Raw genomic sequence first — 488,903 nt, 5'->3', positions numbered from 1 at the left:
GTGGTTCAGTTGGTTGGGCAACTGCCTTCACCTCAGATCATGATCCCAGAGTCCTGGGATCAAGTCCTGCATCGGGCTTCCTGCTCCTCAAAAGCCTGCTTCTCCCTCTCTCTTTGCCTGCTATTCCTGCTTGTGCTCTTTCTCTCTGTGTCAAATAAATAAAATCTTTGAGAAAAAAGGGAAAAAAATTAAATAGACTTTTTAAAAAATTCTCCTTTTCCGTAAGTTCTTTGAAAAGATTAAGAAGGGAACTAGGGTCTCATGTCTGGAATGAGACATTTCCTTGGTCCCTGTTAGGACCAAGGGAATAGATTAGGGAAAGCACCCTGCTGAGGCTGTGATGGCCCTAACTTCCCATCACTTGAATTCAATCTGCTGGCTACCAGCTTATGCATTATTCCCTAAGAAAAGATGTACCTATGCCAAGGCTAACCTACCCATTCCATAAGTTCTAGTTTATGAGGCTAGGGTTTCTTTTGTCACCCTTCTTAGTTATGAAATATCTATGGAAAAGGATTCTGCTCCCCTCTATTCTCAACCACCAGTAAAATTTTGGCACGAGTCATACTAAACACCAAAGTTTAAAGGCTGATTGGAAAACCAGGTAACAGGACATGAAGGAAGCTACCGCGAGCCAGAAGCCTGGATTTCCACTCCTTTAGGAAGTCCATTAGCCTTTATACAGAATCCTTAAAAGCTCTGTAAATCAAAAGGAAATAAGGATTTGTCCCAAAGTTATTCAGAAGTTGAATTGAGCAATTTAACAAAATTCAGTTTTTAAACTTCTTTTACACCCTGATAGGTGTAAAAGAATGTATCTTGAATTTTTTCCTCCTTCTGGAAGAGGATATAGGAGCATCTATGTTTCTAATAGCTTGTCTATTAGGAGCACAAAAAGTAAAAGTACTTAAACAATTTCACTCAGAAAACGTAACAATTTGGTCTTCACGTTGTCTATTTCGGTTAGATGCTGCTAACTGCTAATGACTTCCTAGTCAGCAAATACTCCATTTGGCTCATTTAACACTTGACTCAGCTAACGAAAGCATGTGGCCCAAATTTCCTCTGGGTGTATCCTGCATAGTTGTGCCCAACAGTGACAGCAGCATGCAGTGTAATTGCTGAGCACTGAGAAGTACCTTGATGGCTTCTCCACTGGAGAGCAATTTTCTTTACAAAGTGACCCTGTAACACTCATCAAAGAGATTCTAGTCCCTTGTACAATCGGGCCATACAACATTTAAAACAATTTACAAACAGTCCTATTTGTGTTTTTAAGGCAGTCTACTAACCCACTGGGTCTCATGCCCCAAATCAGACTAGTGTGGTCTTGGAAACATCTATTTATTGACTATCACAGCAAAAGCCCATCTCTGAGGTTAATACATCTTCTTAATTAAAAAAGCTGAACCACAAACGGATTGGTCATTGATCACAGCTAAGCTTATTGGAATGTTCTTTCATTCTGTTTTCTTTCCCACATAGATAAGAAGCAATATACCATATAGATATTTGGAAAGGAATAATAGCTGGCTCCCTACTATTCTAACATTCCAATTCTTAATTTAAGCAAATATGATATTTCTGATTCCTGATAGTTGTTAGAGAAAAAGATCGTGATTGTAATCAGCTTTTCTTTACAGTGAGTTTGTAAATAGTGTAATTTCCCATGGGCTCAAAGTGCTTTGGATATCTAAAAAGTTACAGAAGTATGTCCAGTCTTTGCTAAGAGCAACACAATGTTTTTCTGTCAAGATGGATAACCTAAAAAACAGGACTCTGTTTACCAGACAGAAAAATATCTGTAATCAGAACAATACTCAAATATCTACAAGTTAAATCCCCGTATTATAAGAACCCAGGAGGAGAACAGGTCACAGACATTGCATTATTCATACGGCAGTGTATTCACATTAGAAGTATAGATAAGAACAGATGTTTGGTATCAGGTAATGACATTAGATACTGATGGAAACCTCAGATTTCATTTTAAATTTAATCCTGTTTCATGTTTAGAAACGAAGTAATACTGGAAGTTTCTCTTCAAAACGTACAATGGAAAAGGAAGTCTACCTAAAATAGGCCATGACAACCATCATTACTTTATACTAAAAATGGTGGCCCAAACCAGGGCAGATCCACCTTAGAAAATCAAGAAACTACTTTTTTAAAACTCAGGGACTTGTCTACCTGACAGTAAGTCAAAATGTTACCTTATGAAATACAATATATAATGGCAGTTCTCTAACTTCAGGGAGGCTCAGGAACCATCTGGATGCTTAGAGAAAACTATGTGACCTGTCTGCAAAAATAGGCATACAAAACTTCAAATATATTAAGAGGTTCATACTTCCCTGAAAGTAAAGAAATCCAAGCTAGAAGGATATTACCTGGTTACACAGTAACACTGTGTACAAGTCGGGTAAAGTTTTAAATTCTTCAACAAACATTCTGGGTTACTTTATATAAACTACGTTTAGTGATGGACATAATTATATGAATATCCCATAAGAATTAGTTGGCATCTATAAAATCTTTGGAAAGGTCAGGCTCAGCAAGAATAACTATGTATCCCAAAATGCTCTTTTCCTTATTCAAAAAAAGCTCTAGTCATCACCAAGACTAAAGTTCCTAACATACAAAGAGATAGAAGAGTCCTAGGCCCATGAGACAATTGAGATAGGGATGTTCTTAAATGCAAAGAGGCTTCCCACAGACTCTCAGTTACATTAGGAATTACTTAAATTTTAACATTAAATATCACATTATAAAGCATATATTATACACGCTATCAGGGTACGAACAGAACATCTTGTGAAAACTGAAATAAATAAATCTTTAAGAAGTTAGACTAACCAATTTACCTGACCTACCTGTTTTAGCAATCTCAGTAACTCAAGTTTATATAGAATTTGCTAACTGGATTTTGTAGACTCTCATTAAGACTTTATCTAGCACTGTGCTGTATTATTACTTCCCCATCAAAAATGAGCTAGACAGAAATTCAGACTCTTCAGTATGTTTTAACAAGTAGTTTTATAATAAAACTTGACAAAAGTTCAAGTTACTAAATATGTTAAGATTTTTTTAAACTCTGAAGTAGATATGACATTACATAGTGGGGAAAAAACTCCTCCAAAGCCCCTGTCCAGGAAGAACAAGAAGGACATCAAGATGTTCTAAGCAATTTCCTGAACAGCAGGAAATGAAAGACTGGAGATGCCGAGTGTCTGATCAGTTTATGTTTTTGTCTAAACAGGCTTACTCATTATTAACTGATGAAAGATAACACACACATGATATTAAAAAACTAAAATCTAATGGTTCGACTGTCGTGATTGTCAGATTCCTACTCAAGTAAGAAAAAAGTTTATTTGGTTCCCCAGTTTTCTGGAGGAAAAAAAAAAAAATCTGTCTCCTGGACCATTTCAGAACTGTGTAACTTTTATTTTATATTATTAACATCAATTGTAGGAAGCTGCTTTCCCAAGTCAGACAATTATATCCTGCAAGACAACACTATGCCCAAGCCCATGGTGATGAAAATTTGCTTTTAGTTGTAAAAGGGTCGTGTTTCTTTCTCATGTCCATAACTCATTCCAGTGATTGTTTCAACCATATAAAAATAGAAAATGTGCTGGGGACCATCTTGGATTTTTTTCTTCCAATGAAGAACTATCAGACTACTTCTAAGTATAATTTAACTGAAAACACTATTTTAACTTCAAATTTATTTTAATGATATGTACAGGAGTTAACAAATTACAATTAAAACGGAATCAGTTATGTTAATTCCACATAACTTAAAATCATGCAACACTGCATGGTAAAAACAGCTTCATTCATATACAAAAAAGTATTATTTTGAGACTCGTGATAGTATACTGAAATTTCTGACATAAGCTTTTTGCAAAGAGCATTTTATAAAAATTTAAAGACCTGATTAATCAGTTAATGCATTATTAGGAAAGATAATAAACACATTATTAGTAAAGTGAGGATTACAAGCAATTAATTTTAAAATTACACCAGATACCAGGGTTGAATGTAGTCCCATGAAATAAATGTTTGGTTAAGAAAATAGTTTTGAAAAAGATCTCATACTGAAGCTATGCCTTACTTTTGTCAAATCAGGTTATACAAATCAATAGTCAAGTTTATTCAGTTAACGAAAATATGCCTATCCTTTCTTATACTCATAAATAAGTACTTATATAGTTTTTATATACAAGTGAAGAAAACGTCAATGTAAAAAATATACTGCCAATCCACTTATTATGGTTGAAATAGCTCTCTTTATCTACACATTAAATTGCATTGATGAAAATATCCAATTTAAATCACATTCAACCAGCATAAATATTTAAGCTGAGTATTGTTGTAAACAATAGAGAAAAACAAATTCTTTTATCTTATCACTTGGGTAACACAATCTACATCTCAGCTTAGAATGCTATAGAAAGGCCCAACATTTAATTTAATCAAATCCAAAACCCACTAAACTTAGAGTAAACAAAGTGAATGTTTTTCAAAGTGCATAATTTCCAACTCATCCACTTGTAATATTTATCCAATTCCAGTTCATCAGCAAGAAAATAAAATGTACTTGGCTATAAAAATACTAAGGAATGTTATTGAAAAGGAAAGGCTATTTGGTAGAAGTAACTACAAAAATAATTAGTTTAAATCTTTGTAAAGCTTTAATGCAAGAACATCAGTACACTTTCTTTCCACAAACCTTAAAGCATGATCAATACCAAGATTTTAAATTTCCACCTTTCAAGTACTTGAAAAAGGTTGCAACAAAATGTCTCTTCGAAAACTAAGCAAGAAGAATGATCATGCAGGTGTTAATCTGCTAACATTTGGGGACACTGATGTCTGTGTTGGGTTGTCATCTCTGGCTCCACTGGTAGCAAGTACAGGCAAGGAGTCACTCTGAAATGTAGATGTAGGACTATTCATGCCAACATTTTCATCTTCACCAGTGTCTGAATCTGGTGTTGTAACTTCACTGTCCTGAAGTCCCAGGATCTCAGAAACTGCTTGTGGTAATTCCTGAATATGCAAAATGAAACACAACACCATCCTTCACTATTGAGGAAAAGTAATCACAAAATAACACTTCTCCTTAAGACTACACTGGTTCCAGAGTCTGAACATTTATTCTAAGAGTATGATTGTTATATATCTTCTTACAACTTCCTTCTCCACTCCAAATGCAATCCTAACCCCTTCATTCATAAGCAGTTCTGTGATCTTTCCCAAGTCAGTCACTCTCCACCCCACCCTACCACTCCCACAAACATAGGTGTTCTAATATTCAGCATTTATTTCATTTTCATTTCATGAAAATAAATTTAGCATTTATTTCATTTAATTTTCCCTGTTATTATAGAATCTTAGCTATTAAACGAGATCTTATTTACACCATCTTTTTCCCTTAATGCACAAGGTTCCTTAAAGAAATGTGTCTCACTGACCTATTTTGAATAGAATAATTATCAAATAAATGTTTGTAGAAGTGAACCAAAATAATAAGTATTTGGAACCATGAACAAATGACACAGACCAAATAGGAAAGCTCATAAAAATGCAAAAGCCAAAATACATCAGAAGAATGATTTGGTTTGAATTCAGATCATAATATACCAAATTTGCCTTGTTTTTAGAAAGTACTAAGAGCCTGACTGATACAGTTGTAAAGACACAGATTAAATACTATTCATTTAATTATTTCTGATTAGCATCTCTCTTTACTGGGGATATCACATTTAATATTAAGGTCCTAGTCTGTATCCAGACTGGATAATACATCATCAATACTTAAATTCTACAGCCTCTTTAGCTGTTGCAGAAATGTTTTCATTATTTTTGCCATTTTGCTGTACTGTGTTTCTTATCTAGCATAATTAATCGACTGTTTTCAATTAAGTGTGATAAATTCATAATGGTAGAATCCTAGCTAATGCTTGATGCCTTGCTAAAACTGCCATTTATCTTACTTCTACAAAGAAAAATTCTTTCTTGATTTCAGCCCACCAAAAGCATACAAATAAAAAACCTTACAATTATTGAAAACACTGCATACCTTGCATTTTACCATCTGTAGAGAAATTGCTTCTGCCTTGCATAGTACATCTTCCACATCAATTTTCATGGACAATTCATTGATATGCTAAAATGAATCCATAAAATAAAATGATAATTGAAACTAAAAGCACTATTATATTCTACTATTTAAATAATTTATTACCAGTTATATTTCACTGCAGATAAAAAAACGTTAAAATAAAAGTATTCACATACTACAAATAAGCAGCAAATTCAAGACATATTTCAGTTTTAAAGTTAAAGAATAGCTAATAAGCATATGGAACATTAAAACCAGCTGCTGTCCCAAGTCTGTTATCTTAAAGTTATAAGCAAAAGACTTTTTTTTTTTTTTTTTAAGAAAACTAAACTACATAAAAGAGCATTTGCTGAATTTCCTTTTCTTCCTAGTTAGCCAGGTAAAAATAACTGGCCAGTATGTATTCAGTGAACTGCCATTCTCAGAGTCAGTTTCATATTAAGTGTTATTGATATAATTTAAGTTTTACTCAAAGGATTCAATAAAGCTCCAGGGAAATGTTTTGTATACTGGTACCACCAAACAAAGGAAAGTACCAAAATATTAAAATCTAAATTAAAGTAGTAACTACCTTTAGTATTTCATTAAAGCCATAATGCTTTTCCATTATTTGCTGCTTTTCTGATTCCAGAATAGCACAGCAGAGAAGAAGATGAAAATTTTTACATGGCAGGTCGGTCCACATTACCTATAAAAAAAATAGAACTATTTAGTAAACTATCAATTCTAAAATATTTTCCTCACAGAAACAATGCTGAACTCTGAATGACTTCTATGCAAAGCAGAAGTTGCATAGAGAGGAGAGACCACTGTTTTTCTAGTTAGGAAATGAGGAGTGGAGAAGTCTTACCTTCACCTACATAGTAACATCAGGTTTAACATTATTTGAATATGATGAATTCCAAATGTGGCCCTTTAGGTAACTATAATAAGCATATCACTGAGCCTAATTTATATGACAAATGATATTAATTAAGAAGCTACATCCACAAATATAAGTCTAAGGTATAAGGTAGAAGCCTCTTCAGTACTTTTCTGACCCTTTAAGTTTCTCACTTATAAATCACCTTCGATCTCTGGAGGGTAAAAAAGAAAAAGCTAAATCATGGATATAAAAGAAAAAAAATTCAGTGAAATAGTGCATGGGATCAAAACCTCCCAGAGACAGCTCTACACTATATTACATAACACAGAGTATCTCTGATTGTGACAAAAACCGAATCAACTAGCCAACATTTATACCAAATGTGTAAAACATTTGCTCAATAGCCATACTTCTTAAATACAGATAATGCCCTCAAACTTAAAGCCTTAATTTCCTATTAATATACATGACAATATCTTATCTGGAAAGTGAAAAAGACCACACAAATAATAGTACTAAAGCATACCTAAAATGTTTTTACTTATTTCATCAAGAATAAATCAAACTGAATAATTTGCAGACGAAATCCCATTTTTAGAAGTTTGATTTACAATGCAATTAACCTCAAAATTTTCATTAAAGGTTCAATTTATTTGATAAACAGAGGATTATTCTATCTATACAGTAATAATATTCTCAGGTCATCCTTTAAAAAAGAAGTTGAGATACTTATTTAACCAAACTGATAACTTTAAACTGTAATTCCATACAGAGAACAAACTAGTAGTTGTCAAAGGGAGAAGGGGAGCAGGAAGGTAGGAAAACTGAAAGGGATTAAAAGGTACAAAATGCCAGTTGTAAAATAAAGAAGTCATGGGGATGTAAAATACAACATAGGGAAAATGGTCAATAGTATTGTCATTAACTTTGCATGGTGACAGATGGTAATTACATATAAAGGGAGAGCATCTCATGATGTATATAAATGTTAGATCACTATGTTGTATATCAAACTCATAATACTGTATGTCAACTATACTCCAGTTTATAAATAAATAAACTTTTAAAAAAAATATGTTGTCAGCAACATATTTACTGGAAAATTAGGATGTGATAATTATTGTGGTTTTTTGCTTAATTATCAAACCACTGAGATTAAATTCCATAATGACCCTCAAAAATAATTATATTAAATTAAATATGATTCCAGCTCAAGAACATGTAAGTTTTACTTCTAATTTCAAACAGAATAAGTCATCCCACACAAAGCAATGATCCTTTCAATTAGCACATCCCCTTCTCTAATGGTAGCATGGTGGCCAAAAGTATGGGGACCAATTTCCAGCTATAAAAGCCTTAGAGGACACAGGGGTTCCACTATATATACACACCTATTTATTATCCCAATGGATTATTTCCCCCATCCCTTCCTTGGGAGAATTTCTGTAATCCCTTGCCTTTATAAGGATAAGGGAGCAATTAGTCATTACATGAACATTCTATTTTAAAAATATACTGATCTGTTAATAATTAACATACCTTAAAAGAAAATAATAATTTTATTTTTCAAGTTACCCTGGGTCCAAAATGAATAAAAGGATATACACTCATCAATACGGTCTAGAGTCGGGGGCGGGGAAATGGGACTTGGGGTGGAGATTAAAGAAAATATTACTTATATCTTTAGTTCTTTTTCTTGGAGAAAAAGAGAAAAACTAGAACTAAATATGGCAAGATGTTTACATATGTTAAATATGGATGGTGGGAGGTTTTTTAATCCACCATTACATCCCACCTTCTCAACCTCAAGTAATTAGCTAAGGTAATTAGGTCAGAGTTCAAGCTGACTGCGAGTGATTAAATGTGGTGGCCTTTCCTACCTTTGGTTGCCCATTCTGAAAAATAATCATCTTTCACCTCTTCTTGAGAGTAATTTGGCAAAATCTATCAACAGCCTTAAAAACTGACTAGGTTTTTGATTCAGAGGTATCCAGAAATTTATTCTAAGGATATATTCAGAGGTACACATGAAAATTTGAATATTAAGATATGTGCCCTAGTGTTAAATATGATGTTCGTTGCAACACTATTGGTGCAATCAAGCAAAATATCTATCAGGTAGAAACTAAGTAAATGGTTGTATATTCACAAGATGTTTGCTGTACTATTCTTAGTATTTTTCTTTACCTTAAAGTTCTTTAAAAAAGCAAAACACAGATCGGCTCCCTCCCAATACTTCAGACTACAAAGTGCCATCTCAACTGCCTGCCTGTCAAAACTTCCCTGAACTCTACACAAATCTATACCAGAATGTGGAAGAGCCTCATATAAAGTCAAGCCTCTCAAGGAAAGAACACAATTACCAACAGTCTAGAAAAGTGTTTCTAGGAAATCTAATGGCCCCAAATCTCATGAGGATTGTGATTTATTAAAAATGCTCCAAAGACCAGGTATTCAATTCAAGATCATTACGGAAAGACCACAAAAACTATCAGAATTTCGTAAGATACATGCTTTAGAACTTTCAGTTAGGCTATTATAATCCATTTATACTCTACAGAATAAAGTGTTTCCTTCCATAATAATATTACACTTGTATAATTACACTTGTATAATTATTTAAGAACTTACCTCCCATAATCGAAGAATATCTAGAAAGCTAAATTCCCTTTTAAATCTGATTAAAAGCCATCTGAAGCAAAAATAAAGGTATCCAGAGTCCTGAGATTCTATACAGAAAGAAAAAAAAATATACATATATGGCTTACTCTTATGCTAATTATCTCACAATACAGTAACCTATTCCAACCTCAAATTTTACTATGCAGCGTAGACTATTAGAAGTCCTAAAATTTAATTGCCTTCTACTAATTCAAGGAAACAGTTCAAATTTGTTTAAAAGAAAACCATAAAATAACAACAAATAATTCATTTTATGAATAAACTGTTTTAAGGCATAATTATACAAAGAAAGTTTGGTCCCACACTTTTACTTGTCAAAGGAACTCAGGCAACAGTGACAGGGTATAAGTATCTTTAAGCAGTTTTTACTTTTTTTCCTCTCTGTATATTACTCTACAGTTTGCTGGGTATGTATTTTGATTTACTAAGCTTACCTAAGTAACTGCAAAATCCACTGTCCAACAATCGAAGTAAGGTACTTAGTTGAATTAGCTGGGTCTTCATGCCTTGCATCTGTTCTTCAAAATTCTGATGCTTTAAAGGGAAATAAATGTCACCACATAAATAATACTTAATAAATATGTCACAAAATCACTGATAACTAAACCATGAGTTTAAGGACAAATGCTGGACTTATACCACACTGGTTATATCTTTAAAAATCACAACAAATTAAAAAATTAACACATTAAAAAGGAGGGAAAGAGACACTTTGGTCTCAAACTAAGGATTATTTCTTTTCCTCTATTCATTTCACTTAGATAAAGAAAAATGCAGAGCTATAGACTGATACACCAATTTCTTACATCAAATAAGAAACTTGGTGAAACAGGGTGCCTGGGTGGCTCAGTGGGTTAAGCCACTGCCTTCAGGTCAGCTCATGATCCCAGAGTTCTGGGATCAAGTTCCATATCGGGCTTCCCCTGCTCTGCAGGGAGCCTGCTTCTCGCTCTCCCTCTGCCTCTTCCCTTGCTCTCTCTCTATGTCAAATCAATAAATAAAATCTTTAAGAAAAAAGAAAGAAAGAAAGAAAGAAACTTGGTTAAAGAAACACACACCTGGGCAATAAACTTTTATCAAATCACTTGATTGTTAAATATTTCTTCAAACTGTCATATAAAATAAATTTTAGCTGTAACATATATCTTATTTTGAAGAACTAATCATTTTAATTGTTTCTTAAATTTGATGACATTAGGTAATCTGTGAAGTCAAAACCATTTTCATGACAATTCTAAAATCCTACGTGCATTTTGGATTTTAAATTCTCCCACAAGGTTAAAGGCTATACGAGGAGTGATATTGCAGTAGACTGAATACAGGATCAGATATGAAAATTCAGATGTCTTCCATTAAACTAGACATCAAAGAAAATGGAAAACAATCCGTCTTCTCAGTAAATTGTTCTGGAAAAGTTACTTTTCATTAAAAAATAGTATTATGGGGCGCCTGGGTGGCTCAGTGGGTTAAGCTGCTGCCTTTGGCTCAGGTCATGATCTCAGAGTCCTGGGATCGAGTCCCGCATCGGGCTCTCTGCTCAGCAGAGAGCCTGCTTCCCTCTCTCTCTCTCTGCCTGCCTCTCCATCTACTTGTGATTTCTCTCTGTCAAATAAATAAATAAAATCTTAAAAAAGAAAATAGTATTATGTTGGTAAAGTATAAAAGGTTTATTGTTTTTTAAACAACTAATAAATATACACTTCTCAGTATTGATTTTTCATATAGGTAAACATTAAGAGATATAACCTACATAAACAAATGCTCTCAGAATCCTCAATAGTATCTAAGATTGTGAAGGGTTCCTAAGATCATGAAGTATGAGAATTGCTATGGTTTATGTAATTTTAAACACTCTGCAAAGTTGAGTAACACTCCCCACCAAAACTTCAGTCAAGGTTTGGAAGCTGGGAAGGGAGACCAAAATAACTGGAAGTCTCCTTAGATCATTCCAATCTCTTTTATCCATGTGTCCCAATCCTTCTATGGTGACCTATTGTCCTAATGCTTAGAAAAAGCCTAAAGACAACTTCTCTTCCCTCAAAGTTCTATTTAAGTTTTGGGGACAAAGCATCATTCTTGGTAAAGATAAAGTAAAATTTTAAAGCTATTGATTCTCAAAAAAACCTGATTTCCTGGGGCACCTAGGAGGCTTAGTCGGTTAAGCACCTGACTCTTGATTTCGGTTTAGGTCATGGTCTTAGGGTCATGGGATCGAGCCCAGCACAGAAGGGAATATGCTTGAGATTTGCTCTCCCTCTCCCTGTGCCCCTCCCCCTGCACACACACTTGCTCTAAAATAAATAAATCTTTCTAAAAAAACTGATTTCTCCTTTATGCTTAAAGAACTAGTTTATTAGACTGACACAAGCCTTTGGGATATTATTTCTTCACATTTACCACACGGACCTGTAAGGGAAAGACAGAATCAACTCTTTGATTAACAGCATCATTTTTATTATGACAGCCAAAGGCCAGAGTTGGTCTGGTAGTACCAACATGGCAAATCTGCTATAAAAAAAGACCACTCCCAAAATGACAGCTACTTTGGAAAAGTAGCTACTCTGGCAGAAAAGAAAATGAGATCAACAATGGATATACAAATGGCTTCAACTGAATCTGTAAAATATGTACATGTGTGCATACAAATACGTATGTATGTGTGTACATACATATGTATGTATATCTGTTTATCTATATATCTTTATATTTATCTGTGTATCTATACATATATGTACACATGTGGGTATACATGTGTATACATATGCCTATATATACACACACATATATATGGGGAGGGAGGTAAGGAGAAGGGAAGAACTAAACTGTACGGCAAAATGAACAGTGGGTATAAGAAAGTTCATTAGATTATTTTGCTAATCTTTCCATAGTATTTCTATAACAGACACATAGCCTACGCCTACACCTACATTAGATATGAGTAAATATAATAAATCTATGGACATTAGGTTCAGCCATCACAAAAGAAATAAAAACTTACATGAAATAAAGCTGTAAAACAAAAAGAAGGAGTCAAATGGCGGTATGAATTTAAGGACATCAAACCAATAGCAATGCAGTAAAAAATAGTCATGCAGATTATTTTGATTGCAAAATATTACCCTTTTATTCAAATCAAAAAACAAATGTTAGTAGATAATATATTAAGAGATTTTTTTTAGAATAAAGACTAGAAAAATCCCCAGACCATCCTCAATGAAAAGGCAAACACAGAAAACATTCACTATGAAAAAGAAGAAAGAATTTGAACCTTCATACACAAAAATGACAGAGTGTAAAGTATGTATTACAGATGCTCAGAAAAGCCTTTACATTTGAGACCTAGATACATGCATGTATATACATACATATGCATGTATGTGTATATACATATATATATATATATATGTGGCATCATAAACCAATTTTTTAACCTGTCAATACTGTATCAATTTTATCAACATTATTACAGTAAAAATCTAAATACAGTATGTTCATGTTAATACTTTTGGAATACTTAATATAAGGTCTAAACTAAGCACTGGGGAAATATTCATGTGTTTATTCTACAAAAACCTCATGTTGGCATTAGGAAAATTCTGGAAGCATACTGGAAAACTAGTTAAAGACATGACCCTTTTATCAAGGAACATACTAGCTCTAGCAAAAAGAGGATAAACAACAAAAACACAAGAAAGGCAGACAACAGTTTTTATACAATTAGTATCAGTTGTACAGACCTTTATAACAAATGCCTCAGGTTTCTAGAGCACTTGGGAGTAATTGGAACTAAGAAGGCAGGTAAAATCAATCAATCAAAAAGGTAAGGAAGACAAACTATGATATTAGCAGATTACTGCAATTAAAAATCTTTCCAAATAATCCAAAACATTAATTCATGTTCATGACTAGATACTCTTGAGTACTTATTAATTTAAGAGTAAAAAGTTATTTTTAAAACTATCGAATCTTATCAAATATGCATTTGAAAAGAAGTAAGAGAAGTGAGGATGAGATGGAACCATGGATATAAGAGACTTGAGGAAATAGATACAAATGGGAGAAACTGGAAGGGGAAAGAAAAATTGGCAAGCAAGAGGGGAAGAACAGAAGTATGGAAAAAAGAGAAGGGTACTTCTAAACTCCACGTTTGTATCCCAGAAAATGAATTAAACCTTATATTATAGGGAAACACTGTATATGACTACATATTCAAAATCTTTATCCCCTTGCAAGCAAGCCATTTGAATACCCAACATCAAAGTCCAGCATCAAGTATATTAGTTTTTCTCTGAAACACTACAGTGACCTTTGTAGTCAGGTCTTTGGATTTCATATGCCTTTATCTCCTCTTAGCTCTCTGCTGTTTTTTCTAATAGATTACTTGAGAGGCCTATTTTGTTTCCCTATTAATATTCTCTGTGCTATTGTCCCAGAATTCTGTCTCCAAGCTATTATCAATAGATACAATATTCTTTGTAGTAGTATGTATATATAAACACAGTTCAACTCTAATATTCACGAGCTTCTGAGAAAATAATGAATCACTATAAAAGTGTCACTGTTACAAATAGTTCAAACAGATCTAGAAGAAAAATCAGATACTGTAATAACAAAATCCAAAATGTTCACAAAAAGTAAGGATATTACTAGGCATGACTAAGCTTTATCTCCAAAGCAGATAATATGAAAGTTCAATTACTTCACAAGCACTGAATTCATTTATTCCATCAATATTCTATGACTCATAGCTCTTCTGCAGAACATAAGCATTTACTGATACTAAACCCGATTGTTCCTATGCTATAGGCATTTACTATCTACTTTTTGTATTAAAAGCAATGTTCATATTTTCAAGTCCCTTGGAAAGGCTATTTAAAAAAGAAACAAATAACAAGGAGTAATTCTTTTAAGTTCCACCATAATTTCTAAATATAAACATCAATCTTACATAATAAGATTATACAACTAAAACTTTCAAAATTAGTTTGGTTAAAGTAAGGAGCCCCTATTCTTACCATCTGGTCCATATAGGAGGCAAAGCACCAAAAGGCATCCACTTCATTTTCCATCACATATAAAAGAGGGGAAAGTAAGTCACTCATTCCCTGAACATACCCTAAGAATAGAGAAAAAAAAAATCATGTCTCTGAAAAACCTAAGCTTTATGTATCCTTCTGTGCATATCACCATGACTTCACTTAAAATTTCACCTGTTCTTTGCTTTCAGAAACTGGTAGATAATAGCATTTACCAAGAAAAGAAAATAAACAAGGCGGAAGTCTAGCAATGAGTAAGAAAAATGAGTTTAGACTGAGATGTCAAGTAGACAGATAGCTACTATTATATGTCTTGGTGTAGATATCATTATCAAGAGAGGATAATGTTATTAAAAAAATGTGCAAAATTATTATGACAAAGAGGAGGGGTGAAGAGAAAACCCAGAAGAACATCAAAGGTAAAAGAGTATATATTCAAAGGACATTTGAGAAGGAGTAGTCAGAAGTAAAGAGGAAGGGAAAAAAGTCAAGGGAGGAAGTGTTATAAAAGTCAATGGGAGGGGCGCCTGGGTGGCTGAGTGGGTTAAGCCACTGCCTTCGGCTCAGGTCATGATCTCAGGGTCCTGGGATCGAGTCCCGTATGGGGCTCTCTGCTCAGCGGGGAGCCTGCTTCCCTCTCTCTCTCTCTGCCTGCCTCTCCATCTACTTGTGGTTTCTCTCTGTCAAATAAATAAATAAAATCTTTAAAAAAAAAATTAAAAAAAAAAAAAAAGTCAATGGGAAAAAAATTTCAGGACCTAAGCAGCCAACAGCACTAACTGCCATGAACAAACTAAACAAGAATGAAAAGAGTGGCTGAACTGCTTTAGCCACCAGGTCATTGGTAATCTAAACCAAAAGAAGTCATAACAAAATTATGTACTTTCTTTTAAGTACTCATATCTATGTTCTTGTTTTTCTTTTCTTGTTACTCTATGGATAACTAATGCTAACACCTGGGTTTAATCTGATTAATACTCTGTACCTGAAACCATCACAAGAGAAAGGTGACCTTTCTCTTGACACTGTTGTAATTTCTCAGTCATGACAATTATAGGCCATGATTAAAAGGAAAAACTCGAAAGTTAAAGAATCAGGCCCTTCACTTAAACAAAAAGTCTTGGTTTTGCTTTCCATCTGAACATGTCAAGCTTCTTCTTCTTCTTCTTCTTTTTTTAAAAAAATTTTATTTATTTGACAGTGAGAGAGGGAATAAATGCAGGGGGAGTGGGAGAGGGAGAAGCAGGCCTCCCGCTGAACAGGGAGCCTGCCTGATGCGGGTGATCCCACTGGAATTGAGACCTGAGCCAAAGGCAGATGCTTAACACTCCTGTAATTTTTAGTTCCACCTTATAAAACTCTCAATTCCTTCAACTATTTAACAATTGATTTCAGATTTAAGACAAACATTCTTGAACCAACAAAGGGGCAGAAGTTCATAGTATGCCATTTTACACACAAATTATTATTCAACTTTGGTAACTATTATACATGCGTTAAAGTTACAGAGAGATTTTTTTTTAATTCCAAGGCAGCTTGAAGTCACAGAAAATACAGTCTTTCATGTGTAAGTCTAAAGCTTACATTCTTCTTTCATGAAAATTGATGTGCACTGAAGCCATTAAAAGAGTATATATTTTAAAGGGGAAGAGGATATTTCTGCGAGAAATGCTACACAATTCTACATCTCTCTTCCTATTTTGGCATGAAGTGTTAACAAACGACCTCAGGAAGCATGCAGGCCAGTTTCTTGAGAAACCTCAGATTAGAGGTATAACACAGAGACAATTCAGATCACCTCAGGAACTCCCTACAAATGAATTTCTCTCTATCTGTTCTGAGCTTCCCAACATCTACTGCTATGTTCCTATCAACCTATGTCTATAGGATAGGACACCCTGCGAAAAAGTATGGCTCTACTCACATTAGCATGAAAAAACACTTGGGTTGCCATGGTGGGTATCCAATTATTACAGAACCAGGAATAACATTTGAAGACAATGCCAGAAAAAAGTGGCGTATGACACAATAGCTAAATGTAAGTATTTCTATAAATTTATCACAGACTTTTTAAAAAGTCATGCACGCTTGTGATGATTAGATTTGTCAACTTGAGAAGGCCTCAGGATGCTCAGAAGCCTGATTAAGCATTACTTCTATGAGAGTCCTGAAGGTGTTTCTAGACAAGATTAGTATTTGAATGATGAAATGATGAAAGCAGATGGCCCTCCCGGATATGGTGGGCACCACACAGTCCATGGAAGCCCTGAACAGAATAAAAAGATGGAGGAAGGGTGAATGCGCTCTGCCCGGCTTTCTGCGCTGGGGCACTGATCTTCTGCCACGGTTCTCATGCCTACAGACCTGAACCGGCATCTACACCACTGGCTCTCCTGCTCTTGGGTTTTCCTGGGTCTCCAATTTGCAGATAACAGTTTGTGAGACTTCTCAGTCTCCAAAATCGTGTGAGCCAACACCTTAAAAGCACCTTTTTCTTTCTCTGTGTATATATGTCAAAAGATATAATAAATATATGCAAACAGAAATGAAAATATATAAACAGATATAACCTTAATGGTTCTGTTCCCCAGGAAAACTGTAATTATAAAAAAAAAAAAACAAAACACTTTGAAGAAAAGAATAGGGGCGCCTGAGAGGCTCAGTTGGTTGAGCAATCTGCCTTAGGTTCAGGTCACGATCCTAGGGTCCTGGGATGGAGCCCTACGTTCCTTCTCTGCTTTTCTCTCTCCCTCTGTGATAGCTCTCTCTCTCTCTCTCTCAAATATATAAATAAAACCCTTTAAAAAAAGAATAAATAGTTGGAAGGAAGACTAAATTGTTATCAGCACTTTTCTACATGGCAATGACACAGAGAAAGCAAAGACATATAAAGCCTAAACCAATTAAAGCATGAGAGAAACATGATCTGAATTCAACAGAGTGCAAAGGAGTACTACTTTACTGGGTCTGACTGCATACATTCTATAATAAAAGTATTTCAAAGTGTGCTATTCAAAAGATTTACAAAGCATCTTTCATCTGGGAATAAAAGTGCTTTATTATAAAGTTATAATGAATAAAAATTTCTAAGAAGCTAATTTAATCATTTAAGTCTTCAGCTTTCATATGGGATCACTACCATATTTCTTATACAAGTCTTAGGTGAAGCAAGTAGTCAAATTAATCTTCATACTCTAGTTGCTTTTAATCTATTTTATTTTACACATGATGTTCTTTGGGGTATGTCATGAGTTGCGGGGGTGGAATTAATGTACAAATTCCTTTTAATTAAAGAAAGATTAAAGCTGTTTAAATTAGCATTCGGTGACACTAAGATCCTGCAGCAGTGCTGACTGATGCACATCTTAACCAGCACTACTACAATTTCTCAAGGAGTTCCCTAAAATTATTTTCAGAGCAAATTTGTTTCAGCAGGGAGGTATGAGAAATGAACTTCTTATCATCCTAGTGGACACTTTCTTCCACTGAAAAGAAAAATTTCACACATATAGGTCAATTTTCAGGTTAACTGAAGCTTAGTCCTTAGAGTATCAAATAAAAAATAGTAATCTTAGGAGCTGGAAATAATTTTTTTTTAATTAGACACTCTGCCTTCTTACATACAGTATTTTGACTAAAATTTAATGTTTTAGTGGTTTTTTAGGATCATCATTATGTACATACACCATTTAAAAAGATTACCTCCCATAGAAACATCCTAAGCGTAAAGTCTTTGCATTAACTAAAAATTATTCTTCCTTGAGTTCTTCCATCTGCTTTTGGTAATTTTTGTCTCCTTCCTCACTATTAATGAGATTGTATTCAGTGTAAATACACCTATACCTCATTTAGTTGGTCTATGAAGCCAAACAACTCAATATGATAGAACTACCTACGAGAGTAAATTTACAGTCAAGGTTACTTTGCCACGGTAAAAGATGAGAAATTTGGTGCACTGCTTTATGAAAACTACCTTGGCACCTCACAAAGCCAGAGTTCTTAACAGGAACCTTGGCTATGTTTCGGATAACTTAAGTATTTGACTAGAAAGAATGAGGGATTGATACCGAAAAATGAAGACAGCAAACTACCCAGTTAGCTGGTCTGGGACTACACCCTGAAAAAACTGAGTATTCAGGAACTCCTAAGAAAACGCACGAATTCCTATTTCAAAATTATCACCTGAGAGTATAAGACAATGCCTCCTGTTCCCTAAGACAACAGTCCTAGTCCCTATAGTAAAATGGCAATGGGTCAGCGTGGTAGATGAGTAGAGGTAAAAATGCCAGCCTGAAATAAAGACCTGGGTCTCTACCCCCAGCCCAATATTTACAACTTCTGCAACCTTGAGTCACTCTCTCAAACAATAAAGCCTGACTCATATTATTGGGATTATTTCCCTACTTCTTCAAAAGGCTGCTATTGGTAAGGAGTCAAAACCAAGTATGACAACACTTTAACCTGAAAAGCACTCTACCAATATGTTTTCCATGATCCAATACGAGGTGTGATAGATAGCACTGGCTAAATTTTACGTTTTAAAGAGAAATCTGTGGGGACGCCTGGGTGGCTCAGTTGGTTAGGCGGTTGCCTTCAGCTCAGGTCATGATCCCAGAGTCCTGGGATCAAGTCCCACATCAAGCTCCTTGCTCGGCAGGGAGCCTGCTTCTCCCTCTGCCTCTGCCTGCCATTCTGTCTGCCTGTGCTCACTCTCTCTGACAAATAAATAAATAAAATCTTCAAAAAAAAAAAAAAAAAGAGCGAGAGAAATCTGTGATTTTCAACTTACTGTCACCAAAGAGGCTAATGCCTCAAGATCCACAAAAGAGTTTACATCCTCCCCTAACATATAAAAGAAGAGGAATTCACATAAGGTGAGGAAAATGTACCATAATTCAAGGTTCATTTAGGTTTAATATGCTAAATATCCAATTACCTTCTCCAAAAGCTATATCAAGCTCTATTAAAATAATCTGGAAGGGGCGCCTGGGTGGCTCAGTGGGTTAAAGCCTCTGCCTTTGGCAGGTCATGATCCCAGGATACTGAGATCGAGCCCCACATCAGGCTCTCTGCTCAGCAGGGAGCCTGCTTCCCCTCCTCTCTCTCTGCCTGCTTCTCTGCTTGCTTGTACTCTCTCTATCTGTCAAATAAATAAATAAAATCTTAAAAAAAAATCTGGAAAACATCTACTTCCATTATTCTCCACTTGGGAATCACTCATACGGTAGATAACTCAGAGACTTTACCATTACTTATACTTACCTAAAGGTCAATTTTTAAAGAAACAGCTCAAGTTCGTACTCCTTAAAATATTAATTCCTTGTATTTTCTTCCCCCTTAACCCTTCCTCATACAATCCGCTACTACCCCTACCAGCCCATCTTGCTAACCCATTTTCATAGGAATCACACCTACCAAGAAAACAGAGTAAAGTTCTACATGGCCTGGAGAATTTTATCTGCCTGGCTTGTCCAAAAAGGTATCATCACACCAGTATTTTCCTTCATAAGGGAGGAAAGCATTTCATACAAAATTTACCAAACTTTCTCAGTTCAGATGCCATAATGTTTTAGTAATTTTTTTCCAAGGCACACCTAGGTTCAAAGAAGTAACTAACATTTCAAGTATTTAGATCCAAACAACTTAATAACTATTTATGTCCTATGAACTTAGCACCTGTTGGGCACTGTAATACTTCTCAAATCTTGGAATCCAACTGGATGCCACCATCCTCATTTCCTGCCCTTCATCTGTTTTCACACAATACTTGCTTAACACAACAAGGCCAAAAGCCCTGCTTTGCAAAACTATAACTTCATTAGAAGGAATGTGGAAATCAAATTTTGAAACTCTGAACTACATCAGCGAGGACTCAGAGCAGTATCGTTACAGATGTCACTATCCTCCTCAAAAATTTAAAATATCCCATATTGCCCCATAAGTATGCTGTGCAAACTCAGTGCTCTTCGTGCACAATCTGGGAATCACTGCCTTCCAGTCCAATAGAACAATCCCTTTAGAAACTAGCACACAGAGCTGTTGCATATGCCAACAGGCATAACTTCACTGCCTTCCAGTCCAATAGAACAATCCCTTTAGAAACTAGCACACGGAGCTGTTGCATATGTCTAGCAGCCATAACTTTAAATTCTAAAATAAGCATATATAAATCTTTTAAAATTAGAATATTAGAAGAGAACTTACCTAAATCAAAATCATACATACAGTAGGTCATCAAAATGTCATGAAGCAAAATCAACCCTGGATTATCTTGGCCTTCATAAAACTTGTTTGTTCGATCTGTTCTGTTAACATCTTTTTCTGCGGATGAAAATCATCATATATTTGAAAACTTTTCAAAAAACAGATTTTTATAAAGCTTATTATCTTATAAGAACAAAATTATTTTTCTTGCTATAAATTTCACTCTCTTGCTGACCTTTTACTTAATGAAAAAATTCATCAAATTCCATTTCAGACATGCAATAAAGTAAGATTCTAGAATATTTTCCAAAAATCAGTCCACTTCCTCATGGGTATATTTTCAAATATTTCTCAATTCTTATCCAAACACAGAAATTTTTCAATAGCAGAAAACAATTTTAATTAATTAAAAGTAACACCAATAATTCATATTAGTTAGCAATAAAAATGCCAGTCATGGATGCAGGTGATAGGCAGGGTTACTTGAAAATAGTAATTTAAAAAGCTACTATGCAATCAACTATAGTCAAAGAGATTTGTTTCATTCATATTTGCTTCATTAATTATCAACTTCTTTATCAAGTTCCACAAACATCTTCAGGACAAATTATTTCTCATATATACATTATTCAGTTTACATATTAGTATAAATAATTTATTTTTATTTTGAGAAAATGAAAACCTACATTGTGCTAGCAATGATTTCATGACATTAAAAACAGATTTGGAAACATCACCATGAGTGTATCCCCAAGTTGTACTGACAATTCAATTCACAAACACTGATAACTATTAAATGCAGCTTATTGTGGAAGACTTTACAACTAAAAGGTATTTCCCAAACGAATCCCTTAGTAAATTAGGAAGAAATAATTTACAGAAATGCAGTGTTTAATTAACTACTCTATAATCAATTCTGTTTAAAAATTATAATATGACTTTTATGACCTCCCCTCTACCCCCTTAAAATGAATAAATTGAAAACATTCTCAATATAGGTACTCCTGCTGTTTTTCAAAAGTCTGCATTACACCACTTCACTTTTACAAAAGATCTACATTAGCACCTGTTTTCACTAACCAAAAGAAATTCAAAGATTTTTACTTTTATGAAAAAATAACGAAAAGTGAAAAAAACTTTCAGGATTTGTTTTGCAGAAAACTGGTTACTGAGGCAGCACTTGCCCTGGGTAGCAAGAGTGGCCCCAGCACACTTCTTTCCCAGGACCTACACTCAACATCTTAGCATCATGCTACCACAGCTCTGAACTGTGTCTGTGGGCATCTGTGCTGTATCTTGATTGATTTTGTGCATCTGTTAGCAAAGAGCCTAAAAGAGGTTATTTTTTTGGTCTGGGAATGCTTAAAAAATCTTCCATGTAAGTTAATAGTAATTATTTCTCTGCTTTATACCATTCAGACTTATGAAAGTTCTCACAGGAACACTCTACTTTCAGATAGCAGGGTAAATCTACACTTGTGAGGAAATAGGGAGGTATTTTACAACAGAGTAGAATCTAACAATAGAAGATGACGTGAGTTTAGATTCTATAAGGGCATTTTAAGAAAATAGGAGACAAATATCATAGCTTTCTATTAAAATACACTATATTAGATTTAATAAAAGCAAGTACATATGTATAGAATTGTGGATACATTTTTCAAAGAAAAGCAATACCAAAAAAAAGCATAATGAATGTAAAATTTCATTTAAAAACATCAAAATGGCAGCATCTGGGCGGCTCAGTCAGTTAAACATCTGCCTTCTGGCTCAGGTCATGATCTCAGGGTCCTAGGATAAGGCTGGTGTTGGGCTCCCTGCTCAATGAGGAGTTGGCTTCTCCCCCTCCCCCCCGTGCTTCCCCCCCACTCGTTCTCGCTCTCAAATAAGATCTTTAAAAAATAAAAATAAAAATCATCAAATTGTTTCACTCTCAAATCAGTGTTGATAAATGGGTACATAAGTTTATGTTTTATTAACTCAAGCACAATTTACACAGTCATGACAATACAGAGTATTTGCCTTAACAGGGGTTCTTAAACATGGTAAAAATTATTTGTACCCTCATGAACTATCTGCATTTCTTTCCTCTTGTATATTTAGAAGTGACATGCCAGGCAGAAAACAAAAAGGGATCAAAATGATATATAAAAATATTTTATAAAGAAAGTACTTCTAGAAACTATTTCTAGAAAGAAAATTAGTACTTAAATTTAGAAAAAAAAAAAAAAGAGCCCTCATTAAATCCAACTGTCCCCCTAAATTGATATAGCTAAAGAAGACTGAAGAAAACACAACCGTATCAACATCCCCATTTTACAATCGCCATCACTAATCTGAAGTGGGCCCCTAATGCTGCCTGGCAACATGCTTTATTTCATTCATCCATTCCTTGTCCCCATTCACATAACTATTTCGTATCTTCTTTGTCCTCAAGCCTCCAACATGTTATCCCCTCCCAACTCAAGCTGTCAGATGAGGCCCTTGCTTCCTATTTCTGAGAAAACGGAAGTTATCCAAAGAGAACATCCACAGAATCCTGCTATTTTAACCACATAACTGCATTTGTATTCAGACTCCTCTCCTATCACTCTAAAGGAGCTTCCAGGATGGTGGTTAAGTCCAACCCCTCCTCTACTGCATGAAATCCACCCTCTAGTGGCTACCCAAAGATAATGCCCTAGTTAATTCTTGTCTCCCTCTCTAGTTTGTTTTTCTTCCTACCTGGTCCATTCTCACCTAGCTTTTAACCATACTGTTATTTCTCTCATCTTCATCAAAGCCTTACTTAACCTCACTTTCCCCTCTAATGACAGCCCATTTTGTCTCCATCTGTTTAGAGCAAAACTTTTATTTTTTTTAAGATTTTATTTATTTATTTGACAGAGAGATGACAAGGAGACAGAGAAGCAGGCTGAGAGAGAGGGGGAAACAGGCTCCCCTCTGAGCAGAGAGCTCCATGCAGGGCTCGATCCCAGGACCCTGAGAACATGACCTGAGCCGAAGGCAGAGGCTTAACCCACTGAGCCACTCAGGTGCCCCTAGAGCAAAACTTCTTAAAAGAGCTGTATTGTGTCCAAGTCCACTCCTCCTGTTCTCTCCTGAACTCACTCCAATCAGGTTGTCACTCCCACCACTCCACCAAAACTCCCTCTAATCAAAATCTCCAGTGATCTCCTTACTATCTTCTACAACAGTGAATCCAAGTCTTCAGCTCACTTGACATTCTACTCATTCTGCCCTGAAATACTTTCTTCACTTGATTTCCAGGACAAACTCTCAGAATTTCTTCTTTTCTCTGGCTCTCTTTTGAGTCTCTTTTGTAGATTTCTCCTAATTGTCCCTACTTATCAGTTAAAGTATCTCAGTGCTCAGTTCTTGGACCCCTACATTTTTAAATATATCACTTCTCTGGCAATGTCATCTGGTCCCCCACCATCTAAATGTTTAAGACCTCTAAATTTCTATCTCCAGTGAATTTCAGCCCTATCTACCTTCTACTGTACAAATTAATATAGGAACATCTACGAGACATTCTCACACTTAAACATGTCCAAAACTAAGTTCCAAATATGCCCTTCCAAACTTGCTTCTCTCATAGTTTTCTGTGTCTTAATAAAACACCCAAACCTCCATTCCTCTAGTTACTCACCTTAAAAATTCTGGGGGATCACTCTTGACTCTTTGTTCTTCTTGCCCAACATTTACACACACAGACACACACATATTAAACTTTGAAAATACGTATAGAAACCAACACTGAACTCTCCCAACTACTCACTCCATGCCACCCCTCCCAAAGCCAAACTAATTCTAGCCACACCAGTCTCCTCCTTGTTCTTCTTCAAACATATGGAGGCCCTGAGGCAGAAACAAGGCTAGACCATGTGGTCCCCCTGTGTTCAGAATGCCCTTCGTCCAGATAGTTGCACGGCATACATTGTTTCTTCAAGTCTCTATTCAAATCTCATTCACTCAATTGCTAGGCCTTCGTATCAAGCAACCATCATCATCTCTCGCCTGAATTATAGGAATAGCCTCACATGATCTTTTTATCTCCTCCCTTGCCCCCACCAGGTATTCTCCAGACAAGAGCCAGAGAGTGATTTGTTCAAAAGTCAGATCATATCACTCTCCTGCTGAAAATCCTCTAGCGGCTTCCCCTCACACTCAGAAGAAAAGCTCAAGTCTTTACAATGAACTATAAGGTCCTCTGTGATTTGTACCTATTCCTCCACTATTTCTCTGATCTCATTAGTTTCTATATCCTATGCCACCTTGCTCTAACCACATTTACCTCTCTGTTTTACTTCAAACATGCAGAGAGCCTGGGGTGAAAAATAAGTCTAACATCTGTTGTTCTTTTCTACTTGGAATGCCCTTCACTTAGATATTGGCATCTCACCCTTCCCCCTTTAAGTTTCTACTCAAATATCACCTTTTCAGTAAAAGCATTCTCAGGTCACCCAAGTTATAAGTGCAATATCACACATAAACTTCCCAACCATTTTGGCTGCCTCATTTTCTATTTAGCACTTATCACTAACGTACCACATATGTTACTTATCTTGTTTACTGTCTGTTCTTCCCCACAAGAATAGAAGGTCCTCGAAGGTAAGTATTTTATCTGTTTTGTTCACTAATAAATCCCCAGAGCCTAGGGGAGAGCTATATAAAAGCCACATAAGAGGCATTAAGTAAATATTTACTGAATCAATGTACTAATGTTTAAAATAAAACGTGATTTTCAAAAAATTCTTGGTGATTCTAGCATACAGTCAAAGTTAGGGATAAAGACTAGGATTCCCAGGCCTTCTTATCTGCCTCTTTTTCTCCCCCAGGTGACATTATCTATTTCCATGGATACTTATACTGATAATACCCAAATTTATATCTCCTAACTAGATTACTCCAGATTATTCAACTAGCCACTTGACTTTACATTTCTATGTCTCACCTTAAGCAATATGTAAGTAACACTTAATTCAATTTCACCATACCCCTATCTCTTCATCTCCATTAGTGGAACACCAAATGCCCAATTTCTCAAGTCGAGAAATATAGTTCAATTCTAAATTCTCTCTTTCCTCTTCATATCCTACATTCAATACATCAGAAAGTCTTATCAATTTTATCACCAAAATATAAGCTGAATGCATTTATTTCTCTACATCTCCATTACTAGGACCTATTGCTTATAGTTGTTCCCACTTAATTGGTCTCCTTGTTCCTATTCTTACCTTTATTCAACCCACTTTCCAAACAGCAGAAATACTGATTTTAAAATATAAATAAAATGGTCTTGCTTAAAATGCTCCAATAGTTTCTCTTCACAGTCAAAGTAAAATCCACCTTCCTGGCACTAACCGCAAAATCTGCAGTTTACCTGTGTATTTTCTAATAAAGCAAATTTATACCAAAGAAAACAAACAGAAAAAACGCTTTTGGTAATCTTTCCTAAAAAATACTTTTGAGAAAAACTACTCTAGTAGTTTTTAAAAAAAAATTTTATTATTATTTTTACTAACATATATAATGTATTATGTGCCCCAGGGGTACAGGTCTGTGACTCATCAGGCTTACACACTTCACAGCACTCACCATAGCACATACCCTCCCTATGTCCATAACCTAACCACCCTCTCCATACTGCCTCTTCCCCCAGCAACCCTTAGTTTGTTTTGTGAGGTTAAGAGTCTCAAACAGTTTGTCTCCCTCCCGATCCCATCTTGTTTCATTTTAGAAAAAGAATGCTTTAAAACCAACTTATTATATACACTTCTACTGGTAGAAAAGCATGGTACAGTTGAAAGGCTACTGAATTAGGAATTAGACCTGATTATGAATGAGTCTAGGCAATGAAACTAACTCCACAGATGACAATTTACTAACCTTTTCTGGGCTTTTGTTATCTGCTAAAAATGAAAGAATTGGACTAAAGTATGGCCCAATTTAAATTATACTATGGGGATTTAAAACATCTACATTTTTCTTCCAAGTTCCTGTAAAAGTGAGAATAAGACACAAGACAGATAGAGAATATCAGAGCCTTTAACACTGTGGCCTGATAAAAAAGGGAAGATGATATGACATGTGGGAAGAAAAGGCTTGAGGGGTGCCTGGCTGGCTCACAGTCAGCAGAAGCATGCAACTCTTGATCTCTGGGTCATGAGTTCGAGCCCCCTGCTGGGTGTAGAGATTACTTAAATGAATAATTAAAACTTTAAAAAAGGAAAAAGAAAAGGCTTAAAATATTGAATTATTTAATCTGTAAGATCACTTCCAGCTCAAATATTTTATGTTCAAACAGTAAAAAACAGTTCATTACCATTTTCCCTACTAAAAGTGAAAATAGCAGGAGACTTCAACTGAAAACCTCATATAGTCCCATGCCTCAAGACTCCCAACCTTTTGCCTTAACCCGAGGAAAGACGCAGTTTATTCTGGTATAATTTATTTTTTAGAAAGATAAAGTTCTTTTACAATCAAAAGTACTGGGGCAGTTAGCAGGCTCAGTAAGAGGATCATCCAACTCTTGATCTCAAGGTTATGAGTTCAAGCCTCACACTGGGTGTAGAGATTACTTATACGAATAAAACTTTACATTCAAAAGTACTATCACCAAAAAGATCTCACTAGGAGGGGGAAAAAAACAAGACATCAGAAAGGGAGACAAACCATCAGAGACTCTTAATCACAGGACACAAACTGAGGGTTGCTGGAGGGGAGGGACGCAGAGGGATGGGTAACTGGCTGATGGGCATTAAGGAGGGCAAGTGATATAATGAGCACTGGGTGTTATAAAGACAGATGAATCATTGAATTCTACCTCTGAAAATAATATACTGTATGTTAATTAATTGAATTTAAATTAAAAAAAACTCATCATTTGTCTTTATGTCTACAAATGAAACCAAATTGGGGTGCCTGGATGGCTCAGTCAATTAAGCAGCTGACTCTTGATTTTGGCTTAGGTCATGATCTCAGCATCCTGGGAAAGCCCCACAATGGCCCTGAGCTCAGCAGGGAATCTGCTTCAGGATTCTCTCTCTCCCCCTGCCCTTCCTCTCACCTGTTCACATTCTCTCTAAAATAATCATTTTTAAAAGGGGGTGTGTGTGCCTGCGTGGCTCAATCAGTTAAGTGTCTACCTTCAGCTCAGGTTATGATCCCAGGGTCCTGGGACTGAGCTCATCATTGGGCTCCCTGCTCAGTGGGGAGTCTGCTTCTCCCTCTGCCTCCTCCCCCATCCCCCCAACTTTGTAATAAATAATTTTTTTTAAGATTTTATTTATTTGACAAAGAAAGAGTGAGAGAGGGAAGAGAGAGAGAACACAAGTTGGGGGAGAGGGAGAAGCAGGTTCCCCGTTGAGCAGGAAGCCTGATACGGGCTCAACCACAGGACTCTGGGATCATGACCTAAGCTAAAGGCAGATGCCTAATGACTGAGCTATCCAGGTGTCCCTAAGTAAAATCTTTAAAAAACAGGGGAAAAAAGCTACCAAACTGGTTATGTTGCACTTTCTAACCATAATTCAGAGATTTTTCTTCTTCCATGGGAAGGTAGTATTGACCATGGTGGTAAAAACATCCCCCATTTTTATTTATGAAGCTATAAATAAATCCAAAAGCAATTATCAGAATTTTAAAAATAAGTTCCGCTACTATCCAAAGTTATGCTAAAACTATATAGAGGCTACTAGCTAACAAGATAGTTAAGAGTATTAAAATTGGGTACTGCCACTATGTGATCCTGAACAAGTCATTTATGCTTTCAATGGTTCAGTTTTCTTTTGTAAAATGGAGATTATCAACAAAAACTTAGAGACATGTACAGCAGTAAATATGCATTCTCTAAATAACTTATACCAACCTGGCTTTTATCATAATAGCTAGGTAACCCAGTACTCACTCTTTGGAAATAAGTCTAATTCTTTCAATGTAAAATTCTGTCAAGCATCTCTTTTTTATTAAATAGTTACTCCCATATAATAGTTATACAATTCTCAAACACTAACAAAAATTTGTTATCTGAAGTCATTTATTAAAAAAATGAAATATATGCATATATTTAGAGATGGTTTGGAGGGATATAAACCAATGTCTATTAACTATAGTTATCTCTGGATGACAGAAACAAAACTAAACTTTATTTTCTTCTTTTTGCTGGTCTATAGTTCCTAATTTTTCAATCAATAAACATAAACTTACTGTAATAAGAGAGATAATAATGTTTGAATTAAATTAATTCCATAAGCAAATAAACCTTTTTTAAATTCACATTTGGAACTGGAAACGAAATATATCCACACTTACACTGACCAACTTCATATTCCTATTGGAAAATGAACAACCAAGAACATCCAACACACATTCTAATGTACTCTCCAATGGCAATATCTCTTTTGAGCCCTAGCTCACATATATCTTCACTTCTTAAATCTTAACAAGACTTCATTATAAACCCCCCTCAGGCATTTCCAAAAGTATGAAAAAATTACCGATAAGACTTCTATAATCTCTTAACCTCGAATTTCTCTTCTCTTGTTCTTCGCTGACAGATTTCCACTGTAGTTTCATCCTGAAGTATTCATCACTACCGAAAACAATTTTATACCAAAAAAAGCTATGAACATGGTATTTTGAAAAATTGTGACTGGGTTTTCCTATTAACAATGTATCAAAGCATTTATGATGCTAGTGAGCTGTGAGGTTATAAATATGATAGTGAAATGTTTAAAGTTACAATATGTATGTGAAAACAAAGGAAAAATTAAATAACATTATACATACTATAAACTTTGCTTAAACTACCAGAATAATTTATTTGGATCTGATTTTAAGAAAACATTTACCTCAGTCCTTAAAATGATTCCTAAAATTATTCTAGTTATTAAGTATTTTAATGACTAAAGTTTCTGAATAATTACAAATACAAATCTACAAATTGCTGGGGGTTTTTAATATGCCATAAGATTTCCATTTTCTAGCCAGTTTATTCACAAGCTTGTTAATATGAAATGTCTTAGAACTGGCAATTGGGGCAACTGGGTGGCTCAGTCAATTAAGTGTCTGCCTTCAGCTCAGATCACGGTCCCAGGGTCCTGGGATCAAGGCCAGCTCCCTGCTCAGTGGGGAGTCTGCTTCTCCCTCTGTCTCCCCGCCCTGGTCGGTGCTCTCTCTCTCTCTCTCACTCTCTTTCTCTCATATAAATAAAATAAAAAAGAACTGGCAAATGTGCTGAAAGAGAAAGGATTGTCTGAAAGTTTAAATATGCACATAATAATTCAGGGTGTGCTTTAAATCATAGGCTAGACTAATGAACTGGGAATTAAAACCTGGGAAGTTTGTCCAAGTTTCAAGTCTGAGGAATTACGTAAAAATAGAAAAGTCTTCAAAAAAAACCCCGAAAGACTAGTTTATGCTACAAGAGTACCAGGAAAATAATTTAAAGCTAATTAACCTAAATAGTAAACATACTTCTTATGGAACATTTTTATAATTTCATAATAAATTATAAAAATAAGTATGAATGACATTTAAAAATCCCTATCTAATTATTTTTCAAGTATGCAAAAATGTTTTCACAAGGGAAATGGAATTTTTTTTACCATCTTTCCATGTATTCACCAACACAACTGCAGTGAGTGTTTGAAATGACTAGATTGAGTAAGTACAGAGCTCATGATTTTTCAAATAAATAGATGAAAATAAAATTATTTTCCCATACCTTCATCTGTTTAAAATAATCATCTAGAAGCTCTATACTAATTTGTATGGGTGAGTTATCTGAATTTCTTTGATCAACACACAGAAGATCTTACTTACGTTTTTTGTTTTTGTAATTGAATTCTTTCCTCCTTGGTACTGTCCCAAGGAAAATAACCCAAAAGAAATTTCCATGCTTGCTTTCTCAACGCATGACTCAGTCCCTAAAGAAAACATGCATATTAAGCACATGTGTAAAAAAGAACGCAATACTTTAAGTTCATAAAACTTGCATATAAATATATAGGGAGACTAATATTTGAGAGAGCATTTTACAAATAAAATAGCTCATTTCAGTGAATACTAACCTGTTTTTCATCTCTAGATGCTGAAGATGTAAGCAGCTGCCAGAAAGCTTTGCAGAGTATACAGATTATACAGAAGGCAGCAGGACTGATTAGTCTTTCTAAATTTGATACTTATTAGATAAGGCAATGACCACTGGGTATACATTCCTTCTTCGTCTTACCCACAGAACTTCAAGTAAGGAAGACTCTTCCTCCCTAAGGTTTAATGGTATCTCGTCCTCAACTCCCACCCAACCTTTAAGGGGCATCACAAGGATCTCACACTGTCCTAAGGGATTTTAAGGCATCATTCATCAAAAAGGAGTTCATTCCCGAAAAAGGGAGTTCATTCCTTGACTACCTCCACACTTCCCATAAAAAAAGAAAAATTAAATATAAGCAGTTTCAAATATCCTCATTAAGGTACTTACTCCTCTGAATATCATCTGCTTCATATTATCTACATTTAAAATTCTTCCTTCAGAATCAATGTTCTGGGACCATTCTTCCAGTGATACTGGCTCTCTCCTTTGAACAACAGGTCGTTCTCCCAAATCAATCTAATAGAAGATAAGCAATATGGAGTACAGTTTTAAACAGTGAAATTATATCAAGGTACATGGAAACCATAACTAAAATACTATTTATTACTCAGGCATAAGTTCTAACATTCTAGTATCTTCCCTTATTTTCCAATGTCTAGTTTAAGAACTTTAATAGCATCTCATACATTTTCCTTCCTACAAAACATACAAATAACAGGGTTATAAATTCAGAGACCAGAATACATTTGCTATTTTGAGTTTTAATTATTTAAGTACAAAACATTCAACATGTAAATTCCATAAGAGACCCTTCAAATTAAATGCTATGCTGTATTATTTAAAAAGACAGTATTATTCCACTCTTAATATTCTAAAATTAGCTTTTCTTCCAAACTAAAATTTGTAGCTCTCAGAACTGAGTTATGGTCCATTAGCTCCATTTGGTATTTTCTACAGTTTTTTTAATTCAATTAATAGATGTTGGTAATTTAAAATGCCATTTGCAAGATAAGCCTTTAAATATTACAATTTAGATATTTATAATGTTCTAACTATGTAGAGCCTAGAATTATAGCAAATAAAAAAGTTTTGTTGAGCATATAAAGGTTTGCCATAATTCAGGGCCAAGATCCATCTTACTTAAAAAAAGAAAAGATTCACCTAAGCATAAAAGCCCTAGAATAGAGTTCTATCTGTTGCTGATCCCTACTGAGAAAACATAAATTAGGAACAGAACTAGGAACAATATGTAATGCTCACTATTCACTCACTGCTATGCACTCAATGAAACAATCTGCTCACTATTATCAAAAAGTAATCAAAGAAAAGAGATCCAACTTAACAAACAGAAAGTATAAGCAGTAATAGATGAACAACCCAAGAATTTGGTGGCAGAACAAGTGTTAAGTGTTAGATATATCAGTTAGCAAAAAAGTTATAAGGATTATAAGAGGCAGATATAACCAAAATTGAGTTTTCTATTCTTATCACATTCAGTACATGTTTAAAATCTCCTGTTAAAAATCTAAGAGTTATAATAATATATTAATAAAAATCTTCACTCACTCTCGTGATGACTTCAAATCCTGGTTCTTCTTGTTGATTTATCTTTAAACCTGGAATAGCATCACTAAGAAAATCTGCCATTTCTGAAGGCGGTCGTTGATGTGTAGAGGGATCACTGCCTCTCAAACTATCAAAAATGTAGTTTGTGACTTTGGAAAATCCTACCATAGTTGCTGTATAAGGATCCTTTTTAATTTTCTATGTAGTAAGAAGAAAAATATTAGCACCATTAATTCAAATGAATAAAAATATCTTACAGTAGGCAAAAGGCCACATTTTTTTAAAGGGGGGAAATCAGAACTAAAATAGAGCGTTCTAGGATTATTTAAAAAAATTTTTTTTTCTGGGAAGAATTTATATTTTCTAAGCCAATCTTCTCATTTGGTTAAAACAGAGTATTACACAGCAAGGTAATGCTACTGATCGAATTGCAGATGAACAAATGATTTGCAGGCTTTATTCAATCTGCATACATCACAAATATGCAGTGCTTACTTTCCATTGATGAATGGCCCACAACAGCTTTCTTCTGTCTAGTAGTCCTGCCTTTACAAAAAAAATATTTCTTAAAGTGTGCAGAACCACACTAGTCCACCAGAAAATAATCGACAGCTAAGTTTTAAAGTTCACAATATTTAAATATTAGCTGACATTTTAATCTAATGATATGACTAATAAATCATGCCAATGAGTGTAATCTGCTCTGGACAGTGCTGCCCTGGAAAACAGCAAAAGATTTTTCTGTTGCTAAGGTTCCTTCTAAATCCCAAACTGCCTATTTATTCATATTTATCAAAAACAGCTACTTTTTAAAGGTCTTTTAATGATTATTTTCACAACAAAAACTGTTCCCTAATTTTTTACTTTAATCAGTGTTTATCTATCTTGTTCTCCTTCCTCAGAAGTTCCCCTTTTATCCTGTTATCTTCAGAAGCAAGAAGATACCTGGGACAGAGTAAGCACTCATTGTTGAGTGAATAAATAAACAACCATTTCATTAGTTTATATAAAAATTTGAGTGAAAAACAAATTAACTTTATTTCTCTCTGTGTTAAGTGCATATTTTTAGCCAAATGTAAGAATATACTCAAATACTTAAGGGGCAATTAGTTTATCATTACCCCAAATGAACCTATTTAAATTTGAAAATATAAATTCAAACCATATTTTTTACCAAGTTTATCATTAATGAATTCAAACTGGCTTACCAAGTGACAGTGCACCTAGTCAGTAAAAGCTATGATAATAAAAATCTACTAATGTCCAATTTCAGTATTACAATAAGGAGGGAAATTGCCTTAAGCGTAACTAAGAACCAAGGAAGTTCCTGAGTCTTATAAATAATATGAAGCGTATTATTTCTATAAAAATTAGAGAATATTTCCATAAATGTTACACACAGAGACACTCGCGTTGTTCTGTATAAACAACGAAGTATAAACAAGAAAGTGAGAGGTAGGAGGTATATGAAATGTCAGATTAACAGATAAATACAAAACAGATTAAGAAACATACTTGTATTAAACCATATGCAGGTTCATCAAGAAGATTTTCAAAAGACTGTGAAAGACTTTTACTCTGACAATTCACAAGAAGTGTTCTTTTATCCTGTGGAGATCTGTAATAAAAGAAGGGATTTGTAGAAAATACTAGCACACTGCATTAATTACTACCTGAAGAATTATTAACGCCTAGTTACTTTTCCTTAACAACAAAAATCCCAAAACTCAAATGTCCAATTCTAGAACTGTTTCCCATTAATACAATATTAGCAAGTACTTAGTAACTACCTTAAAGAGGCTCTAAAACTACATGAAACATGAAATATTAAATTAACAAATATAAAAGAGTTGAAGTGTAATTTTATTCTGGGTAAAGCCAAGAGGACTAAATTGTAATGAACCCAAGTTTTTGTTTATACTTATAGTAGGAAACCTTACAATCATTATGTCTTTATTATCGTAAAAATTAGAGAAAGTTAAAGCCCACTTTAATGTCCTATTTTGAAAGGGTTTCCAACTTCATTCCACAGCTTGATAGTACTGCAACATAACATATTTTAAAACCACAAGATAAAACAGATATTTTTTTAAAGATCATTAGTTATGCTAACCATAATTATAAACACACACACACGAACATATTTAACAAGGTTATAAATTATAAATGTTGTTAAGGTAACTATGTTTTTATTTCTTGCTTATTAAGCTCTAGAAGCAAGTTTTTCTTCACATTTCTTAATAACTGCAGAATAAATGTTTTCTAAATAGACAGTGAATTTCAAGTAATCAGATTAATTATCCAGTCTTTTTTCTATTCAATAAGTTTTATAACTTAGTAAGTTCACACAACTTTTCTGTGTTTAAAATAGAGCTTAAATGTGTTATGTTGTGGCTATCTACTTCTAGTTTATTATAAATGTTTGAGATAAGAACTTTAATAACAGTTATCTCTTCTCAATTCTAGCATAACAGGAAGCAACAGCAATGCTGGAGGGGATATGAACGCCAAAGCAGGATCTTACTCTTACACATTCACAACAACGCTTGATCTTCAGAGACAACGGTAACTTAATAAGCCCCTTGGCTTTTTAAAAGGAGATGAGGTTGAGTCATTTGAGGTAAGAAAAAAATAATGACTTTTAAAATGTTCAATTTTCATCAAATGTCATTTTTCTGAACACTGAATACTGGGGTTGTGCTTAATATGAAGACTTATATAGTTCCACAAGGCATTTTTTAATAAATCCTTTAAATATAGCACCAGAAAAAGTAACTAATATAGCAAGATACATTTTCCTAGCACAGTACAGCTGGAACTATGGTTATTATTTTATTTCCAACAATAAATTAAGTCAAATTATTTATTTAAAATCCAAATAAAAATTGGTCATCAAAATCAAAACACTGGCTATGCATAGAGAAGGGGAACAAATGGGATGACTGGGTGGCTCAGTCAGTTAAGCACCTGCCTTTAGCTCAGGTCATGATCCCAGGGACCTGGGATCGAGCCCCACATCAGGCTTCCTGCTCTGTGGGAGCCTGCTTCTCTCTCTCCCTGCCACTCCCCCTGCTTGTACTCTCTGTGAAATAAATAAAATCTTTAGAAAGAAAGAAAGAAAAGGAAAGGAAAGGGGAAAAAAAAAGGAAGGGAACAAATATGCAATCTTCAGCAATCTGGGCTCAGATAGTTATTATGGCTCCAGATTTAAAACTGTACTCATTAAACAAACTAGCAACCACAGATACTTTTTTTTTTTTTAATAAAAGTTTTAAATTCCATCTGGTTAACAGTGTTATATTAGTTTCAAGTGTACAAGATAGTATTTCCTTTTTTTTTTTTAAGATTTTATTTATTTATTTGACAGACAGAGATCACAAGCGGGCAGAGAGGTAGGCAGAAAGAGAGACAAAGGGAAGCAGGCTTCCTGCTGAGCAGAGAGCCAGATGTGGGGCTAGATTCCAGGATGCTGGGATCATGACCTAAGCTGAAGGGAGAACTTTAACCCACTGAGCCACCCAGGTGCCCCCACAAGATAGTATTTCAACAGTTCCATACATTTCACTGTTTTGATTTTTATTTCCCTGATGCTGAATGATGTTCAGCATTTTTTTCATGTGTCTGTTGGCCATTTGTATGTCTTCTTTGGAGAAATGTTTGTTCATGTCTCCTCTCCATTTTTTGACTGGATTGTTTTTTGGATGTTGAGTTTAATACATTCTTTATGGATCTTGAATACTGGCCCTTTATCTGATCTGTCATCTGCAAATATCTTCTCCCATTCCATGTGTTGCTTTTTAGGTTTTTTTTTTTTTTTTATAATTAACATATAATGTATTATTAGCCCCAGGGGTACAGGTCTGTGAATCATCAGGCTTACACACTTCACAGCACTCACCATAGCACATATCCTCCCCAGTGTACATAACCCAACCTACTCCCCCCGACACCAGTAACCTTCAGTTTGTTTTGTGAAATTAAGAGTCTCTGGGACGCCTGGGTGGCTCAGTTGGTTGGACAACTGCCTTCAACTCAGGTCATGATCCCGGAGTCCCAGGATCGAGTCCCGCATCGGGCTCCCAGCTCCACGGGGAGTCTGCTTCTCCCTCTAACCTTCTCCTCGCTCATGCTCTCTCTCACTGTTTCTCTCTCAAATAAATAAATAAAAATCTTACAAAAAAAAAAAAAAGGGTCTCCTATGGTTTGTCTCCCTCTCAATCCCATCTTGTTTCATTTTTTCCTTCCCTACTCCCCAAACTCCCCACTTTGCCTCTCAAATTTCTCATATTAGGGAGATCTTAGGATAATTATCTTTCTCTGTTTGACTTATTTCGCTCAGCATAATACCCTCTAGTTCTATCCACACTGTTGCAAATGTCAAGATTTCATTTCTTTTGATGGCTGCATAGTATTCCATTGTATATGTATATATACTACATCTTCTCACAGATACTCTTTTAAGAAGAAAGTATTTAGGGATCCCTGGGTGGCTCATCTGATTAAGTGTCCAACTTCAGCTCAGGTCATGATCTTGGGATCCTGGGATCAAGCCCCGCATTGGGCTCTGCACTTAGCAGGGAATCTGCTTGTCCTTCTCCTCCTTTTCCTTCTGCCCCTCCCCCTGCTCGTGCTATCTCTCAAATAAATAAAAGGAAAATTTTTTAAAAAATTAAAAATTAATAAAAAGAAAGTATTTCACTTTTTATATCCAATGCTCTTTAATGAGGGGCTGGGAAAGCTCTAGGAGAAAAAGATATAAGAAATTTAAGACTTAGTTGCCCTTAGCTTAGGAAGTCAACAAAAACATTTTTAAAAAGTACATGAGTCGGGGCGCCTGGGTGGCTCAGTGGGTTAGGCCTATGCCTTCAGCTCGGGTCATAGTCTCAGGGTCCTGGGATCGAGCTCCGCATCCGGTTCCCTGTGCAGCAGGTAGCCTGCTTCCCTTCCTCTCTCTCTGCTTGCCTCTCTGCCTACTTGTGATCGCTCTCTGTCAAATAAATAAATAAAATCTTAAAAAAAAAAAAAAGTACATGAGTCAAAGGACAAGCTGTATATTGCTAGGCAATTGCACAGCTCATCAAAAGGAGGGGTGCCGTATTCCAGAATATTGTTATGTTTCCACCTGCCAGGGTATCACACTGATTTAATTTGGAAAGATCACAAATATTATGGATTTGTATGTACATATTCTGGAAATATAATGGATTCTGGAAGTTGATATCTTATGACATTATTCAAGACTTTCAAACTCATCGCAGCAGCAAGACAGAACTTTTAATGATGTTAACATCAGTAATTCTATTAGAGCCTACTAAAGAGCTTAAAGAAAACCATTGTCTAATATCACAACTATAGAAATATATCCACTGAAAACTGAGAAGTATTTCCCAGACTCTGGAGTGAGCCTCTCTCAAAGACCTCAGAATAAATTCAGGAATGATAACAGTTAAAGAATATTTTGTGTGCTGAGATGTAGTGGTTAACTATTTTCCATTGCTACTGAGAATGACCAATATGGAAAACTAAAGAAATAAAAATATCACTGCAAAGGCTATTATCAATCAAAAAAGATGATAAAATTAAAAAATACAGAATATTCACAACAAAACTATATATATATATATTCTTACTCATTTTATCCATATAATCCAAAGGGAATAAATGAGGTTTATAACCTAATCTTATAAATGGTGTTACAACCAATCTGGCTTTTTAGGAAATATCCTACTGCTTATACATTAACGTAAAAATAGCCCAATATATAAAGTAATTTTAATGGAACCTTCATATCACAACCTTCATTCATATCCTAGCAACCAACTTGGTTCCAGAAAGGTTAACATAAATTTATGATTCATTCTTTACCCAAGTATCATATTTTAAATGGCGATAAATCAAAGAACACTAACAAACATGAATAAAAAGGACAACATGTTTTTCCCAGGAGATAAAAGAACCATTTGAGAAATAACAGGTCTCAAGAAGCTAGCTTATTTTGCACTCCCTGATCCAGCTGATGAGAATGAAAGAAGGAACTATGGGTGCACAGCTGGCCCAGCCTCATTCTCTCTCTTATAAGGCTGCACATCCCTAGGACTTCATGACTTCATTAATCTGTATGCTAAGGCCCTTAATTCGTTAGGGCAGTATTAGGAAGAGAAGATGGTCACAAATGCAAACGCATTATGCAATCTAAGTTAACCAGAGACAAACGAGAATATGGTCTGACTCTCTCTGTTGGTTCTGAATTAAAAAGAAGACAAGAAGGGTGACCCTGGCTTAGACTGCTTGGCACCCCAGTCAGGCTGCAGAAACCAAGGTTTTCTGGCACTATTCTTCTTCCTTCTAGTCTCTACAACAATCTCTGGCCTCAGGAATGTGACTCTGGAAACATGATTTTGCTTGAAATAACTGCTCTGGGAACAGGAAATGAGATTGCCGTGGCTAACATCTAATAGAGTGAAAAACCAAGAATACTTGGGAATTTTCATTTCTTTGGAGTTCAACTTAATTGAGAATTCCATTTATTTAGATCACAACTAAGGAAATAAAGAATAAGGATCTTTAATATTTCCCTAAGATTTTGACAGAGATGGCTTACACAAATATGGAATTTTCTTAATGTCAATGACAATTTATTTGGAGTATCTATATTCTACCACTTAGGCTCAACATATGATCTCTGGTGAGTTCTATCGTGCAATATAATTGGGTATAGTTTATGATGGGAAAGAGAAGAGGAAGAGTTTATTTTCAGCTTAGGATACAGAGGGGCCTTGGAGATAAAATATCTGATAAATTATTTTTATATATTTCAGACCATCTAGGGGACAAAGAATAAATTAGCCCCCAGTATCAAAGAAAAATACACAGTGGAAAAGTGGCTGGTATTAGCAGTGGTTTTTGAAGAACTCACTTTAGGCCATCTCTCTCTACCACCACCCCGACAACCACCCCACCCCACCCCCGCCCACCAAGAATGGCTATAACCCTGGTTGACCATAAATTGAACAACAAAGCTCAAAAGGAAAAGACAAAAGAACAAGTATGGGGGGGGGGGGGGTTTTCATTCTCCTTTGTTAGTTCTTCTCTTTGACCAGGTCATTAAAGGTTGCAGTTAATCACTGATGCGGACATCATGTCCCATTTTATCCTCCCCTTAATTTCATTCTCTCTCAGAGTTCAATTACTACTGACACACAAAACAACTTTAAAAATATCCTATTCTATGCTGTTACAGTTCTACACATCTCTTATTTGGAGTATTTATTGCAGCTAAAATGCTAAATTTATTTGCATAAGTAATGTCTGTTTCTCCCACAATAGTACAGACTTCATGAAGGCAGAGTCCATATTTTTTTTTATTGCTTTTTCCAGCAAGTTAGCATAGAGTGTCTAGAACGTAAGAGGTCCTCAAAAATAAACCTGTTGAATAAAAAATTAAATGTATATATGTAATATTTATATATATATGGAGGAACACCATTCCCATGGCTTCCTGTATTTAAATGGAAAGATGAACTTCTATTAAACTCTCCTTTTTGCTAGGATATATCTGATACTGAGATCAGCAGAGAGTTAGGTGCATGCTTGGCATAAATTATCCTTTCCAGGTGCGCACGCATCTCTCTCTCTCTCTCTCTCTCTCTCTCTCTCTCGGATTTGCCTACCAACATAGAAGGGGCTTTCCAGTCTGCTTTCATTCACATCTATCAGTCTATCCTCAATAGGAAGACCTGTAGTTGTTCAAAAATGATAACCAAGTGACTTCAAAATTACATTGGAGTGAATTATTATGACGCTGCACATCTAAACCTCACCAATAATGATATTTTTACCATCATCTGATTCCTATATTTGCTCCTTACTTTTGTTTCCTTTTCTGCATTTGTAAAGAAGTTTCATTTACAACCCTCATTAAAACACCACCAACACACATTCAAGGTACACATACTCTCAAAAGCACCTAAGTGATTGCTGAGTCTATCACTGAACCCATCCAGGATACAAAACTCTCTAATCCCTGAGCTACAACCTGTTTCTTCTAATTGCTCTTTGGAGTCATACAAAACAAATCCATGGTATAGTTCTTATAACAACTCTTTCAAAATTATTTGTAGAACTGGTTAAGTACTATGCCATTTATTCATTCCACTAAAATTTATTGTGCAGATATTATGTGCCAGGTATTGTGGCTAGGAACCTAATGTAAACAAAACAGATGTAATCTCTGCTTTTGTGGGCATACATTCTAGAGTAGAATACTTAAAAAGTAAAGAGTTAACATTATTCTATTAAGAATTATGATGCAAACAAGGAAATGAGACAATGAAAAAGAAATTGGGGTGGGAACCTACATTACATGGGAGGGGTATCCAGATAAGCCTCTCTGAGGAAGTGACATTAAACTGAGATCAGGATCAGAAAGGGAGAAAAATAGTCCAGGCAACAAATAAAACAAACAAACAAAAAGAACACAGCCTACATACAGGACCCTAACTCAAGAGTCTGGTATGTTTCAGGAACGGAAAGAAAGTATGTGGCTAGAATATAAAAGAGAACAGCATGAGGTGAGACTTAAGAGATAAACAGAGTTAATAAGGCAGTGCAGGACTCCATCAACCCTAGTAAGTTTGGATTTTATTTAATGTTGCACCAAAACTCCTCCTCTGTAAGTAAAATCTCCACATCCTTCTAATGTTCTTCATACCTCTCTGATCCCTCTCAATACACACTGGTCATCTTTTCTATACAGTATAGTCTAGTACATTTAACACCAACCCTGGCTCTCCAAGGTAAACACCAGTAAAGGGTAGAGAGGAACTACCATTTCATCCTCAACATTATGCTTTCATCAATGGTCTCAAATTGAATGAACTCTATTCTGACAGTTACAACACAACACTGACCGATACAGAACTTGCTATAGTACTAAACCCCCCAAGCCTTTAACACCTGCTATTCAACAACCAAACCTTTTGCTCTAATCATGCCCCTCTTAAAATCTACTTAAACCCCCTACCACCACCCCCAGGTGGTAACCTATTCAAAGCTTCCCACTTCAAGATTCAAGACCCACATGCTGCCAACCAGGCCTAACTTTCTTACGGATATTGGTACTAATCTACACCTAGTGCCAGCCAGAGATGTTCAAGATGGCAGGAGGGAGAATTTCATATCAGAAAACACAGCCAATATTTTCCAACTTTTGGATGACCACTATATTTATATAATCTAAATTTAGATATATTACACTATTATAAAGTGACATTATTAATAAGGTTAACACTCATCCCTACAGTTCCCCAAGCTAAAAACCTCAACTTCTCCCTTCTTCTCACGTTCACATACCACTCAATCACAAAATCAAACCCTAAATATTTTTCTCCAATACATCTATCTTTCCTGTCACTCCCCTAATTCATGCTACTATAATCTCACCTAGATGACTGGAACAAACAGCTAAAATGATTTACAAGATCCTCATGCTCTGACATTTACTCAGCTCTCCAGCTTCATCTTTAAATTTGGTACCCTCTGTCTCCCAGTATGCAGACCTGTTATTCAACTACTCTGTTCTGATTACATCATGTTTTATATTCTTCCCTCTATCTAAAACATCTCTTCCTCTAAATTAATTTCCTTCTCTTTTGTGCTAACATTTACTCATTTGTCAGGTCTAACACAGATACTACTTCCTCCAGAAAGTCTTCCCTGAATCCCACCCAAACCCTAGTCTGAATGAGGGACCTTCTTCACTTCCTAGGATCTCGCAAAGCACCTTGTACTTCATCTTGAGTTTTATTGCCATTTACTGGTTGGCATCCTTCACAAAACCATAAACTCTGAGATATCCAGGAACAGCCTGTTATGTTCACTACTAACTATAAAGCAACTAGCACAGTGCTCAGAGCTTTGATACTCAATATATATTTGTAGGAAGTGAAATCAAGAAAGAATATGAGAATATAAATGCACACAGGTGAATGAATGAATGAATGAATGAATAAAATATATAAATAAATATATATGTATACACACATACACACACAAAAATATATATAAAATATATATAAATATATTCCAGATTTTTGGAAAGTGAGAAAGCCCTATCTTCTACACCTATAAAAATTTTATAAAGGCCTTAGACTTGCTGTATTTAAATATACAACATTACAAATAAAATTCTATCTTTAACAGACAATATGTAATAAAAGGTTAATTGCCTAAATATATAATCCATAAGTTACTGATGCATCATCATTCATTTAAATGTGTATAAAAAATATGGGACCACTCTTTTCTTTAGAACAGTAATAAGGTGATAAGTTGCAGATCCAAAGCACCAAAATGGCAAAATTTTATTCAACCACTCATCCAAAGAAGTCAATATCCAAGAAAGAACAATGCTGCTTGTGCCCTTGTCTGCACACAGGTCACTGATGCCCAATGACAAGTAAAAACTGTCTGTCTTGGGACCAATACAACAATCCAGTTTCAATAAGTAGAAAATAATTTGATACTTACTCACACAATACCACATATTTTTCAAGAGAGTCAATCAGTAGTTTGCTATCTCCTTGATGAAAGTGCAGAGCAGGGAGAACGACGTCATCCTTTAGACAGAATACCAAATACGACCAGCCCATACCCTCTTTGTTTTGCTTGATTGATTTCAGGTCTGTCAAACTGAACAGGAATGACCATTTGCTTTTCCCATTTCTATGACTTGGAGCATCTTAAAAACAAGAAAGTGGGGCAAAATATTTTTGTTCACCCTTTCAAAAGGTACTGACAGCGCTCTTCATGACTGCCTAACAGATAATAGTTGAACCTAGAGAATGACTATAGCATTCACGTTACTATGGCTTCTACCTGTATTAGAAATGGGAACATACATTTTCTTAAAAGAATAGTTCTGAAAATAATCATCTTACTGCAATACAAAGTGAATAAAACATTATCTCTATTTCAAGTAAAAGCTTGTCCAAAAATGACTATGGCTTTGGAAGTATGCGGGCTGGATTCAAATTATAGCACCACCATCTTACTAACTGAATGATCTGGAGCAAATAAGTGAAAATCTCTGAGCCTTGGTTTCTTCATCTGTAAAAATGGAGATAATTATACTTACCTCCCAATGTTACTCTAAGAATTAAAAGAGATCATACCTTTCACTAATTAGTATAGTGCCAATTATATAGCAAATACTCAATAAATGTTACTCTTTTCCACAGCCCACTCCCCCCATCCCCTGCCAAATACAAATGGCATGATGCTCCTGGAGAGTCATTAAAAATAAAACAAAAACCCTTTACTTCCTCACTTCCTTTTACAATTATTTTTACTAGACTACACTGAGTGAAGGTAAATACACTGGTATAAAAAAATAACACCGGAGGGTGCCTGGGTGGCTCAATGGGTTAAAGCCTCTGCCTTCAGCTTAGGTCATGGTCCCAGGGTCCTGGGATCGAGCCTCACATCAGGCTCTCTGCTCAGCAGGGAGTCTGCTTCCTCCTCTCTCTCTGCCTGCCTCTCTGTCTATTTTTGATCTCTGTCTGTCAAATGAATAAATAAAATCTTCAAAAAAAATAATAACAGTGGAGTAAATATACCAACAGACATTTTATTTGCAAAAACCCAAAGAGCAGTGGGGAGTTGAGGATGAAAATATAACTAAGTTGTGAGTGCTTCAAAGAGAATGAATACAGTGCTTGCTTCAGCAGCACATATATAAAATTGGAACGATACAGAGAAGATTAGCATGGCTCCTATGCAAGGATGACACGTGAATTTGTGAAGCATTCCATATTTTTAAGAAAAAAGAATGAATATATTTAATCTTCCACAAATTCAATCTACTAAAGTAAGACCTCAGTTCAATCCAAACTATAGTAACATAAATTATTTCCTGAGTTTGAGGGCTAGTTACAGAAGATTTAAAAAACTTAGGTTTGTGAACAATAGTATACCTGATAACAAGCAGCTTAAAAAATACATAAATAAATAAAACTTAGGGGAAAAATGTTACTTTCCCACTACTACTTATAATTTCTATCCAAAAATGCCATTTTTACCTATTTTAACTTGGACATAAGCATATCGTATCTCCGAAATTTTAAAAATCCATTTCTCTAATGTTATTTCCTAAGAACAGTTACACTATCCTGTTATTCAAGATCTTAACTCAACTCCACACTATCAGCTCCACAAACATAAACTGCATAGAAGATACGTGCTTACAGAATTTAATAAAAGGGTAGATCAGTGTTGACCTGCATATATGTCACCTTCCTATAATAGTCAGGAAGACCATAGCTCCATCAGCTCCAACAAACAGATCTCCTAATATGACACAAAGAAATCTACAGCGTACAGAAACTCTACCTACAAAAAATACATGCATTATCACTATTTCATGGACACTTAAGTATCATTTGAAAGAAGTCCAGAAAGACTATGAAATGATTTATCTCTACAGTATCCTGCCTAGGTTCCATACCAGTTCAGATGATGCACTCACACCTAAGTCTGATACTAGATTAAGTGCCACGTGCCCACTTGACTACATCATATTTCACTGGAATTTATATCAGAGCTCTTAACACCACTACAAGCTAATATCAAAGTGAAAATTCTAGAATTCCAATGTCTTCCTGAATCATTTACATGTGAGTGTATTTAGGACTACTAGATTATTTGCAAAGACTAAAAATACTTTCAAAGCAAATGAAAAACTAGATATAGACAATTTTTAAAATTAAGTTCTTAAATTACATAGAAAGACTATAAATTAATGCAAGAAAATCATATGAAAAATATAAATACATGCAAGCTATATGAATTATCAGGAGTTTGTGCATATTCAAAAGTAAAACTTTTACACATATTTTTCCCATGTTAATGGAAGAAACACATCACATATGAAATAGAAAATGCCTTATACATTTCCTCACTTGAAGCTCTGATAAACAATGAAAGAAACATTACACATCAATTCTGGAAGCCCCTTTAGTACTTGAACATAATAAGCTTCATGAGAATAAGAACTTTAATTTGTTCATAATTATATTCTCAATGCCTAGAAGAGTAACTAGCACATAGTAGGTACTCAAAGATGCAATGAATAAATGAATAATCTAGTACCAAAGTCAACATAAAAGAAACCTGCAATTTAGTCTACCACCAATAGCTAACCGAAAATAGGGTTACAAAAAGAAAACTAACAAATTCGAGTTAACTCAAAATTTCCCTTTCTCTCTTAAATAGGTAAATAAAACTAATTAGTTCTGTGGCACCTGGGTGGCTCAGTTGGTTAAGCACCTGCCTTTGGTCATGCTTCTGATCCTGGAGTCCTGGGATCAAGTCCCACATCAGGCTCCCTGCTCAGCAGGGAGTCTGCTTCTCCCTCCCATACATGTGCCTGAATGCATACTCTCTCTCTCAAATTAATAAAAATCTTTAAAAAAATGAATTATTTTGATGAATGATGTTGCCAAATACATGTAAGAAGTATCGCCAACACAATGACATGGGACAACTAGCCATAACAGAAGAAGAGTAAAACTAAAACAGTTCAGTAAGTCCCTATATGTCTTGAACAGAATTAACACCAAGGACATGACATTTTATTTGGATGGGTGTACAGAATATGATGGGAGTCTGTTGTTCTGGGAAGAAACATTTTTAAAACATTTAATCTGGTATATGAAAACAAAGAATTTGTAATAGAAACTCTTAAAAAATATAAAGAAAGTTAAATTTTTAATAGTCAATTTTTTAAGTTTTGTCCCAATTTCCTTTGTCACACAAAAAAGTAAAAAGTATAAAATAGGAAAACTATACAATGATGAATAAAATTAGAAAAAATGCTTTTTAAACATATTAAAATGTTTCATAATGGCATAAATTTGAACTCTGAAACATCAAGTTCAGAAAGTATCTCCTTTAGGAAGAACTTTTTATGAGATAGAATTGGATGAGATAGTCTGGGGGAAGAACGGATGGCATGGGATAGAATGTACTATACTTCATAACTCCTGACAAATACGTGCCATGTATGCATACTGGGCCATATTATGTTCAATACCATTTTCTACTACTGTATACACTCATAAATTTTTTTCAACACTAAGAAAAGAAAATGTCTCCTTAACTTTTATAATAATTGATAAATAAAGGCTCTTTATAAGTCACAGTGCATGGCCAAGCCATATAAGCAGTATTTACATCTGTGGTTTTTTTGCTAAACTACACAGTTACACACAGGTTCTCAGTTCTGCACATTAAAATCAACAGGACAGCATTTAAAAAAAATACAAATGCCCAGTTTCCATCCCAAGAGTCTGATTTAATTCATTGGGATGAAACACAGGCATTAGTACTTTTTAAAAAATATCAACCTCCCCAGGTTATTTCAATGTGCAGCCAAAGCTGAAAACTGCTAATCTAAAAAGATGTTTATTGTCAGATTATGCTCTTCTCATACACGTAATGCTTCTTTCTTTTATGGAATTCTGAAAACTCACTCCCTTGCTCTTTCCAATTGCCTGACATTTTCATTTTCAAGAAATCAACAATATTAGGCAACAACAAAGAAAAAAGGAACAATTCATATAACTTAATCCTGAAAATCTAATGTAGAGCAGTTAAAAATCACTTCACATGCTAAATATACTAAAACTCTGTGGTCTTATCTTAACACTTAGTATTGTTTCGGTAAGAACCTTCCCTTTCAATAGAAAAAGAATGCCAAAAAGGAAAAAAACAAAAACCAAAGCAACACACCGGAATGACCTGATTTTAATTCACCAAAAGCTTATGAGTTACTATTAACTTCTTAATTGCCACTGTTTCCAAGAAATGATATAGTACAAAGTTTAACTATTGTATATGAGAATGATTCCCCAGGCCATACATGAAAATCAGATTCACTGGGTAACAATGATGTATAAATGTAGCATTACACATTCTAGCCAATTTTGGCCAGGTTTTCTGAATTGGGAAATGTGGATAAATCATAAACTCAGACTAAAGTCAGCAAGAGATTAAATGTCCTTTTAGTTATAAAACACAAATTAATCAATAAGGAAAAAAACCATTTTAACTCTGTATGAGTATTTACTATTTTTAAAGGAATCACAAATAGATGTGACTACATCATTAAATGGGCTATCTAAATCATATTTGGTGTAGTATATATGTTCTATCAGGCTGTTAGCTTGGCTCTTTTTTGTTATCTACATGTAAATTATCACCACAAAGCAACACAGATTTAAATATACACATGTAATACATAAAGGAAAAAAGTCACTGGACATATATAAATGGGAGACTATAATGAGCTGTCAAGGTCTCAGTAAGAACTGAAGTTAGAACAGTATGATTTAGTGGTATACTCCATCTCCCCCTGGTGCTTTAGGATGAAATAACATGATTTTTTTTTTTTTTAAGGCTAGAAAAATGTGCATGAGAGAAATTTAAAGCAATTTTTTAAAGTGTTTCTATTTTCTGCCATGAATAACTACAAAACAGAATATGTATTTTTAAGGACTTTTTTTTTTTTTTTACAAAGTTACAACCAACAAAAAGATATGAAGAGGGAATATAACTAAAATAGGAGTTCAATGTATTAAAGCACCAAATCATCCTTGTGATAGAGAAACATTAAAGAATTTTGTCTGCACTTTTATTTTTATTATATTGTAGCAGATCAGTTTAAGATTTCAAAAGATTTACTTCATACCTCCAGTGGTATGTGGTTTCTTTTTAGATGGAACTGTATTGACCATGTCCCACTCCGCTTCATAACTGTTCAGATGTTCCGACCCCCGATGACCTCTTTCCTTTGGGGCCTGCGTCCACTCTACAACTGAACTGGAATCCTAAAAAAAAAAAAAAAAATACATATAAAATATTTAGGGACTAAAACTAGAATTTAATTTCATTTAACAACATATTCTCAACTTCTCCATAAAGTCTGGAGATTATGACAGACATCACTGGTGGGAGGACCAACCACTATTTCCTATCCTTTTCTATCTTCACCTACCCACTCCATCCCACCACTTCTCCCCCCCTCTCCCCACGCCATACCATGTGGTCATCCCCCCCACCCATGTCCCGCCCCCCCCAAGAAAGAAAAGCTTGCCCATGCAGTTAGTGTTGCCAATGAAATAAAAGCAGAGGTCAACTGCAGGGCTTTTGGAAATGCTTTTGCTTTCCCAATAAAAAAGCCTCAACCCTATTCCACTTTCCCCTACTTTGAATGTAGCTATGATGCCTAAAAATACGGCAGCCATGTTATGACTGCAAGAGAAAAAACAGGAGAATCATTCTAAACCAGTAGATCTGTAGTTATTTGAGAAAAATAACCAAGGTAGCAATTTTATTTAAGCCACCACTGGTTGCATATTTCTCAGTCAAAATTTGCTAAGAGCTACAAATAACATATCCACATGTATAGTTCTACAGAACTTAACATTTTAAAAGAGAATAAAACCAAAAGTCTAAAATTCAATATTAATAATTTAAATAAAAATATTTAATTCCAGGGTGCCTGGGTGGCTCAGTGGGTTAAAGCCTCTGCTTCAGCTCAGGTCATGATCCCAGGGTCCTGGGATGGAGCCCCACATTGGGCTCCCTGCTCAGCCGGGAGCCTGCTTCTCCCTCTCCCACTACCCCCCTCCCGCCCCGCTTCTGTTCCCTCTTCCGCAGTTTCTCTCTCTCTGGCAAATAAATAAATAAAATCTTCAAAAAAATAAAAGAAAGAAAGAAAAAGAAAAAGAAGTAGCTTGGCTTGTTGTGTCTGACTCTTGGTTTCAGCTCAGGTCAGGATCTCAGGACCTGAGATTGAGCTGCACATTGGGCTCACACTCGGCGTGGAGTCTGCTCAAGATTCTCTCTCTCCTAGTCCCTCTCCTTCCTCCTCCACCCCTCCCCCTGCACATACACACTCTCTCTCACAAATAAATAAAATCTTAAAAAACAAAACAAACAAACAAACAACAAAAAAAACTAAAGAAACTTGTGATGCCTGTGTGGCTCAGTCGGTTAAGTGTCTGCCTTGACTCAGGTGGAAGCCCTCAAGCCCTGCCAAGAGGCTCTCTCCTTGCCAGGGAGTCTGCTTCTCCTTCTCCCTCCACCCCTTCCCCTGCTTGTTCTCAAAATTTCTCTCTCAAATAAATAAAATCTTTAAAAGAAAAAAAAAACAAACAGAAAAGCAAGTTAAGATGAATTTCAATTTTTTGTCCCATTTAAGTAAAAAATAAAAATATGAAAGACAGTGTAAAGACATAGGAAAAAAAAAAAAAAACTAGGTCTCAACAGACCAATAATGAAATGTGTACAGATGAAAGTCTGGCAAGATACACTAAACAGGGACAGATAAAGAACAGGATTCTAGTAAAGCAGGACTTCGATTTCTATTGTTTGTATTACTTGAATATTTTTACAAGAATGTACTCATGTATTGCTACTGTAATTTTTCAAAAAGGAAAATCTGTAGGAACAGAAAGATACTATAAAGGCACAACAAAATGAAGAAGTAGACTGAAAAAACAGAGAGGAAAACTGAATAAATGAAATCAATGGGGAGACTTAAGAAGCATCTACAGAGCCCCATCAGCACAAAGGCTTGGAACTGGTCGATTAAGTACTTCTGGAAATTAGGATAGAGTTCAAGCTAAAAAGAGTACTAACAAAAGTCCAAAAGGCTGGAGGTTACTTGTTAAAGAAAATAAAACAGATTATCTCTGGATTAGGAGAAACCAAGCACACTGAGCAAAGGGATAACACACTGAAAACAAGAATTAATTAAAAGCCCATCTATATAATGAATAAGTGAGATTCCAGCTCTTTCTCCACTCAGTTCCCAGAACACTGGCATCCAGGTATACGCTCTCCAGGAAGGAATCTGCAGGAATCTCAGGCAAATGACTAGCCCAAGAGAAAAGATCTAATTTTAACATTAGGGATTCCCCCAAGGGATTACCAAGCCTACCCATACCTACCTATACCTACAGAGGATAGTCGATCACTTTTTTTGTGTCTGCTGTTAAATAATAAGCACCACACCACAAAGATCACCAAACATCAAAGGCAAGAGTCTACACAAAAAAAAGTCCAAATGAAACACGGAGAAAAAAGTCAATTAGAAGAAATAGATTATATAGAGATAAAAACATCTTAAAACTACCTTTAAACTCTTTAGAAATACGGAAAGATATATCCATAAAGATCAGGATGCTATTTTTAAAAAGGACTGGAAAAGGGACACTTATAATAAAATGTCTTAGAAATTTAAAATATAGCAAAAATGAAAAAGGCAACAGAAGAACTGAAAAATAAAATTAAAGAAACTTAAGGGATTCCTGGGTGGCTCAGTCAGTTAAGTGCTAAGTGAGTTAAGTTAAGTGAGACTTCAGCTCAGGTCATGATCCCAGGGTCCTGGGATCCAGTCCCACATCGGGCTCCCTGTTCAGTAGGGAGTCTACTTCTCCCTCTGCCTGCCACTCCCCCTTCCTGTGCTCTCTCTCCTTCACGAATAAATAAATAAAATCTTAAAAAAAAAAAAAAAAAAAACTGAAGAAACTTGGGATGTTTGGGTGGCTCAGTTGGTTAAAAATCATCTGCCTCTGGCTCAGGTCCTGATTCCAGGGTTCTGGGATTGAGTCCCATTTCAGGCTCCTTGCTCAGCAGGGAGACTGCTTCTCCCTCTACCTGCTACTCCCCCTGCTTATACACTCTTTAACAAACAAATAACATCTTAAAAAAAAAAAAAAATGTACCACCTCACACAAGTCAGAATGGCTAAAATTAACAAGTCAGGAAATGACAGATGCTGGCGAGGATGTGGAGAAAGGGGAACCCTCCTACACCATTGGTGGGAATGCAAGCTGGTGCAGCCACTCTGGAACACAGCATGGAGGTTCCTCAAAGGTTGAAAATAGAGCTACCCTACGACCTGGCAATCGCAATACTGGGTATTTACCCTAAAGATACAAACATTGTGATCCGAAGGGGCACATGCACCCGAATGTTTATAGCAGCAATATTCACAACAGCCAAACTATGAAAAGAATCTAGATATCCATCAACAGATGAATGGATTAAGAAGATGTGGTATACACACACACACACACACACACACACACGTGTGTGTGTGTGTATGATGGAATACTATGCAACAATCAAAAGAAATGAAATCTTGCCATTTGCAACAATGTGGATGGAACTAGAGGGTATTATGCTGAGTTAAATAAGTCAATCAGAGAAAGACAACTGTCATATGCTCTCCCTGATATGAGGAATTTGAGAGGCAAAGTGGGGAGCTGGGGGATAGGGAAAGAAAAAATGAAACAAGAAGGGATCGGGAGAGAAACAAACTGTAAGAGACACTTTTTTTTTCCCCCATGAGAGACTCTTAATCTCACAAAACAAACTGGAGGGTTGCCAGGGGTAGGGAGTAGGGAGAGGGTGGTTGGGTTATGGACATTGGGGAGGATATGTGCTATGGTGAGTGCTGTGAAGTGTGCAAGCCTGACAATTCACAGACCTCTACCCCTGGGGCTAAAAATACATTATATGTTAACAGAAAAAAGATAGTTAAAAAAAAAAAAAGAAAGAAAGAAAGAAAGAAAGAAAGAAAGAAAATGAGGAATGATTTGAAAAAAATGGAAGGAACTTCCTAGAAAAAATACACACACATATACACACACACAGAATTAAAAACAGGAAAGAAAGGATTAAAAAAGTAGAGGACCAATCCAGGTCTAAAGAGTGCAAGAAAGAAAGAAAATAGAAAATGGAGCAGAAGAAAAAATCATCACAGAAATAATTCGACATTTCTTACTAACTAAAAAACACAAGTTTCCATATTAAAAGAGCCCATCAAGTGCCCAGAACAATGGATTAAAAGGACCACAAAGGCTACTATGAGGACATCTAGAATACAAGAAACAAAGAGACAATCATGAAAGCTTCTAAAGTGAAAAAAAAAAAACCATACAATGGATCAGGAGTTAGAATGTATTAGACTTAATATTAATAAAGGAAATTAGACAAATGTAGAGCAATAATGTTAAAAAATACGTGGGAAAATTTCTTTTCAACTGTAATTCTATGTGAGCCAAACTATCAATTCAGAATTAGGATAGAAAGTCTAAAGAAAGTAATTTCTTTGCTCCCATACATCCTTTTTCTCAGAAGCACCAGAGCTGCATGAAAACAAAGGAGTATACCAAAATAAAAAACAGCACAGGATATAAGAAATGGGGATAAAAATATGAGGAAGAGGCAAAAAGAATCTTCAAGACAACTGCCACACAGCAAACCGAAAGGGCAGCCAGTTCAGAACAAGCTTGTAAGGTGGTTCAGGAAGAAATGTCTCTAGAAGGTGAAAACTGGAGGCACCTGGGTGGCTCAGCTGGCTGAGCAACCAGCTCTTGATTTGGGTTCAGGTCATGGATCTCAGGGCCAGTCAGGCTCTGTACTCAGCAGGGAGTCTGCTTGGGATTCTCTTTCTCCCCCTCTCCGTCTGTGACCATCTCTCCCAACTCATGTGAATGGCTCTCTTCCTCTCTCTCAAATAAATAAATTAATCCTTAAAAAAAAAAAAATGAAATCCAAAGATCATATACATGTTGAAGTATTTTGAGAAGAGGGTTGTCTGGGTGGCTCAGCCAGCCAAGCATCTGCCTTCGGCTCAGGTCATGATCTAGGGTCCTGGGATCAGAGTCCTGCATGGGACTCCTTGCTCAGCAGGGAGCCTGCTTCTCCCTCTGCCTGGGAATCCCCCTGCCTGTCCTCTCTCTTTTCCTTTCTCACAAATAAATAAATAAAATCTTTTAAAAATAATAAAATAGATATTTTTGAGAAGATATGCAGAGAACTGAGACTGAGTTTCAGGGTGAATTAGAGATAAAACAGAAATCTCTACATTCCACAGTAAGTCAATATACAATACAAATGGCAAACTCACTGCTGTCATATAACCCGACAATTCCACTGCTAGGTTTTTAAGAGAAAAATATATGTCCCCACAGAAACTTGTATGTGAATGTTCATGTCAGCATTATTTAAACTAAAAAAAAAAACACCAAAATTCCATCAACTGATGAATGAACAAAATGTGGTATAGTAGTCCTTTCCACCACATATCCATGGTTTCTCTCTTCCACAAAGAGTTACCTGTGGTCAGAAAGGTCCAACTAGAAGCAGATGATCTACCTTCTGACAGTATGTACATATATTTAATAGCCTAACACCACATCACAATGTCTATGTCATTTGCCTAACTTATAAACTTTATTATAGGTATGCACAGGAAAAAAGACAGTATGTATAGAGTTCAATACTATCTGTGGTTTCAGGCATCTAATGCAGGGGGTGTCTTAGAATGCAACCCCCATGGATAAGGGGAGACTACTGTATTTCCATAATTGCAATGCTGTTCAGCAGGTGGGCAAGAAAGCAAGAAAGAAAGAGAGTGAAAGAGAAAGAGAAAGAAAGGAAAGAAAGGAAAAAGAAAAAGGAAAAGGAAAAGAATGAACTGAGATATGCTATAACATGGATAAACCCTGAAAACAATAGGCTAAGAGAAAGAAGCCAGTCATGAAAGATCACATATTGTATGATTCCATTTACATGAAATGTCCACAACAGACAAATTCTCAGAAGCAAAAAGTAGATTACTGGTTGCAAGAGGCTGGAGTTAAGTGGGAATGAGGGGTATACTACTAAAAGGTAGAGTTTCTTTTTTAAGGAGGAACGGAAGTGTTCTAAAATTAGATACTGGTAATGGTTACACAACTCCATATGTATTAATACCAGTGATTTACACACTTTAAAAGAGAAATACTATGGCATAAGAATTACAGTTCAAAAGAGTTATTTTATTTATTTTTTTTTAAAGATTTTATTTATTTATTGGACAGAGAGAGATCACAAGTAGGCAGAGAGGCAGGCAGAGAGAGAGAGAGGAGGAAGCAGGCTCCCTGCTGAGCAGAGCCCAATGCGGGACTCGATCCCAGGACCCTGAGATCATGACCTGAGCCGAAGGCAGCGGCTTAACCCACTGAGCCACCCAGGCTCCCTCAAAAAAGTTATTTTAAAAATGGCATTCCTGGGACGCATGGGTGGCTCAGTGGTTTAGGCCTCTGCCTTCGGCTCAGGTCATGATCTCAGGGTCCTGGGATCGAGCCCCACATCGGGCTCTCTGCTCAGCAGGGAGCCTGCTTCCCCCTCTCTCTCTGCCTGTCTCTCTGCCTACTTGTGATCTCTGTCTATCAAATAAATAAATAAAAATGTTTAAAAAAAAAATTGGCATTCCTGGGGTGCCTGGGTGGCTCAGTGGGTTGAGCCTCTGCCTTCGGCTCAGGTCATGGTCACAGGACCCTGGGATCAAGACCCGCATTGGGCTCTCTGCTCAGCAGGGAGCCTGCTTCCCCCTTTCTCTCTGCCTGCTACTCTGCCTACTTGTGATTTCTGTCAAATAAATAAATAAAATATTTTAAAAAAATAAAAAAATAAAAAAAATAAAAATAAAAATAAAAATAAAAATGGCATTCCTTACACTGGAATGAATAAATGAATACGTGAATGATGAATAAACACATAAACAAAAAAATAAAAATAAAAGTGGTACTTCCTTTAGCCACTCCCTTTAAGTACCTTTCCAGCATAGAGAATACTAGAAGAATCTAAAGCATCATCCAATGGTCTCCAGTCCACTATTACTTCAGCATCCTGGAAAAAGAAATTAGGGACTATATTTACTATTCAGCAGCATCTTACATTCTCAGTTACCTATTTTTAATTCCCTGAACCCAAAATGAAATTATTAAACCCTTAAATATTAGCATTTTAAATATGCAATATCATAACTAAACCACTATTTGACAATAAATGTTATGTATATTTTTAAATTCTGCTTATTTTTCATGACAAAAAATTTATAATACTGAAACTTTTATATAAGTTTTTAATATTCCATGCCACTTTATGGGTCTATTGGAAATATTTTTTTCCTTGGGTGCCTGGCTGGCTCAGTCAGTGAAGTACAAGACTCTTGATAAGAGGCTTGTGAGTTCAAGCCCCACACTGATTGTAGAAATTACTTAAAAATAAAACCTTAAAAAAATTTTTTTTAATAAAGCACCTTTTAACATCATTTCCAAGTTAACATCATTTTCATTTTAACAAACATTTTCACGTTTCATTTTCATGGCTGTTCAATTACAAAACTTACCTTACACATAAAATTCAAACTTATTGATAATGCCCCGAAGATAAACCACTGCCATAAACAATTATTAAATAAAATAATTTACTAAAAGCATACCTTTTCTAACACACGTAATATTCCTGAGATCAAGCTGTCTTGGTCATTGGTTTTTCCACAAGATGAATGAATATAGACCCCTTCCTGTTCATATATAATCTGGAACAACAACAACAAAAAAATCACACCATTATTATACAGTAATATTTTGACATTTGTTTAAAAAAAATTAGATGTTTTCATACAAAGCCACATTCTGATTATTTCATATACAAACGTATTATTTTAAAAATACCACTCAGGCTTAAGAGCACTTCAAACTAAGATAAATTGGAAGGAAGTTTGCCGTATGGAAGTTTGCTTGTTTTAGCGATAAGCACAATCTTGATCCTCTCCATAAACAAAGATGTCACATTAATTAATACATGTCTCAAGTGAACTCCACTTAAAATATATTCTTAACGTTAAGCAAGATACTGGTTTCAAACTGAAAAAGGCCATGAAAATATTCAAAAATAAGAACAGATGAAATACAATAAGGAATCAATGCTTTCTAACCATTCCTAGAACAGCACATGTTTTACACTAAGATCATTTCAGTGAGTTTTGTAGCACAGTAGCATAGAACTCAGGGAATAATATGGGAGTTTTCAAGAGTAATGATGAGGGGCGCCTGGGTGGCTCAGTGGGTTGAGCCTCTGCCTACAGCTCAGGTCATGATCTCAGGGTCCTGGGATCGAGTTCCACATCAGGCTCTCTGCTCGGCAGGGAGCCTGCTTCCTCCTCTCTCTCTGCTTGTCTCTCTGCCTACCTGTGATCTCTGTCAAATAAATAAATAAAATCTTTAAAAAAAAACAAAACAAAAACTCAAGATAGCCTTCAATGAAATAGTTGTTAAGCACACAGACCAGCATTAAGCAGAAGGCAAAAACTGGGGATGGTATGGTATGAGTTGGGAAGCAGTGAGAGACAATTCTGTACTGTTTGCATAAAAATAAAAAACCTTTAAAGTACACAGATTTACTCACAAATGTGCATAAAGATATGCTAGAGACAATTCACAATACTATCATTTATAGCATCAGGCTGGATGAGGGAGGGAGGAAAAAAGGAAAGTGAGGGATCTAAAAACCCACACAGAGTGAAATGATGAAATACAGCCTGGGACAGTCATTCTATGGGGAATACTATTTGGAAATTAATAAAGGAAACGATAGATCAAATGATCAAACATGGAAAAAAACTGCCAGTTATATATAGTATGATGACATTTTTATTTTTTTTTAAAGCTTCTCTAAATCACTGTAAAATACCCAGAACAAGTTCTGGAAGGACACACTTTAAGATGTTAACAGATTACTTGTAAAAGAGAATGGGATACTTAAAGACTGAAAGAAAAACTGTAATTGTCTACGTTAATGCCTCTAACCTACTTGACTATTTCGAAGTTAAAATACAGTTACACATTGCTTAGTAATAAAAAACAATTTTAGGGGCGCCTGGGTGGCTCAGTTGGTTAAGTGACTGCCTTCGGCTCAGGTCATGATCCTGGAGTCCTGGGATCGAGTCCCACATAGGACTCCCTGCTTGGCTCGGAGTCTGCTTCTCCCGCCAACCTCACTCCTCCCATGCTCTCTCTCTCTCTCAAATAAATAAAATCATTAAAAATTTTTGAAAAAAAAATATTTTTAATAAGTAAAAAAGGAAATTGCAGCAGTATAAACTATAACCTTTGCAGACTTCACTTTATCAATTTCTAAAACAAGAGGTTAAACTAGATAATTATATCTGGGACCACAATATGGAAGTATGGAAAAGTTAAGGGAAAGAAATCCATTAAAATTTCAAGCTTGAAACAGAAACAGATCAAAGACATATCTGGAAAGCACAGGTTAGCATACTTTCACCTAAGTCTCAGCTAAAACAGTAGTTAAAAGCTTCACAGTTTTCAGGTCTCCTGAGTGGCTCAATTGGTTAAGCCACCATTCTTGGTTTCAGCTGAGATTATGATCTCATGGGTCATGTAATCAAGCCCCACATCATGCTCCCCGCTCAGTGGGGAGTCTACTTGAAATTCTCTCCCTCTACCCCTTCCCCCAACACACACACACTCTCTCAAATAAAAAAAATAAATGTTTAAAAAAAAAAAAAAAAAAAAGGAGCTTCAAAGTTCTCATAGCAGAAGGAAGGAGACTCATTAGACCAGAAAAGCTTGGTATCATTAACAATGCAACCTAAGATTCTATGATACTATTAACACTAAACAGACTAACAGACTCTGGAACTTTAATACAGTTAGTGAATACTAAAAGACCAAATAAAACACTTTACCTAACTGAGGCAAATTAAAGAACTTTCTTTCCCATGCATATATTGGTCAAGTGTTACTTACTCTTCTTCATTTAAGAAAAAGTTGAGTTTCCTAAGTAATTCAGCTGAGAAAATATTTAAAAGCATTTAAGTACCAGGCATCTCACAAAAAAATCCAAGCTGCACTCATTCTGGGTTCTGTGTTCCTTAACTCTTTAGCACAAATTACATGCCTAAAAATCCACCACTCCAAACCCAGACTTAGGTACTGTCTTTAGAAAGCAGTCATGTTCAGCTTTCTCATTTGAAGGGTGTGATGTTAACCAATACAAATTACTAATTCTGACAAAAATAGAATGAAATTAATAAACTTACCTTCCTGAGCTCCTAAACCTTATGAAGTCTTATGAGATTTAAAGGAACCAAACTAGTTACATCAGTACAAAATTTATTTCAAATAGGAAACAACTGAATAACAGTTTTAACTATTTATTGTTTTCAAAGCATTTTCATCTCATTTAATCCTCAAAGATTTAATCCTCAAAAAATTGAATGTGTCAGAAATAGACCTTATTTCCATCTCTATCTTACAGAAGAATAAACTGTGACACAAAGCTGTTCAGTGACTTTACTCAAGACCATATGCATACCAAAGGAAGGAGTGGAGATTTCCCAATGCCTTTATCCATTAAATTTCAACTGTTACTGCCTCAAGAACCTACTAAAAAAAATTCCACGTGGCTTCCCTAGAGGAAAGCAGTTTCTGAAATTAGACACAGATGTAGAAAATAATGCTGCTTAGGACTAAAAACAATTTCTAAATGTCTTTAATTTATAAACCAATGCAGCAGCTAACTATTTAATAATATGATCTTCAAACAAAAATCTTTTGTTTTCTCCCATCTGTACTTCTAAATATTAAACATAAAAAGCTTAGTACTCCCCTTTATATCATCTTGGTTTGAATCACTGATTTTAATATAGTACTTCACTCTACTTTTGCAAGAGTGATTTTACTTTTTTTTTTTTTTTACAGCCTATATCTGCTCATCACTCCAACTTCTGGGTACATGTGCCTAATAAAACACTACTCTACAGATATCAACTACCTTCAATAGCTCAAAACACAAAAACAGAAGGCCAACTAAAATTCTGATCTTACACAATATAAAAAACAGTATTTCTTCTTCCTTAGACTCTATAAGTGAATTGATTCCTGAGGAGTATCTCTGCCATAGGACATTCTGCTTCCTATCTCCATCAATAGTAATAATTAGAATTTGAAAAGCTATCTCCAAGCTTGTTTGATATGAAAAATTATTTTCTTACAGGGGATAATTATGATATCAGGCATTTCATCTGAAGCAATACATTTAGTAAAACAGGCTTCCAATTTCTTTCCTCGGGTTTTCTTCATAATCTCTAGTGCCAAATAAAAAGAAAAGTTAAAATTCTATTATCAGCACATAATGTTTCCATTAAGCATTACTTTACACAGCATTTGTATATTATCACATTTGATGTTGTAACACAGTTAGATATGTGTTACCATCCCCACTTTGTAACTGAGAAAAAAAATGCAAGGGACGTTAAGTGATTTGATCAAGGTTCTTATACTAGTCTGGGGCTGAGATCCAAAGATCTGCTGTGACAAGTTTTATTTGATCAAAGGATATACAATAACAAGCCAATCAGCATAAGGTGCATAATATAAAGACACTGACAAAATTATTCTAGTATACTATATGCTCATACTCCAATCTGAAGAAGTCAGCAATTCCAATACTGTGAACATGAGTAGGTCCTCTGTGCTACAGAAAGTAAAGAAAGGACACCAGCAATGCAATGCCTCTCTTTCTACTACTTAAATTTGAAAGAGAAAGAATTTCTACACTTTATAGGAAAACAAACTTAATTAAGTCAGAAAGAAAAACAAGAAAAAAATCATATTCCAATGAAGTAAAAGGCAATGAAAACTAACATCAGGAAGTTGGCAAATGGTATTTGTGCTGCCAAAGCAAGCCATGGGAAGCTGGCAAATGGAAAGCCAGGAGAAGAAAAAGACTGAGACAAAAGTCTGTGCTACTAGATATGCACAGCATGTTTAAGACTCCTTTCAAAGAGAAACTCTCAGTTACCTGCACCAAGCATCCCTAATAGGAACACAATGCACAAAGACATCCCATGATTGCTACCCTAGGGACACAGACACTGAATGTAAAAATATAACAGCCTAATCATTTCTCTAGCACACATATCTGAGATACTATAAAAAGTCTGTATCAGAGTCTCCAAGCCTAATAACTTACTAATTTATGATATTCTACAATAGAACATATTATATGGCAAAAACATATCTGCAATACATCTCTAGTGAAGATATAAAGGGTGTTTTCACTTCATCTTCCAATTTATTTGGCAGGGAAAATGAAGTATGAAAACTGTATGCAACAGGATATATAGTTGTCAAAATGAGGATTTGGGTGGTTTGAGGTTTTGGTTTTAGGACCATGATTCCTGTGTGGTTCAATTTCTCGAAATCAAATACTGTGTTTGCTGAGGAATTTAAAATGAAACAGGAGAATAAACAAAATACCTAAAGAAAATAAGTATCAAATACCATAAAAGATAAAAAGTGCAAGACTAAGACAAAAAAAAACTGAAAGAAGTATCCAGTAATACTAAGTAGGGGACAGAAAAGAAGAATTTAAATACAAGCAAAAAAAGACAAGACAGCAGTGTTTTAAAAATACTAGTACCAATTACAAAATGCAAGAAAATAAGTACTATAAAAGTTACGACAGTGGTTAACCTGGGGGAAAATGGTACATGGAAGGTCTCCTTGAGGGGCTGTTAAGGTCTATTTCTTGACTGAAGCAGTGGTTACAAAGAAGTTTGCTGTATAAAGTTATAGACGTGCCATTTTTCTGTACGTACATTTTGTTTTACAACCAAAATGCTAAAAATCATTGGTAATAAAAGCAAAATGTGTAGTTTTAAAAACAATTTAAGCCAAATCTCACAGGCAGTGAAGGAATACTGTCAGATGGAAATCATGACATGAATTCAACAATGACAGGACATACACTGAGAAACTAAACCAAAGGATACGTCTAGCAGATTTGAGGGAACGGCACCACCTATCACTAAGCATACCAGCAAAATAAAAGCAGAGTAGGGGAAAGAATGTTTTCATTACAGAGATGATACACAAACTACCAATGAAATGGGGAAAAAACATACTTTAATATAAATCACAAACTGGCATAACCCACTCTATAGAGGTGATGATGACCTTCAACCACCCAAATATCTACTGACATTCTCTAAATACTTAGCACCTGATAAAATTCTTAAATGTATTGTTGACAACATCACCTCTTAGAAAACACAGAGCAGAAGAAAACCAGTACAGAATAACAAGAATGAAATGGCTATTATAAAAACTCTGGAAGAGGGGTGCCTGGGTAGCAGTCAGTTAAGAGTCTGCCTTCATCCAGGTCATGATCTCAGGTCCTGGAATAGAGCCCAATGACTGGCTCCCTGCTCAGAAAGGAGTCTGCTTCTCCCTCTTCCTCTGCCCCTCCCCGCAGGTCATGTGTGTGCCCTCCCGAACTCTCTCTCTCGAATAAATAAATCTCTAAAAACAAAAAACAAACAAACAAACAAACAAAAACCTCTGGAAGAAAAAGATCATCTCAGAGTTCCTAACAATCAATGAAACAAATTTGGAACACAGTCAAATACTCACCCTGAGATTGAGAAAAAAAAAAACATGGATAGCAGAAGTAGGAATTAATCCCACCAAAAAAAGAGGGGGAAAAAAAACCCTATAATATACATGCCGCCAAGATAGAGTAAAAGAGACTGGATTTACCCTCTCACCAGAAAACAAAAACAAAAACAAAAAAGGAAGCAAACCAGCCAAACCTATGAAACAATGTTTTTTTAATCAGGTAATAAAAGACAATGACTGCTCAAAGAAACAAATGAGGTGAGCCATGCCACTGTCAGAGCTTACTATCTTAAGAGTTTCTAGCTGGCAAATACAGAGAAAACCCAACAGATACCTAGCAGTCTCCTGGAACTGAGGACACAGAGCTGGGAAGTTCAGGAGAAGAGATATGGAAGCATATTATTCTAAGTTCTTATACTTTACACCAAGTAGTAGAACTCTTAAAAATAAATGTTAAAGATGTAAAAATTAAGGTAAGTTAAAGTAAAAGATATATACTATAAACCCTAAAGCAATCACTAAGAGATATAGCTAATAAGTCAACAAAGTTAACAAAAATTATTTTTTAACACAATAATTAAAACTACTTTGTTAACCACAAAGAAGGCAGAAATAGAAAATGAAACAAATATGGGACAAAAAGAAACAAATAGCAAAATGACAGATTTAAACCTAACCACATCAGTAACTTCATTAAATGTAAATCATCTAAAGACTCCAACCAAAAAGAGGTTGTGAGACTGGACAGAAAATAAGCCCAAACTCTATCCTACCTAAAAGTATTTTAAATATAGAGACAAACAGGCTTTTAAAAAAGGTAGAAAGATATATCATATGAACACAATGAAAAGAAAGCTAGAATGGCTTTATTAATATCAGACAAAAGTAAATTTCACAGCAAAAGAAATACTAGCAGGTACAAAGATAATTTCACAATGATAAAGTAGTCAATAACATCTAGGTTAGATTATCTTGATCTCAAGACAATCTAACAAACCTAAATGTTTATGCACCTAATAACAGAATTTCAAAAATTTTAAACATAAACTGATAGAATTGCACAAATAAACATTCCACAATTAGAGTCAGATTTCAACACACCTCTTTCAGTAACTCCTAAAACAGTTAAGAAACCAGTCTCAATGCAAGACTTGAATAACAATATCAAACAACTTGACCTGACTGGCACTTACAAAACACTCTACCCAACAACAGAATACACATTCTTTTCAAGTGTATACAAAACACTTACCAAAAAAATCATACTTTGGGCCATCTCGGTAAATTTAAGAGTTCAAGTATATTATGTGACAATAACAGAATTAAATTATAAATCAGTGATTAAAATATCTTCAGAACATTCCCTCATATCTAGAAATTAATAACCTGCTTCTAAATAATCCAAGGACCAAAGAAAAATTCAAAAGGAAAATTAGGAAATACTTGAACTGAATGAAAATGCAAACACAGGGGCACATGGGTGGCTCAGCTGGTTTCCTGGGATGGAGCCCCAACTCAGGCTCCCCTGCTCAGTGGGGAGCCTGCTTCTCCCTCTCCTTCTGGGCCTCCCACCCCTTGTACTCTCTCTGGCTCTCTATCTCAAAAAAATAAGTAAAATCTTAAAAAAAAAAAAAAAGAAAATGCAAACACATATCAAAATTTATGCAATGTCACTAAGCAGTGCTTAGTGAGTGGGAAATATATAGCACTACATGCCATTATTAGAAAAGAAAAAAAGGCCTCAAATTAATAACCTCAGCTTCTACCTTAAGACACTAGAAAAAGAATTGTAAATTAAACCCAAAGTAAGCAGAATGAAACAATAATCAGAGTAGAAATCAATAAAAATAGAAAAAAAGAAAAATGGTGGGAGGGAAATATCAATGAAACCAAAAACGAGTTAAGAATAAATTTGGTAGGGCTGCCTGGGTGGCTCAGTGGGTTAGGCTGCTGCCTTTGGCTCAGGTCATGATCTCAGGGGCCCCACATCGGGCTCTCTGCTCAGCAGGGAGTCTGCTTCCCTCTTTATCTCTCTGCCTGCATCTCTGCCTACTTGTGATCTCTGCCAATAAATAAATAAAATCTTAAAAAAAAAAAAAAAAAGAATAAATTTGGTAAAACTCTAGCCAGACTGGTAAGGAAAAAAAAAAACAAAAGACACAAATTAACCAATATTAAGAATTAGAGCATTAACATAAATACAGATTTACACATAGAAGAAAGACACTAAGGGGAAAAGATACTAAGAAATTTCTTAAACAACTTAGACTAATACATTAGACAACTCAGACAAAACAGATAAATTTCTAAGAAACATAGCTGTCAAAGCTCACTCAAGATGAAATAGGTAACCTGAGTAGCTCAGTATCAATGAAAGAAATTGAATTTGTAGTTAAAAACCTTCAAAGAAAATTCCAGGCCCAGATACTTCTACTGATGAGTCTTGCCAAATATTTAAGAAGTATATACCAATCCTACACAAACTCTTCCAGAAAAACGAAGAGTAACTTGTCAACTCATTCTATGAGGCCAGCATTACCCTGACACCAAAATTACACTAAAACATCACAAAAATATAAAACTATAGACCATATAACCATATAGACTATAGACCAATGTATCTCATGAACTTAGATGCAAAAAATTCTAAACAAAATTTAGCAAACTGAATCCAACAATATGTAAAAAGGAAAATACTTCATGACCAGATGGGGTTTACACCCTACTTGAGGTTGGTTTTATATTCAAAAGTCAATCCCTGTAAAATCTTCATAGTGAAAAAAAATTTTAAAGAAAAACCATACAATCATCTCAAAAAGTGCAGGAAAAGCATTCAAGAAAATCCAACATCCATCTCTAACAAACTCTCAGCAAATAAAGAACAGAAGGAACCCTTCTCAGTCCGATAAGGGGCATCTATAAAACACTACAGCTGATACTAAATACTGTATAAAGACTGAATGCTTTTTTCCTAAGATCAAGAACAAGGTAAGGATGTCCAACCTTACTACTATATTCAACATTGTACTTAAGGTTTTAGATATCACAATAAAGAAAAAATAAATTAAAGGCATCTAGACTAGGGCGCCTGGGTGGCTCAGTGGGTTAAGCCGCTGCCTTCGGCTCAGGTCATGATCTCAGGGTCCTGGGATCGAGTCCCACATCGGGCTCTCTGCTCGGCAGGGAGCCTGTTTCCTCCTCCTCTCTCTCTCTGCCTGCCTTTCTACCTACTTGTGATCTCTCTCTGTCAAATAAATAAATAAAATCTTTAAAAAAAAAAAAAATAAATAAAGGCATCTAGACTAGGACGAAGAAGTAAAACAACTTATTTGTAAATGATATGATTGTCCTTGTAGAAAATCCAGTAGACTACATAAAAGCTATTAAAACTAAGCGAATTTATTTACAAAGACCCAGGACTCAAGATCAATATACAAAAATCTATTATATATTTTATTTATATAAAAATAGATACTAAATACAGCATTTACAACAACATCAAAAAATATCAAATACTCAGGTATAAATCCTTTTTGATTTAAATGCAATTAGTCGGGCGCCTGGGTGACTCAGTGGGTTAAGCCGCTGCCTTCGGCTCAGGTCATGATCTCAGGGTCCTGGGATCGAGTCCCGCATCAGGCTCTCTGCTCAGCAGGGAGCCTACTTCCCTCTCTCTCTCTGCCTGCCTCTCTGTCTACTTGTGATCTCTGTCAAATAAATAAATAAAATTTTAAAATAAAATTTAAAAAAAATAAATGCAATTAGTCAACATATAGTACATTAGTTTCAGATGATAGTACATTAGTTTCAGATGTGTAGTATTCAATAACTTACCAGTTTCATATAACACCCAGTGCTCATCAAATCACATGCCCTCCTTAATACCCATCACCCAATTACCCCATCCCCCACCCATCTCCCCTCCAGCAACCTTGTTTGTTTCCTACAGTTAGGAGCCTCTCAGGGTTTGTCTTCCTCTCTGATTTCTTTCTTTTTTTTTTTTTTTTTAAGATTTTTTCTTTATTTATCTGACAGAGATCACAAGTAGGCAGAGAGGCAGGCAACTCTCTCATTTCTTTCCATTTTCCCTCCCCTCTCCTATGATCCTCTACGCTGTTTCTTCTACTCCACATATGAATGAGACCATATAATTGTCTTTCTCTGCTCAGGTATAAATTTAAAGGAAAATGTGCAAGACCTCTAAACTAAAGATTATAAAAGTATTTGAGAGAAATGAAAGAAGACCTAAATTAAATACAAAATACTGTTAAGATGTCCATTCTTCCTGAAAATGACCCCTATATGGATTGCAATGCCTATCAAATTCCCCACAGGATCTTCTGGAGATATTAACAAGCTGATTCTAAATTTGGTGGAAAGTCAAATATCCCAGAATAATCAAATCAGCCTTGAAAGAGAATAATGGTGGAGCACAGACATATCTCACTATAAGATTCAATATAAATTCACAGTAAACAAGAAAATGTAATATTGATGTAAAGAGAAATAAATAGACCAACAGTACAGAATAAAGAGTTCCAAAATCAACATAAGCGCGCGCGCGCGCACGCACACACACACACACACACACACGGTAAATTTATTTTTGATGGAAGTACAAAAGCAGGGGCGCCTGGGTGGCTCAGTGGGTTAAAGCCTCTGCCTTCGGCTCAGGTCATAATCCAAGAGTCCTGGGATAGAGCCCCACAACAGGCTCTCTGCTCAGCGGGGAGCCTGCTTCCCTTCCTTTCTCTCTGCCTACTTAATCTCTCTCCCTCTGTCAAATAAATAAAATCTTAAAAAAAAGGAGTATCAAAGCAATTCAGCAATAGTCTTTTCAACAAACAGCACTTGAAAAACTGCATACCAGTGTGCAAAATATAAATTTCATACACTGTACCATATACACAAATTAAATTGAAACGGATCACAGATTTAAGTGTAAAAGTAAATATACAGGGGCACTTGGGTGGCAGTCAGTTAAGCATATGACTCACGGTTTAGGCTCAGGTTGTGATCTCAGGGTGGTAAGATCAAACCCTATGTTGGGCACCACACTCAGCAGGGAGTCAGCTTGAGATTCTCTCTCTCCCTCTGCCCCTTCCCCTGTGCTTACATGCATGTGTTCTCTCTTTCAAAGAAATAAATCTTAAAAAAAAAAAACCATGAAAACTACAAAACTGAGGAAGAAAAAGATATGGCCCTTGGTTCAGCAAGAATGTTTTAGAAATGACAACAAAAGCATAAAAGAAAAACACTGACACATCAACAAAACTGAACATTTCTGCTCTTTAAAAGACATTATCAAGAAAATGAAAAGCCAAGGTTCAGGCAGGGAAAATACATTTGCAAATCACATCACATATCTAATAAAGGACTTATATCCAGAACATTAAAAACTCTCAAAAAATTCAGGAACAAGAAAACTAATAACATAGTTTAAAATAAAATGAGCAAAAGGTTTGAACAGACACTTCACCAAGAAAAATATAGGACGGCATGTAATCACATGAAAAGATGCTCAACATCATTAATTATTAGGGAAATGCAAACTGAGACCATAATGAAATACAACACATTTATTACAATGGCTATAATTAAAAAGACTAACATGCCCAATTTTAACAGAGATGTGGAACAGTTGGAACTTTCATACAGCACAGTGAGAATGTAAAATGGTACATCTACTTGAGAAAACAGCTTGGAAGTTTCTTAAAATGCTAAGCGTGCAACTAACATTATGACCAGCCGTTCTACCCTTTGGTATTTGCCCAAGAAAAGAGGAAGCATCTGTTCATACAAAGACTATACCAATTTTCACAGAAGCTCTATTTATAACAAATCCAAATCTCTATGAACAGGTTAATGAATGAATAAATCTTGGTATATCCACAATGGGATACTATTTGGCAATTAAAATGAATAAACTAATGATACATGCAACACTAATGAATCTTAAACTAATTATGCTGAATGAAAATCAAAAACAGAGTACAAACTATGTAATTCCATTTATATAAAATTCTAGAAAATGTAAACGAATCTACAGTAACAAAAAGCTCAGTGGTTGCCTATGGACAGGGTAAAGGTAGTGACAGATTACTGACAGTCAAGAGGACACTCTGGCAAAAATATCATCATTTTGATTGTGTTGATGGGTTCACAGTGTATATATACCTCATAAGTTATCAAATTACACAATGTATATGTACAGCTTATTGTCAATTATACCTCAAAACTGCATGAAAAATGAGTTATATGAAAGGTCTGTTGTTTTAAACTCTAAAACTCCATATAAAAGTAAATATGTAAGTCAAGATAGTACTCTTAAAAAAGAAAGAAAGAAAATAAAGGGAAGTTGATCCTGGCCTCAAAAAAATTTTTTAGATTACACCTGTTTTCACTGCAGATTAGGTGTCCATAGGGAGCAAAATACTATCAACAAAAACTTGTGGTATTAAGACTTAGTGGTATTAGGCTAATTATATAAAACTGATTCAAATTGATACTTTTTTAAGGCACTTATTATGTGCCAGACAACATGAAGAACAGAAAAATAAACAAGACAAAGCTCCTTGCATGTACCTGGCAATGTTATAAAAAAGGTAAAATCTTCAGTTAGAATATTCGAAGTGCTACCCACCTTCTTGGGAAGGGTAAAAAAAGAACAATGTATTAAAGTACTAAAAAAAAGGAGAGTCCATTTGGAATAAAACTGCCTCATACCCTCCAGCTGTTATCTATTCTTTAATATCTGCTAAGATGCCTAAGCAGGTAACTATATTTATTAAACTCTCAGTGATGATGGCCTGCTGACGGCAAAATAAACTGCAAATTTTTTCCTTTAGTAAAGGAACTCTTCCAGATATAACTTATTAAAAGAACTCTAGGCCCAGCAAATGTTTTAGAATAAACTTGCTAACCTCTAATTTAGCAAAAGTTAAAAAATAAAAGGCAAAAATGGGGCAAGCAAACAAATAAACTCAATTTTCTAGATAAAGAGAAATGTACTTGGGACCATCCAACTCAAGATCATGCTACTTTCTGACCAAAAAAAAAGCTGAAAAGGCAAGCTGCACAATATAGCAGCAAGTAATTGTTTATAGTGTATCTACACTTGCATGAGATTAGATTTTTATTTGTATTTTGATTATCATAATCTTTATTTTCAAAATTTTACAATTCAACCCAGATATTTTAAATTTACTTTAAGCTTACGGATAAAATTCTTGCCCTAAATATCTGTTCGAATATGTAAATCTAACTCCTACTATGCCTAATATACATTCTTGAACTGCAGTAGCTATGTGAATTTTACAACTTAAATTTAACAAGAAAAGTTTTAAAAATTCAGTTTCTTTAAAACCATTAAGCATATTGAAATTTTAAACTTTGGTTAATGAAGGTATCTCCACAAAATACCAGAATGAACCCAGAAAAATTTTTTTTAAAACAGGTTTTTTTTTTTTTTTTAAGATTTTATTTATTTACTTGACAGAGATCACAAGTAGGCAGAGAGCAGGCAGACAGAGAGGGGGGATGCAGGCTCCCGGCTGAGCAGAAAGCCCAATGCACGGCTCAATCCCAGGACCCTGGGAACATGACCTGAGCCAAAGGCAGAGGCTTTAACCCACTGAGCCACCCAGGTGCCCCTGAACCCAGAAATTCTAATGAATTCCACACCCAAATATCTAAGCATCTCCTTGATATTTTCATCTGAATTACCCAGTCCTCTTAAACTCAGTATGTTTTACCCTAAATCTGCTCTTCTGATATTCCCAGCTCTATCAAAGACATCCCCTCCACTGAGTTGTCCTAACTTTTTCTTCATCATCCCCACCCTGTCTCCTAAATTCCTCAAACCTTCATCTCTGATCTTGACCCCTCATCATTTCTATCCTGAGTTGCTAAAATAACATTTTAGTCTCTCTTCTCCCAATCAAGTCACCTTCCAATAATTTGGTAAAGTGTATAATGTGTAAACACTGTGAAAATTAGTCTTTATAAAATATACATCTGACCATGTCATGCCTGAGCTTAAAAATCCTTCTGACTATATTTTTCTGCAGTTAATCAACACCTGACACTCCCCAATACATACAAACTTCCTGCCTAGGTCCACTCTTAAGTCACCTGTTCCCTCAAAGCCTGTGCCTTTTTATGTGGGCTCTCTGTTCTCTTCATTACACAGTCTCTCTGCAAATAACTTCTTAAATCCTTCAAAAGAGCAACAGCCCGGATGAACTATTCCCACCACCTCCACTCCACCTAATCTGATTTAGAAGTTCTTTACTCATATACACTCAACACATTTATTGAGCTTCAACTAAATGTTGGGAATAAAGAGATTTTGGTGGAAAACCAAACACCAAAAAAAAAGAAGGATCTGCCTAAACTACTCATGTCATGTAAACCAGTAAATAAATGGTCACAGCAGAGTGTGAGGGAACTATGCACAGGCTCCTGAATGAGAGATCATTTTCAGTTACTTCTCCAAAAAAATATATACTGAATGCATACAATGTGCCAGGCACAGCGCATGTTTCTAGTATAAATATGTAAGAGTCAGTCACTGACTTCATAGCACTTACAATCTAAGAAGGATTAGAATAAGAAAACAAATAATTACAATATATGATACAAACATGAATAGGCTACCACAGTAGGACCTAATAAATGATATCTAATCTAGACCTAAGGACTCAGCAAGATGAGAAATCAGAAAGACTTAACTAGAGGAACATATATGCTGAGACCTGAAGAGTGACAATATTAACTAGAAAAGGGTTGATGCTCTTTGCAAAGAGTGTATATTCTATACAGACAACAGTAGTTTAGTGCAGGGCTAGCAACCAGACCAGAGAGTAGAGGTTAAAGAGCTTAGAGGGGCACCTGGGTGGCTCAGTGGGTGAAGCCTCTGCCTTCGGATCAGGTCATGACCCCGGGGTCCTGGGATCGAGCCCCGAGTTGGGCTTTCTGCTCAGTGGGGAGCCTGCTTCCTCCTTTCTCTCTGCCTGTCTCTCTGCCTACTTGTGATCTCTGTCAAATAAATAAATAAATAAATAAATAAATCTTTAAAAAAAAAAAAAAAAAAGAGCTTAGAGACAAGAAGACAAGAATAGAGACCATATGAGATCACAAAGAGTTTTATAAACCATGCTCAAAAATCTGGGAGTCTGGAATTTGTCCTTAAGTTTGGAATTTGCCACTAGAAAGCCAATAAAAAGTTCTAGCAGGGGGATGCCATGGTCAGACTTGCCTTTTCTAAGCACACACACTGGCTGCAGAGCCAAGAATGAACAGCTGCAGTAATCCAGGGAGGAAGAGATTCACAGTGGCAAGAACAGCAGTGGCAGTGGGGATGAAGAAAGGCAGAGGCTCAGAAAAATATTTAGAAGGTCAAAATGATAAGACTTCAGGACTGATTAAGACGTGGGAGAGGAAGAGAAATCAGGGACAAACTGAGTGGATGAGGTTATTCACTGAGATAGGGAATACAGAAGGAAAAAAGTAAACAGTGAGTTTTATTTGGACAAGTCAATCACTAATGACTGCGGAACTAAAGAAATGTAGAACATAAATGGTTTTAAGAGTAACAAGTCACAGAAATTCTGAGAGCGAAGATATAGAGATGTTGAAATATTAAGGATGTTACAAGTCTCAAAGGGCAGGCAGCAGAACTATTATTGCTTCTTTTTTTTTTAAGATTTAATTTATCCATTTGACAGAGAGAAATCACAAGTAGACAGAGAGGCAGGCAGAGAGAAAGAGAGGGAAGCAGGCTCCCTCTGAGCAGAGAGCCCGATGCGGGACTCGATCCCAGGACCCTGAGATCATGACCTGAGCCGAAGGCAGCAGCTTAACCCACTGAGCCACCCAGGCTTCTTAAGGGCAACAGTATGCCAAACAATCTCAGATGAGAGAACAGGAATAATTTAGCTGCCTGTGGAGGTACAAGGAGGAATAAATGAATTACTTCTCTTATAGTAAGGACTACATATACATTTTAGTATTCTACACTGAGACAGTAAATAGATCTCATAAGGATTACCCTCCACCAAAAAAGTAAAAATAAAAAAGCTGGGTCATAATTTTTCATTTAATTCCAGCAGCTATGTCCCACCAAAGACCTAACATTTTAATTCTTTCCCCAATAAAAGCCATGTTTTTATTAATTCATAAACTTGTTAAATTTGCAAACTACTGTACTGTGTCAAAAATAAAGTCTATGCTTATCCACTCAGTATCCAAAGAACAAACAACAGGTACTTAAATGTCTGCTAAAGAATGCCAGAAAAGGGACATCTGGGTGGCTCAGTGGGTTAAATGTCTGCCTTTGGCTCAGGTCATGATTCCAGGGTCCTGCGAGAGACTCCTGCGTCAGGCTTCTTCTTGCTCAGCAGGAAGCCTGCTTGGTCCTCTGCCTGCAGCTGCCCCTATTTGTGCATGTCCTCTCTCTCTGATAAACAAAATCTTTAAAAAAAAAAAAAAAAAAACACATATTCACTTTGTATTTTACACCAGGAATACACTACCATGTTATAAAATCTAGTCTAGGAAAAGAAAAGTTCTCCAGGAAAATCTAGATACTAGAATATCCTTTCCATTTCTTAAGCAGAAGGGTTTCACAGCACTATAAGCATATCTAAAGGGAATCAGAAGGGACTAAATCTAAGTTACAAAATGAATTCCCACTATGAATGTCATCACAACAAACTCTTAAAAAGTAACAGCTGATTTCCTAATTGTTTCATGGTGTTTTTTTTTTTTCAACCGAACTAAATTCTAAAACAATCACTGTAAAAACAGAGTGAAACCCAAGTGTACTAAAATAGGACTTTTTAACTCCAAAACAAGAGCACTTAGTGACTCCATCTCTCCCACTCCAATCCCCACTCATTTTCTCAACCTTCTTGCTCATTCGTACTCACTGAATACATACTATGTGCCAGAATTTTGGCTAGATGCAGGTGAAACATGTCAGGCCCTGCCCTCGTGATGAGTCAACTAGTTTACTGGTCTTCAGAATACAGTCAGGAAAAATAGCACTTACTTCAAGGACTTGAAATTCATTTTGCATTTCTTATTTAGACAAGGCAAAGAAGTGGATGCTACTGAGTATTTTTCCCCTAAAGAACTTAAGTCTTTAAGATAGAACGTAAGGGTTATCTAATATACACCCAAAGCCTACTATGGTGCCTGAAACAAATCAGATGCTTACTAAGTATATGCTGAATAAGTGAATGAAAGTAAACTAACAATCAGGGCAGTGGGTCTAAGGCCAAAACCTACTTCAGGCTATCTCCTTTTTCCTGCCTTTTCTGTGATAAGTAAATTCAACTCATTCTGTTAAATTATCAATGTAATTCGACTCAAATCTGTCCACCAGTTATAGAAAACAAAAGATCGTCCATACAGGCAGTGTCCCTATAACTCCCCACAATATTCACAATAGAATGTCACTTTCTGTTTGGTTGACTGTTAAAACATCGTTCAACAGACAGTTAAAGAAAAAAAAATGCTGAACTTAAGAACTAATCAGGGTTTATAATCAAATTCAAATCTACTTTCAAAAGCTCTGCTAAGAACAGTATTTATGCAAAACTGAATTCACCCACTCATGCTAACAAAAACCTACTCTTCATTAAGTCAAATCATCAGAGAACTGAGGGCATCAAATTGGTATCCTGTATTTACTTTTTTAAAGATTTTGTTTATCAGAGAGAGAGGAACGAACAGCAAAAGGATACAGGGGAACCTAGTGGTGCAGTCGGTTGAGCATCCAACTTCTGGTTTCTGCTCAGGTCATCATCTCAGGGGCCATGGAATGGAGTCCCACATCAGGCTGTGCATTCATCATGGCGTCTGCTTGAGAATCTCTCTCCCTCTGCCCCTCCCTATAACACTCTCACGCTTTCCCCTCTTCCTCAAATAAATAAATCTCTTAAAAAAAAAAAATGCACTATGCCACGTAAGTACATTGTATTATATAGTACAAAGAACCTAGATAAGACTTTATTCTCTGGTCTACCCTAAAGAAACTAGTTTTCTGGAGTTTTGCTTTCGGGTTTTATTTGAGAGTGGGTCCTATAAACCTTATAATGGATCAGGTTACCCTCTTAGGCTGGTAAAAAACTTAGAGCTGAACTAGGGCCCCTTAAAGCATACAGTTTATTTAATAAACGTACTTCCAGTACCATTTACCTTTTTTATCCCTACTTTCCTTTTACCTTTTTTCTAATATATTTTACATAACTATACTGCTTTTATATAGGTGAGCAGCTTAAATCTGTGGAAAATGGCAGCAAAAATAAACATTCAACTACTTCCTAACCAATAATAACCTTATAATGTTTAGGAAGTCTGAAAGATTTTCCTTATTTATAGCAGCAGCTAACATTTACTGGGCACTTAGTTGACACCAGGCACTGTTCTGAATGCTTTGCAAATATTAACTCATTTACAACTTTACATTTACAACTTACATTTACATTTAACTCACTTATAAATCCTCTTTACAATTCCATGAGAAAACTGGGCACAAGGAAGTTAAGAAATGTGCCCCAAAACAGTTAACAAAACCAAAAGACAACTGACAGAATGGGAGAAGATATTTGCAAACGACATATCAGATAAAGGGCTAGTGTCCAAAATCTATAAAGAACTTAGCAAACTCAACACCCAAAGAACAAATAATCCAATCAAGAAATGGGCAGAAGACATAAACAGACATTTCTGCAAAGAAGACATCCAGATGGCCAACAGACACATGAAAAAGTGCTCCACATCACTCGGCATCAGGGAAATACGAATCAAAACCACAATGAGATATCACCTCACACCAGTCAAAATGGCTAAAATTAACAAGTCAGGAAATGACAGATGCTGGCGAGGATGTGGAGAAAGGGGAACCCTCCTACACTGTTGGTGGGAATGCAAGATGGTGCAACCACTCTGGAAAACAGCATGGAGGTTCCTCAAAAAGTTGAAAATAGAACTACCGTACGACCCAGCAATTGCACTACTGGGTATTTACCCTAAAGATAGGAATGTAGTGATCCAAAGGGGCACATGCACCCAAATGTTTATAGCAGCAATGTTTACAATAGCCAAGCTATGGAAAGAACCTAGATGTCCAACAACAGATGAATGGATAAAGAAGATGTGGTATATATATACACAAGGAATACTATGCAGCCATCAAAAGAAATGAAATCTTGCCATTTGCGATGACGTGGATGGAACTAGAGGGTATCATGCTTAGTGAAATAAGTCAATCGGAGAAAGACAACTATCATATGATCTCCCTGATATGAGGAAACAAAGATGCAACATGGGGGGTTAGGGGGGTAGGAAAAGAATAAACGAAACAAGATGGGATCAGGAGGGAGACAAACTATAAGTGACTCTTAATCTCACAAAACAAACTGAGGGTTGCTGCAGCGGGGGGGGGGGGGGGGGGGGGTTATGGACATCGGGGAGGGTATGTGCTATGGTGAATGCTGTGAAGTGTGTAAACCTGGCAATTCACAGACCTGTACCCCTGGGGATAAAAATACATTATATGTTTATTTAAAAAAATTAAAAAAAAAAAAAGAAAGAAAGAAATGTGCCCAAAGTATACAGCCATAAAGCAGTGGAGTCAGAATTTGAACCCATCAAGTTCCATCTCCTTAACCACTGCCCAGCTGTGATGATTTTTCATTCATCAAAACTATGTGATTTCTAAAACAAGGTATTTTTCAATTCCTAAAGTAACAATGAGAATTAGAGCTAGAACTGACTTCAAATGAAGTTTATACCCATACCAAAACCATATGATAGTGACTTGCAGAGAAACTGAGATTATGAGTAACACCTACAGAGCATCTACCACATGCCAGGCTTTGTTCTATTTATTTATTCTCTTCACAATCTCATAAAGTAAGTACTATATCATCCCCATATCACAAATGAGGAGACTGAAGCACAGAAATACTAAGTAATTTGAAGTCACCAGTAAGTGAGAAGTTAATTTTGAAACTGGTTGGGATCCAAAAATCCAAACTCTTTTAACTGTTACCTTACACTGCTTCTCCATATGACAGAGATTAACTCCTCGATTACTTCCTACACTCAAAGTTCAAAGCAAGCAAAACACAATTGTTAGAAAAATTACTCTACATCCTAGATCTCAACACTGATTCTATACACCATCATCTGCATTTTTTTTAAAAGAACCACATGTGGTTCTTGTGAGCCTTGGTTAACATCCACTGCTCTAGGTTTCTAAGCTAGATAGGTCTTAGCTGAACCTTTGGGTGGGAAGGGTGTGGAGACAAAGAAATACACATGCATACAAATACACACTCACTCTCTCACATCTGTATATTTTTCCCTATTCCCCTTTCCCAAAAAAACAAAAATGGAAAGGAAGAGTAAGATAAAGCCAGAAAGGAAACATGGACTTTAATGCCATGTTAAGCAGCCTGTAATATTATTCTTTTTTTTTCTTTTTTTTTATTTATTTAAGATTTTTTTTCTGTAATATTATTCTAATGGTGACAGTAACAAAATAAAGATTTTTTTCTTTAATTTTATTTATTTTGAGAAGGGAGCGAGCATGCACAAGTGGAGAAAGGGCAGGGGAGAAGAAAAAATCGGAAGCAGACTCCATGCTGAGTGCAGAGCCAACGCAGGGCTCTATGACATGATCCTGAGATCACCACCGGAGCCAAAATTAAGAATCTGATACTTAATCAACCAAGCTACCCAGGCACCCCAGATTTTGTTTTTTTTTAAAAGAAGAGACAATCAGATATGTTCATCACCAAAAAAAAAAAAAAACAAAAATCCTCCAGTGGCAGTGAGAGAGGGGACTGTGGGCAAAGAAACTGCAACAAATCAGAAAAAGCAGCTAAGAACGCAACACTAATGACAGCCTAAATGTACTAAACACAGAGAATGAAAAGTATGAAGAAATTTAAGAAAGTTCTTTGAGGTAAACTGGTAGGACTTGGTTGTTCATAAATTTTTATTGAAATGGATGTCTCCAAGTTTGTTTTACACGCAACCACTGAATGATGATACCATTAAACCAGATGTGAACTTACTGAGGGAAGAATAAATGAGTTTTGCAGGTCATGATAGTATTATTTGGGAAAGGGGCAGCTTTTGGCATAGGAAAATAGTTTAGGTGGTATGATGGTAACGGGTGTCAATTTACAATGAGTGGGAAGAAATGAGATGATGAAGCACAGTTATCTAATAAAAGACTAATTTTAAGAAGTCAGATTATGGGGGCTCCTGGGTGGTTCACTCAGCTAAATGTGTAACTCTTGATACTCACTTGGGTCCTGATCTCTGAGTCATGGCATCAAGCCCTGTGTGGGGCTCTATGCACAGCCGGGATCCTGCTTGAGATTCTCTCTCTCCCTCTCGTCCTCCCCCTCCCCCTCGCATGCTACCTTTCTCTAAAATAAATAAATAAATAATAATTTTTTTTTGGATGTCAGATTATGAAAGAGAGTGACTGGAAGGAAAGAGTGAAAAAAGTCTTACATTTCACAACTGAGCTTCATCATCTTAAGGATTCTCTCAAAAACAGCCTACACCTGAAAGAGGGAAGCGTAGCTCAAATGGAAAGGATCCCTCCTTAGAGAGACCTAAATTGGATGGGTCCAGGCAGAAAATCAAGCAGGGTAACTTTCAAATATGTAATGAGTCAAACAGAAAATCAGCATCCATTATGAAGACTTAAAAACTAAGACAATCAAAGAGCATGAATAATCCAAAAAACTATGACCAATCTATCATTTAAGACAGCCAATATGTAGAAGTATGAAAACTTTCTTAATGTTTTAATTATTTCATGTAATCCTAAAAACCCCAATAAAAAAATAATAACTGGCACCACCACTATTCTGGAGAAAAAATTTTATGAAGGACAAGGAAGTCATACTTGCTCAGTTTCCCAAGGTCACCCTTCAAAGTAACAGCAAAACCAAGACCATATGTGTTATTCTGCCGCCAAGTCTAGTGGTCCATACACCAAACCACAATCGTCAAATAATTCAAAGTGCATTAAGGAGGGCAGCATAGAGAAAATGACCAAAATTCGGGGCACAGAGCAAGCTATCAGTGACAAGTAAATATGCAGTCATTAGTTTTCCATGAGTCATCACCAGACCCAACTGTTTACGAAACACTCCCGCACTAGGAAATGCTGCCTGTGGCATGTCATGATAGTCCTAAGCAACACGCATTAAGATGTGCCCTCGGCACGTATACTGGCAATGTACAACGAAATCTCCCCCGCACGTAATCCTAGTTCCTAACGAACTACGAGCAAGTTATGACAGCATCACAGATACTCCCCAAGAAAACATCATAAAAACCTCTAAGAAATAAATACCTTAACTAACGCCTTCTTAGACAAACGTGGGATGGTGTAAATCTCCCGCTCCCTGAGTGGAAACATGCCCTGCTGCTCACAAGCACCAGCCAACTCGGCAGACTGGTAAAATGAATCCAAAACACTCTTTTCTTCTAAGTGCTCAGCTGCACAGCACCTGTTTTCAGCTCCTTCCAAAGAGGGCAAAGATACCTTCACCAGAGTGATGCAGAGAAAGACACGCAAGTTAGATTAACGCCCCAAGGGGAAAGAAAAAAAAAGACGCTGGAGTCAGAGTAGATCTAAAGAACCAAATTCAGGAAAAAGTGAACCACAAAAGGAAAGGAATTAGGCAACCTGTCTCTTAGAAAAAGCAATAAAAAATAAAGACCCCCTACTGCGGGGCAGTGCAGAGCAGAACAGCGCCGAGGCCTAGCTGGTCTTGGGGAAGGAGCCGGTCTTTAATTCCCAGACTGAGCCGGCAATCTCCAGAGAACAGGTGACACGACCAAGTCTTCGTGTCTTACATCCGCCACAAGCTGTTCGTGATCGCGAATGGCCTTCACGTCCCTCCCCGACCGGCCTCCAAGCAACAGAAGTACCCCATCCCAGAGAAAAGCAGGTACGTTCGCCGGGGCCGTTACTTACCTTCCCGCTCACAACACCCGCCGCCGCCATGTTTCCTTCGCGTGCCTGTGATGACGTAGCAGCGCCTCACGTGGCTCTCGGATTCACAACAACATCCGCCAAAACTAGGCTGATATCCGGGCGGAAAAGGGGCGGTGAGCGGCGGGAACTGCGCAGAGCGAAGGGGCGGGTGACAGGAGTAGCCTAACGCATGCGTAGTGGAATGGAACTTAGGGCGCTAGGGAGGCTCTGGTACATACCGCGCATGCGCCAAATTTTTCCGTGGAGGCAAGCTGAATTAAAGTTTTTGCGTTGTGTTTTCCTGGGGACGAGATTTTGAGCCGCTCACGGGCCATTTCTGTTTGGTACGATGGGAAGAACATATATTGGGAGCCAGTAAACATGGTCCTGGCTTTGTAGCTATAGCTTTGTAGTTATATTTGTCACACCTTCTGCCTCTGTTTCTCATCTGAAAATCGGTTTAAGACTATGGAGAAGGTTAAAGGAATCCCAGCCCTCTATTTGAGCACCCACACGGAGACTTTCCCCTTCTGTATGTGAAGTTTCTGAATTTGAGTCTGATCACTGCAACTCACACATGACCTTGAGTAGGTATTTCGATAGGAACTGCGATAATACCACACCTTCGTTGCTCCAGAATCCGAAGCACGTAGCTCACAGCTCCTACACAGTTACTTAATAGCTGCGTGACTTGAAACAAGTTTCTAAATTCATCCAAGCTTTAGGATGTAAAATGAAGATTACCCATGGACTGGTTGTAGAGATCTGCCGGGTGTGTGCTTGTGTGTCAAGATAAGTTATCGAGATACCAAGGTACTGTTTTGTTCTCAAGGCTGTAAAAGAATGCGGGGGGGGCGGGGAGAGGGAGTACAGAGGAGCAGTATGCCAGAGGATGATTGGATACCATCCTGATCCCTGGGACTTTCCTTGCCCCAGGGCAGAATAAATGGCCCCTTTGTGTTAAAACTGCAGTACCCACTGAGGTACTTCGTGGAGAGAGGTTAGAGACTTCTCAGGTTGGTTAAGTGGCTACCAAAGGGAGTAACAGAAAAGGAAGATTGAAAGTTCTGTGAATATCAGGAACCTAATGGGTAAGGGAAGTGGCAAGACCTTCCAAGGGAATAGATTTGTAGTATCCGTAAGGGAGGCCGCTCTCCAGGCATCAGAGATTCCAATCACTGCCAGGACCCCATGTCCAAGTTTGGCACTGAATCAGCAAAGCAGGTCACCCTGAAAGGATAAATGAGCTGGAGAAGTGAGCATATAGTAACCAGCACTGAGTGAAAACTTGAGACCTTTCCCAAAAGTACTGGTTGGCGTAAGACCCCCTAGAACCTTCATACAACCCTAGATGTGGTGTGTAGCTCCTTAATAGTGACCCACATTAAACACTCCACCAGCTCAAAGTAATTGGGTGTGGTTAAAGGAATTTTTTTTTTAAGATTTTACTTATTTATTTGACAGACCGATCACAAGTAGGCAGAGAGGCAGGCAGAGAGAGAGGAGGAAGCAGGCTCCCTGCTGGATCCCAGGACCCTGGGATCATGACCTAGCCAAAGGCAGAGGCTTTAACCCACTGAGCCACCCAGGCGCCCCTGGTTAGAGCTATTTTTAACAGACATTTCTTACACCCTGTGGTTTGGAGAAAAGTTGAAGCCCTTAGTACACTGTCTGGAATAAAATGCTCAGTAAATGGCAGCTATTATTTATATAATATAAAGTCTGGGAATTAACAGTTTCTCACTGAAAACTTGGCATCCTAGTTTCATCTGTTTGTTCCATATTTTAAAGCCTCATCCTCCAGATGCCGCTTAAATGCTGGCACTAACTACCCATAGGCTATTCTTGGGTTTCTTTTACTTTTTTCCAAGCACATTCCTAGACATTATATATTCTGACATCACTACCTACTATGTACTCATGACTGAAATATCTCCAACCCAAGCTTCTCTTTCCTAAAATATAGGGCCTACACCTATTGTCTGCTGTACCTTTTTACTTGAATCAGCCATCACACCCCAAAAAATCCTAAATCTTTGCTCCTCAAAATGTAGTCTGCAGACCAGTAGTATCTGGAAGCTTGTTATAAATGCAGAATCTCACACTGGGGTTAGCAGTGGGTATTCTATAAGACTAATGAATCACAGACCTGTACCCATGAAATAAATAATACATTGTATGTTAATTAATTGAATTTAAATTTTTTTAAAGAGAAAAAAAAAATGCAGAATCTTGAGTCCCAGAACTACTGAATCAAAAGCTGCACTTTAACAAGATCTCCAGGTGATTTTTGTGCACGTTAAACTTTGAGAAGCAGCCTTAAATTTTGCTTTTGTTCTCTGAAATTGACTACTATTTGCTGAATTAGAGATACAGACAGAGCACAATTTCCCCAAAGTGTTGCTATCATGTTACTCAGTTCTGGGTAACTCATGGTGTGAGTCTTCTGGAGAAATGGCAAACATCCCCACTGTGTCTCTCCTTCCTATCCCCACTACCACTCCAGTTGAGGTCTCTGGTTACCCCCGGTTTGGACAACTACTGTGGCATCTTAATTCATTCTCCTCCTTTCTGTTTCAACTTCCCCCTAATAATTCATAAGCCCACCAGATTTGTCTTCTGAAAGCATAAATCTGATCAGGTGAACTCCCTGCTTAAAATCCTTTAATGGCTTTCCATCTCTTCAAGGAAAAAGTCCAAATTCCCCAGCATAACATACAATTCCTTTCATAAACTTTTCTTGCCTATTTTAGCTTTATCTCCCAACCTTACACACTCAGACCCAAGCTGCCCACCATAGCCAAATATCTCTTTTTCCTTGCATATACCATGCCATGTCCCAAGATTCCTTGTAACTGTAACAGATTGGCTTGGGTCACGGGACCGTCCCTTAACTAATCACTGTGACCCAAAATATATAGATGTTCTAATTGGCCAGATTTGACTCATATGCCTACAGCCCCAGTCAAAGTACAGAGAATGATAGGAGAGAGCCACCCAGGCACCCCTGGTTAGAGGGATTTTTAACAGACATTTCTTACACCCTATGGTGTAATTCACTTGGTGTAATTCCAAGTGAAAAATTCATGAACCATTCTAGAAGGAAGGAGTGGTTTCTGGGCAGGACAAAGGAGACATTAATTACAGAGGATCCATCTTTGCACTCCCATGGTATCAGACTGTAAAATAACTGGCTTACTGACCTGCCGTCCTTTCCCTGCTAGGCTGTGAACTAATGGAGGGTAGGAACTATACTTTTAATTGCTATGAATCATCACTCCTGGCACAAATGCCTGACCCACAGAAGATCCTAAATAAAGGTTTAACAAATTAAACCAATTCTCTACAAATGGCACAATTATGCTTTACATTCAAGAAGAAAGAAACCATATTCCATTTATAGTGATATTCTCTATATGCAAAGGGAAGAGACAAGGTCAGGATTTCAGTGTAGTTTGTTTCATGTTTTAGTTTTTTACTATGTTGGAAGAAAAAATCATAGTACACTTACACGAAATAAGTGGACAGGTTTTTAAAAGCAGTATCATGTAAATTTAATGTTAATAAAGTTATGGAGCTCTCTATCACTTAAAATAATTACTGTTTTCATGGGAGTAATTCTATAGTTCCTGAGTTCACTCCCATGAACTATATAGTCATTCACTAATTATAACGTATCACTCAAAAAGCCATCTGATGTAAAAGAATCTTAATAAATCCTAAACCAGGAACTTACAACTCTAGACCTAGGCAGAACTTTAGCATGTCTCCCCATGGTTTTCATTTGAAGAAATTGAGACTCTTAAGAGATTAATGATTTACCAAAGTCACAAGCTGCTTTATTACTGAATTAGACTTCATTACTGATACGTCTTAGTCTGCTGTGCCACACTATCAGCTGAAAGTTTACTCCCCTTGTAAACTACAACATTAATTATCCATTCAGTTTGATTCCCTCTTACTCAGATTCTGACCAAACTATTTGTCTTTCAGGACTCATCCCATGTCACACATCATCTCTTAAGACTTCCCAACTTTGCCACTTGTCATTGACCTCTACATTTTCTGAATTCTTAGGTCAGACTAACGGGTGACTCATCCTGAGTGGCTTGATCCCAGGGTCCTGGGATCAAGCCTCACATCCCACTCTCTGCTCAGCAGCAAGTCTACTTCTCCCTCTCCAGAGCTCTGTGATCTCTCTCGCTTTCACTCTCTCTCAAATAAATAAATAAAATCTTTTTTAAAACTTTTTTAAAAGAACAATCAAACTAAAAACTTCGTTTCTGTGCTTAACTATGCAAAGTAGTAACATGAAGAGAACTGATGGTCAGAAGACTGTAGGATTTCCCTCTGGATAAATTGAGCAGCTGAAGAAATCAGACTGATAGGTACTGATAGTCGGTGATCTCCATTGAAATAACCAACCATATCATCCTACAGTGAAGACCAAAAATCAACAAACCCCACCTGTATACCTAAAACTTCCAATCAGCTTTTGGCTTTAGTTCCTCAAATATGGACAGACAACCATGGATCAGTCCTCATTTGAAGAAAGTCTTTAAGTTGAAAGACAAGAGACCAAAATGAACAACAACAACAACAACAAAAAAAAACTAATTTGATACAAACAGTACAAAGAACAGAAGGAAACATTTTAATTACAATAAATACCACTGAAGGGTGCCTGGGTCGCTCAGTTGGTTAAGCGACTGCCTTCTGCTCAGGTCATGATCCAGGGGTCCTGAGATCAAGTCCCACATAGGGCTCCCCCAGCTCAGTAGGGAGCCTCCTTCTCCCTCTGCCTGCCACTATCCCCCTGCTTGTGCTCTCTGTCAAATAAATATCATCTTTTTTTTAATGTTTTTTAATTTTTTTTTAATTTTTTTATTTTAAATAGCATCTTTAAAAATAAATAAATACCACTGAATTGTACACTTAAAAAGTGGCTGAAATTGTAAATTTTATGTATATTTTACTACAATTTTTAAATAATTGGAAAAATAGAGGAAAATACTCAGAATGTAGGGTTAAGCAGAATTCTGAGACTTGACATCAAAATTCTGATCCATAAAGGAATAGTGGATAAGATTGGACTTTATCAAAATTAAAAACTTTTGCTCTTCAGATGAAAAAAATGAAAAAAAGCTATAGATTAGAGTAAAACATTTGCAAATCACAAACCCAACAAAGGACTAGTACCTAACCTTTATAAGGAACTCTCAAAACTCAGCATTAAAAAAAAAAAATCCAATTAGAAAATGGGTAAAAGAAAGTATATCAATTTTCCATTGCTGCTCTAAAATATTACCAGAAATTTAGTTGCTGGAAAAAAACACATCAGAAATCAAACACAGGTCTTGGGGCGCCTGGGTGGCTCAGTGGGTTAAAGCCTCTGCTTTCAGCTCAGGTCATGATCCCAGGGTCCTGGGATCGAGCCCCATATCGGGCTCTCTGCTCAGCAGGGAGCCTGCTTCCCCCTCTCTCTCTGCCTGCCTCTCTGCCTACTTGTGATCTCTGTCTGTCAAATAAATAAATAAAATCTTTTAAAAAAAAAAAAAAAAGAAAAAGAAATCAAACACAGGTCTTATTGGCCTAAGATCAGAATGTCAACAGGACAGTATTTCTTTCTAGAGGCTTTCAAGGGCATTCTATTTCTTGGCATAAACCTTGACAGTTGGGTTGTTTTTCCTTTTCCCTTTCTTCTTTTTGTAATGCAGGTGCCTGACTTAAGCTTTGACTGCAGAGGCATCCACTGCAAAGAGACATCCTCTTCAATGATGGCTATTTCAAATAAACACATGGCCAGCCACGGTACTAGGTAAAGAGCTAGTTAACTCCCTGTACTAAGCAAGGTTCCTTTGTTTTAGAGATCTTGGTTGATTTAATAACTGACAATTTGGGCCACTTGTTTTTTTCTCTTCCTGCACTTTAAATTCCTACTGTTCTGTTTTAAATTTACTACTAAAAAGTGAGCCTGGAAAACCCTTGACTCTCATCCTTGATACTAGGGATGAACCCCTGGGACTCATGTGCTCTCTCTTGCTAGCATGTGACATGCACTCTCTCCTCCCTCTCTCCTTTCATCCATGATGTGTGGCCCCAGGTGTGCTATGTAATATCTAGATCTTGTAAGTAATAAACCTTTATTCTTTCAAAGTTTCCTGATGGTTATTCCTAAGGGGCATCTTGCAATCATAATAAGAACCACAGGGTCAGTCCAACTACGACACTGATCATTGATAGGCTGAGACCAGCACAAAACAATTTTCTTGACATTTGAGTTTCTAGAGGTCACCTACTTTCCTCAAAGCTAGCAATATTCCATCTCTCTGCAATCTTTGCCTCTGATCTTTATTTCTTAGTCAAATCTCTCCCTGAAAGTTTTTCCACTTAAAGACTCAGGGGATTAGATTGGTTCCACTTGGATAATTCACAACAGTCTCCTCATCTCAAGGTCTGTACCCTTAATCACATCAGTGAAGTATCTTAGCTGTATGAGATAAATATTCTGAGGTTCTGGGGATTATGGCATGGTATCTTTTGTAGGCCATTATTTTGCCTGTCATAGACATAAACAGATATTTCATTAAAGAGGACATAAAGTTGACAAAATAAGCACATAAAAGATGTTCAACATCAGGGGGCCTGGGTGGCTGAGTCGATTGAGCATCTGCCTTCAACTCCGGTCATGGTCCTGGGGTCCAGGGATCAAGCCCCACATTGGGCTCCCTGCTCAGTGGGGATTCTGCTGCTTCCTCTCCCTTTGCTGCTTATGCATTCTCTCTCTCTCTCTGTCAAATAAATAAATAAAATCTCTTTAAAAAAAAAAAGATGTTCAACTTCATTAGTCATTAGGAAAATGCACATTAAATCTACAATGAGTTATCAAAACATACTTACTAGAGTGTCTAAAATAAAAATAGTGGTAACACCAAATCCTTGTAAGGATGTAGAGAAATGGAATCATTAATACATTGCTGGTGGGAATATAAAATTGTGCAGCCACTATGGGAAGAACAGTTTGGCAGTTCCTTAAAACTAAACATGTACTCACCATATGACCCAGCAATTAAGTGTACACTTGAGCATTTACCCAGAGAAATTAAAATTAGGTACACACAGAAACCTTTAAACTAATATTCATAGAAGCATTATTTTTAATAGCCAAAGCTGGAAACAAACCAAATGTCCTTTAACACTGTGGTACATCTATACCATGGAATACTACATAGCAATAAAAAGGAATGAACTATTGATATATGCAACAACTTGGATGGATCTCAAGATGCTGATGCTGAGTGAAAACAATGTCAAATGGTTACATGCTGTGTGATTCCATTCACATAACATGCTCAAGATAGCAAAATTATAGATACAGAGAACAGATTAGTGGTTCCAGGAGTTTGGGACTGGAGAGGAAGGAAAAGGGGTGAGTGTGGAGGTGCTGATAGTGATGAAACAGTTTTATATCTTGATCATAGTGATGGCTACATGAATCCACACATGATAAAGTTGCACACTATATACACCATGTACATAGTTATAAATAAGTGCATATAAAATGTGAAATCTGAGTAGATTCTATGGATTGTACCAATATCAATTTCCTGGTGTGAGACATTACCTTTAGGGAAGAGTGGGTGAAAGGTATATGGACATACCCATACTTCTTTTGCAAATTTCAAGTTTGTATTTGGGGTATTTCTTAATTCAGTTACATATTTTTACATACATGTCAGTTTGGCTGCCTTTGGCTGCAAGAAACAGAACATCCAAATAAAACTGTAATTAGTAGATATTTGTCTTACATAAAAATTCAAGAGATAGGGTAGTTTCAGGACTGATTAATTCACCACTTCAACACAGTCATCAAAGATAAAATTTCTTGCCATATTTCTGCTCTTTCATTTGCAGAATGTTGTCTTTTGTCTTAAAATTGTTCACTCGAGGGGCGCCTGGGTGGCTCAGTGGGTTAAGCCTCTGCCTTCGGCTCAGGTCATGATCCCAGGGTGCTGGGATCGAGCCCCACATCGGGCTCTATGCTCAGCGGGGAGCCTGCTTCCTCCTCTCTCTCTGCCTGCCTCTCTACTTGTGATCTCTCTGTCCAATAAATAAATAAAATATTTTTAAAAAAATTGTTCACTCGGTCTCAGGATGGCTACCGCAGCCCTCTTAATCACATCCTTCTACAAAAATATGCAAAGGCCAGAAGAGAGATATTTGCTTTCGTGGGTTCCTTTGGTAAGACTAATGAAAAGTCCTTAAATTCTTTTTCTCAAATCTTACTGGCCAGAATTGCATCTCATTCTCATTCATAGATTAGTATGGCTCTGGGAATATACTAGGGCCCTGAAGTATATTTGCTTCATATCAGAAAGCAGTTAACAGAGAAGGGAAAGATGCTTATTGGGTCAACAGCCTCTATGTCTGCAACACCATTGTAGAATGGTGGAAAATGGGGTGGAATTGAAAAGTTTGCTTCAACCTTAACGCAATTGAAAAGTAATAGCTTGGGGCGCCTGGGTGGCTCAGTAGTTTAAGCCTCTGCCTTCAGCTCAGGTCATGATCTCAGGGTCCTGGGATCGAGCCCCGCATCAGGCTCTCTGCTCAGCAGGGAGCCTGCTTCCCCCTCTCTCTCTGCCTGCCTCTTTGCCCGCTTGTGATCTCTCTCTGTCAAATCAATAAATAAAAATCTTAAAGAAATAAAAAAGAAAAGTAATAGCTTTAGTTATCCTTATATCTAAGGCCACTGCCATCTCACCCATAATAACTATACCAACCTCCTTGTACTCCCTGCCTAAAGTATTGCTCTCTTATAATCCTTTCTTTACAATGAAACACAGTGATAATATCTTTTTCTTTTTTAAATAACAATGTCATTGGCCCCTTAAAATCATTTGTTAATTTTTCATCCACATCTGATGAGGTGAAAGCCGGCCCCTTCCTTGACTTAACTCCTCAGCCTATTTTCTACCATTCATGACGCCAAACCATTTATGGTTCTCTGAACTCCTATGCTATTTCTTCCTTTGCTTATGAAGCCCTTTTAGCCTGGCATGCCCTTGCTTTCCCCATTTCAAACAGGAAATGGCCCCTCATCCTTTTAAGAATCAGCCTGGATATCAAATCTCTGGAAGTCTTCTCCACAATTCTTCATGATAGCAGTGATACTCAGGAGTCTGTATAGAACTGCAGGAGTGAACTGGAAAAGCAAAGAGCTACTGAAACACCAACAAAAACTCTGAATCTGAGGCATGCCTATATGAAGAGAGTTTCTGAAAAATCATCAATTGTTTGTGACAATTGACTCAGTGACAGCCTGAATATACCATATTTCTTCTCTGGCACTATGATGCTTTGGAAATAAAAGATCTGCAGGCAAATAATAACAAATAGCTTCCCAAACTGCGTATCATTCCATTTATCTCTGAATCATAACAGAGCTAACTATTGAGAAATGTAGTTATTGTTTAAGCCGGAGGAGGTATTCTTGTTTCCTTCTATCAAGGCACATATTACCCACTATCACATATTTCCTTCTCAGCTTCATTGCTTGCCCAGCCACATTTTTCTCTCCTTTAATATGTCATGAAACTTTATGTTAAATGCCTTTTTTTTTTACTGTCTATAAAATGAAGAAAGAAAACAGGAAATTTATAAGCTACTTGGGAAGAAAAGGGATTATCAATGTAACAATCATTTAAAATTATATTAGCATGAATCTACAACATTTCTCTTCCATACTCTGATGAAGCTAATGGAAAATAAAACTAGCAAATTCAAATTTCTACATAAACTGAACACTTGAAAGTAACAGTTGTTGCCATCTAACTACTCCATCCAAAATTTCAAGGTATGTTTATATGTAAAAGCTTTTTAAGAATCGTATGTGAACATTTCCTACATAACAGCATATGCATGCATAGTAAGCATACTTTCTCTTACTTCATGCCCCCAACCTTGAGTCAATATTAAACATTAAAACATATGGTATACATGGGACCTAATTCAGTTAGAAAATAGACTCAAGAATCATATCTTCTAATCCTGTTATTAAAATTTAAGAATATTTTAGAGTGAATGTTTTAAGTGAACTATTGGATTTCCTTATTTATTTTTTTAAAAAGATTTTATTTATTTGACAGACAGAGATCACAAGTAGGCAGAGAGGCAGGCAGAGAGAGAGGGGAGGAAGCAGGCTCCCTGCTGAGCAGAGAGCCCGATGTGGGGCTCAATCCCAGGACTCTGGGATCATGACCCAAGCCGAAGGCAGAGGCTTTAACCCACTGAGCCACCCAGGTGCCCCACGGATTTCCTTATTTATTAAGGGCATAAAGAATACAAGAGAAAAAACAAAAAGCCCTAAGGATCTACAGTATAGATTCTATACCAAATGCCAAAGTGTATGAAGAATTCCATTCTTTACTTTGGGGAGGTTTTATTGTCTGAAATTTTATATTGGTTTTCTTCCCTCTTGCCAGAAAGTTCTTATACTGAAATTGGATTTCCTTTTGGCAGTAGAGGGTGGTAGAGAATATGGTATCTGGAGACAGTCTTGGGTGAATCCTTACCCACAATACAGTGGGGCCCGTGGTTTAATCTTCTGAAATTTATCTCCTCAACCCATCAGTGGTTTAATCTTTAAATGTTATGGCATGCAAGTTCTGAACTTGTGTTCTTTTGCGTCAGAAGTTTTGGCAACTGAACTGGAAAAGTCATCAAGCACCACACAAATGAGCAGGAAGTCCAAACTAGAAATCTGTATGAATTGCTGGAGGCCAGGCATAGACCAGCTGCAGATATGAAGTTCCGGGGGCTATAGCCCTGGGGCTAGGGAGTAGGGGGTGTTCCCACCTTCCCACTGAATTTTCCCTCTGGAAACCCTGCCAGATTCTCATAATGTTCGAGGGTGGGAAGAACCCAGAGAAAGCACCCCCTATCCATAACACTGCCTCTATATTACTTTCAAAATCATCTAATAATCAGAATATATATCTATATATTTTATAATCAGAATATTTTAAAGAGGGTACGGGTGGCTCAGTTGGTTAAGCATCTGCCTATGGCTCAGGTCATGATCCCAGCCAGCATCCTGGGATGGAGCCTGTTATGGGCTCCCTGCTCAGAGAGGAGTCTGCTTCTCCCTCTCCGCCACTCCTCCTGTCCCTCTCCCTGCTAGTGTTCTCTCTCTCAAATAAATAAAATCTTTTTTTTAAAGAATATTTTGAAGACATGCCTGATAATTCTATCTCTTCTTTTATGAGGAAAACTGAGGAATTCAAGCCACAAAACTTCCCTCCATTTATTCTATACAAATAAATATAAATGTTTTACTTGAAGGGTGGGATATCAGTAAGAATTTCTAAATTGAGTTTGTTCTCTTCCTTTAAAATGTAAATATTCAGAATACCGAGATGGCTCAGTCAGTTGTCTGCCTTTGGCTCAGGTCATGATCCCAGGGTCCTAGGCTTGAGTCCTACCTGGGGCTCTCTGCTCAGTGGGGAACCTACTCTCTCTCCCTTGGCCTGACCCTCCCCTTGCTTGTGCTCTCATCTCTCACTCTCTGTCTCTCTAAAAAATAAATAAATCTTTTAAAAAATGTAGATATTCACTAATTCTATGTCCCCCCCCCCAGGATTTTATTTTTATTTCAGAAACAGAATGAGCAAAAGAGAGAGAGCATGAGCAGAGGAAGAGAAGAGGGAGAAGGAGAAGCAGATTTCCTGCTGAGCAGGGAGCCCGATACTGGACTCCAGGATTATGACCTGAGCCAAAGGCAGATGCTTAACCAACAGAGCCACCCAGGCGCCCCTCACTAATTCTACATTTTCTGAGTGCTTACTGTGTCAGTACACTGTGCTAAGAACTATGGGAATCAAGAACACGTGGGAGAAGCCCCCGTGTTTTCTGAGTGCTTACTGTGTGCTTACTGTGTCAGTACTGAGTTAGTACTTGGAGTACTTACTGTGTCAGTACTGAGTTAGTACTTGGAGTACTTACTGTGTCAGTACTGAGTTAGTACTTGGAGTACTTACTGTGTCAGTACACTGTGCCAAGAACTATGGGAATCAAGAACACATGGGAGAAGCCCTGAAGAGGAATATCTAGGAATGGACTCAAGAACGGTGCTACCACTTAACTAGTGTTTAACCGTTGACAAATCAACCAATCTCTAAATTAGAGATTTTAGTAAAATGCAGGGATGGAGGTAAAGGATTTCTCCATCCTTGTGGTAGATTGCCAAAACTTACCTTGGTAAGCCAAACTTACCTTTCCCTTCCATATGCCCACTTCTTCTCAAAGTGACTTTATATTTCCTTAAATCAAAAGGTGAAATATATTTCCTTACCCAGTGGACCTGAGCTATCCCTGTGATGTGGCTTTGGCAAAGAATGAAGAGCACCAGAATTTTTTAATACATAGAGAGAGACTTTTTAAAAAGAAGGAATTAATCCTTTTGAGCTCCCCAAAACATCACTAGCCCTGCTATTAAAGCAAAGCCATTAACCAGAAGTTATTTCAGTAAGAGAGAACACAACTTGGCAGATCTTAGCAATGTATCAGAAAGGAGAATTCAGAAATGGAATACTTACTGAGTTTTGGGTTCTGAGTTCAACTGGTTTAAGATGGGTCTTTCAAGGCAAGGAAATGATTGGGATCAGGCAAATATGTGGTATAATTATTTAAAATTTGGTGACAGAGAGAGAGGACCCTGAAGTGACTTTTGTTGTCACTTGCTGCAAGTACAAATTGTTGTGGATGCCTGCAAGCTAATCGTGGAAGTGAATAGTCTACTATCTCAGATAAATTGATCTGTGGGAATTTTCTAAAGAAGTGAAACTAACTACTGTTTATAGTAACATCCATTTCAGGCAAAATTTCCTTGAACAACCAGCTAAGTCAAGTTGACCTAGGTGGTCTACAGTCTTAAGTCATATTGTCACACATACTCTCAATTTTTAGTGCATTTCAACTTTATGAGCATAAAATTATTGATAATAGTTTTTTTTTAAGATTTTATTTATTTATTTGATAGAGAGAGATTACACATAGGCAGAGAGGCAGGTAGAGAGAAAAAGGAGGAAGCAGGCTCTCCGCAGAGCAGAGAGCCCGACGCAGGGCTCGATCCCAGGACCGTGGGATCATGACCTGAGCTGAAGGCAGAGGCTTTAACCCTCTGAACCACCCAGGCACCCCTGATAATAGTTTCTTGTTATCTTGTACATTTCTAATGTAACTATAGTTATGTTTTCTCTCTCATTCCTGACATTGCTTGGGTGTGCTTTCCTCTTCCTTGAAAAATTTTCCAAAGGTTTTGTATTTTAAGATTTTCGTAGAACCAATTTCGGAACTTATTTTTTCTCATTATATTTCAGCTTTCTCTCTCATTGAATTCTGCTCTTATTATTTCCTTCCTTCTGCCTTCTGTTTTCTTTGGATTTTATTCTTTTGTTCTTTTTCTCATTTTTTTAAAAGATTTTATTTATTTGGCAGAGAGAGATAGCAAGAGAGAGAACACAAACACCGGGGAGCTGGAGAGGGAGAAGCAGGCTTCCCGCTGAGCAGGGAGCCCGATGTGGGCTCTATCCCAGGACCCTGGGATCATGACCTGAGCCAAAGGCAGCTGCTTGATGACTGAGCCATCCAGGCGCCCCCCTTTTCTAATTTCTTAAGTTAACTCTTTATTATTCAGCCTTATTTCTTCTCTAATACAAACTTTAAATCTGTAAAATCCCAGGAGAACCACTTCTTCTGCATCCCACAGTATGTAGCATTTTCACTTGTCATTCAATTCTAAGTATTTTTTAGTTTTCTGTATGATTTCTTCTTTGACCCATAAGCTATTTTATATGTGGTTTTAAATGCTTTATATTCTTGGGGGGGTATTTGTTTTTATTTTTACTTCCTTCTAGTACTACTAACATATAATTGGCATACAACATTGTGTAAGTTTAAGATGTACAACATATTGATTTGGTACAATATATATTCAAAATGATTACCACAGGGGTGCCGGGGTGGCTCTGTGGGTTAAAGCCTCTGCCTTCCGCTCAGGTCATGGTCTCAGGGTCCTGGGATCAAGCCCCACATTGGGCTCTCTGCTCAGTGGAGAGCCTGCTTCCTCCTCTCTCCCTGCCTGCCTCTCTCACTACTTGTGATCTGTCTGTCAAATAAGTAAATAAAAATCTTTTTAAAAAAACGATTACCACAGTAGCATTAGATAACACCTCCATCAACTCACATAATTACCATTTCTATTTGTAGTAAGATCATTCAACATCTATCCTCTTAGCAACCTTTAAGTATGTAACATTGTATTATTAACTACAACTACCATGTTATACGTTAGATTCACAGAACTTATTCATTATAAGTTATAATTGGAAGTTTGTACCCTTTGACCAACAATTCATTTCCCCCAACATCCAGGCCCTGGCGGTTGCCAGGTTGCCATTCTAATGTCTCTAAGAGTTTAGCTATTTTAGATTCCCCATATAAGTGATATCATACAGTATTTGTCTTTCTCTGTTTGACTTATTTCACTTAGCATAATGTCTTCAAGTTCCATCCATGTTATCATAAATGGCAACATTTCCTTCTTCACTGTAGCTGAACAATTTTATATTGTGTGTTACATATATAAATATATACATATACTACATTTTATTTATCCACTAATCTGTAGATGGACACATGGTTTGATTCCATATTTTAGCTATTATGTATAATGCTCCAATGGGAGAGCATGTATCTCTTCAAGGTATTGATTTCCTTTCCTTTGGATATATATGCAGAAGTGAGATTGTTGGATCATATGATAGACCTATGTTTAATTTTTGAGTAACCTCCATACTATTTTCCATAGTAACTGGACGAATTTATATTCTACCAGCAGTGCACAAGAGTTGCCTTTTCTCCACATCCTGACCAACACTTGGTATCTTATCATTTTGATGATAGCCATTCTAACGGTGTGAAGTAATGTCACATTGTGCTTTTGATTTGCATTTCCCTAATGATTAGTGATGTTGAGCATCTTTCATCAGTGATGTTGTATATCTTTTCATGTACCTGTTGGCAATCTATATGTCTTTTTTGGAAAAATGTTTACTCAGTTCCTCAGCCTATCTTTTTTTTCAGCGTTCCAAGATTCATTGTTTATGCACCACATCCAGTGCTCCATGCAATACGTGCCCTCCTTAATACCCACCACCAAGGGACGGACACCTGAGGGGCTCAGTAGGTTAAACCTCTGCCTTTGGCTCAGGTCATGATCTCAGGGTCCTGGGATAAAGCCCTGCACTGGACTCTTCTCTCAACGGGGAGTCTGCTTCCCCCCCCACCTCCCACCTCTGCCTGCCTCTCTGACTACTTGTGATTTCTCTCTGTCAAATGAATAAATAAAATCTTTAAAAAAGTACCGACCACCAGGTCCTCCCAACCCTCACCCCCTCCCCTCCAAAACTTTTAATCAGATTGAGCACCCCCCATACAATTGTATAAGTTTCTCTCTCTTTTGTATATTAACCCTTTACCAGATATATGATTTGCACATTTTTTCTCCCATTCAATAGGTTGGGCATCTTGTTGATTATTTCTTTTGCTGTACAGAAGATTTTTAGTTTGATAAATTCCTTTATTTAGTTTCTTTTGCTACCATATCCTAAAATCCTTGCTGAGACTTACACAAAGAAAATTTGTTCCTATGTTTTCTTCTAGGAGTTTTACAGTTTCAAATCTTACATATAAGTCTTTAATCCATCTCAAGTTAATTTTTGTGAGTGGTATAAGATAGGGGTTCAATGTCATTCTGCATATGATTATTCAGTTTTCTCAATACCATTTATTAAATAGACTGTCTTGGGGCATCTGGGTGGCTCAGTCAGTTAAGCATCTGCCTTGGGCTCAGGTCATGATCCTAGGGTCCTAGGATCGAGCCCCACATTGGGCCCCTTGCTCGGTGGGGAGCTGGCTTCTCTCTCTGCCTCTGCCTACCACTCTGCCTGCTGTGAACACACACTCTCTCTCTCTGACAAATAAATAAATAAGTAAAATCTAAAAAAAAAAAAAAGTAAAATCTTAAAAAAATCAAATAGACTATCTTTTCTCCTATTGAGTATTTTTTTAAAGATTTTATTTATTTATTTGACAGAGAGAGATGACAAGCAGGCAGAGAGGCAGGCAGAGAGAGAGGAGGAAGCAGGCTCCCTGCTGAGCAGAGAGCCCAATGCGGGGCTCGATCCCAGGACCCTGAGATCATGACCTGAGCTTAAGGCAGCGGCTTAACCCACTGAGCCACCCAGGCACCCCCCTATTGAGTATTCTTGACTCCCTTTCAAATAGTAGCTGACTGTATTATGCATGGGTTTATTTCTGGGCTCTCAATTCTGTTCCATTAAGTTATGTATCAGTTTTTATTGCCAGTATCATATTTTGATTATTACAGCTTTGTTGTATAGTTTGAATCAGAAAGTGTGCTTCTAGCTTTTTTCTTTCTAGGATTACTTTAGCTAATTAAGGTCTTCTTTGGTTCCATATAAATTTTAAGATTTCTTTTTTCTATTTCTGTAAAAAATGCCATTGAAATTTTGGTAGGGTTGCATTGAGTCTATAGGTAGCTTTGAATAGTATGGACAGTCTAACAATACTAATTCTTCAAATCTATAAATATAGTATACCTTTCTATTTATTTGTGTCTTGTTCAATTTCTTTCATCAAAATCTTATAGATGAGCAAACTAAGCCCAAAGTTAGCAGAAGGAAGGAAATAAATCAGAACAGAAATATATGAAACAGAAAATAGAAAAAAAATCAACAAAACTGGGAGTTAGTTTTTGGAAAGACTCACAAACTCTTAGAGAGACTAAGAAAAAAAGAAAGAAGACTCAAAATAAAAAGTAAGAGACGTTATAACTGATAGCACAGAAATAAAAATGCTCACCAAAGATAATTATGAACAATTACATGCCAACAAATTGGATAAGCTAGGAGAAATGGATAAATTCATAGAAACATACAACATACCATTTAAATCATGAAGAAATATAAAGTCTAAAGAGACCTATAATTAGTAAGAAGATTGAATTAGTAATCAAAAATTCCTAGAAACATATAACATACCATAATTTAATCATGAAGAAATAGAAAGTCTGAATATACCGATTATTAGTAAGAAGACTGAATCAGTAACCAAGGACCTCTCAAGAAAGAAAAGCCCAGGACCACATGGCTTCACTGGTATATTTTAATAATATTTAAAGAAGAGGGGTGCCTGGGTGGCTCAGTGGGTTAAGCCGCTGCCTTCGGCTCAGGTCATGATCTCGGGGTCCTGGGATCAAGTCCCACATCAGGCTCTCTGCTCGGCAGGGAGCCTGCTTCCTCCTCTCTCTCTCTCTGCCTGCCTCTCTGCCTACTTGTGATTTCTCTCTGTCAAATAAATAAATAAAATCTTTAAAAAATAATAATAATATTTAAAGAAGAATTAATGCCAACTTATCTCAAAAAAATTCCAAAAAGTAGATGAAGAAGCATTTCCAAACTCATTTTACAAGGCACAATTACCTTGATACCAAAGCCAGACAAAGGACCACAAGAAAAGAAAACTACAGGCCAATATCCCTGATGAAAATACATGAAAAAATCCTCAATGAAATACTATCCAACAGAAACTAACAGCACATTAAAAGGATCATATACCATGGTCAAGTGGGATTTATCCCTTGTGTGTAAGGATGGTTCAACATGAAAATCAACTAATGTGATATACCACAATAAACAGAATAAAGAATAAAAGCACATGATTCGCCGAGTAGATGTAGAAAAAAAATTTAACAAAATTCAATACCTTTTCATAACAAAAACTTTCAACAAACTAGGAATAGAAGGAAATTACCTTAACACACTAAAGACCATATATGAAAAGCCACAACTAAATATCATGTTCAGTGGTAAAAAACAAAACAAAATAAAACAAAAAACTGAAAGCTTTTCCTCAAAGATCAGGAACAAGGCAAGGCTGTTCACTTTTATTCAGCATAGTACTAAATCTCCTAGCCAGAGCAATTAGGTAAGAAAAGAAATAAAAAGCACCCACAATGGAAAGAAAGAAAGAAAGAAAATTATCCCTGTTTGCAGACAATATTATCTTATATATAGAAAACCCTAAACACTACATAAGTGGGACTTCATCAAACTAAGAGCTTCTGAACAGCAATAGCAACAACAGAGTGAAAAGGCAATCTACGAAAGAGAAGAAAATATTTGCAAATCATATATATGAAATGGGACTCATCTCCAAAATCTCCAAGGAAGTACTGGAACTCAACAGTAGAAGAACTATTAATTATTAATTAAAAATGCTAAGAACTTGACCACAACTCTATGGCCAATTAGTCTTAGATAAAGCAGGAAAGAATATCCAATGGGAAAAAGATAATCTCTTCAACATATGGTGTTGGGAAAACTGGACAACAAAAGAATGAAACTAGACCACTTTCTTATACCATACACAAAAACAAATTAAAAATGGATTAAAGATCTAAATATGAGACCTAAAATCATAAAAATCTTAGAGGAGAACACAAGCAGTAACCTCTCTGACATCAGCGATAGCAGCTATTTTAGATATGTCCCTTGAGGCAAGGAAAACAAAAACAAAAACAAACTACTGAGACTACATCAAAATAAAAAGCTTCTGCACAGCAAAGGAAATAATCAACAAAACTAAAAGGCAACCTATGGAATGGGAGAAGATATCTGCAAATGACATATTTGATTGCAAATATGAGCTACACTCCCCCAAATGACATATTTGATAAAGGGTTAATAATTCAAAATATATAAAGAACTTATGCAACTCAATACAAAAATAATAATAATAAACCAATTTAAAAAATGGACAAAAGACATGAACAGACATTTCTCCAAAGAAGACATCCAGGAGCCCCTGGGTGCTCAGTGGGTTAAGCCTCTGCTTTCAGCTCAGGCCATGATCCAGGGTCCTGGGACTGAGCCCCACCTGGGGCTCTCTGCCCAGTGGGGAGCCTGCTTCCCCCTCTCTCTCTGCCTGCCTCTCTGCCTACTTGTGATCTCTGTCAAATAAATAAATAAAATCTTAAAAAAAAAAAAAGATGGCCAACAGACATATAAAAAATGTTCATCATTACTTAGACCATCAGGGAAATGCACATCAAAACTACAATGAGGGGACGCCTGGGTGGCTCAGTTGGTTGGACGACTGCCTTCGGCTCAGGTCATGATCCTGGAGTCCCGGGATCGAGTCCTGCATCAGGCTCCCAGCTCCGTGGGGAGTCTGCTTCTCTCTCTGACCTTCTCCTCACTCATGCTCTCTCTCACAGTCTCTCTCTCAAATAAATAAATAAAATCTTAAAAAAAAAAAAAACTACAATGAGATATCACCTCACACCTGTCAGAATGGCTAAAATCAACAACTCAAGAAAAAACAAGAGTTTGGGGTGATGTGGAGAAAAAGGAATCCTTATTTACTGTTGGTGAGAATGCAAACTTGTGCAGCCACTGTAGAAAACACTGTGGAGGTTCCTTAAAAAGTTAAAAAGATCTGTCCTGTGATCTAACAATCACACTGCTAGGTTTTTATCCAAAGAATACAAAAACACTAATTCAAAGGGATACATGGATCCCTGTGTTTATAGCAGCCTTATTTACAGTAGCCAAGATATAAGCAGCCCAAGTATCCACTGAATGATGAATAGATGAAGAAGATGTTATTCATTTACAATGGAATATTATTCAGCCATTAAAAAGAATGAAATATTGCCATTTGCAACAACATGGATGAAGCTAGAGAGGATAATGCTAAGTGAAAAAAGTCAGTCAGAGAAAGACAAATACTGTATGATTTCACTCATATATGGAATTTAAGAAATACTCTATGATTTCACTGATATATGGAATTTAAGAAACAAATCAAAAGAGCAGAGGGAGGGCGCCTGGGTGGCTCAGTGGTTAAAGCCTCTGCCTTCGGCTCAGGTCATGATCCTAGAATCCTGGGATCGAGCCCCGCATCGGGCTCTCTGCTCAGCAGGGAGTCTGCTTCCTCCTCTCTCTCTCTCTCTGCCTGCCTCTCAGCCTACCTGTGATCTCTGTCAAATAAATAAATAAAATCTTTAAAAAAAAAAAAAGAGAGAGCAGAGGGAAAAGAGAGAAAGACAGAAATCCAGAAATGGTTCCTATCATAGAGAACAAACTGATGGTTACCAGAGGGGAGGTGGGTAGAGTAATGGGTAAATAAGTGATAGGGATTAAGAAGTGCACTTGTCATGAAGAGTGGTGTATAGAATTGTTGAATCACTATAATGTACACCTGAAACTAATATAACATTGTATGTTAATTAGTTGGAATAAAAATTAAAACTTAGGAACACCTGGGTAGCTCAGTCCGTTAGGCCGCTGTCTCCTGCTCAGGTCATGATCCCAGGGTTCTGGGAACAAGTTCCGCATCGGGCTCCTTGCTCGGCGGTGAGCCTGCTTCTCTCCCCACCTCTGCCTGCTTGTGCATGCTCTCTCTTTCTGACAGATAAATAAAATTTTGAAAATAAATAAATAAATAAAATAAAAATGTAAAAAGCCAAAAAAAAAAAAAAAAAACCCAAACAAAACAATGGGATAAGAACTTGAATAGACATTTCTCCAAACAAAACATACAAAATGCCAACCAGCATATGAAATGCTCATTGTTACAAATCATCAGGGAAATGCAAATCAAAACTACAATGAGGGGCACCTGGGTGGCTCAGTGGGTTAAGCCACTGCCTTCAGCTTGGGTCATGATCTCAGGGTCCAGGAATCGAGCCCCGCATGGGGCTCTCTGCTCCGCAGGGAGCCTGCTTCCCTCTCTCTCTTTCTCTCTCTCTGCCTGCCTCTCTGCCTACTTGTGATCTCTGTCTGTCAAATAAATAAATAAAATCTTTAAAAAAAAAACTACAATGAGTTATCACCTCATACCTGTCAGGATGGCTATTATCAAAAAGACAAAAACACAAAAAATGTTGGTGAGAATGTGGGGAAACTGAACTCTTACACAGTGTTGGCGGGAATGCAAAACAATGCATGGGAAACTGTATGGAAATTCCTCAAAATATTAAAAAATAGAACTATCATATGATCCAACAACCCTACTCTGGGTATTTATCCAAAGAAATGCAATTAGAATCTTAAGTAGATATTAACACTGTTATGGTCATTGCAGCATTAGTCACAATAACCAAGATGTGGAAACAAGCTAAATGTACAATGATGGATAAATGGATAAAGAATGTGGCATATACTTATAAGAATACTATTCAGCCTTGGGACGCCTGGGTGGCTCAGTTGGTTAAGCAGCTGCCTTCGGCTCAGGTCATGATCCCAGCGTCCTGGGATCAAGTCCCGCATCGGGCTCCTTGCTCGGCAGGGAGCCTGCTTCTCCCTCTGCCTCTGCCTGCCATTCTGTCCGCCTGTACTCGCTCTCTCTCCCTCTCTCTCTAACAAATAAATAAATAAAATCTTTAAAAAAAAAAAAAAGAATACTATTCAGCCTTAAAAAAAGAAGGAAATCTGAAATATGTGACAACATGGGTGAACATTTAAGAACAGAAAAATAAGTGAAGTGAAGCCAAGTGAAATAAGCCAGTCACAGAAAAACAACTACTACATGGTTCTACTTACATGAGCTATCTAAAACAGTCAAACTCACAGAACCAGAGTGAAACAGTGGTTACCAGGGAATGGGAGGAAGGGTAAATGGGGAGATGCTAATCAACATACATAGAGTTTCATCTAAACAAGATGAATGGGCTCTAGAGATCTAGTTGTACAATTATACTTCTAGTCAACAATAATGTATACTTGAAAATTTGGAGTACCTGGTTGCCACAGCCAGTTAAGCACCTGACTCTTGGTTTGGGCTCAGGCAGTGATCTCAGGGTTGTGACATCAAGCCCCAATTAGGCTCTTCACTTAGTGCAAAGTGTACTTAAGATTCTCTCTCCTTCTACTGGGTATTAAATGCAACTGATGAATCACTAAATTCTACCCCTGAAACTGATAATACACTACATGTTAAGTAAATTGAATTTAAATAAAAAACTATTATAAGAGAGAAGGGAAGGGACGCCTGGGTGGCTCAGTTGGTTGGGCGGCTGCCTTCGGCTCAGGTCATGATCCCAGCGTCCTGGGATCGAGTCCCACAGCGGGCTCCTTGCTCAGCAGGGAGCCTGCTTCTCCCTCTGCCTCTGCCTGCCATTCTGTCTGCCTGTGCTCGCTCTCTCCCCCTCTCTCCCTCTGATAAATAAAATCTTTAAAAAAAAAGAGAGAGAGAAGGGAAAAAAGATTCTCTCTCCCTCTTTCTCAACCTCTCCCCAAAATACTCTCTCAAATAATGAATCTTTTTTTTTTTTTAATTGTCAAGAGGGTAGATCTCTTGTTAAGTGTTCTTATCAGAATTTTTTCAAAATTGTATTTATTTATTTACTTACTTATTTACATTAAAGAGAGAGTGTGACTGGGGGAGGGGGCAGAGGGAAGAGGGGAAAGAGGATCTCAGGCTGACTCCCTGCTGAGATGGAGTCTGACAAGGGGCTTGATCTCACAACCCTGCAATTATGACCTTTGGCGAAATCTAGAGTTGGACACTTTACTGACTGAATGACCCAGGGACCCCTTACCAGAATTTTTTTTTAAGTGAAATAGAAGATAGGCATACTCTGCAACCCAGAGATCCCACTACTAAGTATATTCCCTAGTGAATCTTCCCCATGTTATGAGGAGTCCTATATAAGAATGCTCACTGCAGCATTATTTGTAATAGTAAAAACAATGTGAATGATCACCAAGAAAAGAATATTGTATAAGTTGTGGAATACTATACACCAATTCAAATCAATCAACTAGAGCAATCTGTATTAGTATGGGTAGATTTCAAAAATTTTAAAAATATTTTTGTAATGTTTTGTTAAAAATTTTTTTTCAAAACATCTATGGCTCACTTATTTTTTTGCACTGCTAGAAAACTGAAGTAGTTTTGTGTCCTTTTCATCCTTAAATGAATTCTCTTTACTGCCTTACCATCTCCTTCTCTTTTCATTTGTTAAGAAATAATTTTCTAGCTGTTATAATAGGAAGAACAATACTTGTTTCCTGGCTTGTTACAAGATTGTATTTCCATTTGCAAATTCGTCATGGTATATTAAAACACAAATGAGGTAGCTATAATCAATGGCGGTGGAACTCTAAAATACAATTACAGTGCTTCACAATTTGACTGGAAATGACAGATTGTAATTTGGATTACAGCATATTACAATTAATGCTAAATTGCCAATAGCAAATACATTTAACCCTCCTTCACACTTGTAATCAGTCAAGCATGAGATAAAGCATATCAGGGAACACAAATCATTGCAGAATAAAAAGTACTGGCACTTGTGGAAGAAAAAATGCAATATCCATTTCTGCTAAAGTCAACTTATTTAATGCTTTTATTTTGGAATTTAAAAGGCAATTCCCGTGGTAAACCATTTTATCAGATTTGCTCACAAGAACCTGTTAATTTGAAAGGAAAAAAAGTCCAATATATTTTATGAAAATATTCTTTACAAAGAACTGGATTATAATATGTCCTTCTTTATATGGAGAGCTGTTCTATTATTGAAATGTATTTCATAACGAGGATAATAAAGACAAGGCACCTGTGATCAACATTGTGTAAACTTTGATTAATAATACTTATCTACTAATAAATCAAATGTGGTTGTTAGAATGCCTCATGCAGTGTGAGTAGCATATGTTTATCCTGAGTCTATACTGAATCACAGAATATTGGAAATTTCCCTTGGGAATAATAATACTACAACATAAAACTCATATACCTCTTTCTAAGATGTTAAATTTCATTTTATTAATTTGAAATTGCATTCCAAGAGTGAATTTTCCTCTGTATTGGATTGTGCCTGTTATAAAGGTTATCATTCTACATGCAATTATCCAGAATTGTTCAATATGCAAGCTCAAAACAAGGATTAAGTTAGCTGCTTCATGGTGACAAATGAACAACAGAGTACCATTTAATAAGAAGAATTAATCTATGGTAGTACCACAATCTCCTAATAGAATTCAGGCTCCTCTCTCTAATTCACTTTCAGAAAGTAATTTAAGGGTTGAAAGAACTGGTTGATAATTAACCTTTTAGAAAGCTTCAAGGAAGAAGGATGGTTTTTTTGATTTTTTAGCTCTTATTAGTGTCCCATAAAGTAACCATTAAGTACTTACTTAGTTTTGCTCTTATGTCCCTTCGAGTGTCTGGATCCAATTACTAGTGATCCCTATAAAATGCCAGTAACAGGACTGTCTATGGCTCAGTATTACTAAAGAGGACTTTAAGCAGCCACTGGGGACATTTTGTCTCTCTCAACAGACTAACCTACATCTTCCTTTGTTGCCTTGTTCCATTTCTCAAGGATGACCTATTCCAGTGGTTCGTAACCCTGGCTGATAATTAGAATCACCTGAAGAATTTTTAAACTGTCTATGCGCAATCCTTAGCCTTGACTGACACTTCTGGGAATGGGGCCCAGGTATCAGTATGGAAATTCCCCAAGTGATCTGAATGTGCACTGAGAGCTCTATGTCCTCTGTTCCTTCTTTGTACTTCCTTTCTTCCTCTGTTTGTTGTTGTTGTTTTTAGAGAGAGAGAGTGCAGGGGTAGGCACAGAGGGAGCAGGTTCCATGGCCAGCATGAAGCCCAGTGTAAGACTCCATCTTATGACCCTGAGATCATTACTGAGGCAAAAATCAAGAGTTGGAAGCCCAACCAACTGAGCCACCCAGGTGCCCCTCCTTCCTCTGTCTTTGGTTTAAACTTAACATTTTCAAACTTATTTTAGCAGGAGAACTATTTTTTTATTAAGCTTTTATTTTAATTCCAGTGTAGTTAATATACAATGTTATGTTAGCTTCAGATATATAAGATAGCGTATGTTAATTTACTCAACAGTACCATATAATAATACTCAGTGCTCAGATAGTACGTGCACTCTTAATGCCTTTAACTATTTCACCCAATCCTCCCACCAACCTCTCCTCTGGTTACCATCTATTTGTTCTCTATACTGTATGGTTTTTTGTTTGTCTTATCCAGATTGTGAGCCTTCTCAGTTTCCATAATCACATGAGCCAATTTGTCTTAATAAAACTCTAGACAGATGATATATGATAGATAGATAGATAGATAGATAATCTCCTATTGGTCCTGTCTTTCTGGAGACCACTGACCAATGCAGTTTCTTTAGGCAACTTAAATCTCCATTATTTGCAAAATCTTCATACTAGCTCATTAGAGCTGAGGATTGCAGAAAAGAATTTAAAAAACACTTTCTCAGGCCTTGGAGTATCCTCCAGAAGCGTTTGCCAAAAATACTGGAACCATACTGACTCCCCATGAACCCATCATATTCATACTCTCATTTGGGTCAGGCTCTAAGTTAACGGCCAGTAAAGAGATAGGAAGAACACTTCCAGTCTTCAAAGTAGCTCCTGACCTAAAGTAGCAGACAGAAAAATAAATAATCACAATTTAGTGTTCATTCATTCAATGCATATTTAGTGAGTGCCTATGATGCTCCAGCATTATTTTAGGTCTTGCGGATATAACAATAAACAAAGGAGACAAAATTCCTGTTCTCCCTGATTTTACATTCTAACCAGGGAAAACAGATATAAACCAAATAAAGAAGTAAAAATTATACTGTGTTAGAGGGGATATGAACTGTTGAAAAAGTTATAATTTTAAGGTAGTCAGGAGCACTTAGGATACAATGGAAAAACATAGGAGAGGCATTTTGAAAATAGTTGAACTTGGTAAAAGCAATTTTGTGACATTAGGGTCAAGCAGAAGACTGTAGTAGTTTGAGGAATGAAGGGAAAATAGAAGAACATGGAAGTTCCAGTGTGGACTTTTAATAAATTTGATTATAAAATAAAAAAAAGAGATGCTCACAATTAAGGATAGATTTTAAGTGGGAGGTTCTTGATCATGTTTATAATTCTAGAAGAATGGTGAGTAGGGAGAATGTTGTTCAATATGCTGTGGGAAAAATGAGATCATCTATTAAAAGATCACCAGGTGGGAGGAGGTGGGAACGAGTTGGTGGGAAGGATTAGTGACATGACACACTTGGGTGAAATGACACAAGCAAAACCTTTTGCTAATAGTAATAACTGCTAATATTTATTAATAATTTACCATCATGGGGGTGTTCTAAGCACTTTATATGTAATGACTCATTTAACATTCTCAGCATCCGTATGAGGTACATACTATTATTATCTTTATTTTATAAATGAAGAAGCTGGGCAAAGAAAGTTAAGTAAATGGCCCAAGTCTCACCAAGAAATGCAACATATAATGTCAAATCCAGGCATCTGGCCTCAGTCTTCAGTCTCAATCCTTATCCTATACTGATAAATGTGGAAAGAGAGGAGGAGGGAGGGTCAAGCAATTGGAGTAATGACTTAAATTGTTACAGAGATGGAGATGTCTAAGGATGGACAAAGGGTTAGGGGTGTAGAGAATGTTAGACTAAATACATAGCCAGAATTTGGGGGACCATGGAGGTGGTTTACTCTGTTGAAGCCCAGAGGTGCCCACTAGACTAAACTCTATTAGAACAGGGATCATGTCTATGTAACACCTTGCTCTGGACCCGGTGAATAATAGCAGGCACTTATTAAAATTTCTGTTAGCTGAATTAAGATAATGACATTAAATATGTGCCTTGGTTAGGTTGGTACTGGGTTGAATGTTTCAAAATTACCATTTATATTAGTCTTAATTCTTCTGCAAAGCACTTACCTTTTCCTTCCTATTTCTTGTACCAGGCCCCGTGCCCTCCCCACCCCAGCCAAGTCAATTTGTTTGCTAAAACTTGCCACTTCCCATTTTCATGCCATTGCACATATCTTCCTCTTAAAATGTCTACTTCACCCTCTGTTCATGTCGCTCTTTCAAAGTCTGCTGCAAAAATTATTTATCTACTCTCAAGTATTCATAAATGATTAAATCTACATTTGTTAATTTTTAACTTTATGATCCCTTGTGTCACATTCTTAAGATGTTTCTTTGTAAAAAAAAAAAAAAAAGGTCATTTTTTAAGCAAATTCTCTGTTTATACACTTAATTTTTCTTTCTTAAGCTTTATTTATTTTCTGGAATAGACAATATATTTACATGACTCCTACTTTAAAAAAAAATATACCAAAAGGTATCCAGTGAGAAGTATGCTTCTCAGTGGTGCCTGGGTGGCTCAGTCAGTTAAGTACCTCAGAATGGTGAGGTCATGATCCCAGGGTCTAGGGATGGAGCCACGCATCAGGGTCCCTGCTCCCTGTTCTTAACAACAACAAAAAAAAGTATGCTTCTTGTCCCTTTTCCAATCCAACCCTATTTCTCTCTTCAAAGGCAACCAATACATATCTTTTTTGAGATATTCAAGGCCTATGGAGACAAAAATGTGTATGGTTACTCTTTTTATCTTTATTTACATGACAGAGAGAGACAGAGAAAGAAAGCAGAAGCAGGGGGAGCAGCAGAAGCAGACTCCCCACTGAACAGGGAGCCCAATGTGGGGCTCAATCCCAGGATGCCCGGGATCGTGACCTTAGCGAAAGGCAGATGTCTAACCAACTGAGCCACCAAGGTGCCCCTTTTTTTTTCTTTTTCAACAACAAAAAATATCAGGAAGAAGGCAAAGATGTCACTTCTAACCACTTCTATTCAACATTGTACTGGGAGTTATAGCCAGTGCAAGAAGGCAAGAAAAAGGAAAACACATCCAGGGATTCCTGGGTGGCTCAGTGGGTTAAAGCCTCTGCCTTTGGCTCAGGTCATGGTCCCAGGGTCCTGGGATTGAGCCCTGCATCGGGCTTTCCGCGGGGAGCCTGCCTCCCCCTCTCTCTCTGCCTGCCTCTATGCCTACTTGTGATCTCTGTGTGTTAAATAAATAAATTTTTTTTAAAAAAAGAAAAGCACATCCAAATTAGAAAGAAAGAAATCTGTCTTTACTGACTGATGATGTAATAATGTAAAAAAATTTTCATAATCTACAAAGAAGGTATTAGAACTGATAAGTGAGTTCAGCAAAGTTATAGGATGAAAGATCAAGAGAGAAATAATTTGTTTCTATATGCTAGCAATAAATAATTAGAAATTGAAATTAAAAACATCATTTAAAATAACATCAAACACATGAAATATTTAGAAAAACATCTGGCAAAAGACCTGTACACTAAACTAAACTAACTAAACACTGTAAAACACTGCTGAAAGAAGTAAAGAAGACCTAAGTAAATAAACAGCTATATTATTTTTATTGGTTGAAAGATTCAATAGTTTAGTCAACTCTTCCCAAATTGATCTATAGATTCAATGAAATTGCAATCAGCATTCTAGAAAAGTATTTAAAAATTATTTTTATGGACATAACAAGCTGATTCTAAAATTCATATATAAATGAGTCTAAAATAGCCAAAAACAATTTTGGGAAAAAACAGAGGTGAAGGACCAACACATCAACACCAACTATACAAATGCACTAATCAGAACAGTATGGTATTGTATCAAGGTAGACAAATCAATGGAATAGAATGGTGTTCAGAAATAGAAGCACTCATCTGGGGCACCTGGGTGCCTTAGTCAGTTAAGCATCTACCTTTGGCTCAGTCAAGATCTCAGGGTCCTGGGATCAAGCCCCATGCTGTGCTCCCTGCTCAGTGGGGAGCCTGCTTCTCCCTCTTCCTCTGCTCCCCTGCTCCTGCTCTCTCACTCGCTCTCTGTCTCTAATAAACAAGCAAAATATTTTTTAAAAAAGTAGAACCACTCATCTGTAGACAACTGATTTTCAACAAAGAAGCAAACACAAAGCAATAAAGAGAAAATAGTCTTTTAAACAAATGGTGCTACAGCAAAAAGAAAAAAATTAACTTCAATATTTACCTTGTATCATACAAAAAAGTAATTCCAAATGAGTCATGGACCTAAAACTGTAGAATTTTTGGTAGAATACATAGGAGAAAATTGTTGCGACCATAAGCTAAGCAAAGAGTTCTTACAAACAACACCAAAACACAATCCATAAAGGAAAAGCTCTCAGATTTCATCAGAATTTAAAATTTCTTTTTTAAAGATATTAGAGAGCAGAAAGTGAAGTCAGACCAGGAGGAAATATTTCCAAATTGCATATCTGATAAAGAGCCTGTATCCAAAATATATAAAGAAGTCTCAAAACTAAATAACAAAAAAGTCAACAAATATGGACAAATGATTTGAACAGACATGTCACTAAGAAGATATACAGATAAGCACATGAAGATATACAAATAAGCACATGAAAAAATGCTCAATATCACTTATCTTTAGGGAAATACAAATTAAAGCCACAATGATTAAAAATAAACCCACAATGAGGGGCGCCTGGGTGGCTCAGTGGGTTAAGCCTCTGCCTTCAGCTCAGGTCATGATCTCAGGGTCCTGGGATCGAGTCCCGCATCGGGCTCTCTGCTCAGCAGGGAGCCTGCTTCCTCCTCTCTCTCTGCCTGCCTCTCTGCTTACTTGTAATCTGTCAAATAAATAAATCTTAAAAAAAAAAAAAAACACAATGATATATACATCTATTAAGATGGCTGTAACTCTAGGGACGCCTGGGTGGCTCAGTTGGTTGGACGACTGCCTTCGGCTCAGGTCATGATCCTGGAGTCCCGGGATCGAGTCCCACATCGGACTCCCAGCTCCACGGGGAGTCTGCTTCTCTCTCTGACCTTCTCCTCGTTCATGCTCTCTCTCACTGTCGCTCTCTCTCACTGTCTCTCTCTCAAGTAAATAAGTAAAATCCTTAAAAAAAAAAAAAAAAGAAAAGAAAAAAAAAGATGGCTGTAACTTTAAAAAATGCCCATATCAAGAGTTAGCCAGAATGTGGAAGAACTGATACTGGTGGAAATATAAAGTGGTACAACTAGTTTGGAAAACACCTTGGCAGTTTCTTGAAAAGTTAAACATACACCTTACCAAATAGTTCAACCATTTTACTCCTAGGTAGTTACCCAATGGAAGAGAAATAAAAGCATATGTCTTTACAAAAAGTTGTATACAAATGTTCACAAAAGCTTTATTTGTTTTTTGTTTTTAAAGATTTTATTTTTAAGTAATCTCCACACCCAATGTGAGGCCCAAACTCACAATCCCAAGATCAAGAGTTGCACTCTCCACCTACTGAGTCAGCCAGCCACCTCTACAGAAGCTTTATTTGTAATAGCCACAAATGGAAAACAACCCAAATTCCACCAACAAGTGAATGAATAAACAAAAAGAAGTATATCCATACAAAGGGATAGAATAAGGAGTGAGATGTTAATAAACACAACATGGAAGAATCTTAACATAATTATGTAGAATGAAAGAAGCCAGACTCAAAAGTATATACACTGTCTGAGTCCATTTATATAAAATTCTAGATAATTCAAACCACCGTAAAGGAAAGAGGGAATGGGAGGAAGGGATTACAAAGAAGCAACAGAAGACTTTCTGGGGTGAAGAATATATTCACTATTTTGACTGTGATGATAGTTTCATGAGTCAGATTTGTCAAACTGCACACTTTAAATATGAGCTTTATTTTATGTCTATTATACTTCAACAAAGTTAATTAATTTCTTTTAAAACGTATACACTGTTCTGCTCCCTGGCCTCTTTCTTCTTCTTCTTCTTCTTTTTTTTTTTTTTAACTTGATATGCCTTGTTCATTGTTTCTTTTAAATATTTAAAGCTTTCTCATTATTTTTTTTACCTTAGGATTCTATTATATACATGTACTATAATCCATTTTATGATCCCCCTACTGATGTCAGTTTACAATCCATTGAAAAACCTTCTTTACTTTCAGATACAAGCATATCTGTAGAATATAGTCTTATAAGTAAAACTGTGAGGTCAAAAGGAAATACATTTACAGTTCTGATTGCCATTGCCGAATGGATCAGTCAGTTTTCAGTGCAGGAAACAGAAGTCATTCGAGAGATTTTTGAACAGGAAGGCATTTGTCATAGGGACTTTGGTACTTAAAAGGTCATTGAAAGGGCTGAAAGAGCAAAGTTTAGGGATATAGGCTGAACCTCCCAGAATGAATCCCAACGTGATACAGAACTGACTTACTGGGGTCTACTACCTCTGGAGTCGTTGCGAAGCCATGCTGGAAGCCAGAGACTACCATCACCTTCTCCCCACTCCTGGGAAACTAGAGAAAGAAGATCTGCTACCACAATCCAGGGATTAAAATATCATTTTAAGGAGCTGCTGCCACCATCACTGTTTCTCCATATCCAGGAAGTTGGAGGATAGACCTTTGATCACTGTTGCATGGGAACATGTTTCTCAAAATCTTGCAACATTCAAGAACCCCAAAAAGATGGCCTCTGCCTCATGTCTGTTTTCAGATCATGCGGGGAACAAATAATTGGGAAAATCTAATTAGCTTCCAGAACAGTAGCTGTACAAACAAATCTGGGAAATGTATTTTCCAACCCGAATAGGAAGGAAAACTGGTAGGTGAAAGAGTAAATCTTGAATAGATAGCATACCATTTTCAGTGGTTGTTCTAATTATTTACACCTCTGCAAGCAAAAATACTTGTTCTTCAATTCTTATCAATAATATCTAGGATGTAACACAATGTTTTATAAAATTAAAAAAAAATCCTTCCTGATCAAATAGATTAAAAACTTGTATCTCAGGATAGTTTTTATTTTGTACTTAACAGTGAAATTGAATTTTATTTTCAATTTGTGTCATTTATATCCTTTTCTGTGAAAACTGTTTATAGGTTAGGATCTTTTTCCTTTTGGATTGTTGAATTTTTTTTCTTATTAAACTCTAGGACTTCTTTATATATTAAGCAATGCATGATATGATTTGCAAATTTTTTTTCCAAATCTGTAGTTTCTTTTTGCTTATGGTGGTTTTTGAGATGAAGAATTTATTACATATATACACATATATAATTATATTATTATCATTATATATATCATACATTATCATAAATTTTATACTGAAAACTTTTTTATTGTTTCTGGATTCTATAACAAATTTAGAAAAGTCTTCACCATACTAAAATCTTTTAAGATTCTCCCATGATTTCTTCAAGTATTTTAAATATTTCAGTTTTCACATTTAAAACTGGATTTTAGGGATGCCTGGGTGGCTCAGTTGGTTGGGCGGCTGCCTTCGGCTCAGGTCATGATCCCAGGGGCCTAGGATCGAGTCCTACATCAGGCTCCTTGCTTGGCGGGGAGCCTGCTTCTCCCTCTGCCTCTGCCTGCCACTCTGCCTGTGCTCACTCGCTCTCTCTCCCTCTCTCTCTGACAAATAAATAAAAGTAAATCTTAAAAAAACAAAACAAAACTGGATTTTATTTTGGTATGAGGTATGAATCCAACTTTTTTTTTCCTGCAAATAGCTACCCAGGTGTCCTAACACCTTTTACTGAGCAAGCCATATTTTCCTCACTGAATTAAATGTCCTCTTTATCTTGTGCTAGATTCCCATATCTGAGTCTGTTTTAGACCTACTTTATTCCAATGGTATCTCTAGTCATATGCCAGTACCAAACTGTTTTAATTACTGTCATTTTCTATTTTTAGTATTTTATAAGACTAGTCTGTCCTCACTGCTTTTTTCAGAGCTTTCCTAGCTAGTCTTTTTTCTTTTTCATAGGAACTTTACAATCAACATTCTAGTTTTAGAAAATCCTGGTATTTTTATTGAGATTGCATTAAATTTATAGATTAACTTAAAAAGAACTGGCATGTAGATATTGGCAAGTCTTCCTATCCAAGAATATGATGTGCCTCTCTATGTGTTTGTGCTTTCTTTTCAGGAGAAACAAAGCTTTTTTTGGTGATCTTGCATACTGCCTATTCCTACGTATTCTTTTCTCCTTTGCTCTTTATTTTTTTTTAAAAGATCTTATTTATTTATTTTATTTGAGAGAGAGAGAGAGGAGAGAGAGCAAGCAGGGGGAGGGGCGGAGGGAAAGAGAATCTCAAAAGACTCAGTACGGAGCATGGAGCCCCACGCTGGACTTGATCCCATGACCCTGATATCATCAACCTGAGGTGAAACCACTTAACCACCTGAGCCACCCAGGTGCTCCTGCTTTGTTCTTCCTATACTTTAAAAAAAAAAGGATTTTATTTGTTCATTTGTCAGAGAGAGAGAGAGAAAGAGCACAAGCAGGGAGAGCAGCAGAGGGAGAAGCAGACTCCCCGCTGAGCAAGGAGCTCCATATGGGACTCAATCCCAGAATTCTGGGATCATGACCTGAGCCAAAAGAAGCCTCTTAACCAACTCAGCCACCCAGGCATCCCCTTTGTTCTTGCTTTAAAAGGAGCTTTGTCTTCCATTGTGTCTTCTAATTGGCTATTGTTTATATAAATAAAAGCTTTTGATTTGTATGACTAATTTTATACACTGTGACTTTATTAAGATATTTTCGGTTGACTCTTAAGCTTTGCACTATAATTGACTCTTAAGCTTTGCACTATCTTCTACAAGTACTAATTTTACTTCCTCCATCTTTAATGTCTCTTAAGTTCTCTCCCATTTGTTAGTTAATTCTCCCCCAGGTTTTTAAGTTCCTTGAGGACATGAGTTATAGTAGTACATTTGGTTATCTTTCAGAGACCAGTAGGAAAACAGAAACACACAGTGCCTGCTAAATTCTGACTCTATTTATTTATTCATATCCTTTTGTCAGGTCCCCACTCCCAAATGAACCAAAATCTGAAAACATTTTGAAGTGTTTTGCAACAAAGTAGGTCATTTAGCTACAAGGTTTTTTTTTTTTTTTTAATTGGATTTAGGTATGAAATTGCATGCAAAATCTAAAATGTTTAGTCTCAGTTTTGCTTAAACATTATTGGTAAAATTTATACATTGTCTATAGCAGTTTTCCTAAAGCCATGCATAATTTCACTTAAAAATGTCATATATTAGGGGCCCTTGGGCGGCTCAGTTGGTTAAGCATCCCACTCTTGGTTTCCACTGAGATCGTCTCAGGGTGGTGGGATCAAGCCCTGCATAGGCTCCATGCTCTGTGGGAGTTTGCTTGAGATTCTCTCCCTCTTCCTCCTTCCTGGCCCTTCTCCCTACTCCTACTACTCTCTCTGTCTCAAATTAAGAAATAAATAAAATCTTTTTTTAAAAAAAACTACATATATTAGGTGAAATGTGAGGAGGGGTAGCATGGACATTAAGGTTTAAAAGCAAACGCATGAAACAGAAGATTTTATTCTATATACTATACAAGAAAATCAGTCTTCTGGTGCCTGGGTGGCTCAGTCAGTAAAGCAGCTGGCTCTTGGCTTAGGGTCAGGTCATCACCTCAGGGTCCTGGAATCAAGCCCTGCATTAGGCTTTGCACTCAGCAGAGTCTGTTTATCCATCTCCCTCTGCTTCTCCCCGTGGTCTCTGTCTGTCTCTCTCTTGAATAATCTGAAAAAGAAAGAAAGGAAGGAAGAAAGAAAGAAAGAAAGAGAGAGAGAGAGAGAGAGAGAAAGAAAGAAAGGAAGGAAGGAGAAAGAAAGAAAGAAAATTAGTCTTCTTATTTTATAGCTAGGAATCTTGTTAAAATATTTCCAAACTATACTAGTTACTTACATAGAAAGGGTAAAGCGTTCATGTGTGCATCTTAAAAATACTACATCAGAACAGAAGTTCCTGAGGCTCCTGGGTGGCTCAGTTGGTTAAACATCTGACTTTTGATTTTGGCTTAGGTTATGACCTCAGGGTCATGAGATTGAGCCCTGCACTGGTCTCCGACCTCCGACCTCAGCATGGAGTCTGCTCGTCCCTCTCTGCTCCTCACACTGCTCTCTAATAAACAAATAAAATCTTAAAAAATGAAAAGAAAAAGAACAGAAATTCCATTTGATAAAGCAAATGTTTCTTCCCTAGGCCATTTTCAAGTATGGTAAAAATTCAAAGTTCTACATTAAATTTTTATACGGTACAGAAAACAACTGTGTGATACAGTGAATTAAGATGAAAATTCAGGAAAGTACAGATAAATAGCAGCTCTTAAAACTATCTAGCAAAATGGATAAATATTTGTAGATTTTCCTCACAGGGCTATGAGACACTCCCTCAGCCTAACTCTAAAGCTTTTCTCAAACATCATGATGAGGTTCTTTCTCTAGTAACTAAATCTTCCTCATACCTTATATTGGACCTCATATCTCCTGAATCTTTTATTAACTGTATTTGCTGCACCCCAATTTTCAAAAACCGAGGCATAAATTGTGCTAGTTTTTAAGACTACCATCAAAGACCATCAAAGGCAGAGATTAAAGATCTAACCAATGACTGTGTAACACCAGCACGTGAATCCTGACCACAATACTTAAATAAGTGAAATTAGTTTCAATTATTTTTCAGATAAATAAATGTCTACCTACAAGGCTAATCAGTGTGACAACCTGAGATCATGACTCAAGGTTATTTTACGTTTTATCTCTTTTCCTGTCCATTCACTGCTTAGTTCTCACCTGGGGCCCCCCATTAAGGACATGCAGAGGCTCCTTTTAGCATTTCTTAGTGAGTATGTAACTAAAGATGGCATAAAAATTCACGTGACTTAATACGGTAAGTATGATTTACTTTGAATATCCCATTCAATATAGTGAATTAATAAATAACTGGCACATGTAATTTTTCATTGCAAAATAGCCAGAAAGCAAAACAGCCGAAATCATCTTGAAAAACTGAAGCTAAAATCTTAATATATATTTTTTAAAAATTTCTATTAGAGATTAAGAATTTGGGGACAGTAACTTAAATTGTTTTCAACACTAAGCCCCAAATGGTGAACAGCTCAAGCTTTCTAGTTCAAGTTTTAGAAGATAACAGGCAGTGCCCAAGTCAGATTGGGAAAAAAAAGAGCAAAGATGGTAAGGGAATTCAAGAACAGCTTTAGCAAAAATTGTGGCATATGAAAAATTTAGAATTCATCATACAAATGTCAAGTACCTGGAAGATTCTGTGTAATTTACTAAGCACAAAAAAAAGCAGAATTTAGGGTGAGGTTTACAAGCTATTAGTTAACCTTAGTGAATAAAAGTTGTAGAACCTATCTCAATCTTCCCCAGTGATGTTAAAACTGACCTTAAATACTTATGTCATATGTTAAGTACATTCAATTAAAAATAAATAAAATTTAAAAACCTTCCCTTAAAATGTCAGCGTAAGTCATTATTAGGCTAGGGATATCCCCAAGTTTCTCTATAATCATTAAATACATTTTTTGAAAGCAGTGCTTAGCTTAAAGCTTCTCTTTTTCTTTTTCCTTTTGTCCCTCCTTCCTTCCTCACTTCCTTTCCTTCTTCTTTTTAAGCACCACTAAAAATACTGTGACCCTTTGGCAATATGTATTTTCTAGAGTATCTTTTGAAAAGATTTATTTATTTGAGAGATGGTAGAGGCAGAGGGAGAGGGAGGGGGAGAGAATCTCAAGCAGACTCCATGCTGAGTGCAGAGCCTGACCCGTCCTTGATCCCATACCCTGAGATCATGGCCTGAGCCAAAATCAAGAGTCAGATGCTCAAGGCGCCTGGGTGGCTCAGTGGGTTAAGCCGCTGCCTTCGGCTCAGGTCATGATCTCAGAGTCCTGGGATCGAGTCCCGCATCAGGCTCTCTGCTCAGCAGGGAGCCTGCTTCCTCCTCTCTCTCTCTCTCTCTGCCTGCCTCTCTGCCTACTTGTGATCTCTCTGTCAAATAAATAAATAAAATCTTTAAAACAAACAAACAAAACTTCTGCCTTTGGCTCTGGTTATGATCCCAGCGTCCTGGGATCGAGCCCTGCATTGAGATCCACATGGGGCTCCCTGCTCGGCAAGGGGCCTGCTTCCCCCTCTTTCTCTGCCTGCCTCTCTGCCTACTTGTGATCTCTGTCAAATAAATAAAATCTTAAAAAAAAAAAAGTCAGATACTCAACTGACTGAGCCACCCAGACACCCTGACACTCTCATTTTCTCTCTCTACATACATATATATTATTTTTTAAGATTTTATTCATTCACTTGCAAGAGGGCAAGCGAGAGTGAGCAAGCGCACAAGCAGGGGGAGCAGCAGGCAGGGAGAGAAGTAGGCTCCCCACTGACCAAGAAGCTCAATTCCGGACTCAATCCCAGGACTCCGGGATCATGACCTGAGCCGAAGGCAATGGCTTAACCGACTTAGCCACCCAGGAGCCTCCCCGCCGCCTGACAATATATTTTTAAAAGCCTGTTTTTAGATTCTTGGCGCTTAATACTCTGAATCACAAATGTTGCCAATTTTTCTTTCTCTACTTAAAGCCACCCATAGCCCTATGATGCAGTCAATAGAAAGGGACAAATAAGTCACTTACCAGATATAATGAAGCTCTCAATCAACACCACGCTTAAGCTTTAGCTCTTCATTCTGCATTTAAGGAAATTCCTCATTTTTTTAGAATCATATTTTGTCAAACATTCCACAGGTGAAAGTTTCTTATACATGGTGATTATTTGGCATTCTATAACGTTAATAATCTTTTATTATTTATTTATTTATTTTTAAAGATTTTATTTATTTATTTTACAGAGATCACAAGTAGGGAAGAGAGGCAGGCAGAGAGAGGAGGGAGGCAGGCTCCCCGCCGAGCAGAGAGCCCGACTCGGGGCTCGATCCCAGGACCCTGAGATCGTGACCTGAGCCGAGGGCAGAGGCCCAACCCACTGAGCCACCCAGGTGCCCCACGTTAATAATCTTTTAAATGTTTGATTGTTAGAGGCAGCAGGCCGGCCTTAGTTCTGGCAAAGCAGTAGACTAATTTTGGGGAAATTAGGACTGCCAAATGTCAGCCCCAAAGTGACACACCAAAGATAAATAATCAGCGAATTAATAGTACCCTGACCATCCTCAATAAGATTCTGCCAAAATTACATCCTTCTTAAATAAATTCCCTGTGTCACTAATGTTGGCTTTAAAATCTTTGAAGGGGAGAAACCACCCACGTCACTTCCTCATTTGAACTTTTCAGGTTTTTAAAAATACTAATACAGGATTCAGTTGTGGTGGGGGGAGCTACTATTGGATAGCTTTGGACAAGATGAATAATTTTGTAAAAAGTTCTCAAAGTATCCTGTCCTTGCTATATAGTTTTTCTTTCATGGGACTTTACATTTTGAAGAACTGTCACTAGGTCATTAAAATTGTTCACCTTTTGGGACACCTGGGTGGCTCAGTCGGTTAAGCATCTGCCTTCCATTCAGGTCATGATCCTGGGGTCCTGGAAGCGACTCCTGCATCAGAATCCTTGCTCAGCAGGGATCCTGCTTCTCCCTCTGCCTGCCACTCCACTGCGGCTTGTGCTGACAAATGAATAAAAACAAACTTGGAAAAATAAAATAATTCATCTTTTGCAAGTCAGTGCAGATGAATTAATACAGATGAATGTTATTTCTTTTCTTTTATTTATTTGAGAGAGTGTGTGAGAGACCACAAGAGAGGAGAGGGTCAGAGGGAGAAGCATGTTCCCAACTGAGCAGGGAGCCGATGCAGAACTCGATCCCAGGACCCTGGGATCATGACCTGCGCTGAAGGCAGAGGCTTTAACCCACTGAGCCACCCAGGTGTCCCAAGTTACTCTATTTTAATTTGGCTTGAAAATGTATTATTTGCAAAACTCAAAAATCAAACTGTCCAGCTTTACCTCAAATTCACGATCAGCTCCAACTACTATCATTCTAATTACCTCACCTCAAAAACTGATGTGTATATATCTGATCAAATAGAGAATGTGAACACATGTGCTCAGTCAACCTCATATATACAGATAAACTACTTACACCCCCCTTGACTATAGGCAATGGTCATCTGTTCCCTATCTCCAAGTTCTAACTACAGAGGAAGCTGGTTCCCCTACTATATGTTCACTGGGCACAGAACAGGTACTCAATAAATGAGGGAAACTGATAAAAGTCATGATGAGTGGAATGTGTTTTGAATTTTTTAAAAGATCATCCAGAAACAATTAACAAAATCATGTACACTTGTGCTTAATTTCCGCCTCTGAATTATTTTCATTAGAAGTCAAATATGAACAAATTTGTTGTTCTGGGGCATGTACAGCTAACTCTGTGTCAAGACACTCTCATGCTAAGCTATAGCTTGAACAGTGAGAAATACCTGTAAAGTAACTGTGGTGGACAACTGCACGCTCAAGTAAGAGAATATGATGAGAATGGGCCCAACTCAGAATTACACAGGTACTAGCACACTTCTCTTTCCCTACCCTATTTCCACAGGGTACAGAAACCAATGATTTGACTTTCACAGAATGATGGTTACTCTTTAAGCTTAATTTATGATAAAAATAAAACATATTAAGAATCAAGTAGTTAATTTCCAGTTCAAGAACTGTCACCACTGATGTAACCTTTCTTTAAAGAAGTATGATTCTGGTTTGCGCTTGGTAAATTTGTCAGTTGACTGAAGATGGAATTTGACATAGGGCAGAAGTTGATTTCAGGGAACACTAAAAATTCATAAAGGCCAAGTATAAATAAAAATGAGAGACAGAGACACACACTGTTAACCATATCTCTTAAGAAGGATAGGGATGTGGGATGTTGGGGAAGGGAAATCTGAAAAGGGACTTTTCATTTTTTCATTAAAGGCACCAAACAGAAGTTTTAATTTTTGGCCACACAAAGTCCTATGTTATGTAACTACTTGAAAGACTTTAGTTTATCTGTACTCTTTCTCTATCAGCTATTCCTCCCCCTTTTTCTACTTCCCTCAAATAAAAACCTATTCTAAATAAACAACCTGCTAAATTCTTAAATTTTACATGTTAATCAGTCAACAGTAGGCCAAAAGTAATGTACTTCAAATGAATTATAAGCAGATGTCTTTCTAATATCCTGATTCTGTCTAATCACTGGCTTGCACTTAAATTCTGATTCTCATGAAATCCATCTAATTGACAAGATTCCTTTTGGGAAGGTTTCATAGAGAGTCACAAGTTATTTTGAAAGGCAAACACTCCGAACATGTGGGAGAAGATAAAAAGAAAGTCTGCATATACTGACATAACAGTTCCTAGACACGATGGTAAGAGAAAAAGCAAGTTACAAAACATATGCATAGTAAGACAGCATTTATGTAAAAATTTAAAACCCATAAAACTATGTATTTCTCTAGGTAAATATATTTATATAAATGCACAGCAAAAAGGTAATTGAAGAGTATATACTACAGAGCAATTATTTTCCATCTGGGAGGGGAGTACTTTTTATTCTTTTTCCTAGAGTATATTCTCAGATAATTAAATACAAAGTGAAGAACTTTTATATTTCTAGAAGTACTACATATGATGATCTCCTTAAAATAGTTTGCTACTGAAGATACAGTTTAGCAAATACCACTGCTGTCTACATTTCAATATTACCATGCGTTATCCCTGCGGTCCCTCACCTTTCCTCTCATTGCTCTATACAAGCTCAAATTTAAGGAAGTCAATTTTAGCTTTCTCTTGAGTATTTGAGAACTGATACAGTGAAAATAAAGGTAAGCAGTTTCATCTTTTGGCTTTAATGCTATACATTTGGAAGTATGAGCAGGCCTCTGAAGAGGACAAGATGCTTTAAGAGTAAGTTTCTTACTGGGAGTGCCGTGTAACATCAACTTGCTGTGTTCATTTATCTACTGCAGAGAAAAAGTTGTGGTAGCAAAGTTAACATATAAAAGCACACTCAGCTTCTCAGAAAAGAGATGATATATGAATCCCAAAGAGCACAAGCAGTGCTAAAAGTCTATCAAATTAAAGTGGTATTTGTTTAGAAGCAAAAGCATTGTTGCTTGAAATTAGAAACTCTTAAGAGTATTTCTAGATTTTTTTCATTATGTATGATTAATGCTAAAATACTTGCATTTAGGAAATTTGCCCAGAATTCTAATTTGCTTCCTTTGAAAAGGGAAACGCCATCAAAGCCAAACATATGTGTAACATGAATTTTGATCCACAAACACCAAATATATTATTGTTTTTGTTAACTGAAAATCACAGAACAGCAACATACTAGAATCAATACCTATCGTGAAGTCAAGTAAATATATATTCAACTTTTAGTTATTAAAATCTAGGTAATACATTTTGTAATTAAGAAAAAAGATCTACTTAGTCTCTGTATCTCCAGACATTATTGTAAGGCTCCTAATGATTACCACCATCCATACACTTTTCTAGAAGAGCTCAACATCTTCAATGGTCAGAGTATGCATTCCCTCTTTGCCAAACTGCATCTATAAAGACGACTACAATGGCAAACAGAAGTCAAAAGGTGAATTTCAAAAGTTAAAGGCACAGATCTAACCACTTCTGGAGATAATATAGGTGGTAATTTATAAGGGTAAATTCTATTATCAGGAGATAACATCAATGATTTAGACTCCTTATAGCATTTATAATATAGAAAATTGCAAATTATATTAAAAGACATAGTATCACAATTCATTTTTTATATGTTCTAAATATTTGGCACAATGCATAACTTGTCTTTAGAAATAACTAAATAATGACTTGATAATGTATTTTCAAAATGATTATAAAAATGTCAAGTTGTAGAGTTTCATATCCATTATGAATGCCTTCCATTCTCCTCACTACCCTTCTTTCATATTTCCCAAATTCTATTTTTTCTTACTGAAAACCTGTATCATTCTTTTTTACTTTAATGCTAAGTAAAAAGTAATCACTAACAATATATTGCTAATATTAAAAAAAAAAAAAACCCAAAACATCAATTTAGCTGTAACAGCCATAGCTTTAGGGTATTTTTAGGAGATATTCCCAGAACAAAACAAATTCGAACACTCATATTTCATACAATAACGTGATGCTTTTTTTCAAATTGCTGTTTACCCCAAAACTGTTGCAATATACATTTTTAAAAACAGTATTTTCCTCCATAATCACAAAGCAAAACAAAATGCTGAATACCCATCATCATTACAGAAACAATGATTGTATACTTTTAACATAATATTCAGGAATTTTTTAATGACTATCTTATACCAATTTTTAATTACATATACTAAATGTATACACTTACTAAATGAAAAATATATTGGTTCTACCTACCTACTACTTTTAATACACAATACATTAACTTGTGTCTTTTTCCTAAATAGCACAATTTATAAGGACAGGAACACAAAAGATATGTTAGAGGTGAGGAAAGTTATCAGAGAAATTTCCTCAGCCTTAGTTTACCATCCCTCTACCTCTCCTTTATGCACATACTGAAATTTGCTGGTCCTCTTTTATTCCTCTTTCATCCTATTCCTACTTAAAGACCTCTCAGGCCTCAAGGCAAGGACAAGTATTCTGTATTATTTATCATTGCTAATGAATTAGCTTAAATTACAGGTCAAAAAAAGAAGAAACGCTTGAGGTTAAGAAAGATACACAGAAACCAAGGGAGAGTAAAGGAAAAAAAATATGCAGAGTGGTTTTACCCCATCAATTGTTATCTGGGAACTCTGGAGCAGAGATTCCTATCTGGACTTCGTATCATTAATACAGGGTCAAAAATCGAGAGTACAACTCTTTAAGACTCTACTTTTTGGGAAAAAAACCTCAATTTTATCTCTAAAACATTCCACTCCAAAGGAGAAGAGCTTATTTCACATCTGCATGTATACTAGAAGAAATGGCAAGGCTTGATTTACTTTCTGTGGAAGAACCAGGGGACAAAACCAATTTTTCCTGTATTTGTACTCATGATTCCCCTTGTCTCCTCTGCTGCCCTACATAAAGACAAACTTCCCAGGACACTGAGAGATTATACAGAGTACAATCAACTGATTAAAAAAAAAACCAAAAACAATTTTATAGCTTATAAACCTCACTCTTTCCACTCTACCCTCTCTAAACACAAACAAAGATCAGTGTGTTGAGTTTAGCAAGGAGAGTAACTAAAGAAGTTAAAGTGAGGGCTCAAAGAACACTTAATATTTTAAGTTAAAATTCTAACATCATAACATCAAGGTGTCAATTCAACCCATTTGGGAAATTTTAAGCTATTAACTTAAAAATATGATAGTACTTCTTTAGTAACTGTAACCTCTTTATATTCTCTTAATTGCTCATGCTAACAACTTTATTGCATACTACTGCTTCTTATAAGAAGTAAATCCAGGGACCATTCCATTTAATCTTAGACATAACATTTACTAGTTTTCCAAGCATGACAGAAATGGAAAAATATATATATTAGAACAAGAACAATTTATGTTAATCTCCACAATTTGTGATCCTTCTGTGAGCAGTGTCTGATTCTATTAAAATTAACAAATTTAAGTTCAGTCCTATGCTTAAGAAAAAAAAAAAAAAAACCCTAATGAGACTAATTTACAAAGTATACAAGAATATAATTTTATATTAAATCTTTCCAGTGTCTGCTATAACCACATTACATGAAATGTTTCCCTTCACAGAAACTCAGAAGGACAACTCTTATAAAATGGAACAAACTTTTCTGTGTTCATCTCTGGCAAGCAATGAACAAATACAATTTGCTCACAAAGGGTTTAAAAGTGCTGCCCCAGGAGAATAAACTACCCACTGACATGCTGTGTGAATGAGTCTTGGCCAGTGGCAACTCTCTGGGACCTCTTCCTTTCTTCTCACACCAGTGAAACCATCTTACATAAAGTCTAAGAGAAAACTAAAGCCATTGCAGAAGTGAAACTCAGCATGCTCCACTCAAATACTTCTAAGGTAACCACTCTAAAGCAAAATCAGCAGAATTCATCTCTTATATCCAAAAAAGTCCCCCCCCCAATAACAATAACAACAACAACAACAAAAACAAAAAACAAAAAAACCCCAACAAACCAAAAGGCAAATGCTGTTGTTCAATTATCAGAAAGACTTACAGAGGCAAAAAATATGACAACAGCAATAATTCAAGTAAAGTATATGTGAAAATTAAAACACGCCACTTTCAAGTTAAGACAAAAGTGAAGGGGAGCTATGATCTTTATAACAGAGTCAAAAAAAGCTTAGGCATTATCACCAAATGTTAATTCACTTTACAATCATCAATGAGACTATTGTATATATTTTTGCACCTTGCGCTTGTAAAAGCAGATAAAATATTTAATATGTAATTTTACAATGTATTTTACCAGCTCAGCATACAGGTTGTATATAGATTATATCAAAGTAGTAGACAGTTAAGGGGCCTGTGCAAACCCTGCAAAAATAGTACTTCAGGTATCTGCTACTTAAAAAAAAAGAAAACAAAAACAGTTTGCTGTTCAGAAGTGATACAATTCAAACTACCACAAAATACAAAGGGCTGCAAAAATGTATACCATTCCAACAACATATATAAGTTATTAAATAAAGATTTGATTTAAAAGAATATAAATGAAGCCTTTAAGTAGGTCTTTTCTACATGCATATTATTCCTTATTAAAGAAAAAAGTATGTAAAAAGGCCATTGGTAATTGCTTTGTTAACATTTGTAGAAAAATGCCAATTCTCTGGTCACAAACTCCACTAAGTTTAGCACTTAAGGTCTCTGCAGTGTTATAAATGTAATTTAAAATACTGTTAATTCTATAATTCCATTGGTAAAATAATGTGACTTGGAATATGGCAGTCTTCATGTTGAGGGCAATGATCCACAGTTTGTTTAATTTCTTAAGTGTGAACAGTTATCCAGAAGAACAGCACCCTCCACCACCGCTCTGGGCTTGAGGTTCATCATCAATAATCTGTACACCTCGCCTTGCAGATCCTGGTTGACTAGAGCCATTGCCTTTTGCTCTCTCATCCACTTGTGCTGTTTCTATCATCCCTGAGAGAGGGAAGAAACAGAAATTATTTAGGACCACAACCTATGAGTTTCCTCTTTCTGTAATTTCAGTATACCACCATGACAGCCATTTCTGACTTTCAACCAACAAGGAAACTAAATATAATAAACATTTTGTCAGCTCACTAAACAGCCTTTCCTGAAAGTTATAAATAGTTAACAGCAACTATATTTGTCCAGTTGCATAATGGCCACAGTGATATCGATGGAGAGAAAAGTTTCTGCTTTGAACAGATGACTATATACAAGTATAATCCTTAAGATTTTCCAAATATACTTAGCCATCTGTCAAAGAAGTTCAAATTATCCCATGTACAACTAGTAGTTAGGGGAAAAGATTTATTCTTCAACTAATAATATAATACTTTTAAATAGTATTTGAAAGAATGAGAGTTTAAGATGAGGGAGGAAGAAAAAACTGCAGGACCCATGCTATGTGACTTAAAGATATAGCAGAAAGTTACTCCAATAGAGAGTGAGATATTGGGGAAAGGAGAACTCGAAAGATCAATGAAACTAATAATACACTACATGTTAATTAACCAAATTGAAATAAAAAATAAATACAGATCAATTGAACAGAGTCTAGAAATAGACCCCCATTTATATGGTCACTTGATTTTTGATGTATATGCCACGCTTATTCAATGAAGAAAGATTAATCTTTTCAAGAAACAATATTAGAACTGGATATCTATGCTCAATATTAGAACTGGATATGTAAAAAATAAACCCTGATTTATTTTTATCTCTCGCTATATATAAAAATTTAAAAATGAATAATAGACCCAACCAGAAATTTCTAGAAGAAAACATAGGAGGAAATCTCTGTAGGAAAAAAATCTTTGTGACTGTGAATTAGGCAAAGATTTCTCATATAAAATACACAAAAAATGAATTATAAAGAAAAATTGACAAATCAGATCTTATTAAATAAATTTAGAACTTCTGTCCTGGAAGACACAGTTAAAAAAATGAAAAAAGGGAACAAAGATTAGGAGTAAATATTCACAAAATACATATCTGAAAAGATGAAGAAAGAAAAGAGGGAGTCCTTAGAACAATAATTCTTAAACTTGGGTCCAGAGACTGCTCTTGAACAACGGGTTCCAAATTTAGGTGTATAGGAAAATTCAGTAAGATGAAATAAGAAAACACCACAAATGCTAATTCCTACGTATTGTTCCCTAATCTTTTAAAATTTCTATTTTTTTAATGTTTTATAAAAATGTACAAAATATATTAGTATTTGTAGATGTTCTATACATTTTAAATAAACATGGGAAATACTCAAATATTTTTCTATAAAACTGAGATTTGGGGAAAATATTATTTAGGACCACATTAGGGGCATCTGGGTGGCTCAGTCAGTTAAGTGTCCCTTTCTTGATTCTGGCTCAGGTCTTGATCTCAGGGTTCTAAGACTGAGCCCTGTATTGGGCTCCATGCTCAGCACAGAGTCTGCTTAGGATTCTCTCTCTCATTCTCTCTCCGTCTCTCCACCTGCTTGTGTGTTCATGCACACTCTCTCAAATAATAAATAAATAAAATCTTAAGAAAAAAAATATGTGAGATTTATAACATGTCTAAGCTACAGTTCTAGACCCTTGGTACTCCAAGTATGGTCTTAGGATCAGCATTATCACCACACGCGTGCCTGTTAGAAACGAAAAACTGAAGCCCACACCAGACCCACTCCATCAAATATACATTTTTACAAGATCTCCAAGTGATTGATAGGTATGTACAAGCAGTGAAAATAAAAACAAATTCCCAAATTTCAGTGTGCATCACAATTATAAGGAAGGATTGTTAAAACATAGATTCTAGGCACCACCTCCAGAAGTTTTGACTCAGTTGGTTTGGGCAGGGCACAACAATGTGCATTTCTAATACATTCTCAAGTGATGCTGATGCTGCTGATCAGGGGACCCCACTTAGAGAATTAAAGCTCTACAAGAATTATGAATGATCTTCAGGTTTTTGTAAAACTGAAATTTACTCCAAAATTTATGTATATGTACATTTCCCTAGGGATAAAAACCACAGTTTCATCAAATTCTCAGGAAACTATAAGGTCCATAAAGTCAAGGAATATAATTTTACAAAATCATTTCAATCTATTATTCCATAGACTAGGGCTTTCCTAGGTATGGTTGGTATATATGCTATTGGTGGTAAACATTTTCCTCTCTTTTAAAAAACTTTCTACTATGAAAAACTTCAAGTATAAATAAACATAATGAAAATCCATTATGTCCATCACACAATTTCATCTATACTAAGCAAGCATCCCTAGCATTATTGAGAATCAAACAGTAGACACATAATTTTATTCATAATTTTAATATAACCTCTAAAATATATGGACTCTTTTTAAAAAAATAAGACCTTTTATTTATTTATTTATTTTAAAGATTTTATTTATTTATTTGACAGAGAGAGGTCACAAGTAGATGGAGAGGCAGGCAGAGAGAAGGAGAGAGAGGGAAGCAGGCTCCCTGCTGAGCAGAGAGACCAATGTGGGACTCGATCCCAGGACCCTGAGATCATGACCTGAGCCAAAGGCAGCGGCTTAACCCACTGAGCCACCCAGGCGCCCCAAAATAAGACCTTTTAGAAAAAGTTTAACCACAACACCATAATCATACCTTAAAAAGTTTATAATTTTTAAAATAAAGAATAATGCAATTAATTTAAACTAAACAAACAAAAAACATTTCACCTATTTCTCCCACCCCCAAACCCCGCCTCTGGCAACTACCAATGTATTCTCTGTATCTGTGAGATTGGTTTTATTTATTTATTTTTAGATTTCATGTATAAGAGGGACCATATGTTATTTACACTTCTCTGATTTATTTCACTTAGGATAATGCCCTCAAGGTCCACCCATGTTGTCACAAATGGCAAAATCTCATCTGTTTTTTTGGCTGTATCATTAGTTTGATATAGCACACTTGTTTATTTTTGCTTTTATTGCTTTTGCTTTCACCTTCAGATTAAAAAAAATCATTGCTAAGACCCATGTCAAGGGGCTTACTGCCTATATTTTCTTTTAGGCGTTCTATGGTTTTAGGTCTTAGATTCATTTAAGTTCATTTAAGTTAATTTGTAACTTAATCCATTTAAGTTAATCCATTTAATTTTTGTGTACGGTATAAGATAGTGGTCCAGGTTCATTCTTTTGCGTGCGGCTGTCCAAATTCTCCAACACCATTTATTGAAGAGACTGTCCTTTCCCTGTTGTATATTCTTGTCTTTTCTGTCCTAAGTTAAATGGTCATATATGCATGGTTTTATTTCTGGGCTCTGTATTCTGTTCCACAGATCTGTGTGTCTATTTTTATGCCAATACCACAATTTTACTACAGCTCTGTAATACAGTTTGAAATCAGGAAGTGTTGTGATGCTCTGGCTTTGTTCTCCAACTCAAGATTGTTCTGGCTATTCAGAGTCTTTAATGGTTCTATACCAATTTTAGGATTTTGTTCTCTTTCTGTTAAAAATGCTACTGGAATTTTGATAAAGACTATGCTGAATCTGCTTTGGGTAGTATGGACATTTTTTTTTCTTTTCTTTTCTTTTTTTTTTTTAATTTGAGAGAGAGACAGAGAGGGAGGGAACACAAACGGAGGGAGTGGGAGAGGGTGAAGCAGGCTTCCCACTGAGCAGGGAGCCTGATGCGGGGGCTCAATCCCAGGACCCTGGGATCAGGACCTGAGCCAAAGACAGATGCTTAACAACTGAGTCACCTAGGCAACCCTTAAGTTGAAAACATCTTAAGCTTGATCTCATTGTAAAGCTCAACATTATTACTCCCCCACTAAAGTTTTATGGTTTTGTTTTCACATTTTACATCTTTGCATCTTATGTATCCCTCAACTAATTATTGTAATTATGGTTATTTTTACTACTTTTGTCTAACTTTCATATTAGCTTTATAATCAATAATATACTCCCTTTACTAAATATTTGCTTTCCAGTGAGATTTCTTCTCTCAAGCATGTTCTAGTAACTTATTAGTGTCCCCCCACTTTTTTTCCCAGGGAAAAGAAGTTCCTTTAACATATCTTTAGGGAAAGTTTGGTGATGATGAACTTTAGCTTTTGCTTGTCTGGAAAATTCTTTATTTTTCCTTCCCTTCTGAATATAATTTTGCCAAGGTGAGAATTCTTGGTTGCTAGTTTTTTCTTTCAGCACTTTGAATGTATCATATACACCACACCATTCCCTCTGGCCTGGGAAACTGCTGCTGAAAGATCTGCTGATAATCTAATGGGGGTTGGGGTCCCCTTTTATGTAACAAGTTGTTTTTCACTTGCTGCTTTTAATAATCTCTCCTTATCCTTTGCTTTTGACATTTTACTTATAATGTATCTTTTGTATGGATCTTTTAGGTTCCTCTTATTTGGAACTCTCTGGGCTTCCTGGGCTTGGATGTCTGTTTCCTTACTCAGGTTGTTAAGTTTTTAGCCATAATGTCTTCAAATAAGATTCTGCCTCTTTCTCTCTGGCTTCTCCTTCTGGAATCCCTCAGATGCAAATGTTGGGCTGACAGTCCCTTAAACTATCTTCAATTTTTTCATTTTTTTCTTTTTGCTTTATCCCTTTCACGTTTTTCTTCTTGCTCCTGATTGGGTGAGTGTCACTGCCTTGCCTTTGAGTTGAATGATCATTTCTTCTTACTCATCTAGTCTGATATTTAATATCACCACTGTATTTTTCAGTTCATTTGCTGTATGCTTCAGCTCTGTGACTTCTACTTGGTACTTTCTTATATTTTCCATTTCCTGTTGAAGTTCTGTGTTCACCTAGTCTTCTCCCCAATTCAATGTTCAGTGATCATCTTTATAACCATTACCTTGAATTCTTTATCAGGTAAATTACTTATTTGTTTCATTAAGGTTTTTTCCCCGAAGTTTTTATCTTGTTCTTTCATTTGAAATATATCCGTTTCTTCATTTTGTGTGACTCTCCATGTTGCTTTCTATACAGTAAATGGAACAAGCAACCCATCATATTTCTAATAGCTCCCAGTAGTTAAGGATGTCCTAAGACCTATCAGTGTCCCAAAGGGGAGGGCCTCAGCACCTAGATGTAGGGTGACTGGAAGCCCAATCTTTAGGCATCAGCTTTCAGCAATATGCAAATATAGGAATGCCTGGGTGGTTGGTTGAGCCTCCTACTCCGGGTTTCAGCTCAGGTAGTGATCTCAGGATCATGGGATGGAGCCCTGTGTGGGGCTCCATGCTCAGGGGCAAAGTCAGCTTGGGATTCTCTCTCCTTTACCTCTGCCCCTCCCTCTCAAATCTTTAAAAAAAAAATATGACAGGGCGCCTGCGTGGCTCAGTGGGTTAAGCCTCTGCCTTCGGCTCAGGTCATGACCCCAGGGTCCTGGGATCGAGTCCCGCATCAGGCTCTCTGCTCAATGGGGAGCCTGCTTCCCCCTCTTTTTCTTCCTGCCTCTCTGCCTACATGTGATCTCTCTGTCAAGTGAATAAATAAAATCTTAAAACAAAAACAAAAAAACCCAAAAGTATGCAAACATATAGTCCTACAGGACTGCAATCATAAGCCCCACTGGCCACTAAGGCCAGGTGATCTGGATGTATCCCCTGGATAGCAATCACAAAAATTAGGGCTTTTGACAAATGGATAAGCTCTTCCTAGGTGATAGGAGCAAGCTAGAACAAGGTAAAAGAAGAGCACCAAGATGGTGCTCACAGCCTACCGTCCTTGAAAGCAGCCCCACAGGCCACTAAATAGGTCTCAGACTTGAAACTTGGCCCTAAGGCCACAGTCACAATGACTAATTAACAGGCCTCCTTCACAGAATAATTGAGCTTGTGGCTCTGTTGCTTCTTGCTGTGCCCTGTGGGTGCTAGCTGTTTAAGAACTCTTTCTCTGTTGGTTACAGTCCCATGGGATCCATGACCATAAGCCCCACTGGCCATCAGAGACAGCTAATGTAGAGGTGTCCACTGGCAGCAGTCACATAAACTGGGGTACCAGACAGGGGTATGAGCTCCTTTCTGAGTAACATCAATTACAGTCCAATGGGACCAAGAATACAAGCTCCCCTGGTCTCTGGGCCAGGTGATCAAGATGTATTTCCCAGGTGCAGCTGCAACAATTGGGGCACCAGATATGTGTGAAAGCTTCCCTCTGGAAGATAATGGTGCTCTGGAGCACAATAAAGGGTGAATCCAGCAAAGAGAGAGCATGAAGATGGGGCCTGCCAGTCTCTAGCCTAGGACAGTATTCCATCAGCAGGCTCCTGGATGTGTGTGTTAAACTCTCTGCCTTTAATAGAAGCAGTTGGGCCTCCCTCAGTTTAAGTTGGTGTGATCAGCTGCCTCTGAGCTGGGCCCTGAGACAAGTGAGTCCAAGAGCAAGCCCTTCAAGAGCAGTTTTTCAGACTGCATCAATCTTGCAGGTTTGAGGATATAAGCCATGCTGATTTTCAAAGTTAGATGGGGGAATCATCTCTCATTTATGTCTTTAAAGTTGAGATGCCCACTGTAGGGTTCAAACTCTTTACTCCTTAGGGATAAGCTATGGGTTTTGAGTTCCCTTCTAGTTGTGGGTCACCACATCAGGGATGGGGTTTATGGCAAGATTGTGTTACAGCCTCCTTCCCCTCTTAGATGTGGTTTTCTTCTTGTCAGTCCAATATACAGCTGTCACTCAACCAGCCTTTAGCTTTTTTTTTTTTTTTAAGAGGAAGTTGTTCCATATATAGCTTTAGACTCAGTGTGTCTAGAGAAGATAAGCTGAAAACCTTCTGATGTGACCTTCTTGAACTAGTACCTCAATAATTTTTTTTAAAGACTCACTTTACTGTTTTTATTTATTTTATTTATGTTTTCTTTAAGTAAGCTCTATGTTCAATGTGGGCTTGAACTCAAGACCCTGAGATCAAGAGTCACATGCTCTACTGACTGAGCTAGCCAGGTGCCCCTCAATAATTTCTTAATTATCATCAAATATCCAGTGAGTGTTCATATAGCTCACTATCTGACATATGTTCTCTTTCACTAGGTTGTCAAATCAGGATCTAAATAAGATCAATCCATTGAAGCAAGTTGTTACATTTCTTAAATCTGTGTATTCTCCTTCTATCTTTATATTTGATAGTTATTCATTTATTTTAATGTATACTTGGTACATACCATATATAATGATTTCATACCCATTAACTACTGCTTGAAATAGAGCTAAAGTAGGTATTTAAGCTTTAAAAAATGATTTTAAGAAAAAATATTAAGTCAATAATAGTACTGTTAGATGTGAGACATCATTAATGTGGTCATTGAGACTATAAAACATCACTTAAGAAGTATTACCAAAACTTTTAAAAGAACAACTTCTAAATATACAAAATCTGAGTATACCTACTTTTACAAAGGTCAAGAAAGAGTTCCTCAATTCCTTTGTTCTGTTTAGCAGAAGTATGATAATGTTTTGCTCCTACAGATTCTGCATACCTTAAAAAAAAAAGTAACATCAGTGATACAAAAAATTTCATGTTTTTGTCATAACTGCTATTTGAATTTTTTCAAGTAGCAATTTTAGTGACTCATTACTAATTAATCCGCATTTAGTGAAATTAAGATACATTGAACCAAATTTTAAATGAGAACATAAGGATAATAAGACTTGAAATTTTTAAGTTAATTTGGAACCCAAATACTTTAATAAGTTTTTGTAACTCACTATTTGACTATATAGGGTTTTTTTGGTATCACTCTCCACATTTTCTACTGAAATCAAAAAGAGAAGTGAGAATGGAGTATTTTTAGATGCTGTCAAAAGTCCACAAATTACCAACGCTTCATGAATCCAATAGACCATTTTATATTAAGAGGTTTGAGTAATACCTAAATGGTAAAGCACATTGTACAAAGAAAAAGACTTCTACTAGGGAATGACTAGATGGAGGGGGAAAGGGAGAACACTTACGATTCTGCTTCTTGAATGGAAACGTGTCTCTCTTTTTCCAGATCTATTTTATTACCTAGTTTCAAAAAGTAAAAGTGCCAATTCTTAATATTGATTCATTTTTATAACAAAACAACGCCAATTCTAAACACACAATTGCCATTTTAATTACCTGGAAAAAATAATACAAATCCCCATCAGACTTCTACATGTCCTAAAACTACATAAACTCTATGATAGGAGGGTTGATCATTACAGTCACAATATATGCCTAGACCTCCTCAAATGGCTCAATGCATATCCCTCCTGAAGCTGCAGCCTTTGTCAGAGAAAATAACTTTTCCGAAGAGATGGGCACTCTTCTTTGATTTAGGATATAATGGAGACTAAAAATCACTTGGGAACCTAGGAATAAACTATGATTCATAGCCAAATGTAAATGGTCCCCAATCAACATATAGCCAGTCAATAATTAAGCAAGGCTACCTTACTGTTCATGAAATACAATAGGCCAGACTCTTGGACTGTAAGGGTATTTTGGTTTCGTAACTGGTAAGAACTGGTTAAGTAAAGCATTTAGACATATGGCCTTTTAAGCACTTCACTATCACAGGAGAGGAAACAGTACTATTTAACAGCATGAGAGAACTTAATACATGCACATCATGCAAATTTAAAATTACTGAAAATAAGTTTGGTTTTCTTAAAAAATGGGACAAAACTGAGATAATGCTAAAAACCCACCAGAATAAAAGTGAAGAAACTGCAAAATGCAGATTCCTTATTAAATACAAGGTAGAGGTTAAGGTGTGAGTTGGCCGGGCACACAGGATACTAAAGGTAAAGGAAATAACAAATAGAAAAAAGAGAGAATACTCTAAGGAAGAATATTTCAAACAAATATTTTCATTTCTATTGTGATTTATTGGGGGGGGGGGAGAAAACTTTGTAAATAAGGTCATCTTTTCTTGGGACCTTACAGAATCTAGAAGACAATTTCAGACAAGGATTGAAGTAAGCATCCAATGAAAGATCCAATGCTTAGAACTGAGAAGTACAAGCCCAGAGAGTGTATATATGGAGGACCTTAAATAATCTGAGCACCCAAATGTTGGCGGCTACAGTACCCATGTGACAGACACCACAGCCAAAGCATGAGAAGGAAACAGACTATATACTAAAGCTCAGGGATTACCAACAAATTCAGTAATGAATTGTTCCTGCTTTGAAGAGTTATCTGTTTAACTCGGCAAGAAAGACATATCAGGTCTGACTTCCTACATTATATCTGTCAATAAATTTTAAATTTGCTAAATACTACAGCCAATACATCTGACAGTCACCTGAAAAAAAAAAAAAAGCTGTTTATACTATGAAGAATGCAAAAAGCACCACCTAGTGGCCAGTGGTTCCAACAGAGGCACAAGGGGAGATAACAATTAACCAAAACCCTAGGAGTTGTTTTTCTCAATTTCTAAGGCCTCTGCTTTCAAATTCTTCCAGAATTATGAACATCCATTTTTTTTTAAATAAGGACTGAGAATTTGAATAATGTCTTAAATGAATATTTGGGGAAAATTATTCAGACACTGCTTTCCCATCTAATAGCATTCTAAATTTACCCAACTTTAATAAATCTAGTTATCATTAAAATAGCTAATTTTTTGGGTGCCTGGGTGGCTCAGTGGGTTAAGCCGCTGCCTTCAGCTCAGGTCATGATCTCAGGGTCCTGGGATCGAGTCCCACATCAGGCTCTCTGCTCAGCAGGGAGCCTGTTTCCTCTTCTCTCTCTCTCTGCCTGCCTCTCTGCCTACATCTGATCTCTGTCAAATAAATAAATAAAATCTTAAAAATAAATAAATAAAATAACTAATTTTTTAAGTAAGCTAATTATTATTTTAAACAAAATAATTTTACCACTATTTCTTTTGACAATCACTGTCCATAAAGGGATTAAGAACACAGATTAAGTCATAAAAAACTGCATTTTGGAGACTGACATCCTCCCAAACTCAAAACCTTTTTAGTGCCTATAGCTCTTTTAAAAGCAAGACATATAAAGGATTAAAGCTTTGAGGTTCATCTATTTCAATGCTACTACGCAGTTATATAGGGAACTTTCTAATAGGATTGAAACACCTGAAAACAAGGATTACCACCAATAAAGTATAGTACTATGAAGATTAGGGGGGAAAACTGGCTGAAGCTATTGGAGAGGAAAGGGAAAAGCCACTGTGTTACAAACAGTAAAAACTTTATCTTCTTTGTAAATACACATTTGAATTAAAAATATGAAAGGGATATACCCATTGCTAAGGGCAGGTGGCCTAATGGGAATAAAAGGCTAGAACCCTATTCTGGTTAGACTGTACAGTCCGTGTATGGGCTAGTCAAAAGAAGCTTTCAAAGGCTTTCAACCTGATAAAGTGTGTTTATATGGCCTGGATCACTTCATAACTATATAACCTGGGGGGAAATTACTAACCTCTCAGTATCACTCTACACAAATGTAGCTAACAAATTTAGCATGGTTCATATGAAAATATGATAATGTAAAAAAGACCTAGGGTATGGTACATGCTCAATAAAGAGCAGTTATTAATATCAGCTGTATTCACCACAGTGAATGATCAAATGGAAAATCAGTATTATTATGAGAAAATTAAAGCCCACACATTTTACTACCACCTTGCTACTTCATCTAGCTAATTTGGTTAATCCAACACTCTAGGAAGTCCTCTTTAACTTCCCTTCCCCCTAAATTTAGTTAGGTTTGTTTTAGTGCTAAACCTACTAAGTTAGTGCTAAACCTAAATTTAGTTAGGTTTTGTTTTAGTATCAGAACATTCTGTACTTCCCCCTTCATAGCATTTATTGTAATATATAATAGCCTGTTCTTCTCCCTTTCTCTACTCAATAAACTCTGGGAAGACAAGAACTATATCTATTTTGTTCACTTATTCTTATGCTACACTATTCCCAACATTGGTATAGAGTAAGCTATCTATAGTGCTGTTTAAGAATATGGGCTTGAGGGACGCCTGGGTGGCTCAGTTGGTTAAGCAGCTGCCTTCGGCTCAGGTCATGATCCCAGCGTCCTGGGATCGAGTCCCACATCGGGCTCCTTGCTCCGCAGGGAGCCTGCTTCTCCCTCTGCCTGCCATTCTGTCTGCCTGTGCTTGCTCTCTCCCCCTCTCTCCCTCTGATAAATAAATAAAATCTTTAAAAAAAAAAAAAAACTTAAAAAAAAAGAATATGGGCTTGAGGAATGCCTGGGTGGCTCAGTGGGTTAAAGCTTCTGCCTTCGGCTCGGGTCATGACCCCAGGGTCCTGGGATCGAGCCCCACATCGGGCTCTCTGCTCAGCAGAGATCTTGCTTCCTCCTCTCTCTCTCTGCCTGCCTCTCCGCCTACTTGTGATCTCTGTCAAATAAATAAATAAAATCTTAAAAAAAAAAAAAAAAAAAGAATATGGGCTTGATATAGCAGAAAGACCTAAGTTAAAATCCTAGGTCTACCTCTAACTAGCTATGTACTTTGGGAAGTGTCAAGCTCTCAGCCCACTTCTCATGTGTGTTACGGAAATGGCAGCAATACCTTCTTGTAGTGCTGTCAGAAGACTTAATGAAAGCATAAACATATAGTTCTTAGAACAGTACCTAGGACTCAATAAATGAAACCATTATTCATTTATTTATTTATTTATTCTAAAGATTTTATTTATTTATTTGACAGATAGAGATCACAAGTAGGCAGAGAGGCAGGCAGAGAGAGAGGAGGGGAAGCAGGCTCCCTGCTGAGCAGAGAGCCCTATGTGGTCCTGGGCTTGATCACAGGACCCTGGGATTATGACCTGAGCCAAAGGCAGAGGCTTTAACCCACTGAGCCACCCAGGCACCCAGTAACTATTATTTAAAATAGGTATTTAACAAACATACAAATGTTAAGCACAGACTAGAAGCAAAATAACAAAGCAACCACAGCTAAGAGTGCTAATTAATGGACTAACTAAAACTGAGAGGAAAAATCTCTACTAGCAAAGTATGGGGTTCTCCATTATTGGTTAACACATTATAAGTGGTTTAGATAAGGACCTAGAAGGTTAACTATTTAATTTACATGAAGAAGCCATTAAACATAAAGATTCAGGAACATTATATGAGTTGAAATTCCTACACTTAATGAAAAAGATGGGGGGAATGGCTGGGTGGCTCAGTCATTAAGCATCTGCCTTTGGCGAGTCTTGTGACGGGGCTCTCTGCTCTGCAGGAAGCCTGCTTCTCCCTCTCCCAATCCCACTCCCCCTGCTTGTGTTCCCTCTCTAGTCAAATAAATAATAAAATCTTAAAAAAAAAAAAAAAAAAGTGAGGGGTGCCTGGGTGGCTCAGGGGGTTAAGCCTCTGCCTTCAGCTCAGGTCATGGTCTCAGGGTCCTCGGATCAAGCCCCACATCAGGCTCTCTGCTCAGTGGGGGGCCTGCTTCCCTCTTTCTCTCTCTGCCTGCCTCTGCCTAGTTGTGATCTCTCTCTCTGTCAAATAAATAAATAAAATCTTTAAAGAAAAAAAAAGACGAGAAAAGCTTGAAAGAAAAGCAATACTTATAAAAAAGTAATTCAGATTTTTGTTAAGAATAATCTATGTAAAAGAGACACTGTGACATGGCTGCTAAAAAATGTATGCAATCTTGGGCAGTGTTGGTAGAAAGATAATGGGAGAATTTTTAAAAAGAGAGCCATTTAAGGAGACATTGGCTCAACAATGTTTGGATTCTAGTATTCAAGTATAGAAGACATATTTATACACTGACATAAACCTAGGAAAAAATAATCAGGATGGTAAAAATATCTACAAGTAAGACAAATGAAAAACAACCAAAGACTACAGATGTAAGATTTCAGGTGAACCATCCAAATGTTTGAAAGGTTGTCTTATTTAGAGGAAAAGGAACAAATATTTGTCAAATGCCTTCTTTATGCCAAGTGTTTTCCAAGTTATTATTTAACTTTCATTAAATTACATAGAATCCTGGGAAGTAGTGTTATTATTTTGAATTTAGTAATAAAAGAGAAGAATGAATAAACACTGAACTACTATAAAAAATAGGATAATCAGTATGTGAAAAAAATAATGTAAATGCCTATCAATAACAAAAGGATAAATTCTGGGATATTTATAGAATAAACTATTAGAGAGCAAAGAGAATAAAATGAACTACAACTATATACAAAAACATAGAGGAATCCTGCAAACATAAGGTAAAGCCAAAAAAACCCGGATTCAGGAGTTCATACTATACAATTTCATTTATCTATAATTCAAAACAAAACTAATTCATGCAGTAAAATGTCAAGACAGTGTCTGGAGGTGGAAAATGGTGAGGGGAAGGCAGCTAGAATAAAAAAGAAACACAGGTGAGACCTGTAAGTTACTTTGTGAAATTTTCCTTTTGTGGTAAAAGGACTCTCAAAATTCATTCAACAATGAATTACAACTAAAATTCCATGTCACACTTGCCAATAGAAATGAGAACTTTTTAGTCTCTATACCAATCATTAATAAGCATTATACAATATTAAATGAGGATTATCTGACCGTACTTGAGGCAGTAAGCTACCATCAAAATTTCTAACTTTCTTATATGAACACAAAAAATATACAGTTCAAATTATTCATAAGCTTTATTTATCCAGCTATTTTCTTTGAATGTTACTTTGTAACCTGGGTCAAGTAACAAACTCTTGGGCTTTCTTTGACTTTTATTTAGTCACTTCTTTCTCTCTTCTGAGAGATAACCAGAATCCCAAATAATCAAATATTTAGTCATTCACCTACTTCCTATTCCTATTAATACTTTCATTCCTATTAATCCCCAGATACAGACAAAGCCAGGCCAAACTCACTGATTAGCTACAGCTTTGGCTCAAACTCCCATATGGCCCCAGTTTTCCATTCTGAAATACTCCTGCCATCTCACTTAACATCTAGCAACTAAACTAACAAAGTAGGCCAGATAATCTCCTTGGCCTCTTCCCCCAGGCACACACCCTGATCTAGAACTGTAGAGTTTGCCAATCTAATGATGAGACAACAGAAGAAATGTAAACTCTAGTTTAAAAAAAAATAATTCTTGGGGCGCCTGGGTGGCTCAGTGGGTTAAGCCGCTGCCTTCGGCTCAGGTCATGATCTCAGAGTCCTGGGATCGAGTCCCGCATCAGGCTCTCTACTCAGCGGAGAGCCTGCTTCCCTCTCTCTCTCTCTGCCTGCCTCTCCATCTACTTGTGATTTCTCTCTGTCAAATAAATAAATAAAATCTTAAAAAAAGAAAAAAAGAAAAGAAAAATAAAAAAATAATTCTTAAAAGTCAAATGTGCCCACATTGACCATTCCATTCTAGGTCCTCCACTAAAGCTACCCTGATTTCTTCTAGGCCATTGTTATTCTACCAAGTCATGCAGAAAGAGAGAAAACAGCATGAAACTACTCATCATAAGGATTAATAACAAAGCATGGGAATCAGAATGACTTCAATTCCTACCCCATCTCTGATAACTGCTTGATATTGTACAAGTTATCAAGTACCTCCAGGACTGAGCTTCCTCTCATCAAAGCCCTCATCAAATTATGAGGATTACATGAAAAACTGTCTACTAAGAACAAAGCATTGTGTCTGGTATACTCTACTGCTCAATAATTAGTTCTTATATCATATAAATAATAATCTAAAGAAAAAGGAAACCAGAGAGAAATTCCAGAAGTCCAAGAGTGAGTTCTAGAGTTCTTTCACCCTCGTATCATGATTTGCTCATTCTCAAGAGTCAAATTTGTCCTTAATTCAAAAATGTGTATAATTAAATGTTTAAAACAAGAATACTAGCCTAAGTCATTAGTTTTAGTTTTATTTTAAAATAGTTCCTAAACTCTTTTTTTCTCAAGAAAATCTTATGATGAAAAACTAAAGATCAAACTGAAGCAAGTCTGGGAGTTGAAAGTTTACATGGTTAATTTCCCACTTGCTCCCCAAGGTCTTCCCTGAAGTCTGAATCTCCTGAAATAATCAAAAATTATTCTAAATATTCTAAATTATTCTAAATATTCTAAAATATTAAATACTAAAATATCATTCTTCTTCCTTTCTCAGGTAACTTTAAAAATGAGATTTACTTACTTGTTATTCTCTAATATAACATTAAGGAAACAGAACTTTTTTTTTTTCTGGAAACAGAGGACTTAAAAAAAAAAGTAATGATGCTTACCAACTATACATAAACAGATTTCATTTCCCAACATTTTCCGTAATTCTTTGACCCAGTTTTTTACCTGTGTATACAAAAGAGTAAATATCAAATCCTGTTGCAACAACTATCATTACAACTCCCCAAACTCCACATTGTCAAAATACCTCAGAATTTGTCTAACAGCCCATATATTTAGTTACCTGTAGGATCAGTTACTGACAAACTGTACTGACAAACATACAAACATCTAATGGAACAATTTCTTTATCTATATAGCGGTACAGACAGAAACACCTCTAATTATAATTTTTTTTCTAATTACAAATTTTCATAAATCTTCCACAGATCTAAACAAAACTATTAACTAGAGCAAAACTCTAGCCTCAGATAACAGATGCTTGTAGAGTCACTTTGGACTTAAGAACATCTTAAAACTAAAAGTTTTTTGTATTCCAACTGGTTCCAAATTAGAGGGCACAGAAGCTTCTGTGTCACACACTTAAAGGGGGGGGAAATGTATATGGGCACTAAAAAGAGTACCAAAATAAATTTTCATCCTTTAGTGTCTAACAGGTTTTTTCAGCTTCAGCCCTACTGGTATTTTGGCCCAGATTAATGCTGCTGGGAGGGACTGCCCTGTGTAATGTATGCTATTGAGCAGCATCCCCAGCCTCCTACCCACTAGGTATCAGTACCACCCTCCAGCTGTGATAACCAAAGACGTCTCCGAACACTGCTCCCTTCTGGTGGAGAACCACTGGTATACAATGACTCCAGTAACAAACAGATTCTTCACTATGAAGCACAGCAGTAGGCACAGTTGAGTACATTCAAGTTAAGTAAATTAGTCATTTGAACTCCTGATTTTAAATATGCTGATTACAATAAAATAGGATAAGAACAAACTTGAATACCTCCTTCATTTTTTTGTAATGGAATTTAATTTCCATGTAATCAAGTCACACAGAATCTACACATCTTCCTAAAAAAATGCACACACATCTTTAAATTATAAAAGTTACATTAAATAGGTGGTAAGTAAGCACTTACTGTACATCTGGTCCTACAGTACAAATGTAACCATTCCGCATTCCTGTTCTTTGCAGGAATGCAGAGAAACTGTTTTTAATAAACCCCAAAGCTTTATATAAGGAAAAGTAATCAATATCACCACCTTATCTTTCTCAGAGCACTGAACCATAGTTTTCTCAGTACAGCCCCATCTTTTTGTTTCATTCACATGAATGTATAAAGTTTTTAGAGAAGCATTGAACTTCCATCCCTAGCTGATGTCACATAAGAAAAATATGACAACTTGCTATAAAACGTACATTATTATCATTTGAAAGGAAACATGCCAGAATCCAATTACATATTACTGTACTCTCTGTATAGATAGTATCATAACCTACCAAATCTAACCAACTTTTTAAAAAACTGTGTTATTCATCTGCAAATAGATCCCCTTCTGCAGGCATCCTACTCATTACCCCATACATTCTGTGATGAGTTAGAGATGGTTACAGACTTTTTACCAATCCTCTCAACAAGAGTTAAGAGTCTGGTGGGGCGGGGTGGGGGGGCGGTTGTCCCCTGCTCAGCAGGGAGCCTGCCTCTCCCTCTCCCGCTCCCCTTGCTGTGCTCTCTACCTCTCTCTCAAATAAATCATTAAAATCTTTAAAAAAAAAAAAAAAGAGAGAGAGAGAGAGAGTCTATTTCCCTTCCCTCTGAAGCTTGCAACTTGCTCTGGCAAGAGAATGTGCAGAAGTAATGCTATGCCAGTTCCAGACTTAAGCCTTAAGAAGGCCTGGAAAGTACTCTTAGGATCCAGTTGTCATGTAAACAGCTTAGGCTAGAATATGGAATAATGAGGGAGCATGTGGAGAGAGCATCAGACGATGAGACACCAAATGGAGTAAGAGGCCACAGGAGGAGAACAGGCCTTCCTAGATGGTCCTGGCCTCGCCAAACTTGAAGTTCAATGCAGTTGCATGAGTGACTCCATGAAACCACATAACCTGCCCAGTCAACCCACAAAACCATGAGAAATAATACATTGTTTTAAGCCACCAAGTTTTGGGGGTTTGTTACAAAGCAAGAGAGAAATGGTCACTTTTCAACCTAAAAAGACTCAACCTTCTCTTAATCAATAAAACACTCAGACCATTTCCATCTAAGTCAAAAGGCAGGAAGAGACAACAAACAGCAGCCCTAAATAAATTTTGCAAGTATCATTAAACCTGCTAATTACTTCATCATTCCCTTTTTCTACTCCTTGGACTAAATTTTTCCACATGTAGTAACCCGAGGACTAACTTGCATAGTTGCTTCATCAGTTGAATACTGAAAAACAAATGAAAACAAAAACAAAAACAAACAAACAAACAAAAACCACCTAAAACTAAAACTACAAAAGCAAGCAATTTCTATATAAACAAACCTGTAATTTCAATGCAAGTAAAGTTTCTGCCATAGAATTACCCCTTTTAGTTACATACCCTTGACAAATTTATCCCATAAGGGGCTTTCAGAGGAAGGGTGAAATAAGTAATTAATCACCATCCTGACTGTGATGAGAATTCAAAGGTAAGTTTAATGGTAACTTAGTTTGGTTCTGAACAACTTCAAAAATTCTACATTTGGGGTGGATATTTAAAAGCGGTGTGAAAGGCGCCTGGGTGGCTCAGTCTGCTTAGGCTCAGGTCATGATCCAGGGATCCTGGGATGGAGCCTGCTTCAGGCTCTGTGCTCAGCAGCAAGTTGCTTCTCATTCTGTACCCCCACCTTGCTCATGCTCTAATAAATTAATAAAATCTTAAAAAAAAGGGGGGGGTGAAAAATAATAAGAAGGTTTAAAATGAATACTAATTAGACTGTCATTTAAAATTTATATTATATCCTTCAGGACATTTAGTGAGAAGAAAAAGCTTAAACATGATTTAGTTCTTCTCTTCCCTCTTTACAATTGGGGAGTCCATGCAGCCATACGCAGTATTCACATGCCTAGTGTATATGAAATCAAGAAATACATGTGATTTTTCTTTATAGGGAGAAAAAAAGCCCCTGGATTTTTATAAAGTGTTATTTCAAAGTATTTCCCTTTCCTAATATCTGAGAAAGCCATGTAATAAACTTATTAATAACTGTTATTTAAAATATAAACATGAATTAAATACTGCATTAACAAATATGAGTGGTAACCATTTATGCACAACTTTATTTTACTTTTAAAACCAAGGCTAGTCACATTAGTAAACAAAGGCATGTGAATGGAGACTTGAAAAATTAGTGTTGTTATTCTATTTAAGTCATCTACCCATAAGTAAACAGAATACCTTCTGAAAGGAATCTTCATCTGTTATATCATAAACTAAAATAGCTCCATTTGAATCTCTGTAGTAAATTGGACCCAATGCATGGAATCTCTCTTGACCTGCTGTATCCTAAATAAAGCAACAAACACTTATTAGGTCATAAGAAAAAAAATACATTTGCTATTGCAACTACTATAAACTTCTGGTTAACTGGAAAATGGGACATGAAGTTACAGATAAACTCAAAACACTGTTAAAAGAAAAAAAAACAAGTCACAAAAATTTTTTTAGAAATTACAAACAATATTTAATGTTTTACTGTTATATGAAAGTTACTTCCCTCCCAAGCAAAATTCCCACCCCCACTAAACAAAAAACAGTTTAAATGCCAGAGGATCAGAATGCCCAAAATGGCATTATAAGCCAGGAATAGGCCTTGCCCTAAATTTAGGTTCTGCATAGAGGGTGAAGACAAGGAAAGAGAGCATACACCAGAACAATTGGCCAAAAGGTCCTCTGATGCACTACCCTTGCCCTACTCAGTACTAGCGATTCTTCTGGGAAGTGGGAACATGGAAACACAGAGGGGAAAATGCCAGTCAGGCTGTCCATCCACCCTGTTCTTTGTCTGACATGGGATCCCTCTGAGTTTACCCTTCTTCCAGCTCAACGGTTAGGAATAAGCAATATTCATGTATGCAACTGTGTAATTCTTAGCCTGATTTTAGAAAAAAGTGTTTATTTAATAACAGTTTTGGGGGCACCTGGGTGGCTCAGTGGGTTAAAGCCTCTGCCTTCGGCTCGGGTCATGATTCCAGGGTCCTGGGATCGAGCCCCACATCGGGCTCTCTGCTCAGCAAGGAGCCTGCTTTCTCCTCTCCCTCTCTCTGCTTTCCTCTCTGCCTATTTGTGATCTGTATTTGTCAAATAAATAAATAAATAAAATCCTTAAAAAAAAAAGTTTTAGCTAAACTTAAAAAATAATCCAGAAATTTGAACTCCTATTCCTTGAGCCCACTAGTTATTAGAGTATAAAGAATAGCAAGAAGCCTTCACTCACTCAACTGAAAAGGTTAACTTACCCATATAGCAAGGTTTACTCTTTTCCCACCAATATTTAACTTCTTCGTTAAGAATGATGCCTAAGAAAAGAGATATACATTAAACAATATTTCATATAATATAATGTTTCTTATTCTAAGAACTATAGATGAAAGAATAATCTCAATATGAAACTCAAGTTATCTGGGAGAAAAAGTAATCACTGAGTTCTTATTAATAACCAAACATTCACTGAAGACAGAACATTATTTATATTCTAATCTAAAAAAATGGTGTTTTGTTTTATGAACACAAGTTATAAAAAACAGAAAGAAAAACATGGCCCCTGCCTGGCTCAGTTGATAGAGCATGAGACTTTTGATCTTAGGGCCATGAATTTGAGCCCCCTGTTGGGCATGGAGACGACTTAAAATAGAAACAAATAAAAAGATTTTTTTTTTTAATTGTTATTATTTTCTCAGATTTTCCCCATAAAAATTTTTCTTAGAGCATTTAATTTGATGTCACCCTACACACTCATTATAGAAAGAGCTAAGAGATTTCTAAATGACAGAAAAGATATATTTACTGGTAGTTTACTTAATGGTATGAATACCAGTATTATTTGAAATATTCCTCTAATTATTTTATAACTCAATTACTTAACTTATATCTAATAATTATCCCAGGTACCAATGTTACAGAAATGAAAGGAAATGGTCTAGCCTTGAGGGAGTTTATAGTCTATAGTAGAAATAAACATGTAAATAAAAGTACAATATCATGTAACAATTGTTAAAATGGGAGGGTCTTGCCAAGTATACTCTAAAGAGAGTGCTAAGAAAGGAAGTGTAAAGCCGCCCTGGATGAGTTAAAAAAAGTTTCAAAATGAAGGTGATAATCTCCCCTTTAGGAGTAATAGGGGCTTTTCCAACAGATGGGAGAAGGCACTGAAGCCTCAAACATGTAACTCCCTCTCCAGGGAGAACTCCCAACAAGTTAGTAAGGTCAATGCCAGAGACGAGACTACAAAGATAGGCAAATGCTATTCAAATAAAAAAAGTGCTAGGGTTCCATGTCTAGATGTATGGACTTTACTTAGAGGGTTTTAATAAAACCTGTTCCAAGACACATGTATTTTTTTAAATGTATAAACGTATATACTATAGTCAGATTTGGGAAATGCAGCATATTCCTCTGTATTCCCTTTGTACATTCATAATACACAACACAGTAAGATTCTGGCAAAAGAAAAGCTAACTGCATCTATACAACCATTTCCTAAACTTATTTGACCTCTTTTTTACTAGAGAAATGCCCAATTCATCCTAAGAAATAAGTGTTAAGAAGAGTAATACTGTTGGGGCGCCTGGGTGCTTCAGTTGTTAAACTTCAGCTCAGGTCATGATCCCAGGTTCCTGGGATAGAGCCTGTATCAGGCTCCCTGCTCAATGGGAAGTCCGCTTCTCCCTCTCCCCCTCCCTAGGCTTGTGTTCCCTCTCTCGCTGTGTCTCTGTCAAATAAACAAATAAAATCTTTAAAAAAAAAAAAAAAGAAAGAGAAGAATACTGTTGATGATGGAGAATCACTGAAGGATTTTAAAGCAGTGGGCAAGTATAAGATCTAAATTTTAAGAGAATGACTCTGGGACAGGAAGGGAAGTTAGACGGGAAAGGACAGGACTAGACCTGGAGACAGAAGGCCATTATAAAATTGGAGAGGGGTGTCTGGGTGGCTCAGTGGGAAGCCGCTGCTTTCAGCTCGGGTCATGATCCCAGGGTCCTGGGATCAAGCCCCGAATCAGGCTCTCTGCTCAGCGGGGAGCCTGCTTCCTCCTCTCTCTCTGCCTGCCTCTCTGCCTACTTGTGATCTCTATCTGCCAAATAAATAAATAAAATCTTAAAAAAAAAAAAAAATTGGAGAGAAAAACAAAAAGGACCTGAACCAAGGCCACAAACATAGAAAAAAGAGAATCCAGAGTAACTGAAAATGAAATACAATCAGAATCCAGAGTCATTTGACATAGCTAAAAAAAAGAATAAAGAGCCAAGACCAAAGCTATGCAGAGACAGTCACAGTTAGGTGTATCTATATAAAAGAAAATACAGAGAAGTACAGTAAAACAGATAAAAAGCTAGAATGGTGAATCATTACTGAAGGAGAAGGAGTCTAGATCTCAGGAAAGACTTTCTGCATATAAACACAAGGAAATTTAGAATTAAGAAAAAGCGAATGATGGGCGCCTGGGTGGCTCAGTGGGTTAAGCCGCTGCCTTCGGCTCGGGTCATGATCTCAGGGTCCTGGGATCGAGTCCCGCATCGGGCTCTCTGCTCAGCAGGGAGCCTGCTTCCCTCTCTCTCTCTCTGCCTGCCTCTCCATCTACTTGTGATTTCTCTCTGCAAATAAATAAATAAAATCTTTAAAAAAAAAAAAAAAAAGAAAAAGCGAATGAATTTAGTACTTAACTAAGTGGCAGAGCTGAGATCAAATCCAGGAATGCTTTCCTTCAAAACCCAAACTAAACTAAAGATATTTCATTAAATGAAACAGATTACATAGAAAAGGGTATAAAATAAATAACAAAATAAAAATAAAATAAATTAAAAAAATAAAAAAGCATAATAATAAAAGAAAACTTGGAAAATGAGAAGACCAAATACATGTTTTGACAATAAATGTGAACAAAGGACTTCTCCCACTCATTATAGCACAGGAGCTAAGAAAAGGAACTTTGAGGGGTGCCTGGGTGGCTCACTCTGTTGGGCATCCGATTCCTGATTTCAGCTCAGGTCATGATCTCAGGGTTGTGAAGAGGCTTTGAACTCCACACTAGGTGTGGAGATTGCTTGACTCTTTCTCTCTTGGGGCGCCTGGGTGGATCAGTTGTTAAGCCTCTGCCTTCGGCTCAGGTCATGATCCCAGGGTCTTGGGATCAAGCCTCGCATTGGCTCCCAGTTCGGTGGGAAAGGTGCTTCCCCCTCTCCCACTCTCCCTGCTTGTGTTCTCTCTATCACTATGTCTCTATCAAATAAATAAATAAACTTAAAAAAAAAAAGAGTATGAACTTTGAACCAGAACTTTGGATTTGAATCTCAGCTTTGCTACTTATTAGTTGTATAATCTACTTGAATTCAACCACTTTCATGGTTTCAATATCAATGCTATATAAAGAAACTCAAAATCTGAGTCCTATCCAAATATTTAATAGGTAGGTCAACTTAGATGTCTCTTTTCTCTCAAATATATTTAAAATTAAACTGACCTTCCTTCCAAAATTGGCCTTCCATTCCAACTTTAGTATTTTGATAACATTCTCCAAGTCACCAAGGTTTAGAATCTTACAAATATCATCATTGAATATTCTTCCTCCCCTGACATTCCACATTCCAAAAAAAACCTACCAAGGCTTGTCTTCACACTTCCTCTGGAGTTCTCAGATGATCAATCTCATATTATTATACCACCTTTGGTCTCACCTCACACACACTGTAGTCAACATGCCAAATTATCTTTCTAAAGCCTCCATGATTAAGGAAAAAAAATCTTACCATAACTCATTGAAAGATTCTAGTAAAGTATCATTTTTGACAAAATTGCTTGAACTACATTTCTGCTGGTAGCTAATATCTAAATAATCTTTTTGTTATGAGATTTGTGGGGAGTTCTCAGTAGAGAGGAATGAACTAGAGCTGATAAAGCTCCACCATATCCTTTTTTACCATCACCTTGGAAACTTACCACCACCTTCCTGTGTGAGTTTAAGAAACGGTGTTAAGTCTCCCCTGTTGAACCACAGATACACAATCTTATGGAGAGATGCTCATCAGTGTTGATTATAAAGAAAAAAGAAATAACCTAAGTGTTCCTTAATAGGCAATTTTGAAAAGGTACACAAATATAGCCCATTCATATAATTAAACTCTCTACTTCGATTTCAACTACTGTTACTATACTAGTTAACAGTTACTGAATGCTTACCTTCCATCAAGTACCACGCTGAGCACTTTTTACATCATTCACAAGCTTCTCATTTATAAAAGTTAGGGAACCCTCATCTACAAGCAAAAATCTACCTTTGTATTCAAGGACCTAAACAATTGTCCACAACTCTCTTCCTATGATAGCTTCCAGAATCTCTCCACTTACTCTCCAACTTATATGGTTTATACACATACCTCAAATTCTACTTGTTCATAAAATCTCCCTCTAATTTGGATGTATTCTCTTTTCTCTCTTTGAATCTCATCTATCCAAGTTCAGTTCATGACCCATACTCTTCCTCCTCGAATTTTTAGAAGATTTCTCGTACCACTCATACAACCCACACTGACTTGCTCTATCCTGAAGAATGACAGGAAACCCAATCTTTAACAAACAGCATATAGTGCCTTGCTTACATCCTAAGTTTTCTTTTCATGAATGTAAGTCTTCTGTCAAGTAGATTGCATATTTTTATTTAACATGTTCACCATGCTTACAATGAAATGGGCAGTATTCTAAAAAGCTTTCCAATATTAACTCATTAAATTGTCACAGTACACTAAGAAACAACTGTCCAAATATTAAAGATGTGCAAACCTAGACACAGGAAGGGTATCTTGCCTATAGTCACATAGTAAGTTACACAGTGGGATCTGAAATCCAAGCAGTCTGGCTCCAGACACGACTCATAACTACTACGCTATGGTATCTTCCACACTGAGATCTGAAATAATACTTTTCTCATGGAAAAAGCAGGAGGAGCCAGTGCTGACACACAAATATTGTTACTGTAGATATAGGTATATACAATGTGCCTGGGATAATCCGTGCAGGTAAAACTCAATTTATGCAAGGGATGTACTAAAAGTTTCCTTATAAACCAAAATTATTTTAATTCAAATATTTGATATACAAGGATCCCTATCTTTTTTTTTCTCCTTCATAATGAAATACTTAAGTCCCGTGATATGGAAAGATTCCTAGTGTAATATAAACTGTCCCATTTTATATATATTCTATGTCTTTAATATGTTACAGGTATTTTCTTAAAGAACAAATATGTTTTGGGGCACCTGGGTGGCTCAACGGGTTAAGCCTTTGCCTTCAGCTCAAGTCATGATCTCAGGGTCCTGAGATCAAGCCCCACATCAGGCTCTCTACTCAGCAGGGAGCCTGCTTCCCCCTGCCCCCTCGCCTGCTTGTGATCTGTCAAATAAATAAAATCTTAAAAAAAAAAAAAGAACAAATATGTCTTAAAAACAAATACAATTATATGTAAGAATAAAGCTGAAAGATTTTATGTAAAATCAAGATAGGAGTAAATGACCAAAAGGCTGGCATTCATCTTATCTTTTTTTACCACCTCTATGAGGCATACTTAATTTGGATAGACTACCAAGATATCACTTATAGTTATACTAAACCTGAGACAGGGGCTCTTAATTGTTATGTGAGAGTGAGAAGGAGGACACTGACTTCTTTTGAGAATCTAATGAAAGCCATGAACTGATTTACTCGCAAGAAAACTGCTCATATGCACATACCAAAAACAATTCCACACACTTACCCCAGGGATTTATATAAATCCCTGGCAACTCTCAGTGAAGAATTCCCAGTCTATATGGACTCTGAAAAACAATCTGAAGGTTTTGAAGGGGCAGGGGGTGGGAGGTCGGGGTACCAGGTGGTGGGTATTATAGAGGGCACAGACTGCATGGAGCACTGGGTGTGGTACAAAAACAATGAATACTGTTATGCTGAAAAAAAAAAAAAAAAAAAAAAAAAAAAGAATTCCCAGTCTAGAAAGGGGAGGGGAAAGCAGCATTACAGTATCAATTTAAAAGGTTCTAGAAATATAGGAAGAAAAAAAATAGTACATCCTGTGTGCCAAACACTGTGCTAGACTTTCTCTTTTAATCTTTTTAACAACCCTGTGAGGTAGCTAACTAGTCCTGTTTTACAATTGTGAACCTGAGATTTAAAGATATACAGAGACTCACTCAAGGTCAGACAACTCAGGTGTTGCAGGGGGTAGAAGACTGTCTGACTCCACAGTGCTTTTTCTACTGCATAAAGCTTTTTGTTCTAGAACACATTCTTAACATGGCATTCGTCCACATGGACACTAGGTGTTCCTGGAAACCAACTCAACTCCCAAAAATATATTCTCAGGGTAGGGCAATGGCAGATCTCCCACCTTATTCCCCTAAACCCTAAGTTACAGGCCAGTACTTATAATTCCAATGACTTCATCTTCCAAACTTTAGAGGTATTAACAAATCAGTAATCTCATTAGCTGAGGCCAACATCTGTTATCTGCACAAGATGCGTAGTTACCCAACGTCTTACCTAAAAGCATAGTGGTAACTATTTAAAAATCTCTATTAAGAAAAAGAATATAGGAAATAATAAGAAAAAATATATCTGCCAAATGAAAGTCTTTTCATAACTTGTTTAATCAATTTTGTCGTATTTGTTGTTGCTATTAGCCAGATCCACTTGCTGCACTTGCTAACCACTGGCAAAGCAATATACCTAAAGCAGCAAAGTAAATGAGTTGTAGACAAAGACTTTTCTGTTTTTATCTAGTATCTTTTAAGTTCAACAGACTTTCATTAATAAGTGTCTGGGTGTATACATAAAAACTGAACACTGACATTATTTTTGCTATAATCACTAACATTGTTTCAGACTTAAGTATTTAAAGTATCTATTACTACTTTATTAACACATAAAAGGAATCAGGTAATTTATAAATTAGTCTAAACTAAACTGGATTGCTATAGTGGCAATCGTGTCCCAATATACAAATGTAACAAATTTACATATTATATAACTTAAATTTACACAATGTTGTATGTCAAATATATTTCAATAAAAAAAGGAAACTGAGTGCTTAAATACTTCAACATTTCTTGTCCTTAGTTTCCATAAAGTACAAGGATTATAATCAGTTTAGAGTTCAATACTTTGAAAATAAGAGCCAAAAAGTTATTTCAGAGAAGTAACTCAAAACCCAAAGAAGACAATGGCAATCAGACATGGAATACTTATATATAAGAAATTTAAAACAATTCAGAAAACCTCTTTTCTTAAAAAAAAAAAAAATTACCCACCCTTCTATAGCACACATGTATCGAGAAACATACCAAGAAGGGGGGGTGTGGAGATTTTATAAAGATATATATATTTTTTTAATTTTTTATTTTTTTATAAACTATACATTTTTATCCCCTGGGGTACAGGTATGTGAATTGCCAGGTTTACACACTTCACAGCACTCACCATAGCACATATCCTCTAAAGATGTATTTTTATAAAGTGTATTTTATAAAGATGATGTGAATGAATTGACCGTTCAACACTGATATGACTTCCAGAACTATTTGGAAGATATTCCAGACATTCAAAACACTAATCTTACAAATAAGGAAACCAAGATTTCTAGACCAGAGACTAAGATGACAGGTATAAAAAAGCAACTGCTAGACCCTGAATGCCAAGTGCTACTCAGAAGGTTAAGGTACATTGGGGTGGAGGTGGGGGGCAGGAGACTTAGCTTAAGAAAAGATGGTAAACCATTACTATTTGTGGGACCTTGGAAATTTAACACAAATCTTAATTTCCTCATTTGCCAAACTATCAGGATACTATCTGTCCAGCCAATCTTAAAGCACGGCTTTGCTAATCAAATGACAGCTACCTACCCCAGACTACAGAAGGCCGATAGGGGGAACTCCAGCCAGAATTCAAAAAGGGAAAATGACTGAGGTTTTGATTATAAACATTACTTTTTATATAAGAGACTAGTGGAAAATGATAGAAAGCACTTAAATTAGAGTGCATGATCTTAGAATACTTTCATGTAAGGGGGAAAAATGGCATACAACTAAAGAAAATGAAATGATCACTCAAGAGCACAGACATAAACAGACATACCACAGATAAAAAGTGGTTACAATCGAAATGGCAAAAACATTTCAACTGATGGTTAAAGTACCTTACTCATCTTTATATTCCCCAACTATCATAATGTTTGGTGTTTAAGAGGTATGAAATAAACAATCATTGAATTTAATGGCTTAGGTAATCACGTAAGAAAGCATGGGGACTCTACAGAAGATCAAGTTTCCTGCGATAGGTAAAACATCTTGAGTTCTTAGCTCACCTACAAGATAACTTCATAATTATTAGTAACCGAGGAGAAGCTCTGAGAAAAGAGAGCAGTACTAAAACACCAAAGCATGGCCAATGTCACATAATTTCCTGTAATGTCAATCCCAGTCAAAACCCAAAAATGGATAATAAACACATATATATGTATATGTTCAGTAGTAATACATTTATATATACTTGTATACAAATAACACATTTACATATATATGTATAATTATATATAAAATTATAAGCAATTCTAAAATGTAGTGATCCTTTAGAGACAGCATGGGTTCTCAAAATAATTCATGTGAAATTAATCCCATTACCTTTTTGACAGAGTTAACATGAAGGAAACCAATACAGACTAAGCACCATCTATTCCTTCAACAGCAATCATTTGGTAAACAAACGTGCCAGGTACCGTGATAGGAGATTTACCTATGCCGGTTCTCTATTTAACCAATATAAAAATCCAGTAAGTAAAGGGGTACCTCACTGGTTCATTCAATAAGCATGTGATTCTTGATCCCTGGGGTTTTAAGTTTGAGCCTCATGCCAGGTGTACAGATTACTTAAAAATAAAATCTTTAAAAAAAAAATCCTGGGGGCGCCTGGGTGGCTCAGTGGGTTAAAGCCTCTGCCTTCAGCTCAGGTCATGATCCTAGGATCCTGGGATCGAGCCCCATGTCAGGTTCTCTGCTTAGCAGGAAGTCTGCTTCCTCCTCTCTCTCTCTCCACCTGCCTCTCTGCCTGTCAAATAAATAAAATCCTTAAAAAAAAAAATCCTGTAAATAAAATCCTCTCATTTTATAGATCAAGAGCCAACTTACAAACATTAGAATAACCTGCCAAGGGGCGCCTGGGTGGCTCAGTGGGTTAAAGCCTCTGCCTTCAGCTCAGGTCATGATCCCAGCGTCCTGGGATGGAGCCCCACATCGGGCTCTCTGCTCGGCGGGGAGCCTGCTTCCTCCTCTCTCTCTGCTTACTTGTAATCTCTGTCTGTCAAATAAATAAATAAAATCTTTTAAAAAAAAAAAAAAAAAAAAAAAGAATAACCTGCCAAGATCATGATGGCTATGAAGTAGGAGCCAAAATGCAAAACCAAGTCTAACTTCAAAGTCCTGTCTTTTTTTTTTTTACCACATCCTATGCCTCCTATTGCAGAAACACAGTTTATCTTGTCTTCTGCAAGCATCTGACAAAACATCTCATGATATCCCCTGTGGGCAAGACTGATGTAGCTAGGGCAAAAAATCTAGGTTTATAAGGCTGGAATAACCATTTTCATTAAAGGCTTTGTGTCCACTATTTAATAGCCCATAGCAGTCAATTTTAAGCTGTTTTCTGATTTCATTATCATTAATATGTGTAACACTCCACTGTTTCTTACTCAAGAAGACAGACTATGGCCCGTGCATAGTCTGAAAAAGCCCCATGCTAAGATTCTGCACATCTAAAGAAAAATACACTTCGGGTCATGCATCACTAGACAATAATGAGACCTGCTGCAGAGCTTTGTACTTGGCCCACTGTCTCCCTTTTTCAGTCTTTATTAATGCCTGATGAGAACAATGAAGACATTCTTAGCAAATTTTCAGGTGAAAAGTTAAAATGAGTAGCTCATCTGGATATTAAAGAACATACCTTCTTCTTCTTTGCATGCCCAGAACCCAATCAAGGTCACATTTCTTGAATTACAAAATCAAACTTAAAAGGACATCAACAGGCTTTAACCACTGGAGGAAATCTATCAAAGTCAATTTTAATGGGTCAAATATATTAGGGACAAAAAAACGTAACCATAAAATCAGAGAAAAAAGAATTTGAGGGATGGAATGCCTTGGGGGAGGGCGGGGGGAGGAAGCAAGACTAAGACAGCAAGCCCAATATTAATCAATGTAACAGCTGTCAATGTTACAATGTAACAAGCCCATAGAAACTTTCCTATTTCAGTGTTGTAAAAGGATTCTCAATAGGGAAGGTGATAGCCTGTCCTTTGCTCAGTTCAAACCACACTTGTCATCATTTCCACAGCTCAAAGAACCCCATTTTAAGGAAAGAGGACAATGATTAAATAATAAGTGTCTAGAAAAGATATCAAAATAGTGAAATGGGGGCACCTGGGTGGCTCAGTGGGTTAAAGCCTCTGCCTTCGGCTCGGGTCATGATCCCAAGAGTCCTGGGATGGAGCCCCACATCAGGCTCTCTGCTCGGCAGGGAGCCTGCTTCCTCCTTTCTCTCTGTCTGCCTGGCTCTCTGCCTACTTGTGATCTGTCAAGTAAATAAATAAAATCTTAAAAAAAAAAACAAAAAACAGTGAAATGATTTAAAATGATGTCAGAGGAGATTCCTTTAGGAGAACCAGAGCTGTTTCCCAATAGACTAAATCAAGGGGTGTGATAGGGATCTTCAACTACCAGAAGGGATGTCCTGTGTGACCAAGATTCAGAGGACAGAACTCGGAATGGAAACTAAAAGGGAACAAATTTTTGGCTTTATACACAGAAAAATTTACTGGAAATTAAAAATGTCCAAAATGAAGTGGGCCATATCAGGACATTGTGAGTTTTCTACTTTCTAGACCAGTTCACCTACCTCTAAGAGGAGATGAGACAAAAGTGGACAATCACTTGACTGAATTAAACAAAAAAGACTGAAAGAGTGAATCATAAACTACTTTAGGTTCCTCTCGGTATTATAAATCTTTGAAACAAGATTGCAAGAGAATATACTTTGCAAATCATAAAGTATGTTACAAAGATAGGTAAGAGGTAATTTTGTTGACAAAAAAAGAGGGACTCTTCATGTCTTCTGATCTGATCCATCATCTCCTCTCCATTTGGAAATTAGAAGCATACCAGGTTGTTTTATGGGTCACAGTTCTCTAAAAAAATTAAAATGAGATAAACTGATATATAAGAAAAAGTAAATACAATGCTTCCATATAGAGGTATGCAACAAAATCCTCAATTCTGTAATATAAACCAGATAGTTTGTGATGACAATCATGTAAATATTAAAATCAGGACTGCAATGTTTTTGATAACAAAAATCTACCATAACTTCATCCTCTCCAGTGTAGGCTGCAATAGTTTCTAATATTTAAAAATCTTTAGCCTGCTTTTAGCTTCAATGATGTCTTTGAAATGTATAATGAAGGTGTAATTTTCAGGTTGTAGGACTATCTTAAAGAAGGAAGCACAATTACAATGATTTTCTCTTTTATCTTAGATCTCTAGCACAAATGTAACCACTAAAGGGGTGGTTTACCAATATCCAGAGGCAGTGCGGTTTACTTGCTCAAAATATTAAGTCAGATCTACATTCAAATTTCAGCTTGGGCACCATGCAAGACTTGTGGCAATATGACTGCCAGCAAATTACTCAACTTAACCAAGCCTGTTTCCTTGCCTACAAAATAGGGCTAATAAAACTACTGACCTCATAGGCTGTTATAAAAATTAAATGACAGAAGAAAAAATGTTCAGCACAGTAAGAACTTACTAAATGTTAGCTATACTTTACCTAAATGAATTTCTAAGTTCCAAATAATCATAGGTATTTACCCTACAAATTTCCTTGATTTCACTAGCAACACTCAACAATAACAACTAATAAAATTGTAAGTGTTCTTGTTCAAGGATGTAAAAAAAAAAAAAAAAGGAGTTTCCTCATATTCATTTTTTCAGGTATTATGCTTTACATAAGAGAAGTAAAAACAGGAATAAAAATAGAACATGGAATCAGAGCATCTTTGTGAATTCTAGATTCAGTAGTTTAATAATAGCATCAAATATCAAATGTCACAACAATTAAAGGAGATTATGCATTCTATTAAATAGTCAGTAAGATCTACTGTGCAATTTGGACCAGTAATAAAGATGGAGAGCTTCCAATAGACCAGGTCCTAAGTGATTTTATGTATACTTGTCCTGACAAACCCATGAGCTAGAAACTATCATTATGGCCATTTCAACAGATAAAGAAAACCTAGGCACAGACAGGTTAATTAGCTTGCCCAAGATCACGCAGCTAGTTAAAAAGATGGAGATGGATAGAAACCTCAACAGTCAGGCTCAAAAGTCCATTCGACTTTACTACCTCTAACTAAATTGATGAAGTCAGATTAGCTGGATATTTTTCTTCTAACACGTGCAAACTGATTTCTTTGGGAGACGGAGGAGACTACACCTGCCTAAAAGGGCTGCTTTCACTCCCAATCAATGACTACACTTTAACACTTTCCCAGCTAACCATAAGATAACTTCAGAAGAAAGCCGGCCCTGCACTACAACCAAAGAAAGCAAGTAGCAGCAGCAACTAAACTGTTAGTTTGGGGACCAACTGTTGGCTAGTAGTCACATGACGTTTCCATGTGCATGTGGATCGACCGACTTCACATAAGTCAGACTCACGCAGGCAGCAATGAAAATGTGTAACCCATAACCGGCAAGCGGTCATTTCAAAAAATCCTCCACAAATGACTGTTTTGCCAATCAGCATGTTACTTGAAGACAGGACAAAATGGAACTTGCGTAAACACTTAGTCATCAGTAAGCGCTGAAGTTACAAATCACCTAGTTCGCAAAATCAAATCCGCAGCTAAGTTCCTAATTCCGACAGAAAGAAAAAAGGGCTGACAGCCGGTGACGGTAGGGTGAAGGCACCTAGGGCCCAAGCGGAAGTGAATCAAAAGCGAAGATTAGCCAAGCGATATGGGGGACTCCACGATATGCGCAGCCACACGGGGGACTTTTGAGGGACCTTCCACTCCCTTCCCCAAAGCCTGTCCTAATGTCTGTCTACAGGATGCCCGACCCCGCGTTTCCCTAGGGCGAATTCAGAAAGGCAATTCGAAGACGGAGGTGACAGGCCTGAGATCTGTAAGCCGAGATCCAGCGGGCCATGGCAGCGAAGTCCTCACAGCCCCGAAGGGGTAGGGGCCCCAAGGCTCCACCTTCCACTCCCTGGGGCCCGCACCTGCAGAGTGGTGATGTGCTTGTCGTTGAACTTGTTCTCGCAGTAGCGCAGCACCAGCGACGTCTTTCCCACGCAGCCTTCCCCCAGCAGTACCACCTTGAACGAGTAGGCTCTACCCGCCGCCGCCGCCCCGCCGCCGCTGCCGGCCGCAGCCATCCCGTTTCCCGGCCGCCCGAGCCCTAGAGCTGCGCCGAGCACCCCACAGCCGCCGCAGCGCCTTCACAGCCGCGGCCGGCGCAGGCCCCTCCGCACCGACCCGCCAACCCCAGCCGCTGCCTCTACTCCCGCCTCGGGGCGAAGCCTGAGAGGGCAGAGGAAAGTCCGAGAATGAAGGGCCCCCGCCACCACGTCAAACACCCGAGGAAAGGCGAAGAGCGCTCCCTCTCCGCCTCCCTCTAATGGCGTCTCCTTCCTCCTACGTCACACTTCGGGTCACGTGATCGCCGCGGTCGCGGGCGGCCCCTGGGACTCGGCCTAGGAGAACGTGCCTGGACGTGGGTGGGGCTTCTGGGGCCTCTTCCCGGGGTGGAGTTGGCAGTGAGTGCAGTTCCTCCGCGCAGTCTCCGGCAGACCCTGGCCGTCTGCGGGTCACCGCCGCTCTGCAGTTGGTGGAAGCCTGCGCGATTAAGAAATGGATAATTTGAGGTAAACCCAGTTCTGCTGGAATGTGGAAGGGCAGAACGTTACGTGCTTGCCCAGGGAGTGTTCACCAGGCTAATGACCTCTCACAGTGCGGGGTCGCTGTAAGGCAAACCTGCCAGGGTGCACTTCGGTCTCTGGACGTTTTCTGTGAGATCCCAAATCCTAACTCTTGAACTTCCTTCAGTTCCCCAGACCGCCAGGCTTCCTCCTCATCTTTCAGTGTTCAGCTTGAACCAGAAAGGCTTGCCTGACCACGCGTCCATCTTCTCTTTGTCCCTCCCCTCTCTTCCCCTACCCTCAAGTGAAGTATTTCATGACGCTGGCTTACAGACCTTCCTTAGCAGCACCTCACGGAAGTTACTAGACCGAATACAGTCTCTTAGTACGCTATAGGTTTAAGGTTTAAGGACAAGAACTGTGTAAGACTTGCCCGCCTTTGAATTTCTAAGTCCCAAGTTCCAAGCACAGAATAGGCGTTGAATGAATGAAAGAACAGTACACCTTAAGTCACTACGTCTTAGCTACCCTGTTTTTCTCTCTTCTGTGAAGCTTCTGATGTTCCTTGTTGATTCCACCTTGAGAGACCTGGTTTGTTTGATGATTGTTTAGATTTCTTAAAGAGGATTTTTTTTTTTAAGATTTTATTTATTTATTTGACAGAGAGAGATCACAGGTAGGCAGAGAGGCTGGCAGAGAGAGAGGGAGAGAGAGAGACAGGGAAGCAGGCTCCCCGCTGAGCAGAGAACCCGATGCGGGACTCGATCCGAGGACCCTGAGATCATGACCTGAGCCGAAGGCAGCGGCTTAACCCACTGAGCCACCCAGGCGCCCCAATGATTGTTTAGATTTCTTGATCTGCCTCTCCTTCTTTTACGAAATACACTCTTCCCAAAAACCTAGTGGTGTTTCTGAAATTTTACAACTAGAAATCTGGTGTCAGTCAAGCAAACATATTATTTTTCATCAGGCTCCCTTTCCACTTCAAACCTGGTAGTTCATTCATTCACTCAACTAATGTTTGAAAGTGCCCACCAGGTGCCAGGCACGATACTGAACAACCTACAATGTCCCCGTCATCAAGAGTTTACACTTTAGGAGCACTTGGCTGGCTCAGTTGGTAGAGAATGCAAATCTTAATCTTGGGATTGTGGGTTCAAGCCCCATGTTTGGTGTAAAGAGTGCTAAAAAATAAAATCTTAAAAAAAAAAAAAAAAGCTTACATTTTAGCAGGGGAAGACAGTCATTTACACGATGAATGCTTTTATCTTGATAAAGCAGTTCAGAGTATTTTGCAAAGCTGTATTGGGACCCAACTGGTTTTGCATGCCAGGGAAGCTGTTCCAGAGATTGTTGCCTTTGGTTAGGAGTAACCTAGGCCGGAAGGGAGGACAGGTTTGCAAGAAAAGAGAACAGTATGCCCAACAGTCTTGACATAGGAAGGAGCATTGAAGGTTGAGCAACTCAAACTGTGATAAGAATGCAGAGAGGAAGAGAGCTCTAAATGAGACTGGCAAGGAAGACAGGGACCAATAATGAAAGGGCCTTTCAGCAAATGAAGAGTTTTAATTAAGGGGCGGGCACAATCAGATTTAACTTTTAAAGAAAATTACTCTGCCTATAATTTGAAAAACGGATTGGAGGAGGATAACACTGTAATCTGATATGCTCTTCTTTGGGGGCTTGAACTGTGTCTGTCACTTTTTTAAAATCTAGACCTTGGAATGTAATGCCCAACTAACATTTATTAATTACAACAAGTAAACAAATAAAGCTAAACCTATAAAGTACTGAAGTTTGAGAAATCCTCTTGGACATGTGGGACTTCGTTAAATAGAACTATCAAAGCATTTTCCATCTACTAAGACTAATTAGCAATAGAAAGAAAATAGTTATCATCTGTGAGCTTGCTACAAACTAAACCCATTTGTGGGTGCTTGGGTGACTCATTTGGTTAAGCATGGAACTCTTGATCTGGGCTCAGATTATGATCTCAGGGTGGTGAGATTGAGCCCGCTGTTGGGCTCCATGCTCATCTTAAAACACACACACACACTCTAAAGCCATTTGTTCCTTTATTTGCTCATTCAGCAACCTTTGTGGAGTGCCAGGCAAAATGTCTCTCCTTTATGGGGCTTATATTTTAGTGTGAGAGGCAACACAGAAACAATTACAATAATGTGTATTGGCCGTGTTTGATGCCAACTTGGCATCCACACATCCTTCTGCTTTCAACCAGAATCTGGTCCTTGCTAAGGTATCCACTAGTCGCATGCATCCCATGTGCCTCTAGCTTCTAGGGGCCTCTTTCTCCACGGTTCTTTCCAGCTTTTAGAGGCAACCACGCATCTGAAACCACAATTCAGATGCTTCTGGCTGGTGAACAGTACTAAGCTGTAATTGTAAGCACCGGCCACAAAGGGGCACAAGCAGCTCAATGAAATTTACCAGGTTGGCCACTTTACACTCAACACTAACTCAGAATTGCCTCCACGTGAAAAAAAAAAAAAATTGGGAGATTTTCTTCCAAGTTATAGAAAACAAGAATATTCCAAAAGATCTGTGCTCCAACGGAAGGGAGGAAAGGATCATTTTCAAGCTGTTTGTCCCTCAGATGACAATATTAATTAAAAGTATCTCCAAAAATATAGTGTCTCAAGAAACTTTACATGTTTTTGTCAAAGAAGGAATTTAAGGGGACGCCTGGATGGCTCAGTGGGTTAAGCCTCTGCCCTCGGCTCAGGTCATGATCTCAGGGTCCTGGGATCAAGCCCCACATTGGGCTCTCTGCTCAGCAAGGAGCCTGCTTCCCTCTCTCTCTACTTGTGATCTCTCTCTGTCAAATAAATAAATAAAATCTTAAAAAAAGAAGAAGAAGAAGGAATTTAAGCCAAACTTTGAGATTCTCAGAACTTACCAATTTCTACTAAAAATATATGATCTCAACAGTTAAAAAGTGAGGACAGGAAGCCACTTTGTTTACTTGTGATGTGTATTATATTTATACTTATAAATTGTATTTTGAGATAACCAGAGCATGAGTCAGGCCAGTATGCTTGCTGCTTAAACTAGATGTCAGAAGTTGTACGGAACTGGAAATTCTAGAGACTTGTCCACTTAAACTAGGCCTGAATGGCTATACTTTTCCATTTTCTTGAGAAATAAATCAGTAGAGTGATGGAAAAGACTCTTAACAGATAAATCGTTTTGTTCTGGTGAAATAATTTAGTTGAGAATTCTTATGGGACATAAGATTTATGATTTTAGAGAGCTTTTTGAAAGCTGTGGATGCTCCCATGGGAAGTCTGTAAGAACATATATACTGAGGATTATAGCATTTTCAGTATCACTTGCTTAAGTGTTTTCTCCTATTGGTCACTCACTCCTGCTTGGTACGGCGTCATTTTAAATCTTACCATTCCTCTATACAGCATTCTAAGTACTTCCTACATGTATCATTAAATATTATAATGACATATTTATTTATCAGTATTAAAGCTGTCAGCTGTAAGGTAGTAAAGATCTGTCTGCCTTGCTTACCATTTGTTATATCCTGTGTCCAGAATAATGTCTAGAATGTGGTAGATATAAAATAAATGACCAACCCTCCAAATACCAGCTCTCTTTTGCCTTCATTTTCAATAAATCTCTTTTTTCTTTTGTACAAATGTCTAATTCTTTGAACCTTCATACGTGGTCGACTCCCCACTCCATTTGCATAAGTGAACCTCCCTTAAATCATTTAGACTAAATTCCAATCTTGTGTATAAAGGGTGAAACTCCATGAGGCTGGTCAAAGAACAGCTGCTGAAAAAAGAATATTTACCTCCATCCTGAGTCCATCTAGCAGCCCTATCTCGGTCTCTCCCTTCCCCCTACTTCTAGCTCCCTCATATCCCTACCTTCCAAAACCACCAGTTTTGGACTCTGTATTGAGGATTTAAACTCTTCTTTTACCACCATCCATTATTGTCTTATATCCTTATATTTCCACAGCATCATCACACAACACCAACCTTCAAGTAAACTTCTGGAAAAATTCTCTGAGCCATCTAGATTTTGTGCAAGTTCATAGTAATCAACTTCATTCTCGGGACTACCTATTAGTTCCTTTTCTTTTCTGGCTTCAGCTTCTACCTATACCTTTTTATCACTATTAACAAACTTGACTCAGTCTACTTCTGGTTCTAGTTTGAGTTTTTCATAGTATTTCCTTATTAGTCTTTAATGCGTGTAGGTCTTTACTGATCTTCCTTTTATTCCTCATAATGGTTATTATGTATTCTCTTCTTCCCTTGGCCAGTATTCCTAGAGATTTATCGATTTTATTCATTTTTTTCCTAAGAATCAGCTTTGGCTGATTTTTCTCAATTATTTTTTCAGTTCTCAATTTCATCGATTTCTATCTTTATTATTTTCTGCCTTGTACTGGTTTGGGTTTAATTTGTTCTTCAGTTTCTTTCTTTTTTTTTTTTTTTTTTAAGATTTTTATTTATTTATTTGACAGAGATCACAAGTAGGCAGAGAGGTAGACAGAGAGAGAGAGAGGAGGAAGCAGGCTCCCTGCTGAGCAGAGAGCCCGATGCAGGACTCGATCCCAGGACCCTGAGATCATGACCTGAGCCGAAGGCAGCGGCTTAACCCACTGAGCCACCCAGGCACCCTGTTCTTCAGTTTCTTTTTTTTTTTTTTTTTTAATTTTATTTATTTATTTGACAGAGAGAGATGACAGGCAGGCAGAGAGGCAGTCAGAGAGGCAGGCAGAGAGAGAGGAGGAAGCAGGCTCCCCGACGAGCAGAGAGCCCGATGCGGGGCTCGATCCCAGGACCCTGAGATCATGACCTGAGCCGAAGGCAGAGGCTCAACCCACTGAGCCACCCAGACGCCCCTGTTCTTCAGTTTCTTAATGTAGAAGTTTAGATTACTGATTTGAGATCTTTATTCTTTGCTATTATAAGTATTTAAATAGCTAATAGCTGCATCCACAAAATTTTAACACAATGTGTTTTCACTATATAGTGAAAATACATTGAAAAAAGAAAACCATATATATATATATATATATATATATATGGTTTTCTTTTTTTCCCCTTGAGACTTCCTCTTCTTTGACCCAGTGATCATTGTGGAAGGCAGGATGATGTCCCTCTTCTTCCCCTCCTGGCCTCTAATTACGGGAAACTGTGAAAGTGTTACATTATATGACAAAAGGGAATTAAGGTTGCAGGTGACATTAAAATTGCTAATCTTCTGACCTTAGAATAGTGAGATTATGCTGGATTATCCAGGTAGGCCCAATGTAATCACAGTGATCCTTAAGTGGGAGCCAGAAGCAGAAAAGATGTGATAACAAAAACAAGGTGAGAGTGATGTGCTCCGGCATTTCCAGATTTAAAGATATAGAAAGGGAATCAGGGACTAAAGTATGCAAGTGACCCCTGGAAGCTGGAAAAGGCAAGTGGGGCCCCATGTTATATGTCTTACCTATGGAATTGTAAGATAATAAATGTATTTTGTTTTAAGCCATTAAAATTGTGGCAATTTGTTATAGTAGCAGTATAAACCTAATAGTTACTTATAAATGTGTCATATGATTTCCAGATATTTGAGGATTTGCCATATGTCTTTCTGGATTTTAATTTGTTATAGCTTATATGATGTTTATTTAAATTTGTTTTAAATTGTTTCCTGGTCAAGAATCTGGTCTTAGTGAACATTCTACGTGTATTTGAAAGGAATGTACATTCTGCTGTTGGGACAAGTTTTGTTTTGTTTTGTTTTTAAATTTTTCTTTTTTTCTTCTTTTTTATGTATTTTTTAACATCTTAATTTTATTTTATTTACTTCAGTGTTCCAAGATTCATTGTGTATGCACCATACCCAGTGCTCCATGCAATACAGGCCCTCCTTAATACCCACCATGAGGCTCATCCATCCCCGCATTCTCCTTCCTTCCAAAACCCTCATTTAGTTTTTCAGAGTCCACAGTCTCTCATGCTTTGTCTCCCACTCTGATTTCCCCCCATTCACTTTTCCTTTCCTTCTCCTAATGTCCTCCAGGTTATTCCTTATGCTCTACAACTAAGTGAAACCATATGATAATTGACTTTCTCTGCTTGACTTACTTCACTCAGCATAATCTCCTCCAGTCCCATCCATGTTGATACAAAAGTTAGGTATTCATCCTTTCTGATGGCTTAGTACTATTCCATTGTATATATGGACCACATCTTCTTTATCCATTCATCTGTTGAAGGGCATCTCAGCTCTTTCCACGGTTTGGCAACTGTGGACATTACTGCTATGAACATTGGGGTACAGATGGTCCTTATTTTCACTACATCTGTATCTTTGGGGTAAATATCCACTAGTGCAATTGCCGGGTCATAGGGTAGCTCTATTTTTAATTTTTGAGTAATCTCCACACTATTTTCCAAAGTAGCTGCACCAATTTGCATTCCCACCAGCAGTGTAAGAGGGTTCCCCTTTCTCCACATCCTCTCCAACACGTTGTTTCCTGTACTGTTGATTTTGGCCATTCTAACTGGTATAAGGTAGTATCTCAATGAGGTTTTTATTTGAATTTACCTGATGGTTAGTGATGATCTTTTTTTTTTTTTTTTTTTTTTTTTTTTTTTTTTTAAACATTTTATTTATTTATTTGACACACAGAGATCACAAGTAGGCAGAGAGGCAGGCAGAGAGAGAAGAGGAAGCAGGCTCCCTACAGAGCAGAGAGCCCGACATGGGACTCGATCCCAGGACGCTGGGATCATGACCTGAGCTGAAGACAGAGGCTTTTAACCACTGAGCCACCCAGGCGCCCAGTGATGATCTTTTTTTGATGAACACTTTTTCATGTGTCTGTTAGCCATTGGTAGGTCTTCTTTGGAGAAGGGTCTATTCATGTCTTCTGCCCATTTTTTGACATGGTTATCTGTTTTTTGGGGGTTGAGTTTGAGGAGTTCTTTGTAGATCTTGGATATCAGCCCTTTCTCTGTAGTGTCATTTGCAAATATCTTCTCCTATTCCATGGGCTGCCTCTTTATTTTGTTGACTGTTTCCTTTGCTGTGCAGAAACTTTTTATCTTGATTAAGTTCCAAAAGTTCATTTTCACTTTTGTTTCCTTTGCCTTTGGAGGCGTGTCTTGAAAGAAGTTGCTGTGGCTGATATCAAAGAGTTTACTGACAAGTTGTTTTTTTTTTTTTTTTAATAAATGCCAGTTAGATTAAGTGAATGATAGGGTCATTCAGATCTTCTCTATATTGATTTTCTATCTAACACTTCTGTGATGAAATCTCCAACACCAGTTGTGGATTTATTTCTCTTTTCAAGTTTTTGTTTCATCTATTTTGAACCTCTGTTGTTAAGTGCATATACACTGACTACTGTTACATCTTCTTGGAGAATTGATCCCTCTATTATTATGTAATACTTGTCATTATTCCTGATATTCTTTGTTTTGAAGTTTACTGTGTCTGATATTAATATAGCTATTGTAGGGGTGCCTGGCTGCCTCAGTTGGAGGAATGTGCAAGTCTTGATCAGGGGTTTTGAGTTCAAGTCCCACATTTGGTGTAGAGAATAATTAAAAATAAAATTTTAAATAAACAAATAAATATGTGTGTGTATACACACACACCCCCACACACGTTTTAACACTTTTTAACACTCTTAATTATCTTTTGCATGGTTTATCTTTTCTTTCTTCTTCTTCTTTTTTAAAGATTTTATTTATTTATTTGACAGAGAGAGAGAGAGAAAACACAAGCAGGGGAGTGGCAGGCAGAGGGAGAAGAAGCACACTCCTCACAGAGCAGAGAGCTCGATCCCTGGACCCTGGATCATGACCTGAGCCAAAGGTAGATGCTTAACAGACTGAGCCACCCAGCGCCCTTATCTTTCTACTTTTAATCTGTGTTTATGAGTTTCTTATAAATGGCATAAAGTTAAATTTTGTTTTGTTTTAAAGCTGGTCTGACAACCTCTGGCTTTTAATTGGTGTTCCTGGTCTTAATCAAACCCACAACAGTTACTCTCGGTAAATGACTCTGCTGAGATCACTAAAAACTAGATCAGCAGGTATATTCTTGCTCAACTTCCAACTCTCTTACCTAATAATAAAAGGAATAGCTACAATTATTCAGTCTTTTTCATGTACCACAGTTTTATTTACAAGTATTTAGTAATTTAATTCCAATAACAGTGCTATGTTGTGGGTACTATTGGTTTCATCCCCAGTTTACAGAGAAGAAGAACCACAGTACAGAGAGGTTAAGGTTAAGTAACTTGACTAAATCACATTAGGAAATTTTAAAGGCGGCTTCCAAATGGAAACAGTATGGCTCTAGATATTAATCTTACATTGTATGACCCATCTTCATTTTTTAAAAGGATTTTACTTATTTGACAGAGAGAGAGAAATCACAAGCAGGGGGAGGGGGAAAGGGAGAGGGAGAAGGAGAAGCAGACTCCCCAGTGAGCAGGGAACCCAACACAGAGCTCAATCCCAGGACCCTGAGATCATGAACTGAGCCGAAGGCAGACATTTAAATGACTGAGTCACCCAGGTGCCCCTTGATCTCTATCTTTAAAGGAGTCTTCCATTTCAAATTCATGTTTTAAGTAAGATGTTATATTGCATTATCTCTGCTTTTTCAGTTAAAAAAACCATTCCATTTGTTTCTATAGTATTCTTCAGGTATGATTAAAAATGATGTTTATCTTACAAAATCCAGTAGACATGTCTTAATTATCTGTCTCGCTCCTTCTACTGCATTTGACTTTATTAACCACTCCTATCTAAACTGGATTAGGTATCTCTTTTTTGTGCTCCCATAATGCACAATATATATTCTTTTTCTTTGTTTTTAAATTATTGAGAACTTTCTTTTTGTTATTGTTAATATATAGTGTAATAGTGGTTTCAGGAATAGAATTTAGTGATTCATCACTTACACATAACACCCAGTGCTCATCATAAGAATTGCTCTCCTTAATACCCACCCCCTTTAGTCCACCCCCTACTCACCTCCCTCCATCAACCCTCAGTTTCTTCTCTATCATTAAGAGTCTCTTATGGTTAAAGAGAGAGAGAGTCTCTTATAGTTTGCCTCCCCCTCTTTCCTCTCTCTCTCTCTTTTTTTTTTCCTTTCCCGTATGTACATATGTTCTGTTTCCTGAATCCCAGATAAGGGTGAAATCATATGGTATTTGTCTTTCTCTGGTTGACTTATTTTGCTTAGCATAATACTCTCTAGATCCAACCATATCATTGCAAATGGCAAGATTTCATTTCTTTTTTACAGCTGAGTAATATTCCAGTGTGTATATATACCACATCTTCCTTAGCTATCTATCAGTTGATGGACACTTGGGTTCTTTCCATAGTTTGGCTATTGCTAATAATTCACTATGAACATCAGGGGTGCATGTACCCTTTCAGATTTGTATTTTTGTATCCTTTGGGTAAATGCCTCATAGTAATAATCTCTGGATCATGTGGTAGTTCTAGTTTTTTTCTTTCTGAGGAACCTCCATACTGTTTTCCAGAGTGGAAAACAGTTTGCATTGCCACGAACAATGTAAGAGGGTTCCTCTTTCTCTGCATTCTCACCAACATCTGTTGTTTCCTGTGTTGTTAATTTTATTCATTCTAACAGATATAAGGTGGTATCTTGTCATAGTTTGATTTGTATTTCCATGATGATGAGTGATGTTGAGCATCTTTCCATGTGTCTGTTAACTATCTGGATGTCTTCTTTGGAAAAATGTCTATCATGTTTTCTGCCCATTTCTTAATCAAATTATTTATTTTTTTCGTATTGAGTTGCATAAGTTCTTTATATATGTGGATACTGACCTTTATTGGATATGTCATTTTCAAATATCTTCTCCCATTCTGCAGGCTGCCTTTTAGTTTTATTGATTGTTCCCTAACTGTGCAGAAGCTTTTTACCTTGATGAAGTCCCAGTAGTTCATTTTTGCTTTTGTTTCCCTTGCCTCCAGTGATGTGTCTGGTAAGAAGTTGCTACAGCTAAGGTCAAAAAGGTTGCTGACTGTGTTTTCTAGGATTTTTATGGTTTCCTGTCTCACATTTAGGTCTTTCAACATTTTGAATTTATTTTTGTGTATGGTGTAGAAAAGTAGTCCAGTTTCATTCCTCTGCAAATTGCTGTCCAGTTTTCCCAACATCATTTATTGAAGAGAATATCTTTTCTTCCCATTGGGTATTCTTTCTTGCTTTGTCAAAGATGAGTGGACCACATGGTTGTGGGTCTATTTCTGGTTCCTGTTCTGTTCCTTTGATCTATCTGTCTGTTTTTGTGCCAGTACCTTACTGTCTTGATGATTACAGCTTGAAGTCTGGAATTGTGATGCCTCCTGCTTTGCATTTCTTTTTCAGTATTGCTTTGGCTATTCAGGGTCTTTTGTGGTTCCATACAAATTTTAGGATCGTTTATTCTAGCTCTCTGAAAAATGCTAGTGGTATTTTGATAGGGATTGCATTAAATGTATAGATTGCTTTGGGTAGTATAGACATTTTAATAATGTTTGTTCTTCCAATCCGTGAGCATGGAATTTTTTCACATTTCTTTGTGTTCTTTTTCAATTTCTTTCATAAGTGTTCTATAGTTTTCAGAGTACAAATCTTTTATTTCTTTGGTTAGATTTATTCCTGGGTATCATATTGTTTTTGGTGCAATTGTAAATGAGATTGATTCCTTAATTTCTTTTTCTGTAGCTTCATTACTGGTTTATAGAAATGCAACAGATTTCTGTACATTGATTTTATATCCTGTGACTTTGCTGAATTCCTGTATTAGTTCTAGCAATTTTTGGTGGAGTCTTTTGGATTTTCTACAGAAAGCACAATTGTCTGCAAATAGTGAAACTTTGATTTCTTCCTTGTTGATTTGGGTGCCTTTTATTGCTTTTTGTTGTCTGATTGCTGAGGCTAAGACCTCCAGTACTATGTTAAATAGTAATGGTGAGAGTTGACATCCCTATCTTGTTCCTGATTGTAGAAGAAAAGCTCTCAGTTTTCCCCACTGAGAATATTAGTTGTGGGTCTTTCATATATGGCTTTTATGATGTTGACATATGTTCAATTTATACCTACTTTCTTGAGGATTTTTATCAAGAAAGGATGCTGTATTTTGTCAAATGCTTTTTCTGAATCTATCCAGAGACCATATGGTTCTTATCCTTTCTTTTATTAATGTGGTATATTATGTTGCTTAATATCACCTCTGCAGCCCAGGAATAAATCCAATGTGATCATGGTGAATCATTCTTTTTTTTTTTTTATTAAAGATTTTTATTTATTTGTTAGAGAGAGAGAGAGATACAGAGCGCAAGCACAGGCAGACAGAGTGGCAGGCTAGAGGCAGAGGGAGAAGCAGACTCCCTGCCGAACAAGGAGCCCGAGGTGGGACTCGATCCCAGGACGCTGGGATCATGACCTGAGCTAAAGGCAGCCGCTCAACCAACTGAGCCACCCAGGCGTCCCGTGAATCATTCTTTTAATGTACTGTTGGATTCATTTTGCTAGTCTCTTGTTGAGAAATTTTTGCATTCATCAGGGGTGTTTGTTCATCAGGGATGTTGTTCTGTAACTGTCCTTTTTTTTTTTTTTTTTAAAGATTTTATTTATTTAACAGACAGAGATCACAAGTAGGCAGAGAGGCAGGCAGAGAGAGGAGGAAGCAGGCTCCCGGCTGAGCAGAGAGCCGGATGCGGGGCTCGATCCCAGGACCCTGGGATCATGACCTGAGCCGAAGGCAGAGGCTTTAACCCACTGAGCCACCCAGGCGCCCCTGTAACTCTCCTTTTTAATGGGATTTTTGCTTTTAGAGTCAAGATAATGTTGGCCTCATAGAATGAGTTTGGAAGTTTTTCTTCCATTTCTATTTTTTGAAATAGTTTGAGAAGACTAGGTATTAACTCTTCTTTACATGTATGGTAGAATTTCCATGGGATGTCATCTGGCCCTGGACTTTTATTTGTTGGCAGATTTTTGATTACTGATTCAATTTCCTTGCTGGTTGTGGGTCTGTTCAAATATTCTGTTTCTTCCTGATTCGTATGTTTCTATGGATTTGTCCATTTCTTCCAGATTTCCCAGTTTGTTGACAAATAATTTTTCATAATATTTTTTGTTTATATTTCTGTGGTGTTGGTTTGATCTCCCCTTTCATTCATGATTTTATTTATTGGGTTCTTTCTCTTTTGTTTTTGATATGTCTGTCTAGGAGTTTATCAATTTTATCAATTCTTTCAAAGAACCAGCTCTTAGTTTTGTTGACCTGCTCTACTGGTTTTTTATTTGTCTCTGTCATTTATTTCTGCTCTAAATTTTATTATTTCCCTTCGTTTGCTGGCTTTAGGCATTATTTGCTCTTCCTTTTCTAGCTCCTTTAGGTGTAGGGTTATGTTGTGTATTTGAGAATCTGGCTTCTTGTGGTGTGCCTGTTTTGCTATGTATTTCCCTCTTATGATCACTTTTGCTGTGTCCCAAAGGTTTTGGACTGTTGTGTTCTCATTTTCATTTGCTTCCATGTATTTTTTTTATTTCTTCCTTAATTTTCTGGTTAACCCATTCATTCTTAAGTAGAATGAATGCATTCTTTTTTTTTTTTTTTAAGATTTTATTTATTTATTTGAGAGAGAGACAGTGAGAGAGAGCATGAGCGAGAAGAAGGTTAGAGGGAGAAGCAGACTCCCTGTGGAGCTGGGAGCCCAACGTGGGACTCGATCCTGGGACTCCGGGATCATGACCTGAGCTGAAGGCAGTCGTCTAACCAACTGAGCCACCCAGGCATCCCGAATGAATATGTTCTTTAATCTCCATGCATTTGTGGCCTTTTCAATTTTTTTCCTTACAGTTGACTTTGAGTTTCATAGTGTTGTGGCCTGAAAAATATGCATGATATGCTCTCAATCATTTTGTACTTGTTAAGGGCTGACATGTGACCCAGTGTGTGACCTGTTGTGATGTAGAATGTTCCATGTGCACTCAAAAAGAATGTGTATTCTGCTGCTTAAGCAGCAGATAGCAGATATAGTCTGCTTTAGCCGAATATATCTGTTAAGTCCAGTATGGTCCAGTGTGTCATTCAAAGCCTTTTTCTTGTTGATTTTCTGCTTAGATGATCTTTCTGTTGCTGTAAGTGGGGTGCTAAAATCCCCTCCTATTGTATTATTACCAATAAGTTTCTTTATATTTGTTATTAATTGATTTATATATTTGGGTGCTCCCGAGTTGGGGGCATAAACATTTACAATTGTTAGATCTTGATGGGTGGACCCCTTAATTATGATATAATGTCCTTCTTCATCTCTTGTTATAGTGTTTGCTTTAAAATCTAGTTCGTCTGATATAAATATCACTACTCCAGCTTTCTTTTGGCATTCATTAGCATGACAGATGATTCTCCATCCCCACACTTTCAATCTGCAGGTGTCTTTAGGTCTAAAATGAATCTCTTATAGGCAGCATATAGATGGGTCTTGTTTTTGTTTTTTTCATCCATTCTGATACCCTATATCTTTTGACTGGAGTATTTATTTATTTAAAGATTTTATTAATTTATTTAACAGAGAGAAAGACAGCGAAAGAAGGAAAACAAGTAGGAGTGGGAGAGGGAGATGCAGGCTTCCCGCTGAGCAGGGAGCCCTATGCAGGGCTTGATCCCAGGACTCTAGGATCCTGACCTGAGCTGAAAGCAGATGCTTAATGACTGAGCCACTCAGGTGCTCCTTAACTGGAGTATTTATTCCATTTATATTCAGAGTGATTATTAAAAAGTATGAATTTAGTGACACTGTGTTACTGTTAAGTTGGCATTTCTGGTGATGCTCTCTGTTCCTTTCTAGTCTTTATTGCTTTTGGTCTTTCCCTCCCACTCGAAAATCCCCTTTAATATTTCTTGCAGGGCTGGTTTAGTGGTCATGAATTCCTTCAGTTTTTGTCTGGGAAATTCTTTATCTCTCCTTCTATTCTGAATGACAGGCTTGTTGGATAAAGTATTCTTGGCTGCATATTTTTCCCATTCAGCACATTGAATATATCATGCCACTCACTTCTGGCCTTGTGAAGTTTCTATAGAAAAAGTTTCTATAGTTATGTCTATAACTGCTGCAAACATAATCTCTCTTCCCTTGTAGGTTAAGGATTCTTTTTCCCTTGCTGCTTTCAGGATTCTTTCCTTGTCCTTTTATTTATGTTCCTTGTATTTTGTGAATTTCACTATGATATGTCTTGGTGATGGCAGCTTTTGTTGGATTTAATGGGGGTTCTCTCTGCTTCTTGGATTTCAGTGTCTGTTTCTATCTCCAGATTAGGGAAGTTTTCAGCTATAATATAGTCAAATAAACCTGCTTCTTTTTCTTTCTCTTCTTCTTCTGGGAATCCTATGATACAAATGTTCTTACACTTTAAGGAATCACCGAGTCCCTAAGTCCCTTTCTTTCCCTCTTATTTTTTAGCTTCGTTATTTTCCATAATTTTATTTCCTGCATCATTGATTCATTTGTCTAATCCATCTGTTTTCATTGTCATTGCATCCATTTGATTTTGCATCTTGGTTATAGCATTTTTCATTTCGGCCTGACTAGTTTTAGGTTCTTTTATTTCTGTAGTAAGGGATTCTCTATTGTCTTCAATGCTTTTTTTTCAAGTATCCTTATGATTATTGTTTTAAATTATGGTTTCAGACATCTTAATTTAATCAATACATCTGTATTGATTAAATCCCTGGCTGTGAATTCCTCTTATTCTTTATGTTGGAGTGAATTCTTCCATCTTGTCACTATGTCTGAGTCAATGATTTTTGTGTGTACCTATGTGATTGTTACGAAAGCCTGTCGTATTCCTCCTCCTGAGTGTAATGGCTACATTAAGAGGGGGAAAAAAGAAAGAAAGAAAGACAGGAAAAAGACAGATAGACAGACAGCTAGATCCTAGGTGTATTTTGGTCTGGTTGTTAAAAGAAGCTAGATCAAAACAAAACACCCTATAAAAACAAGAAAGGAACCTAAATCCTCAGTGTGTATTGGTCTGCTCATTAAAAACTAAATTAAATACAGTGCAGCCATCAAAAGAAATGAAATCTTGCTATTTGCAACGACATGGATGGAACTAGACGGTATTATGCTGAGGGAAATAAGTCAATCAGAGAAAGACAATTGTCCTATGATCTCCCTGATACGAGGAATTTGAGAGGCAGAGTCAGGGGCTTGGTGGGTAAGGAAGGTAAAAATGAAACAAGATGGGATTGGGAGGGAGACAAACCATAAGAGACTCTTTTTTTTTTTTTTTTAAAGATTTTATTTATTTATTTGACAGAGGGAGATCACAAGTAGGCAGAGAGAGAGAGAGAGAGAGAAGGAAACAGGCTCCCTGCTGAGCAGAGATCCTGATGTGGGACTCGATCCCAGGACCCTGAGATCATGACCCGAGCCGAAGGCAGCGGCGTAACCCACTGAGCCACCCAGGCGCCCAAGAGACTCTTAATCTTATAAAACAAACTGAGGGTTGCTGGGGGGAGGGGGTTGTGGAGAGGATGGTGGGGTTATGGACATTGGGGAGGATATGTGATATGGGGAGTGCTGTAAAGTGTGTAAGCCTGACGATTCACAAACCTGTACCCCTGGGACAAATAAGACATTATATGTTAATAAAAATAATTATTTTTTAAAAAACTAGATCTAAAATAAAGTAAGACAAAATAAAATAAAATAAAGCTATATTCTATTTCCCCCAGAGCTGAAGCTTTGTGGCACTCCATGATCAGTAGACTTGGGGTGTACAAGGGGTTTGTGCTAGTCTTCTGGGGGAGGGCCTGCCCCTATGATTCTCAGGGGGACTTGCCCTAGTGGAGATGTACCTGCAGGGCACAGGGCTGCGGGGCTTGTTATAAGCAGCTCTGGCCTCCACTGGGTGGCGCTGTTTTCTCCATGAAATCAGTCAGTGCTGATGAGGGGAGAGAGGGAATGGTGTCGCCCCACTCTCTTGTCCCTGGAGTGAGGTGCTCACTCCCTCCACTTTTCATGAAGCATTCACAGAAGAGCAATCATCTCTCCTGTGTCCCTGGCTTCTGCCAGATCCTCACCTTCACGCTGCCTGCATCCAAGCTGTCCCGCTGTTAGGCACTATAGCACTCCTGTGTTTAATCTCAGGCACACAGCTGGGTTCAAAACTTCAGATTTTAGCCATAGGCTTGATACAGACCAGTGCTGGTCGTCTGGGGGAGGATCTTGCTACTCTGTGGCCAGTACTGGCTTTTTCCAGAAATCGGTTGTGTGACTGTGCAGCAGTTCAGAGTTTATGGTAAAGCAGAGCTAAAAGCTAGCACCAAAGTTTGCTGCCCTCAGCCTGTCCCTTTGTTCCTGCGCTGGGGAGGGCAGGTCAGTGGCACCGGTGGGTCTTTTGTCCCCACACTGCCACTCCCAAATGCACACCAAGCAAGGGAACTGCTTCTCCCAATGCAACCCAGGGGATCATAAGACCATGCTGCCAGCTCCCAGGTCTCCACCTCCTTCCCTACTGGAGCACAGCTAAACCCACCAGGCATGACCCTGGCGATGGTGTAAACCACCGAACTTCAGATTCTGTGCTCCACTGTTTATAAAAACTTGTATTCAATCCCTTTCCCAGTCAATGGTTTTGAGGAGTTTTTCTTGTGCAGTTCCTTGCATACTCTCTCTCTCTCTCACTCCTCTCTCTGTGATTAGGGCTCCCTCCCATTTGCCCCATCTGCAGCTCTTAGCTCCCCCAAATCAACTTTCTGAAGCTTCTACCTTCCATGATGTGGCAGTTTTTCCAGTCCATAGTTGTGCAGTTTTGCTCTCTCACTTCTCAGATCAATTTCCTGGGTCTTCAAAATGATTTGATACTTATCCAGATGTTTTCAAGGGATGAGGCAAGCCTAGGGTCTCCTTACTCCTCCACCTTCTTAACTCCTCCACTTTATATATATTCTTATTTATGCACTTATATAATGCATCATAATTAAACGTTCTAGAGCTTGTTTTCTTACTATCTCATAAGCGCCCTGACATTAGAGACTTGTTTCTTGTTTTTGTATGCCCAGTGCCTACTATAGTGCCTGGCACATTATAGGCATTTAAAAATATTTTGTCAAATCAATGAATACTTGAAAGCCATTTACTGATAATGACTATACTATTTGTTATCACTTCTATACAAGCAAACAGAAAAACCTCTCAAAGTCACAGATTTTATGAGCTACATTATTTATTAAAATTGAATAGAAAGAAGGTGAAGCTTGGCTGAAACTCAACTATTCTTCTCTTTCCCAATGAAATCCCTTAGGATGCTCTGTGGAAAAAAAAGAAATTAACGAGATTTGTCTCCTTAATGTCCCCATGATACTCCTCTAGTGTGGTTTTCATTAAAAACAAAACAAAACAAAAAACAAACAAAAAAAACTTTCAGTGAACTATGGACTTGGCATCATTAATAACATTTTACTGCTTCCACCCTCATGTGTTTTCTCTGCATTTAGGAACAAAGACACTTTTATCAACCATTTTTGGATGCTTTATCTGTTAAGTTCGAGAACATCAGGGACTCCTACTAAGAATCAGTTTAAGTTAAGGCTAGATCTTTCTGCTGCTCTGGGATTCCTCTTCCCTAACTATGAACGATTAGAAAAGGAGAGGGGGGGGGGAATGAAACAAATAGACATAGGAAGCACAGAACTGTGATCTTTGAGCAAAGGAGAAACCAACTAGGTAAGCAGTAAAATTGCCCCGGCTTTCTGTGGGCCATTTTTGGTCACAATGCAGGAAGGTCTCATTAAGATGAGAAGATAATGATTAAAGTGCAGGGGTGCCAAGACAGCTAACATTGGTGGGACACGGAAGAGGAAGGAAAGATGCTAGAAAAAGAACTCTAGAAATTTGCGTAGGTGTCCTTCCTTTGAAGCTTTCGATCTGTGTGATCGATCTGTGTGTGAAGGGTGAAACTCCATGAGGCCAGGCAATGATCAACTGCTGAGGAAGGAACATTTACAGAGGAGCTGTAATGCAGAAAATTCCTGAAGCTCAAACAAGTCTTGAGATTATTCTAGTGCCCACCCGACTGAAAGCAGAGGTCTCATTGAATAAATGGGTCATTCAGTAGAGATCTCAGAGGTTCCACCTTAGTGGTAGAGCTGAACTAGTTCTAGAAAAAAGATTACCTATACACACATGCACCTAAAACAGTTCAAATCAAACCTCGAAAAAATGAATTTGATCCAAAAGTAAGTTAACTACCTGCCAGAACACAGTTCAATACTGTACAACATTTAAAAGGAATATTACCAATAAAGTTCAAAAGGCAGAAGTCAGAGTTAAGGCTAGAACTTCTGAGACAGAGAACTGGAGAATAGGGCATTGCCCAGAGAAACAGAGAACTGTAGAGGAGTTCCTCAACTATATGACTAAGAATTGATATACATATAAGTGAGAGGAATCTTGGAAATAGCCACTGGAAAGAAGTAAGCAGACAATTCCTGGAGTTCCCACAGGATAGGGAATAGTTTATGTTCTCACCAGTCATGGTAGAGAGACTTCATTCTACACAGGGCATTGGGTACAGCCCTCAGAAGAGCCAGGACTTAGTAGGGATAAAAAGCACAGAGTAAAGTCTTTGCTGGACCTGATCTACCATAATAAATTTTGATAATAAGCCTGAAATGGATCAAGGTGATCCTCAAGTAGATTTAACAAAATCAGTACTCTCTCTCTTTTTTTAAAGATGTTATTTTCTTATTTGCCAGAGAGAGAGACAACACAAAGCAGGAGGAGCAGCAAGCAAAGGGAGAAGGCAAATCTGGCTTCTCGCTGAGCTAGGAACCGGATGCGGGGCTCGATTCCAGGACCCTGGGATCATGACCTGAGCTGAAGGCAGATGCTTAACCAACTGAGCCACCCAGGCACCCCCACAATCAATACTCTTCAAAAGGATAACACTTGTGTACTGTTAGTGGGAATGCAAAATGGTACAACCACTATGGAAAACAGTATGCAGTTTTTTCAAAAAAATAATAAAAAAATCATATGATCCAGCAATCCCACTGACAATCCCCTGAAGACATTATGCTAAATAAACTAGTCACAAAAGAACAAATACCATATGATTCCACTCATATAAATCTTCTAAAGTAGGGGCGCCTGGGTGGCTCAGTGGGTTAAGCCGCTGCCTTCGGCTCGGGTCATGATCTCAGGGTCCTGGGATCGAGTCCCACATCGGGCTCTCTGCTCGGCAAGGAGCCTGCTTCCTCCTCTCTCTCTCTGCCTGCCTCTCTGCCTGCTTGTGATCTCTGTCAAATAAATAAATAAAATCTTTAAAAAAAAAAAAAGCTTCTAAAGTAGTCAAAATCATAGAGACAAAGTAGGAAGGTGGTTGTTAAGGGTTACAGGAAGGGGGTGAAGGGAGGGGAAAAGAGTGTAGTTTCAGTTTTGCAAGGTGAAAGGTTCTAGAGATCTATTACAATATGAATATACTTAACACTACTGAACTGTATACTTAAAAATAGCTAAGATGGTAAATTTAATGTTATATGCCTTTTAACCCACAAAATATATCTCTTTCCAGTTAATCTGTCACCTCTGTAGTATCATATATTCACATATGTATATGTATAAAAGATTTTTCCCTATTCTAATCCATCAAATATGTCTTTTTATAGTATCATATTGATTTGATAGAATATTTGTATTAAATGCTCAAAATATAATAAGACAAATCTCAATGCAGTGTACTTACTTCTCTCACAATTTTCTTGACTGTTCTGTAGAATTTAACCTTCCACATAAATGTTAGTTATATTTTATCCAATTCTGTAATACACATAATTTGGGTAACAACTAATTAATATATTACTGGAGCTCCTGGCTGCCTCAGTCCATACAACATGTGACTCTTGATCTTGGGATCATGAGTTCAAGCCCCACATTGGGCATAGAGCTTACTTTAAAAAAAATTAGTAATTACTTTTGGGAGAAATTTTTTTTTGTATTTTTATGGTTTTATTAACAGAAATATGACATGCACAACAAGCTGTCTATTCATTTTCTTCGCTGCATAACCTGGCATTGGGATTGGTGACTCTGATTGCCAGCTGGGCTGCTCTTTCCACAATAGCTTTGCGGTTCTCAGAGGAGATGTTGTAAGCTATCTCTGCACGGTGGGATTTGTTGCACATCAGCAGCACTTCAAGCTCCTTGACATTGTGGACTAGGAACTTCCTGAAGCCACTGGGCAACATGTGCTTTGTCTTCTTGTTGCTCCTGTAATCAATCTTGGGCATCAAGATCTGGCCCTTGAATCTTCTGCACACCCTATTGTCAGTGCCTCTCGGCTTCCGCCATTTGCGCTTAATTTTGACATATCGGTCTGACTGGTGCCGGGTGAACTCCTTCATCTTCTTTTTAACAATCTTGGGCTTTACCAAAGGTCTGAGGGCAGCCATGATGCCCAGTAACAGATGGCTGCCAGCTCTGCAGGCAGCGCCGAGGGAGAGAGGGGACCAAGAAACATTATTTTTAAGCTAACTTTGCATCTAAGAATCTAGTGTGTCTTCCCATTTCTTCAGGTCTAATGTTTTTTATAGTATTCCTATCAATAAAATTTTAGAGATTTTTCTTCATATATTTAATCTACTTATTCCTAAACATTTTATAGTTTTTCTACTATTATGAATAAAATGTGGAATATTTTTCTCATTTTTTATTCCTAGGTGCTTGCTGTCAGAATATTGAAATCGAGAAACCTAATGAATTTAGTATATTGCTTTGATACATTGACACATTACTAGTCTCTTATTAATTTTGTTAATATTTTATTGAATAACTTAGGTATATAATGTCATCAACAGAAAGAGAATATTTAAACTGCTCTTTTAAAATTTTTATCTTAAATGAATAATAGGGTGATTCTATGCCTAATTTTTGATTTTAATTTAAATTGTTTACCTGGCTTGCCATTTAGAATACTAGCTGTGCTGTTTTTAGAGGGTTGTTTGTTTTTTTTTTAATTTTATTTATTTATTTATTTTAAAAGATTTTATTTGTTTATTTGACAGACAAAAATCACAGTAGACAGAGAGGCAGGCAGAGAGAGGGAAGCAGCTCCCTGCTGAGCAGAGAGCCCGATGCAGGACTCGATCCCAGGACCCTGAAATCATGACCTGAGCCGAAGGCAGCGGCTTAACCCACTGAGCCATCCAGGCGCCCTAAGATTTTATTTTTAAGTAATCTTGTAAGAGTGGGTTAGCATAAGTACAGCCATCTTAGCTTGGGCAGCCATCTCAGGCCCAAGGGCTAAACTTTCCCCTACTTTAGTTCCAGGGACCCCCTCCCTGCTTTAGTTCCAAGAAAGTACCCCACACGGCAACACCCGGGCAGCAGCTAATCAGCTTAAACCTCCAGGGCGGCTAGGCGGATGGGCCACGGACAGATATTGAAGAGTTTATCTTACTAAACCACAGGGGGGTGCAAGCCCAAAGTATGTATGGTCTCTGAAGTGAATGAAAGTTACTGTGAGTTGGATGTTTTAAAAAATGATGTATAAACCCTTGGCTTTGAATGCCCGGGGTCCTAGTTGAAACCCTATGCGCTGGGCAGATACTTGGACCCCAGCTAGCTGGAAATAAACCTCGCTGTGTGACTTGCATTATCAAGAGTGTTCTCTGTCTAATTGAGGGGTGGTCGACTCCATACCCTAACAATCTTCACCTCCAGTGTGGGGGCTTGAACTCACAACTCTGAGATCAAGTGTCATATGCTCTACCAGCTGAGCCAGCAGGTGTCCTTTTCTTAAACAAATGGTCTTTGTTAAATTTAGGTAGTTTCCTTCTATTTTCTATTATACTTTGAGTTTTTATTAAGATGGCTGTTAATTTCATCAAATAACTTTTTGGCATTTACTGATGTCAATGTATGCTCTTAACTCTTTATTGTTACAGTAATAGATTATGTTGATAGATTTCCTGTTATTCAAACACCATTGCATTCCTGAAACAACAAATCCTGCTTGAAACTAATTTTTAGTTTTTCAATATATGTACACATATATATGCATCCTATTTGCTGAATTTTGGATGAGAATTGTGTAACTATATCAGTAAGATAGGACTATAATTTTTGCCTTCATAAAAAAGATATTTTGGGGGGCATCTGGGTGGTTCAGTTGGTAAAGTGTCTGCCTTTGGCTCGGGTCATGATCCCAGCGTCCTGGGATTGAGCCCCACATGGGGTTCCCTGTTCAGTAGGGAGTCTGCTTGTCCTCTCTCTTTGCCCCTCCCCCTGCTTGTTCTCTGTCTCTAATAAATAAATAAATAAAATGTTTTTTTAAAAAAAGATTTTAAAATACATATTTTTAAAAATTTATTCTGATTTCTTAAAATAAATGAAAAAGCTTTCTAATTTAAACAATAACTTTCTTAAAAAAGAACAGAATTATCTGTTCTTTAAAAGTTGTAACTCCCATCTGGTACTGGAACCTTTTTCAAGTAGTAAATTAAAAAAAAAAAAAAATCATCTTTACTATATCTCTTATAAAGATGGCAATTTTATACAGAGTGCACATATTTGATTATATTTTGCTAGAAAATTATCCATTTCATCAAAGGCTTTCAAATTTGTTATTATAAAATTGCTTAGTTGTATTCTCATAATTTTTGTGAATATCTGCTGAATATGTTGTATGTCTTCTTTCTCATGCCCACTTTTATCTATTTTGGCTTTCTTTTCACTTATCAGACCCATGAGTTTATCTATTTGTTATCCCTTCTTTAATATTTTTCTGGATGAGTCATGTGAATGATCTATTCTCTGAATTACTGCACATTTTCAAAGACTGTTCTTTCACTTGACAGGCTAATGTAAAGAATCTTGCCTTTTCTCATTCTAAAGATGCTATTCTATTGTCTTCAAGCTTCTAGAATTACCAGTAAGTCCAATGCAAATCTGGCTCTTTTTTTCTTTCTCAATGCTTTGTTCTTTCTAAATGGTGGCGAATAGTATTTGCTCTTTAGTCTTAGAGTTCAGAAATTTTTATCAGATTGTGTATGTGTGTTTTCTCATCCATTCAATCTACTCTGGATTCTGAGAGCCTTTTTAATATGCAAAATTAGGTCTTTTAGCTCTCATGAATACTTCTTGTCTGTCCAGAGTGCCCATTGTTTATATGTTAGGTCTCTTGCCTTTCTGTTCTGGTTGCTTGTTTTCCCTCTTGATTTCCTTGTCTGCTTTTATTTTGCTCTTTAAAAGGCTCTTAAACTTTACCTTCTAGGCCACTATAGTGACCAATCTTTTTTCAATTTATCTACTATCTATATTTAGTTGGAGATTTCTATTTTTTGTATTTCTAGTAATTGTACTGCACTTGAATTTCATTAAGTGGTTTTAAAAAACCACGTTGAGTTGTTTTCTTTGGGGTAAGAGATTATTTTCTTTTTCTTTTTCTTTTTTTTTAAATTATTTTGTTTATTTGACAGAGAGAGAGATCACAAGTAGGCAGAAAGGAAGGCAGAGAGAGAGAAGGGCAGAGGAAGCGGGCTTCCTGCTGAGCAGAGAGCCGGATGCGGGACCTGAGATCATGACCTGAGTTGAAGACAGAGGCTTAACCCACTGAGTCACCCAGGTGCCCGAGATTATTTTCTATTTATGACTTTTTTCCTGGTCTTACCTATATAGGGTTCTTTTCTTTTCCCTTCCCCTTCCTCTTTCCTTTACTCTTCCCCTCCCTCCACTTTCCCCTCCCCCTCCTCTCCTCTCCTCTCCTCTCCTCTCCTCTCTTCTCCTTTCTTTCATAAGCTCTATGCCCAATGTGGGGCTTGAACTCACAGCCCTGACATCAAGCTTTTGTTTTTCTTTTTTTTTTCTTATTAGGGATCGTGTCTGGATTTTTGAAGAATTTGAAGTCTAACAAGCAGTTATGCAAGTTTACTAGCAATGCAGGAAGCAGGCAGGTTATCACCTGTCTTCTGATTCCAAAAATAGAGATCTTAAAGTAGATAAGAATGAAGACTTTGGAGCCAGATTGCCTCATTCCAAATACCAGCTCTGGTGTTTACTAGTGATGTGGCCTTGGGCAAATTATTCAAACTCTATGTCTCGATTTCCTTATTAATACAGTGGGAGAAATAATCAGAGCATTCTTGTGTGGTTATTGTGAGAATTATAAGAGTCTACTTTTGTGAAATACTTAGAACAGTTCCTGGCAAGCATATGGGCTATTTTTAAAAATTCCTTCTGAAAACTGATGCATATGTGGTAGAACAAAAACTTCGAGCTTTCTAGCTTTCCCTCACTATTGTTCCCAATTTTGGCTGGACATTTCAATCACTGAGAAGCCTTTAGAAATTCTCTTGCTGTACCCCAGGCTAATTAGGTGAAATTTCTCAAAAGGGGGAACAAAGCAGTGGAAGTTTTTAAAACTTCCCAAGGGATTCCACTCTGTAGCCAACACTGAGAACCATTGCCTTAAACCCTATACCAAAGAAAATTCACTGTTTGCCTATTGATCTACTCGTGAATTAGTCATGGTAGATATGAGTTTTTTTCAGACAGGTTCTTTTGCTCTTCAGAATGCAGATTTTAAAGAGAGGTCTATAGAGTGAGGCTAAATCTGATATTCAAGAAACTTCGGAAAAATGCTGCAGTTATTTTCCACCAGACTAAGAAAGAGCCCCAAATCTGACAAGGCAAGGCTCTTTGGGGATCCAGTCCCTGTCTGCTTGCTCCTCCAGTCTCCTCACAGCATTTCCTCCCTGCTCACCGGGCTCCAGCCTAGCCAGCTACTTTTGTGTCAAACTCTTTCTGTCTCGGGGCTTTTCTGTTCCAGGAATGCTCTCTACTTCCTACCCTTTCTTTACCTGGCCATTACTTGATGTCACGCTCAGAAAAATACTCCTTGAGCTTCCAATAAAATCAGTCCCTCTAGGGCTCCCTATTCACCAACACTATAGTTTTCTTCAAAGAACCTACTACAATGTGTAATTATTTGCTTGTGTGATTATTGGCATAATGCCTAACTCCTAGCTAGACTATAAGCTTTATGTTTATTTTATTCTACTTATCTTAATGCCTTATGGCTAACACTGTGCAATATACCCAAGAGCTCATGAATAAATATTTAATAAGTTAATAAATGGAAAGTATTTGTTCTTAATTTTGATCAGTGATTAAAAGATTGAAATTTATGGGCACTTGGGTGGCTCCGTTGGAAGATTGTGTGACTCTTGATCTTGAGGTCATAATTTTGGGCCCGACATTGGGTTAGAGATTACTAAGAGAGAGAGAGAGAGGGAGAAAGATTGAAATTTAGTCCTGAAAGGGGTTTTTAATTGTCTATTTCAAATAGTTTGTGGTTTGAAGAAACTGATACTCAAGGATGTAAATTACTTGCCCCAAATCATTCAGCTAACTGGTGATGGATTGGGACTCTGTCTCATTTCTTCCATTTCTAAATCCAGTGAACTTTCCAGTACTAAGTGATTTGCTACTGTAGATATAAAACAAGAGGATCAAGAAAGTAAATTTTAAAAAAGATTTTATTTTATTTATTTGGTGCAGAGAGAGAGAGAGATCACAAGCAGGCAGAGAACAGGCAGAGAGAGAGGGGAAACAGACTCCCTGCTGAGTAGAGAGCCCAATATGGGGCTCAATCCCAGGACACTGAAATCATGACCTGAGCCGAAGGCAGAGGCTTAACCCACTGAGCCACCCAGGTGCCCTGAAAGTTATTTTTATATATGGAATAAATGAAGATTTAATGCACTCATCATTCAGAAAAACAATCTTTACTGAATAATACAAAGTGAGTGTTAGAAGATACTGAAAACTAACTGAGTTTCAGTTTTCAAGTGGAAGCAGAAGTGAATAAAGGCTTTGTTAATCATTGTGAAAGGTTGCTAATCCTTAGTCCAGATTAGATTACTATTTGGGGGCGCCTGGGTGGCTCAGTGGGTTAAGCCGCTGCCTTCGGCTCAGGTCATGATCTCAGGGTCCTGGGATCGAGTCCCGCGTCGGGCTCTCTGCTCAGCAGGGAGCCTGCTTCCTCCTCTCTCTCTGCCTGCCTCTCTGCCTACTTGTGTTCTGTCAAATAAAAAAAAAAAAAAAAAAAAAAAAAAAATCTTTAAAAAAAAAAAAAAAAAAAAAAGATTACTATTTGGAATGTGCCCAGATCCTCAGAAAAGTATGCTATCTACAAATAGTAAAGCAACCATTCATTAAATTCCTATACCATGCTAAGTGATTTGCATGCATACAACCCAAATCTCTGCAACTTTGCCAAGTAGGTATTATTATTCACAGATGAGAAAAGGAGACTCGTTATCACACAGTTCATAAATGGTTAACATTGAAACCACACCGGTGATTTCTGATTCTCATCAGACACATAAAGAGCTTGGAACTCGTCACGTCCAACCTCACAACAAGAAAAAAGCTGAACAAATTGAAATCAACAATTCTTAGATGTAGCTGAGAAATGAAGTCCCAGGGCAAACTGCTTTCCTGAAAACTGAGAGACAAACAGAATCACAGTTTATAAGAGCAGAAGCCCAGGAGCAAAAGCCAGCAGCTAGAGCCACTAATTAGCAAGAAATCTTTAAACTGTAACTAACAAATTGCTGGAAAACTCACTGCAGACTAGGCTGAGAGTTAAAAGTTCCTAAGGGGCCCAGGATTAGGGGGGGCCCTACACTTTCCTGAATTTTACCTCTAAGAGCTATACCTAGTTTTTACTGTAAGGACCAAAGAACCTATAAGGACCCTCCAGGGGGAGGGGGAAAGTAATCATTTTTATTTTTTTAAGATTTTAAAATTTATTTGACAGAGAGAGAGAGAGCACAAGCAGGCAGAAGGAGAGGGAGAAGCAGGTGCTCTGCTGAGCAGGGAGCCCGACCCATGGCTCGATCCCAGGACCTTGGGTTCGTGACCTGAGCTGAAGATAGCCACTCAACCAACTGAGGCACACAGGTGCCCAGAAGTGTTTATTTTTAAAGTGTTAAAGAGCTCTCAGTTATCCTTAACAAAGTTCTCCCTCAAGGAAAACTGCTTTACCAGAGCCTAACTGACTGGCGTTTAACCAAAGCCTAAACCTACCTGGGGGAAGGGAAATACCCAACTCCAGCCTCCTCTAGCCTTTGACATGGAGGAAAAGGGAATACCTAACTCAGGCTCACTAAAAGTCTGAGACTTAATTTCAGGATTATAGAACACTTCTCCTCCCACACTTGGCCACCCCATCAATAGGGCTCCTGCATAATAACAGGAGATTAAAGCTAAAAGAACTACAAACTTCAGACTCTATTCTTACATTCCTCTTCTAGTAACACCCAAAGACAATTGGGGAGACAAAAACAAGGACACTAGAGGAAATTTTAGCCTTTGACACCACAGCAAAGCAAACATTAAACATAGTGCAACTCCTTGCAGGTAATCATAAAACCTCATACTAAGGCCTACACCTGGTATTGCATGTCCAGCTTCCAACAAAAAATTACAAGGCATGCTAACAGGCAAAAACCAGTCTTAAGAGACAAAGCAAGCATCAGAACCAGATTCAGATATGGTAAAGATTTTGGAATTATGAGACAAGTAAGTTAAAATAATTGATATACTAAGGGCTCTAAAGAAAAAAGTGGACAATATGGAAAAACAGATGAGTAATATAAGCAGACAGATGGCTATCCTAAGAAAGAATCAGAAGACAATGCTAGATAGAAACAGAAATGAAGAATGCTTTTGATGTTCTCATCAGTTGCTGAAGGAAGAATTAGTAAGCTTGAAGGTATGTGAGGCAAAAACTGATAGAACTGCAAGGAGAAACAGCTATATCCACTCTTAGAGACTTCAATACCTATGAGTAATTGACAGATCCGACAAGCAAAAATCAGTAAGGATAGAGCAGAACTGAAGAGCACCATCAATCAACGGAATATGATTAACATTTATAGAATTCTTCATCCAACGAAAGTTAAATACACATTCTTCTCAAGATCACTTGAAACATTCACCAAGATAGACCACATTCTGGGCCATAAAACACACCTTAGCTAATTTAAAAGAATAAACTTCGTACAAAGTTTGCCCTTAGGGGTGCCTGGGTGGCTCAGTGGGTTAAGCCGCTGCCTTCGGCTCAGGTCATGATCTCAGGGTCCTGGGATCGAGTCCCGCATCAGGCTCTCTGCTCGGCAGGGAGTCTGCTTCCTCCTCTCTCTCTCTCTGCCTGCCTCTCTGCCTGCTTGTGATCTCTCTCTGTCAAATAAATAAATAAAAATCTTTAAAAAAAAAAAAAAAAAAAAAAAAAGTTTGCCCTTAGACCACAAGGGAATTAAACTAGAAGTCGATGACAAAGATAGCTGGAAAATCCCAACGTATTTGGAGGTTAAACGATACACTTCTAAATTGTGCATGGGTCAAAAAATAAGTCTCGACAGGAATTAGAAAATATTTTAAGGGGCACCTGGCTGGCTCAGTTGGTAGAACATACAACTCTGGATCTCAGGGTCATGATTTCAAGCCCCACATTGGGAATAGAACTTATTTCATAATAAAAAAAATTTCAGAAGGTGTTTTATAATAAGTAAAAATTAAAATACAACCTATCCAACATTGTGCCTTACAGTGAAAGTAGTGGTTAGATGGAAATTTATAGCATTGAAATGCATTTTATCTTATTTATTTATTTATTTATTTATTTTTAAAGATTTTATTTATTTATTTGACAGACAGAGATCACAAGTAGGCAGAGAGGCAGGCAGAAAGAGAGAGAGAGAGAGGAGGAAGCAGGCTCCCTGCTGAGCAGAGAGCCCGATGCGGGACTCGATCCCAGGACCCTGAGATCATGACCTGAGCCAAAGGCAGAGGCCTAACCCACTGAGCCACCCAGATGCCCTATCTTATTTATTTTTAAAGATTTTATTTATTTTGACAGAGAGAGAGAGGAAGAGCAGGGGGAGTGAGAGAGGGAGAAGCAGGCTCCCTACTAAACAGGGAGCCTGATGCAGGTTTCCATTCATGTGCGTGCCCTTTTCCTGACCTAATCACCTCCCTAAATCCCCATCTCCTAATGTCATCACATTGGGGATTAGGATTTTAAAATGTGAATTTTAACAACATATCAACCAGTATCAGCAAAAATTCAATTTAACAAGTCTCAATTCAGCACTTAGAATAGCCAAACCTGGATTAAGAAAGCAAAAGCAGGGGCGCCTGGGTGACTTAGTCAAGTATCTGCCTACAGCTCAGGTCGTGATCTCAGGGTCCTGGGATCAAGCCTCATATCGGGCTCCCTGCTCAGTAGGGAGTCGTCTTCTCCCTCTCCCTCTGCCCCTTCTCCTGTTCATGCTCTCTGCATCTCAAATAAATAAATAATTTTTTTTAAAGCAAAAAATTAACTAATTAATTCAGATTTGACCTAGTCTCCCCACCCACCCTCAGCTTGAACCTGCTTTAGGCTGGAAGCCTGCAGTGGGAAAGAGGAACACGGTTCTCTGTTCTCTCAGTTCATCGACCTACTCTTCCTCTAGTTTCTAAGAACAAGAGAAATGTCAAGGGCTTTTTGGAGTTCTTATATAAGGTTATGGGAAGTTGATTCAAGGGGCAACAGAAGGCAAAAATAAAAATTACAAAAAAAAAAAAAAATCACAGTAGGTAGGGGTGCCCTGGATGGCTCAGTGGGCTAAGCATCTGTCTTTGGCTTAGGTCATGAGACCAGGGTCTAGGATGGAGCCCTGTATCAGGAGAGCCTGCTTCTCCCTCTCCCTCTGTCTGCTGCTCCCCATCTCCCTCTGCTTGTGCGGTCTCCTCTCTCTCTGTCAAATAAATAAAATCTTCATTAAAAAAAAAAAAATCACAGTAGACACATATTTGTTTGTGGTAGTCACACACATTTCTCTCCCCCATATTTATCAGAAGTGCCCGGTTCTTGTCCTATACATCTTTGATTCACCAACTTCAAAACACAGTACCTAAAGCACAGAAGCACCACACAAATGTTTTTGGGTGACTGGAGGCTGAAACTCAGGTTTCCTTACCTCAAGATTAAACTCTCTCTCTCTCTCTCTTTTTTTAAGATTTTATTTATTTATTTGACAGAGAGAGAGAAAGAGAGCAATAGCACAAGCAGAGGGAATAGCAGAGGGAGAGAGAGAAGGAGGCTCCCCACTAAGCAAGGAGCCTGAGGTGGGGCTCAATGCCAGGGCCCTGTGATCATGACCTGAGCTGAAGGTAGATGCTTAACCAACTGAGCCACCCGGGTGCCCCTTAAGCCCTCTATCACATGAATTCACTGCTCAGGTGTGAGACTAGGGACATCATATAGTGAGAATCAAAACAGAATGTTATGCCTGGGACCAGACCCACTTAACAATCATGGTTTCTTCTATACCAGGACAGACAAAAGGATTTAGATATTTTCTTTCCTTCCTAAAATATTAAATATACTAAAATAATAATCCTGTCTTTGAGAAGGATTATGAATCTTTTTCCCTTCTACACCTTTTTCTTTTTTTAAATTTTATGTAATGAATATATTACCTTAAAATTGAGAAAAAAACGGTTATTTCAAAATATATTTCGATATATGCCAGGGTACAAGTTGTGTAACTGACAGAGAAGCTGCTTATTAATCACTGAGGAAACACACTTGAGAATGGTTAGTGTTTGGACACAATTTAGTGCCCTACTTTATGGAAAAAACTGAATTAATCTTGTTGAATAATATATTAGTCCATTATAAAGATCAACTTTAGGATCAAATTTTATTGGAATTATAACTGAGTTGTTATATGCAGCATTACACAGATTATCACAATAGAAATATGGGGACCTGTATCTACCACATCCAGTTCTAATGAGTTTATTCTCTGGTAATCCTATATGGTAACACCATTTATTGATTTATTTTTAATTTTTATTTTTTTAACACCATTTATTTTTATTTTAAGATGTATTTATTTGGGGGAGAGAGAGAGAGGGCATGCAAGCAGAGGGAGGGGCAGAAGGAGAGGAAGACAAGCAGACTGCTCACTGACACAGGGCTCAATCCCAGGACCCTGAGATCATGACCTGAGCCAAAATCAAGAGTCGGATGCTTAATCAGCTGAGCCACCCAGGTGCTGCTAATCCTTTATGATATTGCTATTTAAGACATTGTAGCCTGATGAGATTAAGAGAAAATAATAGAATCCCTATCATTAGTCTAGCCCCACAAATGGACTTAAAAACTATATTTCGTCCTAAGGAAACGTTTAGTGCCCTTTCTACATGTGCATTTCTAAGAACATGTACACAGTTCTTAGCAATAGGGAGACCAGTAGTTTGAAGAAAAAGGTTAAGTATTAATATGCTGAATTAGTAAATGTTCATTGTGTGGTAACTGCTGTAGTTACAGCGTAGAATGTGTATGGGGATACCTAATTGACCCTGAGAAGATTTTTTTTTTTTTTAAAGATTTTATTTGACAGAGACACAGCAAGAGAGAAAACACAAGCAGGGGGAGTGGGAGAGTGAGAAGCAGGCTTCCCGCTGAGGAAGGAGCTCCACTCAGGGCTTGATCCCAGGATCCCGGGATCATGACCTGAGCCGAAGGCAGACACCTGGTGACTGATCCACCCAGGCGTCCCTCCCTGAGAAGATTCTTGGAGGAAGCTCCGTTAAGCCATTAAGCCATTAAGCTGTGTTTGAAGTGTCATTAAGGGAAGGGAGAGGGTAGGAATTCCAGGAAGGACAGGGTATGCAAAGGTCGGGAGGCATTCATGTTAGAAAACAATACACTCACTCCTGTAAAATGGTATTTTTTAGTTTCAAGTCTGGGCAATGAGCTGAGAATATTCCTGAAGGTTCTTTGTTCTAGAATTCTATGACAATGTGTTGAGAATTTTGCCAAGGTGTTTGTCATGTATAATTTCAAATGCAAACAGTTAAGATCAGAATGATGAAGTCCCAGAACCTAAGTCAGATTCGGTGGGGTGAGGTTCGGAGCTGATGACTAAAGAAAGAATTCTTAAGACATCTTTGGTGCAAAATGGTGGTTTATTAAAGCATGGGGACAGGACCCGTGGGCAGGAAGAGCTGCTGCCCCGGGTTGTGAGGAGTGGTTGGTTATATACACAGGAGTTGGGTAGGTGAGGACAAAGGGGTGTCCAGAAGGGCTATTGGGGCAAAGAATACTATCAGGATATTGAAGACCGGGTTACTATCAAGTAAAGACAATTGGAAGTCTGGTGGAATGTTACATTCCTGCTATCAAGCATCCTTGTTAATGAGATTTAGGTTTAGAAGAAATTTAACTTTATTTACTTTTCCTTCTACCTCCGCCTCCTTGCCTCCTTCGCCTCCTTCGGTTTTTTATGGAGGGGAGGGTGACATTAGGGCTTGAGGAACTGAGTTCTGTGTCTTTGGAAATTGGGCTATTGATAAGGTAACTTTTGTTGTAATCTCAAGGACATTTGCAAACCAAGGGAGACTCCTGTCTTGCAGGATTGTGATCTCAGCAAGTTAACTATTTATCATTTTATGGCAGTCAGGGGTGCCTGAGGAATGCTACACATATGGAGGGGAGCGGGTGAAGGGGGGTGGTGCAAGGCGCCAGCTCTTGCTTTGTCCTCAGCCAGCCTCCTGCTCCCTCATCAAGAATTTGAAAAAAATGGAAAAAAAAAAAACAACCCACACTCAAAATACACCATTCAGGTAGAGATTTGTGATACTTGTATTAATTTTTGCAACAATCCAAAAGTGCAAAGTATTAAAGTATTGCTTTGAGTATCCACTGTTAATTTTCATTACGTTGTATTCAACATAAGAAGATTCTTTTTTTTTGTAAGAAGATTTTATTTGAGAGAGAGCATGCAAAGGCAGAAGGAGAAGCAGGCTCCCCGGTAAGCAGAGAGCCAGATGTGGGGCTTAATCCCAGGACACTGGGATCATGACCTGGACTGAAAGCAGACGCTTAACCAACTGAACCAGCCAGGAGCCCCTAAAGTTAAAGCTTTAACACTTGGATTACACTGGTGCTTCAGGCTTCAAGATAGGGAATCTCAAACAGACAAACAAATTTGTGTTTCTTTTTCTTGAAGATTTTATTCATTTACTTAAAAGAGAGTACACAGCAGGGGGAGGGACATACGGAGACGGAGAAGCAGGCTCACCACCAAACAGCAAGCCTGAATGAGAACTCAATCCGAGAACCCTGGGATCATAATCTGAGCTGAAGGCAGACACTTAACCGACTAAGCCACCCAGGCACCCCCATTTTATTCTTGTAATTGATTGCTAATAAGATAGTTTATAAAGAAAAGGAATACCATTTAAAACGATGATGGGGAGGGGAAGATGGGGAAGAGGAGTAATTTCTGGAGATTATTTTGTTTGAATATTTTGATTGGTAGAAGAAACACATTTGACTGTAGAAATTTTAGAACACATTATTATTTTGGTATATACCCTTCTAACCTTTTTTCCTTGGAAGGTAGGCATCAACTTAAAAGCAGCAGAATGACAGTATTAATTATAACAAAATTTCATTAAGAAGAATGTATTAAAACACACCCAAAACAGGGATGCCTAGGTGGCCCAGTCAGTTCAGCATCTGCCTTCGGCTCAGGTCATGATCCCAGGGTCCTGGGATTAAGCCCCACATCTGGCTCCTTGCTCAGTGGGGAGCCTCCTTCTCCCTCTCCCTCTGCTTGCCCCTCCCCTGCTTGTGTACTCTGTCAAATAAATAAAATCTTAATAATTAAAGAGATTTAAAAATAAACCCAAACAGGGGCACCTGGGTGGCTCAGTGGGTTAAGCCGCTACCTTCGGCTCAGGTCATGATCTCAGGGTCCTGGGATCGAGTCCCGCATCGGGCTCTCTGCTCAGCAGGGAGCCTGCTTCCCTGTCTCTCTCTCTGCCTGCCTCTCCATCTACTTGTGATTTCTCTCTGTCAAATAAATAAATAAAATTTTTAAAAATAAATAAATAAATAAATAAGAATAGATCCAAACAATTATTTGTAGAAAATATGTCAAATTTCTAACAGTAGTTATTCTGGGGAAGATAGAAAGCTTGGTTTATTGAAGGGGTTGTGGAGGCAAAAGGATATTTTAGCTTTAATATTCTAACATTTTAAAAATAGATTCAGTGTAGGGTACCTGCATGGCTCACTTGGTTAAGTGCCTGATTTTGGCTCAGGTCATGATCTCTGAGTCCTGGGATAGAGCCGTGTCTGGCTCCCCACTGAGAAGGGAGTCTGCTTCTCCCTCTCCCATTCCCTCCGCCCTCCCGACTTGCGCACTGACGCACTCTCTCTCTCAAATAAAAATTAAAAAAATCTTTAAAAAATTAAAAGAATAGATTCAGTGTGTTACATAAGTAATTAAATATCAATTAAAAAAGAAAAGAAATAAAGCCAAATAAATTGGCTCAGTCAATGGAGCATGCAACTCTTGATCTTGGGGTCGTGAGTACAAGCCCAACAATGGGAGTAGAGATGCCTTAAAAAAATAAAAAATGCAGGGCGCCTGGGTGGCTCAGTGGGTTAGGCCGCTGCCTTCGGCTCGGGTCATGATCTCAGGGTCCTGGGATCGAGTCCCGCGTCGGGCTCTCTGCTCGGCGGGGAGCCTGCTTCCCTCTCTCTCTCTCTGCCTGCCTCCCTCTCTCTCTCTCTGCCTGCCTCTCTGCCTACTTGTGATTTCTCTCTGTCAAATAAATTAAAAAATAAATGAAATCTTTAAAAAAAAAAAATAAAATAAAATAAAATAAAATAAAAAATGCAAAAAAAACAACCCCCAAACATAAAAGGGTTACCACATGTATAAAATTTTGAAGGGGGTGATGAAGAACAGTTAACAAGTCTAGTCTTGGCAGAGAAAACAATTTTAGGAGCCTTGCCCTTACTATCATTTCCTGACTCATTAGTTCCGGAACCATTAATAGTGTATCACATGATTGAGAAATGTTGGATTCATCACAGTACTCAGAAATTCAAGTAGCCAAACTGGTTTTTTTATTTTTTATTTTTCTCCAGAAAAATGTTCCTGATTATCAACTGTCAGTGACTCTTAAAGAAAACACTGTTTACAGTCAAACAACTTAATTTAACAAACATATATTGGACATCTACATATTTTTAAAATATTCAGGACCATTTGGAAGTACAGCAACAGATACTCCATAAGGAGATTAAATAATTTAGTTGCATAATTTTGTTTTCATCTTTAAAGCATATATAATTCACCTGAAACTTGATGGCTACGACACTTTTTTTCTCATTGTGATGACATCAGAACAGCAGACGAAACACCAGGGACATCAGATGACTGGGCTCCAGTATACCCGCTGTGCACAACAGGGAGCATCTGTTAATGCTACAGGAATGAGGCAAAGTTTATGATTTTTGCATGATTTTTCTCTATACTAGGTCTTTATCTAATTGGGATGGGGTTGGCATTTCTGAAGCCAGCACCCTACATAGGTAGGAGTTAGAAACAATAAAGATATATTCAGCTTGGCTGAGGCATACATAACCCAAGTAATGAGAAAAGCTAAGAATGGAATGACCGATTTTATCAATTCATTATTCTCCTGGTACCTCCACTGATGAGTCCTCAAATGCCACTCCTTTAAATTTTCAGGTCTTCTTCAAAAGCTTCAAAAGCCTTGGGCCACATACACCTTCCTCTCCTCTACTGCATAATAGTGTTTTAAGAAATGGTATGTATACCTTTAAGCTGCTGAGGTAGGCAGTACATATTTTTTTATTATAATGTTATATGGAATTCTATGAAAGTGGGTTTTTTTTTTTTTTTTTACAGATTTTATTTATTAATTTGACAGAGAGATCACAAGTAGGCAGAGAGGCAGGCAGAGAGAGAAGAGGAAGCAGGCTCCCTGCTGAGCAGAGAGCCTGATGCGGGGCTTGATCCCAGGACCTTGGGATCATGACCTGGGCCGAAGGCAGAGGCTTTAACCCACTGAGCCACCCAGGCGCCCCTATCTTAGACTCTTGAGAATTTGAGGAAAATATATGTACTCTATTAGTGTTCTAAAATCTGAAAATTTTGATTTCAAAACACAATTAGCCCTAGGTTTTCAAATAAAGGCTTGTCAAGCAGTATTTCCCTAATCTGTTAATGATATGGTGATTCTATCAAACCCAAAGATGGTTACAAAAAATATTTTTATTCCATGGTATGTCATGAGGATGAGTCACCAGGAAAAGAGAAAAGGCATATTGGAACAGCTATGGGAATAAACAGGCTGCATCAAAAACACAGGAATGAGCTGTTAAGTGATGTAGGTATAATTATTAGAAGATATCACTGTATAAAGACAGCATATAGCACTGCTACTAATAGCTGCCTGTATAAAAATGCAAAGTCCCACTCTTTTGAAGCTTCTTTTATGCATAGTGCTTTAGGACATTCTGATTTAGTAGTTCTCAACCTGTTTAAAATTTGAATCTCCAGGAGAGCTTTCTAGAAATAACCTATGCATGAGCCTCACCTTCAGATATTCTGATTTACTTGATCTAGGAAGGGGCCTTGGCAAGTGTTTTTAAAAATGCCCTACCCAGGCTGGCTAAGTCAGTAGAACATGCAACTCTTGATCTTGAGGTTGTAAGTTCAAGCCTCACGCTGAGTGTATAGATTACTTAAAAAAAAAAAAATCTTAAAAAACCAAAAGACACCCTAGATGATTCTCATGTGCAGGAACAAGAACTCTTAAAAAGTGCTAATACCCAGGCTCTAACCTGGAAAAGGTAAATTGGAATCCTTCCAAGTGAAGCCCAGGACAAGATACTCAGGTGATTCCAAAGTATACCCAAAGGTGAAAACCAACGATTGAGACCCCCTCTGTTGCCTGGATTAAGTGTGTCAACTGCTTTTTTCTTTCTTTCTTTCAGAATCAACTCAGTTCTCAATTATCACTGTAGTAGAGTCACCAGTAAAGAAATCTAAGCTTTATCCACTCTTAATAATGGTGGGTTATTCATGGAATCTCTCTTCAGTTTCAATTTCAATGTAAAAAAAGTATGGGGGCGGGTGTATGGAAATCACATGAAAAATATTTTTAAATAGTTTCAGCAAAATAATCCACACCATTTCAAACTCCTTTAGCATACAGTAAATCATAGTGAAGGATAAAACAGAAAAGTAGAATTCATTTTAGTTGAGTCTATTATTGTACAGGAGAGCATAACTTCAGCACAGAATAGGAAATCATAGCATCTTCCAATCAATTCTAGGTAGCAAATAAAAAAATAATTATGATAGTTTTCCAGTGACTAACTGTTCAGGGTGCCAAAATAAAACAGATTTCTATATAAATTTCAAAAAAAGCTAGAAATACATTAAAAAATATTAAATTCAAGATAATGTCTGCTCAAAAATCAACTAAAATATAAGTAAGGTGCACATTTTATTGACAGAAGATAAATCTCTTTTGCTTTTACTTAAAAATAATTTTTTCCATGCATTCTAATGGTCATATGAAAAAGATATTTACTTTTTTTTCATTACTAACCCTGAGGAAGGAAGAACACATGTGGAATAGCTCCCTAAGAACCATACCCCACACTTCTCACAACTGGAAATGGCAAATAATGGAGGAAGTGAAGAGTATATTTATTCAGGCTTCCACACACATCAATTTAAACCACCCAAAACTAAAATTTGGGCAACTGGCACAACTGGCATTACACTTTTAGGCCAACATACAGCAATATTTAGGGACATCAGAGCTTCATTGCTCAAGAAGCTCTATTTAGCAGAAGAAAAACACAAGTAAGTTCTATGTACACTTATCTTTCACTACAAAGAGGTTGGCTGTTTCAAGGGAGTTAATGAGAAGAAAAATGTGGAATCTCATCACAATGAATATGGGAAGAGCCAGTATTTTCTCTTTGTCAATTACAATTATTCTTCTTAGGGATTAAACTTGGAATTGCAAATTTAGCTGAATTTACCACAGTTTCAACCTTTGTAAATGAAAAGAAGTTCACTCCCTGGGCCAAAATCCCCACGCAGCAGTTGGGAGTAAGAGGGCAATGAGGACAGAAGAAAACAGATTCACTGCGTTGTTATCAAGAATTGGTTTCCCTGCTATGTACTTCACGTCATTCGCTGGGCTATTGACCACCATGCCAGTGCTTTCATCTAAACCTAGAGTGGAAAAGAAGCAAGTGAGGTGGAAAATCCAAATGACTTGATTTAAAACAAATTAGCTTTTCTCCTCCAAAGAATATAATCTTTGAAAAAGTCTCAACCACTTATAAATTGACTTCAGTGGATAATTATAAGGTGAGAGATATGGAACCCTTGATTACCAAGAACTTTTTTTGAAATGTGAGTTTTAGTACACTTCAATACTGTTTTCTCAACACTGCTGGAATTCCCTCACCGGAAGAAGGAAGAACATTAAAAGCAGAGATAGCATGAAACTAGAAGACTAGGTCTCCAAGACCAACCTGTGAGATCTTTGAGAAAAGGAATCCTGTATTTAGCCTCTGCAATGGAAACCCAGGACCCAGTGTGGTGCCAGCACAAAGTAGGCACACAAAGAATTTACTGAAGGAATTAATCTTTCCCACAGCCCACATTAATTTTTTCAATCCACTCAACATGATCAGAAACGTCCCCAGTTAGGATTCAGTGTAGAATAAAACCTAGGCTCCTAAATAAACAAACAGAAACCCAAAAACAGAGAGGGAGGGAGAGGGAGGGAGGAAGGGTAAGTGTGTGTGTGTGTGTGTGTGTGTGTGTGTGTTTGTGTATGTAGAGTTAGTGACCTTGATCTTGAACTAAAATCAGACTGCTTCCTCCTTGGTATTTAGATAAGAGAAATGAATCTGAAAGAAAAAACATTCTGATAGGTGGGGAGCAAAGCAGAAGGGTAAGAACAGTATCTTGGTAGATGAAGAGAACTGGAAGGATTGTACACAAGGAAACTCCCCAAACTTCCAGCCTCTTACCTGTATGAATCAAAGGAGAAAACATGGTTGGTCAGAATGTGGAGGAAATACACACCTAACAGAATATGTCAGTACACTGAAATGACAATGCCTCAGAAGCAAAAGCATAAAGCAAAAAGCATAAAGTAAAAGCTCAGAAGCAAAGCATAGAAAATTCTGGGGAAAACCAACTCTCCCATATACCTTGAGTTGGGGCTAAAAATTCAGTGGGGACAGAAAGCATTATGTCACAGTAGAAAAACAGGTCATATGTGTACAGAGTAGTACAATAATTCTCTCTCAAAGAGACTTGGAAGACAAATGGAAGGTGGAGCATTAAAATGATCTGATCCCAAATGTTCTGCTTTCCTTGGGATTAGGTGAAGTCCTCAAAGCAAAAGTATCTGTTTCCTGCACTATTATCTTCCCCAAGCAGCTTCTACTCATTGCTCTGTGGAATTAGTTCTCTTTCAATTAATTTAACAAAAAAAATTTTTTTAAATCAGAATTGTAGAAAAAACTCTGTCTTGTCATTCCCTGGCCTCTTGATTCTTCTGTCTTTGGGACTGTTTCCATTGCCATGTTTTTCTCCCCCATATTTCTTTCCCATTTACTACACCAACAAGTTACAATAATAAAGTGATATACTTACCAGTAAACTGCATTGTAGCTCCTAAATATGAGTCTACAACTGATCCTAGTAATCCAGCCAGACCCCCAAATGCAATAATTGGCCACTGGGGAGCAGAAATGTCTAAATCATTAACAAAAACCAACTGTGTGAGGAAGTATGTGATGCCCACAAAGGTGCCACCAAGTAGACTGGAAGCAAGGCCCACCATTGTGACCCCTCCATTGGTCCCTGAAGAAAAAAAAAAAAAAAAACCAACCATAAAATAATCTGGTTAACAATCAACAAACACATAAAATCAAGGAAACAAACAACAAAATTGGTACCTATCTTATCAAGACCAACTGAAGAAAAGGTTCTCTTTCATACAATCCAAAGACCACAGTCTACTCAAAAAGTCTTTTCTCCCCATTAACTCCTGACATTGTAAGCAATGCAAGGGAATGGTTCCATGAAGCCAAACTGCCTGATTTCAATCACAGTTTTGCCATTTCTAAGTTATGTGCCTGTAGTTAAGTTACTTAACTTCTCTTAATATCCTTGTTAGTAAGATGGAAATAATAAAAGAACTAATTCACATGAATATTGAGGGTATTAAAGAGGATGATGATAATGATTAAGAGAAAAAAATGAGGGACGCCTGGGTGGCTCAGTGGGTTAAGCCACTGTCTTCGGCTCAGGTCATGATCCCAGGGTACTGGGATCGAGCCCCAAATAGGGCTCTCTGCTCAGCAGGGAGCCTGCTTCCTCCTCTCTCTCTGCCTGCTTGTCATCTCTCTCTGTCAAATAAATAAATAAAATCTTTAAAAAAAAAAAAAGAGAAAAAAATGAAAAGGATATGAAGAAGAAAAAGAAGAAGAGAAAGTAGGGGAGAAAAAAGCAAGGAGGAGAAGGGAAGAAAAAAGGGAGGCGAGGTGATGACGAAGATAACAATATAGTAGTATTAGTAGTTAACAATAACAGGCAAGATCTGTGTTAAAGCACTAACCACATACCAGGTCCTCATGAAACACTCTAACATTCTCTTCTTTTTCCTCTCCTCCTGATACATCTCTGTGTTTCTGTATTGTTTATCTAGGACTTGCTATCATTTCCTGCAAATATTATTTATCATCAGCTTAATAGCCAACAGCAATTTTCCAGTTAAGAAGACTAAAATTCTTAACAGTCTCTTAAGTCAGAAACATAGTAAGTCAGATTTTTTTTTTTGTTCATTTCATTATTTAAAGAAACTTAAATACTCACCAACTGGAACTTTTTCCCAGGTTGTTATTAGCCTTGGTGGACTTTTACTCAGAATTGGACCAACTTCTGAAGCCCATGTGTCTCCAGCAGAGCAGGCCAGTGCAGCCAGGAGAGACAAACACATCCAGGAAGCAGTATACTGCTTGGAAAAATCTATTGGGATTTCCCCGGGGCCATTTTCTATCATGTAGAGCAGGGCCAGCTCAGTGGGCACAGCTCCATTACAGAACACCTGAACCCAATTCCTCTGCCCACCTACAAACAAACAAGTGGATAAAAAGGACAAGAAATGTTTTCTCTTCAGAAGGAAAATCATGCAGTTACAGGAACTTAAAGTTTAAAGAAAGAAAAATTACTATAATTTTAATAATGACTAAAAATCAAATGGTACCTTTGCTTACATTCTATATGGTTTTAGAATAATGATAGATTTTAATGCTTCTAAAATTCCGCTGTTACTATTGTGCTGAAGTAAGGATAAACTAAATTAGGCCGCTACTTAAAGTTATTCTCATGCAAAATTTATCTGTTTCAACAGTCTAAACATGTTCTGATTATAAGCTTATAGTATCTTGGGATGAAATAAAGTGATAAATTATAAGTAAAATAAATTATAAGTGATGTCAAAACATAATTCATTTTACCTTCTTTGTATTCTGAATCTAGACGCTTCTTTATTTCTCCCTTCCATTTAGTGAGTTTTGAAGAAGAAAGGAAAAACATCAGCAAAGAGGTAAAAAAGCTGAAATTTGCAATGGTAAGGATAAATCCAACCACAAGCCCTGAAAGAAAAACATACATACACAGAATTATACTCATTCCATACATTAATGCAGTGAAAAAAAGAATGGGACTTTTTTCAGTTATTTTTTACATTATGACCTGAAATGTACATTACGAAAACATTTTTATTTTTACCAATTCAGGTATTACCAAATAGTAAACTAAAAACTGGTTTGATTAAATTGAGATAAAATTTTTTAGCATATTTTTACCTCCTTTCAAACAAACTATAAATATATGAATGTATGTTATCATTCTAGACATACTTTTTGTAATCAAATTGTAGAACACAATAAATAGCAGTAATTTATATATAATATTTGGATAGATAGCTGTGGATCTCCCAGGGAGGTTTAGATTGTACAGTCTTTCTAGCTTCTAATTTTTATATTTTCCCTTCAGAGCCTGAATCTTTTTTTTCTTACAGGCTAGCTTTTCATGCTTTTCAAAAAACTTTCACATGCCCTTTTGTTGAGCCTCATAAACTATGTGAGAAGATGAAGGTAGTGTTTCTTAGTTATGTTTTAATATGTAAATCTATCAAAATAATCCTGGATTTTATGTGGAATCAAAAATGGAATACTTTCAGGGCGCCTGGGTGGCTCAGTGCATTAAGCCGCTGCCTTTGGCTCAGGTCATGATCTCGGGCTCCTGGGATCAAGTCCCGCATCGGGCTCTCTGCTCAGCAGGGAGCCTGCTTCCTCCTCTCTCTCTCTCTCTGCCTACTTGTGATCTCTCTCTGTCAAATAAATAAAATAAAATCTTTAAAAAAAAATGGAATACTTTCTGTAAATGTGATTTCAGATTTTTAGACTTTTTTTTGTTTCTTTTATTTGGACAAAGAAGAAAGGGGACATCCTTCATTTTTCCATGGGTAGACAATTTCAAGGAAGGCTTATAATACCTACAGTCTAATCAGAAGAACAAACAAGATTGTGCACATGCATGATTGCATGTGCAATGGGCGGGGTGGAGGTAGAGGCAGAGGGTGAAGGAGAGAAGCAGACTCCTAGCTGAGTGTGGAACCTGACACAGGGCTTGATCTCACGACCCTGAGATCATGACCTGAACCAAAATTGAGTTGGATGGTCAACCAACTGAGCCAGCCATGTGCGCCCCTATAGGTTATTATAAAGAGAAGATGCATATCTGAATTAGCTTTTTCTTTTTTTTTAAGATTTTATTTATTTATTTGACAGAATGAGACAAAGTGAGAGGGAACATGAGCAGGAGGAGTGGGAGAGGGAGAAGCAGGCTTCCTGCCAAGCAGGGAACCCAATGTGGGACTTGATCCCAGGTCCTGGGATCATGACCTGAGCCGAAAGCAGACGCTTAATGACTGAGCCACCCAGGCACCCTGGAATTAGCTTCTTAAATTACTCAGATTAGGGGCACCTGGGTGGCTTAATTGGTTAAGTGTCAGAGTCTTGATTTGGGTTCAGGTCATGATCTCAGGTGGTTAGGTCGAGCCCTGGATGTCAGGCTCTAGGCATGGAGCCTGCTTGGGATTCTTTCCCTCTCCCTCTGTGCCTCCCAACCCCCCCCTCCCCCCCACTGAAATGACTCAGATAATCTTTAAAGGTTTTTGTTACAAATTTTGAAAATGTTCTTAGAGTAAAATTGGTGGTTAAGCAGCAGAGTACTCGTGTTTCTATTACCACAATGGTTAGTTAATACTACAAAAATGAATGGAACAGAGGATATGGGGAAGACAGAAAAGTAGGAAGCACCAGGAAATCTGTCTTCCCACCTAGACAACAATTGCACTGGAACAATCTAAAAAAACTGTTTTGGAACTCTGGAGTCTACTGAAGGCTTGTAACTTTCAAAGGAAGGCTTGGAGGGGGAAACTGCACCTAACTTTGGTCAAGTTCATTTCTTAACAGTGTAGCCCCCTACCCACTCCCACGGCAGGAAGGGCAGGAACTGCAGGTGCAGTCTATACACAGCTTGTGGGAGCCAGGTTGGGCAGGAAAGACTTATTGTCCACCTACCAGGATTTGATATTTTTGAAGATTTCATTTACTTATATGACAGAGAAACACAGCGAAAGAGGGAACACAAGCAGTGGGGAGTAGGAGAGGGAGAAGCAGACTTCCCACTGAGCAGGGAGCCCACTGCAGGGCTTGATCCCAGGACTCTGGGATCATTACCTGAGCCAAAGATAGATGCTTAACAACTAAGCCACCCAGGCATGTCTCAGGATTTGTATTCTGATCAATGATTGCTGCTTCTGATTATGGAGGTATAGACATAGAGGCTGGCAGCCGTTATTACACTCCACCCCCCAACTGTTACAAGCCCTTTCTTGTCTGGTTGAAGAGACTTCCAAAGGATTTAAAGGACTGATGCTAACCTTCCTTCATTTTTCTGTTTTTCCTCCTTTGGAAAGCCAGACATTAAAGACTAGGACATTCAAAAGAAACTCCATTTATGGGGAAAATTAGAAGGTGATAGTGCATACCCAGGGAAAGGTATAGGCTCAGAAAAGACTGGGAAGATCTTAGGTTTATACATCAAGGTGATCCCTGGCACAAAGACAGCTGCAACAATCAAAAGCAAGACAAAACAAAATGAAAGAAAGCAAACCCTGGGGACAGAGGAAATTCTGATTTCCAGAGCTGCCACACTGTTAGATTTAAATGTCCAGTTTTCAACAAAAATATCTTGAAGCATATGAAGAAACAGACAAGTATGGCCCACTCAAAGGGAAAACAAAATGAATGGAGACTGGAAGGCCAAATGGTGGACCTACTAAGCAAAGACATCAACCGTTTTAAAGATGCTCAGAGAACTAAAAGCAGACATGAAGAAAGTCAAGAGAACAATATGGGACAATATAGAAATACTAATAAAGAGACAGAAATCTAAGAGAAACTGAAAGGGAATACTGGAGTTGAAAACAATTCAGTAGAGATTCAAAGGCACATCAGAGCAGGGAGAAGAAAGAATCCACAAACCTAAAGACAGGCAATGGACATGATTCCATATGAAAAACAGAAAGAAAAAAGAATGAAGAAAGGAGAACAGAGCCTGTGGGTCATATAGGACACCATCAAGGAGAACAACACACATGTGGGAAAGCCCAGAAGGAGAAAAGAGAAGGAAAAGGGGGCAGAGAAATTATCTGAAGAAATAATGGCTGAAACCTTACCAAGTTTTTTTTTTTTTAATTGCAAAGTTTGTTGAAGACATACATATAAACATACAAGAAAGAAGCCTAGAAAACTCCAAGTAGAATGAATTCAAAGAGAGCCACACTGAGACACATTATAACCAAACTGTTCAAAGACAAAGACAATCTTGAAAACAGAAAGAGGTAAGCAACTTATCACATATGAGGGATCCTCAATAAGATTATCAACAGGTTTCTTATCAGAAACTCTAGAGGCCAGAATGCCAGAGGCCAGAAGGTACTGGGCTGATATACTCAAAGTGTGAAAAGAAAAGGAAAAAAAATCTGTCAAACAAGAAGCTTATATCCAGCCAAATCATTTTTCAAAAGTAAAGGAGAGGGGTGTCTGGGTGGTGCAGTTAAACATCCAACTCTTGGTTTCAGCTCAGGTCATGATCTCAGGGTCCTGGGATCAAGCCTCACATCGGGCTCTACACTCTGCAAGGAGTTTGCCTGAGATTTACTCTCTCCAGGACACCTGGGTGTCTCAGTTAAATGCCTGCCTTCGGTTCAGGTCACTATCCCAGGGTCCTGGGTTCAAGCCTGCATCAAGCTCCCCTGCTCACCAGGGCAGTCTGCTTCTTCCTTTCCCTCTGTCCCTTCCCCAACCGACATACACTTGTACTCTCTCTCTCAAATAAATCTTTTAAAAAAAGAGATTCTCTCTCTCCATCTCCTGTTTGTACTGTTTCTCTCTCTTAAAAAATAAATAAAATCTAAAAATAAATAAATAATAAATAAAATTTTTAAATCTTAAAAAAAAAAAATAACATATAATGTATTATTAGCCCCAGGGGTACAGGTCTGTGAATCGCCAGGTTTACATACTTCACAGCACTAACCATAGCACATGCCCTCCCCACTGTCCATAATCCAACCACCCTCTCCCTACTGACCTCCCCCGCACCCCCGGCAACCCTCAGTTTGTTTTGTGAGATTAAGAATCTCTTGGGGCACCTGGGTGGCTCAGTGGGTTAAAGCCTCTGCCTTCGGCTCAGGTCATGATCCCAGGGTCCTGGGATCGAGCCCTGCATCAGGCTCTCTGCTCAGCAGGGAGGCTTAACCCACTGAGGCAGAGGCTTAACCCACTGAGCCACCCAGGCGCCCCAAGGCAATGTACTTTTTTTTTTTTTTTAAAGATTTTATTTATTTATTTGACAGAGGGAGATCACAAGTAGGCAGACAGGCAGGCAGAGAGAGAGGAGGAACAGGCTCCCTGCTGAGCAGAGAGCCCAATGCGGGACTCGATCTCAGGACCCTGAGATCATGACCTGAGCCAAAGGCAGCGGCTTAACCCACTGCGCCATCCAGGTGCCCCAAGGCAATGTACTTCTAAAGAATGATTTCTTTCACGTAGTTTAAAAATACCTTGGTATTTTCTGCAACTCCTAACTATGTCTGAACTCTGACTCATATACCAGTCCCATGAGACAATGAGCAACAGAAACTGGTTTTATTAGGTCTGATCAGCTCTGGCTATCTGACAAAATGACACTTTTATTTCAGAAAGACTGAACACCAGACACAATTTGGTGACTTAAAAAAAGCAAGGCCACTCTTGTGAAATCACATGAAGCACAACCACTGGCCTTTCTAGACAATTCTCCATTTGCGTGCATTTCCACTACACTTACAGCATATAGCTCTAGGGATTAAATGTCTCAAACCCATCTCTTTTATCATCTGTGTCCCCTGACTAAAACAGTAAGCTCTCTGACAATGGGATTTTTATCCATTTTGTTTATTACTAAATCCTAGGTGCCGAGAAAAGTATGTGGCATATAGGAGACCCTAACAATACACTTGTTGAATGAATGAGTGGGAAAAAAAAAAAAGTAAGCCACGAAGCTGAATAGTTCTGGTAAGTGAAATTAAATTTAAACTTGTCGAATCCTATTGGCTAGTATTCAAGCGATGCCTGTGTGGCTCAGTTGGTTAAGCATCTGCCTTCGGCGCAGGTCACGATCCCAGGGTTCTGGGATCAAGGCCCACATTGGGCTCCCTGCTCAGGAGGGAGTCTGCTTCTCCCTCAGCCTGCTGCTCCCTCTGCTTTTGCTTGATGTCAAATAAGTAAATATATTCTTTAAAAAATAATAAAACCTGTCAAGCCAAAAATCCAATGACAGACTATCCATACTGAAGGAACCAAAGGAACACAGTGAACAACTGGACTATATAATACCTCCTTCGAACAAATCATCTACTCAGTGCTTTACAGTTTATAGTCATATTCCCATATGTCCCCTCATGTGATCCTCCTTATTCTCAAAATAATCTCTCAATGAGATCAGAGGCAGCAGGGTGTGTTTACAGTGCTAAATTAGGACTAATGACCACTAGTATTTTGAAGGTTGGGTAGATATCTGGCTTCAACGTGAAGGCGCGCTTCTAGGAGAGGCACCTGGATGGCTCAGTTAGTTAAGTGACTGACTCTTGATTTCCACTCAGGTCAAGATCTCAGGGTCATGAGATGGATCCCTGTGTTGGGCTCTGCGCACTCAGCACAAAGTCTGCTTAAGATTCTCCTTCCCCCCTCCCTCTGTCCCTCTGTTCCCCAAGCGCATGCTCTCTCTAAATAAATAAATAAAATCTAAAAAAAAAAAAAAAAAAAAAAAAAAAAGACCTCCCAGTTCTAAATAATCGTCATTCTGGGGGCACCTTTGGCTCAGGTCATGATCCTGGGATCCTGGGATCAAACCGCGAGTCGGGCTCCTTGCTTGGTGGGAGACCTGCTTCTCCCACTCCCACTCCCCTCTCACTTTGTCTCTGTCAAATGGGTAAAATCTTTAAAAATAAACAAACAAATAAATAAATAAATGTCATTCTGTAGTGATCTCATCCTGCCTGTAGTATTTGAGGGGGAATCCTCATGGTTTGGGGCTTATAACACTAGCAGTATATCAAAGTCCTGATGTCACATCAGATCATGTCACCCCCTTGATTTGAGGCAGGGGAGATTCCACCTAGTTTGGAATAAAATCTTTACTATGGAGCACCTGAGTAGCTCAGTTGGTTAAGCATCAGTTTCAGTTCAGGTCATCACCTCAGTGGGGACTCTGCTTGGGACTCTCTCTCTCCCTCTGCCCCTCCCTTGTATGAGCTCTTACTCATACACACACGCTCTCTTTGCTAAAATGAATAAATCTTAAAAAAAAAAACTTTACTGTGTCCAAGACTCCTTATTACCTGGTCCTTGCCTATTTCTTTAATTTTCTATACCCCCCCTTTTTTAAAGTATTTTCCAGTCAAATGAGTCTATTCTCATACCTAAATAAGCCAGGGTATATGTCAGGGTCTTTACACATGTTATTCTGTCAGCTTGGAACAAGCTTGTCACTGCTAGCTTCTTCAAGTTTTGGTTCAAAACTACGTCCTTAGAGTAAAGGGTTATGCTTGACCCTATATACAAAAGAACGCCCACATTCCCTAACATACACACTTTATTATTTTAATTTTTCTGGTAAAATTTATCATTATATAAAAAGTTTTATGTATTTTTTTACCTGTTATAAAGAATAAAAGTTCCACCAGAACTTGAAACTTTGGCCTTGTTCAGAGCCATATCCCCAGTTTCCAAAAGAGGGGCATATAGTAAGTACTCGAAAAATATGTCCTAGGGCGCCTGGGTGGCTCAGTGGGTTAAGCCGCTGCCTTCGGCTCAGGTCATGATCTCAGGGTCCTGGGATCGAGTCCCGCATCGGGCTCTCTGCTCAGCAGGGAGCCTGTTTCCCTCTCTCTCTCTCTGCCTGCCTCTCCATCTACTTGTGATTTCTCTCTGTCAAATAAATAAATAAAATCTTTAAAAAAAAAAAAAAAAAAAAAAAAAAAAAAAAAAAAAAAAAAGAAAAATATGTCCTAAAAGAACAAAAATCTGGCCTATCCCTAACTCAGTTATGAAAAATAAATCTAGGATACTTAGTTTGGACTGCTTTGTTTGAGGCTACTAGTAGCAATTTCTTAGAATGATTCTTTCCAACAGCTCCTCTACTGTCCACCTCCCAGGAGTACTCCAATGTTTCTGACAGCAGGTAATTTACTACAACTGAAAGAGCAGAATAATCAAGGAACTAAAAAATCTATTCCACTAATCTACTTGATATCAATTAAAAGTTAAATTTGTACATTGCACTGAGTATGTCAGTATCTGAAATTTTGACAGAATAGGAATGCTGAGTAACAACTTTATCATTGTCTAAAATGCATAATGGGATTTATAGTCTCATAAGTTCAGAATTTAGAAAACATGAGTTTAAATTATATAAGCAAGCACTTATTACATAAACAGTTAAAAGAAAAACATACCTCCTAAAGCCCCACTGTGGTCTAGACTTTTCTTTTTAAAGCCATTAGAGACGATCAAAACAGGAACAACAACAGAAAACAGCCAACGCCAAGGAGAAACAGGCTGTAAATTACCTAAAAAATTAAATTTACAGGTAAGTCTTGGTTATAAGCTTTGCTAACTGCATTCTGGATTAAAATACTATCATAAGTAGAGAAACCGAGATGAAGTCACCAAAGTAAAATAACTATGTTAAGATTTGTGTATTTCCAGAGAGACAGTCCTTTTGGGAAATGACCAAGTACTGTCTAAGTTTTGGTACTTCATATGTATTTGGAAATTTGAGATATATATCTAGTTCCCCACTGTTTTGAAAAGGAGGCATGTATTAAATCTCAAGGATTGTAGAGAGCATGGGGCACCTGGGTGGCTCAGTTGTTAAGTGTCTACCTTTGGGGTTGTGATCCCAGGGTCCTAGGATTGAGCCCCACATCAGGCTCCCTGCCTCCACTTCCCCTGCGTGTGTTCCCCCTCTCACTAGGTCTTTGTCAAATAAATAAAATCTTAAAAAAAAATAACAATTGTACAGAACAAACTACTTTCTTAGCAGGATTCAATTATTCCTCTTTCTGCTTTTTAGAGAGATTTATTTTTTAAAGTAACATTCTAACAGGCTACACACCTCTATTCAACAATTAGCAACTGATTTTTCCAAAGGTTGCATTCACCTCACAGATGTTTTTGTTTGTTTCTTTGTTTGGCTAGCATAATGTTTTCAAAGAGTTGGGAGTCAATATTTAAAGATTAGGAGATTTCATATAAAAACCCAGAACCTTGGCTTCTGTTTTAAAAACTGGATGCTCAGGCCCACATGGCAGAACTGACCACAGTGGAGAGAAACCACCCTCTTTAGACAGGTCAGAGCTTTCTCGTTTAAAATCCCCACAGTGGGGGACGCCTGGGTGGCTCAGTTGGTTAAGCAGCTGCCTTCGGCTCAGGTCATGATTCCGGCGTCCTGGGATCGAGTCTCACATCGGGCTCCTTGCTCCGCAGGGAGCCTGCTTCTCCCCTCTGCCTCTGCCTGCCATTCTGTCTGCCTGTGCTCGCTCTCTCTCCCTCTCTCTCTCTGATAAATAAATAAATTAAAAAAAAAAAATCCCCACAGTGGGACGCCTGGGTGGCTCAGTGGGTTAAGCAGCTGCCTTCAGCTCAGGTCATGATCCCAGCATCCTGGGATGGAGTCCCACATCGGGCTCCATGCTCCACAGGGAGCCTGCTTCTCCCTCTGACTCTGCCTGCCACTCTGCCTGTGATCGCTCTTGCTCTCTCTCTCTCTGACAAATAAATAAATAAAATCTTTTTTAAAAAAATAAATAAATAAAATAAAATCCCCACAGTTCCTGACAGACTCCTACACAACAAGACTAAGTTAAATACGAAAAATGTGAATGAAATGTTCACATTTTGTTAAATACGTAATGTGTTAAATGACGAAAAATGTGAACTATTACTATGGCCCACATTTCTATCAAAAATGGGAAAATAGAAGGCAAAGCAGGCCAAATGTTCAAAAACAAAAATTCTACTTCTGAAAATGAACACAATTCTTGTGTGTTTAAGATGCAAAAATCAGGTGCCTGGTTCCAGAGGGACACTTTGGTTTACAAATCCAGGTTTATTCCATGGAGTTCAAGTCAGACTTAATAATAGCACAAACAAAAAAAATAATAATAGCACAAACAAGAATCTCCTCTCATGCTCTACTGTGATTCATTATGAATGAGAGTAAGTCTGAAAGCTTCTGAACCTGAACACCACTCATTCGATTATTCACATGTCTCTGGAAAAGGCTAAGGTCTGAAATGGCAATCCCTTTCTTGCTCTCACTTTTTCCTTTCAGCTGAACAGAACTCCATTTTTATAGAGTACCAAGGAAATTTCTGTAAAGGCATACTTAAACTCTAGAGTATTCAAAACTGTCTAGGCTTGAGTCCAGAATATCTTATAAAGTGGGGCTTCAGATTTTAAAAAAGATGTCTGTTCTTTTGAAGTGACCAAAGACCAGACAAATCCTCCAAAAACTCCAAATGTAAACATTATACCACCTTTTATTTTTATTGCTATTTTTACAGGATACATAAAACTGATAAACTACTTACAGACATTCTTACTAAACGCATCGCTGCAATTGGTTTACAAAACTGTATTTCATTTCACTTATTTCTCATGTAGATGTAATAACTACACACAACGCAGAAATGTATTTTGAAATGTTTCACCAGTATTATCAGAGGCAGCGTTTATTAAAGGTTTTTAAATCTTCAAAGCAGTGTTTATATTTTAATGTTGGTAAATTAAATTCAGGCTGTGGAAGTTAGGAAAACATAATTTATAACCACTCATAAGATACAAGTTGTAGATTTCATTAATGATACAATCTTCAATTCCACCAATTAGATTAGAAGAAAACAACTCAGAACATTCATACTTACCATAATAGGTGCTTGCAGTCATAGATATAATCCAGAAAGCTAAAGAAATGCAAATGATCAGGCTCAATATAACTATATTGGTTATCATCTTTATATACTTTTTGCAAATATTGTCGTCAGGACCTGTCATGGAAAATAACAATATGAGCCCCTGAGGGACAGAATAGTGTTTCTAGGGAAAAATAAGTCGTTTAAGTTGCCAGTAAAAAACTCCCGGAGGCAAACATAAATGCCAACATCTTCCACCGACCGCAAAAATAACATAAATCCTAACTATTTCTGGAACCTGCGGCTGACGGATAGCTCAAACTCCTGTGGGCGATGTTAAGACCTCACTGGAAAAGCAAAGCTCATTCCTTCCGATCGAGGGGTCCTACCCTGGCGGGCACTTCACACCTGAGCTCCGCAGCCAGGAAGGCGAAAGGAAAGCGGAATCAGCCAATCGCCGGTCCTGGGACAGCGGGCTCCGCCTCCACCACACGCCCACGCGCTGACGCGGGGTCGAGGGTGGGGGGGCCGTCGGTCGCACAGAGACAAGGCGCGCAGCCAGAACCAGGGTGGGTTCCGAGGGTGAGCCCTGGGCGGTGGGGCGCAGTCCCGTCGCAACAGCCGCGGGAACCGCCCAAAGTTCAGGTCCAGACGCCCAGGCCGCGGACCCTGAAGCTCACCCGCACGCCGAATCGCGTCTCCGCTTCCTGCGCGCATGCGCTGCCGCCATCTAAGGGCGTGGCTTCACTCACGTAAGCATTTAAAAGGCGGCTCCAGTGCCGGCGGCTTGGCAGAAGCACCCAGGGGCTCCAGGGTTTGGCATTCTCCTCTGAATAGTGATCTGGAGGCTTAGAATCTTGCATTTGAGAACATACTCAGACAGGGGAAGATGGAAACTACCACTAGGGTAGGAATAGAAAACAGGAGTGTAAGTGAATTTAAACCCAGCAAGTCCATTTCAACCGTGATTGAATGCTTTTTCATCTATAAAAAGTTCATGCCATATAATAATACGGGTTTTTAAAAAGATTTATTGATTTGTTTTAGAGAGAGAGCACAGTGGAGGGAGGGACAGAGAGAACCTCAGGCCGACTCCCTGATGAGCCCGGAGCTTGCTCTATGGATCCTGAGATCATGACCTGAGCTGAAACCAAGTCAGAGGCTTAACCCACTGAGCCACCCAGGGGCGCCTAATATTACGGTTTTTTGTTGTTGTTGTTGTTGTTTTTAAGGGGAAAGGGGATATATTGTTTTGGAGGAGCAATTTCATGACTGAGAACATTATTTAAAATGACACTGTTTAGCACCTATAATGTGAGGGACATTGCTGGTTGCTGGAGATGTAAAGATAAAGTGGGGCATAGTTCCTGCTATTGAGCTCAAATTTATTGTTGTGACACCACTTACATTGTGGAACTCTGTTCCTACACCTCTCATTTTAAGTGTGTGCCTTCAGTCAATTCATTTAGAAAACAGAATCTCTTGTTAACACCAAGTTTGAACCTTGTGGCTTATGTCACATTTGAAATTAACTTGTGTGCCTGGGTTAAAATTAAGTGATAATTATGACATATCTGAACTTTTTCAGTCGATTGCTGACAATGTAAGAAGAGGAGGCAAATGAGTTTCAGGTGTAGTACCCAAATGTTTTTTAACCCAGAGTACTTTTTCTTTGAAAAGTAGTGTTTGTTTTTTAACTACTAAGTACTTTTAAAAAACACACAATTCTAAATTTAAGTAACATGCCAAGACAACATCCTCTTCTTTGGTAAGAAATCTAATTAACTGTGAAGTGGGATTAAATAGTAGTGTCCATCTTATTTGACTAAATTTATATATGGTCTTCCTACAGAAATTATGTGCTCACTTTATTTTTGTCTTATTCTGTTTGGTACAGATAAATAATTGAATTACCTCAGCAAGTTGACTGGCCAATATCAGTCACACCAGATAATTGGGTAGGGTTAATGTCACTTCAGTATGCTAAGCGAAGTGTTATAGAAAGAGGGATTGTCAGGGCTAAGACGAAAGATGACAAAGTTAAGTGACCAAGCTGAGGGAAGGGCACTCGTAGTTGGTTAAGGAGAGCATGAAAATAGGAAGTCCAAGAGAATGGAGAAGAGTTAGAGATAAGGTTTGAAATATTGTATCTAAACAAGCTGAAAGTTCACCTAAGAGATAGGCACATACCTGCTTTCTTTTCTTTTCTTTTTTTTTTTTTAAAGGATTTTATCCATTCATTTATGACTCCAACGAGTTGGGAGTAGGGGCAGGAGAGAGCAGCAGACTCTCTACTGAGCAGGAAATCCAACTCAGGGCTCAATCTCAGGACCTTAAGATCATGACCAGACCTGAAGGCAGTTGCTTAACTAACAGAGCCATCCAGGCATCCTACATACTTTTCTTGATATTAAACTCAAAAGTTTTTCTTTTTCAACCTTTGGAGCACAAGTTTTAAAAGCCTAGGCAGCAATCTGAAGACTGATTTCTTATATTAGATTCGACTCATTGTAAAGGACATTAGGAAGAGTGCAGGGAGCAGGAGTAAACAAATGGAATATTTCCTTCCAGTAGTCTTGAGGACAGGGACCTTGTTTGGTTCATCCTAGTTTGCTCAGTGTCTTTTAGTGAGAATATTAATATACTATTTTTTGGATTAAAGTATCAAATTAAAAAATGAATTAAAAAAAAATCACATCTTATGGGGCACCTGGGTAGCTCAGTTGTTAAGGGTCTGCCTTTGGCTCAGGTCATGATCCGAGTCCTAGGATTGAGCCCTGCGTCGAGCTCCCTGCTTAGCCAGGAGCCTGCTTCTCCCTCTCCCTCTACTGCTCCCCCTGCTTTTGCTCTCTCTGTCAAATAAAGTCTTAAAGAAAAATAAAACTAAAAAATCACATCTTATTTCCTATTTTGTCATTAAAATCATGCTTTGGTAATTGTATTTACAAATAAATCTTCGTGTAAGCCTCTGAATTATTGTTGGGAGAGACAGAATTTTTATAGCCCTGTATATCTGGTTTAGATTGCATAACCAGTATGAAACAGTGCAGTGGCACAGGGTGGCTCAGTCAGTTAGTTGTCCAACTCTTGATTTCGGTTCAGGTCATGATTTCCAGGTCCTCTGCACTCATCGTGTTGGGCTCTGTGCTCTGCACTTGGCCTTCTCCCTCTGCTCTTCACACTCCCACCCTGGCTCGTGCTCTTGTGCTCTCTCTCTCAAATAAATAAATAAAATCTTAAAAAAGAACAGCAAAAGCAACAACAACAAAAAAACCCCGAAAAAACCACTGCAAATAAACTATAATGCATGCTTAGATATAACTTGAGCTATGAAAATAAAAATGGTAATTCCTCTTCTAGTCTTTACATAATCCCTATTCTGTTTACAGTTTGCTTCAATTTAAGGTAAAGGATTTCTACAGAAATATTTTAGTGGGTCCATGTAAGGAAAAGACTTCCACAGAGCTAGTCAGGTGTCTTTTGTTTAAAAAAAAAAAAAAAGTCATGACAGTAATTTCCTTGTAAAAAAATTTTTAATAACATTCTCAGAATACAATAGTAATTGTTTAATATACATTATAAAATGATTAATTTTAGGAAGTTTTCAACTGTCTAAATACCTACAGAATCCCATATTCTGGCATAAAGATGAACTATTTTCTCTATTATACCAACATTAAAATTTACCCGTATTCTAACATTGAGAACTGAGATAATTTACCAACATTATAAAATCTACCTAGAAAAGATCTACAGTGATTTCATAGATGATCTTAACTACATATGTAAAATTTTTTATTTTAATTTTTTGAGACACACGACTTGTCCTACTTTAGTAACATGATTCATATGTTGGATGGGAGTTATAATGTGGAGGGCAAAGCAAAGGATTTGAAGGCTGAAGACCATTGCTCAATCTAGGGATTGCACTTCCTAGATTGCTGGCACTTCTATCCTTTGTGCCTCTTGGCACATTTTAAACATCTAAATAAATAAATAACATTAACAAGGATTTCTTCACTTGTAAATTGGGAGATAATGCTACTTACGGCACAGAATATTTGTAAACAATAAGAGATCAAATGGATGCCATAGTGATTTGTTAAACTTCAGACGCTGAACTAAATTATTTGTAAAAATCTTTTAGCAAAGTTTGTTATTTTATAAAAATATCAAATGTCAAATAAACTTGAGTACTTGGCTGATACAGTATTTAGTTGTATTTTCCTGTTAAAATGATACCATTAACAATTTGTTCAGTGTTCATTTTCAAGTTGAAGTTGAAAAATGTCTTATAACTCATTAAAAGAACACTGTATATAATTCAGGTCAATTCTGATATTCTTCTGTCTCCTTTGGTTAAGTCATAAGAAGAAATCAGTTTTGTTTCAGGGGAAAAGTTTTTTGGAAAAAGGTCTAAAGTTTATATCTTTTAAAATTCCAATTCAACAGCATTTACCAAAGCACTTCACGTAGATTTCTTTAATAGTATTTATCATATTGTATTACAAATATATATTTTTTTCTCAGAAGACTTTTGAGGAACTTAAGGGCAGATAATCATGTCTTCTTTGAGTCAAGTCATTAGCCCTTGTCTGGTTCTTCATAGAGGTTAGTGCCTAGCAGGCATAGAATGAGTAGCACATAAAATGAACAGAGGATATGTGTTGGGTCCAGCAGAAGAAAAAGAGCTGCTTTATTTTTATGGTAGGTGGTCAAACTGATAAGTTTATCAACAACAGAAAACAGGATTTAAAAAGATTTAGGTTTTTCTCTATGAATGAGACTAGTTTGAAGGTAGACAGATTTATGTTTGTTAATGAAATAATTTGATTCAGGGAGAATTTGGAGCATGTTATCAGGACAGTAACGTGAAAATGACAAGGACAAAACACCAAAAAAATGTACTTTAATATTACTTAGTGGTAGTTTATTCAGTAGTCTCAAATAATAATGAAGTCTAGTTAACTTTGCTAAAAGCTTGTATTTTATGTCTTATTTTTGTGATTTTTAAAATGTTATATTACGATATCAAGATACTATTGTAGATGGGAATGAGCCTGCATTAATTACTATTTTGTTTTATATAGGGTAGGGGTGATGAACCACATGAGAGTTTATACTTGGAAAACACAGTTTAGGTTTAGATGATTATTTACTCAGCTTATTTTGAGGTATAAAAGCTATGGTCAGTAAGTGAAGAGATATTTGACACCATATTAGAAAAAAAAGATGGAATGACAATTTCAAGGAGCTATGTCCAATATTTGGGAAAAAATGACTTAAGGAGGTTTATAATACTCACAAGAGGATTTTCAAAAATATTTGTTTAAAGTGCCCCAGGATAACCACACAGACTTTTCTTACCTTTGCCTTTGTGAATCTAGTTGCTTGGGAGGCATTTGTTATGAAAAGAAAGGGTGCTGCGGCACCTGGGTGGCTCAGTAGGTTGAGCCTCAGCCTTTGGCTCAGGTCATGAATTCAGGGTCCTGGGATTGAGCCCCACATGGGGCTCTCTGCTCAGCGGGGAGCCTGCTTCCCACCCTCTCTCTGCCTACTTGTGATCTCTCTCTCTCTCTCTGTGTCAAATAAATAGGTGAAATCTTAAAAAAAGAAAAAGAAAGAAAGGTTGCTAATATTGTAAAAAGACTACCGATAGGATCCAAGCAAATGTCACCAAAAACAAAACAAAACAAAACAAACACAACCCAATCCTCCCTCCCCAAAATTCTTTATAAAATAAAACAACCATTACCTTAAAGGAAAAATTTCTAACAATTTTGGTTCAGCATATACATGTTGCTTTCATATGGTAGTGTCAGAAGCTTGAACTAAAACTGAGTAACTTGATTATTACGCATTAATAATTTTAATGTGATTTGCCCAAAGCTATTTAAAGGAAAGGATTCTTACTAAAATTAAAAATTTATCTGGTGAAATAAGGTGAACTCTTTAATTAGTTCAAGTGGCAACTATCATAGTTCTCATATTCTTTTTTTTTTTTTTAAGATTTTATTCATTTGACAGAGAGAGAGAAATCACAAGTAGGCAGAGAGGCAGGCAGAGAGAGAGAGAGGAGGAAGCAGGCTCCCCCGTGAGCAGAGAGCCCGACGTGGGGCTTGATCCCAGGACCCTGGGATCATGACCTGAGCCGAAGGCAGAGGCTTTAACCCACTGAGCCACCCAGGTGCCCCCATAGTTCTCATATTCTATTTTTAAAAATAATTAGCATTTTCATAGTTTTATCAGACACATGTATTTTTATAGAAAAATACATTTCCCTTCCCTTATGAGACACAGTTGTTCTATTTGACTTGTTAAAAAAGGAGATAAAACAAGCTGATAGGTACAATAAATTGATTCTGTTTTAAGTTATAAGTTGTGAAGATAAAATTTGGTAAGTGCTTTTCTGTGATAAAATCCTAATGTGGACTTTTGGGGTTAAAAAAAAGCTTACGAGTTTTGGTATGTATATTGATACATACAATATTAATGGCGGTAGAGGAGGTTATTACTAACATGGAACTTTGCATCACATTGCCTAATTAGTGGACCAACTTTAAAATTGAAAATGTGGAATTTTTATTATGAGAAAAAAGTAATATAAATATATCTATTTGTTTAACTAAGGTAAAAGCTAGATCACAATGTCTACATTATTTCACAACATACAACTGGCTATCAGTTTTTCTAGTCTCAGTTACTTGAGGCCTTACCTTGCTTGGATGACTCAAGAGCATTTCACATTCAAAATATTATATAATCTGTTTTAAAAGCTAATATTTTCATGAAGGAGGCCATGACTTTTATCACTTTTGTTAGTGAGCAGACACAGAAAGTTTAAATAACAGAATTTTCCTTGTACCTCAGACTTTTTCCTTATAAAATTTCCCAATCACAGTGCCAGTAATAGTTCAATTAATACAAAACCCAGCAGTTTTAAAGTCATATTTAATGTTGGTTAATTCTTACTTACCATCCTATTTAGAATGTAATATCCCAACATTGGTACAGGAAAAAAAAATTTCTATTAGAAATTAAACATTGTCATAGACAGTTCTTTAAAAGTAGTTTTAAAAGACAAAAACACAAAACACCTTGTAAACATACAATTTCCTAGCAAAATTTTTAAGTACATAATTCTCATGTAAGGCACTTCCATTCTTTTTCAAATATAAGTTTCATAGAAAGTTTCATTTTTTTAATAATCAAGTCTTCATAAATTATACAGTAATAATGGTACTTCAAGTAAAACTTTATTAAATACCCAATTTTGGCATAATTTCCTTAAATATTTTTACCTTTGAATAGAATGAAGGATGGGCATCAAGTTCTTTGTGGGCTACTCTTAAAGGAATGTTTTATAGAATTGGTAATGTTTTATCTTGTTGATCAGGTTCAAGAATCTTGAAATCTTCCAAAGGAAGACTGCTTAAGGCAGTTGGTAAAATGTGTTCTGATGTGCCCTTAGGTAATATGTTATTTGCTTCCAGATTCTTCACCAAGCATGTGGCTTTGATCCATCTTCGTGTTGCTCTGCGTTCTTTTTGTAAGCAAGTTTTCATTTTCTTTCTTAAACTTGCTATTTCTTTTTCCAGTTTAATTATCCTCTTTTTTGCCTCCATAGGATTCCTAAAAGCATAACTGTGTTCAAGTAGTACTTGCTGGCTACTAATGTTTGATTTTAAATTAGATGGTCCTGTTGGGGTACAACTGTTGTTTTTCTTCAAAAGATTCCTTGACTTGAGTTTCTAAGCCAAATAAAATTAGAGAGTCGAACATAAATTATGGAATATCACAAATAAGTAAAATTTGTCCAGTTTTTTATAAAAGTAATTAAACTGCTCTTTTAAAAACTGATTTTAAAAGTTTGATAGGAAACATCAGCTGCCCATCTCATGTAGTCATGGATTCAAGTTCCTCAACTTGTTGCATTAGCTCCTGCCACCTTATTTCATTTTATCATTTCTCTTCAGAGGGATATAAACATTGTTTGTATTTTAGGGAGATTTTAAAAATCTTTTGCAATTTTCTCACTAAGGCCAATGTAATGTATTTAGACATTTGGTTGATCTCTGATACTGATTTAATCTCTTTTTTAGGTAAACACTATTCTTTCTTTTTTTTTTTTTTTTTTTTATCTGACAGAGATCACAAGTAGGCAGAGAGGCAAGCAGAGAGAGAGGAGGAAGCAGGCTCCCTGCAGAGCAGAGAGCCCGATGCGGGGCTCGATCCCAGGACCCTGGGATCATGACCTGAGCCGAAGGCAGAGGCTTAACCCACTGAGCCACCCAGGTGCCCCTAAACACTATTCTTTCAATTTGATATTTCAAACCTGGGGTTCTATTTAATAAAAAATTATCCCCAAGTTATCAAGCTCCTGAATAGATTTACCTATTAAATGTTCACAATTAAATCTTCCATTCTAAGATTTAAAATCTGGCCAGGAACTTTATACCCAATTCTGAGGACCCTGAGGACTTTCCCCCCTTTATCTCTTTTACTCAATTGTCCTCAAGTCCCATTAATTCTACCTCCTAAGTATCTCTATCATGAATCCTTTCTTCTCCATCACTCTTTTTTTTTTTTCTTTTTGGTTAAAGTGTGTTTCTTTTTTTTTTTTTTAAACTAACATATGATATATTATTTGTTTCTGTGATTCATCACTCTTACACAATTCACAGTGCTCACCATCACGTCCATTATGCTTAATGCTACTGCCCACATCAGGCCTGTATCATACCTGGCTTGAATATATTAAAAAATTCTTTAATGATGTCCACCTCATTCTGATCCTAATTCATATTCTGCCACCAAAATAATTTTTCTAACAGATCTGATGTTTCTGTAACTGGCTAACTTTCTCTTTGCTTTATTATCTAAAGACAAAAAAATCTTTACATAGCAAACTTACAATACAGGATCTCACCCCATTCTGCCATTCACCATCTTGATTCATACTCCCATATGAAATCACCTTCCGTTCCCAGATTATGTCTTAACTTCCTAAATGTGCTTCTTTTATTGATTCAGCAAATAGTATTAAAAACACAGGAATTCATTTTTTGACAAATAAATTTTCCTCTCTGATCAGATTTTTATCTAGATTCCCAACTGGATAAAATATTGTTTTAATACATTCATTATCTACCTTAATTCTCTCCTTCCTTTTATGTATCACTTGCTAACATTTGATTATTTTCCACTTAACCCTCAACCCATTGACTTCTGTTCTCCTCATGTTGTTGTAATTGTCCTATGCAAGGTTAAGAACCCTCTCCTAGGTTCTAAACTCCAAGCTCAACTCCAGCACAAAATCTAAGCTAAATTTCTTAGCTTGATGAAGTTTTCTGTAATGCCCTCCTCTGAACTTATATTCTTTGTTGTAACTCTGGTATTCTCTGTGCTGTTCTTAAAGCTCATCACACACATTTTGAATATTATCTTAAAATCAAGAACAGAATGATGCTAGAAGTATCATTGCTCATGATTTCTCAGTTTTACCATTGGTTCAGTTACTGATAATAACTGGAAGTAATGTAAAATTCCAATATAGTAAAATCAGTTTGGATTGCGGAAAGAATACCGAAGTCAGGAGACCTGAGCTCTAATTGTAGTATGTACCTTTCCTGCACAAGAGAAGTTTTGTGACTTACTTGAGGCCCAGTATTATATATGAATTTTGATATATTCTGAATTGTTCTAATTTGTAAACAAAAAAGAATGGGTACCAAAAATGGTAAAAACGGATAAAAGAAAAGTAATGTTACCTACCATAGACTTTAAATGGGTACAAAAATCAAAAATGGTTGGAACAGCATCCATTTTAAGTCGTCGAGTTTGTCCTGTTAAGTCAAAACAGGAGGCTTCAAAATGCTTTGAACAAAGAAAAGTGTGTTTTCCTGGCACAAAATTTTTGCGCCTAAGCAGGCGAATCCATTCTTTTCTTCTTTTAGGATCCAAAGGAAACCTTTAAAAAAAAGAAAGAAAAGGCAACTCATATTCCAACAATTACACTCTGGTTGCACCTTAATGGTTAAAAGAAATTTTAAAAGATGATGATTTAAAGTGTCTTCCATCTACATAAAAAATTACAATATCCAGACATTGGAACAAAAAGCAATTCATGCTATTTTTTATAAGTTGCAAAAAAATTAATGAAAAACTGACTTGAGTGTTTTTATTTTTCAGGGTTTTAAAGAGATCTTTCTTCTCAACCTGGTTCTTAACATGGGCAGTAAAAATAAACAAGACTATACTGATCTAGATCAAGGTTACATAGAACCATTACGCGCACATGTAATTCCCAGTGCTATGATCTGCTGATGTATGTACATGGTCAAGAAAAATCAAATATCTGCAGATTAAATTTTATCAAGGAAAGCCTAGACACAGTCTTGTATTCCTTCCTCTGTGTTCCTTCACTGTGACACTTACCACATTCTTTTATAATTTTTCCATTTTAATAAATTTCCAGTGAAATAAAAGTACAGTGTAAGTTTCTTGAGGACAGGGATCATTGTATCATCTGTTTATCTTTAACACTTAGCACAGTGCCTTTCAAACAGTAGGGGCTCAACAAATATTTGCTTAATTGATATAAAAATATATAAATTAACAATTCACTGTATTAATTCCATGTAAACTGCATATATTTTTAAAAAATGAACTCAAGGGGCGCCTGGGTGGCTCAGTGGGTTAAGGCCTCTGCCTTCAGCTCAGGTCATGATCCCAGGGTCCTGGGATCCAGCCCCACATTGGGCTCTCTGCTCAGCGGGGAGCCTGCTTCCTCCTGTCTCTCTGCCTGCCTCTCTGCCTACTGTGATCTCTGTCTGTCAAATAAAAAAATAAAATCTTAAAAAAAAAAAATGAACTCAAGCTATGTAGTACACTATAAAGCATAATTATTTCAAAAAGTAAAATGCTGCTGACAAGGAAAGCAGGAATGTTATTTCTTTCATATTTATTTTAAATACAAAATATACTGGTATGTACAAGTGTATACCTGTTAAGGAAGAGAAAAATATAAGGGACTGCCCCCAAATTCTAGTGGTAAGTATGCTGACTTGAAAACATAAGAAATCAACATTCATAGTTATTAGAGTTGAGCTCTTCTTTAGTTTGATTACTTTATCCTTCACATATTATGAACTAACTCGGATTTAAAAAGAACTACTCAAATCATGTTAAAAGATAATGTGACTCTGAAACCCAAGTGAAGCTTTACCAGGTAAAGCTTTTGCTAGACTACATATAATAGGTTTGCTCAAATTACCAGTAGTGATGGGCACAAATGAAAAACCAGATTAACTGGTAAGTAACCCCATTTCCTGTCCCTATTACCGTACCTAAACAAACCCTAATCTGAAAATAGTAACATCTGTATGTCACTCTACAGTTCATGTTTTCATATATATAAGTTTTTTCTATTTCACTAGAAACTTCTGATGGAGGATTTATCTACTCTGCCTAGCCCTTACTTGTTAATAATAATGTATTCTCATTTCAAAGATCTCTGTTCCAATATTTAAGGGTTTAGAAATGTTTCCTGTGGCCTCAGCTAAAAGTCAAGCTTTTTACAAGCACATTTCTCTTTTGGGCCTCAATAAAGATGCAGAACAAATAAGTATCATTGCCATTATCATTGTTATAAGAACCTTCAAATATATGACAACTGTCAGATACTGTTTTTCAACTTTTTTTTTTTAAGATTTTATTTATTTATTTAACAGAGATCACAAGTAGGCAGAGAGGCAGGCAGAGAGACAGGAGGAAGCAGGCTCCCCGCTGAGCAGAGTAGAGGAGAGAGCCCCATGCGGGGCTCAATCCCAGGACCCTGAGATCATGACCTGAGATGAAGGCAGAGGCTTTAACCCACTGAGCCACCCAGGCGCCTGTTTTTCAACTTTATTTTAGCTCTTTGTAGAAAACTTGTTTTCTTCCTTTACAGAAACTTTGTTATTTTTTGGATTTATTATTAATTTTTTATTTAATTAACAAAAATGTACTATTTGTTTCAGGGGTATAGGCCTCTGATTCTTCAGTCTTACACAGAATACCCAGCACTCACCACAACATATACCCTCCCCAATGTCTATTAAAAAAAAATTTTTTTTAAAACAGCATTTTTTTTTTAAGATTTTATTTATTAATTTGACAGACAGAGATCACAAGTAGGCAGAGAAGCAGGCAGAGAGAGAGGGAGAAGCAGGCTCCCCGCTGAGCAGAGAGCCCGACGCGGGGCTCGATCCCAGGACCCTGGGATCATGACCTGAGCCGAAGGCAGAGGCTTTAACCCACCAAGCCACCCAGGCGCCCCCCCAAAATTTTTTTTTTAAAGTAGGTTCCACGCTCAGTGTGGGGCTTGAGCTCGACCCCAAAATCAAGAGTGGCATGTTCTTTCAATTGAGCCAGCCAGATATCCCTAGCTCTTTTTTTTTTTTTTTAATTTTATTTATTTATATGAGAGAGATCTTAAGTAGGCAGAGAGGTAGGCAGAGAGAGGGAAGCAGGCTCCCTGCTGAGCAGAGAGCCCCATGCGGGGCCCGATCCCAGCACCCTGGGATCACGACGTGAGCTGAAGGCAGAGGCTTAACCCACTGAGCTACCCAGGCGCACCCCTAGCTCTTTTTTAAAACTCATTATGAAACCATTGCCTAATTGAACCTTAACCTGAGCCAATTTTCCTTGCTTATTTTAAGATTCAATTTAGGAACCCCATATTCCTAAGGAAATTCCATGGATTAGACTAGATGTTCCTATATCATATAGAATACCATTGTATTCTAATTGTTTACTTTTCTATTTCCACCTCTAGATCATAAGTTTCTCCTGTGTAGGAGCTATGGTTTTCACTACTTTATCCTGTGAAGTAAGCACTCAATGAACTTTCTCAGTGAATCAACGAATGAACAAACTAATGAGATTAGTTTGGCATTACTAATGTTTACCTGTGTTGAAATAGAATAAAAATAATCATTTTAATTTGAAGCAATGCTTTTATACAGCCTTTACCTTATATTTTGTTTTTCATGAGTTTGGATTTTTCTCAGCATATTCAACAGGTGAGAGATGTAGCCCATAAGCTGAATTTAAGTAATAATAAATCCTCCTATAAATATTAAAAAATTAACATGGTGGTTAACTGATGGATTTGTCTACCAATAATAGAACCAAGCTTTCAGAAACATTAGATGCTTTGGAAAATAATGCTACTTTGCTTGAGTCTTTATTAATAGCTGAATGCCTTTTCTATTCCAAGACTGTCCTAGGTGCAGAAGACATAGTGGTGAACAAAACTGACCTACCTTTATGCTTTAGGGTATCTACTTTTTACATGAGGATATATTGTAATGGGAAGGACAGAGAATCAAATGGCTTGATGCAGTTAGAAAGGATGGCTGAGAACATGGTCTTTGGAGTCAAACCAAGGTGCCAGTCCTGGTTCCCTCAGTGTAATACCTGAGTGACATTAGGCAAACTGTTTAGCTTTTTTAGGGTTCAGTTTTATCAGTTATACAGTGGAGTAATATTTGTACCTAGTAGGATTCCAGGGATTCAATGAGTAAATAATTCACCCAGTGCACAGTACACAGTAAATACTAAATAAAGGCTATTTATTAATATAAAAGTAATTACAGATGCCATGAGTGTTATCAAAAGGTAAGTATACGGTGGCAGGGGATCATAAAATAGGAAGAGCTAATCTAGTCAGGAGGTTTTAAGAGAGTAGGCATTAGCTAGAGAAGGTAGGATGGGGATGGCAAGAGTGTTAACTATCACGGGGACAGTGAAGAGTGTTATGACATGAAATGATGCTGGAGGGGCTTCTAAGTTAAAGAGTAATTTTGAACTCATCCAAAATGGTTTAAGAAGTCCATTAAAAGGCCTAATTTAAAGAACTGATTAACATAAAATTTTTTAACAAGCTGTTAAGCACAGCCATTATTAAAAATGTACATTTGAAATGAAATGAAGACCAAAGATAATAAATACTGAAACCCATCATTTCATAATTACTTTACTATTATCTATAATAGTAAATAGTATCTGAAAATTATTTGTCTGTTTTGTGTGTGGTACTGCACATTTCTTCCTGATTGTATGATTAGTGATGTCATACTGATAACTTGAAACTAGCCATGGTAGAGAATTGATATTGTGGAAATTGGGCAATTGCTACAGATCAGTGCTTTCCCCTTTCCCTGGAGATCCTGCTGTTAAACCTGTTAAGAACATACCATTGATTATCACTGAGCCACCCAGGCGCCCCCAAACCATTGATTATAGAAGAGAGGCTAGGAGTGCCATCAATAGAAGCAGTGAATCTGTTCAGAGGCTGTTGTAATAATCCAATTAAGAGGAAATATGGGAGGGGCACCTGGGTGGCTCAGTGGGTTAAGCCTTTGCCTTCTGCTCAGGTCAAGATCTCAGGGTCCTGTTATCCAGCCCACATCTGGGCGTCTGCTCAACGGGGAGCCCACTTTCCCCGCTCCCTCTGCCTGCCTCTCTGCCTACTTGTGATCTCTCTGTCAAATAATTTTATATTAATAAATAGCCTTTAGTTAGTATTTACTGTGTACTGAGGCACTGGGGAGTCAAGGGAGGATGACCTCCCACTTTTGGGGTGGATGATGTTTTCATTTACTGAAAAAGGGAATACAGGGGGTGAGATGGTGGTAAGAGCAAATTCATTACTATAAAATTTTGATACATTGAGCCTGAGCAACTGAAGAGAGACTAGGGAAATACTGAGACACCAACGAGTTAAACTGAGACCACAGGAACAGTTGAAATCATTTTGGCAAGAATAATAAGACCTAAGTCAGAGGACTGAGAAGGGAAGAGGCTGGCAGAGAAAACTGAAGACAGGTCAAAGAAGATGAAAATCACAAAATTAGTGTCAAATAATTCAAAAGTAGAGAGTATTTCAAGGAGGAAATGAAGACATGCCATGAAAAGAAATACAAGAGTGATAACTCATAGCAACAGCAGTTTCAGAAGATTATTGGGGGATTTAGACTGGAGTGGGCTAAGAGATAAGAAAAATGGATAGTGAGTTTAGAGAACATAAATTGTACACAGGGATAAAGAAGTCTATCAACATCCTAGGAAAGAATTAGTCAAACATTGTATTTATGAAATAGGAATGTAATTTATTATAATGTTAAGATCTAAGTTTCCATAAAAAGGTTACTTTCATAGGAGGCAAAAGGTCAATTATGCATGTTACTGTATCACTGTGTATCTCTTAAACATTCAAGATTATTGGTGCCTTCAACTCTTCCCTCTCCCTCATCTTCCATATCAAATGACCATACAGTAGTTTCTACTCAAACATTTCTTAAATCTGTTCACGTCTTTCTATCTCTGTCAGTATCACTCTATTCCAGGTTACTGGTAGATGCTCCCTTCTTTTACTCTAAGTTCCAGTTTTTTCCCTACTAACTCTCACCTCTTCCAATCTAGTGCTGGTTGTGCCAGCAATGAAGTACATAATTTAGCTTAGTTGACACTGTAGGAGAATTTCTCTGTGAAAGAAGTGGTAGATAAATTAATATTGTGTAATAAGCTCATTTTGAACACTTTAAGTAACACCATAATTCTCCACACTGCTGCCAGAGGGCTTCTTAATATGCAAATCTAATCAAGCTGTTCTTTTAAAAACTTTTGTGTCTTCTCAAATACTCACTGGATAAAAGATAAAATCAGTAAAGTAGCATACAGGACTAAATCTATGTCATCCTTTAGTATCATCTGAAATTTCACATCCTTTTGAGAAATATTCTTTGACTTTACAAGGCTACAGGCTAGGTATTGAGGTGTCTCTTCTGTGGCATTTAACCATAATTATCCTTCTTTCTCACTACCTACTAAATTCAAGAAGTATAAGAATTTTCCGGGGTTAGGGGGTGGGAGGGCGCCTGTGTGCCTCAGTTGGTTAGGCCCCCAACTCTTGATTTTGACTCAGGTCATGATCTCAGGGAAGCGAGTTCTAACAGCCAGGGGCGCTCCCCACTTGTTGGGATAGGCTCAGTCGTCTTCTCCCTCTGCCCCTGCCCCCGCTCCTGCATGCTTGAGCTCTCTCAAGTAAATCTTAAAAAAAAAAAGAAAAGAAAATTTTCTGGATCGCTGGCACAACGTCAGGCAAATTAGAACCCTGTACACATTTGATGGATGAATGAATGAAGCACTACATTTCCATGAAATACCTGAAAAACAAACATCACAAGGATTTTTTTTTTTTAAAGTAGCGGTTTTTTATAAGGGATCATTTAGTCATAATTAGGCAAGGAAATAGTTAAGGATATAATTTTTTCCCCACATTCTAAGATCGTACTAAGTTGCTAGATATAGAAAATCAGAACTATTTGCACATAGCTTTTTTTTTTTTTTCCAATGCTTCTTTTCTTCAGGCACAGGGCAGGCACTTGCACAGAAGGTAAACATTTACCGAGTACTTACTATATTTCATGCAGTGTTCACAGTGTTTTCAAAAGTTCTGATTTGACAGGACTAAAGACTTTTGACTGCTCTTCCAACAAACGGAGGAAAAACGAAACCTAAGTTCTTTTCATTCCTCTATTCTGGGAAGAACAGAAGGCTCATCTTTTGCACTTTCATTACCATCTCTTCATTCCATGGATACCAATGATGACTCAACTCCTCCGCAATAACTGTATGTGACTATTAGAAATCTAAATGCTTCCCATGTCAATTTAGCTAGTGAGAATTTCCTAATATTGATGGGAGCACAGCAGGCTTTTAAGGCGACTGCTGACTTGAACAGGAAGGTTTCGCTTCCTTTTAAGGCATCATTCAGGTCAAGACCCAGCCTAACACAAAAGAATAGAAAATTAAGATGTTCTTTTACTTTTTCTCTAAGGCGTAACCACCATACAGAACTTGGATTTCTTTGACAAAGTGAGTTAACTCTCCCCGAAGAAGAAAAAAATTGGACAGATTTGAGAAATACACACAAAGGGCAGAACTGATGCTTCCTTGCTACTACCTAGGTAGTGAAGTCATTAGAATTAATAGGATCCTCTTATTCCTTCCACACAAGCGACACCCAATCTAGGAACTCCCGTTTCCGTCACCCCCACTCCCTGCCCAGGTTACCTGTGGAAGCTGATGTTAATGTGCTTGTTGTAGGTAGTAGCACAGCCCGCCGCGGCGCAATTGGTCGGCATTTCCCTTTCCCCCTCATTCGGCGCTGCCTTAAGCCTGTTCTGAGGCGCCGGCTGCTACGCTTCCTTCGGGCAAACGCTAGGCAAGCGAGGCAGGGGACGGGCCCACCGAGAGGAGTCGTGAAAGCCGAGTGGGATAAACGGGTTTGTCAATGGGGGGATGGGGGGGTGTCAGTCCTCCCTGTCTCTTTATTAATATGGCGGACTTCAGCCAGCAAAGCAGACAGTCCTGGAACTCCGGTCGCCTACGTTTACTTTCACCAACATGGCGGACACAAGCCGCCCTCTCCCGGCTTCCAAAAAGGGAGTGGGACTACTGCGTCTCTTTGGCAGCGGTCCTCGGAGCAATGAAAAAAGTGTCTCTCCCCCACCCCTCTGTCACTATGAAACTCTTGCGGCCAAGACTAAAAATGGGACCGCCCACCCCGCCACGCACCCAGATATCCCAATCTGGAGTCGGGGGTGGGTGTGAGATAGAGGTTGGAACGACAAACCCGAAGACAGAGGGGGAAAAAAGACTACAAGTCCCACTAAGCATCGCTTTGTCCTAATTATTATCGCGTGAACTGGACGCTTGTTTCCTGCGTGCCGCAGGAAGTGACGTCACGGGCCGAGCCACTTCCAGAGGCCCTTTCTCGCGAGGCGGAAGAGCCCCGATCGCGGAGGAGCAAGGGGGCGCTAGGGAAGGGAACTGGGTTGCGACGGTCCGGCGAGAAAGAGCTGGGGTGCGGGGAAGTTGGGGAGCAAAGCCCGCTAGGTGTCCGAGTAGGGTAAGGCCGCACCGACCGGGTCCGTTAGAAAAGAAGGGAACCGGGGAGGAGAGCAATTGTCGGGCGGATCCCCGGACGGAGGGCTAAGGTTGTGTGGAAGGCGCTGCTCCCGGGATGGCGACCGCAGATATTTCGGCCCCGGCCTCCAGCGGCCTCTCGCCCAAGGAAGAAGGGGAGCTAGAAGATGGGGAAATCAGCGACGACGATAACAACAGCCAGATACGGAGCCGGAGCAGCAGCAGCAGCAGTGGCGGCGGGCTGTTGCCGTATCCGCGGCGAAGGCCTCCTCACCCGGCCCGGGGCGGTGGATCTGGCGGAGGCGGTGGCTCCTCCTCGTCGTCGTCCTCTTCTCAGCAGCAGTTGAGGAATTTCTCACGCTCGCGGCACGCGTCGGAGCGGGGCCACCTCAGGGGACACAGCAGCTACCGACCCAAAGAGCCGTTCCGGTCTCACCCGCCCTCCGTACGGATGCCTTCGAGCTCACTGTCCGAAAGCAGCCCCCGGCCGTCCTTTTGGGAACGGAGCCACATCGCCTTGGACCGTTTCCGCTTTCGAGGCAGGCCTTACCGGGGTGGAAGTCGCTGGAGTCGGGGGCGAGGAGGGGGTGAGCGAGGAGGCAAGCCGGGGGGCAGACCTCCTCTGGGAGGAGCAGGATCCGGATTCAGCAGCAGTCAGAGCTGGCGAGAGCCCTCTCCACCTCGGAAGAGTTGTATCCTTAACGTGGCGGTCCGCCCTGGGTGTGTCACTTACTAAAGTTCCCTTTAGCGTCATTATTAGGTCTATGAGATGAGTAACTTTTCTGAACCATCAGAACCGCTTATTTGTCACTGTGTCAGTATACTTTTAAGTTGTTCTTTGGTAGTCTCCGTGTGTCACACTATATAGACCTGTTTCTTAAGGTGTTTGTGTGTGTGTGTATTGCTTTTTAACATTAAGGTATTACGGATTGGGGACAGGTTAGTGAGATCAGATTTGCAATAGTACATCGGAAAGCCAGGTTTCAATAGTATTTACTTTCACCGGTACAAGAACTTTGTTTTTAATGTAAGGTTGACTTAGATTGTTAGAAGGAGAGAAAGAAATCATAAACGATTTGGGGAATACTGTTGCTTATACAGTATTGAACTCTGACATTGAAAATTGTGAAGTTCCATTCTACATAATGCTATAGTTTTTATTCGTGATTCTGCTTTTACCTTTCCTGATTAATTTTTACACATGCTGCCTTTTAAAGTGGGGGAGGGGAGAAAGATCCGTATCTTTACCAACTCTGTTGAATTCATACAACCTTCTGCAAAACTTTACCTCCTTCTTTATTTCTTATGTTCAGTTTTTGAACATTTTATAACTCAAATGTAGGTTAGAGAAAGATAAACACTATTTTAATTTCAATACATTGAAAGCCATGGAGTGTATGAAAGGGTGAGATTATGGGGAGATTGAAAGGAAAATAGCAAAAATATCTGATTTTTGTTGTCTCTAATCCCATTATCTGTAATTCTTAAGTTTACTTAAAATTTATACTGGGGAATCAGTCATCTGAAGGTTTGCTAGGTTATGATGGGTTTTGTAGACCTAGGTTTTATTTCATGATAACTGCATAAAAATCATAAGTACAGTTATTATTGGTTGTAATTTCTATGGTATGTTGATTTTTTAACATATTATGTATGAAACTTAACATGTAATGACATTTGTTTGGGATACATTCAACATTATTTTTATAGAATACTTAGGATCAAATGGTCTTTTCCAGATGACAGAATAACAAATGGGCAAGAAATGTAAGTTTAGGTACAAAGTGGCAGTTTCTGGTGCTAGTGCCCCGAAAAAACTTAATTTTGCAACCAAAAGTTGGATTAGGAGCACCTAGTATTGTTTCAAAGAAAATCAAGTAGGGATTTAACTTTTAAAAAGATAAATGATGTTCTTTCAAAAGAACTCTGCCCAAGATATTTTTTTAATGAAGGATTTGTTAGTTGTTGATTCTGATTCTAAAAAGAGGCTGCTTCAGCACATATATATATTTTTAAGAACATAAAAGAGGAAGCTTAGAATTTGTGTTGGAGAGACAGATGTGAATAAATATAGTTTAATAAATATATAGTTTAATGTAAAAACTTCAAAATGAGATACGTATAAAGTACTCTGGGAGCAGAGTTTTTTCTTCATTTAATCTGTATTAGAGAAGGTGGTGATGAGGGAATTTGCTTAGCTCCTGCCTTTGCCTTCTTTCTGTCCATTCATTCAATACCAGTTCGGTCTTTGCCATATGTATACTTGTTAATTGTTAAGCTTATATGTTTCTTTTAATAAACAGGCGTATGATGTGAAAAAAGTACAGAGATATATCTAATCCGATTTCTGTAGTAACTTAGCAGAAATGAGCTCTCTTGCTCTTTCTTTTCTATAGATGCTGCACTTGAGAAAAGGATGGTTGTTTTGATCCTCTGCTCATTTAATCCATCCTAGAGGTGGTATCTTTGTAAGAATTTGTGAAGGAAAACATAGTTTTCAGCTACTCTTATATAATGTGAGCTAACAAAATTTGTAATACAAAATTTTATTAATTTAAATTCCTTAATACCAAGACTGTATTCAGGCTTATTCGTATATCCACTGTGCACTTACAATAATGACAGTTTTATTTTATAAATAATTATTTTAAGAAAGAATAAGAGTTGTGGGGCACCTGGCTAGGCCAGTCAGTAGAGGATGTGACTCTTGATCTTGGGGTTGTGAGTTCAAGCCTCATATTGGAGGTGGAGTTTCCAAAAAAAAAAAAAAAAGAAAAGAAAAGAAAAGAAAGAATAAGGGATATACTGTGGTTCATTTCCATAATCTAGAAGTGAAGTAACATGGGTAGTAGTATTTGTTTCTTTGTTTTTGACTTATTTTTCTGTAATGATTAAGGTAAGCTAGGTGCAGCTTTAAAGAAATAAAATGAACCACTCAGGACACCTGGGTGGCTCAGTCGGTTAAGCTGCTGCCTTCTGCTCCGGCCGGCCATGATCCCAAGATCCTGGGATCGAGGCCCACATGGAGCCTTCTTGCTCAGTGGGGAGCTGGCTTCTCTCTCTGCCTCTGCCTGCCACTCTGCCTCCTTGTGCTCACTCTCTCTCTGACAAATAAATAAAATCTTAAAAAAAAAAAAACCAAAAAACAGATTCCGATGTGGCACTTATTTCCATTATCATTCATTTAAAATTTTTCTTAGTGATAGACACTTTGTCAACCCCTCTTAGCATATGTTTCCTTTGGTTGATTACTGTTTTAAACTTTCTAATATGAGAGGTAACATAATTAGGCCAGTGTCTCTCATCAGTAGAAAGTCATTTTCATCTGCAGTTGGAAAGCGTTTTTTTTTTTTAAACCAGATTTCACTTAGAAATTACATCTTAACTAGTTTAAAATTAAATCTTCTCTAAGTGTTGGTTTCATCCTAGTTGTCCTGTATTAGACAGAAATAGGAGATCTTATTTAGCCTTGACAGAGATTAGTTACAGTTGTAACTCCGTTGCTTTTCCTCATTTATCTGTCTTTTCTGTTAGTGTATTGAATCTTTTCTCTCTATAAATCTTGTCAAAGTCTTCAGTTTTATTTTTTTTAAATCACTGGTTCTGCCTTTCGATGGCTCCATTGAAAAGTGATGTGTAGATGAGGATAATTGCAGAATTTATGTATAAAGTATATAATGGTGAGGGGAGCAAGTGATGCTCTGGCTTCAGATAGGAGGTTCATTTGAATTTTAGATTGGGGTCAGTTTGAAGAACAGAAAAACCTAAATATAAAGCTGTGCATAAATTGAACGGGGCAAATGTGAGATTGGAAAGGAAGTACAGGTCAAATGAAGGCATTGTATGCCATTGTAAGTATTTTGGATTCTGTTCTTAATGAGATTTAAACAAGGGGACAGATCTGATCAGATTTGTCTTCTAGATACATTAGTTCAGCAGCAGAGTAGGGGATGGCTTGTGGAAGATAAGACCCAGAATATCTATGATGAGGCCAAACTTCTTGTATTACGTAAAATACAGGAGTGCACTAGAATGCTCAAAAGGAAAAGTGAAAGAGGCTAAATAGTGAGAACACCATTATTATAGGAGTTGGAAAGGAGTCATGTCTTAAAGGAAGATAGAATGTAGGGAAAAAAGAGTGGAGTTAGAAAATCCAAGAGAGAAGTTGTTTGCAGTGTCCAAAGCTGCGGAGAAGTCAGGTAAAATAGTTTGAAAACATGGTGGATAAACAAACTCAGCTGGCAGAAGCCAGATTCTGTTTGGTTGAAGAATTAAGACAGGTTATGAGAGACTGACTAATACTGTTTGAAGAAACTTGCCTCTGAAGAGCTTAGGTCACAGAATCAGAGGTTTACTAAAACAGTTTTGTTGCAGAACTGGTTTCTTTTTTTTAAAGATTTTTCATTTGTTTATTTGACAGAGATCACAAGTAGACAGAGGCAGGGAGAGAGAGAGAGGGAAGCAGGCTCCCCGCTGAGCAGAGAGCCCGATTCGGGACTTGATCCCAGGACCCTGAGATCATGACCTGAGCCGAAGGAAGAGGATTAACCCACTGAGCCACCCAGGTGCCCCATTGTTGCAGAACTGTTAAGATTTTCAGTTGTAATGCTAGTTTAGTTTCTGGAGTTAATGGTGGTGAAAAAAAATTTGGTGGTGATTCCCATTCTTTCTATTAGTCATCAGGGAAATTTTAAAATATCTGAAGGTTGATTGGTACTGTAGGTTATTAAACAGAGGAACCATCTTTAGGGAACTGTAATGATATCCTAGCCAGTTTCCATAAGTGACATATTGTCACATAAAGTACTTGTCTTTAAATCTTGTTAATTTGTAGGCTGGAGAAGTGAGGTGTAACAATTTTTGCCAGTGTGAATTATTTTGAGTAAAAATTATAGTTTGGAATTTTGTAGCCATTTATTTCTAAGGAAAAAGTTATGTTCGATGTATCACTGTGTTAGAGGAGGAAAACATTTTTTGGTAGTATTATTCCCTATCTTCAGAGACAAATTAGTTTATAAGGTATACATTTTGAATACTATGGAAGTTACTTTTTTAAAAATAATGTAATTCCCTCGTTTTTTGTTGTGCATATGTTGCATATTAGTATACTTGAGCTTCAAGATTCTTAGGTATTTGGTTTTTAAGAAAATGCTTCCTATTTATAAACTAGTTTTAACTATTAGTTGTCAGTGTTTTTACCTTCTTTTTTTAAATTTGAGACTTGAGAAGAAATGAATTCCTCCTCATTATCTGAAATGTAAATTACCCATATCTGACAAACCATTCTATTTCTCCTCTCTTCCTTTAGAAAGGAATCTTTAAGATACAGCTTATATAGGCTTTCCTGATAACAATGGAAGGAATGCTGCCCTAACCTAATTAGGTGGAATACCTGTAGGTACTGCTGATAATAACTGATACCAGTGATTTTCTTTTTTTTTTTTTTTTTAAGATTTTATTTATTTATTCGACAGAGAGAGATCACAAGTAGGCAGAGAGGAAGGCAGAGAAAGAGGAGGAAGCAGGCTCCCTGCTGAGCAGAGAGCCCGATGCGGGACTCGATCCCAGGATCCTGAGATCATGACCTGAGCCGAAGGCAGCGGGCTCAACCCACTGAGCCACCCAGGCGCCCCGATACCAGTGATTTTCTAAGTGGATTGTTCTGTATGGTTACTTGTTAAATTTGAAATATAGGCACATGTTACTTGTTAAATTTGAAATACAGGCACATTAAGAAATTGGGCATACAGTAAATGTAATTTAGTAATTAAAAATACTAACTCGTCTTTTTTGAAATACATGCTAAAAGGGAGATAAGTCATCTATAACCTAATGAGTTTTTATTAAATTTACTGGAAAATCTGCAGAAGCTGGTTTCCTTAATATGCTTTTCAGCCAAAAGTTTTGGAAGATCTCCATCAAGAAAACAAAATTATTCATCAAAAAGTGAAAACTGTGGAGAAGAAACTTTTGAAGACTTACTTTTGAAGTATAAGCAAATACAGTTGGAACTAGAATGCATCAATAAAGATGAAAAACTAGCTTTGAGTAGCAAAGAAGAGAACTTGCAGGAAGATGCTAAAACATTGAACTTTGAGGACCAAACAAGCACTGATAATGTCAGTATTACAAAAGACCCAAGTAAAGAAGTAGCTCCTGAGGAGAACACACAGGTCAAAACTTTTCAGGCATTTGAATTAAAACCACTCAGGCAAAAATTGACTTTACCAGGGGATAAGAACCGGTTGAAAAAAGTTAAAGATGGAACAAAACAGCTTTCCCTGAAATCTGACACTACTGAACCTAGTCAAGGTAATGAAATTAAAATTTTCAGTTAGTACTAAGATTCTTCTTTCTCGATGAGGTAACTAGTTATTTTGGTAGTGTGCTTCATTGAAATGATTTTAATACTTTATCTGTGAATTCTTTTTGCACTTTCTACATTGACATATTCAGTAATGATAGATTTAATTTCAATCTGATCTTTTTGTCCTTCTAATACAATTTTTAACATAAGTGTATCAGTGGACCTTCATTTCTTAACTTACAAAATGCTTTGGATATTTGTGATGTTAGATTTTTTGGAGGTATCCTTTGTTGGGTAGAAAGTTTTTATCCTTCCTTTTCCTTGTTTGAGATCTTCAGGATGAATGGATGTTGAAGTTTATCACATCTTTTTTCTTCATTGAGAAAAACATCTTATTTTTCCTCTTTAAATGTATTAGTATAATAGATTGTGTTAGTTAATTTTTTTTTTTTTTTAAAGATTTTATTTGTCAGAGACAGAGGGAGAGAGAGCGAGCGAGCACAGGCAGACAGAGAGGCAGGCAGAGGCAGAGGGAGAAGCAGGCTCTCTGCCGAGCAAGGAGCCTGATGTGGGACTCGATCCCAGGACCCTGGGATCATGACCTGAGCCGAAGGCAGCTGCTTAACCAACTGAGCCACCCAGGCGCCCCGTGTTAGTTAATTTTGTAGTGTTAAGCTACTCTTGTGTATTTAGGATAAATCCAGGTAGTTATTATGTCATTTTTGTACATCATGGATTTGATTTGTTAAATTTTTTCCATTTTTTATGAAGGTATAATTTATATGCAGTAAAATTTACCTTTTTTAGCATGTAGTGCTTTAAGTCTTGATAAATGCAGGCAGTTGGGTAACCATTGCCAGGCACCTCAATTAAGATCTAGAACAGTTTTGTTAACTCTCACAGATTGTCCATGCCCCTTTGTAATCAGTCCCTTCCTCCCTCACCCCACCATATAATTACTGATTGTTTTCATTCTCTATAGTTTTGCCTTTTCCAAAATGTCGTATAAATGGAATCATGCAGTATTATTGCCTTTTGATTCTAGCTTCCTTCATTTAGTTAGCATAATGTATTTGAGATTCATCATGTAGTTGTATATATCACTAGTTCATTATTGCTGAATGTGCCATTGTATAGTTATGGTACAATTTGTTTACCCATTTCCATTTGAGGATATTTGAGTTCTTCCAATTTGGGGCAGTAAAAAGTCTTCACAAATAAAGATTTGCTAATGTTTTATTTAGAATTTTTTTATCTGGGTTAAGAGCCTATAATTTTTATTCCTTTTTCCTTGCCAAGTTCTAGTATAAGGTTATGATGATGGTCAAAATGAGTTGGGGAATGGTTTCTTCTTTATTCTCAAGAATAAAGTTAAGAATTGGTCCTGGATTATTTGGTAGATATTATTGGTAGAAGTGTCTGGGTCTGGATGGAATTTTTTTCTGAGGAGGTTTATACTATTAACTGTTCATGCTTTTTATTTTTGGTTAATACAGTTTAGATAAATTTATTTTTCTAGTAATGTGTCTGATTCCTATAAGTTGTGAAATTTATTTAAAAAAATTATTATTATTATTTTTTTAAGATTTTGTTTGTTTATCTGACAGACCGAGATCACAAGTAGGCAGAGAGGCAGGCAGAGAGAGAGGAGGAAAGCAGGCTCCTTGAGGAGCAGAGACCCAATGCAGGCCTCGATCCCAGGACTCTGGGATCATGACCTGAGCCGAAGGCAGAGATTTTAACCCACTGAACCACCCAGGTGCCCCTATAAAAAAAATTCTTAAGAATCTCACTTTTTGGGGTGCCTGGGTGGCTCAATTGGTTAAGTGCTTTTGGCTCAGGTCATGATCTCAGGGTCCTGGGTCCCTGCTCAGCAGGGTGTGTTTCTCCCTCTCCCTGTATCCCCACTTCTCTCTCTCTCAAATAAATAAAATCTTAAAAAAGAAAAAAGTATCTCACTTTTCTATTATTTGCAGCATTTATAAATTATATCCCCCAGTTTTTAGTTTCCCTAGAAATAAGTACATAGCTTTTAAAACTGGTGGTGCCTGGATGGCTCAGCCCTTAAGCTAATAAGCCTTTGGCTCAGGTCATGATCCTAGGGTCCTGGGATTGACCCCCACATTGGGCTGGCTCCCTATTCAGCAGGAGACCTGCTTCTCTATCTCCCCCCCTCCCCCGCTTGTATTCTCATTCTCTCTCTCTCAGTTAAATAAATACATAAAACCTTAAAAAAAACAAAAACAAAAAACTTGTTAGTTTTCAGTCTCTCTCCTATTAAGATTGGTTTGGGTTTTGAAGTTTTTACTTTAGCTGTTTGTGATATATAATTTTTTCCCACACATTTCTAAATATTTCCTAATTTTTGTTTTTCTTTGACCTGTAGACTATTTGGAAGTATGTTTCTTAACTTCCAAACATGAAGCTTCTTTATAGTTTTTGTTACTGGTTTCTAAGTCAACCATACTGTCAGAGAAGGAGCTATTAGAGAAAGAATGAGAATATAGATATTGTCATATTTATTTGAGACTTGCTTTATTGTATGGTTGATTTTTTATAAGTGTTCTGTGTGTGTTTGAAAGGAATACATGGATTGTTAGATCAAACTTTTTATGTTCACATCTTTATTCATTTTTTGATCTGATTGATTTATTTCTGAAAGGTTTGTTAACATCAGCCACTATGGTGGTGGATTTATGGTTTTCAGTTTTTGTTTTAAATACTTTCAGGCTGAGGATTGACTCATTATTCTCTAGTTATGTTTCTGACTGAAAGACTTATCTTATGCCAATAGTTAACACCATCTTTCTTTCAATAAGTATAAATGCCTTGAATATTATTTTCCATTCTTTCAGTCTTTCCATATTCTCAAGTCTCAAATGTCAATTGTATATAGTATAGAACTAGATTTCTTTTGTAACTTAGTCTGACAGTCTTTGTCCTTTATTATAATATAGCTCATTTGCATTTATCATTATTACTGATAGTTGGATTTTTTTTGTTTTCTTTTTCTTTCATGCCTCTTTTGTGTTCCCCCCCTCCCCAATTACAATTTTTTTTTCCTTTTACTGGTTTGGAAGTTAGATATTAAGTTTCTTGTCTCATATTGTTTCCTTTCAGAATTGTAACATGAATTTTTCTTATCAGTGCTTAAAATTAATCAAGGTCTTTATCCTCTCCTGTACAAAGGCCAGTAATTTGCCTATCTTTGCTCATAATTTAACACTTTCTTCGCTCACTTTTCTATGGCTAGAATTTTTATCCTTAAAAGACATCTTTTAGAATTTAGATGTGTCTGCTGGATAGAAAACTTATCTGTTTGCCCTTTCTTTAAAGATAATTTTCTAGGGTTGGAATTCTACACTTGCTCTTAGCCAAAAGGCTGAGAGGCGATCTAGGTTTGGAATTCTGGATTGGCTAATTATATTCTCAACATATTAAAGATATTTTCTGGCTTCTATTATTGATTTTGGTGAAAAGTCAGCTGTCAGGCTTAATAGTTTCTAATTTGAAGTTAATTTATCTTCTTTCTCTGCTTGCTTTAAAAATCTAATTTTTGTTTCTGATATTCTTTTTTTTTTTTTTTTTTAAAGATTTTATTTATTTATTTGACAGAGATCACAAGTAGACAGAGAGGCAGGCAGAGAGAGAGAGAGGGAAGCAGGCTCCCTGCTGAGCAGAGAGCCTGATGCGGGGCTCGATCCCAGGACCCTGAGATCATGACCTGAGCCGAAGGCAGCGGCTTAACCCACTGAGCCACCCAGGCGCCCCTGTTTCTGATATTCTGTAGTTTATGATGTGTTGATTGTGATTTCTTTTTATTCAGAATAGCTTGCAATTTGTTGTGCTTCTTATTTTCATTGATCCTGAAAGATTGTCATCTTTTAAATGTTTTCTCATTCTCTTTTTTAGAATTATGTATGTATGTATATCAAATCATCTTACTTTATCTTCCATTTCTCTTAATTTCCTTTAAGTTTATATCTCTCTGTAAATCTGCTCCATTCTAAATAATTTCTTCTGATGCATCTCTCAGTTCATGGACTCTTTTTAGCTGTGTCTGATTTGTCTTAATTTCACCTATTGAATTTTAAATTCAGTTACAGTTTTTATTTTAGCTTTTTTTTTTTTTCAAATTACTTTGGTCAATTTTAGATTTTTCTGCTTATTTTTTCAAATTTATCTTTATTTCTTTAAGCATGTTAACCATAGGTTTGCTTTAGTTGTTTCTTTCCCTTGTTTGCTAATTTTCAGTAACTCAGTTTTTTATGGGTCTCATTTCTGGTTTCCATTTTTGATACCTTTTCTTGAATGCTTAGTGATTTTTTTTTTCTTTTCTTTTTCTCTTCCTTTTTTGTTTCTTAAGGTGCTTATTTTAGTTTCAGTTTTTTTTTGTGGGAATTTTTTGAGGCCTGGGACAAAGATGAATTTCCAAGAGAGTGGTTGCTTTTGCCACTGCCAGGCTTTATATTTTTGCTCTGGGACCGCTTTATATTTGAAGTTTTCAAGGCCTTCCATGTGTACATTGTATTGCAAACCTGAGTGGTGACTGTTTTTGGTTACATACTCTCAGGAACATGTTTTTTCTTCTTCAGTTTAGCACCATGATTCCAGGTAGGAAATTTCAAAAAGTATAACTCAGTGGGATAGAAAAAAAAACACAAATAACTATTATAGAGTATAAGAGTTATGTATGAAAGCCTGCAGTAATACAGGGAAAGGATCAAATATGTCTCCCTGGGTTTAGAAAGTTTTCATAGTGATGGAAATGTTTGATTTGTGGCTCAAAAAATTAGTCTTTTCAACTTGGGAAGTATGAAGGAAACAAATGAGCAGATAAAAAGCACAGAGAACTTTTAAAGGCTAATTGAGATTGATCTGAAATGGGGGCAGTGTGGGATATATGGTATGTTTCTTGGAGGAGTTGGATATAAACTTATAAAAGGGTAGATTGAAATCACATTGCAGAGGGCCTTGAATGTCTTGGCTAGGGAATATAGATTTTCTTAAATGTCAAGTGGGACATCAGATATTTTTAAATAGGAAAATTATGTTATCAGGTATCTGTTTTAGAAATGTAACTGACAGCAGTAAGGAAGAGGAGTTGGAAGAAAACCGAAAAAGCTAAAATTTTATCTGAATAAATTATATTGGTTAGTTTCTTCATATGCATCCTCTCCACCCCCTACTGTATGCTTTCCCCAGTCCTCAGCAAGACTCTCAGCTCTGCCATCAAGCATTTAAACTTTTAAGCATTTTTAGGAAATGCTTTTCCATTTCTTTCAACAACTCTTCTAAACCTTATTATTTTTTTCAGGCTTTTACTCCTATTCCTATTATTCCTATTGTTCAGCCTATGGGTGTACCTCCTATTTCAGGTGATCTGACTCAGCTTTCAGTTTCTCACTTTCTTACTGTAAACTTCTAACTGTATCGATTTTCACTTCATTTCATTTTTGTTTATGGCCACTTCGTATTAACCTGTATTCCTGGCTCTGACCTCTACCTTCTCTGAAACCTTGCCCCGTCTGTTGTTTATTTTGATTCATCTTTAACCACTTTCTCTTAAGGGGTTCTTAGTATAAACATATTTGCATTTTCCTTCCCAAAATGTAATCACTTTCTTGGATTTCTCCCAGTCTGTAGTCTCCCTTAACCTCTGTCTTTTCAACCAGACTCCTTGAAAAGCTGGTCCAGGCTGACTTTCCACTTTACCTCTCAATCCAACGCCATCTGCTTTTCTGCTCTTCACTGAAACTAGTCAGGGCAGAGTTACTTTGAAGTAATTACAAAATTAATTTTAATTTTCCTTCATTTTTTTATTTCATTCTTCCATTGATTCAGAAATTGAGCACCTTATTTCAGGCTTTGGGAAATCTATCCATGAACAGATTAGTAATTTATGCCTTCATGGGTTTGTGTTTCAGAAAGGGGGGAGAATAAATATGATTAGTAAAAAACAGTTATGGAAAAAAGTATAGCAGGGTAAGTAGAGGGATGGCAGATATAGATTGCAGTATTAATTAGTAATAAGGAGAGGCCTGAATTTGAAGGTGGGATTTTTAAAAAGGCTTTGAAGACCATGAGGGAATAGCCAAATGGATATGCGAGGGAAGAGCTTTCTAGGCACATAATAAATAGCTAGAGTAATGATTTTTTTTTTTTAAGATTTTATTTATTTATTTGACAGAAAGAGAGAGTGAGAGAGGGAACACAAGCAGGGGGAGAGGGAGAAGCAGGCTTCTTGCTGAGCAGGGAGCCCGATGCAGCCCTCAGTCCAAGGACTCTGGGATCATGACCTGAGCCAAGGCAGATGCCTAACAACTGAGCCACCCAGGTACCCCTAGAGTATTGATTTTCTCATTTTGGCCCTTGGACCAGCATTACCTGGAAACTTGATACAAATTCAAATGCTGGGGTGCCTGGGTGGCTCAGTTGGTTAAGCAGTCCGTTAAGGCTGCCTTGGGCTCATGTCCTGATCCCCGAGTCCGGGGATTAGCCTGTCATCCTTTGTCTACTCAGCCGGAAGTCTGTTTCTCCCTCTGCCCCTGACCCCACTTGTGCTAGCTCGCTCTCATGTGTGCGATCTCTCTTTCTAGCACATGTGCGATCTCTCTCAAATAAATAAAAATTGTTTAAAATTTAAAAAATAATGAAAAGAGAAAAATGCAAATGCTCAGGCCCTATCCTAGATCTACTGAATTGGAAACCCTGGAAGTGGGGCCCAAGAATCTGTATTTAACAAGCCTTCTTGTTGGGCGCCTGGGTGGCTCAGTGGGTTAAGCCACTGCCTTCGGCTCAGGTCATGATCTCAGGGTCCTGGGATTGAGTCCCGCATCGGGCTCTCTGCTCAGCAGGGAGCCTGCTTCCTCCTCTCTCTCTGCCTGCCTCTCTGCCTACTTGTGTTCTGTCAAATAAATAAAAATAAAAAAAATCTTTAAAAAAAAAAAAAAAAAAAAAAAAAAAACAAGCCTTCTTGTTGATTCTAATACCTGGTAAAGTTTGAGAATCAACAAACTAGAATAACTACTGTTAAGGCAGAAGAGTACCTGCCATATTTGAGGAATAACAGGCCTTGTCCCTAAAGAAAAGAGAGTGGGGGTGCTGAGTAGTGGAAGACAAGAAGTCAGAGATGATGGGTTGGGTAGATCACGTAGAGCTTCATAAGAACTTGGTTTTTTATTCCAAATGAAATGTGAACTACTGCAGGATCTTGAGCAAAAGAACTGGTATAATTAATTTATATTCTCAAAGGACCATTCAGGCCACAATGTTGAGAATATTCTCTAGGGAGTAGACATATCTACTATATTTAGTGATGTTCTTCTTGATAAATTTGAAATTTGGGGGTTTCGATAATACCATACACATCTAGAATTTCTTACAACCTTCTGATTTTCCCCTTTTTTTTTTTTTTTGAAGTTTTCCTTTGTATTTGCTCAACTGTCGAATGCCCTCTGTTCCATTCTCCAAGGGTGTTCTTCATTACATGGTTTTTAACTACCACCTGTGTCCTGATGATTGTCTTTAGCTCAGTTTAGAATTCTGGATAATAATTTTAAAAATACAGCATGACTGCAAAAACCAATTTTGATCTTGGAAGTATTGAGTCAGAATTGAAATAACTATATTGTAGAGACCCATAACAGTGGTAGGACAGTGTCTAACTACAAGTTTGGTGAATTAAACAATTACCTGCTTTTATAGACTTTGTGTAAAGTTAGATTTATAGTCTGAAATTTATGGTTTATACTTGTTTTTTAAGGTAGATTTGTGCTCATAAGGTGCTGCCAACTTAATGTAAATTTTGTTATTGAAATAATTACTTTTAATTCTTAGTCCTTTTATCAAAGTACAGTTTTAACTTTTTTAATATTTTGAATCATTTTGCCTGATAACTTTAGAAATGAGGCTGATATGAAAAGTCAGATTGGTCAGATTTTCATTCTAATAGAATTCTTTCCTTCTTAGTGATTCTGAAAACGAGAGACTTCTTAAAATAATTACTACTAAATATCATACAGCATTTTATTTTAAATTGATGATAGCTGTTTTCTGGAGTATTGAAAGTATGCTGTTTTATTTTAAAGGATTAGAAGATAAAGAACAAAATATAACAAGAAGAATTAGTGCCTCAGACATTCTATCTGAAAAGGTAAGATTCTGCTTTCTGGAATTGGGTATCTCTGTAAGACTGATTCTTATATTGCTTTACTCTGTTCTTTTGAAAGAAGGTTCTGTCTTGCTTTCTACTCATTTCTTTTATGTCATTTCTTTCATCATTACATCCATTTGGACATAAATCTTTTTTTTTTTTTTTTTTTAAGATTTTATTTATTTATTTGACAGAGAGAAATCACAAGTAGTCGGAGAGGCAGGCAGAGAGAGAGAGAGAGGAGGAAGCAGAGCATAGAGCCCGATGCGGGACTCGATCCCAGGACCCTGAGATCATGACCTGAGCCAAAGGCAGTGGCTTAACCCACTGAGCCACCCAGGCGCCCTGGACATAAATCTTAAAGATAAAATTTGGAGAGATGTCCTTCAGTATCTTTGTCTGGGTTCAGTTAAATTGAATTTAATTGAAGTGTTTTTTATATTATATCCATAGATGATCTTTTTTGTTAGTTTTTTGAAACTTTTAATTTTCACCCAGAGAGTTTGTTTTCCTGCTTTTGGGGGATTATCCTGTATGGGAAATCTTTGGAGTTAGACCTTCACCTGCTCTTCGGTTCTAGCTCCTCTTAATAGCTGAGTGTTCTTTGCCACTTTGCCAGCTCTTTGCCTTTGCTTGCCTTGATTTCCTTTTCTACAGAATGAGTGTGGTATCATCTGTTCTCTGGATTGTGGCCAGGTTGAGCAGAATAAAGTACAGAGGCACCTGGCACTGTGTTTGACATGTAGTAGGTCTCAATAGCCCAAGCCTTTTCTTTGTTGAATTAGAGATCTGAAATACCTTCAGTTCCTTCTTTTAAGATTTCAGTTAGTTTTTATGAGTAAATTAAAATGAAGCAAAGAGCCTAGAAGCTTTAGAAAAGAGATGATCCTGAATTTAAGATTGATAATACAACATATACCCATGTACACACAAACACACACACACACATGCATATGTGTCTGCATGTATATATATTTTTTAATGTCCTTAAAATAACTTCATAAATTAGGGAGACATTATTTGGTTTACAAATGAGGGAAGATTTATATGGATAGGTTAAGTGAGTTACCTGAAGTTATGTAGGACTTAAATGTTAGAGCTAGGAGTTAAATGGGGTTCAGTAATCTTGCTGATCAGGTAGCAGCTTTAAGTAGGATATAGTTGTATGACTGAACGAGTAACTTCTTTCTTTTATTCCAAAAGGAGTGGTTGCAAAAAGTAATCAAAGACTTTTAAGTCTCCATGGAACAGTGATGATCTAGCTTTATTTTAAATGCTTTCGATCAGCACTATCCTATAGAATTTTCTACAATAATGGAAATATTCTTTATTTGCACTTTTCAATATGGTAGCTATTAACCACATGTGGCTTTTAAGCACTTGAAATGTGATTAGTGTGGCTGAGGAACTAAATTTCTTATTCAATTTTAGCTAATTTAAATTTAAATAGCCACATGGGGCTCATTGCCACCATACTGGATAGCACAGTTCTAGAACTACAGGACCAAGTAGTAGAATTTGGTATGTTTAAGTGACTTAGAGTTAAAAAAAGATAATTTTTTTCAACTCCTTTGTTACATATATTTCCCAACAGTGGAAAGGGTACTTATAGCCTGGTTTGGATAAACTGAAATACTGAAATATGTGGTGGCAATTCAGTTAGGCATTTATAATAGTTCATAGTAGAGTGAAACCAGTAGGAAGTACCCACTGTTTTCTTTATGGTTAAGGTATCTTAAGAAGTTAAGTAATTTAATTGGATATTAGACAAATGTGATTATAATTCATGTGTAAGCAAAGATTATTAGGTAAGTGAGCCTTGATCTTTTTGAGTCTTAGTTTCTTAGTCTCTTCTGATTCCCTCCTTTTTTATACATATGCATAAAAGAAAAACAGTTTTGCATTTAATTTCAAAGGATGGGGAAGCCAGAGGACTCCCAAATATGTCTGTCCCCACTATATCCATGTACTTCAATTAAAAATCTGTGCTTAGGGGCTCCTGGGTGGCTCAGTGTGTTAAGCGTGTGCCTTCAGCTTCAGCTCAGGTCAAGGTCTCAGGTTCCTAGGAACGAGTCCCACATCCCCGCCTCAGGCTCTCTGCTCTGCAGGGAGCCTGCTTCCCCCTCTCCCTCTCCTTGTCTCTCTGCCTACTTGTGAGGTGTCTCTCTCTCTCTCTGTCAGATAAATAAAATCTTCAAAAAAATTATCTGTGCTTAGTTTACCTGACATTTTCAATTATATTTTAGCTAAAATGTAGAGAATAGATTTTAAAAATTACCTTAAAAAAAGGTAGGGTGAAAAAAATGTAAGATATTTCAGTTGGAAAAAAGCTTCCAAACATTTGTCCTTAACCTGTTTTCCTGTTTTAGCTTCCCTGTAGGAAAGTCTTGGGAGTTCAAAATAGTTTTAGAACATATATTGTTTAAAAGTAAGTAAATCTAAAGAATTATAAAATACATATTTTGTTAAAAAGTTTGCAAATTTCAATCTTGACATTCAGTGTACCTGTTCTCTGTATTACTTGTAAAACAATAAATCACATGTTTATGGAACCACTTCATTCTTCATTCTTGACCTCTTCTGGGTGGATTTCTTTTTGCATTTGCTGTAATCAGATTTTTACTTTCTTGCTTGGGAGGCTCAGTTAAATGCTGATCTCTGACACTTAACTTCCCTTTTGCATCATACTATTCCAACAGTTGTATTCATCCCCTCTAACTCTTTTACATATACACACACCCTCCACAGGTTGATCTGTCTGTATTATAGGGATTGGAGGTGTAGGGCTGTGGTAAATAGTGCAGTTTCCTTATTTTACTTATATTGCTGTTAAGTATTTGCTTTACAACTAAATTCTGATCCTTGGAAAGGTTTGACTTGGTGAGATGTTTAAAGTCAAATAATAAAACTAAACTAAAAAATTACAACTATTTCTTTTTTCAAAGAAACTTGGTGAAGATGAAGAGGAACTGTCAGAACTACAACTTCGTCTTTTGGCTCTTCAGTCAGCCAGTAAAAAATGGCAACAAAAAGAACAGCAGGTGATGAAGGAAAGCAAAGAAAAGTTGACTAAGACGAAAACTGTACAGCAAAAAGTTAAAACCAGTACGAAAACACATTCAGCCAAAAAAGTTAGCACTACAGGTGATCATTTCTGTCAAATTCTTTTGATTTCATATATCAATACAGTTTTGATTTTAATTCAGAAAGTTTGGAGTTTGGGAATTCTAGGGCCCCGAATGGGGGACAGTCCTATATAAACAGAACTTGGAGGAGCATTTGTATATTTGATTTAATGACAATGAAAATAAATTATAAAGCTCTTCTTTTCTTTTATCTAGAAAGTTCTAATAGATACCAATGTTTCTGTATTTTTATTTAAAGCTAAACAAGCATTAAGGAAGCAGCAAACAAAAGCATGGAAGAAACTACAACAACAAAAAGAACAGGAAAGACAGAAAGAAGAGGATCAGCGGAAACAAGCTGAAGAAGAAGAGAGAAGGAAAAGAGAAGAAGAAATCAGAAAAATTCGAGATCTCTCAAATCAGGAAGAGCAGTACAATCGATTCATGAAATTGGTTGGTGGGAAGAGGAGATCAAGAAGTAAGGTAAAGAGTGTAAAAATATAAAGTCAAAACATTATTCAAATTTTAGTGTCCTTATTATCTTCATAAATACAGTCAACTAAGAAAAAGTGTAGAGTTTTTGTGTTCAATAGAACTTGTTAACAACTTTTGGGGGAAAGAGGGAGGTTTGATTATAATTAAGAATGAGTTTTCTGGGGCGCCTGGGTGGCTCAGTGGGTTAAAGCCTCTGCCTTCGGCTCAGGTCATGATCCCAGGGTCCTGGGATCGAGCCCCACATCGGGTTCTCTGCTCAGTGGAGAGCCTGCTTCCTCCTCTCTCTCTGCCTGCCTCTCTGCCTACTTGTGATCTCTGTCTGTCAAATAAATAAATTAAAAAAAAAAAAAAAAAGAATGAGTTTTCTATTGTTGTAGATACAAGAAATAGAAGAAATGAAAAATAAAAAGTATGGTTAGCGAAGTCTCCTTATGGCTTTTTCATCTTTCTCTTTAGATGAAAGTAGGATTACTGGGGCGCCTGGGTGGCTTAGTCATTAAGTGGCTGCCTTTGGCACGGGTTGTGATCTCAGGGTTCTGGGATCGAGCCCTGCATCAGGATCCCTGCTTGGCCTGCTTCTCCCTGCTTGGCCCTGCTTCTCCCTCTCCCACTCCCCTGGCTTGTGTTTCCTCTCTTGCTGTGTCTCTCTGTCAAATAAATAAATAAAATCTTTAAAAAAAAAATAGGATTACTAAATTGTAGTGAGGACTTATCTGGAAAATGGCCATACCCTAAGTATAGGGGCAGAATTTCTTTTTTTTCTTTTTTTTTTTAGCATTTATTTAGTATTGTAGAATTAAAAGTGTGTCACGACTAATTGGTATGGACTATTTTAAAGAAAGTTAAGTCATCATAGCATTAGTGCTTGTGCTTATTTTAGTTACTTATTTAGCATTTGTAAACTTTTACTAAGTAGTGTCATTGATAATGATTGTCATTGTTTATTATGGTTGGTGTCAGGCAGTAAACTGGAGATTTAATAATTAATCTTGTGATATATTATCAGTGACAAATTTCAGGATTTTGAGATTTGAAATTTTATGCTTGTGAATGAACTGTTGAAGAAGAGAGGGATATTAAAGAATAAGAGCTCTTTAATTTTAAGGAGTTAGAAATTAGGTTTGCTTAAGCAAGCAATTTATAATACTTGGAACTTCTAAAGAGTACTTTGTTAGAATCTTTTTAAAGAGAAAAGTATGTATTTGCACATTACTCTTAACAATCTGGATAAGTTTTGTTAGCTATAAACTGTCTCTGAATGAAATGTAAGAAATACAAAAAGAAAACTACACACAGACACATCACCTAAGAGTTTCTAGTTTTCAGCTGTCATCAGTGTATTCCTAACTAAGATGTTAATGTATTTTTTTCAAAGTACTTTAAAATATAGGGTTTTCTAAAAAAGATTTTTATTCATTAGAGAGAGAGAGAGAGAAAGTAAGGGAAAGGGACAGAGAATCTGAAGCAGACTCTGCACTGAGTACAGAGCCCAGTGCAGCGCTTGATCCCACAATCATGAGATCATGACCTGAAACCAAGAGTCACATGCTCAATCAACGGGGCTACCACGGAGCCTCTAAAATATAGTCTTGAAGGCAGAAAACTTGAATTTATTCATCCAGTTTCTCATACAGAGAGGCTCTAAGTGTTCAGGAACTTGGTGTCATCTTATTTTATAGAGGAATATGATTTTTGATGCTGTTACCTAGAGGATAACTGTCCATTGTTTTGTAATTTCTAGCCTAAGAATAGACTAAGACAGAAAATGATTTGAAACTGAAAAATATCTTGTGTTATTAGTCTTCAGATCCTGACCTAAGACGATCCTTAGATAAGCAACCTACTGATAGTGGAGGTGGCATTTATCAGTACGATAACTATGAAGAAGTTGCTATGGATACAGACAGTGAAACCAATTCTCCAGGTATGAGCCCAAATTGGAAACATTCACATATTCACAAGTTTTCATAAATGGACAATGATCATAAAGCTACCCAAAAGCTTGAAAGAAATGTGTAATGAAAGTGATGTTAGTTGGTGAATTGGGTAACCGTAGACATTTAGTGGAGATACTTTGAAAGCAAACTTCAAATATATAATATTAACCTTTCTTTCAGGTGTTTCTTTCTAGATAGCATTTAAATAAAAAGGCAGTGTTTAAAGTCTGCTATTAACTGTTTGTTCTTAAAAATGAAGATTGTGGGAAAGATGAGAACACTGCTTTTAAATAAAAAAAAATTTTTTTTCGTCTCAAGTTATCTTTATATCATAGACAATTTCTGCTTTAGTGGAAAAAAAATCTTCCGTGTTCTTGGGTTCCTTTCTCCTTCCAGTGATGTTACTTTGTAGGAATTTGGAAATGGTAAGTGGTACTACTAGTGGCATCTCGGTAGGGGCTGGTTAGAACTGCTCAGAGCAATGTTCAGTTAGATTGCATATTGTAGGATGTGATTCTTCTTGAGGGCTGGAGACTTGCTTTAGTTGCTATTCAGGGGTGATTCTGTGGGAGACCTATTTTCTCACTAATTAAAACATGTAAAACAAGCAGATAACTGAATGCAGTTGGCATTCTAGGAACTGGAACACTTACTTGAAAGATCATATCATCAGTGTTTTGCTCCCTGTGGTCATATTGTTAGAACAAAACAAAATGAGAATCTTACTTTAGTGTGTCTAGACAGAAACAGAAAAATCTATATGATTTGGGTTATGTTTACCAAAAGTGTTTATTTTTTGGTTACTCTTTAGGCTTATGTTTGTTTCATATTATGTTTTGTTTCAGAATATTATGTTTCGATTTCAGAATTTAACTCTCTTTGGTCAGTATTAAGTTTTCTTGCTTCCAGGTTCTTCAAGATATTTCATTGTATTCCCAAGTATTAACAATATTATTAATACTTTGTTTCTATAAAATAATTTTACATACTATGCTTTCAAAAACTTTTGTAAAAAATTAGTAGAGAATGTACTCTTTACTCACCTTTGTCAAATTATAGCTTTTTGCTATATTCACTACCGGTATTTATTTTTAAGAAGTAAAATGTTCTAAAGGCCAATTGAATTTTCAACTAGTATCATACAGGCACAAGTTAACCATATAAATCATGTGGGTAATGACCATATTGACTTGTGAGACAGCTAGGATAAAGAAGCATTAGTTTTTTTACCTGAGGATTATAGTTACTGGGTAGCAAGAGTAGTTTTCAATCTGCCCTATTTCACTGACTTAAGAAACACTGAAGGTAAAATGCATGATTATTTTTATCTGCTACCAGGGAAGAGAAAAATGCTAACAGTTTCATTGAGAGGCATTGATTCTAACTATTTCAGAATTATTAAATGTGACAGAGTGTACATTTAATTGATAAATACAGCAGGAAGCAGTTCTTTTCATTCCTGCAATTTGCTTTCTATACAACTTAAGTAGTTCATTTTTTCATTCCACATAAAGGGAGGAATGGAATTACCACATTAGTGGTTTGTTTTTTGTTTGTCCTTTGGTTAGAACACTTCAGCAAATTCAGGAATTTTTTGTTTTATTATTCCTTTAAAAATAGTTTGTAAAAAAGAAAAAAAAAGTATTTTTCTTGTGTTTCTTGTTCTCTTTCCTGAAGATGAGTGGAAGTGGAACAAAATGTTTTAAGGCACTAATTGTCAACTTAAGTTGGAAGGCTGGCTTTCTGATGACAAGGGACACTATTGAATGGGTAGGGAGGTCTCATGGAGGTTAAAGATACTAATTTGCACTCTGTTTAGATAGATGTATTTGTATTTCTTCAGGCATATCATAATCTTAATTTATTCCTTTCAAAGTATATTTGTTTGTAAACTCCTAACATTTTTTACAGCCCCTTCACCGGTGCAGCCACCATTCTTCTCTGAATGTTCCCTGGGATATTTTTCTCCAGCACCGTCTATTTCTTTGCCTCCACCACCTCAGGTTTCTGTAAGTGTGAATTGATGTGATTTTTAAGAAAATTATTCTGTTGTTTTGTGTCTTTTCTAACTTGTTTTGAAAAACTGGTATGTAACTAAAAGTAGTTAATATTTAAAGAGAGCTTAAAGTAGAATTGTTTACCAAAATTTAGTAGCTCTGAAACCTATAGAATAAATAGTTAATTAAATATTGGCAGGCTGTCCATTTGGAGATTTTTTTCATAGCTAATTTTTAATCTTATGTGTACTTCCTTTCAGTACTTAGCATGTTTCCATTTTACTTCTCAGCTGGTAGCTATTCCAAAAACTTACTCTAAAGCAGAATAAGATTATCTGCTGTTTTGCATTATCTTCTTTGGCATTTGGGCTTAAGTGCATTAGGATACTTTCAGAAATGAATTCTTTTCCTTTTTCCTCTTTTGATGAGTACAGTTATTTTTAATTTGAAATTTCATCTAAAGAATGTTACGTTGTATGTAGAAGTTAGTTTCTTTTTCCCCCAGCTTCTTTTTAAGAGTACAGCAGGCCCTCATTTAAAAAAGAAAGAAAGAAAAAAGTAAGTGGGAGAATCATAAAGTAAAAGTTTTGAGGTTATTTCTAGTTGGAAAGAACCTACAGACCAAGTCGGATCTCTCAGTAGGTTAATGGGTTCTTTGTCATTTCACAGTTCCTAGGTGGACATCTGGTGTCCTCCTTGGAAGCTTAAGGTGAGGGGAATCTGAGAGCACAGAATGAAAAAAAACTTTTTTTTCCCCTTCTTGCTTGAAATGTTTCCTTTTGGGAAATGGAAAATAGATGAACTAAATGCCGAGAGAAATTCTGGCAGTTCTTTGGAACAAAAATATATCTGAACTCCGATATTTGTATAAATTTAGTTTTCTTCATAAGTACTTTCTAAGAAACCATTACTCAAACATCTAAGAGATTCTTTTGGATAGTTCTTGAGATACTCTGGACTCTTTCCAGAATTCCTTTGGTGCCTAATTTTTTTTTTTTTTTAACTTAAATATCTATCATATGTTTTGGTTTTCAGTATCCTCACTTGTTTTCAGGTAATTATCTAGAGAAGAGACCCTGTAAACTTTGATTTCTGTCGTTTGGAAAGCTGAGTGAAAATAAGAAGGGGAATGGAGAAGTTTGTATAATTACCCTGAAGTTCATAAATTAGATGTTTCAAAAAAATTTTTTTTTTTACTTGCAAAAATTACACTTTTTATGGTTGAATATTGAATTTGGTTTAGTTTTAAGATCTACTAAGTGACACTTAGTTCACTTATGCTTACAATTAAAGTAGTAACCTAAAGTTTATCTTTTTTAAATTTAATGTTGCTCCAGAGATAAATATTTGAAATTTATAAAATGTGGCTGTAATTGCTATTTTTTTCTCTTTTAAAAAAACTAGTCTATGCCACCTTTGAGCCAGCCTTATGTGGAAGGCTTGTGTGTTTCTCTTGAACCTCTACCTCCTCTACCACCTTTACCACCTCTCCCGCCTGAAGATCCAGAACAGCCTCCAAAACCACCTTTTGCAGATGAGGAAGAGGAGGAAGAAATGCTGCTTAGAGAAGAGCTCCTTAAGTCTCTTGCAAATAAAAGAGCTTTTAAGCCAGAGGTAATTTAGGTGCCTGAACCTCTAGGTGGTGCACTTGAACCTAGTTTTAGCTTTGCTTTTCTCTGGGTTTCATTGGGCCTTTCAGAGTAATGATAAGTCTGAAGCTGATTTACTCAGGACATTTCAAGATGACAGAAATTTCTTTATTTAGTAATGTTTCATATTTCTTTTTTCCTCATTTAGGAAACATCCAGTAACAGTGACCCACCTTCACCTCCAGTTCTGAACAATTCACAGCCTGTGCCAAGAAGCAATCTATCGATAGTCAGTATTAATACAGTATCTCAGCCTAGAATACAGAATCCAAAGTTTCACAGAGGACCTCGTCTTCCACGAACTGTGATCTCGGTAAAAAAAAGCAACATAATTAATTCTGTTAAACAGTTTGTGAGAAATTTTTATGAAATTTTGCTGCTGTCTTATACCCTAACTCCTAGTTCATTTGAATATGTTACATATATTCATATATAAGTAAAAACAATTTTTATTTATTAATAGTGAAATGGCAGCTTTGCGCAGTGGCAGTATCATAGCCAATGAGGTTTATCCGAGGCGCGATTATTGCTAATTGAAAACTATTAATAGTGAAATGGGAGCAGTTTCTTTGCTTGAAAACTATTAGAGTTAGCGATAATGTTTTGGAGAAGCATTTTCTTTTTGCCTTTTTTTTTTTTTCATTTTTTTCTATATAAATTAAACCACTCAGATTTTCTTTGTTCTAGAGTTACTTTTAGTTTTTATTTCTTTCACCTTTGTTTATGTTTGCTAGTATTTTTTTCAATTATTGCTTATATTGTAATGGCAGGATTTATTTACGATGTTTACTGATGTCCATTAAAGAAATTGAAATGACAGTTTCTTTTTACCTTGTTTTTCAATGGTTTTGAAATAAAATAATTGGAGCCAAAGCCAAGTTGAAATCTTGCCTCAGTTAGGTAAACCAGTTTTGGCCACTTACCCTCTCTATATAACCACAAAAGCCCCAAAAAAGTTTTGTCAGTAACTATATAGAATTATTAATTTTTTGTTTGGTTGGTAAGATAGCTAACTTAGGTGGCATTATGGTTCTTTATAGAAAGTTGGAGAAAATAGGGTGCCTGGATGGCTAGTTGGTTAGGCATCCGATTCTTAGTTTCAGCTCAGGTTGTAATCTCAAGGTTGTGGGGTAGAGCGCCTGCTTAAGATTCTTTCTCTGTCTCCCTCTGCCCCCCCTCCCCCGCCCCAGAGTAATTAAAGAAAAAAAAGAAAGTTGGGGAAAATAAAACTTAATGGAAAGGTGATCATAGGAATTTCTAGAAATATAGAAAATATAGAGTATTTTATGTGGTGGGTAAATAACTTGTATTGGTGAAGTGTGACTAAGTTAGATATTCAGCATAACCATAAGAAACCATAGACTGTCTCTACTTGGAGTCCATTATTTTTAGGAATTGAAATTCAAGAGATTAAATGACTTGTCCAATGCAACACATCTAGTTGGGGGTAGAACCAAGAAAAAATAGTTACTTTTGTCATCAGAAGAAACAAATATATTATTTTTGCAGCTTCCAAAGCATAAGTCAGTAGTTGTAACACTGAATGATTCAGATGACAGTGAGTCTGATGGAGAGGCTTCCAAGTCAACAAATAGTGTTTTTGGTGGATTGGAGTCCATGATTAAAGAAGCAAGACGAACTGCTGAGGTCAGTGCAATAATGAAAGATTAAAAGGTGATTTATTGATAGTCATTAAAGGTTTCTTTTCCTCCCCCAAAAATTAGACCTTAGAGGTCTAGATTTTTAATATATTGAATTGTGGAAATATTTTAAGTATTTGTGTTATTTAGGAATTTACAGAGTGAAGAATATGCAAATTTAATTAGATTTAACTATCAAAAATCCGTTTTTGTTTTTTTTTTTCCAACTGACTAGTCCCTTTTTCAAACTAGTAAAAATTGAGTGGATAATTGTCCTCTGTACTAAAGAAATGTATTGCTTTGAAAATTGTATCACATTACCAGAAAACAGTTTTTATTAAACATAAAATCTAAATATAACTTTTACCCCTATTTTTACTATATGTATGTAGGTTACATATGATTTAGTTCAATTATTTTAAAACTGTAAATTTAGTGGATCATACAGTTAAGTTGTTGCTAACAGGCTGCATTGTTTTAAGAAAAGAAATAGAAAATAATTATGAAGTTATTCAGTTATTTCTAACTACATAAATGTGCACCGGGTTGTATTGTGAAGTATAAATCTCAGTGGTTTTTTTGGAAGCTGTTGATCTGGTTGACTTTAACTATTTTCTAGCAAGCTTCAAAACCGAAAGTACCTCCAAAATCTGAAAAAGAAAATGATCCCATGCGAACACCTGAAGCTTTGCCTGAAGAAAAGAAGATTGAATATAGATTGTTAAAGGAAGAGATTGCCAAGTGAGTAGCATTTTTTGTAATTAGCTTTAAAGGTATGTGCTATTTCAGTACTTAACTTAGTCTTTATACAGTTTATTGACATTGGGAGATGAGTGGTGCTGGTTTTATCCAAGATCCAGACTTAATGTTTTTATAACTCACAGAAGGGGGAGCCAGATAATCATTTATAGACTTGAATACAGTGGTGCACTGAGATATAAACAGCTTAGAGAAGAGATGAAAGCTGTTATAAAAGAGAACTACACTAAGTCATTTTTACACTTTAAATATATCATTTTGTCAGTTATACCTCAGTAAAGCTGAAAAAATACTTAGTAGAATCAGCAGTATTCTTTTTTTAAATTAAAGTGTAGTTGACACATAATGTTGCACGAGTTTTAGGTGTACAAACATAGTGATTTGACAACTCTATACTCAGGCTACGCAGACTTTCAACTTTGAATGCCAGCTTGGTCATGCATATTGGTCATCATTATTAGTCAATATGATTAATATTTTTATTTTATGAAATAGAATAGAGCTTTGAAGATAAATAATTTTAATTTATTTTTTGGTATAATTCTTCTACCTTTATTGGTTATTTTAGTAGAGAGAAACAGCGTTTGATTAAATCAGATCAGCTGAAGACAAGTTCATCATCCCCAGGAAACTCTGATGTGGAAATTGATGGGATTGGCAGAATAGCAATGGTTACTAAGCAGGTTACAGATGCAGAAGCAAAACTTAAAAAACATAGGTGAGCCTCTTTATCTGATTAAATATTGGTATGTATTTAAATGTTCCTGTATTAGAATGATGTATTTTTGTGGCTGTATGTCATAAAAAGTATACTATATGATTACAGATTCTTTAATACTTGGTAAAACCATAGAAGACTATCATTTTATTGAATTGTATATTTATATAAAATAATAGTATTAATATTTAAATGAAAATTTCAAGACTTCAAAGGAGATTTGTTTCCCTTCAGATATACACATGGCTTATTCATTGCTAAAAACATGTATGAAACTCTTTGTTTTGGAATTTTCTTTAAAACTTTGACATCTTTTTGAAATACCTTCATTGGAACCATATTGTTGTTATTAAAGGTGGGCTGCTTTGTTGGAGAGAGTCATTACCCAGTCTGTTCAATAATACACATCATCAAATATGGTGTTATGAATGTGTGAATATTAAGTTACAATCCTAAACTTAACACGTTTTGTGAAATCACTGTGTTTTGAGTGGTGTTTCAAAACTTTGAAAACATACAACCTCGGGGCGCCTGGGTGGCTCAGTTGGTTAAAAGCCTCTGTCTTCAGCTCAGGTCATGATCCCAGGGTTCTGGGATGGAGCCCCACGTCTGGCTCTCTGCTCCACCTCCTTCCCCTCCTCTTTCTCTGCCTTCCTCTTTGCCTACTTGTGATCTCTATCAAATAAGTAAAATCTTAAAAAAAAAAAAATAGAACCTCACAAGATGAACATAATGAATCCTAGAATTCATTCACATATTTGGGGAAGTTATTTATTCTGTTGAGGTATAATTGACATATATTATTATATTAGTTTCAGGTGTACAACATAATGATACGGTATTTATGTACTGTATGAAATGATCACCACAGTATAGTAACATCTGTCCCCATATATAGTTAAAGATTTTTTTCTTGTGATAAGGACCATTAGCATATATTTGATAGAAATGATTATATTTGATTATGGCTATACATCTTTTTCACTCCACCCACCTTGAAATCATGGTTGGTGAAGAACAAAGTGTTAACATCAATACTTGTGAGTTTTCCGCTAGTCCCCCTATAGGTTTACATATGTAAGGTGGGGAGTTTCTGTTCAAGTAAGACGTTCCTTATTCTGTTGTTACTAACTAACTGACTTGTTCTTAAACTTCAAAGTTTGATTGTAAAAGTTGATCACAGTGATGAATTAGCAATGTATAAATAATTTAATGATTTTTAAAATAAGCTTCAAAAGTTCATCTACCCACAGTTAATGGAAAAAGGTAGAAATTTATAACCATCTTGGTACTCTTTATTTTTTTAAATCATGAAAAACAATATAATTTGAAATGTTTTGGTAAGGCACCATAGATAGCTCAAGGACTTAGTGACTGGAAATTTTTTATAAGTAAACAGAAATATGTTCTGTTTTTCATTTCATTACAAGACATTGGAGATTAAGTATTCTGAACAAAATAAAATACATTTAAAAATAGTCTTTATAAATGTTTTCAGCATTTTATACATCTAAAGTATGCCATTATTTTATGCACTAAGAAAACCTGCTGCTAGCCAAACTCTGATACACAGTGATGCTAAGACATTACTGATACTGAAGATCTGAAAAATGTGCTTCATAAATGAAATGCTGTGGTGACTGTAAATCTCCAGTGTTATCAGTATGAAATGATATTGTGTGTGTTTTAAAGGAGATTAAAATACATTCACTTAAGTTCCATTTATTTAGTAGGTTCAATAAAAAGTGAAATAAGGTAGGGGCGCCTGGGTGGCTCAGTGGGTTAAGCCTCTACCTTTGGCTCAGGTCGTGATCCCAGGATCCTGGGATCGAGCCTCACATCGGGCTCTCTGCTTGGCAGGGAGCCTGCTTCCCTCTCTCTCGCTCTCTGCCTGCCTCTCTGCCTACTTGTGATCTCTCTCTCCCTCTCTGTCAAATAAATAAAATCTTTAAAAAAAAAAAAAAAGTTTAAAAAAAAGTGAAAAGGTTTTCAAAAATTTTTTGTCTTTCTGTTCCCCATTCTATCACATATTCTCTGTCTTTATGATTCCTTCTAGATATCAGCTGTTGTGATTGTTGAAATATATCTTCAGGGAAAGAGCCATCATTTTTTTAACTATAATATTTAGTAGTTGAGAAAATGAAAATCTGTATCTATAAATTTATTTTTTGTTCTGTTTTTATTCTCATTTCCAACTTTACATCTGTATATTGTTTAAAAATTTAGACTTCCTTTTCCCCTTGCTTGCCTTGCTTTAGATAAAATGAGTTAGAGATTTGAAGTGTGCTTGATTATGTTAATCAGATGTTTATTTGTGTGTATATTAAGAGCATTATAAATGATGTTAAACATCGCAGTTTTCTGTTCAAAGTCCTCATCTTTTAGGAGTCTTGTATGGTCAGATTCAGTCATATCTAGTAGTGGTTTTTCAACTGTAATTCACATTACTCAGACTTAAATGATTTTTTTTTTTTAAGAAAAAGATCAGACTCCTCGTTTTCATAAAATGGAATAATGTTTATTTGAATATCTGTGTGATTAGTGCATATGAAAATAGCCATCCTTTTAATATCAGTATATATGTTTTTAAGATTATCTGAGAGAATGTATGTACACATGCAGTGAGTAGGGGCAGAGGGAGAGGAAGAGAGTCTTAAACAGACTTCTTGCTGAGCAGAGAGTCCATCATGGGCCTCCTATCTTACCACCCAGAGATTATGACCTCAGGAGAAACCAAGAGTTGGATGCCTAACCTACTGTTCCACACAGGTGCCCTGTCAGTATATTTTGTAAATCAAGCTATTGCTTTGTAAATTTTTTATTCTGATGATGTTAGCCTACTAGTTTAGAAAGACATTAATAAGAGTTTTGTAATTTCTCAATTAGGATTCTCTTGATGAAAGATGAATCTGTTTTAAAGAATCTCGTACAGCAAGAAGCTAAGAAGAAAGAATCTGTTCGAAATGCTGAAACAAAGATTACAAAACTTACAGAACAGCTTCAGGCAACAGAGAAAATTCTCAGTGTCAACAGAATGTTTTTAAAGAAGCTTCAGGAACAAGTAATGTTCTTTTTTTACATTAAGATACTGTTTTTTTTTACGTTAAGATATTGTAGTCTCATGTTTACTCTACATTTTTATGGTCCAGATTTTTTTTAAAACAAAACCTTAAACCAAAGACCTCAAAATGTATAACCTTTGTACTGTTTTCCATTGTGACATAATATTGGCATATTTTTATTTTCAGGTGCATACCCTAAAGCTGCTCTGTGTTTAAGAAGGTATTTCCTCTCTCCTAAGGTTTACATTTACATTTCCAGAAATATCCTGTATTTTCAGATTCACAAAGTTCAGCAACGTGTTACCATTAAGAAAGCTTTGACTCTAAAGTATGGGGAAGAGCTTGCGCGGGCAAAGGCAGTGGCTAGTAAAGAAATAGGAAAACGTAAACTGGAACAGGATCGCCTTGGAGTAAGTTGTTTGTAGGAATATTTTATTTTTGCAAAGGAAAAAGTTTTCAAGATACTTCCGAGGGTAAGAGATGTATAAAATAACTCGGGTTTTTTCCTGCATATTCACACAGGCTAAAGCTTTGTTTTTAAATGATGTCCACATTTTTGGAAGCTTTATTTTATAGTTCTTGTTTTGGCTTTGTCTTTTGTTTTTCATAGATTATAGATTAACTGGCATAACTATTGGGGAGTTTTGTCAAACTATTATATTCTTGTCAATGATTTAGTTTTTTAATATTGGCACTGTATTGTAGGGGTAACACATTTATCTTAATCAAAAAATTCTTATGAAATCATAGTGATGTAAAATATGTATATCATTTTTTTCTCCAGCCAAACAAAATGATGAGACTGGACAATTCTCCAGTATCAAGTCCCAGAAAACATTCAGCAGAACTGATTGCTATGGAAAAAAGACGATTACAAAAGCTAGAATATGAATATGCCCTGAAAATTCAGAAACTAAAAGAAGCCCGGGCCCTTAAAGCAAAGGAACAACTAAATATTGCTCCAGTTGTGGAAGAGGAACCTGAATTTTCTTTACCTCAACCGTCACTTCACGATTTGACTCAAGATAAATTAAGTCTGGACACTGAGGAAAATGATGTTGATGATGAGATTTTGTCAGGTTCAAACAGGGAACGAAGAAGATCATTTTTAGAGTCAAATTCTTTTACTAAACCTAACCTTAAGCACACTGATACGCCTAACAAAGAATGCATCAACAAACCTACTAAGAATACAGTAGAAAAACCAGAACTTTTTCTAGGGTTAAAAATCGGTGAATTACAAAAATTATATTCAAAAGCTGATAGCTTAAAACAGTTGATTTTAAAGACCACTACAGGCATTACGGAAAAGACTTTGCATGGTCAGGTAACTGAACATTTCATACGTTTTATAAAGTCTAGGATTTACCCTAGCTGTCTTTGCTTTATGCAATTACTGATTTCTTTTGCAGGAGATTTCTGTGGATGTGGATTTTGTGACAGCACAGAGTAAAACAACAGAAGTGAAGCCGTGTCCTTTTAGACCCTACCATAGTCCTCTTCTAGTTTTTAAGTCCTACAGGTATGAAAGAAAGACTCGACAAGCTTGAATTTCAGGACTGCTCCTTGATCTTAATGACAGTATAATCTTGGCTAGTTCATGATAATGAAAAAAATAATTGGCGTCATGGTGACTGAAAAATGAATTGTCCTTTTAGGGAAAATGAAATTGTCTTATTGTCAGATTTGAACCTTATCAGGAAGTAAGGTTTAGCTCATACTAGGTTTATTCTTACCAAGTTCTAATTTCTGGTTATTGGGGGAATTGTGGAGAGCTCTGAATTATCTCTGGTAGGGATTTTAGGAAAAATGATTAGAGTCAAATAATTATTTTTATTTATTTTTTTATTTTATTTAATTAATTAATTTATTTATTTATTTTAAAGATTTTATTTATTTATTTGACAGAGAGAGAGAGATCACAAATAGGCAGAGAGACAGAGAGAGAGATGAGGAGAAGCAGGCTCCCCGCTGAGCAGAGAGCCCAATGCGGGACTTGATCCCAGGCCCCTGGGATCATGACCTGAGCCGAAGGTAGAGGCCCAACCCACTGAGCCACCCAGGTGCCCCATTGAATTTTTTTTTTTTTAAAGATTTTATTTATTTATTTGACAGAGAGAAATCACAAGTAGATAGGCAGGCAGAGAGAGAGAGAGGGAAGCAGGCTCCCTGCTGAGCAGAGAGCCCGATGCGGGACTCGATCCCAGGACCCTGAGATCATGACCCGAGCCGAAGGTAGCGGCTTAACCCACTGAGCCACCCAGGCGCCCCCAAGTAAGAATTTTTAAGTTTAAAAATAATTTTACCATTATTCTAAGTAATGCTTTGGCCAGCTTCCATAAAATTGATTTTATGGTTGATATGGTTGAATTGATTGATAAAGATGGTAACTTTATTGAGGTTGTCTTTTTAAAAAGACTTCTACTTCCAGAAGGAAGTTGTGAGACTGTAAGTGGGTGGGATTTAATCATAAAATTGTAAAACGCATATCAGGTACTATAGGCTTTTCCCTTAGTTTTTTTGTTGGCTGGTAACGTGCAAGAAATACCAGTGTTGGGGCACCTGAGTGGCTCAGTGTTTTGAGCGTCTGCTTTTAGCTCAGGTTGTGATTCTCAGGGTCCTGGGATCCAGCCCCACATTGGGCTCCCTGCTCAGTGGGGAGCCTGCTTCTCCCTCTCCCTCTGCCTGCAGCTGCTCCCCTGCTTGTATGCTTACTCTTTCTCTCTCTCTGTCAAATAAATAAAATCTTAAAACAAAAAACAATAAAGCATGGGACCCCATGGGTGGGTGGCTCAGTTGGTTGGACGACTGCCTTCGGCTCAGGTCATGATCCTGGAGTCCCGGGATCGAGTCCTGCATCGGGCTCCCAGCTCCACGGGGAGTCTGCTTTTCTTTCTCACCTTCTCGCTCATACTCTCTCTCACTGTCTCTCTCTCAAATAAATAAATAAAATCTTAAAAAAAAAAAAAACAAACAGTGACACCAATATCCCTAAAAATGTAAAAACATCATTTAAAAAAAACAAAAACAAAAAACAAAAAAACCCCAGTGTTATATACCATTTTATTATGTGATACAAAACATTATTTTTAAGGATTTTATTAGGGAGTGAGACAGAGAAAGAGAACACGAGAGAGCACAAGCACAGGGAGGGGCCAAGAGAGAGGGTGAGAATCTCGAGCAGAGGGAGCCTGCAGCAGGGCTCAGTCCCACAACCCTGAGATCATGACCTGAGCTGAAACCAAGAGTCAAACACTTAACCAACTGAGCTTTTGAAATACAGGGTTTTTTGTTGTTGTTTTCTGTTTTGGATATTCTGTGTTCTAGATATAAAAAAGTTGTCCCTGTCATTGATATTCTGGTTATTTAGAGTTCATTTTGATATTGTTAGATAAATAGTAAACCAAAAGCTTAGAAATTTTAATTAAGAAAAATGAAAAATTTCCCAATTTTCTAGGGAATGTTTGTCGAGTATAATGTCCTTGTCTACCTTTCTTCTCCTTAGATTTAGTCCATACTATCGAACCAAGGAAAAACTTCCCTTAAGCTCAGTATCATACAGTAATATGATTGAACCGGATCAGTGTTTCTGCCGTTTTGATTTAACAGGAACATGTAATGATGATGATTGTCAGTGGTGAGTAGCTTTTATTTGTGAATATTTTATAATTTGAAAGACAGTTTGGTTTCATATTACACGATGATCTTTTGTGTGTTGTCGTTTTGTTTTAGGCAGCATACACAAGACTATACACTTAGCCGAAAACAGCTATTCCAGGACATTTTGTCATATAATCTATCTCTGATTGGTTGTTCGGAGACGAGCACTGATGACGAAATTGCTGCTGCAGCAGGTATTGAAAGAGTTTTACTGTTCTCCAAGAGAAAATTTAAATGTAGGCAATTAGATTTGTTTAGTTGTTGAGTCTTTAAGGAGTTGTAATAATAATTCAATACATTCACCTATGGCATTTTATCTAGATTTGCTGTAATACAGTAGTCACTAGCCATATCTTGCTTTTCAAATATAAATTAATTAAAATTTCTTCCTTAGTTGCTGTAGCCACATTTTAGGTGCTTGATAGCTGCTTTTGAGCTCAGTAGCTCATTAGTGGTTAAGTCCTTACCAGTAGGATAGTGCGGATAGAAGATATTCCATTGTTGTGTGAAGTTCTTTGGACAGAACTCATCTTAATAGTTCAGTTTATTTAGAGGAATATAGTAACATACTTGTTAACTATTATTTTTAATATTAATATTTAATTTTAACTATTTTCTTATTTTAATAACTATTATTAAGTAACAATTTTATTATTGCTTTTTAAGTAGAGCCCTATTTTTATTCATTATTGTTTTAATAAATAGAGAAGGATTGGAAATTGTGGTTTCAAATTCTACAAAGAAATAAAAAAGACTTTATACACCTTGATATTATAAAAAGCATAGATTTTTATGGCATTGTAAGTAAATACTGATAAGGTTTTTTTTTAGATTTGTTACCAAATATCCAACCTTAAACTGCAAGTATTTTAGAAGTAAAGGAATTGGTTTTTATTAAATTTAGTGTTTACCGCAACCCAGAGTGATCATGAAGTCACTGAATCTATATAGTCCTTCTCAATTTGGGACTTTAATTTTCACTTGTTTGGTTTGTTTCAGTAAATACTTTTTTTTTTTTGAGCCCAGCTTGGGTGCATGATGTGGTAAGATTTGCCATAGTAGTTAAGGTAATGGAAGCCTTGCCTTTTAGGAGGCGTACATGTTTTTGACTGGTAACATATACTTTATTTTAATTTTTAAATTACTCTTCTCTTTATATTTTTTAATTGGCTTTGTCTCTGTAATCCATGTTTTTTATGCTTTTTATAAATAAAGATAATATTCTTCTAATTTCAGAAAAATATGTTGAGAAACTTTTTGGAGTAAATAAAGATCGAATGTCAATGGACCAGATGGCTGTTCTCCTTGTTAGCAATATCAACGAGAGTAAAGGCCATAGTGAGTCTCTCTCTCTCTCTCTCTGGCGCGCGCGCATACACGCACACACAGACACACACAAGGACCGTGTAGTTTCTTTATGATAGCAAATTTTCTGATGTTATGTTTTCCAAAATAAATACACATGTGTATATATATGTATGTAACATGCTCAAAGAATAGAATAACCATCTTTTTCTGTAGGGCAGAAAATACATCTGTATGTCATTTCTGACTAACAATAATTTTAGCTCGTTTTGAGTATTGTTTGGGTACCCTTTTAAAATCTAGTTATATCAGGTAATAATCTCCTATCTACTTTAGCACCTCCATTTACAACCTACAAAGATAAAAGAAAGTGGAAGCCAAAGTTTTGGAGGAAACCTGTTTCAGAGAATAGCTTCAGTAGTGATGAGGAACAGTCTACAGGACCAATTAAGTATGGTAAGAAGTAATTTAAGGCCTTGAATCATTACATTGTGGTGTTCTATCTTTGTCTAACACAGTACTAATTTTTTGGTGTATCTGCTAGCTTGGGCTTTTTGTTTTGTTTTGTTTTGTTTTTTGTTCTGTTTTTGTTTTGTTTTTTTTTTTTCTTAGAACAGTGACGCCATTTGGCATTTAATGCTGTTCCTCATTGTGCAGGATTGCCCATTGCCTGGCCTGTGTCCTTGAGGGCAGGTGTAGTATTTTATTTTGTTTTTGAGTCTGTGCTTTCTAACATGCAGTGGGATCACAGAATGAATAAATAATGAACAAAGTGAATATGAATGAGTTCTGTATTGTCAAGCACATCTTACATTATTGTAAATTTGTGTTACTTATTAAAGTTTGCAAAATTTGTTCACTATTTGTGGATTTGATATCTAATAGATACATGATCCCATGAGCTTTTTTACAGTAATATAGTACTTTTTCTTTAAGTATAGTGGAATAAATTATCTTCATAAATGATAATTTTGTTTATTTTACTGTTTAGTGAATGTGAAGTATTAGGTGAAGCCACTTACCTTCGAAGTAGGGAGACCATATTTCTGGTTTGCCCAGCAGAATCCTGGTTTATATTTGTTATCCTGGTGTAGTTTTTAATAACACCCCCTTCACTTTTAGAAGTGTCCGTTTGTAAATTATATTACAGTCTACTTTAAAACTATGAGCTGATGTGTTTATTTTGATTCTTTAGATTTTTAGATTATTTTAAAGATGAAGCCAGTTATTTTTTTCCTCGGTCTGTGGATAAGAGAAAGTATAAAGCTAATGATACTTTCCCTTCCAGCCTTCCAGCCAGAGAACCGAATAAATGTTCCAGCTTTAGATACGGTTGTCACTCCAGACGATGTTAGATACTTTACAAATGAGACTGATGACATTGCTAATTTAGAAGCAAGCGTGCTTGAAAATCCTTCTCATGTACAACTTTGGCTCAAGCTTGCATACAAGTACTTGAATCAAAATGAGGGGTAAGTCTACTTCTAAACTTTGTGTCATCTGTTGCACAATGATATTTTTATGTTTGAAGTTTGTTTCATCTATGGTACTCACGTTTCCATCATGGTATCAATGAAGTCTTTGTTTTTGACAAAGCCAGGAGCACTTTATTGTTTAAAAGCTAGTAGAAAAACTCTAAATCTTGACTGGTTTGCGTGGTTCAGTGTGTGAGTAATAAATTATCCCCAGTTTTTAACTCTAGTAGGTTCTTATTTCAAAGTAGGATTAGTTAAAACAGTAAATTCTGATGGTATAAAGATTGATTATTGGTTTTTCTTTTTAAAAGGCAGGTTTTGTTAGTAGCATTTTTTTTTTTTTTAAGATTTATTTATTCTTGGAGAGAGAGAGGACACATGTGTGCAAGCACACCTGAGGAAGGAGCAGAGGGAGAGGGAGAGAGAGTCCTAAGCAGACTCCGAGCTAAGCACGGAGCCCTACACAAGGCTTGATCTCATGACACCAAGCTCATGACCTGAGCTGAAACCAAGAGTCAGCTACTCAACTGGCTGTGCCACGCAAGTGCCCCAGTAGTGATAGTCTCTTAAAATTATGATAAAATCACAATAGAACAACTTAAATAATATGTTAGTTTTTTTATTTAGAGATTTAAAGCTTGTATAGGAACATTAAATTCTGATGAATTGACTTTTTTTCTGTGGGTGGTATTATATGCCTTCAAATAAGGTAAATAGTAATTTTTCTCACTAACCTATTGCATTTTCTGACTCCTACTTTTTGATAGTATTAGCAGGAATAATCTTTTATTACTAGGAATAACCTTTTATTACTATGATTTAAAATTATAATTTAATCTTTGAAAAAAGGCCTTCTGAATGTCTGTCTGAAAACTTGGTATAAAAGCTTCTTCAGTAAGGCAGCATATAGAATGGTAATATATCACACATACCTGAGTATGGTGCTCGTTTAACTTGCCTTGTGTGTCATTTCCATGTGGGATAAGTTACACTGTTTTCTTTTCTGACTCACTTACTGAGTGAAGGCCAAAAGAACTGTATTATTTTATGAATAGGATCATGAGAAACAATTATCTTCTTCAAGAGATAGCAAGCTTTTGACCGTTGAAAAAACTGTTACATTGAAAGCTTTGATATTTTGTGCTGGCAGTAGCTGGCCTTGAGGGGGAATTGTTTAACTTTTCCCATTCCCAGACAAGTGTAACTCATAAAAGGTATTGCTGAACATGGACATAAAGTGCATTTGAAGTTGATAATCTAGGGTTTTATAACATTGTGTTTTTATCTGGTAAATGCTCACTGAATATCAACTTAAAAAGGAATTGTTAGGTCTGTGGGAAATTAGAACCCTTTATGGACTGATGTGATTTTAAAATCCTAATCTATTTTTGTCATAGGCGATTCTAGCTCCTCAGTAGGTTCCAGTAGAAACAGAACTTTAAAATGGACTCATTACATAATATCAGCCTGATTTAAGAATATTTTAAAACATTAAAAAAAATGTTCTTGTTTCTTCTTTTATACATATAGGCTTTGTTCAGAGTCCTTGGATTCTGCTTTAAATGTTCTGGCTCGAGCTTTGGAAAACAACAAAGACAATCCAGAGATTTGGTGCCATTACCTCAGATTATTTTCAAAAAGAGGAACCAAGGAAGAGGTGCAGGAAATGTGTGAAACAGCTGTTGAATATGCTCCCGATTATCAGAGTTTTTGGACTGTGAGTAGAAAAGATAACATAGTTCTGTGTGTGTATATGTGTGTGTTTATAATTCTTTGGATCATCTTAAGTATTGTTATGTAACTTAAGTCATATGCTTAATCTGTACATAGATACAAGAATTTTTCATTGTCGCATAACCTCAAAACCACTCCTGGGTCAGGATTAAATTCAGAATAAACAAGAAGAAAATATTTAGTGAAGAAGCAATTTTTCTTGTTAACTTTAGAACATTTTAAAACATTCTATACTTACTACTCAGAGGCAGTTTTAAAGTTTGGGCGAAAGTTAAGTGAATTGTTTCTTGTAAAGCACATGAAAATAATTTTTTTTTTAAAGTTTCTTATGTTTATATAACATTTTCATGAATGTTGAGAAACATTTTGTTTTCATTATCTGTTCTCATTACTTATGAAAATAATCTATAATCCATACTAATATTGAACTTGCCAAAATACAAAGATTTGGTGAAAAAAATCGTTTTCTTCTTTATTTTTAAAAAATTTTTTTTTTTTAAGATTTTATTTATTTATTTGACAGACAGAGATCACAAGCAGACAGAGAGGCAGGCAGAGAGAGAGGGGAGGAAGCAGGCTTCCCGCTGAGCAGAGAGCTCGACGTGGGGCTCGATCCCAGGACTCTGAGATCATGACCTGAGCCGAAGGCAGCGGCTTAACCCACTGAGCCACCCAGGCACCCCTCTTCTTTATTTTCTGAGATAATGGGGTGTTTCCTACCCATGCTTAAACATAAAATTATACTTGTAAAACAAGTATTCATTAATATCTGAATTTTTGCCAGCCAAACTCAACAACCATAAGATTTAGCTAATCTGTTACTGTCAGATCCATCATTTACTTGCTAACTGAAATTCAGAACCAATAGATTTGGATAACATGGTATTCCTTACTGAATGAACTTGCCACTCTCTTACTCTCCTAACTCAGGTATGGAAGTGAAAGGTGCTTGATTTTTTACCTGGAGCCTTGTGCTATAGTTAATGCCAGTGATCCTCGTAAGATTTTATAGGGTATAATGTTTTTCCTCAAAGTTGTTTGGTCTATAAAGGATCTCTTAATTTTTTAGGCTCTTTTGTTTTGCCACATATATTTAATTTGTATATGTTCGTACACCTAAGCAATATAAATTGTATGTGATCATAAACCTGAACTTTAGAAAATCTGTCGTGGTCTTACTGCCATTTATTTGATGATTCAAGGAAAGGAGAGATGAAATTGCTTCAGGGTTATTCTAAGAATACATCTGTATTAGTTTCAATGGAGTCTATTTTCCAACTTGTAGAAAGGGAAATACGGGTTATAGTACTGGAAGATGTGTGTTGTTTTAAGTGGAGCTCTGTGCCCAGCATGGGGTTTGAACTCATGACCCCAAAATCAAGAGTCTCATGCTCTATGGACTGAGGCACCAGACAGATGCCCCAGGAAGATGGGTTTATACATATTTATAATTATCCTTCTTGCAGAAATTGAAGATTTAATAAAACATTTAATGAAATGTGGAAAATCTGTAGCTTTACAGTTTATTTTTATGAAATATAATTATATGAAACCTCTTTGGGCAGTTTCTCCACCTAGAAAGCACCTTTGAAGAAAAGGATTACGTATGTGAAAGAATGGTGGAGTTTCTGATGGGAGCAGCCAAGCAGGAAGCATCAGATATTCTGTCCTTTCAGCTCTTAGAGGCCCTCTTGTTTAGAGTTCAGCTCCACATATTTACTGGAAGATGCCAGAGTGCACTTGCAGTTTTACAGGTAAACATTTGTTACAGCGTTTAGTTACACTTTAAGAGTTTTGTAGAGGTCTAAAACACTATAGGTTAGCATTGTTTAATAAGAACCAGACTTCAGATTTGAATCCTTGTTTTGCCATTTACTAGTAAGTTGGGTCAGTTTATGACTGTTTTTCATTTGCTTAGCGGAGATAATGTGTTTTTAAGAGTGTTCATGAGGTTTAAATGAAAATAACATATGAAAAGTACCCACCAGAATAAACTTCAATATTTAGACATATGGGAAAATAATCTATACTGAAAATCTCCTCTGAGGGTATCGGGGCCTTTTTTGATTTGTTCGTTTCACTCTTTTCTTTTTATCTTACTAGATTTTGAATGTCAAGACACTTAAAATGTACAAATAAGTTGAATTTTTTTCACAAATTTTATTATAAATCTTAGCACAGTAAAAATCTGGTATTGACATGTCTAGTTTTTTTTTATTAAAAAAATTGTTGACTGTCACTATTTTGACATAGGTATTTAAGAAGCACTCCAAAGAAGTAGGAAGTTTGTATTCTTCTTTGCCTTCACATTTGAATCTTAGGAGAAATAGGAGTCATTATTTTTAAAAAGACAAATTATTTTTTCATTTTACCTAGAATGCTTTGAAATCAGCTAATAGTGGAATAGTAGCTGAATACCTTAAAACAAGTGATCGATGTTTGGCATGGCTGGCCTACGTACATCTTATTGAATTCAACGTTCTCCCTTCAAAATTTTATGATCCATCTAATGCCAATCCTTCAAGAATCGTTAACACAGAATCATTCGTAATGCCATGGCAAGCAGTTCAAGATGTCAAGACTAATCCTGACATGTTGTTAGCAGTTTTTGAAGGTAAGTGTAAATGTTTAGAAGTTATTTAGAACATAAGCTTATCCCTTACTGTGAGTCTTCATAATTAAATGAAACAGATCTGTATGTATATATTGCAAGTTGTAGTTTGACACATTATTATGTAAGTGCTTGGAAGATTAAGGATCAAAAAAGAAGATGATTAGGAATTGAGCCATATAAGTTATTAGACATTTGGTATATATGAAGTCAGGAACTGTGCTACATTACATAATTTTTCTGATTATGGTAAAAAGATACTTGCTAAATATGTAGGTAATAGAGATTCTATATAGGTTTAATGAGTTGATTAAATTAGAGAATGAGGTAGTTTTTTTAAAGCAGTGTATCAAGCTGAACATTTAAAGATTATATCTTTTTTTTTTTTTGTCAGATAGAGAGAGCGAGCACAGGCAGACAGAGTGGCAGGCAGAGTCAGAGGGAGAAGCAGGCTCCCTGCGAAGCAAGGAGCCCGATGTGGGACTCGATTCCAGGACGCTGGGATCATGACCTGAGCCGAAGGCAGCTGCCTAACCAACTGAGCCACCCAGGCGTCCCTATATCTTATCTTTTCTAATAACTAGAAAACAGGAAGGTGTAAAGCCTATTTTCTCTTTGTAGGAAGTATATAGCCTATTCAGAAGATAAAATCTATACATTTGATATAATTATTAAATTATGAGATCATGTAACTGTATTGGTATATAGTTTAAATTCTGTGCTTACAGAAGAAGCCAAGATCTGTTATTTATAGAATTATATTGTACAGGTCATAAACTCAAAGGAAAGAGGTTATTGTAGGTTGGCATGATGAAGGAATTCTTCATAGAAGAATTAGGACTTGGAGCTGGACTTTGAAGCTTGACTCTAATGTGACATATATGGCTTGCTTAAAGATGGAATCCTTGTCTTACTTACATCTGTATGTCCCAAGGACCTATAATGTCTGGCAGCATACTAAGTGCTTAGTAAATACGTATTGAATAAACCAGTGAAGAAAGGAAGGAAAAGAAGGATATTCCTGGTAGAGGAGCTAAGTAAACAAAAAGCAACATAGAAATTGGTATAGTGGACTTGAAGGGAGATTAGGAGAAGGGAGAGTCCTTACCAAAGTCAGAGTTTATGCTGGAGAATAGTAGGAATTAAGCTTGTTAAGTAGAATGATACCAGATTTTCAAGAACTTTGTAAGTGTGGTAGACTTGTTGATGGTGGTTCTTGAAGAAAGGGAGAATGTGCCGAAGAGGAATGATCGCAAAGGTATGAAAACAGCCAGAAGCTGATGGCCAAAAGTGAAGCACAAAAAAAGTAACCAGGAAAGAGGGACTATTTATTGGAGCTATTTGGAGTTTATCACATAGAGATGTGGGGACTGATTAAATGTCAGGGAAGAAGAGAAGAAATAGTCAAAGATGATTTCAGGGTTTTGAGACTTGGAGAAAGAAAGTGTATGGCTAGAACACAAGTAAATTTGGGAAGATTGATTTTGGTAGTAGGAGTAGTATTTGTGGTAATTGGTCATCCAAGTGGAAATGCTTGTTTGCAGAGGAGATAAGTAGACCTTGGACCTTAAGTGGGTGATTATGGATAGAGAAATGATTTGAAAATTACTAACATAGGGAGTTATTGTATTAAAAAATGCTTTACAGTTTTTAATATGCTTTTGCAAGAAATCATTCCATAGTTGAAGCAGTGAGATATTTTCTCTGAGGTGTAACAGGCATTTAAGAATATAGCAGTAAGAAGTTGAAAGAGAGGAGTCAATGAATGAGACCAAGAGGACATGAAGAAGAACATTATCAAATGCTAGTCAAATAAATGGAGAGCTGGGCCTTTAGGTTTATTTAGATGATTTTTATAAGTAAACGTCAGAAGTGCAGTTTCAGAATGACATTCACTTTTAAACTCTAAATCTGGGCAATCTTGATACCACTGAGCAAGGAGAACATGGTGGCAGTTGTTTGGTGAAACAGTGGCCCACTTTCTGAGATGCAGAGTGGGGATTTTACAAGGGGAAAAGAGTGTTTTTTTTTTTTTTTTTTTTAAAGATTATTTATTTATTTATTTATTTGACAGAGAGAGAGGTCACAGGTAGACAGAGAGGCAGGCAGAGAGAGAGAGGGAAGCAGGCTCCCTGTTGAGCAGAGAGCCCGATGTGGGACTCGATCCCAGGACCCCGAGATCATGACCTGAGCCGAAGGCAGCGGCTTTACCCACTGAGCCACCCAGGTGCCCGGAAAAGAGTGTTTTGAAGGAGTATTGAAAGATCTAGTTTAAGGGGAGACATTTAAATGGCTGTAGAACAGAAAGCAGGGCCTCTTGAATTGGGTGAAAGAAAGATGGAAGAGAAATCATTGATTTTCTTTTTTGAGATCATTTTTAAGGCATTTAGGTAAATGCAGAGACACTTTTTAAGTGAAAATGTTGATCCATGCGAGAGCTTACATAGCATGGTTTTATTACTGGGAATGTGAAGGTAAGAGATGAATTTTAGGGAGTTTGGAGATACCTGAAAATACCTCCTTCAGGTAATAAGTAAGTTCAGTAAAGATAGAGTTCAGTAAAGATAGTAAGATGATAGTCAGGCAAAAGGAAAGGGTAGGCCACCATATTTCATTGGTCTCTTAGAATTGAAATAACATAGTCACATAATTCGTTTTATGTTTTATTTCTGTTATTGTGATGTTTTTCGATAGATGCCGTGAAAGCTTGCACAGATGAGAGCCTTACTGTTGAGGAGAGAGTAGAGGTCTGCGTTCCACTTTACACAAACATGATTGCTCTGCACCAGCTTCTAGAGAGGTAAAACTTAATCGGCAAGCAGTTAACCTTGTGTTAAAAATGATTTTCACTCATGTGTTTAGACCTGCTTTTTTCTTACTAAGGTACGAGGCTGCAGTGGAGCTTTGTAAATGTTTATTGGAAACCTGTCCCATGAACTGCCAATTGTTGGAAGCCCTTGTTGCTTTATATTTGCAAACAAATCAGCATGATAAAGCCAGGGCAGTGTGGCTTACTGCATTTGAAAGAAATCCTCAGAATGCAGAGGTTTTTTATCATATGTGCAAATTCTTCATCTTACAGGTAAAAAGCCTCAATTCTTAAATATTTTTTTTGTGTTTCACATTTTCTTATTCATTCTTCACGATGTTTCAGACATCAGCCTCTCTAGGAAGCTTTTCCTAGTCTTTTTCCCTTTGGAGACTGTGTTAGGTATTCCTTCTGTCTTTGCTAGAAATACTCTGTGCATAGTTCTACCATTGTACTTATTCTGTGGCTTCGTAGTTTTATTTGTAGCTGCTTTATATAATGTAATAACGACTTTGTGAGGGCTAGGACCATGTCTTAATCAGATTGAGAGCCCCCAACAAACCTAGCACCAGCGCTAAACATGTAATAGAAGCTTATTAGACAGTTGTTAGATGTGGCATATTGGGTGCTAAACTGTTTAATGGTTGATTGGATTTAATTGGAGATCAGAATATAGAAGTTATCTCTACCCCCATCTATTAGAGAAACTTAATTTAATCAGTAGGGGGCAGTTAAGGGCTTTTTCCTCCCTTGAAAGATTTAATTAAACATTGTAAGTCACATTAATGTGTATCCTTCATTTCTCTTTTTGAAATAGAATCAAGGAGATAATCTTCTTCCATTTTTGCGGAAATTTATTGCATCCTTCTTTAAACCTGGGTTTGAGAAGTATAGTAACTTGGATCTGTTTCGGTAAGTTTGTTGAACTCTTGACTTTTTTTTTTAAAAGATTTTGTTTATTTATTTGAGAGAGAGAGACACAGTGAGAAAGGGAACACAGCAGGGTGAGTGGGAGAGGGAGAAGCAGGCTTCCTGCCAAGAGGGAGCTTGATGTGGGGCTCGATCCTAAGACCCTGGGATCATGACCTGAGCTGAGGGCAGACGCCCAATGACTGAGCCACCCAGGCACCCCTGAACTCTTGATTTTATAGAAGAAAGGGACAGTATAGTTTAGTGGAAAGATTATAGATTTTTTTTTTTTTTTTTTTTTGTGGGAGGATTACATTTAAGACTAATGTAAAAAAAATACTTGAAAACTCTTACAGAACTGTTATGAGGGCAGTAGAACTGAATAAAAACAGAGAAAAGGTGTAATATGCTTTGCATTCTTTGGATTAAAGGCACTGACAAAGGAAGAAGGCTTGTATTAACATCATGGTGACTCATTCTGCTTTTAATTCATTTGTTATTGTTAATTTTAGCACTTAATACTATAGCAATTATCTGAGACAATCTCAAGTTTTGAAAAAAATGAATTTTAATTTGATTGTTGACCTCAAAGGGATGTAAATAATACACGTTTTACCTTTTTTAAGTCTGAAGAGAACCACTCTAGCCTCTGAAATACAGAGTGAGAAGTTTTGCTTGAAGTCTTTTCTGGGCATCATTTTCTCAGTAACTTATGTAAAGCTCTGTGTTTACTGCCTTTGTTTGGTTGTGAGTTCTTACTCTAACCAGAGAACAACAATAAGAGGCCACAGAAAGTCGTAAAGAATTATTTGGGGGTGGGAGGGAGGGTTCTCTTTCCTTCTTCCCATCTTCCTGTAGGCATCAGCGAACTTTTTCACTTAAGGGCCAGATAGTAAATCTTTCAGGCTTGCAAGCCATATGGTCTATCACTGACCATCACCTATGCTGTTTCAGGAAGAAAGTAGCCAGAGACAACATATAAATGAATGAGCATGGCTGTATTCTAATAAAACCTTATTTATTCAAAACAAAACAAAACAAAAACCCACAAACCTTATTTATAAAAATAGGCATAGTCTGCTGATTCCAGGTAAAACAGCATCAAAAGGAAAATACTTTATCATTACATACTTTACTTTTTTATGTTAGGAAGAACTAGGAGAAGGAAGGCCCTGGGGCACCTGGGTGACTGTGGCTCAAGTCATGACCCTGGAGGGGATTGAGCCCCGCCTCAGGTTCCCTAAAGTTCCCTGCTCTGTGGGCATTCTGCCTCTCCCTCTGTTCCTCCCCCTGCTGATGCTCTTTCTTGGTGGTTGATTCTCTCTCAAATAAGTAAATAAAATATTTTTTTAAAAATTAAAGAAAAAAAAAAAAAGAATGGCCTAGGCTGAATATCTCCCAAAAATTTTTACTGTAGAAAATAGTACAGATAACATTTTGGTTTTATATATGCAAGTCTAATATTTAGAAATAGTTTTCTTAATTTAGGTGCTCACTCAGCCTACCCCACAGTGTAGCAGTATTACATAAAAACAGAAGTAATTCACATTTTGTTAATTTGGTACTCCATCTACCCTAGAATATTTTACGAACATTCCAGTTTTAGTTTAGATTCGGCAAAAGTTGGAGTCACTGTTTTTTCCTAGACTTGAGTCTTTATGTCAGTCCTTAATGATAACCAGTTTATTGACATAGTGATTTTAGTACTGTTTCTGAAATTCTTTCTGCTCTCTAACATCTTGGTTAATACCTTAAAGTTAATTACAAAAGAACAATTTAAAATACAGATTAATGGAGAAGAATTAAACTGTTCTATAAGAAACTTAGAGATTGTTCAGCTTCCCCATGCTGACTTTGTCCATGTTTAAATTAGAGTGCTTTAATGTCCCAAACTTAGGCACAGGACAGATCCAAAGCTGACCTTTTTACAGACTTTGCTGGTTCTGATCATCCCTTGGGCATGGAGGTAATTGGTTTAGCTTAAAAGATGCTGCCAGTGTCTACTGTGGTAGCTAATCAAAGATCTTCAGATCTTCTGGATGTCAGCTTAATGAAGCAGACTAAATAACTGTCAGTCAGAATTTGGAAATGGGGTGCTTCCATATAATCTTCTCATTGTTTACTAAGTCACTGCTTTATTCAGATTTTCATGGGAATAGTCATAATTCACAGTGTACTAAGAGCTGACAAAAAGAGTCTCTTGTGCTTAGTTTATTTAGACAATACTGAAGACCTTATTCATACAGAGTGTGCTTTTTTTGTTAATTTAGGAAATATTTTTTGAGTCAATTATTGGAAAATGAGAATGGCGATAGGTGAGAGAGTTTTTAGCATTGTCATATTTCTTACTGATACATATTTTTTAAAAAAATTTATAAATACAGCCAAGGTTTATTAATGGTGCTGGTCAGTGCTCTTACTAGGGTTAAAAAAAATTTTTTTTTCAACTTCATAAGTAGAAACTGTAAAGCAAGATGCTTAGAACCTTGTATGTATTGTAATATTTACCTAGAGTTGGATTCTGTCATTTCCCGTGTAACATTTACTGTAAGGACAGAGAGGAGGAGAGGTGTATGGGTGTGTCAGTGGTTAAACCTTCTGACTCTGGGTTGTGAGACGGAGTCCTGTGATAAGCTCTACATGTAGGGTAGAGTCTGCTTCTCCCTTCCTCTACGGTTCCTCCTTGCCACCTTGCATTCTCTCTCTGTAAATAAATAAATATATCTTTAAAAAAAAGAAAAACTAGATAAGGTAATTTTCATGCATCTCAAGTCATTTCGAATTTTAGTAGATAGCTACAGAAGTTAACTTTGGGATTTTTTTCATTTTACTGAAGTTAGCCTAGGGATGGAGTCCTTCATTAATTAGATTTGAAGTCATCTCTTACATCATTTTGCAGGTGACAAATCTAGTATCTTTAGAAGTTAAGTGATTAGCTCATGATTCCTGCAGATGTTAGTAAATGCTGTACACACAAAATCAGATACATTAGGGAGAAATCTTAATTAGTAAGAGTCAAATAGATTTCTTTACTGATTGACTTCATAGAGCCTTTAATATCCTATTAAATATCCTACTGTGGCTTTTTAAGAGAGGGCTGTAATTTTCAGTATTTCTCAATCTTATTTGATCATGGACCTCTTCTGACAAGTGCCTATGGACCAGTATGTTAGAGAATATACTTCGATATCATATCTAAAATGAAAACTATCATGGTATGTATGTGTATGTATGTATTTGAGAAAGATTGTTTTCAGATGTCAAGTTTCATCAAGCTCTTAAAGAACATTTTTTTTTTTTTTTGGTGAGAAAGTATAGATGTTGTGGGGAAGTTTTAGAGACATGGTAATCCCATTTGGTGTTCTCTGTTTTTAATTAGATTTAGTTAGATGATTATGGAGTTTGTTTAATTTGGGGGATAGAATAAATTCATTTTTGAAAAGGAGTTACTTATGTAGGTATAAAATAATAGATTGTGTGATACTAGACATGTGACCAAAGCAGTATGGTATACATGTGAACACAAAGTCTCAAGACTCAAAATATTTAAAAAAACATTTAAGTTGAAGCAGAGGTGTTTTTGTTTTGTTTTGCTTTTGTTTTTCTTAAGTATTAGTAATCCATGTGTGCATAGACATAATTTCAAACAGAGGGGGTTTCTTGTTTTGTTTTGTTTTCAGGTATCTTTTAAATATACCAGGACCACTTGACATTCCAGCCCGTTTATGTAAAGGGAATTTTGATGATGAGATGTTCAACTACCAAGTTCCTTATTTGTGGCTGATTTACTGGTGAGACATTATCTGCTGTGGAGAGAAATACTGCATATTAGACTTGTATTTATTATTTATTACTGAGTTACACTATATTAAAACTAATTTGATCTTAAAGTCATTGAAGCAAAATTGAAGGGATGCTAAGGTTTATACATTATTAAAGAAGAAACCTCAAAAGAAGGATTCCATTGTAGTAATACCTGTAATGTTTAAAATAATACTTTGTCATTCCTTTACCTAATTGAATTGAGCTGTAGACATACAATGTTTTCCTTCATTTTTTAAACAGCCTTTGTCATCCTCTTCAATCAAGTATTAAAGAGACAGTGGAGGCATATGAGGCAGCATTAGGGGTGGCCATGAGATCTGATATAGTGCAGAAGATTTGGATGGAGTAAGTTTAGTTCCTCTTAATAAGAATGGGATTTGGGAATAAAGGGATATGGTGGGGAAAGGGCTGATCAGCTTTCGGAGAAAAACACTGCCTTAATTATTCTAAATTACAATATTTTTCTTTTGGCAGTTATCTTGTCTTTGCCAATAATAGAGCTGCTGGATCCAGAAACAAAGTCCAAGAATTCAAATTTTTTACTGATTTAGTGAATAGATGTTTGGTTACAGTCCCTGCCCGATACCCCATTCCTTTTAGCAGTGCTGATTACTGGTCCAACTATGAATTTCATAATAGGGTAAGAACTTAAACTTTTTTTCTTTTTATATTTGCAAAAGAAAGGGACTTCAAAAATGACAGCCAAACAATTTTTTATATCAAGAGAGCTTTTCTTAGGACCACTTTTGTAGCATCTAATGTTATTCTTGACTATGTTTCCTACTTAGGACTTAAATCTAGGAACAGAACCCTTTAAGTTAAGATAAAATGTGCATATTGATTATTATATTTAAGAACATTTAACGTTAAGTAGAATTGAAGAGATGTTAAGGTTTAAGACATATTAAAGAAGAAAGATCAAAAGAAGTAATTATAGTATCAGTAATGTTTTTCTTGATTAGTTGGAAATTTTACTCAATGAAAAATTCCATAATGTACAGTGTAGCTACTTCTTTTGGTTACTGTTTTGTCAGGTGAATATTAGCTATGCACTGAAATTACACAGTTTAGATTTTTAATAGTAGAATATGACTAATGTATTTATAAGGTTATTTTCTTACAGGAAGGGAAGCACAGGTTTGGTTTTGTTTATTTTCAGAGACACTTTTCATTCAGTGCGGTGCAGGCTAAGAGCTCCAATTAAAGCTCCATGTAGACTAAAACATAAATGTGTTTTATTTTCTTTTTTGGTGGGATGGTTTTGTTGCATTTGGGATAACCAATTATGCTTTGTACTTCTATGCCATTCTTTATCCCAGGATCTCAAACCACATTATGGACATTAAGTCATTTACACACGGGCATTCCATGAGCAAGATGTGGCAGGTATTATTAGTCTTATGACTTGCCCAGCTATACAGCAAGTAAAGGTAGACTCAGGAATGTAAACCCGGACTCCTGGCTTCTTGCCAGTGTTCTCAGTCCATGGCTGTCATCACTAGATCATATTACCTAATTCATATTTGGAAAGTCACTAATATAATTAATGGTAGGAACTGTAACTCACAGCATCATACATTGTTATAATTTATACATTCATGTCTTAAAGACCATTTTGGTTTTCTCATTAAAACACATAGGTAATTGGATTTCACATTTTGTTGCATTCATTCCCCCCCCCCCAACCTTTACAGGTTATTTTCTTTTATTTGAGCTGTGTTCCAAAGACTCAGCATTCCAAAACCTTGGAACGGTTTTGCTCAATTATGCCAACTAATTCTGGACTTGCACTGAGGTAAGAAAAAATAAAATTATTTTTGGTCTCAGCCTACTAGTATATAGCTCCTCATATAAAATTATTCTTAAACTTGATAAGATTTGTCTGTTCTTTAGCCTTTTCTCATTGATACATACTACTTCAGTTTCAGAGTTGTTGAGCAATATATACAGCTGTTCATGTAAGAGTATAAATATCTGGTCACTTTAGAAAACTGCAGGTTACGGGCGATTCACAGACCTGTACCCCTGGGGATAAAAATATATTATATGTTTATAAAAATTAAAAAATTAAAAAAAAAAAAGAAAAGAAAACTGCAGGTTATAAGGGGCATGTAATTCAAGTAAAGTTCATCTGCATTCACTAAGCACACACTATCTGTCCTTGGCACATGCATTATAAGCAATGATCATGTTTTATATAGCAAAGGAGTGTTACTTAAAAGGTTTATGCAGTGTTCATGGAGATAGCAGCTAACTATTTATATTTTGGTTACTATGACTTGTTTTCATGTAGATCAGTCACGCTCAAGTATTATTATGCATCAGAGTCTGATGCATACCCATTTAAAATACAGATACCTGGGGGCACCTGGCTGGCTCAATTGGTAGAGTGTGTGACTCTTGATCCTCAGAGATAAGAGTTTAAGCCCTATGTTGGGCATTGACCCTACTTTAAATGTCAGTTTATTAATTAAATAAAATACAGATTCCTGAGCTTGAACCCTCAAATATATTTGAGAAACACTTATTTAGGGATTTCATACATTGAATTAGAGGGAGATTTCTGAGCATTTCTTTGCTCTGACAGAGTAAACTTACTCTCACCTTCAAGAATTGAGCATTTTAATTCAAAACAGTACCCTCCATGCTAATGCTTTGGCTTCTAATTGTGCAGTCACTACTACTGCATCAGTTGTGTCTTATGTTTCTAAGTTTGTTTTGTGGATCATAAGGTACCTAAAATACAAGTATTTCCTTGTGTTCTATTTACATTCTGCTTAGCATGTATGTGGGAAAATGGTATGAGATTGAAAAAATGGAAAGGCTTAAGGCTATGGCAAGAATAGTGTTTCATAATAAAAATTCTTAGTAAGCATTCCAGTCTGCAGAAGCTAATGTGGAAATTTCTATTACAGAGCATCACCTTTGCGGCCCCTGGGTGGTGGCTTAGTTAAACATCTACCTTTGGCTCAGGTCATGATCTCAGGGTCCTGGGATTGAGCCCTGTGAGCAGGGAGTCTACTTCTTCCTCTCCCTCTGCCCTTCCCCTGGCTCGTGCCCTAGCATGCTCTCTCCCTGTCAAGTAAATAAATAAAATCTTTTTTTTTTTTAAGATTTTATTTATTTATTTGACAAACAGAGATTACAAGTAGGCAGAGAGGCAGGCAGAGAGAGAGAAGGAAGCAGGCTCCCTGCTGAGCAGAGAGCCCAATGTGGGGCTCGATCCCAGAACTCTGAAATCATGACCTGAGCCGAAGGCGGAGGCTTTAACCCACTAAGCCACCCAGGCGCCCCAATAAATAAAATCGTTAAAAATAAATAAATAAAGCATCACTTTTGGTAAAACATGAAAACCTGAAAATGTCGTATTTTGACTATTATGACTAGGATGGGCATTTAGGAATACAAGTTGTTTAATTGTTGGTTTTGATGGTATAGCTCTCTTTCTGTGTTCTGATAGTTATTTCCTTGTGGTCATTCTTCTCTTTTTCTCCACCCCCCTCCCCAGAATAGAGAACTTAATAATTAGTGTGCTTACATTTTAACCCAAGAAACATTTCATATTTACTCTGTTTAGTAAAGAAAAATACAAGGAAATTGTATTAACATATCAAATCATTATTTTCAAAAATTTGTGCGGTGGGAAGCACATGGAGTGAATGCTTTAATGGGAATATACGGACCTATTTTAGTTTGTTGAATGTGGTATGGGCCTTGACTGGGCATCTTGATAGTTTGCCTATTCCTGTCCCAGGGCAGTTTTTGTAAGAGGCATTCTACAGTCTCTTTCTGAATGACCTTGAGGGAATTAAACTGTTCAAAACTTAAACCTCAGCAGACATTCTGCTCATAGAGCACATTTGGGGTTCCCTACACTTGCAATGCTTTGTTCATTTTCCTGAATGTACTTTGCAGGCTACTTCAACATGAATGGGAAGAAAGCAATGTTCAGATTCTGAAACTTCAAGCCAAGATGTTTACATATAATATTCCAACATGCCTGGCCACCTGGAAAATGTAATGCAGCAATCATGTACATGTTTTTATAGCTTTTGCTTTTATTTGTAAGGTTTGCTCCAGACAGGTAAATCTGAAATGACATCTGTTTTTTTTTCCTGGACAGATCTCTACTCTAATTTAGATTTATTTTTGGCACTTGCTGAGCTTTTCTCCTGAGAGTAAGGGCATGCTCATTAACAGTTGCTTCTAAAAGCAGAGTGGATGAAGTTTTAATTTTTTTGAAGCAGAACATTTAGATAACAGTATTGTTATCAAACAAATCATTATGCACATTTTAAGACCATCTTTTTTCTTAAATGCGGGGGTTTTCCCCCTCTTATAGTCTGATGTACTCTTTCTTTTAAAGGTATTATTAGTGTCAGGTGTTTTTACTAGTAATTATGAGTATTTTTCATGAACGTTATCTATGTTCAAAACACTGGTCTGCTTAATTCTTGTAAAGTTGATAAAAATTGTTGAATTTTTCTTTTCACTATAGGTTACCCTCCTTGGAAGTTTAGCCTGTTACTTTCAGGAAGTTTTGTACTCAGATTCCCACAGTCAGTATTCTGCCAGTGGTAGTATCTCATTTCATTCAAAGATATATAAATTTTTCTTTTCCCTTTTCTATATTCCTTTTTTCTTCTTAGAGCCATTGCTGCTGAGATTGTTCTAAAGGGACAAAGAGAGGTAAGCTATGATTGATTTATCAGATGGGTCATTTTATTTTTAAGCTGTTCGGCCCCTTTTTGTTGACTTCTCAGTTTGAAAGGATTAAAACAAAAACATTTACATGCTAAGAACCTAAATGTTTGGAAACTTGAAAACCTGTTTTGTATATTATGAGGTCCCAGTTAAATAATTAGGATTATAAAAGTGTTTTTCATCATGTTTCCTGATGGAATTGTGTATATATCTATCTTATAGGTCCACCGTTTATATCAGAGAGCCTTACAGAAGTTACCTCTTTGTGCATCACTGTGGAAAGATGTAATGCTTTTTATCTTTTATTTCATCTTGAAGTTTTCCTATAAATTTTCTGCATGTGCCATATCCATTGATGTGGTGATGCTCAAAATCTAGCTAAGTCTTACTTCTGTGCTTCCCTGTCTTTTACAGCAACTCTTGTTTGAAGCATCAGAAGGAGGTAAAACTGATAACCTGAGAAAACTAGTTTCCAAGTGCCAAGAGATTGGAGTCAGCCTAAATGAGCTCTTAAATTTAAACAGTTACAAAACAGAAAGCAAGAATCACTGAACACTGGGTGCAGTCAGTTCTAAGTCCTTATAATAATTGCCAAAATTATTTGAATGATCCTTCAAGATTAGGCTGATCCCTGGCTAAGGTCTGCGTAAGGCAGACAAGCATTACTGATCATATCAAGTCCCCTACAATATACTATTCTCAAAACCGGAAGCAATGAACATGACCCTCTTCGGTTGGATAAATGAACTTCCTGTTTGGCCTACTTCTGGGCCCTGCCAGATTCTCATAACATCATGTACGTAAGTATAGTTCCTCAAAGTGACTGACATTTATTTTAATTTTGCTTTGTTTTTGTTTTTATTTTTTACTTTTCCCCTTTCTTTACGTTGTGCTATTCCTGATTCACTTGACACTCTCTGATGCCTGAGAGATCTTGTTTGGGATTTAATTTCCAGGGCTGTGTTTACAGTAAAATGCAGGCAGTCCCTTTTAGTTCTTCTTTAAACCTTTTGAGATTCTTCATTTCAGGATTTAAAACTTAAGCAGTCCATCTTAAGGAAAGTGTAACTGCCATGGCCACAAGTCTGCTAGTTGCACTTGAATGCTCTAACAGGGTTGTTAATTGCCCTTTCTACGTTCTGGACTCCTTGCCGAGACTGTTTAACTTGAAGATTAAAGAAACTATTGCAAATGCCAGTGCATCAGAACCTAAGAGTGGTCAAATATTATGTGCAATTTTTTTGTAAAGAAATTTTAATTTATAATAAAGTTTAACAGTTTAAAGAACAGTTAATATTTGAACTGCTTTGTATTGAAATACTACTTTGTAGTATTAAAATTGTTTATAAACAAAATATTTTTAATATAAGTTAACTTTCTAAAAAATGTTGCTGTCTTTATTCACTTTTCACACTGGTGGGAAAGGGTTGAAGTAGGAAATCTGGATTTTCACTGTAACTATATCCTAACCTGCTTTCCTATAAAAACAGTCTTGTGACTTTTTCATTCATGACAGGATAGGTTCTGTTCTGTTTTAAGGACAGTGAACACATAGATTTGCATTACTATTTCCTCATTCTCAAGACCCAGTGTTTAGAAAGTATTTCCCAATTGTAGTTTGAATGATTTGTTTAGTGACAGGCTTTCTTATATTCACTATCAATGTGACCAAATACAAAGAAGACCTTGCACTTTTTTTTTTTCTCATCTCTAGTCCATGGTTTGCACTTGGTAGAAAATTGGTTAATCACACACACACACACACACTCTTCCACAAATCTGTTGTTATAGCCACAATTCAGTCTAACTGTTTGAGGCAGAGCAGCAACCCCCTTGAAATAGCAGGCAAATTTGTACATCTTGTACATTTGTATAATGCTTAGTCAAAATAAAACCATGTTTTGAGGCCCCACTGTGTGCCAACCAGATGGTGCATATTTGGCGAGTTAGTGCTGTTGGGTGCAGTCAGGAACGAAACCCACTTGTCTAGTGTTTTTCATTAAATCAAAAAGAGGCTGATTGATTTTTCTCTAAAACCAAAGAAAGTTGGGTAGAAGATTATATTCTTCCATTTTATGCATTTAACTATTTAACCTTGAAAGCTTTTCCTGCTCTATTATTTGAAAGCCATTGTTAGGTGATTAGAAAAATTTTTCCAGTCTGTTCCCACATAGGGTAACAGCTTTGATGTTAGTAGCTGAAGTATCTCAATAGTTTTTTGTGTTTTTTTTTTTTTATTGAGACAGTGCTGATTTTTGAACTTTTATATATTCTTAAACTATCATTTGTTGCATTAACAACTCATCAGCAATAACTTTTACATCTTTTTTAAAAAGAATACTTTATGGGTACCTGGGTGACTCAGTTGGTTAAGCATCTTCCTTCAGCTCAGGTCATGATCTCCAGGTTCTGGGATTGAGCCCTGTGTTGGGCTCCCTGCTCAGTGGGGAGTCTGCTTCTCCCTCTCCCTCTTTTCTTCCCCCCTGCTCATGCTTAGTCTCTTTCTCTGTCTCTGTCTAAAAAAGAAAAAGAAAAAGAAAAGTATACTTTGGGGGCACCTGGGTAGCTCAGTCAGTTGAGTGACCAACTCTTGATTTTGGCGCAGGTCATGATCTCAGGATCATTGTATCAAGCCCTGTGTCAGGCTCTGCCGTGGGCCAATAGCCTGCTTATTATTCTCTTTATCCCTCTCCTTTTGCCCCTCTCTATCTAACTTTCTCTCCCTGGGGGGCGGGAGTGGTGGTGAAGAACGCTTTGGTGCATCACATCTAAGGTCCCCCCATGCAGGCTATACACTATAACAACTCCAGGGGTCACCATCACATACTGTGCTTAGTCGTGCAGGCAGAGGACCTAGCATATGTTAGTTGTTATACTTAAAATCAAGAAGCTTGGGGTGCCTGGCTGGCTCAGTCAATAGAGCATGCTTGATCTCAGGGTTGTGAGTTTAATCCCCACTTTGGGGGTGGAATTTACTTTAAAAAATAAAAGTATTTTACATAAATAAATCAAGAAGCTGTTATATAGAAATTCTGTTCCTTTTAAGATACCCTCTTATGTCACCCAACCTGTCATCTTACAAATCCACTTCAACCTCAAAAAAAAAAAAAAAGAAAAAAAGGTAAGCACTTCTTATAGGTGAGGTATATGTATATGTTTTGGTCATCCTTCCATATTCATTTTTATCTGTTTAAGTGCTTTCAACATAAAATAATTAGAATATTAAAACTTGGGGTTAAAGTTGATGAAGGTTCTGTGGTAGGATAAATATATTTAAGATGCTGCATGACTTAAAGTCTTTGGGCAGAGAAGTGGCATACAGTGAGGACAAGTTAGTCATTGAGGACTGCAGTTCTTTGCACTTCCTTACTCCCACCGGGGGTGGGAGTGGGAGCAAAATACAAAAGAGGGATTTTAGACTTTGGGGTTTTATCTCTGGTAAAGAAAGTGGTGGGGCATATTGCGGTGTATTTTTATGTGTTTTCCTTCATTTTAGAGAACAGCTTAATATTTCTATTTACCTTTTAACGGAAAGTGGACCTTGTAACATTGTTGTCACTGGATTATCTAAGGCGGTTTGCTTTCAATTAAAGGGCATATAAACCTACATCATAAAGCAAGCAAGAATCTCCAGGTGCAACATCTAAGAGCTAAAGGCACTAAGCAGACAAGCAAAAGGTGATTAAGACTGACAACAAATGTAGGGAGACTTTATTGAAGATTGTAGTTCAAATATTTATTTTTCAAGGTTGTTGAAAATGTAGGAACATGTGGCTATAATACAAAGCAGGGCCACTCTTCTTGCTTAAAGTTGTCATGTGTTCACAGATAAATCACAATTTCCTTAGTCCGCATCCATATCTGTGTGTTCACATCAGTGTGAGGGAAAAATGGGGAAATGCAATTTTAGTAACCTTTTAGATTTGGGTATTATGCCTGCAAATGTATCCTGGCCCCTCAGTACAAATTAACAGTAATTATACAGAGCATTTTGGAATAACAACTGTTAAGAAGGCAGACTTCCAAGGAGCACTTTTGACATCGTTTCTTTTTTGTCCAACGTCACAGTTTCACAGTTGGATCTCTTACCTTTGTCTTCCCAAGCTGTGGTTCCTAATGTAGGTGGTAGACCTGAGCTGGAAAACAGTTTTTCTTTTATTTTTTTAGGCTGTATTCCATTTACCACCAAGAAGTCTTCCTCACTTTCTGCAGGTATTCTTCAGTTGTGCGTTTATTATTTTGGGGGACAGTGGATAGCCATGTAAGGACATTGCTGCCCTGCCTTCATTCCCATGCCCCGCCACCACTCACTCCGCCTTCTCAGTAACAGTTATGCTGCACTTTGTGAGCGACATGACTGAGGTGTCTGCAGTCAGTGTGAAAAGAGTTTCTTTTTTATTTCTCTGGCATCTTTGAGGTAGATGGTAGCTGTGTCTGTCTTTCATGATAGTAAAATGGTTGTAGAATTTGTCTCCACTCTTCATTTCATTCGATCTTCACATGAGGGACCATACAAGTTTTCAGAGACCTCACAGAACAGAATCACATTTTTTTCATTTCAGAATCAATTTGAGGGGCACCTAGGTGGCTCTGTTGTCTGCCTTCTGCTCAAGTCATGGTCCCTGGGTCCTGGGATTGAGCCCTGTGCTGGGCTCCATGTTCCGCAAGGAGCCTACTTCTCCCTCCCTCTCTGCTCCTCCCTGCCTCTGCCTCGTGCTCTCTCTCAAATAAATAAAATGTTAAAAAAAAAAAAAATGCCTGGATGGTGCAGTCCATTTAAGCGTCTGCCTTCAGCTCAGGTCATGATCTCAGTGTCCTGGGACTGAGCCCCGCATCAGGCTCCCTGCTCAGCGGGCAGTTTGCTTCTCCCTCTCACTCTCTCTCTCTGCTCTCCCTGCCCCCCCCCCCAAATCAATTTGAACTTTGTGCTAGATATACAAAGATGAAAAAAGAGGCCACTAAATCTAACAAGAGTATGTGCTAAGGAAGCATCTTTTTAAAAAAAGATTTGACTTATTTGTGTAAGAGCATGGTGGAAGAGGTGGGGAAGAGGGGGAGGGAGAAGCAGACTCCCCTCTGAGCAAGGAGCCCAATGCTGGGCTCTAGTCCAGGATGAGCTGAAGGCAGATGCTTAACCGCTGAACCCCCAGGTGCCCCAAAACCTGTACCATTTTTTAAAAAACTTTCTAAAAAGCTGCTTCAACTTTGTACTAATTTATTCACAACTGTTTGTTAGACATGACAACAGGTAGGACATGTAAAACTCCATACTAACCACATCTGTCCATTTTGGGGCATGTTGTGCTTCCAAATTCGCATAAACATGCTTATCAGGCCCAATTTAAACAGCCTCGATGTGGGGAGTCTGGAATCAAAACTGCTGCTACTGGTTTCCTTTTTTCTTTTTCTCAACTCCTTCAGTAATGTATGAATGAAATGTTACTCTGAACAAAGACTAGTATCTGCGAATACTGCAGAGCCCGGTTCCAATCCCAGTCAAGGCTACAAAGCTCATAGATAGAAAAACTCACTGCTGTTTTTCTATCTATAAAAGAACTACCTGGAGATAACCCAGCTTTTAATGGTTTAAACTGATTTTTCCAAATGACACATTTTAGCCCAACACAGGAACTGTTTCAGTCAGCGTGAAACTCAGTAATGCCAGGAATGAAATAGTTCAGCTGGGGAGCAAAAAATTTTACATGAGCTTGGAAGAAATATGTGCTCCCTGGTTTTCTTCAAGAAAGCAGGAGATCTGTACTACTGGAAGCAAATTTAATTGGTCTTAAGTGTTGTGACTTCGATATGAGTGCTGGTGGGCCGGAATTTTTTTCCCTCCCGTTTAAATGTACAACTTACTGCATAGAAGACAGTGGAGAGGGGCACCTGGGTGGCTCTGGGTTAAAGCCTCTGCCTTCGGCTCAGGTCATGATCCCGGGGTCCTGGGATAGAGCCCTGCATTGGGCTCTCTGCTCTGCGGGAGCCTGCTTCTTCCTCTCTCTGCCTGCCTCTCAGCCTACTTGTGATCTCTGTCAAATAAATAAATAGAGTCTTTAAAAAAGAAAAAGAGAATATTAAGAATGTGTGTCAGCTGTTTCACAAACACCATAGAATAACAAATACTTTACTTTTATGGAAGATGTTAATAAATTTGAGGGGCCACCCAAAATATAGATGAATGCGACTCTTCAAAGGGCCATCTTCTATGAATTAAGTAAAGGCCTAACTCCCCATAAGAAAACTTCGCACAGCTCTTCTAAAAGAAAATGCTGCATTTGCCCTTGGTAATTTAAAAACTTCAGGATTATCAACTGCAGCCAAAATCAAAAGTAGGTTCACAATATTGTTTGGTCAGTCAAGCAAATTAAATCTTGCAGGTGTTCTTCTTACCTAGTGATGTAAGCATTATGAAAGAGAATGGTAGCCAGTTGCCTGAGGGAGCTGCACCAATTAGGAAGAGTGAGAGGACTGGGAGCTATTTCCATTAATGGAGGTAATCAGGACATCTGTTGCCAAGGCCAAAACAAACACTAAACTTAGAACATCATACACTCAAAATTATGACTGCCTGTGGATAGATTTGGCATTTCATATTGGTCAAAATGGAGCTACAAAGAAATAGTTTCGAGAGTATTAACCAATGTGAGTAATGAAAAAAAAAAAAGCACATATCGAAAAGATCTGGATGTGATTTAGCTCTACCATTAACTAGCTGTGTCATCATTGACAGGTCATTTCATTTCTTCTTGTCTGTCTCCACATGTACAAAATATGGAAGTATGTGCATTTACTTCAGGGGTGTTGAGAGATTATATAGTAGAAATTATCTTTTTAAAAACAAGTAATATTTTGAGTTTGGGATCATTATCCAAAATTTTGAGGGCACAGATGCTACAAAATAAGTTTGCATTTTTGGACGTAATTTCATTACTGTCCGTTGGAGCATGTGACCATACAAATACTCAAGTATGAGTTAGTTGTCTCTAAGCAACACAATAGAAAGCACTACCATTTAAATTCAGTGGTGTTACTGCCCAAAATAACAGGTTAAAAAAACTATCCATTAGCAAATGGTCTTTACTTCAGGTTAAGTCAGAAGAGATCAATATGAAGATCCTGTCCTTTTCGGTTTTGAGGTTTCTCAGCATGCTAGCGGGCTTTTTTGGTGGTGTAATGGGGGATAAAGACTACTTAATTCAAGACCCTGTTTTCACTTCTTGATCGGTGTAGAACGAGCATTCACTGCTAATTTAAGTATAGTTAGCTAATCTAGCCACCTTCCACTTTTTATTGGAGTTGCCTATGAAGGCCGTGGAACTAGTGACCAGTTTCAGCTTACTTATTCTTGCAGGCCAGGAGTAATAAAGTGACCTAATCAGGCGAGAGTCTGCATGATCCCCAAGCTGGAAGACAACCCTCCAGGAACATACTTTAAAGAGAAGGGAATGGTCTTTTTTCTTTGACCATAATTTTACCCTCTACTGTAATGAACCCAATCCTGGTGGAAGCTCTGGTCCCAGTAGTGGAAAGAGGAAAAAAAAAATCAGAGAATGTGTAACAGAGGGTAATTGGTAGCATTCACTTTAGGCCATTGATAAATGCACTACCAAATAAAAGCAATGTGATGTAGTGGGGTAATAAAAAGTATGAATCAAAGTAGCCAAGAACAAAATCCAGGACTTTCAATATGTTGCAAATGAGCCTTCTGCGTCAGGACTGACAAAAATGAAAATAACAGCGACTTAAGTAGAAATTTCTTCGGTAAAAATCCAAGGAGATAGGCTGACAGGTGTGGCACTCTATGGTGATAGAATCTTAGACACCTTCCTTCTTGCTGCTTTGTCCTGTGTGATCTCCATTCTCAAGAGGGCTGCCACATGTAATTCTGCTGGTCATTTCCTGCACATGGCCAAAAGGCTGAAATAATAGGGGTTGGAATTAAGCCATGGTCAGCTTACCAAGCATCCTAGGGCACTGGCAGAGTCAGCCTGGAGAAAGGAGGACCTTTTTCTAATTCACACAAAGGGATCAGCTGGACCCCAAGTTCTGTGGGAAGTTGGGCCTTTTTCTAAACTGGGTAGCAGCACTCCAGGTGGTGGTCTTAATTCAAGATGGCTTTTCCAGTCACAGCCCTTTTGTTCACATTACGTGTAGCAGGAAAGAAAAACAAGAACAAACTTCCTATATTCAGGGTACTTCCCAGAAGTTGAACATAACCACATCTGCTTCTATCTTATTGTTTAGAACATAGACGCTTGGCCACGTCAAGGGAGGCTGAGATATTCAAGCATAAAGAACAGAATACATATTTGGGGACAGCTAAGCATCTCTGCCACACCACGATGAAAGAGTAAACAGACTATAGGATGAGGTTAGTGACTTTCTAATGGCAAAAACTGTCTAGTGGCAGACCACTAAAATCCCTTCTGGTTCTACAGTCCTACTCTAAAAATCTTCAGTTTGGTATAGAAAAGCAGAAAGTATGTTTCCCAGACTTAGCTGGTCAATAAGGGCATTCAATAAGAACTAATGGTTAACTGAGACCTTACTTCGTTAAGGGCTTGAGGTTTATGAACTTTTTAAAATTCTCACAACCCTATGAAATACTGTTACAATCCCCATTTTATAGATGATAAATAAAGTCAAGGGAGGTTAAATGACTAAGTCACCAACACAGTAAATGACGAGTCCAGGAAGGTAGCTCCTGAGTACGTGCCCTTAACTTGCAATTGAAAGCGATAATGTGAATTTAGTAGGTCCCCTGAGAAGCAGTCTTGGTTGGAGCCTTTGAGGGAATTATTGAGCAGAGATCTTTCTTCTTACTACTAAGCTAGTAGAAAGTAAGCCTGGAGCTGTGATAGCTACCTCAGCACAGCACTGTGAGGGCCCACGGGGAGTGAGGGCCCAGAGGAAGTCTGAGCTGAGGGTGGAAAGAGAGCTATTCGATGTGCCAACAGGATTCACTGTGCCTGAAACTGGATACCCCTGGATTTTTCAGGTATTTAAAACTTTTCATTCTCATTTCCTCCCCCACCCCCCACACCTTTTTAAAATGAACTTCTGAAATTCAGTAGAGGTTCCCTTCCTCTGACAACACAGCAGGTTAACCAAATTCAGCTAAGCGCTTGTGAACCTGTTCCTGGAAAACCTAAGTAGCATCACTGATTAAAAACACTGAGGACAGAAAATAGAGTAGGTTCACAGCCACATGAATGAAGCAACTTAAGCAGTAACTTTATGTTGAAGTTGAGGGCTCCGGAAGAATGGAGAGCCGGAGATTTGCATATTTGGAGATGGAGGGACTGAGGGTGAGAAGACAGACTCTTCAGAGAGAAAATTATGTCTTAGTGTGTAAGATCTCGGTACTCCGAATTCAACACCCAGCGACATGATCTTGGGAAAATTCACCTAACTCCTCTAGGCCAACATTTCTTCATTTGTGAGATGAGATTGATACTAGTAGTGATCTTACTTGGCTCATAAAGATAATAAGATCATACAGGTTAAGAGCTTAGAACAGTGCCTAGAACACAAAATAATAGCATTAGCTAGCCAGAGCAGATGTGATTTTAGAGTCAGTTTGAAGAGGAAGCCTCAGCAATGTGGGGTAGGGCAGCAGTGCAGCATAACAAGAAGGCAGCTTGTGTGTATGTGTGTGTTTGTGTGTGTTGGGGGTGGTCTAATTACTTGATAAAACTTCCTGAGAGTAAGGAAGATGTGAAGAGCATATTGGGACAAAGAAAGTGGAATAATGAAGTAAATTACTATTATCTATATTATTATTGTTAGGTTAATTTGGACCTATTTACTTGGCAAAATAAAGTTCTAATGAAGGCTTGGAAACAAAATGGTGCTGACGGATTGGGCTGGGACTTGCAAAGAGATGAAAAGAAAGCACGGCTTTTTCAGTTGGAGATTCCCCAGCATGGGAAAGGTACTAAAGAGATTGCAGTGATCCTCAGTGTGGTTCTAGATCTAGAACATCAGGAACATCTGGGAACTTGTTAGAAATGCAGGATCTCGGGCCCCACCCCAGACCTACTGAACTAGAATCCGTATTTTAATTAGAAACCAAGGTGATTTTATGTATATTAAAATTTGAGAAGCACTGCTCTAGGGTAGAGAGAAATTTACGGATTTTTATCTTTTAAAATACAAAATAAATGTAGTCAAATCATTGGAATATCTATTTAAATATCTGGAATATGGTGGCTGCAAGTTGCATAGTTTTCTTCAGGCTCTGTCATTATGAGGTGTGTACCTACCAGGTTTCAGAAAACAGTACTGACCATGGATGTACATGGTCATCAGTGCTCTTTTCTAGAACTTGCTAAGGAATAATTCTGGCTCCGCTCTCTAGAGTACTTAAATCTTTAAGTATTCTAGAAATTTAAGTGAAAGAGAATTCCTTGTTTATTCACAGGAACATTGTATTAGCGATGTATTGCTATGCAACAAGTTACCCCCAAAGCAAGCAGTTTATAACAACAGACTTTTGTATCATGGTGTCTCTGGATCAAGGGTCCATCAGGACCTAGCTGGGTGGTTAGGTGGTTTGGCTCAGGGTTTCGTAAGAAGTTGGACTGAGCTGTTGGCTGGGGCTGCAGTCAGTCATCTGAGGCCTAACTAGGGCTAAAGGATCTACTTCCAAGCTTGGTCACACAGTTGTTTGCAGGCCTAGGTTTCTTACCACTTGAATGTCTCCATACACTGCCTGAGTGGCTTCATGCATCAGGTAGCTGGCTTCCCCAGAATGAATGATCCAGGGAAGAGAGTGACCCACAGAGACAGAGACAGACATGGAAGTTGAAGTCTTTTATAACCCAACACTGGAGATGACGTGCCATCACTTCCGCCATATGCTATTGGTACTAAGGAGATTGCAATCTCTTTAGTACCACAGACCAACCTTGGTGCAGTACGGAGGGGATTATCCAAGGGTGTAAATATCAGCAGGTGAAGATCATTGAGGGGCCATCTTGGAGCCTGGCAACTACAGTGGTGAAGGAAGTTCTTCCGTATGAGCAGTGAAACCCATCAGTAGCTCTGGGTACAGCTTACACAACTAGGAGCCTCTGCAGTCTCCATGGATAGGAGGGAACACAAACAATAAATGACCTGCAGATCTCACACCCATGTTTGAACTACTTCAAGGGCTACTGATTCAAGCACAAATGGATTTTTGTCCTAATTGGACGGGGAAAAGAGGGGTCTATAGAAGCAGAGAACACCTATTCAGTTGAGACAGCCTTTACATTCCAAAAAATCTGGATCCAGAATGGTCCCAGCAGTTCTTTAATTCATAATTGTATCAAAAAGTGGGGAGGAGGGCGCCTGGGTGGCTCAGTGGGTTAGGCCGCTGCCTTCGGCTCGGGTCATGATCTCAGGGTCCTGGGATCGAGTCCCACATCGGGCTCTCTGCTCAGCGGGGAGCCTGCTTCCCTCTCTCTCTCTCTGCCTGCGTCTCCATCTGCTTGTGGTATCTCTCTGTCAAATAAATAAATAAAATCTTTAAAAAAAAAAAAAAAGTGGGGAGGAATGTTTTACCTGAAAATAGCCAAACTGATTTCTCCAAATAGGCCATACTCATCATGCATAATGACCTTCCCACATCAAAGGTTGGCCTTTTTGATCTAGAGCCAAAGAAGCATTGATTGATGAGTATAACCAAATGGAGAAACTTCTGCAACTCCTCTTACCAGCAGGCCAGCATATGAGAAAAAAAAAAATTGTCACTTTGGTATCATTTCCCTTTAAAATGAGACTATATCCTTTTGCTTCAGGTGATGCCACCTCCTTCTTAAGCAGCTCTGTGTATCTTTCTGCAATCTCCTACATTGGACCAACCATATGATCAACTCAACTTACTTTATATCCCATTGTCCATAAACTGTAAAAATTTTTAAAAAAGCTTTATAGAGGAGCTATTATCCATCTCCACTAAATTTTGATCAGGATACATGCCTCTAGACACACATGACAAATATTTAAATATTTAAACTTTATTTTTCATTACAAAGGTGTTCAGAAGAAAAACGGGATATTCCAGAGATTGTAGCAGGCAAAATCCACTATGCAATCTTTTTCTAATTATAACAAAGCAACACATCAGGAATTTTTATTTTTCCATTGGACACCTGGGTGGCTTGGTTGGTTAAGCGTCTGCCTTCAGCTCGGGTCATGATCCCAGGATCCTGGGATCAGGCTCCACATCAGACTCCTTGCTTGGCGGGGAGCCTGCTTCTCTGTCTCTCTCTGCCTGCTGCTCTGCCTGCTTCTGCGCTTTCTCTCTGTCAAAAAAAAAAAAAAAATTCTCATTATTCTCATTTTTCCATTGGAAAATAAAGTTACGTTAATCAGAAACAATGACAATTTGGTCTACTTTAGATCAAAGGCCCCTCCATAACCCAGAGGGGCCAATTCTACTCTTGTTAAGACAAAAGCCTTGGGTAAAAAAATATGAGAGTGTTTTTTTCTTCTTTTTTGTGGATCATTTCTTTATTGTGGCTTCCAATAAATCTCTCAGTGGTTAGCAAGTTTTGACCAAAATGTCAAGCAAGGTCTTTTTTTACTGTGGAATGGAGATTTAAACTTTGAGGACTTAATCAGATAGGTATCAGATCAACAGGAGCTGCAAATCCCTCCAATGAAAACAACTTTTCCAATAATGAATATAGCTTTGTGCCCCATTTTACTCTCGATTTTTACAGTTAATCAGAAAATGCACTTTGTTGACAGAGGCACTGTGCTGTGAGTATTTTATTAACCCCATTTTTTAGTGAGTAGTCTTGAAAGTGAAGAAACTTGCCCACTATTAAGCATTAGGGCTGGGACTTGCACCCATGCCCCCTGGCTTCAGGATCTGAATGCTCACTTTGCTACACCACTCCTCCACGTGGCCACTCAATGCATGGTTCACTAAATAATTGACTTAATGTGTGCTACACAAATTCTTTGTAGACAAATGTTAAACAAAGGATGAAGATGTCTATAAGGTTTTATAAATATTTCTCTTAGTCAATGCATTAGCCAACATTTTCAGTCACTTTTCTTTAATTTGAAATAAATTTTCTCCTGTCTGCCTCTATTACTCCCCCTTTCTCTACACTCAGGATAGCTACTTTCCTTTTCCTTTTGTTTCCCATTCTCCCTTGCCCTAGCAGTGATCGTTCGATTCCCCCTAAAGACCTAGCTCCCGTGGGCAGGAGCGGGTGGTGGTTCTCAAACGTGAGCTTGTGAGCCTGCATCAGAATCACCTGGAAGGCCAGTTGAGACACAGATGGACGGACTCCAGGCCCAGAGTTTCTCATTCACTTGGTCTGGGGTGAGACCTGAGAATATTAATTTCAAAGTTCCTAGAGACCATACTTTGAAAATCACTAGTGTAACTATTCAAAGAAATACCTCTGAGACTTATCTTTACTATATATTAGGCAAGTGATCAAACCTTTGTTTGATCAGAACTTTGTGGGGCGCCGGACTGGCTCATCTGGTATAAGCATGGGACTGGATGTCAGGGCTGTAGGTTCAAGCCCTATGTTGAGTGTAGATTACTTATAAAATAAAATTTAAAAAACCCAACGACTTTGTACTACAGTTTCCTCATCTATAAAATGGTGATAACAACAAGACCTATCTCATAGGCTTATCTCCTAATTAAATGAGGTATTATACTTAAAAGTACCAAATGCTGCCTGGCATAGTCGGGTCTCCAAAAATAGTTAACTATTGTTACAAGCCGGCTTTTCCAGATGTACTCACCCTTAAAACACATTTAATACTAAAATAATAGTTGTTAGCAATTTAAAAAATAAGTATTTCTTGATAATTCTCAGTAGGGAAGTTTTTTTCTTCTGTCATGATCCTGGCCTCTCAGCCTACTTCTCTCAGGAGAGTAGGAGAGATAAATCTTACTGGAAAGTCCAGGAGAGGCATCTGGCCAGCTTGTGTAATCCCTTTCCTCTCTTTTTAAAAAATTTGGAACTAGTCTGTCCAGAGGAACCATCAGTTCTGCTGCTCCCTGAAGTAATAGAAAACCTGTTCTCCATGTGGGGAGGCTGTGGTCACCCAGCGCTGCCTGTATCTGGGAAAAAAATATGGCTAATTCTAGAAAGCTCACTTGCTGAGATTCTTAAGACACATCTGCAATATTAAGTTTATTTTTAAAAACTGTGACAGATTGATACATATCTGCTTTATTTTTTCTTATTTCTTCCTTCCTTAGAACTCAAGCTGAGAGAAAGGGTGCCCTCCTTGGAACTCTTCAAATGCAGTGTGAGGGCTGGGCCTTTAGCTATGTAGTGTTTTGGCCATGGCCCCATTACCAAGGTTCATCGAGACTGTGTCTATAGACAAGTAAATGTTTTTATGCAGGCTGCACTGATGTTAAGCAAGATGGGGTGTTTGAAGGCTGAGGAAAGCCTGGTCTTTTGGAATCATGGCATCACAGAGCCCTCTGGTTTCTGCTTCTGTTCCTGTTGGTCCTGGGACTATTTCCAGAAGCTGTGCTTGCCATAGGGGAACAGCTTTGCAAAGGTGGATAAAACTGCCCAGCTACACATAACTGATACCCTCTCCTGAGGGGACAGCCACACACGGTGTGTTTGGTCACAACCCTGCTGATGAAGCCAAAAGGACTGAGTTAAAAGAAATGGTGAAGGCTGGGTTGGGGCTGGTGGGGGATCATATCCTAAGCCCCCTTCTGCCCTTTCCTTCCACATGCAGGGAGTGAGTGGCACGAACAGAACATACTCCTGGCAGCCTTCCATCCTCTCACTGCCTTGTCCTGGAGGGAGGGTAAATGACTTAGCTAGTAGAACTTATGAGATCTCAGTCTTTTCTTCCCTCAGCTAGTGCCCTCAAGAAGGTTCTGCTCTTCCGTGCTTTTATTTCACACCCTCACGTGAGGAGATCGGTGTCTCGCCAGTATGGCCTGTGACTCTGTGGACAAGTATGAACTAGGCGGGTATTAGGAAGTATTAGGAAGCCTTAGGTATTAGGAAGCCTCCTTGTCTGCAGATGAAAGCCCTGCTGTCTTTCCTCAGCTTTATCAGCAATAAAGGTGATGTTTGACCTTCAGCTGCCTTACTCCTTGTCCTGGTTTTCAACAGGTTCCAAACAAAGGCCAGGAAAAAGGTTTCTATTTATTGAAACTTCCCAAACACCAAACAATAGTTAAGCATTTATGGAGACCTTATGAAGTACCAAACACTTTGTGCAACAGCAATTCCTCAGAGTAAGCTGTGAGGTAGATGTTATTATTATCTCTATTTTAGAGATGAAGAAATGGCTGTATAGAAGAACTAAGGAATATGCTCATGATTAATTAAAGAATATGCCCATCCAGGATGAAGTAATATGCTCCTTTGGCTGGTAAAATGGCAGCACTGGCGCTCAGGGGTGGGACAGTCTGGCCAGGGGCCCTGCCATTCCCTTTGTCCAGACTTCCTATTTGAGAACAGAAAGGCAGTTTAAAAAATATGGTTTAGAGTATTAGGCAAAAAACAAACAAAAAAAAACCCCTCTATGTAATATATATATATGTTTTATGTAAATGCAGGCTTCATTTTGGAAGTTATATAAACATAACCAATAAACCAGTGAGTAACCAAATGAAGTGGAAAATAAGGATCTGTGGAAGGGTTGGTGGTTCACTGCTGTATTTCCCCCTGTGTCAGTGGAACCTGGGGAAGGTGGTGGAAGATCTTTGCTAGGAACTTAGGAAAGACAATTCAGCTGTATTTAAAAACATTTTGGATAGCGAAGGTAGGCATTTTAGTTGGGGAGGGCTTGTGTGTGAGAGATGGGAAACTAGCTCAAGTGAAAAAGGAGGTTAATTGAGAGGACTACCATTTCGTGGACATCTAAAAGCAGGACAAAAGGCACAATCAGGCCATCCAGGGAATGGAACTTTCCAGAAAGTCAATCATTTTTTAAAAATTTAATTAATTATTGATCTCAAGTTATAAAATCTAATAGAGTTTTTTTTAATCTTTTTTTAAAAAAGATTATTTATTTATTTGACAACAAGACAGGGACAGAAGGAACACAAGCAGGTGGAGTGGGAGAGGGTGAAGCAGGCTTTCTGCTGAGCAGGGAGCCGGATATGGGGCTTGATCCTAGGACGCTGGGATCATGACCTGAGCCGAAGGCAGATGCTTAATGACTGAGCCACTTCTTTTCCTTTCTGCTTACTATACCAGTCTTTTGTTTTTCTCTGCAAAGTGCCTTTTTCTTCTTTCCAAAACTTAACCTTACATATGGTTTTGACTTCTTGGGGTGCCAGTGCTAGCCAAAATTCTGTTTGAGCTTTCAGTTCAAGCGCCCATCCCATCATCATCTGACTTAGACTGTCTTAATGTCCTAATTCTAAATTCTTTGGAAAGAGCATCTGATTGATCTGTCTTGAGTCAAGGAGAATGTGATAGGGGTGGTGGCTGGGAAGCAATTGCAAACATGGTGCATGGGCTGGACAAGTACCTCCAATCTCTCTCCCTTTGGAAGGAAAATAAAAATTTGTCACATCTATAGAACAGGCCAATCAGGAGCCCCCCAGACTCTCCTAAAAGACCCATCTGCCCATGGCTACCCAAGAGGGAGGTGACTCTGGCTTGTTCCTTAAGTACTGATGGTCAGGGTTTTGAACATGTGACCCTGGCTTTTCCTTATCACTACCATGATTAATTGGGTCAGAAAGGGTTACATGATCCAGAGGCATCATTTCCTTCATCTGGGTAGTGATCTCTGAGATTGCCTAGCCCTCAAAGCTCTGCTACACAGGGACAACAGTGATCAATCTTTACCTTGTAGAGTAGGAATGGAAGACACAGAATGAGCCAAGGCAAGGAGAGCAAGTGAGAGTCCTGAAGTGAGACCTAGGGGATGGTGGGGTCTTCTTGGGAGATACTAGGCTGAAGTCACGAATGATCCCAAGTTATAAATAACCAAATTAAAGAGAACTTACAGACTAGAGATGGTCAGTTGGTAACAATAGAAGTAGTTGAAGCACAAAGACTGGGTCACTTTGAAGGTGAGAGATCCATAAATTTAAAGAGTAACAAGAATTTCCATTCCTAGAGCTGAGTTGAAGGTTTCTAGTTCTCCAACACCACACTAAGGTTCTAAAGCCCATTTTTATTGTCCCTGTGCTCCTATGAGATTCCGTTTTTTAAAAAAAATATATTTATATATTTGAGAGAGAGAGAGAGAAATAGTGTGGGTGCACGGAGGGATCAGGGACTGAAGGGGAGGGGAAGAGAAAATCTCAAGCAGACTCCCTGCTGAGTGTGGAGCCCAATGCGAGCCTCACAATCCTGAGATCATGACCCACGCTGAAATCAAGAGTTGAACACTCAACTGACTGAGTCACCCAGGCGCCCCAAGACTCCTGCTTTCCTTAGAGTCACAGGTGTCCTCCCAACTACTCTCTATTCTCCCTCATTACGTATGATCGAAAGAGCCTAATTTACCACTATCGCTGACTCTGTCACCTCAGTATTTTCATATGTACAGCTTAGGGCGAAAATACAGGGCAGGAAGAAGAAAGACAAAAAGGGAAGTATAAGGACTTGAACTAACTACAGAGAGAATTTGATATGTGATGCTTCAACTTGGTGACCCATGATCTTCAGGCTGGTACATTCTGGGACTTTGTGCTGTGGCTCTCTGGCTTATTTGGCCTTTACCGGCCCCTCTCACAGGCTTCAAACCTACTTTAACCTTGGGGAGTTGATACTGTTTCATTAGTAGTTTGAGGAAGAATGAGAGACAGTGAAGGGCTGTAGAAATTAAGAGATTTGCCCAGGATTCCATAGCAGGTTTCTAAGAAGGCACTTTAAATCCCATGTCTTTACTCTTCATCGTCACTAAATGAACGGTCTGAATGTCCATCACTCATGACATAGAGCTATGTACTCTAGGTTTCAGGATGTTGATTTAGGATCTCACTGCCTTCCCCCAACAAATTCCTAAGTCTCCAAAATATCCTCTACAGTCCTGACACCAATTCCCATGTGTGGGTTTCTTTCCAACAACCACAATTCAACCCTCCCCCACCCGCTGCCCCCTTGGTTCAGATGCCAGTTGCAAATCCCAGGTGGTTACCTTCTGACAAACTTCCTACAAATGGGATGTTTCAAAGCCACCTCCTAGAGTTCAATTAATTTGCTAGAGCAGTTCATGGGACATAGAGGAACATTTTACCTAGGTTACCAGTTTATTATAAAAGGATATAACTCAGTAGCAGCCAGATGGAAGAGATACATACAGCAAAATATGGGGAAAGGCACTTCTTCCATACCTTCTCCATGGGAGCCACTCTCCCCAAATCTCCATGTGTTCACCAACCTGGAAGCTCTCTGAATCCCATCCTTTTGGATTTTCATGGAAGCTTCATTACATAGACACGATTGATTAAATCATTGGCCATTGGTGGTTGAACTCAATCTCTAGTCCCCTCCCCTCCCAGGAGATCAAGGGCAGGGTCAGGGCTTGGGGTAGGGGATAGAAGGGGGTGGGAGGGTGGGGGGAGTACACAGAAAGCTCCAACCCTCTAATCACAGGGTTGGCTCCCCTGGCAATCAGCTTCCATCCTTAGGTGACCTAGGGATCTCCCCAAAGTCATTCATTAACATAGAAACTCACACCTACATGGTTTTCATCACTTGGGAAATTCCAAGGGTTTTAAGAACTCTGTCGGGAATGGGGAACAAGAACAAATACATATTTCTTATTATAAATCATAATACCACACTTTCCAAGAATTCATCTAAAACATTGAGAATTGGTTAGTTAACCATTATTTAATCTAGCTTCTCATTTAATGTAATAGACTTTCTTTGGTACCCAAGACATCTGATGAAGTGAATCTTCCTTAGGTTAAGCCCAATTCTGTCTCCCTGAATAATCTGCCAATTGGTCTTTCTTCTCTAAAAAAGTAATTTGGTTCATCCTGTGACAGCCTTTCAATTGCTATTAAATGAAACCCAAGTTTTAATCATAGCTCCTCATTTTTGATCTTAGGGATTCGCTTCTCACTCTGACTCTCAGTTTATCTGCAGAATAGCAAGTCCTGCTTTGCTTATGTCATAGGGCCATTAGGAAAGGGGGAAAAGACAGCAATCATTTATTAAACATCTGCTCCATTCCAGGTGCTGCGATGAGAGATTTAATACACTGAGCTATTAATACTTCCAGTCATATGAGGCTGATGATATTTTCTCATTTGAGTGAGAACAAAGTAGAGGCTAAGAAAAATTAAATATTTTGCCCAATTATAATACAAGTAGTAATAGAAGTAGGATTTGAATGCAGGTTTGACTAGTGGCAAATCCCTGGGCTTAACCATTCTATTTGGACTGCTATGACTTGGTACTTAAGAAAGCACTTAATAAATTTCAATTATTCAGAATTTTCAAGTGTCTTCTTGAGCTTTCTTTTCTCTGGGGGAAACATTCTCAGGCTTTTCTTTTTAAAGATTTTATTTTTAAGTTCTCTCTACACAGTACAATGTGGGGCTCAAACTTACAAGCCCAACCAAGGTCAAAAGTTGCATGCTCTACCTATGGAACTGGCCGGGCACCCCTGTTCTTAATTTGATGAGCTATCATTTCCCTATCCCATATCATTAGATTCCCTGTCCTCATGGATTAGGATGGTTTTTTGTTTTGTTTCCTTTCTTTCTTTTTTGTGAAAACAAGAGGTAGTACTGACTGCAGGTTTTTAACATTCTACTTAAAATGTGGTAAGAAAGGGAATTCATGTCTTAATGTGGCTAGAGTTGGAAAACCCAGGTTGCACAATGCTTCTCCAGCGTATCACATTCATTTTCTTCTAGTTTCTTCATCCAGACAAGCTAAAGCTTTGTTATCAACCTCCCCAACAAGCTTCGAGGATCAGACATGCTGGAACTTGGGTTTGAGATGAATGAGTCAGTGTCGAATCTGAGTCCAGCATCTTTAGAAATGTTCATAAAGGGGGTCACTAAAGTGGGGTATGGTTACAGAGCCTGACTTGCAAGGAAATGCCACCCAAGGCTAACTATATTTTCGGGCCTCTGAGACCTAAGAAAGAAAATTGTCAGTGTTTAGTGGCTTGGAGGGGAATGGTCTCTTTCATCTACATAGTTCAACTGTAAAATACAATTTCCAAATACTGAAGAGCATGAATGAAGCCAGTGGGATCACAGGGAGCCCCGTCTATTTCTTGGGGACTTATTCTTTTGTTGGCGAAGGGGCCCCTGAGCTACATGTAGTGATAAGATAAAGAAAAAGAGCAAGACACTTATTTTTTTCAGTTGTTGAAGCTTTTCAGGTTCTAAATAAGCAGGCTGTTGCTAATTTTATTACTTTTTACTACCTTGTTTTTCCACTTTTGGCCAAAACAAAATGATGCTTTCTGTTTTGAATGAGAATGATTCTCTCTAGTAACCATTCTAAGAAAAAATTATGTGCAGTAACAGCCACCTAATATATTTGTATATTAAAATGTCATCTAACATGATTTGTTGTGGGCGACATAGGAAGAGGAAAACTAAAGATGATGAGTTTTTCTGATGGAACTAGTTGAATGCTAAAGCAAAGGTAACTCCTTTTTGAATAGTATTTTAGTTTAAAGGTGCCTTTCCAGAGAGAACCTTTCTTAAGCTCTGTGTCGCAAATAACATGCTAGTCACTCCTGCCACGCTCTTCAAGCTTCCTTTCCTCCATTCATGTTTCTGTCACGTATTTCCTTGTGTAGATTTGCTTATTGTCTCTCTCTCCTTCACGAGTGCAAATTCCAGACCATGTTTTGCATAGAAACCCCCAAGTATAGAACACTGCCTGTATACGAGGCATATAGTATTTGTTGAATGAATGAATGAATCCATTTTGAAAACGTAAAGTTAACCACTTACTCTAGGCTAGCCCACCAGTTTACAGTCTTTTGGTTTTTGTTTTCGTTGTTCTGTCTGTTGAGCTTATTATAGCCTTTCTTCTTCTCACTGTAGGTTTGTTTATTATTGGATGTAATTCCAGCCGTTCTGACTTACTGTAATACAGTGCAGAGCATTGATCAGACACTTAACAAAGCAGTGTTTGCTGTGAGGTGTATTATAACCAGGTTTTGCTAATAAAGGAATAGAGTTTGTGGATTTTTAAAGAAATGCATTAGAGTGGATTTTTTCCCCCTTTAAAAAAGTTACATCACTGACTTGTGCTTTCTTGAGTGGGATAGAAAGAGGTGGGCTGTCAGGACTCGTTCCTAACTTTAGGTACCCAAAAGCAAGTATGTTGAGAAGGAGGACTGAGATTCATTGTTCTAGAAGCAACTTTTGTATCCACTATCTGGGGTCAGAGGAAGGAGATCGTGTTAGAGCCCTTGTTTCAGCTGAAGACAAACCAAGGGCGGCCGGCACAGTAGACATCCTGGGATGCCTGTTAACTCGGTTAGGTTGAAGCATATGGTTCTAGCTGATGAGTGGGTGATGATCTCAGTGCCAGCTACCCTGAGGGTGCTCAGTAAGTATGGGTCCTCTTAACAATAATGCTGGGCCTCCAACCAGACTTGACAGTTTCATTTTGTGACCTGTATGGGGACAGCAGGAATCACTGCTGAAGCTGCGAGGGTTTGGCACAAGATGTTAGGAAAATCATTTCTTTTCTTATGTTTTGGGGGATGGGAGCTGAAGGGGAACAGTGCATTTCTTTGTGCCCTGAGAATTGCATGTCCTTAGAAAACTTCGTTTTGGCCTTGACATGGTCATGAAATATGGTTTTGTTAAAGGAAGAATTTATAGAAAACTCATGTTCATGTTGAATAATTTTAAGATTGATTTGTTATTTATATATTTCTTTCTAGTTGCAGAGTTTTTTTTTTTCTTTTTATGTTGCAAAAGAAATAGGTTCTGGCTATGAAATCCAAACCCTCACTGGGGACAATAAACTTTACCAAGTCATTTGCATTGACAAAATGGCTTATTAGTCCTACTTAACACAATCCAGGAGTTGGTAAAGATATTTTGGTTTGTTCTTGTGACGTGTTTACTTCTTATGGTAAGTTCAAAGTACCTAAAATATTGAGGTGAAAATACTTCAACAGCAAATGTACTTATACATTAGAAATAAAAAACACTTAGGAGACCATATATTTGTCTGTGGGCTCAAAAAGAGCTGAAGATACTTTGTTTTATAGTCACACATTTTATTACAAATTTCTTTTATTTTGTACCCAATAGAAAAGCAAGTTTGGAATCTATTTACAAGTACTATACATTTACACATATTATATACAGTTAATGAATTTAAAGAAAATGGGCGGAGAAACACAATATATACGGAAGAATATGCCACTGTACATGGTTTATTATCATGGTCCTTAGTGTTACTGAATCTTTATTGTAGTAATAAATACAGTTCTATATTTACACATCTTATAAAACATCTCATAAATGTATTTTTTTCAATTCCAAGTTAAAACATCTGATCAAAATAAACATGCTTATATAAAAATAAATCTACCTAACAGTCTTTTGATTTGGATGTACTGAAGCTAATGTAGTATAATAGAAGATACAAATTAATCCTTTGACCTTTAGTATTTAATAATTTTGCTTCTTAAAATACTTCACACATGTATTACATATGGAATAAGCACAGAAGTCATGTTCCTGACATCACGTGGGTTGGTCCAGAGACAACACAGCTAAAACCAAGCTAAATAAACAGGATATGTTACCAAATCCCTGTTGAGTCCAAAGTGGTTTCAGACACTGTTGCTAGAACTACTAGAGACACACATGTGTGAAGTGATTATGCCTGTGCATTTAATTTATGTCGGTCTGCATTTGATCATTTCCTAAAGATGCACATTAGTTTGAATCGACTGAAAAGACCTCCTGCAAGAAGTGTGCACTCACCTGAAAACAACACAACAACAACAACAAAACAAACAAACAAAAAAACCCCAAAACCTCCCAGGTTGCTCACCATCTTTTCTAGGTATATCCATTGCCAGCAACGGACTTTTCTTCTGAGTGCTGGACAGCAAGGAGTTAACAATGAATTAGACAAAGCAAACTTCACTTCTACATGATTGCCTTCATGCCAATTTAAGAGTTTAAGTTTATTTTCCTTTCAAAATACTTGTAGGCAGTTTTACTTCACTGAAGTGGAACCATCTCATGCTGGTACATAAAAATCTGGCATGTCTAGAAAGGATGTGAATCTAACTAGGAATGCCCTACATTATCCATTCAGGAGGGGACTGGTGACTGGAAGGATCCTTTGTGAGGAAAGGTGAAGGAAGGCTAAAACATCCACATGGTCATTAAAATGAAATCCTACTGGTCACAGCCTCAACTTCGTCATGTAGGCCATTTAGAACTCTATTTTCCAAACATCTCACCATTTTTTTAAGGGGTTTTCAGGTTTAAAACCTCTTTTGTAAGTGAGTAGTTCTGCCTCTCTCCCCAAATAATTAGATTGGTGAGTTGAAAAAGAATCCGGTTGAAATCATGGAGAATCTTTTTTTGAACATTTCAAATCTGTTTTTTAAAAATCTGGGCATACCTAAATAGTGTGACTGATCTCTTATATCTGAATGAGTTATACAAGCAGCAGTTAGACTTACTTTTCACTCTCCAGTATCAACAGGTTTTCAGCTTTTTCCACACTGAGAGATACCAAAAACAAAGTTTCCACCAGTCATTCTTAGTTATTGCTCTGATGTTCCCACTCTCATGTTTTTGGGTTTTCAATGTTTAAAAACTTTTTCTCCCACAGGTGATTTAGAGACATGGGACAAATGCCACAGATGAAAGGTGACAGCTTTCGGTCACCGGGTAAGCTGGTGGTGACACGGAATTGGAAGGCAGGTCGTAGGCGATGCTGGCGCTGGTGAAGGTTACCAAGGCTTGGGTTGAGTCACAGGACTGCTTCTCGACATCATCAGAGTTAACAGACATCAGGCTTGGGTTTCTCGATCTGGTCCAGAAGTGGGATTGTTTTCCCAGGCTCCCCAGATCTTCCTTAAAATGGGGATTGAAGAGGATGTAGAGAAGGGGATTGAGGCAGGCAGGAAGCGGGACAATCACCAGGAGGATAAACTTAATTACTTCAGGGCTGATAAAGGTGAGGTTTAGTAAGGAGGAGAAGGACAGGAAGGCCACGGGACAGTAAAGGATACAGTTGGTGAAGAGCAAGAGAGCAATGTGCTTCACCATAGAACAGTCCCACATGTTCTCTAGGTCTCCCTTTTCCAAATTGCAGTAGAGCTTGGTGTAGGCAATGGTCATCACCAGGAAGCAAAGAGAGTTGAGCAAGACAAGCGCAACCATGTAGCCCGTGGTGCTGGGATCGCCAAAGGGCAGGGGGAGGCAGAGCGGGGAGGCGCTGAACTCACTGCCCCCTAGCAGCGGAACTGTGGCGATGGTCAAGGCCAGCACCGCGCAGAGCAGAATGACTGCTTTCAGACAGGAGAAAGGAGTTTTCCTTTCAAATTTTGTAGAGCATCTCACAGAGAAGCCACGCTCCAGGGCCGCCAGAGTGAGCAGGAAAACAGATGATTCCGAAGCAAAAATGGACAAAAACCCGACGACTTGACAACCGACCCCCTGTTCCCACCACGCCCCATGCTGGGCAAAGCTGCCAAAAGTGAATGCATCCACACCTGCCAGCACAGCGCTGGAGACCCCCATGAGCATGTTCACAGCTGCTATTAACCCAATTAACAGTTTTATGGAGGAAATGTACAGAGGGGCTCTGAACACGGTCGAGGTCACCAAGGCATTGCAAGTAAGCGCCAAAATGGCGATGGTCCACACTCCAATTCTGATCAGCCAACTGCCAAACAGGTACTCACAGAGTTTGAAGGGGCCTAGAAGTCCAAGGAAGAAAAAGACGGGTATCAAATCAGGGTTCACAACTTCTGCCACATTACCTTTTTGTTTCTCTTCTAAGGACGCCGAGAGAAAGGCCAGTCACAGCCAGAGTAGCACACAGTTCCCCTGTGGAGTGTTCTACTTTCTTTAACTACTGTGAAAACATGAACAGCAGGTGCTCATGTTTTGAACCTAAACACACAGAAATGGAGATGGGGAATTTCAATCACTTGATTATGTTCCCCCAAATACAGTGGAGTTGGGGCCAGGTGAAAAGCCAGATCTCCTGGGCTTTTCATTATGTAGTTTTTCAGAATTCTTCAAAAATGTTCTGGAAGCAGAAAAAGAAAATCCCAGGGAAATACTCCATAATATTAGAAGGGGAAGTATGGGTATGATGAGAGTGCATTTCATGGAAATTTCATCTTAGGTTTGATGTTTGAGAGTAACAGAATCCTACTGCTGAAAATAAAGTATCAACCCTTCTCCGCTGCATTCCACCCTGCACCCAACTCCCATGCCCCGAGCTGGCCCATCCTGTTCCTGGGAATGGGACAATTACATGAAGTCAGTCTACACCTTTTTACTTGTCTGTATAAACAATTATTTGCTTTAATCAAATAGCTATTTAGGAAAGAGGAAATTTTATTTTAAGATTTTATTTATTTGACAGACAGAGATCACAAGTAGGCAGAGAGGCCGGCAGAGAGGGAGAGAAGAGGAAGCCGGCTCGCCGCTGAGCAGAGAGCCACCCAGGTGCCCCGGAAATTTAAAAAAATAAATGATTACATGAAGCAAGACTTCTATGTACTAGTTAAGGCTAGATTGCTGATATCATTTAAAAATTGCCTATATAGGGGCTCCTGGGTGGCTCAGTGGGTTAAAGCTTCTGCCTTCGGCTCAGGTCATGATCCTGGGGTCCTGGGATCAAGCCCTGCATCAGGCTCTCTGCTCAGCGGGGAGCCTGCTTCCCCCTCTCTCTCTGCCTGCTTGTGATCTCTGTCTGTCAAATAAAGGAATAAAATCTTTTAAAAAAATTGCCTATATAAGGCATCTGGGTAGCCCCATTGGTTAACTGGACTCATGGTTTTGGCTCAAGTCATGACCTCAAGGTCATGGGATAGAGCCCTGAGTCATCAACGTCGCTCAGCAGGGAGTCTGCTCGAGAATCTTTCCCTCCCCATCTGTTCCTCGAGAACTCCCCATCCCCCCACCCACAGCCTGTGCATGCTCCCCCACTCAGGTAAATAAAACATTAAAAATAAATACATAAACACATAAATAAAATCTTTTAAAAAACTGCATGTGCTTGATTGGTTCTTCAGTTTTCATTAATCTTAATCGAGTCTTTCACAGAAACCCTGTCTATGAGGGGGGGACCAACTCTAGAGAATGGACATTTCTATTTTAAAGGTCCCCACAGGGAGGGATATAAGAGCCTCAAAGGCAGCACAGATTTTGCTTTGAAGGGTGACCAGTATGTCACTGATGGCCTCAGAGTCAGCGTGCGTCCGGACAGCCCAATTGTGCACCCTTCTCACCTGGGGAAGGTGAACACTGCACCGAATGAAGGACTTTCAGGTCTTCCTCAAAGTCCAGCAGGAAATCTTCAAGATCCCGCTCATCTGCAGGAATGAGAGGCCCTGGAATGAGGTTCTGTCTCTCCTTCCTGGGGATCACATCCCAGGACCACATCCTCAAGACATGAAAGGTCACAAAGGGAACTGAAGCCCAGACGTGCCACTTTTTCTTGAGCTCCGGCTTTCTGGCAATGTATTATAAAGTTGCTTTTGGATGTTCTACTTGAGCCACTATGTGACATAGTATTCCAGATGAAGTGGGGGTGAGGAAGGGTAACCCCAGGCTCCGGGCCATGACACTTTAGCTCTCTTATTCTGTCCTTGTTCCCTGCCGCTCAGGATGGTCCCAAATTGCACTGACCTAAGCTGGAGAGAGGCTGTGGGCCTCTCTTTATCCAATTTTCTAGCTTAGATAGCTGGAGAGCCCAGGTTCTGGGCTGTGTTCTCTGAGCACGAGAAGAACAGTAAGTTTCTATCTTTCCTGGAGATTCTGCTTAACAAAGCACAAATAAAGTTACCGCTTAGTGCTCAGTGTAGCACCTATTTATGAAACAGGAGTTTAGTGACCTAACATACAGAATTACTGCCCGTAAAAAACATGAATTCCCTGAAGAACTTTGTCTTTCTTGTCCATTATGTTCCTCCTGGTCCATAGTAGGCACTAATTTTTTTTTTTTCCCTGAGTGAATGAGTATAGTAGAAATTAACATGGATGAAGCAGCGAGAGCAAAAACTAAGGGAAAAACAAGAGCCAGATACATGCTGTGACCTCAAACAAAAAAGCCAAAGCTAACATATCAGCTCTTGAAACTCATGTGTGTACATACAGAGATGGTAAGTTAACAGTCAGACAGACAGAATCACACTTGCCTGGGAATCAACAAATCATTAGGGCCCAAAGGAAGAGAAGCCAGTCTGCTTAGACTTTGTGCAAACTTGCAGGGTTGGCAGGGAAAGGCAACTGGGGGCTGCCATGGCGTCTCCTCATTACCACAGGTGTGGTTTCAGGGGCATTGCTGTCAGTTTAAGTAAGGTCTTACTTCAAGGAAAGCCAAGTGCTTTACAGACATTATCTCATTTCACCTTCCTGACAGATACCTCTATGGAGGGCGGGGTGGGAGGAGTGAATGTTTTAGAATTAGTTGGATGAGAATTGGGATTCTTCAGCCCTTCTGCAGACATACGGAAGCATCTAAATGCCTGTACTGGCTACTCCTCTCAGGTCCTAAGACTAAAAGAGGATTTTGTCTTCTGGAGAAAACCACTCAGAAACACGTTTTTTAAAAAAAAGATATCCATAAGGATGAGGCCCTTTTTAAAAGCTTATGGAAATATTAACATCAATATTAAGAATTACCCCCGAGGACAATCTATGCCACGGGGGATTGAATTGTAAATAAAAGTATGAAGGAATCACTTACAGAAAAGATGAACTTTTAGAACGAATCCTAAGGGATATTTCTCTTTCTCTGGGAGTCTTTAAGTAGTGAGATTGATGGCCATCTTGCTGGGGCTGGTTACATAGGGACTTGTCTGGAGTTCAGATGACTTGTTTGATGACTTTTCAAGACCCTTCTAGATACAATATCGTCACTGTGACATAGCAAGTCTTACCTTGAACTTGAAACATTCCAGCATCTTTCTTATGCAGGTCATCTGTACTGCTGTTGTCCTCTTTATTCCATTGATTAGATATTTTATAGACATTCTCACACACTCCAAATGCACAACACTGGTAAGCATAAGGCATTTCTATAACCCTTTAAATGAACGAAATCAAACAAAAAACACATACTTAAAGACACAGGTTGTTGAAGGTAGTGTTCATGTTTTTTCACTCAATAATTCTGTCTTTGGATCTTAGCCTTAATTAAGAAACTAAAGTATTAACTGTGCACAAAGGTGTTCATTACTGTACTATTTATAGTAACAATGGAGTTGCCATGAAATGCTGATAATTGCTGAGGTTGAGTGATGCATATATTATATTATTTTCTCTACTTTCGTGCTTGAAAATTTCCATAATAGGGAAGTTAAAAAAATGACTGCTAGGAAAATTGTAGCACCATTAAAAAGTGCTTATGGTATGACATAATGTAAAGTAATGAAAACATGATGTAAGTTCGTATATGTACCATAGTTCTAATGATTAAAAATACACTGGAAACAAAGTCTAAAAGGAAATAAAATAAAAAGTTATTTAGGGGGTATTTTTAGATTTTTACTCTCTTTTACTTTCCAAACTCTCTTTTGGGGTTATGGTTTTAAAAGTATATGGAATGTCCTGTGGTTTAAAAAATACATATACATATGTATATACCCATACACATACCTACATGCATATATATGTATATACACACACATATATATATACACACACACATATATATATACATATATATGTATATATATACACATATATTTTTAATAGTAATAAGCATAACAGATTTTAAAGAGCATTACTTCCTCAAAGAAATATGAATTTAGTACATTTTATTAGAACATATAACAAGCTAGATAAAATTAAAAACGTAAGCAGTTTTTAACTATAATAATATTATCACGTTATTTAATTACGTGTCCTAGTTTATCTCATGGATCAATGGTTTTCAAACTCTTCCCGTGAACACTAGGATTCTGGAGGAATCTTTGAGGAAGAAAGGAAATGTGATCAGGAAGACAAAGTCTCCCCCTTCAGGGTTTGTCGTAACAATGCCCTAGGGGTGGGGGACTTGAGGGCATGAAATGCAATTCAAGAGTCCCATGACCTCATAAATTTTGAAAACTACTATAACATGTCTATTATTTCGCATGACCACAAATGTATCTTATTAGTTTTAATGACAAACTCACTTGAGTTCTGGAAAGTTTTCAGATGATATCAAGCTCTGTAAGGCATGATTTCCTGTTAATTTTAAGTGAGTTAAACCATGTAACCCCGTTACAGGAAAAGACGACAGGCGGTTGGAGGATAGGTCCCTGTAAAACATCAAACAACAATTGGCTTTTGGTCTGTGTTTGCAGAAAGCATCGATGTTTAAAAAAAAAAGGCAACCTTTTAGGTTTAGCTTCTGATCATTTTACGACTTAAAATCAGAATTGCAGCGGAGACTTGTTTCAATCACATCCAAATTGTAATTTCTACATTCAGCTTCATTTTGCCAGGTGGGGACATCAAAAATCAGTGGAAGGAGGTGCTGAAGCTAATTTAAAAAGTGATATTGTGATATTGAATGGATTAAGTTGGGCAGGAGGGGGAAGACGCTGTAGGGTTTATTCTCTTTCCTCCCCTTAACTCTGTCTGACCAGCAAATTCTCCTTTGACAAGGGAGAGGGAGAGGAAGGTGTAAGATGCAGAGGGGAGGTGGCATGGGGTGGGGGACAGGACAGCAAAGTTTTCTCTCATGGCAAATATGGAATGAAAACGCTTTGGAACTGAAATGACATCTTATTCTACCCCACCTGATTGCTCAGCTAAAATGGAAAATTTCACCTCAATAACCAGAACCAGCTGTCGTCCAGATCTTCAATTACACATGTCAGCCCCCCCCGCCACCCCCTGTGGCCATGGAAGGGCGGGGTATGTGGGGGCTCCTCTCTGGTCTGACTCAGCTCCAATGTCCAGAGCACTAACGGCTGGGCAATTCATGCACACGGCAATTCATGCACTTCAGCAAAACCAACATTTTAAAAAAATTTTTTATAAACATATAATATATTTTTATCTCCAGGGGTACAGGTCTGTGAATCGCCAGGTGTACACACTTCACAGCACTCACCATAGCACATACCCTCCCCAATGTCCATAACCCTACCCCCCTTCTTCCAACCCCCCTCCCCCCAGCAACCCTCAGTTTGTTTTGTGAGATTAAGAGTCACTTATGAAAACCAACATTTTTGATGAATTTAGGTGGCCCCCCAATTATTTAAAATATGCCATAAACAAGTCACGAAAATACTCACAGCTTTCTTAGAGATGGCAAAGTGGAAAACGCATTGGGATGAATGATGGCAATTTTGTTCCAGGCTAAATTCCTATTAAAAAAATAATAATGAGGCAAGTGAGAAGATTATATATTAAAAAAAAAAAAAAGATTGTGTGAAGTTTTACCACATATATTCCTTAAAACTTAACTTCCATTCAGGACATAGCAATAAACTTATCAAATCAGCTTTCAGATAAAGGTATTAGTATTATCTGAAAGGTATTTTTCAGATAAAGGTTGTTTTAAAACAAGTTTGATTTAAAGAGGGAACTTTAAATCAAACTTGTTTTAAAACAATCAAGGAAAAATCATGCAAGTGGATATTTTAGATTTTATTCTCTGCTAAAATGTTGACTAAAACATGACCGTGAAATTTTATAGGGGCACTTCTGAGATGAGCAGAGGTGGAGGAGGAGTTAAGACGCAGGACTTCTGAGGGTCCTCCTCTGACGAACTGGAAGTGGGTAAAATGTCCTGCATATGTAATGAAACTCAAAAATGCTTTCTGTACATTGTCGGGTAGGTCAGGCCGCAAGAGAAACACTGAGAAGTATTAAAGAAAAAATCCCCAGTAAAGGAGATGCACACTTAAATTCTTAACTGCAAAATAAATAAAAAAGCGGCTAATATGTTGAAAATAAAATCCTTTAATAACAAAGAAAACCTACAATCTACGGAGAAATAAGATTAACTCAACACACACACACACACACACACACACACACTGAAATGTAGATGATTCAGCAAGAATAGGACTTCCACATCTCACAAAAGGTGCAATGAACTTAAAATTTGTCCTTTCAGAATACCTGACTAATAAATGTAATGGAAGTATAGACAACTGAGGAAATTGAAAGGAATTTGGGTCACCTTTTCTCTAGCACAGAGGAGTGATTTATTTAGGATACTGGGCCTCCTGAGTTACCTTGGATAAATGGTTTTCACAGAATATTTATATTCTCATTTGAAAGGCTCCCTACACTGGATGAAACTGGAAGCTTTTTATTTTGATCCCTCACAGATCCCAGGACAGAAAACAGTTTTGGCTAACAAGGGGAGGAAATAGCAGGGAAGGAGTGGGGAAGCTCAAAACGGGGATTCAGTAAATTGAGTGAGGAGGCTGTCTCCTCCTGAGCTGCTCCTAACGTCTCTGTCCCTCGAGGGGAGCAGGTCCTACCACCTGTCCAAGTCTCTGGTGCCTTCAGCTGGAACATGGGTGCCCCCCAGTGAGCCTCACAGAGCAAAATATCAGGAATGCAGGCTGAGTCCGGTCATGGGTCCCTATAGCACTTTGGCGAGTTTTCGAGTAAATATGGGAGAATTTGTATGTTCAAAGGACTGTAATTCCTCTCCTGCTTGTACACCTGTGTGCTGGAGTCCTCCCAGCAGCCCCCAAGGAGCCATTTCTGCTCTCCAGCTCTGTTCCGTGCCTGGGGCTGACCCTGCAGGTGGCTCCCTCCTGGTCGCAGCTGGATTCCCAGTGGAAGCCCAGGAGAGAGAACTTAGGCACTGGTCCTCCTTCTCTGCTTGGGAATCTTGTCTCTGGTGGCAGCTACACACTTTTTCAACCGCGGCCTCCCTTCTCTGTGTCTCTGTAGCCTCAGCCTTGGCCACATGGTTGGTTTCTGCCTACCTATGCCTCACTTGCTCTCATAACCGTCAGCACAACTCTAAGAGGTGGGTGTTGTCATTAGCCCCATTTTACTGGTGAGGAGTGACGCACAGAGCAGTAAGGGACTTGCTCCAAATCACAGAATCATCTCAGGAGCTGGGATTCGAACTCGAGCTGACTGACATCAGAGTCCCTATCTTTTGCTCAGAACATGTTCGAAATTCTTAAGTAAATAATGAGAGAGCCACTGCACTAGACCCTCAGGGTGGGGGGGATGATAAAAATGTTCTTGTCATTTTTGGGTAGGGCAGTGCCGAGGGTTGAGTCCTGCGGCAGGGAGTGTGCAAAATGCATCAGAGTGGCATGGGCTCATGGCAGGAGATCTTGTTCTTATAAGCGCCCAGGCAGGGGGACGTCGAGAGTGGGGAGGAACCCAATGGGCAGCGAGAACACGGGAGCTAACCACCATATGTCAGAGGCCTAGGAACGCGTGTGTGAGAGTCAGGAGGTTGTACTATGAGGTTGGTGTCAGATTTGGTTTTTTTTTTTTTTAAAGATTTTATTTATTTATTTGATGCAGAGAGAGATCACAAGTAGGCAGAGAGGCAGGCAGAGAGAGAGGAAGGGAAGCAGGCTCCCCGCTGAGCAGACAGCCCCATGCGGGACTCGATCCCAGGACCCTGGGATCATGACCTGAGCTGAAGGCAGAGGCCCTAACCCACTGAGCCACCCAGGCACCCCTGGAGTCAGATTGTGAAGTTCGGTGCTGGGAAGTCTAGTCTCAAACTTGAAGACAATAGGAGACTAACGAGATTCTTGAAGCAGGGAAGCACCATGATTAGATTTCTGTTTGAGAAAGATTCTCTTCAGAGAATGGGATGAGTGAGTGGAGACAGACGGTGGAAAGGTTGGTTAGGACGATGCTGGTGGCAATCCACAGGAGTCATTCCGTGGGCCTGTGGCAGAAGAGTGGATGAACTGGAGGTGGCAGAGTTTGGTGGGTGACAGATGTGAAGTCTAACGGGTCGGAGGAATCAGGGAGACTTAGACATGGAGCCTTCTGGGTCTGTGTCTCATTCTTCTGGTGTCGTTAGAGGTCAGTCTTTCATTTTGTGTGTATATGAAAAAAATATATATAGATATTTCTGGTGAAAACATTTAAGTTCTACTCTCTTAGCAAATTTCAATGACATAATAGAGTATTATCAACTATATCAGCCTTTTACAGGGAAACTGACTTTTGGAAACAGCCAGAACTCCAACTGGGTGAAAAAGTCAGGTAATGAAGTTAGGTAATGTATTTTTGTTTTACATTTACTAAAAAAAAGTAGAAGAACTTCATAAGCTGATACCAAAAATAAGGAAAGGGCAATATATTTAAATTCAGAACAAGGTAGTTTTCAAGGTAAGTTTTTAGGAGGAGATGATTCTTAAGGGTAAATTTAAAATGTTTTGAAGAGTGGTATTATTTTACTATGATATAGTCTCTTAAGTATTAAGAAAAACTTTAAGGAGTGCCTGTGTGGCTCAGTCAGTTAAGCACCAATGCTTGATTCTGGCTCAGGTCATGATCTCAGGGTCGTGGCACTGAGCCCTGCCTCGGGCTCTACGCTCAGTGGGAAGTCTGCTTGAGATTCTTTCTCCCTCTCCCTCTGCCCCTCCCACCCCTCTGTCTCTCAAATAAAAAAATAAATCTTAAAAGAAAAGAAAAGAAAAACTTTAGGAAAAGAGTAGTATTGAACAACATATACCAGAGTTTAAGCATTACATACTGTCATCATTCATCAAAATTACATTGAAATTTGGTTTCAAGATGAAAAAGATCTGTCACAGAAAGCAATCTGTTATCAAGTTTTTTTTTTTTTTTTTTAAATTTATGGCTGGTATATGGTGTTTTCACTCATAAAATGGAACTAGATACCATATTTACAATTCTTAGTCATCTGATCGACAGAAGCCTTTTTCAGGGCGTCTGTGCTCAAACCTTAGTGTATTTGTTAAAATGGCGATCGTCAGGATCCAACTCAGAGATTCTAACTCATGAAGCCCGTGAGGACCCGAAGCCAGCATTCCTTGCAGTGGCCCCCAGAGGATTCGTAAGCTCTCTGAGACACAGACTGAGAACCGCTGACCCAGGAAAAACGAACGGGCAGGAAGTATTGTGCAGTCGTCCCATTTCTGTGTGGAAAACGATCCCTACCCATTCCAGGCTGCTGACAGAAACATGTTTCATAGGCAAGTCAACAGCTTGGCCTCCTTCTTTATCCAAATTCCGTGTCAGAGAGCAGATGGCAAATTTACTACTTTTGAATATATTCCCGAAAATCACCATGAGCGAGAGATTTGCCTTTTCACAGCAAAAACAGGCACACAGGTTCAACAGTACCCGTATACAGCAGAAAGAAAATACCAGGGTAGAGAGTGCTCTGTGGAGGGGAAGGCGCTGGGAGGCAGTACTCACAGAGTTCGGAGGCTAAGCAACTGCTGGAAAGTGTCAACTTTAATTTCATAGATTTCATTATGTCGCAGGTCTCTGAAATGACAGAGTTCCAAAGATTGGTTTCAAAGATTAGTCTTCAGAGATCTTGTACCTGCCCTCAATCAAAGGAACACATGAAGTGTGACTACCAAGTGACTGATGAAAAATTTTTTGTTTTGCTTAAAGAAGAACATTCCAATTTATATACTGGAGTGTTGCCTCTCTTTTGAAGCAACAAGTTCCTCTGGGTGGGCGTAAGACTGTATTCCGAATGTCAGCCTCGTTCAGTCACCTGGCTCTGCCTTCCGGGCCCTTCTAAAATTCTCTGAGGGTGTTCAAGACTGTCAAATCCTTACCTTTTAAAAACAGATTTGCCTTTCTTTTTCTCTCTTAATCGCCCAAAGGCATTCAAAGAAAAACGAAGTGGGAAAAGATAGATGGTTAATATCGTTTTGATCAAAACCAAAGTATGACTTTAAAGCAGTAAGACTCATGTTTTGTGGAGGCAATTTTAAGAAAGGAATGTTCAAATGTTTCCTGCCTAAGTGTCATCAACGGCATCTCGAATATGAAGAACACGGTACCCCCTCTAAGGATGGCTGCTGTGAAACAAACAAACCCCTCCCATATTTACAAGTAAAACTCCTCATTGGATATGTAAGTTTAGAAAAATCCCCAAAGCTCCAGTAACACTGAAGTTCTATTAGAACACCAAGTTTGGGGTGGAAAAAGCACAACAAATGCTTCAGTGACAGTACAGTGTATAGTAAAATAATATTATCTATGTTTCCCAGCTCAATAGCCATCGTACACAGTCACACTTTGTGTGTATGAGAAGGGAAAGCACCAAATGTCTCCCCAGTGAACCACGGGGGCAAGCAAACCAGTGACCCCTGGAAATGTGAGTTTTGGCTCTTGTTTTTTGTTAAGTGACTTAGAGACTCTGATAGACATACATTTTCTGAAGCTTTTGGCAGACTGAAAAACTGGGTAAATCTTCCAGCAGGTTGTAAGATAGATCTCTGGAAAACAGTAGGTACAAAAGGGAAAATCTGTTACATATTAATCCTAAGGAAACATGCTTTGCTCTCCTTTCCCCTCCAAGATGATATATCTCCCAAAGGCAGACTCTGAATGTTTCCCCAGCCCCGACATGGAGCAGGTATTCGCAGGCATTATTGGATTAAGCATAGATCCAAACATTTACTGAAATGTAGCTGTTGTGCTTCTTTAATTGATTTAAATAATTTACTTAGTGAATTTATTTATATTTTGTTAGTGATGATCTCCAATGTCCTAGCTATTATCTCACTGAAATGAGTACAAATTAAATTAAATAATTGTGCCTCTCTAAGAGCTGCTATATCTCTACAGCTAAGAGAATCATTGTTGGTTCTTTTCTAATCAACTAAAAAAAAAAAAAAAACCAACAACAATTCAAAACATAGCACTAACTTTGAAATCAATCACGGCAAGGGGGAAAAAAAAATCTAAGAAAGTCTTCAGCCAAAACTCAACAAATTACAGAATAACAAAAACATCTGGACATATTTATAGTATAATATAACTAATCTAAAACAAGCCATGGTAATTTGCAGAAAGCTTAAAAAAAGAAAGCTGGTAGATAAAGTAACATAGATACTTAAAAAAATATCTTGTCTCATGTTTAAAAAGTTATCAGCTAATCAGCTAACAACACACTTTCATGCCTGATTCTAATTCTTAAAACCAGATCACTACTATGCAACTGGAAAATCCATACTGCTTTCTAAGAGGCTTTTAAATTATTTTGTTCTTGTCATTGAGCACTCCATTCTACATTTTTTGAATGAATGGAATTTATATAGAAAGACAGTTCATTTACTACACATATATAATGTAGATGAAGCTGTTTGCAAACACAAATTTGTAGTTTATACTAGAGGCTTGAAAGACTAAACCAAACCAAACCAAACCAAAAACGAAAAAACCCCAAACCATACCCCACACCTGGGCACAAATATACCTGGTCAACAAAATGGTGTGAATTTTTTAAAAAAGAGTGTATGTGAGAAAATGGACATACATATCGTCACAGCTGGTAATAATTTGGTTCACTTGTTCTCACAGACTGCAAGGAGACAAATCCTTCTGTGTACCTCTTAGTAGAAGATACAGAACACCTTCGACACAAAGACAGAGGGGCACTTGTGCCTACTTTCTACCTAGTGATTTTCATTGCTACTTTCTACCTAGTGATTTTCATTTCATTTCATTCATCAAGCACTTCTTAAATATAGACATCATGTTTACAGCTTTCCCTAAATTATTTCATTGAATGCTTGTGGTCACCTTATGAGTAAGACACTGATTATCATCATACGATGTGAAATAATTTTCTTCAGATCACCAGCTACTTAGTGGGGATATTGGATTCCCAATATCATTCCCATGAAAGTGAAGAACCTGGGGCACAATTTCAACAGTGAAGTTTCCCCATGTAACAGGCACTCCGTGGATGATTCAGTCAAAGGGGGGTGGGGGGTGGGGAGCTCACAGATCTGTGCATCCAGAACATAAATTAGATTGTAGTAGAGCTTGGCACTCCGAGTTCTACTCTCAACTTCAACTGATTCTTCATCTTGGTTGATACACTGGCCAAACATTATGCCTTTTTTCAGTTCTCTCTTTAAAGGAGAAGATACTCGTTCTGCTGAACTGGCATGGTGTCGTGAAGAACAAATCGAAGTTAGAGGTTGAAGGGCTTTGAAACTGACAAGCTCCTGTGGTTAATGTATCTGTGTTCTTTCAGACCTTTCAAGTTTCAAATGGAGAAAAGAAGAGCTTGAAGAGAGAGTAATGGTCCAAGGGAAGTGAGAAAGAAGTTGATAAGAGCTAACGCTGCCTGAGAGTTTACAATGTTCCAGGTGTGTGTATAAGCGTTTGACATGTAGTAACTCACTTAATCCTCATGATGATCCTCTGGAGGAAGTGGCTGTATCTCTATTTTATAGATTGGGAGATGGAGCCCCAGAGGGGATAAATAACTTGCTCAAGGTATCTTGCTGGTATATAGGGAGACTAGATTTGAACCAGAAACACAGACCCCCAGAGCCTTTGCTCTTAACCAATTTGCCAGTCAGCCTCCATTTATGCAGTTCTAGCTCTGGCTGGTTTACCATTTTCCATGTCACATATTGGAGACAGATGCAGTTTAAATACTGGCTTCTTATGTACTGGTCACAGCATGTGAAATCCTAGTCATGTCATCAAGCCAGTTTCCTCGAAGAATGAAGATAATTATACCTGGACGTGGTAGGTGGAATTCTAAGATGGTGCCCAAGATTTCTCCCACCTGGTATACATCCACTTTCTTCTGGTTATCCAATCAAACTGCCTGTATTTGAATTTGGATTCTGCTACTTTCTTGCAGCGTGACTTCTAAAAATGTACTTCACTTCCGTAATTCTCAGTTTTCCCATCTGTATCCACACCTCATACGGCAATGTAGAGTGAAGAAGAGACTTACTCCATATTCCCCCCCGCCTCTATGCATGAATGACTGACCCCGAGGCTCTCATGGGGTGTTCGTACAACCCCATATACTGAACAACTGAAGTCTGAAGTGGCCAGGGTGCTGGGGATGGAAGGAAGCAGAATTATTGTGGCAGACATTCCCATCCTTCCACTTAACATTCGTAGTGCTGCTTGTAGTTCTGCCATGAGGTGAAGCCTGTCGTGAAAGTACAGGCATTCAACTGACACAGATGTCTCCCATGAGAGAACGGAGCCATGGCCGGAGACTAAGGGTTCATTCATTAAGTTGCCACAATGCATGAGAGGACGATAATACGGTTGGGAGTTGAGGGAGAAGGCTGCAAATGGAAGGTCAAAACAAGGCTCTGCTCTTCAAATCCCTATAAGCTACTTTTCAGAAAGGAAAAGGCAGAGGGAAAAAAAAAAGCTTGAAGTCACTAGAATTCACATATGCAAGCATTTGAGCCACTAGTTGGAAACATTACAACATGGCACCTACCAACTATACCAGAAGAAGGGTCACCTTTGTCAAGATCTGTATGGGTCTGATAACTTAATTTTTTGTTTTGGCAACCATATTGGGTTTTTGATTCATTACATAATTTTTTTCTGCTCTGGAAAGCCTTGAGGGGGGAAACGAAGCTATCTAGGCTTGTTCATATCCTTTTTCTGACAGGAAACGAGTGCCAGTTGAAACTCTAACGGGAGACTGATTGGACCTTGGGAACAAAGGGTGCGCTGCCACCATTACCAGGGTCACATCAGAGAGCCACTTCCCCGGCCCACGGGGGCTAGGGAGCACCGACCTTTTGTAGCCCTACAAGGAAAAAAACTTTCTCCCCTTTTCAAGGATTATTGAAAGAACGCCTGCCATTTCGCTCTTAAATGGAAGTTGCCTGTTTACACAACGTCACTGCCTTCCTGATACGCACAGCACTTGCAGATTAGGTAACTGATCACAGGCGGTTTGAGGAAGAGATGAGATCTGGGCTCCAGTTAAAGTCCTGTTGAAATACAAACCAGACATAATTCTTTTATTCAGGCATCATACAGTACATATTTTTATTCACTGGCTTTAAGATTGGTCAGGCTTCTAGGGCAGTGCGTGTTCTGCGCAAAGTCAAGAGCCTATTCAAGTACTTACAGACTCTCCAGGCTCGCAGTTCCAGTTAAATCAGGAAATACAGTTATTTGTGAGGCACCATTCAGAGTCCTAGAAGGAGGGGTACATGAGTACTATTGGAAGAAGATTCCAGAAAGGGGTCATTTTCGTGCCATTTTCAAAGCACTTTAACTTAAAATATTCATTTGGTTTATACAGGACCCCTGCAAGGGGAAATGGATCTGTAAGAGAAAAACCTACAGTGTCCTTAGTTCAGGTAAATGTTGAAAAGCAGATCTTCCAACAAGCTGGATGGGGTTGTCATAGAAATGTCTGAAAAAAATCCAAACACCACTGTCTTAGTATAAAAGCTCAAGGACAAATGAATACCTGTTCAAAATTCCAACAAATACATTAAATGTATGTAATCTTGATTGTACTATATTGTATAATATTCCTGGTTACTTGGTAAAACACGAAAGAAATGTTTTGACTCCCGAGGAGACTTTAAAAAAAAAAAAAAGGATTTTATTTATTTTTTTGTCAGAGAGAGAGATGGGGGCAGGGTGGAGGGATAGCAGGCAGAGGGAAAAGCAGGCTCCTCGCTGAGCAAGGATCCCAACACAGCACTTCATCCCAGGACTGTGGGATCCTGACCTGAGCCAAAGGCAGATGCCTAACCAACTGAGCCACCCAGGTGCCCCAGGAGGAGACTTCCGGTAAGAAATCCATACTATATAAAAATGAAAATTTTTTTGACAGCAAGGCAGATATAAGATATAAGATATAAGAACAGATACTAAGGAGAAAAGCAAGTGAACAGATTGTAGGTATATCTAAAAAGCTTCCTCTGCCTTCAACATCTGTGGCATATCCATCAAGTGGCAAAAAGGTAATTCAAGGTCCTGGCAATTGCATCATTAAATAAATAAAGAAAGATGAAGTTCTACAGGTACACATGAAGGTTAGATCCTTGAGTCAAATCTTATCATAACATACATGAAGGACTCTTCCAATTAGTTGAGAGGAAATTTGCTATTTTGCTTTTTTGGTAACATTAGATTTCTAAAAAAGTTAAATACTGCTTTAAATGATGAGGCATTATTAGAACTTAAATATTTTGTTTTACAGATGTTTTCAATGGAATGGTATTTGAACTGTCTGGTCAATGAAGCCCTTCAAATAGTTCTTAGTGGAGAAGACATCCCAGTTCACTGAAATTCAACAAATACTTATTGGTGTTACTGCACTCAAAGTATGAGACTAGGGACTGTGGGGGTTCATAGACTGAGTCATTAAGGAAGCCATCATTACGATCTCTTACATGCCTGACATTATGCTAGATTCTGGGAGTTTGAAGAAGATGGACACAATGTCCCCGCCCTAAAGAAGCTTGGAATCAGTTGGGATAGAACAAGTGAGTGACAGCCTAACACTTTCTGGCTGATAAAGCTCTTTCACGTATGCAGCTCAATGGACCCACTCAACAGCTTGAAAAGCCCCACAGCTTTTAAATTTTAAATTATCCACAGCACAGATACTTAGATACATTTATCTCATTTTGGGGGGAGGTAAGTAAGGCTCTAATACTTTGGTAAATTCAGTAACTCCCAGAGCTTCACTTTTCTAATTTGTCAAACTGGGATAATAAATCTGAGTTGTAGGTTTCATGTACAAATTAAAAGAGCTCATGCTTGTGTAACATCTGGCTGGGATCTGGATTAGATCCATCATCCATAAAAACCCAAGTCCCCTTCTGTCCTCCTGCCCTCTTCCCTTGGATTAGAACACTGATAAGAGAAAGAGCTAGAGCTAGAATATAGGTCTTATGATTAAAAAATGGAGAGTTTTTCCATAATATCACACTGTCCCTTATCTATGTCATATGCCTGTATGTGTGTGTGTGTGTGTGTATATATATATATATATATATAAAATTATGTTCACATACATATATGTATACGTAAGTACACTGGGCAGATAGGAATTCCTATGCTTGTGTATGTAAGTTTCACAAATAAAGAGTTATAGGGTTCTCAGGAAATTTTCTTGTGAGGTCAAGAAAAACTTCATGTAATGTCATTGGAAAGGGGCCCTGGGACACAGAATTTCAATAAGCATCGTGAGAGATGGACTTGTAGGAGCAAAGGCAATACAAAGTTTTGTTCTATGAATACAGGTTAGTCAATCTGGGTTATGGCATCGGGTGACTGAGGAGAGCTGTGGAGAACTGGTCAGAAGATGAGGCGAGAGGCAACCCTGCATCTCCGTATGATCCACAGCAAGATGTTGACGAGTTGGATGTTCTGCCTCCACCCTCCCGTGACGGAGGCAGGGGATGAGCCTTCCATCGGCAGGAATGCTGAGGCAGTGGCTAGCAGAGGCGGGTGGCAGTGGGCTTGAGAAGCAGTTACGAGGACGATGGGGACCACAGAGGGAGAAATGGAGGCTGGGTGGCCAGTGGGACAGGGGAAGCATTCACAGAAGCTGGGAACTGGGGATCTGCCAGGGGGTGGCAGGGACTGATGAGAGAGAAACAGGCAGAAGCAAGAGGAGGAGAGTTTCAGGGAGAAAATAGCGAATAGCAATAAAATACTGGACAGAAGCACTTATAAATTTGGGGGGCTGTTAGTCCTTTCTCAAGTGGTATTAGCATATCAAAAGAGTGATTAAAAAAAAGAGAGAGAAAACAAAACCAACCCCAGTCTTGTGGCTCTAAGGAAAAAGAAGCAAAGGCAAAGCAATTTGCCAACTTTTAGTATGTAAATACTCTCTAATGAGGCCTAATGTTTGTTGGCAATAAACTTTAAAACCCTTAGTTTGCCAACATACTGTCAATCTATTTCAGAAACGATGAATGGTATTTTTTTTTTTTTCAGTTGTCAGGGCTGACTGGGATTCCAGCTCATTTGTGACACTACTACACGGTTCCAGAAAGCCTCTTAATCAAGTTGGCACAGGATGAATATCTGCCAAGAAATGCTCTGACGGTCAAGTTCAACAGTTATCCTTACTCTCCTGCAGATTTGAGACCCCTCCTGCAAGACTTCAGGCCAGTACTGTTCTCCCAGTCTGCCAGGTCTTTTATCGAAGAACATCCTAACACCTGTTTTCATCTTCCGGTGCATCTACATGGGATTGGTTTTCTGTTTGTGCTAAATGTGAGACACATAACTCATTAGTTATATGCCTTAGCTGTAACTCTATTGTGCACTTATAGGGTATATAAACCCTCACATACATCTTTTTAGAATATAAGCATGTTTCTAGAATTACAATTGCGCTTGTAATTATGTAAATGTGACTCAATGCTTGGACTTGATAACAAACAGATACAGAAACCTCACATAAAATGGTAAACCCCCCAAACGCCCACCATCAATGGAGTCGATTGCTGTAAAGGACTCCTATTTGATTATAATAATTTATAGGGGCACCCGGGTGGCGCAGTCAGTTCAGCGTCTGACTCTTAGAATCAGCTCAGGTCCTGATCTCAGGGATTTGAGATCAAGCCTTGCATCAGGCTCTGCACTCAGCGCAGAGTTTGCCTGAGTTCCCTTTTCTCTCTTCCTTTGCCCATCCACCCCTGCGTGCGCGCGCTCTCTCTCTCTCCCACTGAAATAAATAAATCTTTAAAAAAAAATTTATATTTCTAGTATACCTAGGTTCAAGTTCTGAGTGACTGTGACTTTAACAATGATTCTCTAAAAAATCAGTTTTATTCCTTAGAAAATAGAGATAGGCAAAAGTATGTCACAAGAGTACTGTGAAGTGAGACAAGGTCTCTGAAGATATGAAGCATGAGGCAATGCACACTTGTAGGTTCTAGAAAAAAAGAATCTTTTATGTCATTTCAGCAGTCAGCTGAAAGCTGGCAAAACATCTCCATATATGGTTCTCTGTAAAGAATCTTAAATTGACAAAGACAAAACTTGGGAATCTATAGGACATTCATTTTATTATATTTAAAAATGCAATACATATTATATCTCAGGATGGAAAAATCAAAAAGAACTATGGCCACTTACATTGTAATAAGGGAAGGATTGCCTACAAATGCTTTCTCAGGTATTGACTTGATATTGTTGCTGTGAAATCCTCTAGAAAGAGAGGGAAACATTTTTAAAGGAAAATAACCTGTAGGGTAACATTATATAATAGTACTCCCCTCCCGTGGCAGTGATCAACATCTTTGATAGCTAGATGGTAAGATTAAATTCCTCTATGCGTTTTGAAGCTTACGTGCTCTTTAGGAGAAAAAGAAATCACAAGCTGGCCTCTTGAAAGAGGAGTAAAAAAATTGAAAAATAACAGTTGTGCTTTACGGAAGCTTACAAATTTGATGTTATAAAAAGAAAAGCCATCTGTTAATATCCAATAGAACACCACTGTATAACAACTTGACACAGAGGAAACCATCTTTGGAGAGAGGATTATGGTCACTCCTCCTGACCCCATTTGAAGCAAGGAGAAGAGAAAATGGACTTAAGCTGCTGTAAAGGAGAGATTTACATAATCTCCTTAGGAGGACAAGATTGCCTGAGCTGAAGGAAGGTACTCAGTGAGTCTGTAATAACAAACTGATTCCCCGCTGTCAGTGCTAACGTTGTCTGAGTGGCGGAATGGGTCCCATGTGGGTCGGTGGCTGGATGAGGTGCCTTAGGTCTGCCTGACCATAGACTGTGAGAATTTCCCAGCTAAGCCACAGGTGGGGGCTCCTGAGGGAGACCCCTCCTCAGGTCTTTTGCTTCCAAACAAGCCCTCCTTTAGCTGTGTGTTTCATTTCTCCTGGCTCTATGTTTATTTCCCTTTCCGATTCTTGGAACATTTCTTACATACGTTATTCATATTTTTAGGTACAAAGAAAAGCTAGTTGAATTATAGTATATAAAAGACAATGGATGCAACCTACGAGCTGAAAGTCAGCTTTACTTTAGTACAATTGTGGGTTTTAAAAAAATTAAATATGGTGCACAAGGTATTTAAAGAATATGAAATGATGTGCATGAAAAATCTAGCACGGTACTAGGCACATGCATTTTATTTCTCTAGTCCTAGACTTACACGACCTAGGAAAGTTCTTCAAAATGCTCAGCAAATAAAGGAACTCTGTGACAATTCTCTATAAATATATGAAGTGTGTAGATGTTGGGGGGAATATAGCTTAGGAAAGGAGTATGAGTTAGAGAACTATGTAAATTTTTTCAAATATACGTATTTTAGAGAAATCCATTCTAAAGTTAAAAAAGATTATCTAATGTCTGTTGGTGACAGAATAAATTAAAATATATTTCAAGTGTACTTAGCTATTATTTATATTTATACAAACTATTATTATTTATACCAACTTTTAAAATTTTCCAGTTGGTCATACTATGTGCAATAGTCAAACATATTTTAAAGTGACTTCACGAAGAAGAGAGTTCTTCTATTAAATTTGTCCTAAATACTTACAGTTCTTTAAGGTTGGAGAGGGTCCTGATGGCAGTGGGGAATTCATCAAGATTATTATAATTTAAATCTCTGAAAAGAAGTAAATAGTATTTTCAGTTTTTCATTTAAAAATTCCTATATATTACATTTACAGAGAAAGTTAACATCCTATTCCAATGGACCAGGATCACTGATCGAAATTCTTCTTCCTTCTTTTCATGGAGAGAGATTTCTAGGTTTGCTGACCACCATTATTCTGCCAGTATCTGCGTTAACGTGGTCATTAGACTGCTCATGGGAAATGTAAGAGTCAAGTCTCAATGGCACTGAGGTATTTAAAAACAGGGAGGGGGACACAGAGCTGTGTTAATGTCCAAGTAGGAGAGACACTTGGCTAGGTTGTTGGTGGCTTGACCATGTAACTCTTCACCTGAACCTGGCTCACCACCGGGAGAGCTGGCGTGTGGGCGTTCCTCCTGGCTCCTGAATCACATCCCCTCTCTTGTCCCCACCTTCACACTCTGTGGTCTCCCCCTGCTCTTCAGAGTCTCGCCTGAGAGGGCGTCTTGGAGAGTTGCTTTATCTCTGACTCCCGAAGTGTGCCTGCGATTCTCCTAGCCTGAGCTCCAGGATGATGGCCTGCTTCTGGAGAGGCGTGTGTGGTACAGGGTTCCCTCAGGAAGGGCCTCGGGTCTAGAATTTCTTCAGGGTCACAAATAATGATTCAGACCAAGAGTATGCTTACCTCGATCTGTGAGGCAAAGCTCTACATCATCCTTCATGCCCAGAGATGGCATGGCCGAACCATTTCAACTCATTAATTTCTCTATCTGTTATGACACAAATGGCTTTTCAATTCCATTACTCAGACTAACTCCACCTTAGAGCTACAACTTTGCATGAAAAAGTAATCGCCTCCTAGTCTCAGGGAATGGTAGATGTCCCAGATGACGCAGAAAAACCTTTTGGTCAGGCAATCCGTTGTGGTTAGATCTTCCTCTATGGAGAAGAATTGCTTTTTAATTTTAAGAGAGATAATTTGACCGAGTTAAACATGAATCAAGATTCCTACTTGTCTGGCACAGACCATCCTTAAGCTATACTGCAGGCAGGAAACTCGTGTCTTTTGTGGACATAAATTTTCTTCCTGTTTGTAAATCTCTCCAGATGCTCTGTTTTGATTAAACAGAGGATTGGGTCCTTATAAATTACTTGGGTTTCTAGTGAGGGAAAGGAAGAGGTTGGGAGTAACCAATTTACTGATCCTCTGTAGCCCTGGGCAAAGCGAGGGAAGGATGGAGGACAATGAGACTCACATGAATTTGCCCTGAAACGTTGGACTCGACGGTATTTACATGAAATCCTGGGTTCTCATCTCAGACATGGGAAAAAAAGAAAGGAAGAAAGACTGTTTGCGGAAATACCCTTCGAAGCCAATACTGTTCTTTGTTCCTCTTGTGTTGGAAAGGACTGGAAGGTGCTTTCCGTTACTAAGATCTCAAGCCCAGCCCTGTGTAGATAAGGGAGAAGTACTAATTCTTCCAAGCACCTCATAAGAATGCTTTGCCTCTGCCATTAAGTTGACTTCAAAGTTCTGCCTGGAGAAATTCGTCTTTGGCATCTCCTCGTAAGTATGATGCCTCCCTTCTCTGAGGAAACCCAGAGTGACTTAAGTAATCCGGGAAGGAGAGCTGGGAGTGCTCACTGACCTGAGCCGCCAGCCACAGACAGCAGTCAGGAAATCCTCACACCCAGACCTGATTAGAAGCTAAACAGTACAAATGCTAAGCTCCAGAGGCAAAGGCATAATGGAGCTCCAAGGCCATAGGAGAGGTGGTCTTTGGTCTCTTTTTCTGTAGAGCCACCCCTGCAGATTCAGTGGCCCTGTGTGGCTTATTGTACTTGAGTATTAAAAATATGGGGGTGAGGGGGCGCCCAGCAGGAACAGCTCCTCTCCTCCAGAACACTCAGGACCCCCACTGCCTGTTACCTCACCCTCAGTCTACCCCTCTCTCTCATCAGGGGCAGTGAAGAGTGGCTCCTCCCCTGAAAGGGCTGGGGCCTGGTAAGGGGGCGGGTGGGGAGTGGGGATGGTGGTGGTGGTGGTGCCGAGAACGTGAGAACTCTTCTCTTCGTGGCTCTGGGAAAGGCTCTAGGCAGTCAGCTGGCTGGACTCGATTTTTATTATAGGTACCAGTTCAGACCTGAGCTTTTGACCTATTTTTTTGGAAGTCGCGTGCACTGGTAAACACGGATTTCAGAATCAAACTAGAGAAGAAGCAAATCTCAGGTATGGTTCTCATGTTGGTAAAATAACTTCAACCCGACTAGGGCTTACAGTGGGATGGTGATGGTTGCTCTCATAGAATGGGTGTAGGAGTAACTGAAACCACGCACGCCGAATGGACCAGTATTTAGATAAACATGTACCCAGTAAATGGTAACTATTAATACTTTTTAGTTTTTGGAATCACTTTGTTGTTTGCTAATGGGATGCCTGTTCATCTCAGACTGGAGAGTGTAGCATTTGCCTGGTCCGTATCCTCTCAATGGGCAGGGGGGGGGCAGCAGACTAGACTCATGAATAGTGAGCCTGAGTGACAGATTAGAATTGATCCCTGACACAGAGTACACATTCCTAAGCAAACAGTTGCTGCTCAGTAGAGAACATCTCATTTAGCTTATAATGTTTCTAATTTACCACTCTTGTTAGATTAAAATAAAATCTCAGCTTTATTAGCTTGCGTGTGTGTGTGTGTGTGTGTGTGTGTGTGTGTGTGTGTTTAAGATAAAGCCACTGTAAATATCTGTTTAAAGCTCAGGCAATTAACCAAACCAAACAGCAAGTTTGACTTTAAGGCTATTTTGATTCCTTCAGAATACTCATGAAAACACTGAAAAAAGGGAAACAAATAAAAGGTCAACTCACAAAGTCTCTAGGCTGTGGAGCCCATCAAAGCATTTCTTTCCCAGGGAGTGAATTCTATTGTTATGGAGATGCCTGCAGGAGAACATTACAGACACAGTCATGAAGGCACTCTGCTCCTGGAAACTTAGGCACAGCATTCTAATTGCTTAAATCCAAAGAAACTTAGAGAAAAGAATGCACTAATTGTATATAAGAAATGTTTTGTTTAACTTTTTTTTCCCCCCCCAGTGCTAACTGATCCATCCGCTCTTACTATAGATGGTCCTATACTATAGAATTGAATAGGCAGAGACGGTTTTACTTTTACGGTTTGAGATATCCGGGAGTGTATCATAATACAGGCAATGTGACTGATAAAAGTAAATTCAGGTTGTTAACCTGGCTTTCGGATGTAGGGGGTTAAGCAGAGATTCTGGTCATCAGTGACCAATGAAGGATGGAGGGAAGGTCCTAGTGAACTACACATTTTCTATTAAAGCTGCTGGCTTACAATGGCTCTGTTCCCAGGGCGGGACCACAGGTTTACAGGCAACCACAACTTTAGCCACAGAGAACAGTGATTAGATTTTTTTGGCTGCCCCAGGAGATTCGTTATCTTGACGTAGTATTAACGAGTATAATTATCCTCTGTGGCTGAATGGTAGGTCAGTTAAGTCCAGGCCCATGGGAACAGCTGTGCACATAACTGAACACTGGACCAAGTCCCAAGGGATTTTTGGAAAATGGCCATAAGGGGAAGACGGTGAAGACAAACAGGTTGCTCTCCGTCAATCCATTCCCTCAAATGGAGGAAAAGTTAATGCACACACCAGCTTCCGGTGGGTCAGTGGCACCCTCTTTGTACCTGTGAGTCAGTACAGGAATTTGTCAATATCACCCGAAACTTCTTATTCTTTAGACTAAGTTTTGTGGGTCTCTTCAAAGATTTTAATCAATCAATCAATTAATTAATTAATTAATTATATTTGAGAGAGCGTGAGAGTGAGTGATGGGGGAGAAGAAGAGCGGCAAGGAGAAGAGGGGTGGGGGGAAAGAATCTCAAGCAGACTCTGTACAGAGCACTGAGTGCCGAGCCATGCCTGGGGCTTGATCCTACAACCCTGAGATCACGACCTGAGCTGAAACAAAGAGGTGGCCGCCCCACCCATGGAGCCACCCCGGCACTGCAATGAAGGTGTTTATTCTAATGAATCTACGTTGGTTTCATGGGAGATCTTGGTGACATTTATTGATGATCTTGTACATGCTGCCCATGGGGGGAAGAAGCCTTCCTCAGAGTTCCTCTGCAAACCGACCTTCCAGCCTTTCAAGCAGGGTTTCTCTTCCTTTATCCGCCTTGGTTGACCGTTATATTATACACGTGGGGCACAGAACTACAGCCTTAAAGGAGACTGATTATGTTTCAAATTATTACTTGAGAATCATTTTGGTTTACTTCAAATAATGAAATCTCGACTCATTGGGGAAAAAAGCCACACGAATGCACAGGTCCCGCCTGGTCAATGGTTTGTCCTTACTTCTCCTCCCTCGGTAAGGGTTCAAAAAAAATTTATTCAATAGTAAGAAGGGCATATTTCAATTTGACCTGAATTATAAATTATTACCAGAAAGAAGGAATTTTTATTCTCTGGACTTAGTCCAAATTTATTTATTTGAGTTACTGGACTAACTTTGTACAGCCTGGCGATTGCCTAAAAAATAACATGCGGGCGTCCCTGAGACAGAGGCCATAGTTTATCTTGGAGTGCCTCTCAGTGCTTGGCACTTAGCGGGTGCTTGCTGAACGTGGCTGAATTCTACATTCGTGAGTCATTTGGGGGAGAAGTCCAGGGGGTTTTCCTCTCTGAAAATGTCCCCATTCAAGGCTTGAAGAGCCAGCCCTTGTAGCAAGTATAAAAAGAGAGAGAGAAAGAAAATCAATAAAACTTACAGAACTACCAAGCTGGAGAGGTTTCCAAAGGCATAGTCTGGTATGTGGTGTATTTTGTTCAGGGCCAGGGTCATGGCCTGCAGCGCCGATAAACTTCTGAAGGCCTGGACAGGGATTTCTGTCAAGGCATTGTCGTCCAGCCACAAGTGCCTCAGGGAGTGCAGGCCGCTGAAACAGCTCGGGGGAACGTAGCTGATGTGGTTGGCATCCAGACGCCTGGGGAAGCAAACAAGCAAGGATGGTAAAGGAGGCAAAGCCCCAGTAGAAGATCGGCCTTGCAGGAAGACTCTCAGTGTATTGATGAGCAGGAGGGAAACAGGGCTCAGGGCCCTCCGGATGCCCAAGGCATCTGGAACATTCTGTTCTCCTGAGAGGTTTTCCTCACTTGTGAGTTGAACCATGGCTTCTTAGGTCCAGTTAGCTATTAAAATTCCACGGAGCTATGATTCCCTTCCAGGCTTGTGGGTAACACGCCTCCATGCACAGAAGTGGCCTCCCTGGAGGTCTGAAGCCTCAGCGTGATGATATTCAGTTTTCCTGACACCCTTTCTCTTCCCCCTCACCCCAAGCCAAATACATGCTTTTTCTTTCTTTTTCTTTCTTTTTTTTTTTTTTTAAAGATTTTATTTATTTATTTATTTGAGAGAGGGGTGGAGAGAGAAAGCACAAGCAGGGGGAGGGGCAGAGGGAGAGGGACAAGCAGTCATCCTCCGCAAAGCCCCCATCGCCCACCGAGGTCTGAATCAGTCACGGGGCTCCAATCCAGGACCCTGAGATCATGACCCGAAGGCAGACGCTTAGCCGACTGAGCCACCCAGGTGCCCCCCACTGCCCCATGCTTTCTCTGGACTGTTCTGAACCTAAAAAACCTACTATTCTACTAATTGGCTCCCTGAGCTCTGGGAAAAGATCTTCTTGGTGTTTGAAAGGAACTGAGTCATTTTTAAAGGCTGTTCGAGATCCGCCTCAGGGAGAGGAGAGGCAGCCCCTCCCCTTTTCTCAGTCCAGTGCAGATAGAAAGCCTAAAAACTGCCAGCTTTCTTGCTCATCCAATCATTTGCATTAGGCAGATAATTTGTTTTCCCTAACATTTTAAACAAATAATAAAATCAGCAGTGTTCCCAGCCTTTGCTCCATATATGTATGTATGTGTGTGTGTGTGTGTATGTATATGTACATACATATTTTTTCTTTTTTTTTTAAAGTGTGGTAATACATCTAAATGTAGGTGTAGGTAATGAGCTGTTGCAATTTCAGAGCCAGCAGAGGGAGTGCAGTGCATTTATGTCGCCCCTGTCCAACAGAAGCAGCAGCTGCAGTGAGGATGCTTGAACTTTTCTTAGTGGAAACTGCAATTTTCTGTAAGGTGCGTAAATGACCAGAACCACCAGCAGCCAGCTATACTTCCAATGGCCCTCGCTCACTTTTCCAGTCAGTTCTCAAGGTTCGGGCATTTGTTTGTGTTTTCAAAGCTAGGATTAAAAAAAGAAAGAAGAGTTGCATTTTAAGCGTCCACGTATTAGGAAGGATTAGAAAGTCACGAATGATTTTGAAAAATGTTTTAGGAAGCACTGAAGACTAAACAGATCCAGGAAGTACACCAGGGTCATGCAATAATCCCTTTCCAAGCAAATTTAAACAATTTAGAAATAGACTTCTCTGTGGCAGGGAGCTGATCTCTTTGGAAAGCACTTTTGGTCACAATATGTACTTCACCTGTTCCTTGGCTCCTGTTTCTATCGACCGAATGGGGACAAGTGACACCTTCAAGGCCCCAGACCAGACCAGGTTTTGATAATAACTGAGATAAAGTCACCTGGAATGAATTTTAAGAGTTCGGTGTCAGAGCCCACTCACAACTAAATTTTTATGTCGGGGCGCCTGGATGGCTCAGTGGGTTAAGTGTCTGCCTTCTGCTCAGGTCATGATCTCAGAGTCCTGGGATCGAGTCCACACTGGTTCCTTGCTCAGGGGGAGCCTGCCTCGCCCTCTCTTTCTGCCCCTCCCCCTACTTGTGGGCTCTCTCTCTCTCTGACAAATAAATAAAATATTAAAAAAACAAAAACAGTTTTCTGGTTAAGATAAAGAAAATTTAAAAAAAAAAAAATTCCAGTAAGGCGATGATGATTGTAGGCAGTAGAAACACAGATTCCACCTTGTTATCTCAAGGTTTCATCAATAAAAAGAACTGGAAATGTTTAAGAAAACTCAGGACTACCTCTTCCCCCTTGTTCTGGTGACAAAGTGCTTGGCCCAGGTTCCAATAAGGTATAACTTCATCAGGGGTGAGGAAGTGATGGTTTTCCTCTGACTGGAAGTGAAGTATGTATGTAAACTCTCCTTAATGACAGCACTGATTAAAGAATGAGGACTTTATTTAAATAATACAAATTTCCCCGTTTTCGGTGACATATTATCTGATTATTGCCAGTTGCTTACGTAATAACAAGTGGCTTCTAAGAGTCCTGAAGGTGACTCATCTTAAGTTGGGTACACGTGTTGGGGTAGATTTACAATAAAGGCTCTCTCAGCCCTGAGTGGGAGGCTTGTCGTCTTCTCTACTTAAGTTCCTGCTGATGTCACTGCTGGGTGTTGAAGTGACCTTGGTCTCAGTTTTCAATGTTGATAAACCCATTTCTCAGGATAAATGAATGTATGAAAAAGTAATTTATGATTTATGATTTTGGAATCACTTTTTTTTCCCTAGGAAAGAAGAATGTAATCCACACTGTAATCTTAGGGCAAGTCACTGTCTGAAATGAAATGAGTAAGACAGGGCAATTCAGCCCAGTTCTATCACTTCCTGTCCTGATACACCCAGACCCCCCAGTCAGGTATCCTGAGCACAGCACTAAAATGTATCTTTGCTTCAATAGTTCCTTTATCTAAGAAGCTCCCAATAAACTATACTTCTTCTTAAATGCAGTATTCTTCAGTCCATGTCCACCTGCCTCAGTGGTCCAAACCTAATTCAGAGAGTGGTATATTGTTCACACTCAGAGGCATTATCTGATTTATTCCTAACAGAAGATCGGAAGGCAACACCGGAGTATGGAGTTAATTACCCAGCCACTCTTACAGGTGGTTCCCACAGAACAAGGTTAAGACTGTGGACAAAGCAGCTGGCAGGGGACAAGTTGTCCCTATTCAGTGGGTAAACAAAGAGCTCATATTATGTCAATCCGGTCCTTTGGGGCAGCTGGGCATTTTCTATTCATATGCTTGGAAAATGCAATGTTTAAGTAGGGGTGTGTAAGAAAAACATCACTACAGAGTACACCAAAGACAAAGAAAAGTGCGGGTCTAGAATATTATCAGGAACAACAAAAAAAACTCGGTTATAGGGCTCCACTTTTTAAGGGTTTCTTTGTTATCATTTCTTTTCCATGCCAAGTCACAAAGGGTGTAAGGGTATGTGTGTGTGTGTGTGTGTGTGTGTGTGTGTGTGTGTGTGTGTATGTAGGCAGTTTAGAATCTGAATCAGTGCAGACATCTGGGATGAGAAATCTCAGGTCCAAAGCTCAGTATACAGTAGCTGTGTGACTATAACCAAGTCAACAGACGTCAGACTTCCCACCTGTAAAATGGGAGTAACACCTCTCTATTTTATAAGCTTGCTTTACAACTAAAGGAACGAATACAACCAATTATAAATCACGTTCATGATTTTACATTATTATTACTTGAGGCTGGTTAACAGTTTGTATTCTTTTTTTGACCAGGGAAACCATTCGGGGTGGGGGGAGAGGTAACCTCAAACTGCCTGAGTCAAAACTTGGTTAAAAGGAGTACCGTGTTGTCAGTCAATTTCGGTTCTGAAAAATGCTACTTCTTTCATCCCTCACAACAGAAATAACTAAGAGGTGTCTGCAATTAGACTGACTAGAAGTCACCCTTTCAGCCTCCAGCATCACAACTACATGTGTGTGCGGGTATGCGTGTCTGTAATCCAAAGGCAAAGGAGAAGCAGTGACATGGAATAGACAGCACATTCTTAGAGACAATTCTTACCGGTAATCTTGGCATTTAAGTATCTAACCTTAATATCACAGACGTAGCACAAAGCCTACACACTGTTAGCGGCAGCAAAATAAAGCACTAACAATAGGAGAGGCCCCCTCATCTTTTAGACAAATAAAACCTCTTAATTATGATCTTGAAGAATTCTGAAAAGTAATTACTTTATGGGACATGGCACCCATCTTTTTTTTTTTAATTAAAAAATTTTTTTCTTAATTTTTATAATCATATAATATATTTTTATCCCCAGGGGTACAGGTCTGTGAATCGCCAGGTTTACACACTTCACAGCACTCACCAAAGCACATACCCTCCCCAATGTCCATAACCCTACCCCCCTTCTTCCAACCCCCCTCCCCCCAGCAACCTTCAGTTTGTTTTGTGAGATTAAGAGTCACTTATGGTTTGTTTTCCTCCCAATCCCATCTTGTTTCATTTATTCTTCTCCTACCCCCTTAACCCTCCATGTTACATCACCACTTCCTCATATCAGGGAGATCATATGATAGTTGTCTTTTTCCGATTGACTTATTTCGCTAAGCATGATACCCTCTAGTTCCATGCATGTCGTTGCAAATGGCAAGATTTCATTTCTTTTGATGGCTGCATAGTATTCCATTGTGTATATATACCACATCTTCTTTATCCATTCATCTGTGGATGGACATCTAGGTTCTTTCCATAGTTTGGCTATTGTGGACATTGCTGCTATAAACACTTGGGTGCACGTGCCCCTTTGGATCACTACGTTTGTATCTTTAGGGTAAATACCCAGTAGTGCAATTGCTGGGTCACAGGGTAGTTCTATTATGAGGAACCTCCATGCTCATGGCACCCATCTTATATTCCTTCTGTTACTTGTAATCTATAGCAAACTGATAGATACAGACTTTACCCTACTTTCTAAGTCTTACAACCACTTACGTCATGAGCATAGGGTAACTGGAAAGTGCACTGAATTAGAAAAATCAAGACACATTCTGAGATTTAGAGGCACATGGATTAATTTCTCTGAGGGTTTGTTTTCATATCTGTAAAGCAGAATCGTAACAGGTCACAGAATTACTATGGGAATTAAATAAGAAAACATATATGCAAGTGTTTTGTAAACAGTAAAGCACTCTATAAGTGATAGCTGTTATTACTTGAGAAAAACTCTCACATTTAGGAAGTGATATCACTCCCCCTCCCCAACAAAAGTTTCTTTCATTTTCTCTGAAGTTTATTACCTCTTGGCAATTTCAAACCTCTCTAATGGAGATTGACATTTTTTGAGGGGGACATAGGGGCTGACAGGACTGCTGATTTTCTGCGCACTGAAACCCTTTGTATGGAAGTTCAGTAGCTACCCTACATGTTTTGATTAGAGTCCTGGGAAGCCTCCCATCACAGAGAAAAGAAACAGCCACATATTTTGGGTGTTAGGCCAACAAAGGTCCAAAAAGGCCCCAAAGGCTAACATGGTTGAGGAAAACTGTGACATCACTTGGTGCAAGAAGAGAATTCTCATCAAGTAGGAGTCTGGGCAGTGTTACCTAGAGGACTACCAATGATGAGAAATGGTGCTGTCATGACTTTGGGGCATATGCTGGCATAATTCCCTCTCTGGAGGGAGGGCTTGAGGTTGGAGAACTCCATAATGACCAAAGGGATTCTATGGCACAAACTGCTTGGCCAATGGGACCGTCCCTCATGGACCTGGGGATGTCTCTCCTCACCACTGGGAACTTGTCAGGGCCATCCAGGTCACCCTGACAGGCTTTAGGACTTTTGAGTCCAAGATAAGCATCTAGAGTCTGGATAATTGTGCTCAGATCTCTGGGTTATCTCCCTATGAGTCATGTCCCATTCTCCTCCAAATCATCTTCAAAATCTGCATCCAATTGTTTCTCTGGGGTGGGGGGTTGTACAACCTCCTGACTGGGTATCCTGATAATCTAATAGATAATCTAATTAGATAATCTAATCTAATCTAGCTGTGCTCTAGAAAGATCTCTCTGAGAGCAACACTCCGGAGGACTGCTGGGAAAGTAAGTGACCGGGGCAGTCACAGTCAGCAGGGTGAGAAAAGACGAGAGCCTGAGAGAAGCGTGGAGATGGACAGGAAGGCTCGACACAAGGATCACTAAATAAGTGGGTCCAACAGACTGCGGTGACTTGTCAGCTGTGGCCACAGGGGGAGGCAAGGAACCTACGGTGGTGACTCCATTTTCCATCTTGGGCAAATGGGGACTGGGTTGAATGTTACCTGACATTCTGTAAACTAAAAACAAAATAAAACTGCATGTTCACTGTGACTGCAGTTCTACGATATCATTGTGTCCCATGTGACGAAGACTGAGAAGGTAACGGACAAAAAAAAAAATCAATCCTTTATGTCAGGCAATGGTGAAACAAAATACACAAAAAGCAAACTTAGAAAGCTCTTTCTATATCTAAGGATCCTTCCATAATGTCTTCATCTATAAAAGCTTAATTTTATAAGTTTCCTCGTTTAAAAGCATTATTTTGCCAATCTCTTCCATACTCTTGAAAGGAATTTTTGATTTAAAAGTGGCATGACTGCAGGGATTAGAGAAGCTATGAGATCATTCTTTCTATTGTTTTTCCAGAAAAAGGCCCTTTACATATATCTCTTATATGATACCTTGCCAATGTATCACACAGACTTGTATCTTTGTTTGAGAATGTCTTTGATAAGCCATTAACTACAAGGAAGAAAGCGTTAGTCAAAAGATAAGCCATAGATCTTGGCTAATTCCATATCTCAGATGACTATACTGATGTCAATTATTAACATAGATGACTTGAGGGGAAAAAAAAGTCAAAGGTGTGAAGAATGTTGCAGCTGCAGGTATGATACAGTTTATGGGGATTCTTTCAATAAACAGGATTACGAAGCATAGTATTTTCATTACTGTCATTTCTATTTTATATTTGGATGAACACTTTTTCTTTATAAGTGTTAAAGAAATGGCCAACTCACTTGTACATACATTTGCATGTCTTGTAAGACCATTTCGAACAAATCATGAATAGTCAGAAGAGCATAATTATTTAGTTCATTTATAAAACTTTAAAAAATGAAAGCATTTTCAATTATTATCCTGCTTTGACTATGAAATGAAACCCACATACTTCCAAGCTTCTATGTAATACAATTTGATGATGTATCTGAAGCATTTGTTATGGTGAAATTTTACTGCATGGAAATTTCATTGCAGGGGAACCAGAGGATCACTGGAAATCAAATTTGTCAGATCATTATAATAATACTATTGGGATAGACTTTTTCTATATGAACTCTCATAGATTGGATTCATGTTGATTTATATGAATTCTTCATAATCATGAGTCATTTTTATTGTTATTACTGTTATTTAATATTTATGGAGTGACCACAATGTGGGATTCTACCTTTTAATCAAACTTCCCCTCCATATCTTTGGAAGACATGAAGCGTAAGAGTTCACAGAAGCAGCATGATTGTTTATATGAGAATTTCTGCTTCTACCTTTCTGTTCTCCATCTTATTCATTGGTAAACTTAATTTAAACCAGGAAGAAAAATTATTGCTTTAAACTTACCTATGAAAAGGTAAATAAGTTTTCTCATCTCTGCAGTATGGGGAGACATGAAGTCTATAGGCTCACCAACAGTAATCTAGAACCTAGTCAGTTGGCTTGACCAATGGCTACATGAATCAAACCTGTATCTCTCCAGCATCTTTGGAGAGTACGAGACTTCAATCAGAAATATATTTTAAAATCAATTTACACGATGTTGCTCAGTTTCTCAGAGGTCATTGCTGCTGTGAATTTTGTAACAGGGAGAGGAGTCATGAGTAATACAAGCATTGACTTCTTCAGTTCCATTTTTCTCCACAGAAAACAAAGACTTTTTTTTTTTTTTTTTTTTGTTAAGGGCACCATTTGTCTCCCAGGTACCATCTGGGGTTGAAATCTAGGGGTCATTTTTTGAATCTTCCATAGGCTTCAGGCCAATCATTCATCAAGTCCTCTCGATTTATCTTTATCTTCCACACTCTCCACTTCCACTGTCTAGTTAAGTCTCTTATCTCTTAACACCTGCATTACTGCAACAGTCTCTGAGCTGGTCCTTTTGCCTTTGATCTCTTATCTCTTCAATTAATCCTGTAGACTGCTGCCAGATTAGTCTCCCTCAGACTGTGCTCTATGTCATTCCCCTGTTAGGAATCCATGGTTCTGCTACATTACCGTCCCTTCAAGCCCAAACCTCCCATCTGATTTCAAAGCTTACCATCCACCTTATCTAGCCACAGTTTTCTCTTATTTCTCTGTCTCGGTCAAGTTGTCCCTTTTTAGCTCCCTCCCACGGTACTCCTGGGCCATCTCCTACTTCCTGCCAGTCTGAATCTCATCAACCCTACAATACTTACCATTATGGTTCTTCCCTGAAACCTACTCTTTTTTTTTTTTTTTAATTATTATTGCAGTAGAGTTGATCTTTATATTAGTTTCAGGTGTATGACATAGTGATTCAACAGTTCTACACAGTACTCAATGCTTACCATGGTAAGTTGTAGTCACCGTACCACATTATTACAATATTTCTGACTACATTCCCTATACTGTACTTTTCACTTCTGTCATTTATTTATTTAAAAAAAATTTTAAAAAGATTTTATTTATTTATTTGACAGACAGATCACAGGTAGGCAGAGAGGCAGGCAGAGAGAGAAATGGGGAAGCAGGCTCCCCGCTGAGCAGAGAGCCCGATGCAGGGCTCGATCCCAGGACTCTGAGATCATGACCTGAGCTGAAGGCAGCGGCTTAACCCACTGAGCCACCCAGGCACCCCATGCCACTTATTTACTTTAGAGCTGGAAATTTGTCTTTCTTAATCCCTTTCACCTATTTTACCCATCCCTGCCCCCACCAGCCCCTCCCCCACCCCCGGCCCTCTGGCAACCACCAGTTTGCCCTGAACCCTTGAATTCTTAGAGCAGAGTCCTCAGCTAAGACAATGGAAAGCTAAATCTTGCAGATACCAAAAATCCCTGAAGGAACCACTGGGGTCCAACTCTCAGCTCAGGAAGGGCAGGGAGAAGAAGCCAGGTCCAGAGATAAAGAGTTTGGAGCCAGAGAGATCAGTGAATGTGGGTGACAAACCGGAGGAGATGAGCTGATCCTGAGCAGATGTTTGGAACAACACTTACGGTCTGAGGCTTTAGTTCAATAAATTCAATTAAAGTTTCTTGAATGTGTTTTCTGCAGGCCCTGCTCCTGGTGCTGGAGAGCTAACAGCAAACCAGGCAGACATGGAACATGTTTTCTAAACATGTTGATCCAACATTTATGGAGCACGTTTTCTCAAGTGTAGTCAATCAAATCATTGTAATGAGATGTTAGGTGAACGGAAATGTATGGTAGGACGACCTGACCAAAATTTCACTTTTCTTTGAGACCCAGATCTGGGTTTCAAGTTGTTCATGTGATATTTTTACGTAGTCATTCCTTCACAAATATACACGTTCAAGACCAAACTCATTATTTCCCACACTATTTTCCTCAAATGCAGCCCTCTACCTGTGTTTCTTTTCCTTGGGATGGGCTTCATTAAGCACATGGTTATATAAACTGTGATCATCCCTGGCAACTCTCCCTTCTTCATTCTCCATTGCCACTTCATTACCAAATACTGGTAATTTCATCTAAAGATTTCTCAAATCCATTTCCCTTTCACCATCTCCTACTGTCCCAATCCTGACAAAGTTCTCCTTTCTCTCCTAGGCTGTTCCAATAACACAGATCAGATCATGCCCTTTCCTCCTGTGGATTCCCATTGCTTTCACAATGAAGACCAAAATCCTTGACGAGTCCCAAATGGCTTTCAAGGTGTCTGACCCTCGCCCCTCACTGCCTCGCTAAACTGTTCTTACATTTCTTCCACCTCACTCTTCCTGCTTCAGCCACATGGACCTTGTATCTGTTCCCTGATGTACTAGCCCCTTGCCTCCCCCCGCAATCCACAACAAGGTAGCCCATGCATAGTTCCTCTGTCTGAACTGTTCTTCCCTCTTGTCTTTGTCTAATCAACTTTCACCTTTGCAGTAGGGACAAGATACCCTTTTCTTACTTACAGTTTCCTTATCAAGAAAGTGGAGACAAATTCTGCCTCATGGGTGATGAGGGAACAGACAACTGAATGCATAGGGAAACACTACGAAAGGCTGACTGGCCCATCTTTAATAATAGAGTTCTCTTTCCTTCTTCAACTTACTTACTTCTGTCCTGCATCACTACTAGTTTCTTTCTTTTTGTAAAGCTTCACAACATAGGTCTAGAAGGAAGATGTGATTCTGTCAGGCTCCTTTCCTTCATATCAGTGTTATCTGTTGTGTGCCCATTCTCCACAGTGGCTTTGAAGCGGGGGCAAGACAGTGTCACTACGCTAAAATGGGCAGATTTTGGAGTTGAAGAGACCAGAGTTCTTCTTTTTATTATTATTTTTTTTTAATTTTAAAAGATTTATTTATTTATTTATTTGACAGAGATCACAAGTAGGCAGAGAGGCAGAGAGAGAGGAGAAAGCAGGCTCCCTGCTGAGCAGAGAGCCCGATGCGAGGCTCGATCCCAGGACGCTGGCTGGGATCATGACCTGAGCCAAACGCAGAGGCTTAACCCACTCAGCCACCCAGGTGCCCCGAGACCAGAATTCTTATCCCAGACTCATCTCTAGCCTGACTCCATTACAAGCCATATGACCTTGAGGAAGTCATTGAACCTCTTTGAACTTTTGCCTCCTCCTCGCTAGGGAAGGGATCACTTCAGCTCCTTCCCCAGGAGACTGCTTCGATCCGTGAATGTGGGTGACAAACCAGAGGAGATGAGCTGATCCTGAGCAGATGTTTGGAACAACATCATGAGGATGAGGGGAACATTGCAGGTAAAAGTGCTTCATAAATAGGAGGGGCTGTTGCTTTTATAACCACAGAGGTTTAAATACCCTGAGTGTTTATGATTTTATCCTGGTACATGACATGCTTTTACTGCTTCTTCCGGTGCCTTTTTACAACTCCGCACAGACTTCACCTACTCTGGAGAGGGGGACACATTTCGCCCCCTTCACAAGGCACCTTCCCATTGGTGCTATCCCTTTAGCTTCTCCAAAGAGTTTAATCTGCTTCCCAAAGGGAACCTTCGTTTCTCATCACAAGACTGAGAAAAGTGGTATTTGACTTCTCATTGATAACATCTGTGTTCTCGCTTATTTACTGATCTGCTAGGCTGTCCTATACGGGACTTGATCAGGGCACTGGAGGGTAACCTGATGTAAGAAAGCCTCGTGCATGGAGTCTTGCATTAAGTATTCACATTTTTTTCATATATGATTCTGAGGACTGTGCTCCGACTGACTATAAACATTGCATGGCAAGGGCTTTATCTTTAAAAATAGTTTTCATCTCCTGTTTAAGTGGGGGGAGGGAGACAATAAAATTTTCATGGGTGCAGGTTTGCACATGGTTCTATGAAGTGAACGCCCAAGACTGCTACAGCAAAACCCTTGGCCTCTAGAACGTCTAAGTCCACCCCCATCCCAAGACTGACTCGATACGCTGGCATTTGGTGCAAAACTAAATCAAATTTTTATTTATTGGACATGCATTTTTATCGTGTAAGCTTGTCATTTCTCTTTCTGGAGACTGTTTTAGTGGAAGGAATAATGTCACTAATACTAAAACCATTTTTTTTAAACCCCTTTGATCTTTTAAACTTAGCCTCTTGGTTACCTCACTGCTTTTTTTGTCCGCAGACACCACCTTGTCTTTTGTTACTTCCTTCCCATTCTTTATCCAGGGTCTGAAACCGAATAAGCTCCTGGGTATTAGTGGGAGAAAACTGTGGCTGGTTCTAGGCTTGCCTGACTTTTGGCTCAGTGCGGTGAGTGCTCTCTCTTCCCCCTCTTCCTCCTTGTCTCCTCCTCTGGCTTACTCTGTTTTAGGACTGTTATAAGCAAAACCCCACCAAAAAGAGTGGGGGACGTTATTAACATTTCAAAGGGTTCACGGATGGAGTGGGAAGCCCTGAAGGTAGATCAGGAGATGCCGGGGCAGATCCTTCTCCAGGCAGGAGTTTTTCTTCTTCCGGTGTCTTACACTCTGAAGAAGAACATCAGCTGATTGGAGAGTAGAGACAATACTAAAGATATGTCTCATTCTCTTATTTCCTATATACCAACCCAATTAGTTTCTCTGGTACAAACCTGGAATGAAAACTAACATGTATTAAATGCAATACAGGACAAACATGAATACGACATTCTCTTTGATCATCTTGGACTTGATGACAGGGAGATGAATGAACATCATTAAGGACTGTCCACAAATGAAGCAGTGGTTCCCCCCCCATCCCCCAAGACCGATTTCTTAACTACACATACAAAGGTGTGAGGGCATGGGAGGGTTAAGGTTTGAGTTTCCATCAAATCACTGTAATCTGAACCTGGTCCTCAAATGACTATTATGCCCAAAGTTTCTTGGTGAAATACAACTCATTGTGAATTCTGATTGCATTTCCTATTCCCTTCCAAAAAAACAGAAAGGAAATTAAGTTATATTTGATTACATTACAAAAAAGCCAACTGGTGTCTGGGCAGTCATTACCATGCCCGAGGGAAATGGCCATACTGTACAGGGGCAAGCTCTGGGCTACTGAGCTCTGGCACGTGGGCTTGACCTCTTGTTCTTTATGCAAGCAATTTGCAAGCATCAGGACAGAGTTACAAGAACACAAAAGTACCTATGTGTTTTCCCGACGAACAAAGCCAAATAATTTTGTTTAGGTAAAAGAAATGAAAACTACATCTCTTGAAACATGAGTCCAATTTGTTTCTTGCTCAGCAATGTTACCAATTTTAGCCTGTCAGGTTTCTTAAACTATCTTTGATGAAGCTTACTCGATACGGTGAAGCAAAGCATACCAAAGATCTACTTGGGTCGTAATCAACCGGTTTTGTAGACCACTTGTTAGTGTCATAGAACAACAAAAATGTTCATTTCTCAAAAAGCAGTGGCCACACCAGTCCCTGGAGGATTCTGCTAAAATGGAGTTTTTGAGTAAGTAAGACTGAGATGGGGCCCACCACTCTGTGGATCTTGGAGATGCCTTCGAATGGGGGGTGGGGGTGGGTAATACACAGTATGTGGCCTCCTATCTTTATTGGCTGCAGTCTGTTGGTAGAATTAATAGGCAGATGTGAGCAATTTCAATTAAACACAAACATTGCAACCCCTGACTTTTAGTGCATGGTCTAAGGACACCATGAGTTCATCCTGGAATGCATAAGGTTATGATTTCAGGTTTGAAAATGGTTCAGGAAGAGTATCTGCCCAACACCTGCAGGAACGTGGGGACACCAGTCTTCCCATTCCTCCTTTAAAAAGCCCTTCACGTTATATAATTGCACCAGTTAGAAAAACACTCGGAGAGTGCAGCCTCAGGAGTCACCACCTGCCCCCCACCCCCCTGTGATTCGTCTTTGCAGTTGGGGTTGAGAAGCTCCCCTTGGAAATGACCAGGCGGCGCCCCCACAGGGCTGATACGCTCACAGCCCAGCGCCCAGTAGAGCGAAGGTATAACACAAGGAAAATGAGCAAGTGAAGAGAACCAGAGTAACTTCCAGAGAAAGAAAGAAGAGGAACCGTGACCAGAAGGGCCGAGGGGTAGGCTAAGGGCTGGACTGCAGCGCAGGAAGAGCCGGGGGTCTGAGTGGAGACCTCCCGGTTGTGGGCAGAATGTTATGTGTGTAATAACCACTCCTCTCAAAACTAGTGCTTTCATTTTCAGATCTGCTTCAAGGAAACAGGAGAGGGACTATTCCACAGTCTGGATCTGGGACAACAGTAGAACTTTAAGGAAAAGGGCTCGCTGTGCCCCCCTCCCTGCAACCTGCAGACCTGGTCGGGTACAATACAGTGTCTGTGTGGTTGGTGGCTCTGTCTATGATACTTTTTGCCAAATCTTAATTCTTGTATCATAGCAGCACAAAGAATGTGAGTAGACGTGGCGTGGTAGCCCGAACTGCCAATGCTCAACACCTCGCATGGGTCTGTGCGCTCCGGGCAAAGGGACCACGGGACAGACATCACACAGCCGCCCGATAAAATTCAGCAAGCACTGCGGGCCGAATGGTCTATCTAGATGCGATAACCATCATAATAGAAAGTTAACCCTTGGCTTTTTCACAGGGAACACATACTTATAAAGTTTCAAACACAATTGTTTTTTTGTGAATCAGAAACCATCACGCAAGAGACACCTGGTGAACAGTAAATATGGAAACGGTAAGAAACCAAATCCGGACACCTTTATCAGGGAGGCACCACCCAGTTTGAGCGAACAAAAGATTCCTGGTTTTCTCTTTCTCAAAGAGTTCACTTCTGTGTGTGTTCTGTTTGTGATCTTCTTTCAGCTGATAGTGGCTTTTGGTTACAAACTCTTATCCTTGTATCTTCTGCCTCACAGCTGTTTAAAGTTCCCATTGGCCACTACCATTATCTCGTTTTTCAGTGCAGCCCCTAGACCCTGTGCCCTTACACAGACGGCCCCACTTGAGAGCGTGTGGCCGCTCTGAGCGCTCCTTTCCTTCAGGGAAATGCTGGTGCAACAAAGGAGGAGTGATACTCGGATGGCTTTAGGGAGCCCTTGAAAATGCAACAGACTGGTCCAGGCCACAAAGGGGCCCTTGTGGGCTTATCTATAGGCCCGTGAAAACCTAGGAAGTCACTTTGTTTGACTGGACTAAAAAGCTTAAAATGGTCTCAAGCACAGATTTGCTTTCATTAAAAAAAAAAAAAAAAGATCAAAGGAGGAAAGTATCATCTTCAACCTCACATTCTTCCTCCTCTTGAATTGCCTCAGTAAAAGGCATTAAGCAAACCATATGTAATTATTAACTGATGGATTCTTTTTTCTGCTTCTTCTTCTTCTTCTTTTTTTTTTTTTTTAAAAGGGAGAGGGGAAAGGGCAGAGGGAGAAAGAGAGAATTCTAAGCAGACTCCCTTCTGAGGGTGGAGCCGACATGGGGCTCCATCTCACAACCTTGAGATCGTGACCCGAGCTGAAAATGAGTCCAACGCTCAACTGACTGAATCACCCAGGCACCCCAATTATTGGAATCTTTTTAATCCTTTTCAGCTAGAGTCTGCAATATTTATTTGGCTTTTTTATGCATTTATCTCCCTCAGCAGTCTAGACCAGAAACCAGTATTTTGCTTGACAGGTGTAAGTAAGATAAAAGCAGAGATTACACAAGCATATATTGGAAATTATGCAACAGACCATAAACACTGATACATTCTGACGAGAGGAAGATTTACTAGCCAACTGCTCGTGGCATAACCTTGACAAATAATCACTGTAAACAATTGCTTATAACCCAAGCTCTAAAACATCCAGATGGTAAGAAAGTTCTTTTTGTGAGAAATAACTGATTTTTATTTATTCAGAGAGTCTAAATCAATGGAGAGTGGAAACTCCTGACAGAAAACTTGTGTATTCAGAATAAGGAACAATAACACCGCCGCTGTGTTATGTCTATGGGTGTGTCTGTGTGTGAATCCGAGGTATGGGTGAGTCTATCTGGAGATTGTTGGTATGTTTGTATGTCTGTTTGGGGATGGGGAAGTTATGCAGGAAGGCTTTAAGACATACCGTTAGATCTCGGTTTATGGATATGAGGACTCCTGATGTCCATAAGGAACTTTAAAAATTAAATCTTTATTCGACCCAGAAAACATTTTACTATAAGGCAGCTCAGATCATCTAAAAACAGAATAAACTGAAGATGCCAAGATGTCTAGACTGTGATACCCCTTTTTCTAGATAAAAAGAGAAAGCATTCTCTCTGATTTGAACTCTGGAATGAAAATATTACATGGGAAGGCAGGGTGAGATCCTAGACATTCTGTCCTGTGATACCAGTATATCTAAGAACTTGTCACTGCAGGTGCTGTGCCTAAGTGTCTGACCCGAGTCAGTGTCCAAACTCCAACACTCATCCCTCCCGCATGTATTGTTTAATGAGGCTCAAAGCATTGTTGCTCTCATGAAAAGTCTCCTTCACAACTTATTTAGGTATGGTCCCCAAACGAGGCACTGATTAAAGTGGCCGCTTGGACATTTCAGTGCCCCTTCCCACACTGATCCTGAGAACATTTGCAAGCAATACTTACAGGGACTGAAGGCTTCGCAAATTCTGCAGAGCTTCCGTTGGTACCTGTCTCAGGTGATTATTCTGCAGCATACTGCCCATGAAAACAAATGAAGAAAAACGTTAAAGAAGGCTCACGATAACGAATAATAATTGGCCATAGCCGTGCCAGGCACTGTTCTAGGCATTGGGGAAACAGCAGAGCATAAGACCAAGTCTTGGCCCTTGGGGAGCTTAACGTTCCTGTGTGGAGTGAATGATAAGTAAAAATTGATGGATGAGTCTATAACATCAGACAAGTGATAGGTACCATGAACAAAGAACAAAACATGGATTTGGGATGGATGGCTACCAGGGGTGAGATTTTTATTTTAAAGGTGGTCAGGGAAGATCTTTCTTAGGAGGTGAGAATGGAGTCATGGAGCAAATCCTGTGCACATCTGAGAAGAGGGAGGAGTAAGTGCAAAGGCCAGAGCTTGTTTGACTCATTCAAGGAGCATCCAAGGATCATGGGAGAGGAGTGAGTGAGAGCAAGAGGTTGAGAGAAACTGAGACCATCTCTTGGAGGACTTGCAGGCCACAATGAGGCTTTTTTTAAGTGTGGTGAGAAACTCCTACTGGAGGGTTTATGTAGGGAAATGATATGCTCTAATTTATGTTTTTATCCTTTTAAAAAATTTGAGTATAGTTGATACACAATGCAACATTAGTTTCAGGGTACAACTTACTGATGTACAAGTTTCTACATTATGCTATGTTCATCACAAGTAGAGGAACCATCTGTTTCCATACATCACGATTATAGTATCATTGACTGTATTCCTTATGCTCTGCTTTTTATTCCTGTGACTTATTCACCCTGTAACTGGAAGCCGCTATCTCCTACCTCCTCTCACTGATTTTGCTAACCATCTCCACCCACCACCTCCCTCTGGCAACCGTCAGTTTTTCTTCTGTATTGATAGGTCTGATTCTGCTTTTTGTTTGTTCATTTTTTCAGATTCCACTTATGAGTGGAATCATGTGGCATTTGTCTATTTCACTTAGCATAATACTCTCTAAGTCCATCCATGTGGTCTCAAATGGCGTGATCTCATCTTTTTTCATGGCTGCATAATATTCATACACATATGCATGCACACAGACATACATTTTCCTTACCCATTCATCTATGGATGGACACTTGGATTGCTTTCATATCTTGCTATTGTAAATAATGCTGCAATAAAGACAGGGATGCATATATCTTTTCAAATTAGTGTTTTTGTTTTCTTTGGGTAAATACCCACTAGTGGGATTATTGGAACATATGGTATTTCTATTATTAATTTTTTGAGGAACCTCCATACTGTTCTTCCTAGAGGCTGTTCTGATTGACATTCCCACCAACAGTGTACAAGGGATCTCCTTTCCCCACACCTTCACCAACACTTGTTTTATGTATGGTTTAAAGGATCCCTCTGATGACTATATAAATTATACAAAATGGAAATATGGCTACAGTAGTAAGCTATTAAAGATCTTTTCTCTTCTTGTGTGTGGTCATATTTTAATAGCAATTAAATTCTTTTGGTGAAGTATTGTGCTTTTGCTCGCCTGGATTCAACAGTTCTCAGAACATGAGGACTACAGAACAGTAACACCTGGTAACAATGAAATAAAAATATATCACTGTTAGTAGGGAAATAGCAAGGGAAAAAATTCCCATTAGATCCCTTGTACTTTGCTAGCTTATTCATAAATGTTTATAACACCATAAGTTCGCAGCCATTCTGCCTGTATTTCATGGTCTATGTAAGCCAGAGGCAGAAGACTATTTTAGGAAAGTAGATATTCTACAGAAATATTTCTGCTGAGGAGGTCGCCCGCTTTACATTTGGATCTCTGAAAAAAATGTTCCTGTTTCTCTCCTTCCACTGAAGAAGTTTCTTTTCATGAGATGACTCGCTGGGATCCAACCCCACGTGTATGTCTGACTCTGAACTTGGTGTACGCTCCACTGCACTGCAAGCAGTCTCTTGAGGCATATTGGCTGAATGTCCAGATTCTCGTTGGATAGTGTATGGAATGATTTCAGTATGGGTAAGAGTATGGGTTCTCGAATCGGTCTGCCTTTTCCCTGCCACCAGCAGTGTGGCCTCGGGGAAATCATCCAGTTTCTCCACATCTCAGTAACCAATAATAATACCCACCCGAGGGCTTACTGAGATGATCTGATGAGTAAACGTATAGGGAACAATCCGTGCTGTACAGTAAGCATTCCACCAAGGTCAGCCCTTTTTTGTATGAATTGATAGACTCCTTGTCAAAACTAACAATGTAATGAGATCATATTGGATGTGACATTTTAATTAACCACTAAATAAAATGAGCAAAAATAAAATCTGTGCCAGTGGTTCTCAGACTTCAGTGTTTATCAGAATCCACTGGGAGACTTATTAAAACCCAGAGTGCTGGGCCCACCCTCAAAGTTTCTGGTTCAGTACATCTGGGTAGGAGCCAGAGAATGTGCATTTCTAACCAACTTCAAGGTGATTCTAGTGCTGAAGGGCAAGGTGCCACACACTGAGAATTACCCTAAGCTAGACCAAGTGATTTCTGGTAGAATATTTTCACCTGAACTTGGGGCTACATTGAGCTTGGAGATAAGGCCAAAGTTTTATGTCTTTTAATTTAAAACCATTTAATCTCTTTGACCTTTGGTCAATTATCTGTATAATGGGAATATAATAAGATCATCTGACTGATAAGGTGTTCGAGGATTAAAATATGTAATGTGAGTTCGTATACAAATGAGACACAAAAAATACTTAAGGTCACAAAATTTACACTTTTCTTATCATGTCTGAGATTCTGTTTAAGAAAGAACAGAATTGGGGTGCCTAGGTGGCTCAGTGGGTTAAGCCTCTGCCTTCGGCTCAGGTCATGATTCCAGGGTCCTGGGATCGAGTCCCACATCGGGCTCTCTGCCTGGCAGGGCATCTGCTTCCTCCTCTCTCTCTCTCTCTCTCTCTCTCTGCCTACTTGTGATCTCTCTCTGTCAAATAAATAAATAAAATCTTAAAAAAAAAAAGAAGTAAAACATGAGCTTTTAAAAGAAAAAAAAAAAAAAAAAGAAAGAACAGAGTTATGTCACTTATAGTCCAGTAGTTTGCCAAAAGAATTTCATTACTGAACTTGAATTCAACTAACATTTCATAAATTAAGAGTGTCAAATGTATTGCTTCCTTATGAACAAAGTCAAGTTTTAAGAAGACCTCACACTTCACATACCTGTCAGGGAATTGGGGAAATTGTAGCTTGAATTCCATATTTCATAATTTGCCTGAATATTAAAATTTCACATTTCTCGATTATTTTACACTTCTCCAAGTAGTTTTAATATATATAACATATATTATATATAGTTTTAATATATTATATAAGTTTAACTCCACAGAAACGTTTTCTAAGTCACTCATTAATTGAGTGACACATTTAAATGATGGTAAGACACAGATAATGGACTTAATTGATGTCTAAACTTTGTAGGTAATACATTACTGTACAAAGTGTTTATTGAATAGTCTTTCTATGCTTTGCTAACCAAACAGTGAAACTATTAAAATGTGGACTTCCTAAAAAATTGGAAAATTGGAGTAGAGAATAAGAGATATTCAGGTGGTTTTCCTTCATTAAGTATTTGCAAACTGTCTCCAAAGTTTTATGCATCTTTATACATCTTTATACAAGTTTTAAAACATCTCCGAGGTTTTATACATTCAGAAAACAGAACTTAAGTGAGCTTTGCTGATGCTAATTTTTAAACTACTCCTGAACTACCTCTTGGCAATTTAATTTTTGGATTACTTCTACCAGTAAAATACAAAAATATAATTTTAAAAAATCACTTAAGTCCTGATTCTCTTCCTAAAATAACTTCTGTTTAATTACTTTTAAATGACAAAACATGAGCAAGTTATCTACATTATAGCCTTATAAGTCTCCAGTGAGTTAATTAGAAAATTCTGTTTCTGTTTAAGATATCCTAGTGGGAGACAAAACAATTAAAGGGTTTATAGCACTATGGAGTGCAATTAAAACAGAAAGCATTCACAACACGGCTGCTGATTTCTTTTGCAAATATTCCTTTATTCAGTGCATTGAATATAAGCAGAAAGCACCATAAACTGGATATGGGTTTAGGCAATTTTAGCTTCATATTTATCATTTGCATACGGGCGAGAAAAGAAAACACTTTCTCTAGAGACAAAGGATGGTTGCATATTTTCTTAATTTCTTTCCCTGATCTTAAAATATCAAAAATTTTAAAAATTAAAAATATTTAAAAATTTAAAATTTATTTTAAAATGTATTTAAAAATCTAAATATATTTAAAGTTTAAAAATTTAAAATATTCACTATTTCCTACAGTATCCCGAGCTTCTTAATAATACAATGTTTGGTTATCTTTTTTGCCAACAGGACTAATTGAGAACAGGTATAGCGCAGCACAGGGAGATGAAATTATATGTTACAAAGGGACTTCATCACAGTTGATGGCTTGATCCTTTGGTATTCCTTCTGCCTAATTGTTTTGTGTTTAGAGATCAAGTAGCCGCTGAGACTCTGTTATAGGTCTACATGCGAACGAAAGAATTTGGGCTCCTTATACTTTTCTCCAGTTAGTTTTACCCATCACCTCCACGGCTTTGGTTCTGGTGCTGGGGGGTAGAATGAGAAGCTGTTCCTTGACTGAATGGCTTACATGATAAAATGAACCTTGGCTGAAGAAAGCCTGGTTCAGAATTCCACTGGACTAGGTATTTTGCAATGCAGAACGAATAACTTACTATTATTCTTTTATGAGGCCAGTATACAGGGGTAATCTTAAATATTAGTGAACTTCCAGAGTTCACAGTAGCAAGATTTCAGATATAACGGAGTCCTAGCCAATGAGAGCTGTTGCTGTCTTAATTTGCTCAGTGGACTAGATTACTCTTCTGTCTGTCTGTCTGTCTCTCTCTCTTTTTTTTGGGGGGGGGGTCAAATTCCCTCCTTTCCTTCTCTATGCTGCTCATGGACCCAGATGGATATAACTTTTATATTACCTTTCTTACCATGCTATACTGTAATCAGTTATTTCTTTCTTCCAATGGCTTTTGGACTTTACAAAACATTTGGAAGAGTTGCCATGAACATAGAAACTGGGTTGTCTTGTTTTGCATTTTACCTCTAGCACTGTGGTCTCAACACTACTGGACCCAATTCTCCCTTTAATCCCAATACTTTATAATGCCTTATCTCTTTTATTTAGATAACATTCATAAAAATATAGCCTATTTACACACATCATTTTGAAGGAAAAAAATCAATATAAGATACTGCCTTAACTATATTATGAAGGACCAATAAAAGAAATGTATAATAAAGTGATACACGTGTCGTTACACACATGATGTTCGGATAGGAGACATCTTTATGAACGAGTCAGACGTTTGTCTCTCCTTTTAATGAATAAGGTTGGGTGTGAGAGAAACCCCATGATCAGAAGCTATTTTGGACAAGAACAGGGAAATGAGATTAGAGGTCTAGGTACATACTAGAAGAAGAACTAGAGTTAAGATAGATAACAGACTGTACTTATATGAGACAGAAGGAAACAACCTTTATTAAAATAAAGATAACATGCTAAGGCAAATTTTAGACGTCATAAGAGAGAAAATCAGGAAGTGTTATACTCTCGCAGATGAGCATGGATATTTTCACAAATGACTTCCTTATAGAGAAGAGTAATGTCGAAATAATTCTCCTCCAGGACAAGATAGGGTTGAAGTGAACACTCATCCTCTTAAAGCCCCATCATACGCTAAGGCAAGCATACATTCCCCAGTACTTCAAGAGGTCCTGGAGAGCATATAGACAACAGTGAATTGAAGCCAAATTGGAAAAAGAAATAGCACAACATTGCCTTCATAGCAGTCGGGTGGTAGACACTGCTGGGTAATGGAAGAGCAAGATTAAAAAAGCATCAGGTCATCCCCAAATAAATAAATCATTATATAATCATGATAGGATTTTTAGGACCACTCTCCAAAAATTTTTAAAGGCCGAAATATAAAGTATTTATTAAGCAACATTTGTTAATGAAATTCAAGAGAGCCTTATCCTGACGTTTCATGTTTCTCTGCTAATTTCATGGCAATTATTTTTAAGAAGTCTGATGCTTCCACAATTATATATCTTTAATTTTAAAAAAGATTTTATTTATTTATTTGATAGAGAGAGAGACACTGAGAGCAGGAACATAATCAGGGGGAGTGGAAGAGGAAGAAGCAAGCTTCTTGCTGAGCAGGGAGCCCAACCCAGGTATTGATTGCAAGACCCCAGGATCTCGACCCAAGCCAAAGGCAGATGCTTAACAAGTGAGCCACCCAGGCGCTCCATACCTTTTAACTTTGTGTGTGTGTGTGTGGCTTTGGAAGTAATTCTACTGCACTAACACAATTTTCAACAAAATATGTGGTTAGTTAGACACAATGAGATACCACCTCTCACCAGTCAGAATGGCTAAAATTAACAAGTCAGGAAATGACAGATGCTGACGAGATGTGGAGAAGGGGAACCCTCCTACACTGTTGGTAGGAATGCAAGCTGATGCAGCCACTCTGGAAAACAGCATGGAGTTTCCTCAAAAAGTTGAAAATAGAGCTACCCTATGACCCAGAAATCACACTACTGGGTATTTACCCTAAAGATACAAATGTAGTGATCCGAAGGGGCATGTGCACCCGAATGTTTATAACAGCAATGTTCATAATAGCCAAACTATGGAAAGAGCCTAGATGTCCATCAGGAGATGAATGGATACAGAAGATGTAGTGTATATACACAATGGAATACTATGCAGCCATCAAAAGAAATGAAATCTTGCCATTTGTGACAACATGGATGGAACTAGAGGGTATTATGCTTAGTGAAATAAGTCAATCAGAGAAAGACAATTATCATATGATCTCCCTGATATGAGGAAGTTGAGAGGCTTTGGGGGGTAGGAAAGGAATAAATGAAACAAGATGGGACTGGGAGCGAGACAAGCCATAAGAAACCCTTAATCTCACAAAACAAACCGAGGATTGCCCGGCGGCGGGGGAAGGGGGGTAGGGCGAGGGTGGCTGGGTTATGGACATTGGGGAGGCTATGTGCTATGGTGAGTGCTGTGAAGTGTAAACCTGGCAATTCATAGACCTGTACCCCTGGGCCTAATAATACATTATATGTTAATCAAAAAATAAAAAAATTAAAAAAATATGTAGTTAGAAATCATATAATACCTGAAATAGACAGGATACATAAACTGAATTGTTCAATGATTTTAACAGAATATATTTATTCCATTTAACTTTTCCTGTACAAATCATAAGGCTTATGCAGAACTTCTTGTAAAACCTTTTAGTATTCTTATGCATGAAAATATTATTGATTTGCACTTGGCCTGGAGGGACAGACAGAAGTCAGGTTAGATATGGGAGAATCTTTTATACTAGGCTGAGTAGCACATCACAGGACAATTTACTTCACGTCGGTCATCTGGAAAACAAAGATGTCCCCCCAAATTTCCAAAACACTGTGTGGCAGGCAGAATGACTGCAGTTGAGAACCATTGTTCTCCTACCAAAATACTTTCAGAATATTTGACAATTGAATTTGCTCATTGAATATTAGTGTTTAAGTCAGCAAAGTAAATGGAAGCATGAATTCAATTCCTGGTAGGGGTCTTGCTCCTCCAGATCCCTCTTCACATACACAGCGATCTAGCTAAACTTCCAAGTCTGAAACTGCCATTGCCATGCTTCCAATGTTCCCCTGGTTCCCCAGCGTGCCCAGAACAGGATCATGGCCGTGCATTTTTGACATGACATAAAGGATCTCTGGGACCTTTCTATGTCTTACAGGAAGCCAACTCTAAACTATCAGACCAGACTAAATGTTCCCCATCCTCGGGAGTTTCACAGTGTCCTACAAATATGTCTATCATACTTTTTAGATGAATCAGAGATCTGTTTGTCTTTGTCCTACTATCCTGATCCCACAACCTAGCACTACAAATAAACTCTTCAAGGGCATGGGTCATACTTATTGATCCTTGTATTTTTAGCAATAATCTGTTCAATGCCAAACACACACACACACACACACACACCACACACACTTTTTTTCTCTCTCTCTGTAGCTCAATACACCCAAAACACATTTTTTAAGTGAATTAAAATAATTGATTCTAGTATAATTTATTTAACAAGTATCCAAAATGCTTTGTGGCTCATATCTCAACACTGAAAAAACATTACCTTACTTGTCTTATCTAAACTTGATTTATTTATGATGCATTTTAAATGGTTCCAACTATTTTGCTGAGTTCATGGAGATACAGGTGCATGTAAGAGTTCGTGCTACAACTCACAATTTTACCACACAATGAATTCACATTAGTATTCAGTAATATGACTACTTAAAAATATTTCTGCCTAGGAGCGCCTGGTGGCTCAGTGGGTTAAGCCTTTGCCTTCGGCTCAGGTCATGATCTCAGGGTCCTGGAATTGAGCCCCGCATCAGGCTCTCTGCTCAGTAGGGAGCCTGTTTCCTCCTCTCTGCCTACCTCTCTGTCTACTTGTGATCTCCCTCCCTCTCTCAAATAATTAAATAAAATTTAAAAATATATATTTCTGCCTAATAGCCAAAACAAGTTAAGGGTAAGGGGGACCAAACTCAACCACCCAAGCAGACCAAACGATGGTTTGGCTGTTAAGTTCGATTTTAAGCAAACGGTTCAATTTAAATAGAACTGCTTTTCTAAGAGCCTAAGTATCCCTTAGGTTAATAAAATGCAATTTCCATTATGGAGAAATATATCAAATGCTTCCTTAGAGTTTATAACTTTTATCTCAAAGAAAGGGAATAAAATCAGAATATTCTCTCAGATAAACTTTTCCTGGTATGACTTTCAACTTATGTTACCTATTTTCTCTAACTAGGTGACTTTTTTTTTTTTTAAGATTGTATTTATTTATTTGACAGACAGAGATCACAAGTAAGCAGAGAGGCAGGCAGAGAGAGAGAAGAGAGAGAGGAGGAAGCAGGCTCCCTGCTGAGCAGAGAGCCTGATGCGGGGCTTGATCCCAGGACCCTGAGACCATGATCTGAGCCGAAAGCAGAGGCTTTAACCCACTGAACCCGCCAGGCGCCCCTAACTAGGTGACTTTTTTTTTCCTGCACAGAATAAAGTGAAAGAAAATTGAGCAATGAGAATTAGAAGAAGGAGGTATTCAGTAATAATGAGTTTTCTGATGAACCAGCTGGGAAGTTGGATATTAAATAATAAGAAAACCACTCTTACAAGTCCCGATGAATGAACAATTCTCAATTAAATAACTACTCACTGAATCTGTTACGTACTTGGCTTTTCTCTATTCACAAGTGGAACATAAACTTGGTAGTGTTTTAGCTAATCCTTATTCAGTGCATTAAACGGAAATAAGCTTGACAAATGGTTTGAGGCTGCGGTCTCATTATGTCAGCATCATAATGATTTATTCACTTGGTGATCAAAATGATTCAAGGAAGTGTCCCCAACTTCATTACATAAAAGGAAAGGGAAATACTGTCTTAGAAGTCTGAGTTGATAAGTTGCTTCTTTAGAGGCAATTTTAGATTTTAAATTAGGATAAGAGAGAGGGACTTTTTTCACACACGGACCCAGCCAGGTATAATGCGGTCCTGCAGCACCAATGAAGGTGGACTTGAATTTAAATGAATTAGCCTATGGTTCTGAATAGCTTATTAGAGGGATTCAGTCTTTAGGAGTTAATTAGCATCCACTTGACACTAAAATCTGAAATATAACACATAAAAAAGAAATATAATAAATAAGACCCTGTTTACTTACAGAACTTTAAGACTGTAAAGGCCAGCGAATGCTCCATTGGGAATGTATGTCAAAGCGTTTCCGGCAAGACGTCTGTGGGTTTCAAGGGAGAGGAGAGACAGTGAGCAAAGTTCTCTTCATGTGAAATTCATTTAGTTGTTAAGAAATGCAACAGAATTTTGTACAAACCACAAATGCCAAAAACAACTGTGTAAGGAGCGCTTGTCTTGTTATATTTTGTGAAAAGCTTCTGTAAATTTCTAATCAAAAGGCTGGTGAAAGAAGTGCCTACCAAGAAATATAATAAATTACCTATTATACCATAAATCATTTAATAGCTTCGGCTATATAGCTCTCCTTTCTAAAAATTTTTTGACAAATGTTAACATTGTATGATAATCTTCAGAAATTGTAATGTCAAACTGTGATTGCTATATGATTTTTATAATTTTTCTTTAGAAGGCTAAATAAATCAGATAGTTAAACATAAGAGTATTAGCAACCTAAATAAATCAGATAATCAAACATATAAGAGTATTTCTGTTGCCATTATCCCACAAAATACCCAAATTTGTTGCTAAATCTGGCAAATAAGAATGAGACTATCACAGTCCGTTTTTTCTAAACTCTATCGGAAAAGGGTAAGTACTTTTAATCAATGGTTTAATTGAGCAAAGCCTTTAAAAACTGAAAATAGAGAGTAGTTAGGGTCAAAGACATTAATATGGTTTATTTAGTGGAAAGTTTTGACATCATTAACTGGTAAAATTTAAAGAGTGTATAATATTTTTCTAACTGGGAAACAATCAAGGTGAGAATGTACGTAAAAAGATCGACAAGGTGTGGCACTGGAAGCATCTGGTTCAGTACTTTTTTGGCAGTCACATCAAAGCCATAGCCTCAGGTGTTAGATGGAAAATCCAAAATGGAAAATGGAAAATCCGAAAACAGCACAGAGACTCAGAAGAGCACAGGACCTTTTAAGGAGCTAATCACATTGTAGAAGGGTGGGTAAAACCAGCCATCAAGACACTCCCGTGTTTTCTTGACGGAAATGGAGGTGGGAGTAAAAGGGTAGAAAAGCCCACTTGGCCAGAGTTTATTCCCGAGGGGCTGAACAGCTTTGAATTTATATTTTGATATTATCTCCAAATGAGAGGTCATTCAGTTCCACCGAGTCCCACTGACAGGACTGAACTAAGCCATTCAGCATATGACTTCAAATCTGTGTCCTAGGGCTAGTCCGCCTCCACCAACAATGAGCTGTGAGTATCGAAATAAATATTATCTCATAAGCAGAACCTCTGAATAGCATTTTTGGTATGTGTATTAGAAAGCATGATTTTCTCAATCCAAATGAAATTGACAAAATGAAAATGTACCACAATTTTTGTAATCTCAGTTTCACTATTGTTATTTTTTTTTTAATTTAAAAATATGTAACAAGAAACTGCCAAGAAGGTCTGCCTGTTCTGGGTCTGCAGCACCGACTTGCTAGGAGCCGTGAAGTAAGTTTATACTCCTGAGCTTCGTTTTCTCACTAATTACACGGAACAGTAAGATAAAGGAGCTACTCAGGTGCCTTCTAGCTCCTAAGCTCTAGGACTTCTCGGTCTCATCTTGTGTTTGTGTTGGTGCCTATTTTCCTTCTCTCTTCCTGTACTTGTACTTCTCCTGTACTTGTACCTCCCTGTACTCCTCCTGCTTTCCTCATGGTGCCTAAAGATGTCTTTCTCAAACTCTAAATAAGTTTAGTGGCTTGGAACAGAATTAAGAAAAAGAGAGCAGAAAAACAACAGACTGCATTTTCTACTTTAGTAGCAAAATATCACTTTATGAAAAGCTTTTTTTAAATGAAAATTTTTTTAAGTTTTCATTTTAGGAAAGCCTTGTTTCAAAACACGTTTGTGAAACTGGACTGAGGGGAAGACGTGGATGTCTTCCTGCATATGGTCAGACAAGTTTGAAGGCCACTAGCCTAGAGCACAAGAAGACATCCAACAGATGTATGCCAATAATGTATAATTCGCCTAATATTAAACCAGGGTGGTTTCAGAGGTGTTTTGTTTGTTTCCTATTAAGTTGTCTCACTAGAAAACCTTCTTTAGACTCTCACAACGACCCTTCCATCTCGTCTTCCACACCGACTCTCTCCCTACACCCACTCACTCTGTGTCGCTGATTGTCTTTGTGAAGCCAACTCTGATTACATCACGACCCTCTTCAAAATCCTTTACCAGTTTGCATCCAAATGAAAGGAAATGCGAAGTGCTCAGCTCCCTCTCCACAATTTCCTGATCCTTGTTTATGCTGTAGCTCCACGAAACTATGGGGCTTGCTTTTCTGAGACGTGCCGTCCACCATCTCCCTTCCGGCCCTTGGCTCTATCTAAAATGTTCTCTCTCCTCTCCCTTCCTGTCTCTCAAAGCAATTTTATTTCTCATCTCATCCGTCAAAATAGACGGATGGGCAATCTGTCTGTTTTGAACCACTCTGGTAGCACTTTGTGTCTCCTCTGTGGGTTTGCTGACTACCTGTCCTGCCGCACACATTCCCCCACCAAAGTGGGAATTCTTTCTGTTTCTATTATAGGGTCTTGCATAGTGTCTGAAACAGAATATGCTATGCAGCAGTGTCCGGCTAATTATCTGAGTAGAGACCACTAACTGTCCCCAGTACCCATGGCCCCCTCCTTCTAGAATACTTCCCCAGCTAGTGTAGTCTCTAGCTGGGGGACCATATACTCTGCTAAAACTCTGGACTACAGAGACTACACTTCCCGGTCTTCTTTGCATCTGAACACGGTAATGCAACCAACTCTGGCTGTGCAAAGTGAAAGTGTGAGAACTCCCATGTCATCTCCTTTGAAGGACCACTCACTCCCCAGTTTTATCTATTACAGGAAATTCCTGCAGAAGTGGTACTGGTAAGACAGCGCTAATGATTCTGATGTGGAGAATACTTCAAAGAAGACAGAACACGTGCAGCAAAAGAGCCAGAAGGAGCCCGAGCCCCTAGATGACTTTAGGGAGCAGCGCTGTGTCCGTGCGCTGGCGTCCACTTTGGGTGAATTACAGAATCCGTTACCATCTGCAAGCAAGTCTGGTACTGAAGGATTATTACCTGGCGAGACCAAGAAACCTTCACTGTTGGAGACTTTTCTAGATGCCAGGCTCAAGAAGCCAGGCTTGCAAAACCTTTCCAAACAGCAGCATCCACTCTCCTCTCTTTATCTCCCTTTTCTCCTCGCATCATGAGGTTGCATTTGGCACCCCTGAATGCTCACCACTGCTGCCTGTCGCTGTTTTGAACAGTCACGCTAAAGTCGGAAGACTTTTACTTTACCATTCCTCCAAGCAATCTTTGCAGCTTCGACAAGGATTTATAGAGGGCCTGCTCCGTGTGGGCACTGCTGTCCGTGCAGAGATGCAGCAGTGAGCCTCTGACTGCACGGAGCTCCCTTTCTAATGTGGAGAGATGGTCATTAATGGAAACACAAAGGAAGACCACCACACACACAGACTCTGAAAAATAATCAAGGCGAGGGAATGAGAGCAATGTGGAGGGCAGTGGGCTATTCTTTAAGATCAGATGGGCAGGGAAGCCTGTCTGCTGAGAGGGCATTTCCGCGGAGGCCCTGAGACATGAGGGTATGTATGTGAACGGAGGAGCCATGCAAGGGCCCTGTGGTGGGAGTGGGCCCGGCGGGATCCGGAAGCTGCATGGAGGCTAGCAGGGCTGGCATGGAATGATGGAGGGAGCAAGCAGCATGGGGGTGAGGGGGCTGTGGGGGGTGAGGAGGAGGGGAGTGTGGAGAGGCATCCAGAGCCACTTCACGCCGGGTGCTGGAGGCCACAGGAAGGGCTCTGGCCAGGAAAAGGGATGCGATCAGACCTGTGTTTTAAAGTAGTCCTTCTGGGGATGCCTGGGTGGCTCAGTCGGTTAAGCATCTGCCTTTGGTTCAGGTCATGACCCAGGGTCCTGGGACTGCGTCCTGCATTGAGGGGTCCCTGCTTAGCGAGGAGTCTGCTTCTCCCTCTGCCTCTCCCCCCTTCTTGTGCTCGTGTGCTCTCTTGCTCTCTCTCTCTCTCTCTAACAAATAAAGAAATAAAATCTTTTTTTTTTTAAAAGATTTTATTTATTTATTTGACAGAGAGAGGTCACAAGTAAGCGGAGAGGCAGGCAGAGAGAGAGGAAGGGACACAGGCTCCCTGCTGAGCAGAGAGCCCGGATGCGGGACTCGATCCCAGGACCCTGAGATCATGACCTGAGCTGAAGGCAGCGGCTTAAGCCACTGAGCCACCCAGGTGCCCCAAGAAATAAAATCTTAAAAAAAAAAAAAATAAAGTGGTCTTTCTGATGGGAGCTTTTAAAGGGCAGCACCAGGGGTGACTGGAGCGGCTCAGGTGGGAGATGCTGTGGGGTACAGGTGGCCAGATGTGGTGGGCTCTGGTGCAGAAGAAAGAAAAATCCAACCAGCAACCTACTAGGACTGGGCGCCATGGAGGCAGCTTAAGAGAGCAACATCTTACATTTACGGTTATATCACATACAACTTGCAGTCATTCGCCTAGTTCCCCAAAGTACTACGTATAACACTGAAGTAAGGAACAGTGTGTGACTAAGAGCTGCTTATTGAATTCGTGCAGACTCAGGCTTGGTGGATGATCACATAGGACTTAACTAATCAGACTGGGCTGACTAAGAATGGTAAATTTCACCAAAAGTCCCTAACTATCCCTGCTCACGGTCCTAACTTCACGGTGCATTTCAGAGTCCTAGGGCAGAGCTTTCAGACGAATGCCTTTAACTCTTACTGCTGCTCATGTGTCCAGGGTCCTCACATAGCTTCAATGGTCCCTGAGACGTTTGTTGACTTTGGAAATGAAAAGTGAATGTATTTTATTAGTTGAAATTATTGTGAGGGCAGATACTTTTCTTTACATTTTCTTATTTCTCATGCACTGTTTTTCTTTTCTGGGCAAGGACTTTCATAGCCCTTGAGTCTGTATTCAGAACGAACCTGTGGAACCACAAACCTTTGTTATTAGGGGGGTTTGTCTTAAAGGAATTTCTGATGTGCTCTTAGCTATTTGCTGGGCTGGTGGAGGATCTATCTCATTGACAAAAACAACAGTTTAAGGAAATCACTGGATCCTTCTCATTTCTTTACCATGTGGGATGGCTTTAGGAATTCTAAAAATAAATACATATAAACTATGGGGGGGGGAAAGGCTTTCAAATGAATACATGAATAATTAGAACTGCACACAAATCTTTCCTGTAACGATCTGAACTAACAAAATTTTGGCAACTATGCTCCAAACCCCAGAGACCCACATACCATTGGTCTGAGAGGTAGATTTTTTTTCCTGTTTCTAAAATTATTTCATGGGAATATCTCTTCCATCATCCTTTTTTCTATAATAAGATACAACTTAATAAGGAAAACTCTGATATTTTTATATAAAAATGTTTTTATTCTTAAAGATACTACTACATATATAAGACTCATATCATCCTACTATTGTTAGTGTTACTGACTGCCATAAAAAGACAAAAAAATCAAATTATAGTTGACACATGCCTCTTCAACTAAATCATATAAGTAGATATTTTGGTGTTTAACAACCAATTAAAATATCTTTGAGAGTCTACATTTCTTTGAATCTCTAAAATAAAGAAATCCAAAGGAATTTTTTTTTTTTTTTTTTTTTTGGTAGCCTTATTTTGTAAAAAATGGAGGGACCAGAGCAAAGCAATCGGATGTGATCTCTGATTATTTCTTCTCTCTGGATGTTGGCCTGGACAGGGAGAGGCATCTGGGTAAATGGGGTGTGTACCGGGAGAGGAAGGGGTGCTCGACCCTGCTGTCTGGCTGAGAGCCGCAGGGAAATTACCATGTGGGGAACCATGGTCCAATGTGGGTTTCCCTGGCTGAGTTCCAAAGGCAGAGGAGCATTTGCAGAGCTAAGTGAGAGGGCCTGGCAAGTTCTACCGGGCCTCCTGGGTCAGTTCTTTTGAGAAACTTTTGCCTTGTAATTCTTGGGGTGGGTTGTTTGTTTTACCCCTTCCCTTTTTGATTTTCTTCCTTCTCACCATTAGCATGCAATTAAGCTTATAAAAGTCCCGAAACTTCCCTGGGCCCCATTTCACTTATTCTTTTAAAATGATAAGGTACTTTCACACAAGTTTTTCTGCCCTCCAGCTGTTTTTCTGTCCCACAGACATTTCCTACTTAACTTCTCTTTCCTCCCTCCTCTTCCCTCTACACTGCTGTTTTCTTCTTGTTTATTTTAAGATTTCTTTATTACACACCACTAACATTTTATTTTATTTTATTATGACGTACACAGTGATCACAGGTTTGGATACGAATGCCGAGGGCAAGTAGGAGAGGCGAAAGAAAAAGTGTGGTGAGGGGCTGGACGAGGCAATCTGGTTCTGCACTTGTTAAGTTTTAAAGTATTGGTGGGGTAGGTCAAAATGCCACTTGGCAGATGATTCTCCAAGAGTGGTCCCTAGACTCGCAGTATCAGCGTCCCTGAGCATGTGATACAAATGCGAATTCTTGACTTCTCCCGCACTCCGCCCCACTTCTAACCTGCGGACGCAGCTGTGGTAGGGCTCAGCGATGTGTGGTTTAGCAAGCACTCCAGATAACCCCGATCTCACCAGAAGTCGAGAACCACTCGCCTAGAGTAGTGGTCCTCAAATGTAACATGCATCAAAATCACCTGAAAAGCTCATTAAATTTCTGACTCACTAGGTTAGAATGGGGCACAGAACTTGCATTTCTAACAAATACACAGGTGGTGCCAATACTGTGGGTCCAGGGAACACACTTTGAGAACCACTGGTCTAACAGTAAAAGACAAAAGAACTCTGAACTAGAAATATTGATTTGGTGACCATCTATCTTAACAAAAATAGTCCAACTTTTGGGTTTCTTTCCCAGATGACCGCAGGTGTTTTCTAATGGGTCTGTAGCCTCCTATCAGTTTCCTCTGCTTCTCTAAGTCCCCGGTCTCTTTGGCATACAGAAATCTTTTAAAGTCACAAGTCCCATTATTTCACCAGCTGTACACAACCCTCCAATGGCTTTCCATTGCTCTTATTTGAACTCTCTACTTAGCCTGACTGGTTAGGGTCCTTGCCTTTCTCTCTAACTCATCCGGTGTCAGTCCCTCTCCCTCTCACTCAATTTCAGTCACAATGATCTTCTTCCATGTCTACAAACGTGTCACATTCTTTCCCACCTCAGGACCTCCACTCACACTATTCTTTTGCCAGAAACATTCTACTCCAGCTTTTAGGACCACCAACTTCCCTTCATTCTCCTGATCTCAGTTTAGATCTCATCTTCTTAGAGACACTTTCCCTCCTTGTCCTCTCTTGTTATTTATTCTCGACCTGTGTTTGTTTCTGTCATCACTCTCGTTACAATCATCAAATATCACGGCGCTAGTTTCCTCATTTACTATGTCTCTCTGACTAGAGCGGGGACCTGTTGAATGAGCTAGTGAACCACAGTAGGTCCCATGTTCCCAGTGGCTCAGTAAATATGTATTCAATGAATGAACTGAAAGTATCTGAGAAAAGAGACAATAAAATGATGTGCAATAATCTGGGGAATGTCTACATTTTATAGGAGTTGTGAGTGGAGGAGAAAGGATGCTAAAGAGAAAAAGAAGAGGAGCCAGAAAGATAGGGCACGTTCAGAACACTGCCCAAAACGTCATAATGAAAGTTATATACACGTGTGCACGCACACGCAAGGACAGATATCTAAATGTTTATCTCCAGCTATACAGACAGACATTCAGGAGAGAACTAAAATAACTGCCATGAAATAACATGGGAGAAAAAGAGTTTCCAAGAGGCAGTGTTTTTCATCATTTGTCAGATCAACGAAGACGAGAGACCAAACACTGTGACAAAGCCAAAGGGCAGGGAGAGCCTTCATGGGCATGAAGGTGTTTTCACTTTGCTAACACATCCAATATGTGACTTACAGTTTACCAAAGTTCTTTCATCATCATTTCATTTGATCCTCAGGAAAAAAATCTCAGAGGACAGGCAGGACAGAGCTCACCATTTTCAGCAACATGATGAGGAAGTAGAAGTAACAAGCATAGATTCTGCTCTTGGGAAGTTTGGTGGTATTTCTCATTACAAATTTCATCTGCAATAATCGGTATTATTATTTATATAGAGATTCCTCAAGGCCAACCATAATATGAGCAAATAGTTTCAGGGAACAATAGTAACTTAAAAACAGACCTCCCTAGAGTTTCTCATGTTTCTTTGACGGCTAAATCGAGTATTTGATTCCAATAGCATCAGAATCTGGAAAGATTTTAAAATACTACTCGGAAACAAAGGCCTCCAACTCACACTGTTTAAAATGGTAACAGTTCATTTCCCCCTCTGGTTTAATCAGACACACGAATCTAAGTTTAATGGGGCCTGTAGATGTCAGCATTAGGCACGCTCTGCCTTACCTCCTATAACATCTGAACACACTCCAAGGGACCAAATGTAGGCTCTTCTGTTTGTCTAAATAGCGAACATTAACGTAAGCCCCTGGTAGAACTGAATCAACAGAACCGAGAGAGACACTGTTGGAGAGAAATACAATTCGTGCTCAGGATGTTCAAATTCGGTAAAGAACTCTTCTGTGCTGATCGTATACATCCATTAAAGCTCACAGTTCGAAACAGCTTTTCTTTCCTAAGTCCTGGATCCCTGGGTTACCACAAAATCAGGCTCAGGAAATAGGAAAGGAAGAGGTCAGAATCTTCTCGAAGGTGTTCTCAGTTTACTAAGAGAGCTCGGTACGTGGATTAGAATTTAGCAAAGTTCTCTCATCATCCTTTCATTAGATTCTCAGAAACATCTCCAAAGGCAGCCAGGGCAGCTCTTACCATTATCCCCTGAGGCCCAGGGAGGTCAAGTGGATTATTAGCTAGTAAATGGCAGGGACGGGACGAGACTCCTGGGCTTGGCATCCAGACACTGCGCTTTTCTCTCTATACGGCGCGGCCTTACCACACTCAATTATGGTTTTTGTTTTTTGTTTTTTCCAGGAGGAAAAGGCTTTCCTTCCCCTTGCAGCAATAGGACATTTGGCCTATGCTTGTCTGGTCACCATGTAGATTTAAAAAAATAAGTTAACAGAGGATAAACACGACTTGAATGTGCCAACATACATGGCCCAGGTAGTAAGCATTCCCGCACCTCAGGAGGGAGAGGACACCATTCAAGGTGATGCCTCTTATTCCTTCTAAATATTTGCCTCAGGCAAACACTTTCTCCAGGGCTATAATATACATATATTTCTAAACACTGACTCAGTGAGTACCTGTAGGGCTTTATGGATTCTTAAGAGGATTTTAAAACCTGACACCTTTGTCTAGATCCAGGGATGGATGAGGGATGAATTATGGCTGTCTACAGTTTGTAACACAGTTAAATGATTAAATCAGGGAAATGATTAAGTGTGGGAGATTTGTGCGAATGGGAAGAGTAACTTGCCTTTATTAGTAATGATTTTTAAAAAATTGAGTTTTGTGGCAGGAGTTTTATTAATATCATTAATAGTATCAGTAGCAACGTCCCATTTTATGGCTATTTAATAAAGTGTAGAGACAAGATGAATAAACTGAATGAAAATATTTCTAGAATAGTGCTCTACCGTCGTAACAAAAGATATACATACACACACACACAATGACAGATCTCTAAATGTCTGTATCTAGAACATATGGGAAGGAGAAAAAAGAGAGAGGGGGGAAAACAAACCAAAGAGAACAAACTGAGGGTTGCTGGAAGGGAGGTGGGCAGGGGGATGGGTTACATGGGCATTAAGGAGGGCACTTGGGATGAGCACTGAGTATTGTAGATAAGTGATGAATCAATAAATTCTACTCCTGAAATCAATTTTACACTACAGGTTAACTAACTAGAATTTTTTAAAAATTTGGGGGAAAATAATGTCCGTCTTTAGCTGTATGACTGTCATTTGCTAGTTCTGACAGTATACTATATGAAACAAATGGCTTAAGTGTATGCATGCTCTTGTAAGATATTCACTAAGGTTTTGCATCTGTTGAGCAATGCTAAATTGGCGATACGTTACATCTGAAAATTCTGATGATATTTCTCCATTGTCAACAATAGGTGATGGTAGTAAATTAATAACCTGAATATCCAATCTCATCCACTGGGTAGACAGCTCTCTCTCTTACTCCCTCTTTTTCATCCCTCCACACATGCACAGACAGGCAAAGATATATGACAGAACTGTCATTACAAAACTTGGTTTAAACAACACTTTCAAGAATTCAACTGTGGAAACCACTGTTCAGGTACTACTAGGGAAAATAAAAGCACAGAAGAACTACGCATAATTCCTAATGCTCCCTCTACTTTCTGAGTGTGGCTTTGAAGGTGAGGTTGAATCTTAGCCTTGCCTCTTGTCACTGCATGATCTTGAACCAGTTCCTTAATTCTCTCTGTACTTCATCTTTTTTTTTTTCCTTCGGAATCTATGAAATGGGAATAATAAGAATATCTACCTATATGATAGATATGCTAGGAGGATTTGTGGGAAAAAGTGTATAAAACATTTTGAACATGCATGGCACAGACTAAACTATGATTGTTGTCATAATATAATACTATTTTGAAGACCTTATACTCTAGAAGAGAATAAAGAGTTATACGTAGCTAAGTCTAGTAGAAACTATCTGCAGCATAACAGAGGCATAATTGCAATGCTCTACAAAATATTTGCTTTTTTGTTATGGTTTGTTTTGTTTTAAACACACCACCCCCCAAATTAGCCTTGGGAACAAAAGAATAAACCAAGCAGAGTTGATCATTTCTCCAGATTCTATAAATACTATCCCCTTTTGCTGCGAAATGAATAATGATGTCTTCAAAACATCAGTCAGATGCAACACAGAATTATATATGAGAAAGTGGTCTAGCTTTTGAATTATGCTCGGCCAGCTCAGCAGAGGGAATTCCAGAAGAGAATGAAAAACTAGAATGAATAGCCCTTTAAGGGTCTCCTCTATTTCTGAAATTCTATGATTTCACGGTCAAGACGCTTAATGGAGTTTCCAGATATAAATATAAGACAATACAGAAAAATATCTTTTTCAAATGGTAGTTCCCTCCCTCTTTTTTTTTTCCCCCCTTGACTTTTCTCAATGATCTTTTGAAAAACTGGCCTTGGAACAGAATTAACATTTACCTCCTGAAGAAAGAGAAGTTATTTAGAATGAGTTGGGGTCACTGAGGGAGGAATTCTATTAAACAAAGTCCTTGGGGAAAGACTTTATTGATTCAGTTTGGGGTCTAAAGTGGAGGTGCATGTACACAGAACGGAAGCCTTGTACCATTGCGTAGTGTAAGGAAATGACAGAAGAAAGCATAGCAAATACACACTTTCAAAATGTGGGATTGGGGGTGTACATAGGACCAAGCCTTGTGTATTAATTATGGTGAGGAAGGGAAGATGAAAAGGATGGAAATCAGGAAAAAACCCTAACTGAAAGTTGCTAAAGGTGTCAATAGAAATTTTGGCCAATGTCTACCATGTCTGTTGCTTTTTCCTAAGGCAGCTAACTTGGATGAGAAGCTCATTTTACATGTTTTGCTTTCTTGGTATTCATTTGTTCATCAAAAATGTATTGATTATTATCACATACAAGCCATGACTAAGATAGACAAGGACTCAGCCCTGATCAAGGTTACTTTTTAGCCATGGAAATGGCGAGAGAGAAAAGGGGAAAAGAGGAGCGTGGACAACCCAGAGTGAAAAACTCTGATTGATCAAAACTTGCTGCAGTCTTGTCATCTGAGCTTCCCCAACATATTCCCGGATAACAACCTGGACATATGGACAACTGATTTCAGTGGTTAGACAATAGCATTTGCTAAAAATATAAGGCTATCAAAAATATAGATAAAACCCTAAGGGGAGAAATCTGAGAATGTCATCCTCTTGCAAAGGGAAAAGATTGATGCACTGTAATCTGGGTATGATGGAACATTCTTCCCACTTCCTGGGGTGGATCACGCAGTGCATCAACCATTTAAATTACTCCCCAGATTGGACCCTGACTTTCGGATTTATAAAGGAAGTATTTTCAAAAGAGGTCATTGCCTACACAATTCCTTTAATCAACAGTCAGAAGATGTACTCAAGGGATGGTGCCAAACTCTCTTCATGAGGACTGTGATGGCACACGGCTCCCTTCGTCTCCATCACTCCAAAGGGTAAGAGGATCAAATGAATTTTTAAATACAGATTTTTGGATTATACAGTTCTTTTTCATCTTCTGGAAAGTGATTACGAGACTTAATCAAGACTCCTCTGTGTATCATTAGCTAATTTTAGCTTCTTCCTTTTTAATTTTTTTTACAGGGAGTTTGGAGAGCCCAGTTTGAAGTCCTCTGTGGATTTCATGTTTTTCTGTTCAAGCCTTGAGGGAAGCTAAATTAAGAAGTAGGAAAATAGTAATTAAAAGTGATTAGGACAAGAAATTTTGGTGCTACGGAATGTGGACTTCATTCTCCCCGTCACAACCCAAACCAAGCGGCAGTTTTTGGTTTTGATTATAGCTTTACTTGCTATTTTAATAAACATGAACCGGTATTCAAACTTTTAATATCCTGCCACTTAACTATTTCCAAAGAGACATCCAGGCCTCTTAAACTGCCTTTGTTTTAAAATTTTAATTTGTTTGGCTCAAGTCTCACCTTAGAAAGTTGTAGCCTCATGGTCAACTTCTTTATAAGTTGATTTCCAGAATCTTAGGCAATTTCTTTTTTTCTTCCCTCCCAACTAAGTGTTTCCTCATGTGCCAAAATTGTTGGTGCTGACAGCTTTTTTGCCTTGTTTTATCTGGTTCCCACAGTGAGTGTGAGGGACAAACCCAGGAATGTGCTCAGTGTTGACTGGACACATCACTACTACGCAATACTTACAACTCCTCTAGGAAGCGGAGGCTGTACAGGGGATTCGGGGGCAGCTGACTGATGTTGTTCATACTGAGGTCTCTGGAGAGGAAAACAGACAGCACGTGAGAAGCAGCGTCCGCCACCACCAGGGAATCCAGCTGTTCCCTCCACACATTTTCAAGCAATACGTTCTTTCACTTGACCAATGAACCGCTGTTTTGCATCTTAAAGATATTCCTTACCGCTCCCAGCTCCCAGCTCCCACCCCAGCCCCAGCCCATCTCGGGCTCTCTGTCAAATGAGAGCCCCTAGGAGGGGCTCCTATGAATTCAGAACGATTTAGACCATTCATGGGCATGATGGCAGTATTTCACGTTGAAAATTATGGAAGTAGGACAGCAAAGGAAACAGACATAACTCAACCCTAGACATAACCCAACTTCAGTTCTTGCTTTGAATTTTGTGACAAAGAGAAATGCCTTCCCCTTGCAACTCTCTGCAAGTCCCACTTCTGGGGGCTGTAAGCACCTTGTAAAAACAAATGTTTGGATTCAAAGAAACTTAAAAAAACAAAACAAAACAAGACAAAAAGCCCATTCCCTCCTTCTAACATGTTCCCTTTGCAGGTTCTCAGATTGCATTAAATAAGTGAAATGAACCATAAAACAAGGGTGTAATGTGATCCCGCTTCGGAGCACACTTCCTGCTGGGCCCGCACAGTAGTTCCTGGCACAGGAAACAACAAGCCACTTCGGGTAGAACTCAATCAATTTTTGTTTTAAGGGAAACTCCGTGTAATGCGATTTTATTCTGTTTTTACTTTTCTATTTCTTGACGGTCTCCCACATAACCCTACAGCGTCACTGATAGATGCCATCTGTATCTCAGAGGACAAAAGACCGGTGGCGGGACAGACTGTCACCAAGACCAGCCAAAACTTTATGTGATAGTCGGCTGAAGACTGACTTAAAACATGACTGCTTGCTCAAACCTGAAGGTTCAGATTCTATTAAAAATTCATTATAATCTCAGATCAGGTGTACATACTTAAAATTTATCTCAAGATAAGACAGTGAGCTTTCTTTTTATTTATTATTTTTAGAACTGACCTAATTGGCATATGACATGATAGTAATTTTAGGTGTACAACATAATGATGTGATATATATATATATATAATTACCACAATAAGGTTACCTAACATTCATCGCATTTACATTTTTTTCTCTTGTGAAGAGAACTCTTAAGATTTACTCTCCTAGAAACTTTTGGATAAACAATACAGAATTATTAACTATATTCACCCTGCTGTACATTACTTCCCCAGGACTTTTTTATTGTATAACTGGAATTTTGTATCTTCTGACCACCTTCCTCTATTTCACCCATGAGCTTTTTAAAAAATCCGGATTATTCCTATTATTTAAGTGGTCACACCCATAGCATCTAACCGGCTGTTGTCAGTATAGAGTGCTTGGTTTCTTTATCAAATATTAACTGTTAATCACTGATGGTTAAGAATGCAGGGACTGATCATTTACTCTTTAAAAAGTGACTGAAAAGTCACTAGCATGAATAGGAAGATTAAAATATTCAGTTAAATATTTCAGAGTATGGTAAAAAGACAATTATACATTTTAATATCTGCCACTGAACACTTATATAGCTGAGTAACATGCTATATTCTTAAGCTAAAATTAAACGATGTCAAAAATATACACTAAAATTTTTTGGTTTTCCATATATTGAATATCTGGATGGTTTTCTCATGCTCTCTAGGTAACAGTGGCAAATAACTGATCAGCAATTTAAATCTGTTGTGCAGTTACTTCTCTGAAGTAGCAAAGTTGGTTAGTTCAGTTCGCTGAACAGACATGTATAAAATTAATCAATGAAGTTTCTGGATTCCTCACAGGGACCATATAATCCGGGCAAAGACTTGGTATTTCTTAGGTACTCACTTATTTTCTCATTGATATCCCACTTATTTCCTAAAAGAATCAAGATGGTTTGCTTTCGGAGCATGTTTATTAGCAACCAAGATCCAATCAGTTTCAACATGAAGACAGCTGATATGGAGAGCACTAAGTTTCCTCTCCTGTTATATTTTTCTGGGTGATGTGCAAAACAGTACAGGACACACATCCCTCTCGTGTATATGCCGAAAGCTCTAAACAGAATGAGGACATTTACATTTAAGGAGATTCATAAACATTCCACATGACTTTAATATTCACTATCCTATCTCAGTTTCCTGGAAGTGAAGCTTATATAAGCCTACACTCTCAGAGTCCCCCCGGAACACTTGTGATGGAGGAACGGTGGAGAGAGCAAAGCACTGTCAGCGTAGAGAGTCTTAGGTTTGAATCCTGACCTCATTCATCAGCTGCATGATCTTGGGAGAAATGATCTCCATGTGGCAGGTTTCCCTATAGTTAAACTAGGGTGTCTCTTCCTTAATAGTTTATGCTATTAAACTCTTACTAGCTGTTTCCAATCAAAAGAGAGCGACTTATTTCTTAAAAAGAGGAATCTCCCTTTCCCAAAAGGAATTAATAACTTCTCTGTGTTACCTGATATTGGGGATCCTCTTAGAAAATGAGCAAATCCTGCTAATCCATTCCTTTACCATCTGTTTTCGAGTAAGTTTGTTTTCTTTTTAAAAGATTTTATCTATCTATCTATCTATCTATCTATCTATCTATCTATCTATGAGAGAGAGGGAAAGAGAGAGAGAGAGGGAGGGAGAGGGAGAAAGAATCTGAGGCAGACTCCATGCTGAGTGCAGAGCCCAGTGTGGGGCTCAGTCCCACGACCGGGAGAGTATGACCTGAGCTGAAACCAAGAGCTGGATGCTTAATCAACTGAGCTACCCAGGCGCCTCTTATGTTTTCTTTGAGAGAGCTTCTAAGCAATGCATATAAGCCTATAGCAGAAAACAACTTTTCATATCAACCATCTAAGGTAAAATGAAACAGACCTCTAAAATATAAATTCCAAGCAGAGAAGATAAAAAGGAATTTGTCTGTATTTACTTTTTTTCATTCTGTGTTCACCTTTGCATTGATGTTCAAATGGAATAGTGGTCCTCTAGTTTCCCAAACTAAACTATCCATGGTGAAAGACTGATTTTTTAAGATTTTGAATTTGCTGTGGGTTGATAATTTAAAAAAGTAAAATAAAATAAAATAAAATAAATTACTAGAAAAGGGAAATAAAAACACTAGAATGCGTAAAACAGGAGCTCAATATTTTGTTATGTGATCAGTAATTTTTCAATTACTATAAAAGTTTCTAAACTTTACTCTCAAAAAATTTTTTTAAAAAGATTTTATTTATTTATCTGACAGAGAGAGACACAGCAAGAGAGGGAACACAAGCAGGGGAAGTGGGAGAGGGAGAAGCAGGCCTCCTGTTGAGCCGGGAGCCCAATGTGGGGCTTGATCCCAGGACGCTAGAATCAGGACCTGAGCCAAAGGCAGACACTTAAAGACTGAGTCACCAAGGCGCCCCTTTTACTCTCAAATTTTTATCTGTTGTGGATCATAAAAAACAACCATGTCCTGGGAAGGACACTGCCCTGGACTGCTCTTTGATTAGCAATGCTCTTCTTGCCTTTATGTCAATTTTGAGTTAAAAATGATAGAGTAAGAACATTAAAACTCTGTACAAAAATATTCTCTTTCTTACTTAAATTATTTGTAAACATTTATTTTTAGTATTTGGTCCTTCTGACCCCTGGAATGCATATAACTTTAACACCAAATCAGGAGATCGTAAGATAAATTTCCAAACCTGTACATTACTGATTTTTTAAACTATGATTTTAAAAGGTGGCCTCATGTTGCACCACATTTTTGTCTATGACTCAGTTTCCTAACATTTGTGAAACAATGTAATGGATTTCTTTAATTTTTTCATCTTTTGCCAAAATGTTGGAATTAATTTTGAAGAAGTGGTCACTATGGACAAAGATTTCATAAGACATGGAAGATTCATTGTGACAAGATGGTCAAATATGTTTGGCCATTCTTCCCTGTCTCTGACCCTACTCTTGCCGATGCTGTGTTAATGGCCGTGTCTGGAAATCTGTAATAGGGGTTGGAGAGCTCAGTGGGAGCAGATGACTCTATATTGGAATCACCTCAGGACCTTTACGGAATATTGATGTCTGGGTCCCATCCCCAGAGTGCCTGAGTTGGTGGGTCCAGTATGGACATTGGGATGTTTAAAACCTGCCCTAGTGATTGGAATGTTCAAGCAAGGCTTAGAACCACGGCACAGGAGGAACCCTAAATTCCCAGATGAGAGCTTTGAGCTCTACAACTCACTCAAAGTTTAGGAGGCCTAATTGTTTCCTAGGAATAGAGTTCTGTCCAAGCAGACAGTCTCTCTCTCTTGCAAATGTCTTTGTTGTTTGCAACTCTATTGTTTTTCTTCATTTGACAAATCTGAGTTGAGCATTAATTGTGGGTAGGTCTAGGCACACAATGGAGAATCAATCCAAGTCAGCTTCAACTTTTCCCTTTCCTCCTGTCCCTACGTCCATAAAGATACCCAGTATTAATTCTATAGAACTTTCTTCTGGATCTGGCCTCCCTCCCTTCTTCTTGGCTTCTACGTTTGGTCAAGTCCCTATTACATGAATAACCCTTTTGCTCTTCCTGCTTACTGTGTCTCCTCATACTGTGTCTAGGTCACCTTCTGTACCATGGCCAGACGGGTCACCCCAAAAAGCCCATGTATCTGATCGTCACTCCACTCAGACCCACTGTTAGCCAATAAGAAAGGCAAACCCTCAGGTGTACCCACAGGAAAAGGGGTCTCCTCTGGAGTTGGGCATGATGAATTACAGAAAAGCTCTTTGCACTGAAGCAGCAGAACAAGGTGACTAGTTTGCAAGCAGAGCTTGGCCTGGAGTTCAGTCCCTTCGGAGGAGTCCCTGTGCAGGGCAAACCTCCCAGTTTTAGCCATATGGACCTCCTCCATCTGAACTTTGGCTGGCTCCAGGCCTCTTAGAGGAACAAATACCCAAACTATTTAGGTTCTTCATGATTTGGCCTAATGCATGTTTCCACCTTGATTTTATGTCACTTTCCTCTATGCAATGTGTAGTCCACTTAAATACTTGAAATTCTTGCTGTTCCCCTTTGCATCTGTTTTTCACATGTGATTCTCTTTCCCTAGAATGCATTAGCTTCTCTATTTCCAAATTCCTACTCCTGTGCTCCCCCACCCTCCCCTCACCCCCATTTAAGATCTAGCTTTACGGACCCTTGTGTTCCAGTCTTTTGTCTTTCCAGCTTAGTCTTCTATTTCAATCTCTGGTCCTTTGATACTTCCAGTATTAGAGCTTTGTCTTAGCCTAAGAACCTAGCTTACATCATGCATTGGTCACCTGGATCACTACCTCACCAACACCCTCAACCTCCTGGTCCCTTGTCTTTTGTTTCATTCTCCTGGCAAAATCCCAGCTCTGGAAAAACACCCTAATTCATTTTCTCTGTTCCTAACCCAGGGTACTGAGTGCTACTAGAAAAGAGAAACTCACAAATGTGCCGACTGGGGACTATAAATTCATGGTCTTTGTGGGTTCTCAACACTGCTGCACAATTCTGTTATTTGTGATTGCTCAATGTACTCCCTCAGGAACTGTGGCCAATCTTGACCACTTGCTTCAAACCTCTTAATCAACGACTCCCATCATGCTACATCTTCCTTCTCACTTCATGAAAACAACTGAGATTCTTTAGACCACCACACATGAAATAAACCAAATTCTGGTTCTTTTTTGTCCCCTGCTTACTATACCAATACTTTTCTACTTGCTTAGCCTTGCTGATGGGTCCCATCCTCTTTAGGATGCCATAGCTCATTACTCATGAATAATACCTCCCTTTTTTTTTTTTTTTTTTGAAGATTTTATTTATTTATTTGACAGAGAGACACACAGCAAGAGAGGGAACACAGCAGGGGGAGTGGGAGAGGGAAAAGCAAGCTCCTTGCTGAGCAGGGAGCCTGATGGGGCTCTATCCCAGGACCCTGGGATCATGACCTGAGCCAAAGGCAGACACTTAAAGACTGAGCCATCTAGGTGCCCCTGAATAATTCCTTCTACTTCCTCTATTTTTTTTTTAACCTATTCTTCCCCTTCCGTGTACAAACAGAGTCAAGTCTTTTCCTCTACTAAAACTGACAGGAAGCAGGATCTTTCAATCCCATATCTTCCTTTACTTGCTGCTAAGTCTTTCTCAATCCCTTTGGGGTTGTTTATAGTCTACAGTTGCAGCCCCCACTTCCCATTCCCTTTCTAACCCACAATACACAGACTTCCATCCCTACACTCCAATGAAATTGCTCTTGCCAAAGAAACAGGGACTTCCATATTGTCAAATTTAATGAACACAGGACTTAGTGGGCCTCTCTCCTGCATTAGATTTACTCTTCCTGGAAACTCTGTACTCCATTGGTTTCCAAGTCATCATTCTCTCAGGATTCTTTCCATACTTTCTGAACTTTCTACTTTATAGGCTCCTTTGTGGGATTTTATTCTATTTATCCCTTAAATGTCAGTGTCCTCTGGAGTTCTGCCCTTGGCCTAGTGCTCTTCAATCTCTGCCCTTTCTTGGAGACTCTTACTTACTTCCCTGGGTTTAAGTATCTCTTAGATGCCCATAACTCCCCCATCCTAGCCTTAATCCCTCTCTCCTAAATCTTAATCCTTCTCTCCTAAATTTCAGAACCAGAGTTTTAATTTCTGTTTCCTAAACTTGAGACCCATATATCTAATTTCCTAGTCTTAATCCCTCTCCCCTAAATTTCAGAACCATGTATCTAGCTTCCTTCTGCATACGTCCAGTTAGCAATCTTACAGGAATGCGCCATGCGTGACCATGCACCATGTTCAAAATGGAAATAATTACTTCCTATTCCGTATTTGTTTCTTTTTCTGTTGTGCCAGTTGCTAGTTAGTGCCATTGACATCTTCCTTCCAGGAAAGCCCAAATCTTAGATACCCTTCAAGTCTTCTTTCTTGCATTTTCTCTGCCTATCTCTTTTTCTCTCTCTTTACTCTTCCCTGCTGCAGGTGTTCACCATCTCTGCCCCAGTCATCCGCAATTGCCTCCCCACTCCCCGGTTGCCTGCTATCAGTCTTTTAGGCCTTATTATTCTTTTAGGCCTACCCTCTAATGGTTAGAGAGAGCCATTTAAAAAAATGCAGAATTAGACAAAACACCACCCTACTTAAAACCTCTTCTTCTTTTTTTAAAACTTTATTGTTTATTTATTTACTTGACAGAGAGAGAGCGCGAGAGAGTGCACAAGCAGGGGGAGCAGCAGGTGGAGGGGTGAGCAAGGAGCCTGATGTGAGACTCGATCCCAGGGATGACCCAAGCTGAAGGCAGATGCCTAATGACTGAGCCACCCACGCACCCCTAAAACCTTTCAATGAGTGTCATTTTCCAAATGAAATCCACGCTTTTTACTATGGCACTCCAAACTCCATTGTGCAGTACACAGAAGCTTTACTACTCTGCCATATTGATTTTCATTCATTGTTCCAGACTCAGGTAGGGTGTCATCTCCTCTAGGAAGCCTTCGCCTGGCTGTAAGGTTAGGGTAAGTGATTTGTTCCCTGTCTTCCCATATCACCCCACACATTTAATGGCATCATACTGAAGTGATATGTTTATGTGTCTATCTTCTACAGTAGGCTCTGACTCCTCATGGTCTTTTTTGTTGTTGTTGTTGTTTGTTTGTTTTACAGTATACTTCTAGTGTCTAAAGGAGTCTTGCCTTATAGAAGATACTCAATGAATGCTGACTTGAACTCTGCAGCCTTCCTATAAGCAAGTAGATGATCTTACCCAATCCATTTTTTTTTTTTTAAATCATGTTTCTCATCAAATGGCTACACTGCTTCTAAGTGTGATGCATAAAACTCTTCTACTATGAAACACTATTGGGAACAAAACCCACTTTGGGTATACCACCTCTCACAAAGATTTTTGCTCAGAATTAGGGTTATGGTTTCTCTCTTCAGTCAGCCTTGTCTGTATTCTGTCCTAGAGATTCTTCAAAGATTCTTGTCCATTGAATGTTCCCCGTCTACCCCCATACTCAAGCATCTCTACTTGAGCTGCCGCTAGTGCTTCTTCTTCCCCTCCTCCTCCTTTTTCTTTCTCCCTTTCTTTCCCTCTTTGTTCCTTTTACTTTTCCTTTTCTCCTCTTTCTCTTGCTGAAACACCCTTCCTATCATTTTTATGGATTTGTTGCGGAAGAAATGCTTGCATTAGGTACTTACTCCACCATCTTAAAATCCAGGTATGGTTAATATTTGAGACCCGGTACAGGAATCAGTGAACAAAGAGGCCATTTCTTATAGTGTGACTATAAAGCAAATTAAGAAAACAACCCCCCCAAATGGTTCTTTAATCTCCGCCACAGTTGAAGACTAATATTTTTTTCTTTAGCAGCGTAGTGCAATTCCCATTTCTTCTAAGTACAATCATTTAAAATTTGTCTTGGGAGATCCAGTAGCATTTAGCTTTCTGCCAGATACCTTTGTTAACAATGGATCCAGGCTGGAGCCATTCCAGCACTTTTTAATTGATCACTTTTCAAATATACTTCTAGAGATAAGTCGTCCTGTGAACTTCAAAAGGAAAGGTGCAGGCCGGAGTAGCATTTTATGATAGTATGAATAATGTTATTTCCACATACTTTTCTCATATTATTAACTCCAAAACAATGTGTCTTTGAAGAACATTTTTATTGAAGTGCTATATGGGAAAATGAACAAATCTTAAGTGTCCAGCCCAGTAAATTTCCAGTGTGAACATACCTTCACAAATCAGCACAAAACCAGAAATGGAACATAATCATTGCCTCAGAAGCTCCCTTATGTTCCCTTCTACGCACTTCTCCCCAGAGGGAACCAGTCTGCTGACTTCCAACACCTTATATTAGTTTTGCTTGGTTTCGATCTTTCTATAAATGGAATCGTATAGTGCATAGTTCTTTTTTTTTTAAACACATTTTATTTTTTAGAGCAGTTTTAGGTTCACAGCAAAATTAAGAGGAAGCCATAGAGATTGCCCATATATGTCTTGCCTACCTACGGGCCCAGCCTCCCCCGTTATCCACATTCCCCACCAGAGTGGTATATTTATTATAACTGATGAACCTACTGACGCTTCATGATCACCCAAACTTGGTAATTTACATGAGATACACATGCTGTTGTACAGTCTATGGGTTTGGACAAATGTATTCACCATTATAGCATCAGACAGAGCATTGTCACTACCTACAAATCCTCTGTTTTCCATTTGTTCATCCTTCCACTCCCCATACCCAATCCTGGCAAGCCTGAATCTTCTATTGTTTCCACAGTGTTATATAGTTGAAATCATACATGATGTAGCCTTTTCAGACTGGCTTCTTTCACTTAGTAATATGGAGCAGAGTTTTTTGTGTTTTCCAAGCTTCTTTCGATCACTGTGTTTATAGTTATCCATGTGTTACATTAGCAATAGTTTATTCCTTCTCAATCCAATATACTATCTTGTTTTATTATTATACCACAACTCAGCTATTGATGGACATTTGGATCAGTTTGTGTCTATGATGAGTAGTGTCGCTATAAACATTCTATTTTTTAAAGGATTTTATTTATTTATTTGTCAGAGAGACAGAGAGCACAAGCAGGGGGAGTGGCAGGCAGAGGCAGAAGCAGACTTCCCGGTGAGCTGGGAGCTGGATGCTGGACTCGATTGTAGGACCTCCGGTTCGTGACCTAAGCCGAAGGCAGATGCTTAACCGACTGAGCCACCCAGGCATCCCTGTTATAAACCTTCTTAAATATGTCTTTTGTTGAACATAGATGAAGTATGTGCATATCTGTTAGGTATATATGTGAGTATATACTCATGTATATACATATATATACATATATCTTGTTGGGTATGTATGAGAAATGGTTGCAATTTCTGTTGGGTATATATCTAGGAGTGGAATTGCTAGGTCTTGGGGTATGCATATACTCAGCTTTAATAGATCCTGCCAAGCAGTTTTCTAAAGTGGTTATGTTGGGTCATACTTCCACCAGCAATGGATGAGCATTCCAGTAGTTTCATACCTCTTTTTCTCCATTTATTATCATCAAAATTGGCATTACTTCTCTTTAAAATTTTAGTCATTTTTGCTAAATGTACAATGGCATTTCATGGTGGTTTTAGTTTGCATTTCCTGCATGTCTGGGAGAACCGAATACCTTTTCATGTGACTTTCAGCCATCAGGATACTCTTTTGTGCAAAGCGTCAGAAGAATGTTTTATTTTATTTGATGACCTTCAAGTTAAAAATAAAACTTACAGGTTGTAAGTGAAATGATTTGTTTATATGTAAAGAAAGACTAACAATTTTTTTCATTTCTTTTCTAATACTATTATTCTTCCTGAGGTTTCAACAGTATTCTTTGAAATAGCTGGCAGTGTAATAACTAGGAGACGGTATTCTAGAGGTATCCTGACTTAGTCTGAGTCCTGGTTTTGTTATTTCTAAGCTGAACATACTTGAGCAAGTTATTTAACATCTTTGTGCTTCAGTTACCTAATCTGTGAAACAGCAATAATGATACTATCTGCCTTACAGAATTCTTATGAGAAATAATTGAGCTAACAGACGGAAGGTACTTGAGTAGTATCTGGGATGTTATAAGCACTGCATAGTTTGCTATGATTATTATTATAACATAGAACCTCTTAGTGTTTTTACACATGAAAACTTTTACCCATAGAGATGTAATAGGAGTGGAGAAATGTTTGCTTATTGATATTGGGTTGCCTTGAAAAACCTTTTTAAAATTACAGTATAATTTTAAAAATCTTTAGAGATAGCTGGCTTATGTACTTACGTATGGGTCCCTTTGCTTTATTAAATTTTTAATGAAAACTTTGAAAAGACAGAGCCTCAAAGCAAACTCATTTGAACATTTTACATTGTCACCCTGATCCAACAGACATAGTTAATGTGACTGCGTAGTCATGAACCTTATTTACATTCTGTGAAAAACAAGAGAAGAGACAGATGTAGAGGCCACTTTTAGGCACACGGTCTTGAGCGATGGAATGTAGAAGGGACCCACAGCACCCCCCTCACTGAATTACATAGGCCCATCAGGGGACCCTCCTCAAAATACCCAGAGGCCCCCAGTGACCAATGGGCCACTTACAACCAGGCACGGTTACCAGAAAAGGGAGAATTCCATACCTCACCATACTTCCTCACCTTCCCTCTTTTAAAAACAGCCTCCTCCCATGGCCTCCTGGCAGACAACCTCTCTCCTCTGCTGTCCTGCCGTCTGCTCCCTTGCGGTATAGTCAATACACTTCTATCTCCCTTGTCCTGCCTCAGGTGAATCCTTTCACCCAATAGTCAGTAGCACCGCATTTGGGGCCCCCCAACTAATCGGACAGACACCCCATTTAGACACCACAATAGATGTAGTTCTCTGTAAGTGGACCACTTATCCAAAAACTCGTGTCCTCGGAACACACCCCAAGTAGATAAGCAAGCAGACAAAACGAAACAAAAACAAAGGGACAAAGGAAGTGATGACAACAAACCAAATCTTTCTACAGCTGTCAAAAGTCGAAGCCCACAGAGTTAGTCATGAACGTTTGCACGTCTCTCAGAGGAAGAGGTCTCAATCAGAAGCGAAATATTCTTTATTTGGGCATTCGTGATGGGGTTTTTGTTTTGCTTTGTTTTGAAATCTACTGCAGCGAATTACCCGTGGGAAGCAAACGTGACAAGGTTGACGACGAGGTGGGAAAGCAGATTTAAGAACCGGAATGTCGGGACGCCTGGGTGTCTCAGACCGCTAAGCATCTGCCGTTGGCTCAGGTCATGATCTCAGAGTCCTGGGATCGAGCCCCATGTGGAGTGCCCGGCTCAGCAGGGAGTCTGCTTCTCCTTCTCCCTTTGTCTCTCCCCACCGCTGGTGCTCTCTCTCTCTAACAGTTGTCTGTGCCCAATCACAATAACTAGCATTTTTCTCTTTTTACCCCTCTCTCTCTTTCACATACACACATGCATACACACAGACACAATCTAATGAATCTTTGGATAATAACCCATTTTACAGATGAAGAAACAGAGGCACACAGAGATTTAGCTTTTCTAGGATGACGCTAGCAGTAAAGTGGCAGAGCCAAGCATGGTCTGAAGCTGGTCCATCTGACTCGATAGCTTGTGGGATCAGCCCTTTGTATCTGCACTGTATACTGGAATCCATGGTCTAATTCCCTTAGATTCCTTAATCTAATTAACTTCCAGTCCTAATATTTGGTTGACCTTTTTGACTTTTAAGTACCACGTTTGTAAGAAGAGACCTCAGGGAAAGTCTCTTCTCTACTGTTCACACCTTTGTGTTGTATCTCTGGCTGCTTTTACCTCTTTGCCAGCCCCTGGGAGTGACTATTCGAGAACACCTCTCCAGCCCATTGACTCTGCTTTCATTTAGCCTTTGGATATATCTCTTGGATCCTTCTTGGCTCCAGGGTGTGTAGCCCCTGGCCCATTTCTCTCCCAGCCCCAGATCTCAGAATTCCAGGTGGAACCCTGGGCCTTTCACACATCCGGGGTGAGCGGTCAAGCAATGCAATGAGATCTTAACAGTCCTCTCTGCCTCCGATCTTTCCCCCTTCCCAGTCCATCTGGAGTCATCTTGATTTTTTTTTTCCCTGAAGGATAAAGGAGCTAATATCTTATATTGTGCTCCCTTTTTTCTTTTAACAATAATTCTATTTGTTTGTCTAAACAGTTTACAAAGCTTGTTTATGCCACAAATTCGTCTCTGTGTGAGACAGTTGAATATGGATATGAGTAGAGTCCTACTGAAGACTGGGCTATCATTCACAATAGTAATGTTCATGTGAGTAATAGATTCTGTTTTTCCTTATGCTTAGAAAAAAAAAATCAAACAACCCACTTTGGAATTAGAACAGGGTTTTTCAATCTTGATATTCAATACTGACATTCGGGCCTTGACGGTTCTTTTTGCTGTGTGTGGGGGGGTCTCCTGTGTATTGTAAGGTGCTGGGCAGCGTTCCTGGCTCTACCCACTAGACGCCAGGAACACCACGACTCCGCCAGCTGTAACCACCAAGAACTTGCAGAGACCGCTGGGTGAATTCTATTCTGCACCCTCTCCCCCCATTTGTAGGGAACTTTTAGTGCTCTGTAACTCAGAATGTGACTGATTTGGAGACAGGGTCTTTAAAGTGGCAATTAAGTTAAAATGAGGTCATTACGGTGGATCCTGTTCTGCTATGACTGGTGCCCTGATGAGAAGAGGGCATCTGCACAAAGGGACAGAGGGAAAACCAGGTGAAGACACAGGGAAAAGACGAAGAATCACAAGTCAAGGAGAAAGGCCTCAGAAGAAAACAACGCTGCCAACACCTTGATCTCGGATTTCCCAGCCTCCAGAAGTTGAGAACACAAACTTCTGCTCTTGAAGCCACCCAGTCAGTGGTGCTTTGTTATGGCGGCCTTGAAAAACGAACATATAAACGTTGCCAAATAAATGATCCCTAGGGTCAGAACGCCCCTGGCTGAGAATCACTGAACTAGCACACATGAATCACACACAGACTATTCATTTTGCCTTCTGCGATGACAGAAAAAGTCATGTAATGACTTTTTTTCTTCAAAAGAGGAAATTCAGAAAAACCTTCCCTCCCTACTCCTCTTTCACATCATAAATGTCTTTTAGCAGATAACTTCATTACTTAATCATTGGACAACAAAAATACGAAAAAGTCAAGTGAAAAGCTGTAAGATACAAGTGTGTATATATATACAATATATATACATTATATACATACATTGTACATATATCAAATTTTGGACCCATGGTTGTGTCTGATGGTTCCATAATCACTACACTGAAAAGACTCTCAAGGCAATGTTTCAAAGAAAATCTTTCAAAAGCTTTGGTTAAAGGAACTAGATCTATTTTATTTCACCCAGGCAGAAATTCCCGTTGTTATTTATTTATTTATTTATTCTATGCAGTAAGCAAGTTGCCGAAATATCTTGCAACGAACATGGTATGACTAAGGGATCCTTCCTTTCCAACAGAATGAAATCTTTCTCTTCCACCCATATTCCATCTACTGTCCTGGAGCACATGCAAACAGTCTGGGCTGATGATCTGAGCCATCATCCTTCCTTAGCCCATGGGATCAAAAAGCCTTTGCTGGTCACCCACCATTTGCAAAATGGAGCCCAAGTACTATTATCTAGCTGAGCTATGTGGAAAGGAAAATGGGTTACAGATTTGGGAAAGAGGTCAGGGTCTCAAATGATGGTTCTGTTACCTTGCTATCAGATTGTGTGTGTGTGTGTGTGTGTGTGTGTGTGTGTGTGTGTGTTTTCTTTTGTGGCCTTAATTTCTTAATGTTGTATTTTAACACCTCTTTCATGCCGCTGTGGTGAGGATTAAATGAGGTAAGCTTGCTGGGCCCTCCTGGGCTCAGTGTCTAGCACTGGAAAGGGCTTCCGGGCTATGGGTTGAAGTCTCCATGGTCCAGTCCTCATCCTCTGGGTTACATTTCCCTATCTAAACCTTTCCAAATACAGATCTTCCTTCCCTTATCATGGCGTTACATCCTGATAAAGCCGTCATAAGTTGAAAATACTGTATACTGTAACTCAAAAATGCATTTAATACACCTAGCCTACTCAACATCTCAGCTTGGCCTGGTCTACCTTAAATGTGCTCGGAATACTTACATAGCCTACGGTTGGGCAAAATCATCTCACACGAACCCTATTTTACAACCAAGTGTTGACCATCTCATGTGATTTATTGAATACTGCACTGAAAGTGGGAAACAGAATGGTTGTTGAGTGTATGGGCTGCTGACCCTTGTGATCGCGGGGCTGAATGGCAGGTTGCCACTGCCCAGCATCACAAGAGAGGATTGTACCCCATGTTGCCAGCACAGAAAGGAGCAAAATTCAAAATTCCAAGGGTGGTTTCCACTAAACATGTGTTGCTTTTGCCCCGTCGTAAAGTTGGAAAATCACTACGTCCAACCATTGTAAGTTGGGGACCAACGGTCAACTCCTATTCCAATCATAACAGACTATTTATTTTCCTATTGTGTCCTGAGGTTTTGCTTTTTAGACTGACATGAGCAGTATATGTCCAATGAATTTTCTGTTTAGGCAAAGGCTTTGGAAGAATCTTATCCTGTGTTTTCCTACGCCCAGGCTTTGCCCGGGTTGTGAAGATTAGAGAGTCTTCATGGCAAGGGCCTGACCAAGGCTGGTCCAGGGGAAGCAGCCATCACCTCCTAGTCACCTAGGCCTAGGTCCTACTCAGTGCTCGTTCCTAACCACTCTTCCCTTTCTTGCTTCTGTTCCTGGCCCCCTCCACAGATGCTCCCCATGGAGGCCAAACTTAGCTTTTCAAAACAGAATTAGATAATTCCCTGGCACTGCCTGAAATCTTCCAATGGATTCCTGCTCGCTCTTAGATTAAACCCAAATGCCTTAGCATGGCCGACAGGCCCTGAGCGCCTCACCCCCCCATTCTCATCCTGACTCACTGTCCTTTGGCTCCCTGCACTCGGGATGCAGCTGCCACTGTGAGGTTCCCCCATATCCCAAGGACTTTCTTCCTTGGGCCTGTCCTGTCCATTCACCTTCACCACGATGCTCATTGGCACCTCACCCACCCTTCCAAAGGCTGGCTCCTCTTCATTCTTAGATTATCACTGTTTCAGATGTTCCTCTTGGTCTTCCAATCCAGAATAAGTCCTTTCCCACCTTTCCCTGCTCTTCCTCTGGCCCACCCTGTCCTCCTACCCCCCTCTCTACTTCCCCCCACCATTCTTTCCACTTAGAATCGTCTGTGGTCACATCTTTATTTACTTTCCTGTCTTCCTTTCTTGAATGCCATGAAGGCAGGGCGTGTTCAATCACCAGCTTTTAGCACAGCATCTGGGACATGGTTGACAATCAATAAATACTCCTGTTGAGTGACTGACCAGCTGAATGAATGTTTCATTCTCTGGCATTATTCCCTTCCTTTCTTATTTCTGGGAGGATTATTTTTACTAAGTATGTTTTTGTGGGTCTCCGAGGAGAGTACAGCAAGCAGATTAAAGGATACTGGGTCTACTTTGTGTTTCCTATAAACAGTTGGCCACAATGTTTTAAAAATAACTTTTAAAAATAACATTACTATGAATGTTGATCTATTTTATCGAAAAGATATTAATGAACAACGGCTAGGAAAAAATAAAAGGAACTCAGTAAGTCTTGCTAATTTTTGAGTTAGTTACTAGCTGAGTGTGGAAGATGTAGAAACATGATTGCATTTTAAATAGAGCACAGATTGCATTTTTATTTTGCTATCGAGCAGTATGTGAACCTGCATAGACCCACTTCACCCTAAATTGAATTTTTCCTCCCACTAAATGGAAAAATCTTTCTCGTTCTTACCTCAGTGATGTGGGGAATGTGAATGAAATATTTATAAAGCATATTTTGAGATCCTTTGAAGTGCCTACTTAATACTTAATGAACTCCTGTTATTTTTGCAATGCTTTTAAGCATTTTAAACTCAAAACAAAGTAGTCAAAACAGAAATGTAATTCTCCAAAAGAACAAGTGCTACAAGATAGACTGAATTGAATTCAACTACCCAATAGCTTGATTTAAGCATTCCTTTTCTTTAAACTAGAATAACCCTCTGAACCCCACATCAGACTGCTGCTTGCATTCAAAAGATGAAAGACAACACGTATCTTCATGTGGCGGCACTTTGCTATTATTCGATGGGAGTCATCTTCTAGCTTATTGTTTGTCTTCCTTTCTCTCTGGGACAGCTAGACCAACTCTAAAGAGACACTATTCCATATCAGATAAACTGTTTTCCCACTCAACCAAGATTCCAGGAGTGGAGTCAGAGTCAACGATTAGAGAAGAGAGACTTTAAAACCGCAGACACTTGATGGTGACCAGATCAAATGCTAAATCAATTTGAGAAAACTGGAAGACTTCATTTTTGCTACCTATCACATGGTTTAGCTATTTACCTTCCCCGGGACCTGTCATAAAGGTAACTGCCTGACTTTCTTAAACATTTGCTGTGGAACATTCATTTGTATGCTCAGAGTGCCTCGAGAGCCAATAAGTCACTGATGAACTTTTAAAACAACCAAAGGCATAATTATTTGTTCTTATGGGTTAATGAGTTGCAAAGCTTAAGGAAATGTAAAAATAAGTATAACACTTTAGACCAAGTGTGATTACCTATATCATTAGAGATGCAAAATGTCAGTATAAGGTACATCAAAGGTATAATTATTAACTTAGAAAAGAAGGAAGGGAAAAAAAATGGGAAAACTTCAAAAAGAGAAAACCCATGCTTGTATTTTTACAATGAATCTTGTCAAAGGCACTGAATCCTACATGGGAATTCAACAAATGGCTATTGACGATTAAGCTAAACAAGCAAAAAGGCAAGGAGTTGTACCAGCCGTAAGGAAGTGAGTTCACAAATCTTACTATAAATTCAACAGTAAGAAAGCAAGCTCTAACACTCATGGATACTTGCCATCACCTGTCCCATTGCTCAGTCCAGCTGCCCTAGAGTCGGGGCATGCACAACTGTGTGTGTTTTCTTTCTTTCTTTCTTTTTTTTTTTTTTGAAGATTTTATTTATTTATTTGAGAGAGAGGGGGAGAGAGAGAGAGAGAGAGAGAGAGCGAGCGCATAAGCAGAGGAAGGGGCAGAGAAGGGGGAAGAAGCAGGCTCCCTACTGAGCAGGAAGCCAGATGCAGGGCCAGATGCAGCCACTTCACCAACTGAGCCACCCAGACACCCCAACTGTGTGGTTTTATGTGACAGTCCTTCCTACTATGGCACGTGCAGTTCAGTGTCAAGAGAGGAGGTCATCATTAAAAAGAAAAATTCCCTGGGTAGCTACTAGAATAAAATATTAGTGATAAGGTAAGAATTTCCTTCATTGATACCATGCTGTGTATTTTAAATTGTGTTTTCTTGAACATGAAGCTTTTTATTTTTTATTTTACTTCTTTAAATTAAAATTAAATTTCTGTTTTATTTTAGGTTGAAGTGATTATATATTTGCACCTAGATACATAGGCATTATACATAGGCACTATATTACATAGGCATAGTGATTACATATTTGCACCTAGATACATAGGCATTATATCATCCATGTTATGTATATAGTTTAAACAACTACAAGCCTTAGAATGAAAAAACAAATACAAAAACAAAGTCACCATACCCCTTCCACCCCTGATTCCCACTTTCCAGAGGCAGCCATTTGTACATCTTAGCCCAGAGTCTCTCAGGGCTCACTCCCTTCAGACTGGAACTTTCCAGTGTTTGACCAGGCTTATTGTTTGTGCTGAAGTTTGGGTGGTGAGGAAATAGTTGTCTGGCTGTGTGAGCTAAGGGAGACATTTAGCTGTTTATAATTAAGACTTTCAATGAATCTCCCTATTTTTAACAGTAGTAGGACCTTCAAAAGTACTCTTTTTTTAGGAATTGGGTTGGTTCTTGACTAACACTATGTGGTTTCTCTGCTAAGTCATTTCACAAATTTTTAACACATCTCCTCTATTATAATTTTTTCTCCTAGTCTTTTTGTCTTTGTGGGTTTACCCTTTCTAAATTACTTTGCTGCCACTCACGATTAACATATGTTTAATCTTCTATGTGTTTCTGACATTTTTCTTAAGGTGAAACCACATGCCCATTATTTAAATATCTACTTGTTTTAGGTATAACGTCTCATTACTCCAACCCATGCCAGCCTGATTAAAAATAGCCACAATATATCATTTACAGGGTATTGCTCCCAGTCACACTTAAGAACTTTAGTCTCCAACAGATTTCCTTCCCCAGTCATTCTGGAAATTCCAGCCTTAGCTGGGATGACTCATCTGCAATGCAAGAACTAGTGTTTGCGACCACATTATGGTAACTGCTGTTGACCCCTTCTTCTGCCCTGAGTTGCCACCACTGTATCAAAATGCTATCAATGACCAGTTAACTGTGCCCTAGGTACTTATCCCAGGCATGTTCCACCTGAAAAGTTCCCAGGGCTATGTTAGTACGGCCATTGCCATTGCCCAGCTCCTGACCCAAACCTCTGCAGCTAGACACCATTTCTTTTTGATACTTCCTAGGAGGTTCCTCCATGCAAATAAACTCGTCCTCCATCATGCTAGAATCCCAAAGTAGGTGCAAGTTAAGCAATTTACCCAGACTGATTCCACTTAGAAGTCTGTATACCTCTAAGAACATGTCCTTGATTCCTGCAAGTTCAGAAAGCTATCAATGCATTTTCCATTAGTTAGGGAGGGCTTCTTGAAGGAGCTGAGTTTTCAGCAGTGGTTTTCATGTCAGAATAGTAAGGTAAAGTGGTATTTAAAGGGAGTAGGTGCTGGGGTCCCCGGGGAACTCAGTAGTTTAGTGTCTGACTCTTGATTTCAGCTCAGGTCATGATCTCAGGGTCATGGGCTCGAGCCCTGCGAGAGGCTCTGTGCTCAGTGCAGAGTCTGCTTGAGATTCTTTCTCTCCTCTGCTCCTCCTCCTGCTCTCTCTCTCTCTCCCTCAAATAAATAAATAAATAAACAAATAAAATCTTAAAACAACAAATGGAGTGGCTGGAGTTCCAGTTGGTAGGTTTGGGTAACTTTGATGTCCACTTACTATCTGGCTGGCAGACAAGTGTCTTAATCTCCCCTCATTGATATATGACTCCCATTTGACCTGCATAAAGAGAACGACCCTCCTAAACAAAGGAAAGCTATGTTTTAATCATTGATACATTGGTGATTTTTCTATCCTATTAGCATCTCCAAGCTAAATCTCAAGATCCTAAGGTGGGAGTAAAATGACCAAAGAGGAAATGACGTGTACAGAATAAAAGTCTTCATTTTCTAATAAGATAAAAAATGGTAAAAGTTTCTTAGTCCTATAAACTCCAATACAAAACCAATCTCCCCATGAAATCCCTCCAAGATCTTAGCTGGTTAGGAATTAATCTCTTCTGCCAACAAACCCTCAGAGAACTTTTTATTTCTTAAACTTATGTAACACAGTTAATCACAATGTTCCTAATATCACAGTTCTAAGAAGCACCAACACTTAAATTGAGGCTTTGAGAGACGTAAGGGCTCAATCGAAGGGAGAGGTGAGAGACAGCCGGCATTTCCGGTAGCAGAAGAGGATACACAAAAGCATAGGGGCATGAGAAAGTAGGCTGTTCTCCAGAAACTGCAGATGGGTCGTCAGGGTTGAATGGAAGTGCTTATGCCGCAATATGACCCAACAAAGGCCCCAAGAGCGTCAAGGGCCAAAGCCAAACCAAGCTGGCTTCATATGCCATGCGCAGAAGCTCAGACCATCCTGGAGGCTCTGAGAACCAATGCAGGACTGGGTTGGAGCGGAGAAATTGTCTTTGGATTTAGTAAATCTCTTCAGTGGTAGTTCTTCTTCTTTTATTTAAAGATGTAAAAAGGGAGTGATGTTTTATTTTGGGGGGATCATGGAGTATATTTTGCTTTCTATTCTCTGTTGAGAGCAAGCATTGAATGTTTTGTCACTTTTGTGCATATTCCTTATTAATTTCGAATTAGACACACTAAGGGGCTTAAATTAGAACAGTTCTTCACACGTTCTTTCCTTTGTGGCCAGGCCATCTTTCTAGCTGCATTTTTAGGAGAATTTACATGTCTGCTAGCCTCGAACTGACTGTAAGAATCTTCCAAACCCTACTTGCAATTCCAATTAGTCATAGATCAAAACATTAATGTGGACAGATTAAAGCAGAAGTCCTCATGCTTTACTTCCTAATATCATCTGTCTTTGCTTTGAAAAGCACACCAATGGAATCTTCTGCATCTGTACACCCCAAAGGCAATTTAATCTTCCTTGGCCAACATTACAGCTTTAAAGTAACTCTATGCTATGATGTATTTTTCCTCCTTTCCCAAGTTGAAGCGTTATATAATTCCCTTTTTTATCAGCCTCTTTCTTGTAAATGGTCAGTCGCCACATTGTTTATAGCTTTTAACACCATCTAAAAGAAACCTTACAAGCTTCAAGTTAAGTAAATTGATTTTCTACATATTGTCATGTGAAATGGAAGATAGGCGAGAACATAATCTAGAGTGTATTAACCTGTGTTGCTTTAAAATATTTTTACTAATCTAGGATTTTCAAAGATTTTGAAAGTAAAGAACACTCATGTATAAACTTTAAATGTGAAAACAATTTCTCCTACTTTACTGGATCTATCTGAGAATAGATAGTCCATACATGTGGGTTTCCTACTTAAATTGAACCTTATCCTTCAAAATGTCCATTTTTTTTTTACTGTTAAAATTACATATAGAAGGCTTTAAAATTTTGATTCTATACTGTAATGCCATTTTAAACAAACTAAAACTTTATTTTTTTTTTAAGATTTTATTTATTTGCTAGAGAGAGATACAGCAAAAGAGGGAACAGCAGAAGGGGAAGGGGGAGTTGGAGAGGGAGAAGCAGGTTGCCGGCTGAGCAGGGAGTCTGATGTGGGGCTCCATTCCAGGACCGTGGGATGACAACCTGGGCCGAAGGCAGACGCTTAACGACTGAGCCACCCAGGTGCCCCAGATTAAAACTTTTCTTAATTATTCTTGGTTCCCATCATAAAAACACCAGTCAGTATCCACATAGAAACTTATTTTGAAACTATTCAAAAGTTTCCTCAACTGTAAACCAAATGATGGTAAAGAGGGTTGTTTTATTTGGAGCGACTAGTTTAGGAATTCTTCCTTTGTTATTGATTGGGTTATCCGTTGATAGATCTCACAGTTACCGGTGAAAAGTGAAAGACTTCTTAGTGTTCAGCTTTTTATGTAGTTGCTATTTGTACTCAACATACATTCAGAAACAAAATCATCAACCTTATGAAGATTATACATAAAAAAACCCCAAATGGAGTGTGAAAGAGAGTCAAAGCCTCCTTTTCAAAGAGACTTAAGTGTATGGGATTTGTACAGTAATAGTTGATGCTCAGCGTCCTATTACATTTCCTGGCTCTGTGTAAAGAGGGGAAAATTGCTGGAAAACTGACCTCTGAGAAAGCGAGTTATTGCTCATCTGCCCTGTATGACCCCAATTCTAATGGCTCCTGATGAACAAAAAGTGTATGGAAGAGATATATATACAGAAGATATAGATAACTGTTTCATAATTGAATGCCATATTCTGAACCATACTTCAATTTCATTGAAAAATCCTTTTCTCAAAATTAAGGATGACTTAGGCTAGCACCCCAAATTTACCTCTCTTTTTAAAGCAAATCTTAAAAGTTTTTTTAAATTAAACAGATAGGACACTGGAAATTAATGAAAACCTTATTCACCTTTCAGTCTCCTTCTGAACAACCCACCTTGTCATATTAATTCATTTAAAGTCCATTCGTCCATCATTCGGCAATTTATTTATTTAATTTTTAAAAACTGAATTATAATTGATGTACAGTATTATATTGGCTTCAGGTGTACAACACAGTAATCTGACAATTACATATATTATGAAATGAATTATGAAATGCATTTAAAGTCCATTCATTCATCATTCAACTAATAATGAACATTCCTGAAAGTGTTGAGTAGATGTTAATTCATAAATACCCAATGAAATTTCCCTCCCAAGTGATAATTCACTCACTCACTCAGTTACTGACTCCACCAACATTTATTGAGAGCCTTCTGTATGCCAAATCCACAGGAAATACTGGGAATGCAAAATCCAACAAGACACGGACACTGTTCAAAATCTGTCAGATGAGATTGTCATCTCTTTGACAGCAGAGATTTAGTGAGAATTCAATACTAAAATATGGCTCCGCTCACATATGAATTATTTATAATTTATAATCTCGTATACGTGGGCTGAAGCTCTGACCTATGGATTCACTGAATACTCTCGGAGAGAGAGAATTTAATCTGAAGCCCCATAAACTGTGTTCCCAGATGTTCCAAGTGAATTCTGCTCTCCACTTGGGATTAGTTTTGCACTGTCCTTTTTGATCAGACGACGCGCTTCCTACAACCCACTTGTGCTGCCTTATGCACATGCCATGTGTAACACATTCTTTGCTACTGACTGCAATGATTGAAGTCAGATGTTATAAGCACAATTCTTCACGGTGTCGTAATGTTGGTGTTGAGAGGAGAGGATCACACTTTTCTGCTCCAGACCCCCCAGGCCTATCTTTTCCTAGGTTTTATTTGTTTAACAGCATTCTCGAGACAAAAGACTCTGCCTATTTCCCATTTTGAAACAAGATTTCTTACCATACAATCTCAGACCGGACAGGAGGGCCTGTGTGGGCAGTTTCACGTGGGAGGTGTGTTTAGATAAGGAAAGCATGGTGGAGCTCATCACCTCCATTGGGACAGTTCTCTTGATGGGCAATTGGCCTATTCGTTGGGTATGTGTATGTCAGCACGTTGGCATATGGGACAGCCTCGGGTACCAGAAACGGTACTGACGAAGGGGTTGGAGGCCTTCCATTCTCCACAGACAAGGTGCAGGGAGCTGAGCAAGTTACCCTCTCCGTGCACACTTTCATTTATCTGTAAGTCAGGGTAACAATAGTTCTGCAGATTAAACCAGAACATAATGGGCATATATGTGTGCATTTTATGATGAGTTGTCCATGGTGTATACAGGATAGCTATTAACCATGAATATTATATATGCTGTAAACATGCCACCATTCATGAAAGAACCAAGACAGTTCATATTACAAGTATGTTAAAATAGGTCATCTTTCCCCCCATGATTCAGAATATACTACATCTTTTAGCAATCATGATACATGACATTTTTTGAGTGCTATTGTTTCTTGAAAGATTTTATTTATAGAGAGAGCATGAGAAGGGAAAGGTCCGAGGGAGAAGCAGACTCCTTGCTGAGCAGGGAGCCCCATGTAGGACTTGATCCTGGAACTCCAGGATCATGACCTGAGCCAAAGGCAGTTGCTGAACCAACTGAGCCACCCAGACACCCCTTGAGTGTTATTATTTTGCAGGTCTGTGATGGGTACTGTGATTACCTCTGTTTTATGGAAGAGAAACTGAGTCACAGAGAAGCTTACTACCTTGCCCAGGATCACTACCTGGTAAACTGTGGAGGATCTGACGATCTGACATGGAGCCTTCACTCTAACAGCTTTACTGAGATATAATTCACACACCATACAAGTCACCCATGAAAAGTGCACAATTCAATTATTTTTTTAGTATATCCACAGTTGTGCAACTATGACCCAAATCTAATTTTAGAATATTTTTCTCAGCCCCAAAAGAAACCCTGTGCCCATGAGCAGTCACTAACCAGTACCGTCCTCCTCTCTTAACCCTGAGCAACTACCAATCTACCTTCTCTCTATATATTTGCTATTCTGGACACTTCCTACACAAAGCTTATTTGTGCTGTAACACATATCAGCACTATTTCTTTTCATTGTCAAGTAATATTCCATTGTGTGGATATACCACACTGTATTTCTCCATCTTTTAGTTGACAGACATTTGGGTTGTTCCCATATTTTGGTAGAGCCCTCATTCTCACCAGTTAAAGTAGGCTGCATTATTTATAAATCATCTATTCTACTATTATTAAGGTTTATTTATTAGCTATCCTGCTCATATGTCTTCCAGATAAAAATAAAGTGTTAATTGATCAAACACTTATTGACCAAACATTATATTCCAGACAGGTGTGTCAGAGACCTAAAGGAAATTCCTGGTCTCATTGGGGTTTACTGAATAGGAGGAGAGAGAAACAACCTAAGAATTACAAAAGTGAGGGCGCCTTGGTGGTTCAGTTAAGCCTCTGCCTTTGGCTCAGGTCATGATCCCAGGGTCCTGGCATAGAGCCCTGCATCGGGCTCCCTGCTCTGTGGAGAGCCTGCTTTTCCTTTTCCCTCTGCCTGCCGCTCTGCCTGCTTGTGCTCTCAATCTGTCAAATAAATACATAAAATCTTTAAAAAATTATAGAAGTGATACATGCTCTAATAAAGATGTAACCAAGATATTATGGGAGCTCAATGGAGGGGACCCTAGTTCAGCCAAGGGTAGCATTTAAAATAATGAGGCAGAAAGACTTTCTTGTGGAGTGCCCTGGTGCTCCAACTGGAGTGGGGGATGAGTAGAGATTATCTAAGTAGAGAAGAATGAGGAAGACAATCTAGAAACAGAGACAGCCCATGCTCTACAAGGGAGCCCAGTGGGTACTATGCATGGTACATGGTACATGCATAATTTCACCATGGAGGATTTGTCATGATTTGTTACAAGATGTTTATGAGGCAGTGGAGGGAGTTGAGCCTCTCTGGAGACAGGAGTGAGTGAAAGATTATAGAGGGATTTACGGGTCATGGAAGGAGTTTGGGCTATATTTCATAGCTCTGTGTTTCCTAAACTACTCAGTCATTATTCTACCATTTAAGGACAGTAGCTGAACTCTTATTTTAAATATCTGCATACATATCTATATATACACACACGTACATATGTATATACATATATAATTTTTGTGTATTACATATGTGTATACATATATACACATGTGTATATGCATATGTATATATCTACATATACATACATACATATGCGTATATAAGTAGATATATATGTGTTGATGTATCTACAGATATGTAGAGGTATATTAATTGACTTAAACTGCCTAGGTAAGTTTAATAAGAATGGAAGGTTTATATCACTACCTGTAAGTAGAAAATCAGTATCACTTCTCATAAGTAGAAGGAAACTGTTAAAAGTATATACACTGAAAACCAAATGATATTAAATTCTAGTTAGATTCCTACCTATATTTGCCAAGTCAGACTGACCCTGAAAACTCTTCCCTTTGATAAGAATGGAATGTAGTGCGCTTAAAAGAGATGTTGAAGACAAACCAGCCCTCGATGAGACTTTCGCATTGATAAAGCCAGGAGGGTGAAAGAGAATGGAAAAGGGATTAACTTTCCCACCACGTGATGCGTTGTTCTAGATTTCTGACCAAGCGCCAACACTCAGATACTGCTGGGTATGAGTACCCAGGGAGTCACTGAAGAGTTTTGGGGAGAAACATGTGTGATATTAGGATGACATTGCTAGAAAGACCGTCCAGGTGTGGCCTGGAGAAGGAACTGGGGCCAATCAGCCCAGAGGGGGTCATTCCAATAATCCAGGTGAGAAAAGAGTGACAGAAAAACGTGGGTTGTCTTTACTGTACGTGTGTGTGTGATGCTACTCTGGTTATGGGTGACACTTTATTGGGAGCTAGCTTTTAAAAGAGCAGGCAACTGACTACTAGGCTTTCTAGCTGCTGTCGGGAGGGACGGGAGGCTCCTGTGTACAAATCCTTCCTTCATGGCACTGGGCCTTTAATGGTTACCAAGGCAGTTAAGAGGGAACATTTCTTCCTTGGTTTGGGGGAGGGGTGTGGCCAACTGATGTGAGCCCAGAAACCTGCCCTACGCCCTCATGTGTTTATCCTTTCTGCTTCCACTTCACTGGATTTTCTCAGTTTCTCTGCTTTGACCTCATCCCCAATTCCTGCCCCTTTCGGCTTCTTTGTGTCAGTGTCGCTTTCTGTCAGATCACTGTCAGCGACCCAGGGAAATGGGCAAACAAGGCCAGAGCGTGCTGCTCCCCAACGCGCCGGCGCCTGGGGCACCAAGAGGGCAGCTGGAGTCTGACGGGCCGCACCCAGCACGAAGTGATTCATCCAGTTCTCTGAGGATCAGTCAAGAAGATGGGAGGTGTCATCTTGTTTGTGAAATCCCCTTGAGAGTTCACTGAAGTGAGCAGAAGAAGGTGATGACAAAGTATGAAATGGGGCCAGTTCTAATCCACATTGTGACTGGGCATTTTATAATTGCATAATATTTGAAAATTGCATTCAGATTTTTATCCTATGAGGAAACATTTTGAATATAATCTCTTTGGGAATGTTCTTCTTTGGGCTGAATAAATTTTCCTTGCGCCAAAAACCAATGGCAAGATGCACACAAGACTGACTGGCAAGGAAAACAATGCCGATATTTATTAACATCTGATTTATAATGTATAAGTGACCATGACATTCCAGAAGTCTAAAGTAATATACATATTGACAAAAGAAAAAAAAAACTAAAAAAAAAAAATCCAAACACCTTTAAAAAGCTTAATTGTATACTTGAACAATGTTATTCTAAACTTTCAGTTCTGGGGTGCTTTTTATAGCTTCTATTTTGGTAGAAAGGGATTTGAGAGAGACACTCCGTAGGCACACTTGTCTGGCAAGAATTTATCTAATTCTCCCCGATAGAAGTATGTGTGGGCCTTCTGAACATGGAAATATGTTAGACGAAGGCTCACCATCTTCTTTTTCTGAGCCACATATTTTAGGCATTCGGCAAAGATGTGGGAGAAAAAAAAAAAGGCAGGAAAGAGAAAACTCAACAACATATCCACACACCTAAAAACCAGAGGCTACCACAGAGATCCTTCAAAGTCGTCTTCTATAGTGGGAGGATTTCCTTTAAATCCTTTTCAAAAGCATATGGCTGGCTTTGAAAGCTTAAATGGCATTTGTCAACCATCAGTAAATCTTTAAAATTGTTTCTGCAAATAGGCCAACTCAGTTTCGGCTTTTCCCATTAATCTTTAGGTAAGACCACTGAAGACTTTTTGAGAGCCTAGAGAATGCCTTCATTAAAAGGCTCATTCAAGAGGGAAGGCTTTAGCATTCACCTTGGGTACATAGTCATTTCTCTAGGGTATTCATGGGCTGTTATTTCAACTCTGCAATTGTGCCCCAAACAAGACATTTTTCCCCTGCAAAGCTTTGAGTAGAGACATTCTTTAGTGAATTACTGAAATCTCACCCTTTCTATTTGTCACAGCTTGTTATTTTTTTTTTTAATCAAGTGTAATCAGTTCAAATAAGACCCTCAGTTTGACAACTTTACAACTGTTACTATTTAAAAGAGGCAACATTTTATTTTATTTCTCGAAGTGCACCAGTAGTCCTGCTTAAACTATACCTACCTGTCTTGGGTGATGTCTTGCTTACCAGTTCATTATTTGTAGCAATGGAATACAGAAACAAAGCAGATGCAGTCTGACACATGCACAATATTCAATTATAATTTTTAACTTTCTCAGTGTCTGGTGAAAATTAACCCTCTTATCACACAATAATATAACATAATGTTCCCTGCTCTCTTTAAAAGCAAAAATATTTTAAAAGCACTTGTTATCAATTTTATAGAAATATCGTGGGAATTAATAAGAATTCGGATAAGATCCTAGGCCCTTTTTGGATGTAGTGATGCTATACGAGTTTCAACAATACTTAGGATTTTCATGAGGTCAGGGCATGCCTATCTAGAGATTTCACCCGAGGTTCATCCCTAGAACTTCCAGCATCTCCATGGAAATGATATGAACATAACCAGCAGTTTCTAGTGTTCAGGATTATGGCAACTAAAATTACTGTCCATGTTCTTTTCATGCCAGCTGCCAATTTGGCCTCAATTATATCCCAGTCTTTCAGGTCCAATGGAAAGTATCAATTTTGATCTTTACCATCATTCCAAGATAGTTTCTGAAGGTACTCATGATCACTGAAGTTACCTGCAGATAACACCGTCCTTAGGAAATGACACTATTAATTAACCAATCAACAAACAAACCCACTTTGAATATGCCAAGAAAGACCATGATAATCAGAGACACAGTTGGAAGGACGGCCAGCCAGTCCTGCTGCAGATGTTAACAATGACAACAACGCAGACTCCATAGTATCTTCCGTCCCCAGTCCCCTGGCATTTATCGTGCCCCCAACTCTTCAGGCCTTATTCACCCCAAGGGTACTTCCACGCCAGCAAAAGCTTGAACAATTCTCTAGTAATTGTATGATTACCTTTACCACCTTTTTAAAAGTAACTTTTCGGCCACCTGGGTGGCTCAGTGGGTTAAGCTGCTGCCTTCGGCTCAGGTCATGATCTCAGGGTCCTGGGATCGAGTCCCGCATTGGGCTCTCTGCTCAGCAGGAAGCCTGCTTCCCTTCCTCTCTCTCTGCCTGCCTCTCTGCCTACTTGTGATCTCTCTCTGTCAAATAAATAAATAAAATCTTAAAAAAAAAATAAAAGTAACTTTTCATTAATGAAAACTTCAACCTTCTAGAAGCAAGTTAAAACAGTCATCACAGTGAACATTAAGGCAAAGTTCCTATTCGGACATTCTTTGTGTAGTCCTGGGGAAAGAGCAGGATTCAGGCAGACCTCTTCAAATCCTCTCTCTCCACTCTCTCTTTCCAAGGTTTGTGACCTTGGAAAATTCTTCAACTACTTTGATTTCTTTATTTATAGAATAGAAATAACAAATCTCACTGGCTTGGCATCAGCGGTGAATACGATAACATATGGGAAGTCTGGCACATCATAAACGGTGGCTATTTTGGTTGAAAAAAAAAATCTGGTCTACGTTATTTTCTTTTTTGCCTTCCCCATTCTCCAAGTATTCAGACCCTGCCTCACACAATTATTTTTGGTAATTCTCATTATCACTCAGGATCCACTGCAATGTTCAAATCAGTTCCATTCTCCTTATTTCCAATCAAGACATGTTGCTAATTTCATTTAATAATAGCTCCTGAAAGAACCATGGTCATGTCCCTATTTCCTCAGTTGCCTTAAATTTGGAAAATGTGAAAATGACAACCAGACCTTAGATACCTCCCCAAAACCCTTTTCATTTGCCAGATTTCCTTAGATACTATTCATAAAAGGCCAGAACAGACAGAGGCAATCATTAATCACATATAGATTCTATTTTGATTTTTTCGGTAGGTAACTTAAATGCGAAAAAAGTATCATCATTACTGTATTACTTTCTTTTTATCTCCCAAATAAATGGATGACTTTTATTTAATCTACTACATTTACATTGCATTTTTTCATCATCTTCCCAGTTTAAAGGCATGGATGCAAGATGATTTTTCTCTGTATGATGCCCTCAGTTCCACATCACTTAATACTTTGCTAAGCAAGAAGTCCTGAATTACTGCAAGCTTAGTAAGAGCACCTCAGATTTTTTGAACTCTATCTAATAAAAGGGAATCTTTGCTAAAATGAAGGAATGTTAAGCCCTTCCAGGACTGATATTAGAGAAGTAACATAATTTCATAATCCTCCTTGCTCCTTTAATTCTCCTCTTGATTCATAAAGAAAGATTATACCAGGATATTTTGTCGTCATTAAAAAAATACAAACAAAAAACTGTTCTATTCAATGGCTAATCCTCATAGCAGTCTGTCTGTAATTCATGACTTTCTACTTCTACAAAAAGGTACAGGAATCACTCAAGTACACCAACCATCTAGTCAGTGGCAGCCTGCCAGTCTTCCCAGGTGCAGTGTTGGATAAAAAATTATCTCATTCTATTGAGTTCTAACAGTGTGCTAGACATTGTGCAATGGAAAGGTGAACAGAACAGGTGCAACAATTACTGCCTTTCAGGAGTTCATGGTTGAAGACCAACAAAACATCTCTGCTGCTGCTGTTTCACTGACTTATTTTTGCTTAGATTTTTTTCTGAGTGGTTAGGAAGTGGCATTTGATAACCTCTGCACTGTGTGAATGACCAGGGACTGCCTGTTTTCTCATTTCCAGCTAATCAGTTTACATTACCTAAAAAGGGAGTTTTGAGGTGAGTTTCTACTAGAAGACTTTTGCCAGGTGTTGAAAGTCAGGAGGCTTACCCGATGGAACAGGAAAATAGAAATATAGGAGGGGAGGAAGTGTATGCAGTTGCGTGGGAGATGAGTTGTGCTAGTGTGGTAGCATTCCGAGGCTCTTCTGTAACTCCCTGAGGAGTCCTGAGAGACAGAGTTTCATGTGAAAGACAGTGGAGGAAAACCAAAGAGTATAAACATTCTTTGGGACAATAGAAAGGCACAAACATATATATGGGAAAGAAACAGGCTAGAACCTATGGGACAGAAGGCTAGAGCCCGTGGAACAGAAGAGAGAAAAAAGGGAGGAGGAGGAGAATAAAGTCTGAAATAATTTTCAGGATCCTCTGAGGAGGGCTGGACATTCCCAGAGTAGCACTGCTTCAGTGTGGTAAGTCAAGTCCAGTTACTCTCCTAAGAAACGTGGCAACCTTGCCTGTTCCCTCCCTCTTCTGGACCAAATCTTTCTTGGCCAGATGTAGGGAACGTTATGGTATGCTGTCCAGATGCCCCACCTTCGGGACTGAATCACTCATCTCCTCAAAGAGGGGTCCAGTTGAGTCACTCTGCTGAGCAACTGTAGGGTGCTTCCTTGCTCAAGGTCACACTCAGGAAGGAGGATGGGAGAAGAAGACCTACATCTAATAACCGGTCAGTCTGAGGTACGAAGGGATGCTTCTGGAGGGCCACCCCAATGTTAGAGCTCCCTAGAGGACTGCCCGAGGACTCTGCTGCAACCTCATCTCAGCTCGACTTCTCCCTCTGGGTAATCCTGCCCCCTTACATCTTGAGGGCATGTCCCAGGAAACTTTCTGTACTCAACTCCCAACTCTGAGCCTGCTTCCCGGGAAAACTTTACTTTTCTAACCTCCAATTCTTTTTCTTTTTTGAACATAGAAATCTCATGCCAATTTTTAATGTGTAAAGAATTTCAAATGAAGTATCACTACTACAATAGATCAAGCAATGATGATACTGAATGTACCTTATTCAAACGGCATATGTGTCCTCACATAGCCCAGCTTGCTGAAACTCACTTTAATCTGGACTTAGGACTATTACCCTTGTATCTATTTGGGGGCTCTAATTGGAGCTTCTGTGGTATAATTTTGATTTTTCTTAACTGGTTGTTCATTTTTCTGTCTCTTTCTTCCCTCCTCCAGGATTAGTCTGGAGTCCTACCTCTCCTCTATTTGTTAACCCCTCTTGACAGTCATTATCTTCCTAAAAACACTTGTTAGGTATACTGGATGGTACATATCTCTGAATATGTCCGGTCCCACTAGCTAGATTGTAAACTCTGGTGAGTTGAGGCTGCCATAGTCTCCTTTATATTTCACATGTAGTTCCAAGTTTGTTCTGTGCACTGCTCCTGGTTCTGGGACAAGTATGTAGGAGTACTCTCTCCCCCCAACTTCCTTTTTCTCATCTTCCTTTCCTGTTCTCACTCAACAAATATTTTCTTGGTATTTACTATGTGGCAGGCACTGTGCTAGGTTCAGGGGATTCTACTGTAAACAACACACACATAGTTCCTGTCTTTCTAGAGTCTCACACCAAGATACTTTCATGGAAACAGACAGTAAACTAATTGTAAGGCAAACAATTATCTAATTATCACTGTAGTGTGAAAAAAAATAAGATATTTTGATACAAAAATGATTTATGTAATCTTTGTTAAACTAACACGTAAGTCCACTATATAATAATATATTCTGGCACAGGCTTCTGTTCACTTGGACCAAAGGTGGACATATCAAAGGGCTATGAAGTAACCTCTGAGGATGGGGTGTCTGGGTGGCTCCATTGATTAAGCATCTACCTTTGGTTCAGGTCAGATCCTGGGGTCCTGGGATTGAGCTCTGGCTCAGGATCCCTGCTCAGCAGGGAGTCTGCTTCTCCCTCTCTCTCTCTGCCCCTCCCCCCTCATGTTCTTGTATGCTTTCTTTCTCTATCAAATAAATAAATAAAATCTTTAAAAAAGTAACCTTTCAGATAGTGCTTTGTTTTTACCTACACCAAAAAAAGACACCCAAACACATCTGGCTTAAAAGCCAGACAAGGTCAAGGACTTTTATGTGGCCACTTGAAATATTAGAGATTACATACATATACACAGACACAGATATGCACACATGGACATATATTACATAGACAAAATATAATTCATCTATGCTAAAACTTATTCTAATAACCTTCAGGGACATAAATAAGAAATGTAAGAGATATAATCTTTACCACCACTTTAGAGTGATCAACTAACTTATATTAATAATTCCTTCAGTACTAGGTAAACTGGTCTTGAAGCTACATGGCCAATTCTAGATTTGAAGAGAGGGACTTCAATAATCATCATTGTCATCATCATAGTTAATATTAATTGATTAATTGCTATGTGTTAGATGCTGTCTTGAATACTGTGTAGATTCGAACTGACTTTTATCTTTCCATACAGTTAATACTATCATTGTTCCATTTTATAAATGGGGAAACCAAGGTTTAGAGAGAGGAAGTAATTTTCTCCAAGTCACACAACTAATAAGTGTCCAAGCTAAGATTCTAATGCAAATGTTTCTGGTGCTAAAGTCTGGGTAAAGCTCTTAACTGAGGCTAAGAGACAGAGCCTTCGGAATCTGTGCCAGGCTGCTGCCCAGAGCGGTGCACTGCACAATTCCAAGAGTCGTGTGATCCGGCGAGCTTGATCACCATCGCCCTCTTCAAAAACAGATGCCTGGGGCGCCTGGGTGGCTCAGTGGGTTAAGCCGCTGCCTTCGGCTCAGGTCATGATCTCAGGGTCCTGGGATCGAGTCCCGCATCGGGCTCTCTGCTCGGCAGGGAGCCTGCTTCCCTCCCTCTCTCTCTCTGCCTGCCTCTCCATCTACTTGTGATTTCTCTCTGTCAAATAAATAAATAAAATCTTTAAAAAAAAAAAAAAACAGATGCCTGGGTTCATGTCCAGGCATGGACATGATCCACCAAATCAGAATCAGGAATGTGGACTTTCAAAGAAAAAAAAATCTACATAAGTGATTCTGACTTTGCCCCAAGTCTTGAACTAGAGCTCTTGAACTAGAGTATAAATACATTCAAATGTTTATGGATTTTACCTAAAATCTATTGTTAAGTGCCTAAATGTGCTACAACCATAAAATTGTAACCAAATTTTTAATAAAAAATAATCACAGTTGAAGTCTTTTTAAGCACATTTTTTTATTTGCTGATTTTATACTAATTTGTAAATGCATTATTCTAGTCATGACACAATTAAATACTAAAAATTCAGGCTCCTTACAGCTCATGGCTCTCCCTGTATGACTTCAGCTACATGGGCTAATGATCACTCTGAAGAGTGGTTCACAGATGAGAGAACAAAGGCTATTTGGGACATTTCGGTGAAGTTTTCTGAAGCTTTGGGTAAGAGGTGTTGGATTCGAGGCACTGGGCAATGTTAAGGCATGGTAGATCTTCATGTAAGGGGTGGTAAACCAAAGCTGACCCAAGAAGACTGAATTGACCAGTGTGCAAAGGGAAAGCCAGTGGGGCAGGAGAAAGAGTGAGGAGAAAATTGCTGTGGTCCAAATGGGACTTCCCTAACGTGAATCTACCGCAAGGAGGATGATTGACAGCCCCCAGGGGGGCCAACAACTCTTGGCCATGGAAGAGGAGATGACGCTTGAGAAGAGCCTTTACGTGGAGATGGGAAAGCAGCCAGCGCAGCCACACAGATGGCTAAGGGCAGAAGTATAGTGGCAGGAAAGCAGGAGCATATTAGGGAAATGGGGTCCCTTCCTATTTACCGGAAGAACAGAAAATTTGAAGGGCAAGTATGGAAACATGAGGCCAAAAATGTAAAATCACTGAATTGTCCAGCCAAGCGGGGCGTTAGCTCGAAGTGAATCTAATACTTCAATCTGCTAATGGAGACACTAGTGATGAAGAGATATTAAATGGCAAGGAGAGGCCAAGTGGAACCGCCTCCAGGATTCTTGTCTTTGGAGCATAGCTGCACGTCGTTGGAGCTGGCTGTGGAGACCCTGTGTGCTGGGCGGTGCATCAGGAGCTTTCCAGGGCCCGGTGCTGCTGAAGCTTTCTGAACCGGGAAGTGACCTGATCCTTATGAAATTTAGGAAGGTCAGTGAGGCAGCAGTGCACATGTGAGAGGAGAGCTAGGAACAGAGAGTCATTAGGAAGCTCAGTATGTGTGGGCCAGACACAGATAATCCGCTTTATTAGCCCCATTTCACAGATAAGGAAACTGAGCTTTGGACTGTGGCCAAACTCAGGCGTGGCGGGCTCCAAAACACATGAAGGTGGCAAGTGTGTAGGGCAGGAGGAGGAGCTCCTGGGCAGAGGCTAATGCGGCAGAGTGGTGTGGGAAGACAGTGGACTGAGAGAAGATCCTTTGGATTCGGCAGTAGGAGGTCAGCGGTGGTGTGTTGGAAGAGAGTGATTTCCACTGAATGATGGAATTGGCAGGCAGATCGCAGGAGGAATGAAAGAACGAGTGGGTGGTAACAGAAAGGCAGTCGGGAATGTAGCCGCCTCTTTCCAGAATGTGGCAGTGGAGAGGAAGGAGAAAGAGGGGCAACAGTTTGGGGAAATAGCAGAACAGAGGGAGGAATGCCTCATTCCACCCCCGGAAAGCATTTGTGTAACATGCATGTGTTCCAGATACTATGCTAGGTAGTGGGGCCCACAATGATGAAGAGAGATGTAGGAGGGAAGCACAGGATGTCCTGGAAACAACCATCTCTAAACGGAAATCCCTTCTGCAGGTGACCGAATTTAATACATCAAATGATATCAATCTCTCAGATCTCAAACTTCCAGAAGACAATGAAAGGATATGTCCTCCCTTAGCACCCTGCATCGCGCACTCAATAAATTTCGCGGAAGGAATAAACCACGGGTCCCGGAGGAGAGAATAGGAAAACCCAAAAGGAAGGGCAGCTCTGGGGAGAAGGCGGGACAGGTGCCCTTTGAGACATGCGTCCTTGCAGCCATTCTTCTTTTTTTTTTTTTTTTAAGATTTTATTTATATATTTGACAGAGAGAGATCACAAGTAGAGAGGCAGGCAGAGAGAGAGAGAGGGGGAAGCAGGCTCCCTGCTGAGCAGAGAGAACCCGATGCAGGGCTCGATTCCAGGACCCTGAAACCATGACCCGAGCCGAAGGCAGAGGCTTTAACCCACTGAGCCACCCAGGTGCCCCCTCCTTGCAGCCATTCTGATGCTTTCTGGGTTCTCTCTCTTCTAAGCTCTCTCAAGTGCAGGGACTACTGCCTCAGTTCGGCAAATCTGAGAATTTCCTTCCTCATGCTTTCCTGCTCTGCTGCCTCCGCTGATGCTGATAGCCGTCTTCTTCTTTTTTTCTTTAAAGATTTTATTTATTTATTTGACAGAGAAATCACAAGCAGGCAGAGAGGCAGGCAGAGAGAGAGGGGGAAGCAGGCTCCCCGCTGAGCAGAGAGCCTGATGGGGGGCTTTATCCTTCAACCTTGAGATCATGACCTGAGCCAAAGGCAGAGGCTTTAACCCACTGAGCTACCCAGGCGCCCCAGCTGACAGGCTTCTGTAGGACACGCCCATCCCTGTGGTGGAATCCCCGCCCCCTCCACCCCCATCCTTTAAAAGCAGAGCAAACCCAACCCTCTCTGGCAAGTATTTTCAACCCCAGGCAGAGTGAATGGCTTCCTTCTCAGCCTCCAAAGGACTTTATACTATCCCTCTAGTAATAATCCCAGCTCACCTTGCCTTGTATTTACTACCTGTCAGGCACTGCTGTAAGTGCTTTGCAAGTAAGAACCCTTGGGAACAACCCTGTGAGAAACATTCTGTTTTACAGTTGGAGAAACTGAAGCCAGAGAGGAGTTAAGTAATTTGCTCAAGGTGGTCAGTGCAGTGCCAGGATTTCAACAGAGAGTGACTGACTCCAGAAGGATGCTCTTCATTACTGTACTGCTTTGGTTTACTTGTCTGTCTCCCTCAACTAGATAGTGTACTCCAGGGAGCAGAGGTTCTTATGTGATTCATCTTTGTTTCTTGGGCTTAGTCTAGTTAATAAGTGCTACGTGTTAGGTGAATAATTTAAAGAATTAATAAATGTGCGCACTTAGGTCTGACCGGCTACCCCTTGTGAACAGAAATTGGAAGACTTTACTGTGAATCAGAGGAGGACAGAGGGAAAAGCTTGCCTTTTGCTTCTTGGCTCCTCATCTAAAGCAGGGAAAACACACATGTCCATACAACGCGATTGCTACTTCTTTTCAGGTTATGATTTGGGGTGCAAATAAATAAGTTCGTAATTATGCTTCAGAGAAAATGAATTCAGTATGCCCAGTAAAACTATAAGCTAGTAAAGTAAAAGGTACACTTGGGAGACTTGAACACACCTGCAGAGCCTCTTGCCACACAGATCTTTGTACCATATTCCTATAGGAAGTCTCCTAGTAATGCTAGGTCTGATCTCCGATGAGGATCCTACCCCCTAGGGGTAATGGTGTTCAGACCTCTAGCATTAGGAGGTACTTAGAGGTCCCCGGCATCATGCTGGATGTTAGAGTTAGAGAATGTACAGAGGAGAATCCAGCCAGTGTCTAGAACATTCTTTCCCTCTCCTTCGGGCCAACGCCAACTTGTCCTTCAAGATACCAGATTAAATAGGGGCGCCTGGGTGGCTCAGTGGGTTAAAGCCTCTGCCTTCGGCTCAGGTCATGATCCCAGAGTCCTGGGATCAAGCCCCACATCAGGCTCTCTGCTCAACAGGGAGCCTGCTTCCTCCTCTCTCTCTGCCTGCTTCTCTGCCTGCTCGTGATCTTTGTCTGTCAAATAAATAAATAGGGTCTTTAAAAAAAAAAAAAGATACCAGATTAAATAAATGTCAATGGAAGTCTTCCCTGACCACCAAGACTAGGCAGGTTCTCTTAAGGTGCATTTCCATTCTCCATCAGAGTCTTTGCGTAATTCTAAGAACATAAATTTAACTAAGCAGTTACTTAATGTCTCTCTCCCCTGTGAAGGTTATACTGCTATACTCTTAGCATCCAGAACAGAGTCGGCAATAGATAAGCATTAATTTTGTGAAAGAATTAATGCATATGCAGGAACATGATGTTAACACTACTGAGGATTTACTCCCTCAGCCATAGATTGAATTCTTGATTCCTAAATATTGCCTTCTTTTCTAGACCTTATGACAGTTAGCAACAAAATGAAAATAAACTTATTTGCATTTTTAAACCCTTAATGGCCAAGAACTTTAAAACAACGTTAGGGAGTTAAAATGTTTGTTGATGGCAGCTTTCCAAAAAGAGGAGAAAAACATGAGAAAAAGCAAGTCAAATCATTTTGAATAATTTTAAAGGCAGGGTAGAAGACTGGTTTTATTTTTTGGCTTCCTTTGGAATTCTTCTGTAACAACAGTTCTGATACAACCCTGAAGCTTGGTGAGCCCCAACCTCACAGAGAGATCCTTTGAAAAGATCCACTTATTTTATAAGCCACATTAAGTCTGACACGAAATGTACACTTTCGTATCTAGGAACCCCAGCAAAGGAGATTAGTAGCCAAAAAAGCAATTAAGTTTACAGTAGGGTAACAGATACTATATCTAATACAACAACTTGGAAAAGGAAGTAAAGCAAAGGTCATATCAACAAGAAAAAAAAGTAACATTAAATAGCAGGGTTTTGTTTCGTTTTGTTTTTGAAGAAACAAAATCCCATATTCCAAAATCTTTCTATCTCATCTAATAACTACATGTGTTTGGATGTTTGGAAAAAATAAGAGAAGAGGCCGCGGCATTACCGAAGCTGGTAACTGGCCCAAACCCCAGGGAACCAGGCTGTGAAATTCAAGCATCTGGAGCATCGGGTTCCTGATTAACTTTTCCAGTTTGATCTCAGATCCCACTCTAGTAGATGCTGTATTGTAGAATCCCAAGCAGGCTGTGTCTGTGTGTCTTACAGGAGCGGCGGCTTAGGGTTTGAATAAATACATCCAACTACCCCAACTTAAATACAACAACCCGAACGCAGAGCTATTGGAAAAACCAACCATGTTTTAGGACTGCGTAATAATCAAGCCCTTTCACATCAAGGTAAAGGTGTCCCCACCAAAGAACGGGGCTCTGTGACACAGACACCAATTATAAATCACCCCTTGGTGATTCTGTTTAGTTACATAGCATTGTAGACCCCGGGGCTTACAATGGTTGTGCAGCCCATGAAACTATCTTTAGCTGGAGTTCCTCTTCTGTGTCAGTATGCTATTTTGAACTAACAATGCTCTCAATGAGCCGAAAAGATGTATTTAGCTCCCACCATTACAATTTCTGATCCTCTTTACTTTAGCTCTTTTGAAATAACATGAAAGCTTTGGCTTGCTAATTACTTTTATCCAGCCCATAGAAAAATTAGTTTATCTTCCTGATCAAAGCAAATTAGGCAGATCATGGCTGATTAGAATGCAACAGTAAAATCGCCATACTTTCCCTCCCATCCCCTTTCTCTCAGAAATAGGGCCTGTGTCAAATATGTAGGTATTTCCCACGGCCGGGCCGGACTCTGTTTCCAACAGGGACTGCAGCTTGGACAATGGTTCTTACACAGACACTAAAGTTCTTTAGTTCAGTCATTGTGTTCGAGAAGAACTAGTAACCCCTTAGCTAGCATTTGATGAAACATCTAGATTTACATATTTCCTTAATTGCATTTTTGAATGTGAGCGAGATTTATCAGACTAGAGTTAAATGCCTCTTTTATTCCCCTACCCAAGGCAAAATTCAACTCGATGCTCTAAAAAAAATTAAATAAATAAATAAATAAAAGTGAGGTGGGGGGTATGTGTGGAATCTTACTTAATTCCGATCTGAATAAATTTGAAGACTTCAATAAAGTGGGGCGAGGGAGTCACATTACCAAACACAGGAAAGATATACCTTTACCTTTCAAAGAGGAAATGTCCATTTCCAAAGATCTGGCTTACTCAGCTCTTGCAAAAAGCCTATTTTGATTTTCATAATGAATGTTATTACTGGTTGCCAGAGTCCCCAGATCAGTTGCTAAAAACCTCCAAAACGGTTGTCCTTAATAATTTCTCGCATAAAATCTCCATCAAATGTAAAAACTGGAAAGTTAGATTTACTCTTCCTTATTTATTTACTATAAATTAACAGTAAATCTTGTATTTAGCTCCATTTAAACCTCCCTCTGCAGCTGCCCATTTGAAAAATAAAATGGTTGCCTTCTTTCACTTCAGTGGGCACAATACAAAACATCCATTGAGCTTTCCCTTTATTGCAGCTGCCAATGCCCAGCCGACTTTTAACAAACCAACCAAGCGGAATCACAATGCAGCTGCAACATTTTATGGTATTTCTGTTGGTTCTCTTTTGAGACTGAAGGTGTTAATTAGGAATCAAAGAACACAACCCTGCCAGCTTTCTTTCACAAACCATACCCTGGTCACTGCAGTTTTCAGAAGAAAATAAATCTAATAAAGGGATAAAAATGTTGTTTGTCACACCAGTAAAGTGTACTTAAGACCCTTTGATCAAAAGCTTTTTATGTCGTCTTGTCAGATGGGCTGGAAATATTGTATTTTTCCCCCTTTCTCTCCCTTCTTCATGCAGACTTCTCGGAATTTTGAATTTAAAGACTGTCTGGTAGGAAAAAAAAATATAAGCCTAGTCATATGCTGGGTTATTACGTATAGGCGGAAGCTGGTCTCCTACAGCAGAGTCATTTTGTTTCTCAGAAAACCGTTCACATTCAACGGTGCGTCATGTTACACATTCACACAAAACTGGGCCTTCTATTAGCATATTTACCGTATTCTAACCACAGGTTCTCGCACATGCCCTTTACATAAACATCTGTCAATACTCCATTTGGGATAGATTATTCATTGCATCAATCTTTTCCAGTCTTATAAGAGGATCCTTTTTTACATACACAGAATTGAATATCGTCATAAGCACAAAACCCAGATATATATACACACACAGGCAAACATCCATATAATGTGAACTTTTTAGATACTGTGTCATTTTTATATAGTTTTTTATGCATCTCGAGTATCGCGCATTCAGATGCAACAGCGTGAAGTCATTACCTTTAATCTTCGGTCAAAGTTAAAAGCTTAGGGTAAGTTTATGAAGTTAACACTGCTGGGAATTAGTCAAGCCTGCTAGCTTTCTCAGCAAGAGGTTTTGCTGCTAGATGCACACATCATGCCAAAATCCATTAATCCTGCTTGAGAGAGGCAGAAAGAAGGTCTCCTTGTTGATTTAATGTTAATGAAATGAATGGGCTCCTGAGGCTACCTACAGAGGCCCTCTAAACTGCAAAACAAATAAAGTCATTTTAAGTAATGCTCACTGCAGGAGAGTCGACAATGCTCCCAGATTTGCTGTACAAAACGGATGGTGGGGGTGGATGCGTAGACACCTCCCCTTTTTACCATCTTGCGACACCTGTCCTGGTGTACGATACACACAAATGTCAAACTGACAGATTGACAGAGAACTGGAGAGACCTCAGAGCATATGCTCACCTCTCGGACTTTACAGATATGAAAACTGAGGCCGGGAGGGTATGCGCATCCTGCCAGAGATCCTACGGCTGGTGGGGATGGGAGAGAGCTAGATCGAGATCAGTGGTCCTCAAAACTTGACCCCACACTGAATTTTCCCTGGGGAGTAAAAAATTCATTCTGATGCCTCGCTTCTTCCCGCAGAGATTCTGACTGAGCTGGTCTGGTGTGGGATCTATGCCTCAAGTTGGTTAATGTTAGGTTCCAGATGGAGCTCATGTGCAGACAATGTGAAAACCATGGACTAGACCTCTAATCTAGCACACTGCTCCTCTGCACCTGCAGTTGGTTCTGTCTCACTGCATCACAATGTTAACTATTTCCCAGCTCCTAGGATGATGCTGGGCGCCTTAGCATCCTAGGGAGAGTAGATACATGTGTTGGGAGATTTTCAGGCTGTTTGCCAAATGAGTTCCATTTCTTCCATGTGTAAATGCAGAGATGTGCTCCCGCCGTGGGTGTATAGTATGTGCGAGTGTGTGTGCAGACCCCCTGAAGGACAGACATGGACCTGTTGGGTGAGCCCACCCCATAGCGGAGACGGTCGCCAGCGTCTGTGTCCTTTTGGCAGCTTGAGCTCAATCCTTGCTTTTTCTCTCTGTCCTGCAGTTGATTTCACCTTTGCTTTTTTATTCTTTTCTCATCTGTCCCTGTTTCCTTTGGGCTGCCGCTTTTCTCTTACCCTCTCACTACCCGGAGAACTGTGCTTTGTCTAAGGAAGATCCTTCTGACTCTTCACTTGAAATTGTGTGACCTTTGCTGCCTTCTCATCCAGCCTGGGTTGGTGACTGTTCCAAACTGCCTAACAGAGAAGAAGCTAGGCTGAGAGATCCCACTTGTCCATTCTAAGCTGCTGGGGAACACTGACGTGATAGACGTCATAGACTTCTGCCTGAATGTTCCTTCAGTTTTGGCTTGAGGGCTGTAAAAATAAATCAGCTTCTTACTTTAGTGATTCAGTGGGCACTCAAGAATTCCAGAATCATCCTTTCACACGCAGTAAGAAATGCAAGTGTTCCGAGAGGGGAGAGTTCCCTGGTCCTTTTCAGACGTGCTCTCTTGACTTCATTGGTCATGGGTGAAGCAGCTTGCCTCTTCTGCAGGAAGGTGTGGAGAATATGGGGAGATGGTGACACAGGGCTCATCTAGCAGAATTAAAAGGCTGTCTGGTCCAATAACCGCCCACCCATCTCTCCTCTCTGCTGGGGATCATTGGGCCTAATTCCAAGGCCCCCAGCTCAAAGACAAGCCTGAGTGGCGCTTTGACCCTCTATTTAACTTTGAATCCCTTCCCCCTCAAAGACTCAAGTCATTGGTAGCTATTATTGTCCAGGAAATAATTTCAGCCTCATTGTCATCACTGACTGCAAAGATCCTTCCTGCGATTGCACTGAACTGCTTCTTTTTAAAGACAGTTGCCGTAATTCCTCACGAAAATTCAACTCTTTTGAAGGTATTTTCAGATAGACCTAAACCTATTCCTTACATGTTTTTTTCCCCCAGAGTTATTTTTTTCAGCTGTTAATACATTGAAAAAATCAAACACATTTTTGTTGTGTTGAAAACATAGTTTTCCGGGGTACATCTCTGGCTCTGAGAAAAGGCTGTTTTCCCTCTGTCCTCTCCGCCCCCAACGCAATCTGTCCTCTCTTGCCTGCTGCTACAGCAAGTCAGCCGCTGAGATTGGGCTTCTGAGAGCCTAACTGATTTTTTCCTACATACTCCGGAGAAGTCATGGGGATGGGTGAGATGAAAATGAGAGGAGAAAAACAATTTCAGCCCAGGACCACAAGTTGTGGGCCATTCATTGAATCCTGTCTGAAGAGTGGGCTTTTACCATCAGGCCACGGGCTCACTCTCCGTGACAAAGTGTCTACTCGGTCATCCGTCACCCTGGAGGTCTGTGCAGTGTCTACACAATATTATGCACTCATGTGAAAATATGAGATGTCATTTAATACACAGAAATTTCTATTTGATACCAAGGATCAAAGATGAAAGAATCTTTTAAACTTAAACAGGTGCTGGGTGATATACCACTCATGGGAAGCTGCCCTTTTTTGCTTCCCCTGGTCTTTTACCTAGTAGGTAAAAATTCTTGTTTAATGAACGTTATATAGGGCAATGGATTCAACTATTTTAGGGAACAGCAATAGGAGGCAACTCTGTATTTGAAAAGCATGGGTTTAAGGGCACCTGGGTGGATCAGTCCATTGGGCATTGGACTCTTGACTTCGGTTCAGGTCACGATCTCAGGGTCCTGAGATTGAGCCCCGTGTCAGGCTCTGTGCTCAGTGCAGAGTCTGCTTGAGATTCTCCCTTTCCCTCTGCCCCTCCCGGTGCTCATCCTCTCTCTAAACAAATAAATAAATAAATCTTTTCTTAAAAAAGAAAAGCATGGGTTCAGTGTTTTAATGGCTGTAACTTCATCAGCAACAAAGACCATAGCACGCAACATTTAATTCCCACTCCACACATGAGGCACTATGCAAAGGGCTTTACGTGAATGATCTTACCAATCTTCACAACAATCCCGCAAGGGAGGTTATCATAATTATTGACATTTTACACATGAGGAAACTGAGACACAGAGTAACTTGCCAAGGTTACTCAAGATAGGTCTGAGATCTTTGCCAAGCTGTTCTCATTTCCGAAGTAGGGATAATTATAACTTTTATTGCCTGTTATGAGGGGTAAATGAGAAATTGGGGACAAAAAGCACTTTCTGAGTGGTTTTCCCTTTCTAGGGAGTTTACAAACACTGCAGTCTGCCAAGTGTAGAGGCAAGGACCTCTCTGCTTTCAGAATATAAGATTATACCAGCGATTTTATCAGCTTGTCTCCCTTTTTGTTACATATTTGAGGGCCAGAGAAATGGGGCCTTGTATCTTAGATGTAGAAAAGTGCGTTTCCCACAGTTTAGGGGAATAGAGAGACACAAAGGTACTGACTCTCCCTGGAGCTACCCTGGGAAAGGCCAGAGCATGGACAAGAGGGTATTTTAAAATATAGGTTTTAGTGTTGTTTAGGTATGGGATGGCCTATGGATCAGGAGACAACTGTTAGTGAAAAGATAGTGTTTTACTCACATTTCCCAAGAGTCGGGGGCATATCAGGCCATGCAAAGTCACACAAGCTCACATGGGTGAGCACCAGAGTCAGGAGGAAGAAGGAGAGGGAGGAAAGCAAGCATGGGCATGATCTTTCATGGTGGTTTCCATGTGCAGGAATAGGTAGGGAAAGCAAACTAGGAACTGGCTAGTCGGAATAATTTCAGCAGGCTCGGGGGCACAGGGGCTGTCCAAGAGTGGTCTGGTACCTGGAGCTGGCGTCATTAGGAGAGGCAATATTGCCCTAGAGCACCTCCTAAGAGCCTAATAATGAAGATGGTGGGGGTGTGGGCTTTGGATTGGTTGGTTTGCATATGAAAGGCACACTTGCAGAGAAGTACCCTCTATCTCTAGGAATTTTAGATAGCCCTGATAGGCCCAAGTCTCCCCGGTCCACAAGTCCCCAAGAGAGCAAAGCATCACAAAAATGCAGAAAATGAAAAACATGATTAATACACAGGGATTCTGAAACACACACACACACACACACACACACACACACACACACACACACAGGGTTTCTGTGTTCTGATCTAAATCCCAGGGAGATTCTTCTTTGGTTCACGAAAACCCATAACTCAAGGAGTATACATAGTCTAGTAATGAAAACAGACAAGCGGACAAATATGGTAGTCAAGTATGGGGAGTTCTAGGACAGAGGTGGGCTCAGCATGATGTGGAAGCATCAAAGACTGGGTTCTAGAGGTGTGGGTCCCAGGAGGCTTTCCAGAAGAAGAGGATGCTTGAACTGAGTATGGAATGATTCCTCCTACAAGTCCAAAAAATGAAAAAGAAGAGAGGCATTCCATGCACACACCAACATACATGAACACCCGGAGGAAGGAAATATGGAAATTGCAGGTGGAGTTCGATATGCTGGAGTTAAGAGAGAGTCAAGGGAGTCAGAGAGTCAAGAGAGGAGGGGCTGAGCGGTAGAGCTGGCAGCAGGGGAGGAATGAAGCAAGAGAAGCTTACTTTGTGGGTCAAACTGAGAATTTAAACTTTATCATGAAAGCCACAGGAAACCACTGAAGGACTGAACAAGAGAGACATGACGCGAGGTGCATCTTAGACAAATAAGCATGGGGGTAGGGAATGTGTGTGCTGAGGGTCTATGTAAACCAAGACAGGAGGCTGCCGCAGCAATCCAGGCAAAAAGCAAGGAGAACATGAACTAAGGCAATTTTAGTGCTCGATGAGAAAGGGAGCACATTCAGGAGACATGAAGACAATCTCAACTTGGTCAAGTTAAGGCCACAAATGAAATTCAAATTATAATGACGGGCCACTGGGTGGATTGAGGCCTCTGCCTTCGGCTCGGGTCATGATCCCAGGGTCCTGGGATCGAGCCCCGCATCAGGCTGTCTGCTTGGCGGGGAGCCTGCTTCCTCCTCTCTCTCTGCCTACTTGTGATCTTTGTCTATCAAATAAATAAATAAAAATCTTTAAAAAAATTATAATGAACACAAGTTTAACTACCATGAACAGACATTTGGGAAATTATTTATTTATTTCTCAAACTAAATCTGGTTGTTTCCTTCTCTTTTGAAGATTTTTAGGTGATACAGAGACACTTTCTCTGTATCTTACAATGGGCTAAAAAAAAAAAAAGATGATACAGTTAAAATCCAGGCACATATATTTATGTATATAGCACACATAAACAACAGGACTCTTTGGCAACACCTAGAAAAGTAACTGGGAACTTTAGAGTTCACTTGAGTGTCTGGCATTGGAGCAAAAAAGTGACAAGAAGGAACACTCAACTGGGGTTCGAACTCTATCTTTGCCAGCCATGTGCTTTCGTGAATGTCATTTACCTCTTAGGAACATGAATTTCATCATCTGTGAAATGAAGGTGTTGGATTAGGTGACCTCCAAGGTCCTTCACATTCTAAATCCCACGGGTGGACATAGCGTTTGACTCATCAGAGACCTCTGCAACCCATCTAAGTGATTCTCATTCTGTTTATTTGGGCAATTAGGCTAATGGTCCAGCAATTATGATTAAATTTCAGTTTTGTACTCTGTAATGTGACCTTAGGTATACAGCTTAGTCCTGCTGGTAATCTGTGCATAAAAGATTATCCTTAGTTCTTCACAGTAGAATGTACTCTACATGCAAATAGCTACTAGCACAAGCTTTGAATTGGTATGATCTTTAACATCAATCTATCAAAATTAGCCTTTCCCTTCCCAATATGCAATTAACTCTGTTTTGAGGCCTTTCTACAGCTAAGGCAAAGGGGGCCTCAAATTACTACCTTCTAGTCATTCAGGACCAGACTGTATCTACCTAACACTTCTTAGATTGTAAGACCGTGGGGAAGCAGTCTCTAGGCTGGGTGACCAGCAGCTGTAAGGCGGAAGGTGCATTCTTGCTGTCAGTGAATCACATTGCTAGAACTTCTGAGATCTTCAAATGAGATATGCTTACACCCTGGGAGAATCTGGTTTAACTAGGATTTCCTTTGCTACCCGAGCTTGAAGACTCAGTGAAAAAAGATCTTGAACTTCCTCTGTTGCCCAGAGCCCCCAGAGAACAACAGCTGCTGAGGGAAGGGGCTGCTGTGATGCAGGCCTCCCACCAGAGGGAGAGTGATGTGGCTTCCCCAGCTTAAAATGAAAGACCCCAACTTTAGTGCACTTAGAACTGATACTTTAATCCCAAAGACTCTTCTCTCTAAACTTCCCTCCATCTCTAGTTTGAAGCCCTGGGGGAAAGTATCTGAGATAAGGAGAAGGCATGTTTCCAGTCCTCTGATACTATCTAGAAGCCAGGGATGGAGAAGGATTGAGAAAGATGCGGGGTGGGGGTGGGGGCTAGTAGAGGTCTCACCGTCTGAGTTCTGCCTGTACAGCCTCTTGGCTAGCAGATTTCCTTACTTCCTCTTTCCATGTCTGTTGGCATTTTTTTTTTTTTCCCCTAGGCTTTCCTTTATTGGGTAGTTGATACACCAATGGTCATAGAGTAGTTCTACGGGCAAATGCAGACATGTCTGCTAAGGGTCCCTTCAGGACAGGAAGTTTGAAGAGAAAATAAGGAAGATGTCTTATTTCTGTCTTCCCTAGAAGATGCCAAACTCATTCTGTAGATGCATTCGACAAAACTGTGGAATAAGTGTTTATTACCAAAGTCTCAATACGTACACAAAAATAGATGATTTAGGAATGTGACTTCTTCCATGGAAAATTTTATTTGGTTTTTATAACCAAATAATCCTCACTGTATATGTATACAAAAAGTGAAAGGTTATTTCGTGCTGATAGATTGAAAGACCAGTTGATTATGTAACCGAGTTCCTTCAAGTAAGTGCCTCCCAAGAAAATTTATAACCTGAAAACTTAAGTGCCATGTGGTGTTTTGTATGTTGAACCAATAAACTCATTAAAATAACATTGGGTAAACCCAAACACAGCACAATGAAATTTCTAACACAGCCCACATTAACCAACCAACTTTAAAATAATATCTTTGTTATGTACTAAGGTTAAAAATTCAGCAAATTCTTTATATTTTTTCCACTTGAGATCATGTGTGGTTTTCTACTTTCCTGAGAAGTACACTTTTGCGGCTTTTTTGATCAAAGGCAGGTTATTTTTGCAAATAGACATCTTTTGTAGATGTCCCTGTTCTACTTAATTAAGGTTTCAAGAAAAAAGAAGCACAGAAATATTTAACAGCTTTTCAGTGAAACATAAAAATTCGCAGGTCCTCTTCTGAGTGTCGACTTTGGAAAGGAAGGCACAAATGTAAGGTTAGCCATGTGTGTGTGTGTGTGTGTGTGTGTGTGTGTGTGTGTGAGGGAGACAAGGAGGAGGAGGAAGGAAATAAAGGAATTTGGCTGCAAAATTGAGTAACAGTTTGAAACACTTGGCTTCCAGTTGTGAAAGATGAGCAACACTGGAGAGAAGGCAGGGCTGACAAGGGACCACTTGAAGAAAGCTTAATCTCAGCTGGCAAGCTGAGGAGGAAGGTCAGCTCAGTGCACGCGTTCTCAGCTGGAGGTGGGCTCCCTTTGCCGGGACGATTGTCTTCTGCATTTCAGCTTCTGAACTAAACCGAAGGTGCCTTCCCGCAGCCAGCTCCTCAGCCTCTCGCCTTGAAAGAGCTGGCTCTCCGCTGCCACGCCATGTCAAGGTTACATGTCATTTCCACGGAGCGAGTGGCAGAAAGGAAACCGTTTCTTACTGGTATGTCGGTGCCGTGGGTGTTCGTGGGTGGAGGACAGAGACTGCTTTCCTCCCTCCTGCCAGCCACAGTCCTTGTTCGAAGAGGAAACCAAACTCCTTCTGAAGGCAAGGAGGATAAAAGGAATACAGAAAAAAAATGCGTGTACCTCACAAAGGGGACACTTGAAAGTGACTGCTGAGTAATTTTAAATTATTAATGTTAAAACAAAGCTGGAGTTGAGAGTGGTGTTCTAGGGGATTTTAGGGATTTTATCCATGTGTATCTTACATTTTCTAAACATTGATTCTTACTGGATGAGATGCTCTTTATACTGAATATAATTTATAATTGATTCGCTAGCTATTGGTTTTTCATATCATTGACTTCGTAAGGCCATAAATGATGAACACACATTAGATTTCTAGCAGCAAATGAAATAAGACTGATGAAACAAGATGGATGGTTTAGGAAGAGTTTTTCTTCCTAAGAAACATTTTTTAGGGAAACTTTTCTCTGATGCATCCGGATTTCTAATTTACACAGAAGTCAGTATCACTGCCCTAACTGTTAAACTGTGCACGGTTTACAGACAGCAAAGTAGACAAAACTTTGAAATAATTTCCATTCTGAATCAAATGGTAGTATGGCCTTTATGACTTCAGTTTATCTTATCAGCTTTAAAGGTGAATACAAACTCAAATAAAATCTGCCCATTAAGAAAGTACATGTCTCTTTGACTTGAGAAATAGTTCCAAAGAATTCAGCTGCTTTATTTGACGCATCGATCTGGTCAGAGAAAAAAAAAAAAGAGTTTTATTCTTGACTTGGAAGTTATTAGTCAACTGATCACTTTTTAGAATACTTAGGCAGCTACCACAATTTATCTCTGACTTGGGGGCAAGAAAAATTATTCCTGTGGTAGTAATAAAATGGATATATGAAAAAATATCTACTAAACTTCAAATATCAGCCCTCAGCTATATAATGTTACTCTCACTTTACTGAAAATTTAAAACTGCATTTCCCAGTTAGCTGAAGAAATACTTCTGGTATTAGAGCTTTGTAAATTGTGTTGCTGGAAAAAAAAATGTGCTGAAATATTTCAGCACCAATTACAATCATGGGGAGGCATAGCTATAAATTAATTAGAAGGCTGATTTTCTTGTGTCTCTGGTAAACTGGCTCTGAAGATAATTTCAGAGAGGTCCCCAAACACATCAAGGAATAGAAATATCTTTGAATAAGCAGACAGGCCTGCAAGTTAGGGATGATGATAGTATCTGTGTCACAGATTGCTTGTGGGCCTATGAAGGAGTAAAGTACTTAGCATAATGCCTAGTACTCCGGAGGAACAATATAAATGTCAGCTGTTATTCTAATAAAGTAATTTAGATATGTAAATTCTGGTGCGTTTGTTAAAATAAACCCCTCCTTGCATCCTTTAAGCTGCATACAATTTAATTGTATTTCAAGTGGGGCTGGGCCGTACAGAGCTGCAGAGAGCCTTTTGTGGTTCTGTTAAGTGCAGAGGGGCCTCTTTCAGCCACTGGGATTTCAGCTCTCTTCAATTCCACACCGTCACTGTTTACTGAACACCGCTTAAGTGTCAGGCACTGGCATAGGCACTTGGGTTATAAAGTGGACAATTTCCTACCCTGGAGGAGCTCACAGTCTAGTGAGGAGAAGAAACCCTGAAGGGAAGAGAGCTCATCATCACATCCTGGAGTGTTATTCCACTTGACCTTAAAAGGAAGACCCTTTCACAGACATGGTCCATGCCTCTGCGTCCTCTCAGTGTGAACTGCTGCTTTTCCATTCCCAGTCTTCAACACCGAGAACAGGGGTCATAAATAGATGAAGGTATGAGGAAACGGTCTGGCTTGTGAAGCAGTTTTAAAACGGCTCTTCTCCTACTGCAGACACCCTGTTAACAGTCTTTTACTATTACCCCTAGACAATGCAATTGCATTGCTTGAAATCAAATGACTAATGTTCTTCTACCTACCAGTTTCAAAGAAGGCATTTTCATTGGGCTTGATCAATGTAATAAAAAAAAAAAAAATTCACTGGGAGAGGTAGGAGAAAATAAATGCCAGGGATTTCAAGAATGGGCCTGCCTCCCACCTCTGGAGAACAAAGTTAACTTTGAATTATGAAAAATTTTATGAAAAAAATCCACACTACCATCGATGAAATATCTCCTTTTCCCATAGAAAAAGTTGTTCCCTGGGTGAGACGGAGTGTTGTAGTTGGCGTCTATAACAAGTGAATAAAAATGTGGATTGAAGCTGACAGATACGGGAATAAAAAAGTTGCAGGAGGTTAGAACTCGTGGATCCATTTAACAAATGAAATTCTGCTAAGAGACATCAAAAATAGCGGCAGGACTAGATGATCAGCTTGTTTTCTTTGGTATGTAATATATCAGTTGTGGTTCTGATGAAAGTCTGATTCATCTTTGTGCTATAAAGTGAGACTATATAAAGGAAAACATTGCAACAGGAGTGAAGAGGTTGAATCTCATAGGAAAGAATTTGCCTTCTCATGAAGAATTTAATTTGCCAGAAATATCCACTTGTGGAGTGTTTACGAGGAAATGTACCATTTAGCATTATTCTAAATTTATATAAGTAACTGAACAAAAACAAAAAATTACTCCACAGAACTGCTCAATGCAGAGCTCACTACTGTTTTCCATTTCTATCTTATGGCATGTGATTTGGATTAATTGGAAACATACTTCAGTTTATAGCTAAAATGACTTAAATGTATGAATTTTATAGAAAAAATATAAAAAGTGTTTTACTAAGGTCAGTAGTTATTAGGTATCAGTTATAAAACTACAAATATTCTGCAATGTTTATTATATGACAGCTTTTTGGAGTTAATTGCTTACATGGATACTATTTCTATGCCTTTGACAGATGCCTTGGAAATTAAAAAAATCAAATAGTTCAGTTAAAAAACTTAACTTCGAGAAATCATAGACCAGCTTAGTGTTTTTGAACTTCAAACACATCCAATTGGGAATGGTTCCATTATCAAAACACATTTCATTTAACTACAAAGGTTCTTCTTTTTAATTCCAATTTTCTAATTCGTTTGTGATTGCTATCAGAACTCCTTTACTTTGAAGAAAACGTGTAAGGATAAAAAAAGATTGAAGATCTGATTGAAGATCATATTTCTTTTATGTAAAACTTCATTCTCGTCACACAAACTGTCATACACATATTGATCATATTCAGTAAAATATTTATCTTAAATCTACATCATAAAATTGAATCAGAACCACTGCTTTAAAAAAAAAATATCACTCGGAATAATTTAGTCAATGAGTTTCAGTAATTGCCCCCATTAACAAAAACACTACTAAAACAACGCTGGGAATCCTGGAGAAAAAGAAAGAGCTTCTTTAAAATGAAGGAAAGTCACTGACATCTTTCTATTTTCAACGAATTTTGAAAGCAGTCTGTAGAGCAAACTGCATAAATTCTGCAATTGATCTAAATTTTAAGACTGTTATAAGAGCTAAAGCCTTTTGTAACCATTTCTAAACTACAAACATTTTCTTTGATTTAAAATACTTTTCTTTGCTTGCAGGGAAGCAGAAATATATTAAACCATTTCAAAGAAGATTCTAAAAATATTCTTTAATTTTGAAACTGCATCTTAAATGCTTAAAACATATGCATGACACCAGGGCCATACTTAATTGGTTATAATTGGGGGTTTTGATCAGTTTTTATTAATACCAGTTTTGCTAACTATGTGTAAAATTAAATTTTGTTATAAAGTTGCATATGGAAAAGTAAGCAAGCTACACAAAAATTTTTTAAAAAATTCATTCTCCCCGTTCCTTTGGTTCATGTGACATGAATTTGCTTGTGGATAAAATATTCGTGTCTTTAAGCAACAGCAGGGAAAAACTCAGCGTTCATTTAAAAATAAAGTGGCTGTTCTAGATCAATAAACAAAAGTATATTTTCTATACTGAAACTATATTAGGATGTTCATAAGGATTTAGTTTTCTGTCTGGATGCCACACTAACTGGGGGAAAGACACATCTAAGTAGCATAGGGGAAATTATTTTTGAAACCCAATTAGCAAAAAATGTCCATGTTTCATGCATTAAAATAATTTACTCATAATAAGATCATCTGCTTATTTCTGACAGATTGAAATGTATTAAACACTGTAACTAGTTGTTGCTTGCTTTTAGGTCTCAACCTTAGTGTCTCCCTTACTTTAATGCAGAGGGAGCTTTATTAGCCTATTTACTATTTTGTGAAATCAGAGCCCAAAATGACTGGGGGAGAGAGAGAGAGAGAAAGAGAAGATTAAGATTGAGATTTTCCAGTGTTTCCACCATGTATAGTGGTCCAAATACAGATCTACCGGGGAATGCAGTTCAGTAAGAAAAGAGAATCAGTATTAATGTTTAGACTGGCTTAAGATGGTGCTTTTCTGGGGGAACAAAGATTACAAAACTGCACATAAATAGCTCTTACTTTCTATGAAGAGGCTCAGGAAACTTTCTTTACCTACGAGTCTGGCTAGCCAGCTATCAGATGATGGCAAATCCGTTTGCCAAGTGTATCCAGCTGCAACTTGCCATCATCAATCTGTTTGAAGAAAATTAAACGCTTATTCTTCTGTGGGGAGGGAAGGAAGATTAAGAGATAATATTTTGACTCAAATAAATGGTGATCACCTACGACAAACAATTAAAGATAGCAGTCTGTTTTTTTACCCACATCAACCCTGGGCACGGTTTGATGTTCTCGCCAAAGCTTAATGACGGTGTGGCCCCAGCGGTACCCGGCTATAACTTCATGGTCTCTTTCAAGAGCAAAGGGAAGTTATTTTTTAAACTAAGGAAACCAATCCATGCTTATTTATTTGATTATGAGTAAATAAAAATTTCTCTTTCAGGTTAGGAGCATACAAGCTAAGGCAGAAATGGTCAGATAATTCTAGGTGTAACCAAAAGAGGGCACCATCTGCCCTTAATGTCTACACAGAGCTCCTGTGGTTGGGAAGACAAAACCCAAAACTCTCCAAGCCTCTTACCCACCGCCCCATCCCCCTCCCAGAAAGGGCATCCGGTGGCTCCTGACATTTTGTACTCTATAAGGAGATTAAATTCTGAAACCACACCTTTTGAGGAACATGGGTTTGGTTATTTACTTCAGGACTGATTTCTACATTTAGCACTGATGGTGCCTGACATGTTAGTAGCGAGAAACAAGTTTTTAACTTTCACTGGGACACTTTTCAGACACTTTGAGATTAATATTTTATAGCACACTGAGAGAATTTCCCATTAGGCCGGAGTACAGGCTGTCATCAAACCGCACGAGAAAGAGATGACAATTAACTTTCCAACACTATCTTAACTCCAAGGAGTTATCTATAATGATAGATAGATAAGGAATGGTGGCAGGAAGATCTCCTCACCTACTGAGGACACAGTTAGATGCATTTGAGGTATGTGGGAAATCATCTGAAACAGCATATGATGCCAACTTTTAGTAACAGAAGCCTAACAAATGTTCACTCTTTCAAGTGGGAGGAAAAAAAGCATCCTGACACCACTCAAATTTATTTTCTGTATTCTTATGACACGTGTATGATTGCAATCCATCCGTGTTTGGGGGGACTGCACACCTCCCTTATAACTAATCAATTTCTTCAGGGCAATGGGGCAGAATAGTTCCAGGCTCTTGAGCGCAGTTGCCAAACTGCTCTCAAAAACTCACTATACAGAAGACCCTATGATTCTTGAAACAATGAGTTTAGCGTTTAAACCAGAGGCTGGGGATGAGCATTTCACTTTGTAGTACAACAGACTGCTGTTGAGGAGGAAGAAATGTGAATTCTTAGAGAATGGTCATTTCCACCACTGTAAACATATCACTACCACCTGCAATGAGTGCAATTGGAGGAAAACCTGGTGGGGAAATACACAATTTTATAATTTTTTCAAGTAAAGAAAAAAGCACGCCAGATAGTTTTATGGTAGATGAGAAGGAGACTGCCATCTGCTAACACTAAAATCTAGCAGGATCGTGCCCTCTTTTCAACGCAAATATTAAAGCAAATAAATTTTTTTCTTTCTCATGCTGTCCGCAGAAAAAGAATCACTATCTAGTGGAAGGCCTTATGCAAGCCTCTTCATGTTTCTTTTCTCCAGAAAACAACTAAACAGAGGAAAGAACCAGTTCACACAAACATCCCAACTCCCTCCTGCCAAGGTACATCAGAGAAGCCGAAACTGGCATGGCGTGGGCTTGGGGTGGGCTCACTGCGGTGACTCGAATTAAAACTTTAACGGGTCTCCTTGTGACCACCTCGCGACCCCTTTTTCAGAGTGGCTCTGACCCTAGTCTCCCTCTGCCCGAAGGAACCGAGCCGCAGACATTCCATGGGTTTGGGGGAAGTAGTCGCCTTGGTTCCCGAGAATTGGGTTCCTCCTGGGTGACCTCATCCACCCAACACCTGTTATCATCCTTCGGGTCTCAGTTTTCCAGAGACAAAATTACGAAACGAACCCCTGCCTGGTCTTCGCGGTTGGGGCTTTGGGGGTCTTTGGAGGCTGCGGTGGGGGTGAAAAGGGGGAGGATCCCCGAGGGATGACAGAGCTTCGGGTCTCCCCTGGGTTGTCGGCGCTGTTGTTTACTCGCCCGCCGCCTTCAGCCCACTTCCCTTTTCCTCCCCGGGAGGAGGAGATGGTTAAAGATTACACCGTGGCCGCGGGCACTTCAAAGGGCGGCTCGGGCAGCCAAAGGTAAAGATAACGTTCTGGCAGCTCTAATCAGGGTTTGTGGTTGCCACATTTTAATCACTTCATTAAAAGAAAAAAAAAAAAAAAGGAAGAAAGAAGAAAAGAAAAAGGTTACATCACACGTCCCTGCAAGGGATGCAAAGTAAGTTCCTTCGGGGCTGAGCAAGTTGGAGTTCTCCTTTGGGGAAACGTTTTACAGCCCGTATCTTCGTGGAACGCGTCTGGACGCGGAGGGGAGGTTGCAGCAGGGATCAATTGGGCCGCCCGCCCTTACGTTCCAGGCTCAGGGGCGCATATGCCTGCGCTGCAAGCTGATGCCTACACCGGGAGCCCTGCGACCTGCCTAGAGCTGCATCGGGAAGCTGCGACGCACGAGCGCTTTCTGGGGCTTGCACTTGAAGCCGTTTCTCTGCGAGCACCAAAAGTGCGCCCGTGCTCCCCCCGAGACACGTGCATTTCCCCGGGGGCCTAAACACGTCTGTCCAAGATGCCCTCCGCAAACTCGCCCGGTCCCTTCCAGTCCCCCCAGGCTGCTCTCCCCCGATCTGTCCCCTTCCCGGAGCGGAGCGGGGCGCACTTACAGGTAGGAGGTGAAGACGCTGAGGTTGGATGGCAGCTCCGAGAGCCCCAGGTCTGAGCAGTCCACCCTGAGCAGCATCCTGCCGTCGGGCTCGCACTGACAGTGCGCGGGGCACCCCCGCAGCAGCGCGCCGGGCCTGGGCGAACCGCCCACGGCCGCCAGCTGCAACAGGACCGGCAAGGACAGGAGCACGCCGACCCGGGAGGTGTCCATGGTGCCCGGGGAGGGGGCCGGGAGCGAGCCGCGGTCGGAGGGCAGCGTCCGGGTTGCCGCGGGCCTCTGCCGCTTAGCGCGCGCCTGCAGCGCCGGGCACTGGGCTCCTGCCCCACGGCAGGGGCGCCGAGGGGAAGCGCCGCGGGTCCCGGCCGTGCCCGCTGCCGCCACGCGGGCCTCCGGAGCGGCCCTGGCTGCAGCCGCCGCAGGGGCAGAGAGCGTTGCTGCTGCAGGCCGCCTGCTCGGTGTGGAGCAGCATCTCCGCTCGCACGCTTGTTTTTTAAAGCGCTCCAGCCCGAATTGCGCGCCCAGTGACGTCAGCGCAGCCCGGCTTCCCAGGCAAACCCCCCGCCCCCCACCGCGCCCAGCCACGCTTTCCCTCCTCCCGCCCCCTCCCTCCTTTCCCGAGCGCCGGCTGGGAGGCGGCTGGCGGCGAGAAGTGCAGGCAAGTTCTCGGCGCTCGGGCTTGGTGGCCGCGGGGCGGATTCCGGCGCTCAGCACCGTGTGAGGGCTGCGGCACCCCCCCCCCCTTCCCCTCTGCGTTGTGGCGACCCAGATCCGAGAGCCGAAGGGGACCCGTCTGAGGGACACACACAGCTGCGCAGGGACCGAAGGATGCAGCACGCTTCCTCCAAGCCCACTTCAAATAACGGATGGAATACATGGAGTGATTTGGAGGAGGAAAAAAAAAAAAAAAGACTAAAATTCAGTCCAGAAAAATAGTTAAAGTTATTAGGGTAAGGAAACAGGTATAAACAGGTATTCCCAGGCGAACGATGGGTGGCCTTTTTGATCCTTACCTCACAGCACACTGTCTAGCTCGCTTTTGCCCTAAAATCAAAGTGCCTGGTTAATGGCTAAGTAAATACGGCTCGTGAGCAAGTACTGCAATTCTGCCTTCCTAACTCTTGGCGCGAGAAGACGAAATGGCTATTTTTTTTTTTTTTTAAGTGTTTCAGGATCTCCTGGAAAGTCACCTTAAGTAGAACAATGCCAGACAGACAGACAGACAGATGGCCATTTGCTTTTGTTCAGGGAGGGGCCTTTTCTTGCCAAGTGCCCCCAGGGTTCTGTAACTGCAGTGTCCCCCCTCTCCAACCCCGCTCCCCTCTCCAACCCCGCTCCCCTCCCCCAGTGCCCAGGCGGCAGGCGCCGGGTTCTGGGAAAACTGTTGCGGGAGTACCAGGGCAGAATGTGTCTTCTCACGCGCTTCAGCAAGTGCCCTACGGTGAAACTGGGGAAGAAAGAAGGACTTGGGGCTTTCTTGGAGAGAAGGCCTCAGTGGGAACAAATCAAAGTCTCCAGGCCCTGAGAGAGTATCTTAAGGAGATGACAGCCCAAGCCTGTCACATCAACTCACAAAAATGCACAATTTTCTCTCTGGGGGCACAATGCCTCCTTGTTTTATGAAGGTGGAGAACACTTTTGGCTCTCGAGGCCTCTCTTAGTCTTCTTCCACTCGGCCGTTCCCACCGAATTCCCTGTACAAACTTCAGAATTTTACAGTTGGGAAGTTCTTTTTCCTTTTTGTTAGGTATACTTGCCCCCTTCATGGAAGGAGTGATCCCCGCACCTGGCTGATCACCTGTGGAGCTTTTATGGTTAATACAGGTACCTGGACCTGAATCAGTATTCTGATCATGTCCTTTTCTTGGGTGAATCCCATCATTTGCAAGTTTGTGATTCTCTGGATCAGATGGAGGGGTGCAGTGGCTGAGAATTAGAAACTCCATCCTCCTCATTGACCAAATAAAGGAGCTGTGGCCCAGAGATACCGGAAAATTTGACAGTGGCTGCTGAAAACTGTGAGTTAAGCCTGGTTTCTGGACAGGAGGGCAGTGCCCGGTTCTGGACTGTTCTCCACTTATCCCTACGCACATCACATCCCCTACAGTCACTTTGTTCATTTCTACATGACTGTTTCTCCCAGCCATTGCTTCCACATGTAGAGAATGCCTACAAATTGCCTATTTCCCTTCCCACCTTTTTTCTTTCCCCAGATGACTTTGTAAGTGCAACTCAAGATTTATTCTTTTTACGAAACCTCCCGTGACCGCAGTCTGCCTTCATCATCAAGCGACTAATATTTGTAGAACGAGGATCACAAAGCAGCAGTGACCCGAGGGGCAAGTTAGCTCTCTGCGTGGAGCTTGCAGTCTAAAGGAGACTCCCCCAGAAGATGAATCTCACCGAACGGTATGTTGTAAATACCACAAAATTTAGTTGTGAAGTTTTACTTGAAAGCGTATTTGTTTTGTTTTGCCAACCTTATTGGGACAACTTTGGAGGCAGGGAGTAGGCCATTTGTCTTATCTTTACCTGTAGGACTGAAGCTCCTGGTATTGACCCCAAACCTAACAAATATTTACTGACTGATCGATTTATCAACACAGGCATCCAAATATGGTTGTGTCCAGCGTCTGCCTAGAAACTTTTGGCAATACTTTCTTGACTTCAGGGTTGTTGAAAAGAACATAACACTCTAGCTGTGGAATGAATCAGGCAGAACCAGATTTGAATGTAGGTTCTGCTGGTCTCAGGTTATTTGATCAGAGGCACAGAATGAGCCCACCTGTCTCAGTTACCCTCACTGTAAAAAGGGTGGGGGGTAATCATTCACCTAAGTTGTTCTAAATGTGAAAATGTCTCCAGCTTGGCCTAGAGCAGAGTAGACTTTCATCCTATGTTAGTGCCTTTCCTCTTCAGGAATTAAAGCTTGTTAATAAATTCATGGAGAGTAGAGGGATTTCTGATTCAATAAAATGGGGGTAGACAGCTGTACTCAATGAAGCCAGGTATAGTGAGCATCTGTTATCTATCATCTATCTATCTATCTATCATCTATCTATCTACCTGTCTATCTTCCTGCCAACGTTTCTCCTCTCTCCTCTTGGTAGGAACACTCCACACTTCTTGGGAACCTTTAAGTGATTCTGATGGGGCTTTCTACTGCATGGCTCTACCTCTCTGCCCCTGGGCAGGTATATGACCCAAGCAAAACAATCTGAATCTGGGAGATCATCAAAGACTCTACAGTGAGAAGATCTCCTCTGGCTTCTTGAATTGTAAGGACAAGGAAAATTAGAGTCAGGCGCACTGTTATTCTGCCGTAGAGAAAACTCCTTGGACTTTATCAGCATTAGTAAAGGAAGAAGCAAAATCCTAGGGTCATCTTTTAAAACACCTGGATCTAAGAGTTTTTCTACTCATCACCTCTAAATTGGTGAACTAATGAATTTTGTTTTGTTTGAGGTGGTGAGTGGGGATTTGTTTGTGATCACTTACAAGCAAGAATGTTCAGTTAAAAACCTGAAGGCACAAGAAGTGTGGATATTGAAGCGTGACCTGATGAATCCCCAAGATCTTGTAGACCTTACAAGATAGAAAAATCATATAAATTGAAAATAGGAATGAGTTGGCTAATTATAATTTTATTGCCTGAATGCATGTATGTTTGTTACTTTAGCAGAGCTAGTAAAAATGAGAATACAGCACATCAGATTCCTTGCACACTAAAAAAAAAAAAAAAAAATTTCCAGTAAGGACACTGACACTGACAGTAGTCTGTTTTGTGGCAAGTATCATTTAATTTGTAAGATCAGGTTCTCAAATTGCATTATAATGACCATCAGCATTGACTCAGCCTTTATACATTCATATCCTCACCGGGTCCTTTTAACAACTTTATGAGATAGATATTATTCTTACATGTTTTAAGGATAGGAAATGCAAGCGGTTTTCCTAATGGAGACCAACAAGTCGGTGATAGAGCTAAAATTCTGACTTGAGTCATTTGACTTTAAGTTCTTTTCCAAATCCCTTGAGAATTCTAAACACTACCACTCCCCACCCTCAAACACACACACACACACACACACACACACACACACACACACACACAGACTCTTAAGCTGGATAAGATCTTGGGGTTACTGTCATTTCATTGAGAAAGAAATTCACATATTTTTAAAAATTTTTATTTTTTAAAGATTTTATTTTTAAGTAATTTCTATATTGTGTGGACCTTGAACTTACAACCCCAAGATCAAGAGTTGGCATGTTCTGCTGACTTAGCCAGCCAGGGACCCCATCACATATTTTTTTTTTAAGGAAAAGTATAGTCTTTTGGATTGCAGTGGAGCCAGCTGGAACAGAGAATGGTGGCTTGTTACGTGAAGAGTAGCGGCAAGTATATATTCAAGCTTTTTCCTCTTAAATATATACATTTCTGTTTTCTCTTGATAACTCACAGGAACACATACTAGTGAGATGTCAAAGCAAACAACAGTACCTTTACTTGTAATAGAGAGTCTAAAACAGATTCATTCAGTATTTTGTGGGGGTGAAATGTTCTTATTTATGACTTTGGAAGGTATGTCAGTGTTAACGAGCTGGTATGTAATGGAAGCTCTCATGCCAGAATTTAAATCACTTATTGCTTCTCAGAGTCTTTGATTCCAAGTTCCTAAAATCGATTCTGGTAAAGCGCAATCTGGTATGTGTCTGCTTTCTGAGTTTGCTAAATGGATGATTTCCTAATTCTTTAATCTTTGATAAAAGTCCACAACTAAAAACATTCATGTACACCACAAGAATTACTAATAAGCTTAGCTGAAGCATGCCAGGATAATTTTAGTTAACAGGTAAGTCAATATTTCTTTTACAAGTATAGTGAAATAGTGTTTACACAACTGGTGGGCTATTATGGACTTATTTAACTTGTTTGAAAGAGTATAGAGCCCATTATTTGCCCTGCTCATTTCACATTCATGATATAATCAGGCTTATGCTGAATTTCTTAACTTCCTTTCAGCAACAAAATTTAATTAATTGAGAAGGGAGGAGGATTTATGAATAAAGATCTATTTTCTTTCCGAATTATTTATTTTGCAAGAAAGCATTAGTTCAGCTAGTTCAGTACTTTGAAATAGCCTGTTACATAAAATCAATTGGATCTGTCTTTGATATTATCCAACGTAAAGGAGACCTTTAAATATATCCACATGTTCACAACATGCTAAAAGAAAGGACAGTGCTATATGATATTATCAGTTCTTTAGTTCATTTTGATCCTCTTGTCTTATTTCATGTATGATAATGAACATGGTTCTACTGGTATGTGGCAGGCTTCCTGAGAACATATGTCCAACCACACTCACATGTGAACCAGGGGGAGATTTTCTTTTCAAACTAAGAGTAAAACAAATGAGAAAAATATAATAAAATCCTGCAAATTAAGTAATCTTACTGCTTATTCACGCATTTATTTAATTCTGCCAAATACTACCTTAGTATCCAGACAAACTCTTCCATATGCCCAATATGATGGATCCTTTACTGGTCTTTTTAGAAGTATACATTTCAGATTTTTAACCATCTACCGTGTCCACATGCTTGTATTTAAAAGGCAGGGCTCAGACAGAATATAGACCTTACTACAAAATGATGAGGTGCTAACAGGCTCCTAGTCCCAAAACTGCTTCCTCCAAGACCTGTTGCTAGAGTATACACAGATCTACAGCCCCTGATCTGCAATTCTGACATCCTAAGAGCTCTGCAAATGGAAAGGTTCTCTGAAACAAATTTGGTGGCACGATCTGAACGGAATAGATGCAAGTCTGTCTTTCTTACATTTCCTGTTACTCTTCCCTCACTTTGCCACAGAAATATTGGACTCCTTGATTGCAGGGCACGAGCCCAGTTTCCACTGGGAGTTTTATGTAGTATATGGGGTTTAGTTTTTAAATCTTCCAAAATCCTGCATTTGGCAACATCTGTGACCCTGACGTTTTTGGCAAGGGGATTATGGACCTATATATATATATATATATATATATATATATATATATATATGGAGTATTTATTTTATAAACAATTTTCAGAGGAAAAAGAAAGACAGAAAAGAATGACAGGAAAAAAAAAAAAAAGACAGTGTGACAACCTGTACCATTAAGAGCGAGACTCAGAGGAGAAAAGAAGTGGCTCAGGTGAGTGAATGGCCCTCACTGAACAAGTTGCCCCTTGCAGAGTACAGGGCAGAACCTCGTGTCTCTGCTCTGGGCACATATTTGGGAAATGCCTAGGAGAAAATATTCTATACACTAGGAGTTAGCTCTCTCAAACACTGGAGAATAAGTATATTTCAGAATGGAATTGGTAAGTATATTTCAGAAAAACAAAAACTGAGATGTTAGGCAGAAATAGTAAAAAGAGGGTGCCTGGGTGTCTTAGTCATTGAGCGTCTGCCTTCGGCTCAGGTCATGATCCCAGGGTCCTGGGTTCGAGGCCCACGTTGGGCTCCCTGCTTGGTGGGAAGCCAGCTTCTCCCTCTCCCACTCCCCCTGCTTGTGTTCCCTCTCTCTCTGTCAAATAAATAAATAAAATCTTAAACAAAAAAAAAAAGAAAGAGTAAAAAAGAGAAGAAATTGTAGAACTTACCTAGAAGAACAAATTTATGGATTTGCAGGATTTATAAAGTAAAATAAATACAGAGCATGCTGTTTCCCCAAAATGCTTTATTTTGATAAGTCTGGTGTATTTTAATTGAGTATGCATAGTAGCATTTCACTGCAATTACAGTCTCATAAAGTAGGGCAAAATATATTGCACAAACATTGTGGTTCAACTAAATGAGTCATAATAAAACATTGTCCAGATTGCTGCAATTAAAATTTACAGAAACCTTTTGTTGAGTGTTGTTAGGTTTGTGGATTAATAAAATGAGCCTGTTTGTTTTAATTTTTCTTTAACTAGGACTAACATTTTGATTTTAAGTTTCATAGATTTTTCTTCTTTTGCATAGATTTTAGGCTGGTACTTGGCAGAAAGAAATCTCACTGCACTTTCAAGAAATATGTGTTTTCTAGAGGATGATCCCCTTCATTTCCTTACTAACCTTCACTCTCCTTTGTTTACAGTTCCTGTTTTTCCCACTCCTGTTTTCTCCCTAACTTCCGGCCAGGATTGCTGGGAGTGGGTTCTTGGTTGGGTCACCTACGAGAAGGGCAGTGTGGGTTTTGGATTCTCAGAGACCAGTGTTCAAATCTCTGCTTTGTCATTTACAACCTGTGGGACTTGGAGAAGTTTATCTTGAGGCCCAGTTTCTTCTGCAAGGTGAGGACAAAAAAAAAAAAAAAAAAAAAATCTACGAAGTTTGTGGAATTGTTAGTAGAATGGGGGCTAATTCAGTACAGGGCTTTGTATGCAGTAAGCATTTAATGTATGGGAACAATAAAGGACCTTCCATGATTGGAAAGTGAGAGTTTCTGAATTCTTAAGAATTTCCTCCTTAAGAAAGTCTATTCAACTCTATAGAGATGGTAGGATGGAAAGTGGCAAATAGGTCTTTCACCTTTTTTTTTTTTCTTTTGCTAATGACATGAGTATTTTGAACATTTACTGTGGTTTCACATGAGAGTAGAACATATCATGGAATTTTAAGTTCACCTGTTTGGGAATATTTGCTAGTGAAACAGTCTGAGTTACATTTAGCGTACCTCAGTTTTCAGTTTTAGTAAAGCTTCCGTTCCTAGTTTTAATTAGATTGCATTTAATCAAAAGCAACGCTTGCATATGGTATAGATGCCCAGCATTGGGAATGGGGGATAAATACATATGGTGCCCGTTTTCAAGTAATTTACCATTAAGTTGAGAAGACAGACATGGAAAACAGGATGCACAATGTGAAATCCAGGGATGAAAAAAATGCAGTTGGGGTAAAAAGGAGGGGCAACTAAGTCTGCCTTGGAGGAAAGCTTCATAGACAAAGGCACCAGGACTTCGTTAAGTGAAGAGCAGAAAGATATCCTAGGGAATTGAATGGGGACACCATGTAATCTTTAGATGATGATTAGAGTGGCTCTAGTTTAGGATGAACACATGTGAGGCTTGGGAGACTAGCATAAGGCAAGGCTGGAGAGATCCACCAAGGCAGGGGGATTATGAGAGAGGGGGTGCTAAATGCCATCTTAGTAAGCTCAGGCTTGATCCTGGCACCACTGGGGGCCCAAGCACCTTGCTGCGTGGAAATGACACTGTCATATTTCATCTTCGCGAAGAGAGAATGATAGTATCTACACAGGGCACTGTTGGAGAAGTCAGAGACGTGTGGGATATATCTGGGGCAGAGTTGGCAGAACTTGGTGATTGTGGTAACTCCAGGGAACACAACAGTGGTAACATCTCTGTGGTTACTAGCCTGGGATATTGGGTAGATGGTGATTATTTACTGCAAAATATCATTACTGTTCTCGAGTCTTTATTAGTGCCAGGTGCTGTGCTAAGTGACTTAAACACATTTTTTTTCTCATTTATTTCTCTCAACCTGTAGGGTAAATATTACTACCCACTTAAACAAATAAGGAAAATGAGGCTCAGAGAAGTGAAATAACTTTTCAAAGTCACTGGGCCGTTAAGTGGCAGAGTTGACATTGAATTTGTGGCCTGTTGGACTCTGAAGGTATGCTTCCGAGCCCTGGAAAGGGAGCGGGCTTTGAAAAGAATATCTTAAATTTAACTTTGAGTATAAAGTTAAATTAAAGTTAAGTTAAAATAATTAAATTAAATAATAATTAATTAAAATTAAATATTTGGGTATAAAGTTAAACTCAAATTTTGAGTTTGCAGTTGAGAAAAGTTACCCAAATCATGAAAGGTACTGACTGTAACATGTTCCTTTGCAGGTTCAAATCTTCCTTGATGTGGACTCTGATTTCAGCCAGACATAAATTCTTGATCATAGGCTTGATGCAGTGGCCTCTCTGTATTGCTTTCTTCCCATGATAGAGCAGATACAGGGCTCTAAGTACCAAAAACTCAGGAGCCCCATCGGTGTCCTAACCAATTATGGTGGCAAATATTTTTGGTAATTTTTTTTTCTGAAGTTCTTTATTTTACTTGAGCTTTTCCGGTCACACTGTGACTGAAATTTGATGCATTTTGAAGGTACAGTTATACCCTCCTCCCGACTTTTTTTTTTTTTTTTTATGGTACTGAGCTTCATAAATTACCCTAGTAATCTGTCTTAATATTTATTCTTATAAAATGTCTTACTTCTTAATCCTTTTTATATTATTGGGCCATAAGATAGTTTTCAAAGGCATTCTATAAATGCTTGTTTGATGAGTGGGTTACAAGAGGAATCAAAGATGTGTAGTAAAGAAGTTATTCCTAGAAGGCTTACTCAGGCAGCCGGGTGGGGGGCTCACTAGAGGAAGAAGGTGGTGGATAGACCACTGGCTCAGTATATACTCACTGAGCACTCACATGGGCCAGTATACCAACTAGAATGCAACAAATAGAGAAGTTTCCAAGCTGTCTGTTTGGAAGAAAAGTGGCACTATTTGAAAATGGGCAGATCTGGAGAAGTAGAGGCCAGATTTGGATGTGTTGAGCTTGAGTGGGTCAAGACTCAGTTGGGTATTCAGGCTGGTGCTTTAGAGAGAGGGCAGGAGTAGATGTCTTATGTTTGGGAATTCAGTTCATGAGGTGGTCATGGTTGATACTGATATTGAAAGATGAAAGATGATGGATATAAGGGTGGAGACTGATGAAATGATGAAGGAAGAGACCGTAGGTAAATATCTAACATTCTTTGAGCACTAACTACTCGTCAGGAACTCTTCTAAGCATTTTAGAGATATTATCTCATTTAATTCTCACAACAACCCAATGAGAGAGGTACTGTTAACATCCCTGCTTTATAGAAACCCCCATTTCATAGATGAAGAAATCGAGGCCCAAGATCACACAGCTGGAAAGTGTTAGATCTGGGATTGGACTGGAAGCAGGCTGTTGTTAAGCCCTACTTTCTGCTGCTTCCCAGATGGAAGGGAAAGAAAAAACAAATCTGAGGATTAGCAACCCTTAGAGGAGAAGTCATGAAGAGGAGTTGGCAGAAACCAAAAAGGAGCGGTTAAAAGAGGGCATGGGAAGGCAGTCCAGAGAGCTTGTGGCCAGGATGGTGGGGAGGCCCCGTGTCACATACTATGGGCATTTTGTGTCTGTTGAAAGGTACAGCATAGTTGACATGAAGTGGGTGTCAGTGGACTGCTCAGGGTTCATCTCCGTGGTTTGAAACAAGGTTTTCTTCAGTTACTTAACCAGGAAGGATTTTCAGAAGAAACATGTCTATTGAGCAGCTAGTTCCTGGTTGGTTGATAATAGTCTGTAGCTACATTTAAATACTCCTAGTTTTTCAACACCAAGACTAGTTACTAATCAATGGAAATTTGATATAAGTATACCCTCTAATAATTTTGAATACCTGAAGGAATAATTTATTTGAGGGAGAGAAAAGTCTGAGTCATGTGTTTTGTTGAAAAGAAATGCATTTAATAATTTAGGGCATGAACAGTAAAGAAAACTAAAGCAGGGCTAGGGTTTAACAAAATTATGTCAAATTAAGCACATGCCTGAAGGAAAGTTACACATGAACTTCCAATTATTATTTCAGTGTTTTAATGAATAAATTTGTAATTCCAAAACCACCTCCCTCAAGACTATCCTCTTAATGCAATTCAGTAAGAATTTATTAACCACTGTTATGGACTCAAGTATGCTAGGCATGGAGTGCTATAAACAGGGTGATTATTTATTTGTTGAATAAATATTTATTGAGAACTTACTCTGGGCTTGGCCCTGTGTTTGGCACTGAACATACAATGCAGAGTAGACCAGAAATCTGGCGTCTTGAAGCTAGTGGTCTAGAGGAAGTCACAGACAATGATTAAAAACAGACACACACAGATATTTATTTACAAATTGACCTGAGTGCCGTGAACGGTCTTTTTGGGAAGCAAGATTTCCCAGTGAAAGAATAAAATAAAATCACATGCAAAAATGAGCTACACTCCTCAGAATGGTTTTCATGTCATTAATTTGCTTAGCCGTCCTTCTTCTCATGGATAGATGAAGTGGACACCAAACATGAATACAATTATGCTTCTCGATTCGTGGGGATAGAGTTTTACTTTTCATCTGCTTTTTTTATTTAGGCATTTTTTTTCTTTCTCTCTCTCTTTTTTAAAAAGATTTTATTTATTTATTTGACAGAGAGAGAGATCACAAGTAGGTAGAGAAGAGGCAGAGAAAGGGGGAAGCAGGCTCCCCACTGAGCAGAGAGCCAGATGCAGGACTTGATCCCCGGACCCCAGGATCATGACCTGAGCTGAAGGCAGAGGCTTGAACCCACTGAGCCACCCAGGCACCCCTCTCTTTCTCTTTATTTTTCCATTGCTCATGATGCTGTATGATTGTGGTGGTGGTTTATTGGTTGCTAGTTCATTCTAGTGGAAAATGGACAAAGAAAAGGAATCATATTGATACGTGGGGTTTATACACCTTAATTCTGAGGCTGCTTGAGAGTTGTAAAAGGTATGCTGTCTTCAGTATGGAAATAGGTAGCTATATTGAGTAACTGAACTTCCTTAGATACATATTAAGTTGAAATCTTTCAAGAACAAGAACAGTGTTTGCTACAGTGTTAAAAAATCTTGAGTGACCGAACACTCTAGTGCCTTTTCACCTTGGACAGTCAATTGTGAATTGACACAAATGTTGACTTCCAATGTTGTTTTGTACTGTGGATTTGTCTATATATAAAATATCAGAAAAGGTTATATTTTTCGAAATTCAAAACATTTGACAGCATGCTTTTATTATGTTTCCAAATGCTTTTCAACCTTCACACTGAGAGCCTGTGCTCACAGCCCAAAACAGAATATGTGTCAAAAAGCTGGCAAGTCTTCTTTCAGAGGAATAGGTGTATTAGTTACAAAGGAAAAAAAAAATGTGAATATCACAGACCTTTGAAATGGAGAGAAATCCAAAAGAAGAGACCACTTGGAAAGAAAGAAAAAAAAAAACGTTAACTTTATTATGAAGTGTAAATGGGAAATAGATTAATATAATTTCTAAAATTAATTTGTCTTTCCTCCAATTTCCTATTGAAATAGGTAAAAATTTTCACTAAAATTCGTTTAAAATGTAGAATTTTTGTTTATTTTACATAATGTGAATAAGATAACATAAATAATTTAAAAGGTGTATGGCAGAAGAGTGTTAAAAAGAGCATGTCCTTAACTGGTCAATTTAGAATGGTGCAAGAAAACATTTATTCTAATAATATTTAATTAATATTTCTTACTAGTAGAACATAGAATCTTATGCCAATTTATTGGCCAGAGCTCTAGCATAGCTTTTTTATAAGGATCAGAATTTTTTGAAGTACTACAGGATAATAAAAACAGAAACCAAACATGAAAATCCCCCAAAATGTCATTAATAAAGAACTTGTGAGGGAATTTCACATATCCTGTGATTTCTTTCCTTCTTGGCTATTCTGCCAAGGTTCTAGGAAGAAGAACAAGATTATTTTCATTCTGTTGAAAACTCCACTGAAAGAAGGGAAGCTGCTCCCTGATTTCTTTTTTTTTTTTTTTTTTTTTTTTTTTTTTTTTGCTCCCTGATTTCTAACTTAGGTTCCTCTACATATAATCATTCCAAAAAGGGGCTGCTTGGCGAAGATTCATTGTTACCTCCAAAGAGGAGCAAGAATGTTAATGCTTGGAGGAAAAAGAGTGGGAGTGTATTGCTAAGGCTTAAATTCTAGTTTGATGTATAAACTAAACTTAGTGAGGTACTATAAAAGGAATGTGTTTGCCTAGTGGGTTACATATATTTATGTATGTATATATACACACACACACAAATACAGATGCACACACACACACACACACACACCATACAGATCAGCATACCATCAGGATGCTAAGGGACCAACTGTTAATACGTGCTATAATAGATTTTGTTTCATAAGCAAGTTTTTAAAATTTAAAATTGATCTACATAAGTGCCAAAAGCCTTAAGGCTTTAATTATATTTAGGAGGTTAATTACCATCTTTCCTGGGCCTAGGAAAACTACCCCTTCATCATTTTCACTTATTCAACCAATAGTTACCGAGTGCCTGCTAAGGCAAGATGTTGTTCTTGGTTCTGGAGACACAATAAGCAAACACAACAGACAAAAATTCTTGCCCTTTACATTCCAGAGTATTTACTAGAAAGACAGACAATTAACAAATAAGATAACTAAAACATATAAGCTAGCAGGAGGTAATTAGCTAAAAAGAAGCAGGGACAGCGAGCTAGGAAGCCTGTGAGCCAGGAGGGTGAATGCAGCTTGAAGGCAGAATGACCAGGGCAGGACTCCCTGAGAGGTGACATCTGAGCAACTAGCCGAAGGAAGTAGAACAGTGGGATTTGCAGATCGCCGCATGGAGGAACTTTCCAGGCAGAAGAAGCAACAAAGGCCAAGGCCCTTGAGTGGGCAGGAGCATACCTGCGATGTTTGAGGGGCAGCAAGGAGGCCAGGGCAGCGAAGTACACTGAGAGGGGACGGGTCATTGCGAGGACTCTGGATTTTACTCGGAGTGAGGTGGAAGCCACGGGAGGGTTTGAGCAGAGGAGCACCTTGGTGTCCTTGACATTTAGAAGAATGATTCTGTCGGTTAGGTGGGGGAATGGATGATTTATGAAGAGGGCTAAGTGAAAAGGCAAGGCTGTTGTAATCCAAGTGATGGCTTGGGCCAGCGTGGCCGCTGGGAGGTGATGACAAGTGACTGGATTACGGGCTGGATTCTGGGTATGTTCTGAGAACAGAGCTGACAGAACTTACTGATGGATTGGATGTGGGGTTTGTGAGGAGGAGGGAGAAATCCAGGAAGAATGTAAGGTTTTTGACCTGAGCAACTGGACGGATTGAGGTTGCCATTGATTGAGATGGGGAGGCTGTGGGAAGAAAAGGTTTGAGGGGACGGAGGAAATTGGAGTTGAATGTGTTAATTTTGAGAGCATATTATATGTCTAAGTGGAAATACTGAATATGTAATTGAATATATTATGTCGGGCATTCAGAGACTCTGGGCTGGAAACTTAAAATTGATAGTAGTCAGAATATAGGAGGTATTACAAACCACAAGGCTTTTTGAGATCTGGCTTGCAGATAGAAAAGAGAAGAGATCCATGGCCTGAGCTTGAAATACTCTCAAATCTACCCTATAACAGGTTGACTGTCAAAGATGGGGCACAGAAACATTATCAGTACGAGGAAAAAGTGGTCAGTGAGGAGGAGGAAACTCAAGATAAAGATGTACACTGGGAGCCAAGGGAAGAAGACATTTCAAAGGGGGATGCATGATTAACAATAAAATATACTCCTAATAGACTTAAGAAAAAGAGGGAGACGTGTCCATTGGGTTCAGCATGGGGCAGGTCATTAATAATTCTAATGAGCAATTTTGATGGAGTGACGGGAACAGAGTCTACTTGGGATGATTCATTTAACCTTTTTGAAATAACAATAGAAATCATTTAATCTGCTGGAAAATATCTGAGATAAATAGCACACTCAAAAATTATTCTCTTTGCAACAGACCAAAAACATACCTAGACAAAAAACAAGTGGCTAAATTTTACTTAGCACCTATCTACCCCAGGCACTGTGCAGAAGTGCTTGAGAGACCTGAATTTATCTCACTTTCACAATAAGTTATGAATTCGGTGCCATTATCTCCATTTTATGTGAGGAAATTGAAGTTTGCAAAGGTTAAGGGGCTTTCTCCAAAGTCATATAACGAGTAAATGATGGAGCTGGAGTGTTGAAAGTATGTTCATATTTCTCTTAAGGTGAACAAGTATTTGTTTCTCCGATATAGCTTGCTTTTAGAAATTAATGGCCTCAAAAAAAAAAAAAAGAAAAAATTAATGGCCTCATTCTTTAGGAACTAAGTGTCATTCATTCATTTTGGTCATTCTGTGTAATTCACATGCCTTTATTTTCCAAATATGCAGCACTTCTACAATACTGAAAATTTATAGCCAACTGCCTTAATAGTTGTTTTTTTATTTTCTTTGATGCAGAAAATTACTCCAGAATGTTCCAACTTATTGAATTAGATTTACATAGTCAATCATGTTAAGATGTCATTAAAGAGAATGCAGTTTTCTAGAATTATTTTTATAGAAGTGTGCTGTATATAGAAGTTTATTTGGAGGAACTTGATTAAATTTTTGAAAGTACATTCTTAAAATAATGATTCTTAAAATAATGAGTCATCGAGCTTTTATTATGCCTATTTCATGTTCACAAGTGCTCTGCGAGGTGGATGTTGTCATCATATCCATTTGGCAGATGGGGAACCAGAGGTTTGGAGAAGTTGAGTAAATTGCCCGGTCGCAGGGCTGTTAAGTGGTGGAGTAAGGACTGACCCCACGTCCTCTGAAATTACATTCCATGCTCTTTCCACTACAACATGCATACAAATTTAGTTAATTCCAAAGAACGGCTTGAAATATTATCTTTCCTCATCTGTGTAAAATTGATTACCCTCATTTGATGCACCATTGTAACACTAACAGCTGGTGCAACCGGGGCCCGAAATTTTAGGAGGCACGTATACATTTTTTAATTAGACAAATTTTGTTTGGGAACTATGGCAGCGGGTTGATTTCTTTTTTTCTTTATTAGGATTGGTTCTACCCAGCCCTACAGAGGAAACACACAGTATTACTGTTTGGTTGGCTATCCTTTTCATAGTTGCTGATTTTTTTTTTGAGGATGTAGCTGGATTGGGTTTGGTAGAGAACTACCTTGAACACAGAAGTATGCCACGGATTCTGGAGCCTGTTGTGAAATGGGCCAGAGAGTACAGATAGTTTTTCTAGAATGAGTCTTAAACAACTTCCCATCACCCCTGCCGCCTCAGCCTCACACTGCATTCACCACAAAGGTGTTGGTTTCTTTCAATGAGCACGCTCTTCCCACTTCTACTTTTGAGCTTCCTTAGTCAAACTTCCATTTTAGGACCAGAATGGTCTATTAAAAATGCAACTCTGATAACCCACTCGTGTGCTTACAATTCTTCAGTGACTCTCCATTATATTTAATACAAAATACAGCTTCCTTTCTGTAGGCTACAGGGCCCGACATGAGCGTAGGCCTTTGTCCTACTCTCCAGCCTCAGACAGCACCGTCTCCCTCAGTGTATTGTGCTCCAGGCCTTCTTGAAGCTCCTTCAGGTTTTTTTCTAAACTCAAGACTCAAAGAATACTATTTCATCTGCTTAGAACATTCTCTCCTTCATTGTCAGTGTAGATGCTACTGTTTTCGAGATCCTCCTCGACCACCCAATCTGAATTAGACCCCCTGTTATTGTTTCTCTAATTACCTTGTGCTTTCCTCTGAAGTACTTATAATAATTTAGGATTACATTTTATTTGTATGTTTGTTTACTATCACATTCCCCCCCCCCCATGAATGCATGCGGCATGAGGCCAGTTTCTACACCCACTTTTTATCCATACTGTCTGGCTTATCGTAGCTATGCAATATAATTTCTTGAATAAATGAATGCCCTTTCGCAAACTTCTCAGCCTGGAGTGCAACAAAAATGGTAAAATTTATTTTTCATTAATAGCCCCTGCACCATGATGATATTACAACTAGAGCAAAGACAGGAAGTACACGTGTTTAGTCAGTAATCATAAAGACGTTTTATGGATAGTTATGCTAACCCTATTTTCCTGTTGGATTTCATTGACCGCCTTAAAAGCAAGTGATAGGGAAAGAGCGCAGAAGGATTGGGTTAGACATCCTATTCTGTTCTGCTATAGCTAGACATTGTCTGTTATGGAGAATATCGTGCAATCAAGAAGCTGGGATATGTATCAGTGTGGGTTCCTTGTAAAGAAATGAATATTCATATCAACTTTTAGTCACTTTGACCGGGGTAAGTAAAGATAAAAGTCAATTATCCTTTATTTTCTCTAAATTTGTAAATATTCTTTTTCTGTCCTCCCAGGAAGCGTGACTGGGAGCAGAGACTTGGTAAAGCTATTGTTTTAGCTCCCTCTGCTGGTGGTGAGTGATGCTTTTGGGGGAAGGCCTGTGGAGAGTGCAAGTATCGCTAAAAGGGTTGGAACTCCTTTACCATTGCTGCGGCGCTCCCTGTGGTAAAGGGAGGAAGCACACGTGCTCTTTTTAAACCAATTTTTAACAGCCATGTTGAGATATAGTTTGCATGGCACAAAACTCACCTGTTTAAAGTGTGTCATTCAGTAGTTTTTTTTTTTTTTAGCATGTTTGTACAATTGCACAACCATCATCATAATCTACTTTTAAAATATTCACCTCCCCCCAAATAAACCTTCCATCCATTACCCAACACTCCTTGTTTTTCACTCCATTCCCTCCTGCCCCTAGCATCCTAGCAACCACTAACACTTCTTTCTCTATAAATTTACCTATTTTGGACATTTTGTATAGATGGCATCATATTATTATGTGGTCTTTTGCAATTCCTTTTTCCAGTTAGTGTGCTGTTTTGAGGTTCATCGTATTATAGCATGCCTGGGTTACTACTAAATTGCTTTTTATTGCTAAACAATATTCCATTTTGTAGACATACCACATTTCATTGATCTTTTGGTTGATTGGTGGGCATTTAGGTTGTTGTCTGCACTTTTTTTTTTTTTTTGCAATTATAAATGATGCTACTATGAACATTCGTGTACAAGTAGTTTTCATATGGACACATGTTTTCAATTCTATTGTGCATATACTTAAGAGTAGAATTGCTGGATCGTATCTATATTTAACATTTGAGGAACTGCCAAATTATTTTCCAAAGTGGGTGCTCTGTTTTACATTCTCACATACATGCTCTTTCGGATAGATTTGAGAAGCAGTACTTTATTATTATTATTATTATTTTGAAAAGTAGTACTTTAGCGAAAGAAAACTTAAATGTAATAAAGCGGCTTACCCTTATTCTTCTGTTTTACTCAAGTCCTTTAACTTTGCCTTCATTTGCTTTTTTACTGTTGCTTACTTTATCTCTCTGTCTCCGTTACTACTGTGAAATCCCTTTAGTTTTCTCTCCTGTAAAGATGGGTGATGAAATGATGCCTAAGCTTCCACTCAGCTCAAAAATACTAAGTGAGAATGGAAAACCAAAATATTGTCTTGATTGCTAGCTTCTCAGTGACATTGCTGTAAAACTCCTTCTGGGAAATGGCTTCGAGTGTTGACTCTAGAATCAGACTATGTGAATTTAGATCCTTGGTCTGCCACATTCTCACTGGGCAAAGACTTAATTTTCTTTTCTTTTTTTTCTTTTAAGATTTTATATATTTAAGAGAGAGAGAGAAAACACGCAGAAGTGGTGGGAGGGGCAGAGGGAGAAGAACAAGCAGACGCCCCGCTGAGAAGGGAGCCCCATGTGGGGCCCAATCCCAGGACCCCGAGATCCAGACGCGAGCTGAGATCAGATGCTTCAACGAGTAAACCATCCAGGCACTCTAAAGACTTAATTTTCTAAGTTGTATGTATAAAATGAAAATAATAATAGTGCTAATCTAATGGGACTGCCATGGAGACTAAATGAGACAAAGTGCTTTGTACGTGTGCAGGCAGCTCTCAGTAAAGGCCGGCTGTTCTTCTGAGTCTACCTTACTTCCTCTGAGCTCTTTGGATCTGGAAGTGGAACTACGAGTAGGTTGACGGATGTAGAGATTGCTCCTGGAAAAGGACAGGTGCTCCATTAAGTAAGGGTTCTTCGAGAAAGCAGGAAGAGGAAAAGAATAAACCATCAGGATGGGTGCCGTTGTTTGAACGTGTACATACGTGGGATCTTGAGTCTGTATCTGCACCTTTGGAAGCAAAATGCTTAAGCTTGGTGAAAATTTTGTGGCATCAAAGGGCTGAAAAGTAGGATGAAACAGAAATTTCGAACTTCTTACTAATTTAGCTCCTCTAAAACTTTTTTGGGTCCATTTTTTCCATTTAAGATCTCACTAAAGCAATGAACCCGGTCTACAAAAGATGCTTATGTATGTATATACCTAAAACTTGCATAAACTTTCAGGGTATTCATGAACTGAGGCACCAAAGACCGCAGAAGTCCATGTTAAATAAGTGCTGCATTAAGCATGAAAGATTATTTATGTAGCTCCCCATTAGGCATTGTGAAATTCTTTATTTTTACCTTAAAAAATTCCACTTTCATTTTCCTTAGAGAACTTGGAAGGTGAATGTAAAATTATCTGTGCTCGAACCATTAAAATGTTCAATTCATTTTTCCCTATAGTTTTAAAAAAAAAAAGATTATACTCATCGAATTTAGGGAAAGATAATATGAGCTTAAGCTTAAGAGACCAAAAAAAAAGCAAAAAAAACCCAAAACCAAACTCAGAGAACAATGTCATAGCTCCCAAGTATGTAAAGATTCTTTATTATAACTGTGAGGAGACAAGGCCCCTGTTTGTGAAAGCCTGGAACTTTTTGTACACAGAAGTAGGAGAGGGGAATGGAGAACGTGATGGCCTTTTCTCCAGGCTGTAATGGACAAGGGAGGCAGCCCTGGGGGAGGACTGTAGTCCCTTCTTATATTTTCAGGAGGCTTGAGATCTGTGAATAGTCCAAAATCTTCTAGATTTGGAGCTCTATCAGCTTCTCCAAGACTATGAAGACAGAGGAGGTAGAAAGTGGCTCATACTTTGAAGTTCATGCCCTCCTGGCTAAGGAGTTCCCACTTGATCTCTAGAATTTGCAAGATAGAGTTGGGATCAGATGTGAAATGAGGGCAGTTGTTTCATTTTTATGGGGGCGCTCATAATTGAGGATGCTGCCTCAAGATGTCCCCTGAGTTCTGCCCTCTTCATCAGCTACATTCTCTTATCTGCACAATTCCTCTCTGCTTTCTTCCCACCCCCTCAAATACCCATAGGTGTGATGTGAGATATACTCTTCCTGTGCCAATGAGGTCTGGTTGGATTCATGATCTGGAGTTGTACTACAGAGATGAGGTAAAATTTTAGCCCTTCACTCTTACCCAGACATCTAAAATGAAACTCTGAATTCTAAATCAAGAAGCTCAATCTCCAATATGGGAGCCAATCGAAAAAATTGTACTGACATATAGAAATTGGATTTTTTTTATGGCTTCAGATATGTTACATTTACTCTTAGGAACTTGAAGGTTATAAACTGCAACTCCAATTTGCTACTGTGAATAAGATGATAATCAAAGATTTTATTGTGTATTTTTTTTTTTTTTTTCCCGTGAGGGCTCTTTGGACCTGTAATGCAAGAGGCATTTCAAATTTAGGATTACCCTTAAAAAGAAAATGCCATGTATGTTAAATTGTGCACTTAGTTTTTAATGTGGAAGAACACAGTCCAGATTCAATGAATTAACAAAATTCTTCAGCGCTCTAAAGTGTATTTGCAATTAAGACACTCCATTTGCTGTAGGCTGGCTGATTCTTTCTCCTGGAAAGCTTTGTTTCCCTGTGAAACCAAAAATCCTGCCATTGATCTGTGCTCACAAAACCCTGTTGATTTAAACAGGACTCCCAGAGGTGGAACAACAGCAAAACCAAGAGACTCAATTTACTGAGCTTGGGTTACAGGAAACATATTTAATAGCAGACAGTTCCTGTTTTCATTGTTTTCCATCTAAGTTCCTACAAAATCAGATTGTCTTTAAATAGATGCTGCTGCCTTTGGGACAAGGTTCAGTTTCACATCCCTAAAGAAATAAAGAGTTTTGTAAAAATCCACTGTACCTTGGCCTCACGTATAATGAGCCTAAGTCAAGCCTGAAGGATCAAGATGGATATCACGCTCAAACAGTGATAGAATAACACCACCAAAGATGTGAGACATACACTTTTCTAGACTTTTTAATATAGTCCTCAGTAAGCAAGGAGTGGTTTGCTGGTGGATGGACGTGAACAGGGTTTTCAATTGAGAGTAATCTGTTTTGTGTGTTTTAGAAGCATAACAGAGTTTGGTCTTAATGATTTCTGCGGAAAGAAAAGAGGGGAAATAGTTTAAGAAGACTATCAGCTATGATTGTTCCCACCATTTGGAGAGATCCTGGGTTTGGCAGGATTCTTGGAATTTTGCCTTGACAGAGATGAACTCTGACCAAACAGCACAAATGCTAATGCTAATGATGGTGATGATGATGATGATGATGGCGGCTAGTTTTTTGTTTTGTTTTGTTTTTAGATTTTATTTATTTGAGAGAGAGAGCATGAGAGGGGTGAGGGGCAGAGGGAGAAGTTGACTCCCTGCTAAGCAGAGGGCCCAATGTGGGACTTGATCCTGGGGCTCCAGGATCATGATCTGAGCCAAAGGCAGTTGCTTAACCAACTGAGCCACCCAGGTGCCCATGGCTAGTATTTGTTGAGCACAGTGTATGTCACAGGTCCTTTGCTAAGCACATATATACATATATATATCTATATATCATATAACATATATATCTATATATGATATATATCATATATATCATACACATATATGATTATAGATATCTATATATGGTATAGATATTATATATATGATATATATGATATCTCATATATAGATATCGATATCTCATATATCACTATCTCATATATTTCATATCAATATAGATATCAATATCTATATATGAGATATCATATATATCATATATATATAATATATACACACATATATACATATGATCTTATTTAATATAATAACAGTTCATAATGTTTAGACACCTCAACCCTGGATGGCTATGATAGTATGATGGTTAAGGGGAAGTATAGGGTTTTTCTTATTCTTCTAGCACTAATTTAGTGACCTTTAAGTAAGTTACTCTCTGAGTCTTAGTTTCTTAATCTGTGAAATAGCACAATAAAGCTTACCTCCTTGGTTTTTGTGAAGATTAAATAATACAGGCCAACAGCAGAGACAGACAACCATGCGGTTCAAATCCAGTGAGATCCTTGGGATGTAGGTGGAGAGCACTGGGAACAGCTTGCAGGAGGATTGTCTGCTCTGCCACGTCTTTGGGGATGCAGGACTCCCTCCAGGAGTTGTCCTCTCAGTGGAGGCTTGGGTTATGGATGGGAACAAGTCAGGAGAAACGCAGGGGAGATGGTTCTAGATTGGAGGATTTGCATATTCTTGGGGAGTTACTTGTGGCTGTCCAGCTGCAAGGGTGGGGAGTGGGCAGGTTGGGAAAAGTAAGCAGGTCCTTTTTCTGCAGGAGTTTGGAGGACATTCTAGGGGCTTTGAACTTTCTCCTGAGGTCAGAGGGGAGCTGGTGAAGAGTTTTAAGTGGGAGAGTGACAAAATTAGATGTGCTTTCAGTGATATTCACTCTCTTTGAGATGAAAGATACTGGGGGAACAGAGACCCTTTCTTGACCCCACAGTACAGCAAACGTATGACTTTGGCCTTTTTGGTTTTAGGGCTGTTGTCAGGTGACAAGAAGTATCATCAAGCAGGTATATCACTCCTGCTGCTCAGATTTCTGTTTTATCTCTTATGGCGCTGAATAATTTCCTTCTCAAAGTGGGATAGTTCAGAGGGTTGAAAAGGGAATTTCTACTTACAGATAAGGTTGTGGCCCATGGTGTGGACCACACAAATACATTTTTTCTTGAGTTGCCTTATTGCCTATACTTAATATTTTAAATATAGCTAAAATGTAGTCTTCAGGTTGAATTTCAACTGCTTTCTTTTTGATTGCAACCATTTACTGAGAGTTGGTTAGGCAGAGGAAACCATTTTCTAATGTTCGTCTAAGTAAAACAAATAGTAAGGAACGTTTGTAGACATTTTGTCTCTTTTTACTCCCAACCTGGCTGGTTGTTATTTGAGTGAAATACACAGTGAAATCCAATTGCCTATATGATTTTTGGGGTGGAGGGAATGGAAGGGTTATCGATGTCTCTGCTTACTCTGAATAGAAAATTGATTCTATTTTATTATCACAATCTTACATTCCCCCAAAAGTCTAAAAAAATCATCTTTAAAACAAAATTAGATGGAAATTCTTTCTGGGGCATATTTTATTAAATGATTAGCAATTACTGTTTTATAAAATGTGTATTAAAATGTCAATACTTTCATAGTTATAAGGTAAAAGTTAGGTAGGACAAAAAAATTTTAAAAGTCACATTGGATTGTTTGGCTTCCTGGGGAAGCAAGTATTAACATATTGAAATCAAGTAAATAGTTATTGAGAACTCCATATGTTCTAGACTTGTGGTAAAATTAGAAAGTTTTAATATACCCACAAATAATAACCTACGCCTACTACCCAAAGGGTAAATAATTATAATTTCATTTCAAGAGAAATTAAATGATACAACTTTTATTGGAAAATTTTAGAATTTCCTAAGAAAGAAAAATATGTATACTGGAAATCAAATATATTTGCTTTGAGTTGCTGGTGAAGTGACTTAGCACTCTTGGAGCATTTTGTGTTTTACTAACATTGTTGTTAAATCCCATCTGGTGTTTGTAAAGTCTTTTACTATCCCCTGCTGGGACAGGCAGACATTGGTTTGCATGACTGTGTGTTCCCAAAATATTTTAAAAAGTATCTGGTGGATTTTTACAAACTGTAGCAGGATAATAGAAGACCACATTTCCATTATGATGCCTTTAGGAATGGAGACAGATGTCATCAGGTCACAAAAGATCCATCAGTTTTACACTGTGTGACATTTGGGGAAGAATGTACATGATTAGTGGTTTTCAAAATTGTTTGGAATTCAACATTCTGTGCAGATATTACTTGAAAAATATTTATAGGTTCTGAGTCAGTGAGATACAATTTATTCCTCCAGGGAATTCATTTGAGAATGTGTGGAATATTGCCTTGAACCTTAGTCATTCTGACATATTCCCTGGAAGTATCATTATTATCAATAAACAGGTTGTTCTGCCTCCTTGAGTGATTTTTATTGTATGATGATCACCCTAAATTTTGGAAATCAACAGGATCTTTGTAGGGAGAGAAAATAATTCAGTGAGAATTTATTAAATCATGTTTATGTTCTAGGTAGTCTTATAGGGATTGGGAAAAATGAAAAACAATCAGACATGATTCTTATTCTCAGATAACTTATATAGTTTAGGGAAAAAGACAGATGAAAAACAAGGTAAGCTGTTTCAAAAATGGACTATAATAAAGATATTTTACTGACACTGAGAAGGGAATATGAAACTTGATTGGGGGATGAAAAAAAGCACCATAGTGAAAATAGAATGGGCCTTGAAGAATAGGCATAATTTTAATTTTAAGGAGGTGGTAAACGTCATATATGTAAAATAAGTAGTAAAATTTAAAATGTATCATATTCCAAGGTAAATGCATGTAGGAGTCAGAATGTAGGAAAAGAATTAAGCATCAGCCTTCAGTTCAGGTCATGATCCCAGGGTCCTGGGCTCAAGCCCTGCATCAGGCTCCCTGCTCAGTGGGAAACCTGCTTCTCCCTCTACCACTCCCCTTGATTGTGCCCTCTCATTCTCTTTCTCTGTCAAATAAATAAAATCTTAAAAAAAAAAAAAAAGAATTTGTGGACAGACACCTGACTTTTAGTCTTGGCTCTGGAACTAACAGTGTAAGCTTAAGCACTGCTTAATTAACATTTTTTTTTGAGTCCTTCTACCATCTTAGGCACTGTTTTAGGTGCTGGAGTTAGAATGCTAACTCTGACCGTCAAGGCATCTAACAACATGCATTTTAGTGGGAGGAGATGGGAAGAATTAAGTGCAAAAAAAACCAATAAAAAATGACAACGGCAAGGAGTAATTAGTACTGTGATAAACTGGGTAGCGTGATAGGAAGATGAGAATACATACAACACATACAATAAAAGCTTTCGGATACTAGAGGACACTTTGCAGAATACATCCTCAGGACAAAGCAACAGCCTTCCCTATGCTTATATCTTCCAGCAATACTGTTTGGTCTTCCAGAAGTACTCTTTCATGGTCTCAGAAGGGTTTGTCTAGCTTTTGCTAAAGCTCTGTGTCATATCACAGACTCCTATTATCTATGTTGGGGTTCTCCCTTTGTCTTAGGGTGACTCAATGTTGGTGTTGTCTTCCAAAACTCAGTACGGGCTTCCTCAACCTTTTAGGACCTTCCCCCTTTCACCCAAGACACCTGTCTAGTGGGGAATGTTCCAGATATTATACTTTTTACTTAGGCTAAATATACCTCAACTCTCCATTGGCCCATCAGTGTCAGGTAACTGTCTATGTTCCAAATTTAGATAATTGAATTCTTATTTGCATTCATTCCTCAAATCCTGCTCTTGAGTAATCATAATCATGTAATTATTAAAAAGATTTTAGGATTAGCTAGTATTGTTTTTCTGTATTTTTTTTTAAATAGTCTCCAACACATACAAGTGCTTAAAACGCCATTTAATCATGAAGTGGATTAACATTCATACTTGAAATTCAACACATTATAAATAAGAAATACAAAAGTTTTCTGGGTAACAGACTTAATTTCATTTATAGGTTCACAAATATACTTGCCTTTGTTCATAGGGTAGAGAAAGGCAGAATGACCATAGAACTCTTGGTGGGTCATTTCAGCCAGGGGAGAAGGAGACACGAGGTGCCCTGAGGGCAGAATGCAGAGCCGTCATAGAGTTCTCAGTGGGGCACCTGGCTCAGCCTCAAGGGAAGAAATTCACAGGTATTTATGTCAATACTAACCTAAATTTTAAAAATAAATTACTTTCCTTTTGTTAAAAATTTTAACATAGTTTTGTGCTTAGATGGAGTAAAGATATGATGTCTATGAAATTAGTAACTGGGACATTTTGTGAAGATAAAAGTATAGATTTAAAAATATTTATAATTGATGAGATCTTATTACAGTATATCTTATATATCTTTTTTTTTTTTTAATCTTGAGGGGGGAAACGCAGAGCTATCTATTTATTTATTTATTTATTTATTTATTTGACAGAGAGAGATCACAAGTAGGCAGAGAGGTAGGCAGAGACAGAGAGGGGGAAGCAGGCTCCCCGCTGAGCAGAGAGAACCCGATATGAGGCTCCATCCCAGGACCCTGGGATCATGACCTGAGCCAAAGGCAGAGGCTTTAACCTGCTGAGCCACTGGGCGCCCCTGTATCTTTTCTTTTAAACTTAGGTCTTAAATAGGACATTATTATTCCTTAATTCTTAATTCTGTTTTTTAAGGAGGCCTGAAACTTCTATAACACCTATTAATCACCTCTTATCAGTGACTTGGCAAATTGACTTCTCTTCTCCCTCCACTGTTTTCATTTACAGTATACCCAAAGATCTTGAGAATCTTTTTGTTGTAGATTCCTCACTGATGTAGTTGTTTGGTAGGAGAGTTAATTTTGCTGTTGGTGTAAGCATCACATCCAGGCACAACTGAGAGCCATGTATTGCTTTCCTCTTGTGAGGGGCAGATACCATGAAAGAATAGGAAATGATTCCTCAGTCTGTTTGACATGCCAGGCTTTAAAGAACATTCGATTGGATAGTGGGTGAAAGCACTTTGAATTTTCCTTCAATTCTTCTGATAAATTTAAAAGATAATCTTAGTTTGCCATTAATTATATTAATAATATCTTTTGAACACTTTCATTTTCAAGTCTTTCATTTTAAAGGGGTAGGATTCATACTCAGAGTCTTGGTAGATATTTATGTAGCATTACAGGCTTTTTTTCTTATTCTCTTTTGTATCTTTAAAAATAAAGATTTTTTTTTTTAAAAACATAGATTTTAAAGAACCATTTAAGTAAATAATAAGAGAAATACATTTTGCAAACAGATATTTCAAATAAGTGAAAATTGTATTTGACTGATTAAGGCGTGTGAATTACTGGTGTTACTGGTAAGGGCACAGACTTTGGACTTAAAGACTGTCTTTTTCATTTAGTCCATCACTTGGACTTAAAATCCTTTCTAAGCTTCAGTATTCTCAACTCTAAAATGTAATAATAACAGGACCTGTCTCATATGGCTATTTTGAGGATTAAATGAAATTTAATATTAAGTCCTTAGCACATTGTAAGCATTCAGTGAATGTCAGCTTCCTCTACTTCTACTGTTTCTATTAGCACTACTACTTTTGTCTGTGTTTTCGGTTTATCACACACAAATGTTGAGCAGAAACTAAAAATTACAGATAATGCAGATCTAGTTTCATTACCATAGTTTTATTTTTATGAGTACTTTAATAAGACCCTCTACTTCCTTTTAGATAACTAGTGACTAAAAGGTATTGAATTATGATTGATAAGGTTGATGAGATTTCTGGAAATAATAAGAGTAAAGTATGAAGGTGATTGGTGAGCAAAGGAAATTTGAGAAGAAAAACACAAAATCAATATAACTCTTGGGTTGACCATGAAAAACTATGAGTCCAACTAAACTAGGAATTCAGAGCCATTGACTTAATACTCTTCATTTTCCCCATTCTAGGTAGATTTTATTTCATCTGTATTCTACTTTATTATGTCCTTCAAAAATTTTCTGTATTAGGTATAGATGATATATAATAAAGTGTACCATACCTTTTAGAGTCAAATAATTAAATTTTATTTATTTATTTTTTTAAAGATTTTATTTTTAAGTAATCTCTACACCTAATGTGGAGCTCAAACTCACAACTCCAAGATCAAGAGTCACATGTTCTATTGACTGAGTCAACCAGGAGCTTTAATAATTTTAGAAGAAGGTGTATGAAGCAGCAAGTGTGGTGATTTTCTGCTTTGTTCACAGAGGTGTACTGCTTGTATTCATTCAAAGGAAGAAATGAATTCATTATTTATGTAATAAACTATAATTTCCTTAGACAATACAACATAATTCACTATGAAGTGACTTAAAGAAAATGCCCTAAGTAGAGTGCCAAGACCATTCAATGAGTAAGGGGAAGTTCTTTTTTTTTAAACAAATGGTGCTGAGAAAACTGGATATCCACATGCAAAAGAATGAAGTTTGGACCCTCCTGTTACACCATATATAAAAATTAACTTGAAATGGATCAAAGACCTAAGCATAGAGCTAAACCTATAAAACTCATAGAAGAAAATATAGGGCAAAACCTTTATGACATTGGATTGCCAGAGATTTCTTGAATATGACACTAAAGTCCCAGGAGGAAAAAAAAAAGTTAGATTTCATCAAAATTAAAAACTTTTGCTCATCAAAGGATATAATCCTTTACTATTAAAAAATCCAAAGAAGCAGAAATAATAAGTATTGGCAATGATGTAGAGAAATTGGAACCCTGTGCAGTGTGGGTGGGGATGTAAAATGGTACAGTTACTGTGGAAAGCAGTATGGCACTTCCTCAAATAATCAAGCATAGAACTATCATGTGATTTAGCAATTCTATTTCTGTGTATATACCCAAAAGAAATGAAAAACAGGAACTGGTACAGATATTTTTACACCCATGTTAATAGCAACATTATCACAATAGCCAAAAGGTAGAAGTAAACCAAGTGTTCATCAATAGCAGAATGAAGAAGCAAGCCGTGATGTATACATGCGATGGAGTATTATTCAGCCATAAAAAGGAAGGAGATTCTGACAGCTGCTTCAACATGAACAGACCTTGAAGAAATTATGCTTAGTGAAATAAGCTGGTCTCAAAGAACAAACATTGTTTGATTCCACTTATATGAGGTACCTAGAACAGTCAAATTCATAGAGATAGAAAACAAAATGTTGGTCACTAGGGACTGGGAGAAGTGGGGCATGGGAGTTATTGTTTAATGGGTACCCAGTTTCAGTTCAGGAAGATGAAAAAATTCTGGATATGGATAGTGGTGACAGTTATACAATAATGTGAATGCACTAATTCCATAGAACTATACACTTAAAAATGGTTAAGATGATAAATTTCCTGTCATGTGTATTTTATCACAAAGAATAATAAATGCTGTAAGTATGTATTTAATGTCTGTTCCATGTATATTCCTGAGCTAGGGGAAGAGACAATTCCATAAGCAATGTAAGACCTGGCTGTTGCTCACAAGGAGCTTAGAAATTTCTCCAAAGTTCTGCCGTAGTTAATAAAGATAATGCCTTGATTCATTTATGTCACAGTCATGTATTGAGTGCTTGCTAGGTATCAGGTGGTGTTTGGTTCTGAGGGAGCTTTAGTTCTTGTGGGAGAGGAGAGAAAGGGAAAGAAATAAGTAAAATAGAGTATGCAGGTGGGAGAGGGGAATAGTACTATGAAAAAAAAAATAAAGCTGAAAAGGAGAGTAGATTGTACCAGCAGTTGGGGTAGAGAATGTCTACTTCTAAATAAAATGGCAAGGATAAGCCCACCTAGAAGTGATATTTGAGCTAAGACCTGAAGGAGTTGAGAAGAAAAGACATGAGAATATCTGGCGGGGATGGGGGTTGAAGTATTCCAAACAGATGGGCTCCGATGAGTCTAGAAGTAAGAAGGACTCTACAGTGCACATGATGGGGGGCAGTGAGGAAGGGGAAAAGTCAGGAGGGTATGGCATGCAGGGTGAAGAGTAGCTTGTTTAATATAGAAGATGGGTCTAAGGTCTCTGGGTGTTTGCTCTGTGTGAGACAGAAGGCAGCTACTGGACTGGAGGGTCTTCAGAGAGAAGTGATATGATCTGACTTAGGTTTTAATTGGATCACTCCGTCAGATTAAAAATAAACTGTAGGTGGGTATATTAGTTTCCTATTTGTGCTATAATTGAATTTCTACAAATTTACTAGTTTAAACCAATACAAATTTATTATCTTACGGTTCTGGAGGTCAAAAATCCCAGTGGGTTAATTCAAGGGGTGAGCAGGATTGCATTCCTTTTGGAGACTCTAGGGGATAATCTATTTCCTTGCTGTTTCCAGCTTCAGAGGCCACCTGTATTGCTTGGTTCCTTTCTCCATCTTCAAATTCTTCTCTTTGTTACTCTTTCTCATCTCTTTCCTCCACTTATAAGGACCTTCATTGTTACATTGGGCCCTTAATCCGGGATAATTTTTCTGTCTGAAGGTCTTTAACTTAATCATACCTGCAAGGTCACTTTTGTCATTTAAGATAACATATTCACAGGTTTTGGGTTAAGACATGGACATTTTTGGAGGGACTTTATTTTGCCTACCACAGTCCACCTCTGGCCCCAAAGATTCAGATCTGTCCCACATAAATAATGCATTCTTCCAGTCCCCAAGTCTTGACTAATTACAGCAGCAACTCTCAAAGTCCAGACAATCTCTTCTAAATCTCACTAGCTCAAAAATCACAGATCTCATCACCTAACCAGAGAGTAGAGGCTCTAGGTGTTATCCATTCTAAGGCACAATTCCTGTCCATCTGTGAACCTATGAAACTCAAGAAATAAGTTAGCTGCTCCAAAAGTACAGTGGTGGAATGTATATAGGATAAATGTTGTAAACATTCTCATTCAAAACTAGAGAAAATGTAAGGAAAAAGAAGTCATCAGTCCTAAGTAATTTTGAATCGAGGTGGGCAAACAATAATATGTTTCCAGGCCTTTGGGTTTGTGGCTCCGCCTTTGAAGTCATCCTTACTTTTCCATGAAATGTAGTATGGACTTCTACCTGAGAAGTTTTATCGGTCTGTTTTCTGCTTGTAGAATTTTGGAAGTCTGGAAGCCTTTTTCATGTGTTCTCTGTCTTTTTCAGTCTAAACCGGTTCCACTTTAATAAAATTTCTGAGTCTTGTGCTTCTCTTGTGTATGTTTTGGTATTTATTCCACTGGACAGGAGGGTCTTCCATAGGTCTTTCCTAGATCATCCCATCACAATATTTTGTTGAGGTGGTCCAGGGGGAATCTATGAGTTAGTTACCTGTTTAATCTTTTCCGAATCCTTTTTGTGATCAAATACTCCAGTCTTTTTGACCCTTCCAAGGCACTAGTAATATATATTACCAATATATGAGTAATTATTTGAGGTATGATCTGTATACATAAACTTCATGAATTTTAAGTAAACAGTTTGATGGATTTTAACATGTTTATGCATCCTTGTAACCACGATCTAGATCAAACTATAGAACATTTCACTTCTCCTAACGTGTGTGTGTGTGTGTGTGTGTGAATTTTCAGTCAATATCCTCAGCAGCTTCCCAGGAGTAATGACTATTCTAATCTCTACACTGTAGATTAGGCCAGTAAGTTTGTGGAGCTATCATTTTCTGATGGTTAGGATGTGGGATGTGAGGGAAAGAAAATAAAAGATAATCCCAAGGTTTTTGGCCGGAACTACTAGATGTTGCTATTACTGGAGGTGGGGAAGGCTGTGAGGGAAATAGGTTATGAGGCAGGGAGGCTAGAATATCGGGCACTCAATTCTGGACATACCAGTCTAAGATGAACACTAGATGTTCAAGTGGTGGTATTGAGTAAGCAGTTGTTCATGTGCATTTGAAGTTTAGAACTAATGACATAAATTTAGGCATTGTCAGCATTTTGATGGTCTTTTAAGCCCTGAAAGTTGGAGTGATCCATGGTAGAGAAGATGGAGTGCTGCAATAATCCAAGTGAGTGTTAAGAGATCAGGAAGTTGAGAGGAACCAGCAGAGCAGATCAAATAGGAATAATCTGAGAAGGGGAAAACCGGGGGCATTGCTACCCTGAAAGCCATCTCAAAGTCCTTTTTGCTAAATATTCAACATAAAAATCATTTTTATGGTCCTTAAAAAGTGTATGAACCACTGCATTAGTAATATTTTCTGGAAATACAAATAATGACCTGGCGGCTATTACAAAAGTGGACAAAAATGGTTTCAGCTGTACTTTTGAAGTGACTAAGCATCTATTAACTGATACTCTTTTGTGGTGATGGCTTATTTTGGACTTCACTTTGATACTTGGGCTTTGTTGTTCCTTAAAACTGAGCTTTTCTCATAAGAAAATTTGCCTTGGTAGGGGGCACCTGGGTGGCTCAGTCAGTTAAGCCTCTGATTCTTGATTTTGGCTCAGGGCATGATCTCAGGGTTGTGAGATCAAGTCCTCAGTCAGGCTCTGTGCTGGAGTATGGAGTCTGCTTGAGATTCCCTCCCTCTCTCTCTCTCTCTCTCTCTCTGCCCCCCTCTGCCCTTCCACCTGCTTGTGCTTCTCTCTCTCTCTAAATAAATTCTTAAAAAAGAAGAAAAAGAAAAAGAAAATTGACCTTGGTAAACTTCACAGGAAACAGATTACAGAAAAAGAGACCAAGAAAAATATCCCAAATCCATATAATGTTAGGTAGAGGTTGTTAAAAAGCCTTGTAATTCCACGTAAATTCCAACTTTTAGAGAGAACAGGGAGTTTCTCTTTAAATATTACCCTAAAAATTAAGCTTTACTGGAATAACCTCAAAAGATGCACTTGGATAAGCCAGGTCCAGGCTAATTTCCACCCAGATATCCACTAGCATTCAGTCAAGTGATACCCCAGTCATTCAGAGTTTCTTCCAAGCAGAGATTGTCAACTCTACCCACATCATTGCTGACTTTGGTTCTCTAATGAGAATGAATGACTCCTGGAGCTAGGCAGCTACCATGAAATTCTTTTTGATGGGACTGTAAGCAAATTGCAACCATAGACCCTTATGTTACTTAGATAACATTTATGGAACTTCTGATGCTAATGATGAGAATACCATGTAAGCTAGTCTGATAGTATAAAACTGCAAATGGGAAATTACCCACCATGCATAGTCTTCATCTTAAACATTTTTTAGATATCCCAGAGCTGCTTAACATAGGCATGTGACCTTCATGCCTTCAGGGAGGATTTTTTTTTTTTTTTTTAATTTGACAGATATCACAAGTAGGCAGAGAGGCAGGCAGAGAGAGAGGAAGGGAAGCAGGCCTCCTGCTGAGCAGAGAGTCCGAAGTGGGGCTCGATCCCAGGACCCTGGGATCATGACCTGAGCCGAAGGCAGAGATTTTAACCCACTGAGCCACCCAGGCACCCCCAGGGAGGAAATTATATAAAGAATTACTCTCAGCAGATTGATTAATGACTTGTTAGTGATGGCAGTGTAACCTGTTCTAATGGTAGATTTGTCAGCAGCATTTCGAATGGCTGATCATGTGCTGTGGTGGTCTTAATTACAGTTCTTGATTGAGTTGGTTCGCAAATGCTTGCTATTTAATTTAATTTATTTATTATTATTTTTAAATATTTTATTTTATTTTATTTTATTGAGAGAGAGAGAGAAACAGAGAGCATGTGCAGGAGCAGTCGGGTGGAGAGAGAGAGAAAGAGAGCTTCTTAAGCAGACTTAAGCACAGAACCATAGCGGGGCTCGATCCCAGGACCCAGAGATCATGACCTGAGCTGAAGGGAGAGGCTTAACTTATTGAGCCACTCAGGCGCCCCACCCATTATTAGTTTTTTAATGCTTGGTATTTTAACTTGGTTTTTGGAGATAGGTGAAAGAAGGCATTAAATTATCTGAAAGAGCTTTCTCTTCTGTTTTTAAATATAATTGAAAACTATCTTTTATTTATTGAGGAGAGTGAAGTGTGGCCAAATTTACAAAGATCTGAGCAGTAAATTAATCAGCATCATATTTAGGTATGATTAACCAATAGATGCCTTTTGTTTTGTACCTTTTTTTCCTTAGTTTTCAGTGTGTGTGTGTGCGTGTGTGTGGTATGTATGAGTGTTTCCTAAAAAGTGGCTCTGAAAATGTAGAAAGTTACTTTCTTTTATGGAAATATTGAATAAGGAACTAACAAGGATATGTTTTTCCATTTCAAAGATGTGGGTACTCAAAATGAATTAAAAAAAACCCCAACTTAAGTGAATGCTGATTAGATGATCTGGTATTATATTGGTATTATATTTGGTATTGTAGTTCTTGTACTGTTATAATGTTAAAGTGCCCGACTCAAAGTAAATGTCAATAAATATTTTTTGAATTTAATTGGGGAATGAAGTTGGGCTGGCCAAGAAATCCCATCATTGATCAGTTTCTTTGCTAGTGTGCTTATTAATACATCTATTCATTTATTTTATAGTTAATATCTGCCATCTATAATAGATTATGCTGGGTCTCATAAAGAAATATGAGGAATATGATGTGGGTTTTGATTTCAAAGGATTTACAATTTCAAGTGGAAGATGATATATATGTGAGAAACTAGAAAAGAATGTAAAAACTTATTACAATGGGAAAAGATACACTGCGTTCTAAGTTTATAAGTTCCAAGCTCTGGAATTTTGGAATCCAAAATTGTGGTAAGTTCAGGGCCACCTGTAAATACTGTGAATATTGTTTATCTTTATTTACCTGTTATAAACACTTTAAAATTATCTAATAAGAATTTTTACTTAATGGGACAACTTAGTTTTAAATTTAACTTTCATAATACAAAGGCTAGAATGTCTAATAAAATTGACATGAAACTCACAAGAGGTTGGCCTATGCTGCCTATTGTCTCATATTAACTGAGGGTCTCTGAATGAGCTCTGCCTACTTTCTCTTATGGTAAATTATTCTCCAAAACGTTTTAGTATTGGAGATTTTAAACACAGCAATATTTTTTTCCAATTGCAGAATTTCTTCTAAATTTCATGCTGAAAATGCACAGTTTTTTAAAAAACTTTTATTTTTTCAGTGTTCCAAGATTCATTGTTTATGCACTACCTCCAGTGCACCATGCAATACGTGCCCTCCTTAATACCCACTACCAGACCCTCCCAGCCCCCCCCCCAGCTCAGCCAACATCCTACCCCTCTCCCCTCCAAAATCCTCAGTTTGTTTCTCTGTGGAATCTGAGAAATGCATACTTTTCAAAGTTGAGATATACAAATAAATCCGTGGTTGTTACTATGATCCTCACTGCCTTTGCAGGGTGTTGCCAAGGCTTTGATATAACAGCAACTAAAAAAGCAATAATACCTTCATATTTTATTGTAAAAGATTTAATTCTATTAAAAACATAAGAATTTTTATAATAAATATGATATATGTGTACTTCTATTAATGTTCAGCCTTTGCTATATTGTACTTTAAAACATCACTTGGTTGGGGTGCCTGGGTGGCTCAGTGGGTTAAGCCACTGCCTTTGGCTCAGGTCATGATCTTAGGGTCCTGGGATCAAATCCCACATTGGGCTCTCTGCTCAGTGGGGAGCCTGCTTCCCCCTCTCTTTGCCTGCCTTTTTGCCTACTTGTGATCTCTCTCTCTCTTTGTCAACTAAATAAATAAAATCTTAAAAAAATCATTTGGTTGATTTAATTCTATCAATAGGAAGGCACTACTGACATTCTTTTCCTTCTTCAGGATTTTTTTTTTTAACATATTTTTACTTAAAAGAAGCTTATGCACTGAAACTGTGATCCATTGTTTACCTCCTTATTTAGTCCATTATGTTTATTAGAACTTGGTGTAACAAATTCCTGGGTTTGAATCTTAAGTTTGATGTTTACAATAAACAAAGAAGATATTTAAAATAGTTAATAATCTGGAACTCATGGTTCAGCTAGTCTTACAGTTGTTGGATCATGGAGAGGTCCATGGGTCCAAGGGGAGGAGACGGACAACAGTGAGGAAGGTGGTTAGTGGAACGTGGGGTACTTTCATAGTGAATCTCTGGAAATTGTTCAACATTTTAATACCTGACAAGAATCTACTACTGTGTGCTCACTGAATATGAACTCTGTCTATAAATTTAATTTCACTTTCTTCATCTATAAAATAAGTAAAAAATACATACTCATAGAGGCCATGCTGCCTCATAGAGTTTTTGCGAGATTCAAATAGAGTGTTTGTAAAATAGTAACAATAGCTTATGTCAAGCACCATTGGAAGTGCTGTCTTCTCTATAGCATACAGTTCTCACAAGGAGCTTACAAGGTGATTATTATTATTCCCATTAGGACAACTCTTGAGCCAACATGTTTATAATCCACATTTTATACAAGGAGGAAATGAATTCAGAGATTGGATGATGTGCCTGAAATCACATAGCTAGTTAGTTCCTGGGTAGAGATAGGACTCAAACACTGATCCTCATTAAAGATATAAAAGTAAAACTTAATATATGATAGTAAAAATCAGTTTCATTGATCACACACTACATAGTGGTATGGAATTTGTCTGTCAGGATTCCAACCATAAATCACTTTAGTTCCTTTCAGATGGCTGATTAATGCTTACACTCTATCACCCTGGTCAAAGTTGGATGAAGGGAAATGAGAGAACGTAGGGGGTAAAAGCACAATTAAAACTATGTGGATTTGGGAAAATGTGCTCAAATATTGAGTTTAGTTTGGAGCTCAGTGTTATATTGGCAAGAAATTCTGTCTCTCAAAATGAGGTTTTCAATTTCTTTATTAATAAACACACCATGAGACATTGAGTTGCCTAAATGGGAGATATGGTAAAAATGTTCAAGCATCATACTTAATGGAGAAACCTTAGAAGCCTTCTCTTTAAAGTCAATAACAAACAGGGGTATCTGCAATGACCCTTTCTGTTCAACAAAGAACTGGATGTCCTGGCCAATGAAATATGAGAAATAAAAGAAATAAGGGATAAGACCATAAGGGAAGAGACAAAACTCTCAGTATGTGTAGATGATTTAATTATTTATACACAAAACACGAGAGAATCAACAGACAAGCTTTTAAGGTTGAAAAGAGAAAAGACCAATGTGGTTGGCTTGAGCCCGGATCAGTAAGTAACAATCAATGAATTCTTTTACACCAATACACGTTAGAAAATGTAACAGAACATAATATGGTATTTACAGTAGCCAGAAGGAAATCTATAAGTATCTAGAAATTGACTTAAAAATGCGAAAGTTATTATGGAGAACATTCTAAGACATTATTGGAAGACACAAAAGTAGAACTGACTAGGAAGAAATATAATACTTGTGGAGGAAAGATTTAACATTGTAAAGCTGTCAATTCTTTCCCAATTAAAACATAAGTTTAATGAAGCTAAAATAAGGAGCCAAAAGGAAGTGAAATGGGCATGTACAAATCCACACATAGCTAAAACGATTCTTAAAAATAAAAGTGATGTGGGAAAATATCTTTTCAAATACTAAAATATGTTAGCAAGCTGTAGTAATACTATGATGTCAATACTAAAGATTCCAAGTAGATATAAAATAGCATAGACTCTAAAATAAATCCATGTGTATATGGGAATTTGGCGAATTGTTGGTAGGTAATTGAGAAAACGATTTATTTGATAAACAAAAGATTATTTGATAAATAGTATTGTGAAAATTGACAAAATATTTGAAGAAAAAACAGCCCCAAAACTTATACCACAGAATAATACAAAAATAATCTCCCCTTGGAATAGAGATCTGAAAGTAAAAAGACAAAGCTATAAAGCTTTTATAAAAAATATTGGAGAATATCTTTGTAACAATAGAATGGGAGAGTATTTCTTAAATTAGGTGAACAGACCGTAAAAAAAAAAAAAAATGCTGTCATTGATGACATCAAAATGAAAGATTCCTGATCTGTGGAGGATGCAGTAGAATAGGAGAAGATATTTGGGATGTGAACAACCAAGAAAGGGTTAAACTGTAAGAAAATCCTCCAAATCAACCATAAAAAGCCAGGTCATCCAATGGAAGAATGAGGAAAGACTCTATAGAGACAAATCACAGAGGGGCAACTAAAATAACTAAAAGGCGTATGAAAGGAAGCTCAACTTGGAAAACTGAAAATTGAAACTTTACACATGAGAACGGTAACAATTAGAAAGCTAGATAATAGGTGGTACTGCCAAAGTGTCTAAGAAGCTTCATGCTCCTCTATGTGGCTTCTCTCCAGCAGAACGCTAGTCTTTCCAACATGCCGCTCAGAGCTTGGAGAGAAGGGAGCAGAAGCTGTAGGGTCAGCTAAGGGCTACGTCCTAACTAGCAGAGTTTTGTGTTTGCAGCATTCCACGGGTCCATGCCGTCACAGATCTAACCCAGACACGAGTGGGTGGAGAGGTAGATTGTTCTTCTTCATCACAGAGCAGCAAGTCTGTGTTACTGAAGAGCTTGGGAGAAGGGAGATAACTTTGTGTATTTGAAAACCTGTTGCTCATTCATCTTTATTATGCTTTTTCCATTAAAAAAAAAATACTTTCATGCAAGTTTCAGTTGGCTGGAGTACTTTTTAGAGAAATTATTTCACAGGAATCTTTGCCCTTAGATGTAAGTGATCATTTGAAGGCATACAGAAATCCTGGACTACAATCTTTGTCTTTAAAAGCAGCTGGAGCACTTAGTGTGTGGAGATGTCTGTTTCCAAATGTTTTTCTCTTTGTGCATTTTCTCTTATTTGCCTCCTCCCTTCTCCTATTCTGGTTTGGGTATATGTAGTTTTACGTTTCTAAAGCCTTCGGAGTCAGGGATTCCATCAGTGAATGTCCAGGTTTGTTTCTTTCCATGGAAGTTTGACCTGGTGCTCATAATGTGGTTGGGCTAATGAAACAAGCTTTCTCAGTAAAAGGAAAACTTATTTTATAATTATTAATGAATTCTGCTTTAGCTTTACACGTTCCATTTCTTAAAAAAGATTTTATTTATTCATGAGAGATAGAGAAAGAGAGAGAGAGAGAGAGGTAGAGAGAAGCAGGCTCCCCATTGAGCAGGTAGCCCAATGCGGGTCATGGTCCTGGGGTCCTGGGGTCCTGGACGCCAGGACCATGACCCGAGCAAAGGCAAATGCTTAACCATCTGAGCCACCCAGGTGCCTATTTTTTGCGTTTTTGAAACAAATTCACTGATTCAGTTTTTCTATAGTAATCCTTTATAAAATGTCGTGCTTCTATGATAATAATGATTTTGAATAAATCAATATTTGCACCCCTTAGATTATACCTCTTTCATAGACGTAATAGCTTTTCAATTCTTGCTTAGAATACAGATAAAAGATTTTGGTAATGCTTTCTTCTATTTCTTTCAGTAAGTCTGCTTAAAGGGAAATTTTTATCTAGCGTTTCAGATTTGTAGCCCTCATTTTTTTTAAAAACAGCTAAACAATGCCGTAAGTTGAGCAGTCTTTCTCTTTTTGCAAATTCTCACACTGGGGATGCCTGCGTTGATGCTTCTCCAGCATTTGGAGTTACACATTTTGTAGATTCTGTAGATTGTCATTCAAATCTTCCAATCCTAAAAACACAATAATAAAACGTTTGTTTGTTGTTCTGGGCCAAGGGAGGTAGGTGTGGCTCCTTCTCTCTTTCAGGTCTCAGTTTAAGTGCTGTCTCTTCAGCGAGGCTTTTGGTTGACCCTGAAATCTAAAGCGACTGACCCTGATTTTCTTCTTTCAAGGGTTGGCAACAAAACTACGGCCCCCAGGCTAACTCTGGCCTGCTGCCTGGTTTCATAAGGGAAATTTTACTGAAACATTGCCGCACCCATTCACTTATGTATTGCCTATATCTGTTTTTGTAAGGCAAGATCAGAGTGGAGAAGGCCGTAAGGCCTGCCAAACCATTCATTGTCTGGCCCTTAACACAAAGGCTTGCTAACCCCTGCTCTCTTCATTGTCCTGTTTCCTTTGTGCCATGTATCATGTTTAGAATTGTCTTATTATTTCTTTGGCTGTTTATTATCACAGCCCCATAAGGATGAGAGCTCCATGAGGTCTTCAGTCTGCCTTGTGCATCCCTGTACCTCCGGTAATCGGTACAGTGTTTGGAATGGAACAGACCCATAATGTCTGCTGAATATATAAATGAATTAGATAGATATCAAAGTGTTAGATTATTCTACTTATTTCCCTGGGAATTTGGGAGCGTATGGGGGAGAATTAAGTGTATTTTGGCTCAGTCAACATACTGCATTGGAAGTAGGTGACAAGAATAAATATTCTAAATAGGGTCTGAAGCGCAGATTTAGAAGAGAAGGTTGGGCTAGAGTAGCCTGAGAGATAGGAAGAAACCAGTAGAGAGTGTGCCCAAAGGTCAAAGGCAGAAGAATTTCAAGGGCAGGTAGTAATTTCATCAAGTGCATCAATTTCATCAAGTGCATTAGAGAGAGATCAAATAATCAAGACTGGAAAATTGTCCCAGGTTTTTGCAACAGAGAACTTTTGACGTTGGCAAAGGCTCTTTCTGTGGAGCATTTGGGGCTGTATTAGTTTGCTAGGGTAGCTATAACAAAGTACCACACACTTGGTGGCCCCCAAGGACTGAAATTTATCCTCTCATCAAAAAGAAAAAAACAGAAGTCTAGAGGCTAGGAGTCTGAAATCGAGGTGTCGGCAGGGCCATGAAGACACTAGGTCCTCCTTGTCTTTTTCTAGATTTTGGCACTTGCCAGCAATCCTTGGCGCTCCTTGGCTTGTTGTTGCATGATTCCAGTCTCTGCTTCCATCTGCACAAGGTAGTTTTCCTCACATTTGTCTCAGTTCCATTGTGTCTTCACATGACATTCTTAGAAGGGTATCAGTTACTGGGCTTCAGGCCCACTCTAATCCAGTATGACCTTTGTAGCATCTTGATTTCATCCTCAAAGACCTGATTTCCTAATGAGGTCACATTCACAGGTATTGGGGCTAAGATTTCAATATATTTGGGGAACACAATGAACTGACCACAAGAGCAGAAGTCAGATTGCTATGTGTTGAGAAGTGAATGCTGCAAGGAAGTAAAGACAATGAGTAAAGTCTTCAAAACACTTGGTAGTGAAGAGAAGAGAAGCAGGGCAGTAATTAGAGAGACACGAGGTTTAAGAAGGTGTTTGAATGGCCAAGGGGAAGATACACTGGAGAAGGGAAGCTAAAAGATGGAAAATGTGAACATAATGAGGAGGTTGAGAAAGCAGCAGAGGTAGACACTGTTACTTCTGCCTCAATATCCCTTCTTCCTCGCTCTGCTTCCCTTCAATTTTAGCTGGGCTCATAATTGTCCACATTAAGGATACATTTCCTAACTTCCTTTGTATCTGGGTGGGTTGGTTTTGTGATTAGATTCTGGCCAATGGGAGGAAGGTTGACATCTTGTGTGTTGACTGGCGTGTATACACGTTGGCTGGAGCTTCAGTAGTTATCTTGGACTATGAGGTGGAAACCACATGTTGAGAATAATAAAGACATGTGTTAAAAAAGGAGCCAAATCTTTGATGATTGTAGAAATGTCATGATAGCCCTGATTTGCTTATGTAGATTCTTAATTTTTGCAAAAGAGAAATAAATTTCTTTTCTGCTGAAGCCACTATCATTTTGTGTTTTCCTTCACTTTCTGCTGAATTTAATTGTGACTGGACATAGGTAAATCTAAGTGTGATGTGTAGATTAGGTTCTGTTCAAGCAGAAGGTAACCTAATTCACGGAGGCAGGAGGGAGGATGGTTTAATGATTGTGGATGTAGATGCGCTGGTAAGTAGATGGTGGGAAGGTTTAAAGAGTTTGTGTTGAAGGCATTGGTTTTCTCTGTAAAATAAAAGTAGAATTTGTTGGGAATAATGGAAGAAATTTTAGTAGAGCAGGTTTAATGGTGATGATTTAGAAGAAGTTATTGTGGGACCCCTGGGTGCCTCAGTTGATAAGTGTCTGCTTTCAGCTCAGGTTATGATCCCTGGGTCTGGGGATGGAGCCCCATGTCTGGCTCCCTGCTTGATGGGGAGCCTGCATCTCCCTATGCCTGCTGCTCCCCCTGCTTATACTTGCTTGCTCTTTCTCTCTCTGACAAATAAATGAATAAAATCTTTAACAAATAAAAGAAGTTATTGTGAGGCATGAGAGAGAGCTGACAAGCAAGGGGACATTGAAGTTAGAGACTATGTAATTAGGAGGGTCAAGTGAATTTCTCTTGTAGTATTCAGTGGGAGAAAGAAGGCTCTTAACAGGTATCCATGATTAGACTTTTGCTTTATGGGAACAAAGAAGGGACAAAGGGGCTTTGCACAAAAACTTTAACCACCTTCTATTTGACACTTCAAACATAGTAGACAGACGGCATGAACGTGCAAAATGAACAATACAGACTTCACTCCAGCTGTAAAAGGGGCCAGTTTGGAAGGTTTGGCCCTTGAGGAAAGCTCCTGAACCTAATGGTGCAGTAGGTGAGGAGGTGGGTAGATGCCATTTCTGAACATGTTGAGAAGTGAAGAAATGTCCTAATGTTTCATGGGCCGTATCATGATCACCATCTTGAGGACAAAGGGAAATAAATCTATCTGGGCAGCTGACTCACTGCTGCTCTAATTTCTACTAACTCTTCTCAGAGTGATGAGGGCCATTGTACAATAGCATGGAACAGGGAGAGAGTGCACCAAGCCCTGCTTTTTAACTTAAAGAAGGCTTTGTCAGACCAATATTTTGTCTTGGATCTATCACCGTGGGGAAAAAGTTTATCATTCAGAAAGGAAAAGCCGCATCTCAACAAATAGTGATAGGGTTGGAATGAAATTTGTTACTGGTTTTAGAACTTGGCAGTTTTCAAGATACATTCTGAATATATATGTTACCTCATTTAATCTATAAACAACACTGTAAGGTGGTTTTTATTGTGATGACTTAACTTACAAATGAGGACATTGAGGCTCAGAGAGGTTGATGATTTTTCCAGGACAGGTAATCAGCAAACATTAGAATTGAGTTTTGACTCCAGGGCCCCAGAGGGTGCATTTCACCCTGTTCATCCTCAATTTGATGATTACTCCCAGTAAGTAATTAGTCTGGACAGCTCCACTGTGAAATAGGCAAGGTTTTCATTTTCCATAAAGATTCTCCAGGAGTCTGAGGCTTTTTCAAATTATTATTTAAAACTTCAATTTGTGGTTTGTGGTTGTTAATTCAAGACACCATATTCACCTAAAATGGAACCTCTCTTCTCTTGAATTTGCTCTATTTTCTAAAGACTAGAAATCTCAAACTCTTGAAGATTGTACTTGGAGGCACTGTTAAATGAATAAAATAGATTACATTCATGTTGGCCTCTAGAGGTCACAAATGCAACAGAATCTTGTTCCCTTCTCTTTCTCCAAGAGTGTTTTTGACAGCCCACAAACCGCTATGGTTTTGATGCATGTGTGTGGTCACCATAATTCTTATGATTCTAATGATTGCATTACAAGAATAAGTTTGCTTACAAATATATCCAAAACTTTACTTTTTATACCAGCATTTTCTGAGTATTCATAGCTTTGGAGAACAGGAAAAAACAACAGAAGAACTTTTTTTTCTGGAACCTCTGCAAACTATTTTTTTTTTTTTTTAATGTAGAAAGTGAGGTCATATTATTCTGAGAAGAACCATTGGAATTACTTGCTATCACTTTTGGAATCTGAGTAAATCAGTGTCCCAATGACAAATGAAACACTTATTTTAGAGATATAGGCAATGAAAATATTTGAAAAATAATTCATTTGTGTACAAAAATAAATGAGAAAGTATTGTTAGTTTGTCATTTACATGGAATAGTTAAAATTTAAAATTTATATTGGCTTAAATATTATAACAATATTTTAAGAAACAATAAAATTAGTGGTCAGTAATGCTTTGAATTTTTTAGTATTTGAATTTTATGGTTTTCCTAATAAAAATCTCTGCCACTTACTGGTCATTTATAACCTGCTGGGCATCATGTTAAATATTCTTTAAACATATGATCCCATTTATTTTCACAACAACCCTATGCACAGCTTTTGTTAAATTTAAAAATTGATGCCTTTTATTTGCTTGTTTTTTCTTAGAAAATGTCTCAAACTCTTTCCCACTATATATTAATTTGGAAAAAATTAAGCACAGCTACTTAAAATTTCAAGTAACCACATAAAATGAAAATATTTGTCAGTCAAGTACACGTGTTCACATTGAGAGACAATGAAAAAAAAAAAAACAAAGGATTCCAGGTTGTCAATAATTATATACAGCTATTATTGCTATATCACTACCTAGTTTTTGTTGGTGTTTCTTAGAGATGACTTCATAAAGCCATTTCTCAATATATGGCATGCTATGAATTATACCAATGAACAGTATTTAGCTGTAGCACCCATCAGGAAACAATATTGAAAATTACTCATGGTGTCATTTTTATAGAGGAAAAGGTTAAGACTCGATGGGATGGACAGATAGCATCAGGAGAACCTTCCTCCCCCTTCTGAGCTTGGTTCTGCAGCATGGAAGGAGCATGCCTTGGCTTTGGAGTTAAACAGGGCTGGGTTTAAGTTCCGACTCCATTATTTGGGGCAAGTTATCCTCTCTGAGCCAGATTAATGAAATTACAAGCATGGGGACCGTGTGGCCATTCTTCGTCCTCTTCGCATTACTCTGAAAAGCCAGCATTAACCTGTCAGTGCCACAGGAAAGGAAGGACACAGTGATGAGATGGAGTCTTCCCAACTCCGCATTCTCTTCAGCTCTGCCTCTCGGGCGGTTGGGTTCTATTAATGCTCAGCAGGTTCTACTGTTTAATGAGAGGACTGGAAGAGGAAGAGGGGCACGGGGCCTGCTGGCTCGTACTGGATCAGCTGGCAAGAGCAGTTTGCAATAACATACGTTGGGAATCAAGGGTTTTCGACATTATGCCCTAGGGGTCTCAGGGCAATTCTTCAGACACAAAGGACAGCAAAAGAGAATATGGTTTGTAAGGCAGACAGGCAATACAGGATACAGATTGTGAGGACAGGTTCCACTTACTAGCTCTGGCACCCTTTGCACCTTACTTAAGCTTTCTGTGCCTCAGTTTCTTCATCTTCAACGTGATGATTATTGTAGTCCTTACCTCATGGGCTGTTGTGAGGTTTCTATAAGTTAATACGTAAAATATTAGAATGGAGCCTCAAATGTTGTAAGCGCTGCAAGGTGTTTAAGGCTATTATTAATGATTACAAAATAAAACAACGCCAAGGTGACTGCCTAAGTTAAGAAAGTATAAATTAGACTCGTTAAAAAACATTGTTAATATAGGTTGTTTCCCTCCTCACCTTAAATTTTGATCCTGGTGTGTGGGTGTGAAAAACTGGAAACAATGCATCGTTGAAACCAGAGTGTAAATTCCAGGAGATGAAATAGAGCAGAACCACCATATTTATGGTTTTCACACCAATCCTAAAATGAATCCAGGTTTGCTTTATACTGGCACCTGTTTTGTTTGGTTTGGTTTTAAAGCGTAGGTGGTCCCTAAAAACCAGTATGCCCTTTGCTAAGTGTTTCAAAATGTCTGATGAAGATCCAACATTTGAAAATAAGACCAGACCACGTGATTTTGTTATAAAAAGAGGCTTGATCTGTACAATCTCTGAAAAAGAGCACTAAATCTTGCCAAATATAATATCATAAAGACACAATGATATGATGCATCTTTGTCTTTTCTTTTTTCTCACTGCACACTAATTTAAGAAAAAACGCTTGAAAGGTAGAGTAAGAGCTGAATTTAGACTGCCTTTAATTGCATGTGGGTAGATAACTTTCCCTTACATCTAGATGAATTTTCTTCCTCTCTTCTCTTCCCTTCCCTCCTCTTCTCTTCTCTTCTCTTCTCTTCTCTTCTCTTCTCTCTTCTTTATTGAAAGAGAGTGAGAGAGAATGTGCATGTGCAAGCAGGGGAAGGGGTAGAGGAAGAGGGGTATCCAAGCAGGCTTCATGCTCAGCACAGAGCCCAATGCCAGGCTCAATCTCACAACCCTGAGGTCATGACTTGAGCTGAGATCATGATCTAAGCTGAAATCAAGAGCTGGACGTTTAATTGAGTGAGCCACCCAGGCACCCCGAGGTGAGTTTTCATATGGCTATCTACAGTTACCTCAACTTAATACAATAAAGAAACATTCTCTCTTAAAACTCTCATTTGTGGGGCTCCTGTAGTTCCACTAAGAGCACCATCATTCGCCTACTTTTCCATCTTCGATACCGTTGAGTCATTGTTTTGATCATAGACTCTTGTTAAATCTACATCTGGAAAAACTGTGAAGTCTCTTTCATTCCTACAGCCAGCTTCACCCTCTGCCACTGTTTGCCCTACAGTTTATGCTTGGTCATGTTGGATACTCTAGGCACTTTTATGGTTCTGCATCTCAAATCTAAAATTCTGCAATAAGATTGCTTTAATGTATTCTTTTAGTTACTTCTAGAATCTCAGTTTAATTACAGAAATCAGCATTTCTTTCTAGCAACCCAAGAGACTGTCCTTTAATTTCCAGAGTAGTGTGTGTCCTGGAACATGGGAGATGCTCCATGAATTTGTTGATTGAATGAATGAGCCCCCAAAAGGGTGCAAATTTACTCATGTACCAAAATGGCTTCACACAAGATGGTTTGCTTTCTTTTTCTTTTAATCAATTTTTATACAAGGTGGTTTCAATTATGAAGTAGTTCTGAGAAACAAAATGTAAACACAATTTAATTGAATTAATGGTTAGGGGGGATTCTAGTTTCAAAAGCATTCATATCTTAGGAAATCTAAGATTTGAAGAGAAGTGTTAGTGAAGACTAAGTTTTTCTAACATGCAGACAGAAATCATTTAGATCTCCAATCAGGTGTTTTTGTTTTGTTTTGTTTTGTTTTGTTTTGATTTTTTTTAATGCAATAAGGAATAAGAGCCCATTCCCCTCCAGTACCCCACCCACCCAAATCTAATGCAGGAATGGCCAGCCGACTACCAGAGATCTTTGCTCCGCCCTCCACACGTTGAGCTGTTTCTAAGAGCTAGATGTGCAGACAGCCCTTCCAGGTGTTGGCGGTGTGATGTCATTAGTTCTCACCAGTGGATGACAGGGGACATGAATAACTTTACCTCTGGACTAAGAAGGTTAAAAAGTGGTATGCCTTCTCTCTTCTATCTTTCTCCATCTAGCAGCTGACATCAGAGGACTATAAGACTTCTAGCAAGTGACAGAGAAACAAGGTGGAAAGATTAATATTTGTTCAGTAGAGGCTAGGGTGTTTAATAGTGAGCACAGATTCAACAGAAGACCACAGCGGAATTGAAATAGAGAAGTTTATGACTCAGAGGTCCTGAGGAGGTACATAGCATGCATGTCTCAAGGGCCTTGAGGGGAGGTAAAGGCAGGTGCTGGCAAATGAAGCAGCGCTTGAAACACTTGCCTTTACTAGGGTCTGTGGATGGAAGGCTGGTTTGGTCATTTCAAATGAGAAGGATGGGGGAGAGTGCTTATCCTACAGTGGTTGGGGGAATCACCTCAGGAACTCACATTTACTTGTGACACTGGGCTGCTATCGAGGGCATGCACTCTAAGGAGAGGCTAACATCAGCTCAAGTTCTCTGCAGGCCGCTTAGCCACACAAAATGGATGCCAAGGCAGCTATGTTATGGAGCAGTTGAGCCAAACTTTCAGTAATCATCAATGGAAGAAAACCACCTTCACACCAGCAATATGTGCAATGGACTCTTACTTGAACATGAAATAGACTTTTATTATGTTAGACTACCAGAATTGTGACGTGTATTTGTTATAGCTGTTAGTATTTCTCTGATACATTATCCTATTCCTGTGAGTACATATATTGACATATATTGCATGTCCTACAGGTTGGCAATGTGTCTCATAAATTTTTGTACCCACCATAATAATTAATACAGGGCTGAACATGCTCTTTTCAATTCATAACATGGATTTTTATGTTTATAAAAACATGGATATCAGATGATTGAATCCATCTTCTATGAAGTATCTCTTGCTGTCTTCTTAATACATGCAACAGTAGTTTGGATGGTACATCATCTGACTTGATTGTTAGTTGTTATTGTGTTTTTTAATAACAAATTTTATTAAAGAATTTCCAGACCAACTTTGACTTTACAAGTTTCCTGACAGTCTTACCTCATAATCCCCAAAGCAGAAATAACAAGCCTTTCTTTTAAGTTTATAAAAATATTTTCTATGGTAACTACAAAGTGGTATTGCTCTAAGTTGCTTTATATCTGTTTCTCTCTACTCTACCTTAAACTCTTTGAAATAGGCACTAGAGCAAATGCATCTTTTTATCTCAATAGCCCAGTAATTCAGCATTGATAAGGCTTGACTTCTGCTCTCAAGGTGCTATCTTTCATCTACTAGTAAGTGAGGAATAGATTTTCAATTCTTAGCTGTGTGTGTTACTTTCTCTCCCTAAACTAAGACTATTGAAGCAGACTCTGATTTGTTACCAAGAGAAAAAATGTCTGAAATATAATGATAAAAAAGTTAAAATGTATCAAAGTCTGGCCCATATACAAATCTGGGGGAAAAATCACGTTTTAAAATAGAATGGCTACTACTATTTCTAAAGATGGATTCATAAATGAGAAAAGGTGAGCAGGACACTCACATATTTGAAAAGCCTGGTATTATACCACATGTTAATTAACTAAAAGAGAAAATTTTTAGAGAGGCAGAATGATAAAATAGGGCATAGCTGGGTTATGTGTCTTCAATCTAAAATGGACTGCCTATATATTATTGGGTAAGTTACTGGTCACTTAACTTTTCTGATCACGAAACTTTCTTATTTGTGAAATGAGATTGTTGATCACTCATTCTAATATCATGGTTTAATGACTCATTTTGGATGCAGGATGGTTACAGAATACGATGTTCATTTAAAGTGTTTTGTCTAGTAATTATTTTACTCAAATACATTATTTTTTTAAAAGATTTGTGGTATTTTAAGTATTTATAATCACAATGTTGGGGCTCACTTTCTTGTCTTGTTTTTAAATTACCTTTTAAATAATGTAAATTATTTTACTTATTTTTACTTAAAATTACTTATTTTGATTTGATTTAGATATACATAAAGGTATATAGAAGAAAGACTAAATTACTATAGTCCTTCACCAAAAGAAAGAAACCACTGTTCATATTTTGTCATAGATTCCTTCAGTGTTTTAATTATATATTCTATTGTACTGCCTATAAATATATTCTCTTTTTCTTTCCTACCTTATTTCTTTTTGATTTTAGTAATATTTTTAGAACATTTTCCCTTGTCATTGATTTGATATTTCTTTGTATAGAAGATCTAGAGTTTATTTAAGTCTTTCTCTGAGATTAGTTTAGTTATATAATTATTTTCACATTTTTAGTTAGAAAAAACCTACTCTAAATAGGTATAATTCCCCTCAGGTTCTGTTTATAAAAGCTGGTCATGAAATATTATAAAATGCACTTCAAGTAGAAAAGACTAAAATTCCATATTCCTAAGTTAGTTTTCTAAATATGACAAGTCAGGTTGACATTTATTATCATCGATAACTTACATTTTACTCTTTTTTTTTTTTTAAAGATTATTTATTTATTTATTTATTTGACAGAGAGAAATCACAAGTAGATGGAGAGGCAGGCAGAGAGAGACAGAGGGAAGCGGGCTCCCCGCTGAGCAGAGAGCCCGATGCGGGACTCGATCCCAGCACCCTGAGATCATGACCTGAGCCGAAGGCAGCGGCGGAACCCACTGAGCCACCCAGGCGCCCCACATTTTACTCTTAATTACTAGTAAAGCAAAGTAAACTGGAAAAGTCAAATAACATAAGAGCACCTTTTATGAGTCTAGAAACCTTTTAGATAAGTGGTTAGAAGAATTTATGTTTTATTCTTTTAAGAAATTATTAATTGAGGGGCACCTGGGTAGCTCAGTGGGCTAACATCTGCTTTTCAGCACAGGTCATGATTTTGGGTTCCTGGGATTGAGCCCCATGTCTATGGGCTTTCTTGTTCAGGAGGGAGTCTGCTTCTCCCTCTCCCCCTGCTTGTGCTCTCTCACTCTCTCTCAAATAAATAAAATCTTTTTTAAAAAAGAAATTACATAAAGTAACATAAAGTAACAAATTACATAAATTACATAAAGTAACAAATGGATTTCTAAACTTTTCTTTCAAAGGCATATCATCGTATTTAGTCACTATTATTTTTTTTATTTCTCACTAAATAATGATGGATAATGACGGATAGAAAGAACCATTTGTAAAAAGTTCCTTTGCATTGACGATATTTCCTACAAATGAATATTTCATTATTTGGATTAAAAAAACTACACATTTCCAAATTTTGTTCTGAAAAAAATTCATCCTGAGTGAAAAGTTATTACTACACATTATTTAAAGAGTTTGAGCACACTTTGGAGCCAGGGTATGGTGTGCTGGAAGAGCATGTTTCCAGAACTCAGAAAATCTTTTTATCATGGTGGTGTAACTGCTTAGCTGTTTGATGTAAGTCAGTAAACCCCCTTGAGCTTCAGGTTTCATATTGGTAAATGAAAAGATTTGAGAGCATAACCACTCAATTCACTTTCAGCTCTAAAACTTTATGGATCTCTGCTTCTCTTTTTTTAAGATGAGGAAACAGAAACAGGCTGTATCAGAGAATAGATTATGATTCATGATATGATACACTAATTGCAGAAATGGCTTTAATTCTCCATTATCCATACCCATTACAATGTGACCTTGAATTTCTCTTCACCAAAAGGTAGAGTCTATTTCCCTACTCTTTAAACCTGTGTTGGTCTTATAACTTGCTTTGGCTGGTAGAATTTCCAGAAGTGAAGCCATACACAGTTCTGAGCCAGGCCTCACTAGGCCTTGTGAGATTTCACTCTCCCTCACTAAACCTTACCACTGCCTGAGTGTGAGCCTATTGGATGAGTCAGCCCAGTTCTCATAGCCTTGGACCTGACTACAAAAGCAAGAGTGAGTCTAGTTCTGACCAAAAGAACCACCCAATCACCAGCAGAATCCTGAACTAAGTATCATTTAAAGCCATTGAATGATGTAGATGTTTGTTACGCAGCATCATTGTGGCAAATAGGTAGCTGGTACATCATCCTCTTAGATGTTTCCCTATATCTTGCATTTGACCTTACTCTTGAGATTTTCAAGTGCGGGGATTTTTTTCCTACCGTTCCAGTATCTCACCCAAAAGCATTTGGTCCTGGAGGCATTTTGCATGATTTTTATGATTGAAGTCATCATTTCTCCCCTCTCTGTCACACCAGAACTGCTCCTTGTGTATTTCTTATCTTGATAAACATAGTATCAAAACTATCTCAGGTTTCTTCCAACCAGAAACAATATTGGAGACATACTTAATACTTCTTTTTCTTCTCCAATTCCTTCTTTTACCCCTTTCATTGCTGTTGTCTTAGCTTTAGCCTTAGCTTCTTGCTTCAGAATAGTTGCATCAGCTTTCTAACTGACTACTCTTTGCATATGAACTCTCCCATAGCTAAGGTTGGGAGCCTGGAAACACAAGGGCACATGCTACACTTTCCATAGAGAAATGTATCATTGTTAGAAACCCTCTCAGAAGTACACAAAATCAGCTATATAAAGTATAGATCCAGGTCAACTGTTTTGTTGAATCTCGTACAATTAAAAAAAAAATCTTTAAAATTTCTGTAGTATAGAAAAGAAAAACCAACCATGACTATATCTAAATAATTGGCTTTGCTAAAATATTATTTCTTCAGGGGAACTTAAAAACTTGATGGGAAATTTAATGAACAAATTCATTAATCATTGCACTCAAAGTACTGACTAAAATGCTATTTTTTTTTTAAATAAAAGTTTTCATTTATCTTTGCACTGCTTGGCACATGCAAACACACTCAGCAAATATTTGTTGTTGTTTCGCTTTATTTTAATCATTAGTGCTTATCTGTTTGAATTTCACAAGGGTGGTGGATTTCACATTGTTGCATTGAATGTTATACTTAGGTTCCATAAATATTTTTACATACCAATGAGCATAATCAAGGCAGGAGATATTTAAACTGACACATAGTTTTTCTTCAATCAGAACTAGAAACAGTCACTTTATTTTGTGGCTTTTTGAAAAGTACACTTCCGGACGCCTGGGTGGCTCAGTTGGTTAAGCAGCTGCCTTCAGCTCAGGTCATGATCCCAGCGTCCTGGGATCAAGTCCCACATCGGGCTCCTTGCTCCGCAGGGAGCCTGCTTCTCCCTCTGACTCTGCCTGCCATTCTGTCTGCCTGTGCTCGCTCTCGCTTGCTCTCTGACAAATAAATAAATAAAATCCTTAAAAAAAAAAAAAAAAAAAAAAAAAAAAAAAAAAAAAAAAAAAAAGAAAAGTACACTTCCGTGTGTGAACATCAGCCTCTGTTTTCAAAGACTGGAACAGCTACAAAATGAAAACAGGGTCTGTGGTTGTTAAGACAGATGCTGGGGTTACAGTAAAAGTAAATAGGATTTTGTGGCTGGCACCTGATTTTTGGTGAAGATCAAAAGGATAGAAAGAAAATCTATTCACTGCTGAGAAAAGGAATCTGGGGTCTTTTGAATCATCATTAAAGCATTGACCAGATGCAGCACTTTTGCTGGCAAAGAGTCTTCTAGTGCAGGGGTTCCCAAATCTGAAATGCCATTTGGGCCACCTGGAGAATGTCTCAGTAAAAGCAACAGATTCCTCAGCTTGACCTTGTAGTGTGGCCCAGTCATCTGCATGCTCCAAAGCTGACCGGGTGATTTCAATAGTCAGGCTGGAGTGTGGGATAGGAAGCTATATCCTGTTTTTTTGAAGGGCAGTGATAGTTTTCCCAGTGCTAATTTTCTGAAGTCTCAAGATAAATTTTTATTTGAGGAAAACAAAGACATTATAGTACTACTTTTCTCAAAAGATATGTAAGAAAAAGGAACTTTTTTTCCTCCCCTGAAACTTACTTTTTTCTTGGGAGTGGGTAGAGTTGTTAAGAAATTATATAGACCTCTGTTATAGAATCTAAAAGTGTCAGAGTCATAGAAACAAAGAGTGAATGGTGGCTACTGAGAGCTGGGAGTGAGGGAAAAAGGGAGAAGTTAGTCAAGAGTACAAACTTCCAGTGATAAGATGAGAAAGCTCTGGGCATCTAATGTATAGCATGGTGGCTATAGTTATTAATGTGTACTTGAATTTTGATAAAAGAGTAGATTCTAAATGTCCTTACCACACACACACAAAGGGTAACTATATGAGGTGAAGGGTGTGTTAATAAGCTTGATAATGTATACCTGTATCAAATTATTCTGTTGTACACCTTAAATATATACAATTTTTGTCAATCATACCTCCAGTAAAGGTGGAAAAAAACATTTTAAAAAACTAAGCTAAGGGGTGCCTGGGTGGCTCAGTGGGTTAAAGCCTCTGCCTTCGGCTCAGGTCATGATCCCAGGGTCCTGGGATCGAGCCCCACATCGGGCTCTCTGCTCAACGGGGAGCCTGCTTCCTCTTCTCTCTCTCTCTCTCTGCCTACTTGTGATCTCTGTCTGTCAAATAAATAAATAAAATCTTTAAAAAAAAAAAAAAACTAAGCTAAAAAAAAAAAAGAAATTAGGTAGTTCATGTCTGCTTATGATGAGTTTTGGTTATAAACCGTTAAAACCGAATTTCTCCATTTAACCAGAAGAGAAAATCATTTATTTTGCATGATTACAATCCTTACTTCCTTTATTTTGTCATCTGGGCATCTTAGGGGATATTGTGGAAATGCCTTTAAGAAACATTATGCTTATCATTTTATAAGGCTTATTTGCAGTTTATTTTGTACTGGAAATTAAAAGCTCCCTCTAAGCCAGTAAGTTATCAGCTGTGACAGTTGACTGCAAAAAAGAGAATTCCTGAAAAAGGAAGGAAGATATGAAACCTTCCTGGGAAATGTTGGTCTGAAAACAAGTTCTAAAAACTCAAGAATTTGGGGGCACCTGGGTAGCTCAGTGGGTTAAGGCCTCTGTCTTCCGCTCAGGTCATGGCCCCAGGGTCCTGGAATCGAGCCCCGTATCGGGCTCTCTGCTCAGCGGGGAGCCTGCTTCCCCCTCTCTCTGCTGCCTCTGCCTACTTGTGATCTTGGTCTGTCAAATAAATGAAATCTTAAAAAAAAAAAAAAGAAAAAAGAAACTCAAGAATATTCCTAGGGATGATGGGTTGACGATGGGTTGAATTTTGTCAAAAGATTGGCTGCCTTGATTTAAAAAAAAAAAAAAAAAATCAACTGCCGAAGTTTTAGCTAAAGCCACAGAGAACTGTTAGGAATCAACTAGATGGCAGCTCACCTGTCCTGATAAAGCTGTAATATTAAAACACACGTGAGTAGGAGCACACAAAAAAGCAATAGTTCTTCAATATGCCTGTTTCTTCTTGGAGCACTTTTTAAAGGAGCCAATATATACAGGGCCACAGCCTTGGTTTAATGCATCTTTCAATGATGTTTTAGACCAAGAATAAATTCCTAAAAGTCAAGAATAAAAGCTAGAAATGGATGTTGGGTATGAAATCAAGTTGAGTTTTAGTTATTCAGCAAATGCTTCTCTACTGGCAAGTTACTATGGTCCACACCAACAGGTGTGAAACAATGTATTTGCTATTATGACTGATGCAATATCCTTTCTTGGTCCTTTGAAATTTATTTTTATTCATTTAGTTGACAGATTTGAGTACCCAGTATATGCTAGGTGGTAGGGATACAGGAAGAGATAGTTTTTTGCTCTCAGAAGGCTTTTGGTTTAGATAAACCAATGGCTAAGTCTGGCCCGTCTTCTGTTTTGTGAATAAAGTTTTATTGGGAGACAGCCACAATTCATTTGTTTACATACGGGTCAGGGCTGCTTTCACAGTTACAGCGACAGAGGGAGCAGTAGTTACAGACTGGGTGGCTTTTGCCTAAACTGCTTTCTGACCCTTCACAGAAAAAGATTGCTCACCCTGGCCTGGATTCATTCTAAAGCAGGAAATCTAGGATAGAGAAGGTAAAGACACAAAAAAATCAATCCCATATGCTAAAAAACAAAACAAAACACAATGCCATACATACAGTAGATAACGAAAAATCTTTTAACTGGATAGAAAATATCTTTTGTTGGCTAGCTCGAACTCAAACTGTTTTAACATCACATTAACAAACCCAAGACCACGCACGCACTGGATCCTCACATGACAGATCATCCTCTCTCTAGTTATTACAATCTAGTCTGTGAACACAGACTTAAAATATCAATGACCGCAGACTATAGTGCAAAATCATGGTGTTGATTAGAAGGGTGACAGGTTGAAAAACATGTGATTTAATCAATGCAAATTTTTTAACATGGAAAAATAACTTAAAATGTAGCCCTTTTGATGCTGGGCTCATAGTGCCTTTGTGGGTTAAGCTGAGAAAGAAGTCTTGGGGAGGAGTAATGGCATGGCAAAGAGGTGCCCACCCCGTTAGTCTTTCTGCTCAGTGAGAGTGGCTGATGTCACAGCGGGATCATTATCCACCTGGAAGATGTTTTAGTTGAAAAAAGCCAAGGTCTCATCTAATCAGACAAAATTAATGGACAGGGCCATGTTGTCACTGCTGTGTCACTAACCTTCTAGTTTAAATATTTCCACTATGGCCCCTGAGTGAGAAAATGAACAACTCTTAATTTCATTGAGTCATCAAAGAATGCAAGATCTCATTTTTTAAAAAATTAAATTAGTTTTATTTGTAATTTGATTTATGATGTCAAACTTGTTGAAACATGAAGTTGTCTGGTTTTCAATAAATAGGGATGACCAATTCAAGCAAATGACTTCACTGGATCCAGGAAAAATCAAGTCAAAATCTCAGCAAAAGGTCTAGAGAAGAGAAATACCATCTTAGTAGAGTAAATTCACTTAAAATGATGAAGCTTTGTGAATTAGGCAAACTATCTGGTTTCAGGACTTTGGCCTTCCATCTGGGTATTATGAGCTCATTGCTATTTCACTGTAAGTTAGCTTCCTGCCTTTGCTTTGTCTTGAAAAAAAAAAAATGGTTTAACATAATCAAACATCCCGATTGACAAAATATATAGCTCTCTTCATTTTCTTCTACTTAAAAAAGAACTATGATTTTAGGAAATTGGATTTTTTTCTTGGAATAAAAATCTCCATAATGAAATGGTAAACTAATGGTTAAATTAGTAGGTAGTTGAGAAGTACAAATATGTCTAAAAATACTAAGAGGGTTTTCCCCCCTTTTCTTCTTATAAACTTATTCTTATTGGTAGTTCTTTTGAGTTCTTTTTTTTTTTTTTAAGATATTATTTATTTATTTGACAGACAGAGATCACAAGTAGGCAGAGAGGCAGGCAGAGAGGCAGGCAGAGAGAGGAGGAAGCAGGCTCCCCACTGAGCAGAGAGCCTGATGCCATGTGGGGCTCAATCCCAGGACTCTGGGATCATGACCTGAGCCAAGGCAGAGGCTTTAACCCGCTGAGCCACCCAGGCATCCCTTCTTTTGAGTTCTTATGTCCTTCAGATCTCTGTCTAATATGGTTGGGTTGGCAGCTAGAGTTGCCCCAACTTTCCATCTCTCCTGGGAAAAGGGGAAGGACATTTGTTCTGTTACTCTTTTCCTTCTTTTATAAAGTCTGGGTTATTATAATACCTAACTAGGTTTCTCATGAGGATGAACAACACAGTGCATGTAAAACATTTACCAAATTCCCTGGCATATAGTAAGTGTTAAATAAATATTAATTATTAGTATTCAAAGTCCAAAATTAAGCATGACAAACATTTCCTTACCCAAGCAGTGATTGTGAATTGGAGGGCATGTGCCCTTTGCCAGAAATCAGAGTTTGAGAGTTTAAATTTCAATATAGGATTCTAAATGTTTAATTCAGGGGAATGCAGCCTATTTTTCTTTCCCTTTTATCCCCTTCTGGTATAAATTTTATTTTATTTTAATTAAAATTCAATTAATTTACATATAGTGTATTATTAGTTTCAGAGGTCGAGTTCAGTGACTCACCAGTTTTATACAAGGCCCAGTGTTCATTACATCATGTGCCCTCCTTAATGCCCACCACCCAGTTACCCCATTTTCCCACCCACCACCCCTCCACCAATCCTCTGTTTGTTTCCTATAGTTAAGAGTCTCTTATGGTTTGCCTCCCTCTCTGATTTCATCTTATTTTATTTTTCCCTCTCTTCCTCTATGATCCTTTGTTTTGTTTCTTAAATTTCACACATGAGTGAAATCATATAATTGGCTTTCTCTGATTGACTTATTTCACTTCGCTTAATACCCTTTACTTCCATCCACCTCACTGCAAATGGTAAGATTTCATTTTTGAGGGTTGAGTAATATTCCATTGTGTGTGTATTATGTGTGTGTGTGTTTGTGTGCACACACCACATCTTCTTTATCCATTCATCTGTTGATGGACATCTGGGCTCCTTCCATAGTTTGGTTATTGTGGACATTGTTGCTATAAGCACAGAAGTGTGCAGGTGTCCCTTGGGATCACTATTTGTATCCTTTGGGTAAATATCTAGTAGTGCAATTGCTTTCAGTTTTAGTTTTTTGAGAAGCCTCCATACTGTTTTCCAGAGTCAGCCTATTTTTCTGAGCTGGAATAATTTCTTCTGAAGTTTCAGATCCCTTCGGTGTGGGTGAGATATGCTTTGTCTTGAGCATATCTGTCTGAGCAGAGAGGAAGTAGAGAGGCCTTATCTTCTTAGGAAAAGAGATGGTGGTTTAGAAGTTCTAACCATTCAAGAAAGTTTTTGCATTATGTCTAGGACACAAGTAACATGATGATAAAGACCGGGTGAGGCTAGGGATGGCTATTGCAATGAGTATGTATATTGTGAATCAGAATGGATATATTATAAAGGGGATATGACACAGTCTGGGAAGGTAGTTGTTCACCTACTGTAACTTGATTTGTTGGCAGTGGAGTGGTTGGATGAGTGGTAACCACCAGGGGGCTCTTTAGAAAAGAGGTTGTATGGTTGAGGATATCAGGAAGGCTACCTCTCTGTGTGCTTTAGGTAAGTTATCTCAGTGAGCATCACACAACTGTACGGGGGGTGGGGGTTAGTTCACAGATGATTAAGTAGAGGTTGCGAGAGGTTAAGCAGTTCTCTTGAGACCTCATTACAAGTAAATGGCAGGACTGGGATGAAAATTCAGTTCTCAGACTCTACAGTTCATGTCCTTGTTATTTTATTTTTTAATTCTAAAATACCACCTACCTTTAAAACAGGATGTGCAGACAAAAAGAAACAAACACACAGAGAGAAAATTCATAGGCTAAATACCTGGTATTTGGGGATTGAGAAGGAGCCTCAAAGAGAAACCCTAAAGCTGAGGGCACAAGAAGCTTAAAGGGAGACAGAGCCGTATTACCCAAAATTGGGATTTGTGAATGGGAAGCAGCCAGAGCCACTGTGCTTTTCATCCTTCTTCTTACTGCATTGGACATGCCTCTCACTTATGGTGACGTGATGGGAGATACCGTGATGTCCTGGAAAAAGCCCAGACTTCAATGCTGGATAAACTCTGGCTGGAATCTCGGCTACGCAGTTGCTGGCTCTGTGATGGCAGGCAAATCACTTAACCTCTCTTATCTGTTGAATGGGGATAATCTCACGTATAATTGAAAAGAAAAACTGCAAACAACTGAGTATAATTATAACAGTAATGATTTGTAATCTCCAAAACCCCCTGCTTTATCACAGTGAAACTAATCCTTCCTCATCCCTGATTGTTCTTAGATCCTAGGGAAATAGACTATGAAGTGGAAATTTGCATGTAGGAGATTTATTTGGAAGTGACCTCAGGAACATCACCTGTAAGAAAGGAAAGAGGGAAACCAGAGGGGGCAGTGAGACAAGTTGATCTGTGATACAGTCTTGCAACATTTCTCCATTGATCCCCTTCCTTATTCAAAAGCTGAGATGACACTTCAGAAGTGCCCTGAATTGAGCCTCTGTACCTTTGTCCTCCAGTCATTGAATGCACCTGCCTCCAAGGACAGGGCACGACTTTGGGCAGACACCTATCTTTAGCTAGAGGCCATTCTTCGAAAGGGACTCAACTGTGACAGCTGGCAGCATCCTTGGCAGCCAGGAGAAGTGCCTCTGCCAACCTTCTTCACTGCTTCCTTCTCCTACCTCAGCCCTTCTGTGTAAGGGATGGAGCATTCAGAATGACTGAGTAATCTTGTGAGCCTAGCACATGGTACATATGTCACATATATCATCCTGTTTAACCCCCAGACAGTTCTCAGAAGTAGGAGGAAACGAAAGTTTATAGAGTAACTTGGCCAGAGGGGCAAGAGCTAGAGCCAGGTTTTCAATGCAAAGCAGTTCATGGTCAAAGGCCATGTTTCTCCTGTAACATGGGTACTTCTTCTTTGCCCATCACCCCCCAATTTACCCAAGGTTTCCAATATTACTACTTCTGGTACTCCTTCTGCAGATATCTCAAAAATATGTCTTACCACATAGCTTTTTGGAAATGTATATATTTTATTTAAAAATACCTGCATCTTTCTTTTCAATATACTGTATTTCATTTGCAGGGAGTTTTACAGTTTAAAAGCTGGTGATCATCAAGGATCTATAAATATCAAGGTGAAGACAAAATAATTTTGTTATGTTCATCAGGAGTTCGTTAATTTAATTTTGAATCTTTTCATCAAAAATCCTTGGAATATGATAAAAATACATTTTTAGATTGGGATTAGTTTCTTAGACCTGGCACGAGTCACTAAATTCTGTCCTCCCTCATTTTCGGTAAGGACCTGGGAAAGCAGTAATGTAACCAAAGAAATTTACTAGACTATAGTCAATTGGAGAGTTTATTATTTTTAATGTTTAATTTTTTAAAGTTTATTATTTTTTAAAATGAGGATATTAAAGTGATGTCAACTTAGTCACAGATAAAAGGTGATTTTCTCTTCTTAATATCGTCTCCCTCTGAATGCTTACAGTAGTTTCTAGCCTAAAACAGATCATAGTTGGTTTTTTTTCCTTTAAAAAGAAGTGCCAAAAGGGGCATGTTTCTTGGTCCAATTTATGCCCTCCAGTGTCGCTCTCGGCCGGCAAGAACGACTCAGAGACTCACGTAGCGGCGAACCTTCTTCTTTAATTGCTTTTTTCTTCTTCCCTCTACCCTCGGCGCATGCGTTTTTATACAGGCAGTGTTAACCAATCAAAATGCAGTGCTCATGCACCTCCCGCGAGAGTGGACCTAAATGAACAGCCAATCATATTCAGTCCCTTACGGCTCTTAGAGTAGGCCTCCTGTACTGGCTCCCGACACTCCAGCACTACTGACAGTTCAATGAATTTTAAACCAATGTCTGGTTCTTTCCTTACTTTCACTGAAATATTTAAGGTATCTTTGAAAAGCTCTTGTGTGTTAGCCCTATAAACTATCTCTAAAATGTATTGCTGTGAATCCAGTTTTCATATCAGTGCCTCCCCCCACCCCCCCACCATGAAAAGTAATGTAATTCTCTAGTATTCTTGACTACTAAATCTCCAAGTCCCAGTTCTACACCTGGCTACCACCTCGACAAATCCTGCATATTACAGAGACACCTCCATAGAATGTTGAGAAGATCTTATTGTTTCTTTGCCTTCATGGAAGGAGCTGTTTTCTTGTTTTGTACATTTCCTCACAAAGAATGGATTTAAGAAACAAAACCCACCTTTTCAAAGTCAAGGTCATGGTGCTCAGTGGACAAATGTGACAAAAACCTTAGGCAAAGTCTACAGCCATACGCTGCTTTTCCTAACATCTAGGACAATGACAGCACTGAGGATTGGTTTCCGATCTCGGTATGTGATTTTCTTTGTTAGGTGGTTCACTCATTCCTCACACTTGGAGTAGTCTCCTGTTCAGTCCTTCCTAAAGGTTCTTCTCTGCTAGAGCCCCTTAAAAACTTAGTTCATACAGACTGGCCGCCCAGCAGTGTAGCAATATAACTTCTGCAAGGTTCTCTTTGTTTTTCTGATGCCATTTCTCTTTTTTTTTTTAATGTAATTTAAAACCAATAGTATTGTTTCAGTACCTTACTGGTTAAGCATTTTCCATCAGTTCCTCAAAAAAAGAGAGTTTTTGAGTTTGACCACCCTGATTAGTCAAAATGTTGAAGCACAAAATGATTTAAAGTTTGTATGCTTTAAAGATCAAGTAATTAAAAAATACCCTTTGTTCTTAGTTTTATGTGTAGGAAAATGTTGAGGTTAATTCGCTGACCATGTGGGATAATTTGACTCTCAATCAGTAAATTTAAAAGATCTTTCATAACATAAAAAAGATCCAGCCCTGCCAAGGACAAATGACTGGCACTGAAATTCCTTTGTTAGCTTAAGTCATTGACATGTAAAACAAAAGAAAATTCTTTGGCAGAAAACACAGGAACGTCCAGATGGTTTCTATCTATTTTCTCATTGATTGTATAATTAAAATCCCCTTTAATCATCAGAAAAATTGAGATAGAATGTTTGTAATAGAACAGTACTGTGTTTTGAAGAAATCCTTCTTCTGTGGTAGGTTCACTAGTGATGAAGTACTGGCAGCAACTATTTTGTGAATTTGCCCTATGAAGAAAAAATATCCAGATAGTTCATGAGGGGATAGGATTGCTTATGTGTAGCATTGTTGGTTGTGCCAAATAAGGTCTAACACTGATCCACCAACATGAATATGAAGTAATGGCGATCACCTGCCTTTTAAGTGATATTTCCCTTTACCTGCAATAGAATTCACCACTTTGATGAATTAAGAGGTGGACTAGTTCACTGTGAGGTTGGCTACTAAGGAAAGCACCAATAGTCCAGTTAGTAAACTACTTATAATGCATGTCATCAGCAGTTATGGGATGTAACTTGTTTACCCTAGGAGACCCTGACCGAATTTTGCTAAACTATATTCTGTGAAATCAGGTACCTATTGATCCACCTAAATGATACTGGTCAGCAGAACTACATTCCCACATGTTCCTTCCTTCTACATTCCATCTACTGATCACTTGATTATATGTTATTACTCTCTACCTATAGAATGTACATGGATATGCATGGTTTATACTTGATCTCGGCCAAAAGGCCAAGAAGTGATTATACCCATGGTTTTAGTTGATGGATGACTTCATCTGTTTAGGTTGAGTGACTATTTAGAACTTTATGGTGACCTTACACAACATTCTATCTACATGCTTATATCCATGTCTGTAGCACCTACATCTAAGTCTATTTTCTTGGCTCATAAATGGTGTCAGTAATGGTTTTAAAATGGAAAACAAACAAAAATGAAAAATTCTAGTGATTGGCCAGCAATTACTGTGGATGTTTTTTTTGTTTTGTTTTGTTTTACTTGAGGGTTATTTTCAAGGACTTGACTTTGGTCTAAGTAATGAGACAATATTGTCATGTTTTTCAGGATGCTGATGAGACAAAATACAGGAACATAAGATCTCTTTTCCAGCAGTTCGGGGAAAAGGTTACAGAGTAAAGTAATGGTGGATCCAGTACTACAGAGAAAGCAGTACTATTGTTCTAGCTGCTGAGTTCAAAGAGAAAGGGTCTGGAAGAATACGGTGAGGGTTTAGTTTTCTGTGTTTCCTTGTAAGGCTGTCTGATTCCTGATGGGTAATGACTCACAACCAAGAAGCCTAAAGGCACAGGAGGGTAGAGCAGGAAGCAAAGGTTCCAAATAACTGTGATGTTTACTAGGTACTTACTATAAAACAGGGATTAGGGATTAGGGATTATAAGTGCTAAGGACTTCACATAGATTATCCCGTTTAACATCCCTAACCCCATTCCATGCATGAGGCTGGCAGAGGTTTAGGGAAGTTAGGAGATTTGAAGGATCAGTGAATTCAAATCTGGATATTTTGACTTGAGAGGCAACCTTTTCTGGGCTATTGCACTGTTCTCTTGAAGTCTAAACACTACCCTCATTTCATAATGAAACAAAGGTGTTCATCACCATTTTAATGAGGACCTTGAGAGATCCATTATCAATGTCAGGGAACATTCTTGCAGCAAACATTACTGGAAGGGAAACTGACATCTGCAGCAGTCTGCTGTTCCTTTCCTCTCCCTGCACTTTGGTTGTTCAAAAAGGAGTGATGGTTGTAGGAAAGATTGGAAAGGGGGTGGGTGGTACTCAGGGTTTGACCTGTCTTGATTCTGCTCAACAGTTGCAAGAATGTTTCCATACCTGCTCTGTATTTCCAAAACAAAGTTTGTTTTTGTGTAGTTTTTTTAAAAAAATATTTTATTCATTTGAGAGAGAGCGAGAGAGAGAGAGACGGACAGAGCACTAGTAGGAGAGGCAGAAGCATAGGGAGAGGAAGAGGCAGACTCTCCGCTGAGCAGGGAGCTTGATGTGGGACTTGATCCCAGGACCCTGAGATCATGACCTGATCCAAAAGCAGATGCTTAACCGACTGTGCCACACAGGCACCCCTCTGTGTATGTTTTGCATGGCTTTGGTTGGCATGTGACTGTATTTTTAGTTGACTGATGACTTCGAGCCCTGTGGTGACACTGCAGTATGACCTATTATTTATGGCTTTGCTTTATTTAATTTTACAGTAATCCAAGGAGGCAGTTTTGATTTTTCTATATCATGAATTTGAAGTCACACATTCTGGCCCCCTCCTGCCCATATTTTACTACTGCTAGGTCAGGATGTCTCTTGCAATGGATGGTGTGTGTGTATCTAGTTTAATTGGCAGTACTATTTTTTTTCTTAGCGGCACAAAAAATATTCGTGCAGCTTTAAAAGGTGATGGTGTTTTGGATGTAATGGGATACAGAATCTCTGGTTTATGGAGGCAACTATGGAGGTTAAATGATTTCTTCTTTTCCCCCAGCTGGGGATTGACAGTGACGTGTGATGGCTAATTGTTGAGAGAATCCGTTTCTCTTTCATCCCGTGCAGAGCTGGTCTACATTTTCCAACCACCCTTGCTGTTACGTGCGGCATGAGACACAGCGATGGACACGTAACTGGAACTGTAGAAACCACGTGTTTTTCTCCACTTTCTCTTTTCCCAGCGACTAGCTGGATGTTCATGGCCACAGTGACCCTGGGAGCCACCTGCTGAAGGTGGCTGAACTTTTACCGATTTGATTCATGCAGGACTATGTGGAGCAGAGCTGTTTCTCTTCCCCACTTTCTCTAATCTACTGATTGACTTTCCATGTATGAGAGATCAATGTATATTGTGTTAAACCATAGAAATTTTGGGGTTCATCTGTTTCAAATGGATTCTCTTACCTTAGCAAATGTATCAGTAGAACTAGAATTCAGACCTTGTCATTCAAATTCCAAAACCTGTCTTCTTAACTAGCAATTTTTTTTTTAAAGATTTTATTTATTTATTTGACAGACAGAGATCATAAGTAGGCAGAGAGGCAGGCAGAGAGAGAGAGAGAGAGGGAAGCAAGCTCCCTGCTGAGCAGAGAGCCCGATACACGACTCAATCCTAGGCCCCTGAGGTCATGACCTGAGCCAAAGGCAGGGGCTTAACACACTGAGCTACCCTGGCACCCTTAATTAGCATTTCTTAAAGTTAACAGGTAGTATATTGAATAAAGGTTTTCATGGTGAGAGAAGTTTGGGAAACACTTATTTGAGTAAGTTTTGTGATGTAAGACTTCTTGGAGCCATGTGGGTATGGATTGTGAATCTCTAAAAAGTGTCATATGCAGTTTTGATAGCTCTCTATGACACTGACACTGTACAATTCTAACAACATTGAATCATGTCTCTATAAAATGTGTTACTTTGTACAGGGCTGTATTCTTTCTGAAGGCTGGTGTAATTTCAAATTACACTTATAAAGAAATAATTTTTAATGATTTTCTGGTGGCATATTTTCCAGTCTAGTCAGTGAATTTTGTATCCATTCAAAGGACTTAATTTCCATACACCTTGTTTTGTATGTTATTAAATGATAATTTTTATTACAACTCTTTT

General features: G+C 38.3%; 7 protein-coding genes, 5 long non-coding RNA genes, 1 other non-coding gene and 1 pseudogene across 22 annotated transcripts; 6 read left to right on the top strand and 8 right to left on the bottom strand.

Annotated features, from left to right (window-relative positions):
• Positions 1 to 3,716: 3,716 nt before the first annotated feature.
• TBC1D15 (TBC1 domain family member 15) lies at positions 3,717 to 79,083 on the bottom strand. Of its 3 annotated transcripts, XM_059186340.1 has the most exons (18): positions 78,933 to 79,083; positions 55,927 to 56,025; positions 55,257 to 55,331; positions 48,331 to 48,469; positions 43,113 to 43,323; positions 34,101 to 34,203; positions 33,081 to 33,131; positions 32,586 to 32,783; positions 31,407 to 31,535; positions 30,749 to 30,852; positions 29,422 to 29,516; positions 20,921 to 21,037; positions 14,696 to 14,796; positions 10,115 to 10,214; positions 9,630 to 9,727; positions 6,705 to 6,821; positions 6,092 to 6,178; positions 3,717 to 5,058 (listed from the first exon to the last, which is right to left on the bottom strand). In XM_059186340.1, the coding sequence occupies exons 1-18, from the start codon at positions 78,960 to 78,962 to the stop codon at positions 4,840 to 4,842; spliced, it is 2,073 nt and encodes a 690-aa protein (XP_059042323.1). In that variant the 5' UTR covers positions 78,963 to 79,083; the 3' UTR covers positions 3,717 to 4,839. The 3 variants fall into 3 exon arrangements, with proteins under 3 accessions (XP_059042323.1, XP_059042324.1, XP_059042325.1); XM_059186341.1 differs by lacking the exon at positions 33,081 to 33,131; XM_059186342.1 differs by lacking the exons at positions 55,257 to 55,331; positions 55,927 to 56,025; positions 78,933 to 79,083 and adding an exon at positions 50,597 to 50,682.
• LOC131839975 (U6 spliceosomal RNA) lies at positions 44,296 to 44,401 on the top strand. Its single transcript, XR_009357097.1, has one exon. It is a non-coding gene; the product is annotated as a U6 spliceosomal RNA (small nuclear RNA).
• Positions 79,084 to 113,250: 34,167 nt separating the features above from the next.
• LOC131839173 (uncharacterized) lies at positions 113,251 to 117,218 on the bottom strand. Its single transcript, XR_009356840.1, has 2 exons — positions 113,652 to 117,218; positions 113,251 to 113,486 (listed from the first exon to the last, which is right to left on the bottom strand). It is a non-coding gene; the product is annotated as an uncharacterized LOC131839173 (long non-coding RNA).
• A 3,596-nt stretch (positions 117,219 to 120,814) lies between these two features.
• On the bottom strand, positions 120,815 to 156,987 carry RAB21 (RAB21, member RAS oncogene family). Its single transcript, XM_059186337.1, has 7 exons — positions 156,553 to 156,987; positions 143,475 to 143,534; positions 142,414 to 142,521; positions 139,097 to 139,160; positions 131,867 to 131,921; positions 131,303 to 131,391; positions 120,815 to 123,883 (listed from the first exon to the last, which is right to left on the bottom strand). Exons 1-7 carry the CDS (start codon positions 156,706 to 156,708, stop codon positions 123,741 to 123,743), a joined length of 675 nt encoding a protein of 224 aa, XP_059042320.1. The 5' UTR covers positions 156,709 to 156,987; the 3' UTR covers positions 120,815 to 123,740.
• A 52-nt stretch (positions 156,988 to 157,039) lies between these two features.
• LOC131839172 (uncharacterized) lies at positions 157,040 to 181,361 on the top strand. 2 transcript variants are annotated; one of them, XR_009356839.1, is made up of 4 exons: positions 157,040 to 157,197; positions 164,942 to 165,054; positions 180,709 to 180,852; positions 181,101 to 181,361. It is a non-coding gene; the product is annotated as an uncharacterized LOC131839172 (long non-coding RNA). The 2 variants fall into 2 exon arrangements; XR_009356838.1 differs by lacking the exon at positions 164,942 to 165,054 and having other exon boundaries at positions 157,047 to 157,197.
• On the bottom strand, positions 174,432 to 209,522 carry TMEM19 (transmembrane protein 19). Of its 4 annotated transcripts, none has more exons than XM_059186336.1 (7): positions 209,432 to 209,522; positions 208,764 to 208,886; positions 206,292 to 206,405; positions 198,676 to 198,813; positions 198,032 to 198,286; positions 196,808 to 197,017; positions 174,432 to 174,537 (listed from the first exon to the last, which is right to left on the bottom strand). In XM_059186336.1, exons 1-7 carry the CDS (start codon positions 209,466 to 209,468, stop codon positions 174,500 to 174,502), a joined length of 915 nt encoding a protein of 304 aa, XP_059042319.1. In that variant the 5' UTR covers positions 209,469 to 209,522; the 3' UTR covers positions 174,432 to 174,499. The 4 variants fall into 4 exon arrangements, with proteins under 4 accessions (XP_059042319.1, XP_059042316.1, XP_059042318.1 ...); XM_059186333.1 differs by lacking the exon at positions 174,432 to 174,537 and adding an exon at positions 192,188 to 195,367 and having other exon boundaries at positions 209,432 to 209,521; XM_059186335.1 differs by lacking the exons at positions 174,432 to 174,537; positions 209,432 to 209,522 and adding exons at positions 192,188 to 195,367; positions 209,141 to 209,425.
• LOC131839171 (large ribosomal subunit protein eL32-like) lies at positions 177,234 to 177,724 on the bottom strand. Its single transcript, XM_059186338.1, has one exon. It carries the CDS (start codon positions 177,677 to 177,679, stop codon positions 177,272 to 177,274), a length of 408 nt encoding a protein of 135 aa, XP_059042321.1. The 5' UTR covers positions 177,680 to 177,724; the 3' UTR covers positions 177,234 to 177,271.
• A 2,743-nt stretch (positions 209,523 to 212,265) lies between the features above and the next one.
• Positions 212,266 to 226,551, bottom strand: THAP2 (THAP domain containing 2). Its single transcript, XM_059186332.1, has 3 exons — positions 225,873 to 226,551; positions 218,526 to 218,721; positions 212,266 to 216,502 (listed from the first exon to the last, which is right to left on the bottom strand). The coding sequence occupies exons 1-3, from the start codon at positions 225,941 to 225,943 to the stop codon at positions 216,113 to 216,115; spliced, it is 657 nt and encodes a 218-aa protein (XP_059042315.1). The 5' UTR covers positions 225,944 to 226,551; the 3' UTR covers positions 212,266 to 216,112.
• Positions 226,552 to 226,602: 51 nt separating this feature from the next.
• Positions 226,603 to 280,892, top strand: ZFC3H1 (zinc finger C3H1-type containing). The gene is made up of 35 exons (XM_059186330.1): positions 226,603 to 227,419; positions 232,623 to 233,039; positions 241,125 to 241,189; positions 244,135 to 244,333; positions 244,574 to 244,797; positions 246,610 to 246,733; positions 248,658 to 248,755; positions 250,148 to 250,357; positions 250,541 to 250,705; positions 251,902 to 252,039; positions 252,652 to 252,773; positions 253,360 to 253,509; positions 256,396 to 256,570; positions 256,850 to 256,981; positions 257,356 to 257,898; positions 257,984 to 258,093; positions 260,077 to 260,208; positions 260,304 to 260,425; positions 261,468 to 261,569; positions 261,873 to 261,992; positions 262,825 to 263,008; positions 264,542 to 264,728; positions 266,311 to 266,499; positions 267,122 to 267,359; positions 270,051 to 270,156; positions 270,240 to 270,438; positions 270,983 to 271,077; positions 274,755 to 274,865; positions 275,140 to 275,244; positions 275,374 to 275,539; positions 276,594 to 276,694; positions 278,815 to 278,916; positions 279,549 to 279,588; positions 279,826 to 279,888; positions 280,018 to 280,892. Exons 1-35 carry the CDS (start codon positions 226,825 to 226,827, stop codon positions 280,153 to 280,155), a joined length of 5,967 nt encoding a protein of 1,988 aa, XP_059042313.1. The 5' UTR covers positions 226,603 to 226,824; the 3' UTR covers positions 280,156 to 280,892.
• LOC131839938 (U4 spliceosomal RNA) lies at positions 250,865 to 251,013 on the top strand (annotated as a pseudogene).
• A 20,841-nt stretch (positions 280,893 to 301,733) lies between the features above and the next one.
• Positions 301,734 to 424,773, bottom strand: LGR5 (leucine rich repeat containing G protein-coupled receptor 5). 3 transcript variants are annotated; one of them, XM_059186327.1, is made up of 18 exons: positions 424,218 to 424,773; positions 368,148 to 368,219; positions 355,167 to 355,238; positions 345,264 to 345,335; positions 329,027 to 329,242; positions 327,097 to 327,168; positions 324,189 to 324,257; positions 322,763 to 322,834; positions 318,996 to 319,067; positions 318,777 to 318,845; positions 318,565 to 318,636; positions 315,073 to 315,138; positions 314,099 to 314,170; positions 310,003 to 310,074; positions 308,893 to 309,018; positions 307,654 to 307,799; positions 306,001 to 306,084; positions 301,734 to 304,455 (listed from the first exon to the last, which is right to left on the bottom strand). In XM_059186327.1, exons 1-18 carry the CDS (start codon positions 424,427 to 424,429, stop codon positions 303,368 to 303,370), a joined length of 2,724 nt encoding a protein of 907 aa, XP_059042310.1. In that variant the 5' UTR covers positions 424,430 to 424,773; the 3' UTR covers positions 301,734 to 303,367. The 3 variants fall into 3 exon arrangements, with proteins under 3 accessions (XP_059042310.1, XP_059042312.1, XP_059042311.1); XM_059186329.1 differs by lacking the exon at positions 318,996 to 319,067; XM_059186328.1 differs by lacking the exon at positions 355,167 to 355,238.
• LOC131839164 (uncharacterized) lies at positions 325,386 to 341,706 on the top strand. Its single transcript, XR_009356834.1, has 4 exons — positions 325,386 to 325,794; positions 326,358 to 326,457; positions 339,845 to 339,976; positions 340,888 to 341,706. It is a non-coding gene; the product is annotated as an uncharacterized LOC131839164 (long non-coding RNA).
• Positions 415,783 to 421,818, bottom strand: LOC131839166 (uncharacterized). Its single transcript, XR_009356837.1, has 2 exons — positions 421,394 to 421,818; positions 415,783 to 417,634 (listed from the first exon to the last, which is right to left on the bottom strand). It is a non-coding gene; the product is annotated as an uncharacterized LOC131839166 (long non-coding RNA).
• On the top strand, positions 423,576 to 432,839 carry LOC131839165 (uncharacterized). Of its 2 annotated transcripts, none has more exons than XR_009356835.1 (4): positions 423,576 to 423,778; positions 426,430 to 426,625; positions 431,347 to 431,542; positions 432,759 to 432,839. It is a non-coding gene; the product is annotated as an uncharacterized LOC131839165 (long non-coding RNA). The 2 variants fall into 2 exon arrangements; XR_009356836.1 differs by lacking the exon at positions 423,576 to 423,778 and adding an exon at positions 425,586 to 426,234.
• Positions 432,840 to 488,903: the final 56,064 nt, after the last annotated feature.

The sequence above is a fragment of the Mustela lutreola genome, chromosome 8 (assembly GCF_030435805.1).
Source record: "Mustela lutreola isolate mMusLut2 chromosome 8, mMusLut2.pri, whole genome shotgun sequence".
Classification (NCBI taxonomy): domain Eukaryota; kingdom Metazoa; phylum Chordata; class Mammalia; order Carnivora; family Mustelidae; genus Mustela; species Mustela lutreola.
Note: the sequence above shows the minus strand (reverse complement) of the source record. Positions and strands in the feature narration are given on the sequence as shown.

Coding starts and splice junctions, on each gene's coding strand:
- TBC1D15 (XM_059186340.1), bottom strand. CDS start 78,962: ATGGCGGCGGCGGGTGTTGTGAGCGGGAAG. Junction 21,038..29,421: donor AGATTATAGAAGTCTTATCG/GTAATTTTTTCA, acceptor TTTCATCCGCAG/AAAAAGATGTTAACAGAACA. Junction 6,179..6,704: donor GCTTTAATGAAATACTAAAG/GTAGTTACTACT, acceptor GATTCATTTTAG/CATATCAATGAATTGTCCAT.
- RAB21 (XM_059186337.1), bottom strand. CDS start 156,708: ATGGCTGCGGCCGGCAGCGGCGGCGGGGCGGCGGCGGCGGGTAGAGCC. Junction 142,522..143,474: donor GAGTAAACCTTGCTATATGG/GTAAGTTAACCT, acceptor TGCTTTATTTAG/GATACAGCAGGTCAAGAGAG. Junction 139,161..142,413: donor ATGAAGATTCCTTTCAGAAG/GTATTCTGTTTA, acceptor TTGTATACACAG/GTAAAAAACTGGGTCAAAGA.
- LOC131839171 (XM_059186338.1), bottom strand. CDS start 177,679: ATGGCTGCCCTCAGACCTTTGGTAAAGCCCAAGATTGTTAAAAAGAAG.
- TMEM19 (XM_059186333.1), bottom strand. CDS start 209,468: ATGCGCGCAGGAAGCGGAGACGCGATTCGGCGTGCGG. Junction 208,887..209,431: donor AGACGCGATTCGGCGTGCGG/GTGAGCTTCAGG, acceptor TTTCCATGACAG/GTCCTGACGACAATATTTGC. Junction 195,368..196,807: donor AGCTACAATGCAGTTTACTG/GTAAGTATATCA, acceptor TTTCCACTCTAG/GTTTAGATGAAAGCACTGGC.
- THAP2 (XM_059186332.1), bottom strand. CDS start 225,943: ATGCCGACCAATTGCGCCGCGGCGGGCTGTGCTACTACCTACAACAAG. Junction 218,722..225,872: donor ATTAACATCAGCTTCCACAG/GTAACCTGGGCA, acceptor TTTTTTTTAAAG/GTTTCCTTTGGATCCTAAAA. Junction 216,503..218,525: donor GTACCCATTTAAAGTCTATG/GTAGGTAACATT, acceptor TATTTGGCTTAG/AAACTCAAGTCAAGGAATCT.
- ZFC3H1 (XM_059186330.1), top strand. CDS start 226,825: ATGGCGACCGCAGATATTTCGGCCCCGGCCTCCAGCGGCCTCTCGCCC. Junction 248,756..250,147: donor CTCCACCACCTCAGGTTTCT/GTAAGTGTGAAT, acceptor TAAAAAAACTAG/TCTATGCCACCTTTGAGCCA. Junction 261,993..262,824: donor TACAGGACCAATTAAGTATG/GTAAGAAGTAAT, acceptor TTTCCCTTCCAG/CCTTCCAGCCAGAGAACCGA.
- LGR5 (XM_059186327.1), bottom strand. CDS start 424,429: ATGGACACCTCCCGGGTCGGCGTGCTCCTGTCCTTGCCGGTCCTGTTG. Junction 345,336..355,166: donor CTTTACAGTCTTAAAGTTCT/GTAAGTAAACAG, acceptor TTTCATGGGCAG/TATGCTGCAGAATAATCACC. Junction 318,846..318,995: donor TTACCTGAACTAAGGACACT/GTAGGTTTTTCT, acceptor CCCTCCTTCTAG/GACTCTGAATGGTGCCTCAC.